Source organism: Mauremys mutica, chromosome 1 (assembly GCF_020497125.1).
Source record: "Mauremys mutica isolate MM-2020 ecotype Southern chromosome 1, ASM2049712v1, whole genome shotgun sequence".
Lineage (NCBI taxonomy): Eukaryota > Metazoa > Chordata > Testudines > Geoemydidae > Mauremys > Mauremys mutica.
The window spans coordinates 32440857-33017572 of record NC_059072.1 but is presented as its reverse complement, the minus strand read 5'-3'; the positions used below and the strand labels follow the sequence as shown (position 1 = coordinate 33017572).

Sequence of the window (576716 nt, the reverse complement as noted above, 5' to 3'; positions counted from 1 at the left end):
TAATAACATGATTACAGTGTGTGATGCTGGAAAAGCACTGAGCATCAAAGCTTTTATGTATTAGTGCACTTTGCATCACTTACCTCGTTCACATCATTGACAGACAGAGCTAACGAGCACATCGGGCACTGGATAGTAGACAGCAGTGCAAGACAGCTGGTAAGACCTGAGCACTGTAACTATCACTCAGCTGTGAGTTTTGTCCACAGTAACACTGAATACAATATTGGAGGAAACTAAAAAAAAGCCACAACCACGGGTTATTTGGGGATGGGGAAAATATAGCTATTGTGAGCTAAGCTTCTGAAAATACGGTATTGAACTGTAGTGGGGAAACAGGAATACATGGGAAATATACAACTATCACATTAAACTTCAGGGAAAATAAAATACCTTGTTCAGTTAAAAAGAATGAGCCTTGAATAAAGCTCTCTCTGAGATTAAACTTCAAGGTTTAAAATGAGAACCTGCAGATGTAAGGTATCATGGATAGTATAAAAAAAGAGGCATCTAAAATCAATTGCTGTCATGTTCCTCTGGATTACCTTCTTATCTAGATCTGACAGCTAATTCAGACGTCAGTGCATGCACTTCAGCTTCTTAAAAGAAGCTGATGTGACCCATCTACCATCCTGGAATGAACAAACAGCTGATTTTAGGAATGAAAAAAGGTTCAGAATTGAAAGTATAGAAATTACTTGAATTCACTTATGAATTTATGCTCGTAAAAGTACATAAAAGATCAAAGTCCCTGCCCTGAAGTGTTGACAATGTAAGGGCCCACTTCTGAGTTCTTTGCTCTGAAAAAAATCTCATTTAACTCAGGCCTGTAAGATTAGACCTTTCAGTATAATTGATGTTTGTCAGAGTACCATGTTCTCAATAGTGAATTATCACAATCGATATCTGAAGCAGCATCCTCACTCGTAATATTCTTAACACAACCACCACATCATCACATGATATTATCTTTAATTAAAGATTAATCTTTAATTCCTGGAGACTCCCTGGAGGGTTGGCAACACTAAGGCATCCTACCTGACCTCCCCACACACAGGGGATGCACACTTGCTGCTTCAGAGGTTGTTTCTTACTACCACTGAAGTGTTGGGTCTCTATGACCCTCTATGACCCTGCTTCCTTCCTACTCCTACCTATTCCCTTTGCAGTCTTTGGTGTTGCAGCAGATCCATATAAAAAGAGAGAGATCTGTATATATAGATGGTTAATATAAATAGTCTCATCTCCTGAAACATAAAAATTTGTAGCATTGTTCATAAATTGGTAGGTTCAACAAAGTGGCCATGCACTGACAAGCAAAAATGGGTTTCAGATTTGCAAAAGTTCCTGATTTTTTCAGAATGTTTGTTCAGCTGGTGAAATTAACCCCCTGTTCATAGGCCTTGTGTTGGCCTGACCTTTATCCAAAATAAGTGAGCTATCCTACAATGGTTTTATATAGAATCATAGATTATTAGGGACCTCAGGAGACCATCTAGTCCAACCCCCTACTCAAAGCAGGACCAATTCCCAAATGGCCCCCTCAAGGATTGAACTCACAACCCTAGGTTTAGGAGACCAATGCTCAAACCACTGAGCTGTCCAGAGGCAGTGGAATATGAGATACCACAATTATGTCCTTTTCTAAGTCCAGGGAGACTGATATCTTAGATACAGCAGCCATGGGTAATGCTTTTTAAATGGCAACTACTGTATTCTTTCAGGTTGGATAAATAATGGAGATCATCAATGTAAACAATTCAACATTCATGGTGTGAAAGCTCTATGATACAGCTCCATGTACCAACTTCAGGAGCACTCCAGATTTATGATGTGTTCTAACTGAAGAATAGAGAGGGAACAATTGACATAAATCTTGAAAATATGTCAAGACTAATGCAGTGCATATCAGATCAACACATGGGAAAAGCATGTTTACAATAAAAACAAACCAGCAACTTGACCATTATTCTGCATGCAGCGTTATGCGATAAAGTCTTGTGAATGTGGAACTCTACGCAGATCCCTTACTAGAAACTGCATTATATGTTTTATAACTGATAGCTTAGCGAGAAAGACAGCACATCAATTGGACTTTCTACTGCATGGCAAGTGAAATTAGATCTTCCCACTTTCATATATGCTAAAAGATCTGAAGTGCACAAAATTAATAAAGCGAGCACCAGGGCACCAAAATAGACAGCGAATTTAAACATATTGAAACATATTGTACAGTAATAGAAAAACCTGAATGTTTTAGCAGTAATATGAAGTAGTTGTCCAGTACAAGAAGCCCTGTGTCAATCAAGCAATAAAAGACACTGGGCCAGAATCAGATCTCACACTGAAGTAACTTCATCAATTCCAATTGAGTTAACATCTAGGTTGACATTGGTTCGATGTTATCACCAGGCCCATCCTTTGCAGGAACAGATTTCATTAACAAGAAAAAAAGGCAAAACCAACACACCCATAAATTGTACAGCTGCTGACCACAGAGCTCTTCCCAGAACTTTTAGATAAATTATAATAAAATAATAATTGGAGATATACCAATCTCCTAGAACTGGAAGGGACCTTGAAAGGTCATCTAGTCCAGCCCCCTGCCTTCACTAGCAGAACCAAGTACTGATTTTTGCCCCAGATTCCTAGGTGGCCCCCTCAAGGTTTGAACTCATAACCCTGGGTTTAGCAGGCCAATGCTCAAACCTAAACAAGCCAGGTCCAAACTGGAGAAGTATGAACAAGAAGTTATTCTTGATTAGGGTAAATCATTCTAATAACACTTCTTTACTATGCCATCTATTTATTTGAAAATGATTAGAAGAGGTGGGAAGCTGTTAAAAAGCATCTTCAGTTGAAAATATTAGATTTTTACTGTGCTTTTGTTTCTATTTTTTATTTTAAGTAATTGCTTCTGAAGAACCCTTAACTGGAACTGCGTGAAGCTATTATTTGTTGGTTTGAGAATATTCACATGCAAAAACTGAGATTTTGTTCAGCTTTTAAGAGAAATTCTCGAGTTTGGCCCAGGACGACATTTTCACATATTTGCTCCAGAGTTAATGTATCATTTCCACACACACACACACACACACACACAAACATCTTAAACACATTCATGGTAAAAAAAAAATTGTTTATGAAGTTCAGCTTTTGTGTTTGAAGAAGACAGCAACCAACTTGAGGGGAAACCTGTAAAAACAATTAAATTGGCACAAAACCATGGAAAACATGTTTTTCGTTAGTTTTGTGGGTGATGTATTCTAACCATGTCAGTCACACTGTTAATTGCTACTCTCTCTACGTTAATGAATATTTCAGAGCTGAACTTTGATGTCATGTTTTTAATTTGCATGGAAGGTGAGGTTTATTTTGTAGAGACATTTGGTTCTGTGTTTTTGAGCATATGGTGTACAGAATCATAGGGTTTAATCAAAAACATAAGAGAAGATAAAGGTGACTCAGGAAACTGTTCCTCAACCATTATCTGTATTAGTGGGGTGGAGTTCCTATCATCCCTGCAAAGAGAGGAAGCCTAGAATTCAGTGATAGGATCATTCAAATATTAAATAGAAATATAGTTTGCATGTGAACAGGGTTTGCAAAAATTATGAAAAACCTATTATCTTGTACGTCAAGCATGATGCAAGGCCAATGCAGTGGCGTAGCCAGGTTTTCAGCGTAGGGGGATTAAAAAATATAAAAAGGTGCACCCCCTTGGCTCCTCCTCTGGCCACGCCCCCTTGACTCCTCCTCTGGCCATGCCCCCAGACCGAATTTCCCCACCCCCGCTCACCTTCCCTCCTGCTCTCCCGCCTGTCCCTGGCTCCTGTCCCAGTGTTTGGCTGCACCGGCTGGCAGGCACAGCTTCTGCGCCGGCCTGCAGCCCCACGGCTCCCCTGGCCGTGTGGCCAGCAGCGCCGCTTCTGCGCTGGGCTGCTGCTGCCGCCCCGCAGCTCCTCCAGCCATGTGGCCAGCAGCGCCGGCGGGCGGGGACTGCTTCCGCGTTGGGCTGCCGCCCCGCGGCTTCTCTGGCTGTGTGGTTGGCAGCGCCGGCCGGCAGGCGCCGCTTCTGTGCCTGCCGGCCTGAGCGGAAGCGGCTGCTTCCACTGAACCCCACCAGCTATGCTACTGGGCCAATGTATACTCTTGCCCAATCCTCAATATGCAAATGCAAGAATATTGCAACATCAGTTTACTCGTTCTTAATCCTCAGCATCTCAGGGAATAGTTGAGTGTGGTTTATATTCTGTTACTGTTATTTAAGTTATCAATAAAGTCCCAGGTAGGGAGTATGTTTTGATTTTATAGAGTGTGTATAATTTCTTCAGGGCAGGACAGAACAAACTTCACCTATTTATACTTTCATAACAATGAGATCTCTCCCACATTTTATTGGTATCCCTGAGGAAGTAGATGAAGCCTGTTCTCTTCATTCATTTGAAACAAGGCTGCTGAAATAACTTGAAGGTATATTGTGAAGAACAATTCTGCATTGATGTGGAGATAGAGAAGACCTATTAGGATATGCCATTTATCTTGACTATGAAGAATGATACAAAGCAGGTGGTGGTGCAGGAAAGCACGATACAAATAAGTTGCATTGGAAGAAATGAGTAACTGCTGGGTTCAGCCTGGAATATTTGGTGACATTAGTCCTCTCCTTCATTGGTATTTACATCCCCAAATATATGCTAGATAATTATGTTACTGTTCCCTTTATTATTTGTTCTGTGAGCTATACTTATTCACTTATTTTTATTTGTAGGCAACACATGCAGAACAGAAAGATTTAAGTATCAGAGGGGTAGCCGTGTTAGTCTGGATCTGTAAAAGCAGCAAAGAGTCCTGTGGCACCTTATAGACTAACAGACATATAGGAGCATGAGCTTTCGTGGGTGAATACCCACTTCATCGGATGCATGAAAGATTTAAGACAGTGTGTGCCACAGAAATATGGGAATACCATTCTCATACCATTTTTGTCCCTTTTCCCAGACATGAAAGAAAAAAAGATCTCTAAACAGATTCAATGATCTTCAGGCAACTTGTCAGGACTCCAGTATTTAACTCAGGGCCATAGTCAGTAGCCTTAGCTGCTGAGCCACAGCAATACATATAACTGGTGCCCCTCACCAACAGCCTTAATGTTCAAGGCCTACTGGCCCACAGCAGCCCATCTGGATCCTGATTGAATGGACAAGCAGCACTCTCATTGAGTACCAGGACTATATAAAGGCCCCAACAGGAAGAGGAAGCTGTTTGAACAACAGACCAGTGCCTGCAGATTGCTTCCCAAACCACCTTGCCTTGCTGCTTTGCCTGATTCTACCTTTTTACTCTGCCTGACCCAACTTGCCACTTTGTCTGACCTCATCAGTCCAACCCACTGACCCAGCCCCTTGGATTGGATCTTCTAGCTACTGGCTCCTGAAAGAACTCCAGCCATTGCCCTGGATTGCCTCTGACATGGATTGACCTGCTGGCTGCCTGACCAACCCCACAAACTTGATTACCACACATAGGTGTGTAGCCTGATTTGGGGAGGGTTAGTAGGGACAGTGGAATTTATCCACTTAATTTAGTTTTATTTAATAATTAATTTCCTAATTAATTAATATTAATAATAATTAATAGATATTAATAATATGGGTATGGCTCGCCAATATGTGTGATCAGAAGATAAAGTTTGTCTTGAATCAGGCTTCACAGAATTTATACAAGGAGATTGGGGTATTTGACAGGAAACTTACACTGAGACAGAAATAGTCAATAAAGACCTTTTATTTAAAATCAATGAAACAAGAAGTAAATGTAAAATGTTAAAAGCAGTATGAGATTACAAAGTTACAAATATCACAGTTCTAAATGCACTCTGTAGCAAATAGGGTGTTGTTCACACCTTTGATAGAGGAAGTTATAAAGAAACTGGTTATGAGTTAAACCCTTTTTTAAACTAGATGTTTTAAAGTAAAACAGAAATAAGACTTATTTCATACTTACAGCTGTGAAAAGACTTAATACTACGACTTAGTATTGACAGCTTTCGTAGGAGAAAGAGACTTCGAAGTAGGTTGAGACGATAAGAAAATAGATAGGTGTATCGCCCGTCTAATGGTGGATTGTCACCCTTTTTATAGGGAGAAATCCTTCCTCCTATGCCCAAATTTGTCTTTCCCCCATGGAAAGGTGAGGGTACCTGTTTTCATAGGCTGACCTTTTATGTGCGTATGGAGACAGATATGTACGCATCTGCGGTGTATATGTGTGAAATTTGTGGGCAGAAATTCCCCCCTTTTCACCCTATTTAGGTGAAAGGTTAGCAGACATTCAAAAAGTCCCTAGACATTTTGCGTAGGTTTGTCTCCTATTATTACTTTTCTGAGTAAGGGTCTTAAAGGTTGCTTTCAGCGTCACAGAGGAAATAGGCCAGGATGTCTGGCCTAGAAGCTTCTAGGTATCTTGCATTACAGCTTATTGTAAATAATTCTATTAATCTATGCAGCCTACACACTTTTATCAAAAAGACATTTTATACAGACCAACAGATTAATCCTCAGGGCTACAGGTGGTGGAACTAGGGCTGCTGGGGGTACTGCCACCCCCCCTCATTTGAAATGGTTTCCATTATATACAGGGCTTACAGTTTGATTCAATGACTCTCAGCTCCCCCACTATAAAAATTGTTCCTGCACCCTGCTACTACACAAACTTCACTACTGCTCTGACTACCTCCTAGCCTGCTTTGGCCACTGGGCATTACATATCTCAATTCGCAAATATCAAACTTTAAAGATTTTTTTCCACTAAGTGTTTTGCTTCTGGAGCTCCCCAAAGCTCTGAAGTACATCCTGCTTCTTTTCCCGCACACACCCTAGCAGAGTGATGATGTCAGCTAGCAGTAATTTCAGCATCTCCATACCCTTCCTCCATTTGACACGTTATACCTTGGCCTCTCACCAACCTTACTTCTTGGTCATGGTTATTCTATTTCAGCCATCTGCATTAGCCCAGATCACTCCATTGTTCCATAACAACCATGTACTCTTACTAGTGTCTGGACAATCTGGCCCTGTGACATCTGGACTCCCAAATATAATAAATCACAATACTTAGTATTTACTATTCACATCAGTGCATACCTACTATCTGAAGCCTTTTCAAAGGCTATGTATGGTTTTGTCCCAGAGGTCACCTAGTAATAGCTGTCAGACTCCCGGATATTAGGAATGGCAATATACAAAAACCTGTAGGAGAACACTTCAACCTTCCTGGCCACACAATAGCAGATGTAAAGGGAGCCATCTTACAGCAAAAAAACTTCAGGAAAAGGACCAGACTTCAAAGAGAAACTGCTGAACTTCAGTTCATTTGCAAATTTGACACCATCAGCTCAGGATTAAACAAAGACTGTGAATGGCTAGCCAACTACAAAAGCAGTTTCTCCTCCCTTGGTGTTCACACCTCAACTGCTAGAAGAGGGCCTCACCCTCCCTGATTGAACTAACCTCATTATCTCCAGACTGATTCTTGCCTACATATTTATACCTGCCTCTGGAAATTTCCATTACATGTGTCTGACAAAGTAGGTATTCACCCATGAAACCTTAGTTCATGTTAGTCTTTAAGGTGCCACAGGACTCATTGTTTAGTCTTTAAGGTGCCACAGGACTCATTGTTACTTTTGTCAGACTCCCAGACTCTTCTTCTGGATGAGAACCTGGACATCAGGCTGCACTTTCACAATCCTTACACTATTCTAATATTTTTAGAAATATTATTTTCATCCTTGTTGCAAAACTGATTTTGCCTTTTTAAGGCCATACTTAATAAACGCTGGCTCCATGCAAAAACTGAATAGTCTAAAACGTGGACACAAAAGAAACTCATGGGACAAAGCTCTAATCACGTAAGTAAATAATTAAGCATTGGAATTCTGAATTAGCAGGTCAGGCAGTGATCTTTGTGCCTACTTTACAAGGCAGTCTAAAATGTCTGATAATTCAATGTTTGCTCAGCCTAAATGCAGGAAATGAAGCAAAACTGGTACAAAAAAATGAAGTATTTTAAGGAACAGGATTATTTAAAAATTCTCCTTCATAATGATATGAATCTTAGTATAACCTCTCTGATCCCTCAACCATACATAGATGCAGTAACCCTTAGAAATAAAGTAAAAGTTGAATTTAGTGGCCTATTACATTTACATAGGATGGAATAAAGTCCACACACAAAATGAGTGAGTTTACAGTATGCACATAATCCCCACAAAGTCTGAGATTCATAAAAATATATGAGCTGAAGCAATTTATTTCTTAAATTATTTCTCCACCCAGCACAGATATCCCTTAGGGAGTATTCCTAGTGCTATCAGCTGAATAAGTCATTCAATGTTCTTGCATCAGATATGCATCTCGTACCACAACTCTGGAAAGGAGAATAGCTGGCATATCCACAAGACAAGCAATGGTAGGATTCTAGCCTGACATATCTGGACTGAGGGTGGGAGAATGGCAGGAGAACTGGAAGGACATGCAAGTAGTTGGGACTTAATGCAAATTTTGTTTTACTCCTGCAGACCAGGAACATGCTTGGCAAATAGAGATTGAGGAGTGAGCTCTGCCCTGTGAATCAGATGGCACCAGAAAATGAGGACAGAAAGTGGCACCCCCAGGAGGCCAATCACTCTCACTGAAATGAGTGGATATGATGTCCTTGGCAAGGGATGTACAAGGAGACAGCCAACTTTCTTTGCCTCCTGTCCAAATGCCAACAGATCTCATTCAACGGTCCCTGTCCTGGACCACAGAGCCACGCAGCAGAGGAATCTGTATCCGTCCTCCCCCGCCGCAAGGCCACATAGCCCCCGCACACAGAGTCCCAAAAAGGAGGGATGGCAGGCTCCGTTGAAACAACCAGTCCGGCACTGCGGACCGCTCTGGGAGCAGGAGCCTGTCATTCCTCGAGTTTAGAGGCGGTCTTTACATCACCGCACACCCTACCCAGCACAGTCTGCATCCCAGTTTCAATCCTTTAACGCAAAGTCATCAATAAAGAAACCTTTGTAAAGTCACAGTGGAACATGTGTTTTATTTTTAAACGTGTGTTGGATGTGGGGGAAGCGGGGTGGACGGGGTATGTAACTGCAGATGCTAGTCAACAGTAACTTGATAAAGAAACAGGGGCAGGTTCAGCTTCTCTGTAAAGAAACTGAACAGTCACAGGTCACACTGCTCGCTGGTACTTGAAGAGTTCCTTGTCGCTGTGCAAGGTGCCTGCATAGGGCTTCAGGAGCCAGGGCATTAGCGGGTAGGCTGGGTCCCCGACGATCACTATAGGCATCTGCACATCCCCAAGAGTTATTTTGTGGTCCGGGAAGAAACTAACTTCCTGCAGGCGTCTAAACAGAGCAGAGTTCCTGAAAACACGCGCGTCATGAACTTTGCCTGGCCACCCGACGTTGATGTTGGTAAAACGTCCCCCATGGTCCACCAGTGCTCGCAGCACCATTGAAAAGTAGCCCTATTTCTCAGCAGCTGACTGTGGAAGAGGTGGACGATAAGGTGCGAGGAGTTGACAACGGCCATAACTGCAGCGGGCTCCGTGCTCGCAGTGCTGTGGCGCTCGCGCTGTCACTGCGCAGAAAAGTGCACGAACAGATTGCCCGCAGGCGCTTTCGGGGAGGGAGGGAGGGCGTGATTGACGGTACAATGATGACAGTTACCCAAAACCACCCTTGACACATTTTTCCCCCAGCATGCATTGGGGGAAATCCCAGAATTCCAATGGGCAGTGGGGAGTGCGGGAACTGTGGGATAGCTTCCCACAGTGCACCGCTTCAAAAGTCGACGCTGGCCCCGTTACTGTGGACTCACACAGTCGAATTAGTGTATTTAGTGTGGATACACAACTTCGACTTCATAAGGTCGATTCCACAAATTCGAATTAAGTTGATTCGAAATAGTCTTGTAGTGTAGACATACCCTTAGAAAGGTTGCTGCTACTAGAAGAAGTAAATACTGTCCATTTCCTGAAGGATTGCCACATATACACTGCTATCTCGATATAACGCCCCCCCCCCCGTTATAACACGAATTCAGATATAACGCGGTAAAGCAGTGCTCCGGGGGGGGCAGGGCTGCGCACTCCGGTGGATCAAAGCAAGTTCGATATAACGCGGTTTCACCTATAACGCGGTAAGATTTTTTGGCTCCCGAGGACAGCGTTATATCAAGGTAGAGGTGCATATGCACCTTTGTTTGCTTATATGTGAGTTATTAGCCTTATTTGAATAAGTATCCAAGAGCAATTCATGGCCTTTATGAAAGGACTTTTTACTTTTTTAAGTTCTCTAAATAAATAGCCACGCATCTATCCTCAAGAGATCTGTATCAAAAAAAGGTCTCCTGTTTTCTGGGGGGAAAGTATGGGCAGAAGTACACCTATCTGACAGCCTGGACTGAGACAGACTAGAAAGAGAGATCTAGATTTCAAAGTACATTTTGCATATCACAGGTTTCTGCATATCTCAGTTGTCTTGGATGGTAAATGTGGCAGCTGGCAAAAACCATGGTTGATTAGAACACACCATGATGAAAGTTACTTGATATCAGTGAAACCACCTCTAAAGATTAGAACGTTATTTCCCAAAGAAATGGCATTGATTATATCTGACTATGTAAAACAAGCATGAAAACAGCACAAGGGGTATCTGCCTGACAAGATGTCACTAAAAGGAAAGGGTACTGTGGCTAGAAAAGTCACTTCAGAGGAGAAACAGGGGAATTGGTTGTAACAATCTGAACTCTCAAATCAGGAAGTCTCCCGTAACACATGGTGCCATAGTTCCCTCAGTAAAAATGATCCCTTAGACTCAGAGAAAATGAAAACACATTGCAGTGATAGGAAATATGACAGTGGCAAATGCTGCTTGCACTTTTCAGGGAAGAATGGAAACCCCCCACAGGCTAGCAAGAATAACAAGCTTTTAGTCAATGCAACTGCAGAAGGATTTGAAGCTGTCATTTTGCAAGGTGAAAGCCCAGTGGTATAAGCCTCTAAAGTAATGGGAAAAAATACAGCAGAAATTGAGGAAAGATTGCTGTAAGCATTTTTATTAACGCAAACATATATAGTGTTATCTTGATTATCCAAATCCCAGTTAACAAAAACTCCCAGTTATATGAAAGTATCATATGTTCCCCGAGGTCTGAATAGCCAGCTGGAGATGGCAGAACGATGAGCTGGCTGAGCTCAAGAACAGAATGAAAAAATTACAATATGTACCGTCTCCACAGGTACACCAATGGAAAAGGTTCTCTATCCTGACAGCAGCAAAGCTGAGCTCTGACCTCGCACTACAGATGTTTTGACTATGACAGATGTGTAATCTTACAAAACAAAATATTGATAGCTCTGTCAATCCTGAAATCACTTGAGATGGCTTGTGGTAGGCCATCTACTGCCATATTGGCCTGGTGAGCCTAGGACTATTCCTAAGTTGCCAAGTACAATAAGCCTGGGCAACTCCAGCAATACACAGAAAACAGCCAGGGGAAAAACAAGACTATCTCATCATTTAATACCTTCTTTGGGTTGTGCAGTTGAAATTTCTGTGAGATGCTATGCAACTAAAAATAAATGAGAATAAGTGGAAATTGTGACAACACCTTGTGAAGCAAGATGCTGGAAATAACTCACAAAACACGTGTGAGCAATAGGAAATGTGAAGGGAGAGCAAGGCATGTAAGGGCACCGAGTAAATAGAGGAATTAAAGATCCATAGAGATATTTTTCTCTGTATGCATACTTTACTCCTGTTGACACAAAAGGGGCTTATACACACGTATGAAGAATAGATCCCATAGAATCCAAGTGTGAAAGGCTCAATAAATACAAACAGAACATGACAGAGGCATTAAAACCACATAAGTTCCCTAAGCCACCTTGATCCAAGGTTGGTGCAGTTTTATTTGAGTTCAGAGGGAAGGATTATGCTGACAGACTAAACTCCATTTCAAATCTGATATGCTGCATAATACAATACATCAAATAGCCCTGTAATAATGCATTATATATGACAACTTGCATGCCATAACACTGCAGATGAATTAATAACAGAGCACTCCACCCTATAATGACCTGATCGTGAGCAATTCTGAGCACCCTCTACTTCCATTGACTATAATGGACGTTGTAAGTGCCTCGTAGATAAGGCTCTAAGATAGAAAATGGTTGGACTTAGCCTTTTTATAAAATACAAGCTTCAAAACAACTAACAATTCCACAAGACCCCATCCCCAGGAACTGAACAGTGATTACGCTCCCACTTACAATTTTTGTATCTGGTTTCTGCTAGCACTTGTCTCTTAAAGGCTATGCATTTTTCATCCACACTGGAAGAAAGACAAGAGGCATTGTATGTGGTTTAATTAGGCTGCCACTTTATTCACTTAAAATATCTGCCTGTAACCAGAAACAAATAGACAGTTTGGGAGAGGGTGTCGGCTCTCCGGTGCTCCAGACGTAAGAGCCCCAAGCCCCCTTCTTCAGCTCCCTTAAACGGGGCTCCAAAAACAAGGGGGTCGGCTCCCTGTTGTATAAGACATAGGACCATCCCCCTTACTCCAGTCGATTTTATCTAACCATATTCCTTCCATACTGAGTACTTGCCTTGAACATCTGCCAAAAGGAGGCGCCAGCAAAATGCTTGGCTGCCTCTCCCCACCCACCCCTCAGGACCCTAGATATTCACAGATTCCTTCCTTTTTTTAAAACCAATGTGAACTATATATGCCTCCAGTGTCTACTCCCAGGATACCAAACAGTGTACACAGTGCATCACCCTTCTTTTCATGCTAGCTCAGGATTGCCTCACTCCTGAAACCCAGATGTGAACTGCCCAATGATCTGAAGGCCCTGCCAGTGCACCCGGTATACAATACTGTGCATGCAAGTCCACAACACCACTTGCTTGGCCCATGTGCATAATCCTGAAAGTGGAAATACAAGAAAATTTGCTCTGATTTTCTACTTGGGATCTCACATACATCCTATATGTACTTCAATGCCATCATCCAATTGCCCAAATCACTGTGGCCCCTAGCCCTAGCAGGGCCACTGTCATTGCAGCCGCTTTTGGCAAAGAGCAGGAACCAAATTCATGCACTGGTAGCCCCAACATTGTAAGCCCCTTATTGAAAACTGTAACAAACTGGTATGTTGTGAAGGGCTTTCCATCACCATGAATCCTTTCCAACGGGTCTCGTCGTATAAGTTCTTAATGCCCTTTGTGCAAATGAGAACTTACACTAAATCTCTAAGTGCTTGTTTGAATAGTGATGGGACGATGTGGATCTTCTCTAGGGCCCATGTCCTGACACCTCCCCACTAAAACCTTTGCTACAAGGATCTAGGTAACCCCTCATCCTACTGGCAAATGTAAGGCCAGAAATGGTAGATGCTGCCAGCCCACGTATTGCAGTACCTGGTCTTCCGGAATGGGCAATGTCATTGACAGGCCTTCCCTCCTCTGAAATTGTACAAAATCATTAAACCTCCCGCGATGGGCCCTAAATGTTTGTGGTGCTACTGATTTCTGTACTACCCTGAGAACAATCATAAGTCAAGGTCCCAAAATGCTACTGACATCTGCTCTGGTTCTTTGTTGGCCCCCAGTGCCAGGTCCCAAAATGTGTCCGTCTGAAATTGAGACAACACATTGGCTATGCCATTATGAATCCTGGACACATGCTTGGCAGAGAAACACATATTAAGATTTAAACACTAATACAAATGCCCTTACCAAACCTCACTTCCCTGGGCAATCTGGAGAACTAGTAACTGATAACATATGCCATTGATAACATGTCATCACTTCAAAAGCATTATTTTGTTTGCAAAATTCATGCCTCAAATAGTAATTACTATCAATATGGGAAAGAATTTCAAGAATGTTATATCCTTTACTATTCCTCTTTGTATCCAATCTGAGGGCCATTTCTGGGCACACCACCTGCATTGGCAAAATACTCCAAAACCTATTCCTCAAAATGTACCTGAATGAATCTTTAAATCTGCTCTAAAATCCATTCCTCTCTCCAAAAAGAAACTGTTACACTCATTCAGAAACTGTTCCCAAACCCCCCAATCCTCCCTCATCTCTTTATGAACTCTTATAAAATGGCTGGGCTTTCCTATTCTGGAGATGGCAGCTGATAGCCTGATACAAAATGTGCGCCCCAGGACCACCACTCAACATGCAAAGTTAAGATGTCAAATAATAGATTGTACCTCCCACAGTGTAACTTACCAGCCCAATACTGGTAAAGAAGGCCTTCCAGGCTGCATGGGGGTATAACCACACACACACACACACACTCTCTTCCGGTCAGCAGGAAAAGCAATGCAGTGACCAGGCCCCAATGGCTTCCTGCCCTTATCGTCCATCTATGTAAGCTTTCCCCCTTCTCCTCACTGACTATAAGGGAGCCTTTAAAGGGGCAACACCTCTTTTCTTCCAGTTAGCCAGACAAAGACTCATCCGCATGAAAGGGCCAGTGGACACATTTTCATTAGACATACAATATGAGATATAGCGTTTGTTAATATGCCTCTGAACTAATGGTAAAGATGAGCCAAAACCCCAGACCAAATACTCCTTAAATTTAGCTTCTATGAAATGTAAACCCAGATCTGGTTTAAGCCCATCACTATCAATATTTTGTCAACTCATTTTGGTTGATCCTCTGCCTTCCGAAAAGCCATAACGGAGGTACATGTAAGGGGACAGAATATAACAGTCTAGATAAAAACAACATTAAAGGAAAAAACTGTCAATATCAGATTAGAGTCATAGAGTTTAAGGCCAGAAAGGACTACTAGATCATCTAGTCTGATCTTCTGTACATCACAGGCAGGGCCGGCTCTACTGTTTTTGCCTCTCCAAGCAGCGCGCCAAATTGCCACCGCGGATGGCGGGGGCAGTCTGTGTGCTGTTAGGGTGGCCCGCGCGTTTCCGTGGCGGTGGCAATTTGGAGGCAGCTTCTGTTTGCAGCCGGAAGACAGAAGCTGCGCCGCCATGGACAGCAGAACACAGAAGCTGCCGCCAAATTGCCGCCACCACGGAAACACGTATGCCGCCCGAAAAGCACACGGACTGCCCCCGCCATCCGCGGTGGCAATTCGGCGCACTGCTTGGAGAGACAAAAACAGTAGAGCCGGCCCTGCCTGTGATGTACAGAAGATCAGACTAGATGATCTAGTAGTCCTTTCTGGCCTTTCTGGCGAGCTGCTTGGGGGCAAAAACACACGGCCTGCCGCCCCTTGCAGACTGCTGCCTCAAGCACCTGCTTGGGATCCTGGTACCTGGAGCCGGCCCTGATTACAGGCCACCAACACCACCCAACACCCACATACTAAATCCAACAACTGAAATAAGACCAAAGTATGACGACCTACAGGAAACTAACTATTATGTGCCACAGGCAGAGAACAGGAGGGACCAAGGGACATCAGTGCTCAAGTCCCCCACAATAGCAGGGAAGTAATTAAATGAGATATAGACCCGATAATCTTGGGATCTGTACCCACAGTCTGAAGAGGAAGGTAAAAACAAAAACAAAACAACAAGGTCACAAGATTAAAGAGTTGCTCGCCTCAGTTACCGAAGTTTCACAACACACTTCAAGCAATTTTATCCATGGACCACTACAGCTTGTGGAGAGGTAGTGAGTCACATGGGGCAGGCTCTCTTCCTTGTTTCCAGCTAAGGAAAAACAGTGCAGGTAGCAGGAGGAGGATGAATTGAAAGGCAAAAGTTGACAGCAGGTAAAATTTCCTAAAGCAGGTGAGTGACTTAGGCTCTTGTTTTAAGAGAATCCTGAAGTAATAGTTGGAGAATTAATATTTTTTTTAAAAACTACCAAAAATGCCAAACAGTTGTCAGTCATGTAGGTGATTGAATGAGTGGGACTCAAAGGTGACAAAAGATAAAAGATAATAGAATTTCTAACAGTCATAGTATATGCAGTTCATTTAAGTTTATTGGAGTATATAATAAAAGACACTCTTCCGCTTAAAACCTGATAGCATAGATCTGACTAAACAGGAATAGCTACAAACCAGCTACTGAAAGAGTGTCAGTTCAGGAGAGGTAATTCCAGGCTCCAAATGAAATGCCCATATCAAAGTAGTAACAACAGAAGGAGCAATACTGAGAACTACATGCTGAAATATGATAAATGAGCTTTCTAAATGTAAGAAGAATGGATTTTGACAGATGAACAAGAGTGAAAATAATCTTCTCATCTGTTTGGAGTGTCTGAGGCAGACAAAGCTGACCTCCTACATTATATTTAGGTCTGAAAAATGTCTAAGCAATATCTTAGCAACATGATTTATATTTACCCATTGTCTAACAAAACAAAAAAACCTACATTAAAAGAGTATGAAGGGTCTGATTTTGTTTGCTATTTTTAGATGGGGACAGAGGATTAGAATACTTAATTATTGCAAATAAAGATGGGCCTGAAGAAAATCCTCAGATGCCTGAATTTTATCACCCTAAAAACTCCTAGTCCAGATTTGGGTCCAGATTTTGTAGGTTTTCCCATTTTTAACCTCAAAAATCTATTTTTGTTTTCCTGTATGCCTGGGTTTGTTAATTCAACTTAAGTTATTAATGGTTGGTCTTTTCCACTGTATAGCCCTAAAAATCACCGTATACCAGCTAGTTATTATTCTCAAAGATTTTACTTTGCAGGGGTGTGTGGGATACCTTTGGCTTCTATCCATGTAGGATTACAACCTTCATTTTTCTTTGTTTTTGGAACTTCAGTGAATACAAAAACAAAGTAAAAGTTAGAATTGCTGCATTTTATCTAGTATCATATGAAAAATCAGGTCATCCTGCATATTTCAGGTCACTTTCAGGTGAAACTATAAATTGGCACAGATTTCATAAAACTTAGTGAACTTTTAAGAAACCTGGTCTGAGTTCCAAGTATGTAATAAAATCCCAAACCAAGTGAGTATTGTGTGGTTTCAGGTTTTGTTTTGAACACTTGGCCTGAAAATCCTCATGCTTTGCCTCAGGCCAAGCAATGATTTATTTTTGTTGTGGAAATTTTGAAGCAAATAAGTCAAGACATTTCTGAGTTACAAGCCTCTGCAAAATTAACATGTTTTGGACTTCTGCAAAAAAATGTGTCAAATATTATTTTGGGAAATCACTTATAACCCATAATAAATGGCTTTTATTATTTCTAACTTCCTAGGCACTTAGAATGAATATATAGAACAAGTTTTACTATTTGTTTGCTTGTTTTTAAACCTAACTATAAAGTTATTTTAAGTTTAATTGCAAGTTGTTTATGCATGAATAACTACACTTGGGAACTGGTTGCATATCAGAATCCTTGCAAAAATGATCATGTATCAGCAAGTCTGCAGTAAAATAGTTATCTGTCTGAAAATTGGTTCAGTATCAGTAGGCCTGATTCTCCAGTGTCCTGCAGATGCTTTGTTTTGCTCTAGCTGGTTAAAGAAGCTGTAACCCTACTTCAAATGGCCCTGAGGGGATTGTCTCTACAGAGACAATCACAAAAATGAGGGGTTAACAGAAGAACTAAGGGTCACCAAATGAAATTAATAGCAGCAGGTTTAAAACAACAAAAGGAAGTATTTCTTAAAACACAGTCAACCCATGGAACTCCTTGCCAGAGAATGTTGTGAAGGCCAAGACTATAACAGGGTTCAAAAAAGAACAAGGTAAATTCATGGAGCATAGGGCCATCAATGACTATTAGCCAGGATGGGCAGGGATAGTGTCCCTAGCCTCTGTTTGCCAGAAGCTTGGAATCGGTGACATGGGATAGATCACTTGATGATTACCTGGTCTGTTCATTCCCTCTGGGGCACCTGGCATTTGCCACTGTCAGAAGACAGGATACTGGCTTGATGGACCTTTGGTCTGACACAGCATGGTCATTTTTCTGAGAGGAATCTCTGGGTACAGAGCCACTGTAGCAACCCTCTACCACCTCTGCACCTGCTCCGACACAGGAGAAGTAGCTAGGGAAAAGTGGGTCTGACTAGGGCATCTCTACACATCAGTAATCACCAGCTGCCAGAAGAGCAAATGGGGCCAGCACAAAGATGTGTTAAAGTCACCTCTGTGCCCCCCACAGCTCTGCCTCTGGACTTCGCACAGTTTGGCCAACATGAAGGGTCTGAGCTAGTGAGTCTGTGGGGGAATCGGCTGTTCGTGTCAATGCATCTGTGGAGGAATGCTTATACATCAGCTAACTGGCTCACTTTTCCTTTTTTTCACATTTTACTTTTCTGCCCCCTCCCTCTCTCAACCCTCCTATTGCATACCTCCAATCACCCATCTGAAACCCCTACTCAACAAAAGGATATGACAGGGATTGGCAGCCTTTGGCACGTGGCTCGCCAGGGTAAGCACCTTGGCAGGCTGGGCCGGTTTGTTTACCCGCCACGTCCACAGGTTCGGCCAATCATGGCTCCCACTGGCTGCGGTTCGCCATCCCAGGCTGATCGGGGCAGCGGGAAGTGGCACGGGCCGTGTGCCAAAGGTTGCTGATCCCTGGGCTATTAGCTGCTGCGTGTGTGCGTGGGTGATATGCAACGACAACAAACAAAATAGTCACATAGTTATCTTATATTGTTGAACAATGAACTTTATTATAATGAGAAAAATAGTATTGTTGCCCCTTTCTGACCCAAGCAGTTAGTTGAAGTTACAGTTCAGGATAGAAACTGATGATATAGTCTGGGATTTTCTTTGATGCAATTTTGTTCATTTACAAAGAACGTACCGGGTCCTGATTCTCTACATGGAGAAGGAACCAGAAATAAAAGAATAGTTTCTTAGCTTATAGCCCCAAGACTTTTTAGCCAACACCAGACCCCAAAACACACTTTTTCCAGAGTCACACATCATGCTTGTAAGCTCTCTTACTTTTTGCCTCCATCTCTCTCAGGGCTTGTCTACAATTGAAATGCTCTAGTGGCACAGCTGCATCACTGCAGCACTTCAGTGTAGACAATAACTACTCTAAAAGGAGGGGAAAATCCACACCCCGGAGAGCTGTAACTCTTCCAACCTAACCCCTAGTGTAGGCAGTGCTAGGTGGATGGAAGAATTCTTCCATCAACCTAGAACATAAGACGATAAGTATGGCCATGTTGGATAAGACCAATGGTCCATCTAGCCCCACAACTTCCGACAGCAGCCAATGCCAGCAACCAATTCCAGATGCTTCCAAGGGAATGAACAGAATGGGAAAATTATCAAGTCATCCATCTCATCATCCAGTCCCAGCACTGATAGTCAGAGGTTTTGAGACCCCCAGAGCATGGGATTGCATCCCTGACAACTTTGCTAATTGCCATTGGTGGACCTATTCTCCATGAATTTACCAAATTCTGTATCGAATCCAGTAATAGTTTTGGCCTTTGCCACAAGTTTCATAGTTGACTGTGAATTGTATGAAGAAGTATTTCCTTTTGTTTGTTTTAAATCTGCTGCCCATTAATTTCATTGAATGACCCCCGGTTCTTGTGTTATGTGAAGGAATAAATAACAATCCTTTGGTGAGGGACCTTGTCAAAGGCTTTCTGAAGTCCAAGTATACTATATCATAGAATCATAGTCTCTTAGGACTGGTCATCTAGTCCAGTCCCAGCATTCAAGGCAGGACTAAGTATTATCTAGACCATCCCTGACAGTTGTTTGCCTAACCTGCTCTTAAAAATCTCCAATGATGGAGAATCCACAACCTCCCTAGCAATTTATTCCAGTGCTCAATTACCCTGACAGGAAGTATTTCCTAATGTCCAACCTAAACTTCCCTTATTGCAATTTAAGTCCATTGCTTCTTGCCCTATATTCAGAGGTTAATGAGAATCATTTTTCTCTCTCCTCCTTGCAACAATTTTGTATGTACTTGAAAAATCATGTCCCTGCTCAATCTTCTCTTTTCCAGACTAAACAAACAAAAATTTTCAATCTTCCCCCATAGGTCATGTTTTCTAGACCTTTAATCATTTTTGTTGCTCTTCTCTGGACTTTCTCCAATTTGTCCATATCTTGCCTGAAATGTGGTGCCCAGAACTGGACACAATACTCCTGTTGAGGCCTAATCATCATGGAGTAGAGCAGAATTACTTCTCATGTCTTGCTTAAAACACTCCTGCTAATATAGAATTATGTTTGCTTTTTTGTTGTTGTTGTTGTTGTTGCAACAGTGTTAAACTTGAAACAACGCCCGCACCTCAACCGTTGACTCATAATTAGCTTATGATTCACAATGACCTCCAGATCCCTTTCCACAGTACTCCTTCCTAGGCCATCATTTCCCATTTTGTATGTGGTTGTTCCTTCCTAAGTGGAGTACTTTGCATTTGCCCTTATTGAATTTCATCTGATTTACTTCAGACTACTTCTTCAATTTGTCCAGATGTTTTGAATTTTAATCCTATCCTCTGAAGCACTTGCAAGCCCTCTCACCTTGGTATTGTCCACAAAATGTATAAGTGTACTCTCTATGACATTATCTAAATCACTGATGAAATATTGAACGGAACCAGACTCAGAACTGATCCCTGCATGACCCCACTTGATACTGTATGCCCTTCTAGCTTGACTGTGAACCTCTGATAACTATTATCTGGGAATGGTTTTCGAACCAGTTATGCACTCACCTTATAGTAGCTTCATCTAAATTGTATTTTCCTAGTTTGTTTATGAGAAGAGCATGCGACACAGTATCAAAAGCCTTACTAAAGTCAAGATATAACACATCTACTGCTTCCCCCCACCCACAAGGCTTGTCAAAGAAAGCTATTAGGTTGATTTGAAATGATTTGTTCTTGACAAATCCATGCTGATTGTTACTTATCACCTTATTATCTTCTAGGTGTTTGCAAATTGATTGCTAAATTTTTCCAGTTAATGAAGTAAAGCTGACTGGTCTGTAATTCCCCAAATTGTCCTTATTCCCCTTTTTATAGACTGGTACTATATTTGCCCTTTTCCAGTCCTCTGGAATCTCTCCTGTCTTCCATGACAGCTCCTGAGTCAGCTCCTTGAGTATTCTAGGAAGTATTTAATCAGGTTCTGGTGACCTGAAGACATCTAACTTGTCTAAGGAATTCTTAACTTGTTCTTTCCCTATTTTAGCCTTTGATCCTATTTCATTTTTGTTGGCATTCACTGTTAGATTCCAATTGCTACTAAAATTTAGTTGAAAATTGAAACATAAAAGTCATTTAGAACTTCTGCCATTCTCACATTTTCTGTTATTGTTTCTCCCCCCCATTGAATAACAGACCTATCCTGTCCTTGGTCTTCCTCTTGCTTCTGACGTATTTGTAGAATGTTTTCTTGTTACCCTTTATGTCTCTAGCTAGTTTAATCTCATTTTGTGTCTTCATCTTTCTAATTTTGTCCCTACATACTTGTGTTATTTGATTATATTCACCCTTTGTCATTTGACCTAGTTTCCACTTTTTTAGGACTCTTTTTTTAATTTAAGATCATTGAAGATCTCCTAGTTAAGCTGTCTCTCTTGCCAAGCTTCCTATCTTTCCTATGCAGTGGGTAGTTTACTCTTGTGCCCTTAGTAATGTATCTTTGAAAATGTTACTCTTGTGCCCTTAATAATGTCTCTCTTGAACTGTTTTTCCACTTAGACATGCTTCCTAGCAGTTTGCTAAAGTCTGCCTTCTTGAAATCCATTATCTTTATTGTACTGTTTTCCCTCCTACCATTCCTTAGAATCATGAACTGTATCATTTCATGATTACTTTCACCCAAGCTGCCTTTCAAATTCTCAACTAGTTCCTTGCTACTTGTCAAAATCAAATCTAGAACAGCCTCTCCCCTAAAGCTTTCTCCACCTTCTGAAATAAAAAATGGTCTCCAATACATTCCCAGAACTTGTTGGATAATCTGTACCCTGCTGTGTTATTTTCCCAACAGATGTCTGAGTAGTTGAAGTCCCCCATCACCACCAAGTCCTGTGGATGATTTGGATGATTATATTAGTAGTTTTAAAAAAAGCCTCATCCAAATTTTCTCCCTGGTTAGGTGGTCTGTAGTAGACCCCCTACCATGACATCACCCTTGGTTTTTATCCCTTTATCCTTACCCAGAGATTTCAACAAGTCTGTCTCCTATTTCCATTTCAACTTCAGTCCAAGTGTATACATTTTTTATATATAAGACAATACCTCCTTGCTTTTTCCCTGCCTGTCCTTCCTAAGCAAGCTGTATTCTTCTATACCAATATTCCAGTCACATGTATAATCCTACCAAATTCTGTGTTGCCACCTATGTCATAGTTGCAAAGAGTCTTGTGGCACCTTATAGACTAACAGACGTTTTGGAGCATGAGCTTTCGTGGGTGAATACCCACTTCGTCGGATGCATGTCATAGGTGTATTTATTAACTAGAATTTTTAGTTCTTCATGCTTATTCCCCATACGTCTCACATTAGTATTCAGACATCTAAGATGCTTATTTGATTTCCCACTTATGTTTTCTCTTGTCTATCCTTTATCCCTGCTATAACAGCCTCAGATTCCAACTCTTCTCCTGGGTTTCCATGTTTTTTACTTATCTATGGGCTTTTGTCTCCTGCCCACATTTAACTTAGTTTAAAGCCCTCCTAACTAGGTTAGCCAATGTGTATCCAAATATGCTCTTCCCTTTTCTTGATAGGTGGACCCCCATCTCTGCTTAGCCGTCCTTCTTCCCAGAACAGCATCCTGTGCTCAAGGAAGCCAAAGCCCTCCTAGTGATACCATGTTCTAAAACCTCCTCTATCGACACCCCAATCTTGGACAGTTCCCCAGATCTGTCAGATAAAAAGAATGGCTCAGATGTGGGAATCTCCCTCACATCCCCTGCAGTGAAGACTGATGTAAATAATTCATTTAGCTTCTCCACAACAGCCTTGTCTTCCTTGAGTGTTTCTTTAGCACCTCAATTATCCAGTGGCCCCACTGATTGTTTAGCAAGCTTTCTGCTACCACCTCTCAGGGAGGCAGATTATCTATGGGCTTGGCTACACTTGCAAGTTGCAGCGCTGGTAGAGGCTTTCCAGCGCTGCAATTACACCCTGTCCACACTTGCAGGGCACAACCAGCGCTGCAACTCCCTGGCTGCAGCGCTGGCCGTACACCCAGGTCTGCTTGGGGTATAAGGGTTGCAGCGCTGGTTCTGCAGCGCTGGTCATCAAGTGTGGACACTCACCAGCGCTGTTATTGGCCTCCAGGGTATAAGGAGTATCCCAGAATGCTTTTAACTAAATTATTCCCTTTGTTTTGTTATGCAGCCTCTCTTTGTTTTGTTGTCAATTCGGAGCTCCGGGCTCCGTGCACCGCACCGGAGCTGCTTATAGCTCCTGTTTGCTGTCATTAATCTGTAACTACTGTCAACAATGAAATGAGATAACCCTGCAGGGGTTGAGTGTTTGCTTTGCTTGCGAGAACCGGGGGGAGGGGGCAGAGGGGAGTATGTTGGATGCAGGTTGTTTGCAGTTAACAGTAAGGGGGTGGGAAAATTTTCTGATTTTGCACAGTGTCGGTTCCAAAAATCCACTCTCTCTCTCTCCCCCCCAGCACGTTGCTGCCACTTGAATGCTGGGATAGCTGCCCATAATTCATCACTCCCAACAGCGCTGCAAATGCTACAAATGTGGCCACACTGCAGCGCTGGTAGCTGTGAGTGTGGCCACACACCAGCGCTGGCCCTGCACAGCTGGATGACCAGGCTGATGGGAGAATCCCTCCCATCAATGTAGGTAGTGTCTACTCTGAAGTACTACAGTGGCACAGCCACTGTGATGCTGTAACTGTTCAAGTGTAGACATACCCAGAGTTTCTGCCTGGAACTTCCTCCTGCCCCTCTTGTGCCTGGCTTCCTTCTACAGTTTTATACAAACAGTAAAAATTTCCTCACAAATTCCTTTGCTTGTACCAGGCTAAAATCCTTAATGTTATCAGACTATTTTTTCCAGATAGAAATTACATGTTTTAGATATCCTTTAATTAAGTCCTTACTCAATAACCTGTAATGGCTCTTTCTGAGCAAATAGGAACAAATAAGTTAATACAACGTGTAATTAGGACGTTGTTAAAATGCCTAATATTCACTACCTCATTTAATTATGTAATTATGGAGTTATCAAAGTGGATTCTTGACATGATAAACTAATGGCTCCTATCATGTCAAGACCTTAGAGAAGAATTAGCTTACAGATCTGACCTCAGACAAACTAGATTATTATGTATAAAATACTTCAAAAATGAGCAGCTCTCCAGTTATACTGTACAAACCACTGAAAGCACCCTTAATATAAATATTGGTTAATAAACAGCTAATTTTTCTACCCCCATCGACTTCTCTGCAGATTGCCTGGGCAAAATATTCAAACTTGAAAGCATAATGTTAAGGCATGTAAATACAGTGAACACTCTTAAAATAGTTCTGCCATTTTAAAAGCCCTTACACCTCTTTCATTTCCTAGCCATCGAAAGGAAAATATTAGTAGAACCAATTAAACTTTAAAACATTTAAGTTTGAAATAGTGTAAGCTTTTCTAGGTGCTTTCACACCCCTGAGTGCCATAAATTACACTAACATAAGCTGTAGTGTAGATATAGCCTGAGAGAGGATTAGGTCTTGTGCATTTTAGTGATGTTAATAATAGTAATCAAGGGAAAGCACCTGAATCAAGTGAGGACAATGGCACTTTGAAAATGCAAGAAACACAAGATCAAGCCCTGTGTGAATTTCATGCACGTTACTTCATTGACCTTATTAAATGAATAGTGAGATTTAGACATCTCCCCATAATTGTAATTGAATAGAAAACTTTAAAGCTTGTATCTGTATATTCAATCTAAGATGTTACACAGTACTCATGCAGTTTGTGTAAGATGTATGAATTTCACAGGGCTCTAAGTCTAACAAAGAATGACCTTATTATTATTGCTAATGTGTAATGTCCATCATAAAGTTTGAGAGATTGCCTAAAGAATAAATGTTAGCTGCTTTTAGCTTGGACACACTGGTTACCTCTCCAGACCTGAGGAAGAGCTCTGTGAAGCTCAAAAGCTTGTGGCCTGGCACCAAAAGAAGATGGTTCAATAAAAGATAGTACCTCACCTACCTTGTCTGTCTCATATCCTGGGACTAACTCATCTACAAAACACTGCAAATCATAAAGCTTCTCTCTCTCACTCAGTGGTATTAAATGTCAGCATTAACATATCTCATATATATGGTCTAGTATTCTTTGCATATTCAACAATTGGGCACAACCCTGCCTAATTTAGGCCAATGGGAGTTTTGTGATTGACTTTAATAGCAGCAGAATCAAGCCCATAATATTTCCTATACTAACAAAAGTATTTAATGTTGTTAGGTGAAATGATACTCTTTTAACTTGTCATTACATGAAAAATGAGGCATCTGTTTGGTATGCGCTCATGTCTTGATTGTGCTACAGTTTTGCTCTGTGGAGTCCATTATTTGTCATATTATGCTTTCCAATCAATAGCATTAAACATCTTTCTTGGGACAATTTGCATTATGCAATGAATAGCAATAGTGATCTCAGTTGACTTGATAGAATGCGCATTTAATACCAAAGACCTTTGGCCAAAAGTTTGAAAACCTGGGTACTTGAGGTTAGAAAACTAGTTCCATATTTAATTGACCTGATTTTGAGAGATGTGGCATAATCACAGTCCCATTTGAATGTTTGCAGCCCTCAGTGAGCTGAGCTTCTCTGAAAATCAGGTCAGTTATATGGGTGGCTAAATAAGCATATAGGTACCTAACTTTAGGCAGTCACATTTGATCATTTTGACCTTTGTATTGTTGTGGTATAGTTCAAGATGTTAACATATATTAAGCTAATCTTGTCTTTCTTTGTCATCCATTTAATTAGATGGATCCAGATATCACTTTCTTATTAAACCTCATATATTGTCCTTTCATTAATAGTGTACTGGACAATAAATGAGATGTGTGAAGACATGTTACATGACAACTAAACTTTAAAGATGACAACTGATATGTCAGAAATATCTATTGTGAGATGTAGACAATGAAATACATTTGAGAAGTTTTTAAAATCCAATTGCCTTTGGATATCCTAACCTTCAGACATTTGTGGGTTTTAACATTTCATTGTCCTATAAAGGGTTTTGATATATATTTACATCCTTATTTCCAATTTAAAAAACGTGTCTGCTTCTCTCTGCACCCCCCCACACTTCTTTGTCTACAGATTAAGAGTAATTTTTGTAAATATTCTATATCTGAAATATATCCTTATTGAGGTTTATATTAAATTAGTTACATTCCTTTATTAGAAGAGCATAATTCTCAGACTTGGGCTTCCAGTGGAAATACCCACAGTAATCTCACAGTAATTCTTGCCAGTAATCTAATTTGCTAGGAATATTCATGGGAAACTAACAGAAGGGATGCAAGCACAGAAAAATGTTAGACTTTTTTTCAGGTAAACAACTATTACTGGATTTTTAAAGATAATTGTGCATGTCTATAAATAAACTCTAAAAAGATGGTTCAATACAGCTAGAATTTTCCCAGGTAAAACAGCCAGATTCAATTCATATCAGATAAAGCCAAAGAGGTATTTTGAAGATATAGTAGAAAAAATACATACATACATAAAGCAGTGTAGTTTAGGTCTTTATACTATCTCCATCATAAAAGCAATTATGAGCTAAACTCTTTTTAAGATACAGCAAAAGAAGAAAATACTTAACTATAGCATTGTCCTGGTAGATGAAGTGGTCATTTCTTTTCTGGTACTGTTCACAAACATGTGAGTGTCCAGTTCCTAAGTACTCTCTTATGATTGGTCCAACAGGATTATTAGCAGTCATTAATATTCCCATATTCCATGACACACAGTTCTGTAGCTTGGGAACTATGTAGCACTGTTTGAATAACTGATCTCACCACCAGGAGATAATATCAAATACTTTGCACTATGTTAATATGATGCAGTATATACCTGTACTGTGCTTTGTACAGCAAGTTGCCACATGCACCACAAAATAATGATCAGGAAAGCAGACATTGTAATTGTACTTCTTTTAATGGTTGTACTTATGACCTTCCTCTACCAAGAGTGAAACTGTGCTTCCTACCATGCTACACCCTGGTGGTTAGAATGTTCATCACCATGCACTCAGCACTACCTCCTTTTTCTATTTCAAATCCTACTTCTTTACACAGTCTCTTCAACTACGCGCCACACTTGCATCCTAATAAATATTGAAATAAATACAAAACAGACATTTTCAAATCGCTATGCTGTACATCTGCCTACATGTATCCAACTATAAATATATCTGTAACCTGTGTCCCAGTGCAGGTGTGACAGTGCTAATCATAAAGAATGTCAGGGCCTAAATTGGTAAGAGAGGTTAGGAGAAATGCTTTTGCCATCCTCCACCATTGCACTTGCAGCAGTGTGTGAGTGTCTTAAATCTAAGGATACAAGAGCGGAGCCTCAGGCAGGCTGAAAACAATTATTGAAAGAAACCATTGTGACCTTTAGTAGAACTGATACATGGGACCTCACTGGCATAATGTCATTGTTGGGACAATAATTCCAATTCTCTCTTTAGCATCTGGCATGGAAATTGGAGGGCGGGAAACACTGATGTGTAGTATTTGCTGAAGCCTGGAAGCATGAGATTTTAGGAAAATCCAACATGAACCAGAAGGGACCCTCAGAGCTACCAAGCCGTCTCCTCCACCATCCCAAGCAACCCTGTCATACCATCCCACTCCTAAATTTCTCCAGTTCTCTCTTAAAACTAATTTGTTTCCCCCCCCCAACTCCAGTGGTGCCAACTGAGGGGAGTTGGGAGGGTGAACACTCTTCCAAGGTTTTTTCACTTGCTCAAAGTTCCACAGGCCTTGGACCTGGGGGATGGTCGTGGCTCGATCACTATTAAGCGACGGTCCCAGGGCTAAATCAGTATGGCTGCTGCCAGAGTGGTCCAGAGCATCACTCCAGCTGCATGGTCACAACATCACTGATTTTTGACCCAGGAACCCTCTGTACAGACAGAGGGGCTGCTGGGCCAAATTTCAGTGAGATGGTGCTGCGACCTGGCCATTCAAGAGTCTGTTGCTGTACAGTGGAGCACAGGGGAGCCAACTGAGAGCTCAGCTCCTGGCAGCAATGACTCCTGCACTATGTGAGTAAGAGAGAGGGGAAACTCCCCAACTGAGAGACACCCGTGGTCCCTATGGGAGAAGAGTGGGGACCGGAATGGAGTCCCTGACTGGGGAGAGGTCAGGGACCAGAATTTTCCCCTCTCCAAAAAAATATCTGCATGGGCACCACATCAAAACTTCTATTGGAAAGCTGTTCCAAAACCTCATTTTTCCGATGGTCAAAAATCTTCTAATCTTCAGCCTGATTTTTTTCATGGACAGTTTATATCCATTCGTTCTTGTGCCAACATTGTCCTTCAGCTTAAATAGCTCTTCACCCTCTTGGTGTTTACCCCTCGATGTATTTATAGAGACCAGTCATATTCCATCGTAGACTTCATTTTGGTAGGCTAATCAAGACAAACTCTTTTAGTTTCCTCTGATAAGATACGCCATCCATTCCCCTGATCATACTAGTAGCTCTTCTCTGCGTTTGTACCCCTTTGAATTCATCTTTCTTGAACATGGGTAACTAGAACAGTATTCCAGATGAGATCTTATCAGTGCCTTATACAGTGACATTAATACTTCTCTATCGCTATTGGAAATACCTCATCTGTTACATCCTAAGATTGCATTTGCCTTTTTTGCAGCCATATCAAGTTGGTGGCTCATAGTCATCCTGTGATCAAACAACACACCCTGGTTTCTCTCCTCCTCTCTTTCTTCCAATTGATGAGCCCCTAAGTCTGACTCCAACCAAATAGCCATACAAATAGCCATACAAAGCAATGGCAAAAGACAACAGTCCAATCTGCATTGGGACAAAAGTCATATGAGGTAACTACAGACTCTTGACAGAAATGGAGACAAAACCAAAGGCAACACTGAAGTTGTGGCAGGCAGCCGGCACACCCAGACAGATGGGGCCAAGGCCAGGATGAAGAGGGCATAGAAAGAGATTCATCCATCATGTGGTCTGGTGTAAGAGAGTCAGGAGAAGCAAACAACACAGAGGACCAACAGGACACCACCCAACAGACTGAAGGCAGAAACAGTGCGGAAGCTGGTCCTCCATCAACACAGATGATACAAGCAAGAAATGGCAGACAGGTTCAAAGATGAGCAGACCTGAAGGACTATGAGGCTGCAATGGGATGTCAGCAAAGGCCATACCCTATAGTGGGCTATGTCACAACAACTGGTTGGGAATTTTTCAACAAAATGTTTGGTAGTTCAAAAGTTGACTATACATCATCAATCCATAGTTTAAAAATGAATATACAAAAAATACATCTATGGTGTTAGAGTTATGGAACCTTAAAAGTCCCGTTGGGCTTCAGAGGCTTGGTATAATTCAGTGCAATATCCCCTGAATGATGGGTGGAATTGTGACATTCTGCACTTGTTTTAAGATAGGGTTGTTTTTTTTTTAAATAGCTGTTCCCCTGAGTAACTGATGGCCTTAGCCACAGCAACAACACACAGAACAGGACATGATATTTATAAGCCTGCTGGTGGTATGCCATAAAACAGAGAATTACACATCACAGTGTCTCCTCTGGATACAAAACAATGTGGAGTTGTTCAGAAAGTCTCGGTAATATACATTGCATTCCACTTAAGAAAGAATGAAAAATACATTACACACATCGGCATAACTCTGACAGTGCAATGTTCATGAGCATTACAGCTATCCTATGCCACATAGAGATTCATTTCCATTAACCTTTATTCCCTTGGCATCCATTTTATATTAGTCCTTGTACATGTTAAGGATCTATAATCTTAAAATGTCTGGCAGGTTCTTTTGACAACTTTCTGATAATACCAACAGAATTAGTCTGTGAAAATAAAGTGACTTTACAGGCTGACAGAGAATTTCTCATAAAGATTTTTTTAACCAAAGGAGCAAGACAGAAAGAAAATTAGGGAGGAAATAGACAGACCCTTTAATGAAAGATTTCATATGTGAGCAACATACCATTTTCTGTTGCAGAGATTATAGAGGTAGGGCTGTCAAACTATTTCAGATGCATGAATTAGATATCTGTGATGAGACCATCTCTGTTGGAGAACTAGGTTATTTTTTCCCCCACTGCGATGGTTAGCTTTTTGCAGCCTGCCTTATTTACATTTTAAATAATGGAACACTTACCCAAGAGTGTAAAGCTCTTTTCCATTGCTCCTTTGTGCAGCAAGAATATTAATATCATTTTTAATAAAGCTGAGAAGACTGCAATAAAAAATGTCTCTGTGTTTAAAACAAAGGAGCCTCATGAAGAGCAGAGCAGATTTTCTGACATCAGTAGCTTTGATAGCACAAATATGGTTAAAATGGTCCGTGCTAGTAGACTAGAGATTCCTATTTATATGTAAGAAACAGGACTAAAGTGGTAGGCATATTTGTTCAAAGAGAACACAGCTTCAGTTGGTTACAGAAATTCTGTTTTTCCACATGGTGCCTGAATCTCCTCTCACCTACATTGGTGTAAATCAGGAGTAAGCCCCGCGGCAATCAGTGAAGTTACACCAGTCTAAAACTGATGTGGAAAGAGAATCAGGACCTTGGAATTATAAACAGAGGCATGATCTCACCATTGTTGTAGAAGGTAGCATTGTTAAGGTTATCTGAAAACAGTTTTGTTTCCTGCTCTTACTGTTCCTTGAACATTTTAATAGTTTTTCAACATTTTAAACACACACATTGTCATCTATTTGGAAACATGAGATCAACTTCAGCCTTGGCACAAGTAGGAACAACTATATTCACTTCAACTTCATTTAGTCACACATTCACTGTGTAACAACTTATCTCAGGGTATGTGTACAGCAACACAGCAGCAGCTACACCACTGTAGTGTAGGGGTTCTTCTATTGCTGTACTAACTCTACCCCTCAAGAGCAGTAGCTAGATCGGCAGTAGACGTCTTCCATCGACCTAGCTGGGTCTACATTGGGGGTTAGGTCAACCCAGTAGTTCTCAAACTTTTTTTTTCGAGGACCACTTGAAAATTGCTGAGGGTCTCAGCAGACCACTTAATGATCTTTCCAAATGTTTGTACCATTAGCTAGCTATTGTAAAGCGCTTTGGATAAAAGCGCTATATTAAAAAAACAATCATAATTAACTCTTTTTGTTCTACAAATAAAAGCACAGAACTCATATTTTAATATCAGTAGTCTTACCTTTCTAATGTTATGGATGTGCCCTCTCTCCCCCACTGCGGCAGCCCCCGAGCTGAGGCTGGGAAGGATAGGGGGGGTCTCTCCCCCACCACAGCAGCCACGGAGCTGAGGCTGGGAAGGAGGGGGTCTCTCCCCGGCACCCACAGCCCTGGAGCTTGGGACAGTCACCTCTTTCTCTGGCTGCCGCAGCCCTGCACATCCCAAATTCCCCCACCCCCTCTTCTCACTCCACTGACCCCTCCCACCTACCCCCCTTATTCCATTCAAGGCCACCACCTCACCTTACATGTGCATCTTCTCCAGGGTCCAGGCACCTAATTAGTGGAGCCACACCTGTGCAGCTCCATTAATTAGGTGCATGGACTTTCATTCTCTCATGTGTGGCCACGCAGGTGTGCATCTTAGAGGGAACAATCTGCAGACCACCTGAATGGAGCTCACAGACCACCAGTGCTCTGCGAACCACAGTTTGAGAACCTCTGGGTCAACCTACCTATGTCACAAAGAGTGCAACATTTTTCACAGCCCTGAGCAATGTAGTTAGGTTCCGGTGTAGACCAGGCCTCTTACTGTTAAACTACACCAGTTGGCTCTCTGCCAAGTGTCTTTTTGTTCTGTGTTTGTACCTAGCACAATGGGTTCCTGCTCCAGGACTGGGACTCTAGGCACTACCACAATACAAATAATAAATAATTATCAATAATAAATTTTACAAGGTCGATATTCAAAGGCACAAATGGGAGTTATGTACCCAGCTCCTGCTGACTTTCAACAAGAGATCAACTGCCAACTCCCACTTGTGCCTCTGAAAATCTACCTCTACAGCCTTAGTTTAATTGATGGCAGGTGCATACAAAGATGGAGCACAATAGATTGTTGGGGGTGTAAGGTAAAGGATGAAACAATGTTAATGCATTTTGGTGCACATTATTTGGTGGGGGAGGACAGCTTATCTGTCTTAGTTTTAAAATCTGCAAGAAAATAATAGTAAAGACAAATGATATTAGAACAGTGCTGCACACTGTCACGAGGTAGAAACAATCTGTCTCTATGACATTGTAGCTTGCCTGAGAGAGAGACAGTAGCCCAGGAAAGCATCCTAGCCTGCCGTGCAAATGCTCTGAATTTTGGCTGATCTGAGGGCAAAGGCCCATTTTCAAGTTGTGGGTATCTTATGAACCAGCAGGGGTAGAAACTAATGCTATCTGCCACTTAAAAGCTGAGATCAGCATCAACCACAAAGAGTTCAAGTTGTGTCTCAGACTTTAGTTTCTGCTGGACCCTGGCCCTATATGGTTGCACAAGCTAGGCAGAAGCAAGGGCCCCCTGCAATGGCCAGGATCAAAGACGAGGACAGTTGTTCCTTCCTACCAAACACAGGCTCATAAAGTACCCCAAAGGGGATAGAGTGGGCAGGAATCAGGCCCCTGGCACTTCCCATGGATCTGGCTGGGCCCATAGCAGGTATGCGACCCCATCCAAAGAGATGAAAGAGTCTGCACTGCAGTCCTCAAGGAATTATATCCCCTAAGGCACTCTTAAAGCATTGTGGCTCTGAACCATCCCTTGCTCATGTCTTTGGTGGAGGAGGAAGGTGGTTTTCTTCCTGCCTTAAGAAGGCAGTATGCCAGCTGTGGCCTGGTTTTGTAGCACAGGTCCCAGGCTTGTGACCTACCCAGTTCAATCCTGGTACCCAAAAATTGCTTTCAGAGATTTGGAAAGATTTCCAAATCTCTGACTCTTTTCTATTCCATTCTCCTGCTCCATTTTCTTTCATTCTATGCTTTATTGTCACTTCTTCCAAATACATCTGCAGGCAGTTTAGCTGCTATTAGTACATGATTAACTGATTCTCGAATTTTTGAAAAATCTCTGGCGTCTCCCTTTAAAATTGTGCTATCTGCTTACTAATAGCGCTTAACACGTTCTGTATATAGTACAGCACATTTTCAGATCAATTACTGGTAGAGATATAAGTGAATAGGCTCTCAGGTACCCATCTTCTGGCATATGTACATGGAACAGCTCAACACTAGCGTGGGGGAAAACACAGAGGAGTGGGGGTGGGCAGGGATAGCTGCATGACTGTGGATCTTCCCAGCATCTCTACTATAAGCATGCACTAGTGGATGCATGTAAAACAGGGGATGTTAACTTCAAAGCCACACACCTTCCTTTCTCCTGCTCCCACTGTTCCCTGTAGGGCAGCCAATGTAGGAGTAACCCATATGTTCAGGTCTCAGGCTCAGGCAGCAGAATCAGTAAAAAAAAAGAACAAGACTCATAACAATGTGGAAGAGAAGAAGAGAATATCCTGCTGCCCAGTACTGCCTCATTGTTTCCTTGTGCAGCCCAATCTGGTGGTTGCATCTACCTGTTGTATCTCAACTTATACTTAGATTGTAAGCTCTTCAGGGCAGGGACAGTCTGTTCTGTGTATGGTGTTTCCTAGCACAGCGGGGCCCTGATCCATGATTGGGACCCTGAGGTGCTACCATAATACAAATGAGAACAGGGATAGAAAATCCCTGCAGTAAATGTGCAAGAGCATAATACATGGTGAGATTGGAAGGTGCCTGTGAAATAATGGGATATGGATATGGGATACATTCAGTTTTGTATTGTAACCTCCACTTTTTATTAGGACTCTAACTTTGTGCTATGTGCTGAGTACATGTTTAAACATTGCTGAAGGCCAATTATTGTAATGCATTCCAAATCAGTAAAGATGCTTGATGCTTTGTTGAAGGTCCATCACTGAGGAGCCATCATCGAGAAATCTGGAGCCATCACCTTTGATTCTTTCTCAGGTGCTGGCCCAACCTCGGAATGAATTTTGTACACAGTCTGGCTGGTAGAACTGCAGTTTCCCAACCTGGGCACATGGCAAGAGGAGAGAGACTGTATTTAAGAGGGTGGGAGGGTGTTTCTCTGTCTTTTTGTTATGGGGAGGTGACCATTGCCACATGTAAACAGGACATGAAGGAAAAGGAGGGAAAAGGCAGGAGGAACTCTGCCCATCCAGAACATTGACAAACCTCAAATTCACCAAAGCAGAGAGGGGAGGGTGCCTCTAATGACTTCTGTTATTCTTTCAAAAATCTGTACTTCTCAAGTGTTTTCAAAGAGTAAAGTGTCTGTAGCTAAGAAATTCCTTGGCTAACCCTGTGATCCTTCTAGAAGCCCAGAGTAGCCACTGCTAGGTGGAACTTGAGGGAATGTGTGTAAGTAATGAGGGGAAGTGTAAAGCATCTGGAGAGCAGACTCCCATGTCCCAGGGAAGGGGTCTGATAAGAGGCCTGTGCCTGGGAATGAGCCCTAGAGACTCAGAGCTCAGTATGATTACTAAACTCTGCCCAAACCTACATGGCTTGGAAGCACGTGGGATCATGTAGCTGGATCAGTGCTGCCATATACTTAAGAACATATTTTGAAGTATCTTACATACTTGTACCTAAGTATTTTAAATATTCTGTACTTAGTACATATGTATTATTTCCACAGCATACTTATAGATGCTTCTGGAACAGCATACCTGGCACTTATATTCAAGTCCTTTTTTTTATCAAAATGTATGGCAACACTGGTTTGGGTCCACTCCATACAGACTGGTTGATGGGTACAGAGGGGTACTGGGCTAGGTTGTGACCATGCCCATTTCACAGTCCTTCACAAGAGGATGTCTAACAAAAACCAAAAGCCTAGGGTTTGCAATCCACAGACTAGAACATATCCCACTAGGAGGAAATTAGCATCTTTATCAGCCACTCAGATTCCCCGATGATCTGAAAGCTACACAAGATGACACTCTGCAAAATTAAAGTGCTTCTGAATGCTACAGAATTCTAAATGTGGGTTGTCTCCTGAGTTCTAACAAATTGTACTCTGGAGGTAGACACCTCCAGCACTTTCAGAAATGACTTTTCATTGGCAACAAATCAGCCTCTCCAGCAAAAAATATTTCTTTGAGCACCACATCCAAAGAAGTCTCTAGAGAATTCTGTTGATGAAAGGGAAATATTTCTGACATCATTAAAGGACCGTCCAGGAAGAGAGAATCACTGTACAGAAAAGGGAAGGGAAGTTTACAGTAAAAATCACACGTGTTGCATGTAGACAAATGAGTGGCACTGTCAAAAGAATACACACCACTAGAGCATCATCAAGTGAGCGTGTCCAAGAAAAGTCAGAATGGGCTACATTTTTTAACTAGAAAAAATGTTCCTGTGACCTAATAAACATAAACCTGAAAGATAAGCCCTAGAGATGAAGGACCTAAATTTTGTGACAGCAAATGTCAGCCAAGCCAGGTTAAAATAAATGTAAAGTAAGTAAAATGCTTCCAGGAATCCTAAGAATTCCCCCTCCAAATATTTAGCTGCATAATTTGGCAATGCATCCAATTTAGAAATCTGAGAAACATCTCCAAAAGAGCATTACTGACAGTGCAGTACAGCCCAATGAATTATAAATACTGCATGAGTCATCTGCAACATTACATATGAAAACTCATATTACATTGAATGAATCAGATCCCCAAGCAGCAGCATATATTTAAGGAATAACAGTGAGCCAAAAGGAGAATGCCTCAGGTATCCTAGAGTATAACTCATGGAAGAAAATTCAAAAACAGCTTGTTGGTCAATAAAAGAATCAGTTTGGTGCCATGTTAATAACAACAGCCATAGATTTTGCCAAATCAAATTGAATTCAAAGCTCCTCAGCCTCAAAGGCAACAGTAAAATCAGCTAGGATCAGCAAATGCCCTCAAAGATAACTGAGGGAAAGAAACTGCCCTTGAATGCTCCTGGAGCACCTCATGACTTAAGGGAAGGCACAATTAGCCAACACAGTGAAGTCTTATGAATAATAATATTTTAGTGGAGCTATGCCTAAAGTCTAGCTGAAATCATATATACACAAAGATATTTGTGCTGTAACCATTTTAGGCTTATACTTTGACTGACACCTTACTCCATGAGTGGTGCTGTTGAAGAAAATAGGATTATTTGTGACATGTGGTACTACTCCATGTGTGTAAGGATGTCAGAATCTGTCCCATTTTGTTACAAGAAACTGAAGATATTTGAGGCTTTAATATTCCAAAATTGATTACTACTTTTTCTTTTGCTATTTTTATTTATAGCATTCCAGAAGTGTACCCAATGCTTCTCCAAGCACTCAGATAATACTGTGATGGGTGCCGCAGAGAGAACAAACAAAATAAAATACCAGTGTCCCAACACCAAAGAGTTTATAATCTTATCTCTGGCATACAAAAATGAATACCACTTCAAATACAATGCAGCATAGAAGCAGTTCTGGAAGAGATCAGGGTTGAAAATCTTCACAAAAGAGGTGCATTTTTAAGAAATAGTCCTAAATTTTAAGATCAGAAGGACCATTGTGATAATTGAGTCTGACCTCCTGAGTAACACAGGACACAGACTCTCACCCAATAATATTTGCATCAACCTTGTAACTTCTGGTTAAGATAGAGCATAGCTTTTGGAGTGCTATCTAATCAGGGGGGAGGGATAGTTCAGTGGTTTGGGCATTAGCCTGCTAAACCCAGGGGTTGTGAGTTTATTCCTTGAGGGAGCTGTTTAGAGATCTAGGGCAAAAATCTGTCTGTGGATTAGTCCTGCTTTGACCAGGCAGTTGGATTAAATGAACTTCTGAGGTCCCTTCCCACCCTGATATCCTATGGATATAAATAATTCAGGGGACAGGTAATCCACCTTTAGGTCAATGGTTAATTAATCTCACTATTAAAAATGGGCATCTTATTTCTAGTCTGAATTTGTCTATCTTTAGCTTCCAGCCATTGGATTGTGTTATGTTTTTGTTGACTAAATCAGAGCCCTATGAGAAATCTCTTCCCCATGCAGGTACTTGTAAACCATGATCAAGTCACCTCTTAACCTTCTTGTGGATAAATTAAATAGAGTGAAATAAATTAAATAGCTTCTATAGTCTCTCACTATCAGGCAGGTTTCTCAGATTTTATATTAGTCTTGTAGCTATTTGAACCTTTCCAATTTGAAGTATGGACACCAGAAGTGGACACAATATCCCGTCCATCTCACTAATGCCATATTCAGAAGTAATATCCAATCCCTACTTTTACTTGATATTTCCCTGCATATTCATTGAAGGATTGTGTTCGTTTTCTTAGCTATTGCGCTGGGAGTTCGTGATGGGGTAAGGGGAAGGTCACTATAGCAGAACTGTGTGGAAGATGGCATGAATGAAGGTGCAAAGCCAGGAGTGGGAGAAAGAGACAAAATCTCTCTCTCTCTCTCTGGTACAACAATATATTATCTTTCCTTACCTCCATATTATCTTAGCCTGTCTCTTCAGATATTCCAATTGTTCTGGGACATTTCTCTCTTGCTTTTTTAATTAACACTTTGAATGTCATCTTCTTATGCATTCAGTCTAGAAAATAGCAGCAAGCTTTCTAACAGTTGATCACACATCATCTGCACAATGATGCAGATCCTGTTTCCAACTAGACTCTGGCTCTGTATTGTGTGTTCACCACACCTCTCCCCACTTCCCTAAATCCGTATCCTATTCAGTATTTCTATTCACCATTTTCTTTTTCTGTTTCATTCTTCGGACAGTCTGGCTTTCTCAAATTTCTCTCTCACACCAATACTTTTTAAATCAATCCTAGGAACTTTCTTAGCGCTACATCCCTCTTTCTGGTTTCCTTTTCTTTCTGTTACAGATTCTCTACAATTCCTGATATCTTCAGTTTCTTCTTTAACTTATGGTTTCTTTTCTTCAGTGGTACCCACCCTTTACTTTAACATTAGTTATCCTCTGTTTCCTCATTAAATATTTAAGTTTTCAAATTATCTTTAGTCTCTGTGTCTGGTTTCCCTGGATAGGGTTCCTTTTTTATCTCCCTTGTATATCTCCACCTTTTCCTCCATTAATCTTTCCAAACCTATAAATTATTGTGGGACATATTTCTATTTCCCTCTTACTACATCCAGCCAAAGAGAATTCATAACAACTTTACACTTACTATTTAAATCTGTCCAAGACTTTTGTCATTCTTTTAGGGTCATATTTTGACCTCATATATATATACACCTGTAGCTCTCATTGTTTTCAATGGGAGTCTGTACACACATCTAAGGGCAGAGTTTGCTCCCTCACTCCACAAGCAAAAAATTAAATCTTTCACAATACACAGTATTCTTCCTTCCTCTGTCATTTAATTAAGATTATAATATACTTTGGGTCTATTTTTAAGACACCGAGAGCCAAATTCTATTGTTAGTCAAATTTATGCAACCTAATTAACTTAAGAAAGCATCAAAGAGGGGAAGATTTGAACAAGAGTGTCTGGTTATGTAAACGTAAACATAAGAAAATTCATGTCTACTTATTTCTCTGTAATGGTTTATCACTTGATATATGAAGATAGTCCACATGTTCTGAGGTAGCCTAGTGGAATTACACAAGTTATTGGGTTCGATACAAGGGTAACTGCATGACATTATATAGCCTATGGTATACAGGAGGCCAGACTTGGTGCTCTAATGGTCCCTTTTGTCCTTAAATCTATGAAAATTATAGAATCATAGAAGATTATGGTTGGAAGAGGCCTCAGGAGGTCATCTAGTCCGACCCCCTGCTCAAAGCAGGACCAATCCTCAACTAAATCATCCCAGCCAGGGCTTTGTCAAGCCAGGCCTTAAAGATGTCTAAGGATGGAGATTCCACCACCTCCCTATGTAACCCCTTCCAGTGTTATACCACCCTCCTATTGAAATAGTGTTTCCTAATATCCAACTTAGACCTCCCCCACTGCAACTTGAAACCATTGCTTCTTGTTCTGTCATCTCCCATCACTAAGAACAGCCGAGCTCAATCCTCTCTAGACCCCGCCTTCAGGTAGTTAAAGGCTGCTATCAAATCCCCCCTCACTCTTCTCTTCTGCAGACTAAATAAGCCCAGTTCCCTCAGCCTCTCCTCGTAAGTCATGTGCCCCAGCCCCCTAATCATTTTCGTTGCCCTCTGTTGGACTCTCTCCAATTTGTCCACATCCTTTCTGTAGTGGGGAGCCCAAAACTGGATGCAGTACTCCACATGTGGCCTCACCTGTGCCGAATAGAGGGGAATAATCACTTCCCTTGATCTGCTGGCAATGCTCCTACTAATGCAGCCCAATATGCTGTTAGCCTTCTTGGCAACAAGGGCACTCTGTTGACTCATATCCAGCTTCTTGCGCACTGTAATCCCCAGGTCCTTTTCTGCAGAACTGCCGCTTAGCCCGTTCTGTTCATTCCCTCTGAAATACTTGGCATTAGCCACTGTCAGAGACAGGATACTGGTTTAGATGGACTTTAAAATCAGCATTATGTTCCACAAGGTACTGTGGTGATTTAAAGTGAAAGACTGGCCAGCATTATTGTGTCCAAGCAAGGTATTGGCCAGGCTTAAATTTTCAAAAGCAAGTAGTGATTTTGGTTGCCTTAATTTTTGGTTGCCCAGTTTGAGACACTTTAATGAGATCTCATTTTCAGAGGCAGTGCTCAGCTGTTTCCGAAAACTGAGACACCAAAAATCACTAGTCACTTCTGAAAATGTAGGCATGAATCACTTCTCCCTACATGATGCACGCCACTACAGCTGTCTAAGTGACATACTCAGTCTCTGCAAAGAGGATGCCAGCTCATCACTGCAGCACCAAAGGAAGAAACTATGGGAGAAAATCAGAGCAGACATGTCCACTTAACAGCAAAAATACCCCAGAAATGCTGGTATTTGAGATAGAGAGGGAAGAGGTTTGGAAAAAATGCAAGGAAAAACCATATAATTCAATGGATTGATTGGACTTTGGAACTTACCTATAAAAAGTTCTGTGAATTACACCAGTGGTGGAAGAAAATCCAAAAAAATATTTGAGTTGTGAGTGAACCCTTAGGAAAATGAAGAGATTGTAAATTTCTCCATAAAAGTGAAGATTCAGAATTGAACCTTGTAGGTAAGCACCTCTCTGGAAAGCAAGAAACCCAAGAGATCCCCTGAACCGAACGAGCTTATAGTCTGAATTAACTCTAGTGTCTGGGTTAAAGCATTAAAAGTAGTACTAGGTGTAACACTGCTGAAAAAATGTAATTGCTAGAAGTAATACTCTGAATATTCAAGAGAAACTTCCTGACAGCACATTCTAGTTATTGAAATAACCTGTCCACCAAATCTCTTAAAAACAGATGGATCACAAAAGGCTGCACTGTACTTCCAACAATAATCTTCCAACTTTCACGTAAACATTACTAATTATAAATTAACTGATGCGTTGTGACATTAGCAATTTCCTTTGCTCTCTCTGATCTACAAACATAGAAGTCAGAATACTTTAGGTGTCCAGAATACTGCCAACAGTGTATCTGAGTGCACAAGGACAGACTCTGTGCTCATAATTACATTGTAAGAGAAGTATTGTCTGCATTAGAATTGGGCAGGAAATGGTTTTCCTGTCCCATGGGAAAAAATTAGATTTTTAAATATTTTCTCAATTTGCATCAAGATGAAACCAAAACTTTTTGAAATTTTCCATGAAAAACACAAGAGAGAGAAAGCAAGACAGACAGACTATAGCCTGGTGGTTGGGGGCACACCCCAGGATGTTCAAGTCCCACATTCAAGTCCCTGCATCTCCAGCATCCCAGCTGAGTGCCCCAACCACCAGGCTATAGAGTCAGTCTCACTGTCTCTAACCCAACTACTATTTATACAAAGTGGAAGAGCTCCAACAGGCAAGACTGAGAGAGACCCATCCCAAAATAGCAGACTGATGGTTAGGAAATTCACGTGGGAGACCCAGAGTCAAATCCTAGATCTACTTGATTCTGAACAGGGTCTTGAACCTGATTGCCCATATTCCAGCCAGATGGTCAAACAACCAAGCTATTATGGAATGGGAGGTGTCTGCCTCTCATAATTTCACCAGAAATTCCATTGTAGAATTTTCATCCATCTAAAGCTTGCTGATGAAATTTCATCAAACAAAACTGATACAATCCCATGAAAAGTTTTGGTTTCAACAAATTTGCATTTTCTGACAAAAAACTGCTTCAACAAAAAACCTGACCACCATTACTCAGCATCATGCTCATCAGTGCTATGTAAGCCCAAAATACGCCACACCAAATAAGGGCAGGGGAAATTCTTAAGGAGCGTTACAAAAGTGGAACAATGTGGCACACTCCATGACAATGCAGTGGGTGATGCAGTCGCTGGAGCACTGTTCTCCTAGGCAGTCAGTGATTATGCCACAACACAAAAAACATGGGGGGGAGGGGGAAATCATCATCTCTGTAAAACCACGATAAAATTAACAGAAGACTCAGCTTCTCTTGGACTCACTAGATCAGGGATCAGCAATCTTTGGCATGCGGCTCGCCAAGGTGCTTACCCAGGCAGGCAGGGCCAGGTGGTTCGCCGCTCCCGGCCAATGGGGGCTGCAGGAAGCAGCGTGGGCCAAGGGATGTGCTGACCGCCACTTCCCGCTGCCCCCATTGGCCTGGGACGGCGAACCGCAGCTAGTGGGAGCCGCGATCGGCTGAACCTGCAGATGCAGCAGGTAAACAAACTGGCCCAGCCCGCCAGGGTAAGCACCCTGGCGAGCCACGTGCCAAAGGTTGCCAATCCCTGCACTAGAAGGAAGCATATGACATTAAAGTAGTTATGCTAATTTACACTAGTGAAAGATAAGGCTAATAGTGTAAGACCTTTCAAGGTTCCCCTGTTCTTGCTGATTACTTTTAACTGTGATCCGTGTATGTCGCATGCTTCTGTGATGGCTGCACCAGGAATACTTTGCTCCAGCAGATCTACACAATACCCAGCTATTACTCTTGCCACTTGCATGTCGTCAGGTTCGGCCATGCCAGACTGCTACTTATATATACACCTCCCTATTCCCCCAGCATGCTTTATGCAGAGTGGAACAGCACTCAGTGTAACTCTTAGGGGGTGATGCTCCAAAATGTGTAAAGACCTGGATCTCTGTTCAGCAAAGAATTTAGGACTGGAGTTACCTTCAAGCACATACTCAAATCCAATTAACTCCAATGAGACTTAAGCATGTGCTTAAAATTCAGTGCTGACTAGGGATGGACTTAAGGCATATGCTTAAAGTTAAGCTAGTACCTCAGTGCTTTACTGAATCCATGCCTTAGATTGTCACATCCTGGGTAAATAAAACTTCTACCTCTGTGCAGTGGGGTAGACAATAACCCTAGGGAAAGAACACACTAACCAAAACCATTGACTTCATCGCCTGAACCATCTGAGAGCTCTCTAGAGAGTAGAGGAATTAATTTTTATTATTATCCAGCTTAGAACATTTCTTTAGTATAGTTAAATGAGTTTTTCCCTAACAGAAAAATATTGTTTTACATTAATTGTAAACATAAAACAAAGGGAAACATGTGAACGAACGTTGCACAAAAACATTATTTGAAAATAAGAGCACTAAATTACCCTTTATTATATTATCTAACTGCACAAAGCAATTCTTATAACAATGATATACTGAATTAATACAGTTCCACAAGCTTAGATGAATTCTGTACTGAATCCGTAAGGTACATTTTATTATTTACTAGAAGCAACTAAACTGTCAGTCTCCTTAACATGTAAGCAATTAATAACCCCCTGATTGTTTCATGCAACTGGAGGAAACGCCACATTTGAACAATTTTTTATGTAACAAGAATAATTTTACCTCTAAGTACTTGATGTTTCACTAAACATTGCTAGGGGTGATTTTCTCAGGAAAAAATACTCTAAGCAGGTTTGCACATGCAATCACCATTTAATTTTAAACTCTGTTTGCTCTTGGGATGATACAAGTACTGTGTTTGTGAAATGCCATGGTTTCAAGATTATTTCTCTTTATGTTGGACTTTTATAGCACAGAATATCCATCTATCACAGGGCAGGATGAACATTCTTTGGAGCAGGTTAACCTTTAAGATGTCTGATAAAAAGCTTGTTCGATTCAATTATTACTTGTGATACTGCAGAGACTGGAATACCTGCTGCTCTAGGAGGATGCTACCCATCACTAAGCAATTTAAATGGTCATATTATGCTAATATCTTTAGTGTGCAAGTCAGGAGGGGTTTTTACATACTATTAAAAAAGGAAAAATGTTAAATATTTAAAAGGTATGTTTTGGCCTCTACGTGTGTCCACATTTTAGGCAATATTAGATGTTTAGATATCAGGTAAATATAAGGCATGATGTTACACCCATGTTCCCTATGCAAAACCTGATGCAATGGTTAATGCTGGAAGAGATACCATATGGGGAAATTAATTGCTTTTGGCTACATTCTTGCTTCTGAAAGAGTGTCTTAAAAGAAAAACGGATGACATTTCAATTCTAACGAAGAATTGATTAATTTTAAGGACAATGGATCAAATTCATCTTTGCTGGTATTTGAAGTCAGTGGAATTAATAATGCATTTGGGCCTAGTAGATATGAAGTCTTGAAACTAGGCTGGTAGCCACTGGAAAAACACCATGAGGAGCAACTTGTCATCAATTTCTCCGGGTTCAACCAGACTGCAAAGCCTAGATGCTGGAACCACGACTACTTACAAACATTTTTTTTAAAATGGTAAGCGAGATGGCAGTTAAAAAAATACCTTTTTTAAAGCTAATATTAAAGTACTCTCAAATGGCCCATGGAAAAGTCCAAAGAAACCCATACCAGTCATTGTAGCTGAGGTACTTAACCAGGAAACAATACCACCAAGGCAACATACAGGGAGTACATCCTCTCCTCCCTCCCCCAGACATACATTAAGGGAGTAAATATGCTTTCCTATCTTCAGACATATATCTTGGCTCCCCACACTCAAAGCCTTCTCCCCACCCATGGGAGAGGAAGTATGCATGTCCCAGTCCACACACACATGCCAGTATTTTCAGAAGAATTCAGCATCCAGAACTGGGCTAGATTTTCAAAAGAGATTGGCATACTGGATGCTCATTGGGTGCTGAGCTCTTTTGAAATCTGGTCCTAAGTATCATAATTGAAACTGTTAGCTGCTGAACACTTTTGAAAATCTGGATCTTTTGACTACTTGACATTATGGCTCTCTTTCTACTCTGCTCAGATCTCAGACACCACCACTATTGTAAACTGAAATGTGCCATTTTGTATCTCAAATTCCTTTTATTGCCTTCAATTTCTTGTTTACTTTTAAAAACCAAAACAAAAACTACATAAGGGATTCATGTCCTCAATCCTGCAATTTTTTTTCTCTTCCTCATGGTATAATTTCTAATAAAAAAAGAGGAAAGAAGAAAAAATTTAAAATATCATTTATAATTTTGGTGTCTTGTTCATAATTTCACCAAGGCAATGCATCTATGAGATTAGATACGCAAAGCGCTATGTGACCCTTGAACAACAAGCAGGTGCTAGCTGATGGCTCATGGATGTCAATAGTCTGTGGATGAGGTAGTATTGACGTTTTTGGCTGTATCATATTTTCACAGGTAACAATGTCTTCATCTCTCCTAAGGACATTGTACAGACATTTAGCTAGCCTAATTCCCAGGGCACCAATGGTCACAGCTCCCTATTTCTACGGTCTCCTTAATTTCCCACCCTTCATCTCCAATTTCGTAATCTCATTCCACCCTTTTAATTTTCCCAAATCAACATGACACATGCCATCCAGTAGATGGCAGCGGTACACCCACATCCCCACGCTTAATTGGGCACAGCAAACAATGAGCAACCGAATGAAAAAAAATTCTGAGATGATGATTAAAACTCTTTTAAAGATCATTTGAGATTATCCTCAAATGGTTTGCCTTTTCCTAGGTAGGAAATTATTTGCCTTGATGTTTAAATTAGAAGGAACACAGTTTGCTCTCCAGTTCTGAGCAGAGTGTGTTAGAATGCCTCTGTTACATATGAATAAATAAGAGTACTTCATTTGCCATGTCATAATCAGTTACCATTAAATCATATTGCTGAAGAGATCTACATATGGAAATTAGAAGTCTGAATGGCTCCAGTAGTTTTTCACATTGAGGTTGCTGGTTTGAATCCAGCCCCAATCAAGAGTAACTGAACTCTGTTAAAATTAGATTGTTGTTCCATGGCTCTGTGAAATGAGTTATGTGGAGTAGAAAGAGCTAATTTTAAATTGTTGGATGTCAAGTAATCGTATTTTAAAAATTACTAAAAATATTTAGGTTAGAGAAACAAGTCATGGTAGACGTGCTCTTAGTAATTGTTTCTCATGCTGCCAACTCAGGGGTGTAACTCCCACTCTTTTAGTGACTTTTTTTTTTTTTACATATCTTAAAGTTTAAAAATAAGCAAAATAATCAGAATTGCTAACCATAGGGATTTTATTTGAAAAGAAAGCATTAAACAAAACAACACAAATGATAAACTGGTTACTTTCATTGCTCTCTTGTCTGTATGTCTCTCTGTAGACATTTTTAACAGAGATTACACCTTTGATCATTACCCTTGGGTCATTCTGTGTTTGGCAAGTTAGGACTAACGTATATTGTTTCCCAAAATTATTAGATTTGTTCCTCACAGATACTTAAACTGTATATATTTTGGCAACATAAGGGCAGGTGGAGCCTATTTGGTATATCATTGATAACTTAAAAAGTTTATTATTGGGAAAAGTATGTAATCATAAGTAAACCTTATAAAATCAAAGAAAATATTAAATCATCTACTTAGAAGAAGATATCTAAGGAGTTGTCTGGAGAGACTAATTGCAAACATTAAGAATATTCAATCCAATTAACTCCCAGTATTTCTCTATTTACCAGTGTTTAGCCCCTGTCTCCCCTCCAGGAATACATGGTGTAAGTATTTGGTGACTGACAGAAGAAACTGTTAGTACCTTAAATTACAACAGCATTTCCAGCTCCCAATTGAATCATTATGAGAGTTTTAAATCTAATGACTGCACCACAAATAAGGTGGTGCAGAGTTTGTCTGGGGCTTACCCATGAAGGGCAGATCTGCTTTGGGGGGGATGAGTGGGGAAGGTCAGAAACTGCTGTAAAAGAGTGCTTGGTGGTCAGCTTTGCAGCAGTGAGCCTCCACCCAGGAATGGGCCGTAAAGGTATGAAACCTGGGTGGGGCAAGTCTCTTTGCTCCATGCAGCGAGGAAGCCAGCCCCACCCTCCCTCCCTTAGTGGAGGCGAATGGCAGGCTGGGTGTGGGCATTACGCTAATTGCCCCTTTTAAAGGGGGTCTGGGAAGGAATTTTTCCCACACCACCAGAATTGGCTTTGGTGGAGTGTGTTTTTTTCGCTTTCCCCACAGTGGGTGTGAGGAAGGACCTTTTCTGGTGAGTAGAAAAGGTGATGGGCCATATGTCGCAACTTATTGTGTAAGGTTGGGCAGATGTTCAGTGCAGGTACTCCATAGGGAGGGCAGCCAGTGACCAGATAAATGGCCTGGTAAAGGACTTAAAAGGACATACTGGATAAAGGAACAGAATGGGGGAGAGGGTTGGGGACTCCTATGATTGGTACAGCAGGGAGCCAACCTCCCTTCCCCCCACCATTCTCATAGCCCTCCTTAACCCTCTGACGAGGGTGGTGGATGGTAAGGTCCAAGCCATGGGTCGGCTGGAGGACCTGGATGGAATTGATTTGAATAAGCATGGATTTGCCTGCACTGTACAATTTATCTGCTGGGTAGTCCCAGATATCTATATAATAAAGTTGCGGCCTGTTTAAAACCCACAACAAGTCCCTGTCCTTTTTGCGGTGTACTCAGACAATCACTTGGTGTCTTAGTTAACTTCCTCTCATCACTCCATGTTGAAGTCTCGGGGAGGTTTTCTTTGGGCTGGTTTCTTCTTGAGTCTTCTCTGGTTTTTTTAGCTGTCTGTAGTAGTTTGCTTGTAGATATGGGTAGGATATGTTGTGCTGTGTGTTGTTGAGCAGGGGAGTGAGAGAGGTATGCTCAATTCAGAGTTTTTCTATACTCTTCTCTTTCCTATTTCCATATAATTATAGGAAACTACACCTCTTTCAGGCTTGTTTAGGTTCAAATTGGCTGCTGTCATCATTATTGGCTCAGTACTTTAATGGACTGTCCTTAGGAACTTCTTCGTTTTATGAATATGTATTTGTTAGTGCATATAGGTGCGAAGCCTGTAATTCTTTCTGGACATTAATATTTCCATTGTCTTTGTGATGGGAGATTCTCAGAACATCTTTAAAGTTAGAGTTTTAACTTTTTCTTTTTATTCAGTCCATTTCTGAGATCTCTTTCTAGTTTTATTAGAATTCAAGAGGAAATGAAATTCTGCTTTCAGTAAGTTCAAAAAGTCCTGTTCCTTATAGAAATATTTTTAATTCTCAAAACATTCTTTTTAAAATTCAGTAATTCCTAAAGAGACTATAGAGTAAATAGTTATTAAAGAAGTTGTTGATTCTTTATAACAATTTTTGGAGAGATGATTCTTCTTGTCTTCCGGAGTTGGATGAGGGAGTTGCTTGAGCACTGCCAGTAATTAATTTTCATTAATATAAATTGTCCTGATGTCTGGAGTGGCTCATAACTGTGAGTGCCTGCCTCAGGGTAGACTGTCAGAAAAGAGGGCAGACACCCCCAAACTGGTGGCACATTCTATAATTAGATTTCACCAAGCCAGTAACAAATGTGAACTCCTGAATAACTATACCAGTCCTATCATGGAGTCACAGGCAGTTCCCTTAGACTCTCCAGTCTATTTTGCCACCCAGACAAAGTGGACTTTGTTATAAAAGGTCACTCAAACCAAAAATCACATCACATCAGATTGCTCCCAGTCGCAAGAGACCAGTCATTTACCCCAGATCAATTGGTACTCTAGATCTTACACCAAAGATAACATTTGCAGCCAATTCTATAGTAAACTAACTAAAGATTTATTAGCTAAGAAAAGGAAATGAAAATTATTGAGAGTTTAAAGCAGGTGCAATACATGCACAGGTGAGTCACAGTTTGTAATTCCAAATGATGGCAGTGATGTAATAAACTGCCAGTTTCCCAGAAATATTTTCAGGGTACCCAGATTGTCTCTGGGGATCTCCACTTTGCATCGGGTACACTTCTCTGTAAGAGTCCAAACAGTCCAGAGATGAAGGATCTTTCCTTGAATTCATGCTTACACCTTCTTCTCACAGAAAACAAGCTGGCAGTGTCACTACCCACGTGGGCTTTTCCTTTGATGATGGAGAGCGAGGAATGCATGTTGAGTCTTTGGCCTCCACTCATCACACACAATGATCACTTGCTTTGAAATTAGCTCTTTTCTGTTAAAGTGCTTCATTTGCATTCCACAAAACTCCTTTCCATTTGATGATCTATTTAGTTTCAGGGATAAACACAATGTAAATGTTTGTGACTACATTATAACAGGATACAGATAAGTGAAAACAATTCAAGTAATCTCCCATTCGTTTTCTTGAAGTTTAAACATCAAATGCACTCTCATACATTTAACCATCCCTTTCATCTATACTAATTCACAAGTGAATTGACCTGGCTATGCATTTGTAAACATTAAGTTAGGCCTGGGGCTCTTGTGTGAACTGGCACCTGGTCTTCTAGCATTATGTAAATATTCTCTACTTAAATGGCTTCTTACATTAGTAATTAGTTTTGCAAGATTATTAGATTTCTATGCTGGTACATAAAGCACTTTTCTATTTACATATCAAGAATGTTATGAAATTACATTAGATGCTTTGTATTTAATTAAAATACTCACAAATATGTCATTCCAAACAATTTTCCATTTCAACACTTAAGAAATAAGCAAAGGTTTAAAACATTTCCAAATACACGCTTTTCCCAAAGGCTTTTCTGAATTATATTTTTAGCATCAAGGTCTAATATAAAATTCATTTAAAAAATTCTTTGTGTGGGTTTACTTAGAAATTTTTCTTGAGAGACTGAAAAAGCTCAGTTTATATTTAGATTTATTGCTCCAATCACACAACCCTGTACTGCTTTTCACAATCAGGACTTTTCCTAAAACATTAATGTTTTATATGTTTGGTTTCTTGAGAGAAGGTTACATTTGTACCAAATTGGCATTTATACAAAGAGAAGTGTCCCGGTCTAGATAAAACTCTCTTTTGGTTTGTCTGTCCCTGGGATGACAGAAAGCAAAAAGCCTCCTGGAATTCCTTTGACTAGCTTGAATATTTCATATAATTAAACAAACAAAAATATGGGCATGTGAGGTACTTCTCTCTAAGTACCATATGTGTGAAAATAATGATGAATACATCCCAAGCTTCAGTAAAGGCACAGACAAGTTTAATGACCTCACATTAAAAAAAAAGTTACAATATTTTCGTAATATTTTCCATTAATATTGAGGTCTGTCCCCTACAGTGAGAGGATCTCAGTCCATACCCCAGTAGACCAACTGTCTATATCACTAAAACCACTGCCACAACTGAAACTTAGGCTTTGTCTACACTAGCACTTTTGTCAGCAAAACTTTTCTCGGTCAGGGGTGTGAAAAAAAACACCGACGTAAGTTTCACTGACAAAAGTGCCAGTGTGGACAGTGTTATGTTGGTGGGAGAGTGTCTCCCACCGACAGCTATCGCTGCTCATTGGGCAGGAGAGCTCTCCCCCACAGGTATAAAGCTGCTACACAGGAGACCTTACAGCAGCGCAGATGCAGTGGTACAGCTGTGCCACTGTAAGATCCATAGTGTAGACATAGTCTAATTGATCCCCTTACTAATAGTCTCAGCAGAGAGGCCAAGGACTAAATAGATATGGAGTATGAACTATGTTCTGAGCCATAAAAGAAGTGGTACATCCAGGTCAGATTTGTGGGGAAGCTTGTACTGCTATTGCCTTTCTGTGGATAAATTCAGTCTATGGGACTGCCGTCAGGTATCTATCACAAACAGAAAGTGGTTCCTATGCAAAAATGGTGTGTGTGTGTGTGTGTGAAAAAATTACCAGGACCACCTCAGCTGTGAAAAGACCACCAGCCACGAAATGCACAAGGTATCCACAAATTCCCTTTGCTCAGGAGAGCCCACACTTTCTCAAATGTGTTTGGCTGTGACTCTGAAGGCAGCATAGTTGGAGCACCCAGGAGATGCATTAATTCAGTACCTGCACCAGCAGCAATACTGGGGAACCTGCAGCAAAGAACTAAGCTGCACTTCCCCAGTCAGTGGGTCAGGCTGGCACAGGAAGGTGCAATTTGCCTGCTGCAGAGATGGCTCCTCTATTAAGTAACCTGTGCAATCTCTGGCTTTGAGGAGGGGCAGCTCGTCAGAGTGAAATGCGGCATGATCTAATGTACTAAGACCGAGTGAAAAGGACTCTTGCATACTATTTCCTTTTCTGACACCAGCTCCACTGTGGTTCTGCTCACATAACCTCTCTGCATTGGTTTCCCCATGTGCTGAATGGAAATAATACTTACCTGACTCCTCCCCCGCCCCCACCCCGCTCACCATCCATGTTGAAACATCAGAGGGATTGCAGGGAGGCACATGTGTGCTGTAAATTGCTTTCTCCAAAAAATCAGAGTTGAACTTTTAGGGAGATGGAATGTTAAGTACCTATAGATTTTCCCTTAAATTCAGCCCCTGATTGCACTAACACGGAGAGTTATAACATCAGCTTGCTTCTAGGTTCCCAGAGTGCAATTTGGCTTTTTAATCTTCATACACTTGGAAACTTTAGAATAGGAAAAATGCAGAGCAGCCACCTCTCTTGGCATTTTGACAAGAAAGAAACCTGACAATTTAGTAGTGAATGAATCCACTGTATAAACCGGAAACTTCTCTTCCCTCACAATATCAAAACTTAATCTGATTTTGTTATTCAGCTGGTGCTTGTCACATTTGCCAACTAGTAAATGTAGACAGTGGCCTCCAAATGGATTATTTTAGGTGTTGGCTAACAGATAAACAAGTACATCAGCAAGACAATTATGATCCAGCGGTGGCAACACTCAACTGCTATTTAAGATTTTGCACCAAAAGCTATAAAGTTTGCATGTGTGAGAGGACTGCTGATTCTTTCCCCTCAACGTTCATTGAAGATAGAAGATCTTGCAAGCAATAGCATCTTTATTAAGGAGCTCTGTTCTTCTCCTTCAATTGGGAAAGAAAAACATAGAAAAAGGCAATGTTACCCAGCCATTGTTCACTTCTTATTCCAATTCCTCTATGGCAAAGTCATTTCCCTCTTCCATAGCTAACTCTCATGAAGATCAAAAGAGGTTACCTACCTAACAATGATTCCTCAATAGACAGGCTTATCACTTCAATGTAAAAAGGCAGCAAAAGGAAAGTGGGTGAGGAAAAGATGTATTTTTAATCTCTTACAAAAGAATCAGAAATCAAGTGCTGGGGTGATAGAATCTGTTGTTCTTCTCTGTGTATGATTCTTTCATTCCTGCTTGTGCAGCACAATAAAACATGGATACCAAAATAAATAATTGTTCCTAAAACTAAGCATGGGAGGAGGGACAATTAAAATAAACACATTTTATTTTAATGTATGTTGACATGTTCTCTGGATTACAGATTAGATGTGACATAGCAACAACAATTGCAACCTTTTACAACTGCTTAGTCAAAGAACAAAGTCAAATCACAGCTTTTATAGAACCATAATATTTTGTGGTAAGTGACTGTAAGTACAGCATTACTTGTATCTATCCTTCACCCTGATTAAATTCCTTCTTTAGGGAAAAATGCATTGAAGGTTAATTGCTCTTTCAAAGAAAACCAAAAGACAATGTACCAAAACAACTGATCGACTGTTTAAATTTAAAGAGACTGCAGTAGAATTGTTAGGAGATAGAGTTATGTGCCTTTTGAAGAGGGGGTAATAAATAAATTAAATCATGCGGAACAAATAGCACCAGCTGCTTAGCAGATAAATACAGAAGCTTTGAAATTTTAAGGATAAACTTCAACTGTCTAAAATAAAAAGAGGGAAAGGCTAAAACAATAAGAGGCAGTGAAACCTCTCTGACTCAAAAGCCTTATGTTCCCCATTTGTTTTGTACTGAGGCCATTTAAATTTCATTCACTCTGTCTCCTCTATGCACACAGTGCATACTAACCACTATTGCAGGAGTTGTGTTATGAAGCATTACAACAACTCCCGCTTAACGTTTAAACTTGACAGTGCCAGAGCTGAAATGGCTTTTTAGTTGATTCAGCCCTGCAAAACTCAGCTCACATAGAGTGGGTCATACCCCTCCACTACACCCCCACAAGATTTTGACCCTGGTTTTGTCATTTTCATGCCAGCTTTATAAACCTGATTCCAGTGCATATTTTTTGTTAAAATCAGCTCTGCTCATTTGCTACAAAATATTGTGTCATATCAAATGCAGCACATGGATCATCATCAGGATGCCATTCAGAACCACACATTCAGGGGCTGATTCTGTCATTCTTCCTTAGTTTGAGCATGTAGCATCATGGACTGCAACAGGAGTATTTGTGCCAGTAAAGTCCTAGTCAGCATGTGTATGGGTGGCAAAATTGGGCTGTCAATGAGGCAAAAGGGCTGAATAGTTCACAAAATTGCTACTTAATAGGATCTTACATTGATATAGCACCTTTTGCTCCACAATGTTTTGCAATCTATAGCTTTGATTTTGGTTTAAAGCATGCTTCTAATCTAAATGCTACTGTGTAACTGTAGCATATGCTAGCAGCGTGGGGCTCTCTGTCCCCCTCTAGTGGCTAGTTCACATAGGTTGGAGTCCACTACAGCCTTTGAGTTAATATACCTGGCTCTTTGGCTCAGGTAACAGTGGTTCATGCTTTACAATGCATTGCTTCAATCCCCAAAACCACCACTGAAAGAGTGTTATTTTACATGTCAATGTCACCCTGTTTAGTCAAAACATTAGCTCCTTGTGGGTATTTTGTGAACTATCTGCTTAGTTTATAGTTACAAAATAAAAGGTTAACCCCCCGTGTCACGTAGTGTCAGGGAGTCGGGGCCCTGCACCCCTCTTCCTGGGATTCACAGTGACTCACAGCCAGCCAGTAAGATGGAAGGTTTATTGGACAATAGAAACTCAGTCTACAGAAGAGCTTGTAGGCACAATCAGGACCCCTCAATCAAGTCCTTCTGGGGGTTCAGGGAGCTTAGACCCCAGCCTTGGGGCTCCCTGCATTGACCACCCAGCCCAAACTGAAAACTAAAAATCCCTCCAGCCGCTCTCTTCCTCCTCCCTTCTGCCAGTCTCCCTAGGCAGACGGTGTGAATTCTCCCAACCCCTCTCCTGGCTCAGGTTACAGCACAGGTAGATTCTTCTCATCCTGAATGTAACTCCCCTGCTCCGTCACACCCTGTTATCCCTACACAGGCTATACAGCCTAAGGAGAGTGAGCTGGATTCTATTCCTTCTCACAAACCATCAAAACCCTTGTTAACTAAGTTCCAACTGCAGGACCAAATGCTGCCATCGTTTGCACACATTCAGCCTCACTGAAGACAAAGGATGAAATTGTGTCCCCATTGACTTCCATGGTGCCAGGATTTCACCCAGAGATTCCAGAGGGAGGCACCCAGGCACAGGTGTGAAAGCAATAGGTTCCTGTGTGATATTACTCAGGGTACAATCTGGACTGTTGAACAGCTGTGTTCCCTCAATCCTCCAATCTGGGTTGCCTTTTGCACTGCTTCACTGTGACAGCAATTACTCCTGGTCTGCCCACACACAGCCCCCAGCATGTAAATTACTCCCAGCTAGAAAGTATGAGTGCTATGGCCAGCCACTCTTGAATTACACTGAAGAGCCACATCAGCAAATTCCTAGTCCCAGAATTTCCCCCAGAATTGTGCTTCTTGTACTGCCCAGCTCTCTTCTGGACAACACAAGCTCATATAAAGCCCATCATTTTGTTAACAGAAGATGATATGCACAGATCCTGTTAAATCAAATGGAGTTTCCCAAACACTTCAATCCAAGCACACTAGTTTAGAAAAAACAATAAAACAAGTTTGTTAACTTCAGACAGATAGACTTTAAGTGATTACAAGTAATGAGGCATAAAAGTCAGAATTGGTTACAAGAAAATAAAAGTAAATGCAACTAATACATAGCTTAACATGCTAAGTGAATTTAAAGCAGAAGCCTCTCTCACCACATGTTTCAGCGGTCTTGTTGGCTGAAATCCTTTTGGACAAGATTCCTCCCTCAGTCCTGAGCTGTTTCTTTGTTCCTCAGGTATTGAGGCTACTGTGGGTAGAGAAAAAGGGACAAATAACTTGGGGCATCTGTTGCCCACTCTTTATACTTTTTCCTCTTCTTTGAGAATCATCTCTAACTGGGGTTCAGGGATCAGAAAGTCTATGGGAAGCAGAACCTTCAGCTGTTTCTTTGCCAAGATGTAAATTAATTTCTCACTCGCAGCATTGTTCTTGCCAAGGAATGGCAGCTTAAACAGGTGATGGTCCATTAGAGGCATTGGTTAACCTTTTGTCTTTGAGGAACTGGTCTGTGGCTGCTTCCCCAGATTTGGATATGTCCTAGTAACATTATACAGTAGACTCTTATAACTTTATGTTGCCATGCATATTTTACCAGGACAATGATGTTTAGATCAGAGGTTCTCAAATTAGGGCCGCTGCTTGTTCTGGAAAAGCCCCTAGCAGGCTGGGCCAATTTATTTACCTGCCGCATCCACAGGTTCAGCTGATCGCGGCTCCCACTGGCCATGGTTCACCACTCCAGGCCAATGTGGGCTGCAGGAAGTGGTACGGGCCGAGGGACGTGCTGGACGCCCTTCCTGCAGCCCCCATTGTCCTGGAGCAGCACACCACGGCCAGTGGGAGCTACGATCAGCCGAACCTGCAGACACGGCAAGTAAACAAACTGGCCCAGCTCACCAGGGGCTTTCCCAGAACAAGCAGCAGCCCTAGTTTGACAACCACTGGTTTAGATGACACCTTACAAGGCATATTTGTACAAATTTTATCATAGTCTTGAAAAAGGTGTGGACATAGGAATACAGACTGTCACCCCTGCCACTTCACCCCTCCCTCCTCTACCAATTCCTTCCATTCTTTCATCATTTTTGGCCGAGTTACATGGCACTTACTTGAGTAAGTCTCTCCATTATGAGTAAGTGTTCTACAATCAGGCTCAAAATGGTTAATATTATTGTACTGTAAGGAAAAAAGAAAGATTGAGATGGGGGTAGTGGTAATGGCTGGAGGGATGGAGAAAGAAGGACAAATAACTCAGTGATATAGAGGAAGAAACAGAAGAACTGGCAAAGGCATAAGGAGTTGGCCAAAGACTAGTTGAAAAGAGGGGAGGGGAGATTTTCAAGAACACAAAGGTGTTGGGGGGAGGTGGTAAGTGACTCCCATTGACTGAAACTATTCATCAGGGTTATTAGTAGAGTTGATCAGAAAAAGGAGATATATTTTCCTCCATAAACTTTGACAAAAGTGACACAAAAATAACTGGTTTTGTCCAAATTTTTCCTGCAGAAATTTAACTACTGCATCTTCCTCCTGTTCAGGCAGGAAATAAAAGATTTTGCCATAGAAAAATGGTGATCCCAGGAGCAATGCTTGATTTACAGTTCAATGACATTCAGTTGTGTAATATGACTATCTAGTCAGACAGATATGATTTGTTACTTACCCAATATTAGTCATGCCATGCAGCTGCCATATTCTGAGCTATGAAATCTGGTAGTATCATATTAAGGAATTGACTGCCTAAATGGTAGCAATTAGGATATCATTCCATTTTAATTGAGGTTAATTTATGCTTTGACATTGCACTCTTACTAAGTTACATACAGTCAGAGAAGTTAGAGAAGGAGATCTATTTCTTTGCTAACCCAGGATTTTTCCCTGCAGCAGAAGCATTTTCTCAAGTCTAGTTTTAAATGTCACAAACAATTGAGTTTCTACCACTATCCTTGAGAGACTATTCAAAGCCCAGATAGTTAGATCTATCAGTATGCTTTTCCCTATAAGCAAATTAACCTAGGATGCCTGGTCATGGACCAAGACTCCAGTGTGTTATACCAACACAGAACCAACACAGAACAAGAAGACTCTTCATCTTCCATAGAGCTTACTTCCCTTGTTAAAGTCCCTTTTACCACCTCAAATATTTCTTCCCTCTCCTTGAAGTTCAAATGTTCAATGACTATTATCACGTCTCCTTTAGTCATCTCTTAGCAAAGCTGAACATATTTAATTCTTTAATCTTCCCTCATAATCCAAAACTCCAGCCCCTGACCATTAGTGAAACTCTTCTTTGGAATCTCTTCAGTTTTTCAAGCTCTTTCTGGTATTGAACTGTGAAAAATAAATGTCCTAACCCCAAAATGGCCCCCCTTTTTCTGCTCTGGCGACAGAAAGGGACATAAACCTAACTGAATAGCTGATGATTCCCTCAGTTTTGGGAAACCCCAGGTGATGAAAACTGGCATGGCCAGCCCTGCGTCACCGCTCCTCACAGCCACCACTGCTATAGGGACATGACTGGGGGAGAACCACCTCTTGGCAGTGAGAGGTGTCATCCCACTCACAAGAGTGGGGAGGGATAGCTCAGTGGTTTGAGCATTGGCCTACTAAACCCAGGGTTGTGAATTCAATCCTTGAGGGGGCCCACTTAGGGATCTGGGGCAAAAATTGGTCCTGCTAGTGAAGGCAGGGGGCTGGACTTGATGACCTTTGGAGGTCCCTTCCAGTTCTAGGAGATTGGTATAGCTCCAATTATTACCTAACAGCATCAAACATTCTTCTTAACAAATCAGTAGCTGCTGTAAAATATGAAAGTGCACAATGATGACCTGGTAAAGGAGATGATCTACTGATTTTATTCAATAGCAGTAATGTTATAAGTGATAATAAAGTATAGCAACGTTCTCTCCTTATGTAAATCTATGCATATCCACTTACATCCTTTTCTGTTCCCCGTCCTTTATCACATATAGTTTAATATTACAAGCTATTTGGTTAAATCTTTAAGTAGCACATATAGCGAAACATGTACATATTTGTATGTGCCAAAAAGCATGTCAATTTGTATATTCAATCACCTCAGTTGCTTATGCAAATGACCAGTTGTTCATTCACCCATTCAGTCAGGCATATAATTACCATAACTGCATTTGTAAATCAGGCATCCATTTTTACATACAATCATTTCTGAAAATTTGAGCCACACAGTGAAATATACCAGGCATGTGTATAAGAACAATTACACTAAAACACTGTGATGGAAAAATCTCTTTCCTCATGTTATAGGTCCTGACAGTCTATATTTTCTAAATGTAATTACCAATGCAAAAATTTCACAAATAATTCATTCTTTATAAATATGACAACTGGACAGCTAGCCATCTTGGCATTGGGATGATGACTGGTGCATGCATTGCCAAGCAATTGTTTCCACACCACAAAATCTTGACATCAATGTTATTCCTTGTACTGACAGCAATATACTGTATATATGACAGCTGTACAACATTCATCAACATCAGCATTGTGGGAAGAATTTTCCTATCGTATTGGACCAAATCATGCCCTTGTTCCTCTCTGGGCTGCTAGTAGGGAAGAGACATAGAGGCCCGAGACTTTCCAAATGAACAAGGCAGATGCAGGCAAAGAGTACTGGGAGGAGCACATTACAGTTCCTCCTCACACCTGCTGGTATAAGGTGCATGAATGTCCCTTAGCATCTGCTGCCAGATGCTGCAGGTGTGAAGAGAATTCAGCATTTGACTAATCAACAAACTGGCTGGCTATATTCCCAAGGGATTCCACACCATTGTCCTCAGGAGTCCAGCAGGAACATTCTCTTAGGTCCACCCTCTTTACCCTAGGCAAGACTAGCAGAGATTTAGCCCATAATCTGGGGGAACAGGGATAACCTTAGTGCTATTTAAAAAGTACAAAGTCTGTGGGAGACAAAATAATATATATTTTAAATGGAACAGAGTTACAGATGTATGAGCAAGATTAGCCCCCAGATTCATTGCATTCCTTTAACAAAATATGTGGCAAGTAGACTAGGTGGTGAAATGGTTAAATAACTGATACAGTTTAAATGACAATTCAAAAATCATTCTGGCATCAGCTGGAATTTTCAACTTGCATGTTCCATATTTTCTCTGAAGTAGGTAGAGGAGAGGCATACTTCTCGACACATACCCATTACTCGCAGTATATAATGCTTCCTGAAAATATTTGTGGACATTCTAAGCTGCCAGTTTCTCACATTATATTTTTAGATATCAAATATCAAACTACAGCTTCATAATCATTTAAAGCAAAGGTGTTTTCTGCCAGAGGGTTTTTTTACTTATGATTTTCTTACAATGACTGTTCTGTTCATTATTATTGTGGAAAATTATTGTGTGACTTAATAAATATATTTAAAAATTAATATGATCGTTCAACTACTCCCCAAAGAAGCCCATGAACTAACTTTGTTCCAAGCATTCTTAGTCCTCACAATAGTGAGCAAGGCTGAGGTTTAGGAACTTAACTATTCTTGGCTTTTTCCTAAGCTATAAGCTAGGAAACCATCAATTGTCAGGCACAGTCTGAGCTGTGTGTGATGTATTATAGTTGCTATGTTTAGACAGTCTTCCATCCACATTTGGTAACTTTAAAAGCATAGTACAGTATGTTACAAATAATCTATATTGACTTCCCCTCATTACTCAAGCCATGAGGCATCTGAGATTTCCAAGATTTCTGGCAAGGCAACATTGTACTTGCAGCTCTACAGTGTCTGGGGAATTTCACCATCATTTGTCTGAATGTACAACTCTCTTATTTCTGTACACAACATTTTCTTTAGCTTTACTGAGGAAATAAATATTTAACTGAAATGCGACCTGCACAATAACTCTTTATCCTCAGGAATCTAAAACATTTAAACAAGTCCTGTGTTTCATCATGAAACTGCTTTGCCTTGATAAAAAGTGGCATTAGGGTTCCCGATGGCATACAATTTCTTTCAAACTTGCTCTCAAACAAGCAGTCACCTAAATGTGATTCCTAGTTCTCGCTTTACAAATGTTTCCTTTTGCAAAATGCACCCTCTGAAAAAAGGATAACATCTCCCGGGGGAGGGGGAGATTCATTTAATATGAAGGCACAATAAGCACAGCAACAAAATCTTTGGGACCTCGAGTTAAGTGCCATTTGAAAAACAGAGCAATAAATACATTAAATCACCCAGAACAAACAGCAATAGCTTCTTCATAGATAATTATTTAAACACCAACATTTTCAAGATAAAGTACTTCAGTCTGAAATATATTATGCTAATACTAAAACAACAATATTGACTATACTTCTGCTCCAGATTCTGTCATCTTACTAAAGTAGTACTCAGTTCTACTTTAAAGGTGAAATTGTAAAAGGAAGATCTGCTTATTTCAGCGATTTACTTTTTATCACAGCAGCATCTAAAATGATAGTACCATAGAGTAACAACTATATTTGTTACTCAAACATGAGAATTCAACAATAGTCCAGAAGGAAGACAGGCAGTCCCTAAGAAAGACGCATGAAATAAAAAATGTTTACCAACCTGAAGATCCTGCATGTTCAGACATGTTCCTTTCTTCATCTTCAATGCAACTTTCTCCTGAGAAGGAACACTTCTCATGATGTTGTTTCATTCGGACAACCAGGGCTTGCATTTCTTTGTTGCACTGTTTGCATTTTGCACGCTCGCCTGTCTTACCCACAGGTAGAGGAACTTCATTAAAATATTCCCAAACTCAGTCTCTTTTATGGCCTGCTGCCATTATAGGTTTTCCCTTCTAGTGAGAGAATGGTGTGGTAGATCGCAAATCAATGAAGGCTACACTCAGAAAGACCTCAAGACTTCTGGAATATGCTGCTCAAACAGTTTCACTTGTGTTTCTACTGCCTGTTCCTCCCTTCTCACATTTATCTCCAGACTTCTTCTCCTTGTCCAGACCTATTCCACCCCCAACAATCTTCTATTCATTGAACTTTTTGAAACTTTGCACTTTTAGAGAGATGGAAGGGATTGACTCTGAGGGACAATAGGGTTGAGGTCTATTATTTCTCACCTCTATATATTATTTATTTATTTAAAAACATTTTTGCTGTTAACAAGCATGTTATCTCTGGAGACACAAATCCACAGTTTGAGAACTGCAAAACTAAGCATCTCTTCTAGACTGAGCACTGAGTCCCATTGGGTAGCTAGAAAGATTAACCTAAATAATCTATACAGAAGCCCCTGGAATCCCATAAGATTGGGTCCCTAATCCATGAACTATTGGAACTCATTTACAAAACTTTTCTTAAACATTTCATGAATATATTGTCTCATACTCTAAAATTAATAATCCCTATTCCATGATGAGATCACAGAATATCAGGGTTGGAAGGGACCTCAGGAGGTCATCTAGTCCAACCCCCTGCTCAAAGCAGGACCAATCCCTAGACAGATTTTTGCCCCAGATCCCTTAAGCATTGAACTCATAACTCTGGGTTTAGCAGGCCAATGCTCAAACCACTGAGCTATCCTTCCCCCAGTGTGGTTGGTAGGATATGAACCTGCACAGATATCTTTGAGCTATAATGTATCAATTAAAACTATCTTTAGATAAGTTTTTTCTTCAAAAAGCATTTTATCAAAAAAATCTGATTTTTTTTTAAATCATTGCTTTTTATCAACCCTGGTTCTTTGGATCAGTACCTTTTATGTGTTCCTCCAGCTGCCCAATGTTATGCCTGCTATAGCAGATACTGTGGCTTCATTCCTAACACCATGTCCCAGATTTGATACGATGAATGGGTTTTGCAATTCAAAGATCTCCTCAATAATTATTCTTAGAGTAAAACTCTGGTCAACACATGGTCTTCCAGGTCAAAATCCATCCTGCTCTACCTTTAATTTTGTCAAAACTGCTTCCTTCGTTCTGTTTAAGATTATAGTGCAGAAGATTTTGCCTGGCACTGAAATAGGTAAAATGTTAGCCTTTGTCAGTTTTCTTGGTGCATTTGGGGAGTTATTTTTCTTAAGTTTGATCTTGAGTCTGGCCACATACAAATTGTGGTCACTTCTCACATCACCTCCTCTGTATGTGTATATGCCCTGTAGAGTTTTTCTGAATTTCCTTCCAATATATAGATGGTCAATCTGGTTCCTAGTGGCTCCTTCTGGAGAATTCCAAGTATCTTTATGGATACCTTTGTGTGGGAGTAGTGTTTCACCAGTTATGAGCCCTGATACCAGGAGGAGGTAAAACTGAAAGCAGAATTTGGCCCTAGAGATTTGATAATTTAGCTAAAGTATATTATAATTGCAGGATACTACTGAGTTTGGAGGCCTGTGAAAGAGAGACACTAGCAACTGGTGCCACTCGTACCAAAATAGCCAGTGTCTCATTCAGGGAAGGAGTCTTTCCTTCCTCTTTCATAAAACCATGGAATTATAGAATTCTAGGGCATGAAAGGATCACAAGAGGTCACCTAGTCCATCCCCTTGTGCTGAGGAAAAAAGAAGTATATCTACAATATCCATGATGGATGTTGATCAAATCTGTTGTTAAACACTCCAGTTTTGAGGAATCCACAACTTTCCTAGGTAACTTGGTCCAGTGCTTAAGTTAACCTTGTAGTTGGAAAGTTGGGAACAGAGCCTTCATTACCTGCACATCCAAACTCTAATTGAGTAAAACTTTAGTCTCATTTATGTCAGTGGTAAAACTACCAATTACTGTAGTGGGGGTTTATGCTCATGATTGTTGAAAATCAGGCAATTTATTTAGATGCCTAAATAGAGATTTGGTAGCCTGAGCATAGGCACCGGTTTTGTAAAAGCTTGGCTTATATTACTACTGAAGGGGAACTATGAACCAAGCTTTTTCGTAGCTGGTGACAAGCTGTCCATCGTTGTTCCACACAGATGTAGTTGACAATGCACTATTTCCTAATTAGTACTAAAATCTCATTTTAAAGGTTTCAGATGTGACATTTTGTGGTACTTATGACATTTCTAGGTTCTCTTATCTACCTCTAAAGCTAAGCTTTTAATCACGGTCTTTTGCAAAAATTATCATGATAGCCACCTGCCAGCAAAAATGTTGTCATTGGACTGGTAACACTAATGCTTTATTGAATTCACATCATCCTCTGGGTGTTCCAGTGAGTTTTAAGTAGTCAATCCACCTATTCAGACGGCAAATTCCAGGTGGCAGATCGTATGAACCAGATTCTCTACAGCATTCTAATCCCTTTATATCACCGTGGGATTACAAAGAGACTAGTACTTAAACAATGATTAAAATAAAGAAATAATAGTAGTAATAGATGTGCACTGTGCTATGCTTGCTGCCCATTAAGTGTGCATCACATTTGGTTTTATATGCATTTACATTTTAATTGCTATCTTCATGGCACTGGCAGGAGTGCAGATATTGGTTAATTTTTGCTCTCTGAACAATGCATTAACAGATTGTTGAAGTTCTTGGATAATTTTCTGTGCATTTCTGAGTGAGTGGTATTCTGCAGAGCAACACTAATATGTTCCCAGTGTTTTTGTAATAAAGAAAGTTATATATTATTCTGTAGTGTGCAATGCATAATGTGTGTGAAATTAGTTTACTGTCTCCCATTGCTCTCTACAGTATAAATCATGGGAGAAAACAGCAAGAGAGGAAAATCTGCACACCATTTTGTTCATGTGTCTTCTAAAAACATTTCCTTACAGGAAGCCTTGATCAAAGTGTGTTCTTTTCACATCAGTGTGTCATTCCGAGTGGTGGTGATGGTATAGAGATATTTTTGAATAAATGAAAACTATGATATATTCTGCTGCTATTTCACTGATTTGAATTAAATTTCTCCTGTTTTAGCCCCAAGTGAAGTGGCATATGCTTTTCCAATTGATGAACTTTTGATTAAATATTTTAAACCAATACCATTTCCTTGTGGAACCATCTCATCACTGCCCATGTTCACATCCACTGTCCTGCATTGACCCTAGAATTTTACTTCCTATCAATTCCCCAAACCCTAAAATTGAACACACACCTGCAAATAAGTGTAGGAGTATATTAGAGATATAACGTTTGAACTTTATTATAAGAGAAGTTACTTAGTTTAGAAACAAAGGACAAATTCTACTCTCGTGCAGCAGTATAAATCAATTAGCATCAATGCACTTACTCCAGATAAGCAAAGGTGTAAATGAGAACTGAATTTGTCCCTAGTGTTATATTTATACCCATACATCAAATGTTAGCTGAACATTCTAGTCTTCTTCTTTATTGTAGCTGTGCAACTTTTTTTCCACAAAGAGCCATTTCACTCTGTAGCTGAAAATGTGATAGAACAGCAACAGTGGTGTCATGTGGCCATATTTGAGCCTTACACTATACACCCGGCAAATGTAATTACAGATCACTACTGCAAAGGCTTCTTCTACTTCTCTGAGTAGTTTTAAGCCTGACGAAATGAAAGACAGAAAGTAACTATTGTACTGCTACTCATTTATGGAGCAAACACTTTTACTTTCATAGCTACTTTGTCTTGCATAACAGACAATAGCTAACAATTTCAGCCTCTATTGCAATAGGATGTTCTCTCTTTCATTTTCTGTATGATTTGTTCCATTGAATCTAGCTTTACACATATACAATTTTAATAGCATATTGTTCATCATGCAATATCTGCTTGTGCTACGTCTTAGAGTGTGACATCTCATCACATGACTTTTCATCGGGGATCTTTCATTCTCATTATTTCTAATTTATTCCAGTTCTTACACCATGCCCACCACTGAGGAATCTGAGCATCTAAGTAACAATTGGGATGAAACATTACATTACAAGAGGCTTGAGGTAATGACTAGACATTGCCAGTATAATGTCCCAGTTGAAATTATATAATTTGAAACCTTTTCCTCGTCTTTCTTTAAAGTTTAAGCTGTGCACAGATACCTGGTTAGGTGTTTTTCACCTTTTGCACTAAATTCTTATCTGAGTCACGCTAAGATGATTCCTTCATAGCTTTTCTTCTAGATACTAAGGCAACATTTTTGCACAGCACAGGACCATTAACTACATTTCATAATAATCCCTTCCAAAGCATCCATTAACATAATTAACAGCTAGTTAACCAAAGCATTATACCTTCAGACATCAAATAACAAACTGTAAGTTCACAGCTGGTAGGGGACCCTTTCAAGGCAAGCACTGCTCAAAAATATGATAAGCAGAGCAGAGAAAATCTGTTTGCTCAGTGGTGGAAAGCATTCAACACCCATTAGAGATTGGCCAATATCTTAATTTAATTGCACTACAAATGTAATTTTAAAAAATTAACTATGATGCTATGGTGGCTGCATTTAGACCAGTTGGAGCTCCATTAAAATTGGTCAATTCTATCATTAAGGAATGCTTTCTCAGAGGGTTACAATTCACCAAGCTAGCTTTGTATTGGGTCATTAGCTAGCAACTAGGAGCAATGGGTAACATTTGAGGCAGAACAATATCTTCAGAGCACTTTTAAGCAGTGAATAAAGATCACATTGTATTGGATCATGGACAAGATAGGCAAGACCTATCCTACACATTGTGAGACACCTCCCCTATAGCAAGCCATTTGCTAACTGCTGGTGTCTATTACGTTTCCCTTTCCTGGTTGCGGATTTCAAAAGAAATGAATAGCATAATGCTGACTTTATGCTAACATTAAACCATTAAAGAATGCATCTCTCCGAAATATCTAGGGGCTACATTACTGTCAAAATGATTACCAATTATCATAATCAGCCGTAGCAAGTCTTGCTTTCAATATAGCTCTGTAAGTTCTAGATACAACTGCACTATACATCTTGAGCTACCCAAGGGACTAAACACCAGAGACATGATTCTCTTTCTGCAATATATGAGACTTGAGGAGGAGTTACTTGTATCTTGCAGGTAAAAAATAGGTCCCAAACCACCTTCAGTCCTCCTATGCATTAAAATGATCAATTCCTAAGTTAATGCACCAGACATCTCAGATTTCTAAAAAAAAAAATTTCACATAAGAACTAACCTCTCAGTTCCTTTCCTAAACAGCTGTGTGTCTATCGTATGCATTTCATTTCTTTAGCACAGTCAAGTAGTATTTAAATAAAAGGTAATTGTGTATTTACAATCACACAAGGGTGGGCAACTAAATCAAGTGTTAATGTTGATAAAAACAAGGCAAAAATGGCCTATGTGTAAAGTGTTGCATTGCTGTTTAGGTTTCTAAAACTCTTCAGGATATCTTATGGCACGCAGTTGAATACAATAATGTTGCTAAAAAGATGAGTGGGAATTAGAATTAAAGTAATTATCTGAACATTTGGACAATTCTGTTATCTGTTTCTAAGCGTACTCCACGCATGGAGAGCAGTCGTGTGGGTTGTCAAAGGTGAACTTCTTGCACCCTACAATGATGCCACCTTGATGGCCTATTTGTCAGCTTCTCCCACAAACATCCCTGTGCTTTCTTCCATGTTGCCTGTTACACATGGAATGAGGCCGTTTCTGAACTAAATCAACAAAGCCACTACCATCAAACCTTCAAATCCCTCCTGAAAACCCACTGCTTCCATGACTCATTGTGGCCCTAGGCACCCTTCCCCCCCCCCCCCCACCTTACACACTACTGCAATAATATATGTATAAGATATGCCTTGGGAGGTATTCTATAAAAACAGATAACACTATTATTAATACTATCATTGTAAAATGCATGTGTCATCCTTATATGTGAAATTATGAGTTCCCTCTGTATAATGTGAAAAGGACATGTTTAAGATAAGACAGTTTGCTCTATGTAAAGATGATAGACAAAGGAATGGGGTTTTACATCAATTTTCATCTTAGAGCAAACAAAGCTATTGAGCTAAATCATCAGGGGGTTTTCCTGTTCCTGAACAAAAGAGAGAATTAACATGGCCCCTGAATCTAAGGCTACGTCTATACTACCCGCCGTATCGGCTGGTAGCGATCGATTTTTCAGGGATCGATATATCGCGTCTCATCTAGACGCGATATATCGATCCCCGAACGCGCTTATATCGATTCCGGAACTCCACCACCGCGAACGGCGGTGGCGGCGTCGATATGGAGAGCCCCGGAGATCGATCCCGCGCCGTGAGGACGGGTAAGTTATCGATATAAGATACTTCGACTTCAGCTACGTTATTCACGTAGCTGAAGTTGCGTATCTTATATCGATTTTTCCCCTTAGTGTAGACCAGCCCCTAGAGTCACACAAGGCATTGAATCCCCAGGAGACTTTCCTGACTTGTAAGACAAAGGCAATCCCTTGGGGAATATAAGGAACAGAGAGAGAGACTCCCTCTTTATCCTTCACCTTAAGAGACAAAGAAACCAAGTGACATAATCTCTGTGGTGGGTCCAGGCCAAGTCGGCCAGTCTAAAGCTGGAAAGGAGACTGTGGTGTAGAGAAACCATCTTGAACATCTTGCTAGATTAAGTTTTAGACTGTAAAATGTGTGATTTCACTTTTATTTGCTTGTAACCATCTCTGCCTTTAGCTCATTCACTTGGTATGACTTAATCCCTGCTCCTTCGTCATGGATTGCAGAGAAACATGTCTGAGGTGCTTGGGGGCTGGAGTTCACTGATTGTTACCTGCAAGGCGAGGTTTGGGCGGGGAAAGCCTTGAGGAGTTTGCGGGTGAGGAAGACAGACTGGTGTGGCAGGGAGCTGACACACAGTCTAACTGCCAGCAAAGCTCACCCTTACTCAGGCATAGAGGTAAAAGAGTGGATCACAGCACTGGGTAGCCCAGCAGTATGTTACACTCATGCACTTGCACCTAGCACAATCAAGCCTGAGTCTGATCTGGGTCTTCCAACGCTATCATCATACAAAAGCTAAGAACACAGATCCAGAAATCACAGGGCCAGATTGTTGTTATTATTTATTCAGCACCATAGGTGTGTGTATGGTGCTTTCTGGTGTAAAAACCTACCAGAAAGCCACAACTCAATGGGAAAGTCAGAAGCTTCATGGGTGAGCATTCTAACAAGACAGGATAGAGTAAGGTTTGCATAGCCCTGATGAGTAAGCAGGAACTTAGCTTTCTAACACTATGACTAACTCAGCATCTCTAGGGAAATTCTACAGATCTCAGACCATGCACAGAGGGACTATGCATGTTCACTCCCCCAGGCTTCCACGTCTCCCTGGTCTTAGAAAATGTGAAGAGAGTTTTGTGGAAGTTAATACTGTGAGGGAGTCAATGGAAATCACAATAAGAATTCCTGTGGGGTGGGAGGGGAGTGGAGGGGAGTAGAATGGCCTTTCTCCATTTCCATATCCCTGTGCTTGGCCATGCCCCCTCAGCCCGGAGAATCCCAGATGTCTGCTCTTCACACAGAAAGCCTTCTGCAGATCCAGAGCCAGTGAACATGGGAAAGTAGTGATTCCACTTAGGCTTTCTGTACTGGGGGAAAGGACACTGCATAGAAATGCAGGGCTCTTCTGTTGAGCCATATTGATTTCAGATGCTTGAATAATACATACAGATGCTGGGTTAATTTTTATGACTCCTTCTTAAGGCTGATCAGGTATTAGCACCAATGCAGGATATAATATAAAAGGATTTGAGGCCCTCTCTCTCGTGCACAATAAACTATAGTTAGGGATCCAGGTGGAGAAAATTCCTAGGAATAGGCAAACATATGAGATTTATGTTTTGTTTGTTGTGAACACTATCTGATTACACTCCTCTTCCCCAAACGCACTACAAGAGAGTTCTGGTTAATAGCTACATTCCATCCCATCTCTGTACATAAAAGCTGAAGGATAATTTAGCTCATAATTTTTAGCACAATAAAATAAATATACATTTCCTCTATCCAAGCTGCATCTTCTAATCAACCACAAAAGCACTTCTGCATCAAAGAATTTCATCAATCCATATTATTCTGTCACTTGACACATTTACACATCTTCCCCAAAGAAGAAACAATTTGATCTAACAGTAAAAAGAATCTCAACAGAAACCAGGGTTCATGCTCACAAGGGAAATCACTTAGGAAACCAGATTTATGATTGCTATGTTGTGAATAAATAGCTCTTTGATACATGCTGCAGATTGAAATAAGCATATCTGGCCATTTATTCATAGTTATTGTAAGGGCAAATACAACATGTGTATAAATGAAACCTTACTCTGGGCAATATATGACTTGTCACTAACTTTCAGCAAACCTACCTGTTTCAACTGAGTTTAAAATAGTCTCACATAGTTTTAACCTCCAGTGATGTATTTTAGCAGGTTACATGCCATGATTCTCTCATAACAGAGTTAATTTACATATCAGTTACTGAGATTCAGGTCAGTTCCAGCGTCAATGACTCTCCAGTCAGAGCTCTGTCCCCATATGAAACTGGTAATACTTAAGGAGAGAGACTGTCTGTAAGTACACAGCGCCAAAATCATCAAAAGGATGAAAACCAACACCTTGAATTGCACTTGGAAACAAGCTCACAAGGCAGTGACCCCATTTGGGGCCTGATTTTGAGAAGCAAATTCTGACTTTGTAGGAGCAAATAATTTCCTGGGCAACAGGGCTGGCTTTAAGCCGATTCACCCGATTCCCTGAAATCAGGGCCCGTGCCGAAGAGGGCCCCGTGCCCGCGCCTAAGGGGGCCCTGCTCCGGGGGTCTTTGGTGGCATTTTGGTGGTGGACGGTCCTTCAGTGCCGCGGAAAACCCGGAGCGGACCCCCACCACCACCGAAGTGCTGCTGAAGCCCCAGACAGCTGCCGAGTATTCCAGTCGGGCCCTGCTGTGCAAACCCTCCCACTCACTACACAATCTAGGCAGTCATCTCCATCCATAGCCTGCAAGAATATCTTCCTGTGTCTGGTAGGAATCAGGAAGGCTCTAGCACTCAAATACTGCACCCGAGATTTAGTGGAAGAACTTACGGATTGAATAATCCTTTTAAATAAAGAATGAGAAATGAATTCACCCTTTCCTTAGAATACTTTCCCAATCTGTCTGCAGATCAACATCCATATTCATCAAAACAATAACTTGCTGTAGCATAATCTTCACTCCAAGGGTGCCGTATGGTATTTTTTCATTTCATTATCATAAATGAGCTGTTTTGCTACTAACATGCTTCATATTTAAGAGAGAAATTCATTATTTTCTAAAGAACAGAGTTAGTCTGTTCTGTAAATTGTACAAGAGTTCATGTAATTACTGTAGTGCCAATGTGTTTAAATGAGGCTTCCACCTTCAGGTATGCACATCATTGCAGAGTAGAATCAATAAGATCCATTTGAAGCAATTCACCTCACATCTTCTGATATCCCCGACAGGGTTTGTATTATAATATGTCCTTGTAGTAGTTTCATATAGAGCTTTCTTGTTCCAAATTCATATGAAGGAACAAGCATCTGGTATCTACAATCTCTCAGGAGTACGTAAAATGAGATCTATATAACTTGAATGCACAATTTAAAAATAATTTAAATCTGCTTACCTTTGAGAGAATTAAAACTAGGAAAAAAAATGTTATATCAGAAGCTACATTGGACATGGAACAGAAAAAGAATCCCTTCGGATCCTACCAATCACAGATACTGTAGCACATACACCAGCCTTGATCCAAATGACCCATCATAATTCAAGCTGATTATTTACTTTGTCAGTATTATGGCCTGATAATCTCTGGTCCTCAGCCCAGCTCTAGGTAGTTTGCCTCCTTCGAGATGTGTACCTCCCAAATTATACCCAAAGAAGGAGATTTTGTCTTGTAGCCCGCTGCTGCTTTCCCAATCCCATTGCTTTATAAGAGGAAAAGTTGAATGGACTAGAAAATAGTTGCTCTCTCTTAGACAAGAAACAAGTAAAGAAGTTTCTTCTAGGTTCCAAGGGATACTGTCAGAAGAGTTTCATCGCATTATATTCATATGTTAATAATTATTATGGTCACTTTTTCAGATGCAGACTGAAATTTTATGCTTTGCTTACACCAGTCAATTCGTTTTACAGTATCTATTAATGAGGAGGAAGGTTTTCAAGGTAGCAGCCCAAAACAGTCAGAATAACCTACTATCCTCATATCTCAAACATTTTATATATGGTTAAGAGCTGTAAAAATGAATGCATTTTTCTCTGTGCAATTTCACTTGACAAATTCTGCAATCTTGTTTTGGGTGATTTCGCCACACATTTTATTTTTCTGTGAAATTGACACGTGGCTTTTACACAGCATTTCCTAATTCAAACTCACAAAATGTTGAATTGTAATTTGGGAGCTACCTTTCACTCAGACTGCATCCATTTTTAGGCCCTGGTCCTACCATGAGCTCAGCAAAGCAGACCCGTTCAGGAAATGGGACTTTTATCAAGTGATCTGCCAAATTTGGGGGGTAGGGGGAGTTCAGTAAAATGGGCCAATTTTTGAGCTTGTAAATGAGTGCAACAAAAATCATACATTTACAGACGTTCAATTTTTGTTGCAATTTTACACAATTCTGTGGTTAACAACAATAAAATTGTAATTTCAAACATGCTGGAGTAAACTTGTGCTCGCTGCTCTCCCCCAGGGGACCCTGATGAATACAACATGTTTATCCCCAGGGACCAGTTCTGCACTCCTTACTCAGTCAACACCACCACTAAAGTGAATGGGAAGATTTAAAGACACAAGAATCAGCCACTCAGAAGGACTGGATGATTGAGGGGACTGGGAAGGAGAAATAGAGCCTTTAGTTCGTAACCACTGATTCAAATCTGGTCCAGGTGACTTGTGCAAAAAAGACATTGGTATTATCTGTATCAAGGCCTATGTGAAATGATTTCATGCTGTCAGGCCAGTTCCTGGTGGCCATATTGCTACAGCATGAAACGTACTAATAGGCCACTGTTTTGGCAGCATCAGCAGATAAAAGAATGGCTGAACGGGCATGGAAACCGAACTACCCACTCCTACCCTGGAGCTGGTTCCTATGCAATAGGGTTGAGAAATAATTAAAGGTCAGTGTAGAGGACGCCTTTCCTGCTGCTTTGTTTGGGGTCAATCCCATGAGGTGCTGAATGCTCCTATTCAGTTCACTGACACTGGAGGGTGCTCTACACTTCACAGGATTGGGTGACAAGATGCACCTGCTATGTAGATTATTGAAAGGGAAAAAAAAACCCTTGCATTCCAGTCCTGTCAGTCTATCACCATTCATGAGAATGAAATTCAGTTTGAAAAACAATGACTAAAACACCCACTGTTCAGCAAATTCCTTGACACAGTAGGGTGGATTCAGAACAAAGTGTCAGTATTAATTTTAAACGTATCTGGGTTTTGTTCCTTCATGTCATAGTTTTGTGGTTATTGTATATGTTCATTTTCATTTTTCCCGCAGCAATGCCCTGATTTTTAATGTCTTTAATCCTCATTAGGGTGCATGGGAGCTGCTATGTGCAGATCATAACGTCAAGGATTTGCACATAAATATGTATTTATGGACTTTTAAAAATGAAATTATGTAAATGTCATTCAGGAACTTGTGAAAAGATGTATTATTCACCTCATAGTCTCTATTGTGTATATCCTTTTTTGAAGAGTTTTAAAAATTGGTATTATGGATGTGATGGAGTATAACAACTCTACTGGAGCAGTCACAATCTAATTATGTAATACCATATATATATATATTCAGAATATTTCTAAAATTTGCAGCAAAAATCCTTATGAAAACAACTAATCTATATGTGCAGTAGCCACTTTTCCAAATTAAATTGTAATCCCAGCCAGTTAACATCATACTACTAACCACTAAAACTACAGTAAGGCAACAAAAACTAGAATAAAACGAATTATGTACAATTCTAAACCAGTTTTTTTAAAGTGTGTCAGAGACAAGGGGACACTAATAGATCCAACTTCGACCAAGCGAGAAGAAACTGCAGGACTAGTCATCCGCCCTGACCCTGCCCTTTATTGCCTTGGACAAAACCATGAAGCAAAGCAAGTGCACATGCATGGACCAACAGACACTACTACTTTCAAATTCTCCAGTTCTGGAACATGGCGCGCATGCAGAAACCCTCAGTGGAATACAATAGGGACCATCACTTGAAGAAGAAGGCTGATTGATGATGGAGCCCAGCTGAGAAGGAATAGGCGGGGCTGGTATAAAGCAAGGAAGTTGACAGCAGAAAGAGAGTAGGCTGGAAGATGGAGAATTATTTGACCCCAGATAAAGTCACTCTAGAAACTGAGGAAGAGTCTTTTAAAGAGGGAGAATGGGTACAAAGCAGGGGATGGGGAAGAGTAGAAGCAGAATAGATGATGATGATGATATCAGCAAAAAAGCAAAGCTGGGAAGTAAATAAACCAAAATATTATAATTGTAAGATCCCTAGCCAAAGAAATAATATCAGGTGATGTTAAATTAGCTGTCTTATAAAAAAGCATGGGGAATGTTGTAAGAGCTGGGAGGCTGCGAGATGAATATAAAAGCAAAGAGCAAGTTGATAAACTGCTAAAAACTAAAATGCCAGGAAAAGTTAGAATAAGTTTCCAGCTACTCAAGTATTTGACTGAAATAAAGGGGGTAATACCTGGAGTACCACTAGAGCTGGCCAAGGATGAGATAACAAAAAGCACAGGAGAAGATAAAAGTATTAGTAAGTAAGTGACTAATTAGTAAATAAGGAGAAAAGGCAAGCCATCAGCAGCTGTACTGATAACATGTAAGGGAGGGACTCTACCTGAGAAAGTAACACTAGGATCTCAGATATTCAGAACCAAGCCATAAACCCCCCTTTCCATAGGCGGCAGGTTCATATAATTTTTGGTGGGGCCCAAAATGGTGGTGCCCCCCCCCGGCTCTCACCCTGTAAGCTGATATAAAATGAAGCTACAATGCGTCAGCACCACAAGATTACAAGGGTCAATTAAAAGTGGAAAGTCAGAAGCAGCACTTTTCTATTAATACCTAATATACAGTATTAAATTTTGTTGCACCTGTTGTGACAAAGTGGGAATGTTCTTAATGTTTTCTCTGAATACTGTGTGGGTGCCTCAGTTTCCCCTGCAAAGTGCCAACTGACGGTGTTGGGGACAAAGAGATCAGGTGGCCTCCTTGTCCGGAAGAGACACAAAGGCCAGATGAGGGAGTGTCAGTTTGGAGCTGGCTGGGGAAATCGGGAGAGGCCCAGAACTTGGGTCTGGGCTCCCCACCCCCCAAGATGGACCTGACTGAGGGGTCCTGTTTTCTGTACCTACAAGCTCTGTTTTAGACTGTATCCCTGTCATCTAATAAACCTTCTGTTTTACTGTCTGGCTGAGAGTCACATCTGACTGCGGAGTTGGGGTGCAGGGACCTCTGGTTGCCCCAGGACCTGCCTGGGCAGACTCGCTGCGGAAAGTGCACAGTGTGGAAGGGCATGCTGAATGCTCCGAGGTCAGACCCAGGAAGGTGTAAGCTTCTTGCCCTGGAGACAGTATGCTCAGAGAGGAGGCTCCCCAGAGTCCTGACTGGCTTTGTATGGAGTTGTTCCAAAGCATCCCAGCATCCCCTTCCACACCATGCGCTTCCCGGAAGTCTGCACAGGCACTGACACTCCCTCCTCTGGCCTTTGTCTCTTTTCCAAGCATTAGGAGGCCACCTGATCTCTTTGTTCTCCAACACCTTCAGTTGGCACCTTGCAGGAGAGTGGCCCAGGCCATCAGTTGCCTGGAGACAGGGTGTCAGCCATTCTCTGTGCAGACAGCATCACACTGGCCCTCTAGGGCTTTACAACAATCACACCCCCTTATCCCACCATCTAGAGCCTTAAGAAATGCATTGGGGAAACTGAGGCACACAGACAGTATTCAGAGAAAACACCTGTATACGACCAGTTACATACTTTGAAGGGTGTAAAATAATCAAATATTGTGCTAAATACAATGATACTCCAAACACCTTCAGTTGGCACCTTGCAGGAGAGTGGCCCAGGCCATCAGTTGCCTGGAGACAGGGTGTCAGCCATTCTCTGTGCAGACAGCATCACACTGGCCCTCTAGGGCTTTACAACAATCACACCCCCTTATCCCACCATCTAGAGCCTTAAGAAATGCATTGGGGAAACTGAGGCACACAGACAGTATTCAGAGAAAACACCTGTATACGACCAGTTACATACTTTGAAGGGTGTAAAATAATCAAATATTGTGCTAAATACAATGATACTCCAAACACCTTCAGTTGGCACCTTGCAGGAGAGTGGCCCAGGCCATCAGTTGCCTGGAGACAGGGTGTCAGCCATTCTCTGTGCAGACAGCATCACACTGGCCCTCTAGGGCTTTACAACAATCACACCCCCTTATCCCACCATCTAGAGCCTTAAGAAATGCATTGGGGAAACTGAGGCACACAGACAGTATTCAGAGAAAACACCTGTATACGACCAGTTACATACTTTGAAGGGTGTAAAATAATCAAATATTGTGCTAAATACAATGATACTCCAAACTGACCACCAAATTTAAGTTGCATGTTTTTCCCCTCAGGTGAGGGTTCTGGGGTGGGGCTGGGGATAAGGGGTTCACAGTGCAGGAGCGTGCTCGGTGCTGGGGGTGCAGGCTTTGGAGTGAGGCAGGGCTGAGGATGAGGAACTTGGGGTGCAGACAGGCTGCCCCAGGGCTAGGGCCAGAGAGGACTCCCCATCACCACCACTGGCAGCAGCAAGCTCCAGGGGAGGGACCCCTCCTGCCTCCCATGGCACACACACTCTACACATGCTTCTAGAGCCCCTCTCAGGTCCAGAAAGCTCACTCCCCTCCCCTATGATGGGTACTGGGGGGGGGCACAGGTGGCCTTCCATGTTGCCCCTCACCATAACTTCACTGTGGATGGGGGATGGGGCTGCCCCTTGCCCAGCATGGGGCAGAAGTGGGGTAGGCAGGGTGGTGGCTGGCTATGGGGTGGGGGAGCAGGGTGTCATAAAATTCACCCAAGCCCCAGCTGCTCAGGTCTAGGAAGCCTCCTTCTCCCATCCCTCCTGTGGCGGGTGGGTTGGTGGGTGCTGGGGGAGGGGGCATTGCCTTCACATGTGGTTTCCTGCCTCCCCTGTGCAGCCTGCTGTGCCTCACTGGGGGGCTGGGACTGGGGCTGGGGCAGGGGGGGAATCATAGGGTCAAACACTCAAACATAATAAAAAATCATAGGGTCAAACACTCACGGAAGTCCCAACTGCTGCTAAGGTGAATGATGTCTGTCTCCTGGGCCATTTGTGTCTCCTCCAGGTAAGGGCGGGAGGGGAGGGGAGGCCCCCTCCACTCCCCTCCCCCTCCTGAGTGCTTCAGCAATCGTTAGCACATTCCTCTTATGTTAATGCTTAGCACATTCCTCTTACGTTAATGCTGCAGCCCTTAGGCTACCGGCAGCAGCAGCAAAGGAGAGAGAGAGAGAGACATGCTGTGTGCTCTCTTTACATTCAAGCAGGGAAACTCCGGGGAGGGGGAAAAATCTAATATTTCCAAATATTGGTGGAGCAGAGCCCCTGATTATGAATATTCCCGGGGCTTTAGCTCCAAGAGCCCATATAAGTTGGCGCCCATGCCCCTTTCCTGAAGGTGTTAATAAGTGCCAACAGTATGGGTATGTAGCAACTGTTATTAAAGGGAAAACAAGATGCGGTAAATGTGGGGGAAAGCATTGGTATGAAAATTGTATAGAAGGGACAGAGTAAAATGTAGTAACTGAGGTGTAATCACAGTCTGGCATATGCAGAGTGTGTTGCAGCAAGGGAAGCTGAAGAGATACAAAAGACAAAAAATCGTTAATAACATATCTTATGCGAAAGCTGTACGGAGGCTCTCAAACCATCAGATGGAGAAGGAAGAGAAAATCAGCACAGGAAAAGGAGAATTGTAGACACCAGCTCATTCTATAAAAAATATGAAAAACACTTAGGAAGGAATAGACCATGATATACTAGTAATGAAAAAGAAAGGTTTATTGCATCTAATTGCATATCGGAAACTGGGAAAAAATCATAAAAACATGAAAATTATAGCAAGGGCAGCAGAAAAAATACTTGTTGATTAGCAACTTGTCAATGAACTGTAGTCATGCAATTTGGAATGAAGTCAATATTGAAATATGACTCATATGGGGATCTCAATCTTTTGTTGGAATGCTCACAATCTGATAGAACATGGTCAAGAACTAAAAGCAAATATTCTGGAAATGAAAGTTAAACTAGATGTCACACGTATCCAGGAAATGTGGTTGGTTAAAAAGCTTGCTTTTAAAATTCCAGGGTATGTTGCCTTTAGGTAACCCTGAAAACTAGGAAGAGGAGGTGGTGTTTCTACTTTCATGAGGGAACTTTTATAGCACATAGCTATAGAAAATGAAGAAGTAAGTCTAGAATATACTACTGTTGAGATCCCACTGCAGAAGAGTAATATTTATTTAAGGATTTATATCTATAACCCATGTGGCATGGGCGGTGCATATAAGATGCTTGGGGAGGCTAAGCCTCCCCAGAAAAGGCTGGCCATGCAGCGGGCAAGAAAGGCTGGATGCTGCATGAGTCATCTCCTTTTGGAGACACGCCAGCCCACTTGCCTTTGGAGCGCTGCAGCCAGAAGATCCCTAGAAGTAGGGGAGCCACTGGCGCCCGGATTGTGCCCCACACCCACGCTCTGCCCCAAGGCCCCATTCCCACTCGGCCTCTTTCCTCTGAGCCCCCCCCCCCCCAACTCTTCCCACGAGGTCCTGCCCTCACTCTGTCTCTTCCTCTGAGGTCTGTCCTCACTCCGCCTCTTCCCACCCCCACTACACCTCTTTCTCCAAGCCTCCCATCTGTTCCTCTCCATCCCCACCCTGCCCTGTCGCTTGCCCCTAAGGGAGGAAAAAAGTGGGAGGGCATAGGCCTCCCACTTTTAAAAGTGATGGGGCCATGGTCCCCCCTGTTCCAGCACCCTTTAGTTGAGTTGGTCTGGCATCAGCATGCACAGCCTCTCACTGGCTGGCCCAACTGTGGGACTCCTCCTCCTGCTGATGCCAGAGCAGCTCAGCTAGGGGGACTGGAACAAGGCAGACCAGGAGGCCTTGGCTCCATCACTTATTTCCTGCTTTAAGGGCGAGTGACGACAGGGAGGTGGTGGAGATGAGCAAATGGTGGGTGTGGGGACATCAGGGGCGAGGACAGAATGGGGCAGAAAGAGGCGGAATTTGAGGCAGGGTTTTGAGGGAATAGGTGGAGTGGAGGCAGGGCCTCAGGGAAAAGGCTGAGCAGGGGTATGACATGGGGATGGAGCGGGGAACAGGGCCACAGTCCGAGCACTGGTAACCCCACCCACGTCTAGGGAGTTTTCAGTGCTCACATAAACGAAAGAGTCATGCGCCAACTATGGCATGTGGGAAATTAGAAAGTTCAGAGCTACAAGAAATAGTGAAGAGTGCTAAAAGACCATGTATTATATTCAGTGACCTAAATTGTCATAATAAATTGTGGTGAAGTAAGACAACTGATAAAAATGTGTAGAAAATAGAAAAGTTCATAGATGAAAACAATCTAGGGCACTGGTGGGCAACCTGCAGCCCGCGGGCCACATGCGACCCATCAGGGTAATCTGCTGGCGGGCCACGAGACAGTTTGTTTACACTGACCATCCGCAGGCACAGCCACCCACAGCTCCCAGTGGCTGCCGTTCACCATTCCCGGCCAAAGGGAGCTGTGGGAAGCAGCGGCCAGCACGTCCCTGAGGCAGCAGCCAGCACGCCCCTGAGGCCCGTGCCGCTTCCCACAGCTCCAATTGGCCTGGAACAGTGAACTGTGGCCACTGGGAGCTCCAAGCGGCCTTTCCGGTGGATGGTCAATGTAAACAAACTGCCTCGTGGCCTGCCAGTGGATTACCCTGCCGGGCTGCGTGCGGCCCGCAGATTGCCCATCATTGATCTAGTGGTTTTAAATGATGATACTCAACTAAATTTAATTGAATAGATGCTAGTTTTTCCTGCTTAGACCTGGGAATTATAACAGCAGCTATTACAAGTAAATGCAACTGGGAAATATACAAAGAAGAAGGAATGGGGAGTGATCACTTCCCTATACTTATTACTTTTCAAGGGTACGGTAAGGTTGAAGGGAATCACTGTGTGGGTGATGACACTGTTAATTATCATTGAAATTCTCTAAGGAATTAATAGCAGCAACTACTGGAGCCATACCTAGGATATTGAAGTATCCCAAAATTAAAAGTTCACTTCCATGGTGAGATGAGCAGTACAAAATGGCAGCTAAAGAAAGGAACAAAGCCTGTTAAGAAGCAAAAAAAAAATTAATAGTGATCTAATGAAGTATAAAAGAAGTAAAGCAATAGACCTAAGAATTATTTTTAAAAATCAAAGAAAGAGCTGGAGGAAGGTATTGTGGGTGGATAAACAAAGATGCCAAGACATCAAAAATATACAGGCAAATTATCAGAATGAATGGAATTCAGACTAAGAGCCACATCCCAGGTCTTATTGGGACTGACAACATAGTTAGAAGTGCCAATAATGAAAAAGCAGAAGTTTTAGCAGAAACTTTCTGAGGCGTGAGAAATTAGGAGAACCAAAATGAGGTTTTCCACCAGATTAAAAGACAATTCATTGAAGAGAATCGTGATCTATGTAACCGGGGTAACCATGAAGGTACTATACTGAATGAGTGCTTTTCTTTGCAAGAACTTGAGAAAGCTATTGATACCAGCAATAATACATCCCGAGGTACAGATAATATATGTAACAATGTTTAAATGTCTCTCTGAAGGCAGTTTGAGGGTTATCTCAAGTATTTAACCTTATATGGGAAAAAGAGTAATACCAATAGAGTGGAAACAAGTAGTAATTCCAGTACGAAAACCAAGCGAACGATTCACAGAAGTGGATGCCTATATAGAACAATTGACCTTATGTCCTGTCTGGGTAAAATTATGGATAGAATGGTGAATGAAAGATTGGTTGCCTAATAGGAAAACAATGGCATTATAGATAAGGTGCAGAGTCATTTTGTTGTACTTAAAGTACTGTACAGGATCTTTTCAGGGGGAATAAGGCAAAACACCACTTTTATTAGTAATACATGTATTAATTAACACTGTATCATATGCATATGATCTCTTTCTCTATATATATTACACTTATGCGCACACACACACACACACACTCTGTCTTGTTGTTGTTACCAATTAGTTGCTTCCCCTAACTGCACTGGCCAGGTGAGTTAGATGGAGGAGGGGGTGGAGCCAGGCTTCTGCCGATCAGGATCGATGCTCCCATGTTGACAAGACAAGACCCGGGGTCCTCTGCAAGACACCTCACCTTTATAGCAGCTTCCCTCTTATGCAAATCTGTACCATAGTCAAAATCTGTGTCTGTGTCCATTGGTCCTTTGTGCTACTTCCTTCTGGGTGTTGTCCCAATGCTGCAAAGAGGGTGTTTCCAAAAGAAGGTGCTTGCTTCTAACCCCCAAGGCCATCAATATGTCTGCTCTTCTTTAACGAGCCCACTTGACAGGTTTTATTGTCCTTGGGTCTGGCTTCCATCCTCTCTCCAAGGGTTGCAACTGTCTGGAGGTTCTGCCTTCCACACGTTGCTCATTCACACCTCGTTCATTCAACAGGGCAATTGATTAAGGGAGTGGAGGGGGAGATCTTATTCTACTAGCAAAAAGACATTTTTCTTCTACTTTAGCTATCCTTAGAGGCTATAACATTATACCAAGGCTTAACAAAAAGTTTTCTATATTTTTTCTACATAGGGATCTGATACAAAGTTCCTATATCAAACAACTTGATACAAAGTTGTATGAAAATAGCTTAATACTGGGCTATACAAAGAAGCATAATACAAAATCATATGAAAGTTATGTGAAGATGCTTAATACAGAGATTTATCTACAATTTTAGGAGAGAAAGATGCATCATTGATCACATTGCTAAATTAGAAACTGAAATACAAAAAGTATGAAGCACAAGGGTTTCATGGTAGCTGTCTTTCTAGATACTGAAAAGGCATATGACATGCTATGGGCAGGGGGGAAGGCTAATTGTACAAAGTAGGTGCAATAGGGATAAAGGGAAGAATATATGAGTGGATTAGAGACTTTTTGAGTAAAAGGACCGTGCACGTATGAGTTGGGAAAGCTATGGCACATATATATAATATTAAAAATGGTACAGCACAGGGGAGTGTTATCAGCCCAACCTTAATATTATGATAAATGATCTCCCAAAACAAATAAGTGCTGGGGTAGGTGTCACTCTGTTCACAGATAATTGTGCTCTGTGGGTTAGGAGCAGGAATACTGAGCTGGCAAAAAAGAGAATCAACAAAGCGTTTCAAGAGACCTGTGAGTGGGGAAATGTATGGGGTTTCAAGTTCTCCATTATTAAAACCAAAGAATTGATCTTTACAAAAAGGAAAGTTACAAAGGAATGTAAGCTGCGTCTGCATGGAGAACAGATAGGTAAACTGGCCAGGTGAGATAGTTAACAGATAGTTAAAAGGTTCAAATTCTTAGGGGTAATATTTGATAATAAATTACTTTGTGACGATCATAAAGATAAATGTACAGGAAGGATGCTTAAAAGTCTTGTTGGGACTAATTAGGAGGCAGATAAGAAAACATGGCTGATGATATACAGAGCCTTAATCTGACCAGTTATAGACTGTGTCTGCCAAGCTTTTGATTCAGCATCAAAATTATAACTTAAAAATTTAGATTTAATACAAGCCCAGGCACTACGAACTGGGTATGGTGCATTTATTACAACACCTATAGGCACACTACAGGTAGCTTCTAGTTAAATGCCAGTTACACTATGAATGAAACTACTGAACATAATTTTCTGGTCCAAAGTTAATGAGAACTGCAACAATGAATGTGCTAAACAAATTTATGAGGATTCGATAGGCAAACTATAGTATACAATGTCAGAACTCCACATACCGTTCAAGTTAAGTTGTTGATGCTGGAGTTGAGACACGAGGAAAAGCTGAACAAAGTCAAAATGTTCATTTATGGGGAAATTAGTTATGGAGGGAAAGTCTCATGTCCAAATGTGGATTTGGATTTATTTTATAAACTTGCAGATAAAACGGAGACAGTAGGGATTAAAAATGAAGTATACCAATATGTAGATGAAAAGTGGCGTTCGCTTTGTCCAATACACACAGATTGGTCCAAAAAAAAAAAACAACAACAGAAAGAGTAGGTATGTTATATTGTATACCAAAATTGGGAATTAGTACATCTAAAAATATATCTGACTATGTAGCTGTCATGACAGCTGAACTAGTAGCAATAATGCTAGCATTAACTTCAATCTGGGATGTAAGCCCAGCCACATGGGTCATTTTTTCAGATTCAGTCCCAAGGTATCTCAGTATGTAGAAGTGATTTAATCAATGAAGTTATATTTCTAATAACATAATGAATACAGATGGGGACACATGTGGCATTAGCTAGGATCCCAGCACATAGTGGGACAACAGAGAACTAAATGGCAGACTTATCAGCTGAAAATGCTGTAAGAAATGGAAGGGTTGACATAGAAATACTCGAGTAAACAGGAAATCAAAATCTAATACTGAAAATTTAAAAGAGGAATGGCAAAGAAGATGGATTAATGAAAAGAGCAGAAGAAGATGTTTTGAATTGTGCCCTAGAGTTGAGGATGATGACATATTTCAGGGCCTGGATACAACTAATGAAGTGCCAATGTGTCTTAAACAAAAATCTGTTTCAAATAAAAAGACACAAAGATGGAGTATGTGCACTCTAGAAGATGGAAGAAACAACTGATCACCTTTTATGGATTTGGAAGGGCTTTCATAAAGAAGGGGGAAAACTTTCTGAGGAATTCAAACATTTTAAGGTAAAAAAAATTGAATTATGTGATTTAGTAAAAGCATTGAGGAAATGAAGCATTATTAAAAAGAGTCTGTTATATTACCTAAAAGACACAGGGCAGAGTGAGAGGATATAAACCACTAAGTACTGAGGAATTATAGCTGGTGGTGGCTATAGACTTTTCAGTCAAGCGTGCTTCACCATAAAAAAGAGAAAGAGGAAAAGAAGAAGAGAAAAGGGGCTGCAGGGGAAGTGGTCTGCAGTCACTCCCTGGGAGAAGCAAGGTGTGTTTGGGACTAAGGAGTTAGATAGACTCCAGTTACTCCCTGGGACGAGGGAGTCTGGCCTGGTAAAGCCAGAGAGTGCAGGGAGCAAGGAGATGTAGGAAGGAGTCGGGGGAAGAGCAACAGAGTCTGGGAGAAAGCAGACCACAGTTGCTAGGCATAAGGTCCCTGGACTGGAGCCTGGAGTGGTGGGTGGGCCTGATTTCCCTTACCTGCCACTGGGGAAGTGGCACAGACTGGGCAGTGGAGCAGAAGACTTCCTGGGACAATTGTCCAAAAGGACTTTGCAGCCCTGGAAGAGGAGGATTATAGTGATGTGGCCAGAGGGCCAAGCCATAAAAAGCAAGCACCCTGAATTGCAGAGAGAGAGCGAGAGAGCAGGATGCACGAGTGAATTACAGAGGGGGGCATCAGACCTGGAAGCAGATAAACCCCAGAGCAGCCAGGAGGAGGCATCTCAGAGGTGAGTGAACCCCGTGATAAGTCCATACAGTATCTCCTAATTGTTTGAGTTCAATAAAAAGCAAATTATCAACTAATCTGAGAATCAGTTTGTTAAGGGTGCAAGCACAGGCGCCGGTTTCCTCCAGGCCCCTGGGGGTACTCAACCCCCTGCCCCCACCACCCCCTTCTTCCAAGCCCCCCCCCTCTCTGCCTAAGGCCCCGCCTCCACCCCACCCCTTCTCCCAAGCCCTCCCCGCCTCTTCCTGCCCAGTTCTGCCCCCTCCCCCAAGTGCACTCCATCTCCTCTCCTCCTCCTTCTCCCCCAGCACCTCCTGCATGCCGCAGAACAGCTGTTCCTGGTGGGCAGTAGGTGCTGGGAAGGAGGTGGGGAGCTGGCTGCCAGTTGGTGCTAAGCACCCACTAATTTTTATCCATGGGTGCTCCAGCCCTGGACCACCCACAGAGTCATCGCCTATGAGTGCAAGAGCCTTCTACCATGCAGGCCAAAGTAAACCTCTCTCTTTGATATGGCAGAGTGGGGAGAGAGTACAGCGAGCCCCTCCATAGAAACATGTAATCGCTACCTGTACTTGACTCTGGGCACTGGCAATTGCAAGCGGGTGCTGGCTAGTCCTCAAAGAAGGCATATGTCTGGGTGGGAAATGGGAAAGGCCAGGGCCCTACTTCCCCTGAACTCAAGAATATGGTGCCAAGAATGCTGTGCCAGGGGAAGACTGATTTTCTACAGATGCAGCAAGTACCCCACTCTTGTGTGGGTACACAGCTTGCATTTGTCCTTACCAAGGAGTAACTCCTCCAGAAATTGCTGTCCTCATCTCCTGCTTGGTGCCACTCTGCCTTCATAATTTAGTCTTCTATCTGTGATGGATAAAGCAAAAACAGATCTCCAGAGAATCAGATAATGGATGCTGTGGTAAGCGCAGAGCTCAATTATAAAACAGCACATAAAATGTTCATGTAAAGAATTAACACTTTTCCAGGTTAAATTAATGTTACTAAAAATATACTATACCTATTCAATCTTATCAGGATATGTCAGAGTAGCTATGATATGTTTATGGTTAAGATGACACTTCCATTATAAATCCTGACTTCAATCAATTATAATGTGAACAAATACATAAATTTCCCTTTAAACTGGAATTTGGTGTCCTTGCTTTCACCCTGAGCTAATTTTATTTTATTTTTTTAATTATTTGACCATTTATTTTATAATCTGTTAAAACTCAAACCAGAAGCTACTCAAAGAATCCAAAAGTGTTGAGGCGTTTCTGAAACTCCGAGCCCGAAAACCTGGACAGGGCCCCTCTAGAAAATGTGAAGCTTAGGACACATTTGGGGTCCAAATTTGCAGAGGAATCCACACAGGCATAAGGGTCTCCTTACCAGAGACCCTTTGAAGGGTCAAGGCCTTGGGCGGTTCTTATAACAGCCACATAAACACTGATGAAAGTTTTAAACCTCTTGAAATGTTTGAGAAGTTTGGAGCGGGGAGATCCTGAAAATTATTGAACACAAAATATCTGAAAATGCAAAAATTCATTAGAAAAAAATGTTTAGATAAGGTCAGCCTATTGAACATGGAACATTTCAATTTTCTCCTTCGAAATTACTTCATTTTTTCCCCCATTTTATATATTTTATTTTATTTTTAAAAAGTAAAAAGTCAAAATCAGAACAAAACATTTCTATGTTATTGAAATGAAACATTTTGATCAACCCCCCAAAAATAGAAATTTTGTTTCAATGAAAATTTCAATTTCTTTGCTTTCAATCCATTTCAGAACAGGAAAAAAAAAGTTTAACTTGCAGAATTCCTCATGAAACAAAAAAAATCACATTTTTTGCCCAACTCTTTTATTAACCATTGTAACAACTTACCTAGGAATGCAGTGTATTCACCATCACCTAGAGCAGGGGTTTTCAAACTAAGGGTTGAGACCACTCAGGGGATTATGAGGTTATGATGTGGGGGTTGAGAGCTGTCAGCCTCCACCCCAGACCCTGATTTACCTCCAGTATTTATGATAGTGTTATATAATATATAATGGTGTTTTTAATTTATAAGGCGGGTTACACTCAGAGGCTTTCTGTGTGAAAGGGGTCACCAGTACAAAAGTTTGAGAATCACTGACCTAAAGTCTTTAAATGGGGACTGGATGTCTTTCTAAAAGATATGCTGTAGCTCAACCAGAAGTTATGTATTTGATGCAGAAATCACAGGTGAAATTCCATGTCCTCTGTTATAAAGGAGGTCAGATTAGATTATCATAATGGTCTCTTTTGGCCATAAACCCTATCAATATATTACCACTTTTGCTGTTGATGGCCTCAAAATACTCTTCACTTATATAGCTCCTTGTAAATACTATTTAGTAAGTAAATATCATTACTTCCATTGTACAGATTAAGAAACTGAGGTTCAGAGATGTTAAGTGACATGCCCAAGGCTATAAAGCAAGTCTGCATTAGAACCCACTTTAGAACTTGGAGGCATCCTATGCGTAATCCACCAGACCTCCCACGCCCTGAAGTTATTTAAATTCTCTGTGCCTTCTTTTCCCCATCCACAAAACAATCATGATAACACCTACTTATCTATGGGTGGCTGTGACAATGTAGCTAGTATACCTTTAGATTTCAGTTATGGTTGAAATAATTGCCTCTTTTGACAAGATGCTCAGACAGGCCCAGTGATTTCCTGCGGAGGCACTATCACCACTTACTTGTGCACTCATGAAATCGCTAGATTATCATTACAGCTCAAATCATTTATATTTTAAACAGTGTGTATTCATGCAATATTTATAATTATGCATAACAAATAATTGTAACAAACATGCTTTCTAATAAAAATTGGAGGGCAGAAAATCCTTGTGAATTTACACTCTGAAAAATAAAGAATCTTGCATTAATAAAGTTTAATTGGATCATTAAATATTTAAAAAGACCTATAGCACATTTTTTAAAATGTATTTCATGGGTAAATTTCTGTAAATGGACAGAAACCATCGACTAAATGAAAATATGAAATGAAATGGCTCAGATCCGTCCGCTCAAAACTGAATCCAGTCGGTTGTTATGAGCAGCTGTTTTTCCACCTCCAGATCCCTCACCTGAGGAACCAAGCATAGATCAGTCCTTTCTTTCATATAACTCGATATATACAGAAAGCTGTTGGGAGAGATGGTCAGACACAACCTGAGTGAAATGCTAGCAAAAGGCAGGTGACAACTAGCTATATACAACCATTTACATCAAATATATACAGCCTCATCTTGCAGCTCTCCTAATGCACCCTGAAAACAATACCTTGAAGAAGACTGGCTAACTTTTGAATCCAGGCAAGAACTGGGAAGCATACTGAAGAATTTCCCTGCTTCACAGCATTCTCAAGTATCAAGAACATCTGCTTCCAGGTTGTTTGGTCACTACACAGCCTCAGGCTCTGTGGATTGCCCAATATTCTTGGATATTCCAAAAGCCATAACAGCAAACATTTCTTTCCATCTATGACTGTGCAGAAGATTTTTTTCTCGTTCTATCGGACACAGATCTGACACTGGCATGTAGGCATTACTGATTTCTGATTATTGCCACTCATGTCTAGGAATGAAGCTGCAGATGCTGAAATAGTTCCAGTTGTCACACTATGCAGCAGCCAGTCTGTTCAGCAACACAGGTCACCATGAGCACCTTGCCCTAGTGTCCTTGCAGTTTAGGCTGTCTCCCGGTGAAGGTTTCCGATCCCTGGAATCTCACTGCTGACTGCATGACCATGAACTTCCCTCTGGAATGCGTTGAACAAGAGGGGAGGTATATGAGCACAGGAGACAAAACTTTCCCGTGGGCTGGGCCAAGTCTGTAGATCTTACTCTCACAAGAGTCAAGAATCACTATGGACCTCCTTCTTTCCAGAGTAAAAGCAAAACTCGTCTCTTAGGGCCTGGCTACACTTGCGAGTTAGAGCGCATTAAACCAGACCTGGGCGCACTGGCTCACTACCCATCCACACTGGCAAGGCACGTAGAGCGCTTTGACTCCAGGGGTAGAGCGCTCCTGGTACTCCACCTCGGCAAGAAATTAACACTTGGTGCGCCTTGGCTGAAATGCCTGGGCATCAGTGTGAACAAGGTATTGCATTACTGCGCTCTGATCAGCCACTGGAAATGTCCCATAATCCCCTTAAGTCAAGTGGCCACTCTTGTCATTGTTTTGGAATCACTGCAGGCATGCCGCTATGCCCTTTCAAAGCTCCGTTTCTGACAGCCGGCATGCTTATCTGCTCCGAGACAAAGCAACTATTACTGTGGAATGCTGTGTGTGTGAGAGAGAGAGAGAGACAGGGGGCACGGGGGGTCTGTTGCTGTCTGAACTTAAAAGACTGCATGCTGACGTACTCTCAACCCCCAAAAAATCCACTCTCTCTCCCCCAACATACACACAACACACTCCCTGTCACACTCCACCCCACCCCACCCCTCATTTGAAAAGCACATTGCAGCCACTTGCATGCTGGGATAGCTACCACAATGCACTGCTCTCTGTGGCCGTTGCAAGAGCTGCTAATGTGGCCACGCCAGTGCGCTTGCAGCTGTCAGTGTGGACAGATTGCAGCGCTTTCCCTACTGCACTCTACGAAGGCTGGTTTAACTCAAAGTGCTCTACATCTGCAAGTGTAGCCATGCCCTTAGACTTGAACTTATTGAGGGGAAGGTTTCTCACACATACCAATAAATTAATCTACCTATTTGTCTTACAGGCTGGAAAGGAACAAAGAGGGAGATTTATTGTTATTTCTGATTTTAAATACATGTGAGGAGCTCAGATTCTATAGTGATGTGGCCTTAGTAAAACACAGAGAGAAATCTTGATGCGGGGAAGGGGGTAGAGTATTTTTCTTTTGGTTTAGTTTTTGTTTGTGTTTTATTTGGGCTGCTAGTAAATTATTAATGGTCTTTTAATGTTGCAAAAAAAATTCTTTGAAGCAAGCTTGGATTTTGCAAATTAATGACCTTGTGTTGGATTCAACAGGAAGTGATCATTCTTGTAGAAGAATTTTGCACTTCAGCAAGACTTTTGTAACCTGTACCAACACATGAAATAATTCACAGATTAGATTGATGAGCTGCACTGTCTTTTTGTGTATCACTGCAGCCAAGTTAGTTTGAGATTGCGAGGCGAGAGACTGTACAATGGGCTTTGGCAAAACTGTCAGTTCGGAAACACTAATAGAGTACAAACCTGAAAGATGTACAAAAGTGTTGTCTTAGTGTAGAAACTGCCCCATCATTCATGGCCAAGATCTTTGTCAGCTGTCTCTTTTCCTAGCCACACTGTCAAAATCATCTTATGGGTTAAAATATTTGTTGGATAGAATATACTTACAATGTAGTACTTCTCCCATAGGACATACAAAAGATTCTCGATTTTATGCAACTCTGAGTTGTAGAAGGGATTACAGAATTTTCATGCGACCAAGAATATGGGCCAAACATTACTATTATTATAACTTTTGCTGTTATTATTTAAACCAAGATGTGTTTATTTGTATGCATATTAGCTTTATGAGAATATTTTGAAAAGGATTTCTCAAACTTCTTTGTCAGAAAATATCAGCTGTAGCATCCTCTGGGGTCAGACAATTGAAGGACATCTGATGTTAGACTCCATGTTGCCCTGCCATTTCCAAAGAATCAAGGCCTAAAAGTACATAAGTGGGTAAATTTAGGCAATTTGATTCATATTTGGGCACCTAAATAGGTAGCCTGATTTTCAGAGATGTTGAGCAACTGCAGCTCCAAATGAGAGATTTGTGAGATTCAGATTAATGTAAAAAAAGAGTAAGGTCTTCAGGAGCCATTCCATATGCATAAACCAAAACTAATGCAAACAACTAAGATGGGACTATACCCGAGAATGAATATGTGTGACTGTATTCCTGAATGAATGAATGTGAATACTTGATGTTTGTGCATGGTGCTGGGGCAAACTGTGCTGCTGGAGGGATTCGTTCACATGAGATAAACTCAGGCCCCATCTGAACTAGAGCGCCAATCTTGTAACTGATGGTGTGTGGGATGCAGCTGTAGAACTGGTGCCTAAGTCATTGCATTCTAACCAAGTCCTTACCTAGTTAAACTAGATACATTATTCTTTACTGCCTAACTAAATCATTGCCGTGTACGGTTACTGTTGCACTATAATTACCACATTCTACACTTGAGACAGCTGCATTTCAGTGATAGGTGAAAAAATCTTGATATAAACAGACAATAAGAAACCTTGGGATTCATCAGAATGAAAAGTGCTAAATAAATGTAAGGTGATGTTAGTATCAATTACAAAAATTGCCATGTTACTCAGAGCTGCAAGTATCACTTTGCTCTTTTCAAGTTGAGTTAATGATTGGTGCTGTTGATTTTATTTCCCCTGGAAAAGATGTTACATTGAGCCAAACTACGTTCCTAGCATTGTGAAAAGGCTGTCACACTTCATTAACACTGCTAGTGCAAAGCTACAGAATTTAAAAAAGAATCAGGATATAATTTAAAAAATGAGAAATAGGGGGAAATGACTGGGAAAAAGCAACTTTAAAATGGGCGTGATAACTAGTTAGCCTATCACAGTACATTTTTGGGGTGGGAGAGGAGGGAGTTTACCTGCATTTTAACCACCTCCTGCTTCCAACCCTTGTGACTGACTGAGTCATACGGAGGAGATGCAGATCATACAGAGGACTGACTGATGCTTGCAGAGGAGGTGCGGATGGTATTTAGCTCTGAGAATTACCACGCACAGAGAGAAGGAAGGGAAGAAGCAATAATGGCCTGCTTTTCTTTCAGGGATTGTTCTTCTGTAGGGCTGATTTAGCTCCACAAACATTTCTATGGAGACCTCTCTCTTTCTCTTGCGATGCTTTTTAATTAATGATGAAGCCTGGCATGTGTCTAATCAACCTAAACAAAATAAGCATACAAGCAGCTCTGAATACATCTGAGAGATAAAGGATGTTATGGGTCTCTAAACAAAGATGTGACAGATTTACTGGAGGGAGAAAAACTAGAAGGTACAAAAGGGAAGATTACAGCCCAACAGGATTTTCTTATGCTACACTCTTCTCTTCTTTCATTTTTACTCTGTTAGAACATGGGATAGGTGCCAGAGACTGCCCAATGTAATTTAAGTAGTCAAGAAACAGATGTGTCAACCAATATCTGGTCATTGCAGGAATTTTGTTACCTGCCCACAACCTTCTGCCCACTATGAAAATACCTTTCTTCAGTTGCACTATATCAGATTAGACCAAATTACGTTGCATTCCATAAGGTTGATTGACCTCGATAAACTCGGTATAATGTGACACTCTCTCTCCTCCTCCTTCTTCCTTCCCCTATGGTGAAACAGAAGTCACTTAGTACCAACTTATCATGTAAGGGAGGTTAAGTTCTTCAGACTCTTTAGGAATCTGACTTTGGAATGTCAGCTATTCCTTATAGTATGACCTTAAGTAACCAAACTGGAGAATGCTGGAAACTGAAAGTGGGCAACAACTCCTTTTTGCCTTTCAAATATATTTGTAACAAAGCTTATAATGCTGCCCAAAATCCTGCATTCTTTATGTGAAATTGTAGTAGTCCAGTTGCAAAATTCTGCAGAATGTTTTTTGTTTTAATTTAGGAAATATTTTCCTTTAAAATTTAAATGCAAGAAGAAAATAGTCCTTTTGTTTTAGAAGAAAAGGTGAATAAATTATTAAGTGATGAATAAGTATGAAGCTTTCTTTTGGGATCTGAATTCCTCCTTTGCCTATTCTGTAGAGAGCAGAAACTATTGAAGCAAAGAAAAGATCAAATGGAATAGCCACCAGAGCAAACACCGTTTGTGAGGTTGAATCCCGGTCTTCATAGCAGAGGTCAGAATACAAACATCCACACTTTCAGTACACTTGAGTCCAAACAGAGAACTACCCAAACAGGTTCAGAACAGTTGTACATCTAAGCCAATAACTTTTCTGCAGCAATGGCCAGAACTACATATATCAGATGCCTCAACTCTTTCCCGGATAACAATGGAATACATTTTTCATAGGCAAATGTTATGGTCCATACACATGCAGGGTTCCTATTACAGTATACAGAAAGAGTGTGGAATGTGGCCCACTGATGATGACCAAAATTAACATATGAACTTCTCTTCTCTTGTCCTGCTATTTTGAACAGGACACCATTTTAATCATAACCTATTTAGGTGTGGATTTAGTGTATGTGCTGTACACATGTTCTTACTATGTACAGAGGACACAAATTGTTCCTGAAATGAGTACAACAGGTCCAGTTGCTAACCCAGGTATGGTACCATCAAGTCAAGGCATCACATCAGAAGCTAAACAACCATGGTTCATAGTCTTTTCTATATTTTAAAGGTGTTATAAAAGCAAAACCTGGAAATGTCTTTTACATGCCTTTTGAAAGAAAAGCACACACAGCATTCTCTCAGTAAATTCACTAGGAGACAAAGACAAGACGAAGGACAACACAAAGTACCAAATTCTTTTATTCCACACAAGGATCAACTGGGCTGACAATGTAGCCAAGAATCCGAAGGAGACAAAATGCTGAGCATAATCTTACTTAAGGCCTGCTTAAAATTCAGCAGCACTCCAAGGTAGTGTAAGTGGTTCCACACCATCTGGCAGCTGCGAGGAGAAAACAAAATATAATTTACAGATACTGTACTTTACACTTGAATAATGTGCCATCATCTACTAATTGTCATGACATACTGCACAATAGGCAAGGAATTAAAGTGTAGTACTGTCTTACTAACTCTAATTTATGTGACATAATGTAGGAGTATACTTATTTATGTGTAATTATGTATCCTATGCACTGCATAGCTATACATTCTACGTGTAATATACTGTAGTTTGAGGCATGATATTATTAACATACATTCCACAGAGCACCATCATAGAATTTGGAGCATCCTGTACGTGCTATTTTTCTACCATTATACTGATGCTTTTTCTTCCATGTGGGTACCCAGAGATAACCAGCTATAAATAGCAGTCGTCATTCTTTACCCATGGCCCTTCACCATACTCCTTCATGCGCGAATATCATCAAATCTCAGAAACGGTGGCCCTAATTCTCCAGAGATGTCAATCCATGGGCATTCTTATACCCATGTAGAGCTCCATTGAAATCAACAGGATTAGGCATAATCAATGCTTTGATGGAATGCCTCTAAGAAAATTTAGGTGCGACAGGAGTCGATGCAGGTGGTTCAGTAAGTGCCATTTTTCCTTCTGAGCTTATTATAAACCCAGGCACTGTGCTGCTGGAAGTGCCACCTTTGGAAAATTGAGAACCTATTCATGTATGATCATTAATGGCATTTCTTTCCTCCTCTCCACCCAACAGCTAGTTGTTCTTAGGCCAACTCTAGACCTGAAGTACTACAGAACTAAATAGAACATGGTGTGATTGAAAACTGTATTCTGAAAGGAATGCATTGATTTAATAAATCATTATAGGAGATGTTCATCTCATTTGTTTTTGTAGATTTTGGTCCCTAATCAAGGGTGCCCATCCCAAGCTTTGGGGTCCCTTGATGTACATTTTATTGTATAACATAAAGCCATCTCCCGGTGCAGCATTTCCCTCTTTCTGCCACAGATCCTCTAATCTCCAGTCACATGAACCATAGAGATTAAACTCCCCACTGCACTTTCCTGACCAATAGAAATTTCACTCCACCCGTTTCAGTCCTCCCCCAATGCCTGCTCAATCAAATGGGCTTTGTAGCACATTCAGAAGGTTAGCTACTTTGGACTATTTCAGACCTTGAGAGTGGTGAGAGCATTATGAGGGAAAGGAGCTGTTATGGGGAATCCCATCAGCAGCCTTCTTTATTTTTAAAATGATGGAGATCACACTCAGAAGGTTGTGCTGATCACAGCTGCAGCAAGATGGAAGCAAGAGCAAAGCATTCTCTCAGCAAGACAGGTCCAAAGCTGCTTAGGGTTTTGTAGGTCAAAACTAGCACCTTAAACTGCACCTAGAAAGCAACAGGCAGCCAGCCAAGATCAACAATAACAACACCTGCTGCCAACAAGAGGTGTCATTTAATAAGTGCCCTGCCATACATCACGCCAGCTTAAGTTTCTGGATAGATTTACGGTGAGGACCCATGTGGAGTACATTCCAATTACAAATGATTTTTTATATTTTACCCATGTGATAAGAGACAGCATGTAAATGACTGCCTAGCACCAGTCTAGTATGATACTCACTGGACACTCAGAAAGTGCTACAGGCATAGCCACATCGCACTGCTTTCATTTTATAGCCATCTGCTTGTTGAACCAAAACCATTTTAACATTTTGTGTATCCCTTTGCAGCATGGGGGATCTGATTCTACATGTTCTTAACTTAGGCAACAGCCCCACATTGAAGCCAATCAGACCCAAGCCAATAAAGTGGTTTCTAGCTCAGTCTAGAATTTTTCACATTACTTTTCAGTAAATCTGTGTGCCCTCCCAATTGAGAGGCAAGTTTTGAGCTTACACGGAGCAATTCTGGAAAGCTTGTCTCTCTCACCAACAGAAGTCAGATATTACCTTGTTTCTCCCATATCCTGTCACCGACACTGCTACAACAACACTGCATACATGTCTTGACTGATCAGTTTTACCGAAAACATGAACTTTTTTGCCAGGGTGATCAATAAACAACTTTGTTATTCAAAGGGCAAAGAACTTATGATGAGAAAACCAGAAAATGAGACTTTTATTAAATTAACAGGTTGTGGAATCACTTTCTTTGTGCACATGCTACAGTTTCAGGACGTAGCTATTCCAGTTTAGTATTGAATAAAATCATTCATAAGAAGCCTCAGATTAAATATAAAAGAAAAACTCAGGCATGGTGGGTTTTTTATCATCAATGCAGAGCTGTAAAGATGCAGAATATGTGTGACGGGTTGGATCACAGAAACCCCCGTGGGAGCTGCCAATTGATGTGCCAAGACTACCTCTGCTCCTGTTTTCCCTGCCAGCTCAGGACCACAGTACCCTGTCTTGCTGAGCCAGACACGCCCGTCTGCTCCAACAAAGACCCAGGGTCTGAATTACTTGCCGTAAAACTGCAGGTTTACCTGAAAGCAGCAAACAGAAGTGTGCTTGTCTTTAACACCCAGATGCCCAACTCCCAATGGGGTCTAAACCCAAATAAATCCATTTTACCCTGTATAAAGCTTATACAGGGTAAACTCATAAATTGTTCATCCTCTATAACACTGATAGAGAGATATGCACAGCTGTTTGCCCACCCAGATATTAACACATAATCTGAGTTAATTAATAAGTAAAAAGTGATTTTATTAAATACAGAAAGTAGGATTTAAGTGGTTCCAGGTAATAACAGACAGAACAAAGTAAGTCACCAAGCCAAATAAAATAAAACGCTCAAATCTATGTCTAATCAAACTGAATACAGATAAATTCACCCTCAGAGATGTGTCAGTAAGTTTTTTCTCAGACTGGACCCCTTCCAGGCCTGGGCACAATTCTTTCTCCTGCTACAGCTCTTGTTCCAGCTCAAGTCGTAGCTAGGGGATTCTTCATGATGGCTCCTCTCCCTTTATATCTCTTTTGCATAAGGTGGGAATCCTTTTGTCCCTCTCTGGGTTCCCACCCCCTCCTTCTCAATGGAAAGACACCAGGTTAAAGATGGATTCCAGTTCAGGTGACATGATCACATGTCACTGCAAGACTTCAAGCCTTCATTCCTCCCAGCCTGACTCACAGGAAGGCTGCCTGCAAACAGAGCCATCCAGTCAATTGCCCTGGTTAATGGAAGTCATCAAGATTCCAAACCACCATTAATAGCCCCCACTTTGCATAATTACAATAGGCCCTGAGAGTTATATTTCATATTTCTAGTTTCAGATACAAGAGTGGTACATTTATACAAATAGGATGAGCACACTCAGTAGATTATAAGCTTTGTAATGATACCCTACAAGAGATCTTTTGCATGAAGCATATTCCAGTTACATTATATTCACTCATTAGCATATTTTTATAAAAGCATATAGGCTGTAAGTCACAGTATGTTAATTTGAATAGTGCACAAAAATGGTTTTACAGCTTGCCACACTAAAATGGATGATACTTTAACATTGCCTCCCTAGTGGATATCTTTATTGTTGTAGCCATTCATGATGGAACCATGTGAAGGTCATGGGGACCAGATCTCAAGCTGGTATAAATCAACATAGCTTCACTGAAGTGGATGAAGCTATGTCAATCTACACCACCTGAAGTTCTGATTGTATTGCTCATTACAGTAATAAAAGACAGCAAAGTTAATCCTCAGAGTATGACTTCCTAAATGTACGTGTCGTGATTTCTTAGGAAAACATAAAGCTCCCAGCTCAGCAATGTACTTAAGGATATGCCAGTTTTGAAGCATGTAAGATGTCCCATTGAAATCAATGGGACTATTGGTGGGATTCAAGTTAGACACATTTAAGTTCTTTGCTGGCATCATTGCTGACCATCTCTGTGCTTAATACATCTCAGCTCCCATTAAAAGCAGGTTGAGGTCATTTCCCATTGAAAGGGAGTTGATGGTGCTCAGGATCTTTCAGAATTGGACCCAGTCATAGCAAAAACTACAAGCTCATGAATTTGTATAGCACAACTGGATGCTTGTTGCATCTTGATTTGTCATACATTTGAATGGGCATCCCACAGGAATGAAGCTGGGCAATTTGAATACAGAGATATTTAAATATTCTGTAAAAAAAATTGATTATTCAGCTAATGGACACATTTTTTGGCACAGTGTCTTGGTTTATAAATATCCTGGGCTTTTTGTAGAATTTGTGGGGGCCGCTATGAAATTTACTCCAGCTAGACCAAAGGCAGAGCAATTTAATAAGTTTGTACATATTTCTGAATAACCTTCGCTTGGAATAAAATGTGCTAATAAAATATGTGAGGAGGGCCAGCCAAACTAGACAACAAAACAGTGAAACTGAAACATTCTGCACAGTTATTCAGTCACAGGTTTTTAAGCTGGAAGGGACCATTCTGATCATCTAACCTGACCTTTTGTATAACACAGACCATAGAATTTCTCCTGCTAATAACTGCATCATGGCCATAGTATCTGGATGAGTTTGAGTTTCATCTTTCAGAAAAAACATCCAGTCTTGATTTAAAAATTTTAGTCTCAATCAGATTTGCTTAATTTTGGAAGAAATCCCTTGCAGATTTCTGTTGTCCTCAATTATCAGCACAGCAATAAACATGCTCTCCCACTGGCAACATTAAGACATGTGCATGCTTTGTGCTCTGTTTCTTTTTTGTGTGTAAGAGACAGAGGTGGGAAAGACCTTTCAGGTCATTGCTTTCATCTCCTTCCAAGTGCAACATTGCTCCCTAGGTTACAGTCTCCAGTGTTTTGTGGAGTCTAGGTTTAAATGTCTCAAACCACGGACCTATTTCTCTATTTTATTTCTTTAAATTTATAAAATGCTCCTATTCATAGTCTGTCACCTCTTACCATGGAAAGCTCTACTGTAGTCTAACAGGTATCACCACTGGGACATTCTAACTGACATTCAACCTATTCAGCTTTAGTCTCACTTTTATATCCAAAGTTATGTGTATCATATTGTGGATTTCTTTTTGGTACATTTGTTTATTCTGTCAATTGGCATGCACATTGTGACAGGTGATGCAGACTCTGGCCAAGCCAGAGCACTCTGTCCCAATCTCCCCTCAGGCTATGTCTACCCTTGGAGCTAGGGGTGTGATTCCCAACTCACATAGACATGAGCTGGCACACTAAAAATAGTAGTGTAGCCATGGTATCATGGACAGCCGAAAGTGGTAACACAGGCTAGCTGCCCCACGAACAAACCTACCTGGACCCCCTGTATACGTACTCTAGCTGGTTACTCATCGCTGTCCACGCTGCCCTGGCTCCATTACTATTTGTAGTGTGCTAGCTTGTGTTAGCCCATGTATGTCTACATGAGCTGAAAATTGCAAACCGAGCATGAAGGATGTAGCCTTACTGACATGGAGTAGTACTTTCATTACACAAGTAGTTCCACTGATTAACTGGAGTGAGGTATTTGTGGAGAAAGAACAGCAGAATCTGGCCCAAAGTGAAATGAAAGAATATTGAGACAGCAGGAAGCCTGGAGAATTCATGACCCAGGATATTTTCTTGCATTGCTCAGGGAAGTAGTAAGAAAATATGGGGTTTTCATTCACTTTAGCAAAGGCCTCTGCATTACTTACTAATTAAATGGATGATGTCCCTAGCCTCTGTTTGCCAGAAGCTGGGAATGGGCAACAGAGGATGGATCACTTGATGATTACCTGATCTGTTCATTCCTTCTGGAGCACCTGGCATTGGCCACTGTTGGAAGACAGGATACTGGGCTAGATGGACCTTTGGTCTGACCCAGAATGGCCGTTCTTATGTTCTAAGGGACTCATAAAGGGAGGCCAGGCAGTCTTTAAGGAATGTTGACATTGCCAAGTGCACACACAGCTGACTTACCAGAGTCTTTCATCTCAGCCTACCATATCCCTGCTCTTCTTTTCCTGCCCACTCACTCAACCCCATCTCTTTTCCCTCCTCACCCATTCCCCCTATTATTTCCCCCTCCTCAGTCATCCCAATTTTTTTCCTACTCCTCTTCCTTCTCTATCCCCAAAGTCTTTTTGCTTTTATTCTCACCTCCTCCATTCCCTTCTCATCTCCCCCACATCCCTTCCTTATTTCAGTGGGGAGTTCCATTGTCAAATGCATAGTTCCAGTTCCATAAGGCAGGCTCTTGCCAGAGCGAAGCTGGCATCTTGCAAGGCCTCGCCTCCTTCTCCTGCACATCTTCATTATATTCAGAAATAAATTATCTTGTTAGTTACGTTATTACATTTTAAGTTGACAAGTCAATCTTATTATAAAAGTGTAATGATACAATAAAAGATATTTTATTCGTGCATTTAGCCCTCTCTCTCTGATACTTAATTATATCTGCTGCCGCATGGTGAGCTAAAACATTAATTTGGCAAATCAACTAAAATCCTCTGTAATAGACTATTTCTGAGCCTGCTCTTAAGATATTAGTTTATCACATATTGAAATGATTTTAAATATATGCCCAATGAGTCTTGGAAGAGCAGAATTGTTTGGAAAATGTGAAGGAGATATGTACTAACAAGCAGGTGCGCCACAGCTTGCTAGTACAGTCCAATGATGCTGTTCTTGCACTTCTTTTGGACATGGCACTTTGGTCTTGCCCACATGTTGCCAAGGAGAGAGCTGCTGAGAAACATTGCATAGTAGTGTGCAAAAGATGTGATGTCCCACGGCATGGCTCTTCTATGGCCCACCCACCCACACTGTGCAGCAGAACCATCACACTTCTGCTCATTTAGGGTTTTTACACCTGTAAATGAAGTTGGGGTGTCCAGATGTGGTCTACTGGGAGGAATTGCTTAAAGTGGGAAAGGAATCAATTTCGGCTGTAATCCTAGGTAGAGAAAGATACATTAGGCAAAAGTAATTATAGCCCCCGCAAGCCTCCAGTAATTTATACTGACGGCATGGAGATGATCTCCAGGCAAATGATCACTAATCATGCTGGCAACAACTCTCACTTGAGTCACACAAGCATACAGAACAGAACACACATACTGTATATATGCACATCTTCATACGTGTGGCATAAACAAAACACAGCACACACGTGCATGCCATAAATATTAAATATGCCCACACTGCTGAACTATTAATAAAAATGACAAATGTTCCACCCAAGAATGAAGGAGATTGTTTTTCCTCTCTAGAGAATTTGAGGGGGGGGGGATTTCATTAGAATAAATGGCAGAGATTTACAAAGGAGCCCAAGGGAGTTAGGCACCCAATTCCCAGTAAAATTCAATACAAGTTGGATGTCTCACTCCCTTGAACTCTTTTGAAAATGTCTGTGAATGACTCTAATGTGACAAACTCCTTGAAAAAATATACCTGCATCATCATGTTAATGAGGTTCTCTCCTCCACATGCATATCACATATCCCTTCAGACTTGTGGCTTCCACTTTATCCATAAGGGTTACTGCCAATAAACATACCTTTCCTAGCCTGTGATCCCCACACATGTTCCTATCCATTTGTAGTATGTAAGGCATTTTTTAGCTCTACCATTTCTTCATGTGTGAGAAATTCAAACACATTGGGCCACATTCAGACCTGGCATCAGCAAGGCAATTCCCTCAGGAAGTCTCAGAGATAAATCAAGCAATGATATGCACAACATGTAAATAACGTGTGGGTGTAAATGAGTCAGAAAATGTACATAAGTGGCAAAGGACACTGGTTTGTCATTCGTGAGTGTGTCAAACACATAGCTTACACAATAATTTTCACCTACAGTTGAAGTCAGATTTTCAGAAGATCTCAATTCATATTTAGGCACCAAATTAAATGGCCAGATTTAGGCTGTTGGGTGCATATGCGATGCTCAGCTCTTTTGAAAATCCAATTCCAGTTGTGGGTGCTGAGCACTTTGCACCCTGGCTCTTATAGCCAATGAAATGAAAAGGACAGCACAGCAGCCAAAACTACTAAAAAGAGAGGCAAAAAAAAGGGGGGGAGCAAATCATCCCCAACACACACACACACACACACACACACACACATTAATGGAGTTTCCTGCTTCATCCTCCCCTCCCCCATATTGCCCCTTTGCATGCAAGTCATACTCATTTCACACACTCACTGGATGCAAACAACCCTACTTAAGCCATTTTCCATGTGACCAATCTTGTATGCAATGTTGTTGTAGCCATGTTGGTCCCAGTATATCAGAGAAACAAGGTGGGTGAGGTAATATTTTTTATTGGACCGACTTCAGCTGGTAAGAGAGACAAGCTTTCGATCCTACACAGAGCTCTTCTTCAGGTGAAAACATGTGAAGTAAAATAGCCTCTGGCTGCTTTAATCTATGTAGGGAGTAGTATAAACCACTGTGAAATAAAGAACACATCAGCAGGCAGGGTTGGTCCCAGAAAGAGGTGACCTGTAGAGCTCAGTGTTGTCCCTGCCAGCAGGTATATGGGATCTTGGGGAGCAATTACCACACGGGTGGGGTGCAAAATAAACTTTATTAAGAAAATACAAAAACAGGGAAAATTCAATAGTGAGGGGTATGGGGTTGTTAAGGTAGACAATTGGGGAGGGGTTCCTTTTTGGTGAACAGTAAGGGAGTTTCAATAGTGGGGTACAACACAGTAGGATGCAATACAGTGGGTAATCAGTTAACACTGAGGTATAAATGTAACAGGTAGCTAGCGATTTCTATGTTAAAAGGTGTGTCACAGCAGCATATAACCAACTAACAGTTATGGATAAAATGTGTTAAATAACAAACAATTCCAGGTAAAAATGTGTCACAGTGGTGTAAATGTAGAATGTGAGGGGTACCAGAAAGGAAGAAAGTAACCAATGGGGTTTTATGCTAGAGATTTAAACTTAGTGAGACAGAGCAAACAGGTTGCAAGCTTAAGCAGCAGAGAGAGTGTAACAAGGTAGAAAGACACAGAGAAGCTGTTTGCAGTGGGAAGACAGACAATTACAATTATAAAGAACACAGCAAAATCTTATTTATGAGCTAACTTAACCAAGACTACACAAATTAAAACACAATGCAACAATTCTCTAAGCCTAACTTACAAAAGTATAATGCTAAACTTAACTTAATGGGTGCACCTTATGCTAAGGATAGTTCCAGAGGGCTGAGTGGTGTGTGTGCAGGACACAGCTCCAAAGAAGGGGGGGGGGGTGACTGCAGCAGTGGATACAGCTGAAAACAGTCCAAGGCAAAGCCCACAGGAGCAGAACTTAGCAGCAGCACAAACTTATTTTTAGTGGCAGAGTGCCACAGAGTTTAAGAGAGAGGTTTTAGGACACAGACCAAGGTTTAGCTTGAGTCTGTGTGCTGGGGAGACAGAGCCAGCAGCCAGGATAAGGGGGGTGGTGGTGGTAAGAGAGGCTTTAGGACACAGACCAAGGTTTAGCTTGAGTCTGTGTGCTGGGGAGACAGAGCCAGCAGCTAAAATAATAAAATAAAAGTACAGAAAGTTTCACAGAGGATTCTTACCATCCCCCAAGGCAGCAACAGAGGCAGAAGCAGCAAGAACATCAGAAGGCTTGGTACAGTCTTGATAATCAGGAGATCTTTCAGGCAGCAATTCGTTCTTCGTGGGGGGGGGGGGGTTCAAAAACGGGGGTACACTCAAAAATAAAACGAGAGCGGAGAAAGGACCCCCAGAACCCCTGGCTGATCAGACCAGGCAGCAATGCAAGAACCTTTCTGAAGTCTGTTCAAAATGTCTGTTTTTAAAGGCAAACCCTGGCAGCTTCCCGCCAGTAACTCTGATTGGTTCCCCTTCTCACAGGGAGGAGAGCAAGCAGGGAAAAACTGCAGGTAGCCACAGAGGCATGTTAGGACTAGTCCTGAGCCCAGAGGTATGACTCATGCCCAGGATCTTAAAAACACAATAGTCTTGCAGCTCTGGATAGAGCCTACCCTACACCCAGCCCAGGTTTTAACAAGGTGATAACAGGACTAACCCTTTGAACAGGGCAGTGGTCCCACTTAGCATAAGTGGCCATTCCTTTGAGAAGGGCAATGGCTTTTGTTAAACAACTTAAGGGGCCCTCCCTTTGAGAAGGGCAGAGGCCCTGGTAACAACTTAACAGCCAGGGAAGGGCGGCCACAGAGGAGAACAAGAACAAAATGGAGTAAGGGGACAGCTTTAAGAAACAAAATGGAGCTGTAACAGACAAGTGTAAGCTTGAAAGCTTGTCTCTCTCATCAACCAAAGGTGATTCAATAAAAAAATATTACCTCACCCACCTTGTCTCCCTAATGTACGCCACTCTGCACATCATCAATTTTTATCCCAATATTTTAAATAGATGAAGTGTAGAAAACAACTTACAATGTGCATTTCTGACCTGGCACCTAAGAGGAATTTGACTGCCTGTATCCTTGGGTGCAAGTTTACCATATGGGCAGACAGATTATCTATCTTTAGACCATCTGCGGGCGCTGTGTATTCTAAGTTTTAACTGTATACTTTGTCCTGCAGTATTTATCCGAAAAGGGGCAGCCTCCATCAGCCTATGCATAGTAGCTAATAAGACTCCTGGTATAGGTCTGAAGAACTGACTCAATACAGTCTCCTCATGCAGATCCTCCAGTAGATCCTGACAATCACCCAATTATGTATTCTGTGGGGTTGGTGATAATACGTGCTCTCAGCTGATGCAACAAGGGAGTCATTCTGAACTTCCACACACTGACTTGCGAAAACTATATTTAGATTCCTGTTTGAAAGCTACTAAAGCAGGTCATCATTAAGCACCACTTCTTGTTCTTTGGCAATGGAGTTTGAAGGGAATCCTAAAAACCATATGTGACACTGGGCCAGAAAGGGTTAAGCAACCTGCAGGCTAACTGACCCAGATTAAACATTTAGAGACATATGTTTACACATATATTGTTAGAGGTTGACAGTTCCTGTCTATCGCTGTATTCTGTTAATTCAGCGATCAAAATGAGCTGTTAACAGGAAGTGGGCATAGGGCTTTGTGGAGTAAACAGCAGTAGAAGGGAATAGTATCAGAAGGAATAGAAAGGAAGAGGTGGGAACAGGAAAGAGTGGTAGAAGAAACTGGGAGATGGAGGTGACAGGTGTGAGAGGGGACATGCATGGGAGGAGCAAAGAAGGAAACAGGCAAGCAGTGTGGTAAGTATGACTGAACACTGATGCCAAGTGAATGGTAGGGCTGACAGAGAAATTAATTAGCAAGAACTAATAATGCAACAAGTCAATTGGAAAAAGAAACAATTTGTACAAATAATCAACCAAGAGAGTAACAAAGCAGTGAGTTAATGACAAGGTCAATAAGATGGGGAAGCAGAGAGATGGGTGGTCAGTGAGAGAGAGCTGGGCTGAGGATAAATGGAGAATTTAAACAACTGGTGGCTGGTGGCTCTGCTCATGGTTGTTTAGGCTCTCTGTTACTGACGTGAGTGGTGGAGTGTGATGCAAAGGGCTGTGAGACTGCTGTTGTGGTGAGATCCTGGGACTAAGATGGGGTGCTGGGAGGAGCTGGGGATAACAGTGAGTGGGGTTCTGATGCTGAGAGTGTTCAGCTATGAAAATGTCATCAGCGGGTGGGCCTGAAGCTGGGAATGTGTGACGTTGCACTCCACGTGATTTTATGAAAATATGCTAATGAGTGTGAATATGTAACTGGAATATGCTTCATGCAAAAGGTCTCTTGTAAGGTATCATTACAAAGCTTATAATCTACTGAGTGTGTTCATCCTATTTGTATAAATGTATCATTCTTGAATCTGAAACTAGAAATATGAAATATAACTCTGAGGGCCTATTGTAATTATGCAAAGTGTGGGCCATTAATGGTGGTTTGGAATCTTGATGGCTCCCATTAACCAGAACAATTAACTGTAGATGGCTCTGTTTACTTGCAAGCCTTCCTGTGAGTCAAGATGGGAAGAATGAAGCCTTGGGGTCTCACAGGACATGTGACCATGTCACCTGATACTGGAATCCATCTTAAACCTGGGGCTTTTCCATTTAGGAGGAGTGGTGGGAACCCAGAAAGACAAAAGATTCCTGCCTTGTGCCAAAGCTATATAAGGGGAAGGAACAGTACAAAGGGGGCAGCAGTCATGAGAAATCCCTAGCTACCACCTGAGCTGGAACAAGGACTGTACCAGGGGAAAGGATTGTGCACAGACAAGAAAGGAGTCTAGCCTGTGAAAGAAGCTTATTGGAACATCTCTGAGGGTGAGATTTACCTGTATTCAGATTCTTAACTGTATTAGGCTTAGACTTGCATGTTTTTGTTTTATTTTGCTTGGTAACTTACTTTGTTCTGTCTGTTAATACTTGGACCACTTAAATCCTACTTTTTATATTTAATAAAATCACTTCTGCTTATTATTGAACCCAGAGTTAGTGACTAATACCTGGGGGAGCAAACAGCTGTGCATGTCCCTCTATCAGTGTTATAGAGGGTGGACAATTTATGAGTTTACCCTGTATAAGCTTTATACAGAGTAAAACAGATTTATTTGGGGTTTGGATCCCACTGGGTGTCTGGGTGCAAGACAGGAGCACTTTCTAAGCCATTTTCATTAAGTCTGCAGCTTTTGGGGACGTAGTTCAGATCTGGGTCTGTGTTTGCAGCAGGCTAGCATGTCTGGCTCAACAAGGAAGGGTTCTGAAGTTCCAAGCTGGCAGGGAAAACGGGCTCGGAGGTAGTCTCAGCACATCAGTGTCAGTAGCAAGGGGGGGGTCTCTGTGACCCAACCCATCACAGAATGTTACCCCGAAATTGAGGGGTGTGTTACCCCAGAATTAGATCAAGCTAATTGCAGCCATATTGTGTGCATCAGCCACCATTAATTAATAAAATAGAACACCCCATAGTTAATGGTTAATTTGGATAAGCAGGGCTTGTAGAGGCAAGGTCAAATATAGCTGCAGGTTTGCAGTTTCTACTAATTAGCATGGGAGGAGGGGAGAAAAGAATCAACAAATTATGAGACTGAAAGAAAATAAGTGGCTGGAGGTCTTGAGTTTGGGCACCTTTGATATAGAAGCTTATTATGGCTAAGATTATTAGGAATGTTTTACTGATAAGTAGTTCATTCAACTTGGGAGAAGTGATGGCCCAGTAGGGGGTCATGAGCTGTGTGTTTTGTAAAAGCTAGTTATAAAAAGGCTAGAAAATAGAGTGTACTTTGGAGCAGTTCTCTGAAGCTATCCTGAGAGACTTTTGCCTGACACCCTACTCCACAGTGGGGAAGCAACCAGCCATTGTTTTCCTGTTAATTACTCAAGACTATCTCAGATTTTAGGTAATTATTTGGGATGTTCTAAACCTATTGCTTATGTCTGTATGAGCTTAAATCTAATAAATAATTGTTGTTGATAAGAGCACGCTTACTTGTATCAATCTTTCATCAGACAGAATTGCTGTGTTCCCATTGATTTATTCCTGACACCACCTGTGATGAAACAGTTAAATTACCACTGCTTTGGGTTCTGAAAACCTGGGGTAGCTGGAAGACCCTTCTGCTTTCCTCAATGGGTGGCTCTGATTGGTGCCTACTCCAAAGCTGGTCAGCCAACAGTGGCTGGCAGCTAGAGAGAGAGTTCTGATTAACTCCTGAAGTGCTAGACAAAAATCTTTTACCTCCTACTGTTACAAGTAACCCACATAGCAGAAAGTCAGACAGAGAATGCTCAATTCTGCAAGGGGCTGAGTGCTCTGGCCTGATCCAGCAGAGTACATGAGGGCCTTCCTCTTGCCTAGAGGGGCCTGAATTTCAGTGGTTGCTGTATTTATACAGTTGTAAAAACCCTTTGACATGAAAGGGGCTGTCAGAGTTCAGGGCAACCATATGGTATTTCCCCTCAGTGGTCCAGCAAGGGCACCCACTCTCAGGCTTCTCTGGCCAACACCTACTTGGGTTTCTCCAGGCTGACCAGTTCCCTACCTACACTGTGTTATCCCCAACAGAGACAGGCTGCCCAAGCTGGCCCTCTTGCTTTCTCTTCCAAGACAGCTAGCAGTGTGACTGTCCACGGATATGGTTACAACAAAACTCTTTTTATACAAGCCCATTTTATTCTGAAAGTAAAACCTCTAGAGAGAGGAGGTATTAAAAAAAATAAAACAACCTACACACATGCTACATGGTTACCAGAGATCACCCCAACCTGAACGTGGGTTCTGGCAAGAGCAGTCTTTCATCCCAGGGGTTTCTTTGTGGTTTCAAGTTCATCACAGCTTTAGCTCAAAACAAGAACACAGTCTTATGGGGCTTTATTAGGCCCAACCTTTCCAACCCTTCCCTAGAGATTGGGGCTGTCTATGTACCAGAAATCCTGTTTATTTGCTGGATCAGGGAGAAAACCTAAGCCTGGTTAAAGCCAGGCTATTTATCCAAAAAATCTCTTCTGTCTGTTGATCCCTGGATAATCCAATTTGAAGTAGGTCTATGTGAACCTTTCCTGGGGTTGCTTCACAGGGGCTGATAACTGGAGGAATTACATTAACATCTCCCTCTTCCTAGAAGAGTTACATACAATTCCACAACACCACATACACAATTGCATTTTAATACAATGGATCCCAAAGGTATTAAACCTGACTCAGTCGGGTTTAACTTAATGCAATAAAATGTATCTGAATTCCATAAGATTTGTCCAGGAACTTGCAGAATATTGCCAGTCTGACACAGGGGCTCTTTTACATGAAAAATATCTTTACTACAATTACATGAGATGTGGAATATTATAACAACCTATGTACTTTCATTCATTGGTTCTCACTGCTTTACTAAGAAACAGTAACCTTCTCACTTACAAAAATACATACATTTTCTGTTACTATGGAAACATGAAACTAGGGTGCATCTTAGCTGCAAATTAAAGACTGCAAACAACTTTTTGTTTCCCTGCATTAAAGATTTGTAATTATTTTAATAGCAGGGTTAGTGTCTAACTTCTATTTTAGAGGAATTCTCTCCTCCATTAGCATTCCATGGATGGGGTGAGTATAAGGGTTGCTGATTATGTGGGAGTTCTTTATCAGAATCCACTATGTATTGATTATCAATAAAGGGTTTTTCATTTATTTGGAATCCTCACCACAGCTCTCTTTGGATTTAATATCCTTCCATTCTCTTGTCTTTATCTAATCTGCCAGGGTTGAAACAACTGCTGAGCATTCAAGAGTAAACTGTTTCTTCAGCCTAGGAAGCATTAAAAGCCCGGATATGAGCTACCATTCAGACATAACATGGAGTATTTCTTTAAGGAGCATAATTTTCTTTTTTTACACTATCTCTATTTCAAAGATATAACAATATCAATTTAGCATCAAATATGTTTCAGGTGGGTAGAGCAGATATATATCAAACAGGGAGAGGTTTCCCCACTAGTTATATTAGGTGACCAAAATGAAAGTCTACATATGCTACCTACAATTAGAGAGCAATTATCCATCATGCTGAACCATGAGTGATCTCCAATTCAACTCACAAGAAGCCCTCTAGAGTGTGTGTGTTACCACGAGAAGCTGTTTCATTCAGGTTGGAATAAACCAGCTAGATCTCCTTGGTTCAGTTGTATGCAGTTGGTCTCTCTGGGTGCTTCTCTAATCAACAAGGTTTTGTTTTAAAACAACACCTGGTGTCTGATGTTTGGAACACCTTGGCTTCCAGTCAGTAAAACTCAGTTACTGAAACATCTGACAGAGCTGTGGTTGGTAGGAAACATGGAAGAAGTATGGATAATGTTTAAGCACCACCTCCTTCTGTACATGAAGGCTATCAAAGTCCATGTAAATAGAGGGAAAAGTAGTTATGCTACCTACTCTTGCCAGGACCTCAGTGTATCAGATTCCTTACGGGGAAGAGGAGATACTCATACACTAATGCTGTGAAGAAACAGTGTAAAGCATTTGAGCATCACCTGTTCAGACTGAGCATGCAAGAAGGAAAGGAGACCATTAAAGAATTTGATTCACTTTCCTAAAGCTTAAAAGCTGATTCATGTGATAAAGGTAAAGAGTCTCTTTCTTCTATAAGCCCCAGAGCTGAAAACTGAGAGGGATGGAACTCTGCTTCCCCTTATAGGAGAAAGGGGAAAATCTAGCTACTGGCAGAGTTAGTTTACATAAATAATTTTTCCCTACCCATATTTCCATATCATGCGTAGTGCTGTATTATCTGCAGTTCATTTTCTGATTTCATGAACTATAATAGTCTATTTGTGTAACTGCATTAATGAAAGGGCACATGAATTGGGTAGGATATACCCTGTAGAAAGTTCGTTAACTTGAGCTAACAGGTAGGAGATTCTGAATGGATCCGGGAACCCAAATTCAACAAGCTAAGCTGAGGAGCTTTGTCCAAGAAAGCTGGGGCTCTGTCCTAGAATCTTGCCTTGCTCTGAGTTTCCCACACAGATCCTGTGCTGTATGTAAAGCTGACCCGGCACCAGGGAGGGGGAGTGAAATTGGCAGTGACAGACTGAGGGTGATCACTGTGCTGACTTTGCAAAACCTGTTCAGACCAGTGCTGGTGGAACTGACTTTGGGGGACCAGACAGCAGCTGAGCAGATAGAGCTAACTTCACACTGGCCAGATCAGGCAAGAGCTAAGCGAATGCAGCCAATTCATGAAGCCATGCTTTGCTGGACTGGAGGAGACAGGAGGAGAAAAGCCACCCCCTGATGCCCATTCAAGTATCACTGAACCTATCTGGATTTGTGAGTGAAGATTTCAGGTGAGGGGATGTTGTATGGTAAGAGTTCTGGGTGGCAGCAAGCCAGACAGCTGTTAATTGGGGCCGTGGAGTTGGCCATGCCCCAACACACTAGGTTTTACTAATTTTTATCTGTTTGTACATAGGTGGTACCTGTGCTTACCCAAATAAAAAGTACTGGTGATATCATATTCCCAAGGGCTTGTGAATGGAGAAGAGCCACCTCTAAAGGTGATGAGCGCATTTATATGTTAAGTTCTTAAATCCTGGGAGAAAATAAAATAAAGTTTTAGCTGGAGCTATATATATGTTTTATTTGGTTTGGAACAGTCCCCTAGACATAGTATGAATCCAGCCCTTAAAGATATGGCCTCTCCCACTGCCTCTCTGTAGAGCTTTTGCTTAGAACCATTCCCTCCTGCGTAGCTTCCTGCTATAGATTTAAAGAAACACTGCATACATATCCTAAGCAACTGCTCTTGTCGTTTGGGACATGTAAGAGATTCCCGTGTTTTCGTAAGCAGATTTTTATGGGATGCAAGGGTGCTGCATTGGTGAAAGGCTCCTAAGAGATCGAACTGATACAAGACAAAGCAGTGCAGTTTTGTCATGCTAACTATGGACCCAGACTCCAGCTGGATGCGTTTGGATGAGGCTGAAGAATGGAATCAATCAATGCTGCAGGCAAAAACAAAACGGCAGGGGAGGCAAACAGTTAACAGCTGAGCAAAACTAAAGAGATTGAGACTAATGGACAAAGGCAGCACCAAAGCTAAGGGAAACAGCACCTTATAGGAAGGTTCTGTTTATTTTTAGGTAAATTATGGATTTATTTTAGGAGCAAACTGTTCATTGGTGTTGAAAATATCATTCTTTATATAACATACATTTAATTTATGGAATCCATTGCCACACAACGTTACTAAGCCAAAACTCTTACTAAGATTCAACAAGGATCAAATACACGTGCATAACCAGAAGAAAATGCAGGTAAGACTAGTTAAGATAAAAATAATAAAGGCTATGAATTCTTCGATTATAAACTGATCAATGCTGGGGTCAAAGAGGAATTACTTCCCATTACATAATATTGAGCTGCTGTATCGGTGCACAATGAGCCTCCTGCCCTCTCTGACAGGCTACCAAGCCAGATGAATGATTGTTTGTTTTCTGATTTGGCAACTCCTGTGCTCTTATAAATAAAATAACATGTGACAAGGTCAAGACTATGACCACACTTATGAAAGAGGCTTGACAGATTGGATGAAACTTCTGGAGTTTGAAAGGGAAAAATAAATAAGGGGCTTGAGAATGGATATTAATGTCTCTAGCAAGAGTAAAACAAATAGAAAACTGCAGGCTTGGAAAAATACTGCAGTCAGTAAATTCAGCAAGGAAAAGAGGGTAGAAGTAGATGGGCAATGCAACTATGTGGGAATTTAGGACTAGAGTATAAGGTGTGCACAGAAATGACTGAAGCTAATGGAAAGAAACTGTGAATACAGAGGGGTTGGGAACTCCTCAACTGGTGTAAATCATCGTAGCTCCCATGGACTTTAAAGGAGCTATGAAGATTTACACCAGCTGGGGATATGGCCCAGAATTGGAAGATAAAATTAACGTCGCAGTTCCATGAAGGCCAGCTGGTGATACTCTCCTAGAAAAGAATTACTTGGATGAGTAGATTCAGAATGGGGAAAAATGATCAGAAGCAGCATGCCAGGTTTCAGTCAAGCAAAAAATATCTTCTTTAGCAAGAAGCAATTTGCTATGGAGTGAACAAAAATTAAGATGAACTGAACAACACTAGGTCTTTGAACCAAGGGAAAATAGTTTAATAAAAATTAAATGGTTCAGATATAGACTACCAGGTAACAATGAGTGATGGTAGTATGAGGCAAAGAGGCAAAAGAGAACAGGCTAGGAGTTAAACTGAAAGGGAGAGCACAGGTAGAGAGAAGAAGGATAGCGTGTGGTTAAGGGACTGAACTGGGACATGGAAGATATGGCTTCAGCACCTGGCCTTACCACAGTTCCTGTGTGACCAGGAGAATCAGGGCATTTTGCCATCCAGGGAGAAAAATGTTTTCACACAAACCCCAGAAGCTGAGCACAAAAAAACCACGGGCCAAGTAACAGAGCAAAAACAACCAGCCAATCAGAGTTCAGGGGGCTGGGGATTCAAGCAGCACAGAGTCTTACCCCCTTGGAAGTTGACCTCCAGGACTACTGCCCCACTCACCCACCCCTAGAATCAGTCACTTATGAGGCCTTAGTAAAGTCACTATCCCCCTGTGTACTTCAGTTCCCATTTGTAAAAGGTGGATAATATACTTCCTTTGTCTGACATCCAGGCAAAGACAGTCTCTTACTATATGTTTGGGCCTATTCAATGGATCCTGATCTTAGCTGGGTCCTTCAGATGTTACTATAATGCAAATAGTCAATATTAATAACATGATCATTCCCCATATGTTAATTACAAGGACTGCAGAGTTTTTAAAGTTGACATGTGTGACAGCTCAAGTGGTCAGATATTTTCGCTAACTATTACAGCTTGGTGAATGCATAAAAAAAATCTGCAAATATTTGTTTGAATATTTTTGCAGACCTGTGCAGGTTACAATAATCGTTTGAGCCTTCTTGTGAATCCAGCCCCTCAACAGAGAGAAAGGGTTGATCACTGATTCACAGAAATTAATATTATCTGCAGGTTCCAGGTCTACAAGGTCAGGCGACCCCACCTGCCACCCTTCACTAATCCTGTCTCAGCTGAAAGCAGACTAACCTTTGTAGACCAACTACCTAAAGGTTCCTGTATAATAACCATTAAGACGATAAGCAATTTGGGTCAGGGACCAAGTTTTTGTTCTGTGTTTGTATGGTGCCTAGCATAATGAGGCGCTGATCCACGATTGGGGCCTTCAAGTGCAACTTTAATACAAATAATAATAAATAACAACTATCAACTATCAAAGTCTACCTGTATTCATACAAGTCAATAATCCTAACAGTGAAAGCCACAATAACTTGATGGGCAGTATATAAAGCCATGCAGTCAGTATAACTAAGAAACTAACACCTCATGTAGCCAATTAACTGAAGGGAAGGAAGGTGGAGTGGAACAGGAAGATACTCTCTTCTGCCTGGGGACATCTTTTATTCAGCCATTGTCAAATCACGGAGCTTCTAAGACCGCATAGACATGACCAATAGCAGTCCCTGTAAAAATGGATGGCTGTTATTTGGTGGTAGGATCTGTGATGCTATATATAAGAACAAAAGAATGGCCATACTGGGTCAGACCAAAGGTCCATCTAGCCCAGTATCCAGTCTTCCGACATTTGCCAATGCCAGGTGCCCCCGAGGGAATGAACAGAACACATAATCACCAAGTGATCAATCCCCTGTCACCCATTCCCAGCTTCTGGCAAACAGAGACTAGGGACACCATCCCTGTCCATCCTGTCAAATAGCCATTGATGGACCTATTCTCCATGAACTTATCTAGTTCTTTTTTGAACCCTGTTATAGTCTTGGCCTTCACAACATTCTCTGGCAAGGAGTTCCACAAGTTAACTGTGCATTGTGTGGGGAAAAAAACCCTTCCTTTTTGTTTTAAACCTGCTGTCTATTACTTTCATTTGGTGATCCCTAGTTTTTGTGTTATGAGAAGGAGTAAATAACACTTCCTCATTTAATTTCTCCACACCGGTCATGATTTTATAGACCTCTATCATATTCCCCCTTAGTCATCTCTTTTTCAAACTGAAAAGTACCAATCTTATTAATCTCTCCTCATAGGGAAGCTGTTCCATACCCCTACTCATTTTTGTTGCCCTTTTCCGAACCTTATCCAAATCCAATATATCTTTTTTGAGGTGGGGCAAACACAACTGCATGCAATATTCAAGATGTGGGTGTACCATGCATTTATATAAAGGCAATATGATATTTTCTGTCTTATTATCTATCCCTTTCTTAATAATTCCCAACATTCTGTTAGCTTTTTTAACTGCCGCTTCACATTGAGTGGACGTTTTCAGAGAACTATCCACAATGACTTCAAGATCTCTTTCTTGAGTGGTAACAGCTAATTTAGATCCCATCATTTTATATGTATAGTTGGGATTGTGTTTTCCAATGTGCATTACTTTGAATTTATCAACACTGAATTTCATCTGCCATTTTGTTGCCCAGTCACCAAGTTTTGTGAGATCTCTTTGTAATTCTTCGCAGTCTGCCTGGGACTTACCTATCTTGAATAGTTTTGTATCATCTGCAAATGTTGCCACCTCACTGTTTACCCCTTTTCCCAGATCATTTATGAATATGTTGAATAGGGCTGGTCCCAGTTCAGACCTGTAGAGGGACACCACTATTTGCCTTTCTCCATTCTGAAAACTGACCATTTATTCCTACCCTTTGTTTCCAATCTTTTAACCAGTTACTGATCCATGAGAGGACCTTCCCTCTTATCCCATGACAGCTTACTTTGCTTAAGAGCCTTTAGTGAGGGACCTTGCCAAAGGCTCTCAGAAAATCTAAGTACACTATATCCACTGGATCTCCTTTGTCCATATGCTTGTTGACCCCCCCTCAAAGAATTCTAGTAGATTGGTGAGGCATGATTTCCCTTTACAAAAACCATGTTGACTCTTCCCCCAAAATTATGTTAATCTATGTTTCTGACAATTCTGTTTTTTACTGTAGTTTCAACTAGTTTGCCTGGTTCTGAAGTCAGGCTTACTGGCCTGTAATTGCTGGGATCACCTCTGGAACCCTTTTAAAAATTGGCATCACATTTGCTATCCTCCAGTCATTTGGTACAGAAATTGATTTAAATAACAGATTACAGACTACAGTTAGTAGTTCTGCAATTTCACATTTGAGTTCCTTCAGAACTCTTGGGTGAATACCATCTGCTCCTGGTGACTTATTACTGTTTATCAATTTGTTCCAAAACCTCCTCTAATGGCACCTCAATCTGGGACAGTTCCTCAGATTTGTCACCTAAAAAGAATGGCTCAGGTTTGGGAATCACCCCTACACCCTCACCCATGAAGACCGATGCAAAGAATTCATTTAGTTTCTCCACAATGGCCTTATCATCCTTGGGTGCTCCTTTAGCATCTTGATCATCCAGTGGTCCCACTGGTTGTTTAGCAGGCTTCCTGCTTCTGATGTACTTAAAAAAAATTTGCTATTACTTTTTGAGTCTTTGGCTAGCTCAGGGGTCAGCAACCTTTCAGAAGTGGTGTGCTGAGTCTTCATTTATTCACTCCAATTTAAGGTTTTGCGTGCCAGTAATACATTTTAATGTTTTTAGAAGGTCTAGGTAATAATTGGAGATATACCAATCTCCTAGAACTGGAAGGGACCTCGAAAGGTCATTGAGTCCAGCCCCCCGCCTACACTAGCAGGACCAATTTTTTTGCCCCAGATCCCTAAGGCCTGGTCTACACTGGGGGGGGGGGGTGTCGAACTAAGGTACGCAACTTCAGCTACGCGAATAGCGTAGCTGAAGTCGAACTACCTTAGTTTGAGTTACTTACCCGTCCTCACGGCGCGGGATCGAAGTCCGCGGCTCCCCCGTCGACTCCGCCACCGCCGTTCGCGGTGGTGGAGTTCCGGAGTCGACGGGAGCGCGTTCGGAGTTTGATATATCGCATCTAGATGAGACGTGATATATCAAACTCCGAGAATTTGATTGCTACCCGCCGATCCGGCGGGTAGTGAAGACGTACCCTAAGTGGCCCCCTCAAGGATTGAACTCACAACCCTGGGTTTAGCAGGCCAATGCTCAAACCACTGAGCTATCCCTCCCCCTTTCTATAAGTCTATAATATATAACTAAACTATTGTTGTATGTAAAGTAAATAAGGTTTTTAAAATGTTTAAGAAGCTTCATTTAAAATTAAATTAAAACGCAGAGCCCCCCGGACCAGTGGCCAGGACCCGGGCAGTGTGAGTGCCAGTGAAAATCAGCTCACGTGCCGAAGGTGGTACACGTGCCATAGGTTGCCTACGCCTGGGCTAGCTGGCATTCCTAATTATATTTTTACACTTCACTTGCCGGAGTTTATGCTCCTTTCTATTTTCCTCCCCAGGATTTAACTCCCACTTTTTAAAGGACATCCCTCACACTTCTGGCCTGAAAAGGAAGAAGTACCAGTGATGAGCAGTAGTGCCTACCTTATAATTTTTAGCTCAGTGGTTGAGGTACTCCCTGTGGGAGCCCAGGTTCAAATCCCTACTCTGCTGCAGCAATTTGAACCCAGGCTCCTGTATCCTGCATGAGTGACCTAACCATGAGGCTAGAGAGTCACTCTCACACTTTCTGTCACTGACCCAATGACTGGTCCAGTATTTTATACAAAGTGGAACAACTTCCTAAGGAGAGAATGAGAGAACCTCCACCCCAGAATAGCCTGGTGGTTAGGCCACTTACCTGAGAGGGGAACACCTGGGTTCAAATCCCTGCTCCACAGCAGGGATTCAAACCTAGGTCTCCCACACAAACACCTTACTCACTGGGTTAAAAGTTATAAGATGGGCACCACTACTCATTCTTAGCTTGGGGAAACTAGCCCCCACTTCCTCCCCCAGAAAAAAATATTTGTCAAATTCAGGAATAATTTCAAGTCAATTGCAACTGAATTTTTGGGTGAATAAACTATTTGTCCAAAAAATCTTGCCCAGCTCTGCTCACTCCTTTTCTCCCCTAAGGTAAGGGGTGCGTACCTTAGTTCAACACCCCCCCCCCCCAGTGTAGACCAGGCCTTAGGGATCTGGGGCAAAAAAATTGGTCCTGCTAGTGTAGGCAGGGGGCTGAACTCAATGACCTTTCGAGGTCCCTTCCAGTTCTAGGAGATTGGTATATCTCCAATTATTACCTAGACCTTCTAAAAACATTAAAATGTATTACTGGCACGCAAAACCTTAAATTGGAGTGAATAAATGAAGACTCAGCACACCACTTCTGAAAGGTTGCTGACCCCTGAGCTAGCCAAAGACTCAAAAAGTAATAGCAAATTTTTTTTAAGTACATCAGAAGCAGGAAGCCTGCTAAACAACCAGTGGGACCACTGGATGATCAAGATGCTAAAGGAGCACCCAAGGATGATAAGGCCATTGTGGAGAAACTAAATGAATTCTTTGCATCGGTCTTCATGGGTGAGGGTGTGGGGGTGATTCCCAAACCTGAGCCATTCTTTTTAGGTGACAAATCTGAGGAACTGTCCCAGATTGAGGTGCCATTAGAGGAGGTTTTGGAACAAATTGATATATATTATATATATATATTAGATTTTCCATCACAAATTAAGATGAAAAGCCAAAAAACAAAATTTTCATGGAACTGAAATCCCTCAATATTTTGTGACAGAATGGGATATCCCCAAAATGAAATATGTGGCCCTGCATTGCCAGCTGCCCACTTGCTGGGGACCCTGGAAACTCTGGCAGCTACTGACTGAAATTGACATGATTCATGCCAGTGCCATGTCTGCCCATCACTGAATAGTGCCGATGAAACTTCTCAGGATAACAAGAGTCTGGTCAGTGTCCCAAACTGGCAACGTGAGCTTTAGCTGCATCCTCACTGCAAAGTGGGTGGGCTTGGTCACAGAAGATGAGCTCATACCTATCCTCTGGATGAGCCCGTAAGCCTGTGTTCTGAGGGGATGCAGGCATATGTCAGAGGAGTGTGTGTGGACAGAGGTGGGGGTTGAGCTTAAACATGTGTCAGAGCCCTTGTCACACTACGGTGTAGACATACCCTCAGTCTGCAGCTTCCAGGGCTTCCAAAGTCCTCAGCTCCGTGGAAGACACCCTTGGCAGGCTCCCAGGGAGTCTAGAAGCCCAGGCAGCCCTACGTCCATGATAACCTACCTGCAGGGGTGGCTCCAGGCACCAGAACGCCAAGCGCGTGCCTGGGGCGGCAAGCTACGGGGTCGCTCTGCCGGTCGCTGTGAGGGTCTGCTGGTCCTGCGGCTTCAGCGGACCTCCCGCAGGCATGCTGCCGAATCCGCGGGACCAGGGACCTCCCACAGGCAAGCCACCGAAGGCCGCCTGCCTGCCGTGCTTGGGGCAGCAAAATACCTAGAGCCGCCCCTGACTACCTGACAGGCTAAAGGGAAGCCAGGAGCCCAGAAGTACCCCAAGATCTGTTTGGGGTTTTGGAGCAGTGTAAACTGAATCTGAATAAAATGTCTGCATGAAATTGAGCTTAGCATACCTTTTGAGAAAGGACCCCAAGCAAAGTTTTTACTCAGAAAAGGAAAAAATGCCAGAGACTCCATAAAGTGCACCAGGGGCTTCGATACTGGTATCAGTTTTACATGGAAGGTGCTCAGATACAACCATGATGGATGGCAGTATAAAACAGACAGTAAACCCATTATCATCATCAATACCTTGCAATGTTAACCTCGAGACTTTTGATACATCAAACTGCATTGCTAAAGACTGCAGTTGCTAATTAATCCTTTCCCAAAACACAATTTAAATGTTTGCCTCAAAACCTGTCTAACTTTCCTTATCTCTAGGTCATCTTGACAGAATGATGTCAGATCTTTTTATCTTAATATACACTGAAATGTTGAAAAGCAAGAGCTGAAAGATCATCCATTGGGATCCCCATAAATCCCCCCTCTGAGCTTTTTTTAAGGAAATCATTTCAGTCTGTGCTATCCCACTTCTATACTGCAGATACTATTACAGGTGCTACCTTCTTTCCTCTGATCACGCCATCTTCTGTCACCTAACGTCACACTCTTTGCTCCTTTGTTGATTGGTAAGTAAGAAGAATTTGCAACTTTTCTTCATTACATTTTTTAAAGATGTTTCATTTTGTAGCACATTTCACACTAGATTCATCTCACAGCACTCAACCCCTTTAACTCACTTTTCCCTCTCTCCTCCCCTTGCCACCTTCTCCTGTTTTCTTTCGCCAATTCTGTTCATGATCTGACTGACTCTGTTCTGTTTGAACAAAAGCACCTTTTTTCCCTTGATCTACTTCCAACTCTCATTGTATTTCCCCCTTCTCACTCCCTATACAAAGGCATTGTTAAAAAAATACCTTTACTAAAGTATACATATACCCTTTTGATTTAATCACCACCACTGTGATGCCTTTTCTAGCAAAATCTTCCCTCAGTCTCAGTATTTCTGGTCAATTATTTTCACATTTTTAATCTCCCTTTCGTCAGTGAAATCCCTGAAGTGTATTTCTCTCTCTTTATTCTTCTCTTTTAGTGCTCTTCCTGATCATTTCCAATCTGGTTTCCATGTTACACATTGCATAAATGCTACTCTCTTTCACATTTTTAGGTTTATTGTGTTTGCTTTTAAAACTTCAGATTTGTGTCGCATCTCTTTTAAATTAATAAATATCCCCATATTGTCTTTCCACAACTATACACATACACCCTGCAAGATCTCCATTGACTTCCCTCTAATTTTAGAACCAAGTTTACATTTTTCTTCCTTTTTAAAAAGGAGGATCTTTTTACTCAATTTGACTGTTCCTCTTTTTTTCCCCGTCTTTCTTCTCCAGATTCAAGATTCATTAAAATCCCTACCCTTAACTTTCCTTTTGTACTATTGGTGGTAGATTTTTAGGAATCCATTTTGCAAGATGCTAAGCACGTAAGTCCTGATCCATCAAAGCACTTAAGAAATTGTTAAATTTTAAGCCTCTATATAGTCCCTTTGAAGTCAAGGGAATTTATTCACATGCTTAAAGTTGAACACATGCTTAAGTTCTTTGATGGATCAGGGCTAGAGTGTCCAGCTTTTTGCGAGACTGAGTGTTATATCTGCCCTCCTTATATAAAGCAATTCTGCTATGTTTGCTATCCCAACCACAACGGAGCTATCCAGTATATTTACCACAATACCTCAAACAAATGATCTTGTACAACATTGCAGGGTAATGTACATGGTAGGACACTCTTTTATAACTCCAGTCTCCACAGGCTTGCCTCTTGAAGTGCTAACCTTTAATGTTAAAAAAACGTAATAAGGTTATATTAATAGCTAAGTAAGCAGGTGTCTGCTCAGCAGCACTTTGAAATACCACCAGTATGCGGTAGTCCAGGAATGTAACAAACCAACTTACCTCTCTTCAGTGTAGTAACTCCCCCATGCTATTCAACTGATTAAAGAGACAGTCCAAAGATTAAAATTAGACTTCCAAGGCCACCATTCCTGTGGCTGATGGACACACACGAGCATCATATCATCCCCTGGGCTTGCTCTCAATTTGGCAGTTGCAGAAACTTTAAGATCATTGCAATACTGGAGAAAAACACAGAATGGAATGCAACTTTGGAGCTGAGCAGGTACCCTGCCATTGTTAAACTTGGCATAGGAGCATGCTACTGCCAGAAAAAGTACACATACAAATCAGAATAAAACTTAAACCTCAGTGGAGTGGTGGTGATCAGGGTTAAAAGGAAGAAGCATGTGGTAAGTGGTGAGCATGAAACTTATATGTGCATCACAATTCTAATAAATGTGGAAGATTTCAATACCAAAGCTGATGAATGGTATTAAAAAACCTTCCACATAAATAAAAATAAGTCATCTATTGCCTACAACACTGCATTATTTCCTTTTATAAAAGCAGGTGGTTGCAGTATCTCATGTGTCAACTTTTTGACATGCCAAGAGAAGGAGTGATATTTATCATATGTATAATTATAGGAGTTAGGCTGGTAATTGGCTCTCTTTCTCATGCATTAATTTTATTTAATTATACTTTTATCCAGAATCTTTCTGCATATTTCACAGAAGCACATTTTTAATTCTTTTTCCAGATCTAGATATTATTTTAAATGTTTGAGAGATCTTTTTAACATAAACTGTAAAATAGAATATCAATATGCACATTATAGATTTTTTATGATCTCTATTTTTGAAAATATCAATTATAGAGCAATTAAAAGATACCTTACTATAAACCCAATATCAAAAATAGAAAATGATTTTGTTCCCAATTTTTTAAAAAATATAAATTAAAATAAACAAATTAAATGATGAGGGTCAAATTAATGTTCTGGAAAAAATCACCTGAAAATTGCTTTAAACAACAATTATTAAAAACAAAACAAAAAACAAACAACATGTATTTCTCAGGTGAGCTGGAAAGCAAAGTACTTGTTACAACCCTCGAGAAGTAAGCCTTCAAACCTGCAAAGCATATTTGAGTGAGTAAACGCACTTGCTTCAATGGGGCTCACATGTTTAAAGTTAAGAACATGCTGAAATGTTTGCAGGACCGGAGGCTGCTGGAATTTTTGGAAAGAGATTGTGTATTAAATCAAGTATCAGCAGTGACCACATCTATTACAAAAAGCTATTGAGCTTGCAAGCTTCCTGAAAGATTCTCCAGTAGCTTGTTAAAAAAATGCTCTAAGCAAAACTAAACAGACAAAAAAAACATTGTAAGGAAAAAGCGTGTAACGCTTCAAATATAATTTAAAATGATTATACTGCAAATAAGTCCTGCCTTCAGTTGCAGCCCAGATTGTAGTGAAAACATCTGTTTGCACAATGTCAGACTCAGTAAAAATGAGAGAGGAGGCACACTGGGACAGGTTATGTTCACAGCAGACATGCAGAGAAGTTAGAGAAAGACATAAAATACTCTTGTTGGAAGGCTGCAACGTAACACTGCTTTATTGCTTGGAATTCTGAACTGTAACACATGAGACCCACAAAGCAGAGAGACAAAGCAAGCTGCTCCCTGTGGGTTCGCTGTACTACACCTACACTGTAGCTGAGAGCGAGCCTCCCAGTCTGGCTAGACAGACTTGCACTAGCGTCCCTCAAGCAAACCACTAAAAATAGCAGCATGGACATTGCAGCACAGGTAGTGGCTCAAGCTAGCCACCCAAGCTCAGACCAGGGGAGCCCAAGCCCTCCCCTTTCTCCCCTTCCAAAGTTGCAATGTATAATTTTAGAGTGCTAGCTCAAGCAAAGCTAGTGCAAGTCTCTCTATTCAGGCTGCAAGGCAGGCTTCTAACTGCAGTGTAGACCTCCCCTTTGGCAGAGAGGCACAACTCAGCCTACCTTGCTCTATGCTGGTTCTCTGCACACTGACTGCTGAGAGACCCAGACTGCACACTTCCCTACAGAGCCCCAGCCTGCAAGCAGGATCAGGAAACCCCCCATAGGATTTAAAGTGATAGCTTACCATTTTAACGCACTTTTCAATACACCACAGAGGTCTAGTAAGAATTAAAGAGAAATCAGCTTCTCTGTTCAACTTCCTCGATGCTGTTATAAACAAAGCTACTTCCTTCCTATACATTAGTACTCAAACTCTCAGCATCAGCAACATACCTTTTCAACAATGAAGGCTTCATCAGAGAGCCAGGAATGGACTAGAATACAATGGAAAACAATGGGCGTTCATTAAACCAGTTTTTGTCTAGTCGACTAATTTCTGTTCAGGCTATAAAACTGAAAACTTTTTAAAAATCTATCTGTTCGCTCCAGAAGATGCCTATAAATGGTTATCCGGTTGCCACTTCAGGAGAACAGTCTATTTTGAAATACAAATTCATGACATCTTACATATTCACATAGTGAATCCACTGGTACCGTGTCCAACTCCACTGAAGTCAATAGCAAAATATCTATGATTTCAAAGGGGAGACGATCTAGGTCTTGATATTGTACGATTACTTTTGTGTCTCATCTGTAGAGTTGAAAATATTTAGTTTGGTGATCAGACATTGTCTTGTATTAACTTGTACGTATAATGGGGCATTTGTAGTTACTCAGATAGAAATATGAGGATAATTCCAAATATTATACCAAAAACAAACATTCTACTTACAGGAGGGGAGGAGTAACTATCACAATTGGAGAAGTATTATTTCTTAAAGACATTTTGGGGAGATTTTCAAAGAGACCAATGGGAGTTATGCACTTGACTTTCAGTGAGAGCTGGGCCCCTACCTGCCCTTTATATCTGTAACCCCTTTGGGGTTTAGAGAGCATGGCCCCTTTAAATCTTTTTCCTAGGGGGGAGGGAAACTCCAGGGGGTGGCTCTGGAAGTGGGAGGGAGAGAGAGGCAGCAACCTGCAGGCCCTCGCAAAGGAATCAGAGAGAACCTGCCTGAAGCCTGGGAAGGACACGGCGGCCGATCGGGGACACCCCAGGACAGGAGCCAGGAGGAGCACTGTGCCAGGGAGGAATCACCCGAGAAGGAACAGGCCAGAGCTGGACCCAGTATCATGGCTGCCCAGAGCTGTGCAGGGCTGTGAGTACTGGGGCTTGTGACTCTGCATTGGGAACAAGGAGGGAGGTTGTAGCTAGTTAAGTGGGGAGGTGGTCGCTCTGTGTGGCTTTGCAGAGAGCGGCAGAAGAGGGCACCGGAGGGGTTTGTTGGGGGAAAAGTTCACCGAAGACAACCAGGAGCACCCAAGACTCACCACCAGACTGGAACTTTGCTCTGGACTCCTGAACTCTGTGAGCAGACACATTGCTCGGTGTCTGCCCCTCCAGACTGTGCTATCACTGGGCCCGTGGGGCCTTGGCTTGGATGCAGCCCTGTTTTACTGCCCCCCCCCATATTTCCCCTTGTTGTATTTCTCCTCTCATCCCTCTGTAAATAAGTATTTCCCTTTCTGATATCCATTGTACTTTTCCTGTGGGTGGGTGTGTTCACTCGGGGGGGGAACGGGGGTTGGAACAGGTGCCCCGGGGGTGGAAGGGATTTCTCCTGCTGCAATCCTGCGCGCACCTTCTCTTGGCCAAGGCTGCCTGCAGAGCAGACTCCATCTTGGCCACGAGGGCGCTAAAGTTACATATCTTTGAAAACTGTAAGGGATATTCTTCCTCTGATATACATCAATAACTCCCATTAACACTAATATAAGTGACACGGACACGTTTATAGACGAATACACCCTATTTTATTAAATGAATTGAAACAGGCCTATAGCTACTACGTAAATGGTACTTGGCATTCTTTGGCCTTGAAGATACAATTTGCTAAAAAAATTCCCCACCATTGTCACCAGTGGTCAAGTAACCAAGTGGTAGACAGGATGGAAACATTAGCATAGGCATGGCCCCCGAGGCTGCTGGAATTTTAAGCAGACCTTGCTGTGAACAGGGTACAGATAATACAGTGCTTACAACACCAGTGAATGCTTTGAGTCCTGTGTATGCTAATGCTTCCAGTGACGGAGCTGAACTGGTAGTATCAACAGTGAGAAATTCTAGAAATAACATCTTTGCAGCAATATGGCCTTTAAGTGCCAGGGCCAGTAAGAAACTGTGCAATTTTGCTTGTAAATGCAGGATTTTAATACCATTACATTTGGATGGTATAGGTTAAGTGGTGAAAAAAGTGCCAAAACAAGTTCAGGGTCATTTTTCTGCTGTAACAGATTCTTTTTGATTAGCTATAATATGTTAATTGAGCTTCTCTATAATTATTTAAATTTGTCTTATTAATGGAAATTTTATGTTCACTTAGCTTGGAATCTGAGCCTCTCACTCCTGCTGCTGCTGCTGCTGATCTCATGGGGATATGAGCTCAATATGCAGGAACACTGCAGAAGCTCAACTCGGCACCTGCACTTGTACTTCCCTGTTTTCTTCACTTGGTCAGACACACTTCCGCTCTGGCAGAGCCTGAGAATGAATTTACTGATCTCATGTCGGAGACCTTCAGTCTCTGAAGTTGACAGATAAACCTTAACATGCGCACAAGAAAAATGGGGGGTGGGGGCGCTGAGGACCAATGCAGCCTAAACCTCTTTTTGAGAATGGCAGTGTCTATACTGCTACCAGGGTTTTCAGAAGCTTGCAGGAGTGTCAGTGATCTGCTGTGTGTTCCCAATGAGCCTGGGCACAGCTTTGGGTACCAAAGGGCTTTTCACTGAAGCTTGTCAGTTGTGCTGAAATTCTCTGGAGTACTTTGAGGCCTGAGCACTCACTGGCGGCAAGTCCAACACAGGGGCAAGGGGCTGGCAGTTAATTAGGGTTTTCAGAATTGCCCGTGGGCCTCCACATGGTCAGCCAGAGGCTCTTAACTTTGTGTAAGTGGCATTACTAAGAAATTTGGTGCAGCGTAATCTACACAGGCACCAGCCACTCATTAGTTGCACAGCACAACACAGATGAAGCAACACCTCCCCAAATTGATGAAAAGTCCCACCTGCCCACACAAGTACAAGTGCTGCAGAGAAAATGGGAGGATGAACAAGAGAGCACAAGTGCTTTTGATACCCTTCCCCCACTCACCCCTTCTCTGTCACCATGGTCAACACCGCCATCTTCCCTTTCATTCAGGCCCATAATCTGGGCATTGTCTTCACTTCAGCCTTCTCTCTAGATCATCACACCCCCGCTATAGATAAATCTTGCTAATTCTTCCTGCAAAACATCTCTAAGATTCAGGCTTTCCTCCCCATCCACACAGCTAAAAATTGTCCAGGCTTTCATTATCTCACATCTCAAATATTGCAACATCCTCCTCTCTGGCCTTGACAAATGCCATCTTGTTCCACATGTTTTCTTTCAAAATGCTACAGCAAAGATCATTTTCTTGCCTTGTTGCTCACCTTAGACAGAAATTGTAAGCTCTTTGTGGCAGGGACCATCTTTTTTATGATGTGTTTGTACAATTCCAAGCACAATAGGACTCTGGTCCATAACTGGGCTACCACAATACAAAGAAATAAAATATCAACAATACATAATTATTAAAAGTACCTGAGCCTTGGACATTAAAAATAACATTTTGTACTCTGGTGTTCACTTTATTTTAGTTAAGAAAAAGTGACAATCATGCCAAACACAAGACAAAAATCAGTGTGTTTTACTATTCCTTATGGCCCTCTTTTTCTGGTTTAAAATAAAATACAGCAAAATAAATCTCTATTGTATCTTTCCTGTGAATGCTTCCCTAGCTATTGACAACAAACTAACAAATATCAAAGTAATTTATGAGAAAACATTTTTACTGAGTAAAGAAATGGGAAGATTTAAACACACCTATTGACTCAGCGTTTCAGACTCCAGCAGGAAGTTAATATAAAAAGTGTGATGCATAGTAAGTAAAAACATATGTTCTTGCACCTATATGTTGGAGCATCCAGTAGTCTGGCTTTGGATGAACTCAAACTGTACAATACCTCGGTTCACTGCAAAAACAGCAGCTCAGATCGATACATAGGTTAAGACTTGTGCAATACTCTTTATAGTCCTTTAAAACAATCTTAAAATCAATGAAGTATTTAACAAGGTACCAATGTATTTCCCACAGGATTAGAATGACATAGTGAGTCTGCCTTGTGTAACACTCTTGTCACAGACTTTTGCAGAAACGATGCAACTTCCCAGTATTTCAGAGAGAAATAAAAATTGTCCTAAACACTATCAAAATGTGATCATCTTATATTCAGCTCATGGTCAGAAATGCCCAATGCAAAGCCATTCCAGGGAACACATTGAGCACAATACTAGGTCAAATTACAAAGGATGAATATAAACAAATAACACAAGTATGTAGGGACAAAATTAGAAAGGCCAAGGCACAAAACAAGATCAAACTAGCTAGAGACATAAAGAGTAACCAGAAAACATTCTACAAATACATTAGAAGCAAGAGGAAGACCAAGGACAGGGTAGACCTGTTACTCTGTGTGTGTGTGTGTGTGTGTGTGTGTGTGTGTGTGTGTGTGTGTGTGTGTGTGTGTGTGTGTGTGTGTGTGTGTGTGTGTGTGAACAACAACAGAACATGTGGAAATGGCAGAGGTGCTTAATGACTACTTTGTTTTGGTATTCACTAAGAATGTTGGTGGTGATTAGACGTCTAACATAGTGAATGCCAGTGAAAATGAGGTAGGATCAGAAGCTAAAATAGGAAAAGAACAAGTTAAAAATTACTTAGATAAGTGAGATGTCTTCAAGTCACCAGGGCCTGATGAAATGCATCCTAGAATACTCAAGGAGCTGACTGAGGAGATATCTGAGCCATTAGAGATTATCTTTGAAAAGTTATGGAAGACAGGAGATATTCCAGACGTCTGGAAAAGAGCAAATATAGTGCCAATCTATAAAAAGGGAAATAAGGACAACCCAGGGAATTACAGACCAGTCAGCTTAACTTCTGTACCTGGAAAGATAATGGAGAAAATAATTAAGCAGTTTGCAAACATCTAGAAGATAATAAGGTTATAAGTAAAAGCCAGCATGGATTTGTCAAGAACAAATCATGTCAAATCAACCTGATAGCTTTCTTTGACAGGGTAACAAGCCTTGTGGATAGGGGGGAAGCAGTAGACGTGGTAAATCTTGACTTTAGTAAAGCTTTTGATAATGTCTCACATGACCATCTCATAAACAAACTAGGAAGTGCAACCTAGATGGAGCTACTATAAGGTGGGTGCAAAACTGGTTGGAAAACTGTTCCCAGAGAGTAGTTATCAGTGGTTCACAGTCATCCTGGAAGAGCATAATGAGTAGGGTCCCGCAGGGATAAGTCTGGGTCCGGTTCTGCTCAATGTCTTCATCAATGATTTAGATAATGGCATAGAGAGTACACTTATAAAGTTTGTGGACACTTATAAAGTGTGCTGGGAGGGGTTACAAGTGCTTTGGAGGATAGGATTAAAATTCAAAATAATCTGGACAAACTAGGGAAATGGTCTGACGTAAATAGGATGAAATTCATTATGGACAAATGCAAAGTACTCAATTTAGGAAGGAACAATCAGTTGCACATATACAAAATGGGAAATGACTGCCTAGGAAGGAGCACTGCAGAAAGGAATTTGGGGGTCATAGTGGATTAGAAGCTAAATCCGAGTCAGCAGTGTAACACTGTTGCAAAAAAAGCAAACATCATTCTGGGATGTATAAGCAGGAGCATTGAAGCAAGACACAAGAAATAATTCTTCCACTCTACTCCATTCTGATTAGGTCTCAACTGGAGTATTATTTATGTCCAGTTCTGGGCACCACATTTCAGGAAAGATATGGACAAATTGGAGAAAGTCCAGAGAAGAGCAACAAAAATGATTAAAGATCTAGAAAACATGACCTATGAGGGAAAAGTGGAAAAAAATGAGTTTGTTTAGTCTGGAAAAGAGAAGACAGAGGGAACATGATAACAGTTTTCAAGTACATAAAAGGTTATTACAAGGAGGAGGGAGAAAAATTGTTTTTCTTAACCTCTGAGGATAGGACAAGAAGCAATGGGCTTAAATTGCAGCAAGGGATGTTTAGGTTGGACATTAGGAAAAACTTCCTAACAGTCAGGGTGGTTACGCACTGGAATAAATTGCCTAGGAGGTTGTGGAATCTGCATCATTGGAAATTTTTAAGAACAGGTTAGACGAACACCTGTCAGGGATGGTCTAGATAATACTTGGTCCTGCCATGAGTGGAGGGGACTAGACTAGATGTCCTCTCAAGGTCTCTTCCAATTCTATGATTCTAAGACAGAATCAAACACCATGAATAAATAATTCAGTATCATTCTACTAGAACCTACTCAAAAGGAATGAGTGTGGACACTCCAACCCAATCTGATCCAAGTTCAACAATCCAGTTAAGCTGGTCAATATCAACATCATGGTGTCCAAAGCAACTGACCTAGCATATCAGGTGGTTTTCAATGCCCTGGGAACCATTCACAGTACACAGATGAAATGCAAAACACAACACTCTCCCTGACACGTTTACAAAACAGGAAGTCTTGGAGGAGATCTGAGTTACCACCTGCATTGCTGATCCATTCCCTAGTGAAAGAGAGTGATAAGCATACAAACAGTGATACTCAGCATCTTTTTGGAAGAAGGAAGCTGCCTTCCACTTTAAAACATGCCATAGTCCAGCCACTACTTAAACCATAGCTTATTGCTACCAACCTCTTCCACTACTGCCCATTATGTTAAAGTTAACTGAGAAGTTCCCCAGAGATTATTTCCAACTTCATCTAGATACAGGCAGTATCCTAGAACCCATCTCAGTCAGGCTTCAGGCCAGGACATGCAACAGACATAGTGGTGGTACAATAGTATTGAATTATTTATTCAAAGAGTTTGGTTCAATGTTTACGCAAAGCCATTCAAGGGTTCATTACTGAGCATGAGCTCAATATAAGAATATAATGGTGGAGGAACTGATGGATGATCCCTCACAAACAGCCTTGTTCCTGTGGCTGGAACTCTCTGATACAATTGCCCAGAGTCACAGTTGTTCTTCCTCAGAAATGGAGTGGAGATTAGGGGAGCTGCACTAACATTGCTTTAATCATCTCTCTCAGACCACACTGACAGCATCATGATGGGTACTCCTCAGTCTCCAGCGTCCTTGGTTATGTAGTCCCACAGGAATCCATCCTCTCTTCATTCGTGTTCCACATCTATGGGAAGCCACCGGGGGTGGGGGGGAGCTGATACAGCAAGGACTGAAATGTCAACAATATGCAGATGGCAATGAGAGCCTGAAATTCAGGCTATTTATTTAGGTGCCTAACTTTTTGAAAATTTGACCTAAAGTTTAAGTGTCATAGGGTGGGCACTGGTGCAACTATTGACCACAACAGGGAAGGAAGATGAGATAGGAAGAGTTGGATTAGGAAATTAATGAAAGTGATAGACTCTGCATGAACTGATACATGTTTTATTTTTTGGTGCTTCTCATCACAACAGCTCACCAACAACAGTGCAAAAGCCAGCTGAAAGGATCATGCCAGAATGAGCTCAAATCAACATCTCAATAAACAAACTCAGGTATCATCAGTACTCCCCCTAGGATATGACATTGTCAGCATTACAGACATTGCAAGAGGGTTAAATGAAATTGAGCTTCAATTTCAGAAACATGGACGCAGTCACAACTCCCACAGAGGACACTGGAAGCTGCTGCAAAACTCCTCTGAAAGTCAGGCCCATTATTTTTGACTGCTAAGAGTAAAATACTATTAAATATCTTCAGTGTGACATAAAATATTTCCGAGGCTCATTTTAATAAATAAAAATACAAACTCATTGATAACAAATGAAAATGTTTTCTTCTCTTCCCCATGCCTTTTTTTATATCACATGAAGGGTCACTTGAAATCACAGCCTTATTGTGTTATCTTTCAGGTAACCAAACCTTTTCACAAAAGACTAATTTGTATCTTTTTAAATTAAAATGTATAAAATGCTTTCAATTAAAGAGCACAATAGACTCAGAAAAAAAATATCAGGCCAAACTCACTAAAAGTTTCTGCCTCTGAGTTTCCTAGCTGCCTACTGAGTGAGCTGGAAGATAATGCAGAGGTGTAAATGACATTTCACACTTCTTAATTAATGCCAATAACAGGCCCACCGTGTTCTCTTCCAATATCTTCCTCCAGCAAAAACAGATGCAATTCCTTAAGAATATTAGCACAGCTAACAACTCATTGGTAACACCCTGCTGCCAGTCTGCCAGAAACAGCTTGAAGGCCAATGAATAACTAAACTAATTTACTTGTCCCCCCCCCCCCCCCAGTTGAAGGGCCTCAGTGTTTATGTACATCTAGAACTAGCTACACCTACATTAACACATCACTTCTTCCCTTCTCCAGAGCTGCATCTCATCCCAGTATTTCTTTGCCAAAGGCATTTTTACTCATGGAATAATACATTATCCTCCTTTGCACACTACAGGTTAGCTTAAGTTACCATTTTCTCTTCTATTATCTTATACTATTGTTTAATTTCATAGCAAATTCCCCTTTATTCTGTCATAGTATCCAGACTTTCCACACTACCTCTGCATTACAGAATCACAGGACTGAAAAGGACCTCAAGAGATGATCTAGTCCAGTCCCCTGCACTCATGGCAAGATTAAGCATTATCTAGACCAGGGATCGGCAACCTTTGGCCTGTGGCCCGCCAGGCTGAGCCCCCCTGGCAGGCCAGGCTGGTTTGTTTACCTGCCGCGTCCACAGCTTTGGCCAATCACAGCTCCCTGGCCACGGTTCGCCGTGCCAGGCCAATGGGGGCGGCAGGAAGTGGCATGGGATGAGGGATGTGCTGGCTGCCGCTTTTCCCACTACCCCCATTGGCCTGGAGCAGTGAACCGCAGCCAGTGGGAGCCACGATCGGCCGAACCTGTGGACGCAGCAGGTAAACAAACCGGCCCAGCCCGGCCCACCAGGGGGCTTACCCTGGCAAGCCGCGTGCCAAAGGTTGCCAATCCCTGATCTAGACCGTCCTATCTAACTTGCTCTTAAAAATCTCCAACGATAGAGATTCCACAATCTCCACAGGCAATTTATTCTGCGGTTTAACTACCCTGACAGGAAGTTTTTTCTAATGTCCAACCTTAACTGTCCTTGCTGCAATTTAAGCCCATTGCTTCTTGTTCTATCCTCAAAAGTTAAGGAGAACAATTTTTCTCCCTCCTCCTTGTACAACCTGTTATGTACTTGAAAACTGTTATGTCCTGTCACTGTGCCTCACTGGGTGACAGCTGAGGATGCCAGATTCAGGACAAACTGCAGAGAAATAGGGCAGACTCACCCCACGCTGGTAGTTATTCTACCATTATATATAACAAGCCAGTAACAAAAATAAACTACTGTCTCACCACACTGATTAACAAGAAGTCAGAAATGCAGCCTCCTTAGGCATTCCGTCACTTATTTCACCACCAACACACTAGACTTAATTATGATGGTGATTATTAAAAACCAATTTCATCAAAGGGCTCTTCTGTGCTCAAAAGATCAGCTACATACCCAGGTCAATATATAACTCAGATCTTACCCCTTAATCATGCTGTTGCTAATCCTTTAGTATCGAATATCTAAAGGTTTCTTTATAAGAGAACAGTATAAGAAGAGTCAAAATGGTCAAAGAAATCACATATATACAATCATTGCAAAGTTCTTGGATCAGGCTTGTAGCAGTGATGTTGCAGACTGCTGGCTTATAAAGTCTCTGGTAACTTCCAAAAGATTGGCAGATCCTCAGTCCATAGTCAATATACCCCTTTTCATGTAAGTCTATAGTCCAGAGATCAGAGTGAGAAAGAGGCAAAATGGAGATACTTCCAGGGTCTTGTATACCTTCTCCCATGTGGAAGGAATGCTCTCAGTCTTTAGTTTGTGGAAAATTACAAGCACAAGACGGAGTCCAGGGTCACATGTCCTTGCATGCTTTGGTAACTCACAGGAGCAACCATAACCCATATTCTTTCAAAGGCACAGGAAGGCTCACGAGTGGAAATAGGCTTCTTCTATGGACCATTCAGAGAGTTAAATATTCTTTAATGGGCCATCAAACCGAATGGTCCATTTGCAATGTGCTGGCTAGGCTGGATGTTAACACACATTTGAATATAGAGCCAATATTCATAACTTAAGATACAGTGATGATACATGCATATAAACAAGATAAGCATACTTGGCTAATCATAACTTTTGCATTGACACCTTACATGATACACTTTGTACAAGATTTTTTGCAATTGTCTAAGAATGGCAATATTAATTATATATGTTTCAATCATACCACATCACATGTCCCCTCTCAGTCTTCTCAACTCCAGACTAAACAAAACTAATTTTTTCAGTCTTCCCTCAAAGGTCATGTTTTTTAGACCTTTAACAATTATTCTTGCTCTTCTCTGGACTTTCTCCAATTTGTCCACATCCTTCCTGAAATGTGGCACCCAGAACTGGACTCAATAGTCAGAATGGAGTAGAGCGGAAGAATTACTTCTCGTGTCTTGCTTACAATGCTCCTGCTAATACATCCCAGAATGATGTCTGCTTTTTTTTTTTGCAACAGTATTACACTGTTGACTCAGATTTAGCTTGTAATTCACTATGACCCCCAAATTCCTTTCTGCAGTGCTCCTTCCTAGGCAGTCATTTCCCATTTTGTATGTGTGCAACTGATTGTTCCTTCCTAAATTGAGTACTTTGCATTTTTCCTTACTGAATTTCATCCTATTTACTTCAGACTATTTATCCAGTTTTTCCATATCATTTTGAATTTTAATCCTATCCGCCAAAGTACTTGCAACCCCTCCCAGCTTGGTATCCTCCACAAACGTTATAAATGTACTCAATATGCAATTATCTAAATCATTAATGAAGATATTGAACAGAACTGGACCCAGAACTGATCTCTGTGCAACCCCACTTGACTGTGAACCTCTGATAACTACTCTCTGGAAATGGTTTCCTAACCAGTTATGCACCCACCTTATAGTAGCTCCATCTAGGTTGTATTTCCTTAGTTTGTCTATGAGAAGGTCATGTGAGACAATATCAAAAGCCTTACTAAAGTAAAGTGAAGTGAAGTTGACTGGTCTGTAATTCCCCAGGTTGTCTTTATTTCCCTTTTTATAGATTGGCGCTATATTTGCCCTTTTCCAGTCCTCTGGAATCTCTTCTGTCTTCCATGACTTTTCAAAGATAATTGCTAATAATCATAACATGCTACAGTAATTCTGCATCAAATAGGCACCCAAGTATTCTCTGGCTGTGAGTAAAATGGTGCATTTTGTAGCCTGTACTAATTGTGTAGTTCTGTTGGGGGACCCTTGTTATCTCTATAGGATTAGAACTGTCAGTTATTTAGGTATGATTCAGATTCATCCCCTTATTCCTCTACTGCACATAGGCAAATCTGGGAGCTTCCAAAATCCTGTGAATTTCAGATAATCCCGATAAGATTTACTGCAGGGATTCAAGAAAAATACATAAGCAAGTCCAGAGAAAAGATAAAAAATAGAAACATTTTTAAAGATAAGTAAGCCCACTATGAGGGAAGAAAGTCTGTAACTTACATAAACTACCAGCCAAAGACAGACTAATTCTTTTCAAATGCAGGGTGACTTTTAAGTGAAGCCAGCTTGACCCCTAATCACTTTTGGCTACAAATAGCCACATACTGCTGAAAGAATTCCTGAAGTGAAGATAAAGCATGATCCATATACAGCCCGGTAAAGATCTACAGGAAGACTCCCCTTGATTTCAGTGGGAGTTGGATAATGCTATATCACTTGGTACAAGTGCTTATGTATGAGGTTAAAATAGAGACTATTCTTCAGTACTCACGGCCTGGTTTTCTGAAGAGATGAGAGCACACAGCCCCATTTGTCTGCAAACCCCGGGTGTGCAGTACTCCAAAAAAATCAAGCTAGCGGGTCTGTCGGATGATCAGAAATAGGGTATGTTTGCTTCTAACGGGTCCTCCCCAGCTGGTGATAAATAACAGTGCAAATGGGACAAAGTGGCTTTCAATGCAGTTACAAGAAACATGGCTGAGACATGGGTGAAGCCTTTTGCAGTGTGTTGCCAGCACGAGACCATTGTTAAGGCAACCAGCCTAGAAAAAACAACACGTTTACATCTGGTGGGTCTCTTTACTAGCAGGACTGATGTGTTTAGTGTATGCTTTTGAGGATTGAGGTTGTTCTTTCCTGGGCTCAGGTGTTCAGGGGAGCTGGAACAATTTGTCTAATGGAGGTGCTGAGAGCCATTGAACCAAACTGTAAACCCTGTGTATAACGGAAACCACTTCAAGCCGGGGGTGCAGCAGCATCCCCGCATCCCTAGTTCCAGCACCTATGCAAGTGTTGGATAGGCAAGTGTCACTTGTGTAAATTTTAATTGTGATTGTTCACAACCCTCTTAGGCTTTCTCTCGTATAAATGGTAGGTTTTTTGTGGGGACGACGAGGGGTTATGTTTCTAAAACATCTGATTTTTTTGGTTTCCTTTTCTTTTCTGGATCATGTAGTGTGGTGTGTATTCTCAGGGCAGGCAAAGTGTTCTGTTTGTGTACCCATGTTTTCTTTTTAATATTCTTGTGCATCTTACCATTATAATCTGAGAAATGTTTTAACTTTTATCAGCAGGAGAATGAACTAAGTCAGTCCTGAGGAGATGTTGATAAAGAAACTACCATACAGAAAGCACATTATAAATCTCCTAGTGGATATAGCTTACGTTTAATAACATATGATAAAACATATCTTCAAGCCTTAAAATCTATTCATCAATAATAAATACTAATAATATTTAGCATATCTGTATAGGGCATTCTGCCTCAAAGGGACTCCAAAGAAAAATGTGATGAGGGAAAGAGGGAGAGAGAGAGGAACGAAGTTTAAAAAAATAGTTCTGACTGTCCGGGAATAGAGAAGAAAAATGACTCTTGGTTACTTGAAATATTTAAACCATAACTTAATGTCTTTCCAAAAGATATGCTCTATCTCAATCAGAAGTTATGGAATTGATGCAGGAATTACTGGATGAGGTTCTATTGCATGTGTTATGCAGGAGGTCAGACTAAATGGTCATATTAGTCCCTTCTGGCCTTAAAATCTATGATGATTAGATCCTCAGCCTATCATGATTTTGATTTTCTCAGCTATTAGCAAGTACTCAGATACTGCAGAGATGGGTGCTAACTGTGAGAATGGAGATACAGTAAAACCTGTTTTATCCAGTATGTTGGGGAAATGGGGGGTGCCGGTAAGTGAAAAATGCCAGTTAACTAAGAGGGAGGGAGTTTGGGTGTGGGAGGCAGTGCAGGGCAGGGTGCGGGAGGGGGTGCAGGTCACAGGCTCTGGGAGGGAGTTTTGGTATGAGAGGGGGCTTGGGGCAGTGGGTTGGGGCCCGGGAAGAGGTGCGGGGTGCCAGATCCGGGGGGCGCTCACCTTGGGCGGCTCTCCACAAGCAGCAACCTTCCCAGCTGCTCCTAGGCGGAGGCGTGGCAGGCAGCTCTGTGCACTGGCCCTGTCCCACCATGAGTGCTAGCTCTTCAGCTCTCATTGGCTGGGAACCACGGCCAATGGCAGCTGCGGGGACGGCACCTGCGGGTTGCCATTGAAAAGTTACTTTTAGTCACGATTGCCTCACAGCACTATCTGAAAGAAGATTTTCAGTATGCTTATAAAAAGAAATAACTGTAAAGTATCTTTTGGCAAATGTTTACTTTGAAATGGCATCCATTGTTAGGTTTTTTAAAGTTTTCCTCAGAAAGACCACACACAAAGCATACTGCATGGAACTCAACTTATCCTGCCTTTAGAGGATTGAATGCTAAGCTAACACTGCTGAGATCCAAAACTGTGGTCCAAGTCAACAAAATAGTATGAAGTTGTTTTGCTAATGGAACAGGACCTTTTGGTCACTGTTGGAATGCTTCAGATTCTGAAATTCTGTGCTTTATTAAAGACAAGACCCCAGCTGCTGCTAGATTTTAATACAAGATCTTGCAATATGGTATGAGGCGTTTGCAGCAATCTAACATCTTCATTTCCCCTTTAGTCTACACTATAATTGCCACCTTCTATTATGTTTGAGAGTTTATTTCCTGTTTTGGCTGACAGTCATTAATCGCTCTCCTCTGTTTTTTGTTTGTCCATCTGTTTCCGGTGTTCAGAAATACCAAAAAAGCAATCTGCAGCTCTTCATATTTATACTTACAAAGAAAGAACAACAGAGCTCACAGCCATTGTCACAGGGCTAGCTGCATCTCTGTCTCCTTTTGGATCTCTCTGAGAGCTCTCCCTCAAATGGCAGGCCTCTGACAAGGGTTTACTGAGGGGTGGCTTATCCAGAAGGATTCTTTTCTCTTCCTGCTTATTTTTCCTTTCAGCCTCCGATTAAACTAATGCATACAGTAAACTTTCCAATAAACAGGTCAAAATACATTAAAACAGGTCAACGTACAGTATTCATGAATTATTACAAAGCAGTACCAATTCCATCACGGCCACTGCTTCCAAAATTCATCCAGTCTTTGAGAGAAATTAGCCACAAACAGTTTAAAAATGTATTAAAAACAAGAGAAGCAATTATTTCAGCTACAGAACTGACAACAGTGTTTTTTGAGAGAGCCAAAGTAGGTGAGGTAGTACAGGGCTGCCCGGGGGGGGAGCGGGCGCAAGTGGGGCAATTTGCCCCAGGCCCCCACAAGAGTTTTTTGGGGCTCCTGGAGCGGGGTCCTTCACTCACTCAGGGGGCCCCGGAAAACTCTTGCGGGGCCTGGGCACCTGGAGCTTCTGCTGCTCCGGGTCTTCGGCGGCAATTTGACGGTAGGAGGTCCTTCTGCTCCAGGACCCGCTGCCGAAGTGCTGGGTCTTCGGCGGCAATTCAGCGGCTGGGTGGCAGACCCCAGGCCCCCTGAATCCTCTGGGCGGCCCTGAGGTTGTATCTTTTATTGGACCTACTTCTGTTGGTGGAAAGTACAAGGTTTTTTGAACTACAAAGAGCTCTTCTTCAGGTCTAATGAAAGAAATCAGAGTGTCTGAGCTAAATACAAGTTGGGAAAAATAGTTAAGCATAAGGGATAACACTGTAAAAAGTCACTTGATATGGAGTTGGCAATAAGGATTACATTGTTATGCAAAAGCATTTGAAGCGGGTTAGCAGGTGTGTGTTACAGATTGTTGTAATGAGCCATGAAACCAGTCTCCCTGGTAAGTTTGTGGTTTTTAGTGTCTAGCACCACCACTAATTTAAAGTTCCCAAGCTTGCCTTTTGAAGACAGTGTGCAAGTTTCCTTTGATGATGAGTACTGAAAAATCAGATACACTTCTACCCCGATATAACACTGTCCTTGGGAGCCAACAAATCTTACCGCCTTATAGGTGAAACCGCGTTATATCGAACTTGCTTTGATCAGCCGGAGTGCACAGCCCCGCCCCCAGAGCACTGCTTTACCATGTTATATCCAAATTCATGTTATATCGGGTCACGTTATATCAGGGTAGAGGTGTATAGAGTGATCACTTTGTGAAAACTGTTCAACCACAGGTGATATAGTGTTTTTGTATTTTCATATTTTTCAGTGTACGTTCATTCAAGAGCACAATGATAGTCGGATTTCACCCACATAGTTGTTATTGGGGCATATGAGGTACACCCCATATCAGGAGAGGCATGTGTAGGACCCAGGGAGCTTGAAAGAATTGTTGCAGAAGGCATTGATCATTGTAGCAGTGGAGATATGTTTGCATGTTTTTCATCTGTTCTTCTGATAGCTTCTCATGTTGCTTTGAGTTGTCCCATTCTATGGTAAGCTTGCTTCTGATGATGAGCTTGGAAAGTTTTTGGGGTGTTTGAAGGCCAGTGAGGATATTCAGGAAAAATTATTTTAGGATGTGGCCCCCATCAAATATGTGTTGTAATTTTTGATAATATACCATATGGGTTCCAATGTGGGGTGGTAGGTGACACCTAGGGGTGTGCAGTCAGGTTTTCTGCAGGTTCTCCCGGGGTATTTGGATGGCCCTTCCATGAGGTGATCTACTTCTCTGGTGGAATGTCTTTGTTTAGTGAAGGCAGTTTTAAGTGTTTTAAGGTGTGCCCTGGACTTTCTCTTTGGAGCAAATTCTGTGGTATCTCAGTGCCTGGCTGTAAATAACAGGTTTCTGGGTTGGTTGCTGGATCTCTGGAAATAAGTGCGGTGATCCATGGGTTTCTTGTATATAGTTGTTTGTAGGGTTCCTTGTTTAATACAAACGTGTTGTCCAGGAAGTCGATGCTAGTGTGAGAGTGTTCTAGAGAGAATCTGGTGAAAGGGTGGTGGTGGTTGAAGTTGTGGTGGAAATTTATGAGGTAGTTTAGGTCCTCTGTCCAGAGGATGAAAATATCATCAGTGTATCTCAGGTATATTGTTGGTTTTGTGATGCATTTTTCCAGAAATTCTTCCTTCTATATTTTTGTTATTCTCTATAACATTTTGGTACAGATCACATGCTTATATTACACATTTAATCAAATTTTTCCATACGTATTGTTTTCAACACTTATTTGGCTGAGAACGTTAAAGCAGAAATGATGATCGCACTTTAGACTGTGCTATTAGAAGGTCTGATATCATATAATACCAACATGGGTGTTCTCAGCATGTTAAATCAATGCCACACTAAACATTGCAGCTCACCACCTACCTTATTAAATGACTGTTTTTCCTTGAATCTTTGTATATCATTGACCAATTAGCTCCATATTTTTTCTCTTTCAGTATCCTTTGGTTTTGTCTTATTCTGGACAGGTAAACCTTGCCTGACTCCTTTTGTCCAGAATTGTCCCTCTTCTCCTTGGTACATCAGTCTCCCTCTTGGCTGTTATTCTTTTGAAGCTCAGCACTGTGTGGACTTTTAAAATAATATCGAAAATCATCACTATGCTTGACTTGGATATATTTTTTTCTTCTCTCAATTTTACTGTGCAGATCCAAAGGACAGTCTGCTATGTGCATGTTCAATGGGATGGTAAAAATGTTTTAAAAATATCAATGGCAGAAAAAGATATCTTTTTTTAAAGTGCAGAAATTTCAATAAAATGAAAAACCCACCACATGGCACTGTAGTTCAAAAAAAAAAAGGGGGGGTGGGGTCCTTAGCCTGGGGTGCCATATCATGAAATGTTCAACAGGGGAGCCTGAACAAGATTGTATTCTGAACACTAGATTATTCCACATGTTCTTTGCATTAAATGCTATACCTCTTACTCAAGGCTCTATGTACTAAGCAGCATATTAGACTTCTTTTTACAACAAGATCCCCCAATTTATGTGGCGGGGCTGCTCTGAATCATATGGCATTTTACGGTGATGTTAACTGATAAGAAAATGGTTCTAGAGTCTGAGTGGTTCCTAGGCTAGGAGGAGTAGGGGTAGACAGAGGAGGAAGCAGTGACATGGTGGGAGAGTGGAGGTGAGATTTTCAGGAGGTGGCATCTCCCATCCAGGGTTCCTAAGCCTCACCAAAGCAGAGCTGAACTGTGATGTGCAAATCAGGAGCTATGTAGCAAGGTAAGGCATTTGCTAGGCACATTCACTTGCAAGACATACAGCTGAATTCTTGCAGGCTCCAGGAGCCTCAGATGTCAGCTGTAGCCCTCTCCTCTGAGCCCTCTTTACTCCACCACCTTTCACCAAGGTAGAGCTTCAGCATCATGATGGGAAGACAAGGAACAGTGCTGACAAATGATCAACCAATGGGTAAATAGTAAGTTTTTAATACTGAAGTGGCAAAAAGATTTATGTTGTAACTTGTCAAGAAGGTAAATTATGCAACTCTTTGCACAGATGCTTAAATGCATCACACATGGGGCCTTGTTCTTACCTGACTTGCAGCACAAACATCTCATTGTTTAATTAATTCTGGCCACATCTTTTGGGGAGAAAAAATAAAATAAAATAAAATAAAAGGATGCGTTCTGTTTTAGTTGCTGCAATGAAGGTGTTCTCTGCCCTGAAGGGCACACATTGCCATGACAACGCTTGGTAGCCGGCACTCTCAGGACTTAAACCATAACTCCTGATGTGCTCTGTCAACTTCCAAACCAGCATTTCCATACCTAACAAATGAGGAATCAGTTTGGTGATTAAACTGTCTGCACCTGAATTCTCTGCCCCTTTAGTAACGCCAGTTATCCTTGCATTGTTTTATTGACTTCCATTTTCCAAGCCATTGCACTTCCAAATTGTGGCCTCCAGAAGCATTACCCCATTAAGGAAACAATTAGTCTATACTCTGAAACACAACCCACATCTTACTGGCTACCAGTTATAGTTAAGTTCTGCACTTCTGAAGTGCCCACACTGCCAGCTACTTTCAGATAAATTTGTTAGGCTTTGCTGCCATTTTAATCTCCATGGCTGCACTCTATGCAGCTCCGATTGCTTTTGGATAGTTTCTTAGCTCCATTACTAATTGCAAAGGCTATCAGAAGATCTATTTGCCAGGGGAGGTGTTTGCTCACAGAAGAGCACTGGGGTTCAAAACAGAAACAAGAAACAAACATAAACTTGGCAATGGAAATCTTATGGCTCAGTTGTGCTCCTAGGGACTTGCAGCATGCTGGGCAGCAGTGCTGGCTGGTGCAGGGGAAGCTGGACCATGGCTGCACCTTTTGTCTTGCTGCATAACACCATTTATTCAAGGGCAATCTTTCCCCTCAAGGGGAGCACAAAGACCTTAATTAGGCCTTATCCTATCACCAAGAGTGCAAGGGGGAAGGAGGCTCTTTCTGCCCTCCACTCCTTTGCATGCACATGCCGGATTCAGTCACAATCTAGCCTAAGGAGTAAATTAAAGGTAAGTAGTTGGGAACATTCAGTAAGGGATTATTGGAATGGGCCTGCAGATGCTAAAAGCCAGATTAGGAAAGTGCAGGAGGAAAAGTGTCTTGCTGTAAGACTTTGCTTTATGTTCTTTGTTGCCTTAGGCTGGGATATTTCAAAGCAGCCTAAGGGAATTAGGTGCCCAAATTCCAATTCAATTGCATTTAATCCCAATTCAAATTCTTAGTTGGTTCCCCAGTTTTGTTTCCCTTGGAAGGCATTTGTCTATATATGTGTTTCCCCACAGGTGCCCACCACAGCGTCCTGATTCTTAATGGGACCTCTGTGAGATCCCATAATATGAATGTTAAATAATAAACAACAGCAACAGATAACAAATTGTGCCTTTCTGACCTCTATCACTGCTGATTTGCTCATTGTACTCGTTAGTGGCTGATATACCATTCCAGCAGGCATGTCATTGCTTCTGGCTATAGAAGGTGGTGAGTTCATCTGCTTCAAGGTAGTTTTGTCTGTCTAAGTAAAACGCTATGGCTCGCCTGACATTGAGTGTATATAGCATGGCCTTTTGTGAGTTCCCGTGTGGTTTTGGATAAAACGTGGGAAGGTGTATGATTTGGTTTATATGGAAGGATGTAGAATTTTTGGGTGTGGTCACCAAGTGACTGTCTTTAATGAACTCCGTGTACAGGGGCTTGGCCATCAGTACCCCAGTCTTGCTGACTTGTCTGGCTGAGGTGATTGCAACCAAGAATGCAACTTTCATGGATATATGAAGGGGTGAGCAGGTCGCTAACAGTTCAAAAGATGCTCTGGTGAGACATTTAAGTACAAGATTCAAGTCCCAAGGGGGTGTAGGTTGTTGGGTAAATGTTCTGTATCCCAATGAGGAAGCATTTAGTGATTGGGTGTGCAAAGACTGACGTTTCATACAACTTATGGTGAAAGACCGTGATAGCCGCTAGGTGTACTTTGATAAAGCTTATGGATAAGTCTGATTCTTGAGTGCGAATATGTAATCCAGTATGACTGGGAGAGGTGCCGTGACTGCAGTAAACTGTTTTTGTTAGCACTATAATGAGAATCTCTTCCATTTCTGGAGGTAAATATTGCCCTAAGGACTTGGGTTCCAGACCCACCCTGGAGCAGAAAAGTGGGCACTTGTGTTTCATTGCTGATGCAAACAGGTCTACAGATGAAAAGCCCCATTCTTGGAATATTGAGTGGAGGACACTGTCGTGTATTTCTCATTCGTGTTCCTGGGAGAAACATCTGCTTAGTGTGTCCGCCATTGTGTTCTGGCACCCTGGGATGTAAGATGCTGAGATGTTTATGTTGTGGTGTCTGCACCAATTCCATAGTTTCATGGCTTCAGTGCAGAGTGAATGGGAATGAGCCCCTCCTTGGCAATTGATATAAAATATGCATGCTAGGTTATCGGTCAGTATGCAGATTGATTCATTCTGTATGATCGGAAGGAAGAGTCTGCACACATTGTATAGCGCTCGGAGCTCTAGGAGATTGATGTGAAGTTGGGTTTCTGTCACTAGCCACCTGCCTTGTATGGTGTGCTGGTCCAAGTGAGCACCCCAGCCTATCAATGACTCATCAGTCATGATTATTAGTGATTGTGGATCCTATTGGAAAGGAATCCCTGTGCAGACATTTTCTGGTTTTGTCCACCATTGCAGGGCTGCCCAGAGGAGGGCGCAAGAGGGGCAATTTGCCCCAGGCCCCACAGGGGCCCCCTGAGTTTTTCGGGGCCTCTGGAGCAGGGTCCTTCACTCGCTCCGGGGGCCCCGGAAAACTCTCGCGGGGCCCAGGCCCCCGGAGCTTCTTCTGCTCGAAGTGCAGCCGGCTCTTTGGCAGTAATTCGGCGGCAGGGGGCCCTTCCGTTCCGGGACCCGCCGCCGAAGTGCCCCAAAGATCTTTGGCAGGGGCCCTCCACCGCCGAATTACTGCCGAAGACCCAGCTGCACTTCGGCGGTGGGTCCTGCTTCGGCGGTAATTCAGCGGCAAGGGGCCCCCACCGCGGGTCTTCGGGGCACTTCGGTGGCGGGTCACGGAACGGAAGAGCCCCCCGCCGCTGAAGACCCCAGGACCCTGGAATCCTCTGGGCGGCCCTGCACCGTTGTTGTGATGCAATGACCTTTGGAGGTACAGTTACTCTTTTGTTTAGACTGTGTTTGATGGGGTATAGACTATGCTCAGCCAGCTCTGTGGGCAATGCATATGTAGTCTTGTGTGTCTCACAATGAATGTTGTGGCTGCCATGTGACAGGTTTTGGCGGATATTTAAGGGCTGCTGATAACTGTTGAGATGAGGTTGTTTAGTGTAATGAATCTGTGGTTAGGCAGCAATGCTCTGGCCTGTGTGGAATCGAGGTAGACCCCAATGAACTCTAGTTCTTGCACTGAGGTCAGTGTAGATTTCTGTACATTTATTTGCAATCCCACGGTCTGGAACAAAGCAATTGTGGTCTGCACTACGATTGTTGCTTCTTCCTGAGTTGTACCTTTCAGTAGACACTTGTCTCGGTTTGGGAAAATCATTACCCCTTTTTTTCATCAGTGGGCAGCCACTACTGCAAGGGTTTTGGAAAAGCCAAAGGGTAGTACTCTGTACTGGTAATGATTGGCCCCACCATGAATCTTAGAAATCGTCTGTGAGCCCGGTGTATAGTAATGTGAAAATAAGCATCTTCGAGGTCAAGGGCTGAAAACCAGTCCCCCCTGGCTAGCACTGGTATAATTGTGGCCATTGTGACCATTTTAAATCTGTGATTTTGCACACTTTTTTGAGCTTCCAAAGGTCTAAGATGGGTCTCCATCTGCCATTTCTCTTTTTGGTGAGAATATAATGGGAGTTAAAACCCTTCCCCCAGTACTGAGTGGGAACTTGCTCCACAGCACCCAATTGCAGAAGATGGTTCACTTCTTGTTGTAGAAGGTGCTCATGAGAAGGGTCCCTGAAGAGGGATGGGGAAGTGGGTAGGGTAGAGGGTGGGAAAGAAAGGGAATAGCATAACCTGATCTATTGATCTCCAGTACCCATTGGTCCATTGTTATTGCTGCTCAGGCATAATGGAATGGTTGCAGGTGGTGGCCAAAAGGTTTGGCAGAAGTAGTTGAGAGTGCCATGTTGTGGGGAAGGTCATTCGGGCCCCTGACCAAAACTTCAAAACTGTGGCTTAGTGGTGGTCGGTTGCGAAGATGAGGACTAATTGGGGGTGGGGGGGTTGCATCTTTGTGAACATTGTTTGTTTCTGTAAAAGCAGCAAAGAGTCCTGTGGCACCTTATAGACTAACAGACGTATTGGAGCATTAACTTTCGTGGGTGAATACTCACTGCGTTTACCATCATAGTGACGTTTAGCCTTCTTATACCTCTTTAAGATAATATACAACTGGTTTGAGATTGTAAACCTCAGTGCAGTTAGAGGTATAAGCAACTCTGTGCAATTTCCACAAAACAGAGGCAGATTGGCTACAACTAATGACATTTCTGTTATGTCATGATTCACATCAACTCCAAGGTAATTTTAGATAACTATTTGTTAGGCACTGAAAACATGCCAATCTGTATTCCTCCACTGAGGGTTACACATATGCACTGTGTGTCCAGAGTTGGAGAATTTGAAAGTAGTGTCTGTTGGGTCCATGCATGCAACCTGGCTTGCCTTGTGCTTCCATCCGAGGTGATAAAGGGCAGGGAAGACCAACCCTGTCTCCAGTTCCTTTTCCACTGTGACTATGACAAATCTGAAGCAGAGGGGGAAAAGGATGGGAAGTGGAACACACATAGGGACCACACATTTTGAAAAACCTCCAGTCACGTTTTTCTTCTTTGTTCCATTGCAGGAATCTAGGTTGAAACATACTATATCTGTTTTCCTTTTGCTCTCTTCCACTGCTCCTAGTCAACGTTCTTTTTCATCTTCCTCATCCACAATTATCCCACCCATTGTTCCAGCTGGCAGCTTCTTTAATCGTGCTTTTCCCTGCATGGATCTGGTTTCACAGCTGCTGTCTCAGCCTCTCCATCTTCTTCAGAAAGGAAATCAATTTGGACTTTAGACCTAAATAACCACACTCATCTTCATTCAGAAATTAGAATGTCTTCCACATCAGGCTGCCTAGGATCCAACAGTATCTCTTCTTTTCACCCAAGCATTTGATTTTCTCCCTTTTTTAATTCCAGTGTTGGAACCTAGCCTCAGTGCTTCAAAATGACAAAGTCCAGCTCACTCAATCAGGCCCAGAGACATAGCTTCCAAACAAAGAAAAACAGTTTGCCAACCACTTCTTAGTTTCAATCACTCACCTCTTAAAAGGTCAATAACCACTGCTGTAATTCCAGGAATTACTCCCTTTCGAGCTCCTTTTTGCATGTCTAAGATGCCCAGAAAAAGAGGTGTCTTATAAGGAACTTTTATCATACACAAAATGAGAGGCTGTTTGAATCTGCCAAATATGTGATTACTCAGTAATCAAATACATTTAAAGAGTACAATGAGAGTATTTAATAAGAATGACTAGCAAGTTGTTTTTATGATACAAACTTAAAATATAGTATTGATGCTTAGAGAAATTCCAAAAATGCATGCACTGCCAGGAAATCCATTTATGATTATAGCTAATCATATTATTTCAAATTATTTGGAAGTCATCCAATTTCCAGAATTTTATTTGAAAACTACAGTCACTCTGGATTTTTGTAATGTTTGGTTTAAAGATGGGTACTGACTTTAAAATTAACCAATAATCTTATTCTTGCACATGAAAAAGCATTTAATTTTAATAATTTTATAATGCCTCATTTGTACAATGTTACAATAAAGTAGATGATTTTTGGGCACAGAACATACAAGGGAAAGTGTGAAGGGTTAATAATATTGTCATTGTAGGGACTGGTTGATAGCTTAGTGATCAAGACCCCAATTCAGTAAATTACATTTATTAGATTTAAGCACATGCTTAAATGCTTTATTGAATTGGTGCCTACAAACATTATACAAAAAGGTTGGTTTGGATTTTGGATTAAAAGTAATTAATACATGTATGTTGTGGAAAACATAAGAAAAATTATTCCAGAACAGACCCTGGATTTGGTCTGACCATTAGAAAGAAATATGTCTCTCAGCTGCTGAGTTTGTGCTAATTGAAACAGGCCTGCCAGTTTGCAAGGTCTGTGCTAATTGTAGAAAAACATCCAGAGACAAAGAGTTTGTTCTAAAAGTAACAAGATAACAGCTGTCCTTTATGACTGGTACAACTTTGTTTTCCTGAACTCCAGAATAAGATTTGTGAGAAACCTCCCCCCCCATGCTTATCTTGTTTGTTTCCTTTTAGATGTAACAAGTGGGATGAATAGACTTATTGAAGTCTGCCATGTCCCAGTGATTTTAGAATGGTTATGTTAAAGGATGGGTAGGTGATAAAATGCAGATGTGACAGGAAATATGTTGGAGTGTGAGTGTGATTTTATGTATGATTGAATGAGGAAATGAAGATTAAAGGTTGAGGTGCCAGCCTTAAAATAAGACCGTTTGGCTGAAGAACACAGCGGATGAGATAGCCCGATAACCCTAAGGGCATACTTGCCCCAAGGACAGGAGGGCCAAAGAACTGAAGAACAAGATAACATACTGTCATTGCTGTGCATTCTGTGTGATTGACTATCACTTCAAACATGAGAACAGCATGACAAGGCAAATACATGAGGATGGACCCCTGTAAGAACAGACCCTGAAGACTAAGGACTTTGGGTCTGATTCTGCAAACCAACTTCCAGGAACATCAGATGCGCAGCTGACAAGGCCCTGCTCTCTCTTCGTGTCCAGGCCACCTGGCCAGTGGCTTGGCACAAGGAACTCTAAGGCTAGTAACTATGATAACAACCTTGCAGAACCTGTGTGTGTATGAATGAATATGTGAATGAATGTGAAATTGAATGGAATGTTATAGCTATAACTGACTGCTTACTTCTTTCTGTATTCACAATAAATGCGGCATATTGCCTTATCCCCTTTAATAAGATCCTGCAGGTTTTTATTTTCTTGGTATAACATGGAGCACTAAATTAGGAAAACACAAGTAGAAAAACTACACTACACAACTGGTGTGGATCAACTGCCAATGGAATAAGGCACTTTAAAAAATATGTTCTGTATGTTTTTTCTTCTTAACACTTTATTCCATTACTTCCACTCCATAGCAAACTTCTATTAATAGAGAAACCCAAGTAATTCAGGGTAATTTTTCTATCAAGCTCAATAAAAGTTATCTGTACAATAAACCATGACTGTGACAGAAATGTATGTTTAAAAAAAAACCAGTATGTGTGTGTAGGAGAAATAAGTTTTATACAGCAGATTACTGAAGAAAATTGCCCTTTAAGCAGAATAGTAAACTTGAAAGCTAGCCAATTAAACAGGCAACTTGAAAACTAGTCAATTTCAAAAAATGAGTTAAGTAATTTCAGGTGCTGCATCTGCCACTCAGGGCCCTGCCAATTTTTCTGGTTTTGCAATCACATTTTTCTATTTCTTAAAATATTTTTTCTCCCTTGCTATTGTGTGAAAGACCCAAGCAAATAGGGAAGGAGAATTAGGCCCCAATTTAGCAAGCTGTTGTGCATGGGCAGACCCTTATGCCTGCAAGAATTACCAATGAATTCAATGGGGATTCTCCATGGGCCCAGGAAATGCCTGTGTAGAGAAATTTGCTGAATTAGTGTGAAATTGATTATATACAAAGTGCTGTCAAATGCACAAATAAGAGAGAATATTTTTCATCCCTTTCTTGTGGTGTTAGTAATCACAAGTGTTACATGTAAGAATAGGTTAAAAAAAACACCAAAAAGGACAGCATTTTGCATTGCTGGTGTCCCTATAAATTCTAAACTTAAAACAGAATTATAGCTGGCAAGGTTTATTAGTAGCCAGTAAAGTGTTCAGCATACATTATGGAAATACAATATGTGACTCAGAATTCTGAAAAGAAGCTATTTGAAACCAAAATGATCTCATCTTCTGTTTCAGTGAATTTCTCCTGTCCGATAATTTCAGTTTGGTCAAGTTCCCCATCACCAATGCATTACCCAATTGCATTGGATATGCTGCTTTAGCCAACATCCTCATCTTCCCCAGCATTTTCCCCAAACACTTTTGATATAACTAGAGCAAAAAATTGGGGTTGTTTTGTTTATCAAATCGTAGTGCAACACCTACATAAAACAAACTCAATGTACAGTAGGTTCCTCAATTCCTTTTTTAAGGAAAACTATAATCCAGAATGAAAAACCATGCCTTCAGAATAAGTCTTCTCAATAAATCTGAATGTAGTTTCCTTTAGCTCTCCTTGACATGACCCTGACGGTTAATGGGTTTGGGATAATTTGAAATTGAAAGAGTACAGTCATTATCTTAGTCAGGGAGACTTTCACTATCTATACCAATTCTTAGTAAACATGTTTTATAGAATGAAATAAATCAGCATACGCATGTGGTGAGACACAAATGATTAATGCTATTAGGATTAATGCTATTAGCTTCTTCTAAAGATTTGATAATATATAGTTCTCCTTTGATTCCTCTCTGCCCAGCTCTAGCTTGATTTAAGGAAGCAGATAGCTTGTTCTGGTGGATGTATAATCTTCTCTTGGTAACAAGAAATGTTTGAGCTTGGGGTTTTGAAATCCTATGTCCTGGAAGGGTAAGACCCTGATATGCAGAAGCGACATTAACTCCACTTAAGTTTTGTGCAAGTTCTTTAAAATCATGATTTCTGGCAAGGCCTCTACAATCTTACATGATAACATATTTCACCTACTATGCTGAATACTTTTTATGGCTTATTGATACAATGTAATGGCTTTTGAGCTCATGAGAAACTTACAGGTGAGTTTCGAGTTTTGTGATTGCTTGATAATTTCTTTTGCTTGATATATACCTGAACAGAGACTAGTTAAGATGTCATCTTGTTTCAGAACAATGGCAAACTATTCTGCAAGGCTTTTCTTCAATTAACCTACCTACCATCATTTCTTTTAGAAATACATTCAGTTAAGTAATAATCAGAGCACTCTGTTTTTAACATGCCATTCCTTGCTTCCAGAGGAATATAAAATAATACATGTTCACAATCAGTAGATACATTTGTTGCTTGGGAATCTGGTCACTCAGTGAGAATCATCTTGGATATTTCTGAAGTCCTTATTCCACCTTGAGCAATACCATCCTGCCTCCAGTTCCTAATGTGGCTTAGCAAGCTTTCTCAGGACATCTTGAAATAGACTGTACACTTTTTGGGGCAGAGACTGGGTCTTCTTCAGTGTTTGGAAAACATCTTGCACTTTTTGGATGCCACTGCAATAAAAATAATGAACCACCACCACTACCTTCAGGCTTGGAGAGTGGAGTTATGTCTCCTTTAGTTTTCGCTATGAAATTTTTTTTAAAGCAGTGCAATTAACATTTTGAAATTAAACTATTTATTAAAATTTCTTTTTCTCATGAGCTCCAGTTTGCATGCAGAGACACGAAGTTAGCTCTTTGGCTGTGTCACAGATTTATAGTTTATTCACAGTGTGAACAATAGCAAATATAAGCAGCAAGCTAATGGGCTGAGCAGAAACCTAGCTGGAGCTAAAACATAGCTAAGTAAGACTGATGTTACAGTACAGTAGCTGCAACAAGTCAATGCGTATCCTTCAGCTTATTGCGTACTTGTGTGTGGGCACAAGAGGCCCAATATAGAAACTGAATGAATTTTTAAGAGGAAGAAACCTGTTGTGGCTGACAAAGTCCAATTTCTCCCAGATTTTTGTGGTGAAATGCTGGTTAAAGCTATAGTTGCTAAACAGCTAATGGACAACAAAAATATAAAAGACAATTTTAAACACTGGTCCAAAAAGAATCAATTGCACAATCTTAAAATGAGGACGTTTTTCTGTCGGGTGAGTGTATGTAGGCTGGATGTTTGGAGTGATTTCAGTTCTAATTTTTATGCTAGCTTTGTATCTTTGAGCTATTTTATAAGATTTTAAGTCAGCCTTTGCAAGGTTATTGCTGACCTAATGCCTCGATAGACTTTATGCCAAAAGAAGCTGATGTCAACAGTTACATGGTGGGATTTTTGCAGGCTTCTTGTGACATCTGCTAAAACTGGGAGGACAAATGATTTGCATAAAGATTACCCGATTCTTATTAGGTGATGCCGGTGACTTTAAAGGGGGGATGCCTCATTCTGATTAACTAAGGAATTCCTGAGGAGAAATTACACGGGGGAGAAAAAAGGAATGCATAATCCTGAAAAGTTGGAGGAAAAGGTGAAACCACTGCTCATGTCTTCTGACCTTGTGATTCCAAAATCCTGGAAAAAGAAGGCCTGTACTTTCTCCACCTCTCCGGCTGACCACCAAGGCACAGGTGGAGAAATTTACAATATCTATGACCTACAAGCAAAAAGCCTCTGGCTGGCCAACAAATCCATGGACAATAAGCAGCTAAGAAAACCATCAGCAAATCTGCAGTACCAACTTCCTGAAGCTGAATGACAAAGTCATGACAATCATTTTTCATAATAATCTATTAAAAAATTAAATGTTTATTGGCCAGAGGATACTCGTAGCGAATCTTCTTGCATCTCTTTTCCAACCACCAGGTAACAGGCAGAGTGAGTATGTGTGTACATGCAGATGTGTGTGATTAGACCCACAGAATTTGAGAATGGTGACTCAGGAGTTGTTTCTCAAACATTTAAGACAGCCCGAGATTAAATAATCTTGCTGTTTAAAAGACTGCACACACATAAATTTTATGGCTTGGAAGGGTGCATTTAAATCCTAAGAAATTAGCTTCACCTAATGCTGTTTGTTACTTCACTATAACATGCTGTTTTATCCTGAAGTGTACTGGAATATCTTACATAACCATATGTTGGTGGGGATGGGTGGCAAGTGGTTGTAGCTGGAAGAGTTAGTGGAACCAGTTTAGCCAAGATTATCTCTCTCCTCGTGACACATTGCTACTGTTGTGATCAGCAAAGGCATTTGAGGTGGAACCACTTGATATGAAGGATGGAAAGGTACTAGCAGGGCATTCTCAGTGAGGGATCTTTGGTTTTGGAATTCTCTCTGTTCACCCTTTACTCCCCACCCACCAGAGCCTAGATTTGTTAACTTTTCAAACAAGCTGCAAAAGCCCATTTTTGATCTCTCTTTCTCAGGCTGTTGAGGAAGGAGTGGACCAATGTTTGGGACAGTCCTTTCCTATTATTTTATATTGAAACCTGTAGGACACACCTGGAGTATAGCATGGGCACCTGTCTCTATACTTTATACATTCAAAATAAATAAAATGCATAAGTAAATAAAATAAACTGCTTTTGGTTAGATTTCCAAAAATTTTTTCCTAGTCAAGTCTCAGGACCTCTATTCCATCCCCAGCCTCCTTGAAATCTCATTCTCTCTTGGTTTTCCAGACCTTATCTTCACCTCCTACTGTTCATCATCTCATTTGGAGGCTCCACTTTCTCACTCTCCATGGTATTGTTACCCAAGATCACTCACTGGGCTCTGTCTCTATCATTTTACATCCTCTCTTTCTTCTCTCTCTCTCCATTTTTGACTTGTCTTCCTTTACCCAATCCTGCCTCTCTGACATCTTCTGGAGGTCTCATTATCAACAAACTAAGCAGGTGAGATTTTCAAAAGAGCTTACCTGATGTAGAAGCATAAGGGCCACCGAATGTGAGACCTTCCCCTTGGGCACAATTCTTCCTGTGCTTCAAATACAGAACATAATGGTTGTCTGTACCACTTCCCCCTCTCTTGCCCTTGCAGACCCAGTTTTTCTTCAAAGCATTTTTACGTGCCATCCTTTTTCTGTCTAGACAACCAAGACAATGACATTCTCCCATCACCTCTCATCTTGACTATTGTACCTGCACTGTGGCTACCTTCATACCCGTATTATCCTCCAAAGGTTCATAACAGAATGCAGCTGCTAAGATCATCTTTCAAGCTCACTTTTCTTATCAAATCACTTCCGCCCCCCATCAAACCTTCCACTGGTACTTGCTATTTCACCACATTAAGTTTAAGCTCCTTGTCCTCACTTTCACAATGCTCTTCACAACTCTGCAACTCCCTACTGATTGGCACTTTTTTTTTTATTGCATTTCCCTCCTCCACCACCTCTGCTCTGCCAACTATACCTGCTTCATCTGCTTCTCATGGAAGCATCCCTGTGCCTCCCTTCATGTGGCTCATTATGCTGGGATATACCATTGTATGTTGCTTGACTTATTAGCTTGTAAAGTCTGCAAGGCAGGGAGTCACAGAAATATAAATGAGAGTAGAACTTGGCCCATTAAGTTTAGTGGTTTGTGATACAGGGTTGAGAGTGTATTACTACTATAAAAATGATACAATTCCGAATATCTCTGATTTACAAAGTGCTTTCCATGCTAAATAACGTATTACTTTAGAAATATGTATTTATCGCATTATCTTTCATTAATTTTACAGTTTTTAAAGGCAGTTTCTGTTGAAACTATGATCTCTCTGTTTGTCAAAAAATACAACTGAACTTTGTGTACTTATATTTTATTTTATAGTTCTGAAGTTAAATACAAATTCATGGATTTTTCCATAAGAAAATAAGCCAAATAACATTGTAACATGATTTGTTATAATGTATTAGAGATGTACATAAGAGTTCAAGCTGAGAATCTTATGTTCTCCCAAGTATTATATTTACATAGTTGATTAATTTGTTATTTACACTCCTATGTGAATACTGAAGCCATAAAGCTGTTTCTCTATATTGTACATTTTTATTACAAAAATCCTATAAGACACTGCATTTTAGACAACACAGCATTCAGTGTTTTCATATCAATTTTATTAAATTACAGATTGGACTCACTAATGATGTGTCAAGATGCCTCCTATATGTTTAAAATCTTTGACCCATAAGAAAATACAAATTACAAACCAATTTTAATATTCTGATTCTTGATTTTGAAAAATAGGTCTATGGATGTAAAAATGACAGAGAAAATTATTTGTTCTCTTTAGGTAACAGTTTGGTTGGAATGACACTTTGCCTGAGATGCATATTTATGAAAACATAAGGATAATTACTTTTATAAAGTGAAATGTTTTTCTGTTAAGTTTTACGGTATTATAAATTTGGAGAGATTTTACATAAAAATATGTTGGCCTCCTATGTACTCTAAAATATCCTCTCTATATAATCAGTAAATTAGGAAACTCCCCAGCACCCTCATTAAACAATGTGCATAAGTACAATCTTTAAATTCTGACATGGACACAACAGCAAATGTAGCCTCTTTTGGGGGCATGACAGCATTTCCTTTAAAGAAAGTGATATTTACCACTGGAATTTGGAAGACGTAGCAGTCAACATCAGTGTAACTTGTGAAGGAAACTTTAAAAATACATACCAAGCTTTATAAATGTTACATATTAGCATCTAACACAGCAAACAGCTTTGGGTCGACTTTTCACGTTCTGTATATTTCACCTAAATAATGTCTTGATAAAAAAAGTTAACTATACAAATCTCACAAAACATTATATGCTTACTGCTGGGTGCCTTCTCTGTTCTGAATTAGTTACAATAATTTGAATCTCTATTAACGGATTATTTTTATTCATGTTTTATAGACATCACCACCACAAATGGTCACATAAAAGTTTCAGGCTTTGTGTATTCTGTTATTGGTAGATATTCGGTTAGGCACAATATGACATTCTTTGTCAACTTAAGGTTAATTCTAGACACACAGTGACTAGACCATTAAAGATAAACAAAAATGTTGGGACTACACTGATATTTAAGATGGACACATACATAGACTATGTACTTTAGGCACAAATACAGTAATCCAGGAAGCCTGATCCTGCTTCGACTGACTCCCATTGACTTCAATGGAACAGAATCATGCCCTAGATGCCAAACATCAGTTTATGAATTGTTTAAGTTAGTTCCTTCACCTCCTTCCCCTCCATCAGTAATTTCATGCCATTTTAAAAGACAAATCCCATATAATAGCACAAACTGATTCCTCATTTACCTTGATTCTGCTATTAAATTAGTCAAAACACTGTAAAAAACCATGGCCCACAAAACAGGTTATTTAGCTAATGTCAACTCCCAAAAGAAAAAGAAACAAGCCAACTTAGTGGATAATATTTTGTAAGAGATTGCAAATAATTCATTATTATTAATATCTTAAGAAAAAGCCCTCCTGAAGATCTTTTATTCACGTAACTTAAAAATGCATTGCTAATTCTACACTTGTGCCATGAACACTCTGGAAGTGTGTTAAAGTAAAACAACTCTGAGTTCCTAATAGATCGTGCCCCTTGCAGTTCTCAGCTTCAGGCAGAACTCCCATTTGATAAGATTCCCTGAAAATAAATATTCCATTTACAGTATAGTAAATTAAGGGACTGTAAAAATTCATTCAGAACCCTGTGATTACATGAAGGAACATTAACTGTAGAAAGTTTGGGGAGATTTTTATTTTTCTAATGTTTAAAGGGGGGATTCGGGCTGCTTGTTAATAGGAACAACCTTTGCTCTTCCCCTGCATCACAATGAGCGAACAAATCATCAAGCAAGTTATTCAACAAATAAGTGAAGGACACAACTATTACTTTTTTTCCTTTTCTAACATTTTAGAAATGGATTATAAGGCAAAAACTGACATTTAAAACATTTTGCATTGTAAATTAAGCCATTGAATATAAAATCCTTCCAAGTGAACTTTCATGCTGACAAACATTCAGGTCTTTTAAAACTTTATAGTTATGAATTTGTTTACCATGACAGAAAAAGCATATTTCTTAATGTATTCAGTGTGTTTTAGAATACTCCAAAATATAAGGCTAATGGGAGAATTTCATCTAATGCTGACACGTATCCTTAAGCGCCACTTAAACCCTTAACATGTGGTTACAGTGGTGCACAGGGTCTGAGAGAGCTCTCAGGACAACCTTAATGACGTCTAGAAAATGTGCAAATTGTGCCACTTATTCAGATTCCTTATGTTGTGTTATTATAGTAGAATTTTCATATTTTGGGTCTCTGTATCAACACAAAATACAATTTAAATGTTCTCTCAGGTTCAAAATAAAAAATAAAATAAAAACACTTGTGAGCTCTACTGTTCCAAATTCACCTTCATACCCATGATGTGTCCTTGTTTTCTACCAAGGGGAATCATTCCTATCACAGACAAATATAAGCAGGCAAAGGTATCAGAGACTAGTATTGCTTAGATAGGAATAATTTTACAAGCTCACAATCATTCCCATAACAGATTTTAAGGCTCATGGACACATGACAATCACTAGGCAGAGATGAATGTAAAATGCATTCCATATTCATACATACTTCCAATAATTATCAAAGTAAGAAAAATGAAATACTATGAAACTTAATTGAACTTATGTTGCTTTTATATGTTGAGCAAGAACGTTCACCTTTATGTTAATATAATGTTCAATATCCTGGTCTGTCCAACTCTTTGGTATTCCAGTCTCATTTTGTACATGCTCACAGAATTCTTTATTTAAATGCAATGATTAGTAATTATGTGCAAGTGCTAACCAGAATAATGAAAGCCATAATACTCCAGAACGAGCTGGTTTAAAATTCCTGGTTCTTTATACTCATTTCTTGTAATGATTGGGGGCATCTGCGAATGCAAACTTCAGTCTGTAGGCTTCTGCTAGGAGAACACTGATATCTTCATTTCCCCAGTGCATTGTGGGCAAATTCTGTAAAAAAATCAGCAACTCCTGGGGAGAAACAACAAAAAAGAAATAGGAAGATGAATGGTCTTAAAATAGAACTGTAATATAGTGAGCTTGTTATTATTTATTTGTATACGTGTAGTGCCTTGAAACCCCAACCAACGCTGATACCCCATTGTGTTAAGTGCTATCCCTACATGTTGTATCGTTCCTACCCTGACAAGTTAACAGTTTGTTATTATTATTTGTACTGTGGTAATGCCTAGGCCTCCATTCATGCATCAAACATGCTAGGCAAACACACAATAGCAAACACCCACAAAACTAAATAGACAAAGCAGCCAAAGAGTGAGGGGAAAGGAATACTTATCCACATTTTACAGATGGGGGACTGAAGTACTGGGATCTAATGCCCAAGGTCAGACTGAAAGTCACTGGCAGAAATAGAAACTAAACTCCAATCCCCAGAGTCCCAATCTGTTGCCCTTACAGGACTATCCTTCCTCCAATCTAGTTTTATCAAATTACAGTAAATTTGCTTAATATAAATAGCAATTTAATTTATTTCCCCAGTTATTTTATTCACACTTTCTGGTTCCACAGTTGCAAATTCCAACTGAATGCAGCATCATGTAAGTACTGAGAATTCTTTCCAATTTCCACCCACCGTGTCTTCCACCTTTAGCTCTCTTAAAATTCCAGACAAGTATTGTACATTCCATGGACCTTTTGATTTGAATCAAGGATCTAGTTACAGTTACTAACACTTCTTACCCAGGTCACTTCAACCATCAATATGCTAGTTCTGAACATTCTGGCATATCAATCCTATACTCATTTCTTAGAAGGTTATAAAATAAATACTTATTTTGTTATCTTTAACCCACTTTACTTCATCTTACCGTAACTTCTATGTTTTCAGGGTGAAACACGGTGCACTACCATTATTGTAACTTACTGACTATGCTGCACATTCACTTTCAGAATTTAATTTAGTAACCCAGGTTCAGGATGGTGCAAAGAACTGCCCAGTACTGAGCCACCTGAAATGTTGGAGATTAAAATTCCATCCAGCTGGCCTTTACCTAAAGTAAAGCGCACACAGCAAAATAAAATCTGGTAAAATCTGGCTTTTTGCATTTTTTTAACTGCTCCCTTATTTATACACTGACAAAAACAATTCACTTCTGAAGTATTTACTTAATAGCCACAACTCTGGGGATTTTTTTGAAAGATTACATTAGTTCAGTTTACTTCAGCATTCAGTTTGAATTTTTTTAACAGATTAAAATAGGTTAAAGGTAATAATTGGAGATATACCAATCTCCTAGAACTGGAAGGGACTTTGAAATGTCATTGAGTCCAGCTCCCTGCCTTCACTAGCAGGACCAATTTTTGCCCCAGATCCCTAAGTGGCCCCCTCAAGGATTGAACTCACAACCCTGGGTTTAGCAGGCCAATGCTCAAACCACTGAGCTATCCCTCCCCCCCACTTCCAACAATACTTTGAAATAATAACTAAAACATATACAAATATTTTGCTAAAATATGGATTCCTACCACTATGGGAATTATGTATTACTGTGGCCACATGGCATCACAAGACATTTCAAATGTTCTGTTGGCCAACTGAACAGCTGTGGTTGGAGTATGTGAAATCCATCATGGATAAGATTAAATCCCAATGGTTTACAAGGATTGGCAGTTGACTCCACTTTTTTGGGGATAAGGGGTCACTGGGGGAACTGGTTTTCTTCTTGTTCCATAATCCAGTGACCAGAAAGAACATGGTTTCCCACACATCTATTTTGGTCAGCCAAAATACATCCGTGTTAACCTTCGCATGATCTTTCAGTACAGGATGTTGTATAATTGCCCTTGCTTACATGGCCAGAGCCATGGCTAATCAGAATGTCTGGGCTGGAAAGGAATTTCTCCCAATAATATAGACTGATCAACTATTCACCTTCCCTGGCACATTATGAAGAAGTCTCTGACAGGCAGTAGGTCACTTCTCCAATCATAATCATTAATAATGTATCTACCCCTTTCTTCCCTTTAAAAAAAATAAAATTGTGTGTTTATTTATGTATTTGCTGCAAACTTTCAGATTTGTCTCCTGTCAGTAGTTAGGACAATCCTGTACGACTTGAGAGACAACGAATCAGGACTGTGTAGTTAAGGGAACTGTTGTCTGTAGGGCCCTGGCTTCATGTGTTGCACTCGTTGGAAGGTGGATAGCAAATGAGGCAGAGGATTGCACGAAGAAACAAGATGGTCTCGTGGTTAAAGAAGCTGAATACTAGCCTGGAGAACTAGATTCTATCCCCCCCTGCACCAAACAGTTTACATGTGATGCTCATTAAGTTACTTAAACAAGCTTTTCATATGTGGTCACTAATAGTGACTCTCTCATTTTCTGGGCAGCTAATTTAAGACCCTGGAGTGTGATTTGCAGAAGTGTTGAGCACTCACAGGTGAAACTGAAGTCAATGGGAGCTTTGAATAGATAAGAGTGCTATATGATACTATGTACAGTGAAAAAGCAGGTCTTAGGTATCTCAAATAGGGTACCCAAAATCAATGGATTATTTTTACCTTAATCCCCCTATGCCTCCGCTCTCCATCTATAAAATGGAAATAATACCCACTTATCTCATGTGGGTGTTGGGTAATAAATTAACTAACATTTGTGAAGTATTCAGCTTCCCTATAGTGATGACTGCCATAGAAAGCACATGAGAAAATTAGCAATTCTGCCTTCAGAGCACTGTTTGAATAGTGTGCAGTACATAAGGCATTGAACAACAAGTTAAAAAAATAATGAATAGCTGTTCATGCAGTGAGCACTATCCATTCTGTGCCCTGTGGAAAACATAATATAGCCTCATGTAATTAAAGATTCTATCATGATACATACACATAAGGCACAGACAACCTTAATTCTGGCATTTCCTAACTTCTGAGTGCTTGACCTTGCAACCTTAATAATGCTCATTTAACACAGGGGTTTTTTTTTGGGTATCATTTCCTAGGTTTTTAAAAAAGGAAACTGAAAAGACATTCCTTCACATGGGAACATATTGATATCCACATGGGTCATTAGCAGGGTTCAAATTTTAGATTCACCACATGAACTTGTGCTTCTTGAGTGAATAGCGTAACTGATAGTAGTAGTAGGTTGTAATCGTCTTTGTGGACCAGAACTAGAGGGCGATGGGACACTTTGCCAATAGTTTTCATAGCTATTTGGTAATAGAGGAATGGTGAGATTTGGGAACTTTGGTGCTTTAGTGCAGCGGTGGCCAAATTTTTAACCTCATGCCCGCCCTTACCCTGTACACCCCCTCCCAAGTCAGGCGGAGGGGAAAGATGTGGACGGGGTAAGAGGGCTGAGACTCGAGCCACAGACGGGTGCAGGAGCAGAGCTGGGTGATGCCCTCTCTCCGTCCACTATGGGGGCTGGCCCGGGCCCCAGCTGCAGCCCCCAAAACGTTCCTCCATGCCCTTGTACAGGGGTGGGCCCCACAGATTGGGGACCTCTGCTTAAGTGGGTACAAACTCTTCAACATGTTCCTGCTAAGCATGACCCTTTCTGCATCATCCCCTCCAACTTGTCTCGGTCCTGTCTCTTTCCTAGCCTTGGCTCTTTGTTCCAATCCTAGTCTTCTCACCCAGCCAGACCCAGTCTCCATGCCCAACTACTACCTGTTTCCAACTCACTCCACCAAGCTCCTAATCCCAGTATACTCTCCCTGATCCCACCTCAGGTCCCGCTCTTGTCCCCTCTGCATTTCAATCAGGCAGCTTCCTCCCTCCCCCAGGCTGCATGAGCCCATTAGTGGGTGTTATGGAGAGTCCAAGAGAGACAGGCTCCCTGATTTCTGTTCAGGTGCCCAGACCTAGACCTAACATGGCTTGCAGTTGTTTTGGCCTCATCTGCTTCCTGGTAGCTTAAGGTATCACTTGCTTTAAGGAATCTTGTTTCGTAAAATGGAAAAAGGAGGTTGTAAAACAAGCAATGTTATAAATCTGACACAGCATAAGCAAAGCTGATAATTAGCAATACAACAGAGAAAGCATCAGAATATCTTTGAAAATGTGCTCTGTCACATGCAGTCATGTAATTGTTGGATAGTTGTCACAGTACTACCAAAATCTTTGTCATTTCATTTCATTCTGCTTGTCTGACAGCTGTGTTGTTAACTGTAATTAATAGATTAGCACTATAGAGTAGGAATCTCTTTTAAACAGAGAAAACTACATAGTTCACAACAAAAATTAAGATGTGTAATCTGAATAGGGTGACCAGACAGCAAGTGTGAAAAATTGGGATGAGGGTGGGGGTAATAGGAGCCTATAGAAGAAAAAGACCCAAAAATTGGGACTGTCCTATAAAATTGGGATTTCTGGTCACCCTACACTAGTCACAGTCACAAAATTAAATTAGGGTCATATGTAATTCTGAGAAATTAGCCGTTTTAACCTTGTCATCAAAAATCTCTAGATTTGCTGGACCACATCCCAGTATGATATAAACTGGCATAATTAATGTATGCAATCTAAGGAGATGGCCTTCTGTTTTTGCTTTTTTATTGAAGACTATACAGAAAGTTTTTAGAAATGTTCACTCAATTGTCAAGTGATATGTTATTACATGAGACCAAACTTTATATTTAACCAATATCCTATCTTATTCAAAATATATTATTGTCACCTACACTGATATGGGAAAGTCTCCCTAAAAACTGAGTGAACTGTTTCATGGGTCCCAGGGAGCAACCCATTATAGCTGGAGTGGGCGTTGTGAATAAATATGAATCCTGTAGGAAAAAACATCTTGACAAACTTTCTTCCTGAATGATCAGTTCCATTTGCAATGCTATCTTTACAAGGACAAGAAAGGTAATTTTTAAAAAATGGAAGTGGAGATTAGCTTTAACATTTAGAAGTTCTCAAAATCAGGGACAAGAGAAATCCTGCATATGTCAGCAGCCCTAAATGTGGGCTCTTGTAATTGTTATATATTACTTAGTTTCACTTAATTTTCATAAAAAGTGTTTTAAAAGGATATATTAATACAGAGAAATAGCTTTCGTTTTTATGAAATTTACAAACATGCTGGAAAAATAATTTTAGAATATATTGTTTTTCAAACACATTTAAAAATTAGAGCCTCCTTAAAATATGCATTCATAATCTTCAAGTGATAAGAAATGTTATAAATTTCAGAGAGAAAACACTTATTGCAAATACAAGGCATCAAGGTGTAATACTCTATCTTTTAAATCGATGTGACAATTATACTGTGTTTTGAATATCATAAAATGGTGACAAACTTTTTTTTTTACCCCTTGAAATCATCTTGATGAATATTTTTATAAATCCTTACTGACTGTACCATGATTAAAAGGAATAAAACTACTACGACTAAATAAATAATATTCCATAATATTTACTATATGGTACCTTTTTCAAAGCACTGTAGATATTAGTTTACTGTAGATATATTAACTTACTGGTTGTCTCAACACACCTGTCAGATACATTGACAAACCACACTGTGGTTTTTAACATATATGGAAACAACCAAAGACAGTGACTTGTCTTCCAAGACCACAGAATGTGTCTGTTGGAAAGCTGGATTCAGAACCCAGGAGTTCCTAGAGAACACAATCCACCAGACCACATGAAATATGCCATATGCAAAACTACATCATGAAAGTTCATCTTTCATTTAAACACTGTACTAAATTTAACACAGTGCTTAAATAAGATAGAGGGCTCCTCTTAAAAAACAACAACACTGCTTAAATGCTTCAATGATTACTTCCAAACTCTATTCATGATTTTCATCAGGGCTGAATATGTAAATTCATGGCACAGTAACTTGTTGAGGGTCCAATCCTGTTCTCATTGACATAAATGGGAATTTTGCCATTGACATAGACGGGAAAAGGATCAAGCCCCCTAACTGTTCAAGAAAGTAAGATTGGTCCTGATTGGGGAATATGCATTATAAATCCAAGTGAGGTAATTGGCAATCACCAAGACACATCGCTTTAGTAATTTACTTAAGACGAGGTTGATGTTACTCAGATATATTGCTTAACAGAGCTTCAAAACAGATCTGGATAAAAATAAACCTTGTTAAAAATAAAAAGCATAACCTGAAAAATACCTTCTCAAGAAAATGACATTCTTTTAATGCCAAACATGCCAGGTGAATGTTCATTGTAGCCTGAATGTGAAATAGCCTAAGAGCAGTATGTTCCTATGCCTTTCCATCAGAGGAGATACACAGTATCTGCTAATCAATATTTAACAAAGTACATGACAAGGCTATTTAAAAGCTACTCATTTATGCAGTTTATAATTACAACAGAGCAAAGATGAGGAATTAGTAGTGACTGAGATAAACTAGATTAATTTATTTATGATTATTGTTCTGATTTTTCTCACAGATAAAGATAAAACAAGAACCATTAAAGTTTATGTGCAAGTAAGGCAGCCAGACTAATTAGCGTAATTCACTTTTCCCATCCACATTCAGAGTTTTAATTTGTGCCGCTCTCCTTGTTTATTTTATTTACGTTATTTGTTTTAATGAAAAACTCTTTGGTGATAAACTGTTGAAGAATATATTTTAGAATGAGGAAGCTACGCTGAGTTTGAAAACCAGTTTGTAAAACATGCTTCCACCAGTCATTTTTCTGGTCCATTTAATTTTTTCTGTAAAGGCATCTGGCAGGGAAATCTGTCAATTAGCCCATAGTTCTATTTAAATTATTCACCAAAGACAAAGGCTCAAAACTGTATCCAACATTCCAACTTTAGAAATTGTAGAGAATCACTACAAAACAAGTAACTTAAAGGTCAGAAGGTGTTTGTACTTACAAAAATGGTTGCATGTTTTGATAGACTATACAGATGAAATTAGCTTTTATTTCTTATGATACTGAATTTGCACAGTTCAATTTTACAATAAGAATGTCTCTACTGTGTGTGTGTATGTGTGTGTGTGAGAGAGAGAGAGGATGTAAAAAAGGAAAGATACAGTATCATCTGACATTAAATTATAACCAAAGAGACTTGATACTGTTTGCTGTGTATGCATCTGCAGGATGAATTATAATGTGTTCATGGTAGCAAGACTCTGGAGAAATGACCTTAGGTGAGCAAACGTTCTCAAATAGGTCTGAAATTGGAGAAATGTAAAAACTTGTCCCTATAACTTCAATTTCCTGATTAATATTTACAGAATAATGAGGAGATATGTGCCTTTTATACTAGTAGAACTTTAACTGTACAAATCCTTTTAATTTAAGCCTTTTCATAAGTAGGAAAATAAGGTAGTTTTCTCTTTATTAATCTTATTTTGCTTATCTTCAGTCTTTTTTCTTTCTTTGTTTAGTTTCCTGCTCTTTTGCTTACTTTATTTCCTCCATAAATCTTTCAGCAGGTGTTGGAAAATGCTACAGTAGGTCTGGACAGATGGATTTTAATATACTATGAATCCACTTGATATTTTATAATATTGAGGCACTCACTGCTATAGTAACAGGTTTATCGGCATTTCTACTAGAAATTAGGACTGTCAAGAGATTAAAAAAATGATTTGAGATTAATCACACAATTAAAAAAATCACAATTAATCATGTGATTAAAAAAATTAGTTGTGATTAATTGCACTGTTAAACAATATTTTTTGATGTTTTCTACATTTTAAAATATATTGATTTCAGTTACAACACAGAAAACAGTGTACAGTGCTCACTTTATATTTATTTTTTGTTACAAATATTCGCACTGTAAAAAACAAAATAAATTCACCTAATACAAGTTCTGTAGTGCAATCTCTTTATAATGAAAGTTGAACTTACAAATGTAGAATTATGTACAAAAAATAACTGCATTCAAAAATAAAACAATGTAAAACTTTAGAGCCTAAAAGTACACTCAGTCCTACTTCAGCCAATGGCAGAACCCAGGTAAAACAGAACAGGAGACATACAATTCTCCCAGTCACAAATTTAATTAAGGCATTATTTTTTTAACAAGCATCATCAGCATGGAAGCATGTCCTCTGGAATAGTGGCAGAAGCATGAAGGGGCATATGAACGTTTAGCATATCTGGCACGTAAACACCTTGCAATGCCGGCTATAAAAGTGCCATGTGAATGCCTGTTCTCACTTTCAGGTGACATTGTAAATAAGAAGCAGTCAGCAGTATTTGCCGTAAAAGTAAACAAACTTGTTTGTTTTAAGAATTGGCTGAACAAGAAGTAGGATTGGGTGGACTTGTGGGCTGTAAAGTTTTACATTGTTTTGTTTTTGACTGCAGTTATGTAGCAAAAAAAAAATCCTCATTTGTAAGTTACACTTTCACGATAAAGAGATCACACTGCAGTACTTGTATGAGGTAAATTGAAAAATACAATTTCTTGTTTATCATTTTTACAGTACAAATATTTGTAATAAAATACAGTAACTCCTCACTTAACGTTGTAGTTATGTTCCTAAAAAATGCAACTTTAAGTGAAATGATGTTAAATGAATCCAATTTTCTCATAAGATTTAATGTAAATGCAGGGGGTTAGGTTCCAAGGAAATTTTTTTGGGGCAGACAAAAGGCATTATATACTGTACAGTACTGTACAGTGGTGGGGAGGTGCCCCTGGCTTGCCCCAAACAGGCACAGCCTGCTGCAGACAATGAGGTAGGCAAGGACACCAGGAAGCACGTTGCGCAGCAGCAGCTTCCCCCAAGAAGAACAGGTGCTGACTTTGCCGGGGGATGCTCAAGGCCTGCCTCTTCCCATTCCCGCTCCACACCAGGCCCGCTTCTTCCAACCCCCACTCCACCTCCTCCCTGGAGCATGCTGCGTCCCCGCTCCTCCCCCTTCCTCCCAGTGCTTCCCTGCTGCCAAACAGCTGTTTGACATCACTTAGGACCTTCTGGGAGGGAGGGGGAGGAGCGGAGATGCGGCGCTTCCCCGCTCTCAGGGCTGGGGGTGCAGGGTCTAGGAGGGAGTTAGGGTGTGGGAGGGCGTTCAGGGTGGGGGTGCGGGAGGAGGTTCAGGGCTGGGGCAGGCAGGAGGTGCAGAGCACTTACCTGGGGCAGGGGGTGTGCAGGTGGTTCTGCGCAGCACGGCACTGCACCCAAGTCCGCAATTCTGGGAGCTGCCTCCACCCCCTGGCAGGCAAGGCCACCCAGAACGCAGGGGCTTTAGGGGCTGCAGGGCCCTGGGCTAAGGGGGCCCCGGGACTCTGGCCTGCAGCTCTAAAGTCCCTTTTGGAATGCAGCCTTGCAAGCACGGGCTGGAGGACTCAGAAGGAGCAGGGGCAGCCGCGCAGCCAGCAGCCGGAGAGAAGCGGCACTTTGAAGGGGAAATTCCACAATTCACCACACACAATTCCTCCTGAGTCCTCCGGCCCGAGCTCGCAGGGGCGCATTCTGAAAGGGGCTTTAGAGCTGCAGGCCAGGGCCCCGAAGCCCACATAGCCCAGGGCCCTGCAGCCCCTAAAGCCCTGCCTGCCGGGGGGGCAAGGGCAGCTTCCCCGCTCCCTCCCTCCAAGAAAGTCCTAAGCACTGCCACACAGCTGATTGGCAGCGGGGGAAGCACTGGGAGGGAGGGAGACAGGGAGGGGGAGGAGGCGGAGAAGAGGAACTTGCGCAATGCTCCCTTGTAAAGTGAGCCAAACGACGTTATAAGGGAGCACTGCACAACTTTAAACGAGCACGTTCCCTAATGGAGCAGCAACGTAACTTCGAAACAACGTTAAGCGGGATCGCGTCAAGTGAGGAGTTACTGTAATAATATAAAGTGAGCACTTTACACTTTGTATTCTGTGTTGTAATATAAATCAAAATATTTGAAAATGCAGAAAAACATCCAAAAATATTTAATAAATTTCAATTGGTTTAACAGTGCAATTAATTGCAATAATTTTATTTAATTTCAAAAAAAGTAACTGCGTTAATCACAAGAGTTAACTATGATTAATTGACAGCCCTACTAGAAATCCTTCTTTTCTAAGGGTTAGTAATGTATTCATAGAAATTTGCTCCAAGCTGAAACTTTGTAGGTGTCTTGGTCTGTGGCTTTGGAGAAGAAAGAAAGAGAAAGAAAGAAAATATAAGAAATATATATATTATATATATATACACACAAACACACACACAAATTTTAAAAAATCTCCTCTCAATTCCATAAGGAAAACACACAATTTACCGCTGTATAATACCTTCAAGTAAGCTATGGGTATGGTTACACTTGCAGCTGTACAGTGCTGGGAATTAAACCTGTCTTCGTACACCTGAGTAGGGAAAGTGCTGCAGTCTGTCCACACTGACAGCTACCAGCGCACTGTCGTGGCCACATTTGCAGCATCTGCAGCGGCATTGGGAGCGGTGCATTATGGGCAGCTATGCCAGTGTTCAAGTGGCTGCAATGTGCTTTTCAAAAGGGGTGAGGTGGAGTGTGACAGGGAGCGTGGGGGAGAGAGAGAGTGGATTTTTGGAGCCGACACTGTGTCTACACCCTGCCTTGCAAGTTACGACCCCCTCTCTCACCCCTCTCGCACTCACTGAAAGCAAACAGCAGCTGTTTTTTTCCTCACAGACCAGATAAGCAGCCTTGCCGAAATGGACCGCCCCCCTGCCTCCTGCCCGCCGCGCTGCTTCTCTCCTCAAGCCCTCTCCCTCCCCCTCTCTTCAAGCAAACACTAGCTGTGGGCGTTCCAAAGGGAGCTCATGCACAGCAAACAATAGCTGTGTTTGTTTTTTTGATAAGCAACTCCGGAGCCCGGAGTTCACAACAAAACAAAGAGAGGTATCACAATAAAACAAAGAGCGGAACCTTCACTTAAAAGGATTATGGGAAGCTTCCGGAGGTCAGTCACAGCGTACTAAGATTATTCCCTGTTTACACTGGCGCCCCAGCACAGCAGCAGCAGTGCTATACTCTTTATTCCTCTCGGGGAGGTGGAGTACAAGCAGCGCTGTAGCCAAGGAGATACAGCACTGTATGTGCCTTGCCAGTGTGGACGGGGAGTGAGTTACAGCGCTATAAAGCCACTAACAGCGCTGTAACTCTCAAGTGTAGCCGAGGCCTATAATAATAGCATTGAACATCATGTTATGAGTTGAGCTAGGTAGCACAGTGACCTACAGGCTGATGCCATAAGATGCTGAAAACGTCCGTAGGAGTGCTGAGTGCCCTCAACTCCCTAAGATGCCAATGGGAGTTCAGAGTACTCAGTACCTTGTAAGATCAGGCCCTCAGTACTCCCTCAAAAGGACTGGTTATTGTTGCTCAGGTTACAAATGAAAATGAGTATGGAAGTCTCTTTTCTCCATCTGAGCACATCACAAAGCCACCACAGAGTCTGGTACAACTAATAGAGTCTAGCCATGTAGGTTTTTTTTTTGTTTTTTTTAAACTTCACATTTATGGTTAAACTGAGCTAGTTTTTATTAGGACAGTGTCACATTTTCTCCTCATGCATCTGCTCCCACAGATCCCCACTCTTTAGGGCCTCAAGTTATGATGCACAGCCTCAACACTTTTTGAAAGGATAGCTGTTAATGGAATAGTAGCTCAACACAGCCAATAGGGAGCAACAACATAAGAAAAGATCTGGTCCTCTCATTAGTATGAGGTTGGACCTGATACATCTGATTAATACAGTTTTACATTTAAAAAATGCAAGATTTCTTATCAGCTTGGTGTTTTTCATTTTTAATAATATTTAGCATTTATATAACACTTTTCACGTTGGAAGTGCTTTGCAAGCAATCTATTTATTTTGAGCTAGCTATGTAGTGTCATGTAGGTTTTTAAAGATGATTTGAAGTCTGTAGCTTTTCCCCATTTAGCATTTTAATAACTTTCATAATACTGCATGTTAAATGGATTCTCAAGTTGTTCAAATTCTAAATTTTACCATCCATAAATTTGTCATAATCCTGTGGGGAATATTTTGCAGATTCTAAATACTGTTTTTTTAAAATCAATCCTCCTACCCTGTGAATTACACAAAAACAGCCATTATTTGTGGAGGACACTTATAGATCTATGAGACTTCCACCTATTTACTCTGCAGCTGCCTTTGAGAGAGATTGTTCCTAAACTATTCTGTTTATATACCACATTTAATAACAGTGGTAATCAAACAAGCATTATGTGCGCTTGCTGACTCTGTGGGCTTATGCTGCCAAATACAATACACAGAAAAAAAGAGAGGACACAAGCGTCTATTAAAAACATCCACTGTAGTTACAACTAAGCAAAGTCACAGAACAACAACACTACCTAGCCCTTTTATAACAATTTTCACCAGTAAATGTTAGAGCACTTTAAAATGGAGGTTAGTATAATTATTGCAGCTGAGGAAACCAAGGCACAGAGAGGTGAAATGACTTTCCCAAGGCCACACAACATGCCGTTGACAGAACTGGGAATAGGTCCCGGGCCTCCAAAGTCCCAGTCCAATGCTCTATCCAGTAGTCAACACTACCTCTCCTACAAACAAAAGCTACTATCTTTTAAAGAGAGATCTGTAACAAAACTATTGGTAGTTCTAAAATAGTTCTTAGCCACAGGGAGGAATTAGTGGACCAATGACTCTCAGCTATACCTGGCAATAATGCACTGACAGTAACCTAAATTATATTCCACACACTGTGTGGTTCTGAATTTCACCAGATACTTAAAGTGGGCTATCTGACTGTGTTCGTCTCTCAAACCTGGGATCTGACTGCATGGTAGAGCATTGGGGGCCAGGGGCGGCTCTAGGGATTTTGCCGTCCCAAGCACGGCAGGCAGGCTGCCTCCGGCGGTTTGCTTGCGGAGGGTCCGCTGGTCCCGCGGCTTTGGCGGACCTCCTGCAGGCACACCTGCGGGAAGTCCACCGAAGCCGCGGGACCAGCGGACCCTCTGCAGGCAAGCCGCCGGAGGCAGCCTGCCTGCCGCCCTCGCAGCGCCGGCAGAGCACCCCCCGCGGCTTGCCGCCCCAAGCACGTGCTTGGCATGCTGGGGCCTGGAGCCTCCCCTGTTGGGGGCCCATCCTTGGTCCTCTCTCCCTGCATCTGCTACACTAACCTAATTACAAGGTACTACAGCCCTAGGAGAAACTCCCTTACCCACTGTGGTCCCAGTGGCAGGGAAGAAAAGAAAATCAGAGTATCTGTACAGCTGTTTGATAGGAAGGGCATGTTAATTCCCATGAGTTCCTTGCTCTGTGAGGAAGAACACAGAACAGGCACAATGTCACAGGTACCAGTCAACTGTCCCTCTTGGTCACTCACTAGACTGCTGTGAGGAGAATCCAAGCCTCTGGATCCCCAGATGATCTAAACCTCTCAAAGCCTGAACAGCATCCAGTTACTGCCCCAGTCTTTGGGGTCCTTAGGCACACTCTAGACAGATTCCACAATTCACCACACACAATTCCTCTGCTGCATAGTGCTGACCGTTATCAGAACTAGTCAGCCCAGTACAAGCCAATTTATGTGGCCTGTAGGCACCTACACATCCTTCCTGCCATGTAAATTAGGGACTGGATGGGTCCTAAGTACATAATTCATAACTATTACAAAAAAATAAAAAACATGATACTGAAAAAGTACTGTGATATCTGAATACCCCAGAAGATTCCAGTTAGATATTTACTCCACAGTATTTGAGATAATAAATATTCTTTCCTGACGCTTGGTTCTAGACCACTTGAAATTCAACAATTCATTATTAGATAAACACAAATACATCTATCATAAAACTTCATTCAGTTTACATGTGTTAACTGCTTAAAGCTTTACATGACAGTCTCCAATTACACATTTAATTTAGATCTGTAATTTAAAAAAAAGTTACAAACTTTCATTGAAGATTAGCAGCTATATTATATAATCACTCAAAAACTTGCCAATTCTCTTAGTTAACTCAACAACATTTCCTCAGTATGTGCAATATATGCAGCATCGACCTCTGTACAGTAAAGATAGGGAAGTAGAGGCCATTCTGCAAATATTGAGGTACAAGTAGAATTATCTATCTACCCTAATGCAAAGGTGATAAATATATAATGGAAAACACCAGGTCTATCACATAATTAAGTTACAAAGGGGGGAATTTTCAAAGCTCTCAGCATAGGCCTTATTCTGATTCTATTGAATCATAGGACTGGAAGGGACCTTGAGAGGTCATCTAGTCTAGTCCCCTGCACTCATGGCAGGACTAAGTATTATCTAGACCAAACTGTTTGCTTCAACCAGGGGCAGAATTAGGCCAATGCTGAGGATTCATAAATGAGCCTAATCCTAGGGATCAGGCCAAAGGGTCTACTCAGGATTATTGGTTATATGGTGGAAGCTGTGCTAACCCCACATTGGACCCATTTAAATTTCTAGTATATGACATGGGTGAACATATACCACCCATACCCAGTGTTAAATTAATAAAGTTGTGGCCTGCCACTTAAAATCCATTCCAGTGTCTCTCGTTCATCCACATGTGTTCTCTGAACAAACCGTCTTGCAGTTGGAACGACAGTGTTGCAGTTCAGAACTGAGGTGTTTCAGCACAAACACTCTAGTCAGTGATTATACTGAGTCACTTTCAAGAACACCAAACACAAAATATTTTGATAAATAAAAATGTAGTAATGAAAAATTTACAAAAAAATATGACTAAACTATTGATATACTAATTTAAACTTTTTAAAATATTGCAGATATTTAGGTTATCTACTTAGGTAGATGTAGGGGAGAGGGATAGCTCAGTGGTTTTAGCATTGGCCTGCTATCCCAGGGTTGTGAGTTCAATCCTTGAGGGGGCCATTTGGGGCAAAAATCTGTCATGGATGGTACTTGGTCCTGCTGTGAAGGCAGGGGACTGGACTCAATGACCTTTCAAGGTCCCTTCCAGTTCTATGAGATAGATATATCTCCATATTAAATTAAATATGGCATTTGAGGTACGACAAAGTAAGAGGCTTTATGTATGGAGTCTACAGTATACAAAGTAGGAATAGAAAGTTCTGAATTCTTTACTATGTATATTCAATAGATATTTGCTTTGTTACAGTCGCTGTGCTAGTCCCAGGATATGAGAGACACAAGATAGGTGAGGTAATATGTACTGGACCACCTTCTGTTGGTGGAAGGTACAAGCTTTCGAGATAGAGAGAACTCTACTCTGTGTAGCTCAAAAGCTTGTACCTTTCACCAACAGAAGTTGGTGCAATAAAAGATATTACACCTCATTACCTAGTCTCTCTATGTATATTCAAGATATGCTGCAAAAGATACTGATTTATAGCATGTCTAGAATGTGTGTTATTTAAGAACTCCTGAGATGCAGTTAAAAGTTCAATATTTTTCCCCATTATAGTTTAACGGAAAGAAATCAATACCTGCTGAAACAGTGAACATTCAGCTCATTAAATTCTGTATCATTTGATGAGCTTTTTTATATCTTGTTTATTGAATAGTACATGAGGTATGCATCTTCTTTAATAATTATATCGTTCAAGGGGGTTTCAAAGTGTTTTTTAAGAAAACTGCTTATGAAAAGATTCTTATTATTTATCTTCTTTTAATTTTTCTTTCATACTCCATGACTTTTTAACCAATGGATCAAAGAACACAGATCACAACCTGACTCTCAGAAGAGATAAAACTAACAATGGACCAAAAAGGTCATTCCATACACTGATTAGAATTGTCAGCTCTTAAGAGACACGCATTTTTTGATTCCAAATACGTAAAAGTAAATCTTCCCTGCCATCACATCACACTCAGTAATTCAACTGCAAAGAGATCACTTGCTCTGAAGAAAATATTCTTATTTTATATTTGTAGTGCATTTCTGATGTCCTTTAAATGTCACTAGTCTTTCTGTGCATTAATATTTTGAACTGCGGATTGCACTGTTTGACTTTTTACTCATTTTCCTCAAAATTACTGGTGATCTCAGACATAGGGCCAGAAACTTCCCCAATCACCACCCTGAAAGCATTAGTTAATACAGTCTTCTATAGAGGATTTCTTTGACAATCCTCTTATTAGTTTGAAAATCTTGTTATATTTTGGAAGAAACCATTGTTAAAAATAGAGAAAATAGCGATCGCTAGATATGGCTCAAATACTAGCTTCTGAAATTGGCCAACGGCGAGGGATGATGGTTCTCAACAAGGTGAAAAATAGAAGGTGACACTTTGACAGAACAATCTTCTGTTAATCTTCTGATAACATATGGCGTTGTATTGTCCTTGTAATTAATTTCATATTTCTCAGAAGAAATAATTATATAGAGAAATACCCCTTAGGGTCCTGAAAATAAAAGTTTATGACAAGTTGATGGTCTTATTTTTCCCTTTCATGTTTCTCTTTTCATGAATACTGACAAAAACTTTTTGATCACTATACAGCATATTTAAAACACTAAAAACAGCAATTAGATTTTTGTTTGATCCTGTATGAATCTATCTTCATGGCATTTCTGTCCTTACTTGCTAATCATAAAATATTATGTTTTGAAGAACATGGTCAAAAAAGTTGTTACTTCTATTATTTGGAGTGGGGAGAGGATTTATATCTTCATTTACAGGGCTTTGCAGTTGAAAATATGATTGATAGTGAGAATTTATTAATTCAAACGGAAAAATGACATAAAATTACTTCATTTTATCTAATATTTAATATGATAGGTAGGTCATATGTTCACTCTAATACATTATGAAAAAGTAAAAACATAAAATACCTGTGTGAAAGTTGCAGCTTTCTCAAAGATTTTGCTGTCTACATGGTTAATAAAATTTAAAACTAAGTAAGCATGGACATAGACCAGTGGTCTCCAAACTTTTTTGATCGTGCACCCCTATCAGTAAAAATTTTTTGGGTACGCACCCTCAGCCACACCGCAGAGCCAGTTCTACCATTTTTGCTGCTCCAAGCAAAAAAAAAAAAAAACAACCCTCGGACTCCCGCCCGAACTGCAGAAACCTAAAAAAACCCCAAAAACAAGAGCCACTCCTCCTGTCTAATTATCTTTAATAGATACATACTTCTGCTCTATAAGCTTTGTAAGTTACCTACGTCCCTTAGCTGTCAATATTTTTTTTCTAAATGTAAGCATTACTTAACAAAATATTTAATGCTGTTTTAAGTGAATAATGATATACAAGGGCTATAAACATAGAACCAGAGGATTGCATTTTAAAAGTGACTAGTGATTTGCTTTGCCTCAATTTTTGTGAGTCCAACTTAAATGGACTGATTTTCAGATGGTTAATGACTATATTTTGGCTAAAATTTTAGTTTATTGAAAATGTATACACACACACGATTTTCACAGTCCTCAGCACCCACAATTCTTTGTTCTCAGCACACCTGAAAATATTGACCATATTATATGGGTAATCAATTAAGTTGTAATGCAAAGATGTAAGAAGTATCCTAAAGGATATCTAAGCGAATACCACATATAAAATAAATGTATATGAACTTTTAAAGTTCTGTATCTATAAAGCAAAAATACACTGAAATAGCCAATCTATGTTTAAATTCGCGTGAAAGGGCTCTTTTATAGACTCAAACATTTGCAAAGATACTTAGGAAAGAATCCAAGGGAAAAAGTTTTAAAAGCAAACTTCAAAGAGATTCTAAAATCTATCTCAGCCAGATCAGAAACTCAAATATCTTTCAAGAAGAATTTGATTCCATCTGAATATGTCTGAACTGAAGAAAGGACTAAGATAAACCCTTAAAGAGATGAGCCATGGAGAAGAGAGAAAGAGTTGATAACCACATCTAAAAGGTGTGTTTCTCCATTTACAGTGAACACAATGAGAAAAAGTGAAATAACAGCTATTGAAAGTTGATGCAATTTAGAAAGGAACAACTGGAATGGTACAAGGAGAGAGGAGAAAAAGAAAAGGAAGATCAGGAGAAATTCACTCCACTATGAAGAAAAGAAGAAGTCTTGACGAAGCTAGGACCAATAATGAGGCCACGAAAAATCCTTCAGCTCCTGTAGTGCTCTGCAGGAGGATGCCATCACCAAACCTGATGCTTCATGGGCAAAAAAAACCCACCCTTGTGTAACCTGACAAGTGTTATATTTATTTCAATACTGAAATTGTTTTAATTGGATACTGGAATGCTATAGTAGCTTAAAGGTAAAGAGAACAGTTTTTCCTAGTAACCCTGAATAGCAGAGCCATGTATTCCTAGAGAGGATAGGTAAATACACTATATTAAAACAGAGAGACTGCACGTGTGATGTAATCTGAATGTAAGATTGAGTTTTCAATCAGTGCTATCTGTTTGAAATCACTCTATGCAAAATAGTGGGTGAAAATACATGCTGAGCTTTTGAGAGAACACTCTTCATATGGGTTTTTTAAATGACTGAATTAAAGCTCTTCTTCAGATACACAGTTTCTTAAGACTTAATACTAACACTTACTTTTGTCCATGAATACATTAGCTAAAACAATCCATTATAAACCAAACACAACAAACTTCCTTTCATCATTTATAAATCGTTAGGATTATATGCGATAATTAGAGAGGGACCACCAATTAATTGGGGGGATAATTAACCGCTGTGCCAACACATCTAGAAAAGAGAACTCTCTACAGGATACAATTCTCACTCTTATAGAAAGCATAATCTGATGGGAACTCTCCAAGAAGGTGTCAAAACTGAAGGAATTGCATGTAGAGTAACACTGTTTCATTACTTATTTTATATTATATTCTTTGTAGAATAGTCAAACTTTGAGTGCTTAAGTCATGGCATCCCCTAAGAATAGTAAAAACCTGTGCGTGAAAAAAATAGGGGGGTCATTTCTCAAAAGCTACATCATGAAAAACAATTACTAATCTAGCTCATCCAATGTTGTTTCCTTGGATTATATTAATTTAGCAATTTGGGAATAAAAGTCATCTACTGCTGATTATCCTAACATGCCTGAGCAACCCTTTCATACACATAGGACACTGGATATTAATATTTTTATGACAAAATAATATTGACCAAAAAATCTTGCAGTCTGTCTGTAAGAACACAACTGCAGCTCAGAATTCAAAAAGCCTGATCCTGAGTTATATGGATAGGTCATACAAGCAATATTTTAGAGCTGGCTGGAAAACATCTTATTCATTAAAATTCTGACAAGAAAGTTAAAAGTAAACTGCCGTTTTTAAGTCAAAACTGGAGGTGAAAAGTTGAAAAGGGGTAAAATCTTGCCCACATTGAAGTCAATGGCCAAACTCCCATTCACTTAAATGGGGTTGGTATTTCACCATTCAGTTTTCAAAGTAGTACTAGTAGTTCAAGTACCCAAGTAGATTGACACACATGAAAAACAAACCCTGTTACCACACCTTTAGAAAAAAATTAGTATAACAGTTGCCAATCCTATTTAATTACATTTGGTAAACACTGTATGCTGCCCATCTGATGTTCTTTTTTTTATGCGATGCCAATTTAAAGCAGTGGCACAAGGATCTGGGGATGGAGACTGCTGGAGGAGCCAAATATACATTACTGCAAAAACAAGAAGTTCAAAAGAAAATCAACCCCCGACCTGTCACTATTTACCAATATAGCAAGTAAAAGAATAGATAGAATTATCCTGAGTATATAAAGCCGTAGAAAATCTATCTGCAGACTATGCGGAACTAGAAGTTAATGACTTAAAAACAAGCACAGGAATTGCTGTACCTATCAAGAATGTTGCAGTTACAGCAGAATTCCATTTCTGAAATGTGTTACTACACGTAAGCCAGTGAATACTATTGATTTCTCTGTAGTCTAGCAACTTCAAAATATTTGTATAGCACATTCAAATTGAGCATTTACAACACTTGTTCTCTCTCTATTCCACATGTTATCCTCTTCTCCTCCTGGTTTGAATTCTCTGACCATAACTTACCCATATGTTTAAACAGCTTTCCTAGCCCTCCTGTTATGGAGAAGAGCTTGAAAATATGACCTGAGTGTATTCTGAACTTAAATCTCAGAAACCAGAAGACAAAATGAATAGGGTTGGTTGAAATTTTTCCATCAAAAACTATTTTTCAATGGAAAATTGGGCTTTTAACAAAAGATTTTTTTTCACAAGTAGTGTCTGCTATTCATGGAAAGTTTTTACTTTTTGTCAAAAATACTTCAAAAGAAACATTTCTGGTTTTTGTCCCAAATCCCAAATTTTTCTACTCAGAAATGCTGCCTTGGTGCCTCATGTGAGTTATAGTTAGAATACCTCTTGCCCTGTTCTCCTCTAGGGGCTGGGTTGCCCAGTTGGACTGCATCTTAGAAAATGCACCATGGCCAGGGACTTCCATAATTTACCGCAGTGACCCAGCAAGAGAAGAGAATAAAGTAGAACACATTGAAATAGGGATCCAGATTCTACATTGATTTACCCTTGTGTAACCCCAGTGACTTCAGAGGATAAGTACAGAATTTGGCAAAGGGTGAATAATGTTGGCATAGTGATAACAATAATCAGAAGCCTGTTTCCAGTGGGATTAGGCATTTTAATTTAGAAAAGACAAGACACTGTTAACTGATAATTGCTCTAGCTGCAGCCTGACTTCTTAAGATACTCTGGTGGGCATAAATAAGTATTTAGTCTACTAATACTTAATGATTTCCCCTACTGGCCATCTGCAAACCTATGCTTTGTCTGGGCACATTCACAAAAAGGTAGGGGAGGGAGAGGATTCCTTTATGACAGGCATGAAGGACTCAACATTTAAGAGCATAGAATTTTAATCTGTTTAAGTGTTCTCCCATGGATATGGAGGTTTTCCTGATACATATGAAAAAGGTTAATTAAAACTGAATACTGAAGTGCTGAGCACTAAGCACTGATATGCTGTTCTTGTAGTTAATATAATTAATTACTGAACTTTAAAAGTTTCTTTTGCTATCTAATTAATAAGCTATCACTGCTTAATGTTAACTAATTAATGTAAATCAGTATATGGTAGCTGATGTGAAGGACTGATACTAGGAAATGAAATTAATGGTTATCATTGGCATTTTCCAAGGGGCTTATGGGAGTGAAGTAGTAAACTCCCACTGAAAGTCAATGGGAGTTGGGTTGGGTGCCTGTGATGGTTCTCTGAGTACTCAGGATGGTTCTCTGGGTACATAGACTCACCTTGCTATCCCCTGGGCCTCCAGCATGAAGGAGCCTTGTTTATTCTTATCTGGGTGTCAGCTCCCTGATACCACCAGCCTGTTAGCTACCCAAGCACTCTTCTCTGGGCAATGCTAGCCCCTACTCTGCCTTGCAGGTTAACAATAGGTGCATTCCAGTCCCAAGCCCATTGAAGTATTCCCCTGTGGCAGGCCAGCCCCTTCGTCACTAAACACCAGTCTGCTGTCCCCAAAAAAACAGTGTACATAGCTTGTCTCATTCAGCTGAGGATCTGCACCCTCCTTAATATCATAGCACTTAGATATAGTTATAGTGAAAACAAAAGAAGTGTATTACCTAAGATTCTAGAGATAGTGAGTAAGGATAATGAAAACAAAGGTTACATATAAAACAAAATCATAACATGCTTTCTACAGACTAAACTTAAGTTAACGGTAACCTCCAACCTAAAGAAGTTTACCTCACTCTCAAAGTCCTCTACAGAGTTTAAACCAAGGCTGGTGTGTGGGTGTGATCCCATTTCGATGAATGTCAGTCACCACACTGTCCATTTACTTTCCAGGTGCAGGATCAAGGAGTGTCTTCCTTACTTTCTACATATATTCCCAAAGTTCATTGTCTCTACTCAGAATCAGGATAACCACCCATGGCTTTTTATTCTTGGGTGCTCTTTCCTGTTGATTTTACATTTCTCTATTGACGCAGTATGTAAATATCTATCCACTGTGTTAGCTCACAAGGCTTAATTTATATTCCGACCAAGAAACGGGTGAATAAACATTTCTTGTCTGACAGAAAACCTTTGTCAACACTTTAAAATATATTTTCAGTATACATATGTAATTCCCTACATAGTATCTGCACATATATTTCACAACAATATTAATGACCACATGACATTCTTTGGTGAACGAAAATGTACCTCAGAATCAGGACATTCCTGTAACCCCCTTGCTAGTTGGCATAAGAGGTTCTTTGGTGACAGTGCTTCAATCCCCTAGGCTCTGTTGAAAATGCCAGCCCAAACTGACTGAATAGTTCTTACAGTGATAATTTTTCATGAGTAATTAAGAGCTCTCTCTACAAAGCTAAACTAAGCTAAGCATGTGTTTAAGAGCTGTGCTGAATAGTGATGGACTAAAGTGCTTGGCTGAATCAGGGCCTAAAGGCAGAATTTAGCCATTATTGTTTACTCCATCGACAGCATGTTAATGTAAGTGTGCAGAAAGTGAATTATATTAGGACAAATCGAAACTCCAAATGTATTTGTATGGGGGGGTCTAATCCAAAAGAGAGCAGATGAGCTGTCATGTGCAAAATTCTTCAGCTTTACAGCAGTTGCAAGAGCTAACTAGGGGTTACAACAACAAGAGTCTATCAATCAGCTATAATAGCATTTCAGTAAGGAATTTTAAATCCAAATTGTTTACAACTAGATGACAAAACAATAAACATCATAATTCTTGTTATTTTTACTGTGTGGCTGTTGCTGTGTGACAATTTTGTTGTAAGATAATGAAATCTACATGCACCAGCATTTAGTAAACCATAAGAGACGAGACGGAGCAGTGAAAGAAATGAAAAAGAAAATTAATCCTCCTCCATCTGTTTGTCTGAAAGAAAGGCATGTGTCACCTATTATTTAGCTCATACTCCAAAAGTGTTTGGTTTCTATTTGTTCTTTTATCAGCAGTTTTGATTGAATTTGGTAGTCAAGTGTACAGGCTTCTGTGATTTTCGTCTTCTCGGAGGTTACACACTGATAAGGCCAATAATTGACAATGTTATTCGGCAATTTTTGCTGAAGAAGTAAACATGGAAAGAAAACAGTTTTCTTTGGAGAGAGGTGTCTCCAGTGATAGCTGTGAATTACTAACTAAATGGAAGCACTGCCAGTGCATTTAGTTGAGACGGCCACTTAAATTGGTCAGGAAGCAGAGCAGTTTTTCTTTTTTCCTGAAAGGGCTTTTATACTGACATTGAAAACACATGCAGATTTCTTTGTGTAGTTACTGAAAATAAATGTAAACATCGGGGGAAATGTCAAATTAACTTGAAAGTGTTCTGTTAGATAATTACAGGCCAGTAAAACGCAACATTGTAAAATACAGCTGATTTAAGATTTGACAATTAATAATGTCTCTTTGTAAGGTGTATCCAGTATAATATGGTCTATGAAAAAATCTCTACAGTTTATATAAACGTATTACCTCCTCTTTTCTGGTAAGTGGAGGGGAGCCAAAAACCTTGCCAAGAGATACTGAAAAGGGGAAACCACTCTGCCAGATGTCTATGGGTTTGCATCTCTGGGGTTTTGAGGGGCAGGAGGCTGTGAAATCAGAGAGCAGCTACACTACACAACTTTCTCTGCTGATAATACTGTGGATGTAAACATCATTAACTTCTGCAGTATCCACTTCTGGGCACAGAAGGGGGTGTAGTTAATGGCAGAATAGTCCCTGAGGGAACCAATCTGCCAGTCACAAGGTAGGCACGGCAGAGATGATGTTCTAAAGGGCCTTTTGTAGATCTCTGGACATCTGCTGGTTTAAGGAGGGAAAAACATCCTGCCTGTTCTAGAAGTGGTGGTGTTAGGTAGCCCTGCCCCACAAATGGAATGGCAAGGAGGAAGTTCTATGAGTTGAAACTCTCAGAATTCCTGCTCCTAACCAGTATTTCCACACATATGGCTCACTGGTAGGAAAACTGGCAAGATGACCTAATAGAACAAAAAGTCCTATAGTTTCTATGATTTAATTCTGCAATTATATAAAATGACTAGATATATATAGGGATAACAAAGACCTTTGTGTAACGCTTACTGAGTAAATACACATGCTTTTGTTTGTAATATTTAGCATCACATAGTGCATTTTCAGCTGTAAATATCAAACAGCTCTACAAAGAGAAGTACACAATTATTAACCCCATTTTATAAAGTGAGTATCCACAAGACAGAAAGGTTAAAGTGACTTGCCCAAGGATATAAATCAAGTCAACATCAGTACCAAGATTAGAAGCTAGGTCTCCTGACCGCTAGACCCTTGCATAATACACTATGTAAATATACTCAGTTTTTGCTAACAGGGTTCTGCATTATGTTCAATAGCTTGAGAAACAATATCACAATTGCTGAACTCAATTCATTAGTATCTGTGAAATATAGAAGTGTTATCTCATCTTAATATGACCTGGGGCCAGTAATAATTGTTGAACAGAAAATTAGAGAGACCATTTTAGAAAGCAAGGTGAGTGAGGTAATATCTTTTATTGGACCGACTTCTGTTGGTGAGAGACACACTTTTGAGCTTAGGCCAGGTCTACATTACAAACTTACATCAGTGTCACTACATTGCTCAGGGGTGTTAAAAATCCACACCCCTGAGCGATGCAGTTATACCGACCTAACCTGCATTGTCAACAGCACTATGTCGATGGGAGGCCGTACAAAGGGATCTCACAAAACTGGGTGACTAGGCAACAAAATGGCAGATGAAATTCAATGTTGATAAATGCAAAGTAATGCATGTTGGAAAACATAATGCCAAATATACATGTAAAATGATGAGGTCTAAATTAATTCTTACACTCAAGAAGTAGATCCTGGAGCCAATGTGGATAGTTCTCTGAAAACATCCACTCCATGTGCCTTATCAGTCAAAAAAGTTGGTAATCATTAAGAAAGGAATAGATAATAAAACAGAAAATATCATATTGTCTCTATATAAACCTATATAAATCAATGGTATGCCCACATCTTGAATACTGCAGGCAGATGTGGTTGCCCCATCTCAAAAAAGAGCTATTGGAATTGGAAAATGTTCAGAAAAGGGCAACAAAAATGATTAGGGGTATGGAACAATTTCCATATGAGAGGAGATGAATAAAACTGGGACTTTTCAGCTTGGAAAAGAGACAACCACGGGGGGATATGATAGAGGTCTATAAAATCATGACTGGTGTGGAGAAAGTAAATAAGGAAGTGTTATTTACTCCTCATAACACAAGAACTAGGGGCCACCAAATGAAATTAATAGGCAGCAGGTTTAAAACAAACAAAAGGAAGTATTTCTTCACACAACACACAGTCAACCTGTGAAACTCTTTGCCAGAGGATGTTGTGAAAGCCAGGATCGGCATGGATGGTGTCCTCTGTTTGCCAGAAACTGGGAATGGGTGGCAGGGGATGGATCACTTGATGATTACATAGTCTGTTCATTCCCTCTGATGCACCTGGCATTGGCCACTGTCAGAAGACAGGATACTGGGCTAGATGGACCTTTGATCTGACCCAGTACGGGCATTCTTATGTAACGTACTGCCTCTTGCGAAGGTAGAGTACCTATGCCAACGACAGAAGCTCTCCCATCACCATAGGAGAGTCTTCACTGAACAGCAGCTGTGCCGCTGCAGCGTTTTAAGTGTAGACCTGCCCATAGATTAATCACTTTGTGAAAAGTGTTCACCCATCAGTGATGTGGTATTTTAGTCTTTTCCTACACATGCATATCACAACATACGGTGTACTTCATCCAGTGCACTAAATGCACCAATAGCAACTACGTGGGTGAAAGCAGATAGTCACTATGCTCTCAAATGAACACACACACAGAGGAAAACAGTAAACGAGAAAAACACCGCAGTCCTCATCCTCAGAGGAAACCTGCACAACCAACAGAACCTCTCTCACCAATCTTGTTTCTCTAATATCCTGGAACCAATATGGCTACAACAACACTGCATACAACAATGAAAGAGGCCATTTTAAAGAGGAAATTACATAAATTTTTTGGAACAGACTTTTGAAATGCTGGTCACAACTGTAAATACAGAGGAGATGTTGCCACTTTCTCGGAATACACTACTGTCTTAGGGGCCTGTCCAGCCTTAAATTACTTGTGTGACTTCATAGACTGTAGAGGTTCCCTGGATCTTCGGGGCTCTAAAGGACCAATAGCAGCCCCATATTTCAATGGGTACTTGCTCCTCAGACGTGGCCACAGAAATGTGTTTTTGGCTTTACTCTGACGCCTAGGAGTGTTCACTTCTAGGGGTAACGTTTTGCATGATCAGAAATTAAGGTCTTTGGAGTAACATTGGGAAATGTATTCTCAATTTTACCCTTATCTGAAAATTAAAGATAAATCCACACTTAGAGTATGTGGATAGGCAAAGGGAAACCTAAAGGTCAAAGACAGAATACTTATAAACAAAATATAATTATTTATCATATTCACAAAGATATAGATATCACTACCTCATCACTCATTCTCTGGGAATTATGCATAATCATCATACACAGAGAGTTATGAACCACCCTGTTCCTTATTACAAGCTTGTTATTGCAAGCCAATATAGGGGGGAAATGGCAACAAAACTATTTCTGGGGAACCTTAAATTTTATATTAAAAAGAAAGGCTAGACTAATTATTGCATCCCTCTGTACTTTACTGCTCTAACCATACAGATTTTTGTTATAGATTCTTTACTCTGACAATCCGAAAAGTCCTTACAATACTAGCTACTATCTTGTGTCTTGCAAAATATTTCTTACTAAGGGGGAATTCATCATACATTAAAATAATTTTGAAATGCTGTGATACATATGGATGTTACCAAAACCACAAATGGATGCTCAAAATCTTTGTAAAAGTAAATATCTAAAATAGGAAACAGAATTTCTATTCCTATGGACATTTTAAATAATTTTTCAGAATTAAGAACCATAAACAAAGGAAGTAAAATGTCAAATTCTTTCATTACAGTAGCACATTTCACATCACTTGGTAGGGGATCATGCTGCCACAAGGGAAATGGTAGCACACACTCAGCAAGACTGCAATAGGACAAGACAGCATGCTTGCAGCATCACTGAAACATTAATTTAGTCTACTTAAGATGACTGGAACCACTCCAAACATAATGTCACATCATTTCCTTTTGAACATTCTGTTGAGATAGCAGGGCTGTATTACACAGTAGGAAAGCCACAGTAGTCCACTTGCTGATTCATGCTGTTAAATCATGCTGTTATAACACTATATTTATGTTGCTATCACACTACTTTACAATGGGGCCCTTCATTATGGTCAGAGTCTGAAGAGTAGAGTGGAAGATGAACTACATGTCAGGAAGAAACAACACTTGTTTGTCTGCATTCAAATATATGAAGACTACACTTCTGCTTAAATCAATTCTACCAATAAAGAAGGGTTAGAGTTTAAAATATAATCCTATGTGATTATATCTGAATGATTACTCAAACATACGTAGTTTTGCCTCTCCAAGGATTTAGCTATTTATCCCCTAAGGATGACATTACAGTTAATACTGTGACAGAGATACCCTTTTTTTGATCCAAAGAGATTATATATGGTTGGAGTCTTTACGTTTTGGAGAACTGTGTTATAGATCATTTTAGCGCTTCTACAGTGACCAGATGTCCCGATTTTATAGGGACAGTCCCGATTTGAGGAGCTTTTTCTTATATAGGTTCCTATTACTCCCCACCCTCTGTCCTGGTTTTTCACACTTGCTGTCTGGTCACCCTAAGCGCTTCTTATGGGGTACCTCTTCAGCAATTTTATCAAAAAGTATTCAAAAGACTTCAGAATAACTGTCAGGAATCTGAGCAGCAGAGAGAAATAGTTAATCATTCCCTTTTATAATTTCACCCTCTTGACAAGAGGCAAAAGTCTTTTGCTGTTAGTGAAGGAACTAAAAAATCATAAAAGAAGATAAAAGACAAGACAAAACAACCTTGTATCTTCACAGTCAAACTTTGACAGCTCTAGATTTCTATGAGTGCTCTGATATTGAATGTGTGACTTAGCTTACTGCAGTGCTAAGAATCAAAGGATGTGATCCCAGAAATCTTAGCATCACATAAAAGAGTACTGCACCAGTGTGGACAAAGAAATGTCAGTACTATTTCATAGTGTGGCCCTCATGTGATCCAGGTTACTAATAGAGGTGAAGGTTGTGACAGACCGACAAGATATGAACAAACCATGGAATTAAAATAAGCTTTACTGAGTTAAATTAAATGTTGATGAATTAAGGTTAACATCCTTAGACACTAGATTAAAATGCAATTGTGTACATGTTATTGTGGAATTGAATGGGGGTGGGGGAGAGATGTCCTTACTTATCAGCTTTCGAAGTCTCCCCGAAGAGATATACATATGCTAGTTCAAACTGGATTCTCCAGAGCAGTGATTCCCAAACTTGGGACGCCGCTTGTTTAGGGAAAGCCCCTGGAGGGCCGGGCCGGTTTGTTTACCTGCCGCGTCCGCGGGTCCGGCCAATCGTGGCTCCCACTGGCCGCGGTTCACTGCTCCAGGCCAATGGGAGCTGCTGGAAGCGGCACGGGCTGAGGGACGTACTGCCCCTCTGATAGTATATTAAAGGTAAAGCCTAGTGAAGAGAAGCTCTAAAACTACTGAACTGATTTTCTTCAAACGTGGCTTGAATCTTAGATCTCAATGAGGTAAGTTAATTAACATATGTAATACCATTGTCTTCAGATTAGGCATTTTCTTCAATAGTGTAACTGACTTGAATTTAGTGAACAATTCGGTTGACAGTGCACAGAAGGAACAGAATCCATCTTAGCTGTCCTTAACTTCATAAAGCCAACATAGCCTAAAAGAGTAAAAAGTAGCAAAAACTTTTTTTTTTTGCTAAAATAAAACAGATGATTGACTACATGCAGGAAGCAGACACTCTGAGCAATGGTCATTTTTCAAAGAAGAAGTAAACTTTAAATGATTTGTCAAAGGAGATACAATGAGCTAGTGGTAGAGGGGGGAACAGAACCCAGATCTCAATTTCCCATCCCCCTGCTCCAACCACTAGATAATACTGCTCACATACTACAAATGCTAGATTATATACAAAGTGCCAGGCAATGTTCTATCCCCTTTTCTAATGCAGACCTAGTAATTTTTTTTCTAAATTCATGCAATCATTTCAATATACTGTACCATTCTGCAATATTGAAACCCACTGCTGAATTCCTAACCGCTTAGACATTGCAATCTCTCCCAATTTATTCTGCAATCAGTTTAAATTCATGATACTGGCTAAATTACCTAATAAAATATTTTCAGATCACTTGGAATGTTTATTCTGTTTCTAATTTTCCCCCAATATTTTTGTACAAATGGCCATTACCATATCATATTAAAATACCTTTCTATTTCACACTCTTCCAGCATTTGCCATTTTACTTTATTCTTTACTTCATCTTAATGTAGTATTTTTATAGATGTCCTAAGGCATAACTGTTCTTTTTTCTAATCTTTTTTTAACATAACATATTCTCTATTTTAGCACTAGGATAAGGTTACAAATTAATATAAAATGGAACTGATTTTTATTTTTACAAAAAGTTAATTTACATTAATGTAATACAGTGTTTGTAAGGGAGATATGAACAAACATCTTAATTGTACTCCAAAGTGTCAGTTTTCATTAAAAAAAAGTAAGTTATTCTCTTACTGTTATGGTTGTGAAGAAAACCTTCAAAACGTGAAGTGAGTGGCTATGTCTTCACTGCAAAAAGGTATGTTTTTACATCAAACTTGTATCTCAACATAAAATACACTTATTGGCAGTGAAGATGTAGCCTGTGGCTGATGCAGAGATATCCAGCTGAATTTGCAGAGCGCTTAAAATGATAGATGTGTATTGTGAACTGTCTCATTCAAAAGGTTGCTAATTCAGAGGCCAATGATAGTACTTTACTATAAACATCATTAACTGCTGAAATGAGCAAAACATGTCAGAAAGGAAAAGAATCATCATATTATGAAGTTCTACATTTGCATTTCTCAAAGAGGGACAGGAAAAGGGAAGGTTTGGGGCACAGATTGAGATATGTTGGTCTTTAACAAAGGGATGGCATGCATGGGATAGGGTGGCCAGAAGTCCGGTTTCTAGGGTGACTAGATGAGAGATATGAAATATCGGGACACAGGTGGGAGGAAGGGGAGATGGCAGAGCAAAAAAAAAAGAGAGCCATTGATGGAGCAAAAAAACCCAACCAACCAACCAAAAGCCGCCAGAGCATAAGAAAAATTGGTACGGGCTGAGCACCCACCGGCAGCTCCCCGCCTCGAGAGGGCAAAAAAGGAGTAAACAGGGGCAGAGGCGGGTCCTCAGGGGGAAGGGATGGGAAGGGGAGGTTCTGACACTCCTCCTGGAGTGTTCGTTTTTTAAATACAGTATTACCAAGTTTGTAACCCTAGTATGGGGTGGGAGGAGGGATAAGGGGTTGTCACAATTGGTTTCATTTTCTGAGGAGGGCTCAGTCACCTTTAAAAAGTGACCAACATGAAGATATCAATGTACACAATTTTATATTCTATTCTATTTTCGTTTGGTGGAAGGTTTTGTGAGATCCTTCCACCAGATGAGACAGCCTGAGTGCAGCACATCCAGAACCTATCAATTATATATGGAGGAATAGCAATCCTTAATTCATCTCTATTGTATCTGAAAAGCTAAATTAGGTGGGATTGAATATCTTTCCAGAGTAACATGAGGAGAGGGCAGTTCATACTGTGCCTGGATTTGACTCGGGGGAGAGGGGAATATATAAAGTGGGTACTTGATTTTAATATTAACTGAAGAGCATAGTAGTTTAATATTTTGATTATTAAATTACTTATTACTATGTTTATAAAGCTATTTTACAAATAGCAGATACAGGACCTTTGCTGGTGCTAGTTCCCCATGTCAAAGACATTTTTAAGGGCTGGTCTTCACTACGGGGAGATCGATTTTGTGGGTCTAGTGAAGACCTGCTAAACTGATGGCAGAGCACTCTTTGGTCGACCCCAGTATTCTAGCTCTCCGAGAATAGTAAGGGAAGTCGATCGTAGAACATCTCCTGTTGACGCAGCACAGTGAAGAAACTGGGGTAAATCGACTTAAGCTTCGCTGACTCCGGCTACATTGTTCACGTAGCTGGAGTAGCGTAATGTAGGTCGACTTACCCCATAGTGAAGACAAGCCCTAAAATGCCAAAATCTTTCACCTTACCATACAGAAAAAAGGAAGAGGGGAAAAATAAAGAAGGAAGTCCAGTGATTGGGAGACAAAAGACACTGAGGAAAGTGCTTGAAAACTTTTCAAAATCAGGGAAATGCTTAAATGTAGTCATGAAATTACAGGCGCAGTTTCTAAGCCCAGCTCTTACACTCACTTATTAATTAGCCTTGGCAGCTCTGTACCTCAAGCTCTTCATCTGTAAAATGGGGATAATATAGTTAAGACATCTTAGTAACATGTTCCAAAATATATGGGTGAAATGCACTGTACAGATGCAAAGTAATTTTTTAAAAAAGGATTTTTCATTTTGATGCTCATTTATCGGACTTTTATTTTACTGACTTAATATACCCAAAGTGAATGTGTCTTGAGAGGAAGTATGATTTGATTTATTTCATAGTATTTGTGTCACCCCAATCTTGAGGACTTACGTAAATTCTTCAAAAGAGCTATACGTTCTCCCCTCACTATCTAATTTAACTGTAGACTGTAACATCTAGTAAAAACAATAAGAGTCCAAAATTTATCAAACAGCTCAGCTGAATCAAAAATGAAAGGTTCACTTAATGCCAACCAGAGACCTAGAGGAATATCAAGGGAACACTTTATGGATGAATGAACAAAAATGATTCTTTATTCTGTGTGCCACTTTCAAATGCTTGCTATACAAATAACCTTCTTTACACATATTGCACTCTATCAAAATATTTTTAACTAATTCTTTTTACTAGAACAAGCAAAAGTACAACTGTATTTATATTATCTAAAATGTAATTTTATAACTAGAACTTATGCTGAACTAATTAATAACTCTAGCATCCCAGTGAAATCATGGTTATAAATTGTCAATGGATATATTATTTTTCTTTTTAAAAACACATTGAAGGACTACTTAAGTATAATAGGCCCAAACTACATTTTTTCAATGCTGTACAACCTTCTGTTAATAGATCTGCTCATTATATTCATATGTTTAAAGAGAAAGCTCGTCAGATACTTCCCTCCATTAGTTTGCTTTTATTCCTCTTTGTCTGTAATAGTGTCTCAAACATAAAAATAAATTTTATTTCCCAGATCAATTTAATCCTATCCTTATTGGTAAAACATTGATTTGCAAGTTGTAGCACTGCATGATATTTTCACATATCTATTTGTACACCAGCATCAGAGATGGTATCTGCTTATTTCTCTGAACAGGGTTCGTTTATAAATACAGCCTCCCGCTGGGGTTCTGCAGTAAAACACTACAAAACTGTAGTACTTCTATACATGCTAGCTGCTGTAGTAGTATTTTACAATTCTCAGCACCAGAGCTGTGTCTTGTGCATGTGAGGGAAGGTATCTGAAAACAAACACAGATGTATACACGTGCCATCTGCCGTAACAGCATGTCTACAGGGGTACGTCTACACTACGGGATTATTCCGATTTTACATAAACCGGTTTAGCAAAACAGATTGTATAAAATTGAGTGTGCGCAGCCACACTAAACACATTAAATCGGTGGTGTGCGTCCACGGTCCGAGGCTAGTGTCGACTTCTGGTGCGTTGCACTGTGGGTAGCTATTCCGTAGCTATCCCATAGTTCCCGCAGCCTCCCCCGCCCCTTGGAATTTCCGGGTTGAGATCCCAGTGCCTGATGGGGCAAAAATCATAGTCGCGGGTGGTTCTGGGTAAATGTCGTCAGTCACTCCTTCCTCTGGGAAAGCAACGGCAGACAAGCATTTCGCGCCTTTTTTCCCTGGATTGCCCTGGCAGATGCCATAGCATGGCAATCATGGAGCCTGTTTTGCCTTTTGTGACTGTCACTGTATGTGTACTAGATGCCGCTGACAGAGGTGATTCAGCAGCGCTACACAGCAGCATGCTTTTGCATGACAGCAGAGATGGTTACCAGCCATACTGTACCATCTACCATACCATAAATTGGTAATAAGATGATCATGGTTACCAGTCCTTTTGCACTGCACCATTTGCTGCTGTCATAAGTGAGATCAGCCAGGGGCGCAAAAGCCAAAATTGGGAATGACTCCCTGAGTCAATCCCTCCTTTTTGGTATCTAAAAATAGAATCAGTCCTGCCTAGAATATGGGCAAGTGTACTAGAGAACCACTGTATCATAGAACCAGAGAGCACAGCTGCTCTGTGTCAGATCCTGCAGAAATTATGAGCTGTATGCTATTCACATGGGGTGCTCCTGCAACAACCCCACCTGTTGATTCCGTTCTTCCCCCAGGCTTCCTGGGCTACCGTAGCAGTGTCCCCCCACTTGTGTGATGAAGTAATAAAGAATGCAGGAATAAGACACAGTGACTTGTTAGTGAGAAATGAGTGGAAGGCAGCCTCCAGCTGCTATGATAGTCCAGACAGGACTGGAGGAGAGGAGCCCAGCATCCCGCTGCTAGTCCACGGACAATTGAATCTGTTCTTTACACATGAAGGGCGGGGGCTGATGGAGCTCAGCCCCCTGTTGCTATGATGAAGACGGTGCAGTATGGCTGGTAACCATCTACCAGGAAAAATCAGGAGCTTTTTACACAGGCGCCCATGATAGACCTCACTGAATGCTAGTCAGCATGGTTACCAGTCCTTTTGCACTGCCCCATGTACCAATAAGCTGATGATGACGATGGATATCAGTCATATTGTACCATCAGCCACCCATGGCGGGGGTGGGGGAGAGCAAGGATGTTGGTGTTGACTGCTGCAGCATCGCGTCTATCTGCAGCATTCAGTAAAGATAGGGTGACATGTAAAAGAGTCAAGAGAGGATTGTTTTCCCTTTCACTTCTGGGGGTGGGTGGGGGGGTGCGTAAATTGCCGAGCTATGCCCTGAACCACCGTGGACACTGTGTTTGACCCTAGAAGCATTTGGAGCTCAGCCAAGAATGCAAATGCTTTTCGGAGACTGCAGGCACTGTGGGATTGCTTGAGTCCTCCAGTGCCCGCTCCAGTCCCCCCTCCATGAGCATCCATTTGATTCTTTGGCTTTCCGTTACGCTTGTCACGCAGCAGTGCGCTGAGTCCCTACTATGGCGTCTGTGTGGAGATTTTTTAAAAATGATTTTGAATTTCGTCTTCTGTAACGGAGCGCTGATAGAACAGATTTGCCTGCCCTTACTGCGATCACATCCGCATGGTCCATGCTGGAGCTCTTTTTTTATTTTGATTTCGGACTGCATCGCCACCCGTGCTGATCGGAGCTCCACGCTGGGTAAACAGGAAATATTCAAAAGTTCGCGGGGCTTTTCCTGTCTACCTGGCCACTGCATCCGAGTTCAGATTGCTGTCCAGAGCGGTCAGTGGTGCACTGTGGGATACCACCCGGAGGCCAATACCGTCGATCTGCGGCCACACTAACCCTAATCCGATATGGTAATTCCGATACTAGCGCTACTCCTCTCGTTAGGGAGGAGTACAGAAACCGGTTTAAAGAGCCCTTTATATCGATATAAAGGGCCTCTTAGTGTGGACGGGTGTGGCGTTAAATCGGTTTTACGCTCCTTAAACCGATTTAAACGCATAGTGTAGACCAGGCCCAGGATTCTTTTCATGTGGGACCAACATTAAGAGCAGCATTTTATATTATAGCAGGGCAACAGTAGTACTATAGCTAAGACGAGGTTTCTGTTTCAAGCTGACTCTTATAAGTGCAATAAAATCAACATGGTTACTCAGATTGCATTGAAATTAGGTGTACCTCAATGAGATGCAGGATTCTGTTAGTGATCCAAATTTGGGGCCAAGAGGTTACAAAGATAAAGCCTCAGAGTGTGTATACACCTCTTTCTTGAGAGCTCAGACCCAGATCTCCTCATATCACAATCACACCTTTTCCAAGCTGTTCCAGCTTACTCCTCCATCATTTAATACAGCTACGCGTAACACAGTAAATGCAGCTGGAGTTGCATGCAGGTAATTCACAGTGGCTATTGCCAGATCCAGCAGGGCACAGTTAGGGTTGTGTGGGCATTTACCCTAACTTGGACTTTTGCAGAACTTTACATTCTGGAAAGGCATGAGCTATCATCAGGCAATTTTAACTCTGTTAATGAAGGTGGGTATTTTTTTTGCCATTTAGTATATAATACAGAGCTGATGAGATATATCTATATTTTTGGATTTACAGTGTAACTAGCAGCACATGTGTAATTAGAACATTCAACTGATAAAGTGTTTGATCTAAAGCAGCTGATGGCAAAATGAATAGCTAGCTTGTAATCTTTATTGCCAACTATGTCCATTGTTGCATATTGTAAAAGCAAATAATTATTTTAGAAACTGCTTGACTTCAACTCAGTCTTCATCACTGCTTGTAATCCTTGAAGTGACAGAGAAGCCATCCAATAAAGATAATAAAGAGATATTAATGTAGCTGGGTGCCAAGACAGAATCACAGATGAGTATTTAACAGAAAGAAATTAATCAAGAGTGATAATGTAATAAAAATATCATAGTATTTAGCTTTTTGACAGGTTCATTGGGTGATACTCATGTACTGGTTGGTATCAAGTTTATTACTAATGAATTATTTGGTGTTACAGAACACAGCATTGCTAATCACCAGAAATGGTTCCCTCTTTCTAGAAACAGATTCAGAATACAAATATGCTTTGTAAAAGAACAATGTATCAGTGTTCACTTCAGCAAAATGTAGCAGTTGATCCTTAACGACCTTATGCCTGCATTTCTTGTGAACTCATCAGAATGCAAGCAACTGAGAACTCAAGTCACTAAAATATTGTTAACAATGACATTTTCTTTAAAACCAAAATGATTAAACTCCATTCAATCAAGGCCAGTTTGTGCCCTGCCCCCCAACAGTTGCATTTGTTATTCACTTATTGTTGCTACATCTGGGGCTTTTTGTTCTGTGTCAGATCATTCAAACTCTAAAATGACAACCTTGGACAAATATAATCAAGTAAAGGACACTATGCCACATTAAACATGTTGCAATTAAAGTAAAATAATTAATGAAGACAACAGATAAAAACACTTCAGTTAGCACAAATTTCATTATGCACTTTCCATTTATAAAACCGAGAAAGGATTTCTGGGGCAAGTAGCAAAAGCTGACCCATGACACTGCAAGGCTAATGGAGTTGACCTAATCACATTCAAAATATACAAGTTTCAAAGAGCGTACAAGAATCTGCATTTTATCAAACTTCTAAACACTGCATTATGTATAGCATTATGTCTTGGGGAAATACAACCTAGATGGAACTACTATAAGATGGGTGCCTAACTGGTTGGAAAACCATTCTCAGAGAGTAGTTATCAGTGATTCACAGTCATGCTGGAAGGGTACATTGAGTGTGTTCCAGCAGGGAGAAGTCTGGGTCCGGTTCTGTTCAATATCTTTAAAGATTGAGATAATGGCATAGAATACACTTATAAAGTTTGTGGACGATACCAAGATGGGAAGGGTTGCAAGTGCTTTGGAGGATAGGATTAAAATTCAAAATGATCTAGACAAACTGGAGAAATGGTTTGAAGTAAACAGAATGAAATTCAATAAGGACAAATGCAAAGTACTCCACTTAGGAAGGAACAATCAGTTGCACCCATAGAAAATGGGAAATGACTGCCTAGCAAGGAGTACTGTAGAAAGGGATCTGGGAGTCATAGTGGATCACAAGTTAAATATGAGTCAACAATGTAACACGGTTGCAATAAAAGCAAACATCATTCTGGGATATATTAGCAGGACCGTTGTAAGCAAGACACGAGAAGTAATTCTTCCGCTATTCCCATGTTGATTAGGCCTCAACTGGAGTATTGTGTCCAGTTGTGGGTGCCACATTTCAGATGGATGTGGACAAATTGGAGAAAGTCCAGAGAAGAGCAAGAATAATTGTAAAGGTCTAGAAAACATGATCTAGGAGTGAAGATTGAAAAAAAAAAATGAGTTTGTTTAGTCTGAAGAAGAGAAGACTGAGTGGGGACATGATAACAGTTTTTAAGTACATAAAAGGTTGTTATAAGGAGGAGGGAGAAAAATTCTTCTCCTTAACCTCTGAGGATACTACAAGAAGCAATGGGATTAATTTGCAGCAAGGGTGATTTAGGTTGGACATTAGGAAAAACTACCTAACTGTCAGGGTGGTTAAGCATTGCCTAGGCAGACTGTGGAATCTTCATCATTGGGGATTTTAAAGAGCAGGTTAGATAAACACCTGTCAGGGATGGTCTAATACTTAAGTCCTGCCATGAGTGCAGGGGACTGGACTTGATGATCTCTCGAGGTCCCTTCCAGTCCTATGATTCTAGGTATTAAAGTTAAGATTTACAGGATTACAATGTTAGGATCATAGAATTCGTACAGTAAAGCGAGTCTCAGAAAAGATTTCTTAGTAAGTTACTGTTACTGGGTGACCTCTAAAGTCCTTAAATACACATTATACAGCACAAGCTCTGTCCTTCGCAGTCCTTTATATTTTCTTCCTGAATAAACTTTGACCCCGAAGATGCTATATCTGCAGTTATTCAGAGACAAAGGGAGTAGTATGCAAGTGATATACTTCTTAGGTTGCTATGTTATGGTGATTATCTAATTAGTTACTGCATGAAGTGAATATTAATGGCAGCATTTAAAACAAATCAATAAAATACATCCAATCAATTCTTGGCAAGAGTATACATATGTTCAGTATAGATTTACAGAATTACCATAAAAATTCTGCCTGAACAGAATGTTTTCTTTTGGCTCAAACGCAGTAAAAGCTCACTGAAAACAAAATCCTTTGAGTGTTCATTTAATTTGAGTCCAAAGACAAAGCTAATACAATTTTTAAAAAATTAATAACGAAGAGTGAGATTTTCAAATGCACAAATGGCACTGAGGCACCTAATTCCCATTAAAAGTTAATGGCAGCTAAACACCTTAAAACCATTTGTGCTTTTGAAAATCATCTCTTAAATTAATAAAGTAAATGCTGGATTCACATCTTCTCTACCAAAATACGTTTACCCAAACCTGGAGAAGGTTATTTCTTTACACACCCACAAAGAGACGACGAGACAGAGGGAAGACAAATCTAGTGGTGCAGAAAACATTCTATTCCTTTTCGAGATGAAATACAGTATAAATCCAATAGAGACCAGACTAATCTGGGCATCCAACTAATCTATAAACCCCCAGCCACCAAGGCTGCTCAGAGAAGCTGATGAAGTTCACAAAACACAGACGTCAATATCTATCTGCATGAAGCTTATGATATACTAATCCAAAATCATCTAACCAAACTTTCTACTTTGGGTTTCTTACAGTACCTTGTTCTGAATGTGAATATAAAAATTGTAAGAATTCCCTCCTATCTTGGTCAAATAACTTCCACCTTCTGGAGAGAATGAGAACTCAGGCTGAAGTGCCATCAACATGTGGATGACACCCAGCACTGGATTTACTGTAAAGGTAAAACCTGAACAGCATCACAGCTTTTCTCAATGTCTAGCCAAAAATTAGCAAGTGTATGAAAATACTTAGCATAAGCTGAACCTAGGCAAGTTTGAAGGAATGCTGATAAAGAAGAGGGAAGGGTCATGAAGAATTTAGCCACTCTACAGTATCCCCGTCTATTGTGGTCATGAGTCCTCAGAATTAAATTGTTCTGGAATCTTCTGTGGCAAAAAAAGCCATTTTATTTGTGGCTGGCCAGAAGATTGCACCCATCCTGCTGGAGAAAGATTTGACTACAGTGATCCATGCATTTGTTACTGAAGCAACACACTCTGAAAAACTCCAGCTGGTATGAATACAGAAGCCTATCTGCTAAATTAGGTTGCTATGAACACATCACTCCAGTCCTCTGCTCTCTGCAATAGCTTCCTATGGAAAATGGAGTTCCATTCAGTGTTTCTTTCCTAAAAATTGAAGACCTCTAGGGGACCGGTCCTAGGTACTTCAGAGTTTCCTTCAGTCTCCATGATAATGACTTCTATAAAAACTCCATCCACAAAAATCACTGACAAAAGAGAGGAGGATTTGAAAATATAAAAGAGTCAGAACTTTTACTGATAAGACAGGATTAAAACTATCTTTAAATTGTATTAGGGATGAATGACTGATTTAGTCAAAATTCTCTTAGGCCTCCAAAGCCAAATGTTTCTAAGATTCCAGAATAGTAAATAAGCTGCTTCCTTTACCTCTGACGACTGTAGGTGCTCTTTGGATTCTTCCCCCTTATCCCAGCAGTGCTCTTTAAGAGCATTGCCAGCTGAATCTGTCCTCCTGAAGGATTATCCATTGGGTTCAAATCCATTTTATTTGACAGATGCTTTTGGAAAAGGTAGGAGGGATCTTAAATGCAAAGAAGTTTTTCCAGTGCTGTATACTCTGTGGCTCAAGTCACAGGGAAGTCAAATACTAGAGTTCTAATGCATGTGAAATGTGACCAACAAAGCTGAAATGAGACAATACTGGGTCTTCCTATCTAGCTGATGTAACCAGAGGGACCATTAGCACAGTATATTTTTATCAATGATTTGGAAAAGAACAAAATAATCACTGATAAAGTTTGCAAATGGCACAAAAATTGGGGGTATGGTAAATAATGAGGAGAGCAGGTCACTGAGAGAAATTTGGCTCGCTTGGAAACCTGGGATACATGTAAAAGTAGACATCTGGGAACGAAGAATGTAGGCCACACTTGCAGGATGGGGGACCCTAACCTGGGAAGCAGCGATTGGAATACTGCTGCTGGAATACCATGTTGAGTCTTGGCACCCACTATTAAAGGATGGTGATGTATTGGAGAGGTTCAGAGAAGAGCCACACAAATGATTAAAGAATTAGAAAACATGCCTTATAGTGACAGACTAAAGGAGCTCAATTTATTTATCTTAAAAAAGAGAAGGTTATGGTGTTAACTGACTACAGTCATTAAGTATCTTCATGGGGAACAAATATTTAATAATGGGCTTTTCAATGAAGCAGAGAAAGGTCTAAAACACGTCTGGAAGTTGAAGTGAGACAAATTCAGACCGGAAATAAAGCATACATTTTAACAGTGAGTAATTAACCATTGGAACAATTTACCAAGGGTCGTGGTGGATTCTCCATCACTGATAATTTTTAAATCAAGCTTGGATGTTCTTCTAAAAATTATGCTCTAGGAATTATTTTGGGAAAGTTCTATGGCCTGTGTCATATGGAACATCAGACTAGCTAATCACCACAGTCCCTTTCTATCTCAGGAATTTATGTCTGTCCTGTCTATTCAGATTGTAGCCATCTATTACTTTGTACACTGTCTAGCACAACCAGCCCCAAATTTCAGGTGGGGACTGTAGGCACTATTGGAAATCTAATAAGAAGTAGTAGTCTCCAGAGCTATGAATGTTATTCCTACATCATAAAAAGTAAAGAGATTATAAAACAAACCACTAGAAAAAAAACCAACAAATGTTTTTGCCATGGGGATTTTAGAGTTCAGTGCTATTGGCTTCTTGAGCCTTTTAAATGTTTTGTAATTCCTGAAGAAGAAGTCCAGTAAAAAGATATATGTATGAACAAAAAAGCACATCAAAAGTATATGACTCTCAGTATTAAAAACTATGTTTCAGACTAGAGCCCACATTTTCAGGCCTGACACTGAAGGATGTAAATATAAATGCTTTTTTTCCTGTCCCCTTGAAAAATAAACCTCAAAATGTTATTTTATATTATGTGCGTGTATATGCACATGCACATACACACACGTATATGTATATATATATATACGTATGTATGTGTGCGCATGAGTATTTTTTTTTTATATTTACTCCCCAAATATCCTGCAGTTTCACATATGCTTTATACAGCTGTAATGTTAAACGTAGAGAAAGAAAGCAGAATTACGGAATCCCCAACTCAGAAAATCTTTTACATATCATCCTTCTTAAATAAATTCATCTTATAAGTAATTTACTTTTTCCCTTTTCATAATGTACTCGTTTTCATATCCAACAATTTAATATGGACATTACAAATATTCCAGTATCACTCTAAGTTTAGCTAGTTATATCACAGCAACTTCTGTTCCAGTATAGAGAAAAAGGTTTAAAAAGTCAAGCTTTTTCTTCCTGAGCCTGTTGCCAAGTCACACAAACCTCTTCTTGGTTTGTTTGTTTTAAATCATACTTGTTTTAACACTTGATATCTATCTTCAGCAAGAGCAAAAATCACAGTGAGAGCATCACAGGTAATTTACTGACCAGAGTCAGTTAATTGTTCCCTCAGATTGTGCTGAATTTCTATAAACCTTCTCTTTTTAGGTGGCTGGAAACTATTTCTAATGAAATTTCCAGAAAAAGATGAATGTTCTCTCTCCACAAAATCTATTTTCTTTATTGTCTTAAAATTTTCCAGTCTCCCGAGAGTACCTTGGTTCTTTAACGCTCTTTCTAGCATTGGCACCGGAACAACCAACCTACACGGGAATTCCAAATATATTTTAACAGCCCAAAAATCAGACAACAGTACAAAAGAATGAATAAGAACACAGCACAACCTTGACAGATACGCAGCTGCTGTTCACGTTCCTGCTATTCTGTATCACTTTTTTCTCCTCACCCACTCCCCAATTTTTGTTGTTTCCATTGATATATTTGAGGCAGTGAATAAATGAAGGTTTGAGGGGATATGGGTTTAACACACAAGTAATTGTTTGATGGAGTAACCTACATGAAAAGATATTCAAATGTTTTTACATTTTACAAAACAGAGATGGACTTGAACCAAAGTCTTGGATCTAAATATTTCTGAATTTTGGGGAAGCTGGGATCCAGATCAGAGGTTTGTTGGCGATAACCCATCTTTGGATAATAAGAATTTGCGTGTCATAGCGTGTCCAGTTCTGGGCGCCACATTTCAGGAAAGATGTGGACAAACTGGAGGAAGTCCAGAGAAGAGCAACAAAAATGATTCAAGTTCTATAAAACATGACCTATGAGGGAAGATTGAAAACATTGAATTTGTTTAGTCTGTAGAAGCGAAGACAGAGGGGACACAAGTTTTCAAGTACATAAAAGGTTACAAGCAGAAGGGAGAAAAATTGTTCTCAATCTCTGAGGATAGTACAAGAAGCAATGGGCTTAAATTGCAGCAAGGGTGGTTTAGGTTGGACATTAGAAAAAACATTATGATGGTTAAGCACTGGAATAAATTGCCTAAGGAGGGTGTGGAATCTGCATCATTGGATATTTTTAAGAGCAGGTTGGACAAACATCTGTCAGGGATGGCATAGATAATACTAAGTCCTGCCTTGAGTGCAGGGAGCTGGATGACCTCTTAAGGTCTCTTCCAGTCCTACAATTCTGTGATTCTATGATTAACCCTTTTAGTCCTTTATTGTCTGTATATGATTCATTTATATAGTAACTATTCTTTAGAATCTTTAGGATATTAACAAAGAATATGTTGAATTTTATCTAAAGCCCAGAATGCTGGTCCTTGACCGACAAGTGACCCTATTTAGGATTTCTGTATGTTAGATTGTATATAATAATCCTGAGCGCCTCTATGTCCGCAGAACTCCAGATAGTTTGGGAAACCATTCCCTTAATATATATAATGCTTACATAAGCATATATCAACCTAGGAGACTAATAAGAGATAACTGGTACAGCAGAGAGAAAAGAATAATTATGGAGGAAGAAAGACCCACTGAAATCTATTATCTTGTTAGCCCTCTCAGCTGTACATAATCATGCCTTCACACATAAATCAGGTAAACTGAAAATTATAGAAACAACATCAGAACACATTTCTTCTGGCAAAAGAGGTTTTCTTTGTTTGAAAACCCTATATAATGATACTGGTGTGGGAACTTAGCTGGGGAATGAATCTGCCACATCCCTCCAGATACAGTGAAAAACAGAGACAGAGCCTGCTCTTTATCATCATCATCACATCAAAGGGTGGTAACGTATCTATTCTTTCTCTATTCTGTGTAGTACTGTCCTAATTGCTGATTAATAATCTTTGATTAAAGAATTCTAATTGAGCCTATTTCAACAATCTTGAGTCATAATTAACTCAGACATGCAACAGTAACTCTGCACTATCATAGCTGATTATTTCCTAAATATAATCCAATTAATTTTGGGTAGAAAAGCATCAGATTATTTTCAGTAACCTCTTCTTGGCTACCCTGTTATTTCTCATATGTGAGTTATTGGCATACAGTTCTATTTCTTCACTGATATAAAAGAAACACTGTCCACCTCATTAGGTTAAAACGAGACTTTAAAAGTTGCTTTTTCTTGTTGATCTGAAGCTTGACTTTCCACAAAGACTTTCTGAAAACAAAACTTGGCAGCAGCAAAAGCTCTAAAAATGAGACCAAAAACCTTATGTCTTTCTCCTTGTACACAAATATGTATATGCTGAACTTCTACTGTTGCACAAAATTTCCTGATTTGTTAGAAATGAAATACAAAAGTTACTGGTTTTTAAGAGACCTATATTCTGGGAATCCTAAATTTTGAGACCTACAATTATTAAAATTCATTCTTTATATTGCAACAACATTCAAAGTCTCCAATATACTAGGTGGTGTACAAACAATAAGTATCTTTTAGAAAATAACATTTAGAGTAAGATATTTTAGGCCTGTTACACTGGACATAGTACATACAAACATTACCAACTAGAAATTATCTAGGATTATCTCTTATGTAACCATGGAAACTTGAAAAACTACACAGAACATTTTTTGTTGGACAAAGAGCTAATAATATTTATTAAAATGCCTATCCAATGAATTTAACACAGAAATTCAAGGTCCACCCTCTCCAGGGTAATAAGTAATTTAATTTCCATACTAGATTTGTTTTGGATATCTCTGATGTCTGTAAAAAACTGAGATGATATTGAGATACTTCAATAAAGCCCGAAATGTAATTATATTTTTCAACAGGATACTTCCTGAAGTTTATCTGCCCTAGATCATGTAAAAATTAATAACCTCGTCTTTCAAGATGCACAGTAACTGCACGTACTACTGAATTTAAATTAAAATACTGCTTAGAATTAAGTTGATTTTAAATAATAGTCAATGACCAAGTATTTTAATGACGACTGGCAAGGCACGGATTATTTTAGGTTTTGGAAGAACTTCACAGGAATGGGGTTTGACGAACTCAGGCAAAACCAAACTATCACAGTGATGACACTGCCTCACATTGTGGACCCAGAAGCCTATTTTAGCTGGCAAGAGCAGAATAATTAAACGGGGGGGGGGGGAGGGGAAACCATTTTTAAAACAGCTTTGAGTATAAGACAAACAAGCAAAAGAAGACAAGTAGAGTTAAGGATGCCATGACACATTTAATTTATCTCTGTTGGGGACAATTTGTACATATGGTAGACAAGATTGTCTAGTGTTGTAATACTATGATAAAATGACCTTTTACATTGCGATATGGCTGCAAAACGGTCAATGCAAGTTTAAGCTACATATCATGGAGTAGGAGACCCCTTTTCTATATGACTCTGGCGTAAATATTGCGCTCAGTTCTAAAAAGGGTCAACGCCAAGGAAGCAGAGAATTTTTTTCAGTGTAACCCAGGAGTAATGGGATAAGAACAGCCACACTGGGTCAGATCAAAGGCCTATCTAGCCCAGTATCCTGTCTTCCAACAGTGGCAAGTGCCAGGTGCCCCAGAGGGAATGAACAGAACAGGTAATCATCAAGTGATCAATCCCCTGTTGCCCATTCCCAGCTTCGGGCAAACAGAGGCTAGCGACACCATCCCTAGCTATCCTGGCTAATAGCCATTGCTTGACCTATCTTCCATGAACTTATCTAGTTCTTTTTGATTACATCGAGAGAGTGAGATATTTGTGGGTATGAAATAGCTCCCAATGAAAGGGCTTGGAGGTCCATAGCTTCTAAGTTTTACAACAGTAGAAAGATAACTATAGAAAACATTCCTGTATTTGAAGGGAAATGAACTAGATTGGGGTTCTTTCTGACAACAAAAATTACTACACGACCCCAGGAGGGAGGATTAAACCCTGAGGCCGCCCGAGCCCCGCTGCCTGGGCGGGGGCAAAGCTGAAGCCCGAGCTCCACCACTCCAGGTGTGGGGAGCCAAAGCTGAAGTCCAAAGGCTTCAGCCTTAGGCAGGGGGCCTGTAGCCTGAGCCCCAGTGCGGGCTCAGGCTTTGGATTCAGCTCTGGGCCCCAGCAAGTCTAACACCAGTCCTGGGGACCCCATTAAAATGGGGTCACAACCCACTTTGGGGTCCTGACCCTCAGTTTGAGAACCGCTGAACTATATACTGTAAGAAATATCTGATATTTATACCTTCTATAATGCTATGAAAACATATCACAGTGAGTCTTCTCAAAATATTGCAAATTTGGCCGTAATTCACGATCACATCCCCATTCAGGAAGGGCATTTAAGCATGCACTTAAATTGTTTCCTGAAGCGGATCCTTATTAGTTTACAAGTAATTTCATAGATTCACAGATTCTAGGGCTGGAAGGGACCTCATGGCAGGACAAAATACTGTCTAGACCATCCTTGATAGATATTTATCTAACCTACTCTTAAATATCTCCAGAGATGGACATTCCACAACCTCCCTAGGCAATTTATTCCAGTGTTTAACCACTCTGACAGTTAGGAATTTTTTCCTAATGTCCAACCTAAACCTCCCCCCTTGCTGCAGTTTATGCCCATTGCTTCTTGTTCTATCCTAAGATGAACAAGTTTTCTCCCTCCTCCTTATGACACCCTTTTAGATACCTGAAAACTACTATCATGTCCCCTCTCAGTCTTCTCTTTTCCACACTAACCAAACCCAATTCTTTCAGCCTTCCTTCATAGGTCATGTTCTCTAGAACTTTAATCATTTTTATTGCTCTTCTCTGTATCCTCTCCAATTTCTCCACATCTTTCTTGAAATGCAGTGCCCAGAACTGGATACAATACTCCAGCTGAGGTCTAACCAGGGCAGAATAGAGCGGAAGAATGACTTCTCGTGTCTTGCTCATAACACACCTATTAATGCATCCCAGAATCATGTTTGCTTTTTTTGCAACAGCATCACACTGTTGACTCATATTTTGTTTGAGGTCAACTATAACCCCTAGATTCCTTTCCGCCGTACTTCTTCCTAGACAGTCTCTTCCCATTCTGTATGTGTGAAACTGATTGTTCCTTCCTAAGTGGAGCACTTTGCATTTGTCTTTATTAAACTTCATCCTGTTTACCTCTGACCATTTCTCCAATTTCCTTTGTTTCAAAAAGAAATGCAGAGATTCCTTTAAATTATAAAGGGGAAAGATGATCTAGTGATTAGGGCACTCGCCTAGAACTTGAAAGACTGGAGTTCAATTCCCTGCTCTACCACAAACTTCCTGTGTGACCTTGGGAAAAATCACATAGCCTCTCTATGACTCAAGTCCACATCTGTAAAACAGGGATAACACCACTTCCCTAGCTCACAAGGGATTAGGAAGCACTTTGAGATCTACAGCAGAACCTCAGTTACAAACACATTGGGAAAGAAGGTTGTTTGTAACATTGAACAAAACATTATGGTTGTTCTTTGGTTCTATGGTTGTTTACAACTGAACATTCACTTAATACAGCTTTGAAACTTTACTGTGCAGAAGAAAAATCCTGTGTTTAACCATCTTAATTTAAATAAAACAAGCATAGAATCAGTTTTCTTAGTCTGTAAATTTATTTTTTAAACTTTCCTTTTTTTTCTTAGTAGTTTATGTTTTAACACAGTACTGTATTGTATTTTTTTGGTCTCTGCTTGCTGCCTGATTGCATACATCTAGTTCCAAATGAGGTGTGTGGTTGACCTGTCAGTTCATAACTCTGAGGTTCTATTGTATTGATGAAAAGCACTATATTAATTTATTATTATTATTATTATAAGAAGAAGAATCTTATGTAAGATGACACCCAAACATCCGCCATAATCACTAGTTTTGTGACAGAAGAAAGCTCTACTAAAATGAGTACGAATCCATTCCATGAATTTCAAAAATATGTTCTGATAAAAACTCTGAATATTAATGAATAAAATAAACTGTTACTTTTCAAAATAAGCATCTCGCCCTTTCACATTTTCACTTAAATATTATAACTTGCCGCACAAGTAGCCTTTTCAGCTCTTGAAATATTTTTACTTCATCAAATCTGTAACTACAGGAATAATTAAAATGACAAAACCAGCCATAGGAAGGATGGTCTTGTGGTTAAAATACAGGAATAGAATTCAGGACATCAGTGTTCAATTCCAAGGTCTGGGACACACATCCTGTGTGATTTTAAATATGTCCTTTAATCTTTCCCTGCACCTTAATTTCTTATCTGTGAAATGTGGGTAAGAAAACTTCCCTATCTCATAGGGTTGTTTTGAGAATAAATTATTTAATGTTGGTGGGAGGCACTTAGATAATACTACAGTGATTAGGGGGTGGGAGAGAGAGGTGTTATATAAGTATCATAGCCTGTAAATGAATAACAACTGTTATAAAGCAGTCACAAGTAATCATAAAGTATACACAATATTTTACACACTTACCAAATTCACAGAGAAGTAATTATGTTCATTGACGAATGCCAGTAGTTCATTGTATTCACACAGATTCTCCAATCATGTCAAGATTCACTGAAAATAACAGTAGCAACCACAAAATCTCACCTAAATACCTGTCTCAGATACTACAGGTACGAATATTAAGTAGCATCCCCATAATTATATCTGATTATTTTTAACAAGAAAAACTTAACAAGAGAAGGTATTAGATAGTAGGCAAGACCGTTTTCTTTCCTTCCTCCCTGAAAAGTAAACCATCTTTTCAAACTCTTTCCTGGTTATCATATGTTACAAAACAAAGGTTATGAAAAGTAAAATGTTAAAATACAGGCTGTTTTACCCTAAGTTAGGTATTTATAACCTAATAATTTCCAGCCTATCTCAGACATGAGAAGTGTTTGCATATAAATGTTTCCATTAAACTTTGACCATAATTAACATTTTGCTTCCCCCCCATTGAAAATATTGATATTTGATAAAAAATTATGGTAAACAATGATCAATGTCACACACAATTGATACGACAAGTATAAGTTGCTATCAATTTTGCCATATACTTGCTTTGTTCATTTTGAAGAACTATGAAAAGCACTGGAGGTGTAAAGATGAAGATTTACTGACTACCGCATATGTAAGTCTCGTCAAGCCTAGCTGTCAATTATCTTAAATCTACTAGGAAAGACTTCTGCTCGAAGGGAAGTGTAAGAAGTTAATGAATTGGTGAAGAAGTTGCTCATGAAATCTGAACTGAACTTGCCATTGCACACATTCAAACTTTTTCATGAACTATTAACCATTATAATATATTCCCTGGTTGACACAGAACCAAACTATTCAAATATTAACCTAATGTTGGATATAAAGGCAGAACAAAGACTGTCTAAATATAATTCTTCAAATGGCACACAGAATTAAATAGAAAAAAAAAGGATGGTTATTCAGAGCAATGGAAACATCTTTTGCCCTTTTAAATATATGCATTTCAGAATAAACAAGTGAAGAAGATATCTGCTTACAGACCACTTATTTTCTTGGACACTACATAGCTTGGTCATAGAGTATTTCTGAGCTACATCATTCAGTATTTACTGCAGTGGCATGTACTTTACTAACCCACTGCAAAAATTCTTGTTATTTGTATATCATCTTAGAAAAGTTTGAGTGTGTTGAAAGCAGGTTTGAAGAAATGTCTGTTAATAGTACAAAGGTAAGAACTAAATTAGCCAAGTGGAGACAAAAGCAGAGTTCACTACATGGGAAAATTACATTTCACATCCCTTGGAGACTAATAGAGATTGTGGGTGAACATCTGGCTCCACTGACGTCAACGGGACTTTTGCCATTGTAATCAATGCGGCCAGGAGTTCTCTCATAGTCTTAAATTGAATTTTTGGCTAACTTATGGGTGTGCCTTCATTCAAGGGTTTAATAATTAATGTCCATGAAAACATTATAATTTTCTCATAACTGAGGGAGTTCCACCCTGAAAGCAAACTGGCTCTGGGTTGGTATGGCCAGGAATTCTTTTTCTCCAGCAAGAGTTAAGAAATGAGAGATAGCTATTGGTTTAAATCTTTGCAGTTTGAAGTTTCTGCAATTAAAACTTAAGGAGACAGACTTTCTGTTGATTAAAAGGACAGTGATGGACAAGGAAGATAACTAAAGATCAGTTCTTACTCTAGATTCAGTTCCTGTTTTGAGAATTTCCTCTCTCTTTTGAAAATCTGATTTAATTATATTTGGAAAAAAATTAAATACACTCAATCCAATCTTAAATAGGGCTGATAAAAAATTGCAGAGAGAGATCTCCAGGTTAGTTCACAGCTGCGGAAGCTAGGTGTTCTCATTCTCTTGAGAATTTAATCACCCTGACAGTTAGGAAGTTTTTCCTCATGTCCAACCTAAACCTCCCTTGTTGCAATTTAAGCCCATTGCTGCTTGTCCTATCTTCAGACGTTACAAAAAACAATTTTTCTCCCCTCCTCCTTGTAACAACATTTTACATACTTGAAAACTGTTATGTTCCCCCTCAGTCTTCTCTTTTCCAGACTAAACAACCACAATTTTTTCAATCTTCCCTCAAGGGTCATGTTTTCTAGACCTTAATCATTTTTGTCGCTCTTCTCTGGCCTTTCTCCAATTTGTCCTCATCCTTCCTGAAACGTAGCGCCAAGAACTGGACACAATACTCTGGACAGAGACTGGTCTGTAATTCCCCGGGTTGTCCTTATTTCCCTTTTTATAGATTGGCACTACATTTGCCTCTTTCTAGTCTTCTGGAATCTCTCCCATCTTCCATGACTTTTCAAAGATAATCTCTAATGGCTCAGATATCTCCTCAGTCAGCTCCTTGAGTATTCTAGGATGCATTTCATCAGGCTCTGGTGACTTGAAGACATCTAAATTGTCTAAGTAATTTTAACTTGTTCTTTCCCTATTTTAGCCTCTTCTGATCCTACCTCATTTTCACTGGTATTCACTATGTTAGATGTCCAATCACCACCAACCTTCTTGGTGAAAACCAAAACAAAGAAATCATAAATCTGCCATTTCCAAATTTTCTGTTATTATTTCCCCCACCTCATTGAGTAATGGGCCTACCCTGTCCTTGGTCTTCCTCTTGCTTTTAATGTATTTGTAGAATGTTTTCTTGTTACCCTTTATGTCTCTAGCTAGTTTGATCTCATTTTGTGCCTTGGCCTTTCTAATTTTGTCCTGACATACTTTTGTTATTTTTTTATATTCATCCTTTGTAATTTGACCTAGTTTCCACTTTTTGTAGGACTATTTTTTGATTTTTAGATCACTGAAGATCTCCTGGTTAAGCCAGGGTGGTCTCTTGTCATACTTCCTATCTTTCCTATGGAGTGGGATAGTTTGCTCTTGTACCCTTAATAATGTCTCTCTGAAAAATTGCCAACTATCTTCAATTGTTTTTACCCCTAGACTTGCTTCCCATGGGATCTTATCTACCAATTCCCTGAGTTTGCTAAAGTCTGTCTTCTTGAAATCCATTGTCTTTATTTTGCTATTCTTCCTCCTACCATTCCTTAGAATAATGAACTCTATCATTTCATGATCACTTTCACTGTAGAAAGTGCCTTCTACTTTCAAATTCTCAACAAGTTCCTCCATATTTGTCAAAATCAAACCTAAAGCTTCCCCTGGTAAGTTTCTCCGCCTTCTGAAATAAAAAAAAATGTATCCAATACATTCCAAGAATGTATTGACTAATCTGTGCCCTGCTGTGTTATTTTCCCAACAGATGTCTGAGTAATTAAAGTCCCCCATCACCAGCAAGTCCTGTGCTTTGGATGATTTTGTTAGTTGTTTAGACAACAGCCTTTGTTTTGGTTACTATTTTTCCAGCATTTTAATCTAGTAGTTTGAGCAGGAATCTGTATTCCAGCTCTAACACTGACCCACTGTGTGACCTTTGGGAAAGCTGTTTAAACTCTCTGGTCTAGCTATAAATTGAGTACAATACTTGTATACTACACAGAGATGATGTGAGGCTTAACTAGTGTTTTAAAGTCTTTTGCTATACTTGGTGAACGGTGCTGTAGAAATTTAATTTATATTATTATTGTAGCAAAGAGAAATATTTCTTAAGTAACTGAAAATATTGCATAGCTAGTTAATGTCTATCCACAGAAATTGACCAGTAGAGGGTAGATTATGGTAAAGCATACATATCAACAGACAGAAATGAAATCTCTTTAGTAAATATTGTGAAAAATTAGTACTTTTCCCTTTTTAAAAAAAAATGTTAAGTTAATCATTGCTGCCAACAACTGTATTGTGAATAGTCTATTTCCATAAAGTCTCATTATTCTGATCTCTCTCAAGTAAAAACAGATTTGACAGGCACTGTTGTATATTTTAGACAATAGCAAAAATTAGAGGCTTTATAATTTGTATCCAAATAACAAAGCCTGTCTTTTTGTTTAGAGGCCATAACAATTTATTTCAGGTGCACAGTGGCAGTTCACTTTTTCTTTCTCTGCTCCCACTGATGTTACCTTTCCATTGGTGAGAGAAGAAAAAGTCTGCGTCTCTCCTTTCTTCCTTTTTCTTTTCTTTCCTTTCCTTCAGGATCCTTCCTATCAAAAGCTCATTGATTTCAGAACCCTGAACAGTGGCAAGAATGCTTGTCTTCACTGTGAGTGAAGTGAACAGACTTCAGCTTTCTGTGCCTAATATCAGTGATGTTAGATAGATCTTAAGACTCAATCATTCAGTAGATTTAGATTGTAAAGAATAAGACAGTGGTAATGTGCCCTTCTTGTAATGTCCATGGGTTAAGATGTGGATAGGACATTTTTCTTAAAGCTTTTAAAACAAAGAAAATAGAAGGTATTCAAATAAATTTTACAAAAGTGTATATATTATATATACAGTAGTTACAAAAGTGTGTGTGTGTGTGTATATATATATATATATAGAGAGAGAGAGAGAGAGAGTGTAATCTGCTGCCCCATCACCCCTAAACGCACACATGCAGTAGTCTCTATTTGCAGTATGTGAAGGTTCATTGCCCCTAAAAAAATAAAAAGAAAACTGTCCTTTTCCCCTCTCCCCATCAAGTGTTTGGAGAAATAGCTGAAGTGTTCAGAGGAACAACTTTGACCATGAACAACAGCTGTCACTAAACTAGATTTTGTTTATGAAGTACCGTACTTTAGGACACCTAAACACATGGAACAGTCAACAACCCACTTTAACTGAAAGGTTAAGCCAGGTTTACTTCTGCTTTGAATTATCAGAGTGGTGGAAAGCATCCAGGCCCTGCTTTCAATCTGGTCCATGATTTTAATTGACTATTGTGGAGTTTTGTTTTCCAGGAAGTTTGGGTCCATTGGCTGTTGAGATTAATGCTGCTGTTTAATTCTGTGTTTTTAACTTGTAATAGGGTGCTTATATCTGTCTACATGATGCATGTAATGACAGATGTCTATATTTTTCTATGAATAGTTTACTATTCATGCCTTTTATAATATGCTTTATAGTAATTTATTAAAGAATTTAGATAGAGACACTAGAACTATCTGTTGTGCCCAGGTCTGAACCCTAACTGTGAGACATCCAGTATGCTGGTTGATCTCACATGTTGTAATGAACTGTGATCTCATAAACTAAGACTTAGTCTACACTAAAAAGTTAGGCTGACCCAGCCACGTCACTCAAGGGTGTGAAAAATCCACACCTGAGTGATGTAGTTAAGCCAGTTTAGACAGTGCTAGGTCAATAGAAAAAATCTTCTATTGTTGATCTAGCTGCCATCTCTTAGGGAGCTAGATGACCTTTGGCAACGGGAGAACCCCTCCCATCGGCGTAGACACTGAAATAATACAGCAGCGCAGCTGCAGCACTACAACAGTACTGCTGTCGCATTTCAAGTGCAGACAAGCCCTTAGGCCTCACTTCATTTACTCAGACTGAATAGATTCCTCTGAAGCCAGGGACCTCTTCAAACTCCTTATTCTCTAGCACAGGGGTAGCCAACCTATGGCACACGCGCCGAAGGCAGCACCCGAGCTGATTTTCAGTGGCACTCACACTGCCTGGGTTGGCCACTTGTCCCATCTTGCCTTACACCCGGCCGATGGGAGCGGCCGTCTAGGGCTGCACCAGCCCCCTGCCAAGAGGGGTGTGACTTTGGGGGTGCAGTGGCCCACATTGGCTGGGGCACAGAGAGACAGCTGCTTGCCCCCACCCCCGGAAGGGGGTGAGGATGGACTAAGGGCACTGCCGGAGGGCAGTGGCTCGAAGAGGACACCGCCAAGCATGGAGCAACGCGGGTCCAGACACACCAACCAAGGGCGAGACAACAAGCGGGACACCACCGAAAGAGGGCGCTCCACTGGACTGAGCTAATTCCCGGAGTTACCAGCAGGAGGCACTGCGGTGGTGAGTCCCAACCTTGTCACAATCAGTAAGGAAGGTATGTAATGTAGTGTTCTAATTCAACCAACTATTATTATTTCAGCCAAATTTAGGCACCCTAACTCTCTCTAAATAATTTTACTCAACTAAGTCAAACAACTTTTCTGCTTATGACGACAATCAGATATTGTCAGCTAATAATGTTCTTAAACACAACCAGTTTGTTCTCTTCACCAACTTTGGGAACATCAGATTAATCCTCAGAAATAATTTAGGCAAAAATCTTAATATCAAAGTTAAGCATTCAGATTAGCCCATAAAAGTAACATTCAATTTTGTCTTTTTTGATTCCAGAATAATAACTATATTTGCCTCATAGTAGGAAGGAGCGGCTTACTGTCAAGAAAGTTATTGAAGGAACTTGGCCAATTTGCTTGTCAGGATGTCCATGAGGGCTTTTAGAAAAGTACAAAAGAAACTATTGGACCACAATACCTCACTTCACTAATGCACTTAACAATATGCAAAGGAATAAGGTAATTTAAAAAGTACCCTCATAACCTTCCCTAATTCGTAAAGTTAATAAAAGTAACAACCAATGTTAGTTTTACAACCAGGGAACAATAAAATTTTAAAGCCAAATAATACATAATGTCACTTACTAGATGGGTAGGAAACTTGCCATAAATTGTCCAGTGAATGAATTATCACTTGCAATAAAAGGAAATACCTTCCCAAGATTTAAAAGGTCCAATGGAAAATGACCAGATATGTAGATCAAGCCCCTCCTTACAACTGCATGGAAGAAAAAATGCATAAAAGGCATAGCAAAATCCCTGTTCATTGTTCTCTCTCCACTTAAATTCTTCATCGGAGAGATCCAGTCTTCGCTGCAGGTCCTGAGATTCCAGACATCACGGAATCCCAATCCTGACCCAAGATAAGCCCCCCTATTCACAGAAGCAGTGTATAGTGACATTTCTCTCCCAAGAGTTTCTTTTAACTAAAAGTCCTTTACAGACAAGAACCTGGGTTTTGGACCTTAAAGGTCCAAAGTCCCATATATAAGCAGCTTTAGGAAAGCCAGGGCTTTCCTGAAAATCAAATATACCAAGAAAAAATCATCACCACACCAGAAGACTCCCTGGAAACTAAAGGAAAAGTGAGATGAATCCCACTTTGCTCTGAAACCACACAAAGATTTAAAAGTCAGTATTTACTACTAAGACTAGGGAATTTTTGTGCTTTGAACGAAGCCAGAATTTGGTTTTAGAAAGCTAAAACACTGCCTTTCTAGAATTCTGAACTCCCTTAGAGTTCAGATTCTTGCTCAATATACTCAGACCACGGTTCTGAATCCTGGAATTGAAATTCCAAATTAATAAACTTAACTTCAGTAGATATTATTAAGATATCCTGATACCAAATAAATACCAAGAAAGATTATATTGGAGCAGGAAAGAAATAGAGCCTTAAAGTAGCCTTAAGATTTGAAATCTTCTAAGAACCATAATTGAACTGAGTTACAGGATTTAAACCTAACATCTTGTGTAACTAAGTACTTGTGCCTAAATTCAATTATCTGTTTTCCACCTACAGAGCACTGTAATTTGAGGAAATAATATTTACATTTTTGGTATGTTAAGGATGATCTGTTGCTTAAAGAAATAACACTGAACTTATAACTGTCTTGCCGTGTATTTTCAAGAATCTGGAGCTGTACTGTATTATGTTAGATCTTTGTGAAAAGTCATTGTTTGATGGTTAACTGTTGTTTTGTCTAAACTTAATTCCTCACTTTAAGTGCTACTGAATGGTAGCAACTTTGTTAAATAACTGTTCTGCTCATACCTTGTATCTGACACACTCACCATCCTGCAGCTGTGCTGTCTTTGCCAGTGTGAGGGAGAATCACCTGCTGGTGAGAGATGTCTCGTCAGATGTCTCTCCCTTTGTAACAATATATTGCATGTGAGAGTCAGAAAAGCTATCTTCTAACTTCACAATCTCACTTCACTCTGTGTGTGTGTGTCGATAAAATTCAGAATATTTTTATTTGATACTGACTTGGCATTGTGCATTTTTAACTACAAAGTTATATAACGTGTTGGATCTTTCACTCCAAACTAGCTTTGTTTCCATTTTTGTGTGTGATAATTTAGGGTATGCTTACGCTGCAAAGAAAACCTTACAGCACCAGATTTCAGAGACTGGGTCAAATTGACTTGGGCTTGTGGGGCTTGGGCAGCAAGGCTAAAAATAGCAGTGTAGACTTTCAGGCTTGGGCTGGAGCCTGGGCTCTGAAACCCTGTGAGGGAAGGAGGATGTCACAGCCCAGGCTCCCACCCAAGCCCAAACATCTACAATGCATATTTTTACCCCACAGCCCAAGCCAACTTACCTGGACTCTGAGACTCAGAGCAAGTCTTCACGTGCAGCACTACAGCAGTGCAACTGCACCGCTGTAACACTTTAGTGAAGATGCTACTACGCTGACAGGAGAGCTACTCCTGTCAGCGTAGTTAACCCACCTCCCCAAGAGGCAGTAGCTGTGTCAACAGGAGAAGCTCTCTCGTTGACAGTGCTGTCTACACTGGTGTAAGTTTGGTATAGCTACATCGCTCAGTGGTATGGATTTTTCACATCCCTGAGTGATGCAGTTATACCGCTACAGCAGTGGTTCTCAGTGAGCAGTACGTGTACCCTTGGGGGTACCCAGAGATCTTCCGGGGGTACATCAGCTCATTTAGATATTGGCCTAGTTTTACAACAGGCTACATAAAAAACACCAGAGAAGTCAGTAAAAACTAAAATTTCATACAGACAATGACTTGTTTATACTGCTCTATACACTATACCAGGGGTCGGCAACCTCTGGCATGCAGCTCGCCAGAGTAAGCACCCTGGCGGGCCGGGCCAGTTTGTTTACCTGCCGCATTGGCAGGTTCGGCCGATGACGGCTCCTACTGGCAAACTGCCAGAGGTTGCCGACCCCTGTACTATATACTGACATATAAGTAAAATATTTATATTCCAATCAATTTATTTGATAATTATATGGTAAAAATGAGAAAGTTACGAATTTCAGTGACAATGTGCTGTGACATGCTTATATTTTTAGGTCTGATTTTGTAAGCAAATAGTTTTTAAGGGAGGTGAAATTTGGGGTATGCAAGAAAAAAAATCAGACTCCTGAAAGGGTTATCTATTCTGGAAAGACTGAAAGCCACTGTGATGTAGGTCTGTAGTATAGACCTGGCCTCAGGCACCACAGGGTTTTCTTTGCAATGTGACATACCTGTAAATTGTTACAGGTTTACCTTTGTTTATTTCAATTACTAAGAGCCTTGTTCTCCTTTAATTACTTTCCTGCATATTAATCTTGCTTGTGTTTATACTTTATGAATGTGCTTTGTCTGTGACCATCCAAACAGTTTCCTTTTTATGCAAAGTAACTGAAAGACAGAAGGACCTGTTCACACCTAACCCATTTTGTAAACTGCTCACCTTTCTTCAATTTACACATCACCTAATACTCACTTAGAATCCATTACTATCTTTCACCATCTCCAACCTTTAGGCTGTTTAATGGACCAAACCCAAAACCAGTTTGTTCATTTTGCAGTGTTATTGTAACAGTTATGCTGTATGTGGTTATTGTATCTTTGCTTTCCATGTTGTCATAGTAACACACTTCATCTAGACCAAGGGTGGGCAAAATACAGCCCTTGGGCTGAATTTGGCCTGTCTAACATTTCTGTCTGCCCACCAGGCTCTTGGCTGCCCCCTCGTGATCTCTGGGCTGCTAAAAGTCCTGCCACGCAGCGGGGCACTCAGGCAGGTTGCCTTTCTGCTATGGCTCCATGTTAGTCCCGGAAGTGGTCGGCTGCTACTGGCATGTCTCTGTGTGCCCCCGGCAGAGTGTGTGGTGTGGAGACGGCTCCACCTGCTGCCCCCGCCCCCAGCACTGTCCTCACAGCTCCCATTGGCCCGAAACCACCGCTGGGAGCTACCTGTGGTAAGCACCTCCTGGCCAGAGCCTGCACCTTGCACATCCTCCCCCTGCCCCAGGTCAGAACCCCCTCCTACATCCAAACTCCCTCCCAGACTCTGCACCCCCCTCCTGCACCCCAATCTCCTGCCCTAGCCTGGAGCCCCTTCCTGCACCAAACTCCATCCCAGAGCTAACATCCCTCACCCTCTCCTGCACACCAACACTCTGCATCAGCATGGAGCATGTATGTAAACACTGCTCAATTTTGAGCTGTAGTGGTCATATGACTAAATGCGCTTTAAGAATTATGGTTAGTTCTAGAATCTATATTCTTGAGAGAATTGAGAAGAATTACTAGTTGTTTTATTAATCTTGTTTAAGTTGGTATTATTTTCAAGTATATCAGGACATTTAGCTTATCAGTTTTTATCATTGTTTTTATTTGGTTTAAGATATTTTCGATTAAGGTAAGTTATAGTGTTGTAAACTAGTTTATTTACATTGAATTTGTCTTGGCTATTTGATATTATACTTAAGTTGTTCATTGAATTGTTAATGATGCTTAATGATTAGCCTCTCTCAATAGGAGACATATGCCAATATGTTTAGGGCCTTGAGTAATTAATTGATTGAATAACATGGTTGTTGATTTTATGGCTTTTTGAATTTTACCCATCTGTGATACTAGTTCTACCATAGTTAAATCACATTTTGTTGTGATTTCATCTTATGTTTTAAAATGTAATAGTTAATTAGAAGCTGACTTTAAATACTGATATTGCATTTTATTTACTTTTCTTTTTTGTAATATAAAGGATTTGCATAATCCTTGTCAATTTAATTGTTGATTGGTTTCTTTTCTCATTTTAAAATTATTTAAATGCTTTCTTTGTTTTAAAGTCAAGTTCAATTGTTTATTCCGGGGCATCCTTTAGTGTTTAGAAAAAAATAATCTTTAGTAAATTTTATGTGGACTACCTTGAGTACAGTTTTAAAAATAACCATAAGCAATAAATCCATCTTTTGATTAGGTTTTTCTGAACTAGTCTAATGAGAAGCAATTAAATTAATTCAATTTAATTGTTGTTTCATCCAATTATTCATTTTGATAACTGTCTGTTCGTTTTCTTTTGGCAATTTTACTTGAAAATTGTCTGGCATCCAACCTCTTCCTACCCCCACAGTATTCACTGAACACGTTTGAGCAAAAAGAAGGATTCAGGTCCGCAGTTTCCAACCAAATAATTGATATTTATTTAGATGAAAAAATAAAATTGTACATACTAGCTTTCATAAGAGATTGGTAAGCAAAAGTGCCTGGACATCTTTTGTTAAAGCCTCAAGGAGAAATGAGTATTTTAACACTAGCAAGACACTGCAGAAAGACACACTAATTTAGATGACCAACCTCTTATTTATTATTTGTATTACCATAATACCTAAGAGCCCAAGTCACAGACCAGGATCCCACTGTGTTAGGCTGTCACCACTGCAACATATTCTCTTATCCCTTAATCTAGGGTGCATTTTTGCAATTTATTCCTGTAGAAGATGTTTATACAAATCTTTGATGGAGTCTCCAAGAAGTATTGGAGACTCTATTTCTTTAGAAAAATTTCAGTCACGTTCGTTTTGTTGGGAATCTTTGTTCACATGAAGGAGAGACTGAACAAAGGTAACAGTCCAAAGAAAGATAAATGCAGCCTGGAAAGCCCTCTGCAGTCAAACAAGCCTATGATACTGCATTCCAGAGAACTACTAGTCAGCCCCAAGAATGAAATAAAACAAGGATCGGCAAACATTGGCACGCGGCACGTCAGGGTAAGCACCCTGGCGGGCTGGGCCGGGTTGTTTACCTGCCGCGTTTGCAGGTTTGGCTGATCGTGGCTCCCACTGGCCACGGTTCACCGCTCCAGGCCAATGGGGGCTGCAGAAAGCCGCAGCCAGCACATCCCTCGGCCTGCGCCACTTCCTGCAGGCCTCATTGGCCTAGGATGGCGAACTGCGGCCAGTGGGAGCTGTGATCGGCCGAACTTGCGGACGGTTCAGGTAAACAAACTTGCCTGGCCCCACCAGGGTGCTTACCCTGATGAGCCATGTGCCAAAGGTTGCTGATCCCTGAAATAAAAGAACAAGAAAATTTGTCTCTCTCTCTTTTTTATAAAGTACTTAGGAAAAAGAAAGGTTAATTGCTTGGAACAGTGAAATGTTTTTGCTCTGTTTTGATTGAATCAGAATTGTACATGCAATACATTTCCTTTATTCATGTCTAGAAATGCGTATCTTGCCAATTTCATTCACTATTTACAGGGAAAAAATATGACCACTACAAGTGCACTGCTCTTCTCCTTTTTCACCAGGAATAAAATAATCCTTTCCTTCGAATGTTATTGGAACCGCATGCTTTAAAATTCTGACTGAGGTTGTTTTGTTACAATAATGAAAGCACAAATGGAGTCTGTTTTATACAAAGAAGCTGCTTTCTCTGTTTGTGTGGTGATGACTTATGGGAAATACATATCTCTGCAGACAAAGTAATTTTTCCCAGATCAGAAAAATTACACTGTACCCTGCTTGCTAGTATGTTCTCCTGTACTGCTTTCACTGGTTTGATAAGATTCCAGTACCATACTATTCTCCAGCAAAGGTTAAACATAGAATATCAGGAGATCATCTAGTCCAACCCTCTACTCAAAGCAGGACAAATCCTCAGACAATTTTTGTTTTAACCCCAGTTCCCTAAATGGCCCCCTCAAGGACTAAACTCACAACCCTGGGTTTAGTAGGCCAATGCTCAAACCACTGAGCTATCCCTCCTCCTGCACATTCCAAATTTTGGTACGAGATATATCAGGTATACTGAATACTACTAACAAGCCATAAAATAGGCCTCTTGTTGTGATTCCAGATATAAGATTCACAGCTGAGTTACTTTCAGCTTTTATACAAATGTTTAAAATCATTTATAAATAAGGCCCCTTCCTGTTTCAGCAAGGAAAAAGAGTTTGTTCAGACTAGTAGCAGGACGGCCACCTCCTTTAAATATCATATCAAGGGCACATGCCACATACAGTAGTGGGATGTGGTTGAGATAGGAGAGTTTATGGTAGCAAAGGAGCCAAACTTGCCCAGGAGTCTGAAGGACCAAGACTTGCAACTAGCATGCATGATTCCATGCTGTCCAGCCCAGTCTATTTACATAGACAACAGGATATCTGTACCACAACCACAGAATTCAAAGGGGGATATCAGGTCTGATGTCTGTTTTGCATTTAACTAAGGAAAGTGTTTTCATTCCTCTTGCAAATACAAGCACTGGGGTAAGAAAAAAGAACGTTGCAGTAATCAAGACAAGATGGTGAGAGCCTGGACAAGCGTTTTAGCTGTGTAGATGGGTAGGAAAGGCCATATCTTGGAGATATTATACAGAAAGAATTGGCTAGCTTGGATGTGAGGACCTAGAGACGCCTGAGTCAAAGATGATATCAAGCTTATGAGCCTGCATGACAGGCAGGATGGTGATGTTGTCCGTTGTGAACAAGAAAGGAAGTACTTTAGTGGGAAGGGCTTTGTCATAGAGAAAGGCAGAGATTTTAGTTTGGACTGAGGCTAGGTCTAATCTCTTGAAACGGGATATATTTAAATGCCAATAAGTACCTGGATTTCTATTACAGTATTCTTATTTATTTATAAAATTTCATTCAAGAGATACACATTCAACAGCACAGCATGAGGGAAGAGATCATCTCAAATAACTAACAAGCTCAATTTCAATTAATAAAGTTTATACATTTGAACTCTAGGCACCGTACAGGCTATGGCTGTTAAGGTCAAGTCAACACCTTGAATTACACCTGAACAATCAAAGATACTGCAATAACAATTTGTAAAGATTAATTATGCAGAACTCACATCACTTTGTTGTGAGACAATGTGATGCAGGACTGGTTATGTTGAAATGTCTGTACATAACTATCTAGGGCATAACTAATGGGTCAAATTGTCCTCTCCCACTGGTGTAAATTCAGAATAATTCACTAGGGACCAGATCCTCAACTTGTGTAAATTTTTGTAGCTTAGTTAAAACCAGTGGAGATGTACTAGTTTACACCAATCAAGGACCTGGACCTAAATCACTTAAGTCAATAAAGTCACTCTGGACTTACTGCAGAATTTGGTCCCTAATTATTTTCATTTCCATATGTTTCAAACATTATACTATGCTTAATTATATTAAAATCAGCAGAAAGTCAATTTTCCTTTTGCATTTTAATAGCATCTATTCTCAATTTAATGCATAAATATTTTATTTTTAACAGTGACAACCATTCACATAGCTATTTCTTTTGAATCTATGAAAATGTCACAATTATAGCAGCAGTTAGGGAAATTAACATGCTTACGAATATGAAGGATCTCATCATTTAGCTCTGTGATGAGTTAAACACAGACCAGACAAATTAAATGAATTTTACATCTTGCACTCAAATCATAAGGCAGATTTTACAACATTTTAAAAATGTTCAACATATAATATATATGTACTTTAAAAAAATGTTAGGGTTGGTGTAATGGAGAGCACTTTTACAACTAAGTGAAAGACTGGAAATCAGGAGTTACCTGGTGTTTCTCACTACTCGGCCGTCTGGAAGCTCTACACAACTGACTATCTCAATCCACACAGGGAAGGATGTGAAAATTGTGTCATATTTTAACTTCAGCTATTGTCTGTCTCAGATGCTGCTTTTTTATTTTCCATCTGTGAGGTAAACTACTTTGAGTGAGGTACGGAAATATGGGATTATGAACCCAAACTGCCTCAGTGGAGTCAGTAACTGAACTCAAGTTTAACTAGGTCCTATATGTTGATGACAACAGTCAAGAATAAAATGCCAGGTCCTGCGTTGTGAAGAGCAATTGTTGCATGGTGAACTACTGAATTAAGTCATTTTGAGTTCAGCGTGTTCAGCATGTTTCAGACTATATTCAAATTACTGTTTAGAGAGAGAGTAGTATGTAACTTTGCTGAACTCATTATGCAAGGTAAAGTCAAAGCCCAGATGTTGGTTTTCCATAGCAATTCATGAAATAGAATATAAAAAGATGCTAAAAAACTTCAAACTACTGGTAATAACTAGTTTACACCACAATCCTGCAGCGCATTTCAATGAAGGTGCACCTGCATACATACATTCAATTACAGGCTAAAGCCTTAAATTTTACAAACAAAATCATCTTCAAAACTTCAAATTCCTGAAATTAAAGATGTTATAAACCAACTGCTAGGACTTGATCTAAGTTTCATCAATATAAATATGGAGTAATGCCATTCATTTAATCTTTGATAGTTATTCTGGATTTACATATGTATAAACTATGAACAGGAATCAGTCCTGATAATTTATATATGTGCATGTATACACACACACACACACACACAATTTAAAAGGTGTAAATACATTTGGCCCAATGTAGACTCTTTGGGTAGAAAAGAGAGTAAAAGGATGAAGTGTGAACTCTACTATTTTAAATCATGCAGAACAAAGGGTAATGTGAGGGGAAAAATGGAAAAATCTGGTATAACAATATGATTAATGCATAAATACACAAAATGCAAGAATTATAAATCTTTCTACAAATAGATGACTGATAATAAATTTTGAAGATCTAAAACAAGAAAACTGTGTGAACATGTGTAAATGACTTTGCTTTATCCGGCTGAATACCTTACTTCCTTTTAGAAGGTTTATTCTAGGCAAACTGATTTAACAGGTACTTTCAAGTTTTATGATATCTTTACTATCGTGCAGCTATCACCATATGACTAGAGGGTTTGCAGAGGCAAATTATGGGTTCAGAATTGTATTAAAGAACATCAATGACCACTCCATAGTTACAGTTGCAAATATTATGCACCTAATTTCCAACCCCCAACCAAAACTTCCTCAAAAAGAAATCAGTCCACCTGAAATTTCACATGCCACTTCTCACCTTCTCAAGTGTAGAATCAAAAAGCTCTATTCACGACAGGTCTTGTGAGAATGACGACATTATTTGAACACATTCCCAACATATGCCTCTGGTTGTTTACAAGTAGTATGTAAATTTACTATTCAGCTAATGCCTCATTTCAGTACATGTCAGAAATTTCAAACTAACATTGACAGTAGCTATCATACATTTAGAAGATACAGCACAAATCTAAATAAAATACCAAGCAATGTCATATACATGCTAGTTAATAAAATCAGCTAGAATGCAAAAGTTTACAGAAGAAATGTTTTCTTATTTTGGACAGATTGTGATCCTGTAAATATGCTATGTTTAGACAAATATACATTTAAATACTGATAAATTATCAAATTTAAACCCTCAAATCCATGGAAAATACGTTTTTAGGGCTGGAATATGGCTGGCTAGTGCAGGCATGCAAGAAGGAAGATGCAACAAATAAAAGGGTTAGTGGGGAGTCACAGCACTGGACTCTCCCAAGGCCTACTCCAGCTCCTAGTGAACCAGAACTGATACAGAAAGTGGGAGCAGGGAAAGACCGGTAAGACTGGTAAGGGAAGAGTAACCACATGAAACGTACAACGGCAGCCGATCTGGTGGCATGTGCTCTCAGAAGCATTCTTTCTAACTCAGAAATGAGATGCCTTCGTGCTTCGGGACCTGTTCCTGCAACACAGTCACTCCCTATACCCCAAAGAGACTGAAGCATGAAAAGCCAGAATAGTGTGAATATTTAGTATGAAATCTTGGCTCACACTCTCAGCCCATGGTCTAAAGGTCAGAGCACAGAACTGAGAGCAAGGACTCCAAAATTCTAATTCTGGTTATAGCACTGTTTATCTTTTCAACAATATTTACTTTATAACATAGGCCAGGGATCGGCAAGCTTTGGCACACGGCTCGCCAGGGTAAGCACCCTGGTGGGCTGGGCCAGTTTGTTTACCTGCCGTGTCTGCAGGTTTGGCCAATCGCAGCTCCCACTGGCCGAGGTTCGCCATCCCAAGCCAATGGGGGCTGCGGGAAGCGGCGTGGGCTGAGGGATGTGCTGGTCGCAGCTTCTCGCAGCCCCCATTGGCCTGGAGCGGCGAACTGCAGCCAGTGGGCGCCACGATCGGCCAAACCTGTGGATGCGGCAGGTAAACAACCCGGCCCGCCAGGGTGCTTACCCTAGCATGCTGCGTGCCAAAGGTTGCCGATCCCTGATATAGGCTAACAGCATTTTTTTTCAGCTGCCACTCTTCGACCCTAAGAAATTCATTGCAATCAAACTACTATACTAGGTCATTTCAAAACTGCTTGCAAAACATTGCTGTCTGACTGAAACTTTGTCAAATTTCAAATTGGGAGCAAAAGTTTCTAAGTAAGTTATAAGAAGTGCAAAATGGAAATGGTCACAAACAACTAATTGCAGCAGTGTAGCAAGCAAAATCAGGATTAGCTACAGTAAACCAGAGCAATGGACATTTTTATAGAGTACCTAAAATCTAGTGTTTTCTTTTCTCTTTGAACACTGAAGATTGAATGGGTTTTAAGGAATCATTAAACACTGCATATTAGTGAACTCTGCAAAAGTAAGACAAAAGCTGATACGAAGACCTTGGCTTGTGGTTTCACATAAAAATAAACCTGTTAAAAGTTCTACATTGGTTTGGTTTCTTACACATCTCTAAACAACTGGATAAGAGTCTGAAGAAATAGTAAACCTGTTCAAAAGGCATGAAATGAAAGACATACTAATGTATGTGTACAAAAATCACAACTTTGTAATATGATAATTATATTGTCAGTGCTAGATTCACATACCTCTTCTAAGATATCTAGTAAAACTATTGAGAATATGAGTGGCATTCTGGAGCCTTAAACTTCCCCCTGCAGAAAATTTCTACTTTTTGGTCAAAATCCAGAAATGCTACCTTAATGCCTTATGGGAGTTGTAATTAGGGTGTCTCCTGCCTCTATTGTTCTCAGTGGGTGGGATTCCCTGGCTAGACTGCATCTCCCATGTTGCACCATGACCTCTCCAACTTACTGAGCTGCTGTGGTACTTCTTGGGTGAGGGTAGCTCACATTCAGAGCCAGTCCCACAGAATAGAATGGGGCATGAGACACTCAGTCTACAACTCTGTGAGGCACCCTGGTGGCATTTCTAAACCAACCTTTTTGGTTTTCTGCATAATTTTTCAGCTGAAAATTTCATTTTCAGCCAAAATTTTCCAATTTTCAAGCATTTTTAGTTTTATTTTTGTGTACTAGATTTTTTTTTTATGAAAAAAGTCAAAATTCTCAGAGGAAAACAAACACTTTTAGAAAAAAATGTTTAATCAAAAGAGTTTTGTATTGAAAAGCAGTTTTGATGGAAATATTTTGATCAATCCTACCAACAAATTTGTTAAAACAAAACAAAACAAACAAAATCCCTCCTGTAGGGCAGGAGAAATGTTAAGACTCCAGGAATACAGAAGATCTTCTCTATTGGTGACTAACATAATTTCAAATCACAATGAATAATCAAATTAGGTGGATATTTCTGCTGAAGTGATGAGCAATAAAACCAATAATGTTGATATTTTAATTGTCATCACAGGCTTGCGAGCTAACATCACACAGAAGACAGGAGAAGTTCACGCTTCTCTTACAGATGCTGCATCAAGCTGTCCATCTACAGACTCAGCTAGACAAAAGTGCACACATTAGCATTCAGAATATTTTGTTTGTAACTATAAGGCCTAGACTTTTTTAAAAAATGCAAGAACTTAAATGTTGCTGAAGCTGAGATGTCACAAGCACAAACAATTTGACTGGCTATAAGGAGCCTGTGGGTTATCCACCACAACTGTAGACCAGAAATGACACACAAATACACTAGCCCAGTGGCTCTCAACCTTTCCAGAATAGTGTACCCCTTTAGGAGTCTGATTTGTCTTGCATACTCCAAGTTTCATCTCACTTAAAAACTACTTGCTTACAAAATCAGAAATAAAAATACAAAAGTGACACAGCACACAATTACTGAAAAATTGCTGACTTTCTCATCTTTACCATATAATTATAAAATAAATTGATTGGAATATAAATATTGTACTTACATTTCAGTGTATAGTATATAGAGCAGTATAAACAAGTCATTGTCTGTATGAAATTTTTGTTTGTACTGACTTCACTAGTGCTTTTTATGTAGACTGTTGTAAAACTAGGCAACTATCTAGATGAGCGGACGTACCCCCTTGAAGACCTCTGCGTACCCTGGTTGAGAACCATTGCACTAAGCAATGAATTACAGCCTGCATATACCCCTCAATTTAGTATAAAACCCAATCTAACACTCTTAGGTGGATATCAAAATAAATATTATAATTTAATTTAGCTATTTTAGAGCCTCTCTAGAGGTTTCCTACTGTTTTTGGAATTATTCTGATTTCTGAGCAGTCTGCCCATAAAAATGCCTTTGTTGCTTCATTCTGTTCATCAGGATTACTGGGATTTTTATAGTCAGTCTCTAGAACCAGTACAGCTTTTAGACAGTCAGCATGGATTACATCCTGGGCTTTTGCTGTTTTTCCATACTGGCAAAATCTCTCCACTCTACTCTCATGAGCTGTGTCAATGACAGTTTGTGGGTGTTCCATCAATAAAAGCTCAATAGGCTGTGGCTGGAGACAAAAAGAGGATATGCCTCTGCTGCGAAGTAGGGAAAAGGAAGTATTTGTTTATTCAAAACCACAAATTAAATCAGTTAAGCAGGGATCATAGCTCTGAGTCAAAACCTCCCTAGGCAATTTATTCCAGTGCTTAAGCACCCTGACAGTTAGGAAGTTTTTCCTAATGTCCAACCTAAACTTCCCTTGCTGCAATTTAAGCCCATTGCTTCTTGTCCTAACCTCAGAGGTTAGCAGCAGCATTTTTTCTCCCTCTTCCCTGTAACAACCTTTTATGTACTTGAAAACTGTTGTTATCCTTTCAGTCTTCTCTTTTCAAGAATAAACAAGCCCAATTTTTTCAATCTCCCCTCATAGGTCATGTGTTCTGGACTTTCTCCAATTTGTTCACATCTTTCCTAAAATGTAGCGCCCAGAACTGGACACAATAATCCAGTTGAGGTCCAATCAGTGCAGAGCAAAGCGGAAGAATTACTTCTCATGTCTTGCTTACAACACTCCTGCTAATACATCCCAGAATGTGTTTCATCCTATTTACTTCAGACCATTTGTCCAGTTTGTCCAGATCATTTTGAATTATAATCCTATCCTCTAAAGCACTTGCAACCCCTCCCAGCTTGGTGTCATCTACAAACTTTATAAGTGTACTCTCTATGCCATAAATCATTGATGAAGATATTGAACAAAACTGGACTCAGAACTGATCCCTGCAGGACGGCACTCATTATGCCCTTCCAGCATGACTTTGAACCACTGATAGCTACTCTCTGGGGACGGTTTTCCAACCAGTTATACACCCACCTTATAGTAGCTTCATCTAGGTGCATTTCCCTAGTTTGTTTATAAGAAGGTCATGCGAGACAGTATCAAAAGCTTTACAAAAGTCAAGATATACTAAGTCTACTGCTCCCCCGCCATCCACAAGGCTTGTTACCCTGTCAAGAAAGCTATCAGGTTGGTTTGACATGATTTGTTCTTGACAAATCCATGCTATTACTTATCACATTATCATCTTCTAGATCAGTGGTGGGCAACCTGCAGCTCACTGGCTGCATGCAGCCCATCAGGGTAATCTGATTGCGGGCCACGAGACATTTTGCTGATGTTGACTGCTCGCAAGCACCGCCCCCCACAGCTCCCAGTGACTGTGGTTCTAGATATTTGCAAATTGATTGCTTAATTATTTGCTCCATTATCTTCCTGGGTACAAAAGTTAAGCTGACTGACCTGTAATTTCCCAGGTTGTCATTTATCTTTTTATATATTGGCACTATATTTGCCCTTTTCAAGTCTTCTGGAATCCCTCCTGTCTTCCATGACTTTTCAAAGATAATCGCTAATGTCTCAGATACACCTCTACCCCGATATAAAGCGACCCGATAGAACGCGGGTTCGCATACCACACGGTAAAGCTCTGACATGCTGTTCTGAGCAGCATGTTAAGGGTGTTGGGCCAGGCCGGGGCTGAAGGGTTTGATAAGGGGCAGAGGGTCTCGGGGGCGGTCAGGGGCTCCCCTCCCAGGGTCTGGGGGGCAGGAGCTGTGGGAGGGCACTTTTGGGGGCCCCGCAGTCCCAGAGTGGCCCAGGGGATTAGCGGAGGGCTGGGTGCAGGCCGCTCTGCTTCCCTCGCCCCGGCCCCATCCATGTCGCTTGGGGGAGGGCACTTAGGGGAAGGGATCCCCCCCCCCGCACTCACCAGAAGCAGAGCAGCCCAGCCCCAGCCTGCTCCACTCCGCCAGCTCCCAGCCATTGCGCTCCACTTCTCGCCACAGGTGAGTGCAGGACCTTTCCCCAGCTGCCCCCCAGTGACACGGCTGGGGCTGGGGTAAGGAAAGCGGAGCGGGCTGGGACTGCATCACTCTGCTTCCCGCCACAGGTGAGTGCAGGGGGGCATGATTTCCCCAACCTCTCTGCACTCACTGATGGCGGGAAGTGGAGCGCCGAGGCTGGGAGCTGGCAGAGTGGAGCTGACTGGGGCTGGGCTACTCCGCTTCCTGACGCTGCCGGTGAGTGCCTGTCAGGGGGTGGGGAGGGATGGATAGGGGTCAGAGCAGTCAGAGGACAGGGGACTGGGTAGAGGGGAGGATCCTGCGGGTGATTAGGGATGGGGGTCTCTGGAGGGGGCAGTCAGGGAACAAGGAACGGGAGGGGCAAAGCAAGTTTGATATAAGGCGATATCATCTATAACGCGGTGAGATTTTTTGTCTCCCGAGGACCGCGTTATATCAGGGTAGAGGTGTACCTCCTCAGTCAGCTCATTGAGTATTCTAGGATGGATTTTATCAGGCCCTGGTGACTTGAAGACATCTAATTTGTCTAAGTAATTGTTAACTTGTTCTTATGTGATCCTTTTCCTGAGGGAGTCACATCTTCCACACACTCAGAGGTCAAATAGTATCAACTGATTCAGAGAAACAAACAAACAAACAAAAGAAAACAAACAGCAAGCAATTTTGTCCTTAGGTTTTTCCTTTGCTCAAGGAGACCTGGGCAGTCTCTCTCACGGGAAAAGCAAGTTTGCCATTCCTCAGGAAGGCTTTGTATATTGCTGGCTGCAGTTCTCAGGCTTTACAAATCTAGTTCCCCTTGGAATGGAAAGGTCTTTCCCTTGCCAAGGCACCCAAACATCTGAAGTCTACTTCCTCCCTTTTATTCCCTGTTTACTTCCTAGTTATGGGGCACCAAGTCCATGTTTATTTCTGGCAGGTGTTGCAAGGTTGCAAGGCTGCAGTCAGTCTGGAGACCAGAACATTAACCCCTTTTTGTTTGTCCCAGTGTGGGGTTTCGTACACCCGTTAGCTTGGGACAAGAGGTTCTTAACTTCTCAGAGAACAATCAATAAAATTTGATCAAGAACTGTAGCAGAAGCTTTTCCAGATAATTTCAAAACCACACAAAAGCATAAGTGATGACAAATATTCCAAAGACATGTATTCTAAAGATACAGATTCTAATCAGCAGCAATGAGAGTCCGAGATGCTGTCAGCTTCAACTGCCATAACATGCTCTGCATTTTAGTTATATTTAATTTTCACACAGCTATCAAATCCATGTTCTGGCCATAATACTTCATAGCTTTTACTTCTTCCTAAGTCTTTTAATGCTTGCTATTTTCTGCTTTTTTAAAGTTGTATTTTCTTAAAATATATTTTTGTTTCTTTAATGAACTCATAAGAGCCAGGCAAAAACTTGAAAAAAAATTTATGAATATTAGTTCACACTTTAAAACAGATTCCCTTTAATTGCATTTATTCCTCTTTTATGTTCACTTTATGAAAATATTCAAGTGAAGAAGGGTAATATTCAGACAAACAGCAATTATTAAGCTAATACTAGAGAATATTCATGGAACACACTTACGAATCTGTGAACGAGAATATTTGTACTGGAATCTGAGGGCATGTCTATACTGCCCCACAGCTCAGACTAAGGGTCTCAATAGTAGTGCGCACCAAAGTGCTGTGCTGTAACTCCTCTGTGGGCATGCTGTGGGCACAAACTTAAAGGTCCAGATGTTGGCGTCACAGCACTGCTATTTACACCCCCTTAGTCCAAACAGCAGGGCACTGTAGACACACCTTGAGAGTTATACTCATCCAGAGAACAAAACATATATGTATCTATGTATCCAGTCAAAACTAAACTCAGCTAACACTGAATACCAAACACTCAATGAATTGCTGATGCGTCATCTCTATAACAAGAATCATTCACCAAAATTAAAAATACCATAACCAGCTTGCAATAATATTAGACTCCCTTAGGATATTTATCCAAAATTACTGGCCTCTGAGGGAGAAAAAATTATAATAAAATAAATAAAATAATTTAACCATAACCATATCATAGTTATACGGTCTGATATCTTTGACCTTTAACAGCTGAAATGAAATGCCTTATCCCCTTTACAAAGCTAAGATTTCAACCTGTCCAAAGTTTCTTCCCTCATGAGTTGTGAGATACAGATCTTAGATCTGTCACTGGTCCAGGAATTAATATTGGCCGGACTGCGCCTTTGTATTTTTGAGAGGAAATTCCATACTTCAGGTAGAGGGTGGAGAAGGAGAGAATGGAAACATTTGTCCCACAAGTTTATTTAAAGAAATATGTCAGCAGTTTGAGGTTGCTCAGAAGTTTGGAATGTTAGAAGTGATCCCTGCATAGGTGGATACATGTACATACGTGCATGTGTATTATATATAAGCTATTATATATGTCTTCAGAAATACGTGTGGGGTAGTGGTGACATTTAAATTTATCATGCATATGTTTGAATGTCTTATCAGTACTCTACACCTCTAAGCATAAATACACATATAAAACATTAGAGCTACACACATGTATGCATTGCCATATAAGGTTCACATCTACAAATAATTGAACGAAATTAAAAAGTTTGAGTAGAGCTAGTTGAAAATTTTCCATCAAATTCATATTTGATGGAAAGTGTATTTTCCACAAAAATTTCTGCAGAAAAACATCAATTTTGGGAATTAAAAAAATCAATTGTTCTCAGGAAAATCTAAATAAAACATTGTTTCAGATTAGTTGTTTCAATCAAAAGTGTCAAAATGAAACATTACTACATTTCCAAATCAAAAATTGGTTCTGTGAAAAGTTTTGATATTTCAACTTTTTGTCCTGGTTTAGGACAAAAACAAATACCAAAAGAGTGGAATTTCCCATAGGACAAAAATTACATTTTTTGATCAGTCCTACCTTTGAGTTTGTAGATTTGTGCAGGCAAATTTAAAAATTTGAAGTCTGAATCCAGAGAAAAGCACCTGAACCAGATACTTGAGTTGTTGGGTCATGCTTAGGTTCCAGTGTCCTCAACAGTTTTCTGAGTAAAGATCCTTCTCCACTGCTGGAACATTCAGGGATTTAGACTCATCTCTTCATCCCAACTGTAACTTCACTGAATATAACAATCTAATTTTTTTATTCTTAATGGAAAATCAGGCTACACTCCATAACGTGTTTTGAAAGTATCTTCTCCCTGGTTACCAAGTAGCCCCACCAACTAAAGACTTCTCTAGTCCATTACAGTCTGTCTGTCCTACTCCATTTTACTGGTGGTTGGTTGGAATGTTGACTTGAGGCCACAACTTCCTGATTTAGCCAGGGCTTATCAGTAGGTATTGTTGATTTTTAATACTGCCAAACAATCTCCCAAAAATGTACACACCAACAGAAGATGTTAATACAATTTAGTTTCTTGATAATTTGCAGAAATAGAAAGAAAAATAATATTTTGCTACATTCCGTGAATTTCATTATGCTGTGGCAGAAACTATAACTGATATGAAGAGGGGGAAAGAGCTCAGAGTTGATATTCCTTTTGTTGCATATTTTGATCCATATTGAAATCTCAAGTTACAAGTATGGCTACTGAGGCAGTATCTGAGAAAGTCACAGGCACGATCTGTAGAGTAAGGAAGGAAGGCACTCAAACTTAACTCTAAGTTTGAGTTTTTCCTTTCCCAAATACAGTAGGCATAACTAGAATAAAGAAAGGCTGAAGAAATCAGATTGGCAATGACTGCAATCATTTAATACTTGGAAGAAAATAAGGGAGCGAGACTGGGTCACAAAAGGATCAAGGACTAAAGAAGACCAGAGAACATAACTGCATCAAGTTGGATTTATTGCTCACTGACCGGTGCTCATTAGCAAGTGACACTGTAAACTCTGCTTTGAAACATCCCACACAGAAGGAAACATGTTGAAGAAGTTTCATGCCAAAATCTTTGACTTGCTTACCCCTTGATTTTTCTCTCTTCCACCTGGTCAAGATTTTTTATTATTGATAAATTTATAGGTTTATTTCAGTGCGTTACCATCAAAAACAGAAAATCTGTATAAGAGCTATGTTCCATTTAACTTGTTTCTCCATAATTTTAAAACAAGTAGAATGTAGAAAAGCTGTTACCCAATGGTAAGCAATTCTTTTTTCATTTTACACAGTTCTTTATACCTAGTGAGAAATGCATATAAACAAGTAGCCTGACCCTGCACTCTATTCACAGAGGTGACACTGACCAAGTAAATCTCCATCCTCTATAGGCTAATACATTATAAGCAATTCAAAAACATTAATCACATTTCAATTCAGTAAAATGGTGATGGGGAATACTTGGCATTAATAAAGGTCAAGACACATTTATAGGAAACCACTTCAATGTTCAGCTGCACTGATGCCAGTCGTAGTCAGATTGCACCACTTTTGCCTGCTGGGAGGAAAAATGCTATGCATGCAAGAAGAATCTGAAGCAACTAATGATTACTGATGAGCAGATCTCAAAAGGTTTGGAAGTAGTTTGATATGATTAGAGTGGATTCTTGTTTTATTTCCAAATGTGCATATTATTTATTTAATGAAAAATAAAGTATTTGATTTTTTGTTTTTTAAAAAAGGTTTGGATAAGAACCCAAAAAGCTCATCCCGATATCTTAGATCTGCAAAACTATGCTACAAATCACACGAGAATAAGGGTACGTCTACACTACGGGACTAGAGCTCAGCCAAGAATGCAAATGCTTTTCGGAGACTGCAGGAACTGTGGGATAGCTTGAGTCCTCCAGTGCCCGCTCCAGTCCCCCCTCCATGAGCATCCATTTGATTCTTTGGCTTTCCGTTACGCTTGTCACGCAGCAGTGCGCTGAGCCCCTGCTATGGCGTCTGTCTGGAGATTTTTAAAAAATGATTTTGAATTTCGTCTTCTGTAACGGAGCGCTGATAGAACAGATTTGCCTGCCCTTACAGCGATCACGTCCGCATGGTCCATGCGGGAGCTCTTTCTTTATTTTGATTTTTAACTGCATCGCCACACATGCTGATCGGAGCTCCATGCTGGGCAAACAGGAAATATTCAAAAGTTCGCGGGGGTTTTCCTGTCTACCTGGCCACTGCATCCGAGTTCAGATTGCTGTCCAGAGCGGTCAGTGGTGCACTGTGGGATACCGCCCGGAGGCCAATACCGTCGATCAGCTAAGGTTCTATTATGAGATTCCTGGTATTCCTACTTCCAGTAGGGCAGCAAGTATCACGAATATGGTCTCTCTGTCTGCACTTTCACTTCTGGGTGCAACACAGTTGTACAGGACTGCGGAGATTTAAGATGATGAATAATAAATATTAACTTGCACACAAATAGGCCCAGCTTATGCTTGCTTTAAGTTTTATTATTTATAATATAGTATAGTAAATTAGGATTGAACTCCATTGTATTAGGCGCTGTTTAAGCATAGATATATTCTCTGCTCTGAAGAGATAACACAGTTGATAGACAAACCTAGACAATGGAGTGTAACCAAAAATAAGAGGGAAATGGCCAGGGAAGATGAACGTATAAGTAATAATTTCACATTGTTATATAGGCTAATGCTGCACAGCTTGATGTTTCTGAATCATTTAAACATTTTTAATTATGGTTTTAAAGAGTAAAACTGTTGTCTATTTAAACATGCTATCTACTTAAAACTATTATGTAACCTCACATATCCCCAATCACCCCTCTTTAGCTATATTATTAGTTTAAAAAACAAACAAAAACTATCCTCACAATTCCCTCAAATGATGAGGGAACTTTCAGAAACTCATTCCTTGAGTTGGATTGTCACTTTGCTGCAGTTCAGTGGCTCCATGCAGGTATCAGGTGCAAGAAGAGGACATTAAGATCAATTAAGGAACGTATTTTCAGACATCTCCATAGTGTGGGGCTGGGAAGATGACATTAGTGCCCACCAAGGCCTCTACTCAGGTATTCCCCTTTTCAATCACTCCCACAAACAAAAGCTTTCCAATTCAACAAAATAGCTCATATTGTGGGACAGATGGCATCACTGAGGGTCTTGAGCTTGTCATAGTTCTCTTGCCCTTTCTTCCCCCCAATACTCTTGGATTAGCGGAAGGAAAACGTTGGGGCCATGTGACCCTAAAATCTTGGCTCTGCTTGGAGAGGAACAGTGCCCCAAAGAGGCCAGGGGCAGAGGAAGATTTGACTAGTCCACTCCACCTTACCCAGTGAGATGCTGACAGCCTCTGCCATCAGGACACTCACCTGAAGTATAGAAAAAGCTTTGTGGAGTATAGTGCTGGTAGCATTTTTAGATCCAAGGCTCACAGACTGTATTTTTCCCAGAGGATGATGCTGACCTACCATACAACACTACAGTTAGATCCCCATGGATGAACCAAGGCCCAACAACTTCTGCATCTCAAATGAAGAAGGCCCACTTGCAGCAGCAGTGTTAGCTCATGAAAAAAAAAAGGAGTGAATGCCCCATGAGAGTTCAAAATGGTAATTATGGCTACAAGCAAGCATACTTTCCATTAAATACCCTACTCATGAGTTTCATCTGATGTCATTTTTTTTATTTTGCAAGAACTATCAGCTTTTTCTTAAAGAAGAGAGTGCAACACTTATTTAAAATAAAACACCTTTTCACTTCAGAATATTTGCACCATTGACTTCTTCCACGTAAAGAACAGATTTGTTAAGAAAACACAGAAAACTCTTTTGACACTAACATATAAAAAGATTATGTTTTTGCGGCTTTTTTCCCGCAGGATAACTATGAGACTGGGTTAATGACCTGAGAGGTGGAAAATGAAATGTGATGTGTCTGCATACAAATTAATTCACTTAGATAGAAAAATATAAAGAAGCTAAACACAGGTTAAATGGCAGCAAATCAGTTAAAGTCAATTACACTCTTCCATCGGTATCAAGAGCAGGAAAGAAAGCAGCATGTTGGTTTGTATCAAGAGGCATATAATGAGATGTTAGTCTCCTCACAGGTAAGGCATTTCTTTTTATAAACCCAATTTTGAAAACTCACCCTTACCACCACTCTGACCTTACTTTGCAAAAACCAAAAATAGCTTCACTGAAATTTTCCATGCCAGTTCTAGGCCTAGCATAAAATTTTCTTGGAAAGTTTGAGGCAAATCAGACAAAGCTTTGGGGAAATATGGGGACTAAAACATGTACTGAAGTTACACTTTTGAAAGATGTTCCTAACATTTTTTTGAATCATTAACATCTCTCAGAAAACACTTGGCCTATCAACTTTCAACAGATTTCATTACATTGGACAGGACTGAAGCCAGCCTAAGTTTAGGTACATTGTATTTGGGGGGGTGAAATTTAGAAAGTAACTGTGCTTTTAAACACATAAGGAAGTCTGTAATAGGTGTTTTACACAGTGGTCAGGGCCCAGATTCGGATGTCCAGGATATGATCACTAGGATATGGTAGGGAGACCATTTGCAATGAGTGACAGCCACATGTAGAAGGAGTCATACACAGGAAGCTGGGAATATATAGAAATCAATTGGGTCCATCTCTGCATACCTTGAAAGGTTCTCTGGAGTACCTGATCCCCAGGTACTCCTGGACTCATTTGAGCATTAAAAAAAACACATTAGGAAATTCCCAAACAAGAAAACAGTTAAGAAGTTAAGGTTAAGCAGACAATGCAAATGATTACACCCCCCCAGTAATTTCAGACCTACTGGTCCATTAAGATGGGCTGCCAGGCAGAAAGAATATGAGGTAAGAGGAAAAGGCAAATGGAATTGAAATGGATTAACACTGAGCGTTCTGGTAAAACATCAACACCGTTACTTCCCAGAGGATAAATTACTTGTTCAAATCAGAGAAGCAAAGGAGGTCTTTTACCTGTGATGCTGCTTCTTAAAATAAGCAGTTTGATACTGCCTTTGATTTTCTTGAGAGCAGTAACCACATTAGGTTTCCAACTTATGCCCTCTGAGTTTACCAGGCTCATTCCCCGTTACGCTGGACAGAAAAAAAACATAAGGGATCTGAGCTCTCATGCTTTAGGACATAAGCCAATGAACAGGGTGAGGAAAAGTCTTGCATTAGGACTACTTTTCCATGATTCTTGACTAATGTTCCTCAACTACTTCAGAATGGTACAATGAATGGCACATCCATCTGTAAGACACTGATTTTCTTAAGTGTAGCATGTGTCAAAGACACTAAGAAAGGGTACCCTTAAATATAATACAGCTCTAAAAGATGCTTAAATTATAGCATCTATTATATAACTATGGACAAGGCAAAGTCAGGCTCACGGAAAACCCCACGTAAACTGATATTGTTGTTCTCATTAAAACAGATATTAAAGAAAAATTGCAAGGGACTGTCATATCATGTCAAAATACCTAATTACTGCAGTTTACTTTTCAGTCATCATTCCATCTGCTGAGGCATTTAATAGAGCTCCTCACTGGAGGTGGGAATGACATATTACTAATAGGATAAAATGTTTCATCATTCTCCATGTTAAGAAACAAAGTCCTTTCTCAAACGAGTTTCATTTACTTTCTTATAGTCACTAAAATGCCCAGGATATTTTATCTGTACGAATTACCAACTGTAGGAATAAGATCATATAGCCTCAAAGTATCGGATATAGTCTTATTATTGAAAGCATTTGTTCAGTGTTGCACAACTTTATTTAAGGTGAGTGCAAGGAATAAAATCTTGAATTTGTCAAGCCAAATTGATTTGCAGAAGTGTTCACGTTAAAGTGCTGACTGTGAATTTTTGGTTGCTTATTCCTCAAACAGTTCTCTTTTTTGCCTTGCAAAGAAAATGTAGAGGACAATCGCCGGCCTGCACTTTAAGCAGGGAGGAGTTTGGCTGGCTGGCCGGGAGAAGAAGGCAATGCTTTCTGGCTTGGGGGAGGAAGGGAGACGTAAAACTGCTGGAAGAGCAGTCAGTGTAGAGGATGACTCACCACCTCGGAATGAGGGGTTTAAAACGGTCAGCCTGGGCCTGGACCCTCCCCATATTACTCAGATCAGGCTGGGCAGCACCCACCCTCCTTCCCTAATTAGGCCACAAATATGCCTGGTGTTTAGGTATATCTGCTGTGGGCATTACGCTAGCAGCCCCGCTAAGGGGGGCTGGGAAGGAATTTTTCTCTTACCACCATATTGGCAGTGGGGTTTTTTTCGCCTTCCTCGCAGCAGGTTCAGGTAGGCTCTATTCATGCGTAGCATGATGGGCGATAGGCCATATGTCGCAACTCTTTATTTAAGTGTATAGCGGATGTTCAGTGCAGGTACTCCATAAATTAAAGCACAAAGGAACGGAAAAATGGCTTGGAAAAGGAATTAAGGAGAGGTGCTTGGTAACTGAGCAAGTGGGGGACTGTTGGGGACTCCTATGATTGGTACAACAGGGAGCCAACTCTGCCATCATTATAGTCCACCTTAACTCCTCCCACGGGGGGGTGGGTGGTCGGTAAGGTCCTGGCAAGGGAATTGCTGGAGGGACCTGGATGAAAGGGGGTGGGGAAGGGGAGAGCTGTGGAAGACCCCCCCACCCCCAAATTGGCTGGAATTGGTAAGGACCTGGCAGTGAATCTGCTGGAGGGACATAAATTTTGCACCTGCACTGCACACATCTTATCCGCTGGGTTAGTCCCAGAAGTCTAATAATAAAGTTGTGGCCTGATTAAACCCATATCTAATGTCTCCTGTCATTCTTTCACCATAGCCAGACAACACATTTTAAAAGCAGATGACTCACATGTACAACTTTACCTGTAGAATGTAGAGTAAACGCCATGTTTACTTTATTGTAAAAACTGAAAAATAATTAGAATAAGGATTCAAGTCTCTAAAAAAAGTTCAACATTTCAGACCTTATAAAGACCTTAATAAATACCTTTGTGTGGTTTGTATCAAGTGTGCATTTTAAATGAATGCAACGACTATTGCCCATATGTTTTGTGTGTCTTAGAGCAAGCCTAAAACGGAAGGCCACATGCTAAACAGATTTTCTGAAAATTTAGGAAATAAAAAACTGTTCTGTTAAAATCAGATTTACATTTGCAAATTCAATATCAAACACTTGATGTTTACCATTTCCAAACTGAACCCTGACACACCTATGCATGTGCTGTCATATTCCACTGACACCACTGAAATCAAGAGAACATCAACATGCACCTAGTACATTTAGTAGCATGGGCGATACATATCTTCTGAAAATGGGCCTTGATTCTGCAGAGACTTGTATACTTAAATGGAACTACTCGCTGTGTGAAGTTAATTTAATGGGACCAATCGCAGCAAGTAAAATTAAGCACATGTATATACCTTTGCAGAATTCAGTCCATGGCTGTACATTCAGCAATTCTCAAGTGACTAAGATTGATTACACTCACTTCTGTTTCCTTCCTAATTTTTCTAACTTCTAAAATAATTGAACATAAACCGAACATTTCCTGTTCATTTATCATCTCTCTCTCTCTCTCTTGTTTTAAAAGCAGATTTCACACAATGAAAAACCTCTTTTCATCACTATAGTAATACTTTGTCTCTATGGAAGTGTTTTTTGTTCCTATAGAAATAATTTGTTTCTATTAATTATTTCCTCAGGAAAAAACTACAATGGCACTAAATACTGGGTCTTTTAAAGTTTTTTTTCCCTACAACAATCTATCAGAGAGAAGTTTTGCTTGACTATATAGCTCTCAAATAATCACCCCCAAATAGCTATAATTGCAAATAATTCCCCATTACACAGTATTACTGTGTATTCTTTAATTTCTACTTTCTTTCATTGCCTCTCATGTTTAGTTCAGTTTTCCACAACATATTTATATGCTCATAAGCAACTCACATAGAATCAAACCACTAATTTTATTATGTAGCTAAGAATAAAATCAATACTATTACTTCAACATCTATTACATTTTCATTTCTCCATTGTATAGTTTTCTCTGCTGGAATCAACTTTTCTCTATCCTGTGTTCCCTCTGCTTGGGGCCACTTTTCTTATTCTCTTTAGTTAAGAAACAAGACAAAGTACCAATTATTATTTAGGTGCTAACATTTTAAATCAGCAATCCCAGCCAGTCTCCTCTAATTGCAATATTCCCACCTCATCTGCACCGCAGCAGAGAAAATCTGTCTCTTTGCAAGTGCATTATTAGATACAAAACACGCCAAAGGATCAGTTGTTTAAGTCTATTATTCTCGCTCAGACAAGCTAAGTAACAAACAAAAACTACATTTAGTGCCAATTAAGGTTGCAGCAGTACACATTTCATTCTCCCAAAAGTTAAAGGAATAGAAATAAGAAGCAAGACTTGTACTTTATTTTTCACCTTCATATTGCCTACTGATAACACATTCTAAATTCCACAAGGCTTTCACTTCCATCACAACAGATCTAAAAAAGAAATATGTACCCCATCTTCCTCCAACTTGCTCTCAAACACAAAACCTTATGATGACCTCACTTGGTTTTATATCAACAGATCAGTACACCTGACTATCACACAATCCAGGCATTTGGGAAGTTCTTCTGCCTTGTCACTGCAAAGGTCCAATGCCAATGTGGGAATCCACAAGCATGAAGGCCACCATCTCGGCCAACAGTGGGGCTGAAAAAATGATCTTGAGAGTTGAAAGCATCAGTCTTTACAGCATGTGCTAAAAGGCCAGCCCCTCAAGTTGACAACTGTCAGAGATACACATCTTCACTGGACTAGATATAGAGAGGGTCACAGCATACACGCTACCAGTGGTTACACAGGCAAAATGAATGACAAATGACTGAATGTGTATGTAGTGGTCCCTCGCTCTCCAGTGGGGAGGGAGGCCATTCTGCCTCATTGTAGGGGTGGTTGTCTTCGGGCTTGGGCTGCCCCAGCGGGGTCCGTCTAACAAAAGCAACCACACAATAGTCCGGGCTCCTGTCCCCACCCTTGGGTGGGGGCACGCCGACATAGTTTTTAGCCCTCAGCCCACTCATCAATTAACAGTGAGGCCCCTGCCCTCGGGCGGGGCTGGGCTAAGTAGCATGCTATCACCTATGCCTCCGGGTCGAGGCAGCCAGCAAATATACACAGTCTGTAGCCTTAGCCCTTTGGGCGGGGCAGAGCAGGGAGCAGGCTTTAGCCTGGACTTTGGGATGAGGCAGCCAGCAAACAGACCGTCAATAAGCCCTGGCCCTTATGGTGGGATGGGGAGGGGCAAGGAGCAGGCTTTAGCCTAAGCTTGGGGTTCAGGCAGCCAGCAAACCCATACAGTCTCAGAGTTCAGGTAGGGGTGACCACCCACACAGTCTTAGGGGTTTCAAAATGGGTTGAGCACCCAGCAAGCAGTCTAGGATGTTGACAGGAGTCTTCAGGGGGGCACAGGCCTCCTGGCATAAGGAGTCTGCCACCCCAGGGTTTGGGAGCGCAGGGGGACGCAGGCCAGCCCTACTCCACCGCGTCCCGGCCCAGGGCCCTAGCAGTGGCAGACAGGTCTGCCATTGGGTCAGTGGGGATCCAGACGCAATACACCGACCTAGAAGCAGTCAGCCCTGTAGCTGGCCAGCTGTTGGATGCCCCTGGGCTACTTCCTACCTCTGTAGGGTTTGGTACCTCGGGTATCCACCAGTTCTCAGGCTCCTCTGGGTAGACAGCTGATGGTAGTCCCGTAACTCCTCATCTGGGTCCGTCTCCTCCAGGGGCAGGATGTGGCAGAACGTAGATTCAGCTCCTGGGCGCTGCAGCAGGGCAGAGGCGTCTGTCTCCTCCGCTGGCTCCCGCTCAACTGAGCTGCGGAGCTCTCCCTTTATACTTCCTGTCCCGCCCCGGTCCTTCCAGTGAGGAGGACAGGCTGGGTTCTGCCCCACCCACCAAGGGGACCGTAGTGGTCCCTTGCTCTCCAGTCTGGAGGGAGGCCACTCTGCCTCACTACAATGTGTATGATGATTCAGGCCATAACTTGCACATTAGTTTTTCAGTAAAAAAAATAAAATACATCTATTTTAAAGATGTCTTCATTTCATAACTCTCCTACAATCACACCATCATTTCCTGCATACATCAGCAACAGGGCCTGAACCCTAGACCTTCAGACCCCTAGCTTATACCCTTACTGTTTGAGCTGTGAGTAATTACCAGCTCTTTTGTAGACTAGCCACTGGAGGAGAACTTGACACAAACTTTCTCAGTGGGCTTCGGAGATATTTACTAGTCTACAGCAGAGTATCAGTGATCATCAGAGAAGAGTGTGATTTATACCATTTAGAGAGAGGATAAACTCTGAAAGGGAGTATTGTGCAGTAAATTAGATTTGGATTTATCCTGTTAGAGACCTGAGTTCTGGGCTGGAAATGACCTTGCATAAACTCTGTACCAAAACTTATTTAAAAAATTGGAAGGAGAGTTCAGCTGCTTTTCCCTAAACATCTTTTGAGGTTGAGGTTCATGGCTTTAGTCAATAATAAGGGTAGTGACTTGAATGGAAATATCAATAGAAATTACAATTAAATTCTACTTATTATCTCTATCAATTCATTTTTGATCAAGCCACCATGAAAAATTCAACTAGTGCTCTAAGTTTATAATGTATACTTAGCATTTTTCCATCTTAGTGAAATATTTTACAAAATAAAGATTTTAAGTACCTGTTACCACTGAATATTGTAACAATCTGAAGTATGATTCAGTTACTGTGGCAGATAATACAACATAGTTTTAGTTTCATGATAATTGTGGTAATATATCAGAAAAATAGCAAACTACAATTGAAAAATATTCAGTATAGCATAAATCACCACTCTTATTCTTTAAGGTCAAAGCCTCCTGGCAGTGACAATACAACGGTGATAAAAATAAGAGAGATGTCTAAAATAAGGTGGATATATAAACTCAAACCTTGAGGAACAACTAACTATACTTATCAGTCTAGCGTACTTTTAAGTGATACCCTGTATGGCTCACCTAACAATGCATTATTTTATGAGGCAGTGTAGTCTATTGGACTGAGTTTAGGTCTGAGAGTCATGAATTCCTGAGTTCTAATGTTGGCTCTGGCATTCCCATGGGACCTTGGGAAAAATCATTTAACCTCTGTGCTTCCAGTTCCTCATGTGTAACATTGCCCTTCACCAACTGTTGTAACTACTCTTTAGATAGAGCTTTGAAAACTTAAATCCTTTGAGAGATATTATTGTATTTTAAACTGCACAAAAACTCAGCCCACAGGACTGAAATCCTGACAAGTTCTTAGTGAGTGCCATTTTAGGTAGCGGATCTAGATTTGTAAAGGTATTTGTGAGGAAAATCTTTTGAATATACTGAATGGGAAAGTACAGGTAATGCAACAAAGAGGGTAATAAAATAAAAGGGAAGGAGAGGCAATAGAAACATCAATGAGATTAACATACTGACTCAGCAAAGGCTAGAGCACAGCATGGTAGAACAAAAAAAACAACTCTTAAAATAAATGCAATAAAAATATCTCTGACTCATTTCTTGTAGAAGTCATGGTAGAAGTGGGTCTCGTAGGAGCGATATGAATGAAAAGAGGACAGTGGCCTGCGGACCTGCTCAGGAAGATCATCTAATACATAGTGTGTGCTGTCAAAGGGATCAGCGACAGAGTATTTACAGTTTCTTCCATACACTAACATATCTGACCTGGTGCACCATTTCTATCATGGTGTCTACAAGAAACGAGTCTAATGTATTTCATTCCCAACATTTGCGGGGCACTAAGATGACTGAAAGAGTGGTAGAAAGCAGTAGCAGGCAATATGCTCACACAAACAGGCAGAATCTGTTCATTTGTACATTAATAATGCAGGAGTACGGATCTCTCTCATAAAATACTGAGATGTTGCATCAAAGCTTGGATCTTTTAACAGTAAAGTCCTGGTAGCTGAAATGAATGTATTTAATTTGATTATTCCGAGAACCAAGAATGCTGACTGAAAGGCAAAAGGCAATCTTGAGCCAGATATATTCCTGCTGAGTATGTCCTCTGAGCTCTTGAATTAACTAAGTATTTTGAGGAAGTGGAACCAATCTAATAATATCCCAACTTAGTATTTCATCTTTCATTTATTTTTCCAAATCATCCTAATATCTTGTAAGTAGATGTCAAACTGATCATAATAAACAATGAACTGTAATAGTTCCAAGTAAATAATTTTCCAAGCAAAGCTTTGAAATCTAACACTTATATTATGGTATTAAAGTTACCCTCCTTTTCACCTGCTGTCCCTGGCTCAACATACATCATCTTCATTTTATTTCCTTTCCACCTAAAAATATGATCGTTTACTAAAGCCATTTTTCCTAAGTGAGTTTAAGAACAAAAGTTAATTTATTTAAAGTCTACTTCCCTGTGACTTCCAAGCCTATATAAAACTAAAATATAAATGTATATCAGAAAACATGCAATGCTTTCCATTAAATAATTACTAAATTAAGGATGTTTCAATTGAGAAAATCCCCAAAGGACTTTCTAACTCAGGGGTTCTCAAACTGGGGGTCGGAACCCCTCAGGGAGTTGTGAGGTTATTACATGGGGGGGTCGCGAGCTGTCAGCCTCCACCCCAAACCGCGCTTTACCTCCAGCATTTATAATAGTGTTAAATATATTAAAAAGTGTTTTTAATTTATAAGGGGGGGGGTGTCACACTCATATTGCTATGTGAAAGGAGTCACCAGTAAAAAAGTTTGAGAGCCACTGTTCTAACTCAAACTACCCCAACCTCGCTACTAACAAAACTAAAAATGTACATCTCTATAGCACGTTTATAACACCTTTTCTGTTTCCGGGCAAGGTTTTTAATAGCATGTCTGAAATATTCTGTTCTGAATAGTTTCTTAGAAAGAAGTTTAAAAAAAAAATTCTAGAAACTATGATAGCTGATAAAATAGGGACCAAACCATTACATAATTTTACTCCACATAGGTACTACAGAGACTTTCCATTTGATTATTTCAAACCAGGTTAGAAATATTGGTTAGTCATTCTTTATCGGGTAGACTTGTTAATGCATTATGAATACCCTTTCTCTGATTAAAAAAAAAATAGAAACATAGGCATTGCCAAACTAGACCAGACCAGTGTTCCCTCTGACAACGTCTCTGACAATGGCCAGTACCAAACACTTCCTCAAAAGTTTCAAGGAAAAAGTTAAGTGGAATGGACAGCACATTACCAGCATATTGCCCTTGTAACTGTGGATTTTCTCATAATCCATACTAAATATCTAATCCTTTTTCATTAACACTAGTGTTTTCACATGTGTTAATTAACATGATGAAAACGTATAGTGTAGGCAAGGTGTCATAGGGACAAAAGCAGCACTGTCTAGACTATTTTTGTGGTCTTCTAGTCCCAAACACAACCAGTCTTTAATCCTCAATTTCCCAACATGACAGGAGATAGCACAGGTATACAGCAGGAGGAGTCTTCCACAGCTTGCTCACCCTCTGAACTCCCAGGCTTACTTCCTGTTCCTCCCAATTACATATCCTCCCAATTACTAAGTCAATTACCTCATCAGCACAATTGCCAGCAATATTGTAATCCCCAGCTGTTGACTGAGTCCAATTAAGCCTGAAGCCTTGTCTGTGCTCCAGCAACTTCAGTGATCAGGGTGCTACAACTAGCACTCTGTCACATAAGGACATAGTAGTTTTAGATGCTCATAGTTAATCCTAATTAATGTCAATATTAGACCCAAAATTAAACTGTTTTTGTTTATGACTTTTTACTCATTTTGTACATATAACTCATAATATCTTAAAATATGACAGATTAAATCATATTCATCCCCAAGAGTTCGTAACTGCATATATATGTGGTGAATCACTCAGATCTGTCTCATTAATAATAGGTGTTTTAAAACTTTTCTGAATTACGTATTTACACAGATTTTAATGACATCAATGGAAACTAAATTACAAAAACTATCTTACCTTGAAGATCAAATGTAGACATGCAGAAGAAAAAAAGACTACAATATTTCACCCCATATTTTCCATTTACATATGTGTCTTATCTACCGAGTGTGTGTAGGAGATGAGGAAAACGCTAGAGGCTCTGGGAGCAGGAAACAGCATAAATGGATTTAGTGGATGGGATGGGGCCCAGTGCTAACATATAGTTGGGAGGGAGAGGTGTCCAGCATTAAGGTATTGTTTGGGAAACAGCATAAATTGAAGTAGCCTGGTAGCATGTTAGGAGGCAGTATGAATGAAGCTATTCACGGGGAGCTACTCAGAGTTAATTTACTGTTGGGGAGGCAGCATTAAGTGTTTTAATTGTGGTTAGGAAGTCAGACCAACATTAATTAAAACTGCCTCAATTCATTCATAAATCAATTCATTTTGTGGGGAAAGGCAGCATTGATTGATTGTTTAGTACATGTTTTCTGGGGGCAGCATACAGTGTTCATGTGTGTGGGACATTAATTAGCAGAGCAGAGTTCAGCCAGCAAGAGACTGGGGTCTTTGGACCCAAGCAGCCGGGGAAGTGCTCCATTAGAATGGCCAGGGCTCCCAGGCATGGCTTGCAAGGGGGCAGTATATTTCAACCTTTTACATCTTCCTAGCTATTCCATATGTAGTTATTTAGAGAAAAGTAATATCATCATAAAAATCAAACTACTATTTTTGTGAGAAGTAAACAATCTAAGTTCTACAATACAGGGGATCTTAAAAAACAGCCAAATTCTTCCTCATCTACACTGGTGTAAATCCCATTGCAAACAACTACAAAGTCCTCACTAATCTCTGCATCTTGCAATCCATTCCCTGACTATCCACCTTATTTCAGAATCATTCCAGCAATATAACTCATTCTCGTGTGCTAGCAATTTGAATAATCTCTAAAAAGAAGAACCTAATGTAACATGAATTGTACTAACAAAGCAGTCCTATAACTGTATTCTGTGTACTCCCTCTTCTCTGGTCCATACCCAACATCATTTCCCGTCTTTTTTAGGCACAATTTAGATTGTAAGCTCTTTTGGACAAAAACTGGCTAAAGTTTTCAAATGTGGGCACCCAAAATAAGTCGCCTATATCATATTTAGGCACTGGAGTAAACAGTCTGGTTTTCAAAGATGTGGAATTGTGTCTTAATGGGTCTATGTCTTTATTATCTATGTAGAAGTGCCATGCACATCACTGATGCTATACAAATGTTAATGATAATAAATAGGCAACATGACCACCACATTTTAAGATAAAACATATATATCAATTTACCCTCAGCCACTTACTTTTTCAGAAAATCTCACTGTATAATAAGGAAAGTTTTGGAATTTCAATGTTTCCTGAAATCTTTGCCTCAGTGATTATCTCAGTTTAAGTAACACTTTCTTGAAAGTGTACATCCCCCCATATACTGCACCCCACTATCTGCTGCTGTTTACAGTCAATCACTTCAGGTACAAGAGCTGACACTTACAAAGAGTCAAACATTGTCAATTTTAGTGCAACTGTTGTTGCGTTGTCAAATTCATAGACGAGTAATCCTGTAAATAAAAATTTAATAAATAATGTCCTGCTGGGAAAAATATATCCCTAGATACCTGCAGCGTTGAATAAAAATGTATTTACTTACTTGAAAGTCTTTTTCTTCCAGTATCTCTTTCCTCCACCTGACAAGGAAGGCAGCACAGACGTACAAGTGAAAATGGGAAAAACCCTCAGGTTCAGACTAAAAATAAAACAAAAACCACAGAAATTAAATTTACTGAGTCATTACTTTACTTATGAAATTTAACCCCAATTATATTTATAAGACATTCAATATTGACTGGAGGTTGATGATATGAAATGTTTAAGAGAAACAAAGAACACAGACTACGTGCTTTCTTAATTTTCATTGGGTCTTATTAGATTTAAGGGACTTAAACCTCTATTTTTCACATCCCAAACATATTATGACTTCATCTCTGCCATAAGCATTCATAGTCTATATCTTGTACTGAGAACCAGGCCTGGGTGCATATTTCTCAAAGTTAAACTATTTTCTTTCCAGACCATTCCCAGGCTTTTCCCTTTAGTAACTATGTTCTATGAATTACTGCAAGCTGAAGCACACTCCCCCAAACCCAATGTTACACCCATATGGCCCATGTCCACTATTAGAGTGCGGAAGTTCCATCTGATATTCATTTCTGTGACACTGCACTACATATGTTTTATTGAACTATGCTTATGAGTATAAATATGATGCATCTGGAATATGCTTTATGCAAAAGGTCTCTTTACAAAGCTTATAATCTACTGACTGTGTACATCCTACTTGTATGTATGTATCATTCTTGTATCTGAAGCTAGAAATATGAAGTATAACTCTTTGAGCAAGGGGTTGGACTAGATGACCTCCTGAAGTCCCTTCCAAACCTGATATTCTATGATTCTGTGATTCTCTGAAGTGCTATTGTAATTATGCAAAGTGTGGGCCAATAATGGTGGTTTAGAACCTTGATGGCTCCCATTGACAAGACAATTGGTTGTAAATGGCTCTGTTTACTTGCAAACCTCTCTGGGTATGTGCAGGTCAGCCCTGGAAGAATGAAGTCTTACAGTGATATGTAACCATGTCACATGATACTGGAATCCATCTTAAACCTGGTGCTTTTTCATTGAGAAGGAGGGGTGGGGACCGGGAGAGACAAGATTCCTGCCTTGTGCCAAAGCTATAAAAGGGTTAGGGGTAGGGGTAGAACAGAACAAAGGGGGTGGTCAGTCATGATAAATCCCCTAGTTACCACCCGAGCTGGAACTAACAAGGACTGTACCAGGGGAAAGGATTAGGCCCACACTAGGAAGGAGTCTAGCAGAGACTACACTTCTGTGGAATGTGGCCTTCCCTGAGTCAGTGTATGCACTGGGAGAAGTGATTGTCTGCAACAGGGATAGCCTCTTTGCAGGAGACGTACTTCTTGAAGTCTGGAGAACCAGGCATACTCTGTTGTGGGAAGGGTCCCCAACAAGAAAATAGCAGGGGGGGAAATAAAGTCTTTTTATTTTTTTTTAAGGAAGAAAATATGGAGAGAAAAAACCCTACATTTACAACTAAGTACTTGGAGATTCACTAGCTATAGAAATGTAAAATGAAAGTAAGGTTATAACAGTCTTTGAATAGCTCTGTCTCTAGCCAGGGGCGGTTGAGAAGGTTTGCTAGCCTTGTGGTAAAGCACAAGGAAAGAGAGCGCATGTGCAGGCCTGACACTGTTACTGAAGGTCTCCAATCAGCAGCGCAGGGACACAAGCACACCTGCAGTGAAGCACCCATAGGGACACAACTCGAAGAAGAAAATGTAATTCCTTGTGTTGGAATTTACGTGGATTAAAAACAACAGTCTTGAACACCATCTGTGAGGACAGACATCAGAATTTCAGTTTTGCTCGTTACTTGAAAGACAATGCCAGTGACCCATAATTATGGTTCAGTCTTGATTTAGAGAGAACACAATCTACTATCACTGACCATATTTTCCTGTATAATAATAATAATTAGTATTATATAAAAAATAATAATAATCCAGTTGTGGCGTAAAACTCAAAGGTGCTTTGTTGCCCCAAGTACACTGGACAATTAAGGACTCAATGGACATATTGCCTAAGTACTTATGAATGCTCCCTGCACGAGGGGGAGGGGGAGTGTCATTGGAACAACTGCAGTACCCTAAAGAGTGGAAAACGCCCCTCTTAGCAGTCGCTTCTCATACCAGGAGAGTGAGTGCAAGGAAGATGGGGGTGGGAAGAAGTCAGTGGAACCTTCCATTCCCTGTTAGCAGGCGGGTGAGTCCAAAGATAAGTCTGACCACATCAAGTAGTCACAAAAACAGGGTAGCGCCAATCTTTTCAGGAAACTTTTGAATTTCCACTTGAACTGAAACAAGGGACTCTGAGATGTGGGGTGCCAGGAGGGAAAAATGTTGATTAATTTGGGAATCATGGCAGGAAAAAGTTTAGGAATAATTACCTTAGGAAAAAGGCCTACACTAGGAAAAAGGTATGTTTTTACAACATGATAGCTAATATATGATAATTAACATAAATCTTAGTATAGACAGGACAAGTTATAATTTTCCCTAAACTCCCCTTTAAGATTCATTTTGATCAGCTAATAAAAATAAAAGTATAACTTGCCTGCTCTGTGCTAGGATTTTTAGAATATGAGCTATCATGTATTCACTATTTCATTATAACAACCATACTTTTTCCTAGTGTAGACATACTCCTAGAGAATTTCTGTTTAAATACTGGGTTCAGAGCTGACTGTTTAACATATGAAATTGGATAACATGACAGCTGAAGATGATGTAGCTGTAGGAACAGCAGTAAACACCAATTATCACATCAGTTTTTGTTCAAGAAAACATGAAGAAATTGAAAAAATTACTTTAAAAATCCAGAAGGCCAGTAGAGGTCAAAACCCTTTTCTACTTTATTCTGAACATAATTAACAGAACATGACAGATGTTTTTTGTTTAGTTGCATCATTAAAATTCCTTGATAGCTTTTTCAGCTCTACAATTAATAAAAAATGGTTACTAACGTTCTGTAACTGTTGTTCTTTGAGATGTGTTACTCATGTCAATTTAAATATGGGTGTGCACATGCTGTGGGCACCGCCACCGGAAAGTTTTTCCCTCAGTGGTATCTGTCGGAACAGCTCTGGTGCAACACATCTCAAAGAACAACCATTATGGAAGGTTAGAAACAGTTTTTTCTTCTTCTAGTGCTTGCTCATGTCCATTCCAACATAGTGGCTCCCAAGCAGATGTAGGAGGTGGGATTGGAGTTCAATGACAAGTTTTCTGAAATGATTTAGTCCTTTCTATGTAGAAGGCCAATGCTTACCTGACGTCTAGCAAATATAGCCTCTGTTTCTAGCTATCTACGTGCAGCTTTGGGTAGAAGATAGGAAGAAAGATGTCCTGGTTATTGTGGAAATGCGACACCACCTTTGGGAGAAAGGTTGGGTGAGGGTCCCAGGCTGGGGTACAGTCTGTCCAGCTCCTTAAGGAAGTAGCTACAGAGCGAGTTAGCAAAAATTGACCTGCCATTTACCCCTGTGTGGAATGCTGAAATTGCTGCCAGGTGTACTCTAATCAATGACACTGATAGCCCTTGCTGCTTTAGGTGTAGCGAATAGTCCAGAATACACTACACTGATGCTCTGGTGGGTGAGACCCTTTTCTTTGCTGACCAAATTGAGAATTTCTTCCATTTTGCCAGGTACATGGCCCTAGTGGATGGATTTCTGCTCCCTCGAAGAACTTCTTGAACTGGACCTGAGCATGCTAGCTCTAAGGGGTTCAGCCATGGCTTTCAGGCCGTGAGATGGAGTGACTCAAGGTTTGGATGATGTAGGCATCCATGATCCTGGGAGATGAGATCCAGAAACAGAAGTAGGGTGTTTGGTGTTTCCACCGAGAGGTCCAGAAGAGTGTGAACCAGTGTTTACATGGCCAGGCCAAGGCTATCAGGATCAGGATCAGGCTCATTCCCTCCTTTCTGATCATCAGCAGATACTTGTCTATGAGTGGAATGGGAGGGAATGCATAGAAGAGATGGTCCTTTTATGGGAGAAGGAATGCATCTGTGAGCAAGCCATGGGCTGACGAGAGCTGGGGAGGAGGCCTCCTTTTGTAGATCCTACCCCACCTCCTATTATAATACTACCTGGACTGGGGTTTGTAGAAACAAGGCTAAGGCTGGGGCTTAAAGTACTTCCTCAACGGGGCCAGTGTGAGTAGGCCTACTGACTTTAAGGTGGACCTTGAATCTTTTAAGCTGTGGAGATTAGAGTTGGTCTGCTCTGAAAAGTGAGACATACCATTGAAAGGAAGGTCCTGAATTGTTTGCTGCACTTCATATGGAAGGCTCGAGGCCTGCAGCCACAAGCTTCTCCTCATAGCCACTGCTAAGGTCACGGTTTGTGCAGATAAATCTGCTGCTTGCAGGGATGCTTTCTCCACTGCTCTGCCCTCCTCGACTAGAGCAGAGAACTCAGTCCTAGATTCCTGTGGCAGCAACTCCTTACATTTAGTCAGTGCCCCCAGGTGTTAAAGTTAGAGAGGCTCAGGACCGCCTGCTGGTTGGCAATTCGAAGCTGTAGTCCCCCCGTGGAGTAGATCTTTCTGCCAAAAAAAAAGATCCAGCTTCCTAGCATCCTTGGTCTTGGAGGTGGACTCTTGTTCCCCCTACCTCTCTCAGTCATTCGCTGTTGATACCACTAGTGACATTAGGGGAGGATGGGTGTACAGATATTCAATCCCCTTTTTGGGGGTTGAATACTTTCTCTCCACCCTCTTTGCCATGGGTTGCAAGGTGTCTAGAGTCTGCCACAGGGCCTTAATGAGTTCCAGGATGGAACTGTTCAGGGGCAAAGCCACTCGTGATGGGCCTGAAGGGGCCAAGATGTCCACCAGGGCATGGGAGGCTTCTGAGATGTCCCCCACCTGGATTCCCAGGTTCTGGGCTGTCCTCCTTAGAAGCTCCTGGTGTGCCCTATGGTCATCTTGAGTGAGTGCAAATGAAGTTCCTGCTACTGCCTCATCTGGGGAGGAGGAGGAGGATGCTAGGACTGCTACTGGACTCTGTTCCTTCCTTCAACACGTGAAGAATCCTGTGATACCAGGTCCTGAAGTTCGGTAATGGGCTGGGTGCTGGGACCTAGCTCCTACATAGAGGGAAGAGGTGGGGGAGCTCTACTCTCTGACGCAATAGAATACGACTTCCTTGACTGAGGCCCTTGGGTCTGATTAAAAGCCCAGAGGATCCAAAAAGGCCATTGCATAGGCACCTGCCACTGTGCAGGCCAGGCCGTTGGTAGAAACCCTTAGCTCATATCAGCTATTGGGTGCTGGCAGTCAGACCTGTGCTGGTTCCTGCGGGAGCTGTAGGACCCTGGTTCGGAGTCCAATGGTGAGGAGTCACTCCCCAGTCACCACAGGGGAGATGTGTCTGATGGTACCAGAGTGGTGCCAGGAGGGGAGTGACCAGTGCTGCAAATTCATCTCCGGTTTTCCCTTTGCCATTACCTGTGGTCTTGATGCCATAAATGTTCTCATTTCTGGTTCCTGTTCCCACTTGGTGGGGGGGAAGGTGGTACTGGGAGGGAGAACAGGTCTTTTGCTGCCTCAAAAGCCTCTGGAATAGATGGAAGCACCAGCACTGCACTCCAATAGCTCTTCCTCCGAGGAGAGTCCAATGTTACCAGACTCAGCAGTTCCCCTCGCTAAGCTGGAGTCAATGGTACCAGACTGGCAGCCATTGAGCGTGAGTGGCCTGACACGGATCTCACTCTGCCAGCCTCCTTGTGATGGGTGGGCTTTGGAGTTGGGAAGTGTCCACTGTCCATTTTTCATTATTTCTTGCGTGGCACTGGTGACTGAGATTGGTGCCGAGTATCCCCATGAGGGATAGAGCTCCTCTGCACTGGAGATCCCTGGCGGTGCTGAATCCTGGGAAACAGACAAAGAGTCCTTTCTCATTGCCGGAGAGGCCAGGCTATGCTGTCTGTCTCTCAGAGAAGCCGACATGGTTCTCAACGAGGTGGAGGTACTAAGTGCTGAGACATGACTTGGCTCCGAGGGGGAATGAAGAGCTGCCTCCATGAGGAAGAATTTGAGTCTCATTGGTTTGAACCCCTTACAAATCCTACAGCGGTCCCGCAGGTAAAAATTCCCCTAAACACTTAGAGCAAGCAGAGTGGGGGTAATTAATTGGAATAGGTTTATGGCAAGCCACACATGGCTTAAACCCCAGAGACCGAGGCATGCCCTGAGAAGTGAGGTCCTACTCTATTACTACTAACTAACAGTAAAACTATCCTAACTACTGTTTTATGAGCTATATACAGGAAAAAAGAGACAAAGTGCACTGGGGAGAGTACTTGTGCAAGTGCATGGATGAACAGAAGTTCCAGCGACTGTCACAGGCGATAAGAAGGAACTGACAGGGCGGTGCATCAGCACTATGAGGGTGCATCTCCAGGAAGCACCAGAGCCAACTCGAAGGATATCACTGAGGGAAAAGCTTTTCGGTGGCAGTGCATGCAGCACGTACACACCTACACTGGAATGGACATGAGCAAGCACTCGAAGAACAACAATAATTTTAAAAAAGATGTCAGCTGACATCAAGAAATTAAAATAAATAAAATCAAAGCTTTTTAGATTAATTATAGACACAATATTTTTGTTCTACTTCTTGCTAGTAAAGGATTACAGCCAGTCTCTGCTTTAGTATAAATAAAACAAATGCCACATGTGATTGCTTTTTAAGCATTTATTAAATTGTTCAAGTAATGAATGCATAGTTACCCATTAGTAGTATAATATGTAGCTATTTAAAAGTTACCAACATACTTTTAACATTTCGAGGGAAAGAACCATAATGTGAAAGGCAAAAGAGAGCACTTAAGGTTTTCGTTAACTTTACAGTATCAATAAAATGAGTTTGTATGAAGTACACTTCAAATTTATTCCCATGAAACGAACAGTGAGTACGATAGCTGGCTGCTAAATTCAAACTGCACAGAATCATGTAAATATAAATTTTATCTTAAAGAAAGCTTGGTAAAGTTCAATAATGTTGTTCTGAACTATTGCCTTTTTCTCCTTGCTTTGGAAATGAGACCTATTCACCACTGGAATTGTGCCATGATGCATTTGGAAGCCAAATTACCACATTTTACTAACACATCAAACCACCAATGATGACCTTGCTGTAAACTCCCTGTGATGTTCTTACTTTTGTATAAACTTTAAACTAATTCAAGAGTCCAAGTAAGAATAAACTTTGGCCTCAATGAAAATAACAGAAAAGGCCTTTGGCCATGCATAGCAGTAGAAAACCTGAAGGCCTAAATAAGAGACCCCACATTCCAAATCTGAAATAAAATTCCCACACCCCAGTTGATGAAGAAGAGAAGAATCTGTTTTCTTGGAGCCTGTTCAAGAAGCTAGATAGAAGAAGATAGCAAACCAGAGTCGCCTGATGAATCTATGGTCTGAGTTTAGATCTGCCAAGGAATATGGACAACAGGATAAAAAGCTGGCACCAGTCTAAGAATCTGCACTCAAGGGAGGAAGGGAGAGAAGAAAGCAAATGAAGTACAGAAGGAGAGTTGTGGGGAAGGGTATAGACAAGTTACTTCTGGGGGAATTCTGCGCCACAACGCACCCACAGAATTCACGTCCCCTGCATATTTCTTTGCTGCCCTTCAGAAAAAGTATTTTCTGACCGGGAAGCAAAAGGAAGCTGCAAGAGCCGTCATGTGCCCCTCCCTAGCTGTGCAGGTACATCATTTCTGGTACTTGGAGCACCTGGAAGAAAGGTAAGTAATTGAGGAGGGTGGGGTGAGAGCTGAGGACATCCATGGGTGAACTTGGGGGGGGGCAGAGGGGACATCACCCCCCCTGAGGAAAGGGGGGGCATGTGGGGTCACATGCCCTTGCCACCCACAATTTCTATGAGTGCTGAGCTGCCTAGGGCTTGCTCTGCTTGGCCTGCTGGAGTAACACCAACAGACCCCAGTCGTCGCCAGGCAGGTTCAAATCTGGGACCTCTGGAGCTAAGTGCATGAGACTCTACTGCATGATCTAAAAGCCATATGGCCCTTAGTTAAGGCTGTAGAGCAGACTCATTAATCTCTCTCTAAGTGGTATCAGTGCCACGAGATGGGACAGAACACCACACCCAGGAGGTGCGTGGGTTACACTGGGGCCAAAGGGGCCCCAATCATTCCCATGCTGCGCCTCCCACCTGGCATGTTTCCGGCTCGCTTGGCCCATCTTCCCACAAGCTGGGCCCAGGCGAGGAGCAGAGGAAGTGGTACAGAACAGCTTTTCCCATGCTGGATGAGGGGGGGTGGCCTCTTGGGCTCACTGACTCTGCAGTTGGACACCACCTTCTGACTCCTAGTTGTCTTTCCCTTCTATGTGTGCTAGCCGCCCTGCATGGCCACCAGCTTGTTTTCTGTACAAAGGAGAGAGCTCAAAGTGTCCAGATCTCCTCCGCACCCAGGCCCCCCACTGAGCTGCCTGCACCCAGATTGCCCCACATAGAACCCAGTCATCCCCATCTGGATTCCCCCCGCCACACACACACACTAAGCCTCTCCACACTTGGACCCTGCTGGGCTGAGCCTACCTGAGCACACGTTGCGATGTGTCAGGGCGCAGCCTCACTGCTGAGGGAGCTGCAGACTGATTTTCCACCTCGGTACAGCCTGTGTGTTCCCCCCTGCCATGCTGGAGCCTCCATATTTATTTATTGACAAATAAAATGTGCAAAATTTTTAAAATATTGTGCACATAATTTTTTATTTTTTGGCACAGAATTCCCTCAGGAGTAACAAGTACAGGAGAAGAAGATATTGAGATTGTTGGGCGGGGGGGGGGGGAGAGGAGTACAGAGAGACTAGGGGAAGGGAAGACAAGTAAAAAGAAGGAGAACAAGATCATTTGTGGTGGTGAGGGAGCCTGACAATGGGTAGGACAGAAAGATTGTGTGGGAAAGGGAACAGAAAGAAGAGGGGTTAATCTGGAGATGCTGGGAGGGCAAATGGCAGGTCTGAGAAAAAGGGGACAAGACAGAGGAAAAGAAGAAAAATTAATGAGAGTAAAATACAGAAATAATTTAAAAGAAAAAAGCAAGTAACATAAGTAAGGTTAAAAATTCTGTTATGTATGACTGTTCCTATATTTTATTGTATTGTCTTGGCTGAAGAGGGGGAACAGAAATGAACAGCAGACAATTTTTCTGTGTGGGTATACCAGACATTTCATTTTTCTCAAGTCAAGCACTGTATGTATTGCTGGTGGGGAGAGGGACATGAATTAAATTTAGGATATATTGAAATTTTGCTATTTTTTCATGTCTCTCAAATTCAATTCAACATACCCTTGGCACAACTGCTTTTTTGTTCTTCAGTTTTGTGGGCTCAAAAAAAGGATACCTATTCTTTTAAGATTCAGCTTTTGATACCAAATAATCAGTTTGTTGTCCCATACTAAAGAGAATCATATCGTAGAAAAAGATCAAAATAAAGTGTTTAGGAGAACTTGAAAGAAAATACATCCCAAAACTCTAGCATTCTTATTGGAATGTTAAAAAAGCTTTTCAAGAAAATGCATAAAGAATATCCACTATAAAACCAAAGGCCTGTGTTTGTTCTTGAAATTTTCCTCTTCTACCTTTCTTTTCAATACCATTTTCCTAGGCTCTGTTATATTAAACCAAATAGGCTTAAATATTCTATTCATTAGAGAAAAATGCATATTCCCTTTAGATTTAAGAATTCATCATGCTTCAGAGATAAAACTAGGCTACAAAGTATTTCCAATGGATAGTCTTAGACAGTTTTGGAAATTGAGCAAAACAGCTAACACATAATTGCCTTTTCTAACACCTGCTACCTATTATACCTTTCCATTTGTAGCCTTGAAGTTGCAAACAGTTTGATCTCTAAATGTATAAAAATGCAGACTACAAGCTAAAGGCTGTTTAAAATCAAATATAAACAATGACCTTGATTTAAATATTTTAGCAAAATATCTCAAGACAGATGTACAGCCTTCCAGAAGACTTATTCTGAACACATTATGCGTGACTCAGAGCACATTATCACAGAGCCATCTGTCATCATCAATAAAAATCATTTAGATTGCTAACATCAGAGATATCACATTGTCCTGCAAAAGCTGATCTCTGTTCAGCTGAAATCAAAGGCACTCTTTCATACTCCACTCTCAGAACTTCTTGAATTAGACAATCACTGAATGGATGTAGACTTAACCAGCGAAAAAATAATAGAACCCACCCGCCCATACACAACACTGCATCAGGGAAGATGAAATGCTAATATCTGATTGCATTATGTTTATAAGTAATTTATATTTGTAAGAGGAAAAGGTAGGCATACTTTAAAGTTATATTTTTAAACTATCAAATGACCAACAATACTTAATAATGCTAAAGATATGGAGTGAAAATAATGCAAGAACATTTTGTATTTCCATAGAGACTTCTATTCAAGGATCTCAAAGCACTTTATAAATCAAGAATAGAAGAACCCCTATGTTGCTCATAGATATCTTCACTGCATAGATCAGGCAATTGAGATGCAGAGAGGTTAAATAACTTTCTCAACATCTCACAAGAAGTCTGCAGAAGTGGTGGGAACAGAAATAAGATCTTGAGATCTCCATCCTCTGCTTTAACCATAACCATGCTTCTTTAAATCATTACTGAAAGGATAAAATTGTGTGCCACGAGTATCTTTTTTGAAAGATACATTATGTCTGTTAGATACACAAATAAAATATCAGAATTTGAGGCCTTATCCTTTTACAAAATGTTGGGAAAATTCAACTTTTCAACCAATTGTTTCTTGTATTTTCAGGATGTCAACTGCTGGTTTCAAAATTTAATTGGATGTGTCTTCTGCTTTCAGAGAGACTTATTTTTGACTTTGGAAGTCGTAAGGAACAAATCTGGCATGCCCTTACTCCCCTAAGTTTTGACATTTTCAACTGAGTTCTGCAAAGAGCAAAAAACAAAGCAAAGAGACTTTCACTAGGCCACTGACTGAATTAGTCTGAGCAGTGATGTGCTGTTGCACTGAAATCACAGGATCTCCCATGATTTCTTTGTTAAAACTTCACCATCAAACTCAAGGGAAGCATATTATAGGGGAATGATTGACAGATGAATAATATAGGGGGAGTTGGTAGTGACCCTTATATTTAGGTTGTCTAAAACTTTCCATTATAAAGGATTCTTGCAACCTCCTGAGGAATACCTCCATCATCTGCAGCAGGCTTTTGATACTCTGTAGAGAGAATCCCCTCAGAAGATCCTTTGTCATATGAAATTAAAATGTAACTACATCTGAATGCAAAGTGTTAAAAGTCACCATTTCCTTATTCTAACCTGCCTTCCTCAGGAAAATTTTGGCACACTGCCAAAATCATAGATCATTCTGGCAGGGAGGGCCGGCTAATGCTGCCATCAAAGTGGCATCAGCAGCAAAGAATGCAATGAAAACATTTGTCAGCTGCCAGAGTAAATGTAGTGGGGAGAGACAGATTACTCACCCACCACACACTTTTGGACCAAGCACATGGCTTCACTGTCCCATGACTCTTTTTGAGTCATCATATGGGACAAGTGCTCCTCCAAATCACATTGGGCAGAGTGGAGAGAAAGGGCCAAACAGGTCTTTTCCCCCAGGACGGAACACATGCCCCAGTGTCTCATCCTCCTTCTGAGGACACCACGTGGGGCAGAAGCTCCTCCAGCGCCCAGGGTGGGCTGAGGTGGGCTCCAAACCCAGTGGCTTTAGACTGTCTTCTTGATGGCTTCTCAGTGATAATCTTTCAATATGGTGTCAAGCATCTTTGCTGGTCAGGGTCACTGACTGTATTGCAATTCAACAGGCTAGTTGTAGGCATGTTTTCGATGTGTTCAACACAAAATGGAAAATGGCCTTCATAATTCGATATAACCATATCCCACTCTGTCACATGGTCTTTAAACACATGATCACATGCTATTTTTTGTCAATATCCCTGACCTTATTCAATGCACAAAAGGGCAGAATTAAGATTGCATGGGCATACATAAATCTGGTATTTCCTAACTTTTGATTGCTTGAGTTTGCAACCTAACTAATATTCTTTAACAGTTTCTTGCATGTAATGGGATATAAGCTTCCTCCTTTTAACTGCTGGGAAGTAAGTTATAATACTCATAAATAAATAAAAAAGTGTTGTTTCTCTGAATGGCTTTATCTCAGCCCCTTTTAATTCACTGGAGAACTGGAAATAAAATCTTAATTTCAGAAAATGAGATACTTTAGTTGTATTATAAAGTTAAAATTTTTAAACAAGAAAAAGAATGTTCACATGAACAGAGAAAAAGATTTTTAATCACAGTACAATGCCCCTATGATAATCACCAGTATGTATATACCACCTCTCTGGGTTTAACAGCAACTACATGCATAATTAAAACAAATACCACAAAAGAAGGTAGTCCAATAAAAAAAATGAACAGGAAAGAATTTTGCAACACTGCCTTAATGCAGGAGTAGTTCCAGAGACCAGTGCAAGGTGCTTAGGAAAGGACTGCAAGAACAAATCTTTGATATGAGACAAATCTCTAAACTGCTCCACTTTAAGAAAACATTTAAGTGCTCTGGTTTTAAATTTACCAGTTCCTTTGGGAAAACGTAACTTTTAAAAGTAGTTCAAAAGGAAAACATTTTCAAGCTCTCCTTTTTTTGAAAACAGTATTTATGAACTACATACATATCCCCATGTGTTCAGAAGATTGACCTATTTTTACACTATCACTGTACTGTTCTTACCAATCAAGAGGTTTTCAGCTGAACAGTTTACAGTTTTCACTGCCAGCCACAAGTAGAGACTACAAACTTCAATCTTCTATATCTATAAACCACCTCTACAAACTTTAAATGTTAAAAAGCATTTTTCTAGATCTACAGTACCGCCAAGCCATCATATATTAAAAATATTCCTTCAACCCTGTATTTTAAAAAAGTCACACACCATTGTGGTTCTTTAATATTTAATAAAATGCCTTTAGCATTGAATAATATCTGACTATTCAAAATTATTTCCTCTGAAGGCAGAAACACATTTAAATCCTTTCTAGAGAAGCAAAATGCAGGTCTAGTATTTCTGTATTCTAGTTGAAGTCTGCTACATAAGTCTGGACTTTGTGTTGAACAGCTAGAGGAGTCCCTCAATCACATTGCACTTGGAATAATTTTTGTATCCATCATTTATATAGTAGCATTAAACTTAAATGATTAATTGGATAGTGTGTAGGATTCATTACATTTTTAGCTGAAATTGAAAGCCTTGTAGAAGTCTGCACTTCTCAAGTATTACTTTTTAATTAACAGTAAATAAATTTACTACTCCCAACTACATCATGATCATGTAAACAGCCTGACTGTTTTCACTAGGTGAGTCAACACTAATAATTTGCCTTCCCTGCCATTATATTTCAATAATTGCTGATAGAAAACTTGAGTTATTGAATTGATATAATACAATTTTATGTTTACACTTAATCTGTGTGTTCAGTTAACACCAACAATTTGAGTGACACTGTGAAAATTACATGCAGGAAGAGACAGTGCATCCCTGTGTTTTACAGAAAATCAGGCAAAACCCAAACAAATTCTAGAAAAATCAATATACAATATGTAGTGAAGAGTAAAAGATAATATCCTAATTTAAGCACCTATCAGTTAGTAAGAAGAAAATGTCTGTGGTGTTATGGTGGGTTTTACACTCTCTCATTAGAATCAAAGTCTGGTCCAAGCATAATTACAAAAACTCTTACTCTTATTAGAACCTGACAGTGGAACCTACTAAGTTTTCAGGTTGTAAATGGTAAGATAACAGATTCTTCCACATGCAAAATACTGGGGGGAAACTGTTACCTCTGATGTTCTGCCTTATAAATTATTTGTCAGAACTGTTTGTTTCTATTAATTAAAATGTATAGGTAGGAATAATATATATAAAAAGCCACTCACTGAACTTTATATGTAGAGTGGGGTTCTTTATAGAACAATTATAGTATATTCTGCTTTTAAAAAAATAGTCTTACATGATGTATGTTCACAGTCTCCACTTCTAAAAATATTAACATGTAAAAACAATAAAATGTTTCCCTACATTACCCAACCAGTGTCCCTGAATTTTTTTCTGGAAAGACCCCAAGAGGTGAAATGGCAGTTCAGATTTCAAATCCATTCAATACTAGAGCCCTCTGAGACTTTCACATTTCAAATTAGTGTACATTTGAAAGAGGAGGGTTGTGATGCCAATATCTAGTGTGAAATTCTAGCCCCTTTGAAGTAAATGGGTCAAAATTTAATCCATTTGTTAGTAATTTAATTGTGACCTATTCATTTCACGTAGCATAGCAAACAGAAACCAGATGGTAACAACTTTTGATCAATAGCAAGCATGGGTGGATTTCACTGATCTATAGGTAAAAGGCTATGCATCACATTACCAGACCTCTGAGCAATCTGCCTCCCATTAAGTATTCCTTATTCCATCTTTCAAGGGAGTTTCACTATTAACCTTTATTTTGAGAATAAAGAGATTAAAGTCACCATCGTCTTGACTTGCTGGGTTGATCAATTTAAATGGAATAAAACTTTTCTTTAGTGCATCTCTGATTTTTTTTTTAATTTTTTTTTTTGGTCCTGGCTTCTCTAGAACTTCAAACCATAGTGATAAAACATTAAGTGTTTCTGATTTGCTTTGATGAGATTCATCATGAATGGTATGATGTATGTAGATTCTTGCTCAAAGAGGAAACACATGGTTAGCTTATCTGCAGCTGAATTTGACACTCAAACAGATCTTTCTTGTATGGTTATATTTCTGCGAGTGTGTTGGTTTAACAGCATCATATCAATCTCTCCTTGCTGAATTAGGCATTCACAGAAGCCAAAGCTATAATGCAGTCTCCTTGGAGAATACACTTGGTGTCAATACAAGCAGGCTGAGAATAGGATGATCAGAATACTATTCAATGAGAACAACTGTGCCATCCCAATCTGTGCTCACACTGCCTCTGTAGAGTAATGAATGAGGAAGAATCACAGGGAATCTGATGCTTTTAGAAAAGCTGCAGCTTCATCCCCATCTTCTTCTGTGGTAGCTCACATGCCACTGAGCCTAGTCACAGAGACATTAAAGATGGCCACTAATTGCTCTTTGTGCTGAATGGAGAGCTCATCCCTCAGCTCTTCCTGTTTCTATTCCTATAAGTGGGAGGCATGGATGCAGGGAGCATCCACCTTTACTCACAGCCTCTGAATACCATGAGAGCATGGATACATGAGCACAGGAGTACGAAGTCCACAAGGGACTTGACATAGGTGACAAGAGAAGACAGACAAGTACTGGCTCTCCTAATGGCCATTGTTGAGGAGGAAGATACTGTGATTTATAGTAAAAAAAAAAAATGTGAGGGAACAGTGATTAATTTGTTAAAAGACTGAAAAAATCCAGTTTGGATCATTATGATGGTAGCTAAACTTTTATACCAAATAATGTTGCAGTATAGTGTCTCTCTAAATGCAGTTATCCAGTATCTCTAACTATGCAATGAATGCTGCACTGGAGGGGATCCCCTGCTTCTGCTGCCAGCAGACTGCACAGGGATCCATTGCATTCTGTCTCCTAAAGGTGCAGAAGAGCACAGAACCTAAATTCCCCACTTCCCTTAATCCCAAGGAAGTCCCTCCACAAGGGCTTCCCTTGAAATCTGGCTGCACATACTAGGAGGAGAAGGGATGGTATTGGCTACTGCATATAATCTCATTCAACAAGAACAAAAGCCTTTTGAGATTTTTATAGGTAAATTCCTAGGGACCCTACAATTTACTAAGATTCTCCTTTTGCAGTTTAGAATCCATCTTGGGGGAGGATGATTCTGGGGACAGCCAGAGCTCTTCTGGCAGTATCTCCTATAAGAGTGGTGCTGTTAAAAGAGCTGGTGGGGGCCAAGGGGCTGGGGACATTATGCAGAGTGGAGGTACAGGGCCTCCTCACCTTCCATAGCATGTGGAGTTAGTAGTACAGTCACACATACCTGGAGATAGAAGTTAAAGGAAACTGCATGTCAAAACTTGCAGTTCCTTTGCCTCTACTCAGCTTCGAGATATGATCTAGCTCACAAAGTGCACACTACCAAGCCAGAAGTACAGCAAAATGTTTTGCATTTGAATTAAACCTAAATTGATTTGTTTTAAAGCAAAATATTACAAAATAAATATTGTTCTGCTTTGTAATAGAGTTGGTTTAAAAATTCACTAAGCACAGGTGCCCGTTTATTAGAAAAAAGTTTTCATTAGGGTAATCTATGCACTTACATGGTAAAAGTCAAAAAGGATATCAAGTCAAGATCATGCTAGATCAAAATTAGACCCATAATTCCTCAATAACCCATTTGAAAAGTGTGTGCACACAAAAACAAACTAATTCTCCACTTCACCTTTTGAATTTCTATTTATCTCATGTATCATTTTAATTATTTTTTTTCCAGTTCATTCCCAGAGAACCTTGATGTTGGGAAATTAATTAATGGATACAATAAAGAAACTGCCAGCATTGTTTCAATACAATTAAAGCATAGGCCTCATTTACATGTCTTCTTTTATTTGAGACAATAGGACTGATGAAATTTGTGCATGAAATTGTTAGCTCATTAAAGGGGACACAATCATATCCATTTTCACAGATATTCATCAATTATTAGATTTTACTGCGACACACAATAAATGAATAGGGCAATTACTAGAGTTTTCAGCCCTAGGGTTTCATAGATACTATGATATTTTTCTAATGTACTTCACATTCTATCTGATTAATAGATTTTTAGGTTAATACACATTACAAGATAAACCGTAAAGGGCAGAAGTATAAAGAAAAAAAAAGGGGTAACGAGTTCCCAAACCTTAAACAAAAATAATCTGAATGGCCATTACAATATGCTGTATTAAAATTAAATAGAAACTGGAAACAAAGATTATATAGACTATTTTGATAGCAATATTAAAATTATTTTAGTCACTTATTCCAATATCCGCCAGAAGAGACATTTATTACCATGATAGTCAAAAGCATGGTCAAAGGCACCCATAAAGTATATGCAGGACGTTGGCATATCAGCTCAGGAGATGGAAGCTAACCATTTTGACCTCAGCAGCAAGAAGGCTGGTATTCTGATTGCAACCCGCACCTCTGGATGTGACAGGTTCGGGGTTTAGCTAAACCCAAAACAAATCTTGACCTCTTTTTTTAAATCTAGGGAAACCCTACAAGTCTCAATTTTCCCTTTTCTGTAACATATAGAGACAGTTATATCAATGTACCATATAAAAGTACTGTGAGGATTTCTTATACTGGAACTGGCCATGACTTCATTGTTGAGATGAAACCTCTAAACACAAACTTAACAGGAGCTTTAAACCTTTCACTTATAAAAATTTCATTAAAAAATGACAAAACCCATAGGATACAAGATAAATTTAAAATTCAAAATTGTTCATGGTCATTTGAAAAATGAATTGATACAACAGAGAACGTGGTCCCAAACCACCCTTTTGGCAGTTTTTCCACTGGACTATCTCACCTTTTTTTCCAAACCCAATTGCAAGAACTCTTGACACACTGGATCAGTATTTTGCTCTTCCTGTGCCAATTATGACTATCCGTTATATATCAATAGTATTTGTCTAGAGAACATTTTCTCATATTTTAGAAACAAATGTGAGTACACACACCAAGATGAACCCATTACAATTAACACTGACATCATTACATGTTCTCTGGTGAGAAACCTGTTGTGTCACTTTATGGTAAACATGCTCCCCACAAAAAGACAATGCTCCAGGCTCGCGTTCTCTCTACTACATCACTGTCTCAGTTCTGGAAGGCTGAGGCTGGGGAATATAAAAGGTACTCAAGTGTGAGTTGCTGCCCTGCTCCCACTTTTTTCAAGTTAACGAGAGGCTATGCAAGGTTACTGCAGTCAGAATCGGGAATTGAATCCTGAGTTCCTAACAGGCATACCCAATTCTGATCTACTCAAGATATGCTGACTCTTAGTTTGACAATTTCAGCTTATTATCCTACCTCAAACCACTAAACCACACTAAACAATTCAGGGATAGAATTCAGGATTCCCAATATTCAGCTGCTGACCAGAAAATAGCTGTTTAAAGGACTGGCAAGCTGTTTGTCAAATCTTCCATTCATGTCTCATCTACAAAGAGGCTAGCAATTACTCCTGTGGCTCAAATGGCAGAGGTCTGAGCTATGAATCTAAAGTTCCAGAGCACAAACCCTGCAGCTGCCCTATGCTATGGCTGTATTTCTAAACCATGATAATCTATAAATTATTGTATAAATAAAGAAAACCAGGTAGCTTCATATTTCAGTTATTTGTCACACATTTTGCTTTGCAGGCTTGAAAGCTGAGAGGCATACTTCACACTGGCAGAGATGAGTGACCCAGAAGAAGAGGCAATATAGTGGGCAGAATGGCTAGTGGCGTGGAGGAAGGCATACTACGGCTGCAGTCAATCCTGGCTGTATCTATTTTTTCAGAAGTGACAACACAGGCTCCTTCACAGAGGTTCCCACTGTGGCGTGACACCCCCTATTCTTATTAGAAATATTGTTATGATATGAATATGGCCTAAGATGTATTTTATGCAAGATGGGTCTCGTAGGATATCATTGGAAAGGTTATAATTTACTGAATGTGATTATCCAATTTGTATGCATGTATCATTTCTGTATCTGAAGTTAGGAATATTGACTATGTAACAATTACACGTGTGTGTGTACTTGGGGGAATGTCCACCAGACAGTAAGCAATCCTCCTGGATAAGCCATTAAGGAGAACAACAGAACTTTGAAAATGCCAATCTCACTCCTTCCTGAGTTTACTGGGATGCTGCATTGACAGTACAAGGTCAGGTGATATCACCTGATGCAAAATATCACCTTGGACACTGCTGGTATTTTTCCACTGGAAACAAAGGCTTCCCGCCTTATGTAAATTCTATTTATGGCTGGGAGGCAAGGCTATCAGGACTCTCTCCTCCATTGCCTACCCAAGAAGAAAGACTGCTGAAAATACCTGAAGAGACAAAGGAACTAATCTGAGGGGAAAGGCAGGGGTGAATGCAGACTGAGACAAGGAACCAGTATGTAAGAAGAGATAACTGGATCTCTAAGCTACAGAAACTCCACAACTTGCCTAAAATAACATTTAGGGTGAGAAAATTACTTCTTGAAACCAGTCTCTTTAAGACCTTAAGCTTAGTATCCGTGTTTTGTTTTATTTGCTTAGTAATCTGCTTTGTTCTGTTTGCTATCCCTTATAATCACTTAAAATTTACCTTTTATAGTTAATAAACTTATTTCTTGTTTATAACACAACCCAGTTTGTGCAATTATAACTGGGAGGGCAAGAAGTTGTGCATCTCTCTCTTCACATTGAGGGAGAGGGTGAATTTTTACGAGCTTGTGGTGTGCAGATCTTTCTATACAACACAAGACAATATTTTCTTGGGTGTATTTTCCAGAAGGAGCTGCACTTGAGTGCTGGGCAATTTCCTAGCTGGAGCATCTCAGAGAGCTGTTTGCAGACTCTGTGATTCTAGAGCTGGCTCTTCCTTACCTGTGTGTGTACGCTGCCAGAGGCCGGAGAGCCTGATTCAGCAAAACTGGGAGAGGGAGCCCAGGCTAGTGGAGCAGGTGGGCTCAGTGAAATCCCAGTACATCAGATGGCATCCCAGAAAGGGGGGTGCAACCCATCACACCCACCAGCTGACAAGATATGTCATCACTGCTAAATATGGGGGATTGCTCTATGTACTCACTACATACTTTTAAACAGGAATAAAATGCTTGAGGTAAAAAGATTTTACTGAGGCATGCTGCAGCCTCTCGTATCCTTCAGGAACTTCAACATAACCAGGAGCAACTTTGGTAGTGCAGTTTTTCCTTCCAATTCTTAGGCAGGTACATCCAGCTCCCACTTCTCTCCCTGCCCCTCTCTGATCCCAGGGAGCTATTTACTGAGATTAGAAAAAAGTCCAACAACCCAGACCCCTCAGGAAATAATACAAACAGACAATACAAACAAAAACTATGTTTAGTGACAGTTTAAGATGCTTCAGAACAAGTACTCTGAAGTAAAACCTGAATAGCAATCTCAGCAATGATAAAGCTGATTAATTTCCCAAACACTTGGAATGCATGACAGTCAATTGTGCCAATCTATTGAGGTCTCCATTAAGGCTTTGCATTGGATTGCAAGTTTAATAAACATGGGGCTGATGAACTTGTGTAGGAGATGGAAGTGAAGACTTATAAGGCATTGAAGAGTGTTACTGATAGCACTGTAGGCCAGTGGTTCTCAAACTAGGGCCACTGCTTGTTCAGGGAAAGCCCTGGCGGACCGGGCTGGTTTGTTTACCTGCCACATCTGCAGGTTCAGCTGATCGCATCTCCCACTGGCCACGGTTTGCTGCTCCAGGCCAATGGGGGCTGCAGGAAGCGGTGTGGGCCGAGGGACGTGCTGGCCGCCCTTCCTCCCTAGTTTGAGAACCACTGCTGTATGCTACATGAAAGTGGCAAGTCTTACAGGAGACATTTACCTGAATTTCTGATCTCCATGCGTTTAAGGTGTGTCCTGATGCAATCTAAACTGTCAAATATAGTTTTTTGTTAAAGTTGATACCGTGCCTTCAATACTGTAATGTTATACAGTGATTCTCAAAAAGTGTTCCTTGGAACACTGGGGCTCCACTGAGGTCACGTGGTGATCCACTCTATGACAACGTTTGAGACTCCTGATATAAATCATTTAGAATTCAGCTGAAATACCATATCAAGGTACACATACAAATCTAAATAATCAAAACAAATACATTTCTCAAAAGGACATGAATTCCAAATTAGACTAATATTTTGTAAAACATTTAACTAAAATTAACAGATTAAAATTTTAATTAATTGCATTCAAATTTTTCAAGGAGTTACATGTTTGAAGTTAAGCAGTGCTTAAGTGCTTTTGGTTGATCAGTACCATGGTGTTCAGCACCTGGCAAAGCTGAACCCTAATGGTCCAATTCAGAAATCACTGAAGTCAGTGGGAGACTTTCCATTAACTTCAATGAGAGCTAAACACCATATACCCCAGTGAATTTTATGGCTCTTGCTCTACTCACCTTCAGAAAAAAATAAAAAAAAATCCTCCATATATGCCTCAGAAAAAGCATTGAGTGTACTGTCTAAAATTGTTCAGCAGATATCAACTCTCATGTAATATGTTCTTTTAATAGTATTATGAGAAAAATGACTTTCCAAAAGATGTTTTCTAAAACCCTTTTTGTTAATGTTATAACATAGTAATAAAAAGCTTTATCAAAAAACCTCATTTTCTTTTTCAATGAGACCAAGATGAATTTTGTCTAAAACTTCATAATCAGCAAGGTATGCATGCAAGCAATAGATGTTCACCAGTAGAACTTATCAATGAGCCTTTTGTAAAAAATGCAGCGTTAAAATCCAAGAAACCAAAGAAACACACAACCCAAGAATCAGCAACTTGGAAGCTGTGTGACAAAAACAAGATTTTAGTGGGGAAAAAAATGAGATTACTAACTGTTAGCGGGTCATATGCTTTTTTGCTTCTGTAGGCTGAACTCACTGCACACACCAGGGACTCGTTGCATTTCTCAATTTTCCCCTGCAAGCTCCCTATGTGCCACACTTTCACCATCCTCCTGTATTTCAGGGACTCCCTGCAACATTCCCAACACCTCCCATGCCAGAGGCTCTGTGTACCCCACTTTCCTTCTTCCCCAAATGGACTCATGGAGCTGACAGAGTCCCAAATGCTTTAGAGCTGTCAAGTAATCAAGGAAAGCAGCTATTGGGGTTTCTACCAGGGATAGATGTGTCTGCATTGCCCACATACAAGAACCTTTTCCATTTTGCTACATGATCATTCTAGTGGAATCCTTTCTGCTACAAGTTAGAATGGTTTTGAACTTCCTGGAGCAGGCTCTCTCTGCCATTAGCCAACCAGCATCCAGGCCGTGAGGTGCAGCAATGTTTGGTCTGAGTATAGAATGTGACCCTCGGTATGCATGACGACACTTCAATACAGCCCCTGATCACATGTGGCTGAACTGGAAGGCTCATCATGTTTAAGTACCAAAACTGCCAGGGCCATAATAGGGCTATCAATATCATAGGGTTGTCTTATGCCTGCCCTTTCTCAAGACCTGTATCAATGGAATGGGAGAGTAGGCATACATGAGTCCCCGTGCACAGGAAATGAGGAAAGTGTTGGAGAGAGAGACCCTGGGCTGGCTCACTCCCTCCTGCCTCTTCCCTTAAGCAAAACAACTTACACTTCTTATTTTAGTCCATGGCAAAGAGGTCTATCTAGAAGATGTCTTGTAGAATGGAGTTCTCAATAGGCTATTTGTGATTGCCCAAGTATTGTCTGCTGAACTGATTTGCTAGGGCATTTTGTAGGCCTGGAAGATGTAGAGTCATGAGAGTGACTTAACAGTTGACTCACAAGTTTTAGAAACATTTCTTTCTGGCAGAAAGACAGAGTATGCTCTCCCTTCCACCACCCCGCCACACTTACTTGCTAATGTAGTACATTGCAGTAGTGTTGTCCATAAGTACTATGATTCTTGGAGTATGGGTAAGAATGCTGTGCATGCTAGGCTCTTAGCTCAAGGACATTTATGTGGAGATTTACCTGAAAGGGATTTTGGGATTCTATCACAGAAATTGCTGTAGGACAACTGGAACTAAGGAAATGATTAAAGCAACATTGGATTACAGATAAGATCATCAAACTATGGGAAAGAAGAAAAAGAGGCTCCGAGCAGAAGGGATACGCTGGAAGGTCAAAGTTAAGTTAGTGAAAATAGGAGGAAACGGGTAATAGACAAAAAGAAATGTCTTGAATGAGCATTCAAGAGGGCCTGTCAGAAAGATAATAATCAGTGGTAAAATAGTTTGGTGCAATGCACTGAGGAAGCCTCTGAAAAACATTACCAGAAATGTGTACTGGAGATTTTGAAGGTCCTAACTGCACATCCATTCTTGTTAAGTACAAAAAAGGAGAATACTGGTAGGATATTGATGCAGAACTTACGCATTGGCGTGAGCATTTTTGTGAATTAATGAACAGATCTCCAACAATATATAAGCTACAACTTAATCCAGCGGAAAACAGGTCAGAGGAAGGGATGCTTGTGGTCAAACAATTACAAAATGATGAAGCACCTGGTCTTCACAATGTTTCATCAGAACTGCTAAAGAGTGACGGCCCGCGTTTAGTTCACTGACTTCATGGAGTTTGTGACAGATATGGCAGTTTCCTGGACAAACTTTACTAAAAAAAGTTTCAGTATCTTAAGAGCTTATTGTATTAAAATGAAAATGTTTGTGTGTTATTGTAGGATTGTATGAAACTTCTCTAGGAGACGTGACTAATGTGAACCTTGGGAAGTGTTATGAGCTCTTTGAACAAAGTGCTAGACAAATAAAGTAGAGGGAGATTCCTAGGAAATAGTTGGGAGAAAGGGAAAGCAACTTCTCACTTCTGGACCCATACTTTTGAAGTTGTGCTCTGAGGAGAAACCTATAGTCTGTTGATCACCTGTTACAAGAGGACCAGGTCAGAGGTCCAAACTGGATAAAAGAGTGACACGCAGATTCATGGGTGTGCTTGTTCTGATCTAAGAGCTGTTATGAATTTGTAACCACTGAAAACCCCCTTGGTGAGTGAAGGACGGTTCACCTGCCAGAGCCCTTGTTGGACTCAGCTGTTGATTTCTGGTAAGTTTATTAGCATGCGTGTAGGTTCTTTTATTTAAATATGTTTTCTCTGTAATGCTTTCACCATAAAGATAAATGTGCTTGCTTAGAAAGAGCACTGTGCTACTTCATAATGGTGGCAACTACCCTCTTCACAGCCTTTGAAGAGAAAGCAAAGCAGTGCAGGCCTGTTCAGGCAGTTTGCTTTTGCTGTGGAATTCACAGTATAGGCAGGGAACTGTGCAGTCTGGAAATAGCCTAGTCAAGAGGGAGACAGAGACATATCTCCACATAAGAGAGATGATGGCTGGGAGCCGGAAGCCTAAAAGTAGGTGCCCTTGCTGGACCACAAGGGAGAAACAGGTACAATTGCTCTGAACTATGACACAGTTCTCTTAAAAGTTAGGGAAACAGGTAAAATTCCAGAAGTTTGGAAAATGGGCTACATCATACCTTTTTTTTTTTTTTCCAATCCAGGAGAGTGATCAGCTTGCTCAATATATAGGGGAATGTCACTGCTTCCAGTCCCAGTGTTTATAGTCAAACTACTGAAATACTGTCTCAACTCAAAAATGAGACACAAGCAGTGTGGTTTCTGCACAGGTTGATCTACAATCCATGCTATATATGCTTTGCAGAATATTACTGAAAAAATACTAGAGGAACAAAAGGGAAATTATCATTGCATTTATAGACATTGCATTTGCAGCTCCTTTTGAGTCAGTGAATTGATCACCACTGTGGATACTGCTAAATCAATATGGGGTGAGTGAAGACTTAAAGTGCCTAGTGGAGGAACAGTACGGCAGTATGTAGCTGCATGAGGGTCAACAGTTGTATTACAGATTGGTTTTCAGTAGAATCATGAGTATGCAGGGTTGCAGTCTCTCACCTATGTTACTTAATGATCTAATAGACTATCCTATGACAAAGCAGATTGAGGCCAAAAAAGGTGGTATGAAATTTAAAGATTCATCTTTAGAGGATATTGAGTATATGGATGATATTGCCTTACCTGGGGAGACTACTGACCAACTACAGCTAATGGTGGAAGAAATGTGAAAAACTGTGGAATCTATGGGACTTAAGGTCAATGGTGATAAAACTAAAGCTATGAATGCCTCCTATAAAACAAACCAAAGACCTACTGAAGCTACATGTAGATGACAATGATATTGAATGCTGAATGAGTGAATAGTTTTATCTCTATGGATAGTCAATTGACAGCAAGAGGTTCCATATCCAAAAAATCATGTTGGACTGGTCTTGCATCAATGACATTTCAGCATTTTCCAAGGCCTCTGGTTTGGGTGTGGGATATCTGTGTGACAACTGTTAAATGGAGCAGAAACATGGCCATTAAACAGATGAGGAGAGGAAACTAAACAGTAATTTCCCCAAACTCATTGTTTTGATCCCAGGGACAAATCAACACTCTCTGTAGCCTTGGTGCCTCTCATGCTGATTTTTCTCTGTGCCCCCCATCAACCTGTATTCCTGTAGACTTAATATGCAAGTAGGGCATATTGTGTGTTGGCTTACTATTGGCTCAAAATAGGTTGAATGTACATTTCTTTGTAAATGTTAGATATTCAGAAGTCAAGAGGACACTAGCATCCTCCCTCTAGGGGGGAAGAATGTTAGCCCATCCTCCATGCCATGATCCACCCTCAAGGGGAAAGTAAAGATATGCTCATTTGTTAGCCCAGCCTCCAACATTAATAGTATTCATCAGTGATCTTCTTGTGAGCATTTACCATGGCCCCGCTACTTGATTTCAATCAGCTGTAAAGCTTCTTTATTCTGTTATCACATCACTGTGAGAGAATGAATACCAAGGACAGAATAGTCCTGCTCAGGAAGAGTAGTCACACAGTTAGAATAGCAATGAGCCTCACTTCATCTGACACTACTGAAGGCGTTCTTTCATACTCCTTCACTCTTGCAGATGAATGCATGCATAACAAAAATAAATACCTTTTAGGTACAGATTACAAGAGACAGATATAAAGAACATAAATAATATATAAAGTAGAGCATGTAACAGTTTAAAAGAGGGGTCTAAAGTTGATATGAATGATGTAAAATAATAATAGGGATCTAATTGTCAGCTTTTGTATTTCAATTGCTATTATATAGAGCAAAAAACTTGGCCTGAATAGTTATCCTATTGATAATGAAAAGTATATTCAGAACTTCAATACTAATTTCCAAATCTGTTAACAGACACTCACTTCTGCTTAACATATATAAAGTAGCCCTGTCAGTTTATATATATAAAAAAACCTATAAGGCTAAATCCACAGACTATCACTATCCTATTTATTATAACAGCAATTCTTTATCTCTACCTCCTCCATATACAACTGTGCACACTGCTTCTATCTAGAAAGATTATTACCAGCCTGTCCTCAAAACGTAGATTACCATCTCTGCAAAGCTGACAGACAAACCAGGAAGCCGAACTCTCATTTATTATTCTTTTCTTTGTATGTGGAAGCACATGATGCTGAAGCAAGGACAGTATTTTATATCTTTTTAATTCAAAACACATCTATTTTTAATAAATAAACAATAAATAATGGCTTTTTAAATATATCTTTTTAGCTCAAATATATTTTTGGTTTTGGGGCAATAAAATGCATAAGAAAATATTTATTTAAAATGTATGGTTAATCAATCAGACGTTATTTCTGAACTAGTTTTCTGATTAGAACTGTGTAGGAAGAGAGCCTGAGACATAAGCCCTTGTATCAGAGGCCTGGTATGAGGCAGAAGCATAGGCTAAAGTAGTGGTCAAAGCTTTGCTGATATAAAGCAAAGCCAGGTTGTGAGCAAAAAACAGCCCTGTTCACAGAATCTGCCAAGAACAGGGCTGATATTGCAGAAACACACATTCGTCAGAAGTGCTAGGCACAGAGCACACCCGCAAACACATTCCAGAAGGGTGGTACCAGAACACCTCGATACATTCCCTAAAGATAACAAGAACACGCTGACCCATCCTAAACATAAGGTCAGGATGACAGCATGATGGATAGAGAGGTTTTGACTGAACTAACACGTACAAAGTAATGGGTGGCACCTAGATATGTCAGAGGGGCAATACATAACTTGTTTGTATTGGTGTATAAAGAGATATCTCAGAGGGAGTGTCTTTGGCTGGCCTACGGGATAATGGAAAGTCCCACTATTAACTAAGCTAGTCCATTGCAATGGGCATACATATGTTCATGTACCTGTAACCATTGAGCCAGGACATTAGGACTGTGCTTCATAGACAATAAAACTGACCAAGTGCCTTTGCTATGAACCAAGTATGTGGTCATTGAACAGTTCAATCGAGGTCTACTGTGCCAACTATCTGTGCAGAGCTGGGATAACACACAGAGAATACACACTCGCAGCCAATGTCTAACAACATCTAACGACATTACTGTATTCCTTTGAGGAGGATGAAAAGGCGCATACCTCTTTAAGAGGCTGGGTGGTCCTGTCAGAAGTTGCCTGCTTGGTGAAAATTGTGGCTGGTATCATAAGTGGTTGAGAGGATGAGTGTTTGGTGATCATCTCCTTGAGTCTCCCGACAGAAAAGTCTCTGGTACTGGGCCTACAGCAAAGTTGCTATGAATTGTACTGATGCCAATAAGATGAGCATCTCGGCATCTGGTGCCTTGGAGTTGGAAGGTACTAAAGTGGTTGATAGTGCCTTTCCCTGTCTGTGGCACTTGGTCTTGAGATTGGTGCTGAGTGATCGCTACTAGAGGCAGTGTGGTCCTTATTCTGCAACGCAACCATCTATGTCAATTTTGATTTCACCATGGAGGTACCAAAACAGGACTGGCTTCAGGAGTACCGTAGAAGAGGCTTTTAGGGAAGGTATTTGCCTCCTATTTGGAGAAGGAAAATAATGTCTATTCTGATCAAGGGAGCAGTGCTCCTTACAGCCCCTTTCAGAAGTTGATGCTTATGTGCAGATGAATGGGACTTGAGAAGTGGTCTAGGAGCTTGGAATGGTGTCTTGGCTCACCAGGGCACTGGAGGCATGTGACTGACCCTACTGGTGAAGCTCCTTTGTTAGTGTGCCAGGATCCAATGAGACTTGCATCGATTGTTCCAGCAGGAAAATCCTAAGTCTTACCTCCCTTGCTTTCTGAGAACGTTTGGAGAAGACTTGGCGCACAGAGCAGAGCTCTGTGACATGTCTCTCTCCTAGGCAAATTAGACACCTAGAATGCCTGTTATTAACTGGCATTGGTGCCTCACAGAAGGGGCAGGACCTGAATCCCAATTGACTAGGTGTTTGAGTAACATAAGACACTGGAAATGGGGGGGTGGAAGGAGGAGGAATAAAGAAAATCCATTGATAAACTGTCTACAATTTTTATACATTTATACTGAGACAGATTACATAGTATAGCCAAAGGAAACCAACAGAATTAGAATTAACTACCTGACTATTTATACTAACTATAATTAATAAACACTAAAGGTAAAGTCATAAGGGACTCAGATACTGAAGATGTTCTAGCTCACAGCCACAGGTGGTAAGAAGGATCTGAATCACCTGGTTGAGGCTTCTCAGGGTGCAGATGCAGCTCTTACAGATGGTGCTGCTCAAAATAATCCAACCTCACACACACCAAGAGTAGAATCTGTATGGACAATCATTACAAGAAGAACTAGGCAATTCTCATGGTTGATAACATAAGGGAAACTGCCTTTTTATATACACTGGGGTCGGCAACCTTTGGCACGTGGCTGGCCAGGGTAAGCACCCTGGCGGGCCGGGTCAGTTTGTTTACCTGCCGCATCTGCAGGTTCAGTCGATTGCGGCTCCTACTGGCCGTGGTTCACTGCTCCAGGCCAATGTGGGCGGTGGGAAGTGGTGCAGGCCGAGGGATGTGCTGGCCACCGCTTCCCACTGCCCCCATTATTCCCCTGAAACATTATTTTGCCTTTGTGTAATTTTATGGTAAGGACCAGAAGTTAACAATATGATGGTGTATATAATGCAGTATATAATTCTCACATGAAGGAATAAACAAGAGGCAAATGTATTCAAAATGCTGTATTCAAATGACTTGAATAGATGAATTTCCCTAATTTCCCCTGTAACACCAAACTGGCTCTGAAGGGAAGTTACACTATATAACCACAACTATTTTACTTAGCAATATTTGACAGAAGGCAATTCATTTCTCCTATGCCTTTGTTTCCTTTCTCTGAATAGCATGTTCTTAATTGATTCTATTTAGCAATTTGAATGCTCTGTCTGCAATGGGAGGTCATCAACAGTTTCAAATTAAAATGTTTATTTCTTAATAAATGTGGGTGCCACTGACAATTTTTTTACAAGTATATTTCTAAAATATTTACTATAAAGGATGTAAACAACATTTGGATTAAATATTCTTTTTCAACTCCATGTACAATACTCATCACCATATACAACTGCCATTAACTTTTGTCAATAGATACTGCGGTTCCTCATACCTATATTGCAAGTTATTATATTCATATAGACACACAAACATGCATATAACTGGTTGATGACCAATTAAGCATGCATGGTTTCTTTGGAATTAAATGAGCAATCCCCATTACTGCAACTTAAAGCAGGGGAAAAAACCAAAAAAAACCATGAACCATCAGTCGTACCTTGTTCTTAGAGTGAGAACTTGTTCACACAATCACTTCAGCCAATGTAATGCAATGTAAAAATGTGCTTTAAATAAATAGCAAGTCACCCAATTAAAATGTATCACTTACTTAGTTCAACTGGCATACAAAAATCTTATCTGCTTGTAATTTTCAGGAAAACAGATTTGAGGTAAAGTGTTTATACTAAATGTTTTTCAGACCCTATCTAAATTTATTTCATTTCTCCTTTTTCATCAAACTAGCTAATATTCAGGTAAAAGACACCTGGAAAGGCCAGTTCCCAATGTATTTGGTGGCCATTAACAGAAGAGGATCTATACATGTATGTCTACACTACAGATGGGAGCAAGTGTCCCAGTTTGGGTAGACAGATTTGTGCTAGCAGGACTTGAGCCAGCACACTAAAAACAGCAGTGTAGATGATCTGGCTTAGGCTGGAGCTCAGGCTCTGAAGCCTAAAGGGCTGCATGGGCTTGACAGCCTGAGCTTTGCCCAAGCCAAAACATTCACACTACTACTTTTAGCATGCTAGTTTGAAACCTGATAGTGTGAATCTATTTATATGGGCTGGGAGATCCTGCATTGTAGACATACCCTACCTCTTGCTTGCTGGGATCAGCTGCCTTCATTGCTAGGATCAATGGAAAGCATGCTTTAAAGGAACAATAGGAAAAAATACCAGAAATAAAGAATGTTAAACAACCCACAGTTTTAAAGAGTTCTAGTGTATTTTCCAGAAGAGCTACTGTATAAGTTTATTCTCAATATAATGCCAGTTACTTGTTTCAAGAAAACTGCTCTCTTTCCAACAGCCAAAGGTAATTACCTCAAATAGTGGTATGACAATCTTCAAATAATTTCCCTGTTGCTTATAAAGACCTTTGTCTTAGTCTTCCAACAATTATATGTAAATATATGCAAATTTAAACCTTTTTTCCTGATACAAATGCTATTAATTAAAATGCATTCATCCTATTTACCTCATAGTGTTTTTTTCATACCAGAAAAATAGGACTCTGTGCAGAGTTTTCCATTCATGTCCTTTATATCTGGTAAAAACATACAAAACTTCATAGAAATAAGTCTATCAGTTTGTAAATTAGCAGTTCGCTTTGGTCTGTGACATTTAAATTCAAAGGTAATGTGAAGAGAAATGCCCAGTTTAATTCTGCGTACCCATTTTGGATGACTTAAAAAAAAAAATCGGCCTAGTGCCAAAAATACCCCCACATACATTGGCAGTGGCCTTTTAAAAAGATTCATATAGATGCTGCCATTTTTTCAAACGGGAAAAAGTTTAAGAGGAGACGTCTCTGGTTATTGAACAACTGTATTATGTTTGGCTTAGAGAGTGAAACTTTCTTGTTTCAACCACCAAAATGATTTTAATAGTCTCCTGTCCCTTCTTGCCATTTATTTAGTTGGACTCTGAGTTTTTAAAACCCAATTCGCTCCTCTCCAACACCCACATTTCATCATACTTTCATCTGCATCCCCTTTTAATAAACTACCAGGATCACTACTACTTCTTTGGGGCATGTTGCTTCTGATATGTTACAATAGACCCTGGTGACACACAGAATGAGTGACCATGACCAAAAATGTATGGTAGGCAAAACATTACTCTAAATTCACTGAGCCTGACTTTTTTCTTCTTTTTGTTGTTCTTTTAAAAACAACAAATGCTTTTATCATCTAAAAAGATTTCATGCAGTATGCCACAAGCTACTTATAGGGGGGTTATAAACTCCAGTTAGTCACTTACAATTAAACAAACACTGATTTAATATTGACTGCTAAGTGTGTTAACCTTATTTTCTACAGTTTCTAGGCAAATAACAAAGATGTGAGCACCAGTGAAATTATCTTTCAAACTATATGTAGGAAATGTTTTCTCTCTCTTTTTAAAATTTGTTAAAGAGCGTTCACCACTGAAAAGCTACTGTATGCACTATCACGAGCATATATACAGTGATCAAATTAACTAAATTCGTGAGTATTTATATTCAAGTACCATAACATTTATTTAAACTGGTCAAACATTTTTAATTAAAACCTCTTAGCATACACTAACTTTCAGCTAATGCTAACTACAGCAGATGAAACTCATTTTAATCCTAAAAGCTAATAACATTGCTTAGACTTTAATTGACACCTAACACTCCAAGCTAAGGAGACTTTTTAAAGGGCTCAAAGAACAAAAATAGTTTAATTGTGGTTAATCTGTAAGTACAGTTTTCTCAAACTATGTTATCGTGCCATAACTAGGGCTCTTCCAAATTCACGGTCCGTTTTGGTCAATGTCACTGTCAGAAATTTTAAAATAGTAAATTTCATTAGATCAGCTATTTAAATCTGAAATGTCATGGTGTTTTAATTGTAGGGGTCCTGGCCCATAAAGGAGTTGGGGGGGGGGGGGGAAGGCGGTCACAAGGTTATTGTGGGGGGGGGTTGCGGTACTTCTACCCCTACTTCTTCACAGTAGCACAGGAGTAAGGATGGCATGGTATGGTATTGCCATCCTTACTTCTGCACTGCTTCCTGCAGAGTTGGGCCCTCAGTCAGCAGCTGCCACTCTTTGGCCACCCAGATACGAAGGCAGCAGCGCAGAAGTAAGGGTGGCATGGTATATTATTGCCATCCTTACTTCTCTGCTGCTGTTGGCACAGCTAACAGCCGCCCCTTTCCCGATGCCCAGATCAGAAGAGAGCGCAGAAGTCAGGTGGCAACACCATGAGCTCCCTAAAATAAGCTGGTGACCCCCTGCAACTCCCTTTTGGGTCAGGATCCCCAATTTGAGAAACACTGGTCTCCCCTGTGAAACCGATATAGTATAGGGTAAAAGCACACAAGACCAGATTTCACAGTGCGTGATGCGTTTTTCATGGCCGTGAATTTCGTAGGGCCCTAGCCATAACAGAAAAAAATAATCATTTGTACTTTTTGTTGTACTTTTTTGTTGTAAGAGTACTTAGTCTCACATGAAATGACTTATGCCAGATCTAAAACCATATGAATTATGTATTTTGAAAACAGGCCTATTTTTCCTACTTCAGATTACTTTTCCTACTAGGATGGACCATGCAATCTTTTTAATGCAACATTTGCAGACTTTTGTTCTCCTCTAGTTAGCACATTACTGTCAAAATACCAGAATGCTTAAACTCCTCCTGAGAGACATTCAGATATTTTTCAGGTGGCAGGTTTATAATGAATCTCAAAACCAAAATACCTGTTAATCAGTGTACCAAAAGGACAACATATATATCAAATAGTGTGGACTTTTATGAATCACTGCCATTAAAAGCAGTCATCCTTAAGCAGATAATTAACATCAGATACAATCTTTTTTTATTGAAATCCACTGTAAACTACAACTTTATTGCTTCTAGTGAGCAACTGATAAGTGAATTTTCCTGCTCTTCTCTGAGAGCTTCATATATGCTTGCTAGTTAAACTTCTCTGAATATTCTCATTTAAAATCTTTTTCGCTTTGACAGTGATACATGCTTGCTTTCTGGAGGGGGAAAGAGGCATAAAAGGCTTACTAGTTCAATTTTTTTAATGGGATTACGAAAAAGAATGTTGTAAGGACGACTGCTTTTCCAGTTTGACTAGATTAACACAATCAATCAGTTTTAACACCATTTGTTGACATCAGAAATGTTGCTCCAGCTAGTTCTGTAGCAAATACCACAAAATTTAAAATAATAGCAACCATATCATGCCTTTCCAATGGAATTTTTCATTGAAAAGGGGCTGAATCTCACTAGAGGTTATGACATTTGTGAACATACCCTGTTCATTAAAATCACAAGTTGGTGAAAGTAAAACAGTTTTTTAAAAAATATGTTTTTTAAAAATGTGCTTGAAAAACTAGATTTTAAAATGTTTTTTTTTTAAACTGGAAGAGGGATATTTGCCATTTTTTGAATTATTGAGCTTTATTGGGGAACATATAATATTATTTAAGCCACACAAATTGCAATGTTAATTAAGAAATACAGTGCTGTGTTTTTCATGGCAATTACTCTGCCATTGTCTATCTATATGAAACTCACTCTATTGTAGTTCTGACTTCAACTAGAAATATCCAACCAGCAACATCAAAAGATGCAACTATTAATTCAACAGGTTTGATTAGTGACACTGGTTGTGATTCACAGGATTGTTGAAAAAGAAATGCCATAGCATTCCTGCCCTAACATTTTACTGTTTGCCATTGTGACTCTGACATTCTTAACATTGAACACTGATTTTTCCATTTGAGTTTTGTTTCTTTTATTAAACATTAGTTACATTTTAAAAGATCATTCACAGTCCACTGGTTAAATAAAATAAATGTGTACTATACTGCTGATAAACTGGAATAGCTCATGGCATCAAAATTGTATCATACCACAAAGCAGATTTATCCTCCCCTAAAGCCTTCCCAGCTCGGCGGGAGAGAAAGAAGGGACTTTATCGGACTGGCAGGGATACGGTTCTTTACTTGGGAGATAGATGGGATCTTCCTATGTTTGAATGCGGAGTTTGCGGCCGGAGAAGCAGGGGGTGATGATGAATGGCTGGGGAAGAGTCTTTGTCTCCAATGGCTAACCGGAACCAAGTTTAGAGGAGGTGGTGATGACATCTCCTTCCACTCCTTCCCTGCATCATTTAAGGGCCTTTTGGTCCTAAGTCACCATTTTAATTGGTCAAAGCATCCAGCTTTCCCTTCCCTATAGGGTGTTGCAGATGCCAGAATTGGGTTTCTAGATTTCTTGTGGGTCTGGCCAGAACTCCCTTTCAGGAGTCAGGAAGAAATGTTTCCCTCTGGGAAAGATGCCTAGTGTTTTCTTTTTCTACCTTCCTCACAGCATCCTGAGTCCTGGCTGGTTAGGATAAGTCAATGGAAGAAATAAAAATAGAACTCAGGCCTTCCTGGTTCCCAATCTTGTGAACACTAAACTAAGCTAATGGGATATTTTGATGAGAATAGCAGCAGGAGCTACTGAAGGACCTTAGCTTTACTAGCTCTTTGGGTTTTCCAAAGCATATGGAAAGTAGTCCCCAAACTGGCCTGGGAAGTCTCATGTGTCAGAAGTCTCAGCTTTCTTTAAGAGTACACAGTCAGTTTAGTAGAATTCTACTTTGCATATTCAGCATGTGAGTTACAAACATCCATCTGTAAAATCAAAACCAATTTGTACTGGAAAACACTAGCACTGTTTCTCAGTGAAGATTATTTTGGTGCCCTCTCACTTCTGAAAAGGGGCCAAGCATGGAAATTTTCAGCTCAGCTGATGAATGCTCCACAAAGTTACAATGGTCTGAAAATAAAGCTTTATATAATTGAAACCATTTTGCAAACTTAATTACAGTGATTCCTTCTGATCTTGCTGTGATAAAAATTAAACAATTCCTAAATGTGTAGGCACTCTGCAGTTTCTGTCCTTTGTATCTAAAAACCCTGTACCAATACTTACAGTCACAGGTAAACCACGAGACTGTATAAATGTATTATGAGAGCACAACAGGTCAAACACAATTAATCATTAATCCAAATGAAGCATAATAAGGGGCAATGACTGGCTCTCTCCCCCTCAAAGTACAGTATTTTCAAGAATGATTCTTTATATGTTGTATTAAATTGGAAAACTTCATTATTAACTCATTTAATCTTAAAAATGGTTTTGTTGTGGAATAGTATGACTATTTTCTTATGCTTCTCCCTCTATCCCTTTCCTTGCATGTGTTATAAAATTTGTGGATGACACCAAGCTGGAAAAGACTGCAAGCACTTTGGAGGGCAGGATTAGATTTCAAAATGAACTTGATAAATTGGAGGAATTGGTCTGAAGTCAACAAGATGAAATTCAATAAAGACAAGTGCAAAGTCCCACACTTAGGAAGGAAAAATAAAATGCACAGCTACAAAATGAGAAATTACTGGCTAGGCAGTAGTACTGCAGAAAAAGATTTGGGGGTCATCATGCATCACAAATTGAGTATGTGATAACAGTGTTGAGCAGCTGCAAAAAAAAAGGCTAATGTTCAGGGATTTATTAAGAAGATCATCGTACCTAAGACACTGGAGGTAATCATTCCACTCTAGTAGGCACTGGTGAGGACTCAGCTAGAATATTGTGTCCAGTTTTGCGCACCACACTTTAGGAAAGAAGTAGACAAATTGGAGAGGATCCAGAGAAGTGCAACAAAAAGTGATAAAACATTCAGAAAACCTGAGGAAAGGTTAAAAATATATGTTTAGTTTTGAGTAAAGAAGACTAGGGTGGACCTGATAACGGTCTTTAAATATATTAAGGGCTGTTATGAAGACTACAGCGATCAATTGTTCTTCATCTCCACTGAAGATAGGACAAGAAGTAATCAGCTTAAACTACCGCAATTATAAGGATACTTAAGCACTGGAACAGGTTACCTAGGGAGGCTGTGGAATCTTCGTTACTGGAGGTTAAGAACAGATGAGAAAAACCACTTGCTAGGGATGGTCTAGGTATACTTGGTACTACCTCAGCTCAGTGAGATGGACTAGATGAACTTTCAAGGTCCCTTCTAACCCTATATTTCTATGATTCTATGATTATTAGCCTAATTTTTATTTATTCTAAAGTCATTTTACACAACTCTGGAAGAATAAAATGACTTTAAATGTAATTAAGTAAATGTAATTTATGCTCACTCTAGAAGTCCCATTACACTTCTTGAGTGGTGTAAAGTGACCTTAGTATATGAGAATCAGGCCCTATTCTGTATTAATACTGCTTGTGTTAATATATAGCGCACAACTGCTTAAGAAAAAAATATATAACCATATAATGTTGTAAAGTTGATCCATTCTGTGGTGCTCAACTTCAGATATCTTAAAGGGGGCCTGATTTTCAGAAATCTATTCCATTCTATATAGACTCTTATACTGTGCTCATCACAGTAGTATCTGAGTGCCCTCCAGTAGTGCATTAAGCAACGTGACTACACATCTGCTATATGTTGTTTGTTCTCTCATCACTTCTCCAGAGGAAGAAACATGTGCAATGGAGTGTCTTTTTTTGATAGTTTTATTTATTTATATATTTTAATGTAAATATGCCTGTTGCTATGTGTTTATATTAGAGAAGGCAAGGTCAAGGAAATGTGCTGTGCACTTAGAGTGGAAAATTGTGAGATTTGTGATGACCCTTACTTCTTGTGGGAATTCATTCCACAGGCTCAGACCATTCCTGGAGACATTTCTGTCTGTGGACATATGAGATGAGTGTTCCATTGTGCCAGAAAAGCATAGTTGGCAACGACTGTCATCATCCTGGTGCTTTAAATGATCTTTTAGATATCCTGGGCTCAGGCCACAGAGTGTTTTGAAGATAAGGACTGAGACTTTGAACTTGATGAAATTCTTTGGGAAGCCAGTGTAGAGAGCAAAGGACAGGTCTGATGTGTTCCTGATAGCCTGTGTTGCTGAGGAGATGTTCCGCAACATCTGTACTAGTTAGAGTTTCCTAAATGCTGAAGGCTTCATGTGCAGGTATACTGCATTTCTGTGATCCAGCCGAGAAGTAAAGACAGACTGAAAAATTGAGGTCAGGTGTTCATCTGCCAGGATAGCAAGCAGATATAGTAGAAAGTGTTATTTGCAGATGCTGCCGTGTGAGTCAGAGTCAACTAAGAAGCCAAGAGTACTCCTAGATTATGGACTTAATTGACTAACTGTGGGTGTGTATCTTCAGTCAATGGAGACTGCACCATGGCTGCAAGCCTTTCAGAAGACTTTCCTTTGTCCACCAGCATCACCTCTTTTTTGATTGATTTCAGCTTCAGCCAGCTTTTCTTCATCCATGAAGCTCATCCAAATGATCATTAAAGCACTGGGCCGTCTTGGTGGTAATGGTGTAGTTTTGTGTGATGAAGGAGAGCTAGAGCTATGCATCACTTGCATATTGCTGGCACTTCAGTCCATGTCATCTGACTAGTTCAACTAATGGTTGCATGTGAATGTTGAAAAGGACCAGAGAGAGTGGAACTCCATTACTTTTTGTTGAGTGTGTCTTTCTTGTAAGGACTCAGACCATTTTAGTATATTACCCTGGACCTTGCCATCTCTCACAGGCAAGACAGCAAAATCAAACTGTCAGCAGTGTCAATGCTGTACACAGGTCCAGGAGAATGACAATGTCTGTGTGTCTTCTAGTCATTGACATAAGGACATCATTCATCAGTAGCACTAAGGTGGTTTCAGTTCTATGTCCTGGCCTGAATCCAGATAGTGCTAGGACTAGAACGTTAACTTCAGTTAGTATAATGAAAGAAAAAGGAAAATTCCTTCTGTATATGAGGCATTTACTGTTTTGGGTCAGGAATGGCACTAATTGGTCATGCCTCTTTTTCACAAGCCAAGAAAGGCCTGGGTTGGATTACCAAGTATTGGTAAAGACTCCTTTAGGGTGTCCAGAACTTCTTGAGGAGTGAATGTACTCATTTTGGGAATGCAGGTGGGTTGTTGGCTGGAGGATATCATCAGGGTGGACCCATACTGTTTGAGAAGACTTCTCAAATGTGTATGATCTTTTCAGCGAAGTAGGATGATAATTCTTCACAACATTTGCTGTTTGGTTCTGATGAAGGTTCTAGGATTTCAGAATTGAAGCTATTTACCACTCCTTGAGTAGGAATTGGCAGCCTCAATGGACACTGGCAGGAAGATTTTCTTGGCTTGTAACACACCATCAGCACAGGATATGAGGAATGCATTATGTTTCATATTGTCTGAGTTGTCCTTTTCCTGCAACTGGTGCTTGAGTTTCCTCCTCTCTCTCTCTCTCTCCATTGCAGGGTGTCAGAAAACCAGAGACACCTGTGTGGGAGATGGGGAGAAAGGGACCGTATGGGGACTAACATGTCAATAGTCAAGACCAGTGTAGATTGGTAGTGATTCACCAGGTGCATGACTCCTCATCCTGTAGGTAGGGTGCTGTTGTCCTTTAGCTGCCACCTTCAAATTGGACATCCAAACATCACTTCTTAAAATCTTGGTTAATACAACTAGGTGATAAAAGAAAATGATGCTGAACCACTATACATGAAGATGGCTAATTGGTGCAGAATTTTCCACAGTGCTATGGCTAATGTGAACTAAGAACAGTCTATAAAAGTATATTTCCTTTTTCTGTAAAGTGTGTGTATGAAAGAAATAGAGCTCTACTTTTCTCTGTACTGTGGCAAACAGTTACAGTATTTAACCCATGCATCCCAGATTGGACTGAGCTTTATCTTGTTTCATGTTATTACCATGGTTGTGGCTTTCAAAGACAGCAGAGCCAGACACTGAATCACTATTTCTGAAAGATATGGTTCCCACAGGGGCTATTTTCATTTTATTTGTAAATGATTCAGTAGTTTACAGAGTCATGAATACAGTAGAACAGATAGATAGTGATGCTGTAGTTATGATTCAGGCAGTTCTTTTATTTTTAGTCCATACTTTATAGGTATAGTAACTTGTGAATTTATATTGTATTAGATTGAAAATTGGTTAGTCTCAGGGAAATACATTAATCCCTGGTGTAATCCAATGAAGGCAATAGAGTTCCCCTGGGATGAATGTGACGCACAGTGCCTGAATATCACATTACACATATAAGATAACTTGCATTTTTTTTTAACATCTCATTTGGGTACTATGAGTGAGGCAGTGAACAGGCAGAACAAAGATGAATACAGGAATGAACACTATTTTTCAAGTTCCTATATTTTTTCAAATTGAATAAATTAACAAAAAGGCAAAAACAAACAATTTGTCATTCCATGTGAAGAAAGTCAAATCCTTGCTTTCAATTTAAAATACTTGGAGTTTAATTAGTGAATACATTATTTTTTTTGCAGTTATCCATAATTACTACTGTGTAACAAGTTTCACCGTCGGTGTCTGTTCCATTACGCTGTTTTGTTCAGAGATCTGAATTTTTTGGATTTCTGGAGTGATGAAATGCTACACAGTTCTCTGGGCTGATAAGTGGAACCTTTTTTTTTTTTAGGGGTATCAATCAAAGTACAAGATTTGGAAAGTAAACATGTTTAATTCAAGCCGCATGCACGGTCATGGGGCAACTGAAACCAGATCTATCCCTAAAAATATTGCCTCTGTGGATAAAACAGCATCAGTTTAGAACCTCAGTTTATTCATTGGTTAATGGCAGGATATTTAATGTTACAGCTTTGTAATAAATAGGCATACCACGGTGTTCCAATTAAACAGTGAAGAACAGCCAAAAATGAGTAAAATAATTAGGTATGTAAGAATTCAACTGACATTTGGAAGACTCCGTCTTCAGTTGCCAAATTTAGGTAGGAAGCAGGGCCGGCTCCAGACATCAGCTTATCAAGCAGAAGCTTGGGGCAACTCTGGAGCGGGGCGGCACTTTCAGATATTCAGCAGCAATTCGGCGGAGGGTCCCTCACTCCCGCTCGGAGCGAAGGACCTCCCGCTGAATTGCCGCAGATCGCAATTGCGGCTTTTTTTTTTTTTTTTTTGGTGCTGCTTGGGGCGGCAAAACCCCTGGAGCCGGCCCTGGTAGGAAGACACAGTTAACTGCTTGTGATGTGAGCAGCCTTTCGAGGAAAAGATGCAGACTACATTGTTTAATATTGCTGTGCCCCATTTCAGACTGATTTATAAACTAGCACTGATTCTGAATTTAAGAAGAAGATAATTACTCATTAGTTTGAAATGAAGATAATTAGATATTACTGTTGAGAACAGACACCTGATGTACTTTAAGCCTCTACAGCACTATAGGAAGAGATATAGTAGACATATTTATGTGGGGTCCAACATGATTTTTAGACTGGCAATAAATATAAAGACCTGATGATTCAATTCTTGCATTAAATATTTATGTTTCTATCATTAATAACATAGTCCTTTAAAAGGGAAACTGGCCAAGCACAAGACAGGATATGGACAAGGTAGTTTGTACATAAATGTACATGGTTGGTACATTTGCTTTATGATTCCAAAGTTCTTCAAGGAGCTACTTAATTTTTCATAAGTACATAAATCAGACTGGCTTAATGACCTAAACTGCTTACATGGAGCTTCAAACATATTAATTATCCAACTGATCCAGTCTGCCAGATGCACTGTTCCATCACTGGTCCAATGGAAGTGTCACCTAAGGAAAATGGTGGTAGTGTTAAAAAGGATGACAGCAGCATTGTTTGGTGTGCTTCAAAGAATCATTTGGAAAGTTTCAAATACTGAGACTACTTAGATTAGCACGGGTAAGGAATATGTCTGAAGTGAAGTCCACTGTTGTACAATGTTCTTGTAATCTACTGGTATAAAACTATTTAATCAGGGAATTTTTATCTAAACTTTACGCATGTTTTGCTTTGCAGAATGTGTGTGCATGCACATGTGAGAGAGAAACTAATGCAAATAGAAGTTTTAAATGGTGTAGTGAGTTTGTCAGGTCTGAGATGAGAGTGGTTTTCAAAGAACAGGGGACTGTTTGCGAAGGAGCCTCAGCATGGAGCAAAGTACAGAAAATCTTTGATGGGGAAAATAGTGACTCATAGTGAGATCAACTGGGTAGGAAAACAAATTTTGTATTCTGGATGGACTAAAGAGTTAATCTGTGGGTGTTCAGAAAGCCTGAGAGGAGGATATTACAGTAGCCAAGACAAGAGATAAGAGTTTTAGCTGTTCGGACTCAGAGAAAAGGAGAGATCTTTGAAATGTGCTGTGAAAAAACAGCATGATTTGGACACAGCCTGAATGTGAGAAGAAAACGTGGAAGAACCAAAGATTATGAGCTTTGGTATCAGGTAGGTGCTGCTGTAAAAAGAATGGGACAAAAAAATGAGGGAAGTAGAAAGAGTTTATGAGAAAAAACAAGGAGCTCAGTTTAGTTATATTATGTTTAAGTCATGCACTTTCTGGAGAGAAGTCATACAGAGAAGCTGAAATGCAGGCTTGATCTGAGGGAGATAGGTTGGAAATGGAGAGGTAGATTTGTATATTATCAACATAAAGATGTCACTTGAAGCTGTCGGAGTGGATGAGCTCACCCTGTGATAGAATGTAGAGAGAGAAGAGGACCAAGAGCCCATCTGAGACTTCCATAGTCTGGAAGAAAGGGTAGAAGATCTATCAAAGGAGACACAAATGACCACAGGAAAACCAAAGGAGGTCAGGACATAAAAGAAAAAAAAAGATAGAAAAGGTGGGTGTGGTTATCTCTTGTATTGGATCAGCATCCACTGGTGTGATACACAAGCTTTTGAGCTTATACAGAGCTCTTCTTCTTCAGGACAGAAAACCTCTGCGTAAGCTCAAAAGCTTGTCTCGCTCATCAACGGATGTTGGTCCAATAAAAAGATATAACCTTACCCACCCCTTCTCTTTCCCTTTTATGCAATTACACTGTATACAAGAAAAAGAAATAATTAATAATTCCCAAACCAACAGAGATGTTGAGGAGGAGGAGGATGAAAAGACGGTTACTCACCGTAGTAACTGTTGTTCTTTGAGATGTGTTGCTCCTATCCATTCCAGTTAGGTGTGCGCGCCGCGCGTGCACGGCATCTCAGAACTTTTTTACCCTAGCAACTCCGGCGGGCCGGCTGGGCGCCCCCTGGAGTGGCGCCGCTATGGCGCTGAATATATACCCCAGCCGGCCCGTCCGCTCCTCAGTTCCTTCTTGCCGGCTACTCCGACAGTGGGGAAGGAGGGCGGGTCTGGAATGGATAGGAGCAACACATCTCGAAGAACAACAGTTACTACGGTGAGTAACCGTCTTTTCTTCTTCGAGTGATTGCTCCTATGCATTCCAGTTAGGTGATTCCCAAGCCTTACCTAGGCGGTGGGGTCGGAGTGAGACGTGGCGGAGTGTAATACCGCGGAGCCGAAGGCTGCGTCGTCTCGAGACTGTTGCACCAACGCGTAGTGGGAGGCGAAGGTGTGGACCGAAGACCAGGTGGCCGCTCGACAGATGTCCTGGATCGGAACGTGGGCCAGGAAGGCAGCCGACGAGGCGTGCGCCCTCGTCGAGTGGGCGGTGAGTCGGCACGGGGGGACGCGAGCAAGCTCGTAGCAGGTCCGGATACACGCAGTGACCCAGGAGGAAATCCGCTGGGAGGATATCGGCTCGCCTTTCATGTGGTCAGCAACCGCTACGAACAGCTGGGGCGAACGCCGGAAGGGCTTAGTCCGCTCGATGTAGAAAGCGAGCGCCCTGCGGACGTCGAGGGTATGCAGCTGTTGCTCCCGAGGCGAGGTATGCGGCTTCGGGAAGAACACCGGGAGGAAGATCTCCTGGTTGAGATGGAAAGCTGACACTACCTTCGGAAGGAAGGCCGGATGAGGGCGAAGCTGCACCTTGTCCCCATGGAAGACGGTGTATGGCGGGCTAACCGTCAGAGCGCGGAGCTCAGAGACTCGCCTCGCTGATGTAATGGCGACGAGGAAGGCCGTCTTCCAGGAGAGGTAGAGCAGGGAACACGTGGCTAAGGGCTCGAAAGGAGGACCCATCAGCTTGGTCAGCACGAGGTTCAAATCCCAGGTCGGGGTAGGACGCCGCACCGGCGGGCACAAGCGGTCCAGGCCTTTGAGGAAGCGGGAAACCATCTGGTTCGAGAAGATGGACCGACCTTCCACGGATGGACGAAAGGCGGACACTGCCGCCAGGTGAACTCTCAAGGAGGAGACCGCAAGACCTTGCTCCTTAAGGTACCAGAGGTAGTCCAGGATGGTAGGGACCGGGACTACGAACGGATTGAGACCTCGTTGATCACACCAGAGTGCGAATCTCTTCCATTTCGCTAGGTAAGTGGAGCGAGTGGAAGGCTTCCTGCTCTCAAGCAGGACCTGCTGAACTGCTGCAGAACAGCCCCTCTCCGCGTGGGTCAACCACTCAGGTACCAAGCTGTAAGATGGAGGGACTGCAGGTTCGGATGGCGGAGTCTGCCGAAGTCCTGGGTGATGAGGTCCGGCCACAACGGAAGGGGGATGGGTTCCCGAACGGAGAGCTCGAGCAGCAGGGTGTACCAGTGCTGCCTCGGCCAGGCTGGCGCTACGAGTATGACGTGGGCTCTGTCCCTCCGAAGCTTCAGGAGCACTCGGTGCATGAGCGGGAACGGAGGGAAGGCGTAGAGGAGGCGATCCGTCCAGGGGTAAAGGAAGGCGTCCGACAGGGAGCCTGGCGAGCGACCCTGGTATGAGCAAAACAGATGGCATTTCCTGTTCTCCCTGGAGGCGAATAGGTCTACTTGGGGAAATCCCCACCTCCGGAAGATTGTGTGGACGACATCCGGAGGGAGGGACCACTCGTGGGAGAGGAACGACCTGCTGAGATGGTCGGCCAGCGTGTTCTGCACTCCCGGAAGAAAGGACGCTTCCAGGTGAATGGAGTGGGTCACGCAGAAGTCCCACAGGAGCATCGCCTCCTTGCAGAGGAGGGAGGATCGGGCTCCGCCCTGCTTGTTCACGTAGAACATTGCTGTTGTATTGTCCGTGAACACTGTTACACAGCGGCCTTGCAGGCGGGAGCAGAAGGTGCGACAGGCCAGACGGATCGCTCGCAGCTCGCGGACATTGATGTGCAGGGCGAGCTCCTGGGGCGACCACAGACCCTGGGTATGAAGATCGGCCAGGTGAGCTCCCCAACCGAGCGCTGAGGCATCTGTGGTCAGAGTGGCGGATGGGCGAGGAGGATGGAACGGGACTCCCGCACACACGACCTCCGGGTCGAGCCACCAGCGGAGGGACTCGAGGGTCGTCCCGGTGACCGTGACCACCATGTCGATGGGGTCTCGATGAGGCCGGTACACCGACGCGAGCCAAGACTGGAACGGGCGGAGGTGGAGCCGCGCGTACGCGGTGACATACGTGCACAAAGCCATGTGGCCCAGGAGGCGGAGGCACGAGCGCACCGTCGTGGTCGGGAAGGTGACGAGGTCCCGGATGATGGAGACCATCGTCTGGTGTCGAGCGCGAGGGAGACAGGCCCTGGCCACCGTGGAGTCGAGGACCGCTCCGATGAACTCCACTCGCTGTGCCGGAATCAACGTGGACTTCTCGGCGTTGATGAGAAGACCGAGACGCTGAAAGAGAGACAGGATTTCTGCGATCTGGTCCATCACGAGTTGTCGGGACTGACCTCGAACCAGCCAGTCGTCGAGATACGGGTAGACGTGTATCTGACGACGTCGGAGGGCTGCGGCCACTACCGCCATGCATTTGGTAAATACCCTCGGGGCGGTGGAGAGTCCGAACGGCAACACGGCGAACTGGTAGTGGGTGTTGTTGACCACAAACCGGAGGTAACGACGATGGGGAGGATAGATCGTGACATGGAAGTAGGCATCCTTCATGTCGAGGGCGGCAAACCAATCTCCCGGATCCAGAGAGGGAATGATGGTCCCCAAGGTGACCATGCGAAACTTGGGCTTGAGCAGGTACTTGTTCAGCTCGCGAAGGTCCAGGATAGGACGTAGCCCCCCTTTCGCTTTGGGGATGAGAAAATAACGGGAATAGAATCCCCTGCCCCGCCTGTCTTGAGGCACTGCTTCTATGGCACCCACGCTCAACAGAGTCTGAACCTCTTGTAAGAGGACTTGCTCGTGAGAGGGGTCCCTGAAGAGGGACAGGGAGGGTGGGTGGGAAGGTGGGGGCGAAACAAATTGCAGGCGGTATCCCGACTGGACCGTTTGGAGCACCCAGTTGTCTGATGTTACTTGGGACCACGCCGAAAAGAAATGGGAAAGGCGGTTGTAAAATAACGGGGAAGGATCCGGTAGGGAGAGTGATGGGCCGTCCTCGAGCGTCCCATCAAAAGGCCTGCTTGGCCCCCTGAGGGGCCTTGGACGAGGCCTGGCCCTGGTTACGGCGGTTGCCTGAAGGACGACGGCGATTTTGGGCCGGTCGCCGGCTATTGTATGGCCGATATCGCTGCTGATAGAAGGGCCGGGAGGGCTGCTGCCTGAATGACCTGCGCTGCGTCGCCGGCGTGTGCATCCCGAGAGTGCGGATTGCAATACAGCCGTCCTTCAGGGTCTGGATCCGAGAATCCATCTTCTCTGAAAAAAGACCCTGTGTGTCAAAAGGCAGGTCCTGCAGTGTGTATTGGACCTCCGGCGGCAGGGTGGAGGACTGCAGCCAGGCGATGCGCCGCATCGTCCCGCCGGAGGCCAAGGTCCGAGCTCCGGAGTCCGCAGCATCGAGGGCGGCCGTGATGGAGGACCTAGATGACCTCCTTCCCTCGTCCAACATCGCCGCGAACTCTTGTCGGGAGGCTGTTGGCAGGAGCTCCGTAAATTTCGTCAGGGACGCCATAATGTCGAAGACGTACCTGGCGAGGAGGACCATCTGATTGGCGATCCGCATCTGCAGACCGCCAGCGGAATAGACCTTACGGCCTAGTAGGTCCATACGCCGCGCGTCCTTCGATTTGGGCGCAGGGGCAGGGGCTGGCCGCGTCTCTCCCTATCATTGACCGATTGGACGACCAACGAGTCCGGGGTCGGGTGAGTATATAGATACTCATAGCCCGTGGGAGGGACAGAGTATTTGCGTTCAACCCCACGGGCCGTAGGAGGGACGGACGCAGGCGTCTGCCATAGTGTGGTGGCATTCTTTTGAATTGTCCTCACAAATGGCAGTGCGACGCGCACTGGAACCTCTGCCCCCACGACATTCGTGATGGGGTCCTCGTCCTCCTGGACCTCCGCTATCGGTAGAGCCATAGACGCCGCCATGCGGCGAAGTAGGTCCTGGTGCGCCTTCAAGTCTATGGGCGGAGGCTCCTTGGACGACGCTCCGGCCACCGCCTCGTCAGGTGAGGACGAGGAGGATAAGCCCTGGATGACTGCCTCCGAAGATGGATCCGCTGCCTGCTCGTCAGGAGGGTCAAGCTGTGCGTGCCCCTGGGGTTCAGGCGGTATGGAACCCACGCCTGGTGGCGAAGGGGCCGGTCGGCTGAGTGTCACCTCCGGTACCCTGCGTTCGGACGCGAGGGCTCTCGGGGGGAAGGGCACCCCCTGAGCCTCATACTGGGCCCAGGGAACCCAGAAGCCCCACGGCTGTGCCCCTTGAGGATGGCCCTGTGGGGTGGGCGGCAGGTGTCCGTAGCCCTCCGTCCCGGAAGCGACCGACGCGGGGCGGGATGGCCATGGAGGTGCTGAGGCGCCGGCGGAGTGCGCCGCCGAATAAGGCAGACCGTGCCCGGATGTCACCGAAGAGCGATGCTGTTCCACTCGGTACCGGGATAGCGACTGGGAGCGACATCCGTCACGGTGCCGGGAGCTCGACCGGTGCCGGGAGCTCGACCGGTGCCGGGAGCTCGACCTGGACTGAGACCTGCGGTGCCGGGAGCGCCCGCGCGAGTCGCAGTGCCGGGAACGGTGCCGGGACTGAGACCTCTGCCGGTGCCGGCGTGATGGCGATCTGGACCTCGTGCGACGCCGGGAGTACGACCGGTACCGCGATGACGAGCGGTACCGGGACTGCGACCGACGTTTCGACGGCGATCGGTACTGCGATGGCGAGCGGTGCCGAGATCTGCCATGGGACCGGGAACGTGACCGGGACCGGGTGTGCCGTCCATGTCGCCTGTCCAGAGAGGGCGGCCGGGTCATTCTGGCCGGCTTTCCCGCCGACACGACAGCCCGCACTGGCGGTGCCGGGGGCCGGAGGCTCGGTGCCTCTATGAGCTGAATCAGCTCACGCGCCTCAGAGAATGTCTCCGGTGTCGAAGGCAGCCGGGGCTCAACCATGGTCGATACCGGGGAGCGTGGCGGCGCCGGACTCGACGGGCCTTGCGGCGCCGGAGTCAAAAGCCCGGTGCACGACTTGCGCACGGTCACTGCTGGGGCCGCAGGTGGCGCAATCGTTTTCGCCGAGTCCTCAGCGCGGGCCAGCTTATGTTTCTTTGAAGGCGAAAGCGAGCGGTGCCGGGACTTCGTAGCCGCTTTCTGAGGCTGTGGTGCCGTGGAGCCTGAGCGGCTCGGCGCCGCCGGTGCGCTCTGCACCGAGGAAGCTTGCGGTGCCGGCGCGGACGGTGCCGGGGGCTGGAGCGACACTTCCATCAGTAGCTGCTTTAAGCGGATATCCCGCTCTTTTCGAGTTCGCGGTTTGAAGGTGGAACAGAGCGAACACTTATCTGTTCTATGTCCTTCGCCCAGGCAACGGAGGCAGGCGTCGTGGGGGTCTCCGACAGGCATAGGCCTCTGGCACGCTGCGCAGGGCTTAAAGCCCGGTGCCTTGGGCATGAGCCCGCACCGGGGGAGGCAAAGGGGGAAAAACCCCCCTTTTACCTTATCTAACACTAACTATCTAACTAACAAACTGTAGAAACTAATCACTAAACTAACTATATACAAACAAGAAGCGAGAGCTAGGGTTGTGGAGGACAGAGAGCACTCCACAGTTCCAACTGGCCGTCATGGGCGGTAAGAAGGAACTGAGGAGCGGACGGGCCGGCTGGGGTATATATTCAGCGCCATAGCGGCGCCACTCCAGGGGGCGCCCAGCCGGCCCGCCGGAGTTGCTAGGGTAAAAAAGTTCCGAGATGCCGTGCACGCGCGGCGCGCACACCTAACTGGAATGCATAGGAGCAATCACTCGAAGAAGAACTGTTACAGACCCAAAGAGTCCACCCATTCTGTCAATGATATGCAAGCCAAAAATGAATCTGGCAATTTTTTCTCCTGCTATATATATTCACCCTGCAGTGCTAACAGGAGTCAAAGTAGCAAAATCTTATTTATGTCACTAAAAATCAGTGAATATTACTGAATACACACAGGGGACAGATTTATTGAGTAAGAATTTGCCATTTTTACATAAGATAGGACCCACACTTTAAATAATGGGAAAAGGAGGACAAACACTGAGAAAATGTGACAAATTAATAGATTTCCACTGCAGACTGCTTAGAAGTTCTTTGTCAATACTACATGCTGTGTTGTTGCAAATAGTATAATCTGCATAACGATATACTGCCTTCCCACAGCTATCAGGTACTTCTTAATGACATTTGCTGTAGTAATGTGTTCTGTAATGTACAGCAAAGGTCTGGCATTAATATGTACTTGTTATTTTATAGATTGTAAAAAAGGCGGTATAAGATTGGAAGGTGGGACTAAGCCCTAGATTTCAGAAATTAAGATTCTGAAGGAAAGAACTTCAATGAAGGATCATTTATGATGTATTTTTGCCTACTTTTTGCACTGATGGAGCTGGCTAGCCAAAATTATTGCTCATGCATGCTTTTATACAATTATATACAATTTTATACACTGTCTTTTCAATATCATTATCTGTTTAGTCTTACTTATCGGTCCATTTTCAATGGTAAGAAAATGCTTACATTTTTATTCAAGGGCTCATCTTTCATAAACTTAGACCTATTATTAGTACTTTTGATTTGACTTAAACTATTAACGTGATCTAAAATTCACCTAATTAGAACATTTCATGTATTCCCACATTGAGCCAATCTACTCTTTTATGCAACTCCTCTGACATTATAATATAAAATCACACCAAAACATTTCAAAACACTAGCTATGAATCTTTTAATATATTATTAATATTAATATAGGACTGGAGAGTTGGGACTAAGTAATGGGACAGAAAGCTTTTCCTATTGGTTCAATGGTTCAAATTTGCACAGGCTGATAGTGACCAATATTAGCTATTTAAAAATCAAAGGGAAATGAATTGCTGGTCCCAGGATAGTTTCCAGTATCCACCACTACAAATGGCAGTAAATAATATAACCGTTAGCAAGTGTCAGCAGAAATACCAAAAAGTCAATATGCATGGAAATTGACTTATGTCTCTGTCTAAATATGGTTTCTCCGCAGCACAAATGAAGGCACATTGCCATAGTGCTGAAGGTGACCGAGCTTTTGCTGCTTCCATATTTCCATTAAAATGAGAAATAAGAGACACATGAGACCCCCTCGTTCAAATTAACCAACATACGACACTTTTCCAAGTTACTCCAAACCAGCAATACTCTCAGTACCACATCTCTTTCTGTAATGTCTGTAATGTACAACAGTTAATTATTCTGAAGAGACATTTTAACCTAAATTATGGGCCATATACTGTATAAAACTGCTTTATACAAGTCAAGAAACCATCCCTTCATGTATGTACCACTACGCTGTGCTCTCTCCCCAAAACTGTGTTCTTACATCTCTAGTACAAGCTGATCCTATTTAAAAAATTGAAGTAAATTTACCCTAAATTCAAATATACCAAATATTTACAGAATTAGGAGATCTGACACACCTTTTTTCCCTGGTTTTGGCCAGGACTACAAGCAGAACTTCTAGAATACAGTAAGAAACATTGTTCTCATAGAATTTCCATTCCAAATGAACCAAAAAAAAAAACCACTCAGGGAATCCTATAAGAATTCCAGCTCAGCTTCTAAATCAAAAGGCTTTAAATAAAAGTAGAAGCATTTAATTTTTAGATGTCTATCTGAACTAAATCATGAGCATTGCACCCATTACTTATTGAAGAGTTTGGAGTCAAGTCGTCATAAGGCTGAGTTTTGAGTACATACAACAGAACCTTAATGAAAGTAGTATCAGAGCAACGGTGATCAGAAATTATTCAATATATTATTTTTAAAATGTATTAACTTTACTCATGTGATTTGTCATTATGTCAAAAATCTATTATGAGCCTCACACTTCTAAAATTCTTTCTTGGCACTAAATTTACCTTACCAAAATAGATATCTTACAAATAAAAAGGCAAGTTAAGAATAGTTTCGAAACCACAATATAAAAATTCAAAACAGCCACTTCAGAACAGAGTACGTTACTTTAGAACCCAGTTTTCAGCCAAACTGAAGAGCAAAAATATTTACTACATGTATATGTGTAAGACCCAGAGCTAGAAGGCTTCCAAGGATAGAAAACACTGCTCCTTCTACAGGGGAAAAGACAGCTCTTGACAGTCTCATTTACATTAATTATAATTACTGTGTTTTGTTGCCTTAGTTGGAAATTATCCTGGAGTAAGGAGCCCACCTGGACCTTACAGTTAAGAGACTCTAGTTTGGGATGCTCATCAAGGAGAGGACTCTATGCACAAGTCTTGTTTTGTTCTAGTATCCCAACCTGGAGACTCTGAACCATGTTTGACTTGATTCTGACCAGGCTGAACTAGTGGTGGTGGCAGCAGAGCAGAGCTGTCTGCACAGAAAGGACGTGACTGGATCAGTGGCACAGCTGATGACATGGAACTGGATCAGGTGACTACAAATCAGAGTAGGACTTGGCTGTGTGGACTTCTCTGGACTGAAGCAGACAAGTCAAAGAGAGCCACTCCCTGACGCCCCTTGACTATCTCTGAGTCTAACTGGACAGAAATGAGCAAAACTCAATCAGTGCATGAAAATATATGATAATATAAATTATTATATTATATTATGTTTCTTCTGTTTTTCATCTCTTTCCAACAAAGAAAAGGTACTTTTGGTTCCATACCTTGCAAGTACTATGGAGTGCTTGAAAGTGTTGTAAACTAGTTAGCAAAATATTTTTTTCACGGATTCTGCCTTCAGTACTCATTGTATCCAAGAATTCTAATGTCATTCCACCAGTCTTATTTTTTCTGGTCATTTAGTTGTGTCAAACTTGAAAACATCTACAGTGAGGTGCTCTACCTAGGTTCATCCTCCTGCTGAATAGTATATATAAGGTATGGAGGGGCAGTTGCCCCGCTCCTGTGAAAGGCTAAGCTGACTGGGGAAGCAGCCACAGCTGGGGCCACACCCCAGTCAGGCCACAGATGGCCCTATAAAAGGGCTGTAAGCCTGGAGCTGAGTCAGTCTCTAGCTTTGGAGAGATATGGACCTAGCTGCCTGAAGGAGCAAAGGGTATCGTGAACAGAGCAGTGCTGGAAAAGGGGTAGGCTGAGCTGGGGAGCTCAGACCTGGTGACCTCCCAGGCTGCAGCCTGACGGGAAGGCCTAGAGAGGTACTGGGCTGCAGGGAAAGGCAGCAGGTCCAAACCCCCCTTGTCAATGATGAGTGGCCATTACACTGCAGTCTGCCCCAGTGAACAGGGGCTATATGATGACTGACAGTAACCACTGAGGCGAGGTGGGCTTAGAGTTGGAGGTTCCCCTGGGAGGGGAGAATCAGAGAGTGGGGGTACTGCTGGGGCAGAACCCCAAGGTAAAGAGGCACTGGGAGGGACACGGGGGCCCTAAGGCAGGTGAGACACCAGCCTGCAGAGGGTGCTTCGGGCTGGACAAGAGCTAACTTTCAAGATGACCAGCAGGAGGTGCAGCGCCAGTGAGTCTTGCTTCGCTACATAAGGGTTGCTCCAGCTTACTGAGTCCTTGGCATGCTCTAAAGCAAAAAAAATCATACTAACCATTAACAAAAGAGGAAAAGAGGTAGAAAGGAAAAGGATCCTCAGGTAAGTGCTACTTGTAGACACTACACACCACTGAAAATAGAAGATCGATGAGCAGTGATATGTTTGGTATCTACAAGTAGCACTTAACTGAGAATCTTGGGGTTTTTTTAACCTCTTTCCAGTGTACTTCACATTGCTGACCAGTCACAGAAGTTGATGTGTAAACAAAGCTGAAGTTCATTATAACAATGAAGGTTTTGAGGGATCACTCTCACAGATCTTGGGAGACAGGCCAGTCCTCGCTTACAGACAGCCTCCCAACCTGAAGCAAATACTCACCAGCAACTGCACACCACAGAACAAAAACACTAACCCAGGAACCTATCCTTGCAACAAAGCCTGATGCCACCTCTGTCCACATATCTATTCAAGTGACACCATTATAGGACCTAATCACATCAGCCACGACATCAGGGGCTCGTTCACCTGCACATCTACCAATGTGATATATGCCATCATGTGCCAGCAATGCCCCTCTGCCATGTACATTGGCCAAACCGGACAGTCTCTATGCAAAAGAATAAATGGACACAAATCTGACATCAGGAATCATAACATTCAAAAACCAGCGGGAGAACACTTCAACCTCTCTAACCACTCAGTGACAGACTTGAAGGTGGCAATTTTGCAACAAAAAAACTTCAAAAACAGACTCCAAAGAGACTGCTGAACTCGAATTAATATGCAAATTAGATACAATTAACTTAGGTTTAAACAGAGACTGGGAATGGCTGGGTCATTACACTAATTGAATCTATTTCCCTATGTTAAGTTCTCCTCACCTTCTATGGGTCATCTCAATTATCACTTCAAAAGTTTTTCTTCTCCTGCTGATGATAGCTCATCTCAATTAATTAGACTCTTCCTGTTGGTATGCATACTTCCACCTTTTCATGTTCTCTGTATGTATAAATATCTCCTGTCTGTGTGTTCCATTCTATGCATCCGAAGAAGTGAGCTGTAGCCCATGAAAGCTTATGCTGAAATAAATTTGTTAGTCTCTAAGGTGCCACAAGTACTCCTGTTCTTTTTGCGGATACAGACTAACACGGCTGCTACTCTGAAACCTTTGTATTCTGTGTTGTAATTGAAATCAATATATTTGAAAATGTAGAAAATATCCCAAACTATTATTGTTTAACACAGGGTTTCTCAAATAGGGCCGAGGGACGTACTAGCCACTGCTTCCAGCAGACCCCAGTGGCCTCAAGCTGCGATCCGCGGCCACTGGGAGCCGCCATCGGCCGGACCTGCGGACGGGGCAGGTAAATGAACTGACCCGGCCCGCCAGAGACTTGCTCTACACAAGTGGCGACCCCTATTTGAGAAACCCTGGTTTAACAGTGCAATTAATCATGATTAATTTTGTTAATCGCGCCATTACTTCTTTCAATCGCTTTGCAGCCCTACTATTTACTCAAAATCATTAGGCAATAAATACAAATGTAATCTTTTTGACGGAAGTCATCTATTACAGGTACTAATTTTGATTTTATTAAATAAAAGTAAATCTTGTGCTTGTTTGTTGAGGAGATTCTTGGGCACTAAGAATACAGTCAATTAATGAGGTACAAATGAAAAACTACTGATCTTAAAATATCTATTTAACTAAAACATGTCTAGACAGCTTCTGGTAAGGTAACTTATCACTTATCAGATATCTGTAAGATATACAAGATGCTAGCTATACCCAACAAAATGTGCACAGTACTGGCTTTGATGCATCTATTTTAGACCATTTTATAAATTTGTCCCTTATTATCATGGAAATTGTAAGTGGCATGGCATGCATTAACATACACCAACTGATTTAGCACAAAATCTTTAAATACGCATTGGTGGGGGTTTTCTTAAAATTAACATTTATAGATACATGCAAAGCCTAAAAAAGGAGATTTAAGTAGAAGTTACATGTGACCCAATAACCCCTCAATACCAACTGCCAAAGGGTTACAAGAATCTCCTGATTCTGGTATGCAAATTCTATCTCAAAGAATATCTTGCAAAGTCTTAAATGAAAGCCACACCGGTTATAAATGTCACTGTGAAATGTATGTACATATACTATGCAAGGAGCTATGTATATAAACTGAAAATATGTTCTTAGATTCTGTATCAAAGCAAAGGTGAGGAAACCAGTTTCCTGTCAGTCAAAAGATGTTTACTCACCTTTATCTCTGTCAGCATGTAAATTAAGCCTTAACACAATGGAGGCACATTTATATATGGAGTCACAAAAGAGAGATGAAATTCACGGGGAAGAACACACACTGGGGGAAGAAAACCTTATCCTGAAATACACTTCAAAATGTTTACTGGGCTGTATTTGGGGAACAGAGAAGTACCTAGGAATACTAGGAAAATCCTGTACCTGGGAATATTAATGAAAATGGGATATCACACACAGCCTGGGCTGAAGACACTGCAAAAGGCTTTGGGTGACAGAAATTTCAGAAGACAGTAGGTTAACCTAATAGTTAAGATTAATCTCTAGAAAACATGTTATGACTTAGTTTTATATGTAATCTTTTGTTTCCATTATCCTTACTATCTTTTGAATCTTTGATAATAAATTTACAGTTTTCACTATAAAATATATTTAAGTGCTGTGATATTAAGCTAGGAGCTGATCCTGAGTTGCATCAGACAAGATAGAGTGTACACTTGGGGACAGCCAACTTGGTATTTCCATGAGTGTTCAGTGGAGAAGGGACTGGACACTCCAGGTGAATGCTTCAAAGGGACTCAGGGATTGGATTACACTGTTTTTGAACCTGCATGGCAAAGTCAGGGATGGCATAGCCTGGTGGTGTCAGGGAACTGACACCCAGTCAAGCACAAGAAAGTCTCCCTCACGCTGGAGGCAGGGTGACTCAGTTCTGGGGACTCCAAGAACCATCACACTGCACTTCAGCAGCTAGTCTGGGTACATAACTTCTACAATGCATTGTCAAAAAAACTGCCTTTTGAAAAGTCATGAATTCCAAGCAGCTGACTTGCAAATCTCAATAGGCAGAAGTGACCTGAGGCTAGATACCACTGCTGCCGTAGCTCTGGTTAAATGATCTCTAATACCACGCTCACTATCAAAGAATAACAATGAGAAATAAGTAAAGAGCCATCAATCCCATGGTATTAGGTGGGTCAGCGGCTTGCATTTTGCATTAATGCTTCACTACTGGAAATCTTGACTTTTGATATCGGTGAGTTAATGTAGCTCTCTTGTACACAGGCTGATATTATGCATTGTTCACAAAGGAAATGAACATCCAAGATATTGTAAAGGAGTGCTTTCTTTCTAAGATAAGGCAAAATGAATTTAATAGATCAGGAAGAGGAACAAACTAAAGAAGGATGGCTAGAATGCTAAATTATTTTACATAATATAATCAAATATTTTTTTAAAAAATTGGTTATACATAAATACATGAACCTAACTTCAAGTTTGTCCCTTCAAGTTTGTGAATAGGCATTATGTACAGTTGTTAATTACTTGATCACACACATATTTCTATAGAAAGAGAGATTTTTTTTTTAATTACACAGAACCACTGATTCTGTGCACAGGATGGACATACAGGATGGTGGATTAAGATTGCATGGTCAAACATAAAACTGGCATTTCCTAACTTTTGAGTTCTTGACTTTGCAAGCTAAATAACATTCTTTTTGTGTTTGTGCAATATATTCAAGATTTAAAATAAATAAATGGATGCTTAATGTTAGGCTCTTTCCATTGACTTCAACCTCTTGGAAAGTCAGAAAACTTATTAAATATGGAATTAGAGGTTTATCTTTAGAGACCAATATTTGAAATCTTGGCCCAAATACATTTAGACACTTAAATAGGATCTCTAATATTCTAAAATACTGAGTTAAGTTCAGTAGCTTACTTAAGTGCCTAAATATGGACTTATAACCGTATCTATTTTTTAAAGTTTGGCTTGGCTATATTTGGAAATATACGTGTGTGTGTGTGTGTGTGTGTGTGTGTGTGTGTGTGTGTGTGTGTGTGTGTGTGTGTGTAGTTATGTCTACAACTAAAATATCCTCTAAATCTGACACTTTTTAACCAACCCACTGTTTCAGTTCCATATAGGTTTTAACATCCTGTCAAAGGCTAAAGGCCGAATAAGCTTTAACGATGGAACTAGTATCAGTGCCTCCACAATACATGTGTATTATGTTTAGTCCATTTAATTTTTATAAAGAGTAATCAACAATGGAAGAAATTATGAAGCTAATAACCAAAGTAAGCATCAGAAATTATAAAGAAAACTGGATGAGGAAAAAGAAAAGGACCTCTTGCTATAGATAAAGAATGACTCAAAATAAAGTGCTGAATTACAAATGGAAATTCTGACCCTAATGCAAATAGCAGCCAACTTGATGCAGTGAGACATTATGCGTGACACTGGCAGTATGACAGAGGATTCCATTCATAACTACTTCACAATCAGAAGTACTTTAATTTCAATATTTAAAACAGCATGTTAACTTTTTTAAGCATCAAAGATTCCCATCCCCCCACACACTTAAAAATGAATATAACATCACAATAGAAATTGATATACAGCTTCTGACATTCAGCCTCATACTGCCATTTCGAGACTGGGATGCACATGTATGAATTCAATTACTGGAATAACATTGTTCACTCTTAGTTTTGCACAAAAGACTGGTAAGCGACAAATACAGAAGATACATCTTGATATATGCTCTGAAAGACAAAAACCAATTTCAATCTAAAAAAATTAAACTGAAGTAAGGCAAGAAGAAATCCCAAATTTGTTACAAACTTTTATGAAATGCCTTAAATCAGATCAGGGTTGCTTTTTTTCAGTTGTTGATAACAGGCATAAAACTCTATAACATTTATCTACTATGGCAGACCATGGAAGATGTACAGATTGACATCTCTACCATTCCTAATAAAAGTTGTTAAATCATGTAAGTACAAAGATAGAAAGTAGCAATAGTATTTGTTGCAAGTGTACAAAGAAACCTTTAAATCATTATCATGTCAACAACAGGCTCTTTTAGAATGGAGCAGACATGTAACTTGTCTTACTTCCTTTTCATAAACGCACATAAATCTGTTAAATTCCTGCCAATCATGCATAACTTCAGACATTGTAATATTGCACTGTACCAAAGTATTGTGCCAAGAATGTGATCCCAGGTTTGAAAGAAAATGCAGGATATAAAGACATGAGGGTAAGAAGCAGTGAAAGAATAATGCACAGGCCTAGGGGGTTCATGCCCAGGGGCCCTGGCCAATTTGAGGACACTCACAAGAGCGCAGGAACCTGGATAGAAGTGTGGGGGTGGAGGCATTAACACCGGAACTCTGGCTCTGCCCACTGCTCCTCCTCTTCCCCCAAGGCCCCGTTCCATGGCCAGGCCAGAAGCTGGAGCTGGCCTGGCTGCTGTGGGGAAACCCAGAACTTCCACCTCTCCTGTGCGGGAGTCTGAGGGGCCCGAGAGCAGCCCCTGGCCCATGTGCCCATCCCCCAGGAACTGCCATCCAGGCAAGTGGAGGGTCCAGGGCTCCCCACAGCAGCCCAAACTCCTTGGGCGGCTCCTCAGGGCTGGCCTATAGGGCAAGCCACCCGGGTGACCGCCCAAGGCAATGTGTTTAGGGGGACACAGTGCAGAGTTGTGAGCTGCCAGCTGGCAGGGGAGAACCACAAACTTGCAGAGGCAATGCATGGGGGAGGCGAGCGGTGACACACAGATATTTCTCGCTTCCCCGTAACATTCCTCCATTCCCACCTAGGGAGCTATAAGTGGAGGGCAAGGAGCAACACCGAGCGCTCCATTCATCCAGGTCACTTTCCCCACCGGGCTGTGCTGTGAGATGAGCATCAGGAACTGTTGCTTTCCTGTCCTCCCCTTATGCAGCCCGGGTGGAGAAAGTGACCTGGATGCAAGGAGCCCTGACACTGCTCCTCATCTCTCCCCCCCCACCCCCAGTCCTCTTGGGGGTGCACGAGCAGCTGTGCCTGCTGCTCCGTGCTTCCAGGTCAGTTTCCCCATGTGGGCACAGAAGAGGAGTAAAGGAGTTAGGGGAACAGGAAGGGTGAAGGGGTTATGGGCAGAGGCGGCATGGTGCAGCACAAAGTAAGGTGGTAATACACCATATAACATGCCACCCTTACTTCTCTGGTCGTGGGGGGTGGGGAGTGGCACTATATTTGAAAGAAAATGTAGAATCAAATGAAGTAAAAATCTTAAGTGAATCCACATGTTCCACAGAATCTCTATGGATAGAAATTTCATGCTCTAATAAGAATATAACATTAGGGATCTATTATCGACCACCTGACCAAGACAGTGATAGTGATGATGAAATGCTAAGGGAAATTAGAGAGGCTATGAAAATTAAGAACTCAATAATAGTGGGGGATTTCAATTATCCCCATATTGACTGGGAACATTTCACTTCAGGATGAAATGCAGAGATAAAATTTCTCAATACTTTAAATGACTGCTTCATGGAGCAGCTGGTACAGGAACCCACAAGATGAGAGGCAACTCTAAATTTATTCCTGAGTGGCGCACAGGAGCTGGTCCAAGAGGTAACTATAACAGGACCGCTTGGAAATAGTGACCATAATACAATAACATTCAACATCCCTGTGGTGGGAAGAACATCTCAACAGCCCAACACTGTGGCATTTAATTTCAAAAGGGGGAACTATGCAAAAATGAGGGGATTAGTTAAACAAAAGTTAAAAGGTACAGGGACTAAAGTGAAATCCCTGCAAGCTGCATGGGTGCTTTTTAAAGACACCATAATAGAGGCCCAACTTCAATGTATACCCCAAATTAAAAAACACAGGAAAAGAACCAAAAAAGAGCCACTGTGGCTTAACAAGCATGTAAAAGAAGCAGTGAGAGATAAAAAGACTTCCTTTAAAAAGTGGAAGTCAAATCCTAGGAGGCAAATAGAAAGGAGCATAAACACTGCCAACTTAAGTGCAAGAGTGTAATAAGAAAAGCCAAAGAGGAGTTTGAAGAACAGCTAGCCAAAAACTCCAAAGGTAATAACAAAATGTTTTTTAAGTACATCAGAAGCAGAAAGCCTGCTAAACAACCAGTGGGGCCCCTTGATGATGGAGATACAAAAGGAGCGCTTAAAGACGATAAAGTCATTGCGGAGAAACTAAATGGATTCTTTGCTTCAGTCTTCATGGCTGAGGATGTTAGGGAGATTCCCAAACCTGAGCCAGCTTTTGTAGGTGACAAATCTGAGGAACTGTCACAGATTGAAGTGTCACTAGAGGAGGTTTTGGAATTGGTTGATAAACTCAACATTAACAAGTCACCGGGACCAGATGGCATTCACCCAAGAGTCCTGAAAGAACTCAAATGTGAAGTTGCGGAACTATTAACTAAGGTTTGTAACCTGTCCTTTAAATCGGCTTCGGTACCCAATGACTGGAAGTTAGCTAATGTAATACCAATATTTAAAAAGGGCTCTAGAGGTGATCTTGGCAATTACAGACCGGTAAGTCTAACGTTGGTACCGGGCAAATTAGTCGAAACAATAGTTAAGAATAAAATTGTCAGACACATAGAAAAACATAAACTGTTGAGCAATAGTCAACATGGTTTCTGTAAAGGGAAATCGTGTCTTACTAATCTATCAGAGTTCTTTGAAGGGGTCAACAAACATGTGGACAAGGGGGATCCGGTGGACGTAGTGTACTTAGATTTCCAGAAAGCCTTTGACAAGGTCCCTCACCAAAGGCTCTTACGTAAATTAAGCTGTCATGGGATAAAAGGGAAGGTCCTTTCATGGATTGAGAACTGGTTAAAAGACAGGGAACAAAGGGTAGGAATAAATGGTAAATTCTCAGAACGGAGAGGGGTAACTAGTGGTGTTCCCCAAGGGTCAGTCCTAGGACCAATCCTATTCAACTTATTCATAAATGATCTGGAGAAAGGGGTAAACAGTAAGGCGGCAAAGTTTGCAGATGATATTAAACTGCTCAAGATAGTTAAGACCAAAGCAGACTGTGAAGAACTTCAAAAAGATCTCACAAAACTAAGTGATTGGGCAACAAAATGGCAAATGAAATATAATGTGGATAAATGTAAAGTAATGCACATTGGAAAAAATAACCTCAACTGTACATACAATATGATGGGGGCTAATTTAGCTACAGCAAGTCAGGAAAAAGATCTTGGAGTCATCGTGGATAGTTCTCTGAAGATGTCCACACAGTGTGCAGAGGCGGTCAAAAAAGCAAACAAGATGTTAGGAATCATTAAAAAGGGGATAGAGAATAAGACTGAGAATATATTATTGCCCTTATATAAATCGATGGTACGCCCACATCTCAAATACTGCATACAGATGTGGACTCCCCATCTCAAAAAAGATATACTGGCACTAGAAAAGGTTCAGAGAAAGGCAACTAAAATGATTAGGGGTTTGGAGAGGGTCCCATATGAGGAAAGATTCAAGAGGCTAGGACTCTTCAGCTTGGAAAAGAGGAGACTAAGGGGGGATCTGATAGAGGTATATAAAATCATGAGTGATGTGCAGAAAGTGGAGAAGGAAAAGTTATTTACTTATTCCCATAATACAAGAACTAGGGCCCACCAAATGAAATTAATGGGCAGCAGGTTTAAAACAAATAAAAGGAAGTTGTTCTTCATACAGCGCACAAACTTGTGGAACTCCTTACCTAAGGAGGTTGTGAAGGCTAGGACTACAACAGCGTTTAAAAGGGAACTGGATAAATTCATGGTGGTTAAGTCCATAAATGGCTAATAGCCAGGATGGGTAAGGAATGGTGTCCCTAGCCTCTGTTTGTCAGAGGATGGAGATGGATGGCAGGAGAGAGATCACTTGATCATTACCTGTTAGGTTCACTCCCTCTGGGGCACCTGGCATTGTTCACTGTTGGTAGACAGAATACTGGGCTAGATAGACCTTTGGTCTGACCCGGTATGGCCTTTCTTATGTTCTTATGTTATGCTGCTGCTGCTACTGGCAATGCCTTCAGACCTAGGCACACAGCCAGCAGCTGCTACTATCTGGCCACCCAGCCAGTGCTTAATTTGTGCCGGGGCTTGCTAGGGCTGAGCCCAGCTCCTCTTTTAATATAAATTAAGGACTCGGGGGGAGGCAGCAGAGCCCTGGGGATTTGGGGAGCCTATACAGGCCAGAGGCATCAAGATACAAGTTTGCCCATGGCTCCATTTTCCTTAAGACCGGCCCTGGGCGGATCTTACCATGGCCCGACTCCAGCTTCTGGCTTGGCCAAGGGGTAGTTGTTGCGGGAAGGGGTAGAGCAGGGAGTGGGGCCCCGTGGCAAGGGAGGTGTTGGGGGGCCCAAAAGGGGCCCTCTTGGTAGCGGTTCTCGATTTGTTTTACCTGTAAAGGGTTAAAAAGTCCCCCAGGTAAAGAAAAAAAAGTGGGCACCTAAACAAAAGAGCCAATGGGAAGGCTAGATCTTTTTTAAATTGGTTAAAAAAAACAAAAAAAACCCCACTTTCCCTTTGTCTGTTGTTCTCTCTGGGCTGCAGGGACATGGTGCAGCAATGCTATAAGCAGGAATGCTGTGTAGGGTTCAAACCAGGTATGAAAAATTATCTTCCATACCTAGAAGGAATCATTTGGATAGGAAATGTTTAGATAACGTGATCGGATTTCTTTATTTTGGCTTGTGGATTCCTCTGTGCTAACTCCAGATGCTTTGGTTTGCTTGTAACCTTTAAGCTGAACCCCAAAAAAGCTATTTTGGGTGCTTAATTTTTTGAAATTGCTCTTTTAAAATCTAGCAAAAGCCTAAGTTCCAGATGTATTTTCTTCCTTTTTGTTTTTAATAAAATTTACCTTTTTTAAGAACAGGATTGGATTTTTGGTGTCCTAAGAGGTTTGTGCATATGCTGTTCGATTCGCTGGTGGCAACAGCTAACTTCCTTTGTTTTCTTTCTCAGCTTTTCCCCGGAGGGGAGGGGGTGGTGAAAGAATTTAAGGGTATACCACAAGGAGGAATTTCCAAGTGCTTCTTCCTGTATCCAAAGGAGTTTTTTGCATTTTGGGTGGTGGCAGCATTTACCAAGCCAAGGTCAGAGAAAAGCTGTATTAAACTCCCAAGGTTACAAGTCTGGAGTGGTACGAATTAATTTTTAGAATCCTTGCAGGCCCTCACATTCTGCACTCAAAGTGACAAAATGGGGATTCAGCCTTGATATATGCTATCCAGCTAAAATAAAATATTTCTCACTTTACCTTAATTTCTGCCAGTAAAAGACCAACAATTTGTAGATTATGTTACAATTATGTTAGAATAAAGCAGCAAGTCTGAGGTGAAGTATTCAATCAAATCAGATGATACCAGTGGATGGAAAAGCTATATATTCATTTTATGTACTGGGTACAGCAACGAGGCAAAATTATAGTCATTGTCCCATACTGAAAAATAGGGAAAGGTACATTTACATAAAAGGAGAGCACCTCAGAATGATGTCATCCTACATCACTAATTGGAAGTATGCAACCACAAAGAAAGTTCTCACCTGGTATGTGTCCCATAGCCTTATGGTGCACCTCAGGGGAACTTCTCTCATCAGCAAGTTATTCATCCAACGGAAAGCAAATTGCAAGTATTTCACCTCATGTTGATCTAAATGTCTGTGTACTTGTTCTGGAAGACAAAACAAAGAAACGTTTATCACTTATTTAGAACCTTGTCTGCAGCTATAATTATCAAACAAACAGTCTAAAAATAAAACATTATATAAAATCAATTCACAGAAACTGTTATGGTTAAGAGAAAATGAACAAAATGGAGAGAGGTACAGCCAAACTTATCTTGCATTTAGTTTGCTGTCCCTACGTGGTTTAAGAGTACTCTGCATATCTGAATAGGGATGTCCTTTTTATCCTTTTCAGAGATCTCAATTACACTTTGATGGGGATACTCTGCTATCCTCGCCCAAAGATTTCTAGGGATGGCAGCCTTGTTTCTTCCACTGTGCTAGGACATTTTCCCAAAGCACTCTGTGATGAGTTGTGCTGGCACCACTGCAGTAAACAAGCTAGCAACATATGGGACCGGGCAGCTGCAGGAAGCCAGTAGCACCTGGTTGTCTGTGCCTCTGTCACCCTGAGGTATGAAATACCAGCTAAAATCACTACTGTCGTGAAAATAGTGTCAATATATTCTCTGCCATTTCCCTATATCCATATCCTGGGATGGGTTCCTAGACTTTATAACAATATGCCACAGAATTCCCCTTTCCTCTGCTCTATGCTGTACTCACCATTGTTTGAGCTGCAGAGCGGAGATGTAAGGAGGTGTTAAATAGGCATTTCATATAAAGGGTTTTTCTAGTACCATTGTGACCATAAATCTAATGGTGTGTATCTGTTTTGATCAGCAGCTTCTGGCATGCCCCCCACCATGGGAAGGATACATTTTATGGGATTCTCCAACCCACCATTGCCTTGTCCACTGATCAAAGGGTTTGGAGGGCACATCAGAACACGACCATAGTGAAAGACTGAGAATGGTTGCTTCAGGAGAGGCAAAAAGGATAGAGAGAAAGAGGTGCACATTGGGAAATGCACCAGGACAAGAAAAAAAATGCTTCACACCATGGTTGACATGCAGGCTCAAAGATCCCATATTCTGCAGCCTTGTAGCCTTGAGAACTCCATAGTTGCTGCTCCCTACATGCCCCCATCATACCACCTGGCATCACTGTGTACATCCTTACCCCTACCATTGCATGCTGCGGGACAACAAGGAGAACCATAGCTACACAAATAGACTCCACTTATTAGCAACCCCTCGGTTGCCAGCAAAAAGTTGTCTTTATCTGGCAGTTGCTAATGAGTGGAAGGCAGATTTGCAGGGCTGCAGCCGGGGAAGGAAGTGGTGGAACGTGCCTTCAATCTACAAAAAGCAAATTCAACCATCATCTGCTGAGCTGGGCACTGCTGATGGGGCCATCCCACAGCTTCATGAGTCAGGAGAGCAAAGGGCAGGCTTGATCCCCTAGAATCACCATTGGCATTTTAACATCACCAACATCCCTGCTGGAAGCTTTTTGAAAAGTCCTGAGTTCTAAAAGATGACAACAGTTTTCTTCATCAAATCATCACTAAACCAAGAGGTCAAGCAACTTTAACTTGGTGTTGGTAATTAGTGAGGAAAAAGCTTTGGATCAAATGATCAGGAGCTGATTCCATTTAAAGTAAGTGGAAGGATAATCAAAATCAGGTCTTCAACTATGGTTTTTTGATTTAAAAAAGGCAGACTTAAGGGAAGTAGTAAAAGAAGACAACTGCACCAAAGAGCTTAAGGACTTAAATGTAGAGGAGGCTTAGAATTAATTTAAATATCAACTATATAAAAACTATTTGCAATTTGCATTCCAAGCAAAGGCCAAAATCTTGTAGAGAAAAGCTACAGATCAAGCTATAGGATTGTGCTCATTACATTTGCTGATAATACAAAGTTAGGAGGTATTATCAATACAGAGTAGAATGAGAATATTGTACAGGGAAAAAAACGGATGATCTTGAAGAGTGGAGTAACAGAAACGGGATAAAATTCAATAATATAAAGTGCAAGGTCATGCACCTTCCCTGACCAGCCCACACTGATACTAGTGAAGCATTTCCCATGATCCACTAGTGCTTGCATACCAATAGAAAAGTAGCCCCTTCTGTTGATGTACTCTGTGGCCAGGTGGGGTTGGCATCAAAATAGGGATGTGCGTGCCACAACTCAGGAACACCATTGCTGCAAATCAATCCCCCATTTCCTGTACATTACTGAGAGTCACAGTCCTGCAAAGCAGGAAACACTTAATGGCTCTGCACACTTGCATCACAACAGCCCCCACTGTGGATTTTCCAACTCCAAAAGGATTAATAATATAAATAATATATGGAGCTATACCTATCTCCTAGAACTGGAAGGGACCTTGAAAGGTCATTGAGTCCAGCCCCCTGCCTTCACTAGCAGGACCAAATACTGACTTTTGCCCCAGATCCTTAAGTGGCCTCCTCAAGGACTGAACTCTCAACCCTGGGTTTAGCAGGCCAATGCTCAAACCACTGAGCTATCCTTCCCCCTGTCCACTAACTAGTAGCAATCTGGCATTGCAAGTTTCCAGAGTGAGACTGCCACTTGCTTTTCCACTGTCAATGAGGCTCTCATTTTGGTGTGCCTGCACCAGAGGGCTTAGACAGGCTCAAGACACAGATCCAGGAATGTGGCCATTTGCATCCAAAAGTTCTGAAACCACTGCTCATCATCCCAAATCTGCATTGCGATGCTATTCCAACAATCAGTGCTCATTTCTTGGGCCCAGAAATGGCGCTCCACAATGTGGAGCTACCAGAGAATTGTGCATCCCATATTAGCCCCAAATAGTAGAATTGTACTGAAGTCAGCCCATGCTTCTGTCAGAGAGATGGCAGAGAGAGAAAAGTAATGCGTGGGATTGTTAGAATTATAAGAAACAGTGCAAAAATTATAGGATGTGGAAAGCATTATGGAATGCAGAAAGTGGAATGGTGGGAATTTGACCCCTAGCTCCCAGATATCCCTGGACAAATTGCTCCTATTTCATAAATCACTGCAAAAATGTCTCAAAGGCATTCCATCAGAGGGCTGCATGGGGCACATTGGGATATCTACCCATAGTGCACTGCATTTTACATCAGTGCAAGCACTCCTGGTGAGTACAGTACCTATGCAAGCAGCCAAGCATATACACATCTGAATGATATGCATTCTTTGGTGGCTGTACGCCAGCATAACTTGTATCAACCAAACTTTGTTATGTAGACATGGCCAAAATGACAAAAGATTTGAATGTGAGCAATCAAGACACAAAATTCAAACAGCATGGGACAGTTGAAGAAAATCCAAACTGCTCGTTGGTAGAACAGTTGCTTACTACTGTTATATTAAATAGCAGCAAAGCTTGCAAGTGACTTACTTTCCTGATCAAAGGAGTAACAGAGAGCAAAACACATTTTGTTATGCTGGAAGGTGTTAATGCAATCAATCTCATGACTAAAGTCAATGAGTGTGCTTAGCAATTAAATATGCCTCTGTGTAGAGAGAGCTGAAACAATAAAAGCCACTACCCATGGCAGTGGCCAAACTATGTGGGCTAAGGAGAAAGCAGAAGACAGCAAGAGAAGCAGTGGTAAGCATGGTCCTGTGGGGGAGCAGAGACAGAGCTCCGTGGGGCAAAGTATTCACTGGAAAGGCAGGCTTGGAAATTGTGAGCAAGGAAATAGCCTGCTGTTTGGTACTACTATGTTCAGGGAAATGGAACTTCATGTATCATGTTTGTAAACAAACTGTGTTGGCATAGAGAGGCCTAAAGACTAAGCAGACCCCAGGGTGATGCTAAGTAATTGTCATGCAAGACTCCCATAAGGTTTTGAGAGTGATCCTAAGTAGAAAGTAACAGAAATATACTAGAGTTAGCGGTCAGATTTACTTTAAAAAACAAAGCAGCATAACATGCTTTCACACTAGATTTTTTAACAAGATTTCTACTGTACTAAGCTGTAACTGAAATCACAAGAAAGTACACAGGATGGAGACATCTGAGGGAAGGATAACAATGTGCAGGTGTATGAAAAAGCTTATTTTTGCTTGAGTTAAAGTTTCATTATATGTATGATAAGCTTGTGTTGATGGAAATATAGACAAAATAGAATATAAAGCCTTTGCTAACAAGTTGACATTTAATAATGATTTGTTAATGCTAAGCTACAGAAGCAAATCACAAATTGTAATATGGGATAAACAAGGAGAAGGGGTCTACATAGCTCACCTTGGGATAGGATGAGCTGTGGACTGGACCACAGGACTCGTGAATGCCATACTTTCTATTTGTGCTGTTTGAGCCTAGATGCCTACTCTTTGATTAATAAACTAAACTTGAGCTTCACCATCTGACATCTGGTCCATGACTAATCTAAAAGCTCTCATTATTTATAACAGGATGGCACCAAAGAAATACCTGAGATGCCTAATCAATTTATCCCAATGCAACCAACCAAGGCTTTGAAAATTAGTTAACTGCTCAGGCCAAGGGGCAACAGTATTCTTGGTCAAAGGAACTGGCCACGGAACAAACTTCTGGAAAGCAGGCAAATCTAACCACTTTTAGGAAATGCTGCAAAATCTTCCTCTATGAAAAAGCCTTGAGGAACCTACTGAGCATAGGACTGGAGAAGACTGAGCACCCATTCTCGCCAGGGTGGAAGGCTGAAATCACTGCTAGGTGTACCCTGATGGATGAGACAGCTAGGCCTTGCTGTTTCAGGGACCAGAGATACTCTAGAATGGTAAGCACTGGCACCTCCAGAGGGACAGCATCGTTCTGGGCACACCAGCAGGAGAAGCGCTTCCGTTTGGCCAAGTACGTGGATCTAGTGGAGGGCTTTCTGCTACCTAAGAGTACTTGCTGCACTGAACTGGAGCAACGCAGCTCAGGATTGAGTTAACCATGCAGCATCCATGCTGTGAGATGGAGGGACTGTAGATCTGGATGGCACAGCCTGCCATGCTCCTGAGTTATCAGATCCGGCCACAATGGTAGAGGAAAAGACGGTTACTCACCGTAGTAACTGTTGTTCTTCGAGATGTGTTGCTCCTAATATATACCCCAGCCGGCCCGTCCGCTCCTCAGTTCCTTCTTGCCGGCTACTCCGACAGTGGGGAAGGAGGGCGGGTCTGGAATGGATAGGAGCAACACATCTCGAAGAACAACAGTTACTACGGTGAGTAACCGTCTTTTCTTCTTCGAGTGATTGCTCCTATGCATTCCAGTTAGGTGATTCCCAAGCCTTACGTAGGCGGTGGGGTCGGAGTTAGATGTTGCAGAACGCAACCGCTAAGCCAGAGGCTGCAACAGCTCTGGACTCCCGGACCAATAAGGCAAAGGTGTGGACCGAGGACCAGGTAGGTGTACAACACATCCCCCGAAAGGGAATGCGAGCCAGGAAGGCAGCTGAGAAGCGTGAGCCCTGGCGGAATGTGCAGCAAGGTGGCTCTATGGCACATGGGCCGAAACAGAAGAGGTGCAGATGCACAACGTCATTGAAGATGAAATCCTCTAGGAGGAGACAGGTATGCCCTTCGTCCGGTATGCCGGTACGATGAAGGTTTTGGGGGGCGTTACGAGAGGGCTCAGTCCGCTAGATATAGATTGCGGACGCCCTGCAGATGTCGAAGGAGGGCAACCGTTGCTCTCCTTGCACAGAGAGTGGCTTCGGAAAGAAGACCGGAAGGAAGATATCCTGGTGGATATAAAAGGCCGACACCTCCTTGGGGAGGCAGGTCGGACGTGGTAATAACTGCCCTTGTCCTTGAGGAACACAGTATACCTTGGGCCTATTGTGAGAGTCTGAAGCTCGGAGACTCGTGTGGCCGCAGGAAAGACTACAGGAAACTGCCTTGCAGGACAGTTGTATCAATGAGCATGTTGACATTGGCTCGAATAGGGCAGTCACAAAACTGGTTAGAACCAGATTGAAGAGCCAGGTTTATGGCGTGGCCCCACTTGGGGGGGGGGTGTATAAACGCTCCAAGCCCTGAGGAACCAGATGGAATGGAGCGGGATCTCGGCGGGAGAAACAGTGCGCGTTTCGGAGCAGCATGAGAAACGCTTCCACTCGGCAGATACTTTAACCGAATGGACGAATTTTCTACCACCCCTGAGAATCCCGTAGAACCGAGGCCGAACAACGTAACTCGGATCGGTTTAGCCACGCAGGAGTCCTGCTGTGAGGTGCAGGGATTACAAGACCGGGTGGTGAAGATTGTCATGATTCCGCGTCATGGGGTCTGTGCCAAGAGGGATGCTACCGACAGGTGTAGCAACATGGTGTGCCAGTGCTGCCCAGGTTACACTGGAGCGAACCCGATCAGGGGCGCTCTGTCCCTGCGGAGTTTGAGCAGGACCTTGTGAACCAGCGGGGACAGTGGACAGCATACAGCAGATGGCTGATCCATGGCCTCAGGAAAATCCTCCAAGACCGAGCCTGGGGAGAGGCCTTGGAACGAGGAGAATTTCTCTCCCTCTTTCCGTTCTCACGAAAGCGAGGAGGGCTATGCGGGGGAAGACCCACTTCTGGAAAACGGAATAGATAAAGATGGGAGGAAACCACCACTTGTGAGACAGGAAGGATCTGCTGAGACGATCCGCCAGCTGAATCGCCTGGTACACAAGGCAGACTGCTCTCAGCTCTCGGACATTGATGTGTAAGGCCAGCTCTTGCGCTGACCGAAGGCCGTGAGTGCGAATCTACACTAGGTGCGCACCCAGCCGAGAGATGGGCTGTCTGTCATGAGGGACCCCGAGGGATGAATGAAACCGCATCCCCGGATACACCGGGGAGGACGCCGACTCCCGGTCGAGGGAGCCTAGGCTGCTCGGGGGAAACGAGACGACCACGAGTATGCCATCTCTGCCCGGGTGGCACCCCCAGGTGAGCCACGATTGGAGTGAACAGAGGCAAAGCCTGGTATGTTTAGTTGCAAACGTGTAGACAGCCATGCGACTCAGGAAACCGAGGCAAGAGCGAGCCCAAGTTGGCGGGAAGGTCCGTAGACCTTGTACAATTGTTACCCTCGCCTGAAACCAAGGCTGAGGAAAGCAGGCTCTGGCGAGTCTGGAGTCCAGGACGGCCCCAATGAATTCCCTTCCCTATATGGGAATCAGAGTGGATTTTACTATTGATCATCAGGCCTAGACACAGGAAAAGGTTCGTGTCGATGCCCACATGACTGGTACTTTGGGCCCGGGGGTTCTTCGAATGAGCCACTCGTCTAGACACGGAGAACGTGTATCAGACGGTGGCGAAGAAAGGCGGCGATTACAGCCATGCACCTTGAATACACCTGGGCTGTATAAAGGCCAACCGGGAGGGCCGTATACTGGGAATAACGATGGTAGGCCCCAAACCGAGGGTACCTTCTGTGTGGAAGAGAAATGGCAACATGAAAAACACGCACCCTTCATATCGAGGGCGGCGTACCAGTCTCCGGGATCCCAGGATGGGATGACGGTCGCCCTGGGTACCATGCGGAACTCATCTGCATCGTGACTTGTTGAATTCCTGCAGGCCTAGGATAGGTCTGAGACCTCCCTTCGCTTAGGGGAATAGGTTTCGCCCTTAGGTACCTCCTGTATAGCTCCGATGAGGAGGAGCGTCCGCACCTCTTGCCAGAGGAATCGCTCGTGAGAGGGGTCCTTAGGAGGGGCGAGGATGGGTAGGCTTTTGCCCCATTGGTGGTCAGAAGGACCTTAATTCTGGCTCCTTTGGGGTGCGGATTGATGGCCACGACCGTGTAAGCCACGCCCGCTGGCCATGTCCTGACCTTGTCAAGGCACAGGGTAAGAGCGGAGGTTGGGGACGGAAGCGTCGGCGCTGAATTACCGGCGTGTGCATGCCGAGAGAGAGAGAGAGCAAAGTGACCCTGCTGCCCTTTAGGTTCTGCAGCCTAGGGCCAGTGTTGTCAGAGAACAGGCCTGGGCCACTGAAGGGCAAGATCTGTATAGCGTGCCGCAGCTGCGAGGGAAGGCTCGATAACTGGAGTCCTGAAACGCGCCGCGTGGCAACACCCGAGGCCAGAGTCATGGCAGCGGAGTCAGCTGCGTCCAACGAGGCCTGGAGGGAAGCTCTCTCCAGCTCCATCCTTTGCTGCAGGAGGGCATCGAACTCTTGACGGGAGTTCCGAAGAACCGACTCTGTAAATTTGCCCACCACCACCCACAGTAGCGGATAAGCAGGGCTTGCTGGTTCGCTACACGAAGTTGCAGGGCCCCCTCCGGGTACATCTTATGGCCCAGTAAGACCACACGCCCAGCCTCTTTGGATTTAGGGGCTGGTCGCATTTCGATTAGAGGAGGGCCGGAGGGGTATGTTCCTGCCCTCGCCTCATCTGGGGAGGAGGAAGAAGAAAGGCCCGGGACAAGCGGGTCCTGTGTGGGCTCGAGCTCCTGGACGACCTCCTGATCCGGTGGGATCTGGGAGCCCGGTGCCGAACTGGGGGTTGCTCTGTATCGGTCGGACGGGGATGACTAATTGTCACCTCTGGCACCCAGAGCTCGGAGGGAACGGAGCGAGATGGGATCACCGGTACGCCTCTGGCGTGGTAGTACACCCACGGCGTCCAGAATGACCACTGATAGGTCTCCTGGAAGACTCTGGAGGGCACATCGGAAAACAGAGTGCTACGCATATGAAGTGTCCGCACGGGACGACACTGATGCGTGGCTGGATGGCCCTGGAGGAGCTGAAAGCTCTTGGTAGAGTCTCCGTCTGTAACTGACGTCGCTCGATGCGGCACCGGGGATCGGTAGACAGACCGGTACCGAGAACGGGACCTGCCACCGAAGCTGTGCCGGGCGGTCGACCGAGGGCGGTGCCTGAGGCTTGATCGGAGCTGAGTGTCCCGGACCGGCGAACGGGATGCTGACCGGTGCCGCGAGCACTACTGGTACCAACATGGAGAACGGTGCCGAGACCTAGATCGGTGACGGGACCTAGAACATCTGCGGAACCGCGACTCTGAACGGTGCCGCTGTGCGGTGCCGAGGCAGGGTGGTCTGATCAAGGCAGGCTTGCCCATCGACTATGTAACCCCCAGCGGCGGTGCCGGGGGTTGAGGCAGCGTAGATGCTGTCATTGCAGTCAGCCCCCTCGCCGTGGACACTGTCTCCGGCGTGGAGGGAATAGTGAGCTCGACCATAGCTGGCACCCCGGATGCAACTTCATAGTGAGCTCGACCACGGTCCGTACCGGGGAGTGTTCCAGCACCGGACTCGACGGCTTTTGCCTGGCCGGAGTTAATGGTGCGGGCATTGTCGGTGCCGCGGTAGACATCAGTGCCGGGCGATCCGATGGAGCATAGCGCTTGGCTGCGGAGCAGGCGGCTCGGACGCAGCTTCAGGGCGAGCTCGACCACAGTCCGTACCGGGGAGCTTTCCGGCACCGGACTCGACGGCTCTTGCCTGGCCGGAGTTAATGGTGCGGACATTGACGGTGCCGCGGCAGACATCGGTGCCGGGCGGTCCCACTGAACATAGCGCTCGGCTGCGGAGCAGGCGGCTCGGACGCAGCTTCCTAGCGAGCTCGACCACGGTCTGTACCGGGGAGCTTACCAGCACCGGACTCAACGGCTCTTGCCTGGCCGGAGCTAACAGTGTGGATATTGTCGGTGCCGTGGCAGACATTGGTGCCGGGCGATCCGACTGAACATCGCGCTCGACTGCGGAGCAGGCGGCTCGGACGCAGCTTCCGGGTGAGCTCGACCACGGTGCGTACCGGGGAGCTTTCCGGCACCTGACTCGACGGCTCTTGCCTGGCCGGAGTGAAAGGTGCGGATATTGTCGGTGCCACGGCAGACATCGGCGCCGGGCGATCCGACGGAGCATAGCGCTCAGCTGCGGAGCAGGCGGCTCGGACGCAGCTTCAGAGCGAGCTCGACCACGGTCCGTACCGGGGAGCTTTCCAGCACCGGACTCGACGGCTCTTGCCTGGCCGGAGTGAAAGGTGCGGATATTGTCAGTGCCGCGGCAGACATTGGTGCCGGGCGATCCGACTGAGCATAGCGCTCGGCTGCGGAGCAGGCGGCTCGGACGCAGCTTCCGGGCGAGCTCGACCACGGTGCGTACCGGGGAGCTTTCCAGCACCGGACTCGACGGCTCTTGCCTGGCCGGAGTAACTCTTCATCCTCCAGGAGAGAGGTCCATGCCGAGGGTACGTCGGAGTCAGCGACGGTGGTGCCAGGAGGCCTTGGCGGCACCGGCGGTCCGGTGCCGAGGGAGCGCGCCGTGAAAACTAACTAGTGCTCGGTGCCGAGAGCGGAGGAGCAAGAGCTGCCTCCCTCAGGAGCTGTTTAAAACGAAAGCCCCGCTCCTCTTTGTTCACGGATTAAGGGCCTCACAAATGCAGCACTTATCTGTGAGGTAAGATCCCTCGAGGCACTTAGGAGAAGATCTCTTGTCGGCAGCGGCTTGTGGCCGGCCGAGCATTAGAAAACCCTGTGGACCGGGCATCGGACCCAGCCTCGGGTGAGGGGAAGGGGATAAACCCCAACCCCTGTAAAATAAATACACTATACTATTCTACAAACAAACAGAGTTAACTACAACTATAAACAGAACGAGAGAAAACTACGAGTAGCTAGGGAAGTGGAGGTCAGCTGAGCTGTGCTCCACTGTTCCAATGGCCGTCACGGGCGGAAAGAAGGAACTGAGGAGCGGACGGGCCGGCTGGGGTATATATCCTGCGCTATAGCGGCGCCACTCCAGGGGGCGCCCAGCCGGCCCGCCGGAGTTGCTAGGGTAAAAATCTTCCGAAGAGCCGTGCACGCACGGCGCGCACACCTAACTGGAATGCATAGGAGCAATCACTCGAAGAAGAATTGGTTTGGATACCGACAGATAGAGGAGTGTGGTGTACCAATGCTGTCTGGGCCATGCCGGAGCGATCAAGATTAAGCAGGCCTTGTCCCTGCATAACTTGAGAAGGACCTTGTGGACCAGTGGGAACAGAGGAAAGGCATAGAGGAGGTGGCCTTTTCAGGTTATCAGGAAGGAGTCTGACAGGGAGCCCGGGCAGCATCCCTGGAAGGAGCAGAACACCTGGCACTTCCGATTCTTGCGAGAGGCGAACAGGTCTGTGTGGGGAAATCCCCACTTCCGGAAAACAGAATGGATAATGTCCGAGCGAATCGACCACTCGTGAGCTAGGAAGGACCTGCTGAGGCGATCTGCCAAGGTTTTCTGGACTCTTGGGAGAAACGACGCCACCAGGTTGATTGAGTAGGCTATACAAAATTCCCAGAGATGTATGGCTTCCTGACAGAGGAGGGACAGCCACACTCCACCTTGCTTGTTGATGTAAAACATGGCCATTGTGTTGTCTGTGAAGACTGTGACACAACGGCCTTGAAGGTGTTCATGGAATACCTGACACGCGAGGCGTACTACTCTCAGTTCCCTTATCTTGATGTGTAGGGTTATTTCTTGTGCGGACCAAAGACCTTGTGTCCGAAGTCCTGCAAGGTGAGCGCCCCAGCCCAGAGATGACGCCTCTGTGGTCAGGGCTAGAGAGGGCTGTGGGGCATGGAATGGCACCCCTCGCAAACCAAGGTGGGGTTTAGCCACCAACCCAGAGAGGCTAAGACCTCCGTCAGCACAGTGAGAATTGTGTCCAAGCTGTCTCGGCCTGGACGGTACACTGACGAGAGCCAGTTCTGAAGTGGGCAGAGGTGTAGTCTGGCATATCTGGTCACAAAAGTGCACGAGGCCATGTGGCCCAGAAGAGTGAGGCACGTGCGTGCTGTTGAGATCAGGAAGTTTTGGAGGCCATGAATCATGGTCATCATGGACTGGAAGCGGGCTTGCAGTAAACACGCCCTGGCGAGATTCGAGTCCAGGATCACCCCAATGAAATCTATTCTCTGTGCAGGCTCCAGAGTGGACTTTTCAGTGTTGAGCAGCAGGCCAAGTTGCTTTAACAAGCTCATGACGACACGAACGTGAGACTGCACCTGCAGCTCTGAAGGACTTCAAACGAGCCAGTTGTTGAGGTATGGAAACACTTGCATTCGACGTCAGCAGAGCGAGGCCACTACGACAGCCATACATTTTGTGAAGACCCTTGGCGCTGTGGCCAAAGGAAAGGACAGTAAACTGGAAATGCTGCTGGTTGACCACAAAGCGAAGGAATCGCCTGTGTAGTGGGTAAATCGCTATGTGGAAGCACGCATCCTTCATGTCGAAGGCGGCGTACCAGTCTCCACAATCCAGGGAAGTGATAATGGTCCCCAGGGAAACCATATGGAACTTCAACTTTACCATGAATTTGTTGAGTCCGCGCAGGTCCAGGATGGGCCATAGACCCCCTTTGCCTTGGGGATTAGTAAGTAACGGGAGTAAAACCCCCTGCTCCTCAAGTTCTTTGGGACCTCTTCTATTGCTCCAATAGCCAGGAGCGCCTGTACCTCCTGTAAGAGGAGTTGCTCGTGAGAGGGGTCCCTGAAGAGGAACGAGGAGGGAGGGTGGGAAGGGGGGGGGGCCGAAACAAACTGAAGATGATATCCAGTTTCCACCGTGCGTAGGACTCAGCGATCTGACGTTATGCTGGACCACGCAGGGAGGAAATAGGAGCGGCAGTTGAAGAAATGCGTGAAAGGATCCGGTAAGGAGACTGGTGCTCCATCCTTGAGCGCACCTTCAAAAGTTTTGTTTGGGCCCCGCCGACAGCTTTGGGGGGCCCTGATTCTGGCCTCCTTGAGGGCTAGATTGTTTCCTCTGATTACCACGGCCACGCCTTTTGGTGAAGTCTTGCCGTGGTTGAGGGTTAGGGTAGGTGCACTGAGGCTGCGGCCGGAAGGGTCTGTGTTGCATCACCGGGGTATGCATGCCCAGTGATCGCATGATGGCCCGGTTGTCCTTCAAGCTCTGAAGTCTGGGGTCAGTTTTATCAGAGAACAGCCCTTGGCCATCAAAGGGCAGGTCTTGAATGGTCTGCTGCAGCTCCGGTGGAAGACCGTACACTTGTAGCCATGAGATGCGGCGCATAGCCACACTGGAGGCTAGAGTTCTAGCTGCCGAGTCCGCCACATCTAAAGATGCCTGCAGGGATGTCCTCACCACTTTCTTGCCCTCCTTGAGCAAGGCCGCAAACTCCTGTCTGGACTCCTGGGGGACCAACTCCTTGAACTTCCCCATCGAGGTCCAGGTGTTATAGTTATAACGGCTCAGGAGGGCCTGCTGGTTAGCTACCCTGAGCTGTAGACCCCCAATGGAATGAATCTTGCACCCGAATAAATCCAGGCTCCTAGCATCCTTGGACTTAGGGGCAGGCACTTGCTGGCCATGTCGCTCTCTCTCATTCACCAACTGCACCACAAGGAAGCAAGGATGAGGGTGAACATAGAGATATTCATAGCCCTTGGAGGGCACCATGTATTTCGTCTCCACCCCTCTGGCCATGGGAGGAATAGACGTTGGGGACTGACAGATCGTATCGGCATTAGCCTGGACGGTTCTAATGAAGGGTAGGGCGACTCGTGTGGGGGCATTGGCCGATAAAATGTCCACCACCGGATCTTCCACTTTCACTACCTCCTCTACCTGCAGGTTCATGTTCTGTGCTACCCTGTGCAGGAGATCCTGGTGTGCACGAAGATCTGTAGGTGGTGGACCAGAGGAGGATGTGCCTGCCACTGCCTCATCAGGGGAGGAGGAAGAGGATATCCCCGGGACAAGTGGATCCTAGGGAAGCTCTGGTTGGGGAGGGTCTTGCTGCCCTAGGTCCACTACGGTGGTGGCATGGGCCTGACCTGGTGGCAGGACAGTCGCCTCCGAGTCTACCGGGGGAGGACAGCTCACAGTGGCCTCAGGCATCCGATGCTCTGAATGGGCAGAACCAGAAGTGCCTGAGGGGTCACCTTGCGCTTGGTGGTATGCCCAAGGAGTCCAGAAGGACCATTGTGGGGGTCCCTGATCAGGATCCTGTCCTTCATATTGCCCCTGGCTAGCACCATCAGCATCATGGCCCTGGGTGTGGTAGCCACTCCCCGCTTGGGATGACGACGAATTCGGTCGCGAAGGCCAAGGAGGGGCCACACGCCCATGTGGCGTTGCACTGTCCCGCTCTGTCAGTTCATGCCTGGGAGCTGGAGACTGGTGTCTGGACCTTCAGCGGTACCTTGTTCGGGATTGGCGGTAATGACGGTGCCGGGAGGCTGATCTAGATCTCAATGAGGATCTATGGTGTTGGGATTGGCTGCAAGGCGACCGGTGCTGGGACCAATGCCGGGACCCGGATCGGTACTGATTGTACCAGGAGGGAGACCTGCATGAAGCGGTGTGGCGCCGTGAGTACGACCGGCGCCGAGATGGAGATCGGTGCCGGGACTGGGACCATCGGCGGGATTGGGACCACGACCTGGACCGGGACCGAGATCGGTGCCGAGCTGTCTCACTCTGCGAGGAGGGTCGCATGAAGGCAGTTTTGCCTATAGATTGGACAGTCCGCACCAGCGGTGCCGGGGGCTGCAACGGTCCAGGCTCCATCAGCGGGATCAGGTTGCAAGTGGTGGAGAAGGTCTCCGGCGTAGATGGCAGGCCGAGCTCAACCACGGTGCGCACCGGGGAGCTTGTGTGCATCAGACTCAACAGCCCTTGTGGCGCCGGAATCGATGGTGCCAAAGTCAGTGGTGCCGGAGTTGGAGCCTTAGTGGGACGGACCGGTTCGTTGCCCCAATGGGGCCTCAGGCAGTGTCTGCAACTGTACAGAAGCAGCAGGTGGTTTGTGCTGCTTCTTGGGCCGCGGAGACAGCGAACGATGTCGCAACTGTACCGGTACCGGAGACATCTGGTGCCGAGAGTCTTTGCTGGTGCTGGGTCGTTCCGGTGCCGGAGGTGCGCTTCGGACCGTCTGGTCTGCGTGCAGTACTGAAGGCGCTGGGCTAAGTGCTGCTTCCATTAGGAGCTGTTTTAAACAAAAGTCCCGCTCCTTTTTTTGTTCGAGGCTTGAAAGCCTTGCAAATGCGACACTTATCTGGTTGATGGGATTCCCCCAGGCACTTCAAGCAGGAGTTGTGGGGGTCTCCTGTAGGCATCGGCTTGAAACAGGCCAAGCAAGGTCTGAAACCCGGGGACCTGGGCACGGTCCCTGGTACCGGGGAGGAGAGAAAGGGATGAACCCTGTTCCCTCCAAGTATTATCTACACTATATACAAACTTACTATTAACTAAACTAATAACTGCTAAACTATTAACAACTAAACAACTATCTACAGTACAACGAGTAAAGCTAGGAGGTGAAGATCAGCTATGCCATGCTCCACAGTTCCAACAACCGTCACAGGCGGTAAGAAGGAACTGAGGGGGCGTTGGGTAGGCAGGGGCATATATCCGGCGCCATAAGGGTGCCACTCCAGGGGGCACCTCAGCCGACCCACCGAGTGTTGCTAGGGTAAAAATCTTCCAATGGTCATGCACGCGGCGCGCACACGCCTAATTGGAATCGATATGAGCAAGAACTCGAAGAAGAAAGTACTGATACAAACAGTATATTTTTGAAAGTGAAACACTACACTCTATACCGAAGAGTCAAAACTTTGAAGGAGTACAAGTTTCAGAGCTCTTTGCCCTTTCAACTTCTGCACTATTAGGGGCCTGAACACCTTTTGGCCACCATCTGCTACACAAGCAAAGTGAAGAATTAATACTGTGTGCCAGTCCTTGCTCTAGGCAAATTTGGCAGCAAGTTGAAATAATTGAAATAAGACAATGCTAACTTACTGTATAAAAAGGTCATTGTCGGATACATATATTGCAGATTTTCTATTAGATAAATCCATTATATCCAGTGAGATACAAAAAAATCAGTCTAATTGAGACTTTCACTCTGGAACACTAGATAGGGATTTTGCTCTTCATATAGCAGCCACATATTCTCATCTCCTTATAGGAAGCCTTTGAAGTAAGTAATGAAAAGCTATAAACTGCCACTTGTGATACTTCAACTACAGTTTTTAATAAATGTTCTGAATTTCTTGTCGGTTGCCTTCTATTCTAAAAAATGTTGAAAAATATGCAAAACTTTAAGCATTACTTGCAATTTATATAGCTCGGAACAGCAAATGCATAAACTGAAAAGACTCATTCTTCCTACTTTATAAGAAACTGTGAGCAGATGCTATTTCACTGATAAAGGTAATATGGATAACAATAATCCTAAATTTAAATTTTCCATTTCACTGGAAATAAATACGTACATGTGATGAATGAGCATGCAGATGTAATTATTGTCATCTTTCTGACTTAAAATACTTTTCATAAGATATTTATACAGCAATTTATGATAATAAAATTAGGGTATGCTAAAGTCACAAGAAATAATAGTACTTACATCAAAATGCAGAAGAAATAAGGAGTATTTGTTTAACACTTCTCAGCATTTTCTTAGAACCCATCCACAGATTGAAAACATTGCTGAAAGAGGTCTTGATTAAAAATAAGAAATATACTGATACAATCTGATATAGATTTATACTACATCGTAGGAATGAGAGTAATCAATATAAAAACGTGTGTTTATGCACAATGCATTCACTATTTATAAGTATTTGTTCAAACAGCAAGTGTAATCATTCATAGTCACCTTAAACAGAATACCACAGGAAAGATATACTATCATCTTTTAACAGCAGCAGCTACCTAGGACTTCTAAAGTAATTCCATCCACCATTCCTCTGCTGGGAACACTGTAGTCAAAATAAAGCATTTGGGATCAATCCCACTGACTACAGTGGCCTTGTCTACAATCTCTCTAGTAATACAATGTTAAAGCAAAAACTGAACGGAAATCTTCAGATCTCAATTGGAGACTAAGGCCTTATTTAACTAAAACGGTTTAGAAACATTGATTCCTTATTTAAGCTAAGTCAATATAAGGCCTGTTGGACATAAGTATGTTAAGACTAGAAAGTTGTACGAATATAACTAAATAAAATTAAGCAAATGATTAAGTGCTTTCCTGAATAGTAATGGACATAAGCCTGTGCTGAAAGGCTTTCCTGAAATAGAGCCAGTGCTCTCAAATTTTTCCTAGGTGCCATACACCATAGTCAGAAAAAAGCAAGAGTCCCTGCACCAAGATCTTACAACTAAAGGTCCCAATCCTGCAGACACTTACATATATGCTTAACATTACTATCACAAGTAGCCTCATTGACTTCAAAGTTAAGCATGTGCATAAGTGTTTGTAGGATGGGGGACCAAGGCCCTGAATCAGAAAAGCACTTATGTGTATACTTAAATCCCTATACAGGACAGCACATAATTTAAAGCATGTACTTATATTCCATTCACGCATTTAAGCGCTGTCCTAAATAGGGATGCTCTTCAGAATCATGGCTTAGGATAATTTACGGACAAGGAGATGATGGAAAGGAACATAATACAAGATTTTAAAATAATATATTTGATCAATACTTTGAACAATATTTTGATAAGATACTGCCCCTGCCCCCCAAATCTCTTAATGTTGACAGACTCTACCAACTAGTTTGCACACACCTGAGTATCAAACCATGGCTCTTATCTAGCCACAAGGAATCTCAATCACACTACTCAGTCATGCACCTGGCTAGGGCATGGCCCCTACGACCCTTTTAAGCAAACAATAACACTGTACAGTAAAGAGTTAAACTCTACAGTTAGGCTCAAGCCTAAAGCTCACACACTAAACGGATTACTGTGCATGTGAATACAAAGTTACCAAGAGGGTTGCTAACCAGCAGACAGAACCTGATTGGCTTACGGGAACATACTTTTACTATTAAACCTGACAAACATCCACGCACCGTAAATTCAACCCCAACTCTTGGCAAAAATCTAAAAATTAAATGTAGATGCGTTGCTACAATCTGCCTTTTAGGGAAATGTAATCTATGTTTTCTTTTTCCTTTCTTTTTCCCAAGCAATAGAAGAGACAATGAAGATGATGTGGAAGCTGCAGGATGTATATGATCATGGAGGAGGTACCTGAAAAGAGCTTCATTTGTACGAAGTGCTGTGTGACGGAGAGGATGGAAGAGAAGATCTGAGGTTTAGAGATGCAGGTGGAAGGTCTGGTTGAGTTTTAAAGGGGATTCGAGCAGATGATGGAGGGAAGGCAAGAGGAGGCTGAAGGAAAAATCAAGACTTGCAGATGCAAGCTGGACTGAAGAACTCTGAGAGGAGACTGCTGAATAAGAAATGTGGCCAATGGAAGCAGGTGACTACGAGAACCACGCAGAGGAAAAGATTGGCTAGTGAAGGAGAAGTAAATCTCAGGAACAGATGTGCTGAGTTAGAAAAAAAAGAAGGCACACAGTAGGCAGTAACTGAAAGTGGGAGGCCAAGGAAGAAGAGCTTGAGGCGGCAGAAAAGCTGGAGCCGGCCCTGGTAAATATTTACTAAACAGCCTCTGTTGATATATAGAAAAGGAGTTAGCTTTGCTATAAAACTTGAGGAAATATAACCTAATAAAGCTGTGATCAACAAGTGAGAAAGCGAAGGTGAGGTCTACTCTATAGGAGGTTTTTCTAGTATAACTATACCAGCAAATATTTTTATTTATATACAATTTATATGGGGGGAAAAGTGCTTTTTCTGTGTCTACACTAGGCTTTTGCTGATGTAGAAATGTAAAGAAAAAAATCATACCCAAAACTGACATTAGGTCTACTGGCAAATGTTTTAGTGTAGACCTGGCCTAATTGTAGAGAAGTATCTCAATATAATATATAGAAAATTATATGTGAATCCCAATGCAACAGACTGAGAATTTAACTTTTAAATATGAATACAAATTATCAGTTAAAAGTTGGCAAGTCCGAGGCATCTTAATTAGAATACACCATCATTTGCTGTAATTCGATCTTTACATAATCAGAATTGGCTGACAACCATGTTTAAAGAAATAGTGTTATTTGGACAAATGATTTACATGGCCATTTCATTTTCTGAAGACAGGTATTATAGAATCTTTTTGATTCTGAATTAATCTAAGATGCATGCTTTCCTACAGCTAAATATAATTCTAGCCACAAGGTATTAAATTGATCTTACTTCACAGATATTTGCACTGGAATATAGAGCAAATTGACAAAGGTGCTTTCAGTTTTAATTACCAGGAAGCAACAATTTTTTGGAATAAATAATGGAATATAAAAGGATGAAATATGCCATTCCTGAGTGACCAGCTTTCAAAATGTTGACTGTGCTCTTTAAACTTCAGTACGTGACAGTTTAATAGCTGTGTTTATCTATGCAAAGTCAGCAGCTGCCTGCAGAAGATAATATAGATAGTAATGCTGGAAAGATGCAGTATAACCAAATTACCAGTACTCTACAATTTCCTCAGATTTGTGGGCTCTAATCTTGTCTATCTTTAGAATTTATTTTAAATACAGACAGGCAATATTTGTGTCTTGCTTACTGATTTCAGCATGCATATTTGGATAAGTCATACGAATGCTGAGATAACCAGACAAATTATACTCCTGTATATTGCAAGGTTTTTTAAAACAAATTGTTCTCTAATTAAAATTTAATTTGTACATCTACTAAAGAGAATAGAAAATATTATGCTTTCTTATTTTTCCTTAAATATTAAATTTAAACCTATATAAAATGTTAGCACCTAGCACATTCTGGGCGTTTAAAAATATACATGTGAGGCCACAGCACTCTTGCTTTCAAATAGATATATATGGATCGGACTTGTGCCACAGACTATAAAAGACCACATCTTACTGAGAGTAATGTATATGGATAAAGTGGTGGAAAGTAATTCTTTTATGAACTAAATCCATATTCTTCACCAACGGGGTAGATGAAACATATGTGAAGGATTTGAAAACAGGGAAGAGAACCAGAAATTTTAAAAATTTATGAAGTACTCTTACCCAACGGCCATACAGCTAGAAATCGAACTTTCAAACAGGCAATATAGCTCAGTAGGGTGACCAGATGTCCCGACTTTATAGGGACACTCCAGATTTTGGGGTCTTTTTCTTATGTAGGCTCCTATTACCCACACCCCCTGTCCCTATTTTTCACACTTGCTGTATGGACACCCTATAGCTCAATAATGAAAGAAATACCAACTGGTATAAAGTTAACATGCCACTTCAACAGTGAATACAGACCAGACCAGAACTCAACATCTGAATGTCATGTTGAAGGAAGTACTAATATCAAGTTAAAACTAATTGATAAAAGAATATGCTAATTGCATGGTAGCTGGCTAAATGATCTATTTCATGAATACAGACATTCTCTTGGCCACTTCTCTGGAAGAGTAAGTCTTGAATCCTATGGGAATAGGTTCCATTGATACAGGAAAAAAAACCATCCCCAGACATTTTAAATAAAAAGATTGACAAATGTGCACAAATGTTTACTATCCTCATCTTCACCATTCCCAGGTCCTCGGTTCAATCAACGTGCATTACTGCAGACTAAAGAGAAGATACAATTATTGCTATTTCTCCCACAGTCTAGTGACCAGCACAATTATCCAAAAATATATGATAAAGGATGAGGCTTTTTGCTCCAAGCTCAGTCCAACAAGAAAGATTCAGAATCTGAGTGGATTCATTAGCCAGCTTCCATGCTGTCTTTTCCTCCTTATAAGGAAGCCAGTTTTTGAGTGATGACAAGAATCTTACATTCCAATTGTAGCCAGTTTCTCTCTTGGCAGGAAATAAATCAACTTTTTAAAAAAAGAAAAGCAAATACTCTGTGTCACCAGGCAAAACTGGCTTAGGACTTCCCAGAATGGAAAAAAAAATGAAAAAGATTTTATGAAATTCAGATAGTATTAGTGTTTGAATAAACACTATTCATTATAAACACGGTCATTTTTACTAAAATTTTGCCTCACATTATAATCAGTTGCTCTTTGGACTTTAACTTGTGGGCTAGTACTTTAAAAAAATTAAAGATGCCTGGGTATACAGTATTTTAAGCATGTCTAACTCCTTGTTTAAAAAATGAATCTAATTTTTTGCTTTTGTGAATCCATTATTTTTAGAACACATCCTAAAATCACCCAACAGAATTTTAATTTGCTCTCTGCTGCATGTGCAATTTCAGTTAAGCATAACTACTGTCAAATTCAAAAAGTCTTAAGTTATATTTCTCTCTCATTTATGGCATTTTATAAACAAAACAACAAAAACTAAAAATGAAGCACCAGCACTGATGGCAACCAGTAACAATGGCCAGTGTTAAACTAACCAGGGTCCATAATCTAGCCAAATACCAACTCTCGTGTATAACACTACTCATTAGCACATAAACCTTCACATATTAATTGGTGTATCGCTTTACAAGAGACCTCCTGCTTAATATCAAAGCATTACAACTTTTTTTGGTTTATACATTTCTTTGGAGCAAAATTCACTTTTACATAGTTCTAGGGCAAATCTTATTCATACGTGGATATATCCATTTTATATTATTTATTTCAAACCGATATTTAGATTTTAAATGTAGATCTTAAACAAAACGTCAAATAACTATCAACTGTGAAAAACAACTCCATCCATAAGAAAACCCAGTATTTAGACTAGGTAGCTGCAATTACCAGTACTCTCTAATCTCCTACCTACACTTCACACACAAGCATACTCCATTTACTAGGTTGAAAAAGAATAATGCACAATGGACTACCAAACAAAATACAATTTTATGTACCAACAATGTCACAAAAACAGTAAAGAATATTATTTGACACAAAATATACTATTGGTGTTTTATTTATGTGCTTTTAAAAAACTATGGTATTTTGTATGCATTGATGATGTTAAGATTTAAAATATTGGAGACCACTACATGGAACTACATCTGCCTCATGTGGAACCATTTCAGGTGTTCCTGCAATATGAGCAATTTTACATTATTCAATATGTAATACTGCTTCTAATAGAAAAGCATACATAAACAAGCAGGCTCAAACCTTTATTATATTTAGTTTCTAGAATTCTGACATCAACCATGTTGCGGACTTGTGCAGCTGACTAGCACAAGTCCTAATCACAAAGTCCTACTTAATTAAGCTCTATTTTAAGGACTAAATCAAGTGCTAGCTCAGAACAAACACTAGAGTTTTTGGCTTATCTACACAGGGTGTTTAGTCAAGCCAAACTTGAGTTAGTCTAGTCTGAAAAAGCTGAAGTACACAAAAGCAATTCATTACAGCACAGTACTCTGTACATAATATGAACTCTGGAGTCCTTTTTCAAAGTGTACTAAGTTCAATGCAAACTGAGTTAGTGTGGTCTACTCTTCGAGTACACACAATATTGCAACGCACTAGTCTGGCAGTCCTTTGACTGCTATTCCACAGTGATTTGCAGGTGTCCATGACCAACCTGTCTGTTCAACTGTGTGCCCTCCACTTCTCTGGGGTAAAGTTACCCAGATGGTCCCTCCACTGCTTAAAAGGTGGCATGGTGCCAGGATCTGCCTATGTGCTCCTGGATTCCAATATATTCGCATTACAGCAATATTACTCCAGCAGCCTTTACAAAAAGCTGCAAGCAGCTGCTTCAACCTGTGCTGAGACCCTAGATCTCATAACCATTTGAAAAGAAGTGTCAGTACAGCAAGCTTTTGGAGCCAACCCAAGAGAAAAAAAGATATCTGAACATCGTTAGTCAAAGGTTCGTGAGAGGTCACAACCAGGATGCTGACCAGAGCTGGATAAAGAGCAAACAGCTCAGGAGAACCTACATTAAAACTAGGGATGCCAGGCAGGGCCGGCTCCAGACCCCAGGGCGGCCCTTTCCCGGGGGGGGGGGGGCGGCAGGCTGGGCCGGCGGACCTGCCGCAGTCATGCCTGCGGGAGGTCCACCGGAGCCCCGGGAGGACCGGACCTGCCGCAGGCATGACTGCGGAGGGGGCGCTCGTCCCGCGGCTCCAGTGGACCTCCCGCAGGCATGACTGCGGACGGTTCGCTGGTCCCGCGGCTCGGCTGGACCTCCCGCAGGCATGCCTGCGGCAGCTCAAGTGGAGCCGCCGGACCTGCGAACCGTCCGCAGCCGCGGGAGGTCCAGCCGAGCCGCGCGACCAGCGGACCCTCTGCAGTCATGCCCGCGGGAGGTCCGCTGCTCCCGGGGCGTCTCCCGCGCCTGACTGCTTGGGGCGGCCAAAAAGGTAGAGCCGCCCCTGATGCCAGGAAACAGGCTGTGAAAACAGAACCTATCCATTTTTTTGAGGAGCTGGAGAGGATCTTAGAAATTACACCACAACTGAACCAAAAGACACTGTGGACTCTGCTCCAACCCTGAGGGCAAGCAGATAGAATCATCAGAGGAGGAACACGAGGAGGGCAGTGAAGAGCTCTCTACAGAAAGCCAGCATCTCTTCAGGATTTAGGATCCTACTGGCAGCCAGAGAGGAAGCTAGCCCAATTCCTAGCCAGAAACCCATCCCGGGACTCAGGAGGCACATCCTATGCAGGGAACCTTGGTGTGTAAATATCAACTGTTACAATTTGTTATACAATTAGTAAACTATTCAATTTTTTGTATAAATTTCAATGGATAATATCAATGTTTATTTTTAAGCATTTTTTCCATTTTTGTCTATTTAAATTTTCATAGTTGCACAAAATTATGGGGTGTATCAAACAATTATTTAATGACAGTAGAATCTGAGATTTAAAAAGTTAAAGCTTTATAACCATTAAAACAAACTGTCAACATCATATGTCAACATTTTAGGCTTGCATCAAACGCTATTAAGTTCTCAAGCAGCATTTTTCTTACTTTGCCTATCTGCACATTTTTATCATCATTGATGGAAACATTTTTTGTTGGTTTGGTGAAATCAACTGTGACGTTATTGACATGAACAGTGACCGTATAGATCATTGTTGCAATCAGGGTCCTATGGTTGCACCAGGTCTTGTACAGAGGAGGTCAAATGGGGTGTCTATGGAAAGGTTGTAGTTTGCTGGTTATGATTATGCTGTCTGTATGTGTGTATCATTTTTGTATTTGAGGTTATGAATTTGCCTATGTACTTGTATCTCAAGGTGTTTGATTCTAAGTAGCCTCAGTGAAGCATTTGGTCAGCTTCTTGAGAAAGGACTATTCTCAGTAAGTGCCCAGTCAAGAAACACTTAACTGACAATGGACTTTGGGAGATGCCAAGCCACATCTGAGCTTTCCTGGGAACGTTCAAACTAACACAAACAATGGAGTCGGCCTGCAAAGAACTGAGTCATGCATAGACATATGACTTGCCCAGGTGGCTACAAACTCCATCTTGTTGCTTTGACTTTGCACAGAAGAACAAAGGGGGGTCCACCCATAACAGAGAAAATATAAAAGGACCTGGAAGCCTCTCCATTTTGTTTTCAGCTGGCTTAAGAGATGGCCTTTCCACCCCAAAGAGATGCCTGAAAGAAACTGGAACAATGGACAGTAACTTTGGTGGTGTGAGTGATTGTTGGACCCAGACTAGGAAGGTGAAAGAAGCTTATTGGAACATTTCTGAGCGTGAGATTTACCTGCATTCAGTTTTTTACTGGATTAGGCTTGGACTTGCGTGTTTTTGTTTTATTTTGCTTTGTTCTGTCTATTGTTACTTGGAACCACTTAAGTCCTACTTTTTATATTTAATAAAATCACTTTTGCTTATTATTGAACCCAGAGATAGTGACTAATACCTGGGGGAGCAAACAGCTGTGCATCTCTCTCTATCAGTGTTATAGAGCAGTGGTCCGCAACGCGGTGCCCGTGGGCGCCATGGCGCCCGCGGGGGCATCTTAATGCGCCCGCGTCCTGGCCCCCGGGAGAGCATCCGCTGAAATGCCGCCGAATTTCAGCAGCATTTTGGTAGGGACGCCTCTCGATGACACCGCTGGTCGCCAACAAGTAACGTCATCAAGAGGCGTCGCTCCTGAATTTTGGCGGTGACGCCTCTTGATGACACCGCTTGCCGTCGACAAGTGACGTCATCGAGAGGCATCACTCCCGAAATTTGGCGGCATTTCAGCGGGTGCTCCACCGCCGCAGTGGTCCTTCGTCTGGCACCCGCCAGACGAAAAGGTTGGGGACCACTGTTATAGAGGGAGGACAATTAATGTGTTTACCCTGTTTAAGCTTTATACAGAGTAAAATGGATTTATTTGGGATTTGGATTCCATTGGGAACTGGGTGTTTGGGTGCTACAGACAGGAGCATTTTTTAAGCTGTTTTCAGTTAAGTCTGCAGCTTTGGGGCACATGGTTCAGACCCTGGGTCTGTGTTGGAGCAGGCTTGAGTGTCTGGCTCAACAAAGCAGGGATCTGGAGGCCCAAGCTGGCAGAGAAAATGGGATCAGAGGTAGTCTCAGCACATCAAGTGACAGTCCCCAGGGGTCCCTGTGAACAAACCCATCACATCAACATTTAATGACATTTACTGATAAAAACAGTCCTTCCAAGCTTACCCATATTGCTGTACCAACTTCTGTTCCGGATGCCACACGGCCACAGCCATTTTGGGTGGATGTGAGCTAGGCACCCTTCTGAGTCACCAGCCCCCACCTCCCTCATCCCACACTCTTGTGCAGCTCCTCCAATAGACATTTTCAAAATGGTGGCTACTCCAGCTGCACAATTTGCTTGTCTTGTGCTAACACCCCAACCATGGACTGTTTACAAATCCCTACCACAGAGAACACATCACCATCTATTTAGTTTTCTTTCCCTCTCTGTATCTGTCCTGCCCACCCCACCCTTCCAAACCCTTTCACCTGCTCAAAATGGTGGCCTCCCACAGTATATTAAAAAAATGAACACATTCAGTTTTGTGAAATTCAGCCGTACATTGAGACAATGGTTACAGGAAAAAAAGTGTGGTTAATATCCTCAGTTTACATGAGTCAGACATGGGCATTGCATGACCATAAAGATACTAAGACTACAACTCCCTCCTGAAGTATATACGCCCTGTAACACACATTCATACAGAAAAAGAAGTTTATCTTAGGAACCACGCAGTCGTACAGTTCTTAATGGCTTTGCACAGGCTTACATAGAGGAAGACTGGGAGCAATTAAGAGTTCAAACAAAAAGTGTAGAACCTGATCTATTTTTCTCTGCAATTTCAGCATGCCTACAGGGGAAATAAAGCAGAATATAAAATCTACACTAAAATATTAAGACAGCTTAACTAAGTCACTCAGGGATGTGAAAAATGTAAGCCCAGTGTAGACAGCACTAGGTCAATGGTCAAATTAGTCTGTCAATCTAGGGAAGGTGGATTACCTATGTCGATTGGAGAACCCCTCCTGTTGGTGTAGGAGTGCTACTGTGGTGCAGCTGTGCCGTTCTAGCATTTCAAACGTAGACAAACCCTAAGACTGAGAAATGACTCAAATTTTGTATACAAGATAATTGCATGGTCACTGTCTCCAGCACAGCTCCCAATCGCTTCTACTCCCTCAATACTTTGGAGGTGGGAGACTGGACTATCCTGGTCAGTAACTTCACAGTATATCTCACTTGTCTGCCCTTCACCTTTTTGAGTAAGGCCATTTTCTGCCTTCCAGTCACCTATCTCATCATCAAGAATCAGAAGAGCCTAAAGGAGATGTAGGGGATTATTATCCAGCTCCTCTCCCACAGCCTAAACTGCAAGGTCAAACCAGGAACAGATTTCCTAACCCTCTCAGCTTCCAAGGCACAACTGTGAACCCAAACATATAGTGCACACCCCCCAAAAAAATCAAAATCTAGCCCTCCTCATGCACACACTATTTACCATCTCTGAGACCAGGAGGACCCTCAGGGAGAGGTAATCAGAAATCCATGTTTTTTAAAAAAACCAAACTACCATAGACCCTCTGGACTATGAACAATAATCACTACTTTTGTTTTCCTACTTCCCCAGTCACAACACCTGCAGCAGCCACACCTTCAAAGTCAGGGCTCTATCAATGGCTGAGATGCTAGCTAAGCTGAGGGTGTAGAAACAGAAAACTCAGGATGAAATGTTCACAAACCCCTTTACGGACTCCCGAAAAATTTGAAAACACAGAGAGCTGAAGGTTGTACTCGAGGTAGGAGAGGGAAAAACACGGGGAGTTATGCAGAGAGAGTGCTGCAGTGGCCCAAGATAGCATTGCCATGGCAAAAGACACTGGAGAGAAAGTTGGGGAGATGCAAAGACAACTCCTGGAGGCAATCCAGAGGCAGAATGTCCTGTTGCAGCACATGCTGCTAGTGGGCACAAAGGCAACCCGGTGCCCTCCACCAGGACCCAGCTACGTTCCGCAGGCCCTCGACAATATATGTTCCCCTCTGTACAGCTGCAGTTGTTTTCCTAGATGCCATTCTCCTTCCTGGACCAAGTTCTTGACAGTGAGAATAATTACAGTGTCATACAATTACAACCATTATACAGCTACAACCCAACTCTTTTGTGCCAATTCACTTGATAACCTTGAGCCCCGACACTCAATGCTGAACAGCAAGCAGAGGCTGGACTTTTACTCATCTGTGAATTGGAGTGCCACTCCCCATTGCTGTGTTTTTCCCTCCGCACTTCATTATTTAAAAGATTTGTTTCACTGTTGCTTTAATTAAATGTTTATTTTTGGTTTTTATATAATAAATTGTGCTTAATAATTAAAGCAGATAAAATTCATTCAAAAAGTGTTAGTTCTGCAGGGGACACAGAAAAAACAAACTTTGCATAAGTCTTAGGTTTTTACAAAAGTATAAAGGCTAGACACAAGATGAAAATAAGGACTATCACAAAGTTCACTTCTAGCACCCATAAGAGACTGCAGTGCTCACAATCCATTTCCCAACCCCTACCATCAAGGGATAACAGCTGGGTGTACAGCTGCACATTTTCAAGCCCGAGATTCAAAGTAAGAGCAATAAGCATCCTCAATAGCAAGCGTTGGCAACCTCTGGCACGCGGCTCGCCAGGGTAAGCACCCTGGCGGGCCAGGCCAGTTTGTTTATCTGCCACGTCGGCAGGTTCGGCAGACTGCGGCTCCCACTGGCCGCGGTTCACCGTTCCAGCCAATGGGGGTGGCGGGAAGCCGTGGCCAGCACGTCCCTCGGCCCACGGCACTTCCCGCTGCCCCCATTGGCCTGGGATGGTGAACCACGGTCAGTGGGAGCCGCGATCAGCCGAACCTGCCGATGCGGCAGGTAAACAAACTAGCCCCGCCTGCCAGGGTGCTTACCCTGGCGAGCCACGTGCCAGAGGTTGCCGACCCTTGCTCAATAGTATTGTCCTGGCTGTTTCAATCGTCTAGTGGACACCTTGCTGGCTGCTCAAAACACTGAGCAAGTCTCTATACTTCAGCCTCCCGTCCATGGTTAAAGCTTTCTCCCTTGCTCTCACAAATATTGGGCAAAATACAACACGCAGCTATAATCGTAGGTGAGACTTTTTTCTGCAGCTTTCAACCTAGCTCATAAATAGTGTCACCTTCCTTGCAGGCAGCCAAAATGCACACACCACTTTCATTCTGCAACTACTGAGATAATAGTAGATAACAGTTCCTTCCTTCTGTCCAAGTTGTCTGTAAATGACTTTATTAGCCAGTGGTAGAAAACTGTGTAATCAACATGTTAGTCAAATATATAAACTAAATACTGTTAAAGATGTGAATACTATATATAGTACCATAAGAAACTATAAAGGGGTTTTTGCCCTTCTCTCTCTCTCCTCTAATGCAGCATTTCAGAACTGAGTTGAAACAGCTTCAGGATCACATAAACCAGGAAACCTGGTTTGTGTGTCTTATTTATGAAAATCTTGGGGTGTGTAACTAGCAAGGTGAAGCAGAGTGCCATAAGGTAATAGTTAATGTCAAATAACTCCCACCCCACCTCCTAACAAGACAAGCTACCAAGTAAAAACCCACTGCCACAAAAACAGACAAGTAAGATAAACACGACTAGATGATACCGGTAGAGTTGACAGCAAAGAATGGATGACAGAAATAGACAAATAAAATTAAGTTTTAGCAGGATAAGCAAAAATGTACTAATTTAGGTTAATTATTAGGATTTATAAATGAGAATGTTTTAATTAGGAAGCTAGAATAAACAGGTTCACAGGCAAAGAACTGGGTAAACTGAATCTGGACAAAGTAATGGAACAAAGGATAAAAGACAGGTGATTGAAAATAGGAGAGTGGAGTAGACACAGGGGAAGAACATAACAGAAATAAAGATTTAATTTAATAAAAAGAGTTGCCTTGTCCCTAGAAGAGGTAACTTGATCAAGTTATCTCTTGCCTTATCTTTTTGCATATATGTATTCCTAGGTGATAACAGAATTTTCTTAAAATGTACAAAATAAAGGCTAAAAGAAACTGTTTAAGAGTGAATTGAAGTGGATCTCATTTTTCACCCAACACCCAGAAAGCAGAAGATAACCTGGGTCTCCCAGAATAACTGGAGCGACCTGCCCACTATTAACATGAATAGTGATCCTGGGGGCAAAGTCACTTTTACTCACATACCTGCATGACAATGGCCCCAACCCCTGATGTCCATATGTCTAATTGGTTTGCTATGGATGGGTAACATTTGGGGTTGGCCAACTTCCAGATGGCAGAGGTGACCCACTTCTGAAATGGTATGGGGCACCACTTGTTGGTAGACTGACACTGCAGCTGTAGCTCTGGGCACAGATCTCAGAAAAGGTTACCTTTGCCATCCTGAATTTCTCTCACAACTGCAGGCCATTCTAGACCAACCAGATCCTGCATACTCATTGCTGCCAGCATAGCGGTACTGAGCACTGTTGAGACCAAGCTGGCCGATGGAAATTCGAAAATTGCACTAGCCCACGCATAAAGAGAAGCAGCAAGGAACAGAGGACAGAATCGTGGGATTTTTTAAATTTGACCATAAGTCCCAGAATTCCAGTGGCTTCCACTATGCATCTCAGAATGCACAGTGAGAAAAAATCCCAGAATGCACACTGCCCAACAGAGAAGTAAAGGACCAGGGGATACCCTCCCAGAATGCCACTTGCTTAGCATACAGCAAGCTCCCAACATGGACACACAATGTTGTGAATTGAAAGTTGCCACAACTGTCCTGTTGTGCACGTCCGGCTCTTCGGCGGTGGGTCTCTCACAGAGGGAAGGACCAGCCGCCGAAGACTGAAGCAGCGGCGGTAGAGCTGCCGCAGATTGCGATCGCGGCTTTTTTTTTTGCTGCTCCGGGCGGCAAAAACGCTGGAGCCAGCCCTGCAGAAGACCCTCTGGCCTGCCACTCCCTTCCCCCAGGGGCCGCAGGGACAGCACGTGCCTGCAGTGCCCTGGTGTCCAGCAACAGTGGCGAGAGAGGGGCAGCAGGACAGGCTGGGACGTGGACACCTCCACAGCGCCTCCCGCCGGCCCCTTTCACTCGCCTGCTGCTTCGGCCGCCAGCGCCAGCCTGCCGGAGAGTTCCGGCAGCCAGCAGCCCCCCAGCTGGGAGTGCGCCACACGCTGCGCCCCAGCATCGGCCGGCTCTGGGTTCTGGCTGGGTTTTGGTTCCATCTGCTGGTCCCTTGCCAGCCGGGGTCTCAGCCGCTGGCCTGCTCAGCCCACTGCCAGCCTGCGGTTCCGTTCACCCAGGCTGGCGGCGGGCTGAGTGGGGCCGGCGGCCGGGACCTCGGTGTACTATTAAAAATCGGCTCGCGTGCCACCTTTGGCATGCGTGCCATAGGTTGCTGACCCCTGCCCTAGAGAAGTACTTTTAAATAACTCTGAAATCCACACGCATTGCAGATTTGAACTATTCTGAAAAAGTTTTTAGTTGGAAAGTAAAAGTAAATGTTAAGTAATAATTTCATTAGCTACGCACATGGGCTCCCGATACAAATATTATAGGTTAGGATTTAACAGAGTTTTAAAAGTGCAATTCTACTTAAAACTGAGTTTCAAAAGAACAGTGTAGGTTTCCATATATTTATTGCCCCTCAATGACCTGCAGATCAAATCTGATCAATTTACAAATAAAATAACTTTGTGATTATGTTTATAAAATTGCTTAACCCGCAAATTTAACATCAAATCAGAAATTCAAGCTGGGTTCTTGTTGAGTCACACACCCAAACTAGAAACCTGCATTCAGAATGTTGTGCAAACTGCAGTAGAATCCAGCTCACTCTTCCAGAGCTGCATTGCCACTGAAGTGCTAACAGGAGTAAACAGTACTAATTACTTGTTTTAGTCATGAAATAGCTATGACTCTGTAAATGTCACATGCATCCGACGAAGTGGGTATTCACCCACGAAAGCTCATGCTCCAAAACGTCTGTTAGTCTATAAGGTGCCACAAAACTGTTTGCTACTTTTACAGATCCAGACTAACCGGCTACCCCTCTGATACTATGACTCTGAAAACTCAGAGTTGACCGAGGTGGAATCAAATTTTACATACTCAACCTTTAGAGTAAAACTACACTTTATTAAACAAAAAAAAACACAAACCCAACTTGTGGCAGTTCAAGTTAGTTGACCTACTGTGATAAAGTTTAGCTTTAGCTGAAATACTGTAGTGACAAAACAAAAAGGTGATATTGACAAAGCAGTGAGTTGCTGAAGCCCTTCCCCACTGCTGAAGCCTTTTCTTGCTGCAGGGGAAGACTGGCAGCAGGGAGCAGTGGGACACAACACTACTAAATATAGCAGTGTAGACAAGGAAGGCACTGTTTGAATGCAGAGAAAGCCGTGTAGGGTACATACCCTAAGCGTTCCGGCAGTTCCTTACTCTACTCACCTAAGCAGTGCCTCCCCATCTACATTGCTATTTGTACCTAAACATGCAGCATATGTACTCTATACGCCACTGTAATTCGCGTGCAGTGTAGACGTGCCCTGAGTTTGCTTCCAACACCTACCATTTGTGCTGCTTCCCACTACACTATTCTCATGTTTGTAGAGGTTAAAGTCAGGTCCTTCCAGATCATCATATTAAACTCAAAAGGAACTTACCTGGGGCAGGATACCCAGAAGCCACAACTCCGGATAGGAAGCCTTTGTCTATTTCCTGACATTGTGATTCACTCAACTCTGAAACATGGACTAAGAATATGTTTCTTATTTGTTGTCTAGCCCTTGGTCCATCTTCATTCCATTCCTCCCTTCAAACTGTCTGAACTCGCTCTCCCTGTTCATTTCGATTTTCACACTCAGTCCTTCCACTCCATTCTTTCAATTTTGGCCTGCATTTTATGCAGTTGCCTTCTCCCTGTATTCATTTCCCTGTTCAATTCCTTACTCTCCCTGACTTCAACTCCAACAAGTCCCTCGTAGAAACCCATAACTTATAATTTTATAATATAAATAATGTAAATATACTAAAAGAATATTAAAAAAAGAACTGACAAGATACAGGGCAATTGGCACACTAATTACTTTGCTTTTATGTTATGTCCTTTCGCCCCAGCCTCTATGGTTTTTTAAGATTGTATGTTCTTCAAGGCAGAAATCGTCTTTCTATGTTTCTTCAGCCCCCAGCACATTCTGGGTGTCACCACACTTAAATACATAGTAGTTAACTATTTATGTTTATAACAGTAAATCTTTGATCATTTGAAAATAGAAATAACAGTACAGCACTGGTACAACAGATCCCTGATCCTGACCAAGGCCTCTGAGTTATACAGTAATATCAAGCACAATAACCTCCATTAAAAAAAAAGATATTAAATCAATAATGTTTATAAATCCATTTGAGGAACGCATGTGCTCAGGGCACTGCATAAGCAATTAAAATATGACAAATTTATTATAATCATAAAAGAGATCATACAAAACCAAATAGAATATTGAAGAACTAAACAAGATGGCATCATTTAAACAAAAGGAGAGGTGGGAGGAAACTTCTTACATGGCACTGAAATTGATTAAAACAGAAAAACTACTATGGAAGTCTGATGGTGTGTCTACCCCACACAGGACTGGAAGGGATTAAGGTGACCTGCTGGCCTATTAACTCCATGGGCTGCACCTGGAGAAAGAGCCAAAGAGCAGGGAATTGACTGCAAGCAGGCTCAGCTGCACAGGAAGAGGAAGGGCCTATAAACCCAGGAAGCTGGCAACAGATAGTGACACAGCATGGGAAGAGGTGTCTGCCTTGAGAGCTAATCCCCAAAGTGCCCAGAAGGTGGTGCCAGACAAATGAGGAGTGGTGAGCCCCATCAAAGAAAGTTATAACTTTTTAAAAAAAAACTTTCCTTCAGCTTGATGCTATAGTGAAAAGATGGATTGTAAGAGAGAAAAATCTCATCACAAGCATCTTTCACAATAGTAGCAAGGAGCACAGAAATATGAATTCTAAATAAACTCAATTTTGATTTTAGCATTCTCTTACTCCAAATGCTGTTCAATAAAAAAAATCTTCTAAAATGATTTAAAAAACTCTTCTTTAATATAAATATTAACTAAAATAACATCCTTCCTCAACATATTTGAATATTATTTCATATGTATATAAAGCCTTATCACTAATTATTCACTTAATATAAAAATTGTAGCTGTCAATACAGTACATCTCAATATAATTAAATCAATGTAATTTTGCATATTCAATTAATTATTCTGTAACTGTAGTTTTAAAAAATCATTAGTGTGATTGATAGGTGATGCTTGATCCGAGTGGTTTCATCACTAAGTCATTGTACAAACAGCCAAGAACCAAATTAAAAAAAAAAACCAAGAAAGTTAGTTAATCCTATATTTATCACAGCATATTCAACAGATCACTAACAAGAAGTCTTTCAATAAAAGGCTTTAGCAAATCTAAAAATGAAACTAAAAATATTTTTTCTGCCAAACAAGTAGCACATCCTTAGTATACAAGCTGAATATCATTTAAATGCATCAGAAAGGTCAGTTACAATATATTTTTCGACTTAAATTTTAAAATAGCTTTTTTATATAGTTCAATTGTCATGCCTACTTTGACATACCACATAGGCTTAACGTTCACGTTGATGTACTACTGAATACAGCGGACTAACTCAAACATCACACAAAAAACTGGAGTATTGCACACATCCCTATTTTAAGGTCTGCTATTGAGTGACATAACGTTATTGCACAACCATGAATGTAATGTCTGTAAAACTGAAAGTACTGGGATACTATAGTTTGCTAGCTAGCAAAGACAGAAGATTAGCGTAGATCCTCAAACCAACATTTAGACACTTAGCATCTAGGTCTAATATTTCCAAAAAGAACGTTAAGCACACAGTATGGTGCAATTAAATACATCAATTGTGTGCACATAAAAATATTTTCATAAGTGGAACTTAAAAAACCTGCAGTTTAAAAATGAGGTAACTTGCACTGAGGCAGGGCCGGCTCCAGCTTTTTTGCCGCCCGAAGAGGGGAACCCCCCCCCCTCCCAAAACTGCGATCGGCGGCACTTTGGTGGCTGCTCTACCACACCGCTTCATTCTTCGGCAGCAATTCGGCAAAGCAGTCCTCTGAGAAGGACTGAGGGACCCGCCGCCGAAGACCTGGACGTGCCGCCCCTTTCCGTTGGCTGCCCTAAGCACCTGCTTCCTGCGCTGGTGCCTGGAGCCGGCCCTGCACAGAGGCAGGTAGGTGCAAAATTGCCATTAAAACATGAAAATTTGCAATTAAAATATATTTTTGTGCTTAAAATTTACAAATTAGCAAATTTACAAATGTTGGTCAAAAGTCCCCCCTCTTACTTGTACCCTTTTTTTCAGTACATATTGTCAAACAATGGCCTTTGTAACCTAAAACAAATGAACACAGGTGAACTTAACTGAAGCCAAGACACTTCATCTGGATCACTAAGAACTGCCATGTTTAATGAAATACAACATACTCCATAACTATGAATATCAACAGGGCCCTCTTTAAAGATGCTGAGGCCTGTCTGACAAATGTCCAGCGTGATCAAATTTGCTGTCCAATGTGATCAAAATAAAAAAGGAGAAAAGAATGACTCATTTTAAGATTAAACTTTCAGTTAGGGAATACCAAAATAACTAATTCTCTCATTCAAAGACAGCAGGGCTTCAGGCCTCTTGGGAGTAAATAAAAATGCCAGCAGCAAGCAGAGTGGTGGGAATTTGCATGTCCTTAACAAACCAGGAATCTTACTTTTAAAGTGATAGAGAATGTTTTAATCTCAACATTTACATTTTTTTTTCAAAGTAGCTAGTACAAAGTTGTCAGCAGAAATGCTCTCCTAAACAATAATCAAATGACCTTTTCTCACACTACTAGCAACACCACAATATTTCCCCTTAAGCCTAAATTGGCCAAGAAAATATTATCTCCCTATTTTTGCAAAGGATAACATACCTCATTTTCAATATTTTTAATCTGGCAAATAAACCTCAAATTGTCACATTTTCCTTGTGTATGTGTTTTATTAAGGATCACATACACACTAGTAATCCAACAAGAAAACCATCCAACAGTTTCCTAGGAAACTGATGCACAAAAGGACTATTCACAGTGGAGAAAACAAAAGCAAAAAAGAAAATATTGTAGTACTACTTTGCTATTTAAAAAACCCCCCACACATTATTGAACTGTTAATATTACAAAGAAATCATTAAGTAGGGAAGATAACGGCAATATTCCATTTATTTATACATTTATATTGTTTTCCATCTACTTATCTCTCTCACACAGACACCCCGAATAAAAAGACCTAGTTTTGATGGGTTTCTTAATTTTTTTTAATCTGTAAAAATATTTTCTTAAGGCTTTATAACTAATGTCCAAGGCCCCAGTCCTGCAATCTGATCTGTGCTGATGATTCTTTTGGGATCTGTATGAGTGCAAGAAAACATCAGCACAGGCTGATTTGCATAAGATTAAGTGCATCACATAGGTTACACTCAATCTGTGAGCTGCATTATATGATATTTACCTTTTTCTTCAGATCCAACCCCACATGTGACGGTTGCATGGTTACATTTCAAATACCTTAAAAATTTTACTAAAATAATATTTATGTTAAAATGTCAATCAATAGTGTCCTTACAGCTTGTTGTAGTAATCTTAACCATAGTGAATTTAGCTGCTATAGGTAGCATTAAACTGGCATTAAAAATCAAGCTATTATTTTGCCACTTTCATTTTCTTTCAGCAAGGACTGCTTCCTGATATGGCAAATTTGGAAAAATTCCAAGTAATTTTACAAGACAAATGAGTGAGGTAAGATCTTTCATTGGACCAACTTCTGTAGGCGAAAGAGACAACTTTGTGAGCTCCACAATGGACTGTAAAAAACAGGTGGACATGATTTAAAACAGAGAAAACAGGCTAACAGAGATATTAAGAAGTAGGGCTGTCGATTAACCAAAGTTAACTCACACAATTAACACAAATTAATGGTGATTAATCACAGTTTTAATCGCACGGTTAAACAATAGAATACCAATTGAAATTTATTAAATATTTGTGGATGTTTTTCTATATTTTTGAATATATTGATTTAAATTACAACACGGAATACAAACTGTATAGCTCTCACTTTATATTATTTTTATTACAAATATTTGCACTGTAAACATTATAAACAAAATAAATCATATTTTTCAGTTCACCTCCTATAAGTACCATAATGCAATCTCTTTATCACGAAAGCGCAACTTACAAATATACTTTTTTTTTTTGCTATATAACGGACTCAAAAACAATGTAAAACTTTAGAGCCTACAAGTCCACTCAGTCCTACTTCTTAATAAATCGCTAAGACAAACAAGTTTATTTACATTTATGGGAAATAATGGTGTCCAATTCTTATTTATGTCACCTGAAACTGAGAACAGGCATTCGCACAGCACTTTTGTAGCCGGCACTGCAAGGTATTTATGTGCCGGATATGTTAAACATTCATATGCCCCTTCATGCTTCAGTCACCATTCCAGAGGACATGATCACTAAAAAATGTATTATTTAAATTTTGACTCAACTCCTTGGCGGAGAATAGTATGTCTCCTGCTCAGTTTTAGACCCATTCTGCCATGCATTTTCAAATTATAGCAGTCTCAGATGATGACCCAGCATATGTTGTTCATTTTAAGAACTCTTTTACTCCAGATTTGACAAAACGCAAAGAAGGTACAAATGTCAGATTTCTAAAAATAGCTACAGCACTCGACCCAAGGTTTAAGAAACTGAAGTGCCTTCCAAAATCTGAGAGGGATGAGGTGTGGAGCATGCTTTCAAATGTCTTAAAAGAACACCACCCTGATGCAGAAAATACAGAAACTGAACCACCAAAAAAGAAAATCATCCTTCTGCTGGTGGCATCTGACTCAGATGATGGAAGTGAACATGCGTTGGTCTGCATTGCTTTGGATCGTTATTGAGCAAAACCCATCATCAGCATGGACGCATGTCTTGTGGAATGGTGGTTGAAGAGAAAGGGACATATGAATCTTTAGTGCATCTGGCATGTAAATATCTTGCAAACTGTGCCATGTGAATGTCTGTTCTCACTTTCAGGTAACACTGTAAACAAGAAGCAGGCAGCATTATTTCCTACAAAAGTAAACAAATTTGTTTGTCTGAGTGACTCGTTGAACAAGTAGCAGCACTGAATGGACTTGTAGGCTGTAAAGTTTTACATTGTTTTATTTCTGAATGCACTTTTTTTGTACATAATTCTACATTCGTAAGCTCAACTTTCATGATAAAGAGTTACAATACTTATATAAGGTGAAATGAAAAATTACAATTTCTTTTGTTTTTTACAGCACAAATGTTTGTAATAAAAATAAATATAAAGTGAGCACTCTACACTTTGTGTTCTGTGTTGTAACTGAAATCAATATATTTTAAAATGTACAAAACATCAAAAAATATTTAAATGGTATTCTATTATTGTTTAACAGTGTGATTAATCGCAATCATTTTTTTAATCACTTGACAGCCCTATTAAGAAGGATTTTCTCATTGTTAGTAGTACTACCTAATTGCACCAACCAGCTATAAATTAGGATCAGCGTCCCACTGTGTCAGGCATTGTACAAATAATGAGATAGTCCATGACTTCCACAGCTTACATTCAAAAGACAAGATTCAGCTATTGGCATAACAAATGATTAGAGGGAGAGATAGAGTGAAGAAAAGGTAGTGAAACAAACGAGAGTTTAAGACAAAGATGAACATTCTTTGAATAAAAATATTAATGTATGAAAAACAGATGTATAATAATAATAATTAATAATAATGAGCCAGCTGTATTCAACTGTAAGCTCTTTCATGCAAAGACCATGTCTCTCTATGTTTGTACAACTGATTTTATCTTAACAGAAGTAGTAGACAAACAAGTGAATGAATCATAGAATCAGACTTTAAGGTCAGAAGGGACAATTATGATCATCTAGTCTGACCTCCTGCACAATGCAGGCCACAGAATCTCACCCACCCACTCCTGTATCAAACCTATGTCTGAGCCATTGAAGTCCTCAACTCATGGTTTAAAGACTTCCAAGTGCAGAGAATCTTCCAGCAAGTGATCCGTGCCCCACACTGCAGAGGAAGGCAAAAAACTCGCAGGGCTTCTGCCAATCTGCCCTGGAGGAAAATTCCTTCCTGACTCCAAATATGGCGATCAGCTAAACCCTGAGCATGTGGACAAGACTCACGCGCCAGACACCCAGCAAAGAATTCTTTGTAGTAACTCAGATCCCACCCCATCTAACATCCCATCACAAGCCACTGGGCATATTTACCACTAGTAGTCAAAGACGAATTAATTGCCAAAATTAGGCTATCCCATTATACCATCCCCTCCATAAACTTATCAAGCTTAGTCTTGAAGCCAGGTATGTCTTTTGCCCCCACTATTCCCCTTGGAAGGCTGTTCCAGAACTTAACTCCTCTGATGGTTAGAAACCTTCGTCTAATTTCAAGTCTAAACTTCCTGATGGCAAGTTTATATCCATTTGTTCTTGTGTCCACATTGGTACTGAGCTTAAATAATTCCTCTCCCTCCCTGGTATTTATTCCTCTGATATATTTATAGAGAGGAATCACTTCTCCCCTCAGCCTTCTTTTGGTTAGGCTAAACAAGCCAAGCTCTTTGAGTCTCCTTTCATATGACACATTTTCCATTTCTCAGATCATCCCAGTAGCCCTTCTCTGAACCTGTTCGTTTGAATTCATCCTTCTTAAACATGGGTGACCAGATCTGCACACAGTATTCCAGATGAGGTCTCACCAGTGCCTTGTATAACTGTATGAATTAATTAGATGGAGCAATTATTCTATAACTTCAAATTTTCTGTCTCCTATAAAAATATTACATTAATTAAATTCATAAGATCTTCCTTAATCACGATTCATTAGAAGCTCTGATTATTTTAACTCAGAGAATTTTTCTTAGATGAATGAAGAAGCTTGGCTGTTTAAAGTCTGATGCAATGTTCTGCAGTACACACAAGGACAGTTATTTTAAGAGAGGAGTTGTGATCCATGAGAGTGGGTTAATGAAGGTTGCTTGAGTCGCTAATGTAATGCATTCACACTCAAGGGCAAATATAACTTTTCATACGCTGGTAATCCATTATGACTAGCAAGCAGTCTGCACAAATTTCATCTACACAAGTAGCTACTTATTTTGTTATGGTTCTCCCCTCCATTACTCATTTAGTGAGCACCAAAATCAATGATGTTAGCAAGAACATGCACAAAAGTTCTGTTAGCAAAATATAGTTATAGAATATAATTTTCCCTCCACAAATTCAATTTGTAGTTATGGTATTTTTGTTACCATTGCATTTTGTGTATTCTACCAGATTATAAAAAAGTAAGCACTCAACTTTGTGCATCAACTACTCTACTATTCAGTCTAATTTGTTATTTACCTACAGCATGGTAAGGGAAGTCTGCTGCTGTATCTCATAGGGTATGTTTGAAATGAAGACACTCCTCTGGAATTCTGAAATGGCACAAGGTACTGCCAACCAATCTTAACTGGGCAGTGAATTTCCCTTGTTTTTTTCAGGTAGTATTGGGGTTGCGGGGTGGAGGGAGAAGAGCACCTGTGTGAGGCAGGAATAAGGGGTCTTCCTGGGAATACTTGATTACCACTCAGCTCTTCCCCCTGGCTCCTGCATGTTTCTAGCATGGCTAGAGAGGCCAGGGGGAGGAAGGAAGCTGGTAACCAGGTTGTAAAGAGCCAATCTACAAGCTGGAGGCAATAAGAGGGAGCACAAAGAGAGAAGCCCTAGGACTCACCCAACAAAGAAAGTAACAGAACGCCACTAGCCATCACCCACAGCCCCCAACTAAAACCTCTCCAGCACATCATCAAGGATGTGCAACCTATCCTGAAGGATGATCCTTTACTCTCACATACCTTGTGAGACCGGCCAGTCCTCGCTTACAGACAGCCCCCCGCACCCCTACTTGAAGCAAATACTTACCAGCAACTACACACTATACAACAAAAACACTAACCCAGGAACCAAACCCTGCAACAAACCGTGGTGTCAACTCTGTCCACATATCTATTCAAGGGACACCATCATAGGAACTAGCCATATCAGCCACACCATCAGGGGTTTATTCACCTGCACATCTACCAATGTGATATATGCCATCATGTGCCAGCAATGCCCCTCTGCCATGTACACTGGCCAAACCAGACAGTCTCTACACAAAAGAATAAATGGACACAAATCTGACATGAGTAATTATAACATTCAAAAACCAGTAGGAGAACACTTCAATCTCCCTGGTCACTCAATAACAGACTTAAAAATGGCAATTCTTCAACAACAAAAAAGCTTCAAAAACAAACTCCAATGTGAAACTGCAGAACTGGAATTAATTTGCAAACTGGACACCATCAAATTAGGCCTGAATAAAGACTAGGAGTGGATGGGATGTTACAAAAACTAAATTCCCCATACTAATTTCCCCCTACTGTTACTCACACCTTCTTGTCAACTGTTCGAAATGGACCATCCTCATTACCACTACAAAAGTGATTTTTCCTTCCTTGGTATTCTACTGTTAATTAAAATTTCTCATTAGACTGACCCCCCACTTGGTACGGCAACTCCCATCTTTTCATGTACTATGTATATATACATACTTGCTACTGTATTTTCCACTCCATGCATCTGATGAAGTGGGTTCTAGCCCACAAAAGCTGATGCCCAAATAAATTTGTTAATCTCTAAGGTGCCACAAGGACTCCTCGTTGTTTTTGCTGATACAGACTAACACGGCTACCACTCTGAAACCTATTCCATTTTGGTTTAAGGGGAAGGGGCTATGCACAGTCCTCTGCAGGATAGGAAGACTACAGATGTGTGAATTGCCCCATTGAGTTTGATGGCATGTTCTCAGCTAACTGAGAACAGCCCCTGGATATGAATTCAGCCTGCCAGTAATTTAGAGGTGTGAAATGCCACTTTCATCTTAATGTGTTCTCCCCCTTCTTCCAAAGCCAACCCCAGTTCCTGTTATTGGGCACCAAATTATTGGTGCTCAATGGGCAATCAGTTTTCAAGATAACCTCTCTATGTACGTTGATTTCAGTGCAAACTGAATATTAAAATCAGCTTCTTATTTGGAAGTTTTATCTGAGGAACTTCTTTAACTCACCATTGCATGGATGAGACCTAGTAATTTTCAAGGTATCTGATTATATTTGTGGATTTTGGAGAATTTAGTGACAAAGGGAGAAAAAAAATGAAATGGAAAATGCAAAACAAAAACCTGTTATAAACCCAAAGCAAAAAAAAAGGATACTGTTATTAAACATTTATATTATGGGTCCATTGTGTTAGGTGCTCTACAGACAAAGTCAATGATACTCCCTACATCAAAGAGCTTGCAATACAAAAATTAAAGCTTTTTTATGTTCATTCGTTTCCATATTTTATTGCACTTTCCTGGCAGAAGACTATGTAGGAGTTTAAACATAGGCCTAGAAACATAACTTTAAGTACACGGATTTTTAAAACACTGACCAACATATATACACACACACATACGTATACACACATACTAGGGTGACCAGATGTCCCGATTTTATAGGGACAGTCCCGATTTTTGGGTCTTTTTCTTATACAGGCTCCTATTACCCCCCACCCCCTGTCCCGATTTTTTACATTTGCTGTCTGGTCACCCTAACACATACATACACATATATATACACACACACACACACACACACGAACAACTAAACAGGATTAAAAAAAAATTAAGCCAAACAACATATATTCCACCTGTACCTTATGTTTTAGGAGATATTTTTCTATTTAAGAATTTTATGCTCAGTCATTTCCATCTCTACTAACCAGAACCTTACTTGAACACGATTCTTCCAACTAGTTCTCTTGACTCACCCCATCAGAATGTAAGTTTGTATAGATACAAACTGAACATAACAAACAGACTGAGTTGGAGGAGTGCTCACACAAATCAACCACCACAGTAACCCTTTCCATTTATATTTCCTGCCACGCTTCCCAGTTGTTTTCATAAAGCTTATCTCCTTTTCATCATCAAATAGGAGTCAAGTAACTTCCTTCAAAGCTGACACTAATGCAGCTTTGTGAATCAGCCAGGGAAAAATGATAAGAAAACAACAGGACTGTAGTACACAAGTCAGGCAGTTTCACATACATAGGTTTGGATCCTCTTTTGCTGCTGGAATCTGTCCAACTGGAGGCACAGCATGGATTTTTAATGATTGATGCTTTAAAATGTTTTGTACATGATCTACAGTACTCTGTATTGTATTACTAATGATTCTTCAGAGATGCAGGGGGGGGGGAGAGTTAATATCTATTATTGGGCCAACTTCTGATGGTGAAAGAGAAGCTTTTGAGCTAAATAAAGCCGGCTACAACTACACCACAAATAATCATTCTTCATGTATTCTGAACCACAGATCCATTACATCTTGATGCCTAGACTTTGCTACCCAACTGATGTTCTGATATTTAAAGAATTTTTTAAAAATATATTCATATGCTGCCTGTGTATTTCCTTGTATTTTAAGACACGCAGCACTTTATGCTGTTCAAATATAGGGGTTTTTTACCCCATTGAAAATAATGAGTTTGTTTTGGTGCTGAATTTAAAGAAAGTAAATTTTAGAGTTTAACTATGCAGAGTGCATACAGTTAACCAGGTTAATTTAAGATGTTAGAACCTACCAATGTACACAACGTTTTTTCAGATGACAGTATGAAAAAATTGAAAATGACACTCATGTTTCTTAGGCCCTAAAATTTACTTACCTTGGAAGTTCTACTATAGAGAAAATTTTCCCTTTGGGGTTGTAGTCCGTCACACACACACACACACACACACACACACACTCTCTCTCTCTCTCTCTCTCTCTCTCTCTCTCTCTCACACACACACACACACTTTTTAAAATCAGAACAATAATTTAGTTACAGTAAGACTCAAAGTAAACAAAATGGTGTTGGTGCACTATTGGTAGAGTTTGTGTATATACCCGGACTTGTTCACTGATTGTTACACAATTTAAATAAAACATATATTGAAGAAAGGACAAATGTAAAACAGGCTTATTCGGAAACAAGAAGATAATCTGAGACAATTGTAAATGTGATTTATATTGTGAGCTGGGTTAGTTTAACAATATCTTGTTAGGGAAAAGAATGGTTATTTACACAACAGTAAATGTGGTGTAACCAGTCAGCTCTTTGTTCTTGGGGAAACAGGGCACAGTATCCAGCCTGTCTGACTCATGAAGGACACCCCGTCCCCCAGCCTCTGCTTGAACCAAAACCGATCAGAAGAATGATTTACAAAAAGCAATGAAAAGGCAGTGGGAGACTCACCTAAACCCCTCTGGACAAGGGTCACAGGATTAAGGAAACTCCCCTAGCCTCAATTCCATTGGAGATGGGACAGAGAGGCATCTCTATTAGCATATAAAATGGAGAACAGAGATTCCAAGGAAAGAACTGCACTGAACTCTGGGACCAGAAAAGCCAGGAAGCACTGCATGATGGGGGATCTCTACTCCAGATGTTAATGAACCCACGCCTGCACTCACCCAGCTCAGTAGTTATCTGACCAATTCTAGTAATAAATCCTTTATTGGTATCCAAAATACTGAAGCTGCCTAATTGCATTGCGAGCTCCCTCGAAGGAACACACCCATAGCTAGGAATGATCAGTTCCTATTTTCTAACCTGAAGAAAACAGCTGTGGTATACTCCCTTGAGCCATCAGTTTACCCATGAACAAATCCAGTGTTCTCCCTTGATCCATTGTTGTTTCCCTACAAAAAACCCTACCCACACTCAAGTAAGTGTTCTGATGCCTGGATCCAAAATCTGCATCAATTCCATTGGGACTTCATCTCTTCTCCTGACTGATTGTGCTGGGGGCTCTGCCTGTCTCCAGCATTCTGGACCCTCAGGTACCACCACCACCTGGGAACCCCAACCGGTTCAAGCTTCACGGAGTGGTGAGAACCCAACTCTCTCTCCTTTTTTATTTTTCCTACTCTAGATATAGCTTTCTAACCCTGACTTCTGTGATTATAGTTTTCTAAACCTGACTTTTATAATCAAATTTAAGCTACATTTAATATTGCAACTGTTTAGTTTGTTTGGCTCTCCTTGTATGGTTATTACCTGGCAATAAATAACTTTTATGGTTAAGCTGGTTGCTTCCCTCCCTCCCTCCGTTTTGTGTTTTTGGCTTCCCCATTTGCTCTGCAGCAACACTTCTCTTACCTAAGCTAAAGATTCCTGTAGCACCCAAAAATCCTGTGGGGTTTGCTCATCAAGTGGGTTACTACCAGAACTGTAACGTGAAAGCGGGGACCAGGATGTGCTGAACATAGGAAGGAGGCAGCTTGGAAATGCTGCTCAACCCAGCCTGCTGAGTCCAGGGGTAAATAATGGTGGCAGCTTGGGAGTGTTGATTGGCCTGGTCTGCTCACACGTGTTCTGTTAATGTGTGTGTTCATCTGATTCTGGGGCTGGAAGAACCCAGCCCTAGGGAACCTAGGTCCTGCACGATAGCTCCATTGGGAAGGAACTTGCAGAAGGGAGAAGTAGAACTCCATATGAAAACACAAGTGACATAAGCAGTACATTGATAGAATTACAGAACACCTCCCTCCTCCCCGAAGAATAACGCTAATAAATGAGCGTACCCCAAAGTAACAGGCAAATCTGGTATCAGTGGTTCTTCAAGATGTGTTATCCACATCCAAGTAAATTCCATTTCTGATGCACATGCACATAAGATCAGATTCTTTTGAAAAGAAGTGTCCGCAGGATCCATGTATGTCCTCTAGCACCATGTAGAGAAGGTCATAAAGGGTGGGGCAGCTGCAATCAACTTTCAGTTCTTTCACCAAAACAGTATCCAGGTGATATGGGGAAGGAGGACAGATCAGGTTCTGTACATCAGAACTTGAAGAACCACCGTTACTATAGAATAAATAACCATTCTTTCTTCTCCAAGTGATTGTCCACATGTCTTACACTTCTAGGACTTCACAAGCAGTGAACTCATGTCCAAGAGGTGGGTGTTCTGCATGTACTGAAACAGGGACGGCAAGACAGCTTTGCCAAAGGAGCATCAGCTCTTGAGAAACCACTGAATAGTGTTGTGTAAAGGTGTGAACTGAACTCCAGGTAGCTGCTCTACAAATCTCTGAGATTAGAATGCCTCTTACTGAAGTTGCAGACGCTGCTTGAGTTCTGATGGAGCAAGCTCTGCTCTGTGTAGATAGGTAGGTCCAAATGCGCTACATCATACTGCAGTCTAATGCAGTCTAAAACCCATTTAGACAGTGTGTGGAGACAGGCTCACCATTCATCCTGTAAGAGGAGGCCAGGAAAATCATGGTGAATTCCCAAATAGTAGAAGAGCGTTCTCGGTACATCTAAATTGTGGAGCCTAGTTTCTTGTAGACTAGCATGATGTTTAGGGAAGATAACTGCTGGGTAAATCACTTGATTTAGATGAAAATCTGACACTATGTAAGAACTTCAAGTGAAGTCTTAATGTCCCCTTGTTCTTCTGGTAAAACTGTATATGATGGTCCTTCAATGGGACCTATGGCCTCTTAGATCTCTCCTATTCTTCTGGATGAGATGGTAACACCTAAGAAGGTAGTCTTCACAGACAGGTGATACAAAGAGGTTGCCACAGGTTCAAAGAGGAATCTCATTAATGCCGATCTCCCTTCTGGGATTTCAATGGATTGTTAAGTGTCTTTGACTGATGGAAAGACGCGAATAGGACCTTTGAGGAACTTACCAACTAATGGGTGAAAAGACTTTGAGACCCTCTATGGAAGGAAGAGCAGAAAGAGCTGCCAAATGGACTCATATGGAGATAATTCAGATCCCCAAATGTTTCAGGACTAGAATTAAATCTAGAATCATTGCCATTGGGATCTCTTCAGATAATAGATGCTTCTGCATTGTCCAAATAGTGAAAATTCATTATTTTTTTGCATAGATCAGAATCTACATGGGGGTTTAGCATGCTTTAATTTATGCAAATTGGCTTCACATCTTTAACTGATTTGCCCTGTGTAGACACTGCCTAATACTCCTTGTTGGAATGCTCAGTCCCTGTTCAGGAAGTTGTATTTAGCCAGGAACTCGGTAGTTTGAAAAGCACATTTGTAAGCTGGTTGAGGAATAAGCCTTATGGTCAAGAGGTCTAACCCTTTGGGGTACTTATGCAATGGTGTCATTTTGGGTGGTCCCTGTTGTTTAGACCACTTGTAGACAGCTGCAACCACTATGGATTCCAATGTTGTGTAATTATAGAAATGTATAAACCCCTTCAAGGGGACTTGGTAGCAACTATTCATCTTCAAAGTGGGTATCACTGATGCTGGGGTTTGCCATAGGTCCCTTTCTGGATCCAGCAAGATTTCATTTATTTACATTGGCAACCTACGAGGGACTGAAGGAACTGCACCAGATCTTGCAGGAGCTCATCTGGCTGGGTTGAAACAATTGGAGTAAGAGCCTTATTAGGTAAAGATGACAATATCATTAATGTGATAGGGTGGACATCTGTCTCTGGCAGATCTTCTTGCTCTAAATCCTGGTTCTGATACTAAAAAGTATGGTGGACCAGTTGCCTTTCATGAGGTGGTCTAAGAGGTGATGAAAACCTGTCTTTAGAGTCAAGAGCAGCCAATGAAGTCTTTCTATTGAGTTGCATCCCCCAAGAGGCCTGGAACAGCCACAATTACATCAGATAAGAATACAGTAGGTCCTGGAGGATGCCAAGAAGGGGCTCACAGCTAGGTTCTCAGTATCTCATCCTATGTCATCTGACTCCCTGTCAGAGCAGCTTGGCTTATAGTGAGGAGAGTGCAGTAAGTATGTGGGAAACATCTCTCCATTTTGCTTAGAGAAATCCCTCTTCCATACATGGAGCCACTCTTGGGAGTTCTACAAGGTTCTAGAATATTCTGTGCAGGAACTGAGGTAGCCAACCCAAATGTCATTGGGGCTTTTTTTAGTGGCAACAGCAAGCTTGTGAGGACAGTTACTTTCAAGTCACTCAATACTGTGAATCTCATCAGAACAGAGAAAGTCAGTTTCACAGGCATACCCTGCACATTAATGGGCAGCATGGTATATGCTGAAGATGACAGGACAAAGCACTCTTTTGTTAGTGCCGGGTGCTTCAGTTCTGAGTGCTTTGGTGCCAGGCAGGGAGCTTGGATGACCATGCCAAGTGTTTCAGTGCGAGTACTTTGATACTAGTTGAGGCATTCACCAGCTCATGAAATGGCACCAAGGCCATCTGATAACCCAATCTCTGCATTTACCTGCCTCCTCGCCAGCACAAAGTAGACTGGGGAGATCTGTCTCTCCAATCACCCTGTGACCCATTCTGTTTTCTCTCTGTCTCCTTGGAACACTGTCAAGGAGGGTAGGGAGGCTCTTGCCAATTCCACAATGAATGGATGGGACTTTCTTGAGGAGGACTGAAGTCTGGAGCTGGGCATGGACCCAAGGATTACCAAAGCAGTTAGTGACAGTTTGGAAGTCATCTTCTCAATCGGCTGGGAGGATGCCTTCATGGACCTTGCCACGAGGAAAAGTTTTTAGGAGTGATTCCCCCTTTGAGCATTCAAGCGGTGTATGTGCCCCACCTGGACAGAAGCAGCACTTCAAGTCTCCATCATTAATAAGAATAGCTGCCTTGCAAAAGGGACAGGATTTAAATCTGGGAGATTTTGACTCTGCCAGGTCCAGGGGCTGTGGATAGAGCACCTCCTATCTAAAAGATTTCTTCCTTTTTATTGCATGCCAACAAGCTTAAAAACTATATTAATCTAACTATACTAAAAATCACATCTACAACACTAGATAAATAAAAGCAAATTGCATAGTGCAAAGATATAGGCCCTGCCGAAGAAGTACCACAGGCAGTAAGAAAGAACTGAAAGGCAGCTGAGCCAATCCCCAATCTTTATGCCACTGGCTACGGAGGACTGTAGGGTATGCAGGATGCAGGCATGGCTCCAATGGACACTGGCATTCAAAAGATTCCAATTTCACAAGTGTGGAGCACACATGCATGAGAAGTGGAATACATATGGACAATCACTTGAAGAAGAAGAGACTGAAATTCTCACCTAAATCCACTAACATTTTGATAAATTAACTTGGTGTATTACCCAAAGTTTATTACATACATATATCTAATAGCTTGTACATTTTCACAGTCTCCTAAACAATTTATCTTTTTTAAGACTGGTTTTCATTCCCTCATTTTGTCAATATTAAAAATATTTTAACATCCACCTTTACTAATTTTATCATTAACCTTTATTTGTTATGACACTAATAAGGTAAACAGAGACAAATCCAGAATGTAAATATGTGCAAACAAGTTTAACAAGTTTAACACTGGTGCAGGAAAAGCTTACAATATGTATAATGAAAAAAAGAATTCATCTTTTCAAGAAGATTATTCAGTATTAAGCTATTTAAGAAATAACATTTCTTTTTCTCTCTCATCATTGATAGGGTAGTGTCACAAATATATGTTTAGTTCTGCTTGGCATCACTTTGTTAATGCTCTGTTAATTAATTTAACAAACTACCAGGAGAATATGTTTAGAATAGGCAAGGCATTATCTCTTGAATTCCATTTAATTAAACTCTGCTATACCAATACGACAGTCAGCATTTCATGAAGGGAATTATTTTAAGGATGAAGGTAGAAAATATTTCAAAGTTCCCTGCTAAAACATGAAAGCATAATCTAAAATTATCCCTGCAATATACTGTAATTTATCTATAATATTAAAGATGTTATTCCCAGAGTTAGTAATTAATTGGATTCCACAGAGAAATTATTCAGGCATTCTTGATAGCAAAACGATGCACAAAGGAACAAAACATAGTGCCGAAGGACAACCATAAACAACCACTGTGACTCTGCTGAATTACAACAATCATTGAGCTTAATGGGAAATAAATGCTGGCTGCCTTTTGTATGTGGCCATTACTCTGCTGCAAAGAGATTGCCATTGAATTTTGATTATATTGCCTTAATAAAAAGTAATGAAAGTGGCTCATGCTCTAGTGGCTTTCCTTTAAATGATACACAACAGTGATCTTGCAAAGGCCACTATGCCACAAGTTGATTGAGTATGACACCTTGCCTGAGAAAGGCTGTGTTACACTCTCATGGTAGATAACTGCACTGATATTGGCTAGACTACTCACAAGGCTTTTAACTAAAGACTTTCAGTGAAGCACCATTTAGAATCTAGGTTAGCTTTTAAGACTTACCATCGATCCGGCTAACAAGTTCTTCCAGCATTTTCACTTTCTTTTGAATCCCTGGCTGTGCAAAGGTGTAGTTATCCTAAGGAGGAAAATATCATATAAATAATACATAATAACAAAAATTATGAAGACTTTTCATTTGCTTATTTAAATCCACATATTTTTGTTTGATATAAAATATAAACTTTTCAGATGAGGATAATGGCATTTAAAAAAAATGAAAGTTCTGTTTCTATATATTTATTATTAATAATCAGTAATTAACCACATTTCATAGATGTAGTGGTGTTCTCCATGTCCAGTGGCATACCTTTCATTTTTGACTGCCTCACTAGTACTTCACTCGCTAATCCAGCCCCACTGGAATTTATGTTAATATTCTAAACCTCTAAGCAGATAACAAAAATCTGCCTTCTAAAGACTTCTATTATCTCGCCAAAACATTAAATTTTACCCCACAATTAGACTGGTCCGAGGTGCAGGAACTGCAAGAATTCAGCCCTAAACCAGTGACAGGATTAGAGTTTGATCTTCAAAAGCTTAGATGAATATCATCAGCTGGTAGAAATAATCATAATCCCACTTCAGTGGAGTTATAACAAACTACACTAGTTGAAGATTTACCCCCATGAGCGCAAAGTGACAGGCAAGCCCATCAACAGGAGGGGAGGGGAAGGGAGCAAAGGGGGCAATTGCCCAGGGGCCTGGGAGATTTAAAAGGGCCCAGGAGGTCCCAGCTGCTACCACCACTGGGGTGACGGCAGTAGCAGTGGTGGCAATGAGGAGCCTCGGGCCCTTTTAAAATCGCCCTGGTGGGCTGCGGGGCTCCTAGGCACACTGGGTGGTACTGGCGGTAGCGATGGCAGCTCGGCGGGCATGTGGAAGAACGTGCCCAGCAGCGCGGCCGGCAGCTCGCTGGGCATCAGACAGCGCAGGCGCAGCACTGCCCGAATGTCAAGCACTGTTCTAGGCGGCACATTGACTGTTCTGCCCTTGGAAGAGCTGTCCCTAGGATACAGCGAATCGGGCGACTGCTCTGGGCCCTGGGCTTTGGGGGCTGGCAAGATTGGCCAGTGCAGTCAGCCCCGGAAGTAACAGATTCGTCATTTCCACCCCAGGCCCCACACCGCCATGGGGACAGCCCTTGCTGTCAGCAGGCCTGGAATTGCTGTCAGCAGCCCTGGTCACAGGTAAAATTGTGAACTCAAATGCAACATGCAAATTTCACAATAGTGCAGATACAGATATTCAGTCTATGTGCAAATGACTGACCTGAAAGTATAACAATGGCAAATGGTCATGCAAATTATTGTAGTATTATAGATGTGAGTTCTGATGTATTGAGAGCAAATAGCTTGAAAGTCTATGTAGAGGGAATACCACACTTTGGTTATACCACAGAAGAAGAGATGAAACTCTCCCCTCCACACCCATGCTTGTCAATATTTTGTAAAGCAATGTTAGTTATGGGGGGAGGGATAGCTCAGTGGTTTGAGCATTGGCCTGCTAAACCCAGAGTTGTGAGTTCAATCCTTGAGGGGGCCGTTTAGGAATTTGAGGATTGGTCCTGCTTTGAGCAGGGGGTTGGACTAGATGATCTCTTGAGGTCCCGTTCCACCCTAATAATCTATGATTCTATTTGAATACATTGACGAATACCTAAATATTTAGAAGCATTCTTCATCTCGCAGCCACTGCACAGCAAGACTCATGATACTATGGCATGATTTTAAACATGGAGAGAGAATAAAAGAAACCCCAGTACCAACACACTTTTTTTTTTTTTTAAAGAATGCAAACATTTTAAAAATTGTTTTCCTATAAAACGAGGCATACACAAAATATCTAATGAGGTGATTTGGTGTAAAAGATATTTTGGAATATCTCACTTGTGACATGCCACTGGTGAGCTGTGTAGCCATCTCAAAATCATGCTAATAAAACCACCCTTGCTATTGGAATGTTAATCTTTCCATTCCTATGTTGATTTCAGCTGGGTAATCTTCAATTTGCATTAATACATTGTTGAACACTTAACAGTATTTATTTTAAAAAAATACTATTTTGACACATACACATTAATTTTTTCAATTACATTTATGGGGTTTATAAAAATTTAGAAAATGTAATTTAGATTTTTAAAATCTATAATGTCCTAAAACTGAACAAAAATATTAAAACATTGTTTGTGTTTAACAATCCTTATACAAGTTACAGTAGAACACATCAGAATATAGAAAGAAAGTGTACTAACTTGGGGATAATAGTGAACTGAAGAAAACCAATATGCAGTAAGTAAAGGCATTTTTTTCTAGTAATCTGGGTTTCATTTTGAGTAGACTCACTAAGGGCCTGATCCAAGTTCCATGGAAATATATGGGATTCTTTCTACCAACCTCAATGAGATTTGGATTAAGCCCAAGGACACTATATGAATCCGTTCATCAGTGTGCATTTTCCCAACTACCAGAAAAACAATCTGACAAAATCAGCATGATTAGTAGTCTCTGATCAGCAGAAATCAAGAACTGGACTAAAATGGATATTACAGATCATCTATATTGGCAGAGGTGTGTTGGAAAGTTTACCTAGTACCTGTTTAAAATATGTTGGATTATAGCCTATACTAGTCCTCAATTTTACAAATATTCAATCTAATTTGAAAAAGCAAATTCAAAAGTTCACAAGGGAAAATTACTTACAGGTACTGTAGTCTGTTGCCCACCCTAAAACAGTGAATTGAGGTCCCAACACTATTATGGTGCCACCAACCAGTAAAGGAGGTACAGATTTGTGAAGTCCCACTCTCACCCTGCAGATTACACTCGTCCATTAGAGATATTTCCAGATAATTAGTATGCAAAATAGTAAGAAAAATAATAAAACAGTACCAGCATAGGGGAGGATAGGATGGAAGAAGAGAGGGCTACAATGAACAGATAACCAGTCATTTTTCCTTGTCAGAGGATGGGAGGAGAGAGAGATATATGACAAGGGATAAAGGACCAGACAGAAGGTGTAGCCAGCAGTAATAGTGCTGCTAACCCCAGATGTTAAAAATCATAAATCAGACCCAAAAAATCATGAGCCCATCTTTAAAAAAATCTGACAAAATGCCTCTCATACAGCCCTCCTTTTCCCTTCTCGTTCTCCCTCTGACACCCTACATTACACTGCATCTGGCCTCCAACATTTCCCTGCATCCTGTCTGTAACCCACTTCCTCCATATTTCTTTGTAGGCTCCTCACTCTGCCTCCTCCATGCCCCCCCCCATTTATTTGCATGCCCACAGCAAGCCTTCTGCTCTCCACATTCCTCAAAGTTATTTGCCCTGTTCCCGAATATATTGCCATTCTCCGATACTCTCACAGTACCCACTCCTAGCACACCTACATTCTCTTTTCCCATGCTTGACTCTCAGCATCCCTCATGGCAGCCTGGTTTTCATCTCAGTGGAAATAGCAGGAGATGGCATCCATCTTTGTCTACTGGATGGCCTAAAAGCCAGAATCCCATAATTTAGGAAGAAGGGCATATTGGTTAACAAAAACAAGCTGGTTTAGAGGGGAAGTGAACACAGTGATTAAAAATGTAAAATATAATAGATGGAATAAAGGGGAAATTGATATTAATGAATATAAATAAGAAGCCAGGAATTGTAGGGAATGTATAGGATTCAAAAAGACACAAGGAGAAATCTATGGCCAGCATAGTGAAGGACAAGAAGGAAGGGTTGTTTAAAAAAAAAAAATATTAGGAATAAAAATAATCTCAACAATGGTACTGGTCCATGGCTAAATGGAAATTGGAGAAATAGCAATAATAATTCAGAAAGTGTTCAATAAATATTTCTGTTTTGTATGTGGAAAAAACAGGTGTAGCCATATCATATGACAAGAAAATATTCTCCATTTCACTAGTAATTGGGAAGTAACTAAGTAACTATAGGCCTGTCAGTGCGACATTGATCCTCAGCTGATATGGCATTCAATTAATCCAAATCAACATGGGTTTACGGAAAAGAGATCCTGTCAAGCTAACTTCTTTCTTTTTTTTAATGATATTAGAAGTTTGATTCATAAAGGTAATAGTCCTGATGTAATACACCTAGAGTTCTGCAAGGCATTTGATTTAGTCCCGTATGTTTTGATTAAAAAACTAAACCGATATAAATTTAACATGACACACACTAAATGGATTAAAAAATAGCTAACAAAGTTCTCAAAATGTAACTGTAAACAGGGAATGATTGCCGAGCGGATGTGTTTCTAGTGAAGTCCTGTATGCATTGCTTCTTGGCCTTATGCTATCTAACATTTTATCAATGGCCTGGAAGAAAACATAAAATTATCACAAAGTTTTTCAACGATTCAAAAATTGGAGGAGTAAATGAAGAAGATGACAGATCACTGATTCAGATGATCTGGATCACTTGGTAAACTGGGCACAAGAAAACAACACAAGCATAATTGTACATGTCTAGGAACAAAGAATGTAGAACATACTTGCAGATGGAGCACTCTATCTTAGGAAGCTGTGACTCTGAAAAAAAATATTTGGGGCCCTGCTGGATAATAAACTGAACATGAGCTCCCAGAGTGACATTGTGGCCAAAAGGGCTAAAGCTATCCTTGTAGTATGAAAATGGGATTCCTGAGTAACAGTAGAGAGATTATTTTACCTCTGTATTTAGCACTAGCATAACTACTCCTGGAATATAGTGTCCACAAATCAAGTATGTAGATAAACTGGAGAAGGATTCAAGAAGAGCCATGAGAATGAACAAAGGAATAGAAAACATGCTTTATAGTAATAGGCTCAAAGAGCTCGATCTACTTAGTTTAACCAAGAGAAGATTCAGAGGTGACTTGATTACAGTCTATAAATGTCTACATGGGGAACAAACATTTGACTATGGGCTCTAAGGTATAACACAATCCAATGGCAGAAAGATGAAACTACATAAATTCAAATAAAATAAGGTGTACATTTTTAACCGTGAGGGTAATTAGCAATTGGAACAATTTACCAATGGTCATGGCGAATTCCTCATCACTCATAATTTTTAAATCAAGCTTGGATGTTTTTCTAAAAGATGCTGTAAGAATTATTTTGGGGAAGTTCTATGGACTGTGTTATACAGGAAGTCACACTATATAATCACAGTGACCCCTTCTGCCTTTGGAATCTATTAATCTATGAAATGTTAGTAGGATGTGGCATTCATCTTGCTTAAGTGCTGGCTGTGGCTTCAGTGCCACTGACTGTAATGGGAGATGGTGCCCCCCTTTGTGAGCCTTCACCTGCAGAGGCCAAATGGGCATGGTTTTCATCCTTCTAAGGGCAGCCTGTGGCTATTATAGCTAAAGGCAAAACTCAGAGATTGAATGCAGAAATTTATAAGAATCCTTATATCAGAAAGACAGAAAAACAGATAGAAACATTGTAAGGACTGACGACAGTGCATTAATCCCAGGAAGTGGGTTTACCTTGTATGCTCCTACCAGAATCTTGCAGCCAAAGAAGGCTTCCTGAGAGAGGAAAAGCCTCGGGAAACCTCAAGAAACTGTGTATAAACTCAAACGTTCTTCTCCTTACAAGTCTTTAGTCAAAGATGAAAGATGTACATGATCTGAAAAGAAACCAGGGTATTCTGATAACTCTGTATGGAGTTATGGGGAAATAAATCCTCACTGCCTGTCAAGTGAAGGGTGCTCTAGACAAATGACATTTCATAAGCTCATGAAAAAGCTTACCAGCCTGGTCATGCTCAGTGAGAATGCAGCTTCAAGACCCCCATAGCCAATCTGAGATGAATGTGACTGCAGAGCACAAGCCCCTGAGAATGAAAGTAAAGGAACTTGGGAAGTATCCACACAGCACTGCTAGGCATATTCGGTCTAAAAACCAAGAGTGGCAGGGTCACCATCAAATCAGCAAAATCGCAACTGCCATGTCTTCACTGCCTTCCTCAGTACTTTGGGCAGCACGAGAAGTGTTGCAAAGGAGGTCACTAAGACTGAAGAGTCTGAGAACTCGTATGAAGGTTTCCAAAATCTGGTGTGCCTCACTTTGCCAGACTGCATTCTCGCAGAACTAACAGTTTGCAAATAAGCCAGCCTGCATGGAAAAGATACCATGAATGAAAAGTTGGGTGTAATATGAGTTCCCATTCATGAAAATTATCCCATTCCTTCTATCCAGTGGTTGCCATGCAGAATCAGATTTTCAAGAATGTATTCCCTTCAACACAAGCTTGAAAACACATCCAAAGTGTTAACACAAGAATCAAGGTTCTCTTAATACTATACTGAGAACTGAGAAGCAATGAGAGTGGGAAAATGCATTTTCACAGGAGAAGGTAATGTCCATGAAAGAGGAAGACAGAACAAGGATATGGCAGGAAGTCTGTTTTCTCTGAATATGAGGCAGAAGGCTGTTAGAAGGCCATTGAAAGGCACCAGAAAGGGAGCTAAGGGGCCATGCAAGCTCTCTATGGTGCTTCAACAATGGACATTACAGACACAGAAACCAAAAGGCAACTGCTGTGGCAGGCACACCACCAAGAGCACTGCAGAGAGTGTTAAGAGTGAGTGTGCGCAACACGGAGAAAACTGAAGGGAAACCTGTCAGAGCATCAGGAGAGGGAAAAGATGAACCTCCACCAACGGCCAGAGAAAATGAGAAATAATTTTACCGAAAGATGGGAGTATGTGCTGGTTCCTTAGGTCTCTCCCATCCCCAGTAAGAACACTCTGGTTTTAGAGCATAAAGTTCTATCTTCTGTACTGTCCTCAGCATAGGATCCTCCCCCAAAAAACTATGTGGGGATGGGATCCAAAATTCAAGGCTTAATTCACTGTAGTTGGGTGAGAGATGATTTAAAACAATCCTGCTCTTCAAAGCAGATTATCAAATTAAAATATAGTTCTGTACAGAACCTTTCATTTTCAAGGAACTCCAAAGTGCTTTGTAAAGTGATATATTAGAAACTGGTAGTTTGGTAACTGTGTTGGCAAACAGACCAGCCATCCATTAGTCCATTTAACATTAGAAACTATTATACTAAGTGAGCAAATGTTGGCCAGAACACAATGATAATCCCATAAAATTTTGGAATAGAGCCACATACTCCAACTTCCCACATAGAAAGCCACTAGAGACAAGCAACACAGTTTTCTGGTTAGCATTTCATCTGAAGAATTGTATCTCTAACAGTGAAGTACTATACTAAGTGGCAACACTGCAAAGAAAGGAAAATCCAGACATAGGATTTAAATCTAGAACTTTTTAATTCCAAGACAACTCTCTCTGAAAACCAATGTAAATATAAATAATTTGTATAATCTCAAATGCTTACATTTGGTTTTCAAAATGTATGTTTTTAGTGTTTACATACAAAATCCATACATTACAATGAATGTTTTTCCTTGTGTTCTAGCAAACATTTGCTCACTTAGTATAATAGTTTCTAATGTTAAATGGACTAAATATGAATAGGAGCCACATGAATAAGAAATCTCAGTTTACAGATTTTATTTTTAATGTGGTATATAGAATCCTTGAATTCTCTTACTTCTTTTTCTACCTCCTTTACTGTATGTGCCATGAATACTTCAAAATTTAAAATCGACTTGCAGTTTGAGCCAACACTTTCTGATTATACTGACAATACTTAGGAAGCAAGAGTCCAGCGTATGAAGTTAAACATTTAAATATTTTTCCACAATTTTAAAGACAATCTACTGAAAAATGGAGAAAGGCAAAAGAGAGTTATAGATGATATAATTAAGGAAAAACAAAGGTATAAGAGAGGGCAGCACTCGGCAAAATGAAAGGGTTAGGATGCAGCCATACTGGGGGAGATAGGAGTAAAACAAGATGAAAGCCAGCTTTGCTAGAAAACTACTAATAACAAAGATGTGTTATGTTAACAGTTCTGCATGTGACCAACCTCCACAGTGGCTAGAAAATTGTAATTCAAGTCATTCTAAAATTACTTCCATAGCATGAGGCTGTGCATTATTGTTACTCCAACCTTACACATAGGCCTTGTTTACATTTGAAAGGGTTTGCCATCATAGCTATGTTAGCAAACCCTCCTAGTGCAGATACAGTTTGTATCAGGAAAATAACTCTTTTGCCAGTATAATTTATACCAGTTTCCTGAACAAAACAATCTAAACCAGCAAAAGGGCCTGTTTGCTGGTATAACTGGATCTATACTAGGACTTATAGCAACATAGCTACGTCAGTTAAAAAAAAAAAAAAAAAAAAAGAAAGAAATCCTCACCCCCTAACCAACATAAGTGCAGATCAGGACTAAAGAAGGCAGGTTCAATTTAACCCATGGTCTCTTAAATATCCAAAGGCCAAACATTCAGATCCAAGGGGCATGACACTACTTTCTCGGTACAGAGACCCTTGTTATAGCTATTCCCAAATATGAGGAACTGCAAAGGTATTTCTTGAAGAAAGAAATGTCAAGACGTATATCAGTTGGCAGACTTTTGCTTTTCCCGTTAAACAATTGTAAAAGAATATTTCAAATTAATTAGTACATTAGTTTGTACAACTAGCTGTGCGATGGGACCATTACTACAAATAAAGGTGAACAAAACAATTATCTATTAACAGCACAACAGATGTATACACAGTAACCTGCATGTGAGGCTAAATTTCTGTAACAATGATACAGTCCTGCACTGGAGACAAAAGTCACATACTGACTCAAGAAGTAACATATTTAAGGAGTATGGACAAGATTGACATTCCAATCAGTGCTATAACAGTACGAATGTTAAAGTATTAGTTTATATTTATTTTACTAGCAGGGCTGCATACCAGTAATGAAAGGAAAACACACACAAAGAAATTTGTGGGAGGTTTCAGTGTGGGACTGGTGAGTTGTTGTTGTTTTTTTAAAGTGAGTTACTTTCCTGAGTGTTAATTAAGGAAATTAATAATGGTGCACTGAGTCAAGTTAACTACAGGCTGGTACTAGGTAAACTACTTCCATCAACATATTTGGCACTGGCTCCGCATCCTGACCTAAACGTCTCTGCTACTCCAAAGATTACTTTCTCTAAAGCACAGATTTCAAAACATGCTGAAATGTGAAACTGTGGGATATAGCAGGTGGTCTCATCATAGTTTCCTATTTGTATGTGCTTGTTACTGACTGAAACTTTAAGTCAATTCTTTAGAGATGAAAGGCCAACCAACAGCACCACAAAGAAGAACAGATATTTTTAACAAACTTTCTCAGTTTAAAAAAATCTCTCTGGGTTGGTTTTATTGCATTTCTGCTTGTGTGAAGAAAGCTTTCAGCTTGCACTTAAGAAAAAGATGTTAGTACAACAAAGTGCCTTTCAAGTTTATCAGAGAAAGTCCATTTCTGGATGGCATCCAGTTAAATAATTAAAACCAAAACAACATCAACTTTAGTATGGATAGTTTTGAACTCAAAAATCTATCCACTTCAATAAATGGAAAATGTCTAGTTTATTCCTTATGGAAGCAGTCATTATTAAGGTAACATGGCACAATTCAGAGTCTTAAAGCAAATTTAGGAATGTTTTAATATACCCAAACTACAGATGTGTAACTACAAAAAAAAAAGCAGTTAAATCTTGTTCCAGTATTAGACATGAAGTATACAAACATATATTGTCTGGCTATACCAAAGGAGGACAGGGGATATTTGACATGGGTTTAATCAGGCCGCAACTGTATTATTAGATGTCTAGGACTACCTGGCAGATAAAAGTGTACAGCACAGGTAACCCCATGTTTATTCTGTAATTACCCCGGGGGGGGGGGGAAGTGTGCCAGCTCCCCCTCTTTTTCCATCCAGGTCCCTCCAGCAAATCCATTGCCAGGACCACACCATCTCCTCCTCCCTGCAGAAGGGTTACGGTGGGCTATAAGAATGGAGGGTTGGCTCCCTGCCATACCAATCTTAGAAGTCCTCAACTGCCCCCTGCTCATTCCTTTAATAAATATCTTTTTAAAAGTCCTTTTCCAAGCCATTTATCTGATCACCGTTTACCTTTCCTGTGGAGTACTGCACTGGACATCCTAACTTCTTTATATATTATGCTTCTGTATCTTCCTTTTTTCAGTCTTCATGGTCCCCTACTAATTACATATCAAGGTGTCGATAACGATTCAGTCACATTTTTCCCTCACTCAAATTATCGTTTACCCCACCCATCTCAGCATCCAGTTCAAAACAATTGGTTATCAAAATTGTTAATTTGCTCTCCACTATCTCTCTGACCTCTTACCCACCTATTTCATTTCTCCAACTGTAAACGAACACCGTGCGGCGTACTTCTCTCACTGGTGCTGGCTCATCTACCTGGAACTATCCTTAGTTCCCCAATACCTTCCCTCTATTCAGACAATGTTACTGAAATTACTTCTCTCTGTCTCATAATAAACTTCTTTTTTTTAAAGGGATCTGTGATATTGTGGAGGAAGGATTCTACGCAAGTGTAAAGTGCATTCTATTATCCTTAGTCCTTTAATGACCTATGTTGTAAAACTAGCAATAAAAAATGAAGATTTAGAAATTAAGCAAGCAAAAGCCAGGGAATTCAAATGCTGTTTCCACAGTAATATTTCACGTCATTATGGAGCTGTCAGTAGTGGCTACATAGAGTTGTGTTGAGATTTGCAGTTGAAGCAAGACTACAATCCCTCTATTGCACAACTGAATTGTTGAATTCAATTTCCAAACTTGGCAGAAGGCAACTTTTCTATGTACTTTTCTGTACTGAACTATGGTTTTGTTAATTTTTTTTTTAACTACTGAAATCTTTAATAACTTTTGTAGAAAACACATTTTAAATTGCTCCCATCTTTCCCCAAATTCTTTCACACACATTTCTGAACTGCCATATAGGATACTTCTTCAGCGTTGACAACTAGACTTTTGAAATATTTCTTTGGTAATGTCACTGAGAAAGATATTTCTAAATTAGGCCATGTCTACACTACCACTTATGTTGGCAAAACTTACGTCGCTCAGCGGTGTGAAAAAACACACTCAGAGCAACATAGTTTTGCCGGCATAAGTGGTAGTATGAATAGCACTATGTCAGCCGGAGAGCTTCTCCCACAGACATCGCTACAGACGCTTATTGGAGGTGGTTTAATTATACTGATGGGAGAGCTCCCTCCCATTGGCACAGAGCAGCTACACGTAAGATCTTACAGTAGCAGAGATGCATCAGTACAGCTGTGCCACTATAAGCTCTCTAGTGTACAAATAGCCTTAGATGTTTTAGAGCACCCATCGCCATAGTATTTCCATGACTGTGAATGGTGTCTAACCGAAAGTTGCCATTTTAATGGCAAGAGTCTCAGCCCGCTGATATGGTGTACTAGAAAGAAAGTAGAAGCTAATGGAATATGTAGTAAACAGACTTAGAAAGCTATTGTTATGTTCATTTTTTAATGACTATATAGTAGCTTGATTATTTTACCCTTACATTGCTTTAAGCATGTCAAAGGCCCTAGTCCTCATAACGATTAAGTCCACGCCAAGTTTGAAGGCTTTTCAACCTCCTGAATTATCCAAGTGAAAAGGAGCAACAAAAGAGAAACAAGCATAGGTTGGGAACTGCACCTGGTGTATAATTACTCTAGCAAAGGAAAATAACACACTGAACTTGCACAGTAAACTATTTCCTTAATTTTTTAATACTGTTTCTCAGACAGTGTTTTCAGATTTGAAAAACAACATTCCTTACTGAGGACCATATGCTTGGGATGTTTTAATTTCTAAAAACTAAATAACCAATTTAGTCTAGTTTAAAGAACCAACTGAGTAATATTTTTAGAACATCAAAATTATTATTCCGTGCTCAGATAATGAAAAAAATGGTTAAATAGAGGAAGATTTTAACTTCTGAAGATAGATGCTTAGAATTAATGTGCCTTCTGAAGCATAACTATACTGTCACTACTGCAATGCTTTAAATACATGATGAATACATGTGCCTTATTAGAGCTTTCAGTTGCTCTAACCATTAATTATCAGGTATATTTTCTATTTTGAACTGTCAGATTCTGCATGGCTTTTTGGTTAAAGAAAATGAACATTTAAAAAAATTGTGATGGCTGAATGCATTTTGCAGAGATGGAAAAAGTACTGAAAAGGAAAAAAAACAAAACTGAAAGACAGCTTTTAATGTAGTCACTGAAGGAGAAAAGCAGTCAGCTAAAACTAAAAAGTACACCTGTCAATAACTTCAATAATACTTGTAGCCAAGCATAAGAAGAACAATACAGCATTCTCACCTCTTCAGGTTCAACAAAATATCCACAAACAAATTCTTGATGAAAATGTCAGATATAATTTACAAAAATAAACTGAAAATACCAGACAAAATATTCACTTTTTACTGTTTTATAATCTTTATTTTTAATATAATGAATGCACGAAGCAAGCTCTTTGTTTTTCATATGAACAGACATCTACCACTGCATAGTCAAGTATTCCTTTTTCCACATGTAGAAAAACCAAAATGTATCCTCCTTAAAATCACATAGGTCAGACTCAATCAGATTTATAAATTATTCCATTTATGACACATGTAACAGACTGTTTGCACTATTATAGGTTTTATAGGAATAGACTAAGAAAATATCAGATAATTAAACTGAATTGAGGACAAAATAATCCAAGTAATAAGAGACAAATTTTGAAGTACCATGCAAATGTCATAGCCCCTGCCAGAATCAGGCCCACTTGGTGTTGTTGTAGTGCACAATCACCAGACTGTCTCCTTGTGTCAGAGTGAAAAGTTGCTTGAATTTTCATCTCCCTTGCACCCTCCCAGGCCACCTGCCTTTGCATGCCACTCAGCCCTCTGACTGAGAAGCTCCTAGTTCAAACCCTTTCCAGGATGTTCAAGTGCAGCTGAAAGTCCCAAATAATCAACTTATCTTCTGGGACTGGTGATGAACCCTTTCCTGTAGTTCAGCTGCCTTTCTCCAACTCTGGTATCAAGCACTGTCCCATCCAACCTACCTTTTCTTGAGTCCTCTAGCCTCCAACAGTGTTCAATGCTTTGGCCCGTCTTAGGAGCAAGCCTGCCTGTCTGATCCCTGTGGCTTTTCCCCCTGACAGAACTCTCTCAAGTCTATAAAAGGCCAAGGTGTCTGCCTGATCTTTCTTTAGCCCTAACCTCTCTGACTGACAAGTACCTACTTAATTAACACCCAGGTGAAGTGAATGTGACTAACTGGGTCTTTAACCCTTTCTCACCATCACAGGTGCACAGAAGAACAAAAGCCTTTAAGACTTTACATGATCTTAGTTTTCATATAGAAGGGTAACGAATATTTTAAATGCACTTACATACTTCTCTTCTAACTCCGACAACTGTTGGTTCATCTTATGACTCCTTGAAGTCAGAAAACCAGAGAAAAGTTAAGATACTGACCACTATTTTGTATGTCAATGGTATCACTCCTCCAAAGGTGACTTTTTGCCCTTACTTAAGAGATTTCTTGGCAACTAAAAACATTAGGATAGAAATCATAGTATTATATAGGAAATATCAGACAGTGTCCTGGAGTACACCTATGTTGGAGGCAGAATTTTTTTGAAGACACTCAGTAGTACATGCTGCAATTCATTCAACAAATCCACTACAGAATAACATGGATGAGGACTCCATAACTGTTAATTTTAATAAAACTTTACTTAAAACGTGTAGCAATTTCTTAAGTTACAGGAGAGGTTCTGCATGATTTCAAATTGCAAGGCTCTCCAAACACAATACCGTATCATCGGTACTAGCCATATAACATCTCAATATCTTATAAAAACAGGCACTAAATCTATTATTTATGTTTGATAGACCCTAAAGGTCTCAATCAGAATCAGGGGCCCATTGTGCTACGTGCAGTTCAATCACATAGCACAATGGGCAATCTTAAAAAAAAAAAGTTTAACACAATAATACTCAGGATAGAGGATCTAAAAAGTAGGAAATGTTGTAATAATATTTGCTTATAATAATCACATATCCACTGGGAGACTGCAAGTAACAACTCTGGCACCACCAGCAGGACTTAACTTCCTACTTATGCCTATTCCTACTTGTACAATTACACTGGTCTACAATTTTGGAGAAGTCGTCTGCTTCAGAGATAAAATGTGCTATTTATTATGTATTTTGATGTGCTGAATTCAAATATGACAATTAAAACAACTGATTGGCTACTGTTTCTAAGTTATGTAAGTTTTTACATTTTATGTCTATGTATATTGTGTAGATAGTAGAATTTTAATCATAAATTGTAAACCTAGGTCTTTTCATGTGTTTATGGTTGCTTTACATGATAATATTTCACCTGTCCTGTTTATGTAACACTTTAAAAATCAGCAAAAGGGTTATCTAAATAAAATTTATTATGAAACAAAAGGCAAAAAACTATTATGTACATAGTTTAGTCCTATTCAGTGTCTACTCGGCGCTTCTTGGCTTGTCTCTTGTATTCATTAAACGGAGCATCTCTTGTCACTATCCAGCAATAGTCTGCAAGCATTGATGGGCTCCATTTGCCCTGATAGCGTTTCTCCATTGTTGCAATGTCCTGGTGAAATCGCTCGCCGTGCTTGTCGCTCACTGCTCCGCAGTTTGGTGGAAAAAATCTAGATGAGAGTGCAAAAAATGTATCTTTAGTGACATGTTGCAACCAAGGTTTTTGTATGCCTTGAGGAGGTTTTCCACCAACAACCTGTAGTTGTCTGCCTTGTTGTTTCCGAGAAAATTTATTGCCACTAACTGGATCGCTTTCCATGCCGTCTTTTCCTTGCCACGCAGTGCATGGTCAAATGCATCATCTCGAAGAAGTTCACGAATCTGAGGACCAACAAAGACACCTTCCTTTATCTTAGCTTCACTTAATCTTGGAAATTTTCCACGGAGGTACTTGAAAGCTGCTTGTGGTTTGTCAATGGCCTTGACAAAGTTCTTCATCAGACCCAGCTTGATGTGTAAGAGTGGTAACAAAATCTTCCTTGATTCAATAAGTGGTGGATGCTGAACACTTTTCCTCCCAGGCTCCAATGACTGTCGGAGTGGCCAATCTTTCTTGATGTAGTGGGAATCTCTTGCACGACTATCCCATTCACAGAGAAAACAGCAGTACTTTGTGTATCCAGTCTGCAGACCAAGCAAGAGAGCAACAACCTTCAAATCGCCACAAAGCTGCCACTGATGTTGGTCATAGTTTATGCACCTCAAAAGTTGTTTCATGTTGTCATAGGTTTCCTTCATATGGACTGCATGACCAACTGGAATTGATGGCAAAACATTGCCATTAGGCAGTAAAACAGCTTTAAGACTCGCCTTCGATGAATAAATGAACAGTCTCCACTCATCTGGATCGTGAACGATGTTGAGGGCTGCCATCACACCATCGATGTTGTTGCAGGCTACAAGATCACCTTCCATGAAGAAGAATGGGACAAGATCCTTTTGACGGTCACGGAACATGGAAACCCTAACATCACCTGCCAGGAGATTCCACTGCTGTAGTCTGGAGCCCAACAGCTCTGCCTTACTCTTGGGTAGTTCCAAATCCCTGACAAGGTCATTCAGTTCACCTTGTGTTATGAGGTGTGGTTCAGAGGAGGAGGATGGGAGAAAATGTGGGTCCTGTGACATTGATAGTTCAGGACCAGAAGTTTCATCCTCTTCCTCGTCTGACTCAAGTGAGAATGATTCTGGTGCATCAGGAACCGGCACTCCTTCTCCGTGGGGTACTGGGCGTATAGCTGATGGAATGTTTGGATAATGCACAGTCCACTTTTTCTTCTCTGACACACCTTTCCAAACTGGAGGCACCATGCAGAAGTAACAATTGCTGGTGTTGGCTCTCTCCAAATCATTGGCACTGCAAAAGGCATAGATTTCCTTTTCCTGTTCAACCACTGGCGGAGATTTGTTGCACAAGTGTTGCAGCATATGTGTGGGGCCTACCTCTTGTCCTGATCTCCAATTTTGCAGCCAAAATAAAGGTGATAGGCTTTCTTAACCATAGTGGTTATACTGCGCTTTTGTGATGCAAAAGTCACTTCACCACAAACTTAGCAGAAGTTATCTGCACTGTTCACACAAGTACGAGGCATCTCTGCTCACTTTGGCTAAACAGAAATGTGTCCCTTTGCAAAATCAAACACTGACAAATAAGAGAGCACGACACTGTATGATTTCTAGAGCTGATATAGGGCAATTTGTTCAGCAGAGTGATGTAAGCTTCGTTATGATTGCATCATCCATGACTTCTAGGAATAACATGATGCAATTCATATCATGTATGACGCAATACCAGCTTCAGATTACATCATTCATTGTTTTGCCTATAAAGCAAGTACTGTCCAAACCCAGTCATAGATTTATTCATAGATCCAGTCAAAGATGTATTTTAGTCATTTCTGGTTTAAATTGAGATCCCTTCCCTTTATAACTCACTTATCCTCCGCTATTCCCAAGTCAAGGGTCGTATATACTGACCCAATAGCATAACTTGAAAACTAGAGCCAATCAACAATTTTAAGCATCATTTTCGTTCTCAGTGACCCAGAATTAGTAAAGTTGGACTACATTTATTTCAGAAGCATTTTGCCTGTAGAGCAGTGTTAAATAACATACGTAACAACAACTTAACACTAAGATAAAACTATAGCAGCTTTACTGTGTGGAGCTGCTATCTACACTCATCGTTACAGCATTAACACATACTAGGAATGTGCCAAGGAGGAGGCAATGTTTGGATTTGAATCCAGTTTAAGTTAGGGTTCAGGTTTGAGTCCAAGTCAGAGGTAGGTTTCAAGAGCACTGAAATCCCAGAGAGAGGATGGAGAGAAAAATTTACATTAGGGTTAAAGATCTTGTTCAACCTTTAAAAACAAAAGAGTTTATCATTACATATTCATAATGACATGCAATAAAAAGAGGGTACGCAAACAACATTCACAGAGGTATGCCTGCCCACTGATCCAGCACACTGACAAAAACATATGCTTTGTATAAAATATATGAAATGATGATTGTGCAGAAGAAGAGAGAATTCACTGAAAACAGCACAACCACAATTTCTTCCGGGATGTATCTATTTTAATTCATGGTCCTTTTTCCTAATGTGACACTGGCAGAACAGGTACCAGCTCATGCCAAGGCCCCAGGCCTCTCTAAACTCTTACAAATGCACAGCTGGAAATCATTTTTGCTTATCTGCGTTAACATCTACTATCTTATCAATGCTAAGTTGATAAGAGGGTGTTTAGTGTTTAGACTTTATAAAATGCTTATAGGATCCTGCATGTATTGATCTCACTTATAACTTCTATAGCCAAAGTTATATTGAGTGTTTGCATCATAAACCTCTGCAACTCAAACAGGAAAAGAAGCATTAATTCAAGGGCTTGTTCTTCCTACAAGATGGCCCATTAAAGGCAAATGAGGTATTTCTAGCATCAAAGGACAGAGGCCCTGTTGACTGCATTCCTAACTCCCTCCAGGAAGGAGAGACCTATGCATGAACTTATCCCAATAGTCTGGATTCTGGAGGAGAGGGGATAAAAATCCCTGACAAGGAGAAAGTGAATCTCTTTCATACTGTCTGCATTATGAGATGCAAAGATTCCTAAACATAAGCTTGAACCTGTAATTAACTCTCACTTCTTTTTCCTAGTTAATAAACTTTAGTTAGTTTATTACAGGATTGGCTACAGGCATTGTCTTTGGTGTGAGATCTAAAGTGCAAGTTGATCTGAGGCAGGGTTGTAACCAGGGCAGGGTGAGTGGAAAGCTGCAGGGGTGGAAAAATTTGGCGGAAAAATGAGGAAAGAACGATATGGGGAACCAATATGGTTGCTCGCCCGGGGCGCTAAAATGACTAATTACAGCTCTGATTATGAGACAAATTACTGGTCTCTTGGGACTGGGAGCAACCTGAATATTTTGCGATCTTTGGACCATTTATCACAAAATCCAGCTTGCCTGCATGGCCACATAGACTGGAATGACCAAGGGGACCGTCCGTGACTCCATGATAAGACCATTACAGTGATCTAGCAGTTTACATTTGTTACTGGGTTGGTGAAATCTAATTATAAAACATACCACCAGTTTGGGGTATCTGCCCGGAGGTTGGCACGCATGGTCGTGAACCACTCCAGACAGCATAGCACCAACCAGTAAAAATACAGATAGGTATGAGACATGCAGAGACGTTTTGAGTAGGGATTTATAGGTGAACATTCACACTATTACCTCTGTGATGAAGGACGAGAGTAAAAAAGAATTTTAAATGTTTTCTGTAATGCCCAGTCCTAAAATCTCTACATTTAAAAAGACACTAGTCCTCATTCTCTGAAGACTTTCTATATTTCCTGATCATCCATAACATGAAAATATTCTTAGTATTAATATACTATGCCATCAGAGGAATGCTCATTACAACTATGAAACACCAAGCGGAATGTCAAGGTACATCTCTGAACTTCTGTTTAGGGCCATCTTCAATTATTCAATACAATAGAAGAGACAGATGCCTGCCTCTCCTTTAAGATAGGTTTTAAAAACACAGGATTCAATAAGTTCAAGTTCTCAGTCATGTCAATAAGCTATTTAATTTGAGAATGTGTGCAGTTCTGGATGGCCCTTCTCAACAAAGATAGATCAGAATTAGAAAAGGTGCAGAGAAGGGCAACAAAAATGATTAAGGATATAGAACAACTGCCATACAAGAAGAAATTAAAAAGACTGGGACTGCTGTGCTTAGAAAGAGACAATTAAGGGGGGATATGACAGAGGTCTATAAAATCATGAATAATATGGAGAAAATGAATAGGAAGTGTTATTTATGCCTTCACAAACATAAGTTACTAGAGGTCACCCAATGAAATTAACAAGCAGCAGATTTAACAAAGACGTAAGGAAGTACTTCTTCACACAACACATGCTCAACCTGTGAAACTTGTTGCCAAAAATATAACTGGATTCAAAAAAGAATTAGATACATTCATGGAGGACAGGTCTGTGACGTGCACTCTATATGATTTTCTGAAAATATTATAATGATTGTGAATATAATGTAACTGGAATATGCTTCATGCAAAAGGTCTCTTGTAAGGTATCATTACAAAGCATATAATCTACTGAGTGTGGTCATCCTATTTGTATAAATATATCACTTGTATCTGAAACTAGAAATATGAACTATAACTGAAGTCCTATTGTAATTATGCAAAGTATGGCCATTAATGGTGGTTTGGAACCTTTATGGCTCCCATCAACTAGGACAACTGACAGTAGATGGCTCTGTTTACTTGTAAGTCTTCCTCTATACGTGCGTGCAGGCAAGTGGGTAATGAAGTCTTACAGTGACATGTGATCATGTCACCTGAACTGGAATCCATCTTTAACCTGGTGCTTTTCCATTTAGAAGGAGAGGTGGGAACCCAGAGAGGATCAAAGGATTCCTGCCTTGTGCAAAAGATATATAAAGAGGTGGAACAGAACAAAGGGGGCTGCAGTCATGAGAAATCCCCTAGCTACCACCTGAGCTGGAACAAGAATTGTACCAGGGAAAAGGATTGGGCCCAGACTAGGAAAGCTTCCAGTCTGTGAAAAAAGCCTATTGAAACATCTCTGAGGGTGAGATTTACCTGTATTCAGTTTTCTTACTGTATTAGGCTTAGACTTGGGTGTTTTATTTCATTTTGCTTGGTAATTCACTTTGTTCTGTCTTTACTTGAAACCACTTAAATCCTACTTTTTGTATTTCATAAAATCACTTTTTACTTATTAACCCAGAGTATGTATTAATACCGGGGGGTGGGGAGGGGAAGACAGCTTGCAACTCTCTCTATCAGTGTTATAGAGGGCGAACAATTTATGAGTTTACCCTGTATACGCTTTATACAGGGTAAAATGGATTTATTTGGGGGGTTTACCTCATTGAGAGTTGGGTATCTGAGTGCTGAAGACAGGAGCACTTCTTAAACTGTTTTCAGTTAAGCCTGAAGCTTGTGGGGGACGTGGACCTGTGCTTGCAGCAGGCAAGCATGTCTGGCTCAGACAAGGGAAGCCTCTGAAGTTCCAAGCTGGCAGGGAAAACGAGCTCAGAGGTAGTCTCGACACATCAGGTGGCAATCCCAAGAGGGTTTCTGTGACCCAACCCATCACATGGTCCATCAATGGCTATTAGCAAAGATGGTCAGCAACGCAACCCCAAGCTCTTGGTATCCCTAAACCTCCAATGGCCAGAAGCTGGGACATGACAACAAGTCATGATGATCATTCAAAATTGCCCTGTTTTGTTCATTCCCTCTGAAGCATCTAACACTGGCCACTATCAGAAGATAGGATACTGGGCTAGATGGACCAGACCCAGTATGACCATTCTTATCTAATGTAAAAACACATTTGAATGTATTTCATTATTCAGATTATTTTACATACAGCGGAAATAGATACTAGTTTTGGGTTTTTGGGGGGAGGGGATATTTTGTTTGTTATAATAAAAATTCACACCCTTCAAACATGACATTTTTAATTACTGAAGTTGGTAAAAATACAGGTCACAGACTGTAGTTTTTTTGTTCTCATACCATTTTTATCTGAGCCCTGGTCTACGCTACGAGTTTAGGTCGAATTTAGCAGTGTTAGATTGATTTAAGCCTGCACCCGTCCACACAACAAAGCCATTTTTGTCGACTTAAAGGGCTCTTAAAATCAATTTCTGTACTCCTCCCCAACGAGGAGATTAGCGCTGAAATTAACCCTGCTGGCTTGAATTTGGGGTAGTGTGGATGCAATTCTACGGTATTGGCCTCCGGGAGCTATCCCAGAGTGCTCCATTTTGACCACTCTGGACAGCACTCTCAACGCAGATGCACTGGCCATATAGACAGGAAAAGCCCTGCGAACTTTTGAATTTCATTTCCTGTTTGACCAGCGTGGCAAGCCCAGAGGTGACCGTGCAGATCTCATCAGCACAGGTGACTATGGAGTCCCAGAATCGCAAAAGAACTCCATCATGGACCGAACGGGAAGTACTGGATCTGATCACTGTATGGGAAGACGAATCCATGCTATCTAAACTCCATTCCAAAAGACAAAATGTCCAGGCGCCACCGACTGACCTCACTGAGGTTGGCCAGGAGTAACCCGAGACAGCAGCAGATGGTACAATACAGCTGCTAACCCTCTTTGCTAACTTGCAAAGGCAAGGAACTGCTGCTGTGTAGCAATGCAGTACCGCGTCTGTCAGCAGCACCCAGGAAACGTATGGTGACAGTGAGCTGAGCAGGCTCCATGCTTGCCATGGTATGTCGTCTGCACGGGTAACCCAGGAAAAAAGGCGAGAAATGATTTTTTGACATTGCTTTCACAGAGGGAAGGAGAGAGGGGGGCCTGATGACATGTACCTAGAACCACCCGCAACAATGTTTTTGCCCCATCAGGCACTGGGAGCTCAACCCAGAATTCCAATGGGCAGTGGAGACTGTGGGAATTGTGGGATAGCTACCACAGTGCAACGCTCTGAAAGTCGATGCTAGCCTCAGTACTGTGGATCCACACCACCGACTTAATGTGCTTAGTGGGGACACACACAATTGACTGTATCAAATCGATTTCTAAAAAATTGACTTCTATTAAATCAACCTAATTTCATAGTGTAGATGCACATAATCATGAGTAAGAAGAGAAAATGATACGTGTGAGGAGAAAATTAATGCATCTAGTTTGTATATTAATTCAAGTTCAGCAGTTTCTCATTGGAGTCTGTTTTTGAAGCTTTTCTGTTGCAAAATTGCCACCTTTAAATCTGTTACTGAGTGGCCAGAGAGGTTCAAGTGTTCTCCTAATGGTTTTTGAATGTCATGATTCCCGATGTCAGATTTAGGTCCATTTATTCTTTTGCGTAGAAACTGTCCAGTTTGGCCAGTGTACATGGCAGAGAGGCATTGCTGGCACATGATGGCATATATCACATTGGTAGATGTGCAAGTGAACGAGCCCGATGGCATGGCTGATATGATTAGGTCCTATGATGGTGTCCGGGGCTGGCTCTATGCACCAGTGCAGGAAGCAGGTGCTTGCGGCGGCCAATGGAAAGGGGCGGCACATTCGGGTCTTCGGCGGCAATTCGGTGGTGGGTCCCTTGGTCCCTCTTGGAGGGAAGGACCGGCCACTGAATTGTCGCCGAAGAATGAAGCAGTACGATAGAGCTGCCACCAAAGTGCCACCGATCGTGGCTTTATCTCTTTTTTTTTTTCCTCTTCGCCACTTGGGGCAGCAAAAAAGCTGGTGCCGACCCTGATGGTGTCACTTGAATAGATATGTGGCATCAGAGTTGGCAAGGTTCCTGGGTTAATGTTTTTGTTGTGTGGTTGATGGTGAGTATTTGCTTCAGGTTGGGGGGCTGTCTATAAGCGAGGACTGGCCTGTCTCCCAAGATCTGTGAGAATGAGGGACCATCTTTCAGGATAGGTTGTAGATCTTTGATGATGAGCTGAAGAGGTTTTAGTTGGGGGCTGAAGGTGACAGCTAGTGGCATTCTGTTATTTTCTTTGTTGGGCCTGTCCTGTAGTAGGTGACTTCTGGGTACTCTTCTGGCTCTGTCAATCTGTTTTTCTCACTTCGGCAGGTGGGTATTGTAGTTTTAAGAATGCTTGATAGAAATCTTGTAGGTGTTTGTTTCTGTCTGAGGGATTGGAGCAAATGCGGTTGTATCTTAGAGCTTGGCTGTAGACAATGAATCGTGTGGTGTGTCCTGGATGGAAGCTGGAGGCATGTAGGTAAGTATAGCGGTCAGTAGGTTTCCAGTATGTGACCATCGCTTATTAGCACAGTAGTGTCCAGGAAATGGACCGCTTGTGTGAATTGGTCTAGGCTGAGGTTGATGGTGGGATTGAAAATTGTTGAAATCATGGTGGAATTCCTCAAGGACTTCTTTTCCATGGGTCCAGATGATGAAGATGTCATCAATGTAGCACAAGTAGAACAGGGGCATTAGGGGACGAGAGCTAAAGAAGCATTGTTCTAAGTCAGAATGTAGGGCTTTCTTCAACTAAACGCAGGATTTCTAGTTTTCTGTCACTCCACACCCACAGCAAAAGCCACAGGATTTAGGGCTCGCCAAAGGACTACAGTGATTTCCACTTGATCATTACCGGAGCCAGACTAACCAACAGAAAGCAGTCTGGACAGTATTGTTACAGTGACCCAAATTCTCTCTCTCCATCCTCCTCCTCCTCCTCCTCCTCTCCCTCCATTCCCTTCCTGTCTCCACTTAGAAAGAAGTTATACCCTGGTCCTGGCTACACTAGTAATAGCAGGACAGAGTCCACTGAGACTCATAATTCCATACCAAGCACACTGTATGAGACCTAACTAGCAAGGGACAATGCTTATTGACACTCACTTTATATTGCATTTACAAAGCAGGAAAAAGTGTTTTGACCCATTAATCCATTACATGCTCAATCTTAACCATAATATTGGCCAATTATTATCAACACCACATGGTGTGGCTGATGTGGTTAGGTCCTATGATGGTGTCCCTTGAATAGACTGCGGACAGAGTTGGCAACGTGGTTTGTTGCAGCCACACCATCAGGGGCTTGTTCACCTGCACATCTACCAATGGGATATATGCCATCATGTGCCAGCAATGTCCCTCTGCCATGTACTTTGGCCAAACCAGACAGTCTTTATGCAAAAGAATAAATGGACACAAATCAGACATCAAGAATTTTAACATTCAAAAACTAGTAAGAGAACACTTCAGCCTCCCTGGACACTCAATAAGACTTAAAAGTGGCAATTCTTCAACAAAAACTTCAAAAACAGACTCCCATGAGAAACTGCAGAACTGGAATTAATTTGCAAACTGGACACCATCAAATTGGGCCTGAATAAAGACTGGAAGTGGATGGATCACAAAAAAAGGTAATTTTCTCTCTGCTGATACTCACACCTTCTTGTCAACTGTTCAAAATGGGCCCCCTTGATTGCATTGGCCTCATCAGCACTACAAAAGTAATTTTCCCTCCCTTGGTATTCATCTCTTCTTGTCAACTGTTGAGAATAGGCCACTTCCACCTTAATTGAATTGGCTCGTTAACACTGACCCCCCACTTGGTAAGGCAGCTCCCATCTTTTCATGTGCTTCTTGGCCTTTTGGCTAAGATCATGTGTATATGACTGTACCTTGATTCATGCACCTTAAACCCCCCCATGGGGGATACTGCAGACTGTATGTGTTATGCGCCATCCAATGTCAAAATACTAACATCCCCCTATACGCTGTATGGTACCCCCGATGACTATTAACTGAATTTTCAATGCTCTGTATCATTTATTTTTCAACATTTTCTAATAAAATTTTAAATCTGCTTACTGTATTTTTATCTCCATGCATCTGATGAACTGGGTTTTAGCCCATGAAAGCCTATACCCAAATAAATTTGCTAGTCTCTAAGGTGCCACAAGGACTCCTTGTTGCTTTTGCTGATACAGACTAACACGGCTACCACGTTGAAGCCTCAAACATTATTTCTTCTAGATATTTCACATAAGCTTTCATGTTCATATAATAAATATTCTGAACTCATTAACCATATGGTATATTTCTAGTGATAGTGAGGAGAAAAGCGTTGATTAAATTAAATTGGCAGACAAAGTAGCTGACGCTTAAACACTACTTTAAAAAATGTTTATATGCCACTTGAAGAGAAATATTTCTAGAGCCCTTAATATGCATGGGAAATGTCTATCCCTAATGCAGGACATATTACTAATGAGAAAATGAAATATGACTTTCTGATTAACTTCTAAACCTAACAAACTGGATCTTGGAATGTGGGAGTATGCACATAAACTTGAACCAGGTTTCTGGAAGCTGCTTATGTAGAAAATTGTGTGTATACTAGAGATACTGTATACCAGTTCTTTGTCAGAATAGCACTCACTACCCAATTCTAAACCAACTGTTTGTGGGACAGAAAAGACTATTCTGATAGGCATTCACTAAAGAATTGTATAATTATTACAATACAAACTGGACTGGCACCCTATAATGAAAAAGCTAAGCTAGTTACACAAATTCTTTAAACAGATTTGTGTTCAATGAATCCATGCCAGAACATTTTTCCCAAAGTAGCTGCTGCTGAAGGAAAGAGGCAGAAAGCTAAACAGACCAATCTATGTGACTCTCTGAATCCAACTTAGGCAGGAAACTAATATAAGAAGGAAAGAACCTTTAAATTTGCAGAAGACACTGAATAGGAATTATCATCCAGAACTTGTCTCTCACAAACCTGAGGCCTGGTCTACACTACGCGTTTAAACCGATTTAACGCTGCACCCATCCACACAATGAGGCCCTTTATATCGATATAAAGGGCTCTTTAAACCGGTTTCTGTACTCCGCCCCGACAAGAGGAGAAGCGCTGAAATCGGTATTACCATATCAGATTAGGGTAAGTGTGGCCGCAAATCGACGGTATTGGCCTCCGGGCGGTATCCCACAGTGCACCATTGTGACCGCTCTGGACAGCAATCTTAACTCGGATGCACTGGCCAGGTAGACAGGAAAAGCCCCGTGAACTTTTGAATTTCATTTCCTGTTTGCCCAGCGTGGAGCTCTGATCAGCATGGGAGGCGACGCAGTCCCAAATCCAAAAAGAGCTCCAGCATGGACCGTACGGTAGATACTGGATCTGATCGCTGTATGGGGAGGCAAATCTGTTCCATCACAGCTCCGTTACAGAAGACGAAATGCCAAAGCATTTGAAAAAATCTCCAGACAGAGGCCACAGCAGGGACTCAGCACAGTGCTGCGTGACAAACGTAATGGAAAGCCAAAGAATCAAATGGACGCTCATGGAGGGAGGGAGGGGGGTACTGAGGACTCCAGCTATCCCACAGTCCCCGCAGTCTCTGAAAAGCATTTGCATTCTTGGCTGAGCTCCCAATGCCTGTAGGGTCAAACACATTGTCCGGGGTGGTTCAGGGTATAGCTCGTCAATTTACCCCCTCCTCCCACCCCGTGAAAGAAAAGGGGAAAAAATCTTTTCTTGACTTTTTTCAATGTCACCCTATGTCTACTGAATGCTGCTGGTATTCGCGATGCTGCGGCAGTGAACAGCAGCAACCTCTCCCCTCCCCGGTGGCAGACGGTACAATATGACTGCTATCCATCGTCGTCATCAGCCCGTGAGTGCTCCTGGCTGGCCTCAGGTGAGGTCGGCCGGGGGCGCCTGGGTGAAAATAGGAATGACTCCCAGTCATTCCCAGTAGATGGTACAGAACGGCTGGTAACCGTCTTCATCATAGCAACTGGGGGCTGAGCTCCATCAGCCCCACCCCTTCATGTCTAAAAAAAGATTCTGTACTGCCTGGACTATCATAGCAGTGGGATGCTGGGCTCCTCTCCCCCACACCGTTTAATGTCCTGCCTGGACTATCATAGCAGCTGGAGGCTGCCTCCCCCTCATTTTATCTCACTAACAAGTCACTGTTTCTTATTCCTGCATTCTTTATTACTTCATCACACAAATGGGGGGACACTGCAATGGTAGCCCAGGAGGATTGGGGGAGCAGGGAAGCAACGGGTGGGGTTGTTGCAGGGGCACCCCCTAGAATGGCATGTAGCTCATCATTTCTGCGGGATCTGACACGGAGCAGCTGTGCTCTCTGGTACACTGGTTCTCTAGCACACTTGCCCCATATTCTAGGCAGGACTGACTCTATTTTTAGATACAACATAAAGGAGGGAATGACCCAGGGAGTCATTCCCATTTTTGTCTTTGTGCCCCCAGCCGACCTCAGCCAGGAGCACCCATTACAGCAGCAGACAGTACAGAACAACTGATAACCCTCTCTGCTATCTTGCAAAGGCAAATGAATGCTGCTCTGTAGCACTGCAGTACCGCCTCTGTCAGCGGCATCTAGTACACATACGGTGACAGTGACAAAAGGCAAAACAGGCTCCATGGTTGCCATGCTATGGCGTCTGCCAGGGCAATCCAGGGGAAAAGGGTGTGAAATGATTGTCTGCCGTTGCTTTCACGGAGGAAGGAATGAGTGACGACATTTACCCAGAATCACCCGCGACACTTTTTGCACCATCATGCATTGGGGTCTCAACCCAGAATTCCAATGGGCGGGGGAGACTGCGGGAACTATGGGATAGCTACCCACAGTGCAACACTCCAGAAATCGATGCTAGCCTCGGACCATGGACGCACACCACCGAATTAATGTGCTTAGTGTGGCCGCGTGCACTCGACTTTATACAATCTGTTTTACAAAACCGGTTTATGTAAAATTGCAATAATCCCGTAGTGTAGACATACCCTGAGTAACAGCGGCAATTGCTGAAAGATCAGTTATCTAGTTTGTAGTATGGAAATAAGTATGCAGGTTAGATGTTGTAATGCTAGTATGGGAGTAACTACCAGTATGTTAATACCTGTGTTAAACATCTGAGAATACCAAGTGAAACCCAGATGTTTCCAAAACTGAGTGGTGTCAATTAGCAACTAACTCCTGAGAGCTTAATAAACTACAGGTAGAAACATAGCAATCTTAAAGCACGTATTTGAATTGATGTTCATCTAGAGACTTAAAGAGGAATGTATTACTTAAGACAGTGTGGATCCTTGACCTCCCAGAGAAGCTTATCCATTCTCCTGTACACCACACACAATTTACAACTCATCCTTGATGACCCATTTTCTCAGCAATTATCTAATTACAGAAGACTGGACAGGATTCCCTTTGAAGCCTGTAAATCCTGCTCTTCAATCAGCCATGGAAGTTGCTAATAAGCAACACAAGGCATTCCCACTCTCAGGAACTGCGTAAACTGTCTCATATTCCCAAATTCACAGGCCCTGCCACAGTAACCATATTAATATTTTATAGCTAATTTTTCTATTTAATTGCATTTGAGTAGAACTTTTATGCCGCATATGCTTATGTATTGTTCCTCTGGTTATTTTATTACTATTAAAAGTTATTTTTGCTGTACCTTTTTTTTTTTTAATTTGTATTGTTAATCTCTACTGAACTTTAAATGAAGTGTTGTACTCAATTTTATATACAAATGTTAGACATGTCAGTGACAGATCAATGTGAACTTTTTATTTTCATGTTACTGGGATTCTGTGTGGGATGGTGTTGTAAGGAGGTTTTGGCTATACAAAAAATGGAATTAGAAAATAAGCATGAATGAATGTTTATCTAGTCAGGTGAAAAGAGAAAACTGTAGGATCAGTTTTATTTTGCTGAAATTCAAGCCCTTAATAAAATGATCAAATTAATAGTATCTGTAAATTTTTAAACTCTTCTATATATCTCAGGAATTTTTAAATTATGTGTCAATAAGAATATGCTGGCAAGCAAATGGATGATCATTAGTATATTCAATAAATCTTCAGACATGGTTCAAGCTATAGCAGGCCTACAATATCGGCAAGTGAACATATTTCCAAAGGAAAATGTCCAATCAAGCACAAATTCTGAGATTCACTAGTTTTCAGGAATGTTCAAAGAGAAGGTATGTATTAAAAATACCATGGAATATATTTAAAGTATGAAATTATCGAACTGTGTGCAAAGAACACAAATGCCTACATTAGTCATATATGGCACATGACATGAACATATAAAAATAAGTATCCAATTCTGCAGCAGTGCTTTGCAGAAGTTTGCTTTGGGATGCACCTTGGATTCTGGTACAAAAGACCATAGGATAAAAATAGATGTGGTTTAAGGTCATGGATAAGTAAAGATTGAGTACACAGAGTAGACAGTCGAAAGTGACTGACAGTTCAATTATAAAACAGAATACAGACTGCAGTGACACTCTAAAATGTGAAAGCCAGGTTGCATATATAAAAAGCCTCACAATTTCTGCTCAACAAATCCATGCTATGACTGTTCTCAGGTACCAAGGACTGAGAGTCACCTGGTTACTCTCCCAGCCTCCAGCAAGAAGACCTTGCTTGTGCTTAACCCAGTGTCAGCTCCCTGACATCCCCAGTCTGTTAGCCACCCAAACAATCTCCTCTAGGCTATGCTACCACTCGCTTTGTCTTGCAGGTTAACAATAATCGTACCCCAGATCCTGACCTCCTTTGAAGCAGTCTCCTGTAGCGTTCAGCCCCTTCATCACTGAACACTCACAGAAATACCAAGTCTGCTGTCCCTCAGGAACAGAATAAACGCCAGCTTGAATGATTCAACTCAGGTTCAACTCCTTGTATAATACCACAGCACTGAGGTATATTTATAGTGAAAACAACAAGAAGTTTATTATCAAAGATTCAAGAGACAGTGAGAAAGGGTAATAGAAACAAAAGGGTTGCATGTAAAACAAACAAGATTGAGACCAAACTTACCCTTAGACAGGAGGCTGGCATGTTATGTCTACACTACGGGATTATTCCGATTTTACAGAAACCATTTTTTTAAAACAGATTGTATAAAGTCGAGTGCACGCGGCCACACTAAGTACGTTAATTCGGTGGTGTGCGTCCATGTACTGAGGCTAGCGTCGATTTCCGGAGCGTTGCATTGTGGGTAGCTATCCCATAGTTCCCGCAGTCTCCCCCGCCCATTGGAATTCTGGGTTGAGATCACAATGCACGATGGAGCAAAAACAGTGTCGCGGGTGATTCTGGGTAAATGTCGTCATTCAATCCTTCCTCCGTGAAAGCAACGGCAATCATTTTGCGCCCTTTTTCTCTGGATTGCCCTGGCAGACACCATAGCATGGTAACCATGGAGCTCATTTAGCCTTTTTTCACTGTCACCGTATGTGTAGTGGATGCTGCTGACAGACGCGGTACTGCAGTGCTACACAGCAGCATTCATTTGCGTTTGCAAGGTAGCAGAGACGGTTACCAGCCCTATTGCACCATCTGCTGCTGTCATGGGTGCTCCTGGCTGGCCTCACTGAGGTCGGCCGGGGGCGCATGGACAAAAATGGGAATGACTTCCCAGGTCATTCCCTTCTTTATGTTTTGTCTAAAAATAGAGTCAGTCCTGCCTAGAATATGGGGCAAGTCTACTAGAGAACCAGAGAGCACAGCCGCTCCGGGTCAGAGCCCCAGATATCCCACAGAAATGATGAGCTGCATGCCATTCTAGGGGGTGCCCCTGCAACAACCCCACCCGTTGCTTCCCTCCTCCCACACACCTCCTGGGCTACCGTGGCAGTTATCCCCCCCATTTGTGTGATGAAGTAATAAAGAAAGCAGGAATAAGAAACACTGACTTTTTAGTGAGATAAAATGATGGAGAGGCAGCCTCCAGCTGCTATGATATTCCAGGCAGGACATCTCCATTACTCATTAAAGGGTGAGGGGGAGAGGCGCAAAGCCTCCCGCTGCTATGATAGTCCAGAATCTCCATTAGACATGAAGGTGGTGGGGGGGAAGAGGAGCTCAGCCTCCAGCTGGTATGATGAGGACGGTTACCAGCCCTATTGCACCATCTGCCAGGACTGAATCTCCAGGACACAAAGCTTAAAGAAGGTGCCCCCGGCCAACCTCACCGAGGCCAGCCAGGAGCACTCACAGGATGATGACGAGGATGGCTATCAGTCATATTGTACTGTACCGTCTGCCACCAGGGAGGGGAGGGGAGAGGATGCTGCTGTTTAGCGCTGCAGCACCCCATCTACCAGCAGCATCCTGTAGACATACGGTGACATTGAAAAGAGGCGAAAAATGATTTTTTCCCCTTTTCTTTGAGCGGGGAGGGGGAGTAAACTGATGACATATTCCCTGAACCACTGGCGACAATGTTTTTGACCCTTCAGGCATTGGGAGCTCAGCCAAGAATGCAAATAATGCTTTTCGGAGACTTCAGGAACTGTGGGATAGCTCGAGTCCTCAGTCCCCCCTCCCTCCCTCCATGAGCGTCCATTTGATTCTTTGGCTTTCCATTACACTTGTCACACAGCACTGTGTTGAGTCCCTGCTGTGGCCTCTGTCTATCATAGCCTGGAGATTTTTTCAAATGCTTTGGCATTTCGTCTTCTGGAACGGAGCTGTGATAGAACAGATTTGTCTCCCCATACAGCGATCAGATCCATTATCTCCCGTACGGTCCATGCTGGAGGTCTTTTTGGATTTGGGACTGCATGGCCACCCGTGCTGATCAGCGCTCCATGCTGGGCAAACAGGAAATGAAATTCAAAAGTTCGTGGGGCTTTTCCTGTCTACCTGGCCAGTGCATCCGAGTTCAGATCACTTTCCAGAGCGGTCACAATGGTGCAATGTGGGATACCGCCCGGAGGCCAATACCGTCGAATTGCGGCCACACTAACCCTAATCCGACATGGCAATACCGATTTCAGCGCTACTCCCCTCGTCGGGGAGGAGTATAGAAACCGGTTTTAAGAGCCCTTTATATCAATATAAAGGGCTTCGTTGTGTGGACGAGTGCAGGGTTAAATCGGTTTAACGCTGCTAAATTCGGTATAAACACATAGGGTAGACCAGGCCTAAAGTTTACTTCACCCCAAATGTCCTCTGCAGCATTTCAACAAGGGCAGTTTGGGATCCCATTTTCATGAATATAACTGCAGTGCCTGATTACTTCCTAGGTACAGAATAAAGGGGTCTCTTCCTTTCCTTCTCCTTATATCCCCCAAAGTTTATTGTTGGTACCCAGAATCAGGATAACCCCCTTGCAGCATATTCTCTGGTGTGCTGCTTCCCCGTTGATTACAAATCCCCCCTCAGCTCCATAGGTAAATGGGATTCCCATTGTGTTGGCTTAGAATGCTTAATTTATATGTCGACACAGGGAAAAGCGAATAAACATTCAGTGGAATCCTGATTATCTGATCTAATTGGGACTGAGGCCAGATCGGATAACCAAAAATCCAAATAAACTAGAGAATGGGTGGTGGGGCTCGGGCTGTCAGTCCCAGGCATGGCAGAAGCCCCAGCCGCCCAGGGCTGATGGCCTGAGGCCCAGCCATCCGGAGATGATGGCCCCAGGCAGAAGGTGGTTTGGTTAATATGGACAGCCGGATAAGAGAGGCTCAGATAAATGGGGTTCTACTGTATTTTTGTTGACAGAAAACTTGTTTGTCAATTCTACCTCGTAGTCACCAATTCCATGAGTGCTCCAGGGATAGAGCACCCACAGAAAAAAATTAAGTGGATACTTAGCACCCACCGGCAGCCTGCACTCTTCCCTTCCCCACCAGCAGCCCCGCTGATCAACTCCTCCCTCACCCTCAAGGGCAGCTCCAGGCCCCAGCACGCCAAGCGCGTGCTTGGGGCGGCAAGCCACGGGGGGCGCTCTGCCGGTCGCCATGAGAGGGTCCACCACTTCCCTGAACCTCATTAACTACACTGAAAGAAGCCCCCTTTCATTGACACAGCTGTGTCTACAGTGGGGGTTTTGTCAGTATAGTTTTGTCAGTCTGGGTGTGTTTTTTCACTCCCCTGACTGATGTAGCTGTGCTGACATAGCTTAAGTGCATACTCAGCCTAAGTCCTCTAAAGTGAAAGATAAGGAATTAGAAACTGGGTCAACTTATCTGAACATAAACCAATCAGCAGCAAACATAAAAATAGGCTTCCCTTTCCTGACAAGAATCTTAAGTATGTCAGAAGGCCAATACCAAATACTTAATCTATTCAGGGACTCAGCAGCAGTATCTATACTGAAAAGTGTCTCGTCCAACTGAGCACACACATCTACACACATTTTCCAAAGAAGGGGAGGAAAACTAAAGGTATTCTCAGTCTTAACAATCCTAGATTGGCTACTGATAAACCCATGCCTCAGTACCTTTCTGAACAACTTTGGAAACTAGAATTAGACAGCTATGAGGAAGAGAGGTAACAGAAGAAATAATTTTTCCATAAAAAAGGCAAGCAAATTAAATTTGGGCCTCACTCTGCTGTTGACTCTTATTTTTTTGAGAGACAAGACTAAATGAACTGGTAACGCACTCCTAAGGGAAGAAGTAGTAGTGTGACACATCACCTCCATATTGGTGCACACAACAAAATTCATGGGATGGGGATGGGGCCAAGAGGTTCGGAGTGTGGGAGGAGGCTCTGGGCTGGGGCATAGGTTTGGGCTCTGGCTTGGAAGGTGGGCTCTGGGGTGGGGCTGGGGATGAGGAGCTCAGGGCTGGGGCAGAGGGTTGGATGCAGGGGGTGAGGGCTCCGGAGTGGGGCTGGAGATAAGGAGTTTGGGGTGCAGAAGGGTGTCCCAGGGCTAAGGCAGGGAGAGAGTACTCCCCCCAGTTCTCTCTCTCCACAGCAGCACCTGGGTTGGGGGGCAGAGGTGCCTCTCCCCGCCAGAGCAGCTCCGGGGCTGGGGCTGCAGGATAGGCGCCCCTCCCCCAGCACCAGCAGGTCCAGGCTAGTGCTGGAGCTGGAGCTGGGTTCGGGCCAGGCCACCCCGGCCACGCCTGGTTGGGGGCTGGGCTAGGTTGGGGCTGGGGGAGAAGGGCACCCCTCCCCAGGCTGTGGCAGGTCTCCGGGCAGGTTCCCTGAGCGCCTGTGCATTTCTAAATAGGCTGCTGTGCGGCTGCAAAGCTTACAGGGAACTTAGCTCATCACTGTAGCATCTGAGCGCTTTGACCCCCCTTTTAAAACTTTTGAACTAGTAGGATATTTACATGCATCCGACGCAGTGGGTATTTGCCCACGAAAGCTCATGCTCCAATACGTCTGTTAGTCTAATAGGTGCCACAGGACCAGGGGTGGCTCCAGACCCCAGCACGCCAAGCGCGTGCTTGGGGCGGCATGCCGCGGGGGGCGCTCTGCCGGTCGCCAGGAGGGCGGCAGGTGGCTCCGGTGGACCTCCCGCAGGCGTGCCTGCGGAGGGTCTGCTGGTCCCGCGCAGGCACGCCTGCGGGAGGTCCACCAGAGCCGCGGGACCAGCGACCGGCAGAGCCCCTCCCGCGGCATGCCGCCCTGCTTGGGGCGGCGAAATATCTAGAGCCGCCCCCGTACAGTACTCTTTGGTGCTTTTAGGATTATTTAAACACCCTACAGCCATACTTCAAACAAAATATCAACAGCTCTGTTTAGGTTGTAAACTCTTTAAGGTAGAGTCTGTCTCTCACCATGGGGGTGTAGAGTGCATAGCACAATGGGGCCCTGAACTTGTTTGGGACTCTCTTTGTGCTACTGTCAATCATTCTGGGTATGGATTGGGAGGGGAGAAAGAAGGGGAAGGCAGCAGGTTATTTGGTTTTGAATATAAATAATGTTCAAACTGAATTAAATTAACTTTGGTCACACGGACAAAAGAAGTAGGAAAAATAATTGACAAGTGCAATCTACTTAAATGTAAGAGATGTTTGTTTCTTTGCTTTACAACAACTTACAAAGTAAATATAAAGAGAACCTAGAGTGGGCCCGAGTCACGCCCACTTCTTTGCATACTGGCAGGCTTAATTTTGTTAGCCTAAAAAACCACCCATGATAGATGGTGCATCCTTGGATATTTCTAGTGACAATTAATGCACTATATAAAAGGTCTTAACATATCCACATATTTCAAATGTTTCTTGCTGCATCTCAAGCCTATTACTTCTTCTTTCATCCTCACAGAAAAATAACTGGTTGATCCAAACATACTAGTTTGTGTGCACAAGTGAGACTTGGAGGAGTGATCACTGAACTCACTTTTGGCAGGCAAGAGGGATAGCAGTATACATTAGGGAAAGTGCAACTAAATTGTTTGGGGTCTTTCAGGGAAACCAGGTAAAGAAATACATTATATTTTTTTTCCATTGTTAATTAATACTAAATTGATCATGCACTCAACTCCCAGAGCATTCTTTGTGCTACTACTGCCAAGCAATTATTTCTCTCTTTTTGTATCTACATATGACTGGTTATGCCTTGTTACTTCTTCTCTCAAGCGTGTACTATACATCTTTTCTCATTAGGAGAACACATTACACATTTATTTTTTCATCCTCACAAGATTTTTTTTTAAAGTATTACGAGAGCTTATTTTCTATGTTTGAGCTATAAGTGCTTTGAAATGTGTCATTTATGAAGTCTAAAATAAGCAATGAATCACATTTTACAGAGGTCAAATTAAGAAAACAAAACAGGCTACATTTTTCAGATGCTGCTATTTACTTGACCTTGGATCAGGATAATTATGTTTACAACACCCTAGGGAAAGTAGAGTACTTTTCTTCCCTATATGTTTCATAAACAATTTTATTAAAAAGTGAACCTCTTATGACCTTAATTAGTTTGTGGCCCTTCTGCGAAATGCCTAACCCAATGAAACATTCAAATTAGAAAGCAAGAAAGCGTTATGGAAGAATAATTCTTTTATAAATAGTAATAGGGCCAAGAGTACAGCAATGCCTTTCCCGTATATACACTCTAGTTAAGGACCTTGCTGAGTCACATTAGAGTAATTTAACTCGCAAATGCAAATAGGAAATTATTGTAAATTCTTTGGTGTTTTATACAAAGATGATCAGTAGCAGTCAGCAATTCCTCACCAGCAGAATGGTAAGAACAAAGACATACTACCGTGGGTACAGAATTACCAGATAGGCATGGAATATATGTCACCTTTCTACTTTCAAATAGATGTACAATTTCTATTCCAGGAAACTAGCATACATTAAGTCATGATAAAATAAAACTACAGATGAATAAAGCACAATAAGGCTCTATGGTTTAAACATAGTAGTGTGAGTTGTTCATTTTTAACCAAGATCCAGAAAGGGTCAAGGCAAACCCTATTATCTCCAGATACATTGAAAAAAAGTGGAACTAGTATATTCATTTTAAACTCTAGTCACTGCTTAAATCAGCATCAGAACATGCATATTTACAATTAATATGCCAATCACAATCTGGACAACTTCAGTCCAGCTCCTAGAACAAAAAGTACAAGATGCATTCTTCAGGGACTGAGCACTTCTTTGAAAAGCGTGTCATCAATTTATACAGCCTTAAAAAAGAACATGCATTATATCGGTTCTGGATTGGAGGATAAAGTAATGATGGTCAGCTCACAATAACAAGAAAGAACAGGAAATACTAGGTATTATATTTTTCTAATCAGTGGCCTTTTAAATTTGGCAATGATAAGCCTCTACAGCAGGGGTCAGCAATCTTTGGCACGCGGCTTGCCAGGGTAAGACCATGAACAGAGAACTGGAGGATGACTGTTGCAGAGTGTATGGAGAAGGAAACTGGACAGAGAACAGCCCAGAGAAGGAGCTATATCAGGACATAATGGGGCTTCTCCGGCAGCCAACACAGATGCTACAGGCTCTCGTGGACATTCAGGTTCAACAAACCCAGACTCACCTCCCTTTGAGTCCATGGAGAACTGCAGTATATCACCTCCCTACACTCCCCATCCCCGCAACATGGGGTGCTAAGTTCCTACCCCTGCCACTCCACACCAGGGAAAATTAAGGATAAACACTGACCTGTGAGAGCCAGAGTTGAAGTATGGGTAGCTACAACGGACATGAATGTTCCTTCTTTAAAATCTGTTCCATAAATTTATTAAAGTTTTAATGTATTTGCTTTTAATTGCACAAATTTTTGAAGTGTTTTTGTTACTCGATAAAACTCTATTGTTTGGAAAATTATTCATCTTGATTGGTTCCCAACTTATGCTGCAGAATGGCTAGTGGTACTGAAAGCACCCACTTAACATGCGATTGTACACTTGGACACAGTTCATGGGATAAGAGACAAAACACAGTGTAAAAATCATAAATGTTCAGCAAGCACCACAACATTAATAGGTGCATTGTCAGTGTTATATTCATAGATGTGCACCAAGTGCCACACAATTCCTAACAGGCTCCCAAACAGCAGGGCCAGATAGAGCACAGTACACCAAATACATTACAGTGGCTCACTCTTAAAGTCCTCTTTAGCCTCCCTGAGCGATATAGCTGTGTTGAACTCTGACAGGCCTTGTATCTGGCTATTCAAACTCAGCAGAAAGCCACTCCACCTCCAGCCTGGCAGCAACTTTCCCCCTTTGCTTCACAGATATTATGCAGGACACAGCATACACCTATTGCCATTAGGATATTTTTCTCCCTGAGATCCAATCTTGTGAGTAAACAATGTCAGTGCCTCTTCAATCTACCGAAAGTACACTCAACTGTCACTCTGCATTGGCTGAGGCAATAGCTGAATCTTTTCCTTGCTGTGGTGGCCAGTGTATGGCTTCATGAGTAAGGGGAGTATGAGGTAGGCTGGGTTTCCCATGATCACTACTGGCATTTCAACATCACCAATGGTAATCCGCTGGTCAGGAAAGAAAGTCCCTGATTGTACCTTTTGAGCAGCCTTGTGTTCTTAGAGATGTGAGTGTAATCCTCCTTCCCTGACCAGTTAACACTGATGTTGCTGAAGCATCACCGGTGATCTGCCAGCATTTGCATTAACCATAGAAAAAGAGCCCTTTCTGTTGATGTACTCTGTGACAAGGTGCTCTGAGGCCAACATTTACAGGTGCTCCATGAAAGCCTTCAGCAATCTTGAATTGGTTCTTTCTATGCACAGCAATCTGTCCTCCAGAAAATCATTATGCTCTCTCTGGCTCTGCAAATACCGGAAGATTGTGCACCTTGTGTTTGCAACACTCATGACAGTGCAGAGCTGTGCAAGGTCCAGGCTTCTTCCAGAGATGTGCAAATTCATGTGATTTTCAAAATAGGCATGAAAATTATGGGATAGAGATAGCATTATGGGATGAAGAAAAGTGCACAAGTCCGAGTCATCCCTTAACAACTCATTTTTGCCCCATTACGCATTGCCAAAACTTACCAAAACAGAGCGTGCTGGATGGTGGTGAGTTGCACACTGGTATAACTACACTTGGTGCATCACACTGTGCACTGAAACAAGGACTTCTGCAGTGCCGACACAAGGGGGCCAAGTATGCACACACATAAGCGATATATCAACTGCAGTGGCTTTATGCCGACATAACTTGCATCAGCAAAAAGTTTGTAGTGAATGTAATTAAACGCATGTAATTTGCTTTGCAAACTGAAAACTAAACTAAAAACACTAACAACATTTTATTGTGACACCTTAGAGACTAACAAATTTATTTGAGCATAAGCTTTTGTGGGCTACAGCTCACTTCATCAGATGCATGCAGTGGAAAATACAGTAGGAAGATATACATATACACAAAGAGATCATGAAACAATAGGTGTTACCATACACACTGTAACGAGAGTGATCAGTTAAGGTGAGCTATTACCAGCAGGAGAGAAAAAAACTTTTTGTAGTGGTAATCAAAATAGTCCATTTGCAGCAGTTGACAAGAAGTTGTGAGGAACAGTGTGTGTGGGGGGTGGGGGGCAGAGAATAAACATGGGGAAATAGTTTTACTTTATGTAATGACCCATCCACTCCCAGTCTTTATTCAAACCTAATTTAATGGTGTCCATTAGTCTCTGAGGTGCCACAAGTACTGCTATTCTTTTTCAGGATACAGACTAACACGGCTGCTACTCTGAAACCTGTCCTTATTTTATTTTATGTTCATGTTAATGCATAGACTAATCTAAACCTCTAAAAATCTTATATTTTGACTATGTTTCGATCTAACAATTAATCTCTTTTGGACTGTGCAGGTCCCCTCTATTCAAAACAGATAAGTTTAACTGAGGCTTTATTTCCTCATGTAGATGGTTCTAACTTTTATAGACACAATTTTATTCCAACAGTTCATATATACAAAACCTGTATTTTAATTACTGCATTTGTTCATTTGGTGCATTTGACTGCACTTTGTTCATCATTTCCCCTATAAAATCAGACACCACCACAAGATACCCTACAAACAAACTAGGGTACAAAAAAAAGGTTTTTAAATGATTTTAAAAAAAAACAACAAAAAGGTTACTCTGCCAGAAAGTGGATTTTGTTTAAAATAGTCAATTTCAAAAATCCAGTTTCTCATTGTCCCTCATTGACCATTTTATGTGCAGACTTCAAACAACAAATGAAACAAAATGTTGCTCTACTAATAGACGCCAAGTGCTTAAAATGTCTCTGGAATCACAACCTCCAATTTCATTCTCACATATCATAATGTATTGAGACATATAGAAGTTCGGTACCAAAAAAAAAAAAAAAAAAGTTGTGCAGCACTTTTTAAAAAACCCTTCATCAAACTCATGGCAGATTTCCACTATGGGGAAATTTATGTTTTCCTCTATTTTTCTTACATGTACTTTTTCTCAACATCCTTAAAGTAGTTCAAAGCCACTAATCAGTTATCTTCACTAGTTAAGAACAGGAGAAATCAATTTACCTGAATGCCATCAAGCAACTTGCTCATGCACCAGTAACTGTCAGCTTCAATGTTCTGCAGCACTTCTTCAGGCAGACTGGAAACATCAAAATTTTCCACTTCTTCTGCTGCTGCGGAAAAAGAAAGAGGAAAAAGACAAGTCAATGAAGTGCACAGAATAAATAAAGCAAGGTTGAGAAAAATAATTGATAACAAAGACAGCCAGCTTGTATTCACAATCTTCAAAACCCCTTCTTTAACAGGGACTAAATGCATCATTTATTGCTCAACTGTGTCATTTACAGGTTCTAAATGTTAATGAATATTTAATTTATTGCAGACTGTGAAAATCCTGAATCATGTCCAATTAACTAGAATTCATATACAATAAATTATATAATTCTAGACATTTCACACTTGAGAGAGGAGTACCAAGAGCAATAAAAATAGTCTTCTAAAATATATATATATATATTTTTTTTACAAATTACTCTGCAAAGATATTTGTGTATGTGGGTGTGCACACAAACACACACGTAGATGTTACTTAGTTATTTTCTTTTAAAAGGAAAAACAATTACAAACATTATTTCAAGGCATGGATTGTCTCTTTTCAGTGTTGGTACAGTGCCCAACACAATGGGGCCTAATCCTAGTTGGGGCCTTTGAATGCTATAATATAAATATTTCCTAATAATAATAAAAGATACAAATAAATGAACATTCTAATAATGTGCTCAATGTATCCCAAACAGCAACAGTAAGAAGCTGTGCATTCAGCACAGAAATTATTCAGAATATACACCTGATGCACATTTTTTAAAGCTGGTTGGCTACAACCACTATGACGCCCTAGATATGCCTTAATCAACCGCAGTGATGTCCAACCAGTGACCTGTGACCCTGCGGGGTGACTGTCTTAAGATGCAACAAAGAGTCCTGTGGCACCTTAAAGACTAACAGATGTATTGGAGCATAAGCTTTTGTGGGTGAATACCCACTTTATCAGACTCATGTAATGGAAATTTCCAGAGGCAGGTATAAATATGCAGGCAAGAATCAGTCTGGAGATAATGAGGTTAGTTCAATCAGGGAGGACGAGGCCCTCTTCTAGCAGTTGAGGTGTGAAAACCAAGGGAGGAGAAACTGCTTTTGTAGTTGGCTAGCCATTCACAGTCTTTGTTTAATCCTGAGCTGATGGTGTCAAATTTGGAAATGAACTGAAGCTCAGCACTTTATCTTTGGAGTCTGGTCCTGAAGTTTTTTTGCTGCAGGATGGCTACCTTTACATCTGCTATTGTGTGGCCAGGGAGGTTTAAGTATTCTCCTATAGGTTTTTGTATATTGCCATTCCTAATATCTGACTTGTGTCCATTCATCTTTTTACGTAGAGACTGTCCAGTTTGGCTGATGTACATAGCAGAGGGGCATTGCTGGCAATGATGGCATATATTATATTGGTGGACGTGCAGGTGAATGAACTGGTGATGATGTGGCTCATCTGGTTAGGTCCTGTGATGATGTCGCTGGTGTAGATATGTGGGCAGAGTTGGCATTGAGGTTTGTTGCATGGATTGGTTCCTGAGTAAGAGTTGTTATGGTGCAGTGTGTGGCTGCCGGCGAGAATATGCTTAAGGTTGGCGGGTTGTCTGTGGGCGAGGACTGGCCTGCCACCCAAAGTCTGTCAAAGTGAGGGATCATTGTCCAGGATGGGTTGTAGATCACTGATGATGCGCTGGAGACGTTTAAGCTGAGGACTGTAGGTGATGGCCAGTGGAGTTCTGTTGGCTTCTTTCTTGGGCTTGTCTTGTAGCAGGAGGCTTCTGGATACACATCTGGCTCTGTTGATTTGTTTTCTTATTTCCTCGTGTGGGTATTGTAGTCTTGAGAATGCTTGGTGGAGATCTTGTAGGTGTTGGTCTCTGTCTGAGGGGTTGGAGCAAATGCGGTTGTACCTCAGTGCTTGGCTGTAGACGATGGATCGTGTGGTGTGTCCGGGGTGGAAGCTGGAGGCATGAAGGTTTTCGGTATAGGGTGGTGTTAACGTGACCATCACTTATTTGTACTGTGGTGTCTACGAAATGGACCTCCCGTGTAGATTGGTCCAGGCTGAGGTTGATGGTGGGGTGCAAGCTGTTGAAATCGTGGTGGAATTCTTCCAGAGTCTCCTTCCCATGGGTCCAGATGATGATGATGTCGTCAATGAAGCATAGGTAGAGAAGGGGTGTGAGTGGACGAGAGCTGAGGAAGCATTGTTCCAGGTCAGCCATAAAAATGTTGGCATATTGTGGGGCCATGTGGGTGCCCATGGCGGTGCCACTGGTCTGGAGGTATATATTGTCACCAAATTTGAAATAATTGTGCGTGAGGATAAAGTCACAGAGCTCAGCAACCAGTTGTGCTGTGTCATCATCAGGGATACTGTTCCTGACAGCTTGTATTCCATCTGTGTGTGTGGGATGTTTGTGTAGCGAGCCTGAGGAAAGTGGCCTGTAGAATTCGGTGTTGGAGAGTTCTCTGGCAGCCTCCTTCATGGCGACTGTCATTTCGACCCTCAGGACCTATACACAGAATGCTTCCACTGATGTGCACAGGCAGAAATTGTGGAAAAACAACATTGCTTGTCTCAACCTCAGTCGTGCAGAACGCAATGCCATCCACAGCCTCAGAAACAACCCTGACATTATAATCAAAGAAGCTGATAAAGGAGGTGCTGTTGTCATCATTAACAGGTCTGACTACCAGAAGGAGGCTGCCAGACAACTCTCCAATACCGAATTCTACAGGCCACTTTCCTCAGATCCCACTAAGGAATATACTAAGAAACTGCACTCAGGACACTCCCTACACTAACACATGAACAAATCAACACACCCTTAGAGCCCCGACCGGGGTTATTCTATCTACTATCCAAGATCCACAAACCTGGAAATCCTGGACGCCCCATCATCTCTGGAATTGGCACTCTCACTGAAGGACTATCCGGATATGTTTTCTCTCTACTCAGACTCTATGCCACCAGCACTCCCAGCTATCTCCGTGATACCACTGATTTCCTGGGAAAACTACAACGCATTGGTGATCTCCCAGAAAACACCATCCTAGCCACCATGGATGTGGAGGCTCTCTACAGGACTCTTTGTTGCTTTTTACAGATCCAGACTAACACGGCTACCCCTCTGATACTTATCTTAAGATGAAAATTGTGCACCATAAGCTATTTCCTGTAATTTTTAAAATGGAGAGTTTGAATAGAATACCACCACCTCCCCAACAGCTGCCCACCACTTCCCTGCAGCCTAAGAAACAGCTGGTAGTGCTCTAAGTAGTTGCTGTCCCTTCCCTTCCCTACTGCAGCTGAGCAACAGTTCCCCTGCTAGCTATCTGCCACATCACAGGGGGGTGAATAGCTCCGGTTGTCTCACTGTCTGCCAGGCTATGTGAGCTAGAGCTGGTTGGGAATTTTTCCACCAAAACTTTGCTGGAAAATGCAGTCGTCAAAACAAACTTTTAGTAGAAAATTATCCTTTTTGACAAAACTTTCATAGGAAAGGTTTCTCAGATCCATGATGGAATTACTGGTCAAAATTTCAGTGAGAGCAAGAGATTCTGCAGGTCAGAGGTTAGCTACCTTGCATGTAACACACTTCATTTCAAGTCCCTGCTCTGAATGACGAGTCTCCCACAGCCCAGATGAATTCCCTGTCCACCAGGCTATAGAGTCAGTGTCTCTCTGGCTCAATGAATATTTGATTATTTATAAAAGTGGAACAGCTACAATAGGATGGAGGGAGGGGGTGGGGAGAGAGAGAGACAGACAGATACTACAGCCCGGTTATTAGGTGTTTAAGGTGTTTAAGAAGCCAACCTGAAGGAGCTTGAGGATAACAATAAGATGCCTGGAATTTCTGCCTCTGCCTGCACCGCAGTATTCAAATTGGAGTTCTATCCAGGAAGTAGAATTTCAAAATAGAATTCTCTCTTCAGGGCAGCAGAACATTACTTTCTCTGCCTGGAATAAGCCTTTTATCATCAAATCTACATTCAGCAAGTGTGTGTCTGGGTATCAGACTGGACCTTGTTGCAGAAACTCATGTGTGATGGTAATTTCACCTGTTCAAGTAGAGGAATAGCCATTTTGCAGAAATGGCTGCCTGATGGTGGGGAGGCAGCCATTATTGCCCTTTCTCCTTGCCTCATCTTATGGATGCCTTTGGAAATCAAACAATCTGGAGAGAGGGAATCGAGAAGCATATAGCACTTGGGAGCAGGGATTGTCCCTAACTTTTACTAAAAATACCCTGGGGAGGCCAGGCACTCCTGGGGGCTTGCAGCTGCTCCAGCCCCACCGGGTCTGACCTGACCCCAGCCACTGCTTGAGCCTGGGGCTGCTGCTCAGGCAGCCCTGGGGTGACAGCTGCTCCAGCCCTGCCCCAGAAGAAGTCGCACAATCTGTGACCTCCATGACAGAATTGTATCCTTAATTATTGTTGAGGCATGGTGAATATTGTGTCAATGTGGACGAGCAAGACAAATCTCGCTTAAATGGTAAACTCTTTGGGGGCAGGACCATCTTTTTGCTCTGTGTTTTGAACAGCATCTAATGCAGTGCAGTCCTAGCCCACACTGGAGTGCCCAGGTGCTACTACAATACAAATAATTAATAACTATCACAAATATTCCTATATCCACCCTTTATCCATGATAAAGGCATGTTTTAATCATTCTAGAAGTGCCTCAAACAACAGACAAATACTTTAAAGTGAGCAAAAGAAAAAGTGAGCGTGTGTAATTTTTGCATCTGTCTAGTGGATTAAGAAGGCACACCAGGTTTCCAAACATGTAAAAAACCCTTTGTTTTCTCTGCTTGTTCTTTACATTAGATATGTGAGTGTTGTATGCACAGTTTTTCCTGAAACACTCGGCACAATGCTGGAGGAAACGTTCATGACATCATAGATATCAAGAAACTGAAAAACGGAAAAGGGAAGAGTTCTAAAAAAGCAAAATAAGATAGGAGAGAAACAGAAGGATTACTACTTGATTGATATTCTTTTGAAGTAATAAAGTACTATTTCATTTTAAACCTTTTCTCAGTTTCCCATCAGAAAACAAAGACAACTTTCAAATAGTATTTGTAGGAAGATTGGTTTAAATTTGTATGCAATGAGTTCAATTCATAATAATATTATAAGGATTAAATAATGTGTGGATGAAAAAAAGCAACAGGCAAAGTGTGCATTTGTATCAGTATGTGGGGGAAAAATCACTATATAAAAATTCCCAATTATAATGTCTCACAGCAATGTTTCTCATTTTCTTCAGTTTCCTGTGGAGATTTTCATCATGTTATCTATGTAAGTGTAGAAGACAGCAAAATAGATGCCTGAAGAAAACCTGCTGTGACATGGAGTTAAGTGACATGCTGATCTGAGTGTGTATGTTACTGCACGTATGGCTATTAGCTGCTGTTTACTCCCTCCCAGTGTATTACCCTATGCTTGTGAAACTGTCCTCTGGGAAAGTCAGTAACTCATTAAGGAAAACTCTAACTAGATGCACACTCCACAGGCAGCAGCAACATGACAAAATGAAAGGAAATTAATTATAGCTTGTTACACGTACATTTTCCTGATGATCCTATCAAATAAATGGGTTAAATAGATCTGATAGTATTCAAATTCCTCAGAATTAAGAATGAGTGTCAGATTGAGATTAAGGCCACTCATCCTCTTTTTGGTGGGTCTGTTTAACTGTTATAATGAAATTCATATTAGTTTCCTCACTCTCTGCCTTTTAAAAGTACTTCTTGATGCTGGAAGAGGAACCCCCCAGTTTTCAATAGAGACTTTAAGCAGATCTACCATGGAAGTAAGAATAAGGCATTAGCACCTGCTGCATGAGAGAGGCATTTTAAAAAAAAAATAGACCACTACTATTGCGAAAAGTCTGTGAACATGCATAGCCAGAACTGGATGTGGAGGACAAGACCTAGACTCTTAATTGTTCCATGGACAGGGGAGATAAATTCCCATTATATCCTGAAAACCCCAAGAGTTTCCTTACATTGCTTCCTTGTAGAGTGCAATGAGCACTCTACAAGGAAGGCTTTAGTGTTGGAGGGGCCTTATTAAGTACTGAAAAGTACTGAAAAGTTACTTAAGTATCACAGGATTGATCTCGGGTTCTCCCAGTGCTGCTCATCCAATGCCAACAACTGACAGTAGGTCTTTTAACACTGGTCTACACTATTAACTTATATCGATATAGCAACATCACTCAAGGGTGTGGAAAATCCATTCCCCCAAGCAACGCACTTATATCAACCTAATTCCCAATACAGAGAGTGCTGTGTCAACAGGAGGGCTTCTCTTCTTGACATAGCTACACCCCCTCGAGAGGCGGGAGTACCTCAGCCGACAGGAGAATCTCTCCCATCAGCAAAGGTAGCTTCTTCCCTAAGCGCTACACTAGTGCAGCTGTGCCACTGCTATGATGTAAATGTAGACAAGCCCTTAAAGAACCAAGTACAGTTACTTGAATTCCCTACCTACACCCTACAACTGTTGGCCTTTTATATGCTAATAATTAATGAGAAATCATTTCCAGTGTTAAACTGCCAAATATGTAGTTTTGTCCAAACAATTTTTAAATTTTGTAGTAATATTACCAATTCTGCACTATATTTTTCTTCTTTTGGTTTCTAAGCATATTTCAGTCCACAGAGAATTTGGTCCATTAACTTGGTCAGTTGAAAACTGGAAAATAAACAACATGAAGCATGGTTCTGTTTATCTAAATAACTTGAGGTTGCTTCCTATTTATAAGATGATAATATCCTGAGTTTAAAAAAAAAATGTAGTGACTGAAAGCCTGAGGGATTCTTATGTGGGGTACTGTTATTGTAGATTTAACTGGCAGCACTTTCCAGAAGTAGTTATAATGAAACATACTCCCTCCTCTGTACTCTGATAGGCAACTAATCTCATAACTGTGTCCAGATGCCTACAACAACAAAAAAAACCCAGAAGCCTTTGCCCTTATCTCCTCCATATCAGATCACCCTACCTAATCCCAGCTTTCACATCATCATATCCTGTTCCTTCTGACCCCTGGAGGAAGGTTTACTACCTCTTTCCCATCCCACAAAGAGCAATACTTTTAAAATTAAATATATTTCATATCTAGAGTTTGATGGGATGACAATGTAGAGGAGGAGGAAAGTTGTTTGTTATGAATTTTAATGGCAATTTTTGAGAGCAGAAGCCAATCAGAGAGGAAAGAGTTGCATAAACATTGTATAGGTACTGAGAAATAATCATAATGAGATTATACAAATATGTGCATTGATTGGCTAACAACAGCTATCACCCAATCATAGTATAGATATTTACATACTGTATGGTAGAGAAATAACGGGTCTTTATGCAAATTCCAATCTTTCTGCCACAGTTCAAAATTGCATAATTGAGAAATGACAGCAAAGTTATGGGTCAGCAACTGTAGATTATCCGTAAACTGTGCTTGGCTGAGATAAATACAATGTACAGAGATAAAATTATCTTAAACACCCTGCTAGATATCAGTACTATAGTTCAATCATGGCATTTACTTGGTTGTAAAAATCTATTTTCAGCATTTTTAAAAAATACACTAACTTTCCAAATAATTCACCTTTTTAGTAAAAGTTCCTATGCTTGGCCCTGTTCAAAAGTAAACTTTTTGAAAAATTTAATCAAAAACCACTCCGCAATTGCCAAATTACACAGAATTAGCTTTTTCCATTAAAAGAACTAACATTTCATAGGGCATTAGCTCTTAAATAAACTAAGGAAATGTAAGGATCACTTTAAGGTTACAATTTTAGCCTTGATCCTGCAAACACCCATGCAGACAAACCTTTCCCACCATGTGGGACCCCACTGAGGTCAATGGAGCTCCAGGCCGGAGAAGGGGACTACCTAAATGGATATTGTTGCAAGACCACTGGTCTTAAAAGCAAAAAGAAAACTGTTCAGAGGTGAATAAGTTATGGTTCTTATAATATTATTAACCTGCCTACATATATTCAGCAGACTAAACAGTATTCAAAATATTTTATATTTATGTACAATGTGTGCAACTTAATTTGATAAGAATCTCAATATGTCTCTGTTAATGCAACATGAAGTCAGTTATCCAAAACTCAGAGTGTATCTTTAAAAACACATACAATAAATAAAAGGACTGAGACTTTGGGTCCAATTCTGTAGCTCTTAATGGATAGCTGCAATTAAAACAGTGGGACTACACACACACACACGGATTATTTATGTAGTGTAATGTTTGCAGGATCAGGCCCTTTAATATTCTGTTGTAAACAAGCTCCTCTGGGCATCTCTCTGAAGAAAGTCAAGAGTATTCTGTAACTTAGGTTATGTCTACACGATCATTTATGTTGATATAACTTGTGTCATTCAGAGGTGTAATCCCCTCTTCTTCCTAAGCAAGATAAATTACACCATTCTAAGCACCGGTGTGGACAGTGCTTCGTTGACGGGATAGCTTCTTCCATTGACAGAGCTGCAGCTGTTGCTTGCTGGGAATGGACTAATTAAATTGATGGGACAGCTCCCTTGGAATATGTGCTAACTACTTATACTAAACTATCTGTTTGATCCTGTATTTAGCTGTGACATTCTGGTTACCTTTCCCAGGCCTGAAGAAGAGCTCTGTCTAGCTTGAAAGCTTGTGTCTCTCACCAGCAGAAATTGGTCCGGTAAAAGATATTGCCTCACCCACCTTGTCTCAGGAGAGGGCGGGACAGTGCAGAATACACTTTTTGGAGAAAATTTGTGACTAGGAGTGTGCTGGGGTCACCCTGCAGGTAGTAGCCAAAGCTGCTGAAACCCAGAGTATGGGTTGCTGACAGGCTGCTAGCATCAGAGTTAGTGGGCCAGGGCTGTAGCTATATACAGACACTCATGGTGTGACCTGTATGCTGTCTGGCTATTTCTGAGCAGCCCAGCAAAGCATTGAGAGGCACCAAAAGTTACAGGGCAAGCGGTAATACAATCATTCACTGGTCTGGATTGCATCCCAGAATGTGACACCAGAGGTCAGGGGTGGGCAAACTTTTTGGGCCGAGGGCCACATCTGGGAGGGGAAATTGTATGCAGGACCGGGGCAGGGGGTTGGGGTGTGGGAGGGAGTGTGATGTGCGGGAAGGGGCTCAAGGCAAGGGATTGGGGCAGAGGAGCGGTGCTGGATGTATGAGGGGGCTCAAGGCAGGGAGTTGGGGTGCAGGAGGGGTGCGAGGTGCAGGCCAGCGGGCTTAGGGCAGGGAGTTGGGGGGCAGGGTGCAGGTGGGGTTCAGGATCTGGCCCGGCGCCGCTTACCTAAAGAGGCTCCAGGGTGGCACCGGGTCCAGGGCAGGGTCCCTGCATGCCTGCCCTGGCCCTCCGCTGCTCCAGGAAGCACGGAGGCCCCTAGGGGGTGGGGGGCGGAGGGCTCTGTGTGCTCTGCCCTTGCCACACCTCCAGGTACCTCTCCCTGTTCTCAGCCAATGGGAGCTGCGGGGGTGGTGCCCGGAGGCAAGGGCAACACACAAAGACCTCTGCCCCCCAACCTGAGGGCCACAGGGACGTTGTGCTGGCTGTTTCTGAGAGCAGCGCAGGGCCCACGGCACCATGGGGGGCAATCCCACGGGCCGGATCCAAAGCCCTGAGGGGCCGGAGCCGGACCGCGGGCTGTGGTTTGCCCAACCCTGCCATAGGTAATTCAAAGTTTGGGGCCCTATTGGTGTTCCATTTGAGAGTAGAAGTAGGTGATGGTCAAGTATTTCTTTGCTGCAGTTTTGTTTAATTACAAAGAACATACAAAGTCCTGTGTCTCTGAATGCAGAGGGAATCCATTTGCAGGAAACGGCTTCTTTCGCTCACAGCACCAAGAGCAATCTTTTCCAGCGTGCACCCTGACCCCCATACTTTCAGCTGCTCTTTCTCACTCAATCTGTTCTCAGCCTCTGTATGTTCTCTCCATTCCCTCCTTCTGGTGCTAGTATCCGGGCAGACTGTTAGGTTGCGTTTTAGGTGTGACCCCTATAACTGACTTATATGGGGAACTCATTCACACATTAGTTTAAAAAGGTTTTAATTCAAAGACAACAAGGAATCACGCAGCTCATAACAGGCATCTCAAATTGGGCATGTGAGTATTTATGTCTCTGTACCTCAATTTCCCATTTTTAAGCATGTTTCCCCACATGTAGCTTATTAGCATTTCTCAAAAATATTGAGGGGAGATTACCCTTCTGTTTAGCTTGCAATATATGAGTCAAGAGAGATTATCTATTTTTCAAAATGCGATTATTGTCTCATAAAATAAAGACAAACCAATACATTCCTTTCTAGCTAACTAGAAGAATTAATAAATTGGCAAAAGGGACGATTTCTGAACTGCTTGTCATGAAAATACATTCTTGACATTATATAAAGTGCTGTCCTGAAAAAGATTAAATGCAAATGTTCCTGGTACATGGGCAATTGTACAGATATGCTTCTTAAACTACTTAAGGAGATCTCCCAATGCTGTGATGATGATTGTTGTTATACAGTGACTAGAGTTCAAGACTAGACAAAGTGTTTATACTCCCTCCGGCTGGGAGAAATTGAGAACACTTGAAAGGTCATACTCTAGTTTTCATAAGTATACAAAGTCCCTTCTCTAGGCCACTCAAAATAATTACACTTGTAGTGACTTTGCAAAAAGCCACTTGCCTTGTACTCCAGGTCAGAGGTAATTTCACAAACTAATGTGGATGTTAGAATAACTGTTTATAGTAAGTAGTTCCATATAAATGAGATTAATTTTTAGATCATTATTTCTCAGGCTGAAAAGTAAGGCTATTTACATTACTTCTTTAGGAAATTGTGTCAATTCCATTCAGCATGGGCAATGTCATCACCATAGTCATAATAGCCAGAGTCAATAATACATTTCCTTTGTGATAAAGTGACTGATCATATGTAACTTTTAGCTGTAATAAAAATCAGTAATCTGTAAGGGGTCATTTTTTAAAAACCAAACTAACAAGCCTGATGGAAAACCAGGAACAAGAGAAAAGTCATCCTAGATAGTCTGCATGGGATATAAGAAAAGGAGGGTGGCACAGAATTAGGACATCACCCACTGAGTCATCATTACTGTGCCTTTATATCAGGCCAAATAAGTGATACTACAACCTGAAAATCTGGCAGTAAAGAAAAGCAAACCCCTGGAACACACAATAGAAACCTACCCAAATCCCAGCCATGAATGGCATGAGGAAGGCACTTTAAGGAAATCAACATCTTGGAAATGTGGTATCACACACTTCTGAAGAGCAAAACCAAAAGAACTGAATTAGCACAGACGCATAATCAGAATGCATAGACATTTGTTAATAATGCCAACATGATCTCAAAGGAGGAATCTATCACCAAGATTTGGTTAGATGATGCCATAAGGTCACAGCTAACCTATGTTTGTGTCCTAATATATCAATATATCAAAATCCTATGTCAGACAAGGAAGGTACAGTGGCCATAACCTTTTTACCCAACTTCCAGTGTAAAAGCAACCACTTCCCAAAAATATAGACATTAAAGTGAGTCCACCTTATTATGTCAAACTAGGAATGGAAACAAAGAGAAATACTCTGATAAAGAGGTCAAATCTTATATGGCAGATTTATCTGGTTATCTACCAAACTCAGTAATGGAATCCTCAAGATTATTTTCCCTCCTCCTTCACTACCCATGTAGGCAATGCTACTGTCACCTAGCTAGCAATATTTAGATAGCAATAGCAAGATTTTAGTTGATATTACAGCCACAGGTTGCTCACAGGTCATACTTAGCCCAATCACTCACCCACCCCGCCCCACACATACACCAGAACTTATCTTAAGCACAGCCTTAGATCTCAAATTTGGAAAAACATCTCTATTCTCCCAGATAGATCACCGCCTTTTTAAAAACAGAGGCAAAAAGGATATACAACTAATTTAGCACTTTGGCTTGTTTGTTATGTCACCTTGCTGAGCTAACCATTGCAGCACTTGTGGAAGTTTTAAAGTACCTGTGTGGTAGCAAAATATGTAAATTTTAGGAAGAGTTATAATTGGTGCATGTAAACTACTTGAAGCATCTTTTTAACAAAAGAGATACCAGTATGTTTCTGCAGAAAGAAAAGAAACAACTGGACTAAAACAAACAAGAAATTAAATAATAAAATATTAGTTGCAGCAATATATCTAAAGCCCATTATAGAATATATACTGCATAATGGTATTACATGTCCTTAGGAGCTGAAGACAATAAGTATTTAGCTAGAGAATGTGGATTTTACTTATCAGCTGACAGAGGAGGTAATGCATTTCATGTCCCAAGAAGAAAAGTTGAAAGCTGGATCATTGTTCAGCAAACAACTGATGAAATTACACTGGCACTTGCGCAACAACAAGAAGCCAGTCAATTATTTTCCACCAGAAGTTACAATACAGAGAGATAACGACTTTAAAGGAATGAAGGCACCATTCCAGAAGTACAGGGAAAAAAAATCCAGGATTGATATTGGAAAGGAGATGACAGAAAGAGGAGTCATGAGGAATATTTTATGTCACTATGCTCTGCACGTCTACTACATATACCTACTAGTCATAACAACATAGATACTATATTTTGACTCTACATCATATAGGGAAGGATGTATCTTTTAAAAAGTAAACATGATAATAGAAATTAGAAATATATAGTCCATGCCCCATGTTAGTGGTAAGCAGGCAATTCATAACCTTCAAAGTACAGGTTTGTCCACATGTATCTACAGAGGCAATTCTCTAAATGGGTACTACTAGATACGTTCAAGCAGGTTCAGCCATGGAGTTTCCCCTCCATGAGATGAAAGGACCCCAGGCTGGGGTGCTGTAGATGACCATGGTCCTGCGTGATGAGGTCCAGGAGCATAGGGAGGGATACTGACCTCTCCACTGATACGTTCAGCAATGCGGTGAACCAGTGCTGATGGAGCTATGCTGGTGCTGTGAGGACCACTGAAGCCCTGTCCTGCCGAACCTTGAGGAGGACCTTGTGTATGAGAGGGAAGAGAGAGAACGTATATAGCAGGTGACCCATCCACGGAAGGTGAAAAGCATCTGCTATGGAGCTGTGGCTGTGTTTCTGAAAAGAGCAGAACAGCTGGCACTTTCTGTTACTCTGTGTCGCAAACAGATCCATGTGGGGATAGCCCCACCTCTGGAAAATGGGAAGGGCAATGTCCGCTCTGAATGACCACTCGTGAGTGTTGAATGAGTGGCTGAGGTGGTCCGCTAGTTCATTCTGTGCTCCTGGCAATTATGAGGCCCGTAGCTGGATGGAGTGTGTGATGCAGAAGTCCCACAGTCAGACAGCTTCCTGACACAGGGGAGAGGAGTGAGCACCACCCTGTTTGTTTATATAAAATACCACTGTGGTGTTGTCCATTAACACTGAAACATACTTGCCCTGAAGATGGACCTGGAACGTCTGGCAATCCAGGCAAACCGCTCTCAGCTCTCTGACATTGATATGCAACAATAGTTCTGGTTGTGACCACAGGCCTTGAGTTCCAATACTGCCCAGGTGCGCTCCCCAGCCCATCTCCAATGCGTCCGTGACCAGCGACAGTGAGGACTGAGGCTTGGTGAAGGGCACTCCTGCACAGACCACCTGAGATTGTAGCCACCGGCTGAAGGACTCGAGAATTGGGGGGGCAGGGGTAGGAGGGTAACCAATCTGTCCAGAGAGCCCCTGCTGGGTCTGTATACCTTCGCCAACCAAGCCTGGAGGGGACGAAGGCGCAATGTAGCATGTTATACTACATATGTGCAGGCCAACATATGCCTCAGAAACTTCATGCAGTTTCTAGCCGTAGTTGTTGGAAACTGGCAGAGGCTCTTGATGATGTCCCTGATGCTTTGGAACTGGGACTCAGGCAGGGAAGCTCTGGCTTGAGTAGAATTTGGATTCCATTTTTTGGGTTGGGGCTAGGGTAGGCTTGGGCACGTTCAGAATCCCAGCCCGCTGAAAGTGGTGCATGCCAACGCCACGTGCTCTTGCACTTGCACTCGAGAATCGCCCTTGATGAGCCAGTCATCCAGGTATGGGAAGATCTGTACCCGACATTTGCAGAGGAAAGGTGCCACAACTGCCATGCATTTTGTGAACACGTGAGGGGCTGCTGAAAGCCCAAACGGGAGTACAGTGAACTGGTAGTATCAGCTGCTGACCATGAATCTCAGGAATCATCTGTGCACCGAAATAATCGACATATGGAAGTACACGCCCTTCAGGTCCAGGGCAGCATACCAGTCCCTTGGATCCAGGGAAGGAATGATGGATGGTAGCCAGAGAGACCATATGAAACTTCAGCTTTCTTCTAAACATTTTGAGGTTTTGCAGATCCAGGATAGGCCTGAGCCCACCTTTGGAAGTAGGGATAAGGAAATATCGGGACTAGAATCCCCTGCCCCTGAACTCCTGAGGAACCTCCTCTATCGCCCCTAGAGCAAGAAGCGATTGCACCTCCTGTAGGAGTTGCTCGTGAGATGGGTCCCTGAAGAGGGACGGGGAAGGTGGGTAGGAAGGCGCAAGGGCACAGAATTGGATAGAATATCCCACCCTTACCGTGCTCAGGACCCAGTGATCTGAAGTAATCTGGGCCCAGGTATGGTAGTAGTGGGACAGATGACTGACAAAGAGAAAGAAAGGATCCAACACTTGGGCTGGTGCTCCATCTTCAGGCACACTTTCAAAAGCTTGGCTTCGAACCGGGGGGCTGCTTGTAGAGCCCTGGCCCAAGGACAACTGCAGAGGACGCCTCCTGTTGTTTCTACCCTTCTATTGATTATAGTCCTGCCTCGGGGGCCCTGGATAGAAGTGTGACGGGGGCTTGGGTTTGAAGGGCATTCTGGGGTACTGGCATGTAAATTCCCAGAGATTTGAGGGTTGCTTGTGAGTCCTTGAGACTGTGCAGTCTCGAGTCTGTCTTGTCAGCAAACAGCCCCGCACCATCAAATGTAAGGCCCTGTATTGTGTTCTGGACCTCCGCCGGGAGTCCTGAAACCTGTAGCCATGAGCTATGCCTTATTGTAATGGCCATAGCCATAGTCCATGCCACCAAGCTGGCGGAGTCCAACGCAGCTTGGAGGGAGGTTCTAGCCACCACTCTGCCCTCCTCTAGGATTGCAGCAAATTCCTGTTGTGACTCAGAGGTGCTCATATCTCTTTTGTAGTATGAAGTAACACCTCTCTACACCACTGGCCGTAGGTGGTATAGAGGCCGGGATCTGCCAGAGCATCTTCGTGGTGTTTTGTATAGTTTTTATCAGTGGCAGTGCCACCTTGGAGGGACACTCCAGGGCAAGTATGTCGACCATCAGGTCAGAGTCCTCCACAACCACCTCAGTTTGCATATTGACGTTTTGGGCCACCCTCCTAAGGACGTCCTCGTGTGTTGCTGGGAAGGACATAGTAGTGCCTGCTACTGCCTTGTCCGGCAAGGAAGAAGGTGAGGCTTGAGGTGAGACAGGGTCTTCCTGCCCCTCTGGTTCCCTGTTGATCTCAGGGACATCCACTTGCTGCTGCAACTGGTGGTGCGGGAGCCGCAGGCGTTGGCAGCTCTGACAATGCACCCGATCCATCCCGTGGTGGGTTCTCAGGAGCCCTGAACGTGTTGGGGTCAATGGAAACTACTGATGCCACCCTGGAACTATGCCCTTGGGCCTGGTGATACGCCCAAGGTGTCCAAAAGGGCCATTGTATGGGGCCCTGCCACTGGGGTGGCGAGAACACCATCGGTACTGAGGGGTCGTCCACTCTATGGTACCAAGACTGGTGCCGGAAGATGGGTCAGGACACGAATGACTCCGTCTCTGACTCAGAGGAATAGTCAGAGCAGGATAGGTGGTGCTGCCATTTGTGCCACAGACGGTGCCACCGACAGTGCCTGAAGTGGTGCAGCAGATGTACTGGGCATCAGCGCTGCAGGATGAACCTGGGCTTGTGCCATCTGTACCAGAACTGGCACCTGGGAATGCAAGGCGGGGTACTGTGCCATCATAGCAATCAAGTCCTGCGCAGCCTCAAAAGTGTCCGGTGTGGAGGGAAGGTCCAGGTCCTCCTCTATCACCTTTCAGACCAGCGAGTCCACTGACACCGGACTCAAAATGGTGTCAGGACCAATGGACCAGCCTTCTGGCATCCCAGCATGGGACACACCACACTGGTGACCTGTTTGCTCTTCTTTGCAGGGGAACGGCCCCTCTCCTCCTTTTTCTTCTTATGCAACATCAGGGATTGTGATTGGTGCCACACTAATGAGTTGGCCTTCTGCACCGGGGAGCCATGCCGATGCTTCTTATGCGAGTCCTTCCGCAGTGCCGAAGTGTCCCACACCGAGGCCACCACTGACATCTCTTGTGCCAGTGATCAAGTATCAGAGTAGTAGCCGTGTTAGTCTGTATCCACAAAAACAACAAGGAGTCCGGTGGCACCTTAAAGACTAACAGATGTGTGGAGTGAAAGTTACAGATGCAGGCATTAATGATGCCACGGCCCCAGAGATTCAGTGCCTGCATCTGTAATTTTCACTCCATGCATCTGAAGAAGTGAGGTTTTTTACCCATGAATAGGCTTATGCCCAAATAAATCTGTTAGTCTTTAAGGTGCCACCGGACTCCTTGTTGTTCTTGTGCCTGTTGAGGCCACAGAGCGGACTCCATTAAAAGGAGTTTCAGCTGATAGTCTCTCTCCCTTTTGGTTCTGGGCTTGAAGCCTCTGCAAATACTACACTTGTTCTGCAAATGTCCCTCTTCCAGGCACTTCAGACAAGCAGTGTGTGGATCCCCTCTGGGAATAGGCTTCCCACAATCTATCTCACACAGCTTGAACCTCTGGGGCTGCGGCATGCCCCGACGACAGGGAAAAACTTAGCGGGGGGAGGACCTCAACTTTAACTAACTAAGAAACTTACTAACTAATAATGATTAACAACTATGTACAGAAAAAACCACTAGGAAAGCACTTGCTAATGCAAGAGACAAGTTGCTCCAATGACTGTCAGTGGTGGTAAGAAGGAACTGAGCATGCAGCAGGTCGGCAGGGACCTATCTACACTGCCATCAAGACGCCACTCCAGGGGTCTCTGTAGCCGACCCAATTGGTACCGCTAGGGTAAAGCCTTCTGACGATCGTGTACACAGCACATGCACACACCTATGGTAATGGACATGAGCAAGCACTCGAACAAGAATAACTTTTATTGGACCAACTTTCAGACAGAGTCTCTTCAACCTTAACTATAGCATTGCTACCACACCACTACACTACACACTCCTTTCTAAGGAATACATTACATCCTTAGCAATGTGGGAAATGGAATTTGATTTGTAAGAAAAATAGGTCATAGAATCATAGAATCTCAGGGTTGGAAGGGACCTCAGGAGGTCATCTAGTCCAACCCCCTGCTCAAAGCATGACCAAACCCAACTAAATCATCCCAGACAGGGCTTTGTCAAGCCTGACCTTAAAAACCTCTAAGGAAGGAGATTCCACCACCTCCCTAGGTAACCCATTCCAGTTCTTCACCACCTTACTAGTGAAAAAGTTTTTCCTAATGTCCAACCTAAACCTCCCCCTCTGCAACTTGAGACCATTACTCCTTGTTCTGTCATCTTCTACCACTGAGAACAGTCTAGATCCATCCTCTTTGGAACCCCCTTTCAGGTAGCTGAAAGCAGCTATCAAATCCCCCCTCATTCTTCTCTTCTGCAGACTAAATAATCCCAGTTCCCTCAGCCTCTCCTCATAAGTCATGTGCTCCAGACCCCTAATCATTTTTGTTGCCCTCCGCTGGACTCTCTCCAATTTATCCACATTCTTCTTGTAGTGTGGGGCCCAAAACTGGACACAGTACTCCAAATGAGGCCTCACCAGTGCTGAATAGAGGGGAATGATAACATCCCTTGATCTGCTGGAAATGCCCCTACTTATACAACCCAAAATGCCATTAGCCTTCTTGGCAACAAGGGCACACTGTTGACTCATATTCAGCTTTTCGTCCACCGTAACCCCTAGGTCCTTTTCTGCAGAACTGCTGCCCAGCCATTCGGTCCCTAGTCTGTAGTAGTGCATGGGATTCTTCCGTCCTAAGTGCAGGACTCTGCACTTGTCCTTGTTGAACCTCATCAGGTTTCTTTTGGCCCAATCCTCTAATTTGTCTAGGTACCTCTGTATCCTATCCCTACCCTCCAGCGTATCAACCACTCCTCCCAGTTTAGTGTCATCTGCAAACTTGCTAAGGGTGCAGTCCACACCATCCTCCAGATCGTTAATGAAGATATTGAACAAAACTGGCCCCAGCACCGATCCTTGGGGCACTCCACTTGATACCAGCTGCCAAATAGACATGGAACCATTGATCACTACCCGTTGAGCCCGACCATCTAGCCAGTTTTGTATCCACCTTACCGTCCATTCATCCAGCCCATACTACTTTAACTTGCTGGCAAGAATACTGTGGGAGACTGTATCAAAAGCTTTGCTAAAGTCCAGAAATAGCACATCCACTGCTTTCCCCTCATCCACAGAGCCGGTTATCTCCTCATAGAAGGCAATTAGGTTAGTCAGGCATGACTTGCCCTTGGTGAATCCACGCTGACTGTCCCTGATCACTTTTCCCTCCTTTAAGTGGTTCAGAATTGATTCCTTGAGGACCTGTTGCATGATTTTTCCAGGGACTGAGGTGAGACTGACTGGTCTGTAGTTCCCTGGATCTTCCTTCTTCCCTTTTTTAAAGATGGGCACTACATTAGCTTTTTTCCAGTCATCCGGGACCTCCCCCGATCACCATGATTTTTCAAAGATAATGGCCAATGGCTCTGCAATCTCATCGGCCAACTCCTTTAGCACCCTCGGATGCAGTGCATCCGGCCCCATGGACTTGTGCTCGTCCAGCTTTTCTAAATAGTCCCGAACTACTTCTTTCTCCACAGAGAGCTGGTCACCTCCTCCCCATAACGTGCTGCAGAGTGCAGCTGTCTGGGAGCTGACCTTGTCTGTGAAGACAGAGGCAAAAAAAGCATTGAGTACACTAGCTTTCTCCACATCCTCTGTCACTAGGTTCCCTCCCTCATTCAGCAAGGGCCCACACTTTCCTTGACTTTCTTCTTGTTGCTAACATACCTGAAGAAACCCTTCTTGTTACTCCTAACATCTCCGGCTAGCTGCAACTCCCAGTGTGATTTGGCCTTCCTAATTTCACTCCTGCATGCCTGAGCAATACTTTTATACTCCTCCCTGGTTATTTGTCCAATCTTCCACTTCTTGTAAGCTGTTCTTTTGTGTTTAAGACGAGCAAGGATTTCACTGTTAAGCCAAGCTGGTCGCCTGCCATATTTACTTTTCTTCTACACATCGGGATGGTTTGTTCCTGCAACCTCAATAAGGATTCTTTAAAATACAGCCAGCTTTTATAATGAAAAAAAATCCATTCAAAAACAAAATCTGAAATCTCTATAAATGGTTCTATATAGCAGTGACCGACAAAATGGCCCAAAAAAGTACTGATGCCAATCATAGCACACAGTCTCTTGTGTACTGGAACTGAATGCAGTGCTGGTGGGGGTTGATGATGCTGGTGGAAGGTTGTGTGAGATTGGGTTTTGAATGGCTGATGTTAGCTGCAGTCTTTTCCTCCTACTCCAATAAGTGTTCAAAGGGAAATGGAAGAATTCCCATCACTTGATACTAGACTAGACAAAATTCTAAAAAGTGTACTGAAATGATCCTGTATGCACAGAGAAATGGACTCCAGCTTCTTTGGTTCTACTAAATGAACTAAATAATCTATACTTACTCTTTCTACTGAATGAACATGCAGTGTAGTAGGTTTTTTTAAAAATCATATTTATCCAATAATATAAAACAACTCCCCCGGAATCTTATGATCCACTATATAAAACAGGACTAATTTTAAAACATGCATATAAAAACTAAGAAAAGTGAAGATATCTGTATTTTTTAAAATGAATATTGTGTGTATCTCTGTCTATATAATTACCCATGTGTCTGCTACATGGGTACAATCAGTTAACTTAGTTCAGGGAAGTTCTCCATGAAGCCAGATCGTGACTAACTTGATTTCTGATGCTTACTGCATAATATAGTGAATCCACTATTGGATGTCTACCTCTTATGGACAAGATGTAGATGTCCAATGACAGATAAAGGAACTCTGAAATGGTTAAAAAGGCTGCCTGCGAACTCAGGGGTGGAGACAGTGACTAACAGTCAGACTCAGACAGGCAGCAAGGAGTGTAGAGTGTCCCTCCCAGCCCTGTGGGTGCTTACAACAAGTAGGGCCTACCAAAAGGTGCAAGGAAAGGGAAGGGAAGGCCTTTAGTTGTTTTAGCCCTTTCCCCCACTGATGGTTATAGTTCCTATGGATAAATACTTAGTTTTCAAAAGGCTGTTCAGTCTCACAGCATTTTCATACTAATCACAGGCCAAGGGAAGGCTATAGCTGCAACCAAAACCCAGCTCGACCTGCTGAAGACTCAGCTGATGAAATGGAGTGCTGTAAGCTAAGGCCTACTCTAAAAGTGGGGTGATTTGAAGGATACCACCCTGAGAGAAGTACAGGTTCAGGCAGTTCAGGGAGACAGAGAGGGTCAAAAGGTACACCTAACCCTGAAGCCGTAAAGAAAACAAAAAAAATAAAATTTCTTCTAAATACAACATCAAAATGCAAGTAATGCTACATAAATAGGACTGAGTCATGCAAAGGATTTTAAATATTGTCGTTACAGTATGCAAACAAACAAACTTTTTAAAAAAAACGAACACACATATATTCCTCTTCTTAAGATACTATTCCCCATATTCCTATTGTTATAGTAATTTCACTCAAGTATACCAATTACATATATTCTATTACCTATATGTAATTAAAGCATCTTTGGCTAATTGAAAGTCAAATGAACAAGCCACTTTTGTAATAATGAATCAAGAAATCATAATTTGAATTTCTCATAAGGAATAACATACCATGTAACATTAGACTGTGTATTCCATTAGCTTAATTTAAATTACACAATTCACTATATAACTACCAATGCCTTAATACAGTTACTAGAATTACAAAGTGCGTCTACAAACTGAGGAGAACGGCTCTTGCTGTCGAGAACAGCATTTCTACTCTCAACTATTAAACTTTCTTAATCTGCTTTAATTGCTACTGAACACAGGTTATAAACAAATTTGTGGCGCAGTTAAACTCTACAAAGCTAACTTTTTCTTGTTTGCAATTGATTAGAATTCTTATTTGTTGTTTCCCAGTACAGCTTTGGCTTCTGCCCAGTGAAATACAATTAAGTGTTCCTAATTCTGATAGAGACCATATTCAAGTGTTTGTTATTGCACAGGAAAAGTACATACATCTAGCTACATAGAACCAGATACTTTAATTAAAATTGTCTCTTCAGGGAAGGATTCCTGTCTTTTGTTTGTTAAGACCCAGCAACATTTATACAGCCTAAAAAAATAAATTATTATTCTCATTTGGTGGTGATAATTGCCAGCAATGACTATAAAATGGCATAGTGAGACTAACTTCAATGCTTTAATATACATATGAAGTGGATATGTAACTAATCAAACCATAACTTTGAATTCTGTGATTTCACTGAATTTACTATATCAATTGTCTAGTACCAATTGTGATGGTATTACCTATGTTTTCTTACTCTGGACAGATGAATACCACAAAGTGAATTAAAAACTAGAACTGGAGTATATGCATGCACACACACAAAATTCCATTCTAGACCGAGAAAACTTTCCCAACAAACATTTTGCTGAAACTGGTACGTTCCTGTGAAGAGTTTCAGTTTAAACAAATCACTATTTTCCAACAAATAAAACAACCATCTCTATTAAGAAAACTTAATTTCACATAGACTCATTATAAAAGATGGTAAATTCTGTTCATTAGCAATCTGGGCGAGATATGTATCAGTAACTGTGGAGGTTAAAAGCATTGCTTTCTTATTACCACTCTATTGAGACTTCCAGTTCTCCATCTCACAGCAAGTTTTACGTTTAATAAAATAAGTTGTGAAAGATGTACCAAGTACTCCTCTTCGGAAATCCTAATTACTTTCATACCTCATCTAATAGGAGCAGCAGAAGCTTCTGGGAACCATAAGAGCAGGCAAAAGATAAATTCTAATCAGCCCAACATGTAAAAATACAACAACAAAGGTACATGGATCAATGTTCTTCCAGAGAAAGACATCAGTGACCCTATCTAGAGCTCTAGCCATGGAATAATATGTGACAAATCTTGTTCCCATTCATTGCTGGCACCTCATGATGTTCTGTTACACATGGGGAAGCATTATTTGAGTGCAGGTAGGACAGTTACATTTGCTAGGCCTCTTTGGATGCCAGTAAGATTCTGAGATTTAGAAGTGTGGGATGACTGGGAAAATTTAACAGCCATTGCACAGATCCATTTGTCATTCCCCTTCCATGGAAAGGCCAAACAAAAAAAAAAATGAATGTAAATAACCAACAGGTCATGCCAACAGCTAACCAATATAACCAATCGTTAATTTTGTCTTTCCTTTCCCCTTCCTTCCCAGTGTTTAATACTAGCTATTGTTGAAAGTCAAGCTCTCTCTAAATGAATTAGTTTCTAATCACAGGGCTTGGCTACACTTGAAAGTTGCAGCGCTGGTGGAGCCTTTCCAGCGCTGCAATTAGTAACCGTCCACACCTGCAAGGCACATCCAGCGCTGCAACTCCCTGGCTGCAGCGCTGGCTGAACACCTGGTCTGGTTGGGGTGTAGTGTGTGTCCACACTCGTCAAGTGTGGACACACACCAGCGCTGTTATTGGCCTCCAGGGTATTAGCAGATATCCCAGAATGCTTTTATAAATTACTCTTTGTTTTGTTATGCAGCCTCTCTTTGTTTTGTTGTGAACTCGGAGCTCCGTAGCTCCGTTGATCCCGGAGCTGCTTATCTACAAACACAGATCCTGTTTGCTGTGATCAATCTGTACCTGGCTGTGAACAATCAAATGAGATAATGAGGCAGGCAGGGAGTGAGTGTTTGCTTGACAGAAACGGGGCAGAGGGGAGAGAGGGAGTCCAGTTGGCTGCAGGCTGTTTGCAGTTAAGAGTTAAGGGTAAGGGATCGGGAACATGTTCTGATTTTTCAAGGCAGGAAGGTAACACACAGTGTTGGCTCCAAAAATCCACTCTCTCTCTCTCTCGCCCGCTCCCTGTCACACTACGCCCCACCCCACCCCCCTCTTTTGAAAAGCACGTTGCTGCCACTTGAACGCTGGGATAGCTGCCCATAATGCATCACTCCCAACAGCGCTGCAAATGCTGCAAATGTGGCCACACACCAGCGCTGGTAGCTGTGAGTGTGGCCACACACCAGCGCTGTTCCTACACAGCTGGATGACCAGCGCTGTAACTCCCAGCGCTGCAACTTTCAAGTGTAGCCAAGCCCACAGGATCATTTTGGAACTTAAGATGAACACTCCATGTATATGCTTTTGCTGACTCTGAACTGGACATTTTTCTACTTTCTACATCTCTAAAGCCAAACACCAAGAATTGTCACGATCATTTATTATAAAATGACTGAATGACTATCCTTTTATTTCTGTTGGGCCTACTTTTACTATTACCCATCCATCTCAGAGGATCAGAACATGGCATCCGTATTTCTTGTAAGTTAAAGAAGCTTATTTTTATTTTTTATAAACTGGGTATCTGCCAGCAATATTAATCTTCACATCCCTCAACAAGCCTCATTTCAGATAGCTTTCCCTCACTAATTTTCACTCTTGCATCTACACCCATTCAGGCATCTGACCATTAAAGTAACACGAATAATAACCAAAGATCAAATAAAAACCAAACAATCTTATCTTGGAAAAACTTACAAAAGCTATATTCCTTTCCCATTAACACTTTTCTCCCAGTTTTTCTCCTCCTTTGCCCACTCCCATAACCTTCTACACAATGAGGTCTATTGTCTTTCATTCATTTTGATTAAATTAGGGCCAGATTCTGCTGCTGCTCTTGATTTCAACAAGAGCAAGAGAAGGCCCTTAGATACCAAGATCTTCTGGGCAGAGACCTTGTTTTATGCCTAATGTGCCATGTACACCAACATGGTATGTAAACAAACAAAATTCAAGTTTGGTTCTCACATATGAAATCTGTGGAACAAGCTTCCAACTGGCCTGAGCTTCAGATAACTTATGTTTTCAACCTGTTTAACATGCTCTCACTTGGTCCAAACTTTTGATCAAAAGCCTATTCTCAGTTCTGCTGGCAATTTTCTGGAAGTCTCCTAGCACTTTCCTGTCCACTTATTTTTAATATCCCTTCCCCAATGCTGGAAAATGGTAAAAATTGTTTTCGTTTGTTGTTTTTAATTAGAAATACAGTTGAACCCTGTTATGTCGCCGGCCTAGGGGTTTGCCAAAAAGCGTCGAGATAACCGATGATCGAGATAAACCCCTATCCACCCCCCCACCCCTGAACTCCCCTGCCCTCTCTCCAACACCCCCTCCCTGCCCCCTTACCGTGGTGCCTGCACATGGCAGGATCCGGCGAAGCGGGACGGGGAAGCGGGGCCGGGCGGCCGTGGACGGGGACCCAGAGCCGGGCAGCCAAAGAAGCGGGACCCGGTAAGCGGGCCGGGCGGGCGGGCGGCAGGCGAAGCGGGGACCAGGTATGCGGGGCCGGACGGGTGGGCGGCGAAGCGGAGCCGGGCGGACGGGCGGGCGGCGAAGCGGGGACCGGCGAAGCGGAGCCGGGCGGGCGGCAGGCGAAGCGGGGACCAGGTATGCGGGGACGGGCGGGGACGGGCAGGGACCGGGTATGCGGGGGCGGGCGGGCGGCGAAGCGGAGCCGGGCGGACGGGCGGCTGGGGACACGGTGGGTCGGGGACGCGGGGAGCCGGGCTCGAGATATTAGGGTTCGGTGAATCGACATAACGGATGAGAAACCCATAAGACAAAGAGGGAGTTTGGCGGTTCCACTTGTAAAACGTCGACTTAATAGGATTGGCAAGTTAACCGAGGTCGAGATAAATGGGTTCGACTGTACTTACGTAAGTGACCATTTAATCTAAAAGTTTGATTCAGAGGAATGAGACAAATTTAGCACTCCTCTTCTAAAAATAAAGTATATGAAGCAGATCAAGATGTTAAATATTGCAGGAATATTCATGCAGAAAGACAAAATAAACTGGCAATGCCAAATGATTCTGAATCTGAAAAATACAATACTGAATCATACAGTCTTTTAGTGAAAAACTTCAACTGTAGCAAGCCAAATTAAGTAAGTTTTAGGCAATGTTTTCTTTTTTTAAACAAATCTATATTTCACACATACTGAAAAATAATTACAATTTATACAGACTATAAAATAACGTATGGCACCATTTCTGCTAACAATAAGTTAATGCAAGTATAGTGTTTTTTGTATGTTTACCTTCTCTCAACTATCTTTTTTGTGTGTGATTCTTTAAGGCATTCTGTGGCTCAACAAAACAAATCTTATTTAAAAAGTTAACTTAAAATCTTTATCTCATTTTATCTGATTTTTACACTTAATTTACAACTTCATTTGACTTCTATACACTAAAAATGCAATTTAAGATACAATTAAATATGATCGGTACAAGAAATACCCTTCTTTTGTGTTTGTTGTCAACACTGCCAACAGCTACAAAGGCTCATCCTTAGTGACTGTTTAGAATGTCTAAACTAAAAGACTGCTCTTCACAAAATAAAGCTTCATATTTGACATTTTTGCTTCCAGCATCACAAACTGGGTTGTAAATCAAGTTTATGATTTTTTTATGACTTAAAAAGTATATGTTGAAACTGAAGGGTTTTGTTTATTCGAAACCACTGTTGTAGCTAAACTATACTGACAGCGGTGTTAACCCCTAATGACTGCACTATTTGAATTAGATATAGACTATTTTAGAATGCTTATCTATAAACTGGTGTTCCAGGCTACAGACAAACCAAAAGAATCAAGGAAAAGTAGATAAAGGCCATCCACTGGCTCTTTAGTAAACCTGGACATTTTAACCTGTGCTTTATGATTTGAGATCCACAGTACTGAGAAATATTAAACATTTGGTAGCCTTTATAGTAATTTTCATCCATAATTGTCACAGCACTTCACATGTGGATAAGCATTATTACATACTTTGGGGAGTTTATACATTTGTCTGTAAATATTACCAATTATAAAAAAGATACATCTAATATCCTTTCTACTACCTAAAAATGATATTATTTTAAAATACTTTAGAGGAGCCTTTTGTAAAGCACAGCTGAAAAGCTTGCACGGCACCTGCCAGCATCATATCTAGCTTAAACTACTACTATTACTCCTTCAAGGCAAATCATTAAAATTTACCCACATAGAAAAAACAACAACAACAAGTACCTGTAGAGCTAAGAAAGGCAAACCAACACCTGTGAATGGAAAAACTGTCAGGTTGAAGTTTAAATTGGAGCTAACAACAAGGAAGGGTCAACAGCCAACTGTAAAAAGGTCAAGTGAGTTTTAAGCAAACCTCAGCCACACAGGCCTAACAATTACTATCCAGTATAGATCAAGAGCACAGACTGTTGAATAAACACTTTCCTGGAGTGCCTGATGTGAGCTTTCTGTGAAATCCAAAAGGTGATGTGCTTGGGGATTAGGGCAGAAAAGATTAAAGGCTGAACCTAGCCACAGAAACATTTATAAATTTAGGAAACTTTCACAGTTTGAAATTTTTGTTCAAGCTTGTTGTTTTATTGTTTACACTTCAACTTTATATTTAATTTTACTATCTTATTTTGTGTTTTCCAAAATACCTGCTTCTACTTGTTGAGGAGTCACTCTGGGGATGATATAGGGAGCTGCAGATGGAAAAAAAGTGGAGTGGACAGTCAGTCTCCCACTTGTCTTGCTGTAAAACACCAGCAGACAGGAGAAGGCTTTCCTTCTGCTACTTCTGAGAATCTACTTCACACAAGGAAGGATTGTGAAGCAGAGGGAAATGTATCAGAAAGGCTCGTCAGCTCCTGCTGGATGCATCAGGGTATACAGACAGCAGCAAAAAAAAACCCAACCAAACAAAAAAACAACCCTCTTCCCTTGGTTACATTCTTTCATCAAAGAATATACAGGTCTCTCGCAACTTACGCGCATTCAACATGTGCGATTTCAGCTTTATGCTGAAAGGCCTGGAGTCCCAGAGGGAGCGTGGCCTCAAGATTTAAAGGTCCTGGGGCACCAGCTGTGGCTGGGAGTCCCAGGGCCTTTAAATCACTCAGGGGGCTCCCAGCTGCAGAGGTGGCTGGTAGCCCCTGGGGCAAATTAAAGGGCCCGAGGCACCAGCCACTGTGGAGCTTCGGGCCCTTTAAATGCTCTGCCCCACCCCCCCATCCCTCCACCAGAGCTGCGGGCGGGATTTAAAGTGCTCCTCCGGGCTCCCCACCAGGGCAGGAAGCCTGGCGGAGCCCTTTAAATCCCACCCGCAGCTCCAGCGGCAGGATGGGGAGGAGCATTTAAAGGGCTCCACCGGGCTCCCCGCCGCGGAGGAAAGCCTGGCGGAGCTGCGGGCGGGATTTAAAGGGCTTGGGGTTCTGACTTTACGTGAGAACCGCGGAACGGAACCCCCGCCTAAGATGCGACAGACCTGTAAACGTGCTTCATAAATACTGGTGAATAAGCATCACATTATCCTTTGCAGAAGAGTAGTGCAACTCCAATTTACAAGCAGAAAAACAGAAGTAGTTTGTTAAGGACATACAGAACCACTGCGTATTAAGAACACAGAACAATCTCCACAGTTTGACCTATAAGGAACTCCCAGATGAGAGAGACTCAAACGTGGATTGAAAGGAAGAGGAAAAGCAACAGCTAAGGCCTTGTCTACACTACAGGGGAAATTGGATTTGAGCTACGGAATTTGAGTTACATGAATTTGAGTTACGTCTAATTCAAATAGACATAGCTTAGATCTACTTACTGCGGGGTCCACACTACGTGATGTCAACGGGAGACGCTCTCCCATTGACTCCCCTTACTTCTCTGGGCTCCTTGAGTTGTGATCTCTAGGAAGGAGTTGACCCATGTGATGGCTTTCCTCTATTTGTGTTCCGTCTTAGCTCTTAGTCAATCACCCAAATAGAGGCCTTACACTCTCAGGACCACTGAAAGCATCACCATCACTCCTGTGAATGTTTTTCGAATTGCTAGCAAACTGAACAAAAGAACCTGATACTGTTTGTGAGGTGTAGGTCAGTACCCTGAAGATGCAGGAAGCCGAGGAACTCCACCAAGTTCATTGCCACAATTACTCTTCAGGGGCTCCATCCTGAAGCTTGGGACCAGAAAGGAGCTTATTTTTTTAATTCATGCCCATCATTGGACACAGATCTCTATTGTTGTTGGGAACTATGAGGTATACATATTATCACTATTTGTCTGGGGAAACTAGTATGCTGGCCTGGATTCTCAGCAGATAGTCCAAAATGTTGGAAGCCCTGCATTTTCAATCAGAAGGTGATGGAACAAAATAGCCAAGGAAGGGCTTGACACAGAATTCTAACACATGGCCTTGGGATATAGTTTCCAATATCCAGTGATCTGAGATCACGCTGGCCCATGAATCAAGTAGTAAGAAAGCTGCCCTTACATAGCACTTGAATCTCTGAGCTGTTCCTTTGGGGTGAAAGGAATTGCCCTTTCTGAGATTTTGAATAAAGTTCTTTTCCCTGGGTGACAGTTTGACTTCCTCTGAACCTACTGGGAAAAACCCACAATAATATTATTAAAGAAGGGTCAGACGGACTGGATTCCTGTCATTTGTAAAAGACTCCTGTGGCTTCTGAAGTGCTTTCCCAAACAGCACTGTCTCTTTGAAGGCAGGACAGACAGGCTAGTCATGAGTTTCTGATCAGAACTCCTCTGTGCTATAGGTCTAGAACTGATGCCTCATAACTGCTACAAACACTGGAAAACGCAATCAGGCAGCAGTATGACACCTCCATTTGGTTATCCCTAACTTCAGGGACAACACCTGATGAAATGCCACTATTGTCATGTATTGTCCGAGAGAAGGCAGTGGGTAAGAATGGAGGCAAGCTCTAACTGTACAGAAAGTGCCTGAGTGGTGGCTTCCTAGTCCTCCCAGATATGTACATTCAAAGCCACCACAAAGAACCAGCAGGGCTGTAACGGGTAAAGGGAGAAACAGACGACGCAATGGTAAAAGTGTCTTTTTCCCCCACAAGGGGGGGCGGGGAAGCCAGAAAAAGCCTCATTCATTCTCAACTGAAGAGGCATAAAAGTATGAAAACTCAGGAAGTAACAGGTGAACACACTTAGAACTTTTGAAGTAGGGCAGCATGGATCCTGAGTGTGGCTTCTTGAGCCCAACATAAGATCGCCATGAGAAGGGGAGTGATTGCCAGAGCATGGCATGATGGTGTTCCTGATCAGCTCTCTTGGGTCCTAGCTGTGGCCATTTTGGAAAGGGGTGCTGCCCTGCATCAGTCTGTCCAGTTACTCTAGCTGTGAAGGGCTCTTTGGAGAAAAACGTATTGTCCCCAATGTTGCCTCATTTCCAGTATATGATCTTCCAGAGCTCCCAAGGAGGAGGATCTCCCAATAGTTAATTTGAGTGACTGTTCCAGTGTCATCCTTTGGGGTTCTTTGAGGAGGAGGCTGTGAGAGTCAAATATGCCGAACTCCTTCTCCAAGGAGTTTCTAGACAAGGAGACAGCATAAGACCTGTCAGCAATTCCCTTGGGAAGAACCATACATCTTGGGCGTCCAAGTCCTAGAAGGATTTCTCCAGAGTTTTGGGCCCCCATTTAGTTTGCTTCCTCAGGCAGAGAAAGTGAGCTAAGTCAGTAGATACAGCAATAAGGACCCTCCATCCAAGGTTGTGAGCCAGCTAGGAAGGCGGGATAGGAGTTCTTGTGTTTCCTTGTAGAGTCTGTTAATAAACCCAGAACCCAAGAAGGAGGGTTACTTGACACATAAAAGCCTATGTTGAAGATACTGGGGAGCCCAACACAGGGAAAATGAGGCAGCAGTTTCCTTGACGCCAAATCAGTTATAACAGCGCTATTACATCAGTCTGCTGTGTCAACTAGTATGGACACTGCTTTTTCCTTCTCTGGCAAAAGCTAGCCAGAGAATATACCTTATACAGAGTACTAAGGGCTCTTCAATCTAGTAGAGAAAGCCAAAACAAACCATAACAAGAACCAGTGGCAGGAAACTGAAACCAGACAAATTCAAATTAGAAATAACATACACATTTTTAAGTCAGGATGTTTAAGTCAGAGAAGTAGCAGATTTTCCATCTCTTGATGCCTTCAAATCCAAGATTTGGTAATTTTCTGGAAGATATGCTTTAGCCAAAAGACACAAGTTACTAGGCTCAATGCAGGAGTAATTGGGTGGATTTTAATTGCCTGTGATTAGGGTGACCCAATCTCCCGATATTATGGGGACTGTCCCAATAGTAGGGGTTTGTCTTATATAGGAAACTATTACTCACCCCGGCCTGGGGGAAAAAAAAAAAAAAAAAAAAGTGTCCTGATTTTTCACACTTGCTATCTGATCACCCTACCTGTGATAAATAGGAAGTAAGCCAAGATGAGTTATTTATCACTTCCGGCCTTACACTTTATGACTCTATGAACAATATGCTATCTTGATCTACTGGCAAGAATGAATGATGGTCAAACATGTGAACTGACACATGATCAAAGAGAAAACTTTAGCCTGTATTATTGTTAGGGCATTATGTTCTGCTAGAATCGTCTTTATGGAGAAAAGGAGCAAGAGTTTTAGTTCTAAGAATACCAACACCTAGAGAGAAATCCTTTAATTACATACAGTCAAGCAGTACGACAAAAACCAAAATGATTCCATTGCATCTATCAGACCTTCATGTTTAATTCAAACAAACCCTCAAAATTGTTGATACTTCACCAATACCATCTTTGGCATTATAGGATTAAAATATGACCATGTAGATAATTGTTGCTATCACTGCTATATAATCGCAAAAAATCTACAAATTATGTCATGTAAGCTGTCTTATGGAAAAGCTATGATTTGCTAAATATGATTATCCTATTTGTATGCATGTATCATTTTTGTATCTGAAATTAGGAATATTGGCTATATACACCTGTATTTCAAATGTGTTTGTTCCTGTGGTCACACCCACAAGACAGCTTATTTCTGGTCTGGCCAGAACATTTTGAAGGGACTATTCAAGCTGAATGGCCCATCAAAGAACACTTAACTCACAATGGACCATAGAAGAGGCTTATCCTTACCTGATGGACCTTCCTGTGGACGTTCTAGCTAAAATATAGGTAATGGCCTCTGCTATGAGTCAGCTTCTAAAGGTATGTCTTCACTAGCAACGTTAAAGCGCTGCTGCAGCAGCTGTGTAGTCGCGGCACCAGCGCTGGGAGAGAGCGAGAAAGTTGCAGCGCTGTAAAGTGGCAGTGTAGACAAGGCCTAAGATTAAAACCTGATTTAACAAACTAGAATCTCCTGATCAAAGAAGTTTCTCTCACCAAGTCTCCATTCCAGATGGCTGACCAGACTGTCTGGCCATGACATGTCACAGAGCCCCAAAGGTTCAGTTCCTTTGTTTCCTCAGGTGAAGGATGCCAAAATGGCTTTTTTCTCTCTCCTTATATCTTGCAGAGTTGATTGACCCTGCTTCAAGAGGCAAGAAGGCTTCATGTGGGAGAGGAAGTGGACATCTTTCCTCACTTGCTCACCTGATGGCTGTGTTTACCTTGCATGTAAATGTGTTTTTGGTCACACCTTGCTTAATTTCCATTGGAGACACATTCAAGCAGGTGGAACCAAATTCTTTTTTTCTGGAACAGGCATGGCTTAGGCACTGCTTGCCAAATACATTTTAAGAACTTTTCTCTCCCCAGCACAAATCTATAGAATCCTTTGTGGGTTTACCATAAATAAGAATACTCATGATCAGTGAGTTATTAGTTTTCCAGTGATATATTACGTGCATCTTTTGAGTATATATCATGACAACAGTGTGCCAATTGGCACAGGGGTCAGGGTCAACACATACTGGGTTCTCTCTCCAAATCAAGGTTTGGGCACGAAATCAGGACTTCCTGGGGCAGCTTATATAGCTCTTGGCCAGGTCATGCTGGTTCTGTTGATGACTCTAGTTTCAATGACCCTCAAGCCAGTGCCTTTCAAGAGCACTAAATTCACACACAAATTGTAAGACCAAAAGCAGTTGCTCTTTAAAAATAATTCCTCCCTTCAGTCAAAACTAAAAATTAGATTTTTTGTAATTTTACTTTCACAGCTCTGTAAGTGTAAAAAAAGTTCTCCTTATTACTATTTCAGGACAACCTAATTTGGAGAAGAAAATGACCAGCTTTTCCATATCTCTCATTTCTCACATAAACTACTCTGAAAAGCAGGGAATTCCAGAAACAGAATTTTCATTTTGCAGTACTAGTTTAGCCGGCAAATATTGTAAAATTTAAAAAAAACTGTACATGGCTTTTTTTAGTAACTAAATCATATTATTTTAAACACTAATGGATTCAACTGTCCTCTGAGTCAATTTTTAATATATATGTGAGTGTGCGCGCACACACAATCTTGAAATTACATTGAGTTTTCTTTTTCAGTAAATGTGTGCTTTATATACTTAAGTGGATTAGTTAAATTCTTCATTCCTGCTTTACATTTTATCATTCACCACTGGCATCAGCCTGAAGGTAATTAAGATCTATTATATAGAATTTTAATTCCCTGTCCTAAAATAAAAGCCAAACACTTTCCATGCTGGTGAACACAAAAATATCAATTACCTTCCCCAGTTTGCTCTGCTTGCTTTTTTGTCCCTACTATTTTCTCTTTCCTTTTTAAAATTGCATTAAATAGGTACATCATTAAGTAGTCTGTATTTAAATTACAAGACAAGTCTAATCAAGTTAAAATGAGCAGTATTTACAGGATATAGATTTAAGGCAACAGTAATTATAATGGTTCGAATGCTGTACATATTGTGTATCAATAGAAATAACATTTCTTTACATAATAAAGACAGAAAAGTGTTAGTTTGAAATAACAAGAGTTAAGTATAGCTCCTTTTTAATTTAAAATCTTTTTGGAAGTTGACTAACTAGTAACCCGTACCAGCAGTATTTGAATTTCATATCCTTGAAGATTTATACATCTGTTATCTCTGCTTGGAGAATTTTTAGCTTTCTTGCTATTACTTCTTTCATAATTAGATATCCAATGTTTGTGTCATTTAGATGCCAAAGGCAATTAGAGTCACCTTCTATCCTAGAGCTAAGAGTGTTTGAGAAGATTCCAGCTCTGAAAATACAACCAGCTCTGCGATTCTCAGCTACAGGAAGATGAAGATCATTAATTATAACTATATGGAGACCATAGGGAGAGTGGGAAGAGTGCACATGCCAAAGTAAGCGGCTCCCTTTGGAGTACATTTCTTTCCTCATAATTACATTAATTGCAATTAGCTTTCTACGCCTTCATAATTCTTTCATTTTGACACCTGCAGAAGTACTTTGGCTTCTGTTCAAGTCCATTTTGGTGCTGCCATCATTACTCAAACTCTTACTTTCCATTTGTTCTCATGACACAACATTTTTCCAACTTGCATTTCCGTTAATATGTCTTTCAGTGAATTCTCCCTGCATCCTCAGACCAATTGACTGCCAATATTTCTTTTTAAATGGTTATTATTCAACCCTGAAACAAAGTTATTCATGACAGACATTTCAGTTTTCCCAGTAGTTTGTTCACCCTTTAAGGAAGTTTTATATAAATAATTACAGTGGATTAAAAAAAAACTGGGGGACATCTGCCCATTTAAACAGCAAGTAATATACAGCACATTTTCTCTAGATGGATACCTTTGGGAATGGGGTACTGGCCTATGACGAGGGCCCCATAAGCCCTATAATAATTCAAAAAACCACCAAGGAATCTTAAGATGCACAACAAAAAAAATGTAAAATGCATTTCAGTGGTTATATTATCAACTCTTCCAACCGACGAGTTGTCAATATCAGAGTAGGAGATTTTCATTAGCAGTAGCAGATGATAGTTAACTATTTAAGTAGAACAAAATTCTCTCAAATACTGTTCAGCTATCATTACTGAACATAAAAATTAGGTAAGTGACCCAAAAACACTCTACCAGCATACAGCATACCTGTAACAATTTAGAATAAGGCCTGGTCTACACTAGGCGTTTAAACCGGTTTTAGGAGCGTAAAACCGATTTAACGCCACACCCGTCCACACTAAGAGGCCATTTATATCGGTATAAAGGGCTCTTTAAACCGGTTTCTGTACTCCTCCCTAACGAGAGGAGTAGCGCTAATATCGGTATTACCATATCGGATTGGGGTTAGTGTGGCCGCAGATCGACGGTATTGGCCTCCGGGCGGTATCCCACAGTGCACCACTGACCGCTCTGGACAGCAATCTGAACTCGGATGCAGTGGCCAGGTAGACAGGAAAAGCTCCGCGAACTTTTGAATATTTCCTGTTTGCCCAGCGTGGAGCTCCGATCAGCACGTGTGGTGATGCAGTTAAAAATCAAAATAAAGAAAGAGCTCCCTCATGGACGATGCGGACGTGATCGCTGTAAGGGCAAGCAAATCTGTTCTATCAGCGCTCCGTTACAGAAGACGAAATTCAAAATCATTTTTTAAAAATCTCCAGACAGATGCCATAGCAGGGACTCAGCGCACTGCTGCGTGACAAGCGTAACGGAAAGCCAAAGAATCAAATGGACGCTCATGGACTGGAGGACTCAAGCTATCCCACAGTTCCTGCAGTCTCTGAAAAGCATTTGCATTCTTGGCTGAGCTCCAAATGCTTCTAGGGTCAAAAACAGTGTCCGCGGTGGATCAGGGCATAGCTAGGTAATTTACGCACCCCCCCCCACCCACCCCCAGAAGTGAAAACAATCCTCTCTTGACTCTTTTACATGTCACCCTATCTTTACTGAATGCTGCAGACAGACGCGATGGTGCAGCACTCAACACCAACATCCTTGCTCCCCGCACGCCATGGATGGCTGATGGTACAATATGACTGGTATCCGTCCTCATCATCAGCCTATTGGCACATGGGGCAGTGCAAAAGGACTGGTAACCATGCTGACTAGCATCGGTAAGGTCAATCAAGGGCGCCTGGTCCTAATTTTTCATGGTAGATGGTACAGTATGGCTGATAACCATCGTCGTCATAGCAACAGAGGGCTGAGCTCCATCAGCCCCCACCCTTCATGTGTAAAGAAAAGATTCAATTGCCCCTGGACTAGCAGAGGGATGCTGGGCTCCTCTCCTCCACACTCCTTACTGTCCTGTCTGGACTATCATAGCAGCTGGAGGCTGCCTTCCACTCATATCTCACTAACAAGTCACTGTGTCTTATTCCTGCATTCTTTATTACTTCATCACACAAGTGCGGGGACAATGCTATGGTAGCCCAGGAAGGCTGGGGGAAGAACGGAATCCACAGGTGGGGTTGTTGCAGGAGCACCCCCTGTGAATAGCATACAACTCATAATTTCTGCAGGATCTGACACAGAGCAGCTGTGCTCTCTGGTTCTATGATACAGTGGTTCTCTAGTACACTTGCCCATATTCTAGGCAGGACTGATTCTATTTTTAGATACCAAAAAGGAGGGATTGACTCAGGGAGTCATTCCCAATTTTGGCTTTTGCGCCCCTGGCTGATCTCAGCCAGGGGCACTTATGACAGCAGCAAATGGTGCAGTGCAAAAGGACTGGTAGCCACGATCATCTTATTACCAATTTATGGTATGGTAGATGGTACAATATGACTGGTAACCATCTCTGCTATCATGCAAAAGCAAAAGCATGCTGCTGTGTAGCGCTGCTGAATCGCCTCTGTGAGCGGCATCTAGTACACATACGGTGACAGTCACAAAAGGCTAAACAGGCTCCATGATTGCCATGCTATGGCATCTGCCAGGGCAATCCAGGGAAAAAAGGCACGAAATGCTTGTCTGCCGTTGCTTTCCCAGCGGAAGGAGTGACTGACGACATTTACCCAGAACCACCCGCGACAATGATTTTTGCCGCATCAGGCACTGGGATCTCAACCCGGAAATTCCAAGGGGCGGGGGAGGCTGCGGGAACTATGGGATAGCTACGGAATAGCTACCTACAGTGCAATGCTCCAGAAATCGACGCTAGCCTCGGACCGTGGACGCACACCACCGATTTAATGTGTTTAGTGTGGCCGCGCACACTCGATTTTATACAATCTGTTTTGTTAAACCGGTTTATGTAAATTCGGAATAATCCCGTAGTGTAGACGTACCCTAAGAGAGAGAGATGCAACAGTCGTTTTTGGCTACCAACATGTACGTCACTCTGAAATCCTCCATTTCTCTGCACAAACTAATACAAAAATGTAATATTAAATTGCATACAGTATGAAAACTGAAGATATAGAACCAAACTGCAGGACACAAAGTCAATGCAAAATTCCTAGGTTGGAGAGGCATTTAAGGCTCAGTTTATTGGAGGGCTGTAGGACACAGCAGTATAAGAAAATGAAGAGAACCCTACGAAATTCACAGCCATGAAAAACACATCACAGAATGTGAAATCTGGTCTCCCTCCATGAAATCTGGTCTTGTTTGTGCTTTTACCCTATACTACACAGATTTCATGGGGGAGACCAGCATTTCTCAAATTGGGGGTTGTAGCGGGGCAGTAACCCCGCTCCTGCCCTGAAGGGCTTAAAACAGCTCTGAGAGCAGGCTGTGGCAGGGAATCAGTAAGAATAGGCTGATTGGGGGAAGTAGCCACAGGTGAGGCCATGCCCCAATCAGGCCTCAGCTGGCCCTATAAAAGGGCTGCTAGGCAGGAGCTATATCAGTCTTTCTTTAGCTTGAGAGGGAGAAGGGACTGGCTACCTGAGAGCAATAGGGTGCCTGAGTGGAGCAGGGCTGGGGAAAGGCTAGAGGGGCTGGGGAGCTCCAGGCCTTGAGAAGGGCCTCGAGAAGGCACTAGGGCTGCAGAGGTGGGTTAGGCAAGGGCAGCAGGTCCAAACCCCTCTTGCCTATGATGAGTGGCGTTCACACTGCAGTCTGCCCCAGGGAATGGGGGCTAGTTGATGACTGGCAGTGGCCATAGACTGAGATGAGGTGGGGGTAGAGGGTTGGGGGTTCCCTGGTGAGGGGAGACTCAGACAGCTGTTGGGGTACTGCTGGGGCAGAACCCCTAGGCAAAGGGGCACTGGGATCCGGTATGGACACAGGGCCAGCGAAAGGCGAGACACTGGCTTGCAGAGGGCACTTTGGAGCTGGAAACAGAGATAATTTCCAGGATAACCAGCAGGAGGCACTGCAGCGGTGAGTCCTCACACCACTACAAGGGTCCTGACCCAAAAGGGAGTTGCAGGGAGGTCACAACATTATTTTAGGGTGGTCACAGTACTGCTACCCTTACTTCTGCACTGAGTTCAGAGCTGGGTGGCCAGAGAGTGGCAGTTGTTAGCCAGGTGCCCAGCTCTGAAGGGAGCATCCCTCTAACAGCAGCACAGAAGTAAGGGTGGCAATACCATCCCAAGCCATTCTTCTGCACTGATGCCTTCAGAGCTGGGCGGAAAGTGGAGGCTGCTGACTGAGGGCCCAGCTCTGCAGGAAGCAACGCAGAAGTAAGGGTGGCAATACCATACCATAAAAAGCGACAAAGAGTCCTGTGGCACCTTATAGACTAACAGACGTATTGGAACATAAGCTTTCGTAGGTGAATATCCACTTCATCAGATGAATGTAATGGAAATTTCCAGAGGCAGGTATAAATATGCAGGCAAGAATCAGTCTAGAGATAACAAGGTTAGTTCAATCAGGGAGGATGAGGCCCTCTTCTAGCAGTTGAGGTGTGAACACTGTGACAAAGTTCCTCCTCTACCTTGGTGGGTCCTGCACTTATTGGCAGATTTGCTCACCTCAGTGATCTTCCCCACAGTCTGGGTCAACTCCTCCTGTGTCTGATCAGGAGTTGGGAGGTTTGGGGGGAACCCGGGCCCGGACTCTACTCCGGATTCCAGCCCAGCGCCCTGTGGATTGCAGCTGTCTACAGTGCCTCCTGTAACAGCTGCATGACAGCTACAACTCCCTGGGCTACTTCCCCATAGCCTCCTCCAAACACCTTCTTTATCCTCACCACAGGACCTTCCTCCTGGTGTCTGATAACGCTTGTACTCCTTAGTCCCCCAGCAGCACACCCTCTCACTCAGCTCCTTGTGCCTCTTACTCCCAGCTCCTCACACACACTTCCTCTCCTCTGCCTCCCCGCCCGCCTGACTGGAGTGAGTTCCTTTATAAACCCAGGTGCCCGGATAAGCCTACCTTGATTGGCTGCAGGTGTTCTAATCAGCCTGTCTGTCTTAATTGGTTCTAGCAGGTTCCTGATTACTCTAGTGCAGCCCCTGCTCTGGTCACTCAGGGAACAGAAAACTACTCATTCAGTGACCAGTATATTTGCCCTCTACCAGACTCCTGTACCCCACTGATCTGGGTCTGTCACAACACCAAGGGAGGAGAAACTGCTTTTGTAGTTGGCTAGCCATTCACAGTCTTTGTTTAATCCTGAGCTGATAGCGTCAAATTTGCAAATGAACTGAAGCTCAGCAGTTTCTCTTTGAAGTCTGGTCCTAAAGTTTTTTTGCTACAGGATGGCTACCTTTAAATCTGCTCGTGTGCGTCCAGAGAGATTGAAGTGTTCTCCTACAGGTTTTTGTATATTGCCATTCCTAATATCTGACTTGTGTCCATTTATCCTTTTACGTAGGGACTGTCCAGTTTGGGCTCGTCTTGCAGCAGGAGGAATACAGAGCCAGAAGTCTACCCAGAAGCTTCTTGCTGCAAGACAAGCCCAAGAAAGAAACCAACAGAACTCCACTGGCCATCACCTACAGTCCTCAGCTAAAACCTCTCCAAATCATCATCAGTGATCTACAACCCATCCTGGACAACAATCCCTCGCTTTCACAGGCCTTAGGAGGCAGGCCAGTCCTTGCCCACAGACAACCCGCCAAGCTGAAGCATATTCTCACCATAGTAACTCTAACTCAGGAACCTATCCATGCAACAAATCTCAATGCCAACTCTGCCCACATATTTACACCAGCGACACCATCACAGGACCTAATCAGACCAGCCACAACATCACCAGTTCATTCACCTGCACGTCCACCAATGTTATATACGCCATCATGTGCCAGCAATGCCCCTCTGCTATGTACATCGGCCAGATTGGACAGTCCCTATGTAAAAGGATAAATGGACACAAGTCAGATATTTATTATTTTTAAAATCCTACGACCATAAAATTTGGACCATGAATTTGGTAGAGCCCTAAAAATGAATCTTCAGCTAAAGAGTAACATCACGCTCACAAAAAAAATGTCATTGAACCAAACTAAAGTTTTACGGTCTTGAATCAGCAGAAGTAGGCGAATACCCAAACATGAATAGATAATACCCAAACATGAGTAAAATTTATGCTCAAATAGCAGAATTAGTTTTAAGGATATATTCAGTGTTGAAGACTTCCTTAAAACAGAAGTAATGGAGTTAGCATGTTGAGTAATTTAAATTGTCTAAGTTTTTTCTGAGATAAAGATAAATTGAAAGTGTTGTGTTAGAAAAATGAGAACCAATATCTTTGGGACACCTCAGGGATTGAATTGATACCATGGAATTATTCATACCAAAGTAGCTAATGCAACAGCAAGTCTATGTAATAAATGCTTAGACACTGAACATATCTTCATGTATGGCCATCCCCAGCCAAATTCATCATCATTTGGTTAATTCGATTTTCTGAGGGGGAGGAGGATTATGGCAGCACTGAGAAAAATGACAGTGTTGAAACGGGGAAGTTTTGGATTTTCTTCAGTTAGAACGTTTCTACTTTGATTAAAATGCTTAAGACACATGATCAACTATCCATATTAGATGCAAGATAACTGTCTAAGACAGAGTCAGCACAGATAGGACAAAACCACCCAATTCTCAAGACTAAATTTACACAGAACTCCCAGACCTCCTTGATAATACTTTATTAATATTGTCGTGTTTCTTTTTATTCATTTAAAGTAAAATACATTATACTTATAATTTAAAATGTTGTTAAAATAACCACAGTTAAAACCAATAATTCATAGAAATAAATTACTCCCTTGTACCTGAGAAATTTGTAATGTACACTGAAGCCTTCTCCAAAATAATTCGTAGAGCAGCTCTTTTAGAAAAACATCCAAACTTGATTTAAAAATTGCAAGTGATGGAGAATCCACCACAACCCTTGTTAAGTTATTCCAATGGTTAATTACCCTCAGTGTTAAAAATGTACACCTTATTTCCAGTCTGTACTTGTCTAGATTCAACTTCTAGCCATTAGATCCTATCACACCTTTCTCTGCAAGACTGAGGAGCTCTTTATTATCAAATATTTTTCCCCATGTAGGTATGTATGGACTGCTATCAAGTCACACCAAAACCTTCTCTTTGCTAAACTAAATAGATAGACTCAAGGAGCCCCAGTACTATACAGCAGGGTTTACTTATCCTTTAATAATTCTCATGGCTCTTCTCTGAACCCTCTCCAATTTATCAATATCCTTCCTGAACTGTGGGCACCAGAACTGGCCACAATATTTTAGTAGCAGTTGCACTAGTGCCAAATACAGAGGTAAAATAACCTCGCTGCTCCAGCACAAAATTCCCGTTTATGCATCCAACAATCACATTAGCTGCAGCATCACACTGGGAGCTCATGTTCACCTGATTATTCACCATGACCCCAATTTTTTTTTTCCAGAGTCACAACTTCCCTGGATATCATCTCCCATTGTGGCCTGTATTCTTTATTCCTAGATGTAAACATGGATATTTAGATGTATTAAAATTCTTACGCCCAGCTTACCAAAGATCCAAATTGCTCTTTATCAGTGACCCTGCCTCATCATCATTTACCAATCCCCCAGTTTGTCACCTGCAAACTTTATCAGTGATCATTTTATGTTTTCTTCCAGGTCACTGATAAAATGTTAAATAGAATGAGTCAAGAACTGACCTCTGCAGGATCACACTCGAAACACACTCACTCAATGATGATCCCCGGTTTAACAATTACATTCTGAGACTTATCAGTTAGCCAGCTTTAAAAAATTTAATGTGTGCCATATTAATTTTATATCATTCTAGTTCTTTTTAATCAACAGGTTGTGTAGTAACAAGTCAAATGTCTTACAAAGTCTAAGTATAGTACATCAACACTATTACTTTTATCAACCAAATTTGTAATCTCAAACACCACAGCCACTGAAGGGGTGGAGAGAATGAATTTTCATCTCTTCTTGGTGCTCTACCAATGATAATTCCTCTGAAACAGAAATCATCCCATGAGGAATAAAGGAGCATAGCCTTAATGATCAGTTTCCCACAGTTACATATGGGTCAGAGCAGGAATTAGTATTGCTGGACCCAGAATCTTCTTAATTAAGTATAAAGTTCCATTAAAATCTGGAGGTAGGCCTAGCTTGATAAAAGTAACTTGTCTCAATTTTTAGTGGTCATGACTGGGAAGGTGAATGGAAGGTTAAATTGTAAATAAAGGCTTTACCCACAGTATACTGGAGTCAAAATGCCTGTGCTAGCTAAGAGAACAAGGAACACCCTAGGACTAGGGACAATGACAAGATAAACCTGCAATGTAAAGATCAAGTTATACATGAAACAGCACAAGGGCAGAGTATGCTGTACAGGGATTGGTTACTACAAAGTAACCAGGCCAATACCAAAAATATATAATGTAATCTATAGTCAATGCAATGTAATGTATAAAGGTATATAAAAGGAAGAAGTTTTCTGTGCAACTTTGGATGTGTGGTACGCCCTATGCCCACCCCCTAACGCTTGAGTCTTATCAATTCGCATAGCTTTGCTGTATGCTAAATAAAGAAACCTCAGTGAAGAAATCTGGTGTTTTGAGTTTTTTGGATCCCAGAGAACTGGATGAAGCATTCTCCCAGAACTGGACAAGATGTTCTGGATGAGGCAAGTGTAAAAGGTCTCAGAGAGAATCCCAACAGTGGACAATTAACGCTCTGTATCTCATCTTCCATTTTTAGTTAAGATTATTGACAAAGGCTATGACAGGATAACTCCCAGGAACTAACCACCTCACATGTTCTTCACTAGTTAATCCAGGTATGGAAAGTATGGAATGGAGTCTGCATGGGTAGATCACCTCAAGGCCATGCTGATATTAGATCTATCATCTGCCTTTGATGTTTTAATCATGAAGTATTAGTGATTTACCTGTGGACAACCATGGGAAAGGACAAGGCTGTTGGTGGATTGTTTAATTTCTTGCTGAGCAACCTCAAAAAGAGTTGTGATGAGCAATTGTTTTTCCACCAGGATAGCATTCACATGGATTACACACAGTTCCCTTTAGTCTTTCCTCTTGTTTAAAACATATATGAAACCATTGAGAAGGTTACGAAGGAGACATGAGTTACAGCATCTTCAATATATTAATGACATCCATCTCTTATGACCTTTTGACCTTATCCAGAGCCCTTCCAGGACTCAGGAAAGAACTAGGGTCAGCTAACCAAGGCTCAATCCGAATGAAAGTGGGGAGTTTTTGATGAGTTGGGGAAAGGAACAGGAGGACATGATGAGGATACTTGCACCTTTAAGTGAGACTATGCAAGCACTTCTTGTTGCTCAAGTTCACCATCACTAGATTCCCAGATACCTTTCGATCATCAGATAGGAGCAACAATGGTTGGAACTACACATATTCCCCAGCTGCATTTAGCTGGGAAGTTGCAACCATTTCTTCTAGATGTAGAACTTGTTACCACCAATCATGTCCTTGTCACCTCAAGATTAGAGTGCTGAAATGTGCACTACATTGTGCTAAAACCTAAATCAAACCTGAAACCTGAAGTAGGTGCAGAAATTAGTGGCTTGCTTAAAAGTTATTAAACACTGTGTCTTATCATGAGCATAATACACCACTTTTTCATGACAATACAAGAATGCAAAATAGTAATAGTATACACATTGCACATCTCATGTAAACATACTAACAAAACTAGGACCTGACTTAGCAGTCAGACCATGAGTTGGGAGCCAGGCCACTTCAGATACCAGAAAATCAGAGTCAGACAATAGAAGCAGGTAGAGCAGGGGAGACCGTTCTAAGTAGAGGAAACCCAGCTACACATACAGCCCCGTTCCTCTGCTTGGTTAAAAGAGAAGCAGGTAACCAACTGGGCTCCCAGCCCCCAATTGCATCAATCAGATCCCTGGATTGGAGTCCTCTCTCAGCGTTGAGCTTGTAGTTAGAGCCCTGCGCAGATACAAATGTATGTCCGCAGATATAAATCGGTATCCACAGGACCGCAGGGCTCTCCCAGGAACTGCAGCAGCAAACAGAGCAGAACATGGGACCACCGCTCCCAGGAGCCAACGCCCCGCACCAGCAGCTCTTCAGCGTAGCTGCATTGTCCGCAGCCCCTTTTACAACTGTAACAGCCTTTTCCCCCCCAATTGATAAAAAAATTAACTTTATTGCTTTAAGAAAAAAAATGATCTGTAATTACTGAATTACAGAGGTCACCCTTCAAAAGTCAATACTTGCCTAGTTAAGATACAGTACTATCTGAACCAATTTATCTTCAAACTTTAAAGAAACTTGTGACAAGACCAAACTTGGGAAACCTCAGCCTGAGAAGTGGAGGATATCTTTATAAGCAACAGAAAAAAAGACCTTTAAAAAACACAAAATTTAGGCAAGTTTACTGACTTTGGCACTCCAACTATAACTCCACTTTCCATAACCCCAAAGCAGAGCACAAAATTTTGTAATACAAATATACCACCGTGATACAGCAACATAAGTTTGTAAGAAAAGAAGAACACAACACAACACACAACACACCACCCCACACAACATAACATAACAAAGGAAAAAATGAGACAGACAGAAATATACAAGTTCAGTAAAAATCATACTGTGGTGTTGCAGCAAGTATTTACACTAGATTCAGCAAAATTCCCTGGAAGGCATTTACTAAGAATAAACTCTGCCAGACTGTTTGGAAGATAATAAAAGTGTGATTCCAAACTTCTCCAATTTGTCACTAGGGCAATAAATATCCCTTTCACAGTGGCAGCTAGTATAGCTCTATGTCAACCTATTTTACTAGTGATAATGTGCTGTCCTCCCATAATCTGTCATGCATTGTCATGGGTGCTCTACTTCAGGTGCGCATGCACCTCGAGCCCCTCCATTGGAGATTTCTAGCTAACAGTGTCCATTTGCCTATTGCCTCCTTGTGGCAGACACTAAGGCTATATAGGGGTGAATGAATGAACCTCCCTCCATTTCTTCTCTACCCAGTCATCCACTAAGGAATAACCGAAGTAGAAGGGAAGGAAGGCAGGTAGTGGAGCACTCATAAGTGGACACTCTCAAAGAACTTCTGATACTGCACAGGGTGAGTAACGTTTCCTTCTTCAAGTGGCGTCCCTATGGGTGCTCCACTTTCAAGCGGTATCCCAAGAAGGAGGAGGGAGCTTCGGAATAGGGTCCAGAACTGAAGGCAGTACTGCATAGACAAGTACGTCATTGGATCTGACAGCATGGAGCAGGGTGTAATGCTCTGAAAACGTACAGATGGAGATCCAAGTGGTGGCCATACACATCACAGTAGATGTTGCCTGTGATCTAGTTGAATGTGCTCTCACCCTTGAGGGAAGGGGCACTGAGCCCCTGCAGACTCCTAACAGGTAAAGATACAACCTACTACCCATTTTGAAAGTCTTTGAGTAGAGCTAGGAACCCTCTTGGAGATTGCCTGGACTCTTCATAGTCTTCTTAGATAGATCTAAGACCCTTCTAACATCCAGGGTATGGAAATAGGATTCCTGTTAAGAACTATGAGGTTTCGGAAAAAGTACTGGTAGATGGATACATTGGTTAAAAAATCCGATGAAACCTTTGGCAGGAACCCAGGATGCGGACATAAAGAGACCTTATCATTAAAGAACACTGTAAAGGAGGGCTCTGCCATTAAGGCTCCAACCTCCCTGACACTATGGGTCTAAAAAGGCCGTCTTCATATATACATCAAGCAGGTAGCCATTGGTTCAAATGGAGGTCTTATGAGGTGGTTGAGAATCAGGTTAAGGTCCCAAGGCAGGATGATGTATTTAATTTGGGAGAAAAAGATTACCCAGACCCTTAAGCCTGGGTGATGCCAGGTGAGCAAAAATGGATAATCCCTAGATCTGGGATTGAAAGGCTGAAATGGTGGCCAAGTGTACCTTGACCAAACTGATAAATAACCCAGATGTCTTCAGATCCAGCAGGTAATCTAGCCCAATGAGCCCTGAAGTAACAACAATCACACCAATGCACAAATCTCTTCCATTTCTCCAGGTATTTAGTAGTGCAGGTTGACGCTTTTCTCCTGCACATCCATAGAGCAGGAAGCCTCTACTCCGGAGAATCATCCAGGAGCCATTCCCTGAGGTGTAGAACTGCAGGTAAAGCATGGACAGAAAATGAGGAACGGTCAGGAGCCTGATTGATGGTTGGACACAGAGCTGAAGCAGGTAAGGGTACCATGCTTATCTCAGCCAGGTAGGTACCACTAGGATAACTCTGGCCCTGCCCGGCCCTGCCCAATTTTGTCCAGCATCTTTAGAATTAGAATAGCAGTTCTCAAACTGTGGGTCATAATCCCAAAGTGGGTTGTGACCCCTTTCTAATGGGGTTGCCAGAGCTGGCATTAGACTTGTGGGGCTCAGGGCCAAAGCCAAAGCCCAAGGGCATAAGCCGTGGGTGGTGAGGCTCAGGTTACAGGCCCCCGACTGGGTCTGGAGCCCTTGGGCTTTGGCCCCCCTGCCCAAGGCGGTAGGCTCAGGCTTTGTTACTCCTGCCTGGGGCTGCAGGACTTGGGGGTGCTCAGGCTTCGTTCCCCCTTACTGGGGTCATGTAGTAACTTTTGTTGTCAGAAGGGGGTCATGGTACAATGAAGTTTGAGAACCCCTGAATTGGAGGCGCTAGGGGAAAGGCATAGAACAGACTCTTCTTCCACAGTAGAAGGAAGGCATCCCCCAGGGAGAAATGACCCAGACCCACCTTGAACAGAAGAGAGGGCACTTCTTGTTCTTGGACATGGTGAAAAGATTGATCTCTGGAAGTCCCCCTCTCTAGAATATGCTGTGGAGAAAATGAGTGTCCAGCTCGCATACATAACATGAGAGTGTCTGTTGAGGGCATTAGCTGTGGTGTTCTGGATGCCTCGGAGGTAGACTGCTGAAATCTGAATAGGGTGGACTATACACAAGTTCTGGAGTTTTATAGCTTTGGCACACAAGGAGAGGAATCTTGCTCCTTCCCTCTTATTGATATAAAACAGACAGGACATATAGTCTGTCATGACCTTGATTGCTTTGCCCCAGATGAGGGGCAGAAAATGGAGGCAAACATTCTTGACCACTCTGAGCTCCCACAAGTTGATGTGGAGACTGGTTTTGTGGGCTGTCCATCTGCTCTGAACTGTGAGGGTGTCAAGGTAGGCTCCTCATCTTAACAGGGATGCGTAGATTGTTAGAGTCACTGATGGTGATGGGCTACAGGAGGGGATACCTGCACAGATATTGAATTGCTCCCTCCACCAGTCTAGGGAGTTCTTTACATGAAAGGGGACAGTCATCTGTCTGTCCAAGGTGTCCCTGTTCGGAGAATAGGTATTTCTAAGCCAATCCAGGAAACAGCAGACCTTGCATGATTGGTCACAAATGTGCAAGCTACCATATAGTACAAGAGTTGAAGAACGTTCTTTATTGTGATACAAGGGCTTCTCTGAATTGTCTCTAGCAGATCTGACAAGGTCACAAATCTGTAAAGAGAGGTATACTCTGGCTGTCAATAAGTCCAAGTATGCCCCTATAAACTATATTCTTTGTACAGGTACCAGCATGAATATCTTTACATTCAGCTGTAGGCCCAATTCTTGGAACAGAGCGAGGGCCTTCTGGGTGGACAATACCACCACCTCAAAAGGAGTGGACCTTGAGTAGCCAGTCATTGAGGTATGGAAAGACCAGGACACTTCCTGCCGAAAGTAAGCTGCCACTACTGCTAGAACCTTGAAGACACCCTCGGGGCGATTCGTAGGTATTTCCTGTGTGATTGGTGTACAGTTATATGGAAATGGATATGTCTTGTAAGTCCAGGAACGAAAACCATTTCTTCGTCTAGTAAACGAATTATGATTGCCAAAGTTACCATCCTGAACTTTGAAGTTTCATGAACTTGTTTAACCATATTAGATCCAAGATCAGCCTCCAACCTCCATCACTAGGAAATATTTTGAGTAGAACCCCATGCGGGGAAGCAACCAGTTCCATTGCTCCTAGCTGAAGGAAAGAGTTCACCTTTTGCCTCAGTAGAAGCTCATGAGAGGAGTTTCTGAAGATGGACAGGGAAGAGGGGTGAAAAAAAAGCAAAGGTGTAGCCTGATGTTATGACCCACAAGACCCATCAGTCCATGGTGATCAGCTCCCATGCCTGGAGGAAATGGACAAGGCTGTCCCCAAAGGGAGAGAGATGGGCTAAAGAGTGTAACTGTAAATCCAGAGGAGTGAGAGGATCTGAACCCTAGACCAACCACTCAAAACTACTGTTTAGATGATGCCTAGGTGATTGTGGAGGGCAGATGGGCAGCCCTCTTCCTCTGAAACCTGTCTCTCTTTTCTGGGCATAACCTTTGGGCAGTTTGTGACCTACTGAAACGCTTCTTTCTCATAGGTGTATAAATGCCCAAGGAATGTAGGGTAGCCCTGGAGTCCCTCAATGTGTGCAGGGAGTCATTTATGGTCTCTGAGAAAAGCTTATGACCATCAATGGGGAGGTTCTCTATGGTGCTATGAACTTCTCTTGGAAACCCCAGAAGTTGAAGCCATCATTCCTGCATATAACAGTTCCAACTCCATGGGGGTAGACAGTTGTGTCCACAGAATTTAGAGATACTTGGAGAGCCGTTCTGGCCAATAGCTGACCCTCCACAACTATTGCTTCCTGCAGTCACATGGCAGCCACTCAATAAAAGCTGTATGTTTGTTGTAATAAGTAAAGCTGTATTTGGCCATGATTGCCTGGTAGTTTGCAATCTGGAACTGCAGGGTTGTGGATGAGTAAGATTTTCTTCCAAAAAGACCTAGCCACTTTTGGTCGTCAGAGAGGTTAGATCTTGAAAAGCACTGTCTACTCCATTTATTCACCGCATCCACCACTAGGACATTAGGTGCGGAATGAGAAATTAAAAAAGTCAAAAAGTACAGCTTGCCCTTAGGGATTTTATCTGCCCATTTGCACATTGGTGGAATAATTGCAGGTGTTTGCCACACCATCTTAGCTGGATCATTAATAGGTAACACCACTCTTCAAGGTGTTGCCAACTGCAAAATATCTAACAGCTTATGATGTGGATATGTGATCTCAAATGGATCTGGAGGTGTCTGCTACCTTTATAATGAAGTCTGAAGCCTGAAGTTGTTGGCCATGGAAGGAGGCAGAGGTATAACTGCCCCATCCAGCAACAACAATCAACTGGGAGTCTCGTGGGTGACTTCCTCATCACCCTAGCTCTTCAAATGTCTCCCGTTGTGGATGTGTAGGAGGAGGATGTGAAAATTTGGTCTCCATGAGGGATGGTACCAATGGTCTGTGAAACTGCTGTCAATAGGTAGCCCACAGGTCCTAATATGGCCATTGCAGGTGCCTATTGGAGCTGAGCTTCCTGTCCTTGGACCCCCAGGGCTTCACAGGCCTGCCAATATCAGAGGAAGAGTCCTTGGCCTCAATGGTACCCTCAGAGACAGAGAACCTTGATGGGGACCTGGTCTTTTCTGGAGCTAGCTCAGAGTAAGACTCCACAGTCTTCTTTCCAAGAGTCTTCCCAGCAGGCTCCAAAGACTTCACTTTCTTAGGAGAAGCATGTCCTGATGTTGACATGGCAACGAATCTGTCCAGGGACAGATATATTGGGGGAGAAGGGGGAGAATCTCCTAACCTGGCTCAGAGGATGGTTGCAGGGAGCATGTCATGACCAATAGTCTGAGCTTTATCTCCATGTTCTTCTTTGCCCTGGACTTAAGGGCCAAATAGAAGGAACACTTCTGGGAGAGAGGGGACTCCTCTCAGGCAATGGACAAACTCAGACTGCCTGTCACTATAGCCTCCCAACAAGAGACCCAGTGTTTGAAACCTGGAGAGCCAAGCATGCTCCACTAGGAGAAGATAGTCTCCCAGAAGGAAGAGAGAAGGAAAAAAAAAACCACAAAACACAATACTATCACCTAAACTATACTGTACTAAGCACTAACACTAACTTTACAACTATAAACTATCTAAGTGCATATAAGAAAAGTGAAGGCCGACTACGCTGTAGGCGGACATGCTAGGTTTCTGTCTCAGGTCAAGGTGGTAGAGAAGAAACTGAGGGCAGTTTGTCTGCGCACCCCTATATAGCCTCAGTGTCTGCCATGATAAGGCATAGGGTGCATGCACAGGCTGAATGGACACTGCTAGCTAGACATCTCCAAACAAGGGACCAAGAGGTGCACACACATCTGAAGTGGAGCACTCAGGGACACTACTCAAAGAAGAACAAGGTTTTATAATGTGATGCATTAAGCAACCTTAACGCTAGGCAGTGCTATCAGCTCTGCCAATAACATCTGCCAAGTGCATGAATAAAATCCACTGTTCACAATTTACAATATATTAACAAGTAATTTACCATAATAGTTAATCTGTGCAGTTCAGAGGGTGCCACTGTCAATCTTGGACTGATCAACTATCAGATTTACAGCCACTGAGATTTTACAAAATTGCCACCTATGGTTAAGTGTCTCCTCCCCATCAAAAACCTTTTCAAATACCTGTTAAGTGCGTGGTTGAATTATCCAGTTTCCTTTTCCCTATCACCTTTCTAAAAATCACTAATTTACTAATTACACTGCAGATTGGTCCCAAACGCAAAGGGAGTGATCACCTACCCTTGTCTACTCTTAATTTCACTACTAGCAAGCCTTTACAGTTGGGTTTCAGAAACTGTTGTTCCACTGCTGTGTTGGGACAGACTGACAATATCCTGGACAAACACTGAATTAAGATAAACATTACGGAATTACGTTTCATAACTTTGGGGTCCACTATATTAAAAATGCAACTGTGCATGTATTATTGCGGAATTTTATGTAACTCTGAGGAGACTGACTAATGCAATCTCTGGAAAAAGTTTTAGGAACCTCAAAGGACTTTGTGGGACAACATGTTTGAAGTGGATTTCCTGGAAAATACCTGGTAGAAGGGAAAACTACATCTTCCCAAGAAGCTACGCCTAAACTTTTCATGAGGGTACTAGTTCTGAGCTGAGGATCTTATGAACATGTGACCATAGAAGAGACCCCTTTATTGGGTTCTGCAGGACTGCTTCTGCCAGAGCCCATGTTAGACTTGGCGTGATCCCTGGTAAGCTTAATGTCATGTATGTAGGTTCTTTTATTGCTCTTAATAAGTTCTCTCAGCAATGCTCTTATCCAAAGAACAAATAAGCTTGCACAGAAAGCTGTGTGGTAGCTTATCTGTGGGCAGTTACACTGTCTCTGACAAGTCTGCCTAGGCAAACTATCTTTTGCTGAGAACACCACAATGAAGGCAGAGAACTGTTCAGCCTGGGAATGCTCCTGTCAGGAGGGAGAGAAAAACTGCTCTCCACCCAAGAAAGGCAAGAGCTGGAAACCTGAGAGCAGGTGCCCTCGCTGGACAACTAAAGTGAAAAACAGGAGGAGTTGTCCTGAACTGACATTTAACTGAACGGGTGCTAGGCCTCTAGTGTGGGGTTTCAGGAACTGTTGTTCCAGTTTTGTAAAAGCAGCAAAGAATCCTGTGGCACCTTATAGACTAACAGACGTTTTGCAGCATGAGCTTTCGTGGGTGAATACCCACTTCTTCGGATGCAAGACTGTATGTCTTCCACAGGTGCAGGGAACAAGCCCATCCATGTTCCAGTTTTGTGTTAAGTCATCCTATATACAATACTCTCTTATATACCTAATAACTGCATTAATTGAATTTACTGTCTCAATTTTCTGCCACCTATCACCATTCAGAGTCATTGTTTCAATCTGTATACTAAATCACATATGGGTCCACAGGCCCTCCTGCAAAGGGTGGCGTCAAATAGCTGGGCCTCTTATTCAATTAATTGTTTTAGCTGAAGGTTTCTGGCTGATGAGGGACGGGAAGAGGGATAGTAAAAGAAATGTTTTAAATGCCCCAGCTCCTATCTCAGAATATACAAAACCATAGAATTCTACACTAGTCAAGAGTATTTATCAATCAGCATACTAGATTCTGCCTTCTGTCATCACAGTCGTTTATCAACAACTCAATAGGTGCATGTATGTGATTGCTCAAGTGATCAAACTTGGATTCTTTTCATTTGAATTTTTCTCCCACAAAAATCTTTTAAATGCCTAATACTTTGTATTAAAAAATGTCACAGGGTGTAGCTACAAAGGTGTGGTCAGATCTCTGTAACAGTACTGTATGTCTTCCACAGGTGCAGGGAACAAGCCCATCCATGTTCTGTCAATACGGTGTCTGTGTTGAACAGGGGTACACAATAAAAGTAGTAAATAGTTAAGAAGCCATATTAAAAGTGAAAATAAAAAGGAGGGGATGGGATGGGATGGCTGGGGGGGCCTAGACCTTCCAAAGACTGTCTACGCACTGTGCTAAAGGATAGCCAGACCACAGCCAGCACTAGCATATTCTGTCCTTGGAACCTGGTACCTCTGCTAATGGCAGGACATAGCAAAGTGCTCACAGACACAGATGTCTGTCAGACTAATGGATTGGGAAAATCAAGTAGTCAGGGACTTAGGCTTTTTGAAGACAGGAAGTGGCAAGCTCTCTTGCTTAGTCACATAGACAATACAAAGGTGGTCAGTGCATCTGAAGAGAAGAGTTTATCTAACATGAGTCGTGACTAGATTTTTCTGAGAGAAATCATTCTGATGCTACCACTTCTGCTCTTTCCCCAATATAGCAGATAAAACAGTCTCTCTCTCATAAATAAGCCATTCTTGACTACAATTTTTTTTTCCTACAGGGGAATATTTCTGACAACATTCTATGCCTGCTCTTCATGGCCATTCCAACAAATATATTAATAACAAATCATTATCCTATGAAACTGAAATCCCTGACAACCTTAATTATGGTCTCGCTACCACTCTACCCAATACCTTTCTTGTTGTCTAGCTTTTCTGTTCTATCCCTAATTGAAATTCTTAATAATACCACCACTTACAACAACAGAGGAGGCCATCCTGTAAAAAATCTGAGGCATTTAAAAAAAATTCCACTTTCCTTTTTATACTATTGTTTGTTTAAAAAATTGCCCCACCCCACCCCAAAAAATAGACCTGCAATGGTCTATGAGATTACATTTAAGTAGTATAATTTTGCTTAGACAAATGGACTATCCCAGAATTCTATTTACTGTTGAGCTTTTCACCAAGACACCTGATATAAACAGACTATAACAAGACACCTTTCAAAACAAAAAATTAAGCAAAAACCTCTCCTTTATTGGGCAAAAGTTTTCTCACCCTGCCACACTTGGATTCTTTTCACTCAAATTTCTCTCTCATGATTGTGTTAAATGCATAATACTTTGTATTAAAAAATTTCACAGGATGTAAAAAATTTAAGTGTAGCATTGCTTGAAATTGTTTAAATAGCCAAAAATACAAAAAACATCTTGACTGTAAACAGTAAATTCAAAAACAATGCAAAATCCTATTATAATTTAGTAGACCACTGAACACTTGGAAAACAAAAAAACGATCAAGCTCAAATTAAATGCAAACAATGACAGTTACAACAGCTTCATAAAACTCTAATGTATCAACATAACTCTGATAGCTTTTCTTTCCTTCACTGTCATCCAAACTTTAATTTACACTCTGATAATTGGAATATGTGAAAGATCGACTATCACTGAAATTCATCTAATAATAAATTGCATGAATTATTGCTCTTCTAGTTCCCTATAGGCTATGGGAATTTACTTCCCTTGCCAATGGTCCACTAATTACAATGCCAGTAGCACTTCAGTCATCCTGCGCTGCATTCTAAAATATTATAAAGAAAACCCATTAACATGACTGAAAATTTCAAATGTTGTTAAGTTTTATACATAAAGAGATATGACAATAGATTTATGCTGATTGTGTCTATTGTAATTTCTATTGTTCTGATTATGTAACATATTCCTTTTCTCCCCTTTAGTATTAACCATCAAGAATCCACTTTTGTTTAAAAGACTGAGTCAAATACTACTTAAACTTAACAAGACAAATCCTAACAGATTCTTTCGGGTCCTCATGAGAAGTTATGACAAATTGTTTCCATTATACAAGACATTTAATCAAAAGCCAAATTATTCTAGTGGTTTAATATGTGTCGTAAGCACCCCAATCTCATGTTACTCATTTTCTCTTTTCACTTTTGCTTTTTCAGCACATGCTGAATTGCTACCAGAGAAACCCAATTTAACATTACCAGCTTATTACTTCATTTTGCTATAGGCTACGCCCTTTTATAAAAATCTCAGAAAGGCAATTTTTGTTAAAAAGTCTAGAGTTGCCAACTTCCTAAAGAGCACAAAAATGAACACTCTTGCCCTGTCCCCTGCCCTGCCCCTTCCCTGAGACCCCGTCACTGCCCCGCCCCTTTTCCGAAGTCCCGCCCCAGGCTTATTCCATCCCCCTCCCTCCCTCGCTCTCCTCCCTTCCTCGATCTCTTTCCCCTGTCCCCAATATGGATCTGAAACCTAATCCTCCACAGATTCTGATTTATATTTTGGTCAAATTTTGACCAAAGACCTCAGATTATTCTCCTTCTCCAATGCAAACTAGTGAGGATATAACACTATTGCACATAGATAATAAATTATAGGTAAACATGTGAGAAGTTACAATTATAGTAAAAGTGATCTTACACTCTGTAGCATCCATGAAATGTAATAGAGCAGCAGGCAAAATTAAGGTTATTTTGTGAACTTTAACTGTATTCCACCTGAATCAAAAAAAAAACCCAGAGATTCTAAGATGTCTGAAGCCACAAGAATGTATTTCTCAAACTGTGCAATATGATATATTACCTTAACTTTTCCAAGAGGTCTGGATAAATCTCCCAAAATGCCAAAATTAAATCACCACATCTGCTCTCAAAATAGTCAAATGCCCCTGTCCTCACTGAGGCTAGCAAAATAAAATAAATTAAATGTTTCTGTGTTAAATTATTTGTAAAATGCAAAGTGGTAAATAAACATTAGTAACCCTTTTAAAAATTAACAGTCCTCATATTTCCCAAATGCTTTGTTTGATGAGTATCAAACTTCACACAAAACCGTTTACGCTGGTACAAAAACACACTTAAGGTTTCACCCAGAATTATATAGTTTAGTTCTGGTTAAGTTAGACAATGCATGCAGGAAGGGTAAATAAAAATCATGCTTTGGCACAAGCCTACAAGTACGTCTGCACTACAGCAACTCAGCTACAGTGCCGCCGCTGTGTTAATGTAGCATAGATGTTTCCTACATCAGCAGTGACCCGAAATTGGTCACAACCTGATTTTAATGGGGTCGCCAGGGCCAGCATTAGATTTGCTGGGACCCAGGGCTGAAGATGAAACCTGAGTTCCACCCCCGCCCGGGGTGGCAGGGCTTAGTCCCCGCCCCCCGTCCAGGAGTCAAATAGTAACTTCGTTGTCAGAAGGGGGTCGCAATGCGATGAAGTTTGAGAACCCATGTTCTACATCATTGGAGAGAGTTTTTCATTAATGTATATAATCCACCTCTTTGAGAGGCAGTTGTTAGGTTAAAGGAATAATTCTTCTGGCAATCTAGCTGCCTCTACACTGAGGGCTAGGCTGACCAAACTACATCACACAGGGCATGAAATTTTCACAGCTCTGAGTGATGTAGCTAGGTCAATCTCAGGTGTAGTTGCAGGTCAGCCCTAAGACCAACTAAAGGGACTGATCCTGTAGACACTACCATGTGTTGTTTTAAACACCATTAGCACTAAAGTTAGTGAAACAAGGGCTTTTCTGCATTAGAAAATTGTAGCACTTTAACTATACAGGTATAGTTAAAGCAGTACCACCATCTCTAGGGCTTGGCTACACTTGCAGATGTAGAGCACTGGGAGTTAAACCAGCCTTCAGGGACCGCAGCTGGGAAAACGCTGCTGTGAATTTACACTGTCAGCTGCAAGCGCACTGGTGTGGCCATATTAGCAGCTCTTGCAACACCACAAAAAGCAGTGCATTGTGGTAGCTATCCCAGTGTGCAAGTGGCTGCAACGTGCTTTTCAAATGGGGGGGGTGGATGTGATAGGGAGTGTGTTGTGTGTATGTGGGGGGAGAGACAGTGCGTTTTGGGGGGCAGAGTGTGTCAGCATGCTGTCTTGTAAGTTCAGACAGCAGCAGACCCCCTTCCTCTCTCTTTCACAAACCCTCAAGAGCAGCATTCCACAGTAATGGTTTGCTTTGTCTCGGAGCAGATAAGCATGCCGGCTGTCAGAAACGGAGCTTTAAACGGGGACATCCGCATGCCTGCAGCTGAGTTCAAAACAATGACCAGAGTGGCCACTTGACTTCCGGGGATTATGGGAAGTTTCCGGAGGCCAATCACAGTACAGTAATGCAACACGTCGTCCACACTGATGCCCCGGGTGTTTTAGCTGGGGCACAGCAAACTTTATGCTTCTCGTGGAGGTGGATTACCAGGAACGCTCCAGCTGCAGAGTCCAGGCGCTTTAAGTGCCTTGCCAGTGTGGACACCTCAGGAGTTAGGGCACCCAGGGCTGCTTTAAATGCGCTCTAACTTGCAAGTGTAGCCAAGCCCTTAGTGTGGATGCAGTTATAAAGGCACTTTCTACTTGTACAGCTATTCCTGTATGGGAAGGGGGATAACATTACCAGCATAAATGTCACCTTTGTAACAGTATAATTGTGTACACACTAGACTAGGGCTTTTACCAGTATAACTGTATTGGTAAAAAAGTCATATGTGTAACCAAAGTAGTTACACTAGTAAAAAAATGTGTAAAACCAGACAAAGATTTTACAGGATTGGTAACTAACAAGACTAACACCAATTTGAAGAATTAGCACACTTTAGATTGCACATTCTAACAGGCCTTGGTGAAAGATACAAAGGTTCAAGTTTCCAATAAATAATTGAACAAGATTTAGAAAATTCCAGCACTTTTAAAAACAGGGGAATTCAAAATTTTAGAGAAGGTGTTTTAGGCAAGATTTTTCTCCAGTAATCATTCATCTCCCTTCCCCAGCCCCACAAGTTTCCTTGCCCTCTCTATTCTCTCTCCAAGGACTTTTTTTTTTTTTTTGTAAACCAGCCATATGTTTTTCTGTTTACTGTTCAGGTTTCCTCTCCCACCCCTGATCCCCTCTCTCTCAAATGTCTCTAAAGAGGTATTGCTTTAATAAGTCTGCAAATTGTAGTGCCTTATTGACAACACTGCCAAACCGATAAGTAATAGTCACAGTTTGTCAGTTTCACATGGATTCTCCTGAATAGCTGTAGTGAGCGGAAGCCTGTAAGAAAATGTAAGATTCTGTGCTGCATTTAAACCCATGAAGCAAATATGGAAAGCTGGATTTTAGATCTACATATACATACATACGACAGATATTAAAGAAAAGTGTTCCTATTTAAAACATGCAATATACAAAAGTGACAACTTGTATATAAAAGACAAATGAATGGTTTAAAAATATAACCTAACCCATCACTTCAAGAACAGGTCAACACTACTCCTTTAAAGGACTAACATTAGCACAGTGGGGTCCCCGTACAAGACTGGGACTTTAGGTGCTATGATAATACAAATAAAATAAAATAAAATAATAAAAAATAATAAAAATGAGGATAGGTCTAAGCACCTACCTAACTGGAATGTAAATTAAAGTCAACATCCCAAGAAAGTGACTTATTTGACTTTCTAAATACTTTACTATTTAAGTAGCTTACAGAAAAATAATGTTCTTCAGTACTGATGCATACAGTATGAGTGAACCAAACAGAGAGTAACCATCTAGGGCCATGTCCACATTACAAAGTTAAGTTGACTTTATGTCAGTCGACATCGAGCCTCTGATTTAAGCAAGTCGATCTTGCATATCCATACTACACTCATTGTGTCGGCGGAGTGTATCCTCACTATCAGGGCTTGCATCAACGCATGGAGCACAGTGTACGTATCCCACAGTGCACATAGCTGAGGGGAATTTTCGGTTGGGCTTGCAAAGCCTTATGGGACCAAACATTGCCAAAGAGTACATAAATCGAAAGGGGTACTTCTTAATGGTGTTGCAAGCACTGGTGGATCACAGGCACTGTTTCACCAACATCAACATGGGATGGTCGGGAAAGGTGCATGGCGCGCACATCTTTAGGAACACAGGTCTGTTCAGAAAGCTGCAAGCAGGAACTTTCTTTCCAGACTGCAAAATAACTATTGGTGATGTTGAAATGCCAATCGTGATCCTGGAAGACCCAGCCTTCCCTTTGCCCCCATGGCTAATGAAGCTGTACATCGGCAGCAGTAAGGACCATTTCAACCATAGGCTGAGCAAGTGCAAAATGGTGGTGAAACGTGCCTTTGGACGTTTAAATGCTTTTTTATTTCTCCAAAGCACGGAGGTTCCAAAACTTCTCAAAAATAATTTCTTAACCAGTTTGTTAACATGGGCAAAACAATGCATTTCCCCTTAATCTTGTTCTTGGAAATGGCTGAAATTTTTGCTGAAACTTTCCAGAAGAATTCAGTCCAAGACAGACACCTGGCATATGGAATAGTTAAAGTTTGGCAAAATTATAAGCAACTGAAAATGAGGTCCTATAAGAGGAAGAGTCAGGCAACCTTAACTAGAGATGTTGCACCTATAATAACAAACAAAAGAAGATGATAAAGCTGATTGTATTTTCCAAACAAAAATTCCACAAACATTTGTCAAGCACGACAATATTTTTTCCTGTTTTTTCTTTCCTGAAAAATGGGGAAAATATAACTACAATTTTCTTTGATGACACATTCCTTGGTTTTTATGGTTTTTTAAAAACAAAATGTTTCCAAGAATGCTAAAATAGAAATACTGGCCTAGTTAATGACAAATAAAATTAACTTCTTGGCTCAACATTTCTGACTGAACTTCTTGCTGGCAATCAAGGTCTATGAAGGTGAACATTCTCTCAACAAGGATAACCATCTCCTAAGTACTTTGACTTGATGGGAATCCCTCCTGCTCCTTGTGGTGTACCACAGATCCAAGTTACCTTTGAGATAGATGTGAATAAACAGCCTTACCCAATTGTTCCCTCCATTGCATTTTCTCTCCTGTAAACTCCACCCCCATCACCAACCACCGTATGTTGAATGAATAAAGAGCCTTTTCACCTCAATCTGTTCAGTTTTATTATGCACACAAACACACAGAGACAGCAAAGAAAAGTAAGATAACATGGGGCAAAAGGGCTGATAACACTGTTCGGGGAGAAACAAGAAGAGCTTGCTTACAGATGCACTGCAACAACAATCCAAGGTGTGGGTGCCTTACGGTCCTTGTACCCTCCCCTGGTGTTGAGCGCAAGGGATTTACCCCCACCTCATAGGACATTTGGGGAAGGAGGATTTAGAACTGAGGGATGATGGCAGCAGGTCCAGTATAGGCTGCAGAGGGACTCTAGTATCCCGCTGCCTTTCTTAAACCTCATCCAGATGCCTCAACATGTCTGATTGCTCCTTTATAATCCACAGCATCTCTTTCTGTGTGGCATGCTTTTGTTTCCTGCATGCTCTCCTGTCCTCCCTGTCCATGTCCAGGTTCTCAGACAGTGTAATCCTCCATGCTCTGAGCTCCATCTTGTCACTCTCCGAGGTACTCATTGAACATGTCCTCCTGAGTCTTCTTTTTCTGCCTTCTAATCTGGGAAAAATCTCTGTCTTCGTGCCGACAGACAAGGTTTCAGCTGCAAGGAATGCAAAGCACAATGGTAGCATTGACAGTGCATACATTGTTTCTGGTGCAAAGTTAATTTTTTAATTAAAAAACCACCCCTCAATACAATTCACCGGCAAGCCACGACGTAATCACAACCATTGGCTACTGCAAGAGTCAGTTGGCTGCTCCAGCCATGGTGACAAAGGCCACGAAGCATGGGCAAGAGGTCTTGTGCTGCTGCTTTTGTGAAGACATCCTTGGGATCACGGATTGGAACTTGAGAAAAGCACCTCATTCCCGTAGCAACCTGGATGGTGCTTGAGGACAGGCACCAGTGTAAAAAAAACCCAAATTGTTTGTTACAAAAGTGGCACCAGGTCAGGAGGGAAGGGAGACAAACAGGAAGCTGCCACCTCCTTTTTTTTCCAGTGCTGCTTGCAATACACGGTGATTCCCTTCCAACCACAACAACGGCACATTTGGAAAAGCGTGGTTGTGTGACCCATATTGAACCAATCAGAGGGCGGATTACTAGTTGAATTGTTTGCGGTTTAAGGGCTTGCACTGAAAACTTCCCATTTCCCCCAGGTGACCATATGCGATATCACTCTCTGGAGTGTAACAGAGGTGGCAAAAGAGCAGAGGCTGCAAACATTTGGCTACAGACCTGGTTCTTATGCTGCAATGCTGTGTACTGCAATGATGCCAGCAGAGTTAATACTGGAGTGACATGGGAAAGTGTCCTATCGCGGTAGACGAAATAAAGCAGCCCTTCCCAGAAGCCTTCTGCAAAGGATTGCAGAGTACCTCCATGAAAGCTTCCTAGGGATCTTCATGGAAGATTACAGGCCAACACCATGCGCCCATAAATGGTCTTTTTCAGAGAGCATCCTCTGCGTAGCTGGAGTGGCCACCAATACCCATTACACCTACCCTTTTGTTCAGATTAAACAAAAACTAGCAGTTTGATTTGAAATGTGTACTTACCAGAGGTGCCTTTCCCAGAATCATGCTCCACCGCCAACTGGTCCTCTGAAGAGATGGGCTCCAGGGTTAAAAACAGTTCTTGGCTGTTGGGGAGAATGGATCCTCCACTTGCCTGCCTCACATTCTTCTCCTCCTCCTCAACAGTGCCCTCCTCGTTGTTGCTACAGGTCGCCCAGGGCTCCTAGGAGGTATCCACGGAGCATTTTGGATTATCGTTGGGGTCACCGCCCAGAATCACATGCAGCTCCTCATAAAAGCGGCATGTCTGTGAGGTAGAATCAGAACGACTGTTCACCTCCCTTGACTTCTGGATGCTTGCTGAAGCTCCTTTATTTTCACATGGCACTGCTGCATGTCCCTGGTGTAGCTCTTCTCCCCCATGCCCCGAACAATCTTGCCATAGATACTAGCAGTTCTTCTGCTGGACTGGAGCTCTGCGTGCACAGACTCTTCTCCCCACACAGCAATAAGATCCATCACCTCCCGTGTACTCCATGCTAGAGCACATTTTTAGCCTTGAGTTTCCATGATCAGCTGTGCTGGCAAGCTCTCCATGCTGATCAAATAGGAAATGAAAAATCAAAAGTTCCCAGGGCTTTAACAGGGGAGCGGCTGTTTCCTGTGTATCTGGCTGATGTTCAGTGGAGTTGAAAGAGCTCTCCAGAGCGGTGAAAGTGGAGCACTGTAGGACACCTCCTGGAAGCCAATTCATTCAAATTACACAATGCAGTGTCTACACTATCCTTATGTCGACCCATGGATGTCAAATCAAGCACTACGCCTCTCACAGCGGTAGAGTACAAAAGTCGACTTTACAGGCCACTTAGATCAGCGGAAGGGACTCGGTAGTGTAGACACATACATTATTAGATCGACTTAATGCTGCTTAGGTCAACCTAAGTTTGTAGTGTAGACCAGGCCAAGGTTTCATTTGCCAAGGAACCAAATTTAACAACTTTTAAATATACTAACATATAGACTGATTTATTAACCCTGGCTAATGGAAACGACCCATTTCAACTTAGTGAAAATGGTAGATTACGGAGCCCTAGGGGTGAGGGCCAGCAGTAGGTGTTTTGTAACCCAAGATGGAAAACATTTTTTGGGTCCCCAACCACTCAGAGGATTTAGCACCCCCAATACTAATTTGGTACCCTAAAATTTGGGCACCCAGCTGGCCACCCTGATTGCCTGCCCCTAAAGCCAGCCCTGAGGCCAGCTTAAGCACTGTTGCAATGAACATGAACCAAGGACAGAATCCAACATGCGTCCCAACCCAGCTGCCATCCATTACTGTGTTCCAACATCTTCCTCCTGCATCTGCTGAAGACTTTTACTACTCTCACTGATCCTGAAATGGCCACAACAGTAAACAGCCCTCCAGGACAGAGCTTAAAAAAAACAAAAAAAAACAACCTTCAGTTACTCTATCTTCTCTGCTCTCTAGAGCCACAAGCAGTGAACTACAGTAAAAATAGCTGCTGCTGCCGCCGCCATCTGACTAAGGGAAGACAGTCTGGCCAACCTCAGTTCCCTTTATACTGTAAAGGAAAGGGGCAGAGGCAAACTTTGGAGGCTGGCCTACTTATTTTCAAAAGAAGGCCAGTGGCAAACAACTCAATTTTCTCTTCCCTCCCTTGAGTGATCTCTGTCTCCATCACATTCCATCAATGGCAATGATTCAGCAATGAGGCAGTCAATGGACTTTCTAAAAATTTGTGGCTCGGGTCCAACTGAGCATCACAATGGATGCAGTGACAGTGACTCCAGACATTCAAAACACCAGTAGGTGTGAGGAAGAAATGAGGAAGACAGAGGATATCAAAGAAGTACCCAAGTGAAATGGTACAAGACTCATCAGTTTGGATATTTAAAAACAAGAGCGAATTTACACATGAGCCCAGTCCTTACAAGGAAACTAACTGGATGACTCTCCCATCCCCAACATCTATGTTAAGTGTTCTAGTGACGTGGTACTCTCATATTGACATGCTCAGCAGCCTACCTTGTTGATATATGCTTACTGGACATCCAATATAGAGATATTATTTTAATGCACCGTGGCGAATTAGTGAGATATAACTGTATTACACAGCTACCATTGTGTTGTTGGCACATTCATAAATTAAGTTCCTCCATTCAGTCACTTAAAATATTCTAATTGGGTGCCTTAAAGTTAGGCATCTTAACCCATATTTATTAGGGTATGTCTACACTACAAGCACTACCATGACAGAGATGCACCAATGGAAGAGTTCTTCCATCAATCTAGCTGAATCTACAGTGGGAGCTAGGTTTTCCACAGCCCTAAGTGATGTAGCTAGGTTGACATACATTTTAGGTGTAGACCACTTCACAGGAAGCTAAACATGTATAATTTAAGTGCCTAGAAGAGGAATTTGCTGTGCTGCGAAACTCTGTGAAAAAGCAGAAACAGACTTCTATTTGCTAAAATATGACTGTTGCGTGGGTTAAGGTATTTGAATAACCATCTTAACTCTTCATGACAGAGAATCATTGTGTTTGAAGAATTCACAAATTACAGACTATTTACTAATAAATGACTCACTTCTATAACTCATGTTTCTGATCAAATTAAGCTACACAGATGTGAATGAGCAATGCCATCACAACAGTGCATTTTCTTTAAACTGTAATTAGTGTACAAAAGATCACACTAAACAACATTCCCACTTACTTATGAACTGGCAATGATTATTTACACCTTCATTACATGAGGCCAAGTTGCTTCCAGTGGAAGAACACACAAAGAATTTAAACTTGCAACAAAGTGATGAAGAAGAATAGAATCACTCATGTTTAAAAGTTGTGAAATATTTTTTTAAATGTAATGTTTAGTTTGCTATTTAAAGTAAATAAAATTGTATCATTTTAAAATCTGCACAAGATTTTTAAAAATCTGCCATGGGGTAAAAGGTGGTGCTATACGTCTATTGATTAAACACTACACACGTTTTGACAAATCTATCCAAATTCCAGAAACACTGTTTAACTCCAGTGTGTTTAGTTCTTGCAATATTTATCGATATAGATTTAATATACTTTTGCAATCTTATAAGAAATTAGTGATCAAGGAAAAAAGCATTCAGTGCTGCCACTTCTCACATCTTTATCAAGAGTGTCACAATTTTTTGTGCATTTCTTAAAGCCCAACCTCTAGAAACCTATGATTAGGTAAGAATGTCAGCTTTCATTTAAAAACAATTCTAGGCCTAGGTTGTGGAGAAAAACTTGAAAATATAACTGGAGACCACCATGAAGGCTCAAAAACCCGAAGGCAAATAAAATAAATTCATTGCTTATTTTGGGGTGGGGGGGTGTTTTTTTGGGGGGGGGGGGTTGTTTGGTTGGTTGGTTGAAAATCATTAAATTAAAAACAAACAATCTCATTTTTGGGAGGAATGACTATTTTTAAAATGTTCTGTTAGAAATACTCAAATATATACTGGAAAAATATAGTTCACATGAATATCATATCCCTATTTAATAAGTAACAAATAGAAACGAGACTTAAAATGTAATTCACTGATACATCTTTTCATTGGAAGCAGCAAAGAGTCCTGTGGCACCTTATAGACTAACAGACGTTTTGCAGCATGAGCTTTCACCCACGAAAGCTCATGCTGCAAAACGTCTGTTAGTCTATAATGTGCCACAGGACTCTTTGCTGCTTCTACAGAACCAGACTAACACGGCTACCCCTCTGATCTTTTCATTGGCAAATCAACTTTTACTACTTTTTTTTACTACTTTTTTTGTTGCTGTCTTGTTGTCCAGTTTAAAAAAAACCCTACAATTACTGAAACAGTCATGTTCTCTGATCCCATCATACTGACATTCAGGCAAATGCATTAACAATCACTAGGGTCTCACAAGGAAAGTTGGTGGTAAAGACAAACTTATTTACCATATTAATTAAATGGTCTATTTAACATGGAATATCAATTCTCTAATCACATCTCATTTGAACTTCTTATTTCAATTAACAACTCTAAAATCTACCAACAGAGATCCTACTGTTCTAGGATCATTAAGAACATTTTCATTATCTGTCAAATGAGGGAGTAAGAGGCAGAAACTGCAAGCACTCTCAGGAGTAGGCCTCTACCCCTACTTAAGAGATGATTAGGGAGTAAGCAGCAGTAGTTCTCATTAGTTGCTTAGCAATGAAAGTCTTCCTATTTAACAAGAAATGAAACAAAGCAAGAGAGGTGTTGCCATGCAAATCAATAAATGGATAGTCTTTCATCCACTCAAGGATAATGTGTCCTCCATTAAATCTAATGAATCTAGGTTAGGACATTGATGAGGTAACTCAAGGAGGAGGTGGAGGAGGAGTAAAGTAAAGATATATACACAATATACAATGTATTATGTATACACACATACATATGTAGCACCTCATAGAACATAGAACGTCCTGCGTAGTTATATATGCAACGGTGATCATTTTCATTATATGTATATTTGAAAAGAAATTAAGGGAAATGTAAAACAGTTAACTTCAAATATATTATTTTCCACTCTATTGTTGCTTACCCTTAATAATCACACACACACACACCCCAAAATAGATTAGGAATTTAAAATGGAAAAAACTACAATCTGAAATATGTCAGTGATTTACACAAGCATAACCCAATAGTTTATAATTAGTAGTGAACTTTTACAATAGCTTTCCCTTCAATAATTTAGTTATTCTTGAATATTTACAGCTTTTACACAAAACCATCCTTTATAAAAACATTCTTCAGTAGTTATGATCATAATAAGGATTACATTATAGTTAAAAGACAACAGAATAATATAAGGTATGCCCTAATTCTAAAATGTCCAGCAGGCCTCAGCCTTGCCATCTGATCCATTAGGGACCCCTCCTACATCTCCAATAGGACTCTATAGGGACAAAGTTTCAGAGTACTACAGAAGTCAATGAGTATCTACACAAATCAGATTGCTGGATCAGGACCTTACTTTGTAACATAGGTCTGGATACCTTAAAGTTACCATTTTAAACATGTGAATAGTTTTAGCTGTAAATAATACCCCGCCACTTCTCTGCCCATATATATTTAAGAGAATCACCTGTTATATAGTTACATTTGCCAAATATATCACTCTCATACACCAGATGACCATTCATATACTCAAATGTAATTTATTTATCCAGCTAAACTGTTATACTAAAATGCAGATATTTTTCTGAAATCATAACCAATTTGTAATTAAGTATTGTACCAAATCTTACCTATATATTCACAAACGAAGACTACAAAAAAAGGAGTAACAAGGTCATTTATTCCTTGAACATATCCACTGGCTGGATGACGTATTGCCCAGATAAACAAAATTCGTTCAAAAATCTGAAAGAGAGTTAAAGAAACTGTGAAGCAAGGAATTTATCAAATGGTGAGTACATTTTAAACACGATACTTGAAAAGCATGAAGGACAAATTTAATATAGACAATAACGAGCAGTAAAAGTATGCATACGGAAGCATAAATGAACACTGGTACTCATAATTAACTGTCAACATTAATTAAGTTTCTCAGTTATTTAAAGAAAGCACTTTCAGGATATTAGCACATGTTAAAACCAACCTTGTACATAATTCAGTTATATTAGTAACCAAAAAAAGAGAACTTTCATCACTGGAGCTTTTAAAATAAAAGTAAGGTTTTCCCCTCTTTGGGAATTTTACATCACCTTTCCACAACGCCCCCACAATCCCTCTCAAAGATAAATATATTAGTAAGAATCATACTTTGTACTTTTCCAAAATAACAAAAGGTCTATTCCAGGGGTAAGCAACCTATGGCATGCGTGCAAAAGGCAGCACGGGAGCCAATTTGCAGTGGCACTCACACTGCCCGGGTCCTGGCCACCGGTCCGGGGGGCTCTGCATTTTAATTTAATTTTAAATGAAGCTTCTTAAACATTTTAAAAACCTTATTTACTTTACATACAACAATAGTTTAGTTATATATTATAGACTTATAGAAAGAGACCTTCTAAAAAAACGTTAAAATGTATTACTGGCACGTGAAACCTTAAAGCAGAGTGAATAAATGAAGACTCGGCACACCAGTTCTGAAAAGTTGCCGACCCCTTGTCCATACTTCTGTGATAGGTCACTACAGATTTTTTGCAATAATTTACCACCACCCCCAAAAAAAAAAAAAAGCTTGTCTAGCACTGCCTGGCACCCTTCCAGAATATGTAGGGTAGCAAAACTTAAATCTCTGAAAACTAGGAAATGTAGAGTCAAGGCAATGTCTCCCAAATCACATCCCAAGAGAACCTTAACTCTGCCCTCCTTGAGCAATGGCCTAACAAGTGCTTGTTAAAGACCATAGGACTGTACCCTTTCTGAGCATGCTGAAGACAGCAGAGGGCATGAAGAAGAACGGTGTGGGGGAAACTTAAACCTTTCCTTGACTAGGATATAATTTGAGTTTAGGTAGAGTTTCACAAAAATGAACCCCCTAAGACTTGCCAGATGTTAACACGTTCATTGTTGTCCTAAGGATTTTCTTTGGTTAAGTCCCAGCTGACACTGTATGTCCTTGTAACATATGCCAAGAAAATACCAGAGCTGCAATGCAGCGTAGAGAGGGTGTAGAGCAACGTGTGCATGCCAGTGTAGACGAGAAGTTCGGATGGGCAACAAAAATACATAACAGAGCATTAGAATGGGTTAAAGCGCACTTATATCCCTATATCTTCATGGCACACCAAGTGGAATGTCTGCCTCTTAGAGGTGAAAAAGAAAGCAATTTTAGCAGCCCTGAAACTCTACAAGCTTTTAAAAACATTCCTAAATGGCCATTGTGATCGTAGACTCTGATCTCGTGCATAAATCAAGCCAGAAAATGGGGGGGGGGGGATTCCTCTAGTTACAGCTGCACCTCTGCCCAGATGGCAATGTGAGCTCTGACAACTTGCTTCAACTAATGCCAGAATCAATACTGCCACATCTAGCATTGTGAGGATTATTGGCAGTACATGAAGAGGAATGATGACTGAGAACATTTTATTGGACAACACAGCACAAAAATGCAGAAAGTGGCAGACTTTGTTAGGGACAGGAAAATTTTGGTTTTGTCCCAGTGCCTATTGCTAGTTCCAAGGGGCAGAGTTAAGGTTATGTGGAGGTGTGATGGTGGAAGGCATCAGCTTAGCTCTGTTTCATAGTTTTCAGAGGTTTAAGTTTAGCCCCTTACTCATTCTGGGAAAGGCACAAGCAGCTCTAGGCATTAGCTCTGGGAGTTGTGAACTGTTCTATTCAGTTCAATGAGTGTTCTCATCCCTCCATGCCTAATCTCAGAGCTTGCATGCCTGTGCTATGCACTGAGTATATCCATTTTAATCTCCCCACACAAGCATGCCTTTTCCCAGTGCCCAGACCATGCCTAGTGCTTCCCAGCAGGAACTGAGGGAGCTTCTCCCAGTAGATAACCAATTCACCCTGGCTGGGACCCTACACTTGTACTTGCCTCTTTGGTGTCATTTTCTACTTGGCAACTAGACCCTCCCATATCAGCCCAGGCATCCAGGCCACCATATTGAGGGTCATATCCTGGCCACAGTACTGCTCCAAAACTTTCCTAGGATAGGACGTGGGAAGATTACATTGAGGGTATACCTGTGGTGTTCTGAGCTTTCCCAAAATTGCACACACCATTCAAAACAACTCCCTTGTAGCCCAAACACCAAGCAATTGGTGGGACTAATGTGCACATCACACAAATCTCTAGAGGAAAAGAAGCAAACTCAGTCCTTGGCCACCGGGTGAGTACATTATTAGGTAGGTCACTCAGAAAAGGAGTTCCTTAGAAACAATAGCTCTCAGAGATACAAACTGTCTCATCAGGGATCCTAAAGCCTTTATAATGTAATAATCTTTGAAATATTTCTAAACTGGTCCTTGAATATTGAGCTCAGGGGCGGTTCAGTAATATAAATTTTATGAAGGTCAGAGCCTTAGTATTTTCCTTGTCTGCATTAAAAAAAGTGAGAAAATGTTTCAGATTCTTATTAGCAGCTCATTGTATGGTGTTGCATCTCAAGAACCATTTGACCAAGTGACCCCAAACCATGCCCCACAAACTCTACCTGAGGCCACATTTACACTATGGCTACTACTGTGGCACAGTTGCATCACTACAACTATGCTGCTGTAGCTCCAAAAGGTAGACAATTCTGACCTGAACAGAAGGGAATTTTTTCCCCCGTCATTGCAGTGAATCCACCTCCCGCAGCAGCTAGGTCGATGGAAGAATTCTTCTGTAGATCTCGCTATATCTACACTGGGGATTAGGTCAGTTTAACTATAGCCCTCCAGGGTGAGGATTTTTCACACCCTTGAGTGACAAAGCTAGGTTGATTTAAATTCTAAGTGCAGACCAGGCCTAAACCCCTGTTACAACAAGTTGAGTTTCAAGATGATCCCCCTATGGACGTGGGTTTTAGAGCACTTTGAATGTAAAAATCAGGTCGTCGTCGGGGGGCTATATCTCAGTAACCCCCTTTACCAATAACCCCACACTTGCCCCATCTCTGGCCCTGATGAGGAACTGCAGCTTTCAAAACAACCTAGTCATATGGATTTTAAAGTGTTTTAAAATATTGGCTGAAACAAAAAGTTCCGCCCTTGAAGCAAAACTTTCAAAAGAAGAGACCGCTGCAGCCTCAGTCTAACCTGAAGTAGAATGCAGGTAATTTGCACAGCAGACACAAATCTGCAAAAGGGCAAGACTTGGATTAACAGGTCCTTGGATGGCATTTGGTTTTAATATCTACAAGCATATTGCGCTGAGGCACCCACTGACTGACATCAGGAAAGCCTCTATACACTCTTGTTCACCACAGAACAGCAGTCTTACAGTATATGCACAAGTCACTTTCTCTAGTGCAGACCCTAGGTGTTCAACAGTTTACAGATCCAATTCAATCCCTTAAGAACAATATAAAAAGTACTTGCTGGGTGCCGGACACTAGCCAAAAATCAAACTTGTTCAGGCAATATCAGTTTTTATGTCTTTGGGAGGAGGAATAAATGTAGACTGAAAAAAAAGATACAAAAATGGAGGAAACAGTTCAGATAAAATGCTCAAATGACTCCAAATTTGCACTACCAACACTGCCTCAGCAATGCATAGCAATTTAATACAGTATGAGCATACATGTGAATTTTAGAGCACTTAGAAAGCTCATCAAAGCCTTAACAGCTGACATTTCAAATTAACTCTTGTGTGATGAGGGCAGCCCCATAATTAAGTATATTAAATGGAAGACAGAACTACATCCTACATCTGGCTGGATGCATATGGATAATATGAGATACAAACCAAGTCATTTTAGTTTTGATACAGTGTAATTTTTTTTCTTTTCTGTTTTCATAAAACTCGATTTCCTGATTTCATCCAGAAGCTGAAGTGCCCAAAATGCTACTAGAAAGGCTATTTGATGTGTCTACTATAGTACTAATTGTGACCCTAAGAACCCCTAAATGCCAACTGGCAAAGGGTTCACTGGTCTACATCTTCTGTTAGGCCTGACAAACTTACTATACCTAGCACATTGCTGTCATAATATTTATCTGTAAAGAATATTATGTGACTTCTTCATAATTATTGCATTCTGTATGTACAGATATTTAAGAAGTTGAGTATATGTACTAAAACATATGTTTTAAAACCCGTATCCCAGAGAGAGCTAACAAACAGGTTTCTTCCAGACAAGAGATAAAATATGTACCTCTGTCAAATGTAAATTAATCATCATAAGTCAACACAATAGAAGCCAATTTGCATAGGACAACATGAGGATGTGAAATCAACATGAAGTCACCAGTACTAGAGAAATTACATTAGGGATTTTTATTGACTCTGGGGATAAGAACAATGACTTTGGGGAAATACAAGAGGAGGGCAACATGACATTTTTATCCATCACTGAGAGAGCAAAAAAGGACAGCACCTTTTACATCCAACAACAGTCAATCCCAGCCATTCTCAAACTGTGGGTCAGGATCCCAATGTGTGTCATGAAGTCCGAGCTCGAGCTCAACCCCCACCAGGGACAGCGGGGCTCGGGCACCAGCCCTCTCTCCCCCACATGGGGCAGTGGGGCTCGGGCTCTCCCCCGGGCTCATGTAGAAACTGTTGTCAGAAGGGGGTCACGGTGCAATGAAGTTTGAGAATCACTGTGCTAGGAGATTGCTTTAGGTGAGAAGCTACTTTAGACAAGGATTTTAGCCTCTTAAAGCTGAATTTAGACTCTAAGACGCCTGTTGTCTTTTTTGTTTTATAGGTAACCATTTCTCTATTATCCTTACTTGATATCTCTTAAATCTTTACCTTTAGTAATACTCATGATTGTTTCAATATAAATATATCTCCATGATGTAGTGTTATAAAGGACCCAAACCTGAGTTGTACTAATCAAGCTGTGTGTGTACTGTTTTCTTGGTAACAGCAGACCTGGTAATTACTGTGAATGTCCAGTGACAAAGGCTGAATATTACAGGAGGATGCTTTCAGATGAACTTGGGCATGCACATATTGTTAACCTGCAATGCAAAGTAAGGGCTGGCAGAGCTCTGAGGAGATTGTTTGGGTGGCTAAAGACTGGCGGTACCTGGGAACAGACATGCAGTTAAGCACCAGCAAGTCTCTCCTTCATTGAGACAAGAGGGTGAACAAGGTGTCTCAGAGTCCTGGGCACCCCAAGACAAAGCATCGCACTAGTCACCATGGAATCCATTCTCACAGTACGCCTGATTAACCACATGGGAGATTTCCAACTTGATTCCTAAACCAACAACCAAACTTTGGAATGCTGATCTGAAATTAACTACAGAACCTTGTGAGATTTGCCCATTACGTGCCAATTCTTTCTTTGATATGAGTTAACGCATTAGTATTGAGAACTATATGCATGTATCTAAAGGAGACTATTCAATCATCTTAAACATTAACTTTGAATTTCCTTGCTGTAATCGCATTAAAGGAATTCAGGCCTTGAATAATTTTCAGTAGGTTTTCATCACATATAGTTTCTTTTTGTATTAACTAGAATTAAAAAGAAAGGGCAAAAAGTAAAAAAAAAAAAAAAATTCTTGCCCCATAAACTCCAAAGTTCCTCTGAACTACATTTTTTCATATAATCTGCACATACATGATAGACTAAAGTGTCTGAAGGAGCTTTTACAATCAAAAGCTGTCAAAACCTAATTAAAAATTTAACACAGACAAATCACAGAAAGAATAGCCATCATGACTAAGAAAATTCATTTCAACTATGACTATAACCATGACTATAAACCCTCAAATATGATGCTAATTATGAATACTCCTCCATTCTTGGATCTTCTATTTTAGTGCCCACTTTAGTCAGCAGAACCTTCACATGACAATTTCCGGTAAAAGTAAATACAGAAAACGCATGAGAGAGGAGGAAATATTCCGTGTTTACTTCCACACAGTGCCCAGGAAGTAACTTTTTCTTAATCTATAGCCTTTGATTGTGTAAATACAAATACAAACATGGACAAGAAATAAAATGCATAATTAACAGATCCCATGGGGAGACAGCTTGGGGACAAACTCAGCGAGCAGGAACAGATACAAAAGCAACTGCAGCATTCACTTTTGGAGACAAACAATGCCATTGTAACCCACACACTTTCTAGGTGTGGTGTTCTGTCCCATCTAATGCCACAGAGACCACTTGGAGAGCAATTAGCTAACAGCCAGTTGGCTTTTAATATGATCAATATCACCAGGACACACTTCAAGTCCTATACATGCCTATCACAACATATGGTGTACTTCATTCACTGCATCAAATGTTCCAACTATGTGGATGAAGCCAGTCAGTCAATCACTATACTCTCAAATGAACTCTAACAGAAAAATGGTAAGACAAAATACCATGTAGGCAAACACTTTTCACAAAGCGGTCACTCCATATTTGATCTCTCAGTCCCAGTCAAAGGAAACCTTCACAACACCTTCAAAAGGCAAGCCTGGGGACTTAAATTCATAACTCTGCTAGACACTAAAAACCATGGACTCAGAGACATTGTTTTTATGGCTCATTACAACACCCCCCCACACACACTTCCTATTAACCCTCAGTTGCCCACTTCATTTTAAGTGGTCTCCTACACCATGTGTGAACCACTTATGCTTAATCAATCCCAATTTATATTTAGCTGAGACACACTGATTACCTTCCACAGACCTGAAAAAGAGCTCTGTGAAGCTTGGAAACTTGTAACTTTCACCACTAGAAGTTGGTCCAATAAAAGATATTAACTCATCTACCTGGTCTCTCTCATTATCTGCGATCAACACACCTATGACTACACTGAAGAAAAAAACAAACGCAGTTACAGTACATTAACTCGTACTTAAGAGTGTGCTGTCTGTTTAAGCAATGATGTTACCTGCCAAAGGACCATCAATAAAAAAAGCCCAAAATAATTCTGCCTGTGTTTAGTGAACATACAAAGGCCTGGTCTACACTAAGGGGGGGGTGGGGGGGGGAGAGAATCAATCTAAGTTATGCAACTTCAGCTACATGAATAACGTAGCACTCAGGGGAGTGCTCTAGAGTAGACATGATAAATCGACCCTTGCTGGATCGATCGCTGCCCGCCGATCAGGCGGATAGTGTAGACATACCCAAAAGAATCTGAAATTGCTTTTAACAATGAATCCTTACTGGTTAGCAGTACCTATTAAAGTTCTGTTGACTTATATGATTTTCATGCTTTAGTTGGCAAAAGTGAATTAAAAGTTGTATTCATTTTAACCTACAAGATATCACTCCTCTTTATGGTAATTTCTACTAAACAATAATTATTAAAATGTTTTATTCTGGCAGGAGCCACTAGTGCTGAAGTTGAGTCTGTCAGCATTTTCATTATATAAATTCACATGAAAAACTCCTTGGCCGCACAAAGATAATAAGAATGCATCAAAAATTATGGATTGCCTTTTTATACCTCAAACTCCTCCACTTTTAAAAACGAAATGTTACAGTCTGTTCTTTCATGCATACTGTACAGATTAAATAATTAATCTGTTGGAAAAACTAGACAGTAAAATGTCATATCTAGATTAATTATCAATATCCATTTAACACTCATGCCTCTAGCTGTATTATTCTAAATCAGAAACCTATGGTAGCAGAACAGTTATATTGTTACAATCTATTATGTAAATTTGTATGTATACACTTTTTGCCCTTCAGGAAAAAATAGAAATCTAGAAAAGTAAATCAATAATATGCCAGGCATCACAGATCACCAAATACTGTAGTACAGAGAGTCATCTTTTACCTTAGACACAACAAAGTACACTGAAGATGAAACTATTCCTAGCTCTTAGAGATGTCCACTTCCCTCTGACTTTATAACTAGAAGGGTAATCCACTGGAGAATGGAGCCCATCCATGAAGTATAAGTATGTCTCATTTCTTTACTATTTGAAATGTTACTTTCAAAGTCTTTTTGGAATATTTTATTTCCTTTGCAGTACCAAATACTGCCAAAAAAGAAAAAAAAAAAGTTACCTGAGCTCCTATCCAATTTAGCTTGGCTAAGAGTAGGGCCATACAATATATTTTGCTGAAGTAGATAAAAATCTTAATTCTATCTCAAATTCACATTTAAAAATTGTTTTAAAACAGAGGCTTAATTAATAATTTAAAAAGAAATACACACGGTATAGCACGCACCTCTGACATGATACTGCATATAATTTACTTTCCCCAATGAAAGTTACATTTTTAGACTAATCAAGTTACGGTGTCCCTTTAACGTTTTTCCCTATATAAAACACACACACACACACACACACACACACACACACACACAGGGTAAAATATACGATTTGGGCTTTTGTAATTCTTGGTTAAAAAACTGAATCTATGTGTGACCTGCAACAATGAATAGTTAAATTCACCTTCATTCCTTTAGGAGGAATATTGAGCATAATATTTTAATCATTCCGTAAAATAGTAATATTGTATACTGTAGTTTGATTGTCTCCATTACATAAAATTATTCCAAAATCTTTAGTTTTGAGTCAATAGGGCCCAGTCCTATTCAACATACTCATAAACGATCTGGAAAAAGGGGTAAACAGTGAGGTGGCAAAATTTGCAGATGATACAAAACTGCTCAAGATAGTTAAGTCCCAGGCAGACTGCGAAGAGCTACAAAAGGATCTCACAAAACTGGGTGACTGGGCAACAAAATGGCAGATTGCATTTATTAACATTAAATTTCAAGTAATGCACATTGGAAAACATAATCCTAACTATACATATAAAATGATGGGGTCTAAATTAGCTGTTACCATTCAAGAGATCTTGGAGTCATTGTGGATAGTTCTCTGAAATCTGCACTCAATGTGCAGTGGCAGTCAAAAAAGCGAACAGAACGTTGGGAATCATCAAGAAAGGGATAGAAAATATCATATTGCCTCTATATAAATCCATGGTATTTCCACATCTTGAATACTGCGTGCAGATGTAGTCGCCCCATCTCAGAAAAGATATACTGGAATTGGAAAAGGTTCAGAAAAGGGCAAAAAAAAATCTCCATATGAGGAGAGATTAATAAGACTAGGACTTTTCAGCTTGGAAAAGAGGCGACTAAGGGGGGATATGATCGAGGTCTATAAAATCATGAGTGGTATAGAGAAAGTAAATAAGGAAGTGTTATTTACTCCTTCTCGCAATACAAGAACAAGGGCCACCAAATGAAATTAATAGGTAGCAGGTTTAAAACAAACACAAGAAAGTATTTTTTCACACACTGCACTGTCAACCTCTGGAACTCCTTGCCAGAGGGTGTTGTGAAGGCCAATAATATAACGGGGTTCAGAAGGGAGCTATATAGATTCATGGAAGATTAGCTATTAGCCAGAACGGGCAGGAATGGTGTCCCTAGCCTCTGTTTGCCAGAAGCTGGGATTGGGTGACAGGGCATGGATCATTTGATGATAACTGGTCTTTTCATTCCTTTTGAAGCACCTGCCATTGGCCACTGTCAGAGGACAAGATCTGGGCTTGATGGACCTTTGGTCTAACCCAGAATGGCCATTCTTATGTTCTTATGTAAAACAAATCTTAGTAACAATTTACTTTTGACCTTAATAGATTTCTTTTTAAACCTTCCCTTGACGCAAACACTTATTCTTGGTCCATCACAGACCTTCCTTTTTTCATAAATATGCTTGAGAGAATAGTTTTCGGCTCTCTAGTATAATTTTTTTATGCAACAATATCCTCAACTGATTTCAGTACTTGTTCATTGTTGGAGACAGTACTGAAACTGCTCTCATACATTTAAATTAGTGACTATTTTTTTCTGCTACTTTTTTCCCTATCCCCTTCCTCAGTCTCCTCAGCTTTAATGCTGTCTTCAACACTCTCACAAAGATAAAGCTGAGCTGTGCAGGAGGCAGAGCCTTCTTGGAGGCCAGTCCAAGACTGTGAACACATTCCCACCGGAAATAAGGATCATCACAGACTTCAATACCTTGCACTCCAAGTGCAAGGCACACTTCTTTGACCTCTCTAATACAGCGTGTACATTAAAAAACAGTACCAATATAACACACTACATAGCACACAATCCAATCCTGTTGGAAAGAGAAAGAGATGGACCCATGCATGACAGACTTCAGTTACATCATTTAATGCACTATTGGAAGGTACTCAGATATTACGGATGATAGAGGTATAAGAACCTATACAAAATTACATCCAAGGGCTTGTCTACAGAAACATTTAATTTGCAGCAAGCTGGCATGTGAATCTACCTCTCACTACCCTGCAGCGAATTAGCTTTTCATGTGGACCTTGCTGACGCGCATTAACAGTTGGTTAATGCACTTTGATCTAGTCCCGTTTCAAAGCAGACTAAGTATTTAATCCTGAGTTTTGAAACACAGTTGGCATGGTAAGATGCTTTACAAATTAAGTTTTATTGAATCATGCAATTGTTATCTTTGAATCATAGTAGAAAATATATGCCAATGCAGTTAAAATTTGTTAAAAGCTCACACTATTAAAATATTAGGAGAGAGTCAATTATTCAAAACAATTCCTCATTTGAATTGTATAACCTGCCAAAAAATAATAATAATCATCATCATCATCATCATCATCACCACCACAAAAATTAAGAACTAAAAGTCAAGACACTGGACTACAAACTAGCTACGACACAGTACGTACCAAGTCAATTATGTACCAATGTAATACCACAAATTCTAAAGCTGGAAAAATAGTGTAAGATGCCACAGCATTTGCTCTTTTTAGATTTACATGACAGTATTAATATGGTAGTGCACTTTTATAACATGAAATGATTTCCTGTTCAGTTTGTAATTTCCACTTCAAGTATTACATTTGTTAGAAAATAGGAGTGTATCAACAGTTCATCCACCTCATTAGAATTATATTAATTTATATTCATCTTTATCTTGTCCTCAAATCACTGAACAGTAGGTGACTTGCTAGACAGGAGGTGACTTGTGCATAAAACATTTTAATTTGAATTGGTTTAATTTGAATTGTGTTAAGGAGTTTTTCTTTCCCCTCCCAATCATAGTTTTCTCAAATCAAAACCTTGTAGCTAAAACAGATCTTGAACTGCTGTATTTGACTCTAATGGCTACACTAACATTTAAGGTAATTCTATGTTTATATTGAAACCATGACCCTGTCACATGTGACCCTGCAATCGTTCAACACTAAGATAGAAGAAAACACATTCAAAACACTAAGGTTCGGATCCAGCACATGGTATAGTTCCACTGACTTCAGTGAGACCACTTTTACATGCTTGCAGTGGCACACCTACTTCAGTGTTTCACTGGATCAGGGCCTAACTCACAGGCACATTAAATTACAAGGAGCAATCCTGGACTGCCAGGGTAAAAGATTAGATAATTTTTCATACCACAGTTTCTTTTCTGAAATAAAATGATCTAAGTGTTACAAAACTGTAGGTGGTTACATAAAAAAAATTCCTGTAAAATCATTTACAATAAAAATATTTTCAATATTTAAATCTCAGATAAATTTGCTCTTTACCATTCCTCTCTCTGGAAACGGTACTGCAGATATAATATAGGGATAGTTCAGATGTTTAATATTTACCTTTCTATATCCCATTGCCTATTGCACAACCTTTTGTGTATTTTTAATCTGTCTCCATCTGTCATGGTTTTACCCTCACTTGAAACTGGGGGGTTTCAAGTTGAGGACCAGCATGTATCCCCCCACCCTAAAATCCTAGGGTAGGTCCCCTTTTTGCCGCCACCCACCCGGTCAATTACGTGGGCCGGGACACCCCTGTTTTCCCCCTGCCTCTTTCCAAAGACGTTCCCTGGGGAAACACAGATCAACTCACAGAGAGAGAAACCTTCCCCCTCCCCTCTCTGCCGGAGATAAGTCTGTCTCAACACCGAGAGAGAGTTTCTTAGCCCCTCCCCCTGTATCCACAGTAGAGGGATTTAATCAAATCTTTATAAAAAGAATTTATTAAAAGAAAAACAAGAAAATACAGAATCTCTATGAGTCCAAGATGGACACTCATAGGGTATAACCTTGCTAAGTTCTGGAGAGAATCCTCTCTCCTTCTCAGTACAAACAATACAGGCAGAATTAAGAATAATCAATAGCAAACACACAGAATTGCAAACATAGGATTATTAGATGAGGACACAAAGTACCTTTCTAATACTCACTATTTTGACTAGAAGAAATTAGTTCAGAAAGATGGAAATTTGTAGCAGACTTGATTAAAACATCTGGACTCTTGTAACTCCAAACAGCTAAGAACACACACACACACACACACACACACACACACAGAAAGTTCCCTCCTAGGAATTTCAAATTCTCTTCCCTGATTGGTCCTCAGGTCAGGTGCCCACCAGGTACTATGTTTTAACCCTTTACTAACTATTTATGACACCATCTTTTCCCAAGAATCCTTTCTTTGAGCTTTTTTTTTAAATTCCTTTTCCTTCATCCTTGTGGTAAGTGTTATCTAAATTCTTGCTCCATTCCTTTGGCCATATCCTCTGTCTTTAACCTATGGTATCTGTTTTATTTTACTCTTCTCTTCACTCCTTCTTCTCTTCACTGAAACAAGTGGTGAGTTAAATAAAACAGGATATAGAACTGGGACTGCTCCTCTACCCTGGGATGTCTGGTTACCCTAAACTAAAGCAGAGCTGGTATACTGCTGATCAAAACACATAGGAGAATGGTAAAAATAGGAGGATGAATTGGTCCCCCTGCCAATTTCCTTCCCAGTACCCAAAACCAAAGGATCTAATGAAAACCCCATAGCATATTGGGAATACTACCTCAACGAGAAGGTAGGGAAGGTGGGGCAGTGCCTTAAATACAGGTGGGGGTTGGGGCATGTAATTGGCATGTAAAGCCAATGGGTGGCAGGAAGTGTTCAAGAAAGCTCTCCCATTTCCCAGGCAAGACCTCTGCATGTGCTCTAGGATGGGAAAGGAAGGAATAAATGGAGAGTAAAAGGCACCAATACAAGTGAGCGTGCTTTCCACTCCATTCCTTAGGACTCCAGAGATTGGCCATGTACCTGCCATTCAGACACCCACCTCCACGGAGACACGACATTTGACTGGTGCAGCAAGGAGGGGGATTTTTTGAACTGTAGCCAATTTGCTATCAAAATGAGCCCCAAAGGTGGAAAAATGAATTATGAGATAAATAAACTCAAAAACCTCACAAAAATGTGTCCTATTGCCAACTTTATTATAGGTGGAGCTGGTACTACCACCTATTAAGGTTGCCCAACTCCTTCCATTACAAGTCCCTTTTTCAGTTGCAACATTTGCCAAAGTTTAATCATTTTAACTGAACTTTAACACATCAACTATCTGCCTTAGGCTGGATTTCCCCCCCCACCAATTTCAGCCATTTCCAAGAAAGAGGCTAAGGAAATAACATGCTTTTTCCCACGTTTAAAAAAAAAATGCATCCACTAATTTTGCATGCCCACTTCGAGATTCCTAGGACGTGATTTTTCAGAATACTTAACATTCTACAAAACTTCATATGTTTAAAAATACAGCTCACATTGACTTCACTTCCAATTATGAGTGTTCAATGCTGCTGCAAATCAGATCCCAAGTTTTCAAGTCAAGCACCCCAGAAATGAGGAAAACACAATTAGGGACCATCTGAGAAGTCTGATTTAAAAGACCAAGTTAGCATCAAAAGGGAACACTGACAGAAGCAGGAATAGAATCTATTTCTCCAACGCAGCATTCAACCGTCTTAGCCATGAGAACAGTTGTATTAACACAGCAGAAACTTCCTTCTCTTCCTACAATGTTCTACCTCATTTCACTACACACCTGCCAATTTCTACCAACAAAAGAGGCAGTGGTCCAATGGACAATGGCCTCCTTCACTACACAGCCCTCATTCATCTCCAAAGCAGGTCCATCCTGTGAAGCGAATGAGGCAGGGGTCCAAGCAGAAAAAAATAAAGATTGTATAATACATATGTACAAATCAATTATGGTGGGTAACCATAATTCTAGCATTTCCTTATTTTGAGCACTTAACTTTGTAATCTTAATTATGTTTTTTAACATACGCTTTTGTGTAATACACACAGCAATTTTTTTTTAAATCTGAACAACATTTTACAAGAGAGTAAGGGAAAAATCTACAGAAAACCAAAATTGATATGGTGATGGGAAGGTGACCATCTACACTAATGTGGTCACAACTTTAACAAAATAGTGATAAACCTTGTACAAAGAATGCCTTGTGAGGTATCCTTGAAAAGGTTATGATCTGCTGTATATTATCTCATTACAATGGATGTATTGACACTGTGCATGGAGTTCTCAAATTTTGCTGTATGTTTGTGACTCAAACACGTTGTGATCTGAGAAACGCCCACAGGTTAGCTCTTTAGAAATAACAGAGGAGCTGTAAATAAGGATGTCTCTACGTCAACCCCAAAAACACCTCAGATGACACCATGTAGGCAAAAGTGCAAGCTAAAATGTGCAATTTGTATGAGGGGCTGGTGGACGAACATGTAGGGCGTTGGAACTGTGTGCCCCAGCACCTAACCCCAAGACACAGCTGATTTTTCCAGGAAAGGGGGGGGCAAGATATAAAAGGTGGGAACAAAAGGCCCCTGGCCACCTCTTTCCTACCACATCTCTGGACTGTGGAACTCTGACAAAGGAAATTTTAAACAAAGGACTGAAGTCCTCAGAACCATTCTGGGAAACTAGAGAGACTTATAGAAACAAGCAAATATAACATCCCTGCTAGCATTTTGGATTTATAAACTCTAATTCATCTGTAATGTACTTTAACCTCTGAAAGAGCTCATCTCTTTTCTTAGTAAGCTAACTAACTAAGAATTGGGTACAGCAGGGGTAGGCAACCTATGGCACGCATGCCGAAGGCAGTACGCAAGCTGATTTTCAGTGGCACTCACACTGGCCACTGGTCTGGGGGAGGCTTTGCTGCCAGCTTGGGGTCCCAGCCGCCTCCCCGGGGCTCTGCAGCCTCCCCCAGCTGTGGCCCACTGGCCCCAGCCTGGGGCAGTGAGGGGTGCAGACAGGGGCAAGAAGGGGCGCAGCTCAATACCTCCACCTTTAAAATATCCCAGTACAATGGAGCTGGAACAATCAAGTCCTGATTTGCTGCTTACATCACTATCACACCACGTGAAACAGCGCACTGCGTTTGACGTCCGTGCCGTCTGTCACGATTTTTTTTTCTCCACTGTAAGTTGAGGGGTACATTTGACGAAATGTCAGCTGCTAAGAAAACAAGTTAGGCTGAAATGAACAGACATCTTTTTGGACAGACATTTGGATTTATTCAAAAGAAGGACCGTGCTGTTTGTGCTTTCTGTTGTGAAAGTGTTGTTTATTGCACATCAAATGTTCGACGACATTTTCAAAGGAAGCACAAGAAAACCTTTCTTGACAAAGCAGACAAGACTGAATTGATCAAAAAGGCAGTAGCAGGATATGAGAAGCAAAGCAGTGTTTTTAAATGCTTAAGTGTAAGTAAAAAACAAGCCACAGAAGGAAGATACAAGATTGCACAGTGCATTGCAAAAAACGGAAAGCGGTTTACAGATGGGAAATATAAAAATGTTTTTTTCAGCAGTTCGGAGGTTTTGTTCAATGATTTGCCAGATAGGATCACATCTTTATCTAGAAGAAAAGAACCGCCTGTCTCTGCCAGAACAGTTGAGAGAGACAAGCAAAATGGCAGAAAACATTAACAAAAAGCAGACAACTGCATTAAAAGACACAGCAGTGTTTAACGTTGCAGTTGATGAGAGCGTGGATATAAATGACATTCCACGTTTGGCAGTTGTTGAAAGATATTGTGCTTCCAATGAAATCCAAGAGGAACTTTGTTGCCTAAAACCCCTGGATGGAACAACAAAGGGGGAAGATATAGTGGAAAGTTTTGTAAACCATTTTGAAGAATGAGGAGTTGACATCAGAAAAAATATTGTGTGTGACAACAGATGGTGCTCCTGCCATGGTCGGACAACACAAGGGATTTATAAAATTACTTGAAGATCAAATTGGCCGCCTGACAGTCAAATTTCACTGTATCAACCATTAAGAAAATCTGTGCGCTAAAATTTCTAATTCAGAGCTTAATAATGTGATGAATACAGTGGTGCGAATTCTGAATTTCCTTGTTGCTCGATCTGCTTTGACTCTCAGACACTTTCAAGCACTTCTAGACGAGATGGACAGTGCTTATAACGACATTCCACTTCACAGCAAGATTCAGTGGCTAAGTCGTGGCAAGGTTTTGGTGTGCTTTGTAAACTGTTTTGATGTAATGAAGGCCTTTTTGTCAGAAAAAGAACAAAACTACCCCGATCTGGATGATGACAAATGGCTGTGTAAGCTCATGTTTCTAACTGATATCACTGCTCACCTAAACGAACTCAACCGCTGTCTCCAGGGTGCAGGGCAAACAGTTCTGGATCTTTATGAAGCCTGGAAGGCATTTGTTGTAAAACTCGAATATCTCGAGAAAAAACTGCTACTTTCACTACTTCCAGCAAATAAAAGAGCTATCAACACATTGCACTATCAGTGACGATGAGATTGGAATGTACATGCAAGAATAGGAATCAGAATTTTCTGACAGATTTCAAGATTTCCAGTGATTTGGCCAATGCTGTCTTTTCTAATTAAATCTGAAAAGTGCAATGAAAGTGACTTGGATTTGTCTGTATTTCAGTGGATGGGTGTTGAAGATTTCGAAATGTAGCTCATTCAGTTAAAAAGCTCAGAATTGTGAGCATCAAAGTTTGGAGTTCTGCGGAGTGCACTTGAACCTACCGAGAGAGATCATGGGGCCTCTATTCTGACCTGCTGGACGTCCCTGCCAGTGAAATTTAACTGTTTGAAGATAATTGCGTTTGCAATGCTTTCAGCATTTGGATCCAGATACCTGTGTGAACAAGTATTTTCACACATGAAATCTGTCCTCTGTCCCTCTCGGAGCCGGTTAACAACCTATCACTCAGAAGCCTGTGTGCAGCTTCAAGTATCCAAATACATGCCAGACATTGGAAAACTCAGCAAGGAAAAGCAAGCGCAAGGATCACACTAAACTGATAAGATCTGCATTTTAATTTAATTTTAAATGAAGCTTCTTAAACATTTTAAAAACCTTATTTACTTTACATACAACAATAGTTTAGTTATATATTATAGACTTATAGAAAAAGGCCTTCTAATAATGTTAAAATGTATTACTGGCATGCAAAACCTTAAATTAGAGTGAATAAATGAAGATTCGGCACACCACTTCTGAAAGGTTGCCAACCCCTGGGGTACAGCATTATTTTTGGTGTGTGATCCGAAGTATCTATTGACCTAGGTAAGTGACTTGCCACCTGGGCCTGGAAGAACCTAATGTGTGGTGAATTTAGTATTAATAACTTTCATTATAAAGTCCACTTTGCCTGGGTGGTAATAAGTGGCTGGAATGCCAAAGGATACCATCTGTACTCTGTGGTAAAACTAGTATAGTGGTCCAGCAGTGAACCTTTACTGCTGGCTTGGTGAAATCAAATGATAGGATATACCGCCAGTTTGGGGTGGTGTCTGCCCTATTTTCTGACAGTCTGCCCTGAGTTTGGCGCTCTCAGTTGTGACCCATTCCAGATACGGTGACAGCTATACCTGCTATAAAAATTACTTTAAGTGGAATAAAAACAAGATCTGCAAGTGAGTTAATAGTCACATTCAATCCTGGACGCCCCATCATCTCTGGAATTGGCACTCTCACTGAAGGACTGTCCGGATATGTGGACTCTCTACTCAGACCCTACGCCATCAGCACTCCCAGCTATCTCCGTGACACCACTGACTTCCTGAGAAAACTACAATGCTTTGGTGATCTTCCAGAAAACACCATCCTAGCCACCATGGATGTGGAGGCTCTCTACATAAACATCCCACACACAGATGAAATACAAGCTGTCAGGAACAGTATCCCTGATGATGCCACAGAACAACTGGTTGCTGAGCTCTGTGACTTTATCCTCACGCACAATTATTTCAAATTTGATGACAATATATACCTCCAGACCAGTGGCACCGCCATGGGCACCCACATGGCCCCACAATATGCCAACATTTTTATGGCTGACCTGGAACAATGCTTCCTCAGCTCTTGTCCACTCTACCTACGCTACATTGATGACATCATTATCTGGACCCACGGGAAGGAGACTCTGGAAGAATTCCACTATGATTTCAACAGCTTCCACCCCACCATCAACCTCAGCCTGGACCAACCTACACGGAAGGTCCACTTCCTAGACACCACGGTACAAATAAGTGATGGTCAAGTTAACACCACCCTATACCGAAAACCCACCAATCGTTATGCCTACCTTCATGCCTCCAGCTTCCATCCCAAACACAACACAATATCCATCGTCTACAGCCAAGCGCTGAGGTATAACCGCATTTGCTCCAACCCCTCAGACAGAGACCAACACCTACAAGATTTTCACCTCGCATTCTCAAAACTACAATACCCACACGAGGAAATAAGGAAACAAATCAACAGAGCCAGACGTGTACCCAGAAGCCTCCTGCTACAAGACAAGCCCAAGAAAGAAGCCAACAGAACTCCACTGGCCACCACCTACAGTCCTCAGCTAAAACCTCTCTAACGCATCAATAGTGATCTACAACCCATCCTGGACAACAATCCCTCGCTTTCACAGGCCTTGGGTGGCAGGCCAGTCCTCGCCCACAGACAACCTGAAGTATATTCTCACCAGTAACTGCACACCACACCATAGTAACTCTAACTCAGGAACCAATCCATGCAACAAACCTCGATGCCAACTCTGCCCACATATCTACACCAGTGACACCATCACAGGACCTAACCAGATCAGCCACATCATCACCGGTTCATTCACCAATCACTGCACGTTCACCAATGTAATATATGCCATCATATGCCAGCAATGCCCCTCTGCTATGTACATCAGCCAAATTGGACAATTCCCACATAAAAGGATAAATGGACACAAGTCAGAAATTAGGAATGGCAATATACAAAAACCTGTAAGAGAACACTTCAACCTCCCTGGACACACATGAGCAGATTTAAAGGTAGCCATCCTGTAGCAAAAAAACTTCAGGACCAGACTTCAAAGAAAAAATGCTGAACTTCAGTTCATTTGCAAATTTGACAACATTAGCTCAGGATTAAACAAAGACTGTGAATGGCTAGCCAAGCAGTTTCTTCTCCCTTGGTGTTCACACCTAACTGCTAGAAGAGGGCCTCATCCTCCGTGATTGAACTAACCTCGTTATCTCTAGATGGATTCTTGCCTGCATATTTATACCTGCCTCTGGAAATTTCCACCACATGCATCTCACGAAGTGGGTATTCACCCACGAAAGCTTATGCTCCAATACATCTGTTAATCTATAAGGTGCCACAGGACTCTTTGTCGCTTTATTCAAGTCTTGGTGCACCAGAAATTATAGGAAAAAGTGGGCATGGTGACGTTGCAGGTGTTCACATGTAATTTTTTGCCTTAAAACTTTTTTCCACAAAATGTGAGTGACATCACAGTAAAGAATGCTTCTACTTTGAAACGTGACTAAATTGGCATTGTAGGCATTCCATATCAAATGTGCTCAGTTTACAAGTAAAAAAATATTTGGAATTTTAAATTTTGGGAGGTATGATGCATTTTGGGGAAGAGCACGGGATAGGGTTGAGAAGAGTTTATTGGGTTTGGTTACTTGTTTTTTAACTGTCAGGCCTGCTAATCCAACTTGGACTCAAAGACAAACTGAATTCCTTTCCTCACATATCACCATTAGTAACAGAGGTCCTCCAGATGAAATTAAGCCCTCAGTTACAATCTGTGTAACCCCTCCGTCTTCAGATTATTCATTCACAACAGTTGCTGTGCAAGAACAGAATTCAGCTCACTCAGTGTTAGCTTTGCAGTGCTAACTGAAATAAAAAGAAAAAAGGCATTTTTTTCCACTCAAGGAAATAGATACTTTTTTTCAATATACACAGGGAGCAGACCCGTTGAATAAAAAGATCCCATGTTTTTAGTCTGTTTTCAAGTACAACACTTATATTTAGGCCAAAGATGTCCACTGTAAAGATTTTAAGGAGTTCAAAGGAACACTTGTATTCCATGATAACATTTATAACCTACGAACAGCAACTGAAAAGAGTTTAACAGTGAAGAAAAAACAAAGTATTTAGACCGGATATGTAGGAATCTATTTTACATTTCTAATTAAATATTTGTAAGTACTTTTTTTTAAAAGTACAACACTATGTATGTATGTAGTATTTAAGTATTACAGACAGAACAGCTTTAAATTACTGGGGGGGAAACCAGAGACATTAATAACTAAAACAAACCAAAACCAAAACTAACCTAGGAGGAGGAACAACAACCAATAATGCAAGAGATGGAATATAAAAAATAAGCCAGGAAAAAAAATAATAATTTGCCATCACAGACTATGCTATCAGACAAAGTGATTTAGAGTAATGTTGGGCAGCATGGGACATGGAAAAGAATGGCATTTGATAAAGTGACCACAGATGATCAACAAAAATTGTTTATCAAAAAAGCAAATGGAAAAACTCAAACACATTGGGGCTCAGTCCAGATGACCCCATTCCTCCCTTTGACCTTTCACTGGTGTTCTCATTTTTTCAACATTATTCTCAGGTTGCAATTATATCTCGTCTCTATATTGATTATTTGCTTTTCAAGCATTGTTCTCAAGCCAAGATGGCAATCATATGTATAATGTAATTACTAATAAAAAATATAGCGTCTGGGAGTACTAAGAAATTAATTATCTAAACAGCTAAAATTACTTGACAACAATTCTTACCTCTGTTACTTTGGGTTGAAGTCTTAAAGATTCAGGATTCATACGAGGGATATCTATGTGAATCTAATTGAACAGAAACATTTTAGAAAAAAATCAGTAAGTACATACAATTTATTTTTTAACATTATTGAACTTTCATTTTTTCTTGACTGTTTTTGTTAGAATATGTATATAACCAGAAATGTATCCCGAGACCCTATTCTGACATCATTTAGAACGGTGGCCTTTAAAAGCTTTCTAGGGCCTGGTCCACACTACATAGTTCGATGTAAACCGCCTTGCATCCACCTATCTAGTTGTGCATATGTCTCAAATTGATCTTCCACTGCTGTAAATACTCCGTTATGCCAACATCGTTACACCACTTCCCTGAGCAGCGTTGAGCCACAGTCAATGTACTTAGGTCAATAAAGGGTGACTGTAGACACTGCATTACTTATGTCGACCCCGTCCTCCAGCAGCTTGACAATGCCCCACATCAACCGCTTTGGTTACCACTGTGAACACCACTGCCCAGGAGTCATACAGAAGTGTCCCCTTCCCTTGAAAGTTCAATGAATTTTTGAAATTCGTTTTCCTGATTGCCTGGCTTGGCGAGCACACCTAGCAGCTCTCCATTGTTAAGTGCAACAGCTCAGCTGACCATGCTAGCTACACAGTCCAGACACACTCCTGTCTATAACAGACAGGAGATATTGGATCGCCTGGGCATGTGGAGAGAAGAGGCTCTGCAGGCACAGATCCAATCCAGTGGCAGAAACGTTGACATATACGAGCAGATTGCTATGGTGATGCAGAAGAAGGGCTACAGCAGGGACCATCAGCAGCATCACATGAAAGCCAAGGAGCTGCTAAAGGCATACAAGAAAGCCAATCGATCCAATGCTGAATCCCAGATATGCCACTTTTACAAAGAGCTGCATGCCATTCTCAGCATCCGCAACAGTACCATGGCTACCTGCAAGGAGTTTGAGTCACAAGCCCCTGCTGTAAACAGCAAGGAAAAGGAGGTGGTGGTATATTTGTTTTACAATTGCATGGGTTGGGTTTAAAAAAAAAAAAAAAACACTGATTTTGTTAGGGAATAAAATTCTATTATTTGGAACACAATTCATCATTATTAGTTCACAACATATGCTGCCAAGTGCTCAGCAGTTCTGAAAGCAATCAGTTATCCTTTATTGCACAATGTGGCACAGCTCATAGGATCATTCACAAACAAAATTAATAGTTGCATTGACAATGTAAAACTGCAACATGTACAGGAATCATCACATGATTCCTACCAGCCACAAAAGAGCACATTACAGCACCATATACTATTCTGTCTCACTGTTAAAATGGTCTTTCAAAGCCTCCCTGAGCCATGTAGCTCCACGTTGAGCTCCTCTAATATCCTTTGTATCTGGCTGCTCAAATTCAGCAGATAGCTACTCGGCTCCTGCCCTCCACTCCGGCAGACACTTTTCTCCCTTTGCTTCACAGATATTGTGCAGGACACAGCAGGCAGCTATAACCATTGGATATTTTTCTCACTGAGGTCCAGTCTTGTGGAGTAAACTACACCAGTGACATAGGTGCCAACTCCTTGCATGCTCCACGGCCGGAACACACATGGAGGGGTGGAGGGAGAACAGTGGATGCTCAGCACCCACCAGCCATAGCTGATCAGGGGCACTGCCAAATAGCTTGAAAAGAAGAGTAACAAAAGTGATTAAAGGTCTAGAAAACATGACCTATGAGGGAAGATTGAAAAAAGATGATGGGGGGGGGGGAAGGATATTAGTTTTCAAGTACATAAAAGGTTGTTACAAGAAGGTGGGAGAAAATTTTCTCTCTTTAACATCAGAGGATAGAACAAGAAGCAATGTGCTTAATTGCATCATGGGCAGTTTAGGTTGAACATTAGGAAAAAGCTTCTTAACTTCAGGGTGGTTAAGAACAGGAATAAAATTGCCTAGGGAGGTTGTGGAATCTCCATCATTGCCTAACCTGCTCATACAAAATCTCTAATCACCTGTCATGGATGGTCTAGATCAGGAGCGGGCAAACTTTTTGTCCTGAAGGCCACATCAGGGTTACGAAACTGTATAGAGGGCCAGGTAGGGAAGGCTGTGCCTCCCACCCCCTATCCACCCACTCCCACTTCCCACCCCCAGACTGCCCCCCTCAGAATCCCTGACCCATCCAACCCCCCCCTCCCCCCCGCCGCTCCTTGTCCCCTGACCGCCCCCTCCTGGGACCACCTGTCCCAACCACCCTCCCAACCCCTATTCAACCCCCCCTGCTCCCTGTCCCTTGACTGCCCTGACCCCTATCCACACCCCCACCCCCTGACAGGCCCCCCGGGACTTCAACGCCTATCCAGTACTTAGTCCTGCCTTGAGTGCAGAGGACTGGACTAGAAAACCTCTCGAGGTCCCTTCCAGTCCTATGATTCTATCACTATTTTAAACAATGTGCCAGACAAGAAGGAACTTTTGGGACAAATGAAATTAAGTGGATTTCCTAGGAAATGCTAGAGAGAATACAAATTCACACACCTCTGGACCTAACCTTCTGAAACCATGACCTGAGGTGAAACCCACTGTCTGTGGTTATCTGAAGATCAGGACCCCAAGCTGCATAAAGAAGAGACTCAGGGCATGTCTGAAGGGCATGCTGAAGCAGAGCTGCACCACCAAAATACATGTGGTGAAGACACACTATGCCAACGGGAGAGAGCTCTCCCGTCAGCATAATAAAACCACCTCCAGAAATGCTGTGCACACAAGTGCTTATGTCGGTGTAACTTAACATTGCTTGGGGGGTGGTTTATTCAGACTCCTGAGCAACAAAAGTTATGCCAACATAGGCTGTAGCGTAAACAACCTCAGATTCACGGCTGTGCTTGTTGTAACCACAGAAAAACATTTTGGTGGGGCTTGAAGGCCTTATCACCTGCCAGAGCCCTTGTTAGAGTTGACTGTGATCTCTAGTAAGCTTATTAGCATGCATGTAGGTTCTTTCATTGTTTTTAATATGTGTTTTTCTCTCTAACATTTTCACCTTCAGAATAAATATGCTTCCTTAGAAAGGGCTGCATGGTACTTTGTAACTCTGGGCAATTATGCTGTTTATAGCCTCTGAGGAGAAAGTAAAGTGCAGATGCAGGCCGTCTAGCCCATCTGGCTTGCTAAGCAACTCAGTGTGGGCAGGAACCAGCATAGCCTGGAAAGACCCCAGTCAGTAAGGAGAGAGGTTTATTTCTGCCCAAGAAAGGTGATGTCTGATAAGTCAGGAGCCTAAAAGTGGGTAATTTTGCTGGAGCAAGAAGGGGGATATAGAGATGCAGTTGCCCTGAACTGTGACATACTGTTTTTTTAAATTAAAAAACAAACAAACAATCTCCTGTCATCAACAAAACATGTACTTGTATCTTTCTCCTGCTCTTTTAACATAAGCCACCAAGTTTCTAAATAGCCAAAACAATGCTTTCATAAAACATTTCCAGTGTTTGTCCTTTTGGCAGGGTGGGACATCCTCTTCCACCAACATAGCTACTGCTACTTGTTGGGGGTGGTTTAATTATGCCAGCAGGACAGCTCTCTCCCACCAGCATAAAGTGGCTACACAGGAGATCTTTCAGCGGCACAGTTGCAGCTGTACAGCTTTGCCATTGTAAGGTCCAGAGTGTAGACATAACCTATGATCCTGTAAACCAGTCATATGGGTATATGCCCCTCTAGAGTCTAATCAATCTTCCACAACCCCAATGCTTCCCAAAATCTCAAATCCTTTAGTGGTAATCATAGAACACACTGATCATCCAAAAATTGTGGAAACCCTGCATGTAAAATCATCATTTGGTAGCTTTTGGTCAATTTGATTGTTTCATTTATCACATGTCCTATGGGGATATGTTAAAAGCACTTAGCTCATACTCCTCAACTTCTCTTCTCCCCTTAATTTCTTTCCTTTAGTTGAAGTAGCAGTCAATTTCAAGTCCTCTATTCTAATGCTATAGTGCCACTTCAAAGCATTAGGAAAAGTAACTTTGGGAAGACTAGGGAAAAATCTAAAGACTCAACTAGAAAAAAACTAGAATGAATGAATGTTGAACTGAGAAGAAAGAGGTTAACTGAAGGTCCCCATTTGAACTGGAATTAATACCAGAAACTAGTCTGTATTGTAAAACTGGTGTTCAGTGGGGAAAGAAAAAAGCTTACAGTTGCAGATCTCCCCTGTTACAGTAAATATGTTAATTGCTAGATCAACCCTGTTAAAGGGCAGCAGGTCTGCCTACTCTTCTGGGGAGAATGTGAAGTATGACATGAATCTGTCGGAGCATACAATCCCCCCAGCTATGCCACCGGGTGCATTGGGGAGCAGTCTCAAAGCTCCGCCTTTTCCACTCCCACCAGTGGTGCCAAAACAAGGGAGTCCAGGGGGGCATAGTCCCATCCCTTTTAAAAGTAGGAAGGCTATGCGAGTGGGGTGTGGTGTCCAGAAGGGAAGGGACTGCCCAGGGGCAAAGCCACAGGAGGAAGGGGGCCGCGCTGCCACTGCCCCTCTCCCCCCCCAATTAGGGACTTCTGCCGCTTCTGACTCTCCCTGCCCCATGAGATGGGGAAGCTGTCTGAAGCCTGTTTCCCCTCATGTGCAGGAAGTGATAACGTTGCATACCAAGTGCCCTACATGATTTAATATCTTGATATTTAAATGTTTTACAATCAAAGAAATAAAAGTTTTTCTAAATTTTCTAAATTACAGATCAATTAAAGATGCTCAATATTACTAAACAATCTTTGCTAGATTTAATGGTGGTAAAGCACAAAAATAATTATTGAACATATGGCTAAACAAAAATATCCTTCTGCTTATCTATGAAGTAGTAATAAAGCAATATAGCATATATTGAATATGTTATCGAAAATATTTTTTATTTTTCATGTATGTTAAGGGTTTTCAATAAGCTAATCTACCTGTCTGTATGTGTCTTGATGACTTTCATCATTTCTGGAGTCATAATATTGTTCAATAAAAGCAAAATACTCATTTCGTTTTCTCTGTAAAGTGCCTTCTCTTCGGTCCACATTGGCAGGAAGGTAACCCTGAAAATATGAAGGAAAAAAAAATCATTTTGATAGTCAGATTTTTACAGGGATACAAAAGCTACAGTTCAATATGAAATTTATATTTCAAACTTGTTCAGATTAAAATATTTATTCAGTTTTTTAAAGCAGAAATAGGTTGCAGCCCAAAATAAATTCTCTAATTAACTTAGAACAAATGTATGCAAAACACTGAATTCTTTGTTACTTTAAACACCTTGGGTTTGGGAGCAGGGGTAGGGGGGTGTTCCATTTAGCTGCTGCCAGATATTCCTCACTCTGGTGGCTTGATGCTTGCAGCACTTTCTATGATCAAAATTTTGGATGCCCAGTATGATGAGATGACCAGAAAATCATACTCAGCTAGATGGGAACCATAGTTAGGCCCTGAAAAAGAACTGTTCATTCATGTCTGCATTATATATTGCAGTAAAGTTATTACATACAGCAGTGTTTCCCAAACTTGGGACGCCGCTTATGCAGGGAAAGCCCCTGGTGGGCCGGTTTGTTTACCTGCCGCGTCCGCAGGTCCGGCTGCTCGTGACTCCCACTGGCCGTGGTTCGCTGCTCCAGGCCAATGGGAGCTGCTGGAAGTGGCGGCCAGTATATCCCTCAGCCCGCGCCGCTTCCAGCGGCTCCCATTGGCCTGGAGCAGCGAACCGTGGCCAGTGGGAGCCGCAATCAGCTGGACCTGCGGACATGGCAGGTAAACAAACCGGCCCACCAGGGGCTTTCCCTGCATAAGCGGCATCCCAAGTTTGGGAAACACTGACATACAGTGTTAACAGTGCAATCCTTTTCAGATCCATACAGATCAGAAGAGCAAGAACAAGTACCTTCACGTGAAGAATCTTTCAACCAGTCCTTTGTTTTTTTTCCAGTTCAAACTGAACACAAAATACAGCTTTAGACATTCTTACTTCAGAATGTGCATTTTAAAAACACGATTTAAGCATATTTTTTCTACAAGTAGTAATTACTCATCAAAAATGCAGAGCAGATGTTTGCCTTCCAAAAAGAACACCACGCAATAAGTTCATACAGAAAATAGTAACGCTAAAAGATTTTGTTACTTACCAGATTTCAGTGTGGCCTACGGTGGCCAACTTTCTAATTTGTGAAAACCAGACACTGAGTGGGAGAACCTCCCCACCCCCTGCTCCATCTCTTTCCCTTGAGGCCCTGCACCCCACTCCTCTTCTCCCCCTCCCCCCACCATCGCTTGCTGCTCTCTCCACCACTCTCACCCTGCCAGCTGAGCAGGGCTCTAGGGGTAGAGAGGTGAGTGGGGCAGGATGTTGGAGAGAGAGCTGCGCTCCAGGGATGGGGAGGGTGTGACTGGGACAGGGTGGGAGAGGGAGAGTTGCGCTCCATGAGTTGGGGGGGCTGAGTGAGGAGAGATGGGGCAGGGAGAACTGCGCTCGGGGCAGGATGGGGAAGCCGCTTGTACCTCTCTCTACTGGAGCCATTCCTCAGTATTCCACTGCTCCTCCAGGCTCCAGCAGCACCTGCTACTGTTCCTGCCCCTTGGGGGTGGAGGCTGGTTACAGCAGCTAACCGGGCTTATAGCGTCCAGTCAGCAGTGCTGACCGGACACTCTCAGGTTCCCTTTTCGACAGAAAACCGGATACCTGGCAAAACTGACAACCACACTGTGGCCCTTATTTTATTCCTTTCATTTCATTCATTTTTAAAAAGCTGCATGCTACCTCTTTCTCATTTAAAATAGAAAAAGAATGTACATATGCGTATGCCCTTGCAGTCCAAATCATCTTAGAGCAGAACGTATATTCAAACCCTTCAACATATTTCAGGGATTTTATTAAACTATTTCAAAACAACATGAAAGCCTTAAAATTCTTTTTTATGGCTACAACTTCTTTTAAAAATTGATTATCCTTTAGGATTAAGTAGTAAATATTAACAGCGACCTTGCCATGAAATATGGGCCCCTTCAAGTTAGGCATTTCTTGCTGGGAAGTCAGATCCGACATAGACGGAGTTATGTGATTTTATATTAGCAGCTTCATGAGAAATCATATTTGTGCCACTTTAAACTCATTTCCCTATGTCACAGAAGATCCCCTCAGACAGAGGGTAACAGTCCCTTCATGCAGTATCTATCACTGCTTCCCACCCAAACTGATAGTTCAGGTCTCCAGCTAAGTGTTTTATGTAAACACAATGCTATATATCAAAGAAAACCAAAAATATGCTGTTATTTATAAACCTTCTTAAAAACAAATCCTATGTCAGAAGAGGTTTTCATAATTAGCAAATGGAATGCTTCTTGAATATTCAGGTGCATATAAAATGAATACTGGATGCTTTGTACAGGAAGTCTAATTAAAGCAGTTGCAATTCAAACAAGCAATACTAGTATTTCACTGGATTGCAAAGACGACTGTCTCATCAGTTCCAAAATTTCATACAAATTGAGAAGAGGGGCTTTAAAAAATTACTTCAGTAAGATGTCATTCTTAACCGAGATGGTTCTAAACTTAAAGCAAATTTGATACCAAGGACCGTTGATATAAAAATGTTCACTGTATAAACTCACACCACCCACCAATATATAGAAATGAGATTAATTCCTGCATTTCCTGCCAGTACTGATAAAAATCTTCAAGTCTAATGAACACTTTCATATTTATTAACCAATGAGTTATTTTTAAAAATAGTTGTTAATAATGTTAGCCATAGATCGTCCTTAACAAATTCACGCCTGGCTTTCATCTTAAAATCTGTTATCGTAACATATTAAGCCACGGCAAATGCAAATGAAAATGAAAATATAACTAAGATACTAAGCACAACACTACCATATTAAATGTTCATGTTCAATCCTACACACGTTGCAAACTAAATTATTCTTTACAATTGCTAATATTTATTCTTCATTTTGTAACAGTCTATTTCTTTGGATTTTTGTTTGTTTTGTTTCTTTTAAAAAAAGATTTAAAAAGATAAAGAACAATCTCGAGCATTTTTGTAGAATATTAAGAATTGATCAATTATATATTATTCCTCCCCCTCCTACCAGTCAGAAAATTACAGTATTAATTTCAATTTATTTCTCTCTTTGTTTAATAGCAATTTTGTGATGGAAGCACTGAATCACTATCTTAAGACACATGCACTGTTATTACAATTTGGTAAAGTCCTCCATTTTAAGTACACTACAAATGTAACTTGGCATGAAGAATGGATGGCTTTAACACAAAACTAGGACATGGTGAGGGTAACTCACCACAACAGAACCCAAGGATGTATTGTGTAAAAAAAAAAACAAAAAAAAAAACCCTATTTTAGGAGGTTATCAAAGTAAACATGATATCTCCAGAACTTTCACCCCTACAACAGGTACCCATTTCACTGAGACCATGTCTTTTAAAATATGCAGACACATAGCTGGTTCCAGATATTTTAAATTATATCAACATTTAGCCTCAAGATACATGCTCTCTGACATTTGACATCCTGTCTCAATGCTTTGTGTTAAGTTAAATATTGAATTCTGCCTCCCATTTAATTTTCAACTGTTGAAAATTTTCTGTAGGATATGTTAGTCCCATTAGAAAAGAATTCATCTGCTAGACCTAATTTCGTTGTCCCAGCAATACCAATATTTTCTCAGCAGTAGAGACTTTCTGCTGTTATTCAATATCAGAGATTGTGGTTATCTGTCAGTTGAACATGTCTGGTTTCCTTACAAATTAGGTTTTATTTTTAAACATTTGAAAGTCTAAATGTATCATCATGGCATAGACTGGTGTCAAATTAAATCTCTTTAGCAACTCATTTCTATATTAATTTTATCTTTATTCCAAAGAGAAGAGTGCCAAAATAGTTCTGCTTGCTGTAACTTCTTTATTGAACTTTAAGAATGGATTGTCTATTTTTATACAGTATCACCTCTATTAGACATCATAGTGTCAGTCCCTAAGCATTTTCTTGACTTCAAAACTATTTCCAATATGGAAAACATTTGAGACAGACACAGTAACATTACATAGCCAGAGGTTTAGTGAGAAGTCTCTCAATTTGTTAATTGTAAATTTCCTTTTAGCGTATATGCCTTTAATGTTAGATTTACGAGATGAGGGGGATCTTTCTCTGCCCCCAAACATATGATGGTTTGTATTTTTTAAAACCAGACTTCTGACCAATTCCAAAATACAATTGTTACCACTCCTCAGTTTAGTTCTTTGTTTAATGTTCTTCTTTTCCAAATGACCTGGATGGAAGTGAGTATACTTCGGTTTGATACTTTATAACACCACCCCTACACAGTAATTAAAACAGGAAGTGAAGACTACAGTACCCAATGATATTGCAGGGGGATTTACCACTAGATGAAAAAGAAATAACAGGTAGAAGACACAATTTGGTCAGTAAGATTAACATTCCTACCATGAGAAGAGGTATCATGAGATCTTTTGATACCATTAACGCTCAAGACCTTTGGTTTTTTTATCACCTTCCTAAAAATGTAGTAGAGCATTGATTAAATACCAACTCTATGAGGAGAGTCACCAGAAGCATTCTTTGATGGTCTCCTATCAAATAAGTGACCCAGGAAGACCCTACTTAGCTATTAGAACACAACAAGACAGCATTTAAAAAGCCCCCAACTACACAAAAGTTATGTTCAAGAGCAGGGAGCTGACAAGAACTGCACCTGGCAATCCAATTTGAATAGGTCCTACATGGTCACACAGCAGGGTGGAAGAGCTTTAACCCTGTTGAGGCATGTTCAGCCAAATTAACTAAAGATGTGAAATTAAAGCACATTAAACTCATGTATAAGATAAAGCAAACTAAGACCACTTTACTTCTGAATTAGAGTCTCCACAAAGGGGTTTAATGCTCTTTAACTAGTGTACTTGAATTTCCTCCCTGTAGGCAAGCCCTGAGTTAACTAAAGGGGTGGAGGGGAGTTAAAGCCCCAATTTTTTGCTTTGAGTCAGGAAATGAGCATTACACAAGTCACAATAACAGCATGCACATGGGACAGTGTGCCTTCTGCCAATGTGTATCATTGTGTACTCATGGCAGCCATTTGTTACAAACTGATAACATGGCATTGTCTGAAGGTATACCATGCTCATTTGCACACCACTCAGCAGTCAGGCATTCTTGGATTTTTCTTGTTGTGCACTGTGGGATGCACAATCGAAGCCATGCTAGTTCAAACTCTTAAATCCCATGGTTCATCTGGCTCTGCCCCATACTTCCTTTATGGGTGGGATAACACCATTTTCAAATTGCCGTCAGCCAATATGGACCTAACAAGTCTCCATGCTGCAATGCTGTCAAGCTCAAATGCACAGAGGCTGCTTGGGATGTATTTCAGCACTCAAAGCCAGATGAATTTGGCATGGACTTCGCCTGCCACACCACTAAGCAGATGTAGCAGCAGTTCCTCCAACAGCAGGAGGGTCTTCAGAATATATTGGTTGGAAAAGGATTGTTTTATAGACCTGGGATGACCAACAGTGGCAATAGAACTTCAGGATGGTGAAAGCAACTATTTGGGAGCGCTCTGCAGAACTAACCCCAGAGTTACCATGGCAGTTTACCAACTTGTGACATCCCATACCCATGGACAAGCAGATCATAATTGCCCTCTGGCCAAATGCTACCAGTCCACAGCAAACCAATTATGCATGGGGAGATCTATGGTCAGGACCAGGGGCAGCTCCAGGCACCAAGCGCGTGCCTGGGGCAGCAAGCCATGGGGGGGCGCTCTGCCAGTCGCCGCGAGGGCGGCAGGCAGGTTGCCTTCGGCGGCATGCCTGCAGAGGGTCCGCTGGTCCCGCGGACCTTCCGCAGACAAGCCACCAAAGGCAGCCTGCCTGCCGTGCTTGGGGCAGCAAAATACCTAGAGCTGCCCCTGGTCAGGACCATTGTCATGCAGGTGTGTGATGCCATAGAAAATTTACTGTTGTACTGGGCAACAAAGCTTAGTAATGCTCAGGAGGTCATTGATGGTTTTGCATGCATGGGGTTCAAATTGTATTGGGACAATTGATGGGAACTATGTGCCTGTTCTTTGCCCCACCATAGCTCAGAATTTATAAACAGAAAGGGGTATTTCCTCATGGTGCTCGAAAGGCTGGTCAACCACTATGGTAGGTTTACAGACAAATACCAGGTGATCTGGAAGGGTCCATGATGCTTGGACCTTTCGGAATACAGCTGTATTTAGATTAATGGAGAAAGGACTGTTTGCCCCCAGGAAACGCTATGGACATTAATAGTGTGGATATTGCTCTGGTTAAAACTTTAAATTATTTAATAATTTACCTTTTAAAAACCCTCACATGCCATGGTTCCCTCCACAGGATCAGCCTCCTCAATCCTAATCTGAGTTGCTGGGATTCAGGATTGAATACAGCAGGGCAGGAATCAGGTTTGCCTTCTCCCTAGCCAGCATCAGTCGCAAACAGATTCTGGCTTTCTAGAGAGATCTCTTTACTGGCCTCCTCATGCTTATCCTCCAATAAGTCTTGGTGGTCATATTCAGGGAAATGAGGGGGTGGTGAAGCAGTGGCCAGCAGGCTCCTCAAGTTGCCTGGTTTTGAGTGATCACACAGTTATGTAAAATCCTGTGCAGCTCCTCAAAAAATGGACAAGTTACACATCCCCTGCCGGATTTCTTGCTGTTGTCACTGGTTTTAAAGTAGGTGCACCTTCAGTGCAGTTGTTTGCTTTTTAATCCAGCACTGTGCAGCATTCCAGTCATGGCCCTTTGTGGGCATCTGCCCACTAATAGCCACAAAAAGGTCTTTGTTCTCTTGGCTGGCCACTGGAGCTTCGTGCATCAACACTTCTCCCCAAACGGCTATAAGATCCAGGGTGTCAGCACAGCTCCAAGTAGTTGCTCAAAACATGTTGTAGGGCCTTCCGGAGCATTATCACAGGTATTGTGATCAACTGTGACCTAGGAGCAAACTGACAAAATCTGGCTGTGCGCCATCTTATAAGCAGGGGTGGCGGCATCCAGTCAACTGGACCCCAGAGGAGAGCAGGACACGCATGTAAACAGATACATCAGTAATAGTCACTCACAAATCAGTTTCTGATATCCATTGGAAGACTGCCAAAGTAGCTCGCAGCAGCACTGCGTGCATACAAACAATAGTCCGGACTAACTCGCCTCAAGCAAAGTTAATTCACTTTGAAAGAGGACTCCAGAGTTCATGCTAAATGCAGAGTCAGTGTACTAAAATGAATTCCCTCATGTGTATACAAGCATTTTCTAAGTGAATTAACTGAAAATGCTGCAGATTAAACTCCCCATGTAAACAATCTCTCAGTTTAACTTTTCTATGTGTAGACATGTCCTCGGTTTCAAGAGAAACTACTTAACTCAGCTCAAAGCTCTGACTTCAAATTTTGAATTTTAAAATAAAAGTGATTGCATGCTGTGCTTAATTTTAATTGCAAGAGAATATTTAATCAATAAGTATTCACTGTTAAAAAACTGCATATGCATTTAGAATTAGAAAGCACTACACAACAAATTTATTAGGACTCATTAGCAAGAGAAAATCTTTCAAACACTGGAAATCAGACCCAATCTGAAGTAAACACTTAGTATTCCCTAATGATTTATTTTTTTCAAAAAGAAAAGCTGTCTAAGCCTTACCTGAAAAATTCAACAGTGCTAAACTGTTGTGTACATAGCTCAGAATGTTAAACAGAGCTTAAGTTCATGAAGATTTGCTGATAAAGTCTCTTCAAAATATTCTACAGTATAAGCACTTTGAATCTTTTCAGTGCTAGTGGCTTTACAACTTCCCCGACCCTTCCATCATGTACAGATAGAAGATAGTTAAAACACATATTTATGACAGATTTTCCAGTTCACACTTTGCTAACTAAACACTCTTAGCTGGAATATATCATACTTTTTGTGGGAAGCTAACATGATGTGGAATACACACATTTAAACAAAAAAATTAAGGTACACCAGTTATTTACTACTAATTGTCATTTTCTCCTCATTTTACAAACCACGCTTGAAACTGAACAAATAATGGAACTCTGTTCTTTGCTTTTACCATTCAGTAACACAACACAATGTTCTGGAGTATCACTAATAGGCTATAACTCAAGCAAAATTCTTCAGTGACAAAAACAAAGCAATTATTGCCAGAAACAGAACTTACTGAAAGAAGCTTCCATGTGATCGGGCGAACTTGTTTAGGAATTCCAGACCAACTCAACTTCCGTAATTCATCTGTCAAACAAAATTAATTTCATGATATGTCAAAACTTGATAAATATTCATTAGTAAATACAAGCAAATTAATTCAAAGTTGTTAATATTTATCAAAATACAAGTAAAATCAGAATTACACAAAATTTCTGAGGAATTAAAAAAGGTATTGCATAATGAGAATCCATACAGATGCCTAGGAAAAATAGATATTTGGAAGGATAAGGTAGTTAACTGGTATATTTACCAACTGTTATTTCTTACCATATATATTGTATATTAATATGCACAAGAGAAAGATTTGATGTAGGCTCTACATATACTGATGTTCATTAAAGGGTGATAATTAGTAGTAACCCAAACAGCAATGTTTCACTTTCTGATGCTGGGATTTAATCTTAAATTTAAAATATGTTATTTCCATTTCCGATCATACTGTACAACTTTATAGATAGGTTTTCTAGAAAACCGTTTCCAAAAGAGCATATCCAACACAGTATATCCAACTAAACCAAATACAATCCACTCTAAAGCCACTGAACATCTATCCAGCCATATGCATTTTCATTATTTTCCTGTACGAATTCTGTGTTTATCTATAAAATGCATAAAAAGTTGTGAAAACAAAAAAAGTATGAAAAATATTTAATGACAAGAGATGCATAACAATGCCTGTTAGGAAACTTAGAACTTCAGGATTTAATTATATGCAAGACAGTCTCTTGCTGCTTCTCACTGTCGGCAGAAAGTGAGCATGAAAATCCTACATTATGGCCAAGTGACTCGATTTATTGATTTAGGTTCCACATATAAATATACGCAATCTTTACATTCTAATCAGTCTTCGAAAACTTCCACCACAAAAATTAAAGTACAGAATACAAATTATTAGAGGATGGGGACTCTGAGGAGACAATGCAAGTGCCTCTCTAACTGTGACTGCTTATAGTATATTCATGTCTAAAGATGCCCTCCCGGGTTACGCAAACCCGACTTACGCAAATCCGTACTTACGGAAAAAGTTCCGTAAGCTAGAAATAGGGGGGGGGGGGTTGGGAGGCATAATTGTCAGGTATAGGTTTCTGACTTACGCACAATTCCAGTTACGTAATGCTTGCATAACTTGGGGAGCGTCTGTATTGATAAATCACAAGGTTTCTGTCACCACAAGCTAGTGTTGTTGCTTTTTTTTTTTATAAGAACATAGCTGTGTTCCTGTTGGAACTTTGTGTTTATTTCCTGTACACAGCTTCCAAGAAGTTTCACAAATGCGTCTTAAAATGTCATTTTTAATATTCTCTGGATAACGATGGATTTATTTATTTATTTTAAGTTTTCAGCTTTTAGTGATAGGGAGGGTCATAGTTAAGACAGAAATATCCATATGTTCTCCAGAACTGGGAGTAAGAAAATGATGCCTTATGTACCTCTGCTTGAAATGACTGACGCAACCTTAATATTTCTTAGTTATGTGAACATTTTAGAAGATTTTGTATATTTAAAAAATCCCAGAGTCACTTCTTTGTGGAAAAGTTTTTCATTACTCTTTATGAAACAGACAACAAGGATTTAATTTTTCCCCCCCATCTGCCACTTAATGGTTTTACTGAATGAGTTGAGTCTTTTTTTTTTTTTTAATTGATTTGAGTAGGAAAAAGACATCACTCCTATTAGATGTAATGAGATTTTATTTAAAATTACTTGATCACCAATTTAAATTTATAATCTTTGAGAAAGCCAATTTTTAAACCTTGTGGGCTGAGTTTATTGGCACAGGTAGTGTCCCCTAGAACCAAAACCCTGGAAGGCTACCATCTGTAACTGGGAGATCTCAAGCTTAAATGGCTTCAAGTATCATATCTATGTTGATGATTCGCAAATTTCTCTCCACCAGCAATCTCTCTTTCAATCATGAATCTTAGCTTGTTTCTAACATCTGTTTGATGTCTTATTGTCAACTAAAATGAATACTAGCAAAACCAAACTCCTGACCTTTCCTCTCAAGCTTTCTCCATTTTCTTCCTTCCCTATTACTGTCAGCAACACCATAAACTTTCCACATAGCTTGGGACTGATGGATACTTGTGACTCCCTCCTCTCCTTTGCTCCACACTTTCAAGCCATATTCAAATCATTCTTATGCCTCTACATGTACAAGATTCCTCCTTTTCTTCTGCCTCCACAGCAAAGTCTCTCATTCAGGCCCTCGTATCCTGCCTCACCTATGAGGAACACCCTCGTCTCTGGCTTCCCAAACATACCCAGGCACTCTTCATTCCATACAAAATGCACTTGTTAAAATCATCTCCATTATGCAGTTTGATTGCATCCCGCACCCTCTCTGATTTCATCCTCTGCCTACCACCTGCTATTGCATCAAGTTGTAATTGCTGGTCACTTATTTCAAGGCTTATATTTAAATCTACGTCTCTACTCATTCTCCTTAGTAAAGCTTCATGTTGCCTTCTATCTCTTCTGCTCAGCCAGCGTTATTGCCCCAATTCGTTGCCTCTCAAATAGTCACCTTTATCCCTTCATTACCTTCTATGTAAGATTCCACCTTCCTGAATTCATTTGTAAGGCCCGTATCTTCACCACTTCGAAATAGCTCTTAAAATCTACTTCTGAAATGGAAAAAATTATTACTAACCTTTAATAATTGTTGTTCTTAGAGATGTGTTGCATATGTCCATTCCACTCTTGGGCCTGGTCTACACTACGAGGGGAGGAAATCGATCTAAGTTAGGCAACTTGAGCTATGTGAATAATGTAGCTGAAGTCGACGTACTTAGATCTACTCACCGTGGTGAGTCGACTCTGCCTGTGCCTCTCGCAGTGGAGGAGTACAGGAGTCGACAGGAGAGCACTCAGGGGTCGATTTATCGCATCTAGACTAGAGACGCACTAAATCGACCCCACTGGATTGATCGCAGCCCGCCGATCCGGCAGGTAGTACAGACATACCGTTGGTGTGTGCGCACACACACCCCTCAGAAATTCTTTTCCTAGGTGTACTTGTTGGGGCAGCTCAAGCGCCCGCCACACGCTGCTGGTGCTGGTATAGAGGGCCCAGCTGACCTCAAACCTCCTTAGTTCCTTCTTTCTGGAAACTTCAATGGAGATGGGTAGGAGGGCAGGTTGTGGAATGGGCGTGTGCAACAGATCTTGAAGAACCACCATTACAAAAGGTTAGAAAACATTTTTTCTTCAAGTGACTGCATATGTGCATTCCACTCTTAGTGAGTCCCAAGCAAGTTAAAAAGGCAGAGGGATCAGAGTTCCTGTTCATACAGACTGCAGTACTGATTGACCAAAATTGGCATTATCTCTTGAATACTGACTGATGGTATAATGGGAGGAGAAATTAAACACCGATGACCAGGTTGCTGCTTTGCAAAAGTCCAGGATAGGGTTCTGCACTAGGAATGCCATTGAGGATGCTTACAATCCTACGGAATGGGCAGTCAGTTTGTCTGGAAGAGAGACATCTGTCAGATTATAATACGTGCAGATACAAGTTACACAAAATTACATTCTCTGTGCAGGACCTTTCATTCTGTCCACTTTGGCCATGAACAGCTAGATTGACAGCTGAAATGGTTTGGTTCTGTCCAGGTAAAAAACCAGTGCTTGTCTAACATCCAATATGCATAGCTGTGGTTTAGGGTACAGGCAAGTAAATTGATAGATATGAAAATCTGAAGCCACCTTAAAGGGAACCCTTAGATGAGGGCGTAAGTACACCTTTTCTTTAAAGAAGACTGTTGGTACAGATGTTTGGAGACCCGTCTGGAAGAAGTAATAGCAATTAGGAATAATAGAAAATTAGGGTTGGAAGAGACCTCAGAAAGCCATCTAGTCCAACCCCCTGCTCAAAGCAGGACCAACACCAACTAAATCACCCAAACCAGGGCTTTGTCAAGCCAGGCCTTCAAAACCTTTAAAGATGGAGATTCCATCACCTCCCTAGGTAACCCATTCCAGAGCTTCTACCCTCCTAGTGAAATAGTGTTTCCTAATATCGAAACTAGACCTCCACCACTGCAGCTTGAGACTATTGCTCCTTGTTCTGTCATCTGCCACCACTGAGAACAGCCTACCTCCATTGTTTTTGGAACCCCCCTTCAGGTAGTTGAAGGCTGTTATCAAATCCCCCCTCATTCTTCTCTTTTGCAGACTAAATAAGCCCAGGTTCCTCAGCCTCTCCTCATAAGTCATGTGCTCCAGCCACCTAATAATTTTCTATGCCCTCTGCTGGACTCTCTCCAATTTGTCCACATCCTTTCTCTAGTGAGGGGCCCAAAACTGAACAATACTCCAGATGTGGCCTCACCAGCACTGAATAGAGGGGAATAATCACTTCCCTTTTCTGCTGGCAATGCTCCTACTAATGCAGCCCAATATGCCATTAGCCTTCTTGGCTACAAGGGTACACTGTTGACTCATATCCAACTTCTCATCCACTGTAATCCACAGGTCCTTTTCTGCAGAACTGCCACTCAGCCAGTCGGTCCCCAGCCTGTAACAGTGCATGGGATTCTTCAGTCTAAAGTGCAGGACTCTGCACTTGTCCTTGTTGAACCTCATCAGGTTTCTTTTCGCCTAATCCTCCATTTTGTCTAGGTCACTCTGGACCCTATCCCTACCCTCCAGCATATATACCACTCCCCCCAGCATAGCATCATCTGCTTAATAAGCAGGTCTCGGCATTCTATACTAGCTTCAGCTTGGGAACGGTTCCACGGTGCACAGCACCTGACGCAGGATGGGTACACAGACAGTGGAAACTGCCAATAGCTAATTTATTTTACTTATTTGTTTTTGTTTTGATACAGGCTATAAATCAAGTTAGACGTGAAACCACCAAATTGTGCACACAGCAGGTCAGTTCCTCATACAGGGTAAGTTGGTATAGCTCCATTCAAATCAAGTGAGCTACACATATTTACAGCAGCCAATGATTTGGCCCAGCAAGGGTACGCAAGCACAAATCCCTATCACTCTTCATTTTATCTTAAGTTAAAACTCTTCAGGGCAGGACAATGTTGGTACAGCAATTACCAATGAGTAAGTTGATCCTACTGAATAAATTCTCATTTATACTACTACCTTTTTAATTATAATTATATTTTAAATGCTTTATTTGTATTCATACAGGCTAGATTTTTTTTTAAGAAGAGTTTAGATGACTCCACAGACTTTGCTAGGTAAGCCCCTCCACTTGAAAAGGGAAGTTCTCTATTCACTGTTGGCGAGTGGATTTGTCAAGCCCCAATTATAACCCTTCTCACTTCTGTATTACTTCTAACAACTTAAAGAAATTCTCCTTTGAGACTGAAATTTTCCATGCTTGGTCTCTTCCCAGAGGTGATTTGAAGAAATTCGCTGCAGTCTTTTTAATGTGCTTAAAATAGTCTTTTTGCATTATATAACTAAATTGCCACTTCCTTCAACCCCCACACAATAACTCAGTAACAGCCAAACTTTGAAACGTAGCTTATAAGAGGCTCTATTGAAGAGTAATTCCATGACCTAGATCGAAAATTTGAGCATCCAAAAACTGTCCTGGAGACATGCAGCAGAAAACTAAGATTGGGATTTCACAATTCAAAAGAACTGTGTATGTATTTTCCCAGACGCTTTCACCTTAGCTCTTTGAACTAGCCACAGCATGTCTAAGAAAGGGAAGTGGGTGCAGGAGGTTCACAGGTGTGGAAAGGGCCTTTATAGTTTCTGACCAATATCGGAACTTTTGCTTGGAGGAAATACATCCTAATGCGAAACCTAATGCTCTGTATATACAATGGCCATGACTGAAAATGTCAACATTTGTGCACTTTTACCATACAGAATACTAATGTGGTAAATCTAAGTCAATGCTGACTTTTCATATAGCAACCTCTGTACTTTTGGAGTGTTGGAGAAGTTCTGAATGTTTTTGTTAAGTATATGATGCTATTTCAACATGATGCATTACACTGTGCATGGAGAGAGAATGTAGGGTTTAGATATTGTCTGGCAGAAAGGAAGATCTTTAATAGTATGAAAAGAATATAAAATTGGATGGTCTGGTTCAAATGATTCAGCCTTGTGAAATTTTACTTGCTGGGAGGAAGAGTATAATCTACATAGTTTGCACATTTGTGCTCTGTTTGGCCAGTATATAATGTAACTAATTCCTACATGTATAATCCTCTTCCATATAATTGTTTATGAATGTTTAATCAGGATATCTTTTGAAGACACTTCACTGAAGTTTGTCCATTACAGGTACATCTATTTGCTTCTCATTACTCTCCACAATGAGGAGTGTATTTGAACTGCAACCAAAGGAAATTAACTGTTAATTTGATTTTAAAACATCCCGTGATACAGTACATTTTAACCATTGTGTTGCAACTTTAAACACATCTATAACTATGTGCATGATCAGTAAGAGCATGAAACAAAGGTAGAAATTGAGTATCTTGGAATATTCCAGTGATGTCTTACCTCCTTTATTACCACACCTAGGAAATTAAATGCAAAATGTCATACCACCACAGAAATAAAGTTGGAAATTTGAAATCACAAGAAGTCAGGCAACATAAAAAAATAGTACCACAAACATTAACTCGGTGAGGTTGCATTAGTGGAGCGTGTTGCTGTTTTATCGTTAAAATGTTTAGCTTAATACTGTACTCCTTAGGTTGTTCTACAATTCATCAAGCATGCAGGGTATACAACATGCTCAATTTAAATGTTTCAGGAAAAGCAAACAAACTGCTGAACTGCCTACAAGCCCATGACATGTGCGTAGCAATTAAAAAAAAAAAAAGCTACTAATATCATTTGAGCTAAACTTCACCAATCAAGTTTTCGTTTTATTACATCCCAGTCCTACCTGCCTGTACTTTGTCTATGTAAACTGAAAGCTCTTTGGGGAAGTGATTAGAGGCACTCAAGTCCCATTGACTTTCAAACGGGGCTTCATCTAATTCCTTAAGCTCCACCAGCTCCTGCTTGGGTCACTCCCCTAACTCAACTTCAGTCAGCCCTTCCCGCCTCTTCAGACTCTTGTTTCCCACTCCTTTCCAGTGCTTATGGTCTCCCAGCCTTTATCCTCATTCACTGTGGGGCTGTCTCACTCCCCATATTACCAAAAATTCCTCCCCCTGCCTTGGCTGTTAGCCAACAGATTTGGATGTGTCTTCGAAACCTTGAACAGTGGCTGATAAATAGCACCATGCATAGAAACAGTACAGAACCACAAGTACAAATCACAAGAATTGAGAATCATTAAAAAGGGGAAAAAAAAAAAAAAGAGTACTCAAAATATTTGCACAGGAACTTGTTAGGGAAAAATTGATTTTTTTTAATTCTTCCCTCCAAAAGAAGACTAGAGATAGCACACTCGGTCTCTTCCATATTTCACTCCTGAAGTTCAACTTAATAAATGTAACTGCTGTATCAAGTTCATCTTCTTCTTAGCACCTGCAGTTTATATGGATTGGAAGAGGGTGATCTGGGCATCAGCAAAGTTATAGTACTCAAGATGTGGAATTATGAGGACCTAATATGAATTTAGTGGCGATCCGAGGTCTGATTTCAGAAGCATCACAGAAACAGCAGCAGAATTTGAACACATGAGTTAAGGGACAAGGAGAAGTCAAATTTGACCCCCATGTCAGAGGTCTGAGTGAAGGATAGTGTTATCATCTGTGCTATTTTCACTGAGGGAACAGGTAGAGGAGTGGGATTCGTTTAGGAAGAAATTAAGGAGCTCAGTTTTAGTCATGTTAAATGTAAGCTGAAGGGGAGACATCCAAGAGGGCCTGAGTCCTAGAGGAAAGATGGTAATTGATATGAGGTCACCCTGAGAGATGATCTACAGAGAAAAGAGGAAAGGACCCAGGGCAAAGGGAAAGGACCCGAGAGATATCCAGAGACTGGGAGAGAATCCACTGCAAGACACTGAAGAAGCAAGCAGAAAAATAAGGGAACCTGAAGAAAGTAACAAAAGCCACGAGAAAACAAGACCTCACTGAGGGTATGATCAGTATGAGAAGCAGTAGTGAGATCAGAATACAGACAAATTTGGGCAGGGACAGACTGTCAAAAACAGTTTCAATGAAGGCATACAGGGTAGAAGTCTCACTGGACAGGGTCAAAGAGAACTGAAAGATAGAAACTTTAGATGATGAAAAACAGAAATAGGTAAACAGCTGGAAAGTTGGTTAAGGTTTTTTTGTTTGTTTTTTTGTTTTTGAGACAGGCAGAGAATGCCATAACATGGAGATCCTTAGCTAATCATGGTAAGAAAACAACATTCTCACTAGCACTCAGGAGTTTAGTCTGCCTGCAACTCAAAGGGTCAAAAAACTATGAGATCCAATAATGGGACTCCACCTTATACGGCATTTTTAGAAAAAAGGATTTACTATAATCTAAGTGAGAGATTATCAATATATTCATTACAGTTTTAACACATGCACGAACAGAGATAGCCTGGTAATATCTCCTAACAGTAGCAGGAACCCTTAAGCTTCATTTATAAGCAATTTAAAAACAAAAGATGGGTCTGATGTAAGGCCAATATTGTAAGCCTTGAGTGAACGCGAAGAGCAGCAACTATTGAGAGATATTGTAAGACTGAAAATGAAGGACCAATGAAGTAATAAATTAGATATATCAATATCCAGCTGCGGGAGGTTTCAATTACATACAAAACTAGACGTCAGACAAATTTTAGCAATCTAGCACTGAAAAGTAAAACTGAATAGCACCAACACACACCTTTATGGAGGCCTCAAGCCCAAAAAGGCAGCCACCCAATCAGAACAAGTAACGGCAAAGTAAGTTTGTGATATCAAGAACTACTTCAGAAATGTTCGTTTTACATCGTCTATGTACACAGAATGAAGAAACAAAATTCTCCCTTAACTAAACATGACTACATCTGTAAAAAGATGTTTTTGGAATCTAACTGTGAGCTCCAGAGTTAGTTTGATGAAGAATGAAGGCTCTCGGGCTTCAAAGAGAAAGTGATCTCCAACTGTGCTTCCTACTGTTCCATTAGTCATTCTGGACTATTTATTGTTTACCTGTTCCAATCTCTCTTGTATATTAGCATTCTGGTTTAAAGAAACCGATTGTATGCATCAGTTTATAGCTCTTTCCTGCTAATATTTATTACAAACTTATTAAGTTTTGCTACAGTACACTAAATACATACTAATTTAGACAAAACTATAAAATAGAGAGTACTGTACATAAAACAAAATAAGTTGAAATAACTTGAAAGAAAGAGTTATGCTGTTTTAAATCTTTGTTTAGTACTTAGAAAATGCAAAATCAGAATAAATATTTAAAATAACCTAAGGCCTGGTCTACACTCAAAATTAGCCAGTTTAACTATGCCACTGAGGGGTATGAAAATCCATACCTATGAGCAATGTAGGTAAGCCAGTTCCCATATAGACAGCAATAGGTCTATGAAAGAATGCTCCTGTCAACCCTAGTTACCACCTCTCAGAGAGATGGATTACCTACACCAGGAGTAGGCAACCTATGGCACACGTGCCAAAGGCGGCACACGAGCTGATTTTCAGTGGCATTCACACTGCCCTGTCCACCGGTCCAGGGGCTCTGCATTTTAATTTAATTTTAAATGAAGCTTCTTAAACATTTTAAAAACCTTATTTACTTTACATACAACAATAGTTTAGTTATATATTATAGACTTATAGAAAGAGACCTTCTAAAAACATTAAAATGTATTACTGGCATGCAAAACCTTAAATTAGAGTGAATAAATGAAGACTCGGCACCCCACTTCTGAAAGGTTGCCGACCCCTGACCTACACCAGTGGGAGAATCCTTCCCATCCACGTAGGTAGTGTCTACACGAAAGTGCTAGAGCAGTGGAGCAGGTGTGCAATGTTAGCATTTCAAGTGCAGACAAGCCCTAAAACACCAAAACAATGTTTTTATTAAGAACATCCCTAGCAAAAAAAAAAAGTTCCTCCGGAACTTAGCATTCTAGCAGAGAAGTCTGCATGGCCATATTGCTACTGCCTATTCCGTTGATAAATAAGACTACAGCAGTTAGGATCAACCTTGCTAGGTTTGGCAAAAACAGATCAGTCCATTATAAACTTGTTCCTAAAGAGGACTTCAAATATTAGGATGATGGGAACTCATGAACATTGGATACCATTACAAATAATCAGACCAAACCTTACTGGGGAAAACGTATATCTGAAGTTCCAATATCCAATCTCATTTTTCAGACAGATTTTCAACACACATCAAAGACACTTGCAATGTTAAAAGAGAATATTGGAAGAGTGTCTTTTTAGATTGTAAAACTTCAAATTTTTGCATAAAAGCATTTAAAAAATCGTTCACTACTATGCTTTTCAAACGTTATTTTGGAATCAAAATTATATGGCTGTCAGCTAGGTTTTTAGATTGTTGCAAGGGAGCAAAAAGCAGCCCTTACTTTCTAATGGTTTCTGCAAACTGACCTCTGAGGTCTCTATCGCACTTGCATAATGATGGAAGAAAATGTGCTTTATTGTATAATGTTTCTCCAGTAAGACCACGTAAACGTGTAGAGTAAATTAGAGCAATGGTTCTCAAACTTTTTTTTTCGCAGACCACTTGAAAATTGCTGAGAGTCTTGGTGGACCACTTAATGATCTTTCCAAATGTTGTTTGTACGGTTATCTAACTATTGTAAAGTACTTTGGGAAAAAGCGCTACATAAAATAACCCCTTAATAATAATTAAGGGTTTTTTTTGTTCTACAAATAAAAGCACACAACTCATATTTTAATATCAGTAGTCTTACCTTTCAAATGTTAGGATTTGCCCTCTGTCCCGCGCTGGGGCTGGGGAGGGGGCCGAGGGGTCTCTCCCACCGCAGCAGCCCCCGAGCTGGGACTGGGAAGGGGGGGGGGGGAAGTCTCTCCTCTGCCACAGCAGCTACAGAGCTGAGGCTGGGAATCGGGGGGGGGGTCTCTCCTCCACCACAGCAGCTACAGAGCTGGGGCTGGGAAGGAGGGGGGTCTTTCCTCCACCACAGCAGCTACAGAGCTGAGGCTGGGAAGGACGGGGGGGGTCTCTCCCCAGCAGCCGTAGCCCTGGAGCTGGGGAAAATCGCCTCTTTCTCTAGCCGCTGCAGCCCTGCACATCCCAAATTCCTCCCACCCCCTCTTCTCACCCCACTGTCCCCTCCCACCTACCTCCTATTCCCCCCAAGGCCACCACCTCACCTTACATGTGCATCTTCTCCAGGGTCCAAGCACCTAATTAGCAGAGCCACGCCTGCGTGGCTCAACTAACTAGGTGGGTGGCCCTTCATTCTCTTGTGTGCCGCCGCCCAGGCACGCACCTTAGAGGGAACTATCCGAAGACCACCTGAATGGAGCTCCTGGACCACTGGTTGTCCACGGACCACAGTTTGAAAACGGGGTGTGTGTGTGTGTGTGTGTGTGTGTGTGTGTAAGGAGGGCGGGTCTGGAATGGACAGGAGCAACACATCTTGAAGAACAACAGTTACAACGGTGAGTAACCGTCTTTTCTTTTTCGAGTGATTGCTCCTATGCATTCCAGTTAGGTGATTCCCAAGCCTTACGTAGGCGGTGGGGTCGGAGTTAGATGTTGCAGAATGCAAAACTGCTGAGCCAAAGGCTACATCAGCTCTGGACTCTTGGACCAATGAGGCAAAGGTGTGGACCGAGGACCAGGTAGTTGCACGACACATCCCCTGAAAGGGTATGTGAGCCAGGAAGGCAGCAGAGAAGCCTGAGCCCTGGTGGAATGTGCAGTAAGGTGGCTCTATGGAACATGGGCCAAAACACAGGAGGTGCAGATGCACGACGTCATTGAAGATGAAATCCTCTAGGAGGAGACAGGTATGCCCTTCGACCGGCATGCCAGTATGACGAAGATTTGGGGGCGTTATGAAAGGGCTTTGTCCGCTCGATATAGATTGCGGACGCCCTACGGACGTCTAGGGAGGGCAATTGTTGCTCTCCTTATGATGAGTGTGGCTTCGGAAAGAAGACCAGAAGGAAGATCTCCTGGTTGATATGAGAGGCCGACACCACCCTAGGGAGGAAGGTCGGACGTGGTAACAACTGCCCTTGTCCTTGAGGAACACAGTATAGCGTGGTCCATCGTGAGAGCCTGAAGCTCGAAGACTCGTCTGGCCTATGGCAAGGCTACGAGGAAAACGGTCTTCCGGGACAGGTATATCAGCGAGCATGTTGTCAGTGGCTCGAATGGGGCAGTCATAACTGGTTAGAACCAGGTAGAAGACCCAGGTTTTGGTGGGGCCAACTGGGGGGGTACAAACGCTCCGAGCCCTTGAGGAACCTAGACACCAGAAGGTGTAAGAATATGGAGCGGCCACTCTCCACTGGGTGGAAGGGAGAGATGGCTGCCAAGTGTACCCTTAATGATGATCGCTGCTGTTTGAGAGACCAGAGGTAGTCCAAGATGGAATGGACCGGGACCTCGGCGGGAGAAACATTGCGTGTTTCGAAGCAGCAGGAGAAACGCTTCCACTTGGCCAGATACGTTAACCGAGTGGAAGATTTCCTACCACCCAGGAGAATCCTGTAGAACCGAGGCAGAACAACGTAACTCGGATCGGTTTAGGCACGCAGCAGCCATGCTGTGAGGTGCAGGGATTACAAGTCCGGGTGGTGAAGCTTGCCGTGATCCCACATCATGGGGTCTGGGCAAAGAGGCAGGGGAATAGGGTTGGCTACCGACAGGTGTAGCAACGTGGTGTACCAGTGCTGCCTGGGTTACGCTGGAGCGATCATGACCAGGTGCGCTCTGTCCCTGCGGAGTTTTAGCAGGACCCTGTGAACCAGCGGGAACAGTGGAAAAGCGTACAGCAGATGGCTCATCCACGGCATCAGAAAAAACCTCCAAGACCGAGCCTGGGGAGAGGCCTTGGAATGAGAAGAACTTCGCTCTCGCGAGAACGAAAAGAGAGAGAAGAGGGCTATGCGGGGAAAGTCCCACTTCCGGAAAACGGAATGGATAATGCCCGGAGGAAACGACCACTTGTGAGACAGGAAGGATCTGCTGAGGCGATCCGCCAGCTGAAACGCCTGGCATACAAGGCAGACTGCTCTCAGCTCTCGGACATTGACGTGTAAGGCCAGCTCTTGAGCCGACCGAAGGCCGTGAGTGCGAAACTGACCCAGGTGAGCACCCAGCCGAGAGATGGGGTATCTGTCATGAGGGACCCCGAGGGGTGAATGGAACAGTATCCCTGGATACACCAGGGAGGGCGCTGACTCCCAGTCGAGGGAGCCTAGGATGCTCAGAGGGAACGAGACGACCATGAGTATGCTATCTCTGCCCGGGTGGTACACCAAGGTGAGCCACGATTGAAGTGGACGGAGGCGAAGCCTGGCATGTTTGAAAACACACGTGCAGACAGCCATGTGACTCAGGAAACCTAGGCAAGTGCGAGCCAAAGTTGTCGGGAAGGTCCATAGACCTTGTACAATTGTTATCATCGCATGAAACCGAGGCTGAGGTAAGCAGACTCTGGCGAGACTGGAGTCCAGGATGGCCCCAATGAATTCTATTCTCTGTGTGGGAATCAGAGTGGATTTTTCTATTGATCATCAGGCCTAGACACAGGAATAGGTCCGTGTCGATGCCCACATGACTGGTAACTTGGGCCCGGTGGTCCCTCGAATGAGCCAATCGTCTAGTTCCGGAGAACGTGTATCTGACGGTGGCGAAGAGAGGCGGCGACTACAGCCATGCCCTTTGAATACACTTGGGCTGTATAGAGGCCAACCGGGAGGGCCGTATACTGGAAACGACGGTAGGCCCCAAACCGGGGGTACCTTCTGTGTGGAAGAGAAATGGCGACGTGAAATACACGCCCTTCATCTCGAGGGCGGCATACCAGTCTCCGGGATCCAAGGATGGGATGACGGTCCCCATGGGTACCATGCGGAACTTATCTGCATCATGAACTTGTTGAGTTCCCGCAGGTCTAGGATAGGTCCGAGACCTCCCTTCACCTAGGGGATTAGGTTTCGTCCTTAGGTACCTCCTGTATAGCTCCGATGAAGAGGAATCGCTCATGAGAGGGGTCCCTAAGAGGGACGAGGATGGGTAGGCTTTAGCCCCATTGGTGGTTAGAAGGACCCTAATTTTGGCTCCTTTGGGGTCCTGATTGACGCCTACGACCGTGTAAGCGATGCCTGCTGGCAAAGTCCTGTCTTTGTCTAGGCTCAGGGTAAGAGCAGTGAGGCTGGGGCCGGAAAGGTCGGCGCTGAAGCACCGGCGTGTGCATGCTGAGAGAGAGAGCGCAAAGTGACCCTGCTGCCCTTTAGGCTGTGCAGCCTAGGGCCAGTTTTTTCAGAGAACAGGCCTTTGCCATTGAAGGACAAGTCCTGTATAATGCGCAGCAGCTGCGAGGGAAGGCTCGATAACTGGAGCCATGAAATGCGCCTCGTGGCAACACCCGAGGTCAGAGTTGTGGCAGCGGAGTCAGCTGCATCCAACAAGGCCTGGAGGGAAGCTCTCGCCAGCTTCTTCCTTTGTTCCAGGAGGGCATCGAACTCTTGACGGGAGTTCTGAAGAACCGACTCTGTAAATTTGCCCACCGCCACCCACAGTAGCGGCTAAGCAGGGCTTGCTAGTTTGCTACACAAAGTTGCAGGGCTCCCGCCGAGTACATCTTACGGCCCAGTAAGACCATTCACCTAGCCTCCTTGGATTTAAGGGCTGGTGCCTGCTGGCCATGGCGTTCCGTCCCATTGAGGGACTGGGCAACAAGGGAATGGGGGGGAGGGGGAGATGTACATATAGGTACTCGTACCCCCTGGAGGATACCATGTACTTGTGTTTCGATTAGAGGAGGGCCCGAGGAGTATGTTCCGGCCCCTGCCTCATCTGGGGAGGAGGAAGAAGAAAGGCCAGGTACAAGCGGGTCCTGTGTGGGCTCGCGCTCCTGGACGACCTCCTGATCCGGTGGGATCTGGGAGCCCGGTGGCTGAACCGGGGCTTGCTCTGTACCTGTCGGAGGGGGACGGCTAATTGTCGCCTCTGGCACCCAGTGCTCCGACGGAACGGAGCGAGATGGGACCACCGGTACGCCTCTGGCGTGGTAGTACGCCCAAGGTGTCCAGAATGACCACTGATAGGTCTCCTGGGAGACTCTGGAGGGCACATCGGAAAACAGAGTACTGCGCATATGAAGTGTCCGCACGGGACAACAATGATGCGTGGCTGGATGGCCCTGGAGGAGCTGAAAAGCCCTTGGTAGAGTCTCCCTCTCTAACTGACGTCGCTCGACGCGGCACCGGGGATCGGTACCGGGAGACATACCGGTACCGAGAATGGGACCTGCCACCGGAGCTGTGCCGGCCGGTCGACTGAGAGCGCGAGGCTCGATGTTCAGGAGTGGCTACGGGAGTCCCGGTGCCTGGGGCGGTGCCGGGAGCTGGATCGGTGCTGAGTGTACCGGGCCGGCGAACGGGACGCTGACCGGTGCCGCGAGTACTACTGGTACCGAAACGGAGAACGGTGCCGAGACTGTGAGCGGCGTCGGGACCTCGATCGGTGACGGGACCGAGAACGTCTGCGGGACCGCGATCGTGAACGGTGCCACTCTGCGGTGCCGACGCCGGGTGGCGTGGGCAAGACAAGCTTGCCGATAGACAATATAACCCGCACTGGCGGTGCCAGGGGTTAAAGCAGCGCAGGCTGTGCCCTTGCCATCAACTCCCTCGCTGTGGAAATGTTTCCGGCGTGGAGGGAATAGCGAGCTCGACCACAGCTCGCACCGGGGAGCGTTCAGGTACTGGACTCGACGGCTCTTGCGTGGCCGGAGTCTATGGTGCTGATACTGTCGGTGCCGCAGCAGGTACAGGTGCCGGGCAGTGCGACGTAGTAGAGCGCTCGGGCTGCGGAGCAGGCGGCTCGGACGCAGCTTCATAGCGAGCTCGACCACGGTTCGTACCGGGGAGCTCTCCAGCACCGGGCTCGACAGCTCTTGCCTGGCCGGAGTTAACAGTGCGGATACTGTCGGTGCCGCAGCAGACATCGGTGCCGGGCAATCCGACTGAGCATAGCGCTCGGCTGCGGAGCAGGTGGCTCGGACGCAGCAAGGATATTGTGCCTCTTCATCCTCCAGGAGAGAGATCCATGCCGAGTGGACGTCGGAGCCAGCGATGGCCAGTGCCGAGAGGCCTTGGCGGTACCGGCGATCCGGTGCCGAGGGAGCGCTCCTTGAAGATTAACCAGCGCTCGGCGCCGAGAGCAGAGGAGCTGCCTCCCTCAGGAGCTGTTTGGGACGAAAGTCCCGCTCCCCCTTGTTCTCGGATTAAAGGCCTCACAAATGCGGCACTTATCTGTGAGGTGAGATCCCTCGAGGCACTTAGGAGAGGATCTCTTTTCGGCATCGGCTTCTGACCGGTCGAGCATTACAAAACCCTGTGGACCGGGCATCGGACCCGGCACCGGGTGAGGGGAAGGGGATAAACCCCGAACCCCTGTGAAGTAAATACACTATACTATACTACAAACAAATAAAGTTAACTACAACTATAAACATCTGAACTATATACTTAACGAGAAAAACTACGAGTAGCTAGGGAAGTGGAGGTCAGCTAAGCCGTGCTCCACTGTTCCAACGACCGACACAGGCAGTAAGAAGGAACTGAGGGGCGGATGGGTCGGCAGGGGTATATATCCTGCGCCATAGCGGCGCCACTCCAGGGGGCGCCCAGCCGACCCACCGAGTGTTGCTAGGGTAAAAATCTTCCGACGAACGTGCACGCGGCGCGCACACACCTAACTGGAATGCATAGGAGCAATCACTCGAACAAGAAATTTTCCTTCCGAAAGAGTCCAGTCTCTGCGAGTCTTTGTTCTTTGGGGTCGGGGCTCGATGACCCTGCCGTTCCCTATGGTTGACCGACTCGACCACCAAGGAGCTGGGCACTGGGTGGGTATACAAGAACTCATGCCCTTTGTACCCACTAGTGCTTACATTCTGCCTTTTTAGAGATGAGGGCCAACAAGGCTGGTGTTTGCCACAGGGCATTTGAAATCTTAGCCACCCCTTCATGGAGAGGAAAGGCCACCCTTCCCAGTGCCGATGGGGACAGACACATTAAACAGCGAGTCCGAGGGCTCCTCCATCTCCTCTGCCTGGAGGTGTAGGCTAGCTGCCACCCTCTTAGAGAGTTCTTCGTGGGCCCTAGAGTCCTCCTGCGGGACAGATGGGGACAGGGCTGCAATCACCTCCTCCGGGCAGGGCAAAGAGGCCAGTGCAGCGCTCTGGGTTTCGGCCAGCACTGGAGGATCCATCACCTGGTCGGACTCTGGGCATGGTGCCGAGGACGTACGTCCCACCGACTCCTTTCTCAGGGGTCTGGAGAGGGAGGCCAATGGTGCTTCCGAAGCTCTGGCCACTGAACGAGCTCCCACCGGGGGCTGCGCTGGAGGCCACGGTGCCCACTGGTACAATTCAGCTGGCCACGACGCTCAGTGCCACTGCACCTGCTGTGGCACTGGCGGGACTGGCTGTCCGGGTTGGCTGGCCTGACCCATCGAAGGACAGCTACGATTGGAGACCAGGCTGGCGTACAATCCGCTGCTGTCCCTGGACCGGCAGTGCTGGGATCCATGATGGCCACGGGACCATTATCTCAACGTGGAGAATTGGTACCGACTGTAATAGCTGCTCTGTGAACGGCCTCGACGGGAGGACCCACAACGGTGAGACATTGGCAATCGATGCCCAGGACTGCGATGTCTTGACGGAGATTTGGAGCAGGAGTTTGAGTGGGAATGGCGTCAACGATCGTGCCGTGACCAACTGCGGTACCCTCTTTGAGATGAGGACCAACGGTGACACCCACCGTGGTCCCGCCAATATTCACTCCTTGAGGACGAGCGGTGCCGTGAGTCCCAGCTGGCCAGAACCCAGACAGACAGTCTGGTCGGAGTCGAGGGAGATGCACCTGAACTCTGCCCCAAGCAGTCGCTGGGCGGTGATCAGCGTTGGGAACTTTCCCTTGACCGAGGCCAGTACCAGACTGGAGGCAGCTGCGGAGATCCCAGCAGCGGCTTGCCTCTGGAGCACGGGGCCGACATCAGCAGTGCTCCAGGCACCGGTATAGACATGACGTCCCACGCCACCTGGAGGGCTTCAGGCATGGCAGGCGTCCGGACATCCGGAGAAGTCTGTTCCGAAGGGGCTGGGCTACTTCGCTCAGCTTGAGTCGGAGGCCTGGGGCCCAGTGGGGATCGAGGACTGTAGTAGACCAGAACCCAATCACTGATTCTACCAACTCAACAGGTTTGAATTAAATGACTATTTCCAATGAGACCTCTGATCCTGGGGTGATTACAGAGACCTAAAAGAGTTGCACAATGGTATGGTGGCACCCTCTCAAGTGACACACGGCCATGGACTTCACAGGACCTATCGATGACCTCTAGTGACTATAAAGGGGAAGGAACTGTGAATAGTCTGATTTTTGGAAAGTCAATATGAAAATTAGATGTCCAATATTACTTCTGTAAGACAGAAGGTCTTATTTTAAGAAAAGCTGAGAGCCTGAACATTTAGAGAGCCCTCAACAGGTGGAATGCAGCCACAGACTGCCAGTCTGAAAGGCCGGCCTCTTTTTTGTGGGGGATAAATGTCTAGGATACTGAGGCAATATAATGTATAACTCTGCTGAAGAACTAAACAAAGTTCTGTCTTTTCAGGAAGCATTACAGAGTTAATTTTCATGGCCAACGCAGGAAAAGTCCTGGTAAATAGGTGTTAACAGTTCCCAGTCATCTTCAGACAGAGTACATACATTCTTAGTAAAACAGATTTAATGCAAAGAAAACAAATATAAAACAGCTGGAATACTCTGACTAACTTATAAACAAAAGCTATTGGACAGTAAGTATACTGGTGTTCCTCATACAGACTTCCCCACCTTGTTCCTATCATATATGTACAAATATAAGATTCCAACCAAACATCTACACTTCTGTCCTTTAGCACATGCATCAAACACATTCCCAGTGATTTTGGATATGATTTTGTAGTCTTTATAGCAGGGATCAGCAACCTTTGGCACGTGGTTCGCCAGGGTAAAAGCCCTGGCGGACTGGGCCGGTTTGTTTACCTGCTGCATCCACAGGTTCAGCTGATCGCAGCTCCCACTGGATGCAGTTCATTGCTCCAAGCCAATGGGGGTGGCAGGAAGCAGTGGCCAGCACATCCCTCGGCCCACGCCATTTCCCGCAGCCCCCATTGGTCTGGAGTCACGAACCACGGCCAGTGGGAGCCAGGTCGAACCTGCGGATGCAACAGGTAAACAAACTGGCCCGGCCCGCCAGGGTGCTTACCCTGGTGAGCCGCGTGCCAAAGTTTGCCAATCCCTGCTTTATAGCATAGCCATAATATGTAGTGTGTGTCACCTCCACTCGTCAGAGCTCAAGAAGAATGGTAGCATTTCAGTCCTAAATTTATAGCCTTCCTCCTCCTCCTTGTGCTGACTAGCTCAGTTCTCAGACGCTGACTACATATAACCTGCCAAGACAGAGTGCCTACAATGAAAACTTCCTGTACAGCTTCAGAAGCCGCTATTGAGCATGTCTAGTAACTTCCACACCCCATCTCTGGATGTTTCTGAGCCCTTCTGGCCGAGTTCCTCTGTCCATCTCTCTGCATGTGTGCACACAGAGTATTCCAACTAAAATCCATCTTTCCTTCCCATGACTTCTCCACCCTCTTTGGGCCAAACAAAGGGAAATGCTGTGGTATAAAGCATGTGGGTTAAAATGCACTTCAGAAAGTGCTTAAATAGTTGACGAAAGCAATGTAAGCATAGCATAAATGACTGATTTATTTCTAAGCCAAAATTTCTTTCAAACAATGCCAAGACACTAGTCTTCACTCTGCATTATGTATAAGACAAATTTGAGATTTTAAAAACAAAAGTTGGTTAAGCTACAAAAGTGCAAGATAAAGTGTTTAAAAAATGTGTTTCCCATTTCAAGTGGCAAAAGGATAAAGATTAAAACCAAGAAACAGAGCACACAAAGCATTTAAGTGGATAGAGAACAAGCTATTCATCCACCTTTGACTACATACTTTCAAGTCTGCTGCAAGTAAACAAAATTTAATGAAGTGTTTTCCATTTACAACGACTCCCCTTCTCTGAAAAAGAGCATCTGATTCACAGTCAATTTTAAAGGAACACTTCAAAAGGGCCTAATTACACACTACTTTCTCAATATCATTGATTTCACAGCCAATGGTATACAGGATTTAATTAAGAAAAGGTTACTGCTATGTGATATACTGATCCTTTTTGGTTTTCTTGATAGTTCAAATAAAAAGTTGGAGGTTGATATTTCTGTCTTTTTTACACAAAAATGCAAGAAAAAAGTAAATCTATAAATTTTATCAAAATGAAAATATGAAAGTGATAGGACACATTTCTAACAGTATATTGTTCAGTGTATATAATAAAAGGGTCAACTCCATATCACATCTGCTAGCTCTACATATACTACAATACCTTGTTAGCTACAGATATATACCATTGTCCTGTACTGGAGTAATCATGTTGTACAACCAGTTCCACAGGACTCCAGAACTATCCCAGATACTGGCCTAGATTTTTCAGTACAATCAGTTCACTTTGCATTGTGCAGATGGTCCACAGTGGACAGATTCCAGCAGGAAGTAGCCAGTAAAGATTTTCCCCCAGCTACAGAGGGATTGCTGGAGACAGCAGCTGCCACACCTATGCCAGCTGCACTACCTCCATTCTAGCCGAGGAGTAAAGACATGGAAGGGAGCAGACATGGTGTGGGCAGGCTGGAAGTGGCCAGGGCTATAATGGGTCAGTTATAAACTAATGCCAAGCCTGGTGCTGAATCCCCACCTCTCATCCCCAAACCTACAAAAAGCAGAGCTTGGATGCAAGGGAGAATTGAGACCATTTTTCTCTGTTCATGACCACTTCCCGCTCCTGCCACACCAAATACATTTAGCTTCAAGAAAGGACAATGTTTCCAATTCAATAATCACTGGGCTTCCATTACACCACAAAGATCCTGCCAACTATTTTCAAAATTCAAAGCGATAAGAAGAAAGTTACTCCCAGAGCTCACATACCAACATGGGTTATCAAAGTGATGAATTGAAACGCATCTAGCGGCAAGAGTTGCGTTAACATCCCTATAAGGAGAAGGGACAAGTCAATGGAGATGACACCAAACATGAGCCCCAGGAGGATATGGGATGGGTTGCAGAGGATTGCAAGGGTGAATAGGAATCAAGAGGACTCGCAGCCAGAGGGAACAGGGGATAGATTGGAGAATCATACCATCACCAGGAAAAGGCAAGTCTACGTGATTGGGGACTCCTTACTGAGAAGAACAGACAGGCCTGTCATATGAAAGGAGACTCAAAGAGCTTGGCTTGTTTAGCCTAACCAAAAGAAGGCTGAGGGGAGATATGATTGCTCTCTATAAATATATCAGAGGAATAAATACCAGGGAGGGAGAGGAATTATTTAAGCTCAGTATCAATGTGGACACAAGAACAAATGGATATAAACTGGCCATCAGGAAGTTTACACTTGAAATTAGATGAAGGTTTCTAACCATCAGAGGAGTGAAGTTCTGGAACAGCCTTCCAAGGGGAGTCGTGGGGGCAAAAGACATATCTGGCTTCAAGACTAAGCTTGATAAATTTATGGAGGGGATGGTATAATGGGATAGCCTAATTTTGGCAATTAATTCGTCTTTGACTACTAGCGGTAAATATGCCCAATGGCTTGTGATGGGATGTTAGATGGGGTGGGATCTGAGTTACTACAGAGAATTCTTTGCTGGGTGTCTGGCTGGTGAGTCTTGCCCACATGCTCAGGGTTTAGCTGATCGCCGTATCTGGGGTCGGGAAGGAATTTTCCTCCAGGGCAGATTGGCAGAAGCCCTGGGGGGTTTTCGCCTTCCTCTGCAGCGTGGGGCACGGGTCACTTGCTGGAAGGTTCTCTGCACCTTGATGTCTTTAAACCATGATTTGAGGACTTCAATGGCTCAGACACAGGTTTGATACAGGAATGGGTGGATGAGATTCTATGGCCTGCATTGTTCAGGAGGTCAGACTAGATGATCATAATTGTCCCTTCTGACCTTAAAGTCTATGATTCTATGTGTGCAAAGTACTTTCATCTCTATATTTTTAAGCATATAGATCTGTGCAATACTCTGTAAACTGGGATATAATAAATAATATTAGTTGTCAAGATGCATCTGTTTCATTTATATTTGGTTTAAGAACACAATATTTATTCTGTTTGTAGAAATTACAGAATTTCTGCATTCAACTCAGTTAATGCTTTTGGTTTTAGATAGCTTATTATTAATGCCATGTAGATCAGTGGATCATTAGTACAATATGTTATCACATAAGAGATGGCAGTTTATTCGGCCAAAGATTAACATACAAGAAATTATTGGAATCATCGATTCCTTTCTGTTCAGATCATTTGCGATTTTTTAAAAACGTTTTTCATAGAACTATTATGTTCATCAGGGAGAACAGATAAGGCTTCTCAGAAATGTGTTATAAATCAAGTGTACCAATGGAACAATATGTCACAAAAACTGAATCTAATTGCTCATTATAAAGGATAACTATTTAAATGAGATTTTATACACATTTACAAAAAACTAATGTTAAAAAGAACCTTAACTTTTAACAAATGAGCACAAGTCTTGAAACTTAGGCCATGTCTACACTAGCAAGCTTACAGCAGCACAGCTGTATCCATGCAGCTGCGCTGTTGTATGATTGCTTGTGTAGCCACTCTATTCCGAGAGGTGAGAGCTCTTCCATTGACATAATAAAACCACCTCCACGAGCTAACAATGCTGTCCAGATGAGCGCTTATGTCAGTGTAACTTATGTCGCTCAGTGGGGTGTTTTTTCACACCTCGACTGACATTAAGTTATACCAACAAAAGTGCTAGTGTAGACAAGCCCTTAAAATTAAGATTACGTAACTAAATTTAACTTCACCTCTTCTCCTTATGATCTAAAAAAAAATCTTTATTTTACCATAAATTTCTCAAATTTTATATCACTTCACTATACAGCAATATAGGTGTTTTACAGATTCTGCATAGGAATGTAGAGCTTTTCTATTAAGTCAACCTAAGCTCCAGTACTATAACCCTATATCAGCAAGAATTTCAGCTGACATGTCTTATTGGAGCCAGGAAGAATTAGGGATGTAGAAAGGAGAAATAATAAAGCAGGAAGAACTGTAGAGTAGCCATGCCAGCTCAGTGGTTTGAGCATTGGCCTACTAAACCCAGGGTTGTGAGTTCAATCCTTGAGGAGGCCACTTAGGGATCTGGGGCAAAAATTGGTCCTGCTAGTGAAGGCAGGGGGCTGGACTCGATGACCTTTCAAGGTCCCTTCCAGCTCTAGGAGATAGGTAATAATTGGAGATATACCAATTACCTTCATATGCTAGGTTATGATCGTTACAACTCCATATTGTTTATGGATACGATGTCCATCAGCCCTGATTATCACTACCAAGAGCCATTAGAAACTGTTAATATTTTAAATTAATACAGTTCAGAAACCCCATGCTGCAGTGATTTAAATTTGATTGCTGAAGAAATGTAAAGGCTAACACCAAAAATGCAAGACCTTTAAAGGGAAGATTTTCAAAGGTACAAACGGGTGTTTAGGTATCCAATTCCCACTGAAACTCAGGGGGATTTAGGCAGCTAATTCTTTTAAGTACTTTGGAAAACATTAGGAGTTACATTAGTTGATATATGAACACAATTCATCCCTTAATGTCATTTTCATCAAAAGTGGTTTCTGTTTATTTTTAGTATTTTTTGAGGTAGCTGCCTTGCAGTCTGTGGTATGGTAACACCAAATATTTTTTTAATTGTTTAAGTAAGACTTTTCCCAAGTTGATGCTAGCTAAGGATGACCTAAATCAAATAACTTAATTGGACCAAGTTGCATGGCCCCAAGGGAGGTCTCATACCTGATTTCCTTAGGGCTTGGAGGGAGATGCTGCAGGCAAAGATTGAAAGCCATAAGAATCAAGGGGCAGTCTTTAGAAACGTCATCTTTCAAGCCATGTGAGCAAAGAATGACATTCCAGAATCCTTAGAAAAGGGAAACCATGACATCAAGCAAACAGGCTATGCCAGTCTTTGACCAGCCTCTCTCTACAGCTGAAAAACCCCACTAATAAGCTCTGTACAGCAACATCACCCTCTAGTTCCTTAATCACAGTTCCAGCTCCTATTCCGTAAGAGTACAGAAACCCAGGAGACCTGGAGAGTTCACGAATCCCTGGTTACCTTAAGTATCTTATTTCTTCCCTTTTCTATTTTTGTCTTTTGCTTTTATTAGCTGGGAGACATCCCAGCCTTTCATTCTTTAACAGCAACATGTGGAAGAATGGTTGGGTGAAAGGATGTGTGTATGAGAACCTAGGAAGTTCAAAATTGGAAGGCTCCAGAAAAAAAGTTCTTCAGGTTTAAACTGCACTAAACAAAGTCTCAAAGATATTGGGAGTGCGTTCTATATTTTGTGTGTAAGAGTCCTAAGAAATCTGAAGCTGTCAGCTGTAAACTGCTGAACAAGAGTTGTCAAACACCAGAGCTATTTTACGGCCTGTTTGTAATCTCTGTGTTGGGGGGTGGTTAGCCACCTTGTTGGAATTGAAATCTAAGGAGAACCAATTTGACAGCGCCTCCTTAGATCCTTTCTCATAAGGGCTGATTTGTTGTATTAATCTAATATTTGATTGGAATTTAAATTGACACGTTGATTTGATAGTAATACTAAAGATAAAGCAATACAACTAACAACAGCTTAGCTTTGGTGATATGCTTTTGTGATTTTATGTTGTTTAATAACTTCTATGAAGCTGGCAGAAAGCCACATTTCTTTCAATAAACAACGCAAGTCTAGAATCTTTGCAGACCTGGGTGGATATCGGCTGGTCAACCTAAAACCCTAATGAGCTCCCTCGAATTAGCCTTTGGTTCTTACAGTTCATCAACAAATGCCAGACAGTGTCTGACATACCTAGGAAGAATGCCTGACATACCTAGGAAGAAACAATTATTTATCAGATACCACTGTGCAGGAAGTAACTTGCTTTGAATGGTGACTACTATATGCACACTAATCTTGTGTTCCAAAAAAAACTATTATCCACAAACTGAAAAACTTAGATATTGCCACAGCAAGACAATTAACAGAGAGTTTTAAGTTTCTGTAGAATCTGGTTCAATACAAAATAGTGCTAAAAGCAGGGGGGAAAGTGTCATTGTTAGGACACTTTTTTAAAATTCAAGTACTGATTTGTACTCTACAGTACTTGCCAGAGTATTCCATTTATTTGTTCTACACATGAGGTTTTTTTGTTTGTTTTTTAAACTTATTTCCTCTGCTCACTTTTCTGGGTAATTAAACCTTTCCTTGAAGAAAGACTGAACAGATGCTAAGCCCCATATTACCTTGCCTAGACACTCATCTGTTATGAGCAAATTCTGTCAGATTAAACAATACTCCATGAAAAGAAAAAAAAATAAGTAATAAAAGGATACCTGGTATACAGGTTTTTTATTTTTATTTCTAAAATTTTTCCCTGACTACAGCATGAAATTTCAAATTTAAAGAATATGCTTTCAAGGATATCACAGCACTGCTAAGTTTCCATATGCCTCTTTGCACCAAGCAAGTTAAAACTGAACTTTAATAGGGAAAAAAAAATTCCAATACAGTCCCTGGGAATTAATTCTTTCAACACTAACTATACTTACTGAAATGCATGGTACAGGCTAAAAAAAAAAAAAAATTTATTTTTAAATACCACAAAGATCTGACTTTATACAAACATCTGTGGTGCCATTAGGACCTCAATCTGCTCATGAAAGTAGTACTTTACAGGAAAAAACACAATTAAATAAGATTTGACAAAGATATTTTGAGAAGAGAAATGTGGAACAGTGCTCTTACAAATGTTGATACACTGCAGCACTTTGACTAGTTAAAAACATGACTATTTAGATTAGCATACATTAGGTGAATCTTTACAAAGGACAGAATATACAGCAAGTTGGAGCTGGAAGAGGAAATATTTACTTTTCTATGTGGAGGCAGAGATACCGGAGAGGCTGTGGTCTGTTCTGGAAAAAAAAAAAATCATCAATAAGAGGGACTTTATTTTCTTTCCCCAAAAAGTGAGCTCTGCCTCCATTCCCTATGAGTTATGACTTCTGTCTAGAGCAGTGGATTACTGCAAGAGAAAAGACATAAGTGCCATCTCAATAAAGGCATATAAAACATATAAAAGCTTACTAAATACAAGTAAGCAAACTGTAATAGGATATGTGTCTTAAGATGTAAGAAGGTGGAGCACCAGATCAAGCAGAAGAAAATCCTAGTTATCTGAGAAGTTCTGTCATGGGTACTAAACCCTTGGTATTTTAACTTTAGTATCGCAAAGAACCATCATACCTGACCCCAGCACACTCTGAAGAAAGACTAATCTTTTTTCAAGATGCTGACTTAGATGGAATGATCTGCCATGCTTTCTTTCCATAACAGACACTATTCATAACTAATGCTACATTTTAATCACATGTATTTTTAGTAGAGCTGTCAATTATTTGCAGTTAACTCACAGAATTAACTCAAAAAAATTAATCATGATTAATCACAGTTTTAATCGCACTGTTAAACAATAGAATACCAACTGAAATTTATTAAATATTTTGGATATTTTTCCTACATTTTCATACATATTGTATTCTCTGTTGTAATTGAAATCAGTGTATATTATTTTATTACAAATATTTGCACAGTAAAAATGATAAACAAAAGAAACAGCATTTTTCAGTTCAGCTCATACAAGTACTGTAGTGCAATCTCTGTTGTGAAAGTGCAATTTACAAATGTAATTTTTTTTTTGTTACATAACTGTACTCAAAAACAAAACAATGTAAAACTACAAGCAAATTACAACAGTGCCACGAGAATGCCTGTTCTCACTTTCAGGTGATATTGTAAACAATAAGCAGGCAGCATTATCTCCTGTAAATGTAAACAAACTTGTTTGTCTGAGTGATTGGCTGAACAAGAAATAAGGACTGAGTAGACTTGTATCCTCGAAACTTTTACATTATTCTATTTTTGAATGCAGTATTTTTGGTACATATCTACATTTGTAAGTTCAACTTTCATGATAAAGAAATTGCACTACAGTGCTTGTATTAGGTGAACTGAAAAATACTACTTATTTTGTTTTGTACAGTGCAAATATTTGTAATAAAAAATGTGAGAACTGTACACTTTGTATTCTGTGTCGTAATTGAAATCAATCTATGTGAAAATGTAGAAAACATCCAAAAATATTTAAATAAATGGTATTCTATCACTTGACAGCTCTAACTTTTACTAAAAGTCACGGACAGATCACAGACAGTAAACAAAATTCACAGCCCGTGACCTGTTGTCTATGACTTTTACTAAAATTACCTGTAACAAATTGGGGGGGGGGCCTGCCCAGGGCCCCCGCAAGTGCTGGGGCAGGGCAGCCTGGGTGCTGGGGGTCATGTGCAGATGGTGGCACGCAGCCCAGGACCCCTGCTGGTGCTGGGGGGGGGCAGTGGGTGGGGGCATGCAATGAATAGGGGGCGTGCCACCGCCCAGAGCACTACGCCCACAGCTCTCAGTCAGTAGCACAGAGCTGCCTGGCCGTACCTCTACTAGCAAAGGAGCGAGGGGGATGTCACTGCTTCTGGGGAGCCCCACCCCAGGTAAGCACTGCCCAGAGCCCACCTCACCCAGTCCCGTGTCCCAACCCCCTGGCCCCTCCCACACCCAAACTCTGCTGCTGGGCGGATGAGAGGGCGCACAGGGGCCCGAGCCAAGCACGCCGTCCGCTGCAGAAGTCATGGAAAGTCACAGAATCCATGACTTCCATGACCTCTGTGACAAACTTACAGCCTTATTCATAACATCCGACTTAGAACAATTATATCATTATAATCTCGTTTCCCCCCTCCCCCAGCAAAGAATATTTTTCTTTTTTGTTGTGAAGAAACTGTTTCAACCATCAGAGATCTAACATGGCAGATACTCACCAAACATTACTGGTTTGAATATTTCCACTAGTCATGTGCCCATATTGTTGTTATACATATACCAAGATTCGACTGATCTCACACTCACATTGTCCATATGGTTGCTCAAAGAGAACCTTTAAAAAAATTCTAAAAAGGGTCCCTTCCACCATCTCTGATATTACTGGGATGTTTTGCAAGTTTATATGCCTGGAGAGATCTGCCAGTTTACAAGTAAACAGCAGCACAAAGCTGAGCATAGAGAATTCAAAATCGGAAACTGATTGTACCTTTTAGAAAAATCTTGGTTTCATAAACACTTCAAAAAAAAGTTTCCCACTTCAGAAACTTTTTCAGACCTCACTAAAACCTGTGATACAACCATGAGATAAAAAAAAGACTAATAAACAGATGTTCAAATAAATATAATCCTAGCTTGCCAACCAAAAATGGATAGATATCAATTATAGAATAAAACATTTTCCCCTGAAAGCGAACTTACTCTCACGGGATAGCAAATATTTGTTACGTTTGTTCTTCACAGTACCCAGATCTTCCTAACTAAAACATATTTCACAAAATTTAAATGAGCTAAACATACCATAATTGACCCCACAAAACACTAACACTTTACTTTCCTCAAAATTAATCTTTCCTTCTAAAGTCTTTTCAGCTATGAACACAAGTTAAGCACCTGGAACAAATGGCCTATTAAAAGTTTTATAAGATATGTAAGTAGTGCATTGCACAACTATCACTAGAGACATTAAATCCACATCTACACTAATACTAAAAGATGAATGCTTAAAAAATGTGTAAAATAGTTTAAGGGTGGTAACATGAATAAGGGCTTAAATACAACCTGAACTAAGGTAAACTGCAAAAAATCATTTGCTATGGTACTTGCTGAAATGTTCAATATATAGACCTCTCACAACAAAGCAGTTTGCAACAATAAGCAGCAGCAGGACTAGAGTCCTTCTCGGCATTTTTAATACATCATAAGAAATCTAGCCTCATTCCAGGCCACCCTTTAGCAGATAATATTGATAGGATATACAAGAGAACAAAAGAGGCACACAAAAAAAAATTTTAAGTTAGTATCTGTTGCATATCTCAGATGAAGAAAAAAGCATCAGACTATCAAAAGGCTTTTTCCAAGTATGTTTTTGAATCTCTGAAGCTCCTCACCAGAGCTCATAATGATAAGGAGAGCAGGAGTACAAATGTCAAGTCAGAGTAAAACTTTAGAAGTCAGATATCACCACTCTGAAGAGAGCTTCCATCCAAACATAACTACATAACTTCAATATCTGAATACATTTTTCCTATTCATCTAGCAAATTGTCCACACAACTTTTCACTAATTAAATATGCACCAGAGATATTGTAAAATGGACTTCCTTACCTTGTCAATAAATATAAAACAATCTAATCATGAAAAAAGTAACTGCACTGTTCCTGTTTACAACAGTACTAATCTTCCTTTCAGGATCTTCTTTAAAAATCTGATTACCAACAATTTTGCATGGAAAAATTAGATTCAAAGATGTAAGAGAAAAAAACCTGGAATTTTCTGTTAACTGGAGATTTATCCCTCACTGACTTCCATGCCTACCACATGGCAGCAAGCATGGCCAAGCCATGTTTTACTGGCATCCTAGGTGAAGCATTGTCTCGTGTTCTTCCAAATCAATAAAAAGAACAGGAGTACTTGTGGCACCTTAGAGACTAACAAATTTATTTCAGCATAAGCTTTCGTAGGTTACAAATTTGTTAGCCTCTAAGGTGCCACAAGTATTCCTGTTCTTTTTGCGGATACAGACTAACACGGCTGCTACACTGAAACCTTCCACATCAATTTGAGCTTCTCTCTTTTCTTCTTTTCGAGTGGTTCCATCACCTCTTTTCTTCTCACATATTGCTCATTACCTTTCACACATTTCTCAGTCTAATTTCTTGCCTTAATGTCCCATCTCTTCCCATCCCAATTAATAAGACAAAGATTGTCTATTGGTCAGCTTGGCATTTCCTTCAGTCCATGCATTAGAGATGAGTTCCTGGAGCATGGGACTCTCATGGCCAGATGATTTTCTATAATGAAGCACCTTCCAAAGTCATGGCACCACCAAATGTGTAGACACCGATCTCTTTAGCCCCAGTCCTAAAACTAATCTATTCTAAAATTTAAAAAAAAAAAAAAAAAAAAGGAAAGATTGTATGGGGTTATCTAGACACAGAATGAGTCTAATCCCACTCTAATTCTGTTGCAAAGGATATAAACTGTTTATAGTCATAAATACACAGTAAATTTGGGTGAATCATTTTAATTGTTTAAAATATTGGGATATCAGAGTAACGACAGTATTGGAGCTACAGTCCTCCAAGACTGAAGCCCAGGTGGATTGCAAAAAAGGCAAATATAGAATGGAATTCTATAGTCTGGAACTATTTGGCTATTTGCAAGCAGAAGCCATCATTTCTGATCTTTACCTCGAGTACTAAAGAAATAAATTGCCAAATAAGAGTTTGAGTATATGTATTAAAAATATTTGAGTTGCAATTTGATCTATATTTAAATGTACTCATTAAACTATTTTTCAATAGCCAAATTATTCTAATACTGTCCCATAGCTAAGCAATTGACTCACTGTCGCTAACCTAATGCCTAAGATCTGGCCCAAGAAAAAAAGCTGTCCTGATATTTCAGCTTGCAAATATAAAATACTTGCCCAGAAGTCATGCTGTTTATCTTCACATCAAGTATATATTATGTGTATCAAGGTAGAACTTTAAGACTATAGCTCCAAATATAAACAAACATTTTCCTTAAATTTGTTTGTAGAATCATGAGATTTCTCATCTTCAAAGTAATCGTAAAACTGATGAGAGTTGATATCACCATTTTACAAGCATGTGCACAGAGGTAAAGCAGTTACATGCCAAGATTAGAACTCAAGAATTCCGGTGTTCCAGACCTCTGCTCAGACTGACTAAGTATAACTTCCAAAAGCAATACTCCAAACCCAGAAAAGTCACCATCCCTCTTTTCAGCTGTTTAACTACAGAGAAAGATACTTAAAAGAACAGTGAAACCACTGCAGCTGCACTTTGGTGTGAATACTACCTACACTGACAGGAGAGGTTCTCCCATTGGTGTAGGTAATCCACCTCCTTAAGAGGCAGTAGATAAAACGGTCTACAGCGGGGGTTACGTCAGCATACCTCCATCTCTCAGTGGAGTAGATTTTTCATACCCAAGACCCATAGTTATGCCAATGTAAATTCCCAATGTAGACCAGCGCTTTGTTAAGTAACTTTGATTTACATTCTACAATAATCAATTTGCTAGCACCAGCTAACTCGTTTCCGTTTACGAGCCAACAATTACTCTGCAGAAACAAAAGGTGGGGTGTATGTTTAAATATCATAAAAGAATATGGTATGTAATTTCCTCAGATTGACAAAATTCATTTAATGGTGGAATAATTAGTGCATTTTGTTTTACTACAACACATAGCAGTGAGTCACACATTTCTTCCAGTGATGTTTAAAAAAATATATTTTAAAAGGTATTATGCTTAAGATAATACCTTTAATTGCATTGATGTACAATTTATTCATACTGAATAAATGTTTCATGGAGCATGATTTTGACAATAAAAATATTGGATTACTGACATTAATTTGCCAACTTTTTATTCCTGAGAGCTATCATTAGTAGGTGACCCACTGTGCTACAGTATTTGGCTTACAACTACTACAAGTTCATCATTCTCTCAGTTTCAAATAAAAGCATAATATTTTAGAAGTTGATTTTAAGGAACCCAACAATTTGTCTGTATGCATTATTCATTTTGTGACACAAAACTGTTATTTCACTGAGATTACTGTAAATCACTATATTAAGTGATGGCTTGCATGAACAATTAAACGACAGATATGATAAAACAGATTTATAAGCTTTATGTTCCAATAACAAATTCCTTGGATAATGTAGGTGTACAGAGCTAGAAAATTCTTTCAAGACAGTAGATTCATGGAACTGCAGCTCCCCCAACAGCATTTTAAAAAATAGGCAGTACATGTAGTAAAAAAGCTTTAATAAAGGGCTTGATATTACTATGGTAACCACAGCAACTGGTTTCTAAAATGAATAATAGCTCCGTTTGGTGCTTCATTACATCTTTTTCAAGCAAATACTGCTCTTAATCTTCTCAATGGAAGAAAGAGTTATCTTGAATGCATACAGAAAACTGAAAATAAAGTCTGATACAATGTTGTGAATATGAGTTAAGGCCTTCTTCAGGAATGAATAAAGAAAAAAGTAAGCCAGGTTAACTAACAGAGGTAGAAAGTAGGAGAATTTACTGAGAAGCGAAACGGATGAGGTGGATATTAGAAAGTAAGTGAACATTAGGATTAGGAAAACAAAGGAGCAAAAGTGATTGAGAAGACCATTAAAAAAGAAATTTCAAGTAGGAAAGGTGATAATCCAGAGTAAATTGTCAGAATAAATTATGGAGACTGCTTACCTTTCCTGCAAAAAAGTTTAAGGACAATTACCATTATCCAGCATCACTTCGTGCACTGTGCAAGTCCCCATCCCCCTCAACTATTCTGTTATTTTCATTTCAGATCTATTGAACTAGTTACTAATTGTATAATGTTTAAGAGACTGGGCATTACTAAAATATTTAGTCTCTATAGATGGAATGGAGAACTTGTCACTCAACAGTTCCTCCTGCCAGATTCAGGAGGAGTTAAATGAAGGAGTCAATTGCCCAGTTTCCTTAGGCCTGGTCTACACTGGGGGGGGGGGGGTTTGAACTAAGGTACGCAAGTTCAGCTACGCGAATAGCGTAGCTGAACTCGAACTACCTTAGTTCGAACTACTCACCCGTCCAGACGCCACGGGATCGAAGTCCGCGGCTCCCCCGTCAACTCCGCCACCGCCGTTCGCGGTGGTGGAGTTCCGGAGTCAATGGGAGCACGTTCGGAGTTCGATATATCGCGTCTAGATGAGATGCGATATATCGAACTCCGAGAAGTCGAACGCTACCCGCCGACCCGGGCGGGTAGTATAGACGTAGCCTTAGAGATATTGACACCACCCCCACCCCACAAAAAAAAAAAAAAAAACCACCCTGTTGTAACAAGGGAGAATGCTCTGAGATACCAAAAATACATGGGCAAAACCCCATATTTCGCTTGCTCTTGCCTAGGTCTAGTAATAAGGACTTGTTTAAATTATGTGAGTTCAAGTTTATATAAACATTTTATATTAACTTAGAGCAAATGAATAGTGAGACAAAACTGAAGTTTTTACCACTGTATTAAAATTCCACATTACTAAGCTATCAAAACAATTACCAAGAGAGATTAAGAAAAAAAGATTCAGTGTTGGTTTTCTAAAATCTACAATCAATCACATTTGAGAGATATGAAACATCCAGATATCACATGGGGGGAGGAAATTGGTATCACACCTTTTTATTGACAAAATACATGCTAAAGAGTTTTCCTTGACATATCTACATGCAACTAAGGAGAACCGAGGTAGTACAGATGTAGCCTATCAACCCCCTGAGGTACTTAAGAGCTGAGGGGTTTTTCACACCAGGAATCAACTGACAGCCCTGCCAGACTGAGTGACCTCAGGTGCCATGCCACACCTGGTCAAAATGGATGCCATTGCCCCGACACACTGGCTCACAGGGACCTCTAGTGCAAATGTGGAAGGTAAAGTTAGAGAATTCCACACACTACCATTTCATTTCCTGATTATAGCCAGGGCCCTGTGTATTCCATGGTCACAGAATCTGGCATGGAACACATTCCTTGCCAAAGAACTGTGCTCCTAAAACTCAGCTTCATTTAAAAACATATGTTTCTAGCCCTTCTGATTGCAGCAATAACCTTGAAAACAATCTTGAAAAACCATTGCAGTGAATCTGCAGAGTCTGCAATGCTGTGGGAACTGCACCATCCATCTCAATCAGGGTCCTGTGGACTCTGCAATTCAACCACAGAATTTGGTATTTTCCCAGGATGCCATGGAATTCCCCACTTGCTGCAATCAAGAGCCTGATACTTTGTTTAGTGTCTCCCTAACCTGCCAGGACCTGCCTACAGCTGCTCACTAGCTTTCCTCCCAAGGAAGAGATAATTGCATTACAGTGCATGCTTCCTAAAGCATAATGGACCCAGGCCGACAAGAGCCAGAGATGGAGTTCACTTTGCTGTTGGGGAAGAGGGTTTTGGGGTCCTAATTCTCATTTTTTAATGCAATACCACTAGTATATACAATGAAATATAATAACTAAGTTATTCTAATCTTTCACACCCACCATTAGCTTGGCATTAGCTTTTATTTAGCTTTTCAAATGCCTCATCCATAGATCAGCAGAGCACCAAATACTACTGTTGAAGTCATGGGAGTCATAGCCTATAAGATAACAACAGTTACAAGTGTTCCACATGCTCTCAGGATCAGGCACTATAATGCTTTCACCTTCCCAATCCCCCATCTCCATTAATCAAATTATTTAAGATTTTAGTCTCTATCTTCTGAATCCATTTAACTGAATGTGAACATACCTCAAGTCAATACCCTTAACCCCCCATACTACATTTAGGAAAACAATTTAAATGGCCATAATTACCCAATTATTGATCTGTCAAACTCACTTCTTGAGGTTGGGAGACAGCAGAGGGTGCTCCACACAGATCCTCTCCCAATCCTATCTTTTAGGAATTTTGCTAAATCACGTATCCTGTACTGGACTTCATTATTACAAAAGTAATAATGAAACTTTGCAAATATGCTTATGTTGGGGACTAATGTATTTTTGGCATGCTGAAATGCTCTTCCCCCCTCCATTTCATCCAGAGTGAGGAGTATAATCAAGTGTCTCTATCAATGACTGGGTCAGACTGGGACACAGATAAAAGAATTGCTCAAAGTTCAATTCAAATCAAAACTAGGGTATTCATGATAAAAGACCTGGCTGAGATTATTTTCAGTCCTGATGGACTATATCCATCATTTATTAATGAAGTTTCAAGTTGGTGGTGGGTCCTGATAGATTCCAGCTGCTTGATCAAATAACCGCAGGAACCAAGACAGCTTTTTCCATCTAGCATATCTTCTACTTACAATGTCACCTGAAAGTGAGAACAGGTATTCGCATGGCACTTTTGTAGCTGGCACTGCAAGGTATTTACGTGCCAGATATTCTAAACATTCACATGCTGCTTCATGCTTCAGCCACCATTCCAGAGGACATGCTTCCATGCTGATGATACTCATTAAAAAAAATAATGCATTAATTAAATTTGTTATTTAACTCCTTGGGAGGAGAATTGTATGTCTGCTGCTCTGTTTTACCCGCATTCTGCCATATATTTCATGTTATAGCAATCTTAGATGATGATCCAACACATGTTGTTCGTTTTAAGAACACTTTCACTGCAGATTTCACAAAACGCAAAAGAGGTACCAATGTGAGATTTCTGAAGATAGCTACAGCACTTGACTCAAGGTTTAAGAAGCTGAAGTGCCTTCCAAAATCTGAGCGGGATGAGGTGTGAAACATGCTTTCAGAAGTGTTAAAAGAGCAACACCTCCAATGCGGAAACTACAGAACCCAAACCACCAAAGAAGAAAATCAGTCGTCGTCTGTTGGTGGCATCTGACTCAGATGATGAAAATGAACATACATCGGTCCACAGTGCTTTGGATTGTTATTGAGCAGAACCAGTCATCAGCATGGACACATGTCCTCTGGAAGGGTGGTTGAAGCATGAAGGGACGTATGAAGCTTTAGCGCATCTGGCACGTAAATATCTTGCAACACCAACTACAATAGTGCCATGAGAATGCCTGTTCTGACTTTCAGGTGACATTGTAAACAAGAAGCGGGCAGCATTATCTCCCGCAAATGTGAACACACTCATTTGTCTGAGCAATTGGCCAAACAAGTAGGAGAAATGAGTGGACTTGCAGGCTCTAAAGTTTTACATTGTTTTGTTTTTGAATGCAGTTATTTTTGTACATAATTCTACATTTGTAAGTTCAACTTTTATGATAAAGAGGTTGTACTACAGCACTTATAATGGGGGAATTGAAAAATACTATTTCTTTTATCATTTTTATAGTGCAAATATTTGTAATAAAAAATGTGAGCACTGTACACTTTGTATTCTGTGTTGTAATTGAAATCAATATATTTGAAAGTGTAGAAAACATCCAAAAATATTTAAATAAATGGTATTCTATTATTGTTTAACACTGCGATTAATCAAGATTAATGTTTTTACCACACAATTAATTGCAATTACTTTTTAATTGCTTGACAGCCCTAATTAATATTCTGTCTTGATAGCCAGCTTTCATATTTGTCCTGAAAATAAGGGTTGATTGTGTATTATATCTGAAAACAGATGGTGAAGTGAAAAACAAAGATGAATGCTAAGAGGAAGAAGAAACAGAAGAGGAAGAGTAGTGAAAAAGTAAGATCAATGTAATCAAAGCAGCAAATGCAAAATTTCAGATAATTATTGGTAGGCAAACAGGGAATAGATCGGAAAAAGATCACTTATGGAAGGCAAGAGGAGGAATAGTGACATTGTTGGGTTAAATCCTGTGCTCCCTGAAGTCAATGGCTAAATTCCCATTGACTTCAACAGCACCAGGGTTTCACCAAGACAGACAGGAAAAAGTAACTGGAATAAGAGATCCAATCAGAAATACAAGATAAAAAAAAAGTAAGAGCAAGACAAACATTTCATCAGAAGAAACATGGAGGTTTATGTATTTTTAATACAGCCAAGAATATGGGTGAAGGGAGATTTCACCCACCTACTCAGACAGATAGTGAACAAATGCAGTACGGGAAGAAATAAACCCAACAATAATTTTGTTGACACAGTAGAAAACACTTTCCATATATAAAAGCACTGCTCATTCTTTTTTAGAAAGGTATTATTTTCTTTGAAGAGAGGAAATGAATTGAAGATTAAGTGATAATGGAGCATCTCTGCAGTAATTACTATAAATTTGTAAATTAAAACTAAAATGAGACCAAAATAGGAGAAAGATAAGACTCAGTTTCAGTGACCCAAGTTTTGAGAGGATTAGAGAAGTATCGATGAAGTTAAATGGGAAAAATTAAGCAAAAGAAAACAGAGAAGGCAATGATTTCAAAGCTAAATTACTAAATCCTCAAGAGTAATATCTGTTTATTTGCATCAGCCTTTTAGACATGCAAATACAAAAAACAATCAAGTAAGAAGAGTAAACTGAACTGATCAAGAGACAAGGCCATTTTTAAGGAAGTCTGAACTAATTATTTTAGTGCAAATATTCTTCATTTCATAATTTATCATTTCATATCTAATTAACATCTGGTTAAATACTAAAATAATTTGGCAACATCTGAAAATATGTTATTAAGTTGAAGATTTGACCACTACTGTTCTGATTAAGAAGCCAACATTATCATTCACCATTAAACTAAATAGATTTCTTAGGAAACATCTCAAAGTAGTCATCCCAATTAAATGTATCCCAGTTAAGTAGATGATAATACACATCGGAAAATTAGGGAAATATCTGGAAAACTACAAACCATGATACTCACTTTTAAAACCATGACACTAATCCTCCTAAACATACTCAAACACATGAGAAGTTACTTAAGGATAGTTCAAATAAAATTCCTTTCATAGATTCATGTTATTTTAAAAGCAAAAGCTTCTCTGCAGTTTGATATAGTACTGACCTTCTAGATTAGTTCTGTGTATTAAGTGAAGGGACAAGCATGTTGAGCAGATAATAAACTGACTTGAACATCAATGAGATGGGGTACTTCTGGATGATAACAGTTTGAAAGAGAAATGATTAGTGGCATGCCACATGGATCAGTGCTGAGACAGATTTTGTTCACTTCATACTATTTATCGATGACCTGGAAGAAGGCATGTGTACCACAGTGATAAATTACAGATCAAAAACTGTAGAGGGCAATAAAAAAATCTAAATGACTTGTACAGACTAGGAGCAGAGAGAGAGATAAATTGCATATGAAATTCAGTGCTGAGAAATTAAAGATGAGGCTAAGAACAAAAAAAAAATCAAGTTAAAAGTTACTGCATTTTTGCAATAACAGTTTAATTTTAAAAAGTTTTAAAGAACATAACAGGCCTTAATTCCAGCCTACCATATTAATGAACCATATAAAAGGGACAAGGAATATTTATGACAATCACTATTCTACCAGGATTAAATCTCCATCCTAGAATGTGTAAATCTCTGTAAACATGAGACTGAATCCACTATCAAGGAGGAAGTACCTTACTCACTAACTTACAGCTGCTGCGAAAGTCACGGAGGTCACAGAATCTGTGACTTCGGTGACCTCTGCGACAGACTCGCAGCCTTAACTCTGACTAAGGGGAGACTTGAAATTAGGAGCCTTCTCTCTGCTGTAATTTTCTAGAATTAATTCTTCCAAAGTTAAGATACTAAGTTTTTGGCATCTTCCTTGATTAAAGATTATCAATGGCAAAAAAAATAAACAAAACAAACCACACACCACACTATTAATGCAGAACTAAGGTTGCTTGGTCGTATGTCATCCCCTTGCACCATGCTGAATTGAGCAAATATCTCAATCTTTGGAAAACCAGGAAATGCAGAGTTAAGGTTGCCCATGCCCTCTTTCAGCAATTCCTCCAATATGCCCGGTTTACACATACCTTCACTCCGCCAAACCCATGTTGCTGAAAAATACAAGCTCTTCATTTCCTTTTCCATGCTCTCCCACATGATTTTACATAATACTATTTAAGGACAAAAAAAGGAACCAAAAAAAGGTGGTCCATGTCACCTTCCCTCTGGTCGACTAGACCTAATAGTGGCCAGTGGCAATTATTTACTTGCACTCCAGTGCAGTCAGCATTTTACATGTACCTACACGAAATGGTCGAGGAATTAGATGGGCATACTTGATAAAGGTATGTTTATGATATGAAGATGTGTGTGGATTACTTTGAGGTGTGAGAAAGCTATCATTATGATATGAAGGAGATCTATATTTTGCGCACTTATGTGAGAGGAAAGGGAAGATGTGTACCTTCAGGATCCAGTATGCAGTATCCAGTATCATTTCAATGCAGAATTGTATAGGTTGTCAGTAGCAGGGCTTTTATTACAAAGGAAATTGTCAACAGTGAGTGAAATGAAAGGATTCTAATGCTTTAACACGGGGTTCTCAAACTGGGGGGCGGGACCCCTAAGGGGGTCACGAGGGTATTACATGGGGGATCGCGAGCTGTCAGTCTCCACCCGAAACCCTGTTTGCTTCCAGTATTTATAATAGTGTTACATATATTAAAAAGTGTGCATTTCTCGGTTCCAAAAAGGGAGTTTTTAAATTTGGGTGGTGGCAGCACCTACCCATCCAAGGTCAGAGAGAAGCTGTAACCGTGGGAGTTTAATACAAGTCTGGAGTGGCCAGTATTAATTTTTAGAATCCTTGAGGGCACCCGCCTTCTACATTCTAAGAGCCAGAGAGGGGAATCAGCCTTGACACACGCACTCTCCATAATCCCCAACCTGGGAGAGCTGGGGAATGCAGTAGGTTGGGATGCAGTGTGGTTGGAATGCACTGGCAGAACTAGGGCTGCAGCGTTGTTGGGGTGCACTGACAAAGCTGTGGGCTACCATGCCCGCCTGTCACCTGAGCCCCCAACCTGTCTGGCCATCAATCCCCATTTATCCCTCTCCCTGTAATCTCCCACCCATCACTGCAACCCAAACCTCTTCTCCCCCATCCTTCCCAGGAAGCATTCACATGACTAATTCCCCCTCCCCCCAATACTCTGATGACGTTCCTCCCAATATAAGGTGCTGCCCATGACTCTCAAATTACAGCAACATCCAGCCTCTCAGTTCAAAACTCCTTTTGCCTTCAGTGAGGGCTTGTAATTAATTTATCTTTAGTTATGTTAACTAGCCTTCAAGAGGTCTTATTAGAGCCATCATTAGTACCTCTCTGTTCTACAGTACAAGGCAGCAGAAGGCAACCATTTTTTAGGAGGATCCTGTAACTCAGTAACCCCTTGGACAAATGACCCCAAATTTGCATCATGAACACTACCCCATGTGGGACACCACATTTCAAAGCAATCTGGGTAACCATTTGGATTTTAGAGCACTTAGAAAAGTCAAGCTACATAAAATGGCAGGAATGGCTGTTTTTCCATGTATTGGTGCATGGATTTTACAACGTCTCCACTAGGACAGTGGTCTTCCAAGTGTAACTGAAAGGATTTCAAGGGTAGCTGTACTACTTTGTGGGGGTTTTTTTGTTTTTTGTTATTTATTTCTCCCATTATGATGGAAGCAAAAGAATTGAGATAAGAAGGTGTCTGTGTTGGATATTTGATAGCTTATTAGACAAACACTCCATTTTTTTCATCCTGGAGCCTATTATCTGGCTCCACCACCATCACTTTTTCAGCAATATCTGAGCTACAAACAAAAAATTACATTTATCAATTTAGCTTTGTAGAAACAGAGGAAGAATGGTTGTGAACACAGGTCCACACTAATTAGACTGGATGAGGTGTCAAACAAAACTGCATATGAGCAGATATCTAAAAAAGGACTTAATCTTGATCCTGTTTAGTTCCAAGAAAAATATTGAGAAACTATTCAATTCCTTTACATGTAGAAAGCAAACTGTATTTCCTACTTTTACCTTTTCCCATTACAAATGTAGAAGTATTATTTTTTCACGTTTAAAAAAGTTCAACAGGAAAGAACAAGAACCAAGTTTTACTTATGATTACATGAATGCAACTCCCATTGAAATCAGTGTGACTGCACTAGTGTAACAGCAACAAAGCAAAATTTTCCCTCAAACATATAAGTTATTTGTGCTATTCATAACAGATTAAATTATAGGTATATGGCCAGTGTGTTGACTGTATGGGGAAATATTCAATGCACACATGCATTCACAAGTATTTGTCTAATTGTGTTGTCAGAGTTAAATAGGTAAGGCTAAATTTTAAAAAGATCCAATACTCATTTTATAATCTTACTTCTCTTATTAAAATACTCTGTTTTAATAGGAAATGTATGTTTCTATGACTGTTAAGGCCTATTGCAACTGCATCACTCAAAGTTATTATTGTTGCCTATATTATGCACTCTAGAAAGAAAATAGCTCTGGCGCCTTTTAATTAAGTTACGATAGAATTTAAAATGTCATAAGATGTTAGGTGTTCATTTCATATTGATCTGTTTGTAATGCTGCTGCTTTTTATTGTTACTTTATGGGCATCAACAAGTCTTGTGTATTAATCTATGGTATAAGAGGGAAAAAAAACACATCATCATGACTTTGACTGAACAGAATACTTCTATATGGCAGAAGTTTTAAGAATATGAATCCTAACAGCACGTTAAGATTTTCTGTCGGGGTCTTGGTCCATGATTAGGGCTGCTAGGGCACTACAGTAATATAAATAAATAATATAATGTCAAAAGTCTGCTAATCACTTGATAGGTAAAAGAAAAACCCTCATAGCAAAGACCTTAAACTCTAGATGTGGATATGGTAGGTTACTGCTATACCCATCCAGTAGGGAGAAAAAATTGATGAAAAAAAGATTAAAGAAACTATTTTCAAAGGAGGTTAGTACCTGCAGTTCCCATCAAAATCATTTATTCTGGGACCTCTAAAACAGTCAGCACATGGCTGCAAACAAAGGCAGTGGAAGAATTGGGATTAGCAATCAGGGGCCAGTCACCTCAGGAACTGCAAATGTGCATTTGTCATTGCTTTCAACAAGACTTGCATGCACACATCTTCCAGGATGAGCCAACTCAAGGAAATCCCTATTCCTAGTTCCATTCTTATTTTTGATTTTTGCCAAAAATCTATGTGGTTCGGAAGAATTTAATAAACTTCTCCAGGTGCAGTATAATCTTTCTAGCCTCTTTACAGGCTCACTTTTGTCTTGGAAGTTAAAATGAACTTCAGTGATTCTGTTGCCATTCTCCATATACTAAAAATGGCTATGACTTTGGAGAAGCCCTTGGGAAGTAGCTGACTACTACATTTCCTATAGCCTGCAACTCCAGGAGGTTGGTGCAGAGATGTGAACAACTAGAAGAGCTCTTATTCACGTCAGATGGCAATTATTTCAGTGATGTCATCTTCATGTTTTTTGTGCATTAAGTTACAGAAACTGTCAGATAATAGTATAACACATACAAAAAATGGTACTGGTATGGCAGATACTATCTACTGTTAGTCCTTGAACATAGAGAATGCTCTTATGGAAGACAAACAGTGATACTTTGATACTATATTGCACTTCACTTCTCGACTCCTTTTCCCATTTACACGGCTTTGGATGTACCCATAATTCTTCCAGTCAATGGCACAAGTTCATTGGTCTTGGAGTTCCAGTCCATTGCTCTTCAATCTTTTTTTGACATAGAGCAATCTTATTTTTAAGTGTCAAATACCACCTGAATTATGTTTTCCAATATCCAATCTACCCTCTGTCTTCAGTCTCTCATCATTTGTTTCCACAAGTTATTCCAATAAAAGATACTTAGCGAGTTATTTGGACATATAATGAAATAAATACTGCAAGGAGGACAGGGCAGATCAAAAAAGCCACATTATATCAGGTAACAAAAGAATTTAAACATTTTGATGTACACGATTGGTATACTACAAGCATTAGAACAAGATCACAATTGCATCTTAAAATTCTCAACTCAGCCAACTCAAAACTGAAAACATTTAAGTGATTAGGAGAGCAACTGTAAATTCTCACCCACATCATTATAATATGGTATGTCAAACTGCAAAAATAATAAAAGTAGGAGTTCTTCTGTTAAAATCCACATCATTGTTAATTTTTAAAGTACTTACCAAGATTTGTGTTAGGACCAGCAAGTAGTTGCTTAAATTTGTCTAATCTGAATGCCTCTCTTTCAGTTAGTGCCGGAGTAGCTGACATATTGTGGTCTGCCACTTCACCCTCTAATGGATCTGTTGGAGCATGTGGAAGAGACTGTGACCTCTGCATGGAAGAATTTTCACTAACACTCTCTACAACAGAAAAAAGGAAAGTATTAGTAAAGCCCCACTAATTTAGAGATTCTCTGGAAGTCAATTTAGGCCACCTGTAATCTGGTTTACACCATGACTCAATTTAAAAAAATAGAATCTTGGGGGAAAAATATCCCCAGTGTAGACCAAGCCAGCAGTCTCAACTGCAGATGGCTTCTTAGATTTAGGAGAATCAGTTTTTCCCCCAGGAGTATTCCAGGACTCACAAGACCTTCAATAGAGCACATCAATCTGGGATGTCATACCTCAAAGGTTAAGGCCCATTTAATTATTAATTGGGCCCAACTATAAAGACCAATATACTGTGGAAAGCGGTCTTTACCAACTGTTGCTGAGATTGTGAAAAAAACAAGCGTTATTTCAAAGACCAACATGCGTGATATACAGTCCAAGTCAGTTGAGGTTGCACTGCTTCAGAGGAGTTCTGCCCTGCCCTGTGTCCCTTCCCCATCCCATCTTCTCCAATTTATCAAGTAGTTTTAAAACATCAGTCTTAACAGATAACAAAAAATGAGCATATATAAACTTTATCCTCACAACCCACATGTGAGGCCCAAGAGAGTTCTCCACATTTTACAGATGAGGAAACTGACAGACTCAGTAAGGAAATATGGTGCAATTAGAAAAAAAGGGAGGAATGGAAATATGGGTAGGTGGAACTAGTCTTTGACCTTTTCTTTTAATTAAACTTTAGGCTGTTTATAAAACAAACAGTTTTAAAACCTTTTGTCTCAGCTGCATCTTAATTGCAAATTTTACCCAAAAAAGTAAATATTTTATAACCAGTCCTGAAACCACCTTGATTCAGCTGACCACTTGACTAAACTCAAAGATCCAATTTAAACTAGCAATGAGGTGGTTTAACAGTTTGAAAACAAGAAACATCTTGTTACCTCACCCCAACATTTTAAAGCTTGTTTTGACATGCAATGTCCCTTTCATCAATTAGTGTTCACCATCAATATTTTTTCTTGGGGTATTAAGTTTAAAAAAAAAAAAAAGACACTACAAGAGTTTAGCATTTTGAAACCTCTAAAATTCAGACTTCAGCATCATTTTCATATCTTAACATACCTGCAGAACTTGATGCATGACTTTCACTGACTGATTTAACCAGCCTGTTGTCACCATACACCACTGAAGGCAATTCTGAAAATGGTACTGGTTTGTCTTCCTGTAGCTGTTCCTCCTGCAGTTTATGCTGTTCTTGTAGCCTGCTGTGATTCTGAATTACTTTGTTAGCCGTTTCCATGACTACATCTGTATTTAAATTTTCAGCTGCCATTGTTAAGAGTTCATCATCATCATCCCCAAGATCCCAAGCATCACTTGTGTTACTTTCAAATTCTTGGAAGGTACTGACTTTCTTCAATTTCACAGGAGTTGTTGGCGGCTTGGATCCTGGTTTTATCAAGCTGTTTAAAAAAAAAAAAAAGTTAAGTGTGACTCGTTCATCAGCATTAAGAGCATTAGTGAACAAAGTCAAGGGGGGAAAACAGTAACATTTTAAATCAGCCCAAAAAGATTGTCAAAGACAAGTGGCAGTTGGCACATAATTGTCACTGACTTTCAGTGGGAGTTGGTCATCTAAGTATATGGCTACATAGAAAACAAAAACAAAAAAACCTCCACAGCAGCAAGTCTGAGAACCTGGGTCAACTGACTCAGGCTCAAGCTGCAGGGACTAAAGATAGCAGTGAAGATGTTTCGACTTGGGCTGACAAAGAGACGGAGTTAGACAATGATGTAGTCTCCACAGCAGGGTTGCCCAATGAGGCAGCCAGCCAGGAACAGTTTTACCACTCCAGAGGAGACTAGCCAGTCTCAGCAGTTGCTCTCTGGTGAACAAGAAGCAGGAGAGGAGACGCCTGGTAAGTAGCTGTGGTTTGTGAGGTGCGGAGGTGGGTTCAAGGTATAGAAATGTACAAGGCTGCCCGTGTTTCTGTGTGCCGGACATTTCCTTGTGTGGCTAATCAATACAGCAGACCATAGTATTGATGCATGCCAACTTCTCATGGAAATCCTCCTTAGAGATCTCTAGGAAACTTTCCTGGAGGTACTTGGCAATCCTCTAAGGAAGGTTCCTTGGAGGAGCTGCTTTGTTCCTTCCCCCATTGTAGGAAACTTTCCCAGCCATTCAGCAATCGCTTGTGCGGGGACCAAAGCATCACACAGGCAAGCAGCATAGGGACCAGGGAAGAATCCACAGGTGTGTAGTAGATGTTCCCTTGCTTCCCTGCTTACCCTCGGGAGTGAGATGTGCGCTACAATAACCCCTGCCTGTGGAAAAGTGTGGGAGAGTTTAGAATATTTTCTCTAGTCTCTGCAACGCAACCCTTCCAGAGTGCTCTTTTCCCCAGGTAGACAGCCCTTCCCCCAGCCAACACTCATTATGCTTTAGATGTTTGCCAAGATGTGCGCTTGCCAAGGGTCAGTGAGAAAGTGATTGTAATGTTACCAGAGGTGTATTTTACTGAAATGTTTCAATGCTGTACGTGAATTTAACAATCATGCTTCTGTGCATTGTTTCTTGTGCTTCTGCAGATGTGGCCTTGAGGGACACCCCACACACACTTGAGGGACACCCCACACACACTCCGTCAGCTAAGAAAGCGCCCAAGACGGAGCAAAGAAGACATGTTCTGGGAGGTACTGCAATTCTCCAATGCAGAGAAAAGGGAGTGCAGGGAGTGGAGGGAAGCCAAAAGGCAGGACAGAAAAGAAAATCAAGAATTTGTTAAGGACACTACTGAGCGGGTGATTCAAGTCATGGAGGAGAAAACGCAGATGCTGAAGTTCTTAATAATGCTGCTAACTGAGCAGATGCATGCCTGCCCTCTCCTGCAGCACATTCAGAACTCTTTCCTGTGCCCCCACCCAAACTCCACCCGCACAGTCCTTTCCGCTTTCCACAAGTTCTCAGTTTCCCGTTCACTCCACCCCCTTGGACAACTTTCAAAATGATAGCTGGACCTACACACAGTTTTGAAAGTTTTCTCTTCCCTTGTACCTCCTTTCCCACCAAAAGTGTGTGTGTTTGTGTTGTTTTTTTCTGAAATAAAAGCAAAGTTTTGAATAATAACTAACCTTTATTTGTGTCCTACAAATTGAGATAGCAAGCACTACCAAGACATACACAAGCACTTTAATCATTTACTTAGTGGAATTTAAGGCCCCAAATTTCACAATTGCTTCCTATGAAAACTAGATGCAACACTGCAGTACCAAATCAGAGATATACATTACTGGTTCTCATTTTCAAAATGTTGCCTCAAAGCCTCCCTCATTCGAATTGCCCCTCTCTGGGCCCCTCTGATAGCCCTGGTACCTGGCTACTCAAAATCAGCAGCCAAGCAGTCTGCCTCAGCACTCCACCCCTGAGCAAGCCTTTCACCCTTAGCTTCACAAATATTATGCAACATACAAAATGAGGCTATGACCATGGGTATATTACCCTCATTGAGGTCTAACCTGCCATAAAGGCATCGCCAGTGCGCATTTTATCTGCCAAGGGCACATTCCATAGTGATCCGGCACCTACTCAGCTTGTTGTTGAACTGCTCCTTACTGCTAGCCAGGTTTCCAGCGTAAGATTTTATGAGCCATAGTTGTAAGGGGTACGCTGGGGCTCCCAGAATCACTATGGGCATTTCAACATCCCCCACTGTAAACTTCTGGTCTGGAAAGAAAGTCCCCGCTTGCAGCTTTCTGTACAAGCCGAAGTTCCTGAAGATGCGTGCATCATGCACCTTCCCGGACCACCCCATGTTAATACCAGTGAAACGCCCATGGTGATCCACAAGTGCCTGCAACACAATGGAGAAATACCCATTCCTATTGATGTACTCCGTCACTAGGTGGGTCTGGTGCCAAAATTGGAATATGTGTGCCATCTATCACCCCTCCACTGTTAGGAAAACCCATTTCTGCAATGCCGCCCACTATTTCATGCACATTTCCCAGAGTCACGGTCCTTCATAGCAGAATGCGATTAATTGCCCTGCACACTTGCATTAACGCAGCCCCAGTAGTCAACTTCCCAACTCCAAATTGATGTGCAACCAACTGGTGGCAGTCTAGAGTCGCAAGCTTCCACAATGCGATTGCTATGCACTTCTCTACCACCAGGGCAGCTCTCATTCTGGTGTCTTTGCGCTGCAGTGCTGGGGCAAGCGCCACAAACAGTTCCAAGAAGGTGGTTTTCTGCATCTGAAAGTTCTGTTGCCACCGCTCGTCATCCCAGACCCGAATGACAATGTGATCCCACATTCAGTGCTTGTTTCCCAAGCCCAAAAGCAATGGTCCACTGCATGCAGCTGTTCCGTGAATGCCAAAACAAAATCTAAAGTTGCTCCTATCCATATTATACACTATGTCAGGCAACTGGGAGTCTTGTTCAGTTAGGAACTTCATGATTAACTGTACTGCCATTCACATTGTTTTAATGACAGTTATCAGAGGATAGGAGAGCAGTGAGGGATCCATCCCTTCACACAAAGATGCCGGGGTGCACAGCAAACAAGGGCTGTTGAAAAATGCCATGAAAGAAAGACGGAAGACCATGAAATGCTGGGATGGAAAACAATGCATCATAGGTAAGTACTCACAGTGCATTGCTCACACTGTCGATGATACTGCCCCAACTGTGGACATGCTCTGCCGACAGAGGGAGCAAGTGTGAGCATGCAGTACCTATTTTTATTATAGCGCTTTCTGAGTGTTGGCATAACTTTTGTCAACAAAAGTTATGCCAAGTGTAGACAAGGCCTTAGACTTAGATTGCAAGCTCTGTGGGTAAGGGACCATCTTTTTATTCTTTGTTTCCATAGCCCCTAACATAATGGGATCCTGGCTCATAAATAACAAGCATGTGTGACATGGCTATTTTAAAAGTGCTACAATACCACTAACACTCAAATGCTTATGTAAAACTAAAATTTCTATCAAAAAAAAATCTGTTTAAGTATCTGTATTTTGGGACAGAACATTATTACTACTAAAAGCATAGTGATAGTTGTTTCACAGAAATTCATCTGCTCCTGCTACTTACTTCCTACTTGATCTGTGATATTACAATTGTCTCCATGACTGTAACTGTCTCCACAACTGAAAAGATTAGGATTCGCAGGAGGAACAAGAAGGACAGAAAAATGAAGCAACAGATCTTCTCTGAAGGGGGAATTGTACAGAAAAAACAGGACATGGCTAGTCTGCACAGTGGTATTCTTCACAAGTGCACTACATACTCCAGAAGAAAGACGAAAATCAAAAGCACTTCTTGTATTCAAAGAAACACAAGCGTGAAAAAAAAAATCTTAGTATGAACACAAATCAGGATACTCTGCCAGCAGCTTTTTGTATTCCTATTATTGAAAAGTTGTTCCCTTCCTATATTAATCAATATTCCTGTACTTCCACACACTATTAGAAACACAAGGTGGGAGAGCTAATATCTTTTATTGGAAAAATGTCTGTTAATGAGATTCTTGTCTCTCATCAACAGAACAAGCTTGATAATTAGCAAAATTGGCAAGGAAATTAGGAAACATTTGTTAAAACTGGATTCATTCTTAACATTATGTGAGAAAGTAGCATAAATGCAGCATTAGAGATCAGAAATTATGTATACAAGGGTTAGGAAATTCTAAAAGTTAAGATTTCCCTCACAACTGTCACTTGGCCGCACTGTGCAACACAAAAATTATAATAACTTGAAGGTGCTTCCTGTCAACCTCTACCCTGAGGTGAATAAACCAAGACCAAAAAAGTAGAGTTGTAAGGAGAAAAAAGCTTTTGCACTGACATCTGAAGTGAACATGTTCCAACAGAGTGCACTGTTAAATTGAACTTAATGCTTAACTTCCAGCAATGGGACTGTCGGCCTCTCTCCTCCACTCTAACCAGCTTTCGCTCTACTGTATTAGCTCTTTTACTCAACTTCTTTCCTCTCTAATGGTCAAGACTTTTATCCCAATATAACATCAACATATTTTTGCTTACACTGTATCAAAACTGAATTGGAACAATGTAAATAAGAAACATATACATGATGGGGATTATGGAGTCAAGACTTACAGAAAGAAAAATGGAAAATAGGTCAAAGATTTATTTTTTTTAAACAAAATTTCCCTTTCACATGATTCACAGCCATATTTTCTTGCTTTGTCTATTGAACACTTCATTTCTCAGCTTTAATGTTATACTAGCTATGTCTTGCGGCTAGCATTTGTTTTAACAGGAAGAGACAAGAGTGAAGTTATTTATCTTATTGAGCGTGTTAACTCCTTGAATTGGAGTGACATGATAGGCCTATGAAGTTTAGAAGCGCAAATGAAGTGAGGTGTTCTTAGAAGCATCCAAACCAGATAGTATGTGTAAACTGCTCACTTTTAATATTCCTAATTTAAGAACTACTGACCTAATTCTTCTCAGTTTTGGATTATGTATGTCTGAGGAAGTGACTAAGAAAGAATAAGGGAAGTGAAATTTCTCGTTAGTCATTTGACTAACCTAGAGATAGCTTTTTCCAGTGTAAGCTGCCTTCACTTGGTAGCCAGCTGAAATTCTTCCCATTCTGAGGAAATTTTATTATTTTGTGAATAAATAAATCAGATTAATTTGGGCTAAACTGTTTGCTACTTCGGTTGTGGAGTGGATTCTGGAGGAGACATCTTCTGTTTTCTCTGGTTGCTCTTAGGCCACCAATGCTCACAGAGATAGGAGAGGCATTACAATATTTCATTCCACAATCTCTTATTAGGATGTGTGTCACTCCTGGCTGGCGAAAGCTAGTAGGAAAGCATTGTGTCCAATATTGTTGGAGGCTATCAACACCTCCATTAGGGAGAGTGTATTGCCAGCTTCACTTAAGCTTTTGTGTAGCCTCTGCTCCAGAAACCAATGCTGGAAGCTCACAGTGTAGCTAACCATCATCCAGTATCCAACCCTCCATATTGTCAGTCAAGACATCAGGTGAAGTTTCAAACTGTTCCACTTCCTCTCCTCTCCTGGAGTTATTAGGAAAGTTAAACCAGATGGCATGGTTGCAATGCTTTCAGTATACTGATAATAGCCAGCTCTCTCTGTCGCTCACTTGATGCAATCAGAGCTATTAAACACCTAGCCCAACATCTGGGGAAGACAGATAATGCTCCTCCATGCCTCAAACTGAAGCTCAATCAGGGTAAACATGAGAGAAAGCAAATGGGTTGGATGAAGCAACCCAAAGACATGGTACAAGTACTTTCCCCCACAGATAAGCGCATATATCTACCATGTGTTTTAATTATAGGAGTTTATAATATTGGGTTATTGGATTCCCCAGCTGCTGTTAGTCATACAGAGATAAAATCCATGCACTATTTTTTATTTGTCTACCAAAAATACTGCAAGAATTTCTGACAGATGTAGAACTTGCTAGATATAATCCATGCCTTTGTCACCCTCAAGATTAGATTACCATACTGCATCCTGTATGGGCTACATCTTAAATCATTCTATTTAGTAAGACATTCTTCTAAGTCTCATAAGGCACATGCACAACCCATTAAGTAAAATGGACATACAAGATTTGTCATGAATAAAAAGAACAAGTTAAAAGAATAAACATTAATAATTTCTTCCTGTGTTCTAAGCAAGCAAAGGTTAAAGTTGGCATAAATATGCAAACATTTGTGCAGTTGTCACAAGCTAAGCAAGCACAGTGTACATCATTAAATATTACAGCCAATAAGAAATACTGGATACAAAAAATGTAGAGACAGATTTGCAAGCTGTAATTTTGATTTATCAGGGATTGCCATGCCTGATCAGAATATAAAATCTGGTATCTTTCCTGTGGCAATGACAACACAACATGCCAAAAAAAAGGCAAAAAAAGTCTCAATATTTTTAACCAACTATACAATTAGGTACAAAATTGAGAAATACAGCCTAGAACAGGAGATTAAATTTAACCTCATTTTAAAAGTTTAACTACAAATATTTTTAAATTGTCACTACTACAAATCCTTTATATAAAAAATATTTATACAGGGCATTTTGCAAAAAGACTAAGACATTTAAACAAGACACTCCAAAAGAGTTTGCAATTTAAGTCATGTAAGAAACAATGAACTGCTGTTAGGTATTTGATGCAGTAAGAATCAGGAAGCCAATGTAACAGCAGAAGTTAAAATGGGGAAGGGAATAGCATGATGTGGTTAGATATAGAAGAGGAAGATGACTAACAGCAGCATTTTGGACAAACTAAGGAAGAGGATGAGGTGGTGAGAGGCCAAAACAGGTCAAAGTTATCTAGTATTTTTTAATTTTATGTTAACTTACGTTCCATGCAACAACGGATCAAAAGGAGGATGCTGAGCTCCATACACATGTTGGATACTAAAGACAGAAAAAGAAGTGATCACAAATTTGACAAGAGAAAACAAAAAATCAGCAACTTCCTGTCTCAAAGAAGCATATAAACATATAAAAAGAGTTGTTGCTAAATATACCATTATAAAGAGTGAGCAAAAGTCACAGTATATGGGAAGCGGAGTCATCGTTTCCATCGGGATTTCCATTAAAAAGTGTAAGCTCCTAGGGACAGGGCACAAACTGTTGAGACCTATTTTTTTATTTCTTAAATGAAGAATTAAAATGAAAACAAAAATTAAAGATTTTTTTTAAAACACAGAGTGCATATTGCTTCTGAACCCCTTCCTTTTCCAATTAACCATATTCTTCATTCACCTCTCATTCAATCCTACAAAAATGCCTCAAAGAGCTCATTGTAAAGAAGTTAATCATCACTATTTCTGGAGGCATGGGTCATTTCCTTGTGGCCTTGGTTACTACCTGATTAATGACGTAATTTAGCTATGTCTAAGCATCTTCTAACTTTCCTACAAACCCCCCAGATTCCTCCATAATATGGAACGTTGAACGGGTGGTTTAAGTATCTGATTTAGACTTAATCAGCATTAAGTCCATAAATCTCACTATGTGCCTTAGCACTACAGCTAATGGTAACTGATCTAAAATGGAATGGGTTGAGAAAATCTTAACATAAAATTCTATTGATTTTTCATTTTGTCATAGCATTTTAAAGAGTTTGCTTTTTAAAAAGATACCGAACACGGTACTGGGTGACATATGATCAGCAAGCTATGACTCATATCCAATGTCATTTCAGTCAATCTGGAATTGCCCCAAACCAGGATAAAAATGTTATATCATAAGCGACAATATGGAGATACACAGTATGTCTACACCACAATTAAAAATTAAAAACCCACAGCTGACTGGGATTCGGGCTAAGGGTTTAATTGCAGTCTAGATGTTCGGGCTCAGGCTGGAGCCCGGGATCTAGGATTCTGTGAGTTGCATGAACTTCTAAACTACAATTAAAACAGCCCCTTAGCCATTGCAAGCCCCACGAGCCTGAGTCAGCTGGCACAGGCCAGACATCAGTGTCTAATAGCAGTGTAGACACACCAACATTTAACATGTACCATGTACTTTATAAACAATTTGCATGATGTATGAGACAATTACATCATGCATCATCATAAGGGCTCCTTTGTAGTCACAGCAATACATAAGGTCAATCAGTTCAAGACACAGTATACAAGATGGAATGCATTAGAGAACAAAAACAATGACAATGCCATGAAATAAATAGGCTTGAAAGTACAATTTCATGTTCAACATCCTTATTGAGGTTATAAAAATGTTACTATGTAAGCAATATAATAAGATTTGTCCTTCTCAAAATAAAAGTAAATTTACTTGCAAGTTTCAACCTGACAAACATCTACTAAAATTAAGATTAAAGAGGTGGTGCTTATAATGGAAATACTGACACAGGCTATCCTATTGTAGCATGAACATACTCATCTTAATGCTATGGCATTCTTTGTGAACATATATCTGCACTTAAACTACTTCCTCATGGCACAGTCCATAACCCAAAATGCAATAAAAGTGACTAACAATACTTTATTTACTTTGTCAAATATCACTACTTGCCCTCTTACATAACACAGCCAGAGTAGATTGTATAGTACTAATAGTGTTACAATCATCCTTCTAAAGCAGGACCAAGTGAGTGGCCATGGGCAACTGGTATTTTTCCCAAAAAACTGCAGAAAATCATGGATATCTGCCCTGTTCTGCCTCATGATCCATCTCTACATGAGCTCATTTGGAGATGCTATCTGCCCTGCTTTCAACAACATGTCTATGACACACAGCTGTCTCACACCTACTAGAAACACTAAAAGCTCTATATGAAAGCTACAAGAGAGCAACTCCTGGATCAAGAACAGCTAGCTGAAACTAAACCAAAGAAAGACTGAAATAATGCTGGCTGGAAGGAGGAAACACCTCTAACACCTCCTCAGGACCTTCCACCAATGTGCACGGACTGAAATTGTGGAAAAGCAGCATCACTTGCCCCATATCCTCAGCTGTGCAGAACACAACGCCATCCACAGCCTCAGAAACAACTCTGACATTATAATAAAAAAGGCTGACAAAGGAGGTGCTGTAGTCCTCATGAATAGGTCAGAATATGAACGAGAGGCTGCTAGGCAACTCTGACACCACATTCTACAGGCCACTACCCTCTGATCCCACTGAGGGTTACCAAAAGAAACTACAGTACAGACCCGTTTACGCGCAGATGTCGGGAGTCAAGCCGTCACTACCACGTGTTAACGGACCGCGGGTTAAGAGGGCCATGCCAAAGTATCTTAAAATATCTATACACACACACACAATTATCTAGGATTACATACGTATTCACAGCATCCCAAATACTGCAGGCCTATCTGTAAACAGTGCTCTGCAAGAATATAAATTCAAATGTGTAATCTAATTAAAACATTATTATTATGACACAGGAGTGAAGTAACTCAGGACACTTACCGGTACAGGGTGGGGGCAGCTCTGGCCCCCGGAAGGGGCGGGGCTAGGGGGTCAGCATCCCCCAGCCAGCCCTTCCAGGCCGCCTGGTCCACACTGCCCGGGGTTCCCATGGTGATTTAAAGGTTCCAGAACTCCAGACACCGTTGCCGGGGTAGTGGCATCCGGAGCCCCAGGCCCTTTTAAATCACTGGCCCCAGGGCAGCTGCTCCCTTTGCCCTCCTTCCGCCCATCAGCGGCCGAGAGGGTGCAAAAAGGGCAGGGACCTTAAAGCACTGCAGGGTCCTTTGCCGCAGCAACGCTTTAATGTCCCTGCCTTTTTTGCCTCCCTCATCAGCGGCCCTGCTGGTAGGGTCCCTACCAGCAGGGCTGCCACCAGGGGGGAGGGGGAGAGGGCAGGGGCAGCAACGTTAAAGCGGTCCTTTGCCACGGCAGCACTTTAACATTGCTGCCCCTTCCCTGCCCCCACCCCCGTCAGTGGTAAAGACGTACAACACGTTTCCGCTCCACACTTCCTGTCGATTTCTGAGTTAGTGAGCAAATCTGTAGCACTACACAGCAAGTTCCTGTACTGCATGTTAATGAGTCTCACGTGTTAAATAGGTAGCACTGGGAGGCATGGCACTACCGCACGTTAAGCAGATTCGCGTGCAAATGGGTCGCGAGTAAACAGATCTGTACTGTATGCCATCTTCTCAAGAAACTCCCTGAAGAAGCACAGGAATAAATCTACACAGACACCCCCCTAGAGCCCTGCCAGGAGTATTTTATCTGATACCCAAGATCCATAAACCTGGGAATCCTGGATGCCCCATCATCTCAAGCATTGGCACCCTGACAGCAGGATTCTCTGGCTATACAGACTCTCTCCTCAGGCCCTACACTACCAGCTATCTTCGAGACACCACTGACTTCCTGAGGAAGCTTCCATTGGTGATCTTGCAGAAAACACCATCCTAGCCACTTTGGATGCAGAAGCTCTCTATACCAACATTCCACACAAAGATAGACTACAAGCCATCAAGAACAGTATCACCGATAATGTCACAGCAAACTTGGTGGCTGAACTTTGTGACTTTGTCCTCACCCACAACTATTTCAGATTTGGGGACAATATATACCTTCAAGTCAGCAGGATTGCTATAGGTACCCGCATGCCAACATTTTTATGGCTGACTTAGAGCAACACTTCCTCAGCTCTCATCCCCTAGCATCCCTACTCTACTTGCACTACACTGATGACATCTTCATCATCATCTGGACCCATGGGAAGGAAGCCCTTGAGGAATTCCACCAGGATGTCAACAATTGCCAGCCCACATCAACCTCAGCCTGGACCAGTCCACACAAGAGATCCACTTCCTGGACACTACAATGCAAATAAGCGATGGTCACATAAACACCACCCTTTACCGGAAACCTATTACCCAACTTACTTACATACATGCCTCCAGCTTTCATCCAGACTACATCACACAATCCATTGTCTACAGCCAAGCTCTAAGATACAACCGCATTTGCTCCAATCCCTCAGACAGAGACAAACACATACAAGATCTCTATCAAGCGTTCTTAAAACTACACTACCCACCTGGTGAAGTGAAGAAACAGACTGTCAGAGCCAGAAGGGTACTCAGAAGTCACTTACTACAAGACAGGCCCAACAAAGGAAGTAACAGAACGCCACTAGCCGTCACCTACAGTCCCCAACTAAAACCTCTCCGGCGCATCATCAAGGATCTACAACCTATCCTGAAGGACGATCCCTCACTCTCACAGACCTTTGGAGACAGGCCAGTCCTCGCTTACAGACAGCCCCACAAACTGAAGCAAATACTAACCAGCAACTACACACCACACAACACTAACCCAGGAACCAATCCCTAAAACAAACCCTGTTGCCAACTCTGTCCGCATCTCTATTCAAAGGACACCATCATAGGACCTAACCACATCAGCCACACCATCAGGGGCTCGTTCACCTACACATCTACCAATATGATATATGCCATCATGTGCCAGCAACGCCCCTCTGCCAGTCCATTGGTCAAACTGGTCAGTCTCTACACAAAAGAATAAATGGACACAAATCAGACATCAAGAATTTTAACATTCAAAAACCAGTAGAACACTTCAATCTCCATGGACATTCAATAACAGACTTAAAAGTAGCAATTCAACAAAAAAATATGTTCTGCTTACTGTATTTTTCACTCCATACATCTGATGAAGTGGATTTTAATAAATAAATAAATTTGTTAGTCTCTAAGGTGCGCCTATGACTCCTCATTGTTCTTCCCATCACAGGCATCTTCCCTTCATTCATCAAAAATTGTGTGGCCTCAAAGTCTTGCTCAACCAGCGACTGTTCTTAGATGCCCAGGTAGTGGTAGTAGTAAGATATGCCCTTTTCTACCTTCTGCTTGCTAGGAATATTCACGCCTTCCTATCAACCAAGAATCTGGTCACCATTCAATTATCCCTTTCAGACTGAGACAACCATACGCACTGATAGTGGGAGGTGGGGGAAAACAATTTAAAGGTTCAGCCATCCCCAGAACAGCTTGAGTCACACACATACAGGAAGGCCCCTTCCCCTTACTCTCAGTCTCCTCTCCAGGAAAGCAGCAGCCTCTCCCTGCAGCTCCCAGCTGTTGTTTCTGCCTCTCCCTGAGGGATGCAGCTCATGGGCTATGACAGCTGCCGTGCAGGGAGGGGTAAGGCTGCACCATGTGACTGATCAGGTCCAGAAAACTTTGGCAGAAATCAGGGGGAGGAGGAGTGGAATGTGACCCCATGTGCTCCTCTCCCCCACACCTAGCCTCTGCCTTCAGAGTAGATTACTATAATCCAGTGGATCTGGGGCTGAAGGTCAAAGTAATGTAGATGCTCCATTTTTGCAGGGTGTAGCAGTTTGCATTCTCAGCAGGACAGATCATTTCTATGATGCAACCTTTCCTATCCAGCCATACAACTATTTCATCTAGCAGATCAAGTACTGCAGCAACCTTTTCACTGGTCTTGACAAATACAGTCTTTCCCACAGATATCCATTCAGAATGCTGCAGCAAATATTTTCTTAGCCTTTCACATTGGCCATATCACCTCGCTCTTTGCGTTCCTTCATTGGCTGCCTCCTCTTCTCTATCATATCAAACACAAGCTATTGGTATTCACTTTCAAGGCTGTCATAACCTATCCTCACCCTGCCTATCATTTCTCACTCCTGCCTCCAATTGGCCCATCACATCAGCTTCCATCACCCACTTGTTACATTTTCAAACAAACACATTCACCTTTTGTCCCATGCTTTGCCTCATACTTTGGAGAAGATCCCCATAAACATATGAAAAACTAACTCATTATCTTCCTTCAAAACTGTACTTCGCTGTGAGGCCTACAAAAAAACCCTGACAATGGTTAGGCTGTTGGTGTGCAGACCACAGCCTATCATGCTAACCAATACTTACTCATTCTTCTTTGCAATTCCCAATCTGTCTGTATCTGTTATAACTAGTCTTGTACACATATTGTTAACTCTTTGGGGCAGGGACTGTATTTTTGACAACATCTAGCACAATGGGGTCCTGGGTCATGACTGCGACTCCTAGGTGCTACGGTATTACTATAATAACTACATCACTCCTGTACTCTGCACTTTTTGTTGGCTCCCAGCCTCATCTTCAAAACCATCAACAACTCAGAGCTCACCGACAGAGTTCAGCTCTCCATCCACAAGTCAGTGTTAAGGGTTGGGTAGAAATGCATTTTTTATAACCTGCGTGCAGTGAAAAAATTTTAATATCCTTAACTATTATTTATTTTCTTGCTCTTAAAAGAAAAAAAGGTATGATTGGCAGCACTTGTGCTTCATTCATTTTTCTCCACACTAACCTCTCACCATAACTTCTAAGCTAATCGTTTTGTTCATTGACTGCCGATATTCTGGTCAACAGCAAGAGACACTGCCAAGGTCTGGATTCAGACATTAGATTGAACACCGGAAGATGAAAACTAAAAAGACACACTTGCAGGCCAGTCCTGTGGAATTAATTGGCAGTGTCCTTCTATCTATGTGCTGTGGGTTTTCAATCACAGACTCAATTCAAAGGCTGTTAGGAGCCAGGAATGCAGCATATTTAGTGGGCAGATATTCTGTTGATGTAAGTTTTCATAGCTGTACCGAAGTCAATGGAGCAGTGACAAATTCACACCAGCTGCAGACCTTTCCTTTAGTCCCTGAAAAGGAGGGCTTGACATCATTCAGCAAAGTACTGCAAACCATCAAGAAATCGTGCTGACAGACTCCAAACACCTAGGAACTGAAAAATAATATAAACTAAAGCATGAAGAAGAGAAGAACCTCTCAGGGTTCTTCTTACAAAAAACAAAACAAAACAAAAAAACAAAGTTCAACAGTGGTAAACAGTCAGTAGGTCCTGTACATCTTCTGAAGGGTAGTGTGTACTCTAATAATGACTGGATCCACAGATAAGCTTAGTATGGAATTATATTGAGTCTTCATACGTTAAAGTACAAACAGTATGATGGCAATATGCTCCACCTAGAATGAATACGAGCATGCACATGGCAATTAGTAAAGGCATTCTCCCATCTGAATGATCATGGTGCCTTTTGGGCCCTCAGAAAAATACCACGTTTGTGGATACAGCTGGTGAAAAAAGAATTGTTCAGGGTTCACTTATTTCCCTGACAAGACAAGACACGAGTTTTCAAGTTCTTTAATACTGTGGATGGCTTTCCTTCTCATCCACAAGCAGATAGATCACCTCCCCTTTTATTATGTAATATCCCTCTGACAATTATGGTAATTGCTTGCATGGACAAGGAATAATTAGTTAAAAGCACATTAAATATATTTTCTAATGAAATTTAATAGCTAGGAACAACAGAACAACTAATAGCATGTGACCTCCAAGCTCTGTGCACCTAGAGCTCCATAAACTCCTAGTAGGCCACAGATCAATTTGGAACACAGGAATCGCTGGATGCTAGATCTGCAAAAGTTCCATTTATCTAGCATTCCATTTTCAACGGTGACCAGCACTTGATAGTTCAGAAGATGCAGGAAACCACACAGTAGGCAGATGTGGGATAATCGGCACCAAATGAAGGTCCCAGCCTAGTTCTTACTCTTTAGAGATTGGCTTAACTCTTCAAGCATGAGGTTTTATATACCTCCCAATATTCTATTTTTAGCTTTAACTATTATAATTGTAGATATTCTTATTATCCAGTGACAATCCCTCTTTTAATCTTGCTAAATTCTTGGCCTCTAACCTACTCTGGTAATGAGTTCCACAGCCAAAGTATGAATTGTATTAAGAAGTATTTTCTTTATTCAATCTTGAATTAGACACCTTTCAATTTCTTTAAATTCTTGTTCTTCTGCTGTCAGGAAGGGAGAACTGATGGTCCTATTCTGCCTTCTCTATACAATTCTTTATTTTGTACTTTTATCATGTCCCCTCTGATTCACCTCCTTGCTAAGGTAAACAATTGCAGTCTTCTCATTCTCTCCTCATATGAGAGTTTTTCCATACCCATAATGGTTCTCAGCACCCTTCTTTGGGTCCCTCTAATTCTACAGTATCTTTTTTGAATGTGGTGATGAAGCTGAAAACAATTTAACCCAAATTAGCTGAGAGAAAAAAATTAAACAGGAAAGTGTGAATTTTTAAAATGAAAATAAAATAAACAAAAGGAGAGGGAAAGCTGATAGCAAGGAATATAAATTAGAAACTAGGAATTATAGAAAACTGTATTAAGAACAAAAAAGGATCCTGCCAATGGTACTGTTTCATGATTAGATAGAAGCTGTAGGATTATCAATAACAATGCACAAAAGGCAAAAGCATTTAATAAATATTTCCTGTTTTGTACTGGGCAAAAGACATGATATATTCACATATGAGGATTATGATGAAAAAGAAGAAATACTTTAACCTCCTCCTGAGTTACTATTAGAGTAGAAACCAAAGCTACTGAAATTAGACATTTTTAAAATCAGAATCATCAATAAGGCCAGAGGGGTCCACTGTGATCATCTAATCTGACTTCCTCCATAACACAGGCCTAGGGTTGTGTACTTAATCAGTCCAAAAATCATTAGTTAACTGACTGGTCAAATATTTGAAAACACTAGGTTACTAGAACAAACAAACAAACAACAACAACAAGAGAGTAAAACTTTATAGTCTCCAATAGGTTTAGCTTTCTATAGCTACTTATGCCCAATTACAAAAATAAATAATGTACCTTAACTGAGTTATTTTAACTCAGAAAAATTAAATGAAGTTGTATTTTAAAAAAAAAAGGGAAATGGCAACATGATGCAATCAGAAAGGTAGGTTACCACCTACATAAGGGCATTCTTGCAGGAACATTTGACAATATTTCACCACAATCAAATAATAAGCAGTCAATTGACCTGCTTGCCAAGCCTACTGACAGGCCATAGAACTTCTCTGAATTAATTCCTGTTTGAATTAGAGCCTCTTGTAAAACATCCAAACCGCATTTTAAAGATTTCCAGTGATGGAAAATCTACTACGTCCCTTGGTAAGTTGTTCCAATAGTAACTACACTCTCTGTTAAATATGCTGTGCTTTATTTATAGTCTCAATTTGTCCAACATCACCTTTCAGCCACTGGATCTTGTTATACCTTTACCTGTTAAATTGAACAGCCCTTTATTAAATTTTTGTTCTCCATACAGCTACTTACAAAGTGTAATCAAGTCATCCCTTTTTGTTAACTAGATTGAGCTCCTGAAGTCTATCATTATAAGACATGCTTTATAATCCTTTAATCCTTCTCATGGCTCTTCTCTGAACTTTCTCCAATATGTCAACACACTTCCTGAATTATGGACACCAGAACTGGACACTGTATTCCAGTAGCACTTGCATCACTGCCAAATAGAAAAGTGTACAACTGAATCCAGAGTTTTAAAATAACTGGCTGAAGAGCTCCATGGACCACTAATGTTTATTTTTAATAAGTTTTGGAACCCTGGAGAAGTTCAAAAGTACTGAAAGAAGGCTAAGGTTGTGCCAATATTTTAAAAGTTAAGAATGATCTGGTAATTATAGGACTGTTGACCTGATATCAACCCAGGCAAAACAAGGTGGATAAAAATCAATTGTTTAAAAAAAAATCAATGTTTTTTTTAATTTACATTAAATACAGGTGGTTTTTTTTAAATAAACTAATTTAAAATTAAATTTGAAATTGACAACCTGTTAAGGCCTAAACTTACTGCAATCTGTTAAAATCATTGACAGTAAATACAAAAATTAATATTAAACACTACATGTTTGCAACCAAGTTTTAAAGAAAATCAAAGCAATGAATTTGTGGAAGTAACTGGCTAAGCACCTAGAACCAGAATTTGTTGAAGTACGAAACCAGATTTTGACAGCAGTAGTCTCTTCTGCAAGTGCAGAGGAAATATTTTCTTCATTTCAGTTTATTCAACTAGTTCAGTACAATGAGTAGTGCAGTTCAAAGTTAAGAAACCAACTGGGAGCAGAAAAAGCAGGAAAGCTTGTTATCCTCTTCCCAGCTATGCACAGAAACTAGGTGTGAGAGAATGACATCTAAAATCTTGAAGTTTCTGGTTACCATGTACTATCAATTCAGTTCACTAACTACAGATAACACTTCCTTGTTTAGTAAACCAATTGGTTTTAATTGCAAAGCATGTTTTGATAGATCTTACAAAAAATAGTTATCCAGCACACTTAAGGTAGATGTTTTTTAAAAGATGGTTTTGTGCAGGACCAACCCTGGAGTGCCCCAGGGGTCAGTCCTGGGGCCAGTTTTGTTCAACATCTTTATTAACGATCTGAATTAATAGCACCCTCAGCAAGTTTGCAGATGACACTAAGATGTGGGGAGAGGTAGATACGCTGGAGGGTAGGGATAGGGTCCAGAGTGAAGTCTGATAAGGTTCAACAAGGACAAGTGCAGAGTCCTACACTTAGGAAGGAAGAATCCCATGCACCAACTGGCTAAGCAGCAGTTCTGCAGAAAAGGACTTGGGGATTACAGTGGACGAGAAGCTGGATAGGAGTCAGCAGTGTGCCCTCATTGCCAAGAAGGCCAACAACATTTTGGACTGTATTGGTAGAAGAACTGCCAGCAGATCGAGGGAAGTGATTATTCCCCTCTATTTGACACTGGTGAGGCCACACCTGAAGTACTGTATCCAGTTTTGGTCCCCCCACTACAAAAGGGATGTGGACAAATTGGAGACAGCTCAGCGGAGGGCGATGGAAATTATTTGGGGGATGACGCACATGACTTATGAGGAGAGGCTGAGGGAACTGGGGTTATTTAGTCTGCAAAATAGAAAAGTGAGGGGACACTTGATAGCATTCTTCAGCTACCAGAAGGGGGGTTCCAGAGAGGATGGAGCTAGGCTGTTCTCAGTGGTGGCAGATGACAGGACAAGAAGCAATGGTCTCAAGTTGCAGCAGGGGAGATCTAGGTTGGATATTAGGAAAAACTATTTTATTAGGAGGGTGGTGAAGCACTGGAATGGGTTACCTAGGGAGGTGGTGGAATCTCTATCCTTAGAGGTTTTTAAGGCCCGGCTTGACAAAGCTTTGGCTGGAACGATTTAGTTGGTGTTGGTCCTGCTTTGAGCAGGGGATTCATAGAATCATAGAACTTAAGATCAGAAGGGACCATTATGATCATCTAGTCTGACCTCCCGCAAGATGCAGGCCACAAAAGCTGACCCACCCACTCCTGAAATAATTCTCTCCCTTGACTCCGCTGTTGAAGTCCCCAAATCCTGATTTAAAGACTTCAAGTAGCAGATAATCCTCCAGCAAACGACCCCTGCCCCATGCTGCAGAGGAAGGCGAAAAACCTCCAGGGCCACTGCCAATCTACCCTGGAGGAAAATTCCTTCCCGACCCCAAATATGGCGATCAGCTGAACCCCGAGCATGTGGGCAAGACTCTCCAGCCAGACATTCAGGAAAAAGACTTTCAATATCCCAACATTGACCCTCGGTACTAATTACCAGTGGTCACACGTTATTGACCTATTGACTAAATCATGTTATCCTATCAAACCATTCCCTCCATAAACTTATCAAGCTTAATCTTAAAGCCAGAGAGGTCCTTCGCCCCCACTGTTTCCCTCGGTAGGCTGTTCCAGAATTTCACTCCCCTGATGGTTAGAAACCTTCGTCTAATTTCAAGCCTAAACTTCCCGACTGCCAATTTATATCCATTTGTTCTCGTGTCCACATTAGTACTGAGCTGAAATAATTCCTCTCCCTCCCTGGTATTTATCCCTCTGATATATTTAAAGAGAGCAATCATATCTCCTCTCAACCTTCTTTTGGTTAAGGAAAACAAACCGAGCTCCTCAAGTCTCCTTTCATACGACAGGCTTTCCATTCCTCGGATCATTCTAGTGGCCCTTCTTTGTACCTGTTCCAGTTTGAATTCATCATTCTTAAACATGGGAGACCAAAACTGCACACAGTACTCCAAATGAGGTCTCACCAACGCCTTGTATAACGGGACTAGCACCTCCTTATCTCTACTAGAAATACCTCGCCTAATGCATCCCAAGACCGCATTCGCTTTTTTAACGGCCACATCACATTGCCGACTCATAGTCATCCTGCGATCAACCAGGACTCCGAGGTCCTTCTCCTCTTCCGTTACTTCCAACTGGTGCGTCCCCAGCTTATAACTAAAATTCCTGTTAGTCATCCCTAAATGCATAACCTTACACTTCTCACTATTGAATTTCATCCTATTACTAATACTGCAGTTTACAAGGTCATCCAAATCTCCCGATCCTTCTCCGAATTGGCAATACCTCCCAACTTCGTGTCATCCGCAAACTTTATCAGCCCACTCCTACTTTTGGTTCCAAGGTCAGTGATAAATAGATTGAATAAGATCGGACCCAAAACCGAACCTTGAGGAACTCCACTGGTAACCTCCCTCCAACCCAACAGATCACCTTTCAATACGACCCGCTGCAGTCTCCCCTTTAACCAGTTCCTTATCCACCTCTGGATTTTCATTTCGATCCCCATCTTTTCCAATTTAACCAGTAATTCTTCATGCGGTACCGTATCAAACGCCTTACTGAAATCAAGATATATTAGATCCATCGCATTTCCCTTGTCTAAAAAATCTGTTACTTTCTCAAAGAAGGAGATCAGGTTGGTTTGGCACGATCTACCTTTCGTAAAACCATGTTGTAATTTGTCCCAATTGCCATTGACCTCAAGGTCCGTAACTACTCTCCCCTTTAATATTTTTTCCATGACTTTACATACTACAGATGTTAAACTAACAGGCCTGTAGTTACCCGGGTCACCTTTTTTCCCCTTCTTGAAAATAGGAACTATATTAGCGAATCTCCAGTCAAACGGTACAACCCCCGAGTTTAGAGATTCGTTAAAAATTATCGCTAACGGGCTTGCTGAGGTCTCTTCCAACCCTAATATTCTATGATTCTATAATTGAATATTTATCCAAATAGACAAACCATTAGAAAAAATTAATCTAGTAAAAAAAATGCATCACTATTTCCTAACATAATAGAAAATGTAAAAATTAAAAATCTGAATAAATGTAAGTTAAGCTATACTATTGTTTAAATACATGTGTATAGATATAGTGTACCCTCCTGGTTAGCAAAAAGCAGCACCAATTTAGTAAAGGCTATATTTAACATGTTGTAATGGTTATCATCCAATTTGTGTCAGCCTTTATTTAAGAAAATAACTAAAAAGTACAAATGTAAAACACTATTAAAGTTGATTATTTAAATCAAGGTTTTTTGCTTGCTGATTTAAACCATGATTAAAAATTGGTGTTTAAATTGCTTTGATTTAAAATCAAGCCACCCTGAACTAACAGAGAGGAAATATAATTAATGCTAATCAACAAGAGTTTATGGAAAATAGATCTTGTCAAACTAATCTCATATCTTTTTTTTAATAAGATTACAATTTTGGTTGATGAAGGTACTAGTGTTAACATAATATACAGAGGCTGCGTCTACACTACAGTGGTGCAGCTGCAGAGACACTAAAACTTCCATTGCTATCGTAAATCAACCTTGCTGAGAAGCAGTAGCTTGGTCAACAGAATTCTTTTTCTACCTAATGCTGTCTACACTGGGACATAGGTCATCTTAACTACATCTCTCAGGGACATTAATTTTTTCACACCTCCTGAGCAATGTAGCTGGCTTGACCCAACTTTCTAGTGTAAACCAGCCCTTAGACCAGTGGTTCTCAAACTTTTGTATTGGTGACCCCTTTCACATAGCAAGCCTCTGAGTGCAACCCACCTTATAAATTAAAAACAGTTTTTTATATATTTAACACCATTATAAATGCTAGAGGTGAAGCGGAGTTTGGGTGGAGGCTGTCAGCTCGCGACCCCCCATGTAATAACCTCATGAGCCCCTGAGGGGTCCCAACCCCAGTTTGAGAACCCCACCTTAGACTTCTGTAAGACATTTTATTTGATGCTTTTTCTAAAAGTTATGTTCTAGTTCAAAGAGGAATTAATTCAAGTAAATCATATGGGCTAATATATGCAGGAGATCAGACTAGATGACCACAGTAGTCTCTGCTGTTTCTACAATCTATGAATTACTGCACACCGTGTAATGAATCATGTCATCTCTCCTCTGTTCACTACTTGATTGACACACACAAAGATTTCTAACTGAAACCTACTGAGATGAGCTGCTCAAGTAACTGAATGATTTGGCACATAAAAATTCCAATTGTTAGTTCAACAACAAGAAAAGCTACAGAGAAGCATTGAAAGACATCCTGGCACACTTGCCAGCAAGGAGCAAAGAACTCTTTGCTGTGGCTACCACCCAAACTGAAATTGACAAGAATCTGTTCAGAGAGACAAGATGAGGGAGATAATATTTTTTATTGGACTAATGTCTGTTGATGAGAGAGACAGACTTTCTAGCTTACAAAGAGCTCTTCTTCAGGTCTGGGAAACTTAGTCCTTGTCTATACTGTGGGTGGGACAGCTGAAGTTGACATACTTAGATCTACTTACCACAGTGTCTTCACTACAGTAGGTCGACTGCTGATGCTCCTGCATCGACTGCGGCTACGCTTCTCGCTCTGGTGGAGTACCGGAGATGATGGGAGAGCGCTTGATTTATTGCATCTTCACTAGATGTGATAAATCAACTCCCACTGGATCAATCGCTCCAGAGGTAAGTATAGACATGTCACATGCCCTCATTCAGAGTGTCAAAGAAAAGGGTGGGCCTGGCTGCAACATTGCATACCTTAGAAGCAGCAAAGAATCCTGTGGCACCTTATACATACCTTGCATACCTTGAAATGTGTGTTAACTACCTACACTAAACAATCTGTTCCACCTCCTATTTAACTGTGACATTCTGAGCAAGTTTCCCAGAGCAGAAGAAAAGCTCTGTGTAAGCTCCAAAGCTTGTCCAATAAAAGATATTACCTGGCTCACCCACATCCTTCAAGGCATGGGGAGCATGGAAGTCAATTATTTTGGGTTTACTGTACATCACTCAAACCAAGCAGCAGAGGACAGCGCTCATGCTCTACAGCTGTCCCTTACAGAAACACAGCGCAACTTCCAGAGGCTAGTCAGTTTCACGGCTGCTGCTACAACAGCTGTCAAACGTTATCTGTTCTCCACCCCTGTGTGCTACAACGCCGGACGCGAGACCCTCCTCCCCAAGTCACGGGGGCGCGGTGCAGAGCCGCCCTCAGCACCGGGTGAAGGGACCATTGTACCCCTAACACGCTGACAAGTGACCCCGCCGCCTTCCAGCCCCTCCACTAACCCCACATAGCCCGGAGCCAGCCGCCCCACTGCCACCCTCCCTTCCGACAGGCCAGCCTCCTTCACACACTCACCTCCCCGGCACCTTCGAGCCGCTCCGCTTCCAGAACTGCTTCCTGCCTCCGTCGTTCGCCATGGCTCCCGTCACCTCATCCCCTTCGCCGGAGCGCGGCGCCTCCCCCGTCCGCCTGCTCGGTTCTCCACGGCACGGCCCGCTCTGCCCAGCCCAATTCCTGGGAGTTTACTCCATCCCAACCGCTTCCCATTAACTAGGCGCAGAGCGCTGCCATATTGACACCGGGCAAAAAGCTCTACCCCCATTGGCCGGCGGTGTCCCTCACCAATCAGAAGTAAGTTTACTGACGGTTGGATCAGAGTCACCCAATCAGGGCCGCTCGAGCCGGGGTCAGGCGACTGGACCAGCCGGCAAAGGGAGGTGGAGAGCGAGAGCCAGAGCAGCCCCGGCCTCGCCTATTGCCACGCCCCCTCCTGGCTTCCAACCGTGGTTTTCCTCTGTTAATGTCTCGCGACGCCCTTCTCGCTGCCCCCCTCTCGTGGGGGGCGGGGGGGGCGCTGCCTGTACTGTCTCCCTGCGGGGGGCTCTGTACAGACAGGCTCGGGGGTGAGGCGGGTGCTTTACAGACGGTCTCGGGGGGCGTTGGTCTAGTGGCGCCTACCAGGACCTTGCCCCTCCACCATTCGGGGCGGGTTAGGGTGCTAACACTAGGGTGACCAGAGAGCAACTGTGAAAAAAAAATGGGACGGGGTGGGGGGGTAATAGGCGCCTATTTAAGAAAAAGTCCCAAAAACAGGACTGTCCCTTTAAAAACAGGACATTTGGTCACCCTATAACACCAGTGAGTCTCTTAGGGCGAGTCTACACTACAAAATTAAGTTAACTTAAGTCAAGATATAGCCACCACTGTAATGAAATTGATTTTTCATGTCCATGCTACACTCCTTCTGTCGGCGGTGCCTATCCTCACCAGGAGCACTACCACCGATTTAACCGACTGTAAGACACAAACAGCCTGGTGCTGTCAGCCCCTGCGGCAGGACTGTGCCTGTCAGCCTGGTGAGGCTCCGCCCTGTCAGCCCTGTCGGTGAGGATTCAACTGTCAACACAGTGTCTACGCTGACGCTGCATCAATCTCAGTACATCGGCCTAAGCGCTAAGGCTCTTATAAAGGTGGAGTTATTAGGTCAGTGTAGTGGGCAACTTACACTGGCGGAAGCAACAATGTAGTGTAAATGGTTACAGAATTAGGTATCCATAGCTATGTTGCTCCATACTGTGAAAAATTTCACACCATTTACAATGTAGTTGGGTCAACCTACCCTCATTGTGGATGGAAGAATTCTTCCATCGGCCTACCTCGCACCTCTCAAAGGGGTGACTTTACTACAATGACAGAAAAAACCCTTTCATCACATAGTGTGTAGACCACAGTACTGCAGCAGCATAACTGCAGCTGCAGCGCTTGTAGACCCTTATTGACAATGACAGCCCATCCTGCCCTCCCCCCATCTCTCTGGTCTTGTTTACACTACAAAATTATGTTGACCTAACATATTGGCATACAGCCACTGCAGTTATTAAATTGGTTGTGTGTGTATACTTGACTCCTTGTTTCAATTGTGTGCGTATTCACCAGGAGCTCTTGTATTGACTGTATTGTCAGTGTCGGGCACTGTGGGATGGCTCCTGGAGGCCAGTAACAGTCGATATAAGCAACACAATGTCTACACTGACACTGCATCAACCTAATTACATCGACCAGGACTCTATGGCACTTGGGGAGGTGCCGTTACTAAATCAGCATAGAGAGGCATTTAGGTCGGTGTGGGCCAAATTTAAGTGAAGACACTTCCACAGCTAGGCTGACACAAAGCAGTTTACATTGACCTAGTTGTGTAGAGCACCAGGCCTCTCTCTCTCCAGCCTACGCTCCCCCTCACATTAATCATTTTACCCTAGGAAAGCAGCAGTTTCAGGTAGACCAGCTGAACGGTTACCTGTTTATTTACCATGTATTTGCACTCCATCAATGGTTGGGTTTTATAAGATGGGGAATATAACAAAAAGATGATCTTATGGCTAAGCCACTGGAATTGGAGTTAAGAAATCTGGGTTGATGTCCCAGTCCTGTCACAGGCCTCTTGTGTGACCTGGGGCAAGTTACTTTAGTTGTTTGTGCCTCAGTCCCATCAATAAAATGGAGTACTGTATTTCTTTTCTATCACCTGCTAGTCTGTAAACTCTTTGGGGCAGGAACTGTCTCTTGGTATGGGTATGTACAATACTTAACAGAATGTGGCTTCAATCTCTGCTGAGGAGTCTAGCCACCACAAAGAATTATATGTAGAAGCAGCAAAGAATCCTGTGGCACCTTATAGGATTCTTTGCTGCTTCTACAGAACCAGACTAACACGGCTACCCCTCTGATACTTGACACAAAGAATTATATATTGCACTTCTATGAGATTTTTAACAATGGCAATTCCACATGAAGTAACTAATTTATTTTTTCCAGAGTAGTTTTATTTAGATGGGGAGGGTGTTGGTTGGTTAGTTAGTTTTTGGGGTTTTTTGTTTTGATTTGTTTGTTTGCTAACTCCATATTCCCTCTCCATTGAATTGGTCTAAATAAAGTATGATCTAATTTAGTCTGCGTCCTAATAATAATATCTGAAGGCATACCTTCTAATTTGAAAGGAAAGATCCCATGATGAAGATGTGGAAGATATGAGGACAGATTTTGACCAGAGTAACTGATACAGTTTTGAAACGAAATGCTATTATAAGGTAGCTTTTCCAGTTTGTAATTCTTCCCTATTTCTTAAAACCTCAGAGCAAAATTACCTATCAGATTATTCTTTTATAGGAAATACTTCCAAAGGTAGGTACCTGCTTTTTCATGGTAATTGTGTGGTGCTTATCACCTCTTAAAGTTAGGCACAAGGCCATGGATCCACAAAGGGACTTAAGTGTTACATTACCTGACTGTTAGGGGCCTAAGAACTCACAGAAACAACAGTAGGATCCACAAAGCCTGAGTTAGACTCCCTATACAATAGATGGGGAGAGATAGGCTTCTAATAATGGGATCCACAAAAGCGAGAAGGGTAGGCTTAAGTTAGGGACCTGCCTAAGCTAGCCAATGGGAGATGCCAATGACAGGAGTGTGATCTAAGCCCTTCCTCTTTCTTGGAATTAGGCACCTAAGTCTGGGCTGTACAGAGGTGCCTATTTCTGCTCTCTATCCATAGCTGTGAACCCCGCTCCTGGAGTCAGGTGGCTTAGGCATCTAAGCTATTTCTTGCAAGAGTGAATTAGATGCCTGTCTAACTCAACACAAAACAGCCAGAGGAGGAGGTGGTGCTATCTTCCTTATAACTTTTAGCCCCGTGATTAGAGCACTCACTTGGGATGTGGGAGACTCTGGTTCAATTTCCCCTTCTGCCTGACAGAAAAAAAGGTCTTTCATGCCTTTTTAGGAGTGCTTGACCCACTGGGCTAGAAAATATTTTGATGGGGGTTTCCCTCAGTCTCTCCTGTTGAAGCAGTTCCACTTTGGATAAATAATTAGGGAGTTATGTGAGCAAGGGGACTGGAACTGGAGCAGCAAAACAAAGAAAACAAGTGCCTCATTTTCCAGCTTTGTGGGTGAGAGAACTATAAGTGAAGATTATAATGCTGGACACTGATGACCTTAAGCCAACTGCCTCAGGAATTTGCCAAGAACTTTGCTGAAAATATGTTCCTCATCTTAGCAATGGAGCTAAGATTTATCACACATCTGCTCATCTTTATTCGAATGAAGCTCCTTCTGATCTGACAGCTCAGGCATTGTCAGTTTCATCCAGAACAATTTACAGACTTGGAACGTAATCCTGTAAACCCTTAATCACTTGATCAATCCCATTGAAGACAATGGGACTATTTGGATGACTATGGACCGCTTTTCTGATAAGAGTTTCAGCAGGGCCGGCTTTAGGCCGATTCACCCAATTCCCCTGAATCGGGCCCCGCGGCCAAGCCCCAGGTGGCCCAGCTTCCCCAGGGAGCAATTTAAAATTGCCACCAGAGCCCCACTGCTGGAGCCCTGGTGTAGGGCTGCGGGGCTCTGGGAGCTATTTAAAAAGTCCAGGGCTCCTGTTGCTTCTACCGCCCTGTCGCAACCCTATACATAGTTATGGCTCTGTATGGCCAATTGTCGGTCCACGGCCATCTTGTTCTGCTAAAAGGACAAGGCAGCCTCCATCTTGGACCAGGTTCTTGTTGCATAGGAAAGGGGCAGAGACCTAATCCTGCCCAGCAACACTAAAGTGCTGTGTGTACTTTCCTGCTTTTTTTTCTGTTGGGCCGTCTAAAGGTCAGGCTAGTGCAGTGTGCAAAGACCTGATTCTGCCCAGCAACTCCATAGTATGCATTTTCCCGCTCTTTTTGGGCCCGGTCGTCTGGAGGTCAGGCTAGTTCTGCCCAGCAACTCCAGAGTACTGTAGACCTACCGTAATTCTGCCCAGATACCCCAGTGTGCCATGTGCAAATCCTGCCGGCGTGGGGGGCAACAGCTCGAAGCCTGGAGGGAGGGGGAACCAGGGACCAATCAGATGTTGACACGAGTGAGTGAGACCCTTTCTATAAAACTAGGTTTCCCCCCAAAATCTGGGTGGAGTGTCCGTGTGTCAGCTGAAGGGCCTGATCAACCTTTCGGCCAGGGTCTCCTCCCGGTATAGCTAGCTCGTGTCATGTCGTCTTCATTGTTGCCTTGGACCTGTTCCTGGGACCTCATCATGCTTCTGTCAAGTATCAGAGGGGTAGGCGTGTTAGTCTGGATCTGTAAAAGCAACAAAGAATCCTGTGGCACCTTATAGACTAACAGACGTTTTGCAGCATGAGCTTTCGTGGGTGAATACCCACTTCTTCAGATGCAAGTGGTGGAAATTTCCAGGGGCAGGTTTATATATGCAAGCAAGAAGCAAGCTAGAGATAACGAGGTTAGATCAATCAGGGAGGATGGGGCCCTGTTCTAGCAGTTGAGGTGTGAAAACCAAGGGAGGAGAAACTGGTTCTGTAATTGGCAAGCCATTCACAGTCTTTGTTTAATCCTGAGCTGATGGTGTCAAATTTGCAGATGAACTGGAGCTCAGCAGTTTCTCTTTGAAGTCTGGTCCTGAAGGTTTTTTGCTGCAGGATGGCCACCTTAAGATCTGCTATTGTGTGGCCAGGGAGGTTGAAGTGTTCTCCTACAGGTTTTTGTATATTGCCATTCCTAATATCTGATTTGTGTCCATTTATCCTTTTCCTTAGAGACTGTCCAGTTTGGCCGATGTACATAGCAGAGGGGCACTGCTGGCATATGATGGCATATATTACATTGGTGGACGTGCAGGTGAATGAACCAGTGATGGTGTGGCTGATCTGGTTAGGTCCTGTGATGGTGTTGCTGGTGTAGATATGTGGGCAGAGTTGGCATCGAGGTTTGTTGCATGGGTTGGTTCCTGAGCTAGAGTTACTATGGTGCGGTGTGCAGTTACTGGTGAGAATATGCTTCAGGTTGGCAGGTTGTCTGTGGGCGAGGACTGGCCTGCCACCCAAGGCCTGTGAAAGTGTGGGATCATTCTCCAGGATGGGTTGTAGATCCCTGATGATGCGCTGGAGGGGTTTGAGCTGGGGACTGTATGTGATGGCCAGTGGAGTCCTGTTGGTTTCTTTCTTGGGTTTGTCTTGCAGTAGGAGGCTTCTGGGTACACGTCTGGCTCTGTTGATCTGTCTCCTTATTTCCTCGTGCGGGTACTGTAGTTTTGAGAATGCTTGGTGGAGATTTTGTAGGTGTTGGTCTCTGTCTGTGGGGTTAGAGCAGATGCGGTTGTACCTCAGTGCTTGGCTGTAGACAATGGATCTTGTGGTGTGCCCGGGATGGAAGCTGGAGGCATGAAGGTAGGCATAGCGGTTGGTAGGTTTTCGGTATAGGGTGGTGTTAATGTGACCATCAATTATTTGCACCGTAGTGTCTAGGAAGTGGACCTCCCGTGTAGATTGGTCCAGGCTGAGGTTGATGGTGGGGTGGAAGCTGTTGAAATCGTGGTGGAATTTTTCCAGAGTCTCCTTCCCATGGGTCCAGATGATGAAGATGTCATCAATGTAGCGTAGGTAGAGAAGGGGCGTGAGTGGACGGGAGCTGAGGAAGCGTTGTTCCAGGTCAGCCATAAAAATATTGGCATATTGTGGGGCCATGCGGGTGCCCATAGCGGTGCCACTGATCTGGAGATATATATTGTCATCAAATTTGAAATAGTTGTGTCTGAGGATAAAGGCACAGAGCTCAGCAACCAGTTGTGCTGTGGCATCATCAGGGATACTGTTCCTGACAGCTTGTATTCCATCAGCGTGTGGGATGTTGGTGTAGAGAGCCTCTACATCCATGGTGGCCAGGATGGTGTTTTCTGGAAGTTCACCAATGCATTGTAGTTTCCTCAGGAAATCAGTGGTGTCACAGAGATAGCTGGGCGTGCTGGTGGCATAGGGTCTGAGTAGAGAGTCCACATATCCAGACAGTCCTTCAGTGAGAGTTCCAATGCCCGAGATGATGGGGCGTCCAGGATTTCCAGGTTTGTGGATTTTGGGCAGTAGATAGAATAGCCCTGGTCGGGGCTCTAAGGGTATGTTGACTTGTTCCGGTGTTAGTGTAGGGAGTGTCTTGAGTAGATGGTTCAGTTCCTTAGTGTATTCCTCAGTGGGATCTGAGGGAAGTGGCCTGTAGAATTTGGTGTTGGAGAGTTGTCTGGCGGCCTCCTTTTGGTAGTCAGACCTGTTCATGATGACAACAGCACCTCCTTTATCAGCCTCTTTGATTATAATGTCAGGATGGTTTCTGAGGCTGTGGATGGCATTGCGTTCTGCACGACTTAGGTTATGAGGCAAGCGATGTTGTTTTTCCACAATTTCTGCCTGTGCACGTCGGCGGAAGCATTCAATGTATAGGTCCAGACTGTCATTTCGACCCTCAGGAGGAGTCCATGTGGAGTTCTTCTTTTTGTGCTGTTGGTGGGAGGGTAACTGTGTATCAGTGCGCTGTTCAGTGTTGTCCTGAAAGTATTCTTTGAGTCGGAGATGGCGAAAGTAGGCTTCCAGATCGCCGCAGAACTGTATCATGTTGGTGGGGGTGGCAGGGCAAAAAGAGAGTCCCCGAGATAGGACAGACGTTTCTTCTGGGCTGAGTGTGTGGTTGGATAGATTGACGATATTGTTGGGTGGGTTAGGGGTACCACGGTTGTGGCCCCATGTGGCAGGTAGGAGTTTAGACAGCTTACAGTCCTTTTTCCTTTGTAGAGAGGTGAAGTGAGTGATGTAGATCTCCTGTCTTATTTTAGTGAAGTCCGTTTGTATGGAAGTTTGGTTATAGATGACCAAACTTCCATACAAACGGACTTCACTAAAATAAGACAGGAGATCTACATCACTCACTTCACCTCTCTACAAAGGAAAAAGGACTGTAAGCTGTCTAAACTCCTACCTGCCACATGGGGCCACAACCGTGGTACCCCTAACCCACCCAACAATATCGTCAATCTATCCAACCACACACTCAGCCCAGAAGAAACGTCTGTCCTATCTCGGGGACTCTCTTTTTGCCCTGCCACCCCCACCAACATGATACAGTTCTGCGGCGATCTGGAAGCCTACTTTCGCCGTCTCCGACTCAAAGAATACTTTCAGGACAACACTGAACAGCGCACTGATACACAGTTACCCTCCCACCAACAGCACAAAAAGAAGAACTCCACATGGACTCCTCCTGAGGGTCGAAATGACAGTCTGGACCTATACATTGAATGCTTCCGCCGACGTGCACAGGCAGAAATTGTGGAAAAACAACATCGCTTGCCTCATAACCTAAGTCGTGCAGAACGCAATGCCATCCACAGCCTCAGAAACCATCCTGACATTATAATCAAAGAGGCTGATAAAGGAGGTGCTGTTGTCATCATGAACAGGTCTGACTACCAAAAGGAGGCCGCCAGACAACTCTCCAACACCAAATTCTACAGGCCACTTCCCTCAGATCCCACTGAGGAATACACTAAGGAACTGAACCATCTACTCAAGACACTCCCTACACTAACACCGGAACAAGTCAACATACCCTTAGAGCCCCGACCAGGGCTATTCTATCTACTGCCCAAAATCCACAAACCTGGAAATCCTGGACGCCCCATCATCTCGGGCATTGGAACTCTCACTGAAGGACTGTCTGGATATGTGGACTCTCTACTCAGACCCTATGCCACCAGCACGCCCAGCTATCTCCGTGACACCACTGATTTCCTGAGGAAACTACAATGCATTGGTGAACTTCCAGAAAACACCATCCTGGCCACCATGGATGTAGAGGCTCTCTACACCAACATCCCACACGCTGATGGAATACAAGCTGTCAGGAACAGTATCCCTGATGATGCCACAGCACAACTGGTTGCTGAGCTCTGTGCCTTTATCCTCAGACACAACTATTTCAAATTTGATGACAATATATATCTCCAGATCAGTGGCACCGCTATGGGCACCCGCATGGCCCCACAATATGCCAATATTTTTATGGCTGACCTGGAACAACGCTTCCTCAGCTCCCGTCCACTCACGCCCCTTCTCTACCTACGCTACATTGATGACATCTTCATCATCTGGACCCATGGGAAGGAGACTCTGGAAAAATTCCACCACGATTTCAACAGCTTCCACCCCACCATCAACCTCAGCCTGGACCAATCTACACGGGAGGTCCACTTCCTAGACACTACGGTGCAAATAATTGATGGTCACATTAACACCACCCTATACCGAAAACCTACCAACCGCTATGCCTACCTTCATGCCTCCAGCTTCCATCCCGGGCACACCACAAGATCCATTGTCTACAGCCAAGCACTGAGGTACAACCGCATCTGCTCTAACCCCACAGACAGAGACCAACACCTACAAAATCTCCACCAAGCATTCTCAAAACTACAGTACCCGCACGAGGAAATAAGGAGACAGATCAACAGAGCCAGACGTGTACCCAGAAGCCTCCTACTGCAAGACAAACCCAAGAAAGAAACCAACAGGACTCCACTGGCCATCACATACAGTCCCCAGCTCAAACCCCTCCAGCGCATCATCAGGGATCTACAACCCATCCTGGAGAATGATCCCACACTTTCACAGGCCTTGGGTGGCAGGCCAGTCCTCGCCCACAGACAACCTGCCAACCTGAAGCATATTCTCACCAGTAACTGCACACCGCACCATAGTAACTCTAGCTCAGGAACCAACCCATGCAACAAACCTCGATGCCAACTTTGCCCACATATCTACACCAGCAACACCATCACAGGACCTAACCAGATCAGCCACACCATCACTGGTTCATTCACCTGCACGTCCACCAATGTAATATATGCCATCATATGCCAGCAGTGCCCCTCTGCTATGTACATCGGCCAAACTGGACAGTCTCTAAGGAAAAGGATAAATGGACACAAATCAGATATTAGGAATGGCAATATACAAAAACCTGTAGGAGAACACTTCAACCTCCCTGGCCACACAATAGCAGATCTTAAGGTGGCCATCCTGCAGCAAAAAAACTTCAGGACCAGACTTCAAAGAGAAACTGCTGAGCTCCAGTTCATCTGCAAATTTGACACCATCAGCTCAGGATTAAACAAAGACTGTGAATGGCTTTCCAATTACAGAACCAGTTTCTCCTCCCTTGGTTTTCACACCTCAACTGCTAGAACAGGGCCCCATCCTCCCTGATTGATCTAACCTCGTTATCTCTAGCTTGCTTCTTGCTTGCATATATAAACCTGCCCCTGGAAATTTCCACCACTTGCATCTGAAGAAGTGGGTATTCACCCACGAAAGCTCATGCTGCAAAACGTCTGTTAGTCTATAAGGTGCCACAGGATTCTTTGTTGCTTTTATCATGCTTCTGGTGTCTGCTCTGCTGGTCAGCTGCGCCTGGAGTGCGGTATTTGTTTTCTAATTTCTGGCAGTTTGCTTATCTAGCCTCCTATTTTTCCCCTCCCTAACCCAGTACCAAGTGTGTAGACAGTGTTAAGGATTGAAGTATTGAGCTCATAATTGCACGATTGCCTAGGTGTATAGTTGTTCTAAGGTTTTAATAAATTGTTTATTGTAAACTGTTTTAAGTGTGTGAGTCACTGCTCTGTCTTTGTCCGGAGTGTTTGTGTCTGGGAGCTGTCTCCACCTGGGGATTAGCTGACCAAGGGGTTCCTGTCCCCACGGTCTGTGTGAGTGGAATCTGCCCAACTGCAGCCGCACCACACTCTGGGTTTACCCTTAGTGTGAAAGCAAGGGCGGTTGAGGCAGTGGCCTGTGGGTCTCTTTCCTGTGTTGCACCGGGCACCGCCCTGACGAACCCGATTCCCATCTTGTGTGATTGGTGTGTCTGCCTATCCAGTGTGGTGCAGTGACCAGTATAGAATTGTACTGTTAATGATTTTTGGGTTGTTTATATTGCCTAACAACATCCCAGCTAAAAATTGCCTCTCTCCCTTGGCCCAAGTTGTAACTTTCCCTCAAATAAACGCAGCCACTTGGCTTTGCACCTTATTCTGGTCCAGCCTGTTTTTCCTCACCCAATACAAAGCTTATCGAACCCAAATCAGTTTCGGACACGCCCCAGCCCTTTAAATAGCCCTGGGAGCCCCGTCGCTTCCGCAGGGCTCCCTCGGCTATTTAAAGGACTGGAACAGTAGAAGCAGGGGAGCCCCAGGCCCTTTAAATAGCCCCCAGAGCCCTGGGGTAGCAGGAGGCTCTGGGGGCTATTTAAAGGGCCAGGGCTCCAGCTGCCTCTGCCGTCCCGGTACTTTAAATAGCCACGGGAGCCCCGACACTTCCGCAGGGCTCCCTTGGCTATTTAAAGGGCCAGGGCAGTAGAAGCAGGGGAGTCCCGGACCCTTTAAATAGCTCCCAGAGCTCTGGGGTAGCAGGAGGCTCCGGGGGACTATTTAAAGGGCCAGGGCTCCAGCTGCCTCTGCCACCCTGGTCCTTTAAATAGCCGCGGGAGCCCCACCGCTTCCCCAGGGCTCCCGCGACTATTTAAAGAGCCGGGGCGGTAGAAGCAGGGGAGCCACGGGCTCTTTAAATAGACCCCGAGCCCCGGACTGCTGCTGCTACCCCGGTGGGGGAGGGAGGAGGAGGGGGCTCTTACTGTACAGGGTGGGCTGTACCCCCTATACCCGCACCCCCTGCCCGCAGCCAGCCCCTGCTGCACCCCCTGCCTGCACCAGCACCACACCCCCTGCCCTGCCCACAGCCAGCCCCGCATCCCCGTTTCTTTACATGTTTTTTTTTTAGTCATCCCTGCCGGGGCCCCGCCAAAAATGTTCCAATTGGTCCCCGCACTTCATAAAGCTGGCCCTGAGTTTCAGGAGTCTGTTCCTATAAAGGAAGTTGAATCCCTCCATTTGAAATGCACTGTTTGGGTACGGTGCCATAATGCAGTTTATGATAGAGTTCTACTTAAAATTTGTCTTTTAATAGGTCATACATATGCAGAAATGGCTCTGTGACGGGTTTGGTCACAGAGACACCCTTGGGACTGTCACCTGACGTGCTGAAACTACCTCTGAGCTGTTGTGTATTTGGTTGTCATGGGTTTTGTTACTATGGCAACTGAGTTAGACTATTAAGGGATAGCTCAGCCGGTTTCAACCGGCTGAGTGAGCTCTCTGTTTCTGTAAATAAAATGGAGGTTTTGGTTAGCTGTCTGCTCTCTGGCCTCAAGTGATTGCTTCCTACACCGGCTGCCCCTAGGACATAACACTGGCGACGAGGATGGGATCCTGGTGCTGCTCCAGTAACAGAAGGAAGTAGAAGTCAAGGTAAAGACCAAACAAAGAAAAAAAGCTGCTTGTTTGCACTGACTGTGAAAGTGAAACTAAAAATCATGGCTACTCTGACCAGGCCCCTGGAGCCTTTTGATGAGAATACAGAGCAGTGGCATGTGTATACTGAGCGTTTTGAGCTTTTTGGTATTGCAAATGACATTACAGAAGCGAAGAAGGTGCCAATATTCTTAACTGTTGTAGGGGCTAAAACCTACTCTCTGCTACGCAGCTTACTACACCCTGTTAAGCCTGAGACTAAATCTTACAGTGACATTGTGGAAATCCTGGGGTCTCATTTCTCCCCAAAACCACTGGTAATTGTTGAAAGATATAGGTTCCACAAAAGAGACCAAAAGGAAGATGAAACAGTTGTACAATTTGTAGCCATTTTAAAAAAGCTAGCAGAACACTGTGAATTTAAAGAGATGTTAAATGATGCCCTGCGTGACAGGTTAGTGTGTGGCCTCTGCAGTGAAGCTATACGGAAGCGCCTACTGACAGAGGCTCAGCTTACATTACAGAAGGCTGTTGATATTGCTGTCTCCATGGAACTGGCTACAAGGGAGGCACAATACATCGGTGCACCCCCTAGGGTGCAAAAAGTGTCACAAGAACCGACCCACAAAACTGTGCAGAGTCAAGAATGTTACCGCTGTGGTAAGCCAGGACACCAGGCATCAGAATGCTGGTGTAAGGACCTGGTGTGTCGACACTGTGGCAAAAAGGGACACATTGAGTGTGCCTGTAAACAAAAGAAAAAGAGGCCTGTGGTCTGGCCGACAAAAAGAGGAACCTTGCATACCCTAGAGCAGACCCAGGATGATCAAGGTGACACCTCCTCACAAGAGGAAGTGCCACTGCATGTTTTGTCTTTGGCAGCGGGCTCACATGAATACTGGGTAACCCCCTTATTGGAGGGCAAACCTATACGCATGGAACTAGACACCGGTGCAGCTGTCTCGCTGGTTCCTGAGACTGTGTATAAGGAAAAGCTACAGCATCTTCCGCTTAAGGCAACAAAAACTGTTCTGAAGACGTATACAGGTGAAGCTGTGCCCATGTTGGGCACTATTGATGTTAAGGTGGAGCTCAATGGACAGGCGGCTAAATTGCCACTGTTTGTGGTGAGAGGTGACTACCCAGCCTTAATGAGTAGGTCTTGGCTTGGGAAGATTCAGCTGAACTGGGCAGAAGTGCACCAGATGACTAAAGAAGAAACCAGTCTAACCCTTATACTAAGGAAACATGCTGCTGTTTTTGGAGATGATTTGGGAAGTATGAAGGGAATCACTGTGACATTGAACATTAAACCTGGCAGTCCACCAAAATATCTGAAAGCCCGAACTGTGCCATATGCCATCAGGCCAAACGTTGAAGCAGACCTGGAGCGCCTGGTCACCAATGGAGTCCTAATACCAGTTACCCATAGCTCATGGGCCACTCCTATCGTTCCAATAGTGAAGAAAGATGGCTCTCTCCGGATTTGCGGTGATTTTAAAGTCACTGTCAACCCAGTGTTGTGTGCAGAGCAATACCCGCTTCCCCGCATCGATGACCTCTTCGCAGGCCTGGCTGGGGGACAAAAGGTCAGTAAGATTGATCTGAGTCAAGCATATTTACAGATGCACGTCGATGAAAAGTCCCAAGAGCTGTTGACTATTGTGACTCATAAGGGGCTTTATCGATACTGTCGCCTACCCTTCGGAATCACATCGGCTCCCGCCCTGTTCCAGAGGGCTATGGACCAGATCTTGTGTGGCTTGTCAGGAGTTCAGTGCTATCTGGATGATATCCTGGTCACTGGAAGAGTATGGCCTACGAATTCGCAAAGACAAGTGTGAATTCTTCAAGCCCTCTGTTGAATATTTGGGACACATCATCGATTCTGCAGGTCTTCATAAGGCCCCTGCAAAAGTTAAAGCTATTGTGGAGGCTCCCCCACCTCGAAATGTAAGCCAGCTGCGCTCATTTCTAGGACTACTGAACTATTATGGAAAGTTCATCTCACAGTTAGCCACACTGCTAAAACCACTTCATGAGCTCCTTGGGCAGAACAAGGCCTGGAAGTGGACTGAAGCCTGTGATGTTGCATTTAACAAAGCTAAGGATGCATTGTTAAATTCTGAACTTCTAACGCACTTTGATCCATCCTTACCCTGCAATTGGCCTGCGATGCTTCCCCTTATGGAGTGGGAGCGGTCGTGTCACACATTATGCCTTCGGGAGAAGAAAGACCTATTGCTTTTGCTTCACGCACTCTAAGCAAAGCAGAAACTAACTACGCCCAAATCGAACGTGAGGCATTAGGAATTGTTTTTGGAATTCGGAAGTTTCATCAGTACCTGTTTGGGCGAAAGTTTACTCTTCTTACAGACCATCGACCTCTGACATCAATTTTTGGACCCTACACAGGCATTCCCCCATTAGCTGCTAGTCGTATGCAACGTTGGGCATTGATACTTTCTGCACACACATATGAAATCAAATATCGGAAATCCACTCTGCACGGCAATGCAGATGGCCTCTCAAGGTTGCCTTTACCGGTCAAACATCAAGATAGTGCCCAAAAGGAAATCTTCTACTTTGAACAGGTAGAGAATACACCCATCACTGCTACTCAGATAAAGAAGGCAACCCGCGTTGACCCAGTATTATCCCAAGTTATGGACCTGGTGATGCATGGAAAATCTCGACAAACCTCTCCGGTCTCACCCGACCTTGTTCCCTACATGTCCAGGCGGACGGAGTTATCGGTCCAATCTGGTTGTTTGTTGTGGGGGAGGCGTGTCATTATTCCACCACCCCTGAGATCACAGATGTTAGAACAGCTACATTCCGGTCACTGTGGAATAGTGCGCATGAAGGAAATTGCATGAAGCTATTTTTGGTGGCCTAGATTGGACAGTGCTATTGAAGAGAAGGCAAAAGCTTGTATGTCATGTCAGGGTGTAAGAAATGCACCCCAGTTGGCACCCCTACACCCATGGGACTGGCCTGAAAACCCGTGGCAACGTATTCACGTTGACTTTGCTGGCCCCCTTGAAGGAAGCATGTTCTTGGTGGCAGTAGATGCCCATTCTAAATGGCCAGAAGTCTCTATAATGCAGTCCACTACTGCAGAGAGTACTATTCAAAAACTACGAGGACTCTTTAGTCGTTTTGGTCTGCCAGAACAACTTGTGAGCGACAACGGACCGCAGTTCGTCTCTCAGGAGTTTCAAAATTTTATGAAGGCAAATGGGATACACCACATCACGTCAGCACCATATCATCCGTCCACCAACGGATTAGCTGAAAGATTTGTGCAGACAATGAAAAACGCTTTGAAATCAGCAAAGGGACAACACTCCATTCAAAAGCGTCTGGATACCTTCTTACTTTCCTATAGAAACACACCTCATGCTATGACCCAGGCTTCCCCAGCCTTTCTAATGATGGGACGACAGCTGCGCACTTGCTTTGATCTGCTGAAACCTTCTGAACCCAGACAAACTGTGCAACATCAGCAGCAATATCAAGTCATCAGACGGGCACCCAGAGCAAAAGACCGAACCTTTAGCCCAGGGCAGCCAGTTTTGGCTCGGAATTATACTTCCAGAGCTAAATGGGTCCCGGCCACAGTCATCACTCAAACAGGACCTGTTTCCTATACAGTCCGGACTGCAGAGAATCTTACCTGGCGGCGACATGTAGATCAGCTGTTGCC

At 41.6% G+C, this 576716-nt stretch overlaps 1 protein-coding gene across 6 annotated transcripts; it reads right to left on the bottom strand.

Moving 5' to 3' along the window:
• Positions 1-151502: 151502 nt before the first annotated feature.
• On the bottom strand, positions 151503-561393 carry TBC1D22A (TBC1 domain family member 22A). Of its 6 annotated transcripts, none has more exons than XM_044995243.1 (13): positions 561181-561393; positions 545655-545711; positions 538404-538744; positions 537129-537248; positions 493943-494013; positions 485637-485765; positions 480673-480735; positions 459422-459536; positions 393827-393936; positions 354458-354533; positions 304647-304774; positions 242162-242257; positions 151503-154449 (listed from the first exon to the last, which is right to left on the bottom strand). In XM_044995243.1, exons 1-13 carry the CDS (start codon positions 561240-561242, stop codon positions 154321-154323), a joined length of 1497 nt encoding a protein of 498 aa, XP_044851178.1. In that variant the 5' UTR covers positions 561243-561393; the 3' UTR covers positions 151503-154320. The 6 variants fall into 6 exon arrangements, with proteins under 6 accessions (XP_044851178.1, XP_044851158.1, XP_044851165.1 ...); XM_044995223.1 differs by having other exon boundaries at positions 537129-537308; positions 561181-561391; XM_044995230.1 differs by having other exon boundaries at positions 393827-393933; positions 537129-537308; positions 561181-561391.
• Positions 561394-576716: the final 15323 nt, after the last annotated feature.

What these genes read in the sequence shown, in the direction of transcription:
- TBC1D22A (XM_044995223.1), bottom strand. Translation starts at nt 561,242, where the DNA reads ATGGCGAACGACGGAGGCAGGAAGCAGTTCTGGAAGCGGAGCGGCTCG. An exon ending in TCACATGGAAGCTTCTTTCA is followed by an intron (nt 485,766 to 493,942) that starts GTAAGTTCTGTT and finishes TCATATTTTCAG; the next exon opens with GGTTACCTTCCTGCCAATGT. An exon ending in TGGAAGAAAAAGACTTTCAA is followed by an intron (nt 154,450 to 242,161) that starts GTAAGTAAATAC and finishes GTTTCTCCCCAG; the next exon opens with GAGTTGCTGATTTTTTTACA.